General features: G+C 39.9%; 41 protein-coding genes, 2 long non-coding RNA genes and 2 other non-coding genes across 94 annotated transcripts; 23 read left to right on the forward strand and 22 right to left on the reverse strand.

Moving 5' to 3' along the window:
* Positions 1–9,303: 9,303 nt before the first annotated feature.
* Positions 9,304–15,946, reverse strand: u2af2 (U2 small nuclear RNA auxiliary factor 2). Of its 6 annotated transcripts, none has more exons than XM_011485384.3 (12): positions 15,323–15,946; positions 14,364–14,532; positions 13,932–13,967; positions 13,608–13,711; positions 12,710–12,861; positions 12,502–12,618; positions 12,252–12,408; positions 12,056–12,144; positions 11,787–11,909; positions 11,627–11,713; positions 11,206–11,454; positions 9,304–11,121 (listed from the first exon to the last, which is right to left on the reverse strand). In XM_011485384.3, the coding sequence occupies exons 1-12, from the start codon at positions 15,369–15,371 to the stop codon at positions 10,987–10,989; spliced, it is 1,467 nt and encodes a 488-aa protein (XP_011483686.1). In that variant the 5' UTR covers positions 15,372–15,946; the 3' UTR covers positions 9,304–10,986. The 6 variants fall into 6 exon arrangements, with proteins under 6 accessions (XP_011483686.1, XP_011483690.1, XP_011483689.1 ...); XM_011485388.3 differs by having other exon boundaries at positions 12,056–12,135; positions 12,270–12,408; positions 14,364–14,505; positions 15,323–15,944; XM_011485387.3 differs by having other exon boundaries at positions 10,950–11,121; positions 14,364–14,505; positions 15,323–15,945.
* A 2,055-nt stretch (positions 15,947–18,001) lies between these two features.
* ccdc106 (coiled-coil domain containing 106) lies at positions 18,002–21,428 on the reverse strand. Its single transcript, XM_011485389.3, has 8 exons — positions 21,311–21,428; positions 20,800–20,880; positions 20,612–20,710; positions 20,315–20,536; positions 20,168–20,224; positions 19,712–19,996; positions 19,478–19,645; positions 18,002–19,377 (listed from the first exon to the last, which is right to left on the reverse strand). Exons 2-8 carry the CDS (start codon positions 20,864–20,866, stop codon positions 19,061–19,063), a joined length of 1,215 nt encoding a protein of 404 aa, XP_011483691.1. The 5' UTR covers positions 20,867–20,880; positions 21,311–21,428; the 3' UTR covers positions 18,002–19,060.
* Positions 21,429–21,479: 51 nt separating this feature from the next.
* On the forward strand, positions 21,480–22,969 carry LOC101166001. The gene is made up of 2 exons (XR_910263.3): positions 21,480–21,869; positions 22,446–22,969. It is a non-coding gene; the product is annotated as an uncharacterized LOC101166001 (long non-coding RNA).
* Positions 22,970–23,188: 219 nt separating this feature from the next.
* Positions 23,189–36,853, reverse strand: LOC101166248 (C-Jun-amino-terminal kinase-interacting protein 4). 3 transcript variants are annotated; one of them, XM_011485391.3, is made up of 28 exons: positions 36,708–36,853; positions 35,207–35,559; positions 34,941–35,135; positions 34,751–34,871; positions 34,600–34,670; positions 33,068–33,132; positions 32,658–32,730; positions 32,386–32,555; positions 32,013–32,284; positions 31,694–31,751; positions 31,380–31,532; positions 31,250–31,292; positions 31,048–31,175; positions 30,868–30,918; positions 30,153–30,293; positions 29,502–29,646; positions 29,225–29,311; positions 26,619–26,666; positions 26,335–26,476; positions 26,159–26,201; positions 25,984–26,064; positions 25,834–25,901; positions 25,566–25,714; positions 25,311–25,482; positions 25,060–25,173; positions 24,886–24,984; positions 24,253–24,342; positions 23,189–24,137 (listed from the first exon to the last, which is right to left on the reverse strand). In XM_011485391.3, exons 2-28 carry the CDS (start codon positions 35,321–35,323, stop codon positions 24,019–24,021), a joined length of 3,015 nt encoding a protein of 1,004 aa, XP_011483693.1. In that variant the 5' UTR covers positions 35,324–35,559; positions 36,708–36,853; the 3' UTR covers positions 23,189–24,018. The 3 variants fall into 3 exon arrangements, with proteins under 3 accessions (XP_011483693.1, XP_011483692.1, XP_004077993.2); XM_011485390.3 differs by having other exon boundaries at positions 29,502–29,649; XM_004077945.4 differs by having other exon boundaries at positions 29,502–29,598; positions 36,708–36,852.
* Positions 36,854–40,173: 3,320 nt separating this feature from the next.
* On the reverse strand, positions 40,174–42,334 carry LOC101166494. The gene is made up of 2 exons (XR_910264.3): positions 41,917–42,334; positions 40,174–41,685 (listed from the first exon to the last, which is right to left on the reverse strand). It is a non-coding gene; the product is annotated as an uncharacterized LOC101166494 (long non-coding RNA).
* A 1,934-nt stretch (positions 42,335–44,268) lies between these two features.
* On the forward strand, positions 44,269–48,233 carry LOC101165915 (visinin-like). Its single transcript, XM_020710257.1, has 4 exons — positions 44,269–44,376; positions 44,452–45,005; positions 46,423–46,534; positions 47,672–48,233. The coding sequence occupies exons 2-4, from the start codon at positions 44,625–44,627 to the stop codon at positions 47,758–47,760; spliced, it is 582 nt and encodes a 193-aa protein (XP_020565916.1). The 5' UTR covers positions 44,269–44,376; positions 44,452–44,624; the 3' UTR covers positions 47,761–48,233.
* Positions 48,234–48,832: 599 nt separating this feature from the next.
* Positions 48,833–55,788, reverse strand: LOC101166162 (germ cell-specific gene 1-like protein). 2 transcript variants are annotated; one of them, XM_011485392.2, is made up of 8 exons: positions 55,272–55,788; positions 54,295–54,459; positions 53,439–53,860; positions 50,228–50,410; positions 50,060–50,107; positions 49,826–49,978; positions 49,611–49,722; positions 48,833–49,535 (listed from the first exon to the last, which is right to left on the reverse strand). In XM_011485392.2, exons 3-8 carry the CDS (start codon positions 53,632–53,634, stop codon positions 49,163–49,165), a joined length of 1,065 nt encoding a protein of 354 aa, XP_011483694.1. In that variant the 5' UTR covers positions 53,635–53,860; positions 54,295–54,459; positions 55,272–55,788; the 3' UTR covers positions 48,833–49,162. The 2 variants fall into 2 exon arrangements, with proteins under 2 accessions (XP_011483694.1, XP_004078236.2); XM_004078188.3 differs by having other exon boundaries at positions 53,439–54,459.
* Positions 55,789–55,862: 74 nt separating this feature from the next.
* On the reverse strand, positions 55,863–58,770 carry atg12 (autophagy related 12). The gene is made up of 4 exons (XM_004077947.4): positions 58,618–58,770; positions 57,320–57,456; positions 57,153–57,215; positions 55,863–56,045 (listed from the first exon to the last, which is right to left on the reverse strand). The coding sequence occupies exons 1-4, from the start codon at positions 58,709–58,711 to the stop codon at positions 55,986–55,988; spliced, it is 354 nt and encodes a 117-aa protein (XP_004077995.1). The 5' UTR covers positions 58,712–58,770; the 3' UTR covers positions 55,863–55,985.
* Positions 58,771–58,791: 21 nt separating this feature from the next.
* On the forward strand, positions 58,792–60,524 carry isoc2 (isochorismatase domain containing 2). 3 transcript variants are annotated; one of them, XM_011485395.3, is made up of 8 exons: positions 58,792–58,873; positions 58,984–59,018; positions 59,108–59,141; positions 59,351–59,475; positions 59,560–59,772; positions 59,859–59,929; positions 60,048–60,165; positions 60,369–60,524. In XM_011485395.3, coding segments are annotated over exons 3-8 (594 nt in total). In that variant the 5' UTR covers positions 58,792–58,873; positions 58,984–59,018; positions 59,108–59,140; the 3' UTR covers positions 60,435–60,524. The 3 variants fall into 3 exon arrangements, with proteins under 3 accessions (XP_011483697.1, XP_023820178.1, XP_020565917.1); XM_023964410.1 differs by having other exon boundaries at positions 58,833–59,018; XM_020710258.2 differs by lacking the exon at positions 58,984–59,018 and having other exon boundaries at positions 58,856–58,873.
* A 136-nt stretch (positions 60,525–60,660) lies between these two features.
* On the forward strand, positions 60,661–65,583 carry LOC101166414 (forkhead box protein J2). Of its 3 annotated transcripts, none has more exons than XM_011485405.3 (10): positions 60,661–60,935; positions 61,223–61,580; positions 61,696–61,770; positions 61,889–61,987; positions 62,908–63,057; positions 63,124–63,601; positions 63,688–63,858; positions 63,934–64,035; positions 64,503–64,787; positions 64,915–65,583. In XM_011485405.3, the coding sequence occupies exons 2-10, from the start codon at positions 61,260–61,262 to the stop codon at positions 65,025–65,027; spliced, it is 1,794 nt and encodes a 597-aa protein (XP_011483707.1). In that variant the 5' UTR covers positions 60,661–60,935; positions 61,223–61,259; the 3' UTR covers positions 65,028–65,583. The 3 variants fall into 3 exon arrangements, with proteins under 3 accessions (XP_011483707.1, XP_011483708.1, XP_011483709.1); XM_011485406.3 differs by having other exon boundaries at positions 63,127–63,601; XM_011485407.3 differs by having other exon boundaries at positions 63,166–63,601.
* LOC101167232 (epsin-1) lies at positions 65,302–77,369 on the reverse strand. Of its 11 annotated transcripts, none has more exons than XM_011485397.3 (15): positions 77,217–77,369; positions 76,445–76,530; positions 76,123–76,195; positions 73,977–74,123; positions 73,780–73,881; positions 73,369–73,527; positions 72,736–72,864; positions 72,405–72,525; positions 72,166–72,323; positions 71,922–71,993; positions 70,545–70,628; positions 69,641–69,923; positions 68,893–69,042; positions 68,427–68,669; positions 65,302–67,079 (listed from the first exon to the last, which is right to left on the reverse strand). In XM_011485397.3, the coding sequence occupies exons 5-15, from the start codon at positions 73,846–73,848 to the stop codon at positions 66,616–66,618; spliced, it is 1,932 nt and encodes a 643-aa protein (XP_011483699.1). In that variant the 5' UTR covers positions 73,849–73,881; positions 73,977–74,123; positions 76,123–76,195; positions 76,445–76,530; positions 77,217–77,369; the 3' UTR covers positions 65,302–66,615. The 11 variants fall into 11 exon arrangements, with proteins under 11 accessions (XP_011483699.1, XP_011483703.1, XP_011483698.1 ...); XM_011485401.3 differs by lacking the exon at positions 77,217–77,369 and adding an exon at positions 76,983–77,209 and having other exon boundaries at positions 68,427–68,666; XM_011485396.3 differs by lacking the exon at positions 77,217–77,369 and adding an exon at positions 76,983–77,208.
* A 2,074-nt stretch (positions 77,370–79,443) lies between these two features.
* LOC101167480 (serine/threonine-protein kinase SBK2) lies at positions 79,444–86,024 on the forward strand. The gene is made up of 4 exons (XM_004077950.4): positions 79,444–79,869; positions 81,204–81,351; positions 81,680–81,882; positions 83,353–86,024. Exons 1-4 carry the CDS (start codon positions 79,864–79,866, stop codon positions 84,127–84,129), a joined length of 1,134 nt encoding a protein of 377 aa, XP_004077998.1. The 5' UTR covers positions 79,444–79,863; the 3' UTR covers positions 84,130–86,024.
* A 3,981-nt stretch (positions 86,025–90,005) lies between these two features.
* Positions 90,006–93,399, forward strand: LOC101167732 (microfibrillar-associated protein 2). Of its 3 annotated transcripts, XM_011485408.3 has the most exons (8): positions 90,045–90,120; positions 90,207–90,245; positions 90,983–91,057; positions 91,169–91,201; positions 91,325–91,354; positions 91,440–91,527; positions 92,820–92,893; positions 92,983–93,399. In XM_011485408.3, exons 3-8 carry the CDS (start codon positions 91,015–91,017, stop codon positions 93,090–93,092), a joined length of 378 nt encoding a protein of 125 aa, XP_011483710.1. In that variant the 5' UTR covers positions 90,045–90,120; positions 90,207–90,245; positions 90,983–91,014; the 3' UTR covers positions 93,093–93,399. The 3 variants fall into 3 exon arrangements, with proteins under 3 accessions (XP_004077999.1, XP_011483710.1, XP_011483712.1); XM_004077951.4 differs by lacking the exon at positions 90,207–90,245 and having other exon boundaries at positions 90,006–90,120; XM_011485410.2 differs by lacking the exon at positions 90,045–90,120 and having other exon boundaries at positions 90,212–90,699.
* Positions 93,400–93,447: 48 nt separating this feature from the next.
* On the reverse strand, positions 93,448–100,604 carry LOC101167983 (adaptin ear-binding coat-associated protein 1-like). Its single transcript, XM_004077952.4, has 7 exons — positions 100,267–100,604; positions 98,471–98,571; positions 98,033–98,137; positions 96,865–96,946; positions 96,642–96,750; positions 96,380–96,527; positions 93,448–94,863 (listed from the first exon to the last, which is right to left on the reverse strand). The coding sequence occupies exons 1-7, from the start codon at positions 100,365–100,367 to the stop codon at positions 94,751–94,753; spliced, it is 759 nt and encodes a 252-aa protein (XP_004078000.1). The 5' UTR covers positions 100,368–100,604; the 3' UTR covers positions 93,448–94,750.
* A 233-nt stretch (positions 100,605–100,837) lies between these two features.
* On the reverse strand, positions 100,838–102,367 carry aicda (activation induced cytidine deaminase; the record flags this gene model as incomplete). The annotated part of the gene is made up of 4 exons (XM_020710629.2): positions 100,838–101,506; positions 101,594–101,709; positions 101,796–102,078; positions 102,185–102,367. Coding segments are annotated over 4 exons (633 nt in total), but the record flags the coding sequence as incomplete, so codon positions are not given.
* A 2,468-nt stretch (positions 102,368–104,835) lies between these two features.
* nat14 (N-acetyltransferase 14 (putative)) lies at positions 104,836–108,065 on the reverse strand. 3 transcript variants are annotated; one of them, XM_011485411.3, is made up of 4 exons: positions 107,932–108,065; positions 107,497–107,657; positions 107,114–107,419; positions 104,836–106,999 (listed from the first exon to the last, which is right to left on the reverse strand). In XM_011485411.3, exons 2-4 carry the CDS (start codon positions 107,575–107,577, stop codon positions 106,562–106,564), a joined length of 825 nt encoding a protein of 274 aa, XP_011483713.1. In that variant the 5' UTR covers positions 107,578–107,657; positions 107,932–108,065; the 3' UTR covers positions 104,836–106,561. The 3 variants fall into 3 exon arrangements, with proteins under 3 accessions (XP_011483713.1, XP_020566285.1, XP_004078002.1); XM_020710626.2 differs by having other exon boundaries at positions 107,497–107,642; positions 107,932–108,064; XM_004077954.4 differs by lacking the exon at positions 107,932–108,065 and having other exon boundaries at positions 107,497–107,915.
* Positions 108,066–108,339: 274 nt separating this feature from the next.
* On the reverse strand, positions 108,340–117,545 carry LOC101166659 (ras-responsive element-binding protein 1). The gene is made up of 9 exons (XM_004078190.4): positions 117,322–117,545; positions 116,349–117,163; positions 115,550–115,622; positions 114,541–115,470; positions 112,993–113,175; positions 112,517–112,850; positions 111,854–112,008; positions 110,917–111,159; positions 108,340–110,815 (listed from the first exon to the last, which is right to left on the reverse strand). The coding sequence occupies exons 2-9, from the start codon at positions 116,732–116,734 to the stop codon at positions 108,818–108,820; spliced, it is 4,302 nt and encodes a 1,433-aa protein (XP_004078238.1). The 5' UTR covers positions 116,735–117,163; positions 117,322–117,545; the 3' UTR covers positions 108,340–108,817.
* A 1,180-nt stretch (positions 117,546–118,725) lies between these two features.
* LOC101166903 lies at positions 118,726–124,237 on the reverse strand. Its single transcript, XM_004078191.4, has 5 exons — positions 123,823–124,237; positions 123,015–123,172; positions 120,659–120,754; positions 120,356–120,517; positions 118,726–120,250 (listed from the first exon to the last, which is right to left on the reverse strand). The coding sequence occupies exons 1-5, from the start codon at positions 123,827–123,829 to the stop codon at positions 120,071–120,073; spliced, it is 603 nt and encodes a 200-aa protein (XP_004078239.1). The 5' UTR covers positions 123,830–124,237; the 3' UTR covers positions 118,726–120,070.
* Positions 124,238–139,733: 15,496 nt separating this feature from the next.
* LOC101168734 (ras-interacting protein 1) lies at positions 139,734–148,260 on the reverse strand. 2 transcript variants are annotated; one of them, XM_011485412.3, is made up of 16 exons: positions 147,963–148,260; positions 147,280–147,401; positions 146,587–147,038; positions 146,144–146,404; positions 145,824–146,035; positions 145,151–145,315; positions 144,362–144,566; positions 143,988–144,286; positions 143,736–143,897; positions 143,158–143,198; positions 142,729–142,883; positions 142,513–142,625; positions 141,184–141,478; positions 140,877–141,040; positions 140,337–140,478; positions 139,734–140,251 (listed from the first exon to the last, which is right to left on the reverse strand). In XM_011485412.3, the coding sequence occupies exons 2-16, from the start codon at positions 147,399–147,401 to the stop codon at positions 140,073–140,075; spliced, it is 2,967 nt and encodes a 988-aa protein (XP_011483714.1). In that variant the 5' UTR covers positions 147,963–148,260; the 3' UTR covers positions 139,734–140,072. The 2 variants fall into 2 exon arrangements, with proteins under 2 accessions (XP_011483714.1, XP_004078003.1); XM_004077955.4 differs by having other exon boundaries at positions 145,794–146,035.
* Positions 148,261–151,415: 3,155 nt separating this feature from the next.
* Positions 151,416–153,600, forward strand: LOC101168982 (cytochrome c oxidase subunit 6B1). Its single transcript, XM_004077956.4, has 4 exons — positions 151,416–151,528; positions 151,882–152,004; positions 152,719–152,819; positions 153,030–153,600. The coding sequence occupies exons 2-4, from the start codon at positions 151,899–151,901 to the stop codon at positions 153,081–153,083; spliced, it is 261 nt and encodes an 86-aa protein (XP_004078004.1). The 5' UTR covers positions 151,416–151,528; positions 151,882–151,898; the 3' UTR covers positions 153,084–153,600.
* Positions 153,601–163,470: 9,870 nt separating this feature from the next.
* Positions 163,471–173,016, forward strand: LOC101167147 (solute carrier family 2, facilitated glucose transporter member 3). 3 transcript variants are annotated; one of them, XM_023964455.1, is made up of 12 exons: positions 163,471–163,755; positions 163,993–164,126; positions 164,316–164,440; positions 167,975–168,079; positions 168,269–168,429; positions 168,609–168,849; positions 168,947–169,109; positions 169,298–169,485; positions 170,665–170,769; positions 170,858–170,959; positions 171,064–171,267; positions 171,355–173,016. In XM_023964455.1, the coding sequence occupies exons 3-12, from the start codon at positions 164,417–164,419 to the stop codon at positions 171,604–171,606; spliced, it is 1,545 nt and encodes a 514-aa protein (XP_023820223.1). In that variant the 5' UTR covers positions 163,471–163,755; positions 163,993–164,126; positions 164,316–164,416; the 3' UTR covers positions 171,607–173,016. The 3 variants fall into 3 exon arrangements, with proteins under 3 accessions (XP_023820223.1, XP_023820224.1, XP_023820222.1); XM_023964456.1 differs by lacking the exon at positions 163,993–164,126; XM_023964454.1 differs by lacking the exon at positions 163,471–163,755 and having other exon boundaries at positions 163,777–164,126.
* Positions 173,017–174,936: 1,920 nt separating this feature from the next.
* LOC101167394 (ephrin type-B receptor 5) lies at positions 174,937–213,497 on the forward strand. Its single transcript, XM_011485415.3, has 19 exons — positions 174,937–175,059; positions 184,790–184,854; positions 191,093–191,365; positions 193,007–193,176; positions 193,263–193,558; positions 205,168–205,323; positions 205,693–205,964; positions 206,359–206,440; positions 207,513–207,637; positions 207,736–207,898; positions 209,114–209,228; positions 209,318–209,373; positions 209,569–209,685; positions 209,761–210,008; positions 210,110–210,328; positions 210,411–210,560; positions 211,672–211,856; positions 211,946–212,104; positions 212,220–213,497. Exons 1-19 carry the CDS (start codon positions 174,954–174,956, stop codon positions 212,323–212,325), a joined length of 3,063 nt encoding a protein of 1,020 aa, XP_011483717.2. The 5' UTR covers positions 174,937–174,953; the 3' UTR covers positions 212,326–213,497.
* Positions 213,498–216,712: 3,215 nt separating this feature from the next.
* Positions 216,713–225,543, forward strand: LOC101169560 (transient receptor potential cation channel subfamily V member 5). Its single transcript, XM_004077959.4, has 17 exons — positions 216,713–216,806; positions 216,936–217,082; positions 217,167–217,264; positions 217,342–217,464; positions 218,320–218,460; positions 218,594–218,692; positions 219,708–219,883; positions 220,212–220,358; positions 220,444–220,523; positions 220,614–220,749; positions 221,633–221,719; positions 221,801–221,877; positions 221,973–222,138; positions 222,251–222,317; positions 222,438–222,706; positions 222,783–222,889; positions 225,041–225,543. The coding sequence occupies exons 2-17, from the start codon at positions 216,952–216,954 to the stop codon at positions 225,279–225,281; spliced, it is 2,145 nt and encodes a 714-aa protein (XP_004078007.1). The 5' UTR covers positions 216,713–216,806; positions 216,936–216,951; the 3' UTR covers positions 225,282–225,543.
* Positions 224,147–231,111, reverse strand: LOC101169809 (early activation antigen CD69). 2 transcript variants are annotated; one of them, XM_011485416.3, is made up of 7 exons: positions 230,915–231,111; positions 230,641–230,730; positions 227,386–227,484; positions 227,185–227,250; positions 226,827–226,978; positions 226,613–226,710; positions 224,147–225,935 (listed from the first exon to the last, which is right to left on the reverse strand). In XM_011485416.3, exons 1-7 carry the CDS (start codon positions 231,000–231,002, stop codon positions 225,809–225,811), a joined length of 720 nt encoding a protein of 239 aa, XP_011483718.1. In that variant the 5' UTR covers positions 231,003–231,111; the 3' UTR covers positions 224,147–225,808. The 2 variants fall into 2 exon arrangements, with proteins under 2 accessions (XP_011483718.1, XP_004078008.1); XM_004077960.4 differs by lacking the exons at positions 230,641–230,730; positions 230,915–231,111 and adding an exon at positions 227,551–227,740.
* Positions 231,112–239,028: 7,917 nt separating this feature from the next.
* LOC105355978 (oxidized low-density lipoprotein receptor 1) lies at positions 239,029–247,929 on the reverse strand. The gene is made up of 9 exons (XM_020710623.2): positions 247,541–247,929; positions 247,271–247,360; positions 245,242–245,337; positions 243,823–243,945; positions 242,200–242,301; positions 241,739–241,828; positions 241,126–241,277; positions 240,931–241,028; positions 239,029–240,493 (listed from the first exon to the last, which is right to left on the reverse strand). Exons 1-9 carry the CDS (start codon positions 247,626–247,628, stop codon positions 240,367–240,369), a joined length of 966 nt encoding a protein of 321 aa, XP_020566282.1. The 5' UTR covers positions 247,629–247,929; the 3' UTR covers positions 239,029–240,366.
* Positions 247,930–248,171: 242 nt separating this feature from the next.
* On the reverse strand, positions 248,172–255,468 carry LOC101170049 (gamma-aminobutyric acid receptor-associated protein-like 1). Its single transcript, XM_004077961.4, has 5 exons — positions 255,291–255,468; positions 254,039–254,128; positions 253,738–253,816; positions 248,952–249,070; positions 248,172–248,632 (listed from the first exon to the last, which is right to left on the reverse strand). Exons 2-5 carry the CDS (start codon positions 254,126–254,128, stop codon positions 248,567–248,569), a joined length of 354 nt encoding a protein of 117 aa, XP_004078009.1. The 5' UTR covers positions 255,291–255,468; the 3' UTR covers positions 248,172–248,566.
* A 402-nt stretch (positions 255,469–255,870) lies between these two features.
* On the reverse strand, positions 255,871–267,779 carry LOC101167646 (rho guanine nucleotide exchange factor 5). 4 transcript variants are annotated; one of them, XM_011485419.3, is made up of 16 exons: positions 267,177–267,661; positions 266,255–266,922; positions 264,286–266,218; positions 262,260–262,305; positions 262,003–262,052; positions 261,057–261,421; positions 260,185–260,345; positions 259,887–260,039; positions 259,650–259,779; positions 259,044–259,118; positions 258,865–258,954; positions 258,343–258,485; positions 258,035–258,178; positions 257,868–257,938; positions 256,688–256,792; positions 255,871–256,565 (listed from the first exon to the last, which is right to left on the reverse strand). In XM_011485419.3, the coding sequence occupies exons 2-16, from the start codon at positions 266,903–266,905 to the stop codon at positions 256,414–256,416; spliced, it is 4,269 nt and encodes a 1,422-aa protein (XP_011483721.1). In that variant the 5' UTR covers positions 266,906–266,922; positions 267,177–267,661; the 3' UTR covers positions 255,871–256,413. The 4 variants fall into 4 exon arrangements, with proteins under 4 accessions (XP_011483721.1, XP_011483720.1, XP_020566249.1 ...); XM_011485418.3 differs by having other exon boundaries at positions 264,286–266,922; XM_020710590.2 differs by lacking the exons at positions 264,286–266,218; positions 266,255–266,922; positions 267,177–267,661 and adding an exon at positions 263,725–264,272.
* A 2,888-nt stretch (positions 267,780–270,667) lies between these two features.
* Positions 270,668–274,560, forward strand: m6pr (mannose-6-phosphate receptor, cation dependent). The gene is made up of 7 exons (XM_004077962.3): positions 270,668–270,770; positions 271,658–271,830; positions 271,914–272,080; positions 272,234–272,343; positions 272,670–272,800; positions 272,880–273,006; positions 273,090–274,560. Exons 1-7 carry the CDS (start codon positions 270,699–270,701, stop codon positions 273,210–273,212), a joined length of 903 nt encoding a protein of 300 aa, XP_004078010.2. The 5' UTR covers positions 270,668–270,698; the 3' UTR covers positions 273,213–274,560.
* A 3,769-nt stretch (positions 274,561–278,329) lies between these two features.
* Positions 278,330–285,431, forward strand: phc1 (polyhomeotic homolog 1). 2 transcript variants are annotated; one of them, XM_011485421.3, is made up of 14 exons: positions 278,330–278,469; positions 279,031–279,149; positions 279,234–279,344; positions 279,436–279,498; positions 279,591–279,744; positions 281,953–282,135; positions 282,236–282,934; positions 283,022–283,154; positions 283,228–283,406; positions 283,499–283,562; positions 283,643–283,730; positions 283,868–284,018; positions 284,289–284,517; positions 284,587–285,431. In XM_011485421.3, exons 2-14 carry the CDS (start codon positions 279,130–279,132, stop codon positions 284,736–284,738), a joined length of 2,226 nt encoding a protein of 741 aa, XP_011483723.1. In that variant the 5' UTR covers positions 278,330–278,469; positions 279,031–279,129; the 3' UTR covers positions 284,739–285,431. The 2 variants fall into 2 exon arrangements, with proteins under 2 accessions (XP_011483723.1, XP_011483722.1); XM_011485420.3 differs by having other exon boundaries at positions 279,604–279,744.
* On the reverse strand, positions 285,428–291,069 carry LOC101171107 (tyrosine-protein kinase STYK1). 2 transcript variants are annotated; one of them, XM_004077965.3, is made up of 10 exons: positions 290,698–291,069; positions 289,906–289,952; positions 289,595–289,765; positions 288,728–289,060; positions 288,447–288,628; positions 288,266–288,340; positions 287,822–288,030; positions 287,589–287,629; positions 286,250–286,346; positions 285,428–286,115 (listed from the first exon to the last, which is right to left on the reverse strand). In XM_004077965.3, the coding sequence occupies exons 2-10, from the start codon at positions 289,949–289,951 to the stop codon at positions 285,923–285,925; spliced, it is 1,347 nt and encodes a 448-aa protein (XP_004078013.1). In that variant the 5' UTR covers position 289,952; positions 290,698–291,069; the 3' UTR covers positions 285,428–285,922. The 2 variants fall into 2 exon arrangements, with proteins under 2 accessions (XP_004078013.1, XP_023820230.1); XM_023964462.1 differs by lacking the exon at positions 290,698–291,069 and adding an exon at positions 290,295–290,337 and having other exon boundaries at positions 285,923–286,115.
* Positions 291,070–293,451: 2,382 nt separating this feature from the next.
* Positions 293,452–297,694, reverse strand: gstk1 (glutathione S-transferase kappa 1). The gene is made up of 7 exons (XM_004077966.4): positions 297,332–297,694; positions 297,167–297,248; positions 295,368–295,496; positions 295,031–295,176; positions 294,812–294,928; positions 294,620–294,713; positions 293,452–294,027 (listed from the first exon to the last, which is right to left on the reverse strand). Exons 1-7 carry the CDS (start codon positions 297,398–297,400, stop codon positions 293,978–293,980), a joined length of 687 nt encoding a protein of 228 aa, XP_004078014.1. The 5' UTR covers positions 297,401–297,694; the 3' UTR covers positions 293,452–293,977.
* Positions 297,695–301,076: 3,382 nt separating this feature from the next.
* LOC101167898 (rap1 GTPase-activating protein 2) lies at positions 301,077–307,877 on the reverse strand. 2 transcript variants are annotated; one of them, XM_004078195.4, is made up of 19 exons: positions 307,491–307,877; positions 307,314–307,346; positions 307,103–307,193; positions 306,983–307,018; positions 306,849–306,896; positions 306,515–306,712; positions 306,332–306,429; positions 305,900–305,978; positions 305,187–305,240; positions 305,005–305,088; positions 304,826–304,926; positions 303,435–303,564; positions 303,127–303,285; positions 302,469–302,540; positions 302,113–302,199; positions 301,858–302,013; positions 301,697–301,780; positions 301,603–301,622; positions 301,077–301,523 (listed from the first exon to the last, which is right to left on the reverse strand). In XM_004078195.4, the coding sequence occupies exons 1-19, from the start codon at positions 307,559–307,561 to the stop codon at positions 301,442–301,444; spliced, it is 1,683 nt and encodes a 560-aa protein (XP_004078243.1). In that variant the 5' UTR covers positions 307,562–307,877; the 3' UTR covers positions 301,077–301,441. The 2 variants fall into 2 exon arrangements, with proteins under 2 accessions (XP_004078243.1, XP_020566266.1); XM_020710607.1 differs by having other exon boundaries at positions 307,314–307,405; positions 307,491–307,621.
* A 1,162-nt stretch (positions 307,878–309,039) lies between these two features.
* On the forward strand, positions 309,040–317,067 carry casp2 (caspase 2). 5 transcript variants are annotated; one of them, XM_011485422.2, is made up of 13 exons: positions 309,040–309,146; positions 309,590–309,848; positions 311,406–311,570; positions 311,663–311,728; positions 311,865–312,008; positions 312,239–312,305; positions 312,616–312,707; positions 312,798–312,980; positions 313,306–313,434; positions 313,531–313,621; positions 313,881–314,081; positions 315,520–315,629; positions 315,715–317,067. In XM_011485422.2, exons 2-13 carry the CDS (start codon positions 309,714–309,716, stop codon positions 315,847–315,849), a joined length of 1,518 nt encoding a protein of 505 aa, XP_011483724.1. In that variant the 5' UTR covers positions 309,040–309,146; positions 309,590–309,713; the 3' UTR covers positions 315,850–317,067. The 5 variants fall into 5 exon arrangements, with proteins under 5 accessions (XP_011483724.1, XP_011483725.1, XP_011483726.1 ...); XM_011485423.2 differs by having other exon boundaries at positions 313,881–314,069; XM_011485424.2 differs by having other exon boundaries at positions 311,406–311,558.
* A 993-nt stretch (positions 317,068–318,060) lies between these two features.
* Positions 318,061–350,116, forward strand: clcn1 (chloride voltage-gated channel 1). The gene is made up of 23 exons (XM_023964439.1): positions 318,061–318,503; positions 329,903–330,125; positions 330,866–330,997; positions 331,108–331,236; positions 331,355–331,488; positions 331,868–331,945; positions 335,358–335,436; positions 338,506–338,631; positions 341,285–341,369; positions 341,749–341,850; positions 342,268–342,352; positions 343,856–344,011; positions 344,090–344,159; positions 344,251–344,361; positions 345,007–345,220; positions 345,304–345,437; positions 345,574–345,752; positions 345,826–345,910; positions 346,005–346,087; positions 346,389–346,433; positions 346,546–346,650; positions 348,294–348,380; positions 348,640–350,116. The coding sequence occupies exons 1-23, from the start codon at positions 318,453–318,455 to the stop codon at positions 349,069–349,071; spliced, it is 2,925 nt and encodes a 974-aa protein (XP_023820207.1). The 5' UTR covers positions 318,061–318,452; the 3' UTR covers positions 349,072–350,116.
* Positions 350,117–355,100: 4,984 nt separating this feature from the next.
* Positions 355,101–376,000, reverse strand: fam131b (family with sequence similarity 131 member B). 5 transcript variants are annotated; one of them, XM_023964458.1, is made up of 10 exons: positions 375,716–376,000; positions 375,354–375,641; positions 365,896–365,933; positions 363,323–363,358; positions 362,881–362,974; positions 361,354–361,578; positions 361,097–361,237; positions 359,850–360,163; positions 359,047–359,310; positions 355,101–358,020 (listed from the first exon to the last, which is right to left on the reverse strand). In XM_023964458.1, the coding sequence occupies exons 2-10, from the start codon at positions 375,379–375,381 to the stop codon at positions 357,796–357,798; spliced, it is 1,365 nt and encodes a 454-aa protein (XP_023820226.1). In that variant the 5' UTR covers positions 375,382–375,641; positions 375,716–376,000; the 3' UTR covers positions 355,101–357,795. The 5 variants fall into 5 exon arrangements, with proteins under 5 accessions (XP_023820226.1, XP_023820225.1, XP_023820227.1 ...); XM_023964457.1 differs by having other exon boundaries at positions 362,872–362,974; positions 375,716–375,998; XM_023964459.1 differs by lacking the exon at positions 363,323–363,358 and having other exon boundaries at positions 362,872–362,974; positions 375,716–375,996.
* Positions 376,001–382,842: 6,842 nt separating this feature from the next.
* On the forward strand, positions 382,843–395,733 carry zyx (zyxin). 2 transcript variants are annotated; one of them, XM_020710608.2, is made up of 10 exons: positions 382,843–383,077; positions 388,976–389,211; positions 389,478–389,716; positions 390,126–390,221; positions 390,877–391,461; positions 391,598–391,748; positions 392,346–392,515; positions 392,684–392,862; positions 393,750–393,870; positions 393,961–395,733. In XM_020710608.2, the coding sequence occupies exons 2-10, from the start codon at positions 388,989–388,991 to the stop codon at positions 394,072–394,074; spliced, it is 1,878 nt and encodes a 625-aa protein (XP_020566267.2). In that variant the 5' UTR covers positions 382,843–383,077; positions 388,976–388,988; the 3' UTR covers positions 394,075–395,733. The 2 variants fall into 2 exon arrangements, with proteins under 2 accessions (XP_020566267.2, XP_023820214.1); XM_023964446.1 differs by lacking the exon at positions 382,843–383,077 and adding an exon at positions 383,377–383,661.
* Positions 395,734–395,860: 127 nt separating this feature from the next.
* LOC101168893 (kell blood group glycoprotein) lies at positions 395,861–408,551 on the forward strand. Of its 3 annotated transcripts, none has more exons than XM_011485430.3 (20): positions 395,866–396,257; positions 398,502–398,811; positions 398,908–399,201; positions 400,434–400,555; positions 401,056–401,217; positions 401,313–401,384; positions 401,466–401,654; positions 401,810–401,970; positions 402,056–402,173; positions 402,275–402,370; positions 402,486–402,545; positions 402,622–402,699; positions 402,824–402,930; positions 403,016–403,105; positions 403,179–403,246; positions 403,655–403,815; positions 403,896–403,985; positions 404,054–406,100; positions 407,860–408,152; positions 408,235–408,551. In XM_011485430.3, the coding sequence occupies exons 1-18, from the start codon at positions 396,231–396,233 to the stop codon at positions 404,207–404,209; spliced, it is 2,361 nt and encodes a 786-aa protein (XP_011483732.1). In that variant the 5' UTR covers positions 395,866–396,230; the 3' UTR covers positions 404,210–406,100; positions 407,860–408,152; positions 408,235–408,551. The 3 variants fall into 3 exon arrangements, with proteins under 3 accessions (XP_023820210.1, XP_011483732.1, XP_011483731.1); XM_011485429.3 differs by having other exon boundaries at positions 395,868–396,257; positions 402,447–402,545; XM_023964442.1 differs by lacking the exons at positions 403,179–403,246; positions 407,860–408,152; positions 408,235–408,551 and having other exon boundaries at positions 395,861–396,257; positions 402,447–402,545; positions 404,054–404,162.
* Positions 408,552–408,817: 266 nt separating this feature from the next.
* Positions 408,818–410,451, reverse strand: emg1 (EMG1, N1-specific pseudouridine methyltransferase). Its single transcript, XM_004077969.4, has 5 exons — positions 410,263–410,451; positions 410,042–410,143; positions 409,548–409,689; positions 409,268–409,473; positions 408,818–409,177 (listed from the first exon to the last, which is right to left on the reverse strand). Exons 1-5 carry the CDS (start codon positions 410,410–410,412, stop codon positions 409,064–409,066), a joined length of 714 nt encoding a protein of 237 aa, XP_004078017.1. The 5' UTR covers positions 410,413–410,451; the 3' UTR covers positions 408,818–409,063.
* A 153-nt stretch (positions 410,452–410,604) lies between these two features.
* On the forward strand, positions 410,605–420,333 carry nop2 (NOP2 nucleolar protein). The gene is made up of 16 exons (XM_004077971.4): positions 410,605–410,725; positions 411,834–411,953; positions 412,079–412,121; positions 412,204–412,268; positions 412,680–412,981; positions 413,710–413,947; positions 414,039–414,238; positions 415,141–415,230; positions 416,774–416,861; positions 416,994–417,134; positions 417,217–417,356; positions 417,525–417,614; positions 417,709–417,831; positions 419,317–419,414; positions 419,486–419,622; positions 419,705–420,333. Exons 2-16 carry the CDS (start codon positions 411,848–411,850, stop codon positions 420,118–420,120), a joined length of 2,277 nt encoding a protein of 758 aa, XP_004078019.1. The 5' UTR covers positions 410,605–410,725; positions 411,834–411,847; the 3' UTR covers positions 420,121–420,333.
* Positions 420,334–420,611: 278 nt separating this feature from the next.
* On the forward strand, positions 420,612–423,815 carry ing4 (inhibitor of growth family member 4). Of its 2 annotated transcripts, XM_011485434.3 has the most exons (8): positions 420,613–420,707; positions 421,155–421,226; positions 421,505–421,671; positions 421,800–421,914; positions 421,995–422,106; positions 422,198–422,342; positions 422,937–422,998; positions 423,098–423,815. In XM_011485434.3, exons 1-8 carry the CDS (start codon positions 420,671–420,673, stop codon positions 423,135–423,137), a joined length of 750 nt encoding a protein of 249 aa, XP_011483736.1. In that variant the 5' UTR covers positions 420,613–420,670; the 3' UTR covers positions 423,138–423,815. The 2 variants fall into 2 exon arrangements, with proteins under 2 accessions (XP_011483738.1, XP_011483736.1); XM_011485436.3 differs by lacking the exons at positions 422,937–422,998; positions 423,098–423,815 and adding an exon at positions 422,463–422,609 and having other exon boundaries at positions 420,612–420,707.
* Positions 423,816–423,938: 123 nt separating this feature from the next.
* Positions 423,939–442,430, forward strand: ncapd2 (non-SMC condensin I complex subunit D2). 2 transcript variants are annotated; one of them, XM_023964432.1, is made up of 32 exons: positions 423,939–424,077; positions 424,398–424,517; positions 424,596–424,671; positions 424,739–424,797; positions 424,891–425,066; positions 426,397–426,542; positions 426,971–427,098; positions 427,201–427,324; positions 427,658–427,805; positions 428,265–428,462; positions 428,534–428,668; positions 428,753–428,840; positions 431,179–431,368; positions 431,507–431,625; positions 432,342–432,539; positions 432,656–432,830; positions 433,047–433,131; positions 434,488–434,624; positions 435,437–435,569; positions 435,933–436,008; positions 436,085–436,291; positions 436,376–436,536; positions 437,021–437,135; positions 437,259–437,382; positions 437,468–437,623; positions 439,654–439,831; positions 439,913–440,007; positions 440,090–440,170; positions 440,685–440,868; positions 440,942–441,086; positions 441,163–441,282; positions 442,197–442,430. In XM_023964432.1, the coding sequence occupies exons 2-32, from the start codon at positions 424,400–424,402 to the stop codon at positions 442,277–442,279; spliced, it is 4,158 nt and encodes a 1,385-aa protein (XP_023820200.1). In that variant the 5' UTR covers positions 423,939–424,077; positions 424,398–424,399; the 3' UTR covers positions 442,280–442,430. The 2 variants fall into 2 exon arrangements, with proteins under 2 accessions (XP_023820200.1, XP_023820201.1); XM_023964433.1 differs by having other exon boundaries at positions 437,024–437,135.
* LOC111949017 lies at positions 427,884–428,186 on the forward strand. The gene has a single exon (XR_002875039.1). It is a non-coding gene; the product is annotated as a small nucleolar RNA U85 (small nucleolar RNA).
* On the forward strand, positions 430,597–430,884 carry LOC111949016. The gene has a single exon (XR_002875038.1). It is a non-coding gene; the product is annotated as a small nucleolar RNA U85 (small nucleolar RNA).
* Positions 442,431–443,617: 1,187 nt separating the features above from the next.
* On the forward strand, positions 443,618–445,297 carry cnp-1 (C-type natriuretic peptide-1). The gene is given in 3 exon segments (NM_001104704.2): positions 443,618–443,798; positions 444,257–444,386; positions 444,590–445,297. Coding segments are annotated over 2 exon segments (396 nt in total). The 5' UTR covers positions 443,618–443,798; positions 444,257–444,287; the 3' UTR covers positions 444,887–445,297.
* A 2,101-nt stretch (positions 445,298–447,398) lies between these two features.
* On the forward strand, positions 447,399–451,069 carry gapdh (glyceraldehyde-3-phosphate dehydrogenase). Its single transcript, XM_004077972.4, has 12 exons — positions 447,399–447,481; positions 447,778–447,826; positions 448,839–448,938; positions 449,021–449,127; positions 449,210–449,300; positions 449,399–449,514; positions 449,596–449,677; positions 449,768–449,919; positions 449,998–450,076; positions 450,406–450,489; positions 450,581–450,678; positions 450,754–451,069. The coding sequence occupies exons 2-12, from the start codon at positions 447,804–447,806 to the stop codon at positions 450,821–450,823; spliced, it is 1,002 nt and encodes a 333-aa protein (XP_004078020.1). The 5' UTR covers positions 447,399–447,481; positions 447,778–447,803; the 3' UTR covers positions 450,824–451,069.
* Positions 451,070–453,536: the final 2,467 nt, after the last annotated feature.

The raw sequence follows: 453,536 nt of genomic DNA on the forward strand, positions 1-453,536 counted from the left end.
TGGACCGCCACCTGCTAATGACATTAAGTTAGGGTGAAGGAGGAGTTCATGTTTACATAAAAGAAGCTAGGACAGTGTTTTATAGCAATAGAGTGCAGGAAAAACTTAAAAACAGAGATTTGGATGGTGAAACAGACCAAAAAAACATATGTGGGCTAAAAATTGAATGCACTAGCTGAAATATAGTGCCTTAGAAAAGAAATCTAATCATTTTAGTGCATTTTTACTGATTTCATAACAAAATCCAAGAAAATTCAGAGCTTTTCCTGGAGTACTTTTATGCTTGGCGGTTCCACAATTTAGATTTCATATGGCAGAGTGAAAGAGAGTCCAACACCAGCAGCCAGAGAGACAGGAGGCTCAAGGGACTGGGAGAGGGTGAATACGGACCCCCCCACCCCCACCCCCCCACCAACAGGACACAATTGGAGTATAGGGATCATGGGTATGAGAGGAATGCAGAGAACTGCACCTCTAAAACACAGCAAAAGCATTCAGCTTCTCTGTAATCACAACATGATGTGATGGATGAGAGGAACTAACGGTCAGACGCTGATCTACAGTAAACCCATGTGAGCAGCTGTGTCCTGTCTCCCTTTCGTGCAGTGCTGATTCATGCTCGAACACTCTAAAATGACTCACATGTGTGCTCATGTGTGCGTTCATGTGCACACTTGTGCACATTACTGCACAGCTGCATCCATTTCTTACATTGCTGTTGCTAGGCAATCCAGAATATTTGCTTGATTAAAGATGAACCTCGTTTCCCCTCCGAAGCAGCAAATGCAGCTGATTGCTGAAGTTCAAAGTCTAACCACTAATATGTCAAATTATTACACACAGAATTTTGTTCGCATTATTCTGATGATGCACACACTCAAATTTATCAGAAAATCCCCCTTATTTCTAGGGCAAATGCAGTTTATATTCACTTAGATTTGCCTGAAATTGCACAAAATGAAACTTTCACAGCTGTGCTTCTATTCGGATAAAAATAAACTGCATCCACTGCCGCCTGGTGCTGATTTTCAATTAGGACTGAAAACAACTTCATCACAGAGAATATTTTAAGAAATGGAGGTGAAACCTCTTTTCCAAGCGGCACATTTGAGAGAGTTGTACTATAATGCTAAAACAATCAAGATGCCCTTCCACAGCTATTCAAACACAACCCACTCAGGTTATCACTGCCTGAGATTTTAACAGCTGCACACTGCACAGTCACACTCAGGAACATAAAAATAAAAAATTAAAACTTTGATTTGACATTATTGCTGTTCCTGCTAAAAATGACAAAAATTTTCATGTATATTTTCATATATATATATATATATATATATATATATATATATATATATATATATATATATATATATATTCCTTGGGGTGTCATTCGGGCTCGAGAAATGCAACCGGATGGTGACAAAGACAGGCAAGGTAGTCCACACAGGAGGGGTCTCAGTCCCAGAAGGAACAATAGCAGACATTGAGGACAGTTACAAGTACCTTGGAATTCCGCAGGCAAATGGCAACCTGGAGCAGGCAACAAGGAAAGCTGCAACAGCTAAATACCTCCAACGAGTAAGGCAAGTCCTGAGAAGCCAGCTCAATGGCAAAAATAAGACCCGGGCAATAAACAGCTACGCACTGCCAGTCATCAGATACCCTGCAGGAATAATAAGATGGCCAAAAGAAGAGATTATGATGTAATTAAATGCGGTTTATTAAACATTCGATCCATTTCCTCCAAGTCCCTCTTAGTCAATGAGTTAATCATTGATAACAACCTTAGTCTTTTAGCCTTAACAGAAACTTGGCTCCATCAGGATGACTATGTTAGATTGAATGAAGCAACCCCCCCCCCCCACTTATGCTAACTATCAGAAATCTAGGATTTCAGGGAAAGGAGGTGGTTTGGCAGTAATATCACAGTCTAGCTTACTTCTCAGCCCTAAAGTTAAAAATGCTTATAATTCATTTGAAAACATCATATTGTCTTTAAGTCACCCAAACAGGAAAACTCCAAAACCTGTTTTACTCATAATTATTTATCGCCCCCCCCCCCGGCCCATATTCAGAATTTTTAACTGAGTTTTCCGACTTCCTATCGACTATTGTCTTAGATTCTGATCAAACTATAATATTAGGGGATTTTAATATTCACGTTGATGACCCCAGTGACTGCCTAGGAAAGGCTTTTGCAGCTTTATTAGATGATGTTGGTTTCACCCAAAGTGTGAATGAACCCACTCACTGTCATAAGCACACCCTGGATCTTGTTCTAACCCATGGTATAGAGATCAGCCAGCTGAGTGTCCTTCCTCTTAACCCCATCATTTCTGATCACTTTATGATTACCTTCCAGCTTACACTGGAACATCCTTCTGCACCAGTGAATAAGAAACAGCTTAGAAGAACCTTAACTGACCGTTCTGTGTCTGAGTTTAAACACACAGTTCAGCCAGTACTTAGTGATATTCTGAGAAAATACTCTGAGACCAGCTCCCATAGTATCAGTCCTAGTATAAATGACCACTTTGTTAATGATGCCTTACAAGCCCTCAGGAGTACACTCGATGTTGTTGCCCCCTTGAAACCTAAGTTCGTCAGACAAAACCGAGTAGCACCGTGGTTTAACGCTGAAACTCGTTCTCTTAAACAAGAAACCCGTAAGTTGGAAAGAGAATGGCGCCGCTCCGGTTCAGAGCAGTCTCTGGATATCTGGAAACATAGCCTATTAAATTATAAAAAAGCTCTGCGTAGAGCTAGAAGCCAGTACTATTCAACCTTAATATCAGAGAATGGAAATAATCCAAGATTTCTTTTTAGCACTATAGCTAAATTAACTCGCAGTCAGAGCTCAGTAGAACCACATGTTCCTGTTTCTCTCAGCTCTGATGATTTTCTTACATTTTTCGACAGTAAAATCTCAAATATTAGACATAAGTTAAATCAAGTTATTCCTACTATCAGCCCAGAACAGGCTGAAGCGGTAGAAATGGAGGCATCCATAGAAACCTCTGTAACATTAGACTGCTTCACTGCTGTGGATCAAGCGGAAATAACATCAATTATTACGTCCTCCAAATCCTCAACGTGTCTGTTAGACCCAATTCCCACTAGACTTTTTAAAGAAACCTTTCCCCTTATTAATGATCCCATATTAACAATGATAAATGCCTCTCTGGAAACGGGTTACGTGCCACAGTCTTTTAAATATGCAGTTGTTAAACCTCTTCTGAAAAAGCCCAGTTTGGATCCTAGGATCTTGGCCAACTATAGACCGATATCAAACCTGCCCTTTATTTCTAAAATCCTAGAAAGAGTTGTAGTTAAGCAGCTTTACTGCCACCTACAGGACAACAGCCACTTTGAAGACTTTCAGTCGGGGTTTAGACCTCACCACAGTACGGAAACTGCACTAGTTAGAGTCTCTAATGACTTGTTATTGGCCTCAGAAAAGGGACTACTTTCTATTCTGGTCCTGTTGGACCTCAGTGCAGCCTTTGACACTATCGACCACGGTATTTTACTCCATAGATTAGAGCAGGACATAGGGATCAGAGGATCTGCTCTCCAGTGGTTTAAATCCTATCTGTCTGATAGGTATCAGTTCGTTAATATAAATGGCCATTCCTCTCAGTGCACTCGAGTCAACTATGGAGTCCCGCAGGGCTCAGTCTTGGGACCCATCCTGTTTACGCTTTATATGCTACCCCTAGGAAACATAATCAGGAAACACAGCATTAATTTTCATTGTTATGCCGACGATACGCAGTTGTATTTATCCATGAAGCCTGACCAGAATGACCAGATAGAGAAACTGAACGCCTGCATCAGAGACATCAAGACCTGGATGACAATTAATTACCTCCTCTTGAACCCAGAAAAAACTGAGGTCATTATACTTGGTCCTAAAAACCTCAGAGATACTCTGTCTGCTCAGATAGTCTCCCTGGATGGCATAAGTATAGCCCCCAATTCCACAGTTAGAAACCTTGGGGTTTTACTTGACCAGGATTTATCATTTAAGGCTCACACATCTCAGGCGTGCAGAACTGCCTTTTTTCACCTGCGGAATATTGCTAAGATCAGAAATATACTTTCTAAGAGTGATGCTGAAAAACTCATCCATGCATTTGTTACGTCGAGGCTGGATTACTGTAACTCCTTGTTAGCAGCATGTCCTAAGAGTTCCTTAAGAAGTCTCCAGCTTGTTCAGAACGCAGCAGCTAGATTGTTAGCTGGAACCAGCGGAAGAGATCACATCACTCCTGTGTTAGTTTCGCTCCATTGGCTCCCAGTTGATTCCAGAATCAAGTTCAAGATCCTCCTGTTAACCTATAAGGCCTTACATGGAATGGCCCCGTCCTATATTAAGGACCTCATAGTCCCTTACCATCCAATGAGAACACTTCGCTCGCAAAATGCAGGACTGCTTGTGGTTCCTAGAATTAGTCAAAGTACGGTTGGAGGTAGAGCGTTTAGTCACCAAGCCCCTGTCTTATGGAATAAACTCCCAGCTCATGTAAGAGAGGCCGACTCAGTTTCTACATTCAAAGTTAGACTGAAAACATTCCTCTTTGGACAGGCTTATTGTCAGACTAGTTAGTATTCAGAGATTATTTAACTTAATGTTAATTTGTTTAAATTAAACTTAATAATAACTATTTCTTTTAAAAGGCTGCTAGAAGTTGAAGCTGGGGTAACTATGGTGCACTGGGGTTCTGTCCTCTTTCCTTTTTTTACTTCTACCCTTCCTCTCCTCTATTCTTGATCATAATTTATCATTTAGTTCTCCATGCCTCTGTTTGGTGCAGTGCGATTCATGTATTGTCCCTCTTTTCCTCTCCCCTCCTGGGGAGTGGGAGTGCTTCCAGACTCCAGTTGGCTCATCCGTGCTCATGTTCCTGACCGTTTACCTCGCCTTTGCTCCTGCTCCTACACCTGGCTGTGGATCCTGCCTCTGGCTCATCTCTGGCTCGTCTCTGCTCTGTACCTGACCGAGTACCTCGCCTCTGCTCCTGCTCCTACACCTGGCTGTGGTTCCTGTCTCCGGCTCGACTCGCGCCTTTGACTGTCCCCACAACCACGGCTGGATGAAGCTCGTCTGCTGGACTTTTATATATGTAGTTGTAGATTTAGATAAGTTAATTCTTCTCTAAGATTTCTGGTAAATCGCCTGTCCGTCCTGGGGGAGGATCCCTCCTTCATGTGGGCACCCCTGAGGTTTCTTTGTTTTTTCCAGAATCCGGTTTTTTTGGGAGTTTTTCCCTTACCGCGAAGGGGGGTCTAAGGGCAGGGATGCCAGTATAGCTTAGTCAGTTTGTTAGTTCATTTTAGTATTTTTCTATTGAACTCTTTGTATTCGTGATCCTTTTGATTTCATGTTTTACTTCGAAGCCCATCGAGACGACTGTTGTTGTGATTTTGGGCTATACAAATAAAATTGAATTGAATTGAAATGAAAAATTGAAAGAGATACAGACCATGGATGTTAAAACACGAAAGCTCCTCACCATGCATGGAGGGTTCCATCCCAAATCCAGCACCCTGAGACTGTATGCTGGCCGCAAGGAAGGAGGCAGAGGATTAGTGAGCGTAGAAGCCACTACCCAGGATGAAACATCCAAGATGCATGAGTACATCAAGCTCAAGACCCCAACTGACAGTGTGCTCAGTGAATGTCTCAGGCAATGGAGAGCAGAGGATACAGTGCTGTAGGACAGATCCTCATGGGAGGACAAACCCCTGCATGGGATGTACCACCGGACCATAACTGAAGTGGCTGATATCAAGAAGTCCTACCAATGGCTAGAAAGGGCTGGCCTACAGGACAGTACTGAAGCGCTCATCCTGGCAGCTCAGGAACAAGCCCTGAGCACCAGAGCGATAGAGGCTCAGATCTACCACACCAGACAAGACCCAAGGTGTAGGCTGTGCAAAGAGGCCCCTGAAACAATCCAGCACATAACTGCAGGGTGTAAGATGCTAGCAGGGAAAGCATACATGGAGCACCACAATCAAGTGGCTGGAATAATATACAGGAACATGTGTGCAGAATATGAACTGGAAACCCCAAGGTCAAAATGGGAAACACCTCCGAAGGTGGTAGAGAATGAGAGGGCAAAGATTCTGTGGGACTTCCAGATCCAGACTGATAGGATGGTAATGGCGAACCAACCAGACATTGTAGTGGTGGATAAAGAACAGAGGAAAGCCGTTGTGGTGGATGTGGCAGTACCAAGCGATGGGAACATCAGGAAGAAGGAACATGAGAAACTGGAGAAATACCAGGGACTCAGAGAAGAACTGGAGAAAGCATGGAAAGTGAAGGTGACAGTGGTGCCTGTGGTAATTGGAGCACTCGGGGCAGTAACCCCCAAGCTGGAGGAGTGGCTACAACAGATACCTGGAAAGACCTCAGACCTCTCAGTCCAGAAAAGGACAGTGCTAAGAACAGCTAAGATACTGCAGGACCCTCAAGCTCCCAGGCCTCTGGTAGAGGACCCGAGCTTGGAGGAGAAACGACCTGTGGAGGGTGAGAGGGGCGGGTTTTTTTTTTTAATATACCGGTGTGTGTGTGTATATATATGTATATATATTTATTTTTATATTACACAAAAAAATGTAATCTTCACTTCGTCTAAATATAAAATGTAATAATGGAAGAATTTTAGCGACACTGGTTAAATAAATTTTTGTTTTTTATTGTGTCTTTAATTTTTTTTAGAAGTCAGTTCTGGAGGTCTAAACAGTAAAATCAGAAAATTGAAAAGAAGCCGTTCCCACATTTGGAGGCTGTCCTTGTTAGTGTGCAAACAATTCTTTTTAAATACTTCCTTGTTACTCAGTATGACTTATAGTTTGACTTCATAAAGGACCCCTGGTGGGTTTATTATTCTTTCAACTACACAAAAACACCATGTTTAAAGACCCATTTTGATCAAAAATCATGTTTTGGCTTTTGGGGAAACTTTTCTGACAAATAGAAAGAAAATTACGCTTAAAATTGCATTTCTAAACAATTTTTTATTCAAATCATTAAACAGGAGCAGATAAAGAAATAAATACTACGAATGAACTCCTGTCGCTCTGCAGAAACTATGTTCTAGAAAACCACTTTTTTTTTTTTACTTTGGCTAAAAACAGCTAATCATAACCCAAAGACCACTGGGAACATTTTAAAATAGACCAAAAGATGACCGGAGTGGGATTTTAATGTACATTGGATGTAAAAAGAAACTCATTTATCTAACCTATAAAAAATCTATGACTGTCAAGATTGTGCAGAAACATCAGCACAGCCTAAAGACTTCACAATCTGATGGGTTCTTAGTATCATTATTAACATTTTCATAAGTGTTGCACATTGCAAATATTTCAGAATCTTCATGCAAATATGCCAGTAAGCCATGAGATGGTGACAGTGAGGCCATGTGTTATGTAAGGACCTGAGTCTGAAGCTGTTCAAAGGCATGCTGGGTTTTGCGCATCACGACATGTTCTGTGATTAAAACCACGCAGCCATCATCAATATGGCATCCTTTTGTTCTAAAAATATGTTATTGTTCATTGGAATTTTATGCTCTTTTAATGTTTCGGCCCCTGTGTGCGTTAAATAATAGCACAATGTGTGCATAAATCCTGCATCCATCCTGCTCTGGTCTTGCACTCCCACTGCTGCAGTGTTCTATCTTTCTGAATGAAGATCAATGGGGAGGCTCTGCTCTGAATGCCAATGATCATCAGTGCATTCTCACATTCACCACTAGAGGGAGACAAGCGGCAAGCAACGCTTATGCAGTATCAGGCAGTGAGGGAGGGAGGTGGAGGTGTTCGTGGTGCTGGGGAGGGGGCAGAATGTAATAACATATAATAACCCTCATGATAGGCGACCACATTGTGCTGATCTTTACCATCCGGTATTTTATGTTTGCTCTGGGGACTCTGATGCCACAGTTTCAGCTATGACAATTTGTCCTCGGGGAATGCAGAAAGTGCTGCATCGCCAGCCTTCAACGCATTGAATGACTCAAGGCAGTTTCCATGACAAGCCGATAAATAAGTTGTTTTGTTGGAAGAGGCTCAAAGGCTAGTAGCGAGAGGAGAAAAAAGATGACGTCCATCCAAAAATCCCATTAAATAGGATTCAAACTGTTGACATATGAATTTTTCAAATGAAAAGGAAAAATAAGAACATATCAGAGGTGGTTCTATAGCTTGAAAGGGGAAAGTGTATTTTTAATTTAATGTATTTCGCTTCTGTTCCCGTTCATCCATCATCAGAACCCCTTGCATATGGAGTAGGGTCAGGGGGATTGATGGCGCTTATTTCTGCTCGTGAAGGGTGAAGGGCAAGGTAGGTTCCTGTTTCGTTCCAGGTTTAAATTTGAAATTCAATTAGAAATATAGATCAAATTCAGAGATTTGGAATTACAATAAATTATAGAGTAACTGTATAACAACAATGTAATAATTAATGACAAAATAGCTGAATGAAAAACACCCAATTCGATTTTTGATTTTGTTTTGTTACAAATGGAAAGCAGTGGATTGTACCACAGAGCATTACTGAGACAAGTTCAGACAGTTTCTCAACACCACTGACCTGTTGGACTTCAATTAAAGTGGCCAATGATTCTTTGAGGATTTAGCCCCATTCCCGCTTGGTTTTTGTCACAATCCACAGCCTTTTATTTGTCTAAATAGAAAACCGCCGTTGACGTTCCTGAGACTCACACGTTTCACTGATTTAGTTTAAATAGGAAACAATACATGATAGGAACACTAATAAACACTAAAACACCTAAATTCATATTTTCGTTCTAGTGTTTTGTTTGACGCCATTTGTAAATTCTAAATATTTACTGATATTAATTTGCTTTTAAAAATGTGTATATTTCCAATGTAGTTTAATAAATACTGCAGCTATAGTCACATCATACCTGCAGTTTGTAAAATAGCTCCACCACCTGGACATTATCAGTCACTGCAGCGTTTTATAAAGAAACTGACAAATCCCATCTACCCCTTGTGCTATCCTAGGCACTTTAACATTGGGAGTTGGGTCATCTAGACCCACTAGACAGTGCGCTGAACCTTTTTTCTTCAATTTGTGATCTTCACTGGTGTCCATGGATTACATGAAATCCTCTCCATCTTTATCCACCTTTGTCATGTAGGTAGGGAGAACACGTCAATGTAAGGATCGGGTCATCTGGACCCCATAGGATTAAACAAATCTACAACGGTCGCAGGTTGGTGAGTGCATAAAGAGGAAAAAAAAAAGGAAATACAGCAACATGTAAATTCAGTTTTTAATCAACATTTGGAAACATATTGGACAAATGAACGACTTGCTTTTGCCTTAAACTAAATGTGGCTTTTCGGTTAAATCATTTCAGAAATCACATTTTAATTTTTTCCCCACTGAAATAAAAACGTTTTTTTTTAAAGACAGACACAGAAAGAGCAGAATTTCAGAGAGCAAAGTAACATCTCAAATGGGTTATAACTGACAGCGTAATGACTAAAGTTTCAAATAAGAAGCTTACTGTCGTCACGAGCCCATTCAATGTGAAGGTGTGGTCCTCAGATTTAAAGGAAGATGATAAGGGAGATGGGAGACATGCAGGCTATAGTCTACAGCTTAATCCTGCTGACAGAAGACATCCTAGATTTACTTGTAGATCAACTTTCAACACCAATGAAAGCAATAGTAAATTTGTAAAATACCTCCAGCTAAATTTGAGCCGTTTATTTTCTTTTTTTTTTATCATAAAAGACCGGTTTTTAAAAGTAACTCCTCTGTGTTGGCATAAAAAAAAAACTGCAAAACAACATGAGACGTGGATGTTAGTTACGTGTTTATTGGTCTTGTCAAAGAAGTGAGGCGTTGCACACACACAAACACACACTGAAAATAAAGACTGAACTTACAGACCGCGAGTGGAAAAAAGGGGGCAAGCCAAATTTCCTTCACAGGCGAATCAACATGAAGGTTAAGGCTCGCTGGTGAGGAGATTTCTCCCCACCATTATCGATTCTACTTTCTCCAATGTTTTTCGTGTTTGTACTGGGTCCTGGATGAGACTTTGACCTGTTAAGGAGGTGTTCAGAAATGAACTGGATGGGTAAATTTAAAGCTAAGGAGGAAAAATAATGTACTTAAGCTTATTGGACACATGATATCACAGCTCACATCAGTGAAGAAGCGACGCACAGTATTTGAAAAATGACACCATTCAGAACAGGTCCAGGCAAACGACAACCGTCCTGGAGGGGGCAGCGTAAAAGATGAAAGCATAAAAAGAAGGAAATAGTCTAAAACAGAAAAGCCTCTCTGACAAAAACTGTCAAATGATGAGCAAACTGAGGATGGCGTTACGGCCACGGTGCATCTACATTAGGCGGTCGAATGAAAATCCTCTTCCTCTTCATCTCCCCTACATCTTCCTTTCAGAAACACACACTTCTGTTTTTTAGGTTTTGTTCCACATCCTTCTTGGCCTGAATCATCCAGTACTTTTTCTACAGCAGCTCCCTAACGTTCTTAAAACAGGCTACCTCCATTTAAATACAAACCCTAAAGAGTTGCCCCCCACCCCCCACCCTCAATGACATCCTTGTCTCAAAGTATAAAAAAGAAAAAAAATCAGCTCCCTCCTGGCCAAAGTAATACACACGTTTCTGAGAAATCTTCCCTCCCCACCCGGTTACATGACTACCATCCGGATCTATGCATTTCATTTAAACTGGAACCTCCTCCTCCAGATCAAACATTTTACTGCTGGACACATCCCATAGATCTCAAATAATAATCCGGATATTACCAAAGCCGTTTTTCAAAGGGATGAATAATCCAAGATCTACAAGAAATGTTGTTCCAACAAATCAATTTCAGGGCTGCTTTCGAAACGGGTAATACACATGACGTCCCCTTACCTCCCTCCCCACCCCCTGCTCCTCTTCTCAATGCCTTCTCTACCAGAAGTCCCGGCGGTGATAAGCATCTGGATCGCAGTATTTGGTCACCACCACCCTATTGGCAAACTTCCTCCCTGTGAGCCCCTGCATGGCCTTTTGGGCGTCGAAAACCGACGTGAATTCCACAAAGATCTGTCAAAACAATAGAAACAAAAGAAATGTGAAGATGGGGGCACACGACTGTTTCAAAGATGTTTCTTTTGAGCGACTGCTTACCTTGCCGGTTCCAGGAACTTCCAGGCCGTCCACAGGACGGGGGATCTCAATGCTCTTCACCTGGCCATACTTGCCACACTCCTCCCTCACGTCTTCCACGATCTCCTCATACTCCTCATCGTCCAGGAGCTCTTCAGGGGCCACCATGTTCATCAGACATAGCACCTCAGTGGGGAGGCCCCCCATCTGAGTCACGGAGCTGTTCAGACCTGGTACCTGCAGCGTCACTGGGGTCTGGTTTATACTTGTCTGAAATACGAAGCAAAGGTTTACGTGAAATGTTGGATTTAATTTAAAACAAAGAAAACGCTGAAATATATTTGATGTTCATTCAGGTAACACGTTAAAAAAATATTAAAATAAGCAGTAAAAAACTGTTAAAGTTAAAAAAATCTGCTCGGCAGAGCAGCTGGATCCTCACCAGAGTAGCGTTCTTGGATCCCACACTGGCTCTCTGCACCAGCAGCTTCTTGTCTCCAAGCTGCATGCCATTCAGGCCAGCAATAGCCTACAACAACATCAGAGCTTAAGCGGGCAATTCAGAGCAAGCGAGGGGACAATTTTCTGTGGAGACTTTCTACCTGGTCATTCAAGTTGACGTCAACGTATTCGCAAAAAGCGTATCCTTTGGAGAGGCCTGTGGCGCTGTCTTTTACCAGATTGAAGGCCTTCAGAGGCCCGAATGATGTCAACAGCTCCTTCACCTAAAACACAATACACCAACATTTTAGACAAACTATTTACTTTTACATTACAGCTAAGAAAAGCAACAATCCTTCTATTAATACCATTATTTTTTTAAAAAAAACTAGTGTAAGAACTGTTTCTTCCAAAAATGAGACACACCGACCTGGTCATCATTCAGGTAGTTGGGCAAACCCCCAATGAAGAGCTTATGAGCCGAGTCTGGTACCACAGTCGACACCACACCTAGACGATCCATAATAGCAAAAACAAGGGCAATCAAAATTCACAAAAAGTAAACTCTCAAGGAGTAACTTTGTGATAATTTTGAAATTTTGCCACAAAAATTTAGAGTTAAAAACCATTAATTGTCTGTGTACCAGGCACATAGACACTGGGGTTCTCGCTCATGCCAGGCAAGGGCTGGTAATCGTGTGGACGACGGATTTTCAGACTCTGGCCTTGAAAGATGATGCCATCAAAGGCCATTGCCTGTGTAGTTTCATCAACTGAACGAAACTGCAAAGAAACCAACGTCAATGAGATACGCAAGCGTGCAATTAAAAGAGTGTGTAGAGGCATAGTTGAAAGTATCAAGGGCTCATTTCTAACCTCAAGAAAGGCAAAATTCTTATCCTGGTTGATCTGTACTGCAAGAACAGGGTTGCCAGGGGCTTGGGTGAGACCACCCAAGCGCATTTGAGCATTGAAGAAATCCATCATGGACTCCTAAACAGAGAGAGATAAGATTTAAACACTCATTTTTGGTTTGAATGTGAATTTAGTTTGGAAACATTCCGCTATTTTTTCCATGGCTTACCTCTGTGATACCAAAGGGGATGTTACCCACATAAAGCCGGCGGGCCTGCCGGGTCATCTGGCTCCCCACTACAGGCACAGGAGTGGGAGTAACAGCCAGTCCATCTGGAGTCATGGTTGGCAGGAGAGCTGTGGCTGGAATCTGGCCTGCGGCTGCACAGAGATGACACACTTTAAGGCCCGTACACACCGGGACGAATATTCGCCAGGCGTTATTCGCCAGCGTTTTTCGCCACGTTTTTTGTGTTCACACCCAGGCGATTTTCGCTGACGATGAGTGGAGTGAACATGCAATTTCATTCCCTGACATTAGATGGCGCTTAATGTAAAACAGAAATACTCCTGTACACAAGGTGGCGCTGCGCAACTTTACGCTTCTTAAAGTCGCTTTTCACTCAGAAGAAGAGAGCAAGTATTTACACGCTTGTCAGAATCAAACAAAGAAAACATGAATATTTCAAGCACCAGTAGCTCCAACTGGTGCTTGGTTCGGGGATATTTTAGAATGTCCGTCATTATTGCTTCGCGGCTGTGTAGACGCTACTTGGCGTCTATCTTCTTCGCTGGTATGTGTGCTCAGCAAGGCAGTTTTGTGTTTGAGCGCCCCCAAGTTGTGTTTTACTGTAACTTCAGAAGCTCCAGACACGTGAGCAAAAGTGCCATTCTCATTGGTCGAGTAGATTTCGACGCGACGCGTCGCGTCGAAAAAAAAACGAACCCGAGGCGTTTTTTTTTTTACGCTTTAACGCGTGCACGTTTTTTCGTGCCCTTTGTTTAGTCACGAGGCGTTAAACGTCGGCGAAAATCGCCGGCGAAATTCGTCCCGGTGTGAACAGGCCTTTAGCATGTTATGTGTACACATTTGTGAATTAAATACACTGGAAACAGATAAGAGTTACCTTGCATGGCTTTGTACTGCATGGGAGTGATATGCTCAAAACCAGGAGGAGGAACATCCCAATACTTCTTGATCTTCTTCTTCTTTTCACGATGGGGAGATCGGCTGTAAGAGGGAAGAAAAAAAAATAAACATTAGGAGAAAATGAACTTTTTTTTAAAGAAGGTTGCATCGATTTCAACATAGTAAAAGTGACAAAAAAGACAGAAAAATGGACAATACCCAAAAACAAATTACTTGAACATGTGTAAATTGTCTTTAAAGTGATAGGAGTGTCAATGTACAGTTTCTGCAACTGCCAGCTTTGTGTTAAGTTTTCTGTTACCTTGCAGTATTTTCTTGAGGGTAGGCGGGTGGCGAGCTGAAATGACAAATTGGAGGAAGAGATTTAGATTTCTTATATGAATCAAACAAACTTTTTGAGTTATGATTCATAAATAAAATAAAAAACACTGCATTTCCAGTCACACTTGAATATCAATGCACTTCAAAACAAACAAGTGAGAATTCTCTTCTAATTTCAAAAGAAGTAGGGAAAAAAAAACGAATAAATCAAATGAAATCAAAAGCTCATCAGAACAAACATACATAACTGGTGCATTTGTGTGAACAATGTAATGATGCATGTAGACTGCAGACATTACAATAAAGTTAATAAAGAGACTTAACGTTGCCATGTTATTGCTGGACAGTTGATAAGAGATTTTACACATAACAGCTTGTTTTTAAACAGGAGGATTGGTGTAGATGTACTGACTTGCGCCGGTGTCTCCGCTCCTTACTGTCCCCACGGCGGTCCCTGCTGCGTCTTTCCCCGCCATCCCTGCTCCTCTTCTTCCTCTCTCTGCTGCGGCTGCGGGATGAAGAACGACGATGGTGCCGGTTTTCTTTGTCCCTTTCTGTGGCAAAAGAGCGGTGCTCAGTAACTATGAAGTATAAAAGTATAAAGTGTTTTTCATTAAAACAAAAATCTTCTTAAAAAACATAACCCCAGAAATATTGTTCATAAAAGCAAATTAAAGCGAGCTGAATTTAGACATGTTCTCGATGTTTAATTTTAATTTTCATAAATGGTCTTACAGGTATGAACACAAAGTGAAAAGATAAATCAAGTAGTAATCAAGTAGAAGGAAAATGTGCATAAATGAGGTTATTTCTCTTAAAAGTACATTTTTATGTTAATCATGCTACAAGACGATGCATCTGCAGATAGGTGGGAAAAAAAGGAAGATAAAAGAGGAGAGTACAGGAAACCAGCTATATTAAAGAAGCAAGAATTTGTATCAGTAGCATAAACACAATATGAAACTGAAAGGACTATTGCAAAAACTGCAGTAGAGAATGTATAAAGATAAACAGTTGAACTTGTAAAAAGGAACTATCGAGCACGAGCGGCTGAATGATAATTCAATGACAGAAAGCACCGCTTAAATATTATTACACGCCACATGAATCGGACATGCCATAATAATACCACGATGGAGTTCAAGATAATACAAAATTGAAAACATTTTAATGTTAATAGCATTATACAACAGTACCGAAAGCCAGATTACAGGAAAACATCGATAAACTTGTAAAGCTGCGTTGTACATTTAGAGGCTATTTGATCATAGGCCAGTTAAACAGACACGTCCGCGACGTGCTAACCATAGAGATAAAAATGACATGTACCTCTTTTGCAATCATTGTTAATTGTGTAACTAGTCCATTTACCTTGATGGTTCTCAGACAGTTGTCTTTCAAATTCGTCGAAATCCGACATCTCTGGATAGAAACCTACTACGCTTTCGAAGACTGCGTTGTTCGGTTGGCGGAGGCTAGCTTAAGCTAGCAAGAAAGTGAGCACTTTGAGATTCAAGCGCTTCAATGATAGCGCTTCGGAAAGTTAACCTCGGTTAGCAAAAACACGGCTCAAAAACAAACCTATCAAACGATAGGTGGTATCACACACATTAGTGACGTGGTATTTGCTCAAATGTAACACATACAAATACGGAAAAAGGAAAAACGTGCTCGCTTAAGTTAGCCCGCTAACGCCAGCTAACTAGCTTGTAGCAAAGTCCAGAAGAAAGGCCTGCTGCTCCACACCGCCGAGGAGGCTCAGCTGCTAGCTAGGCTACGAAATCCGAATAAATGAGACTATTTTCGAAGCCCAAAGCGAATCCAGCTTAGTCACAGGCCCACAATATGTGTTTATGTGACGCAATAATCCAAATCTTTACGCCTTCTGCTGTTTTAAGTCTACAAAAACAGCAAAGATTTTGTTGTGCCCGCTTTTTTGCTCCGACTCCCAGATACCCCGTGACATCGGAAGTTGATGAACGCTGCGTTTCCGGTAGAAGAACGTCGTGTGGTTCTGGCTTGTGTTTGGAGCTGCATGGAGACAATTCTGTGATTGAATTCTGATTAAAACAACAGAACACCTGCATGTGACTTTCTCTGTAATGGTTATTGGGAGAATATTTCTAAATGTATGAACTTAAAAACGACGTGTTTCAGTTAAAAATACATGTTAATATAGTTAAATATCCAAAACTTACTGTAGATTTTAAATGTTATGCTTAAAGCTTTTGTGTTTCAATCAACGGTCATTTACACAATTTAATTAAACAACTACAAACTGGATTTTAGTGATAGATCCTTAAGAAAGATCAACACAAAACTCAGCCCTAAGCACTGCGGATAGATTCAGAAGAATTGTCAGCATCCTGCTGTATACTTTGAATGATTTACGGTTCATCAAGCAATAGCCCATTTTTTACACACAGACAGGCAGGACAGATCATGTTTAGATGAGCTCTATCAGGCCCTGTTATGCAAAATATTAATTTCTTAGAGTTCGTCTTTCTAGTAGGGATGTAACGATTCATGGTGTTTATTCATATCATAATTCATGTTTGCTGATATGATTCATAGTTAATATTGGTTCATTTTGAATGATCTGAGTTGATCCGATTCACTGGCCTAAACTCGATCGAGGACATCTTTAGCCAAAAATTCAACCAGTGATACTTAGAGATAAACACCTGGAGACTGAACGGTGCAGGTGAAGTTTTCCAGATTCCTTCTATTTCTTGCAAGATAATCAAGTGTAAAAACAAACAAACAAGTAAACAAGAATTAATGGAAAATCCATTCACATTTTATTTTCATAAAGTTCATCCCACTAATGTTTTTCCACATCAAAATAATCCAAAGGGAACATTTTTAGAACATTCTGCCACGCTGTATGGTCACATGTCTTTGCATAATTCAAAGTGTTTCGTCACATTGAACTGTAATGATGGATTGATCATTTTTTGCTGCCATCCTGTGTGAGTGTTGTCTGCTGTGATGGCAGTTGGTCGTTTTGGCGTTATAGTAAATTAAACGTATTCACTCCTTTACCAACAACATTTCATAAATGTCAAATAATAAGCTGTCAGTGCTTTGCAATTCCTATTTTGTTGTCTTTTTACATACAGGTGACGATGTGTCTATTGCCAACTTCTCATCAAAAAATATCAGCAGTAGCTCCCTCCAAGGCAAACACCTAAACTTCATTATTGAAGGAAACGCAAGGAAAACAACTTTTCTGCCTTTTTTTTTTGTTGTGAACGGCGTGCTGCCGCCTGGTATCACTGTCTTATATGGGATGCAGAGTGACAGAAAATTCTGCACAAAGGACTGCAGTGTGCAGTTTGCACCCATATCTTCATCAGCAGACAGGACAGGGCTGTTTATTTTCTTGCATACCATTGTGTGTTTTGGGCTTTTTGTGACATTTACTTAGTTCTTGTCAGGTTCTGTTTTGACCTATTTTCTCCTGTCTGTAGCATCAGGTTCAGGCTGAAGATCCACAGCTGTCTTCAGTTGGCTTTTGAATGTTTAGTTTTTAGTTCTTTACTGTTGGGTCATCTGCTCTGCTCTGTCACATTTTAGAGTTTCCAATGGGTTTTTGTCACGATTTATTACATTTTCAAGTTTCTGCTATGGTTCATATTGGGTCATATACCACCATTTCCAGACGAAAATAACTTTGACTTTTGATCATACAATCACAAGCAGAAATGTGTAGAAGATTGTGGTGAGAGGAGACATGTCAGTTTAGAGACAGTGATTCTGCCAGGAGCCAGAGATGGAAGTAGCAAAGAGGAAATTGATGGGGTCAGGAATGAGTCCAGTAGATGAACAGCTAATGCTAGATGGTTTGGAGATAAATGCAAGGAAGCAGATTGAGATGGTTTGGACACATTCAATGATCATGTTGATAAAAGAATGCTAAGGTTAAAGCTACCAGAAGGGGTCCAGAGGAAGGCTTGTGGCTGTAGGAGGACAACCAAGTGGTTGATGTGAGTGAGGAAGATGCAGAGGACAGGGTTAGATGGTGAAGGACGATTCACTGAGGCCAAATTGACGAAGAAAAGCCAAAGTTTATTTTGTTTCCAGATATCTTAATACTGCTTATGTATATTCCATTCAATCTTCATAATACCATATGGTTTATTTTCTAATCACAAATTAAGGCAAGAACTGGATAGGCTGCAAAGCATGCATGTGTTGTGGAGCATCAGAAAGAAGAAATATGTTCTTTGTGAGTCAATTCCATCTGTTTTGCTGTTTTTCTAACTGTAAAGTTGTTTGTACGATGACAACAAATGTTCACAGCCAGCCAAAAGTCACACAAGTCTTACAAATACCTGAAACAGTAATAAATAGTGTCAATGCCGAGATTCACATTATACAAAATATGCAATTACCACAATGCAATGTATTTTAAGCATACAATGTGCCATCTATTGCAATCCAGTTTGTCAATGTACATAAATTACTGGGTATACCTAAAGTGGAACTAATGATCAATGTCGAAATTCTTTTACGTCCCAGCCAAAAAAATAAAAACAAAAGAAAAGTCTGTTGGTTGTCATATTACTTTAAAGAAAAATCCAGCCGTACAGTTTTGAGCCTGATGCCAGCTCAGACCAGGAAAACGGAGACTTACATGAATTTATTTGTCTCCAAGTGAGTGCATCAGAATAAAGTGCCCAGCATATTTTCTATGTAACAAATACATTCTTTTCAAACTGCATTTTTTTGTCTGCTCCTGATTCACAACAATCTAAATAAAGAAGTACTCAGAAATTCAATTTTAAGCTTCATTGTCTCAATATATGTCCTTCATCATTCAAAAAATTGCCACTAGAACATGTTATATTCAACAAAAACATAATTTTCCTCTGGGTGAGTCTTAAAGTTAAGACAAAATGGAGATGTAGAATGTCGTATGTTCAAGTCATTGCTTCTTTTTAACAGCAGGCATGTGTCAGTAGAGTGACGATGAACTTGATCAAACTTTTAGGTCATATTTTCCGTGTTTGGAAAGAACAGCATCACAGCAGCAGTTTATAATCACACGTGCACAGCAGCACACGTTTCTTACTGAGCTCTTCTTTACATCTGCCTTGCTTTTTTTCATTGTCTGAATCTGTAGGAAATGGGCAGAAGAAGGTTGTTCTTTTTTAAGGCTTGCACTCTGCTCAGTGTCTCTTCATCCAGAGCTATGTAGCAGCGCCTGGCATAGTCCAGCAGCTTCTCTTTGGATGGGTCAAACTCTCCAACCTCAGCCACTTTCTCTGGAGCAACTAGAAGCAGCTCAGCAATGGGGGTGGTAGAAGCCACTGTGTTGCGGTCAACTCCATGGATCTGGAAGGCTTTGGACATATTCTTGAGATGCTGGTACGTAAGGAGAATCTTCTTATAGCGAAACAGCACTCCAGCAACATCTTTCACTGAAGAAGAAAAATATATCTTTTAGCTTGCAACAGTTAAGACTTAAAACTGTAAACTCTTTGAGTCTTATTGCAGAATCTTTTTGATCCTTTCTTTTACCCCTCTGGCGTTCTCTTGGAACTCGGAAGATCTGTCGTATCTTCAGCTGATGCTGGCTGGGGTTTATTGTGTCTGACAAAACATCTTCCCCTGGTATTAATTCCTCTTCCTCCATGTAGCCGTCCGGTTCCAGGTATTCGTCTGACTCTCCAATAAACGAGAGGGAATCTGACAAGAGAAAATCCTTGTAAAACATCTAAAAAGACCAAGTTAATAGGTTTAATTTTGTATTACCTGGACCATTGTGTGCGTTTATGTCGTTCACAGACGATCGCGCAGCGCTGCCACTGGCTGTGGTACTGGCTGTGGTACTGGCTGTAGTACTGGCTGTAGTACTGGCTGTGGTACCGGAAGCACTGTGGCCTTGTAGAAGAGACTGCGATTGTGCAGAGTTGAATAACACATTCATGGAGGCCAGTTGAGTGCTTATTGGACTAGAAACATGGCTTTTGGAGGACAACATAGCAGCAGGACCTGACCTTCGAGGCATAAACTGACGTTGAGGGAAATGTGACGACTCTGTTTTTTGTTGTTCAATAGAGAAAAAAGGAAAAACTGTTATGTAGCGGAGAGTTTACAGGTTAAGATGTAACACATACACAAATATAGCAATCTATGTTACAGCTTTTTTTTTAAATAAATCAATATTGTGTAAGACTTTTTTCTTTTCTTTTTTTCTTTGTTTTTTACCACTGGGGCGATATCCCTCTCTTCTTAACTTCCAGTTAAATCGTCTAGATTCATAGCCTGTAGAGAGAGAACAAAAAATGGTAACATTAAATTTCCATGCAAGTTTCTTGTCAAAGCACTGATAGTCAGTCATGTCCCTCTCCTCACCATTACTATACTGGCTCCGGCACTGCTCTTGTCCCTGGCTCTTTGTAGAAAAGATGAAGCGGTCCAGCTGGCAACGCAGGAAGTCCCTCTCCTCCTCCAAATCTTCTATTCTTTTTTGCAGCCAAGAGTTTTTCTCCAGGGAGATCTGGAGTTGGGTTCGCAAGTTAGTTATCATCATGTATGAGTTGGTGGCTGGAGATGGACCAGGATTTGACGGTGACTCTAGGCACAAAAAGACAATACAATTAGGAAAGAGAAATCACGAGCGAAAAGTAATTTACAGTACTGATCTTTTACCATTAAAATTCTGATCACTCTGATTGAAAAATCCCTGCTGATCAAAGTTGTTTTCCTCATATGGAATAGCAATTTCAAAGGCGTCCTCATTTTTTGGAGCTGAGAAAAGAAAATAAGCATGTGATTACTTGCTGTGGGCAGTTTAAACACAGGAAAAGGCTTTTTACAGGGAGCAATCAGAAACGTACTCTGCAGGTGTGCTGAGCCTGCCTGGCTCTTGGATGTAGGGGCTGCATCACTTCCTCCGTCCTCCATTTAGCTCATAAAACCTGCAATCAATGTAAAAATACACGTCAAGAAAATCAAAGCGCATGACAAAGATGCACTTTAGCTGTGTTCATATATTCGATATTTTTATTTTATTCAAAATTAGAAAAGAAAAAAAAGGTAATGTTTTACATCAGGGATATCGAATTTTCAAAGAAACAAGACAGTTTTTTCCTATAAGTATTAACTGTTGAACTAGTTTAAAAAATACTCTGCATGATGATGATCATGCGTTACATGATGCTCACTAGCCTTGGATGACAAATTAGCCGTTAGCTTCTTCATGTCATGTTAGCATAACTATCACAATAACCACAAGTCTTATTAAAAATAAAAATAACAACAACAAAACCGACTCGGTTGTGTTTCATTGTGTCGTTATTAAAAATTCAAAACTATTACTGTATTTTTCAAAAATAAAATTGTACATACCACTTTAGGTTTGTAATAACCTAACCATGCACATGTAGTACGACGTTATTACACAGTCATAGCTCCATTTCACGCGCTCGCCAGCGAGCTAACAAGCTAACAATAACAATTACTGCCGTTTTATTTTTTCAACAATGTAATAAATGACGTAATTTCCTGCTCCCCAAAAAACAATTTTGATATGTGATAAATAAATTATGTTCGCACCTTAACAATTTGCGGAAGATTGAAATGTTGTTTTGTTCTCTATTTTTAGGACGTAAAAATATATGAAATATTTTGTATATTGTGTTTAGTTCTGTCAACATTTAAGTATTGAGACGAATTTTCTGAAGAAAAAAAAGCATCGGTTGTATTTAAACTTTTTCTTTTTCGTATTTAGATTGAATAAAGTTTTGGAGAGGAAAAAAAGGCTGCTGGAAAACAGTCAGACCGGTCAGACAGGTGTGACTGTGTCAGGTGTCTCTGTCCTCCTTTGCAACCAACCCGGAAAGGTTAGAAACGGACGGTTTCTACTCTGGCTTCGTCTCTAACTCTTTAATACGGATTCTAACTGAAGGTATATTTTTCATTTATCATAAATGTTTGAAAGTGTTCAATTTAAAAAAAAATCTAAGAGTCTTTTTAATGCCACAACTGTGTGACTACAATCTGGAATTCTTTTCAAATTTGTGAGCATAGCCATCTTTGATTCTTATTCTTTCCTGTTGATGACCCTTTTCTAACTTTATAATATATATATATTATTATGATAATGATTACACATGAACTGCTGATGGATTGAGTTTAAGCTCCTCCTTTGAGAATAACAAAGTTGATTTAAAGAGTATCCTGAGTAAATACGGCACAATTTGTTTGTCTTGCAGGCATTTTTATTAATTTCATTGCAGTTTTTTAAAATAGTATTTTTGTTTTTATGTGTGTCTTTTTGAGAGTATCTTAGTAATCAGTAGAAATCTCAATGGATTTGCTACTTTTTGTTTACATACAGTTCCCCGTGCTTCTATCTGTAAAGTTCAGTATGTCTATTGAAACCAAAAAGAATTTCTCAATCTGTAAATTGAGTAATCTATTTTTCCAGGGCTTGATGAATCACCACTGACTTAATTCACTGACTGGTTCCCTTCTCTTTCAGTACAATCATGGCACCCAGATATGAAGGCTTGTCCCAATGCAAGCTGGCGCTGGTGTTTGCCGTACTTATGGACCTGTTGGGTGTCTCCTCCCTGCTTGTGGGTATTTTTGTGCAACTAGAGATCAAAGGTCAAGACTTTGGGGACCTGCTGGTGTACTCCGGAGCTCTGTTGATACTCTTTTCCATGGCGGGCTGGGTCATTTGGTACAGCGGCAACATTGAGGGTCTGACCTCCAAAAAGGACCTTGGTTGGGGGATGAGCAGAGCCGTGGATAGTATAGCTCGGACCATGAGCCGGAGGTTGCCCAGAACACGCAGCAGCCCTTCGTAGGAGGTGGAAGGTATTGTAAGAGTTGACATGAAGGAGAAGAACTTAAGGAGCAAACAAGCTACCCCCCCCCCAAGCAAAAGTCAGCGAGGTTACAGCTCCCCGCCCCCGTAAATTAAGAAAGACAAAGAACACTGGTGGAATTTGCATGCCTTTCTTAAATTAACATTAAAAATGTAGATGAATATTCATGCAATCATTTGTTTTCATTTGTCCCTTGTCTCTGAAATACAGGAGTTATTTATATTTATGGTCATATATATTTATGAAACTGTGTGATTGACAGTAGCTGGGTGGCCTCAAGCAAACTTGACTGAGCCAGAGCAGAAATAAGCTGAAAATGGTTGGACATATGAATGAATGGATAGTTAAATCTATGAATGACCTAGTTAACAAATCACCCTAATGCAAATAATCACATTTGCTGAAGATTTATTCAAAACCCGTAGTTCTTGATAAGAATGAAAAGACAAACGTATCTGATTTAACATACGTTTGCATTAAATACTGTCCAGGGTGCTCGATAGAATGAATGCCTGTCCCTTAATTTCATAGATATAAACATCACACCTTAAATTTAAACAATAATTCCCTCAAACAATTCATGAAAACAGAAGACAACAGATAAACAACAGATGGAAAAATGCCTTTGTCAGGTTGAGAAATAATATGTTGGATGTCATTTTTCCCCAAATGTTAAAGATCTAGGTACTTATAGAGCTATTTAAAGGGTTATCGTAGAGATTCCATAGAACACACATAAGTTCTCACCAGCTTGAGTTGGTAGACAATAAAGTGCCTGACTGCATTTATGTTGAAGGATCTAAAATCGTTCCAGTTCATAAGTAAGAACGTCCACAGCGGCTATTGGAAGAGTCACCTCCAGTCCTGCTATTTCATCAATAGATTCAAGATGGTTCTCTGAGTCCTTCCACTAGATAGTTTTGACTTAAATTTGATTCTTCAATAGTGCAATATGCTCCCGACGGCCAATTACTGACAAAATATAAAACACTTAAGTCTCAGATTGACTTTGCTGTAAAACATTCACCAGAAAAAAGACCAGTCAAAACAAAGAAGGAATAAAAGAAATGAGGTAAACAGGTACAAACTGCAAACATTGTTTTACATAAATGCTTGTACTGAAGTGCTGGGGTCCTAAATTCCACGACGGCACAAGTTCCTTGTCTGGTGACATTTTCCTTTGAGTAATTCCACAAACGCAAAATTAGGAGATGAAAACTGTTAGAGTGCAGGACTGGGAACAGGAGGAGTGGGATTCTGCCAGATGATCATGTGACTGCGCTCAGAGCGCGGAGGTTTGTTCTGGGACGTCTCGGTCTGCTCCTCACTTCCATCATCTCCTGAAAAACAAAGAAACCTGAGTCAGTCCTCCAGTAAGCAAATCACAATTTGTGCAGTTGATGATTTTCCTTAAACAGAACCCGACTTTGCCAACACTTTTGATCTCAAACTTGCCAATTCGGAAATTGATGTAGCCTTCCCCTCCACTGAGAATGAGCTGAGCGTTAGTGATTTGGCAGCTGCCAGGTAAGGTAATCAAACAACCTGCAAGGACAAGACAGTACGTTAAGCCACGGTAACTACACAAAACAATTTAGCATGAGACTGCAAATTAGCTGAAATTTTCATGAGATCTGATCGTCACCAAGTAAAGATGAAATTAACCCCATTAAAAAAAGGAGAAAAAACAAGAAATAACTATCAAACACGCAGACCTCTGAAAATCTGGAGGTTTTAGTTGATCAAAGGTGCAGGCGCAGCTTACTCTTTGATGCTACAACCCAAGAGACGCAAATGTTCAGCTAAAAATACAAGAAGGCCGCAATCTGTGGCTGTGATCAAAAGCAGAACACTCATTTTTTAAATTAGAAATATGTCTGGCTTTACATAATATTGTCACATTAAAAAACATTCAACTCTAAATGAGATTCAGTCATTTTCTGATGGTAAAAAAACCCCCAAAAAACCCCAAAAGGTTTGATGACAGGGATATACTGTAATTGCACCCATACAAGCTGAAAAATCCGGATAAGACGTTATATAAAAAAAAACGCAAAAATATGTTTAACTGTTAGATCCTCTTCTTACCAGGGGCAGAAATGATGAATCTAACCGACTGTCTGTGACCGTGATGTGACAGCTGGGCTGAAGCAGTGGAGCAGTATGGGATGGAGACAGCTTCTGAGGCTGCAGGCAGATATCAAAATGAACACAGAATAGAGCAAGTTTCTGTCAACTAAAGATTTGGGGAACGAAACCTACTTATCGACAAGGGAACAGAGAAAATGGCGCCACCTCCTGTGCCCACCCACAGACGACTGGAGATGACGCAGAGAGAAGATATCTGGAGAGGGGAGAGTGTCAGGAAAGGCTGGCCTGCAAACAAAATTTGGAAAATTAGCAGAGAATTTAATTACATCAACCCATAATCTCTGATCGGTGACAACAACACTCCATTTGTCATGGTTAATCTGAATATGGTAAACTTGTTACTAAAATTGGAATAAGAGTACCTAATGCTTTGGTAACCAAAGCAGCAAAATCAACTTCTTGTAGAGGTCGTCCAGTGGACCAATCGAACAACCTGAGGATGGGGTCAAGTCGGCAGGATATCCAAACACCACTTCCTGCTGCACACAGGAAGCGCACCTGCTGTTCACTGCGCTCCGACACTGAGAAAACTTGCTGCGAACCGAGACAAGGAAAATTAAGCACCAAAGGCAGAATGCTCACAAAGACTCTTAACAGGCGTCTCTTCCGCTCCTTACCTCCACTTTCTTGGTGTCAGTGCTGACTACGTGAACTTTGTTCCAGTATCCCACCCACAGACGGCCAGCTTTGGCAAGGCAGCAGCGAATGGGCTGCAGCGGATTGACTCCAAGAGGCACCACAGAGTGTGACAACAGATTCCAGCCCTCTTTAGTGACAAATGCACTTTATTTAATCACTCAAGCCAGTAAACCTTCAGTTATGTAAGGTGTGCAAAATGAAGCAATTGTTTCTCTGTTGCTTACTGAGTAAACACGGATGCCTTACCTGAAGTGTGAGAGAAAAAAGCCAAAGTCCCGTCAGCTAAACCGGCTATGACCTGACTGCTGAAATACCTGTGAGATGGAGTCATGCGAATGATAGCTCTACATTCTAAATCTATGCTTAAGCACCAAAAACAGTTTAGAATGAACTTACGTGAGGGAATGAACGCCCTCTGAGAGACAGGCTGACTGCAGACAGAACCTCCGGTCAGCGGCGGCGGCGTGTATCAGAATACTGTGTAAGGTAGGAATAGAAGAAATTCGAAGAGATGGGGCAATACCTTTGAAATCTTTAAATATTGATTGATTTTGCAGCCAGCTGCCACTACCTTCCTTCCTGAGTTCCAATCCAGACAGAGCCCGCAGATTTACCTAGGTAAAAACCAGAGAAACCGTGTCAAACAAAGTGAAACGTTTATTTCTTGGAGTTACGTCAGTGTTTAGCTGCATAAAAAATACATTTAATAAGTAAGTAGCCTTTAGGCTGCCGCTGCAGCCCACTGACCTATGGGAGGCACAGCACAGATGCAGAGGACGGGGGCAGTGGGGGGCAGGCTGAACTGATCCAGTACGGTGTTGGACCGAGCTGGATCAATCACTGTAATATCACTGCAGGAGGCGGGGCCAGAAACTACCCACACAGAACACTGGCAGAAAGGGGCGAAGGTGGAGTTTGGAGACATGAGTGGCAATGAAATGGCTGGTGCTCAGGAAGTGTTAGCCATGACTGGATGGTCACAATTAGAACATGAATGGAGTTGCATTTAAGCAGGAGGATGACACACTTACTGTTGCCTCTCCTGAAATCTCTGGTGGGACTGCAACGGCACAGTGCAACTGCAAAAACAATAAACAGAATACATTAAATGGTATTGAACGGTAAACAAATTTAAGTTAAGTAGTAAGCATACTACTCCACTTTAATAAATACCCGTGAAGGGAATTCTAAGGCCCTCTTTTCCCTCCTTTCCAAAATTACACAGCCTACTAACCAACTACCTCCCCATCTGTACTCCTCTGACTTCTGCGACACTTTGGCTTCCTTCTTCAATTCAAAAATAGAGAACATCCATCACGAACTACTAGTAAATCCTGACCCTGATCTAGCTCCCCCAATACTGTTTGACACACATCATCATTCATTTTTATCATTTTCTCTACCATCAGTCAACGAAATTGCTGAGCTCATTAAACACTCTAAATCCTCGACCAGTCAACTTGATCCACTTCCTACAGTTCTGGTCAAAGCTACTCTTCCCTCCCTCTCTCCTCTAATCACCAACGTGATTCAGTCCTCTCTCACCACTGGAATTGTTCCCACCAGTCTCAAAAAGGCTGCCGTCACCCCAATACTCAAAAAACCATGATTAGACCCCTCAAACCTCAACAATTTCCGCCCCATTTCTAATCTTCCATTCATCTCTAAAATACTTGAAAAAACCGTTGCAGAACAACTCCGCATACATCTATCACAGAATAACCTATATGAACAATTCCAGTCCGGCTTCCGTCCCCTTCACAGCACAGAAACAGCTCTCCTTAAAATCTCCAATGATCTCCTCCTTGCTGCTGACTCTGGGCTACTCTCCATTCTCCTCCTACTTGATTTAAGCTCAGCCTTCGATACAATCTCCCATACCATCCTCCTAGACAGACTGTCCGCCATAGGTATCAGAAACATACCTCTCAACTGGTTTCACTCTTACCTCTCTGGTCGCACCCAATTTATTCAATTAAAACAGTTCACTTCCCATACAGTTCCTGTCACTACAGGTGTTCCCCAGGGCTCCGTCCTGGGACCCCTGCTATTTATCATCTACCTTCTCCCTCTTGGTCAAATCCTCCGTAAATACAAGATTCACTTCCATTGTTATGCAGACGATACTCAGCTCTACATCTCCACCAAGCCAAATTCCTCTCTACCTCCCACTTCCCTCACTGACTGCCTTCTTGCAATAAAATCCTGGTTCACTACTAATTTCTTAAAACTAAACAACGATAAAACTGAACTTCTGATCGGCACCAAATCCGTAATTAACAGCATCCAGAACTTCTCAATTCCCTTTGAAACCTCCTCCATTTCCCCCTCCCCTCAGGTTAAGAGTCTGGGTGTCATCTTCGACAGCACCCTCTCCTTCACTTCTCACATCAATAGCATCACCCGGTCTGCCTATTTCCACCTTCGCAGCATCCGTCGTCTTCGCCCTTCCCTCAGTCTGCATTCCACAGCCGTTCTGGTGCACAGTCTTGTCACTTCCCGTCTGGATTATTGCAACTCCCTTCTTTTTGGTTTACCACAAAAAACTCTACGAAAACTACAGTATGTTCAGAACTCAGCTGCCAGAATCATCTCTCAAACACCTTCCACCCAACACATCACACCTGTTCTGCAGCAACTCCACTGGCTACCAATCACACACCGGATTACATACAAAATACTTATTCTGACTTTTAAATCCATCCACAACCTTGCTCCATCATATTTATCAGATCTTGTTCATGTGGCCATTCCCACCCGTACCCTCAGATCCTCCTCCTCCCTTCATCTGGATGTACCCACTGCTCGCCTTGTCACTATGGGGGGCAGAGCATTCAGCTGCTCTGCCCCCCGGCTCTGGAACTCTCTGCCTCCGGACCTTAGAAACATCGGGTCTATCTCACAATTCGCCAATAAACTGAAAACTCATCTTTTCCAACTCACCTATTCCCTCCGATAATTTCCTATTTCTGGCCTATTTATATGTATGTTTTATTGTGCATTTGATTGCTTTTATTTTATTTTTATTTTCACTTTTATGTACGGCGACCTTGGGTTCCTTGAAAGGCGCCTAACAAATAAGATTTATTATTATTATTATTATTAAGTTAATATTTCTTTTTTTAAATTCAATAAATGACAGTGGGTTTTGACAGCAATGTTGTGTTTAAACCCTTCATATTGTGCAGTGTTAATGCCAGGCAACGAACAGGCTTCAAAGCATTAATACAATCAGTGATTGCTGAATTTTTCTTAGTGCTTGATTTGTATTAACCATCAAAGCACTGACATGTATGCATGCATGCATACATTTTTTTAATGTTTGGTAAAAAACTTTATAGAGTAACTTTGATTGATTGATTGATTTCAAGCATTTTAGTCAATTTTTTAATTAAACTCATTACAGAAATGACGAAATGCATAGATAAAAAAAACTGAAAATAAAACAAAGAAAGAAACTTAAATCACATTGGCTTAATTAAATCTAGTAATCATTAACTAAAGTCACATAGAGCTTGATTTATTTCTTGAAAAGGAGTGGGAAGAAGCGAGCTTATATAATCCCTAACTAAAATGAGAAAGATGCTCCATCATCAACCTCAGCTGTTTGGTGCACAGAGAAAAGAACAAAGTGTACCTTGGCAGTGGAGTCCCTTTGATCCAGCAGTCTGAGCTGAACTAGAACCGGCACATCTTTGGGCTCTGGTACAGGCTCATTGGACTCCTACAACAGAGACATACATACATACATTCATTCTTGCTTGAATTTTGTGCAGCTGAATAATAAAAAAAGAAAAGATGGTGATTTTTAAAACATGTTTTTTTAATCACAAAAACAATTGGATATATTACGGTACTTGCAAAGTAATGTATCTCTTCTAAAAAAGTGTAATTTGTGACGATGGGTTTCCTGCCTGTGTGTGTGCCAGAGGTGTGCTCCAGCCATGAATGTGCCGCTTTCCCAGATTCCCCCAAATGTACGAGCGGATTTCTCGGTAGAGTTCCCTCCTCCTGACACGTGGTGAAACAACAGCAGGAGAAGCAGGTCTAGAGAAAATGCTGCTGCAACAACAATGCACAACTGCACACCTTAAAATGTAACAAGAACAAAGCAATCATATCCACAAAGCCAGAATCTCTTAGCTGCTGCAATGAAAGTCATGACTCTGTCGTATATTTAGGAATCATTGTGCAACATTTCAGATTTTTACTTTTTTAATGTCACATCTGTAGGATATTTATGAGTTTGCAGCATTTTATATGTTTTCATTGAAGCATTTCTCCACTTTAATTACATTAGCATTACCAACTGAGAGAGATAAATATAGAAAAAAGTGTGTTTTGATTGACGATGCTGCAGTGTAGATCATCTAAAACATCTGCTTTAGACTAAAAAAAACTAGTTTTTTTTTTTCTTGTGATTTAAAATTTGGAAAGTTGAGGTTTTAGGTTGTTCTGCCGGACATTGTGACATTTCATTATACACAAAAAAGATGATTTAATATGAAATATGACAAAAGGCTTTGCACTCAACTCTAGGAGGTTATGGATAAAAAAGTGCTTACTCAGCCTGAGTTCGACTGACAGGTGTTTTTTGTGGAGATACCATAAGAGAGTGTTTGAGGGACGGAGACGGTGGCTGGACCAACGGAGAAGTAGTAGGTGATCCTAATGGTACCTTTGACAGGCTAAACAAGCGGTTGAATCTTTATTAAAGAAAAGAAAATAAAGGCAGACAAACAACAAAAAGCAAAATCAGACCATAAATTGAAGAGGTTAAGAAAAAAATCAATTGACATAACATCCATATGCACAGACTGTAAGAAAAGATTCATTCCTGTATCATGAAGTGACACTGTTGTCATGCAAAAGCACCACACTAGTTTAAAGTACACATAAATGAACGTTCTACAGCAAACTCCACTTATAATTTATGCTAAAATTTAAAACCATGCCTGGTACGCCTGTGCTCTTGAAAAAGGTTGGTCTCTGAGGTGGTGAGGCCAAAATAAATGCTTTTATGTAGAGTAATCTTCTTGCTTAGTACTTCTTCAGAAGTAGAGACTAAAATTAATAAAAATATTTTGGAAATTCACTTTTTTCATTCCTACCCCCGGCATTGTGCATAAAGGTTTCATCAAATCTTTATAGATTTAACTTAAAATGAATTATCTTTACAATTGTTTTAAATCAAACAAAACAGGTTTAGTGGGTGAACACTTAAAATGGCAAACCTTCTTCATTCAAATAAGTCAGCGAAAAGAAAAATAATAAACTCACTTTTTCCAAACACTGGACCTTTTGTCCTCTGTAAACCTCTCCTTTGTAGCCCTATGAAAACAATAAACACAACTAAATGACACAGACAAGTAGAAATCAACGTTCTTTTGTGAAAAATATTGTAAAAGAAATGAACAAAGTAAAGGGGTTGAAAGCTCGCACATTTTAAAGCACAGTTACCTAAGAGTCTGACTGTGTCTGACAGCCTCCTGTAACTCAAACAGACGCTGCTTGTACTGGTTCTTCTCCATGACCACACGGGCCATTTCTGAACGAGAGAAGTGGCGCATGGAGCTGGGCAGACAAGCCTGATGGAAAACAATATTTACACAAAGAAACTGCAGTTTCTTAACACTTCACTAAAAACTATACAACAGCTTACGTCAGGATCATCAGATTGGTATTCTTCCAGCTCTCTCCGCAGTCTATAAAGAAGACACAAAGTAAATATATATATATTGACAATGACGTCAAGATTTAAACACTGAAAATTCCTGATCAATCCTGAACACCTCTTAAGCTCCTCCTCCTTCTCCTTCATCCGCCCCTCCAACCTTGAGACGGTTTCCTGAAGAGTGGCCACCTCCATTATAAGAGCCGAGCGGTCGTCAGTCAGCTCCACAACCCGAGATAAGAGGGCCTTACGGGCCGTTTCAGCCATTTCACTGAGGGGGGAAAAACACATCATCATAGATGATGGCTGTTGTATCAAGTCAAACATTATCAGGAGTCACTTTTTTTAAACTGAAGTAAAAAACAAAAAACCCTCAAATTTAAGAAAGAAAAAGCGGGAAAGACCTTCAACCGTTTTAAATCTAAGACTCACTGGCAGACTTTCAGTTCCTCACACTGTGCTAGAATCATATCAAACTGGTCTGCATCACCTAAACAGAAAAAAGTGTCAAAGTTTCAGTGACATGAAAATGCACACATCAGTTGCTTCACTACACAGAGAGAAATAGGATCCAACATAAAGATATGAAGTGAAAAATGGCAAAAATAAGAAAGTAAAACTTCCCCAAATATACTTAAAACTCCAAGCCAACAGTTTATATACAGTTTCTCATGTATTTTATAATTCTTACTAGCAAACTTTTTGACTTGCAGTAAATTTGAAATGAATTTGGGACTGAATCTGCATGTACCTCGAACATTAGCCCCATGGTCTACACTCTGCACATAATCCTGACTCAGCTCTGACAATTCAGAGAACACAGAGTCGGTGTTACGGAGATCCCACTCCATGCTGTCATCTTCACCAGCCTCCTCTTCCTCCTCCTCCTCTTGGTCCTTCTCCTGCTCCTTTTCTCCTGTCCCTTCTTCTGCTTTGAGCTCCTCCTCTTCCCGTATCTTAACCTTGAAACTGCTCTCCAACTCATTCTGCAGTGGCTCTTCAGCATTAGGTTGGACTGGGGTGCTGCAGAGAGTTTCAATAAAATCAGTAAAGTGAACTTCTCATCACTTCAATCTAGTTTGATTTCAATTGACATAAAGCAGAATATGGTTTAAAGGTATTACCTGGATTTAACAAAGTCGTGGAACTGCGTCAATTCCGGGGTGGAGCTTATAATGTCTGAAACTAACTGATCGAGAGAATTCTTTGAAGCGACGTCAGTCACTTTTTCTTCTGCAGCGACCAGATCTTCCAGATGTGGAGGACCCGAGTTTGAATGGGCTCTTCGGATAATCTACAAAACAATAGCAGCAAATGTGGGAGAATATTATTTGCCAATATTCATAACAAATACAAAACAATTACCGTATTTGATGTTGTGTGTCAATAATTTCACCTTTTCATTAACAATGCATTCCGACAACACTTGGTGAGAAGAAAAGTCAGCATTCTTCTGACGCACATGATTCCTGAATGCAAAGCAGAGCCGGTAAGGCTAAAGAACAATTACCTTAATAGAACAGACTGTTATTTCCTATGTTGATTTCTGTTATTTTCAATTTCAACCTTTTAGGAAGGACGCTTTCAACTTTTTTTGTAAGGCAAACATTCTTAGAACTTTAAACATGCAAGTCTACAGTATTTCCTCAAGCAAAGCCTTAAAACGACTTTCAAGAAAGATTACAGTAAACTTTAATAATAAGCAGATACTAGCACCTTTTTTACATTAACATAAACAATATAGTTTATTTGTTCTGTAAAAGACAGTAGGCAAAAAAGTGTTAAAAAGAAACTTAAAAAGGCAACCTTAAAGGGAAATCCCTTTCAGAGTCCTTCCTCTTTTCCGTGAGTTCCCGGTATGCCTGCTTCAACTAAAGAAAAAATATAGATTTTAGTCATTATAATAGTCATTTAGGACAGTCATCAAAGAGCTTTATTTACAGAAGGAAGTTTACTCACACTTATTGTGGACATGATGAATAAAAAAAAATGTCATTCTTAGAATTTTATATTTAACCAAACAGTGTTTAATTTTTCTGCATATCCAAAGTCTGGCTCAATATTTGGTACGTGTTTATAGTGACCTTCATTCACTAAGAAAGAAGCCAAGACGCTTTTATTTTTATTTTAACATTTAAGTTTCTGAGATAGATTTGGGTAAAACAATTGGAACTTTTAATAAATTGTGGTGAACAGCAGAATTTTCTGTGTTTGGAGCTGATTGGAAGCAGCTCCAAGACAAATATGGACTGACTTTCATTAGAAATCCTCTTTCCTAGAGCTCTACTGATGTACCTAAACCCTCTTAAAGTGGAGAGTGTTGATATCCGTCCCTGAGTGCAAGAAAAGCAACTTCAAATATTATTAGTTTCATTAATATATTTGTTAATTCTAGTGAATGGAGTGTTGTAAAAAAAAAATCCTAAAGTACTGGATTAAATAAGCTGCCAGACACATTTTTTATTTTTAACTTCAAATTTTGATTCCAGAAATTACAGACACCTGATCACAGCTGCTTTTTGTCTTGCATGTATCCATAGTCCCCAAAAAACAGTTGCTAAAACAAGGTAATAATTCTTTATATTTTTCTGAAAGTGGGCTTTTTTAAAGTACTTATAAGCGTTGGTCGTACCTGCTGTGGTCACTGCACTCTCACTCTACAGAATAAGGAAGGAAATATGGTTGGCGAGGTAAAATCCATGCGGAACATAAATCGCAAGAACTTTTTGATACGTGTAAATCAAGTCCCACCTAACGTTTCCTGGACCAGTTGTTGTTACACCTGCTGCAACTCAAGAGTCGCCATAGTTTAAAAACATGTGTAAAACACAAAAGAGCACCAAGTCAAGTTCTATAGAAATATTTAGGTTAAAGCGGTTAGAAAAGGCACAAATCTTCCACTGCTCAACAGTTTTTGAAAAGACTCGCCCACCATACTCACACCAAATCCTCCAAACACTGACAACTGCAGGTAAGACTTTAATAACTATTTTTCACACAACCCCACTTAAAAAAAACAAAAAGAAACATCCATTTAACTGGTGGTAGCAACACAAACACGTATGTATTTTTGGAGCCAGCCTTTCATATGTGTAATTGTTTATATAATGAATACATAAAAGAAGATCAATTTTGTTAATTAGCTATGTGAATGTCTGGATGTGTTTATTTTTTAACTTAAGTTTACAAGGCTTTTATGCGGAAATTAGTATTCCTTATCAATCCGTTTATAAAATACATTCATTTCTTATTTGCTCATATCCACTGGTATGGATCCATGTCCTTGGTGATGTAAGTAAACTTCCATGGAATTGTTTGGGCTAAAAGAAATATCTGACCTTGTTGTGAGTATTTCTTAGGGTACTCAGCTCTTTACTTAGATGTGCCTTCTGCTCCTCCAAGGCCACCACTATAAAACATTGCCCACACACAACCAGTTACGGAATACTTTAGTAACAAATATGTTGAACTAATACTTGTTATACTCACACTGGTCAGCTTGTTGTCTAGCTTTCTTCTCTAGATCCCTCTCTCGTTGTTCACGCTCCTTTTCCCTGCCCCTCATAGCTCGCCTCTCCTGCTCAACTTGGTCGTCTAGCTCCAGATATCTCTGGGGAAAATCGAAACAGCAGTCTTTGTACGTTCTTTATTTTAGAAATGAAGCCACCTGATTTCTTACCTCTTGGCTTTCTTTCCTCAGTATTTTTTCTGCTTGGTATCGCTCAAAAAGCTCCTCTCGTTCAGCTTTCTCCCTCTCGGCCTCCTCTTCCTTTTCCCTCAGCTGGGCTTTGGAGGTGGCCAGTCCCTCCAGGACCCAAACAAATATGGGCACCAGGGGCTCCACCACGCCCTCCCCATGAGTCTCAATAACTGTCTTTGGTGGGAGTGTTGTTTGTTAGTTTCATTCAAATCAATGCTTTTGCAGAGGAAATGAGAATGTCTTACTTGTAGTTCCGAGTACAGTTTTCCAGCCTCCTCACTCACAATGTCAGGGTCCAGGTCCACCTCCCCTGACCCTGATCCAGACCCGGACCCAGACAGGATTGTCTCACTGTTCTCCATCAGATGATTGTTGAGACCTTCTGAATTTACCAGATGGTTCAAATTCAAAACCAACTCACTATGAGACGGTTATTAAACTATACTTAGCAAGATATTTTACATTCCTGTCAACACCAGAACCCCCCATCCTAAACAGGCTGACGTTCTTTTTCAGGAGGAGAAACATGGACTTCAACTACAGGCCACCAGTTTTCTTCAGTTCTGTTTAGATGGTAGGAAGAGTTTTAGAGTCCATCCTGTAAAGACATCAAAAAACCTTTTATTGATATTTTTTTCCATGAATCCATCTTCTATACCTGCTTATACCAATTCAAGGTAACAAGGACACAGGAGCCTACCCAGCTACTGTCAAGCAATGGGGACACCCCTGACAGTTTGCAGGTCCAATGCAGGGCCCCACAGGAACAACCCCACGCATTCACATTCACACCTAAGAGACCTTGTCTGACAACCCCAATGTTCTACGTATTTGTCATTATTTGTGGCACAAATGAAACATTTCACATGTTTTTACATTTGAAAACCAAACAAAACTTGCTTTCTGCAACTATAAAAAGGACATAACAAAGTAAAAGTTCAAGCATAAATATATGTAAAAGACATGAAATCTTGGGTGGTCTTTAAATAAAGCAAAGTATACATAGTTAAAATAATAATCCATCTCATTTAGGCTTTAATCCGTCTTTTTAATCCCATTTGACTCAACAATTCCCTTTTCAATCTTACAATATTTGAAAAACTAAAATGAAGTGTTTGAAAATTTGCCACAGTTACGACAATTGTTAGTAATTGTACGACACTTAAAGAAAACACTTTTCTAAGATGCAAATAAAGACACACGTGAGACTGCCAAATCACTCCCTATAATAAAATATAAAAATTTGGAATCTCTATTAGCCATAAACACAAGATAAAAACGCAATTTAATAATAGTTTTAAAGTAGAGTAAACGAACGAAGTGTCCACAAGTTAAAGTCAGCTTTAAACCTTTACTTTTAGTTGTCAAACATTACAGTAAAATTATTTCCTAAATTTGCAAAATAATAATTAAAATCTGATATAACGTGAATGAAACGAGAAACTCTTAAATTACCGGGCAAAAATAAATATGAATAATTGAAAAAAACAAAACATAAAGCTTGTGAATCTGCACACGTCAACGGTTAGCATGACTAGCTTCCTTAAACAAGCAAAAGTCATAAAATAAATCTCACAACAACAAAAAAGTCAACCATGAATGTTCATACTGCATAAATAAGTAAAGTGACTGACAGTGGACACCTTGCGCGGCCGTTGGCATCAAGTTTACAAAGTTGTGACTGACTGGGCCAAAAACATAGAAGACGCGTCGTCGTTCTACACATACGACCGGTAAAACACTCACCTTCAGTGCTGAATCGTCGTGAGTAACATTTATAACCCAGCCTTATCAACAAGTGGGGCGTCTTTTCTTTGCATTGCCATTTCAATGTAAAATACGACTTTAAAGAAGGGAGTTGATCATTTTTGACGTTCGAAGACTTGTTTCCAGATCGTCCAATCAGAGCGCGGGGATCCCTTCCTGTAGCCAATAGAGAAAGGGAATGGGCGGGACATAGATAGTTTCTTTTCAGAGGAAAAAAAAAACGGGTTCCTGAAACTTGAACGAAGACACGTGATCGAGGAGGTTACTGCAGACTGTCAGGTGATCCGTGCAAAGCCCCTCAAAGTCCAATTTACCTATGAGAATACCACACATTCCAGAGAGCTAGCAAAGCTCTCAGGAAGTGCAAACGCAAGTATCTCAAAGCTGAATGTGTTTACAGTCAGCTTGCGGAGCATGAACTTTGGAGTTCAGTTGTATGCAACCTAGATGGAATAAAGAAAGGAATAAAACACAGCCGTCTGTGAATGCAATGCTTAGGTGTGGGTGGCAGGTTAAGGTGAGACATGTCATAACATGAAGTTAAAGTTTCCTCCAGCAGGTGGAAACAGCAACACACTTTGCTTTTCATTCATGTATTACGTTCGTTTCTGATGCTAAATGTTCATCTTATATTTCTTTCTTTTTATCTACCTTTTTCTCTCTTTTTTGTTATTTCCAAACGTATTATCATTTAGTAGAGAAGTTCAGCAGTCTTACACTAAGATTTATTTACCCATACATTTAAATAAATTCAGAATTTCTGTTAAAAACAAGGCTTTTTCATACTTTAATTATTGCTCCTTTTTCGAATAATCAAAAAATAGTAGGAAATAAAAGGAATAGTTTGTTGCTTCATAAGTTAGAAATTGTATAACTCTTAGTGGCGTAACACTTCATTTAAGCAACAAATTAATTCATAAAATAATTTGTGGTTGACAATATGATTGATTTTGGTTCATTTAGAAGTATCTGATTCACTGACCTGAAACCGATCCAGGACATCTTCAGCCAAAATTCCACCAGCGTGACTCAGAGACAAAAACCTGGATCTGAACAGTGCAGGTGAAGTTTTCCAGATTCCCTGTGTTTCTTGCAAAATAATCAAGTGTAAATTAAATATGCGTACAGACAAAAAAGAAATAAAAAAGACAAGAATTAATGTCAAATCCATTTACATTTTAGTTTAATAAAAGTTCATCCCACTGTTGTTTTCCACATGATAATAATACAAGCAGAACATTATTAGAACATTCTACTAGACTGTATGGTTACACATCTTTGCTAAATTCAAAGTGTTTCCACACATTGAACTGTAATAATGATTTGAGCTTTTTTTTGTTGCTCTCATCACATATTGTTAGCTGTGATGTTAGTCGTTTTTTAGAGTAAAGTAAGCCTGACGTTTTCCAGTATTGATTATAATCGATTTATTTAATTTTGAAATGATTTAATAAAGGTATAGGTCGATTCTATTTCTTTAACAACTTGCCTCAGACAAATGGATCTTCTTGGATCAGAGGAACATTAATCGATTAATCATTTGTTGGCAGCCGTCCGTCTCGAGAGACGATGGCGTAGCTCCTTGTGAATCTACCTGCATCGCCAGGAATGGCTGTGCAGTCCGATTTTGGAATGGCAGTCCCTGTCACTCTTGGTAAAGGTGAAGGATGATGGCCTTTGCAGCTCCTGCTGCTGCTTCCTCCTGGTTCTTTTCTGTGCAGCATTCTCGTTCCGCTTGGCCTCTGCGTCTGTTGTACCCTGCCTGACTGCGAGTTTCCAGATGGGGCGATCGTCTGCTTGACTTTCCCATGTGTTGGGGTCAAAAGAGCACTGTCCCATGTCGTTCTTGCAGACGTCTTTGAAGCGCAGTTTTGGACGCCCTCTTGTTCTATGGCCTTTAACTAGCTCGCCATAGAGGAGGTCTTTAGGGATGCGGCCTGCGTCCAATCTCACGACATGGCCAAGCTACTTCAGACGTCTCTCACTAAGTGCTGCGTGCATGCTGCTCATGTTGGCTCATTCCAGCACCTCTGTGTTTGGGACCTTGTCCTGCCACTTGTTCTGCAGCACGCGCTGCAAGCACCTCAAGTGAAAGGTGTTAAGCTTCTTCTCATGCCTTGCGTAGATGGTCCACGTCTCGCTGCCATAGAGGAGACTACTGAGCAAGCAGGCTTGGTAGACGCGCAGTCTGGTCTCCTCAGTGAAGCTGGAATTGTTTCACACTCGCTGGATCAGTTTGGCCATGACTGCTGCTGCCTTTGCAATTCTGCTGTTGATCTCTGAGTCGATGGACAGTGAACGGGAGATCGTGGACCCGAAGTATGTGAAGTTCTCCACAACGTCCAGGATGTATCCGTCAATGGCGATTGTTGGGGGGCTCCCAGTACCCTGGGCCGTGACATTAGTTTTGTTCAGACTGATGGTAAGTCCAAACTCCCTACAGGCGTGGGAGAGGCGACTGACAAGCTGCTGAAGTCCGCCTTCAGTGTGTGATGTCAATCATTACACCCCTTATTACTGTTGATCTCAGACAGAAAAACTGGGGTGACTGTGTTTTTTCCTTTTCCAGCCCGCAGTTATGGAATATTATTTCTCCAGAACAGTTCTCAACATCAGCTAAACAGTTACCTTGCCTATTAATTCTCAGTAGTTAGTGGCATCCAATTTTCTTGTACTCGTTTATTTCATTCATTCATTCATTCATTCATTCATTCATTCATTCATTCATTCATTCATTCATTCATTCATTCATTCATTCACTCATTCATTCATTCAGCCCACCCTGAAAGCAGCAGAAGCTTCTCTAAATTTCTACATTTTTCAGCCATCATAAATATACCTCAGCATGTAAGTCGGCAGAACTGGAGACTGCTTCTCCAGATTGATTTAAGGCTTCCTTTTTACCCAGTAAGAAAGAAAACAAGTTAGGTTCCTGAACAGTGTTTTGCGCCCTTTAATTGATATGAACACCTATTAAAGGATTGCAGTTTACTTTTCCTCTATCCTTAAGCCTTTGTAGTCCATCTGTTATTTTAAGCTAAAACAATGAAATCATCATTTTCTGTTAAATTTCCTTATTTTTATCGTGGGACTAACATTAATTTCAGACAAGTGTAAATTCATCTTTTATAGATTTTATATTTGTCTTTGTGTCAAAATACAGTTGTCATAATCTGGACATGCCGTCCATTTGTTTCCTTTATAACTTATATAACTACCTCAGTTCTGTCCGATTTGTTGAGGATTTTTGTTTTTGGGTGTTTCCTCATTGCCTTTAAGGCTTTTTCAGTTCGAAAGTAGAGAAAAAAGGACGGTATATGTAATCATCAGAGGGCTTGTGGAAATTCAAATGCCCGCACACTTAAAGTTCTTGCTAACATCTGAGTTTGCTGAATAAATCATGGCTTCCTGTTGCTAAGTTGTTCCTTAGCAGGAAAAAAAAGCCTTGCTGTTCGAAACGTTTATTCTTGACATTTTGTTGCACACACAAAACATTCATTCTGTGTATAAAGGGTCCTGCAGGATGCCTTCATAAAAAAAATAAACAAATAAAATGATGTTGGTGTTTTAGAGTAACTGATAATTTATTGCACAATTTAAATCGGATGCATACATAAAAAAATCCCTCTTCACTTATTTAGTAGAAGCACAAATGTTTTACTGACACACAGTATTCTATAACCATGGGGTTTCGGGCACCATTTAATAATCAATTCAATTAACATTACTTAATTACTAATTAATGTCAAAAGAACATTTTAAAAAGTGTTACAATGATTGTAGATTACAACAAAAAGTTCTATGGTTTATTATACAATGTGGACTAATCACATCAGTTTGTGTGTAAATCTTAAACAATTTTAAAGAAAATAATAAAGTAAATTTACAACAGTAGAGTATTTCATGTAAAAGAATAGTAACTACTGTATAATAAACAAAGGTTTTAAGCCACAGCAAGAGCAAATTAATTAAATATATTTAAAAACCCACTCCTAATGAAAAATTTTGCATTTTTCTCATGATGGAGGACTAAGAAAATTAAGTTTAAAATTGTATTTCTGAGTATTTCTTTGTTCAAATCCATGTGGAGCAGACAATGCAGTTGGAAAAAGCTTGTGGCAGTGATGTGAAGCTACAATGGTAAGCCACAAATTCCCTGCTCTGCTCCAGCTACTGGGAAAGCACGTATACAGATGGATGATGGGATGTGGGTTTTCTCCATTCCAATGGTTCCACCCACAACTCAGAGGAGAATTTCTAATAAACTTCTGCTGCCCTGCAGAAACTTTGTCCTGAAAAACTACAGGTTTTTAGACTTTGGCTAAAAATAAAATAATTTTGGTTGAAAGATAGGGAAGGATTTTACAATAGCTCAAAAGATGATTGGAGTGGGACTTTAAAACAAATGGGGAAAGAGCAAGAGTTTCTGTTTCATGTTTTGTGCAATGTTCCTGTTAAATTCTCCTGAAATTCTGCCGTCACTAGCTTTATACTGTCACTTTTTTAATGACTCGCTCGTTCTCCATAAGAACTTGTTTCCCATCCTCCCTCTCTTCTCGTTTAGTTTCTCTCTTCTGTCTTGTCAGAAGGTAAAACACCACAACACCTGCAACCACTGCAAAGCTGAGAGCCAGAACCACAAGTCCCAAATTCAGCAGGTGAGATGTTCCCTCCTTGGAATGATTGAGGAGGTCCCACAGACCCACAGCTATACAGCTGAGTCCAATGAGGGTTCCCCAAAAGCCAAAGGCCAGCATGCAGGATCCACAGGACAGTTCCACGCCTCCGGTTACTACAGTGATGCCCGCCACCGAGACAACGCCACTCGGCAGGTTCACTGCCTCGGGGTGACTTTTGAAAGAGACAGTGGAGGTGATGTCTGCTAGCGCTGAAGGATTTAGGGTTTCCATGGTTGTTGTCATCGCTGCTTTTTCTTGTATGGACAATTCTTTTACTCCTACAACACAACACATGGCACTTAGAAAAGGGCAAAGTGTATTTTGGTATTTTTAACATGATTTATTTCTAGATTGACTATCTGTAAAAGACTTTTACAAAATGAGACAAATATTAGGTGTTTAAGTTAAGTTGTTGGTGTAAAACAAATATTTGAAAGATGGAAAAATACTAATAAAAATACTTTTGAGACATAAATAAGTTTTTGGATAGAGTAAAATGTATCACTTACCAGGGAATGGGGAGCTTAGCTGTCAGGAGATGCGGTCTGGTGGAGGCCCCTTGGATTCATCAATGCAGTTAATTTGTCTCTACACTTTCTTTGTAAATGAAAGTTCAAGGCTCCTTCTGCGCCTTTCTCTGGACTGTGGATGCAGAAATGTGAGCAGACTCTCAAGTTCTTCTCTCACTTTTATTGCCTGCTCGAAGTCTCACTGGATGGTGGACCTCAGTCATCAAGATTGTGGCCATAGTTTGTTTGTTCCTGTCTTTCCTTGTGTTTAGAAGGAAGCTCACGTCTGTCATTATGCGTCATTATGACCCATTAACCGATATTTATCTGGAAACAACTCCCTTCCTCTTTTCCTCTTGCTTTCAGTCTTAAAACCTTAGTTGGGTGCCACCAAGGCATTGTTTGGGTCAAGAACAGTTTTTTTCCCCTCCTTAACAGCATTGTCCACTTCAGCATTCCAATGTTGAATGTGGTGTGGTATACACATTCTTTCCTCTATGCTCTTACATTTAATACTTCAGGTTTGAAAATTACATAAATAAACAAACTAAGCTGCCTTTAAATCAAACATCTCATAAATTCATCAGGTGATGATCTATCAGCCGTTTTACTGCCAATGCTGGAGCACAGGTAAAGCCTGACCATTATTAGGGTATAATCCAGCTCGGTCATTAGATCTGTTGTCATTGGCGTAATTGCAGATTAAATGCTTTTCTTTTAGATAAATGTCTACTTTTTTTGAGCATAAACCTTCATGCATGTTTTTTGGGTGCCCTGCCATGTTATTTCTTCCTTGAGCCTGGCAAAGTCAGAGAGGTTGAAGTGATCAAAGACATGCTGTTTACGTTGCACGTTTCTTTGCAGGAGGGAGATTATTTCAGAAGTGGCTACAGATCCTTGCTCATTCCAGCCAAGCAATTAGTTCAGACCAGGGTCCAGGTCACATGTTAGGATCTCGGCAATGGAGAGGAGGTAATTCTTTTGGCCGTTGCACTTACAGGATGAAGATGATGATAATTGGCTAAGCGTACAGGGCGGAGTGGAGATAATCCTAGAGATTGACTCAAAGAGCAAATTTAAAAAGCAAAATTTGTTTTTAAGGAAAAATAAAAGGGCAGACTTATTATCTTAATGTATGAACGTCAGTCTGATAATACTGAACTGAATGAAGCTTCCCTTTTTTGTGGCTTTATTTCCTCTATTGCTGAATTTCGCTATTATATTTACTCGTAGTTGCCCAAAAGGATACTAAGAAATATTGGAAATTTATTTTCAAGAAAAAATAGGTTTTATCGTTTCAAAAATGGGTAGTAAGTATGCTGTTTTGGTGTCCCGACAACAAAAATATAAATTCTGAGAAACTATAGGAATGCTAATGATTGTTTACGTGTGTGTGTGTGTGTGTGTGTGTGTGTGTGTGTGTGTGTGTGTGTGTGTGAGAGAGAGAGAGAGAAAGAGTGTGCACAATTATCCGCAAAGATAATGACCTGGGGTATTTCCATCTTAATGTCCCCAGACCTGAAGGGTTAATAAACTTTGACAGATGGGATCCAGAAGAAAAGGTCAGCGGTCACTGAAATAGCAAACATAATGGTGTTAATGAACAAGATCTAAGTTTTCATTGGGATTAAGTGGTTTTTGGGTACTTCTTAGTTTTATAAATGGGATTGTCTCTCTTCAAAAGCTAAGCTTGTATAGTAAAGTAGAAATGTGTAAACTTGTTTTCAATGTTTGTTTTTTTTTGCCATTCATTAAGGGAAAGAAAAGTAATATTTTGTTCTCAGGAATTGAAATCTACCTTACTTGTTCTTTTAGGTGGCTCAACTCGTGGATACAAACTACTAAGTCATGTCCTAATAAAAATGATATCTCTCGCCCTTGAAAACTCTTGGTTTCCAGGTTATCTCTAAAACCATTGGCTGCTGTTCCTGGTGTTACTCACTTGTTGCTTTAATGCATATCTGTGTAATGAGATTTTCAACTTTTATGTAAAATTATCCTTAACAAAAGCCACATCCTTTTCCATTGTGAGGATGCAGCCTTCATGATTTCCTTAATGGGAAGTTAGAATCTAAACATATCAAATCCATCTTCATGTGACACTGATTGGACTGACATTACTAGATCTTGTTCTTTTTTTTTTGCATGATTCAGTGTTGTTCAAACTCAGAGATGATGTGGCCGTCTGTACTGAGACTATTCTTTAGAGTTGGGACAGGACTCTATATTTCTACCATTTCATACATGGAAACACTGTAGAACAGTACCAAACCTGAAAGAGAAAATGCATATGCCTGGTTCATTTTGGTCAAACACTCATCCACTGTAAATCCTGCTTTAACAGAATTAACCCAGTCAACTCCTGTAGAGATGTCTCTCACCGGCTTCCTTATCCCTCACTGTGCGAAAGCTGAGACAAACACTCAGCCCTCCAAACTCCTCTGCACACACGGCTCACAGGTAAGGTCTCTTACACTCCAGTTTTGCTGAATATTGTCAGTAAAGTTGAAGTGATGTATGATATTTTCATTGCAGCAACTTTCAGGAACTTGAACAGGAAGACCTAAAAAAGATAAGAGGGCCATTCAAAGCACACTTTGGGCAGACAAAATAAATATTGTGGTAAGAATAACAGAGTGCCTGCAAGGGTCAGGTGGAAAATACTTTGACAATACTGACAGGTTACCAAGCCAGTGAGAGCCACTGCAATGGGAAATACCACCAGCAGCGCCATTTCAAAGGAGATCCTGGAGGACCTGAAGCTTAGCACCAAGTTTACAGAGACTGAGATCTGCCAGTGGTACGAGAACTTTCAGAAGCAGTGTCCGACAGGACGCATCACACCAGAAGAGTTTGAAGAGATCTACACCCGCTTCTTCCCTGAAGCTGACGCCAAGGGCTACGCTCGACACGTGTTTCGCTCCTTTGACACCAACGATGATGGGACTCTGGACTTCAAGGAGTACATCATCGCACTGCACATGACCTCCACCGGGAAAACCACTCGCAAACTCGAGTGGGCCTTCTCGCTTTTTGATGTGGACAAGAACGGCTACATCTCCAAGACGGAGGTGAAGGAGATCTGCCAGGTGAGGGCAAAACCACAATTAACTTTAGCTATGGAAGTGTACAAAGTTTGTTAAAGTTAACTCTTCTTTTTATTGTGTTTGTGACAAAAAGAGAGTTAATTTGACAGAGTCAAGTATAAAACAATTTTTTGTGCAGTTTTCTGCAGTTTGTCACAGTATTTTTGTTTTTAGTGCTCTGCCTCAACTTTGATGCTGTGGAAATGAGCTAGGTCCTCCTGGTATGTAGGTCTCAGTCATGCTTTCCTGTCTCATTAGCTGATAATCTCTGTCATTAAAGGTTTAGACTATCTAGACGGTCTTGTTGTTTAGCAAAGCTGCCCTTGAACTCCACCACCAGAGGATCCATCCAGTGTCCTTTAATTCAACTTCTTGTTTTCACTCAAAAGCTTTTGAACCGGAACACGATAGATGTCATTCATTGTTTTAAACCATCAGTCCGATGGAGTTTACAGAAGTTCCCAACATTTGGTTTTAAGACAAATAATAAAAATTTCTAAGAGGTTTAGAAGGGATCAGCCGAGAATCCAGCCTGAATGGTAATTGGATTTATTACTCAGCCAACTGGTCTGAGTACAAAAGCGTTATCTTTATCCTTGTAGCATGAAATAACAACAATTTAACGCATTTAGGTTTAGATGTTCACAGATTTAAACACAAAGAGATATTTAGTGGTCCGTAAACCAAAGAGAAAGGGGAAAATTGTCTTCTATTTATGGGTTGAACGTAGTAGAGGAGAGTGACAGGAGAGTTACAGGAGAAACAACTATTTCAGAGATCACAAGGTTATGTCTAGGTTGCAGGTCTGCAAGCTCGTCGTTGGAGCTATAGACACCAGAAGATCAGAGCTGCAAAACTGAAGGAAAGCCCCAGAGAGGGGAGCTGACATCTCAGCGTTTGGCCCGTGGCCTGAGTCTTGGCACTAATCCATGTTAATCTAAGTGTCTTAAATGCGGGAGATGAGTGCTTCTTTTCTGAAAGGGACATGCGCTAAAAGACCTAAAGCACAATCTATTTTTTTTTTTTCATTTTAAGTGGCCAATTGCATATTGACTCTTGAAAATAAAAGGTGTCCCAAAATACATGGTCCATGTCAAGTTTTTATATGGTCAATCTGCATTTTAGGACGTCACCTGCTGATGGAACCAGGAATGGAAAGAGAGACTGACAGAAGAAGAGTAAAAAAGGAAAAGGCTTTAGCTTTAAGTTGGGGTGCAGTTTGTGCCACACTTATATACCCACCAGATTTCTGCACATAAACTAAAGAAGGCAGCAAGTTTTTTGTTTTTATTCTACTTAAAATTTCATTCGATTTGACATATTTATGCCTCTTATGTGATCCGTGTCTGTTGATCCAAACGTGGTTCATGAGAAAAACGATGCGGTGTATTGATATGTATTCTTCCCAACCCCCTCTTAGGCCATATTTAAGCTAATCCCCCCAGAAGAACAGAAGAAGTTGCCAGAGGATGAGAACACACCCGAGAAACGAGCCAACAAGCTTTGGGCTTTTTTTGATAAAAAAGACAATGGTAAGAAAAAGCACATGCACACATGCACCATGTGAAAAAAGTAGGCATATTTTCAATAACAGGCTTTACAGTTAAGCCACTAGGACTCTTTAGGAAAAATTTGTCATTTTAAACCAATTGACTTAACCCTATTAAGAAGATATATTCAAACAATTTGAAAAAGCAAACACTTTTTTTTACCTGATAAAAATTGAACCTGTTGTTCAATTTTAGGTTTTCAATTTCATATGTGTTTAGACACAAAAGCTAAAAACATTTTAACATTAAAAAGGTAGAAAATCTTTCAATGATTTGAATCCTGAGCAACAAAAGTGGATCATTTTGAATTTTATTTATAAAAACCATAGTACTTTTATTTGAAAGCTTGTATAAATATATTATGTTATCAATCAGTTTATAATTTTATAAACAAATATAAATGTTAAATATTTTTATTTCTCAGATTAGAAAATTCAAAAATACTCAAATAAGGAACTTGCTGTTGAAATATTTGTGTTTGATTACACGTTTAAACAGCATCTAAGCTGCATAGAAACAGTGTTGAGAGTTTAAATACAGTTTTAGAAACATTTCACATCAATTTTTATTCAAGAAACGTCTTTAATTATAAAAGCATCAGATGTCCGAACACACTCTTGTATAAAAGCCTTTATTTTGTTTTTTAAGAGTCAATATTGTTTATTCTCATTTAGCACATAGAAAAGTAATAATTGGTTTCTCTAATTAAAAACTAAAATTACTTTACCTACAGTGACAACGCAAATCTGGGATAAACTTCTTTAAAAATCATGTTAAACTTGAATTATTGTTTTTTAAAGCATCTTTACCAAAGACAAATATTTCTGCCATCCAGAAAAACCTACCATTTTGATTGTTTCTAAATGTTTTAAACTTACTGTAACCACTAAGTAGCAATCTTGCAATGATTCTATTGTACTATAGAACTATGGCAGAACAAAATATAACCTTAAATAACAACAACGCCTGCACTTCCTTGTATATTGATGCAGTTTTTCTTAGTAGTTTTCTGGATTTACTATTGAACGGAAATTAAACGTTATTTCCTTGCACTTCTGTTCACAGAAAAAACGCATTTTGAATGAATTTATTTTCTTTTCTTTTTTTTTGTCTTGATAGAACGACTGGCTGAAGGAGAGTTCATAAAAGGAGTGATAGAAAATGAGACCGCCATGCGTCTAATCCACTATGAACCGTTAAAACACTAAAGTCATCCCGTATTTTGTTTCTTTCGATTCATTAATTGTGAAGCTGGATCCATTCTGGTTTGGGTTTTATTTTTCCTTTGGCTTCTAAGGTCCAGTTTTCAGATTAATCCGTTCCTTTTGTGTCTTGGATTCACCTAACCTAACAGTACAATTGTTAGTTGTGCATTATTGTTTGTTATTGGACTCACGTAAAAAAGAGGCTGATAGCTGTTTCTGCATTTTGTAGTGAAATAAGTCTGCCAAAAATAATACTTTTAGCGAATAAGTTTTTGTTAAACTATGGAAAATACCATTCTGTATACATCATAAATGTGTCAAAAAGCATCTATGTAGTAAGTAATCAGTTATACAAGAATGTAACTTATTTTCTAGCTGGACATGGATTTGTACAAGCTATGAAATTCCTAACTGAAGTTGCACCTCCAGGTTTTATTCACATTTGTTGTACAGTAAAATAAAGGTTTTCTCATACATCTGTTGTTTGGAAATCAACTTATTTATTTTCTTTGCAAAGTACTCTTTGACCCAGAAACATACTTCATGCTTTAATGCTCGTGGATGACAAAAATGGTGCTTTAGGTTTTAAGTTTTCAATTGTATTAATCCCTGACAGTAAATCCAGGATTATCTCAAAAGTGTAAACTGCAAATATTAAAGGTGAAACTTTAGACATAATTATCTGTAAAAACTGAAATCACACGTCTGATTTCTTCACGGTGGGGTGTTTTCGTGGTGTCCGTGTTGAAGCACGCTGTGCAGTCGTGAATGGATCTTTTCCTTTACCAACTTTCATTCTGACCCCCTCACCCCTCTGCTCCCCACCCCTTCACATTGCTCCTCCCCATGCCTCCCCTCCTTCCATCCAACTCAGGATTACGGGTTCACACATAATCTTCTGTTCAACATGAGAGAGCAGACTTTCCAAAATCTCTGTAATCTTTTTATCTCTATGGGTTTGTCTGTGTTTCTCTGCAGAAAAAAACACTGCTGGGCGCTTCTGGTGTGCATGCGCTGCTTCAGAATCAAGCATCTATTGCAACTTTGTCATTTAAAAGGAAGAGTATCAAACACAGATGTTAAATCAACTTTAAAGAAAGTAAATTCCATCTGGAATTCAACAATCTATGACATGAGTGGATCATTTAATATGACATTTGAGTTAAATATGAGAATTTTTTGTTTACATTTACATACAGAACAATATAATAGCCTTTACACCATGAGGCACAGAAAAATACACAGAAAACATGCACATATGCATGTGGGCATGATCTATGCATCAGTCTCAACTTTTGATATGTGAAAATTAAACCAGCATCCAACCACAGCAGGGGCATCCCATAAATTCATCCAACTTCTTCCAGTTTAAAGTTCTTTTGACTCTTTTCATGCAGCCTATCCTCTAACAAGGTGAATCGTGTCGCTCGATGGCCTCCCCTATTTCATCTCTCTCCCTTTCACAGTCCTCACATCCCTCTGGTCCGCAGCCCCCCACTAAAACCAGCGTTGGTACGTCCCCGTTCTCCACTCTGGCTATGTCACCGTTTGGTGTCCACGCCACGTCAATCATGCCATCTGAGCAGTGCAGCAAGCCGCTGACGGAGTAGAGTCCACCCCCGGGCACCACCTCATCGTAGGACGGTGCAGTATTGTTAGCTCTCGTTTCATCCAAGCGGAGTCTCTGTCTGCGGCGAAGCTCAATGATGGTCTTGGTGTAGGAGTTGAGAGTGACCACAGCTGCTCCCATGCAGCAGCTGAAGGAGACCCAGGCAAGACTGAGAGGAAGAAAAACAAAGTTGTAACAGCATCTATAAGCTAGAAAGGTGGAGGCTATCATTGCATCAACCTACGCAAATGACCACCCATAGTCCCATGACTGAGGCCTCCAGTCTTTAGGCCCCACAATGACTGTCATCTGAAAGACTGTGGTGAACATCATATGTGCCACCATTCCAAGAAGACCTACAGCAAAGATGAAAAAAAGAAACAAAGCACCGAGAAGCTAGAATAAACTTTCAAAAGTCGATTTTGAGATGACAGATATTAGACCAAAGGGTGGACTCACCTGAGAGCACAGTACAAATGGCTGCATAGGCATTAATTTTTAGAGCATGCATCTCTTTGTGGGAGCAGAGGAAATCCAGCCACATAAGCAGGAAGCCCATCCCCAGCAATCCAATGTATGTAAACTCGGACACAACTGACAGCCAAAGCACACCTACAGAATGTTCAAACAGGTCTCTATTTATTACTAATATGGACGCTACGAGCAAATTATAAAGAAAAACGCACCCCTTACCTTGTGTTTCCCCTGGAGTTAAATCTATAAAGCTGCGACACACCTCTCCTGTGGAACACAGATACATTTTTTTAAATCAAAGTTTTATCCACAGCTTTATTCCTTGAACGTTACCTTTGTCTGTCTGAAACGTATTGGAGGCAGGCTTTCTGTGGTGTGTGCTCTCACCATCATTCTGTTTCTCACAGCTTTCCCAGAAGCCTGTGTGGAAGTATCTGAAGGCAAACTTGTCTTCTCCTGTCTCCCAAATGTAGTGAACTGCATTAGCTAGCTGCCTTTGGCGGATTTTGGCCAGTTCATCTCTTCTGGCTGGAGACAGTGTTTGGTTGAAGGGGTTCTGGGTTGGGCTCTCTGTATAGAAAAAAAACACGAAAGGATAAGAAAGAAAAAATAATTTAATATACAATACTTATATATACAATACTTTAAACCCTATTTTTGCAACTTTATTTCTAAAAATGTAAGTAGTTTTCCTTTTACATATGAAGTGTTCTTTTTCTTAGCCTTGATAGACTACATGTGAATGTAGTCTTAGACAAAACACTTGACCCGACGTTGCTCCTGCTGCACTGGGTAACCTTTCCTTAACACCATTTGGAACAAAGGGCTAAGAGAAATACCTCCATTCTCCATTCCTGCTCAATCAAGTACACAGTTTCTGGAGACGTAGACATCAGATACTTTGAGGACACCTGAGTCAAACACACTTTTACTTCAAAGGGAGTCACCAATCAGGCCATTAGGAATGTTTATGGACTCTGATAGGAAGCTGGAGTGTATTTTGGCATCCATGACCCAGCCAAGATTCGAACAAGGGGCTTCCTACTGTGCAAATGTCATGCTACATGCAGCCCCACAAACAAATCATTATGAATAATTTGGAAACAGCTTTTACTTCTGGAAGAATAATGCTTTCTTTCAGGAAAACTCTTTTAAAGAAGCAGAATCTACAAACATATGTCTTTTAAAACAGATTTTTATCATAGCTAAGCATGTTAACACATTAAAACTGGGAGCAGTAAACTATGCATGGCCTCTATTATTATAAATTTTAGAGCAAAGGTATATCATGTGATTCAAATAATAATAACACCTTTCATATTACACTTTTTACCCATTTTATATGTTTTAAATCAAACAGATACCCCAGACATGTGAGCAAATTACTCTTGTCAGCAGCTGTCTGACTCAAAACTTGAGAGTTAAAATGTGGAAACACAATTCCTGTGTCTGTGCAACTTCAGATGCAACTTTTTGACAACTTCAAAATAAAATGAAAGAAAAGGAAAAGCTCCAGATATGCAGACACATCACTTTTAATAATCAATTTTCCGAAATCGATTATGTGTAAAACGAATAACCTCTTGTTTTTAGATATTACAAACAAAAACATTTCACACAGTCACACTCAAATTTTGCTTTACAGGCTTTAAAGTTAGTAGAACTTTAGATCATGCAGTGTAAACAACATTAAAACTCTGTTTAAATATCTCCCCTTTAGATTAAGCCAGAATGCACATACTGTAAACACCTCTGCATGTTTGTTTAAAGAAAACCCGAGAGGAGGTCCATCTGAGAGTGGGACCAGGAAAATTAGCACCAAACAAACTTGCATCACCTTTCAGGTGAGAATTGTTATGTATACCAGTCACATGTGACCTCTTCAGCGTGGCATCCCAGAGCCACGTGCTTTTTAGGAGTCAGGTTTTCCATCAATGTGCATCAGTACAGGTAGATCTTTTATAAACACGAGCATAAAGTAGTGACCAAAGTAATCTCATTATGGATTAAGCAAAATACAAAGAACAAAGGGCGTCAGTCTCTGGAAGCCACTATGACACCCAGCAGATTAGTACTAAGCCACAATGAGGTCCACCAGTCCGTCAGCGAGGTTCTGACAGAAACAGATTAAAAACAAGAACAAAGACTTTCTGAGGGCTGTCAATCCACCCAATCGGATTAGTTCCAGGTGTTGCTTGTTATAGAGACACTGTAAAGATTAGGAATTTCATCTCTTGTGTAATAAAGTTCAGCAGTCAAGGAGGATGATTTTTTTGATAGAAGTCAGAATTGCAGGACTGCATTTTTTAAAATGTTTATGTTGACAATTTTATAACATTCTGCTGGATTGTCTGTCATTATTAATCACTTTATTGAACAAATCTTTACCTCTTGATCTCTCATAACAGAATCCAACGTTGAATAAAAACAACTTGTGGGTGATGAATAAAATGTACTTAAACTGTAAGTGCTTTAGTTGCAGGAAAAAGGAATAAATTAACTCTTTCCACAAAAAAAGATATTACTAGCCTAAAAATTCAAATAAGCCAATATTTAGTCAAAATTTTTAAGGAAAAGGGAAAGGTTTGTGCTTTTAGGATGTAAAAACAGCTGTTTGCCCAATTTTTCAACGTATTTTTCCCCAAGATGGTTTCCAAAAGTTTGATTATGCAGAAATCTCTGCCTGAATGTGTTGCAACAGAAAATAGGATCAACCAATACAGAGATAGTCTCGATTTATTGCTGCTAAGTTTCCTCCATGTATGGCTTCATTTATAAGATGACAGTAGCATAACATAAAAAAAACCTTTTTAGGGGGAAGCTCGCTTTTATGTTTCTTGGAGTTAATCAATATGGAAGTTACAGTGATTGCCCTTAATTTCCCCTTTAGTCTTACTGCAACCACGATTGACAGGGTGTTGGCTTTCCACATGTTGTTGTTATTTTTTGAAAGGACATTATTCAAGGGGGCTTTGACTTTTCTGCAGTTAGGCAACTCTTAAAAAGTGGAATGAGCCCCAAAAAAGCCTTTATCCTCTCTATTTTTAAACAACTTCCTCCGACATAAACTTTGTCCTTGCTTTTAATTTTATTTGCCCTCATTTTTACTTTAAACGCTGTGAGTTTTTATTTATTTATTGTAAATGTTTTTTTTTTTTCTTGTTGTGACAGTTGTTTCATCCATGCAGGGGTTTACCGTAGTAAATTTCATTGTAAAGTTCCTTTATAAATGAAGATTTTAAAAGTAAGGATTTGCGTAACAAATCACTATTTTTAAAATAGAAACTGAATTATATGTTGAAATTAAGAATGCATTATACTCTTTTTTTCATCATGTTTAATATCTGGTTGTTGTTGGATCAAGAAGAAACACTGATGGTTAGCTGATTTGATGAAAAACATTTGAGATAAAGCTAAAGTTTGGATGAGTGATGAACTCTGAATAGGTCTTATAGCAGTGCACATTAAAAAATTAGCTAGTTTGTATAAAATTTGTTTTTTTTAAACCAAAAACCTTTGTGTGAGCCGCAGTCTCCTTGTAAAAGCAGTAAAACAAACTGAAATAGGAGGGCTCAAATGCTGAAGCTCTGCTTTGTACCTGTGGTGTAAGGCTCGCTGTTGTTCTGGCCACAGTTCTTCATTTTGACGGGTGAGAGGCAGAGGGGCTTGACCACCTTGTGAGTCCCTTCACACCAGTAGGAGGTGGACAGAGCCAGGATGGAGAGCGCCAGGGCCAGAGTGGTCAGAGACAGGGAGAGCAGGGAGCGAGAGCGGCGGGACATGTGCTCCAGCATGGCCACGCAGAAGAAGAGGAGGCTAACGGAGGACAGATGGGACAGAGCGCACGTGGACAAGACAAATGGGATGGGATGCCGTCTTTGGTGCGGTTTGCAAAGCTGCTGAGCTTCCAGCTTTAAATGCAGAGAAGTTGAGAAGCTGAGAAAAGGGACACTGATAAATGTGATGGGAGGTTAGAGATGAGAGGAGGCCGGGTAAGATGCTCTGCAGCTGAAAGGACAACTGGAACAAAGAACAGATGGTTTAGATGAGTGAAACAGAAAATGAAGTGCAGAGAGCTGACACTTGAATGTGTTGTATCGCCACAAATCCTCTTAAACAAATATGCTGGGTCTTTTAATTTGGAATAAGTGAACTAAGAGCTGCTGATAGATTGTTTCATTTAAAGAAAAACAAGACAAATCTTCTTAGTAAAGGGGAGACATTCATCCTGAATGGCTCAGTCCTTAAACAGAAATCTAACCATCAAGTAGAAGATGAGAGTTTCTAATTCAGTCCCTGTCTGAGGTCACACAAGTCTTTAGCAATGGGAGCCACTTTACTCATTTTGCCTTATAAGCGTTTAAAATTTCCACGACCTCTCCTGCTGACCTTCAATTGTTTCTGAGAAAATACTAAACAGATGAGGAAAAAAAGAGGGGAAAAACCAAACTTACTTTTTGACATTATGGATGAGCCACAGTCCAAACCAAAAGCATTTAACTGATAATCCCTGAAAATCTACTTTAATCTCTGTTCGTGTGTGTTAGTTGTACTTTAGTGTGAAATGCAACGTGGCCATGCGTCCCCTCATGCAATGTCCCTTTGACAGCCCAGTGCTCCTGAAAGACAACACAGCGCTTTAAGCATCCGCACAAACAAAAGCTCCCATGGATGTCAACGACAACAAAGCTGTAAAGCAGAACGTCAAGTCAAACCGCCGAAAATATCGATTCATGATATAAATAAATATTATGTGTTTTATTGGCTGATTATCAGCCACTTTATTTTTTTAATGTATTTCAGTGGTGGTGTTATCTTGTTCATTTAAAACAAGAGCAAATTAGCTTTTTAAGGTTTACGTACGTGATCTATAATTAATTTCAATGCTTTTGTATTTACATCCTCTGTTTAATGTTAATACTGTTAACTTTATCACAAGAGAAAAATAAGTGTCTTTTTATACATTTTATTATTCAAATATAAAGGTAAAAAAATATAATTTAATACATTTAAACATATTTAAAATAAACATTTTTTTAAATTTTAAATTGTCCAAAAAGTCTTATTTTTAGAACGTTAAAATTCTGATGTTTTCAAATTTGCTCATCATTTTGACATTTTTTATGTAGGGTCAATGAAAACAAATCTATTTGTGGTTTTGGCTGGTTTTACATACACCAAAGGCATTTTCCAACAACATCAATGAACCTATTACTTAATCCGACATAAATCATATATTTTCTCTCCGTTTTGCTTATAAACCTGAGTACAGCTCAGTTTTTTTGATGTTAGTGTTCAAACAACATATAGACTTTTATTGAACAACTACATAAATTGATGTACCCATCATAAATGAAAACAAAACGTATTGAAATAAGGCAGTTTCTCCAGCTACATTGTAAATCTGATTCGACAAATTGCTCTCACCTACCATTATGAAGCATCTACTGTCCTGAAACACTTCCATCCATCACTTGCTGCTGTCCTGTGATCCTCAATCCTCCGTTTTGGTAGCGGAGCTTTTAATAAAAAAGCTCCTTATGAGTTTGAGTGCACTTGCTCCATCTTGACTTGACCGTTTCTCCTCTCTGGTCATGGATATCCTCTGTATTTCACAGGTTTCTCTCCTGCCTGCCGAGCAGCACCTTCTCTGCTCCCCTCGACCCTGTAATCCTCCTGGCCAATAGACGGATGGATGGAGATGTGAAGTGATGGCGTGACGGAGAGTCTGCCTCCACGCCAATCTACTCTCTTTTCTGTCTTTCTTGGGAATTTGTGTCAAATACCCATCCTGAATAATGTAATCCCTCTTAAGTCCATCTGTTACTGTAGTGCCCCCCCTCTGTCCGTCTGCCCCTTTCAGAGGTGCTTCCCTCCTGACAACTTTTCACTGTACAAACTGGAAACCAGCTTATATATAATCAAAATGCCTCTTGATAAGGAGGTTTAACAAAAAGCTTTTATTTTGAAATATTTTTGCCAAAATAGCGAGATCTCAGAAAAACTCAGAAAGGCAAGACCGTCTTTTGTGTCAATAATTTATTTACAATATTTATGTACATTAAGACTTAAAGAGAAGAACAATAAAGTAGCAAAAAAAAAATTTGTGTTTTTCAGGGAAAGTTTTTAAGAAGACGGCCATCAGTTAACCCCACGCTTGAGATTTACAGTAATGCAGAACCAGCTTGCCATCACTGCCAAAGCACTGAAAGAGGAAGTGAAAGAGAACAAAATTAAGACAAAATACAAGCGATGGGACCAGAGATAAATGAAAAGTAAAACACAAAAATGTAAATAATTTGATTTATTAGAGGATAACAAAAAACAGAAGCCAGTGTAATAAAATAAAAAATAAATGGAAGAAGTGATGTTTCTGGCATCCAGACTGGAGTTTAAACAGTTTTCATTGAGAAGTGATGAAGAATTTAGCCTCTAATCGCACATCAAGACTTCTTTTTGCTCCCTCTGCTGGTCAGAGAGGAGAAAGCTGAACATAAACATAGTTTAGCCTGGACAGAAAATTAATTGTATTCAGCCTTTATCAAATCCACAGCCCACAACTCCTACATCTTTAGAACACTGCTATACTTTTTGGAAACAAATAGAAGAGTAATGCTGCCATTTATCCGTCTACCATCATGTTGAATAACTTGTTTTAGATCACGGATCTGCAACCTTTAATGTTAAAAAAGTCCAGTTTCTTACTAACCAAAACTAAACGAGAGCGGCAAAAATACATTTTATTTATGTTTGTTTATTATTAAGTCTGTCCTATATGTATTTTGCTTTTATATATTGATAATTTAATAACAAGCAGTGATAGTTTCTATAAATAATGTATACTTCTTCAAATTTTTCACAGCAGCACATAAAGGTTCCTTTCAAAATAAAATGTGCCCTGTGTCAAATAAGATCCTCCTGCTGGAGCAGATTTTCTTGCAATTATATAACCTTAAGGACTATAATGCAAAAGACAGTATTATGCATCAGAATATAATATTTGCTTTAAGCTTATTCTAATAAACAGCTCTGAAATTATATTAAACCATTGACCATTATTTCACTTAGTATCTTAAAGGAAGTACACAAGGCCCCTAAATTTAGTTTAACATCAGCAGGGGTTAAAAAAAAGGTTTATTTTATTTATATAAGATCACCTCAGTTTAAAAATCTAGACATAAATACCAATAAACCCATTATTTATTCAAATCATTTGAATTTTTCTTGGAAGCCACAGCGCCACCCCGGAATAATGAAAGAGCTGCAGGTTGCAGATCCCTGATTTAGATGAATGAACTCAAGTAAAACTTACATCAAAAAGAACCCCCACTTCTTGATCCGGGGAGGGGGCAAAAGACTGGTTTACATAAATAAACTATAAAAAATAAAGAGGAAACCATTTTAGGGAAACATGATTTTAATGACATTTTAAGAACGTCATGACAAACTACCGAGTCTGTGTAGAAACTGGTTTCTTACTAGTTGTTCACTGGCATCAAGCTTGAGAAAGCGAGTAATGAACTGTGCGAGGGACTGCACAGTCCTTCCCTTGTCCACTGTCCACTTTTTGGTTTTCATTATGGGAGTGTCCCCGACGGCCTTCAACAGCACGTCGACTAGGAGAAAAAACACAAGGAAAAAACAGCCTCAGACCTTGATCAAGATAAACTTGGGAAAAACATGAATTGTCTGGAAAATTCCAGTGAAAAACAGACGTAAAGCCTTAGTGCTACAGCAGGAAAACAAAGCCTGTCACAGCGTGTTTCCTCTGCAGACGCTGAGAGACGACTGCAGTGCCAAAACCAGTTACACCATCCTGACCAATTCACTGCAGCTACTAACAACTTCTAATCTACATATGACGGTCGACAGAATATTATTTTATATATTATCAGGCATTATTCTACTATCAATAAAAAAACAGCTGACAATAGAAAAATGGTGTAAACTCATATAAATGATAATTTAATGGCCCAGCAAGGTTAACCCCTTTTGAGCTGCTTTATGGAAAATGATAACAATAAAAAAATTATGATAAGATCAAACTAGTCAATATTGTAAAGTGGGGACCTTTTTGTTTCTTTGCTTAAATTTTTATGAATATATATTACATTGTATTTTAAAATTACGGTATGTTCCACTCCATTACTGAGGTTTGGAAAGTTAAATTCAAACAAACTAGACTGTTGCATTTACTGTCTTTTCTTTATTACATAACCTTTGTTTAGCTGTCCATTTTAAAATCCCATGATGAACAATACATTTTATTAATCCCAAGCAGCTCAAAATTAATCTGAATTTGGAGTAAGATAAAGAATGTCACACCCCGACATTTAATGTAGAATAAAATACGATTCAAACCCAGTACGTAAAAATATAAAAATCACCACAACTTTAACGTTTAGGCTGTATTTTCTTTTCTATTTAAAAAGCAGCCAAAAGCAACTAATTTAAATACATTTAAAATATTTAAGAGTATGCTTTTTTTACTCGTACAAAGTACATACTTAAAGCAAAAAACAAAGCAAAGGACAAGAGAAGTATGGGTTGTTGTTTATTTAGCATTAGCTTTTCGCCAGACTCACGTTCTCAGGTGCTCAGTTTGGATTGGCTACGCGGGGGAAATTCCCTCATCCTATTGGCCAATATCAACGTCAATCATTTTTTTCAACGTCAACACCCGGAAGCAAATGTTTTAGCATTTGCTAAATTAACACAAAACAGAGGTCTGTATGTCGCATCTGAGGATCAATTATCAATTAATGACCCGTTCTTACTTTTTTTCTTGTCGTCGTTCGTCGCAGAGTCATCTGGAGGTGGCTGTGTCTCTTCTTTCTGAGTTTCTGTTGGGGACTCAGCACTATCGGACATCTTGTAAGCGCCGACACGAAAAGCCGGAAGTGCGCACAAAAGAGTTTTCTATTGGTTAAATGAAACGTCAATTTCAAAAGTTTCTATTCCTATTGGTCAATATGGCTAAAGAAAAGCGGGGCTTGACTTTGGAGTTGAACTTGTGCGTCCCTTTAACGCGAGGTTAGTTTTTATTTTGTACACCGGTTATAAAGTATAAAATAGTTTAAATATTGAAGTTGCATGCTTTATAGTTATTGGTATGTACCAAATCTACTTTGTGTTGCTTTAAGGTCTCAGTCCTACCCTTTTAATTTGCGAGTAAAAGGTAAATATCCAGTTTTTCATTCAGTCGTATTATCACAAATAACACTTTGACCTCCTCGCTGTGCATTCTTGTCTCTTCATACCTATCAGTCCTGCACACATCTAGGACAACAGGGCAACACAAGTAAGTTTTATCTCTTCATAGTTTCCTAGTGGTGTACAAAGTTAGTTGATCAAAGGATAGTAAATTAATACAAAAATCCCAATTTATGCAGGAAAAAAGACATGGCAATGCTAATGAAGGCCATGCCCATGTTAAAGTCTTGTTCTTGTGCCGGTAGTGCAACTGTTTCCTCTAATCTGCATTTCTTTGTTGTTACCTCACAATCACAGTGGCAAAAATCGGCAGACTTTCCACCAAGGATTCTGTGCTTTTCCTGTGTGACATGCAGGAAAAGTTCAGACCCAACATCTTCCAGTTTACTAACATTGTCAGCAATGCGGCAAGACTGCTCCAGGTTGGCTTCGATCACAATTTAATGAACCATTTTTAGTTGAAGTTATTTGCACAGTCTTGCATCTTTGCTTTCCTTTTATGCTAGGCCAGTCGCATTCTTGGCATCCCTGCTATTTTGACAGAGCAGTACCCTAAAGGCCTGGGACCCACTGTGCCTGAGCTAGGAGCTGCAGACCTGACGGCTCATGCTAAAACATCCTTCACCATGATGATTGAGCAGGTGGAGAAGGAGCTGGAAGCCCTGGGGAATCCTAAACAAGCTATTTTGTGTGGAATAGAAGCACATGCCTGTATCGCTGTAAGACCATAGGAATTCCTCTGTTAGAAAAACTGCTTTAAAATGATTTGTTTTTGCCTGATCTCATTTATTTGTGTCATTGTCAGTGTACTACTTTTGATCTGCTTGAAAGGGGAGTGGAGGTCCACATTGTGGCTGATGCTGTTTCGTCCAGGAGGTAGCTGGGACATTTCCAGTCTTCCTTTTTGCTTTGCATACTTTTTTTTCCTGAAAAGGAAACTGTAGATTCTTGCTTTTTCTCAAAATAGCCATACGTTTGTGCTTTGTTTCCACAGCCAGACGGACCGCTTGTTTGCTCTGTCAAGACTGAAGCAGAGCGGAGCTTTCCTCACCACAACAGAGGCCGTCCTCCTGCAGCTGGTCCAGGATGCTAAACACCCCAACTTTAAGGAGGTGCTACTCCGTCACTGATCGATCAAGTCTGTTTGAATGTGCTTATAAATATAGGTTTGGGTCCTCTCCAGAATGTAATCATTTACACAGTGCAGCAGAGTCATCGCTCAAACTGGATCTTTTTGGGTTTCCATTTTCCTGAAAATGTTTACTTGATTTGTCTGGTGCGTGTGGCTGACAGATGATTTCCACTTTGTCAACAGATCCAAAAGCTCATGTTTCAGCCGTCACCTGACACCGGCCTCCTCGCCTTCTTCAGCGCTCTGTAGAGACGGATCAGTACACCTTTCCACTGTAAAGATCACCGCCATCACAGAAAAAATGTATATAGAAATAAAGCAAAGTTGCTGCTTAAAAAAGTGCCGTTATTTTCTGTCTGGAAGCGCAGAAGGCTTTTTTTTTTTTATGTGATGACAACCTGTCAGATTGGGAGGTGGGACCAGAGCTTAAAGGAGGGTGCAAGCGGTGATGTCAGTCAGGGGGGAGGAGTGAGTGACGTATTTCTGGTAAAGTCAGAAAGGGAGGGGAAGCAGAGAGAGAGGGAGAGAAAAAGGAAGCACTCCGACAAGTCTTTTTGTGTATGTGTGTAGTTTTTCCAAAGTTATACAAACGTTCAGCAGCAGAAAGTGCGTTCGGAGAGTTAGATGGGATCAGAATGCGAGGAGCAGGATCTGAGGCAGAGCTCGGTTTATGAACATCTGTGCACAGCTGATGACAGCATAAACTATTAACACTTTTTTAGGCCTTGGGCCTCGAGTGACCACAGAGAGGTAAGAAACTTGCCAGTTTTTCTTTAGAAAAATCCTCAAAATAGCCTGATTTAGTGCACTTGGGTGGAGAAACGTCACGGAGTGTCTTTCTTTATGAAGGGAAAGTTTCCAGGGCTTGTGTTTGAACTTGCAGTTGTGACTGACACTTGCTGGAAGTACAGGAAAAGCAGAGTTGACATTGCGTATCACGGGGGGAATCCTCAGAGCTTATGTCTGCTCGGTGCATTCAAGTAAACAAATGATGAAAGAAATCCGTCATTCTGGTTCTTCCTTATTTTATCCTTCAGGTCCCGCTCAGACGTGAGAAGAAAAAAAAGGAAAGCAATGTCCTCTGACTTGGACTCCAGTCTCACAAGCATTGACTGGCTGCCCAAACTGGGAGTCAGCAGCCTGCGCTCGGGGAAAAAGAGAGGAGGGGTGGAAAAGGACAGGAAGAAAGATAGAGGGAGGGACAGAGGGGACTTTATACCATCGGTACCAAGCCCCTCCACTTCTAACTCTAAGGGAAAACCCCCCCACAGCTACGCCACTCTTATTGCTATGGCAATAGCAGCCGCACCTGAGAAGAGGTTAAGTTTAAATGACATCTACACCTGGATCAGTGACACCTTCCCCTACTACAGCCGAGCAGGCCGCGGATGGAAGGCAAGCCTCACCGTCCACATTATTACAAGTTCTGGCTGAAGTAATTACACGCTGTTGGAGTGTAACATTTGAAACGGCATTTCAAACTGTGTTATTTCATCCCTGACTTCCACAGAACTCCATCCGTCACAATCTGTCCCTGAATAAATGCTTCAGGAAAGTTCCCCGACCACAGAGTGATCCTGGAAAGGTGAGCCACATTGACACTGTGCTGCTGCTACTGTACCTGCAGGTTTTTTGTTTGGGTTTTGCATAACCCGGGTTAGTTCGGAGAGAGTGGGGATAAGGCTAAGCCTTCATTTTTTTAGGGGTCCTATTGGACGATGGATGGACCTTCAGATGCGGATCAGATGAGGGCACCGAAGCGACCCTATCCAGAGGAAGAAGAGGAGGAAGAGCGAGAAGAAGTATGCTTTTTTTCTTTTTATACACTACTGTGTAATAAAAAGAGGCAGCCTATTTTAGACAGACAAATTAACTCAGGTTATTACAATCTAATCCTCAACATTTTCTATGTTGGATTTTTCTGTTTCCCACAATGCTAGTAGGATTTTAGTCCCATACAGGCTCCTGTATGTTAGTGACGGCGATATGTAAAAAGTTGCAGATGCCCACAGTTATTTATAAAGGTCTTGTTTCTGCTAAATTAATAAAACAGAAGTTCAATCTTAAACTGGTAACATTTCTATGAAAAAGCTTCATGTTCCCACATGTTATGTGGAAATATTCAGTCAGGTCTCATGTTTACACATATGGAACTGTAGATGCTCATCATGTGTGACATTGTGCAATTATTTGTTTAAAAATGAAAATGCAGAAGCCATAGAAAAATACTGTGTGTGTAAAAGTAAATACGTTCGGCATGTGTGAGCAGGGGTTTTTGATTGGTCTGAAAGAATCTGTCTGGTTTTTCAAGAAAACATTGAAAACAAATATTCTCTTCGAGACAGAAATCTGAAACATTCCAGACCAATTGCAACCGTTCCCCTGGTGGAATCCAAACAAACTATTTTCTATTTGACATTCAGGAAAACTTCACTGTAAGATTTGGCATTTGTTTCCCACAAAAATGACTTAATCGATCCATTCATGGCACCTTTCTATCATCACAGAAGACTCAGTTTACTGTGGGACTTGACACATGACTTTGACAAAAATAACCTGACATCCTTTTGTAGCAGAAATAGTTTCCTCTAAAGCAAGATTAGTCCACTATTCACCAAAAACATTTTTGGTATTCAGAGTAGATGAGGGTGTAGCAAAGTCCTGTTTACAGTTACCTGATTTCTGCCTAGTTCAAACAATCAATGCTGGGTTTTTTTTACAGACTCTTCGAGTTGCAGAAACCCAATCCCTGAGAGGACCGTCTCCTCTTCAACCCTCAACTGCTGACCTCCATCTTTTTAACTCCTCTCCGCTTGGACATGTGCAGATGCAGCCTCCTCACTCTACTTCTCTCACTCCTCCTCCATTCAAGGTAGATTTGTTTTGCTGATTTAGTCTTATTGGCAGTTTAATTGAAGTCTTGTCTTTTCTTTGGCAGCAGTCTTCTCCATATGTGCCTCCCCCTGTACCGTGTCTGCAGGCCTCCAATCAACCTGTCCCCCAGTCTGCTGGTTTACCTACCAGTTCCTCCATCAGCTCTTTTCCTACCCCCCATCCACCGGTTTCCACCTACTCTGCCGCTGCCACACATCTGACCTCTGTCAACATGTCTACGGCCTCTGCAGCTGCTTTCTCTCATCCAGTCCCGTCCTTTGCGGTCACATCAGACCCACTTCCTGTCTCTACTTTCTCCGGCCCCCCCAACCCCTCGGCCGTGCCCGTTTGCGCTGTATCTGGCACCGGTCCCTCCTGTGCTTCAACTGTGCCTTCATCTTCCAACCCCCCTCCAGTTGTTTCTTCACACGCCTACGTTGAGCCTCCACTGCGCTTCTCTTTTGAGGAGATGAATATTCCAGACCTGTATGCATCTTTCAAGTCTCTCTTCAAGACGATACGGGAGAGGGGGGGCTCAGTGTGTAAGTATGACACATTTAAGGCTCATTTTTGTTCAGTAAAGCCATACATTGTGCAGAGGATTAACTTGTTTCCTGTTCTTTTGAAGCGGACAGCCACACCATGGTTTTCCCGAATAGTGACACTACCCCACTTCACACTCCAACTTTGCCCCCGATGTCTCCTCCTCCTGCATTGGCACCACATGCTCTAAACACCCCACCTGCACCAGGCGCTCCACCTGCACACCCTCCAGAGACAGAGCGCACGGCACAACACAGTAATTATCTACACACTATCAGACAAACCTTTGGAGTGATCGTTTGCTGAAGTTGCCCTCTCCTTTGCCCTTCAGCACTGCCCCCCGACTGGTTCACTACCCAAGATTCTCTGAAGGAGAGCTTCCGGATTGTCAGCAATCTAAACTGGGCAAACATTGACCTCACTGGTCATCCAGGTCTGTGCGGTTTGTTCACATTCCTAAATATGGTAGCTTTGGGTTTTATGCACAGAAATGCTCTTGAAAACTTCAACTTTAATCTATAGTATTTTTAAATAAAATATGTTTTAATAGAGTCCTGATAAACTTCACTTTATTAGACCATGCTTTGCAGAAGTTTAGATTTTTGCAATGATCTTATTTTCTAAATTACAAACCTCTTTATTTTAAATTGTTTTCTATCTACTACTGACATGTGATGTAGGGTATGATTGGTTGCTCTAAATTGTCCCTAGGTCTCTGAATGATTGTGTGGCGATCTGTCCACCTTTGCCCAACAGTAAATAGGATAGGCTCCAGCAACATTGAAAGGGCTTCAAGAAAATGGATGGGTGAATGTTTAAAACAGCTGTTTAGGATCTATAACTTGCTTATAAAATGTAATAGAGATGTATAGAGGATATCATCTTGTGTTTTTCTCACAGATCTTCTGGAGAGCATGAGGCAGGCGGAGCTCTGCGACTGGGCCCTTGACCCGGCTGTCTTCACCTCTCTCTGCGACTCCCTGAATCGCTTCTTCTCTCAGAAAGGCATGATCAGCCCTGGTAATCGTTCTCCCATTGCTCTTGGAGGACCTCACTCAACTCAGCCCTCGCCCCTTTCCTACCCTCCCATGGTTCCTTCCACCAATGGGCCACAGCCTCCCCGGAGGCCCCTGCAGCCAGGTCTTCACATGAGACCTCATCTGACACAGCCTGCAAGCACAGCTGGTGAGAAACGGAGTCTCCGGTCTTAGAAATAAGTCATAACTTGCATAAAACAAGGAAAATATTGAAATGTGAATGTAGACGGCTGTTTTTCTGCCACTTAATCACCGTTTTCAATTTTCTGCCTTAGGTGGGATCCAGCCGCAGGTGCCGACACGTCCACAGCCTCCTCCTCTTAAGAGTTGGCGTGGGAACAGCGAGGAGATCCCCGATGACTTTAACTGGGATACTCTAATTGATTGACCCTTGCTGCACATTATTAAAACACAGAAATATCTGTTGTTTTTTGTAAGCACATTTGGGATAGTTTGACACGAGACCAAAAGTCAGAATTTACAATCTCCCTCCTCATATGCCTCCAAAATGCTGCATTCCTGCTGACTTTTTTTCCTGAGGAGGTATACAGGGTTTGATCTTCACATTAGACATGAAATGGTCTTAAACTAAGGTGACAAAACGTCCATTTATTCCTTTTTCTACATACTGCTAATCTTGGGAGCATTGAGAGACAAACACATCCTGCGTTTTTCTTTTATTTCATAAATTTCTTTAGATTTTTTTTCTTCATTTTACATTTCAAATGTGAATGTTTACAGCTGACACCAGACAGAAATTCAACCTTACCCAATAAGAGCTTTTTCTTGATATAAAATAACGATTTCATTGAACTTAATTAAAAGAAAAGCATGATTAAACATGTTTTCAAGTCCCTGTTTCGTCTCCTTTTATTGAAAATGTCTTTGATGAAGAAGCATAGCACTCCCTTCCCAAGGACAAGAGCAGGGGGGGGGGGGGGGGGTGAAACAAGAACACATAGCTCTGGGACACGCCCCCATACCAGGGCTCCAGGTGAAATGTGACAGATGATGAGCCGAACCTGTGAAATTGGCAGACAAATTATGTGTAACACCTCATTTGAAGCTCGGGCCATGGAAATCCAAGCAACCGTCTTTGAAAAACAAAAAAACTTATTTTTCAGAATTTGAAATGAAGCAGGAAACTGACAAGCACACAGACCGGCAGGCATTTGGATGCTAACAAACAAGCATTAATGCCGCCATTTTCATTCACACACACATACACATTCTGAACGCTCTGCCCCCTCGCCATCAGATCACAGATTTTCAGTCTCCTACATTTTCCACAACAAGGCAGTAGGGGGGGAGGAAAGTATTGTATCAATGGCATCACTGCATGAATTTGCTCATCTATTCACATGTTTAGGAGAAAAAAAATATAATAAATTATACGGTGATATTAAATTAACACTTGAAACAATTTTGAAGTTTGTTCCTGAAATGTTGATGGAGGTTTTTCCAGTCTGTATCTTGATCCAGAGTCCACTAAAATAACTCCTCATGCACTCATTCTCATGTTAGCCATCCAGTGTGTCTTCATTCAACAGGGAGGAAAGAAGAAGCGGGTACAACAGTGTTCAGTTTGTTAGTGGCTATGTAACCTCTTCCTCTGGCTCTCGTGTTCAGTCGTTCTGGGATGGAGTCACTGCTGATAAATGCTACCTGCCTTTACAGACTCACCTTCATCTCATAACTGAAAGGGGTACGAAACAAACACGAAGCTCCACATGGAAAAAGAAATGGATTAAAGTAAAATAAATAGATCTGTATTTCCCACCACAAAATATCCCAGTGTGAAATGAAAGGATCTTGAGAGTGGAAAATGATTTTGAAATGAAATAATGCTTCTGAGGGAAAGAAAAAGATTTTTTTAAAGAGATGCAGACAACTTGAGTTGAAGGGGAGGTGAATGGAGGGGGCAGCAGGTACGACAGAGGAGCCAGAAAGCAGAGCAAAGTAGTGGTGACACTTCCTCAGAGAAGAAATGGATTGGTGCTTGCTCCTGTTGTCCCTCCACCTCCGACGGGGCCCCCGCCACCCATTATTCCTCCTGCTCCATTGGGCCCACCCAAAATGAGCTGAGGGGGCGGCATGCCTCCCCCCCCCAACAGAGCGGTGCCCGGGGGGGCCATAGGAGACAAACCGCCGAAGGGCATTCCCATGGGGCTGGCTTGCATCATCCCCTGGCTCATTCCCGGAGCGCCCATTCCCACGCTCATCGGCATCATGCCCATTCCTGGCTGCATCATGCTCAGCATGGGATTGGGCACAGGACTGGTGCGCAGGCCACTGAGGCCCAGAGAGGAGGGCTGTGGTGAGATGGAGGCCATGCTTGGAGCCACACCAAAGGGGTTGGAGCTGGCAGGTGTGGGAGAAACTCCCCTGCTGGAAATGGTGCTGCCTGGAGTCACAGCCATGCCGGGAGCAGGAGATGAGCCTGTGGAACCGGGTGAAAAGCACAAGTTTGCTTATTGGCACCATTATTTACGACTTCGTTCCAGTAAACTTCTAAATCAAACTACCGGTATATGTTTATCACTTTATTATATATACCATCCAAAGAGTGATTGTACTCTGTGATTGAACGTTCACACTGGCCTCGGAAACGTGTATTCAGGCGACCACTTCCATAAACAAACATCTATGGCAACATGCGCATATGGGTGTTTTGGGTTTCTGCATTCAAAACTCGCATTCACGCATCACTACGCACATTTTTAAGTCAATTCTTGGGCTCTACGTACAGAACCCACGTTAAAAGGTAAACCGGATGAACTTTGACTAATCAGGGACTCTGATTTGGTCGTGACAAATGGCTTGCGTCCTGTTCAAAAAAATGATCTTAGAGGAGAAATGAATAATAGTGATTTTTGGCCGGCTGGAATTACACCAAGTCCTTCTTTCATCAAAATAAGGCTGAGAAAAAAAGCAGCCCGGAGCAAGATTCACCAGATTTGCCTGCGCTTCAACAATCTGCACCAAGCATCATCCAACTGTAAGTGTATGCGGTAGTATGAGGCAATGACAGTACAATGTGAACACCATACGCTTAAAGTGTGTTCAAGAATGTCTATTTGGAGCGTTCTTGAACACACATCACATACTCTGTGTACGTAGCATTAGAGGTAGAGTCCAGTGAATCAGATACATTTATGCAATTTATTATGTTACAATTGATGCCCGACTTTGCTGGAATAGAACTAAACTGTAACAATAATCTAACGTTATACAGTAGTCCCACTCTATCGCGGTTCAACATTTCGCCATCTCACAGATTCTTTTTTAGTTCAGTTTGGCATGTGTTTTTTGTTTGTGCCATGTGTCCTGCGTCCTGACTGGCAAGGCTGTCAATCAACCTCGTCTCCAGTACAGTCGGTAGGCTACAGAAACTGTTTGGTTTGCTACATTTACCTACATTTTCAATTGTAGCAGACTTTTTCCTTTCATTCAATAAAACTAGACTTATTTTTCGACAAAGCTTTATGAGAACATTTAATCAAAAGAGACAAAAGTCTGAAAATGTTAAAGTCTGTTTGAAAAAGTGTTTTACAGCCTTAAAAGATTTATAATAGTATAAAATAAAGCTAATACTTCACAGATTTAATCTACTGCGGATTATTTTTAAAATGCAACGCCCTCAATAGAGAAGGGACCAGAGTATATCATACACTTTATGGTGTGAAGTCTCCAGCATGGCTGGTTTGTTAACTCAGTGAAAAAGAACCCTGATTTCCCTTTCTCTGCACCAGAACCTGTGACTTCATGAGACGCTGGTTTCTCTGACCTGTGTTCTGAAGAAACGGGTTGTGTGCTGAAGACGAGATGGAAGGAGGAGGTGGCTGCTTGGGTTTGGGTTTAGACGAAACCAGAGAATCCAGATCAACAAGTGCTGCGTTGGGGCCGAGGAAAGACTCGGGGGTTTTGCGGGCGGGAAGGGCGGAGCCAAGCGAAGACAAGTCAAAGGGAACCGGCGAACCTGTGTTCTCACAGCCTGCTGTGGAAGATCCTCGTCGCTCTGCATCTCCTACTAGGGGGAGTGTAGAGGAGGGAGGAGGAAGAGGGGTAATGGAAACATTACAGACGGAACAATAACAAGCCTTTCATTAAAAACCACACAAAACAGCATGCTAACACTAGCTACAAGAGAATGAAATGCAAGACACGACACCTGCTGTGTTGATGCAGCTGAAACTCTTAGTGCTGCACTGACTCAGTGAGTGACAGTCGGGGCAGTTTAAGTGTAAATGTACCTGTGCCATTAGTATGTTTGTCGGTACCACTCCAGAGGTCAAGGTCAGAGACAGGCCCGTCCCTTGCCCAGGGGTCTACCGGCCCCCCCGAGGAGGACGTGCTGGGTGGTATTGGGGAGCCCCAGGGGTCAGCACTGGGGGTGGTCACGGCTACAGGTGGAGGAGGAAATGCAGGGGAGGGGAGGGTTACCACGAGACCGTACAGGTAAAACGCACAACAAGGAGGGAGCAGGAAGCTGGGCTGGGTTCCAACAGGCTTTTCTATCTCCTTAACCCCTCCAATTGAACTAATGTGCAAAGGAGGACCAGAGAACACCCCTGTACCCGTTTACCTCATTACTTTAACTTATCCAACATCTGAGGTGGAGAAGAGGTAAAGGAGACAAAGTAAAAAGCAACCTCAAACATAGAAAAAATAAAAAAGGCATAAAGGGTGAGAGAAAAGATGGCTCTTGTTGAGACACAGCCAGTCCTGAGTAGAAACAAGAGGATAAAAAAATCACTGGTTTAGACACAGAGGAGGAATGGAATCAGCATGCGTGCTTTCTTTGCTTCAGATCGAAAGCATGTTGATGGATGAGAAGGTCAAAGATGACAGCATGAACATTAGTGAAAATGCAACATGACTGTCTTTGAAAAGGGGAACCATGGAATAATGAGGAGCAAAGGTTGAGGTTTTCACATCGTCTTTCATTTTCAAGAGCAGCAGTTTGGTTTTGCTTCAAGATCACAGGTTTTGGTGACTTACCTGAGCCGCCCCACGGATCAACATTGTTAACTTTGTTAGACGTCTCTCCCCAGGGGTCTGGAGGAGGCGCTACGGTGGGCTGGGGCCCCCCACCCCAGGGATCGGAGCTTGTAGGGGATGTGGGGGATGTCACTCCCCATGGATCTGTGGAGGCCGCCGGGGCCCATGGGTTGGAGGCAGCGGAACCAGGAACAGTGGGTGGAGGCGATGGGCCAGCGGAGGCCACTGTGGCAGTAGCAGGAGCCCCCCAGGGGTCGACAGCACTCAGCTCCATCAGAGCACTCTATGAAAAAAAGTAATAAACTATGGATTTGATATTGGCAATGAGTCATTTAAATAACTGTAGGACCCATCTTCTTCAGGTTCAATGTCTCCACATTGGGGAATATACCAGCATAAAGCTTGTGTTTAGAGCTCTGTAACATCTCAAGTTTGGACTTTAAACTTTAAACTCATTTTTTGGCAAATGTTGAATTGATTTTTTTTTTTAATCACACGGTCATTGTGAAATTTCCAAAACAACTGCCTCAAAAGAGGCTTTTGGTTCTTCTTCCTCCGGGACCAGCTTTAGCTGATAGTTTGGGGGGTTTCTTTGGTATCTCAGCCACCCCTGATTAGGGTTTTTCTATATATGCTTTGCAAAAATTATAGAACTTTTCCTTTAAAAGTACAAAATGATTTCTTTTTTAAAAAGTATTTAGTTATTTTTTTTTTTTTTGCATATCACACAAACGGAGGGAAGGAAAATTGGCCTTTGACACCAAGAATCTCCGGTTTACAATGGTTTGCTGGAGCACTAAAGCTTGACAGATGGCTTTGTGACCGATTACACCCTGATGCCACAAAACAGTGTTTCTTGATACAGTAGGTTTGACAGCAGTCAGGTCAGGATGTTAACACTTGCCTCCTCTGGTTTGGGTTTTTCTTTTTTGCTTTCCTCGATGGCCATCTGCAGTCTCAGGTCATCACCTCTGCGCAGCCGCTCCTCCTACAAATTACACCAAAATGTGAAGAACCACGATCTTGGAACGCTCTCCATGCACCAGTTAATCAGTTTAAAACTAAATCAGGAGAATTTTCAGGGGAAAAAACAAAGAAACACACAAAAGTTTTACAAATTGGAAGAAAAGTCTTAATAATCAAATATTTTAAAGTCTAGTTTTATACAAAGAGGGGAAGAAAAATTAGGACCAGCGCTTTTCTTTTTTTTCTTAAAATCACTTGGACATATGCAGATTTTTGTAAAAGGAGGTCAAAGAATAAGTCTGCTTGTTTGCCATCATGTGTCCTTGGTGACGGAGAAATCCTTAAACAGCACTAGAAACATCTCAATGCATACTGACTCCATCCAGAGTTTGTTTGAGATGCTTTATGATCATATTATTGAAACACTAAGAATCTATGTCTTTGACATGTTAACAGTTTACCTGCTGGCTTTTGGAGACCTAATTGAAACTGCAGGGTTTCATCCTCTTTTTAGAAAACACAACACTTCTAATAGGCAGCATTTGAACTGTTGGTGTGTTTTTTATGGGTTAATCTTGAAGTAGTTTAAAAACACCACATCTGTCACAAAATTCTTGCAGTGATGCTTAAAAATTGTTAAAAGAAACTTGTTCCCAATTGTAATTTTGAGTAAAAACAACAAAATGAGAAATGCAACAACAAAACAGCCTCTGCTGGAGAATTAAAAAAAAAAATCTCAAGTTCCAACATATAAACAGATTCAAGGAAGAAAACTGAGGAACCAGAGTTAAAAAAAGGATGTTTTTCCACACAATCGACACCCTTCAAAGATCACAGCAGCAAAGCAAAAGTGCAGAAATAAGACAGAATTATAAAGCAACATTACAGCAGAGCACATGCCAACAGAACAATGAGAAGGAAAGAAGAATCAATAGATTTCATTGATCAGTTCGGTCAATTATGGTAACTGTGTGCCAACACCACAATAATTCAGAAAATGAAGATATAGTTGATCAATTCTTGGGCAGCTTACTTTAGAGACACCCTGTAAGGTCTTGGAGAGCATCGAAATTATTGGTGTGAAAGCAGGATAAACAGATTTGGAAACAGTATATCATCATACAGTTTTTTTAAAAAGCAGTGGTTCTGCCATCAGAGACAAATGTGTGTCTTTAAGACAGAAAAAACATGACAGGAAACTGATTGTTGTCATTAATCAATAATTGAAATGTGCTTTATGCAGTTCAGCAGGACAGAAAGACAGATTCTTGGTGACTGGCTGTGCAGTCAGCTGAACACACTTTCTGTCCCTGACCTTTTGGTGAATCTCTTTGCTGAGCGTGATTGCATAGTGGAGCTCAGCATCCTCCAGAGGGTCCGTGCTAGTCTGAGGGAGGTCAGCAGTTACATGGTGAGAGCAGAGCTAGGTGTACTGCAACAGCAAATATCTGTACTGTGCTCCTGTGTACACCGCTGCTATATTTAAGGTTTCAAGTCAAGCTAAGTGTCATCTGGCTCTGGGAGGGATAAAAATAAAAAAATAAAAAACTTCAGGGTACCTGCTCTGCCTCTTCTTTACTCATGGCCAAAGCCAGCTGAAGCTGGAGGTCTTCCTCTCCAGAACTTTGTGGCCAAGCTTGCTCTGGGTCGGCCCCTCCAGAGTGAGAACCTAATGATAGACTGCCTCCCAGGCTGGGTGCTGATGGAGCCGAGGAGGCTGGAGGGACAAACAGCCCTTCATTTAGTAAATCTTTCTCTGAAGTACGCAGTTTATCCAAGTTTAAAGTAGATGTCTCACCACTGCTGGTCTGTGCCATTTTCTCTTTGGTTTTGAGAGCATGGATCCTCTCCTCTCTTAATTTCTCCTCATCTTTCAACAGGGTCACCAGCTGTTTAGCCTTCTCTCGCACATTCAGACCCTGGACAAACAGTTTTAGCACATGGGTTCTGATAAAAAACGGACATCCTGCTGCTTCATTTTCAAATAGGTGGATAACATGGTGTCTTTAGCTTCAGTGGTTTTGGCAAATTTTACAAATGCTTGGTTAGAAAAAAAAACAAAACAACCAACTGAACATCTGATTTAAAAAAAAAAAAAAGCATCTTTGCGTACACGTGTGTGTGCTTACCTGGTCTTTGCCGTCCCTATCAATGTACTGGAAATCCTTGAGAGTTTGGACTGCGTAAATGTTTTCTCGACACTGCTGGGCTACGCGTTCAGAGCCCGTCTTAATCAGATATTCCATAAGAGTCATGGCCTGATAGAAAAAAACAAAAAAAACAAACCAAAGAAACAGCATTCGTGTTAACGATTTTGACGAAAATATATTGAATTGTAATATTTGTTCACATCCCAGTCATGCCGATCGCATAAACTGTCAAACAGTTTTGGGTGTGTCTGAGAGCGTTATTTAGGTGTCCCTGGTGACATCAAAGGTGTTGAAGGGTTGATAAAGATTCAAATCTAAAGTTTCTTTACAGCAGCGCAAGTAGAAATTCACTTTATAATGGGACATTTTATACTAGTGGCATGACCATTAATGCTCAATCCTAAAGCCAGCAAAGTAGCACCTATTGATTGTAATACGTATAATACCAGAGGAGCACCATTTTGCAAGTTTAATATCATGACATCCAACAACACTGCAAACATGATGCAGTAACAGTTAAAATGCACACAAAAGAAATATAAGAAACACACTAAAAGTTCACATGACCAATGTTCACAATATTCGGCCAGATTTTTACACGCAGATTCTCACCTTGTATACATGTCTCCAGTTCTTGCCGTGGTCGTTCAGCCGCTTCCACACCATGCTCATGATTTCAGAGAAGGCAACAACGTTGTAGGTGAGATCTGCAATCTCTGACATAAGAGAGCTGCTGGGACCCCATGGGTCATTGGACGTCGCCTCCCTGACCTGACAAATACCAAAAGTCGGACAATATGGTTGATTAGATTCCTTTTAATACATTTGAGATAACAACTAAAGGGGTAAATTCATAAATATATAAGCAACCACTTTGTAATATTGTCTTCTAAACAACATGAGATGAGAATCTACATTAGAAATCAGAAACTATATCACTGCTGCAACACTTAAGTCACTTTAAAAAAGTAGAAAGGGAAAAAAAGAGAATAAAGGACATAAGAAACGTGTGAGGGATCCAACCTTGATTTCAGCCTCTGAATAGTTGTGCACAATGTTCTTTACTTGTCGCCGTAGCGATGAGGTCGACATGGCAACGGTCTGGCTGCCAAGATCTACTGCAATCTGAACAGATGGAAAGTCAGCGTTATAAAATAGTAGAAGATTAAGCAAAAATTAAGTAATCATGAACTTTAGAAAAACGCCAGCTTCATACACACCCGCGACTCAAGAATGATGCTAAATGGTTCTCTTCCTAGTATAGGTATTTTTTCTCAGCCACTCGTTCATGGAGCGTTGGGCCTCAGATTGCCTGCTTTTTCCCGTGGCAACATTGGGTCTTAAAAGTAGACTCAGGAAGATGAAAACTGTAGAGTAAGAATAAAGGTTAGTCCTAAAGAATAGAAACAACAGCACTGAAAACAGCCTGTGCTAACTAATTTCTTAGTAACCATCATAGGACACAAAGCAGACATTGACTATCAAATATCATATGATCTGCTGCTGATCTGCACATGGTTGATGGAGAGTAATAATATTCTTTATTCTATTTGGCTTTAGTTAACTTATTCTCAAGAATGCCGTCTCAAAACAAACCTCGTAGCACACAGTCACATTTTTATAGTAGAATGTCGGTAAATATCTATTTTTGAAACTGGGATATTTCTGGATTCTGAAAAGGTTAATAAATAAAATGAGTTTGTAAACACTTTTTCAAATCAAGTCTTAAATTGGTTTAATTTAAAAAAAAGAAAAGCTGTGTGTCAGAGTAAAAGCAAAGAGTTGCATGTCTCAGTGTTCTGCTGCTGCTTTATGAGCTTTAGAGGGAAGCGTCCATATTTTTTAAAAGAATCGAAACACATGCAGCTTACTAGCAAGTCCTTTAAAACTTCAAGAGGTCATTGAATTAGGTTGTGAAAAAGATCTGTTACTTAAAGTTCTGTAAACAACTTCCCTTATTTCACCACTAACAGCTAGAAACCAAAAGAAAACAATGGTTATAATAACAATAAACTGTAATTATAAACACAGCTTTTCTAATAAAAGCATAAGTTTAGGTACAATGTCGTTAAAACCTACAATGAGTCAAAAGGACCAAAAAGTAAGGCTGAGGAGTCTGGGGTCAGTAAGCTGTTGTTTTTATTAGTGCTTTCGTTTTTAAAATAATCACAGACATGACCTAATCTGTTTTACTTCATGCTATGCATGATTATGTGAAATATTATGAGGCCCACCGTTTCACCCCAGGCCATTCCCTCTTGTGTATCGTTTGTTCTCAATTGCTTGCACAGCAGGTTAAACCATAGTTGCTGACCAGATGTATCCTTTCCCTTTTGTACTTTCCCTAACAACTAAAACCTCAACTTTTGGTACAAAACCACAACAACAACAAAATGGATGCAACAAACCCCAAATTTTCTAGAGATGCAATTTGAGTTTTCTTAAAAATGAAGAGGTGTGATGCAAAAAGCAGCAAATTGATAATTTCATTAATAGGTGGTCATGTAAAGGGTCTTGAATTAACTCCAATACTACATTGTTTTTCATTTGTATACAAGTAATGGTACGAGAAGATCAGGCTCATTCATCTATACCAACTGTAAAGAACACGCAACAAATATATTTATAAAAAAAACAAATTTAAATGGAAATGACTGATTATGGAGTGATACTAAAGGGATTACAATTTCAGAGTCCACCAACAGTTTGACTAAAAACAGTGGATTATGAAACATCATGATCCACTTTTTTGAATGAATAAACCATCAGCATGCTAAACTAAATATTGCAGCTAAATGTTACAGTATCTCCACACACTTAACATTTGTAGTAAAAGGGTGTTTTATTTTAAGTCACAAAAAACAACAGCTTAACCCTAAATCTTTTAATTTTGAGAGACGAAAAAGCTAATTTTGCATTATTTTTGCTAAAATAAGAAAGAAAAAAAACACGTCTTCATTCTCCCCCCAAACCTTTAAGAACATATTGTCTATCACGCTTCCCATGCACTTAACAGAATAGTGCAGTTATTTATTCAGGAAAATGTTGGCAAGCCTAACATGAACTACACCTATGTGACATAACACTGACCTGCATAAAGATTGCCGCCACTTTGTTAACTTCTAATGACAGCAGCTGATAGCAGGACCACTCCCTCAACTTGCTAGTAACATTGATAAAACTAAATTTGCTCATGATTTTAAGCTCATCTATGAACATTTACTGACAACTTTGATTTATGATTATTTTTACAGCTTTGACTTCAATCTCAAAATCTAAATTTTGAAAAACGCGAATTTCATTTAGTGGTTAACTATTTTTTAACCTTTGTCACTCGCAGCATGGCTGAGCAAAGTACAAACACACCTTGTGTGTAAGGTTGAGGTTCTGGAATATGTTGACACTGAAGTTAAGCAGCTGGAAGGTTCAACTTGTTCTACTAATAAAAACAAACAAACAAAAAAACATTCAGCTCAGTTACATCTCGGGAAAAAAAAATCGTAATATTTTTGGCAATATTAAAACTAACTTGGCTAGTAAAGCTAGAACTAATATAAGATAATACATCCAGGCCACAATTTAAAACTTAACATTAAAAAAGTGAGAGCTCTGGTATTAGCTTGATTGAAACTTTTAATTTAATTCAAACTAACATCAAGTAGCAGAGCTGACACTGAACTCAACTTACTTTCAATTATTCCTCCTCTCTTGTGTTATCATGCAGTTGACGGTGCGCAGGCCCGTAAAGAAAAGGTTTCCATCCAGATAACTAAACTGTAGATAAGCCAACAACCGTTACCCAGTCAGACAAAATTGGATTTTGCCTGTCACACCTATTAAGTTAACAAGCTAAAGGTTGGCTAGCAACCTAATATTAATACACGTTATGCAACTCTTAACGTATGAACGCCTTTAAAGAAGCCAAATAGGTACAACACCATTCAGCAATTATACAGAATACTATGGTGTCGCCAAGTCTTTATGTGAGACAAAAGTTAAAAACAAAAAAAAAAACACGTAACTAAAAGTAGCTGTCATTTTATGGCTAACATTAGCTAGCTAGCATATGGCTAATCGAAACAGTTTGTCTAAGTAAAGTCTAGGTAAACTATTAACTTGGGTCCACAAGACGGGAGCAAAGAAGCGGGCTAACTAATGCAAACCAAATAGAAATCTTCACGTCATATCGCTGACCCTCAGCAGAGTGAACACGAAGGTAACGTTACCTGACAGTTTCCCATACCAAGAAATCACTTGCTGCTCCTTGAATGTAACTGTTAGCTAGCTAGCTTCTGATGCTAGTTCGTGAATGCCATCTGACTGCTTTGTTGTGCGGCATTTAAAACGCGTGTTCTGCTGCGGGGGAGTGTTGAAGACACTCATCAAAAAGTCATATGGGCAAAACTGTTGGAGATGCAAACAAAACAATAAATAAATACCTAAATGAAGTGTGTACTAACCCTGTTGCAGCTTGAATGTACGAGGAGATGGCCGAATTTCCGCTTCCGTGCTTCCTTACAGGAAAGACCGCACCCCCTGTAGCTGTGTTTTCATCATGCCATGCTGGTATAACTCATGATTAATTCATATACTTTTCACACCAGTCACAATTCAAAACAGCCCAGAAACAAACATAAAAATGCATTTTTTAAATTTTATTTTGTTGCACAAACCTTGTATTAAAAATCATGCCGCATTTGAAGCTGTTTAGTCAAAGGAAAGAAAAGTAAACACGAAGTCCTCCATTGATTAAATAAATGTTCTTCTTCTATTGTTTGTTTTGTGCACGTGTACGAGAGCCCTGCCTTCATTTAGGTCAACTAAGAAGAGTGAATATAGAGGAGTCAATTAGAGACAAAAATAGCTAACAAATAGCAGTGCCTATTTTTGCAAAATTTTAGAAGCATAATAACCTTGGTTATCCATCAAACAGAGAAACTGAAAGCAGAGTATAAAAATCAAGAACTAACAAGGACAAATGGTAACAGAAACATCAGTTGAAACTTTCACTTCCTTTATTATTTATTTGTCTGTGTGCATGTTAATTTCTTTTTTTCTTTCTTTCTTTTTATTTTTACATAATTGAAAAAATGAATTGATTTAAATATCTTTTAAATTGTAACAGAGTACACCTTAAATATATTGATTATTTTTACTATGTGAGTATTTTGTTTATTTTTAAAAATGCAATGAATGATTTTGTCCACAAAGAGGCACCATTGGACTACCGTATGTCTTGATTTAAACGAAGCCACAAAAAGCCTGTGGCCCGTTAGTGGAGCCATAAAAACCAAACAAGAAAACAGTGTTGAAAGTTTAGTTCAGGATTTTTTTTTAATCCCTTTATTTAGAAAAATTGCAATTTTGTCATAATTTACTAGGAGACTATTTTTTTCTTTTTTTTTTAACTCACCAACAAGATGGCACTATTTTTATTTGTTGTACAGAAAAGACAATGTTTAATTGTGACTTTCAATCATCCCATTTCATGCTCTCTATGTCACATTTTCATCTTATTCAAAATCTACTAGGAAACTGATGCAGAGGACAATTTGCATTCTAAATCCTATTAGTAACTAAATGCCACTAATTCTAGCTCTTGTTACTTGATTAAACCAGTGGATGATGTCACCATCCTGTTTGTTTCTTCTTTGTGCTCATTAAACTTGTTTTTTCTGTTATTATTCTTATAGCAGTTCTTGGTACTAGTTGTTTTTTTTGTGTTTATTTTATTACAATTATATTATAGGTTTTAAGGAGAATGCATCATGTGCCTTAAGGACAAAAAAAACAACAAAGTTTTTGTTAAAGAAGTGAAAAGCTTCAGCAAATTTGACAGTGTAACAGAAGATGTTCCTTATGCAACTTCCCAGTAAGTGTCAGGAAAGCTCTACTAGATCCCTCATCTGAGCCTAGTTTCTATACACGCTGCTCCCCTGTGAGCGAGTATTTCTTTCACTTAGTATTGTGAGCTAAAGCTGTTGGCTCCTGATGTCAGCTTCATAGGAGAGATGAAAGCTGTGTTTCAGAGAGCAGAAACGGGTTGTCACAACAGAGGCCAACGGACCCCAGGGTGGAGGTACAAAGGCGGGAGCGCACACTGGTGATAAGCATAACAGTGGTGTGAGAAATCCAAGCAGTGACCGCTCGTTGTGATGGCAGCCAGTGTTTGTGTTGCATAACGCACAGCCGCCAGACCAGTGGCAATAATAGTCCCGAAACTATGCACTAAGTGAAGTCCATTGAACTGAATGGAAAGAGGAGGGGGGTGTCGAACATGTGGGAGCCTTAGGAAAGACTTGACCCACTGCTAGTGTAAAATAACACACAGAACTGGAATCCTATCAGTATTTTTTTTCAAAAATTTTGGGAGGTAAAGATAGGAACAAAAAAAAGTACTGTGAAGGTGGATAGATAAGATGAAAGGAAACAATTCAAATGGATATAAAAATCGACAAGCAAAAGACATTTTTATTGCTGACCAAACACATAAGTTATATATGTTTCTAAAAGGATGTGGATATTGCTTCCTTTAATCCCACTAGGTTGAGGGGCCATTGATACAGCTTGTTGGCATGTTCCAATCATTCCAACATACCTGTTGATTAAACAGCCATCCTACACTGTGAACCAAACTCAGGAAACGGGAGGTGAGAAAGCCACATGGAAAGAAAGTGAAAGGTGGGGCTGTACACAAAGTGAGCGACAACTGGTGTGGCAGGACATATGACAGCAGCAGGGTTAACATGATCAGGCTGCCTGACAGCGTGGAAACGACGCAATATTAACACTTCTGGCTATACGAATGGAGGGGGGGGGAGGTTTGAAAGCTGGTTTGTACCGGAGGCAGACAGAGCATTTGCACAAGTTTAGGAACAGAGAGGGACAGAGCTCAGTCTTGTGTGCATGCACATAGTCTCTATCTGGGTCTCCATACAAGATCTGGGAGGAACAGAGGCTGCAAAGCTGCTGCATCGATCTACGCAGCAAAAGACTCCCAGCAACGTATCCAGTTTTGTCGGCCTTTTTAAAGCTTTTTAAAGTAATTTTTTAGATGCTGGAAAGAGATAAGACAAACTGAGCAAGGATCATCCGGCTGAACTGAAAATGACTGTAAGTATTGCAATGCTTGTCTGGCCCACAGCTTTACACGCACTGCTAAACAGTAGTCTAAGTTAAGTTAAAATCAACATTCCGAGTGACAAAAAGATCCATACCCACAAAGCAAAACGGGTCAATAAAATTACCTTAAAAAAATCTTTAACCATCTTTGTGCAGAGACGTCACTAAAGCCATGCAGATATCAGATCTGCAGTTCCTCAGTGTGTGATGCTCCACACGTTTCCTGGACCTTTAGTTAGTTAATTTTGAGTTTTCATCTCAAACAATCCAAAAAGCGTTAATTCACTTTTGGTGGAGTTTTAGATTGTTAATGATCAGAAATGGAATTTCACAGTACAACTTACTTAAATAACACACATTAGTAATGAATAGGTTGAGGTTAAGTTGAACAAAAATGTATCAAATGGAGGATTTATAGTAACTTCTATGCTCACAACTAGAAGCTGAATTTCCTCGGCTGCGGTTGTGAAGTGGGATTTTTTTGTGTCAACATTTTAACTATGCAAGTGTGCCATTTGTCTTGTCATCGCTGTGCTTGAGCTGTAATATTCATGCCTTGAATTTCAACTTTCTCCAAAGTCATTTATGGGGAAAATAATCACCTTTAATTGGCTTTCAAGTTTTATACTGCCACAATCCTGAGATGATGTGTGGCTGTAAACCCTTCAGTGAACCATCTGATCTCTTGATCTCTCTTAACATTTTTACAGACAATTAGTCTACAAACCAAACTTTTCCATGTTCTTGCACAAAGAAGTGTTTCCATAGTTTGAAGTGACTGAAGGTCAGTAAAATAAGACATCCTCCTCTCATCACTTTGTCGTTTAGTTGTATATCTTAGCTGCTCAGACCCTTTGTAGTTTAATCAGGGGGATGAGGTGGGGGATTTCTTTAGAAGAAAATCATCATGTCTGTGTCTTTGTTATGCCGGGAATGATGATGAAGAATCAAAAAGCTTAATGACAGAATCAAATGATTAAAACTTACATGAGTAACATTTTTTCCACGTTGTGTGAAGAATCAGTGAATATAATCCCATTACTTCGAGTGGTTTTTGACTTCTCACTACATTCGTGAAAGCAAAGAAGTAAATGAGCCCTAAATATTGCCACTAACAAGATAAACGACAGTTACAGTCCTATCGTGTTGCAGGTTTCAGTGACAGCAGAATGTGCAGACCTCATTCTTTGCAGCTTTCTTTCATCACAAGCTGTTCAGGTTGCAGGTTTTATTTCTCTTGATGCTGCAGAACCAATATTCAGGCTGGATGCCATGATACTCAATACAGTTTTGTGTGATTGATTCTTTTTTCTTTTTTTTTTTAGGCTGAAGCAGCTAAAGAACTCGATGAGTTATGTTTCCTGTCAGCGCAGTCCATTACCAGCCTGAAAGTATCGGAACACTTTCAGGTGATAAAGCGCCTAGGAGAGGGGTCCTATGGAAAGGTTATGCTGGCTGTACACAAGAAAAGAGGTTTGAGAAACACCAAACTTGTCCAGTTTAGACTAAAGATTGGGATTTTAAAGGCAAAACATATTTAAACTCTGTTACTGTTGTGACCCAGGCTCCTAATGAAGAACTATGTTAGGAAAACCTCTATTTTTTTATTTCTAATCTTTAACACTTCATAAAGTGCTTTCAAATTCTTAAAGGAGAGTCTGAGCTGGAGTAAGTCAGTAAACGTCCCAAAGGGGATATCACATTTATTCACAGTTTTCAGGAATGGATTACACTTTAAGCCTTTCAGCCACGACTCATTCTTGGATTTCATAACTGTGTACATTTGCTTTACTCCCACAAGGAACTCCGATGGCTCTGAAGTTCTTTCCGCGGAAGTCTACCTCCCTGGTCTCGTTCCTGCGTGAATACAACCTCTCCCTTTTATACTGCACCCATCCTTCTCTGACCCGGGCCCTTGGCATCTTCTTCTGCACGCCGTCCTACTATGTCTTTGCTCAGCAACCCGGTCTCTATGGGGACCTCTACAGTGTTATTGTGTCAGAGGTCAGTTTGGGGGTTTGCAAGAAACTGTTGCACATCAGATTTTCAGACGCAACTTAGAACTATTTCAATTGAAAATTGTTTTTTTTTGGTGTTTTTAATATGTTTTTGTGGTATTTTTCTGATGATGGAGGATATATAGACAGAAAACAAGCTTAGAGTATTTTTAAGAGTATTTTTATATATATAAATCATTGTGAATCAGGAGCAGACAAAAAAAGCTTGTAGCCGTGGTGTAGAAGCTACTGCGGCAATCCACAAGCTCTAAAGTCTTCATTTTCCACGTTTGAGCTATCATCTGACTTAAAACTGTATTGCACCGACAATGTTAGGTTGGGGATGTGAGGGGCTGTACACTAGCAGGAGTGAGTGTAATCAGATGGATGATGGGAAAGCAAGGCGGGCATACTCCACGCGAACACTCCTGCTCACTACTTGGAGGCAAATTTCTAATGAACAATTGCCTCTCTGCAGAAACTATGTCCTGGAAAACAACAGGCGTTTTGATTTTGGCTCTGGAACATTTAAAAAATAGATCAAAAGATGATCGGAGTGAGTCTTTAAAGGCAAAATAACATTTTCCGCTGCCACCTCTTTACATGGCATCACATTGCTTTTAGTGCAAAATAAACATTTAGACTTTGGTACCACTTAAAGGCTGTGGAAATAATCCAAGCATTCACACGGGATTGTTGACTGACAAATTTAACTTTGCGACTTTCTTTTAATCTTATCTTGTCCTCTGGGAGGATTGGGGCTTGTCCGGGCAATCCTTACTTCTGCTGGCAACATGTGAGATGTGCTTGATAGCAGCTTTGAGCTCACTGGCTTCTGTCAGTGACAGAGCAAAGTGCTGTAACTGAAAGGAGAAAGAGTTCATGAGGTAGGGCAGGGATTTCCAAATGTGTCACCATCTTATCTGTTGACGCAGATTTAATTGACTTTGATCCAAAACTCAAATGCTCTCATGAAGCTCCTCATCTACCAGCATCCTCCTAATCAAGCCCACTTTTTCCAAGGAGAGTTTCCCCCACTTTTTTCATAGTTTTCTGAAAATGTCCAACAATTTAAAAGTTAATTATCTAGCAAATCATTATTATTTTATAAGTATTTGACAAGATAGACCAGATGCTAACCTGACAGGTTTATAAAGAAACAATATTGTGGTTTAACTCATTTTTTACCATTACTCTGCAAATATTTTAGATTCATTTTTTGATAAATAAACATTTTTTGTTACGGTTTGGACACCTGCTTTTCTGGAAGCTAATAACAACCTCTCTTACCAAATTTTAGATGGTTTGAATACCAAACCTTTGCTGTGGGTGGAAAAGATAACACCCTAACATGAATTATGTTTGGAGATGTCAACTTATTGGTGCTGTAACATAAATATTTCCCCATGGTTGTGTTGACATGAATTCAACCTGTTGCTGATTGCCTCCATCACACCTGTTTGTCTGTCTGTTTCAGGTTGGGCTGGATGAAGATCGTGTGCAAAGTGTCATGTCTCAGTTGAGTGGTGCTGTCACCCACCTCCACTCTCTGGGCTTTGTCCATCGGGACATCAAGCCTGAGAACGTCTTCCTGTGTGACAGATCATGCAGCTGGGTCAAACTGGGAGACTTTGGCCTCACCCGGGCGATCGGCACCACTGTTCGGGCTGTGTGGTACGAGTCGCCTTTCTGCACTCCTGAAGTGGAAGCTGCTAAAGAGGCAGAAATAGAGATGGAGAAAAAGCAACATGAGGGGCTTGAAGACATTGTGGAGGATATCTGGATGACGGTGGAGCCCTGCATTGACAGCTGGTCCCTTGGTGTACTTATCTACTGCCTACTAACTGGCTGCTTTCCTTGGGAAGAGAGCACTCATGACGACTGCGGCTACAGGAAATACAGAGAGTGGTTTGATCGGGAGGTGGAAAAAGAGAACGGATTGAGCGATTTGCAGTGTAAAGAGGACAAAGGCTATAAAGCCATTGAGCAACAAGAAAGGGAAAACTCTCCTCCCTCTCAGTTTGATGGCCTCACTCCGCTTGTGATGACTCTTTTAAAGGAGCTTCTTCACCCTGATCCCAAGCAAAGAGGAAGCCCAGAGGAGATCCTGAGTTACCTGGGAGAACCGTGGCTCAAGGAGACAGCCAGGGAGGAGAAGAGGAGGGCGGAGGAGGCTGAGAAGGAAGCAAGAAAAATAAGAGAAAGAGGGGAGTTAGAAGAAGAGCTGCTTAGGGGAGGAAAAGGGGAGAGATAAATGTGTTTGTAAAATTTAATATATTTACACTGTGGTGCAACATGATTATGGATATTACAGCCTAAGTGCATTGGGTGCTGCATTTTTCTCTTTTGTAAATATCAGTAATCAAGTTTTCACTTTTATATTTTTTAATATTTCTGTGTGTTTTAGAATCAATATCAAAGAAGGAGTTTGATTTTGTAAATGAGCTGAATGTTATTTTCAGAAAAAAATGTAAATTAAAATTGTTTCCAGCCAAAAAGTCATTTTTTCTGTTCATACAGATTGACTTTATTTTTTTTTGACAGCATTGACCTGGCATGGATTCAAGCTATTTGAGAAAAACAATAGAAATAATCAGTAAAAACCAGGAACAATTTCATAGAAAGTTGTGAGTGTGCAGTAACAAGCTGCAGGGCAATGGCTTCCTACATAAAACATACTGGTATTTACAGTGTTAAAGTTTAAAATACTTTTAAAGTCTTTTAACCTTTTAGTCTGTACAGTCTGTTTTTTAAGAGTAAATGACGATTAACACCAATCAGTTGCAATGTAGAATTCCTTGACTTGTCTATGCCAAGGACATGTCAACATTTGATGCCAAGGCTACCGATCAAACTACCAACCTTTTGGCAGACAGCTGATCCACCTAATGGACTCCATGGAGATCTCTGTTGCTACTGTTCTGAGAAATTCAGACTGGCTTCTGTACACAAATTGGCTCCCAAATGAACCCCAAAATGTTCATTGTTAAATAAATATAAATCAAAATTTATTTAATCAGAGGATCGACCAATAAAAATCTTTTAAATATTTAAAAAGATCATGAAATTGTGAAACCAGCACACAAATTTTGAGTTGACCACATTATTGTCATATATATTTCATTTTCGCTTTAAAAAACATGCATTTTATGTTATAACACAATTGTATTGTAATAAATATTGATTATAATAAATATTTTTAATCATGTTATACATTAATATAATTCTATGGCTTTTTTAAGAAACTCTGTTTTCAAAATCAGTGTTTTCCAAAGTAGCTTTTTCTTTATTTCACATGAGTCTGTCAATCAATCATTGAGAGTGGGTGGAATCTGAATGGTCATTGGCTGATCCTTTGTAAATTGACTCGTGTTCCTGAACACCTGCTCTGTTGTGTGCCGTTGCCATAGCTAGAAAGTAACGTAAAATCACCAGATGATGTATTCGGTGACATTCATACGACTTTGCTGACCTTAGTGATCAAACAGACTGACAATCTGTCAGCGGATGTAATTTTGAGTCGTTTGGATGAAGAAATGCTCGGCTTGATATTTGCTGCAGAAGATGCTAGAATCCTCTGCAGCTAGAATCCTCTGTCTTTTCTAGTTGAAAAGCAATTGAGCACTGGGTTGTTTTTTTTTAACAGTTATTCAACAAATTGAAAAAATAAATACTCAGAAATGCAATTTTGACCTTAATCTTCCAAATATATCTCCTCCATTATTAGAAAAATGCCACTAGAACATGTTCAAACACCAGAAACACACTTTTTATTGGACTGGGTCTTTAAACACACAGCTGACATTTCGTCCAGCGTTTCCTGTGTGGAGATCAGCTTTACAAAAAAAGGTCAAAGACCAAGACCTTCTCCAGAGCGATGGCTTGATGGTCAGCCAGCAAATGATCATGACAATCTCCCAGTGAGGCACTCTGTTGCTTGTGGCTTTTCTTTTTATGCAATGTTGCTAAGATGAGAGCACCATTTTTCTGTCTAGGATATTGATAAGACTGTAACCGCTACCCCTCTTTGATGTAAAGATAAATTACATTTTGAAACGTATATATGCTTTCAGCCAACACTGCAAGAGATTAGTCATCTTGCAATTATCTTCCAAAGATGCAAACAAATAAAATCTGATTTGAAACCAAGTCTGAGAATTGTTTTTAGTATTTTGTGAAAACTAACAGCTTTTATTGCAATTTAAGGTACTCATGTATACAATTAACATAAATCTGTGCACCTTTTGTTGTTCTTTAAGATTTGGTAAAGATGAACATTTTTTGATTTTTTCTAAAGACCTCAAACGGGAATGCATTCACACAGCAGTAAAGCAACAGGTGCCACACAACAGTACAGAAGTGTCTAAAATTGGACTGAACAATACAGCCTGACAGCATTACAGGTTAAATCCTTTTCCAAATCTCTATGGATGAGCCACTGTAGTCATATGAGCTATTTTCATATATTTATTTTTAAGCTAAACCACAATATAAGTACTGTTTATTGTTCATGAATGCAAACAAACCCATTCTATCTGATTTCTTGAACTGTGGGTGGGATTTTAAAGCTGTACAGCATCCGTCACTACAGACCGCTTGACATTATGAAGGAAAAAGGTAACTTCTAACTCAGTGGCGCATTAGGTTGCGCTTTCAATGAGGCTAAATTTGATTCAGTCCTTGCTTCCAACTCGCAATGTGCCAAATATCACAGTTTCAGCTTGGATTTGGTCCCTGTTGGTAGTAACTGCTAATGCGCTGTGTGGGAGTTTGTGTATGCCAGCGGGGCCTTTGCTAACCCCTGCTAAGGGCCACTCCAGATGCATTTAAAAATAGCACACTGGCCCATCCATTTACACAGCATACATATCATCACCTCCCTGTGACTGGCTGCACTGCACAGGCCGCTAAATGCAAACGGCAGGTTGCCTTGGCACTCAAAGGCCTCTAACAGCAAAGTCTGATAAAACACTCTGACCTGCATTGCTTCTTGCTCCTTCAGGTGTTTTTGAAACCTCCCTTCTTGAGCAGATGATGTTAGTCTTTATCTGAAGTCTGGTGCCTCTGTTGAAGCATTTAACTTTCCTTCAGTGAGATCAGCGTTTTTTTTCTCCCTTCTTCCAGGCAAACAATGACACAGGGTGCATGTGATACCCAGGTTAGGAATTAAAGTTCCAGACAGACAGGACAGAGGCTGTGAGTTGCCAACACAAAGATGCTGATCGAGGTGCAAATCTGCTGCAGCCCCAGAAGGACAGATAGCGGGGATCATGAAAACGGGGAAAACAAGGACAGTGTTGACTGCTGGCTGCCACTGAAATCCTGTGTTAGGGAATGCAGCTCACTTTACTGTTGTATGTCCAAGTCCACAGAGGTCTGAAAAGGTTTGTGATGATGGACGACACACGATCTGAGCAAGACTCCAGTGAAGGATGCATTTATATCATGTCAGCGGGACTTTGATTTCATGCTACCAGCATTAAACGTACAACACTTCAGCACACAGGCTTGTACCCTGAGGGTCTGCAGGGTGGCATTGCTGGGTGCATTTCAGAATGCCAGCTCAGACGTGTAATTGCAGATTATTTACCGTGTTTTTTATCTTTGAAACAGGGACAGAAAAGCAGCTGGGAAATGTCGTCGGATGAAACGGATATTCTGGGAGATATTTGATAAGCACGTTCACCAACTGTGAAAAAGATATGCAAAGCTGATGCAGAAGGGAAGATTGATTCCTCATACGGAAGGAAATAAAGTTTATCTGGTTTATTTATATAGGTGTGCAGCACAGGAAGGCTTGGTTTCTCTCCTTACGCTTTTTGTGCACACGCAAGATAAAAGCTGGATACAAAAAAAAAAAGGATAGCAGGGACAGGCAAAGAAAAGGTGAACTTCCAGGAATGGAAATGAGAACAGAAGAATGTACTGTGTGTGGATGCCTTTATGATCTCAGCTAATAAACAAGTTAAGAGATAATTATGTGTTAACAATTTGGCATGCTTGCTTTAACCATTCTAGCCACTGGATTCCCTTTCCTCCTCTCTTTTCTCCTCTCCTTCTCCATGCCTGCTCATCTTTGCTCTTGTTTCTCCCCACGCTGGAGCAACATGAGCAGAGTGGCAGGTTAATGTGTACACAGCATTGATCTTCCCTCTTGGCTCCCCTGTCTTTTTTCTCTTGCATACACTGCCCCCATCAGTCAAGCTGTCATCGGCCTCGCCCCAGCGACCTTGTTAGAGCCACCCCGCTGGACTCCACGCAGCCCCAATGTGTCAAGGGAATGATGAGTGTGTCCCCGTTGAGCTGACCAGCTCTGCCGTGAGAGCCAGTCACACTAACGGGGAGTGCAACTTCTTGGCTATGTGTGGCAATATTTATATGTATCCGTGGGAGTCAGAGTCAGGTTTCCCTTGCAAAGCAGCTAAAACAGTCACAATGAAAACCCTCCTCTCAACGAAGGGCTCAGAGACAAAGGGTCAGGAATTGAAACCTTGTTAATAGTTTTTATTTGAGAATACGTGACAAAAAAGCTCACCATTTAAATAAAGGGTTATAATAAGATTAAGCTGTTAGATTATGTTTTTCTGCTAACATAGGTGGTCCGAAGGGTATTTCAAGTAATGAATTACCTCACAACAATAAAACAGGCTTCTAATAATAATGTTTAAACAAGGATTCTAAAAAAAAGGTTATTCCTGAAATCATTGGGGTTCATTTGAGTGAAATTTTAAAATAAACTCTTAAACAAACCTAAACTACAATTTTTTTTATATCTATTTGATTGACGTTTAAGGATACATTGAATTTTTATGTAGCAAAACATGCAATTATTGAAATCCCAGCACCAATGCGCCATCGGAATTTGTAAAATCATTGTGTTGGGGAGGTTTGCCAAACAAATGAGAGAAATAGTGTTAAATCCTAAACAACAGTTGTAAGTTTTTAATGTCTGTATTCAAAGTGGCATTGATGGGAGCCGGTTTAGCTCGTGCTGGTTTGCGGCGCCTTCCGACTGCGAAACCAGGGTTCAAATCCGGGCTGCTCCCTGTTCCCTTCTCTATTTCTGTGCCGGTCCCAAGCCCAGTTGCTTTGAGAAGGTTGCGTCAGGAAGGGCATCCGGCGTAAAACATTGCCAAGTTTACCATGCGACTCGTTCGCTGTGGCGACCCCTGATGGGAAAAGCCGAAAGAGAAAGAAGAAGATTCAAAGTGGCATTGATATGAAAAAAACATGGTTTTATGTCATCAGGTAACCAGGTTAAGGTGCTCGATGTATCAAAACAGAACAACACAAAACACATCATCTCCTTCAGAAACTGGAAAAGAAAAAATACAGCACCAGTCTATACCAGTTTTCTACAAGTGTTTGAATACTAACATTTCTCAACACTCTACTTCAAACTAACCAGATGAAATCATCAGATATGATCCTATAGTTACAAAAGCATGACGTAAATCTTGATGAAATTGAACTAAAGCTTCCAGATTTGTTGTAGCAAGTATATGTTGTACAACATGATGCAATCATCCTAGCTGATGTGGGTTTTCTGCTAAATTTTCATCAATTTTTTCTAATCAACAGATGTTTTTTAGGGATCTGCTGGGGCCTCTTAGCCATTGTCAGGGCCGGGAGATAAGGTGTGAGGGTCTCACAACCTTGGCTGATGAGAAGTCCACCACAAGATATAGTAACCTCACACTAATGGTCAGTCTAAAACGGCCAAGGTAGAAAACTGACACTGAAAGTGGGAGGGGGCCCTGCAAACAGCAGGAGTCTGATGGTGGGGAATTCCTGTCTTTGAGCACTGCGCCACCTGCTGTTTGTGCCAGGTATTTTAAAAAACAGTTTGTGTTTTATTTGCGCATTTTACCTTAGACATATAAAATAAATGGGAAAATCTTAATTGTATTATTTTTTAGCTGACAGGAAGCATTTCTCCATCTGTCAGCACAGAAAAGCCTGCACTCTTTATATTTAAAGCATTCAGAGCACAAGCGGAAAGGAAAATAGATTTTAAACTGTAAGAACATTCATAATGATCAATGGATGAACACAAAATGTTTCTCAGTTATAAAGATTATTTGAAGTAGAGGGGAAAACTAATGAAAAATAGGAAAGTTGTGATGGGATGGAGGAGGGGGAAAAAGCAGCAGGAGGAGGAGGATGCAGGAGACGGGAGGAGGAGAATAAAGAGAAGGCAAGAGAATCATAAACTTTAACCATTGTGGACCAGTGCAAAACATTTGTGAGTATAAGTTTATTGTTTTTCACCTGGTTTGGAGATTTTGTAGAAAATACTCACATGTGCAATGTCCTGTTGATAATTTATAGTAACATACTGGCTAACTGCTTCACATCTGAGGTGAAAAAGTAAGTTGCATAATGTGTGATCTGTGCTGAAACTGAAAAAAAGAAAAAATAAGTTGTTATTCACATCAAATCTCCAGATACCCTAAACCTAAATTAGGATGATGCACATTTTTTTAATTAGTTCTCATAAATGATGATTTAGATATAATGGTTGATGAGAACTTGGGGAAAAAACTGTCAGGCTCAGATTGGTTAATGATGATTGCATTGTTCAAGGCAGTGGCATGTTTTATGAAAAGAAAGCTGCAAAAGAATGCACAATTGTGTGGAAAGAGGGGCGGAGGGGCCCTCAGAAGGGGCAGACCAAAATACATTCTTTTGAGAGGACTCACACTTTGGACTCCAAACGTTTTTCTGACACATTGCAAGAGGAATGATGCAGGAGAGGAGGGAGAGGAGAGGAAGGAGGGCGGATGAAGGAGTGAGGCAAAGAAAGAAAAACACATTTGTGGAGGTGAGATGTTGTTTTATTTGCTCCACTGCCACTTTATCAAACCGTTTATAAGCTGTCTAATAAATGCTAGATTAAACATACGTGGGGAAGTGACATCAAGCACTTTCACAGCAGTGAAACTTCCAAAAACAACATAGCACTGAAGCAGAACTTTGGGGGAAACATTAAAGTGAGGTGGGACGCTGGGAGTATTTATGTGCAAAGGGATTAAAGGTAACCCAAACAGGAGAGTGGATATTGAGCCGTTCTGCTTCGTGAAATCATCCTCTTCCTCTTCCTGCAGCTCGTAAAGTTCACCTCTTACAACTTGAAGGAATGGGCAGCCTCCCAGTGGTCCTGCTCCTCTGCAGTTTCCACGGTAACGCTGCCAAACAGAACACACAAATCAACGTGTTTAATTACGGTTGAGTCGCTGCTTGTTTGTTTTTATGCCATGAAACACTCCCATCATGTGGTTTCTGTTCCACAGTCCTCACAGCTGCAGCGCAAGTTCAGCCAACCGGTAACACTCTTTAAATCTCAAAGTCACACTTTTGATCAGGACGAGAGGCATCTGTCAGTCTGTGAGTCACAGCCAGACTTCTTCTTTTTTTTTCTTTCTTTCTTTTTATTGTCTTACTTTTAGAAACTCCTGAAAGCAGCCCATTGCCAGTCAGTGAGTAAATTTAGAGAGTCTTTGAAAAGTTTTGAGGAGTTGCTTTGAGATTCACACGCCAACCCTTCACTTCCTGTTTCCACAGACTGCAGGGAGGAGATGTATCCCTGCACCAGGATGTACTCGGTCCACAGGCCTGTCAAGACATGTGTTGGATATCTGTGTTTCTACAGGTGTTTTAGACATTATCTTCAATTATCGTGTGGGTTTTTGCACTTTAAATTAAGAAAAATGATCTAAGTAAATTGCTCGAGATCATCATTTGAAAATTCAGTAGAACCTAGGTCATTAAAGTTCAATTGACAGTATTTTGTCATTCCATTGATAAGCTATCATGTTTACACCCTAGATCTTTGTGTCAGTGTAAAAAAAACCCTAATTTTGCACAAAAGGCGGTCTTTTTTTATACAAGTGGAATTGAAGACACTAAAAATTTCAATTGCACTACTAAAACAACACAAACATTGTTCAAGAAATTCAAGAATTCAAAACTGACATGCTTGTTCATGAATGCTCATAAATTTATATGTGAACTGGGCAGCAAAAAGGATGTGGGCCTTTGTTTTCATTGTTTGCTGCAGCTCAGTTTGGGTGCCTTGACTGACTGGCTTAGTGTGTCCTGTAGGTGTTGAACATTTCTGGATCTGATGAACCGAACGCTCTTCTGCTCTGAGAGGAAATGTTCCTCAAAAAAGCTAGAAGGTTAATGAGGTTGAGCTGTTCAAAAACACGTATCCTTTTTTGTGCTAAAATCCAGAAACCCAACATGTTTTCAACTGAAAAAAAACAACTGTTTTTTCTAACAGTGGCAACAAACCATAGTCAACACCTAACCATGACACTACCACAGCCATGCTTCATAAATAAATGCAAAAGTTTGAAAAGATAAAATTGAGTCTTTCCACTGTCTTGTCTAAATTTAATGTATATTTTCTACCTAAAGCTGAGCCGTTAACAGTCAATTAACTTTTTATTCCTTTTTATTGGCTAATCTGTAAGGAGAATGTTAATGTCTGAACTATCTATCTTATCTTTATCTTTTTATAGACCATGAGAAAAAAATGTTTCTACGCCGCATTATTACATCTTAACCCTTGTGCTATCCTATAGGCACTTTAACATTGGGAGTTGGGTCATCTAGACCCACTAGACAGTGCTCTGAACCTTTTTTCTTCAATGATTTGTGATCTTCACTGGTGTCCATGGATTACATGAAATCCTCTTCACCTTTATCCACCTTTGTCATGGTAGGGAGAACACGTCAATGCAAGGATCGGGTCATCTGAAACCACATAGGATAGCACAAGGGTTAAAGTGACACATTTGCAGTTATATTGTCTTATTTTCATTAATTTCATTCATTAAGCAACAATTAATTTAGATGAAATAATTGCTTTTCTATTTTGTTTAGACTGGATTTTAAGCTTTGACCAATTTTTTAAATCATATTTGTTCATCAACTCAGCCTTCCTCGCGTCTACTTGATCAACAATGAAATCTGTGTGAGGACAGTGTGCCAACATGAAGAGTATCTGAAAGGTTAGTCTCCACTGAAGGGGAGCCACTTTGTTAAATAGCTTCTTTATGAAAAAAAAAAAAACCGTTTTTTTGTCTGTTGCACCAAACAGCTGAACTGTGCAGGGAGTTGTCCGGGTGGCCCAAACGCCTCCAGAGGTCACCAAGCAGGAAACGCTGCCGCAGTCGGAGAGACCCAAAAACCTGGATAAACAAGGCCTGACTTTGCCCAAAAAGAGACTTGAGCAGCTGTATGACTTCATCTAGAGCTCAAACGTCTGGGAGTCTTTCTTTTTACACACAAACATGCCGAGTCATATTTATGTTTACGTACCAATATACAATGTCTGAAAGTTAAAGTTGTGTTCATTCATCCTTGTGATTTCAAAATGTACTGTAGTATTAGGCCTATAATCACTGAAATGTGTAAGTGGAAATATTCTAAAAGATAAAAACGTGCTTTTTATGACTAAACTGCTCACTTATGATCCATCATGTGCACAATTTAACCAATAAAATGTAGAAAATGTTTGTTTCTGGTCCATACTTTTCCCCACTCACTAACTCAAGACACTAGCTTTGTGTTCTCTTAATGTTTATTTCAATATACATTTAGACTTTGAACAACAAGTGAAATCTGAAACGAATGCATATAATTTAGATAAATACAGAAAAAACAGTGATCTCCAACTAACATTCATCAGTACAGCACTTTAACACATCAGTCACAACACATATGATATCAGTGAAACATAATCACACAACGACGCACTGCATCACACACAGACCAGCTCTCTCAATACTGCAATGTCAGAAATAAATACATTTTTAGATATAACCTTAATTTACTTGTTCAAACATGCTGTAATTGAGGTATGTGTCCTGATCACCTACCCCGCCATGAAAAAAGCCATGATCCTTAAGGAAGAGAGGGGTCGTGACCTTAATGACTCAGACGCAGCTTTAGCAGCTGTGCTGAGGGGAGATGACTTAACCCAAACCCAAACATCTCTGCTTCCCCTTGAGGCAAAGATGAAAACACTTGTTGCGTCTTTCTTCTTCCAACTTCCTTTCCATCCAAAATTCCTGCTTTCATGTTTCTTGATGCACAGTTAACAAACAATGTGCAGCGCTCCAGTGACCCGTCGTTGGCGAAACGCGTGGCGAACAGCTGCGCGGCCGCAGAAAGCCAACGAGAGAGTGTTGAAGCGCGCAACCAGGCGGTAAATCAGCTGATGGCTGACAGGATTCTTTCATGGAAAAAACCTCCTGTGGGAAACGGCACAAGAATTTCAGTCGAATATCTGGCAACGTCTGCATTAAAAGCAGATTTGATATAAATCACCAACCACAGAAACAGACTTGACTGTCCGTCAGTGCATAAATTCAGTCCCAATGAGACTTTGAGAAAGAGAAACTGCAGAACATGAAGTCAACATCGACACTTATAACTACAGACACAATAGGTACACTTATTTAAAGAAACGCTCTCTGCACTGTACATTAAGTTAATGTATGGATATATTCTCCATGATTTCAATCATGAGATGTTGATAATTAGGTTTCCTCTGATAAATCTATTAAGTATTTTACACATTTATTATAAGGGCTGTGACCCAAACATACAGACACTGGAATGCTTTGCTTATTAGAGGGGAAATGAATCTGCTGAACAGTGATGGTCTGGAGTCTAAACGTGTCTGAGAAAGACTGAACTGTAAGGAATTCAGACCAAAGCAAACAGGATGGCGGGGGTTGCCCTGCTTGGCAGGGAGAGATATGGGACCCCTAGAAGAGGGAAAATAAATTAGCAAAAAAGTGCTGCATAATTTTGAGGAGAGATATAAAGTGAAGAGGGAAGAAAGTAGCATGAGTTCCTCTTCACTTGTGGGTTACAGAGTCAAAGTCTCCCCAAAGGTCAGAGCTTGTCGTGGAGGCAGAGTTGGATGGGGCCTCTGAGTTGGAGTTGCTGGAGTCCAGGTCTAGCAAAAAACCTGATGGTCAGAAAAACACACAAACAAACAAAAAAGTTTTTATGAAATACTCAACAATAGATGATGCAGTTGTTCACTTGGTACCAATTACTAACAGATTTGCCGTGCAAAAGTTCAGAATGCTTGAAATAAGTTGAATATTTTTAATGTTTATCTATCAAAACCAGACTGAATACATCTAAGAAGGTTAATTTGATTGATTTATTTATTTAAGTGTCATGCACTAATGTGCCCAGCCCACACGGGCTTATATGACACTAAAAAACAAAACAAAATACACAATACATAAAGATACATCCCCATCACAAAAAGAATCCCATAACCAATAACCCCCCTACTCAGAGTCTAACAGAATACATAGAGTCCATTCTTATTGTCCATGCTTTTGACACAAAATTTGCCAAACAAAAGATTTCATTTTCAAAAAGCCAACGTAAAATTTAAATCTAAACATGGGGAACCATGTTTGCGCAGTTTGCAGAAGGTTTCTAAAATTTTTATACACTTACATAGAAATTTAAAGAATTATGGAGATTTAAGACTAAATTGAACATAATTTCTGTCCTGAGAGAAAGTGGGTAGGGAGGCATTATAGATCCACCCCAATGAAATTGGTGTTTTTGGCATTTTTAACGTGTTCTTGTGGCATTTTTCTCAGGACCGAGGACAGATAATGAGAAACTTAAGCTTAAAATCGCATTTTTGAGCATTTCTTTGTTCAAATTGTTGTGAACCGGGAGCAGGTGAAAATAAATGTTATTTTCAAAAGAGCTTATTTGTTTGTATTTTGTAGAAAATATGCCGAGCGGGCCACAAGCTCCCTGCTCTGACCTCTCAGCAACAGTAAGGGGAAGGGGGGGAGGGGCTCCACACTAATGGTCCCGCCCACAACTCAAGAGGCGAATTTCTACTTGAACTACTACGGCTCTGCTGAAACTATGTCCTATAAAACAACACAAGTTTTTAGATTTTGGCTAAAAATGGCATAATCATACTTAAAAGATCACTGGAAACTCTTTGAAAATGACTCCAAAAAGATAAGGCTGGGACTTTAAAACACTTCAGATACCCAGGTTTTTAAAAAGAGGTGCCAGAGCTCAAAAATCTCCCTGAAGAACATTCATCTTTCATTGCTTGTAGGAAGGTGTTCCTAATCTTTTTCTATTCAGCTGCGCTGCTTTGACGCCAGTCGTTGTGTGGACGCAACAGCATCTGAGTCAGCAGCTGAACAAGCTGATGGAGACAGCTGCTTCTGTGCTGGAGAGGAGTCTGGATTCTCTGAAGCTGACTTTGCAAGAGAGCTGAGGACAGTTTGTGCAAAAGCTACGCAAGATAGTTGACAACGATGCTAAAAATACTGATGAAGCAACAGTAGGTCATTGTTTAGAGGCCTTGACAAAAGATTTCTGCCTTTAGCAACTGTAATCTACACACACAGTGACAAAAAGAAACTTTAGTATTCAGTTACCCTTTTTCATCTCAGCTTGATCTCTAACTTTTCACACTAATTACCTACCAGACTCACTTCCTCCTGTGGATGGCTGTGTGTTTTGATTGGCAAATTTGGATGAAGGGGGTGGGGCTAGCTTGCCCCCAGGTGGAGGAGGAAGGAGTCCCAGGCCTCCTGAACTGTGTGGGCGGGCCCTGTCCTTTTTCTTGGTTTGCTATAGGGACAACAAAAAAAGGAGACTAAGCCATGTGAGCGATCGCGTGAGAGTTTTATGTCTGATCTTCAGCCTTGACAGTAATTATATCAACACTGAAAAAAAGAAAGTTACCCCAATATTTATAGTAATAGTCTGTCCTTCTTTGAAGCCCAAATCTAGTTTAGGGGTAGAGTCTGGAAGTAGGGCTTGTTTGGTGAACTCAGTTTCCTGTTTGACCCACCTGCAGAAAAACAAAACAGGAAGTTAGAATCATTAAAAGGAAGAAATAACTGAATAAGTGTGTTTCACAAAACTACATGGGTTATTTTGAATAGATTGGAAAGGAGCAGCATACTTGAAATGGTCTTGAAGTGCAACATTGAAGTCAAAGGCATCCCCGCGGTCTCCAAACCCAATGCCTATGAAGGCTTTGCGGCCTTCAAAACGAATAAACAAAAGTCCATTAGTTAGACACTTAAAAGATGAAAACATTTACATTATATGAATACAAAAAGTACAAGGGTACACTTTAAGTTTCCTCTGGATTTAAACTCCACATATGTCCGATTTTGCCGTCGTGAAATTTGGCACGCTCAGGTACTTGTGGCAGGAAAAGGAGCTGCCTCACTGCAAATGCAGCTGATTACTTCAGCCAGGTGAAGCAAAACCTAAACTCTTGTTTACAGCACAAGGCCTCTTGTCTCATGACGCCTTTGAGCCTCAACATTCTGTTCAAATGCATCTTAAATCATCTGACTGCAGGGAAAGAGCAGAACAGAGTTAAAATATTAACAGAAGAGTTTCCATATGATGAGTCTTTGGATCAGCCCAGTTCCTTACCATCCCTAAAAACAAACACATACACAAAAAACACACACACATACAAAAAAGAGGCACATTTGACTTAAATGTTGCTCAAAGTGCCACGACTGCAAAAACAAAATGATTCATAGGGATATGTTATAACAGTAATTATTCTGCATTCTACAGTAGAGTGAATGAGAGCAAATTCTTGCATTTAACACCGTGTGCTGTGACTGTGTCACACAGGATACAATAAAGAGTTACCGTATGTCTGATAGGGCGATTGTTCTTGCAACTTTATACGCATGCATTTTTGGAATTACAAGCAACTCATGTTTAGAGAAATATACATATGCAGAATTATTTTGCAAACGAAGTGTTAAAAAAAAGTAACCGGTTTTCCAAAAATATGCTGTGCCTTATTTGTGATATTCAAACAGGGTTTAAAAAAAGTTGGATTTAGCTTATCTGTTTAGATGGAAAACAAAAACACAGTGCTCTTATTTATTTACTTAAGAATTCTGTTTATTTTGAAGCCGAAAAGGAGCAACCCCTTTGGAAAAGTCAGTGTGTTTCTTTAGCTTTTTCCGTTGGAAACAAACATGCTGTGCAACACAAAATGTTGCTCTATCCATCATTGTTTGAATTTAGTTGCTTTTCTAAAATTCTGAGCTAAGTAAAACGTATGTAACATTTTGAAGTATAAACTGTTTACTCACCGTTGTCATCCTGAATGCGGAGCACAAAGTAACGGCTTGAGTCACTGACGGTTTCCACGGCAATGCCAGGGTACTCCTCCATCGGCGCCTGAGCAAACAGTTCCCCTGTACGTTGGAACAAGGTAAGTGATGGTAAAGCCAGCTTTCATGCAGGGGCATTCAAGACTAAACTCAGACATGTCACTCTGACATAAACAACAAAGAGATGGATTCGCCTGCCTGTGTATACATCAGATTAACATAGACAGCAGAAGGTGGGAACGGACGCAAACACACATGCAGGCTCCTTGTGGGAAATATAAACTGCTTCCTTGTGTGCGTGGTAGGTCACCTTGGAATGGATGACTAACAGAAAGCAAGTGGCGGACAAAAATAGATAACGACGCAGGGATTTCCAGCTCCACATGAAAACAACAGTCTTGCCTGCTTTCCTCTCACCAGAAATTTTGTCCTCCAGTTTCACATAGGCCACTTTACCCCGGGCGGTCACACGCAAGCGGCCCGTCCAATCAGGAGCATCCAGCTTCCAATCAGCAGCTCTGAGACACACACAGGCAGATTTATGTGGGTAAGCAGTTTGTTAGAGACTTATTTTGAAAGTGGAAGGAAACTTTTATTCTTTTTGTACCACTCAAGAGTCTGGTTTGTCCACTAACTTTCTGAGTGAGGAACACATTTGACCAGAACAATTAAACCTTCACCAATGGGCAGCTTGGTTTCCTTTTCACTGTATGTTTTGTGGTTTCTAATTTGACATGACGTTTAGGTACATGTCTGTAGATTATTCTAAAATAAGGTTGGGTGTCCCTGCAGAACTACTGACTCGAAAATTTGATTCTTGTTTTTGGGTCAATTTTTCATTTTCAAACTAAATATACATGTTTTACATAAAGTAAGTTGTGATTAAAATCTAGGAAAGGAGGAAGATTAAATAACTAAACTTAAGAACTGAAAACACTAGATAGACTAGAAACTACTAGATAGATTTATTGACTCACTGTTTTTTTTAAAATAAAAATCAATGCAATTAATTTAATTAAAAAAACCTAATCAATCAGGGTTTACTGATAGAGATTTTAATCCTTCAATCATTGTGTCTCTTTGGCTTCAAACACAAGATTTAAACAAAATTTGATTTAAAACATGTCAGATATCTGAGATAAGTCGCAGTAAATCTGCTGCAGCAGGAGGATCTTATTTGACACAGGTAGCACTTTATTTTGAAAAGAACTTGTATGTGCTGCGGTTTAAGACCCACTCTGATGAAAATAATGTCTTTGTTGTTTTTACCATGTTCTTGTGGCATAGTTCTGAGGATAGAGGACAGATATTATATTATTATATTGGGTTGGGGGCCTAAGAGGCTATAAGCTGTCGAGACTAGAGTGTACACATAGGGGATGATGGGAAGTACGGGCAGCCTCACTCAGCAGAACACCAGTATGAGAACAGATTTTATTTGACACTACTTGTAATTTTTTTGTTTTGGACACAACATTGGTGACCCCATGGTAAAATGTATTCGTTTTTTCACGTATTCTTCCTTTTTCCTTAATAAGTCAAGGTGTCATGGATCTCTTTTGTGAGTTTTAGTTTTCATATGAAGGACAAATGGAAAGAATCCTGCTTTGAAAGAGATCACTGGTCCAAACCGTTGTCAAAACAGTTTCTTTTAATACAATTGATTTGTGTTGGGTATTTACGACACCTTGGTGGATTTCTTATCAAGTCAGAACCAAATGGGGCGAATTAAATGAAAAAGTTTCTAAAGTAAGATCCTTTATGTTCGAAATTCATCTATGTGATCCCCTCCTAATGTGTTCTTCAGCTTTGACTCTCCAAGATGTCATTCTTTTAAAAAGAATACTCGCTTAACTGTAATAGTGTAAAAGCCCAGGCAGGTAAAGAAAGCAGTGCATGAGCTGAAAGTGTCATTTCTGCAGTGTTATGGCTGCCTGAGGGGAAAAAGACAGAGAAGCTGACAAACACAGTCTTAATCGACCTTTTGCCTTTTACTCAGTTTAGATAACGTGGCGCTAAAGCCTTACGATTCATTTTGTGATGTTGTTGTTGTTGTCTTCTCTTCCGTGATGACCTTGCGAAAGCATAACACAACAAAAACACCAAGAAGAAGCACACAAACTACACCGCGGTGAGGTCTGGTCAATATTAGCACGTCAGAGATGCAGGATGCTGGCTGAGAACGGCGGCCTCCTCCTCCTCCTCCTCCTTACCTGACCGCCCGGTTGGATGCTCTCGGCGGGATTCGGTAAACGTTGACTTCGGGTTTCACACAGAGCACGGATTCGTACTCGAGCTGACCGTCGGCCGCCATCTTGACTTTTTAATAACTACGCCGGTGGCGGTGACAGCCAACGGTTGGCACGGTCAGCCTTAACGGCTGCCTGACCGTAATGGCAGGTGTAATGACGCAACACTGAAGCCCGGTGAGCGGAATTCAAATATTTAAATGTTGTTGCTGTCTTTTACGCTTCAGATTTGAGTCCAGACGAAGGTTAATACCACTGTTACATGTTGTAAGCACCGAACGAATACGAAAGGCTCTTAAAATAAGGACAAAACAAACATACATTCCTTGGGTTGACCATAAAAGAAAAGAAAAATAACGACAAAAAAACATAAAAAGTGAGGGCTATCATTAAAACTGTTGGTGGTAAAAAAAAAAATAATAAAAAAAATAAGGATAGCTTCTGGCACAAAATCTCGCAAAACTATAAATTGAGTATGGTGCTCCAGAAGGGCCAAAATTAGTGTGAACCTGCTTTTAAGTTCCCACTGTTTTGATTTTTTTTGCCTCTTTTGACTGACTTTTTGCTACAAAAGGGCGGTGGTGGAGTTTAAAATCTCCCAGGCGTCATTTGTTTGACATGTAGCCCCAAGCAAAAATGTAGTCTACTTAATTGTACTACAGGTACTGTAATACTCTTACTCAAGTATCCATTGTAAAAATAAACTTCAACTGTACTTTATGCTAATGGAAGCGACTTATTTAGGGTTTTTGATGATTAACTGGAACCAGTTTATCTTTTGAGCTAAAATATTTTTTCCCCCACAGATTGTTTGCATTGGACACTAATTTCTGTTAATATCATTCATTACAAATGAATATTTTGATCAGTTTAGAGTAAAATTAGTACCCCAGAGTTAAAAGCATACAAGCTTTTACTAAGTTTAATTATAGGTATGGTAGCTTGCAGTAAAATTAAAAGCTCAAAACAGGATTTGATTGCAAGCAGTTTTTTTATTTCACATTATCAAGTTTTTACACAAACAGCAGCTGCAGAACATTGTAAGCCTTGCAAACAACTTTAAAGCTTTTGTTTTTTCTCAGTTTTTGTTCTCAGTATGGCGGTTGTAGTGATAAAGCAACAAACATGTCCTTCCCACTTCTAGAGGTATATTTCACAGTCCAAGAAGCTTGAATGCATCTCTGAAATCTTCTGTCTCACATGGCTGAGAAAGAAATAAAAAACAACATTGTCCGTTTAGGCAATCCAAATTGATGGGTTTGCTTGACAAAATTGTTGTTCAATGTTGTACCTGTAGGATGCGGTTGAGTTTTCTTGAAAGCCGAACAGAGTTTTGGTGCAGCCCATCCCAGGGTTTGAATTTGCTTTGTTTCCGAGCCACAAAGGTCTGCCAGCAATAGAAGTAATCTAAAGTAAATTGATGGAAGAAATTCACTTAATTATGAGGACTCTGACTGGTTAAAATAAATCCTAGTTTTTCATTTTGACCCCACCTTTGTAACTCATGACTGTGATGTGCACGCCAACTTTTTTCAGCATCCTTAAACCTTCTCTTTCACGGCTGTCCTCCAAGTCACAGAAATACAGACGGGAGACGAAAATCCTGAGGCGCAGGTTGGGGGTCTGGCTGAGAAACTGTGCTAGTCTGAAAGAGCAGTTAGCACAAGGAGACCAAGAGCAAAACCAGGTGATGGAGTAGCTGACCCTTCCCTGTCCGGTTGCTCCATATCCCCATAAACCAGGGCACAATGCACTCAGGTGGCGCAGGAACAACAGCTGTAGACCAAAACAACAACAAAAAAAGTACTGTATGGAAATCTTGTTATGTATTTGCAATTCTTTATCTCTCAGCAGGGTCTTTTCATACTCTACCTGGTCTTACCTCCACATGGCAGCCATTACGATTGCGGAGATGTCCGAAGTCAAAGGACAGAGATTCTGGGCCCACTCTCCTTTTCACCACAAAGCAGAGGTATGTTTCATGTCTGCCTCTTGCCCAGCGCATGTTCTTGTAATGATAGATGAACTTTTTTTTGGGAAGAAGCACACTAGGAATAAAATTGAAATTGTTTTATTCCGTAACATGATGTCAGATAGAAGTCAACGTGAAGACTTGAGCATTTCGCTTTCTGGATGACTCAGACTGATTCAACTTTAAATCTGACATGAAATCCATGTAAAACCTGTGGTTAACCAAACACGAGTGATGGACAGGGAGACAACAGTTAGCGTTCACTTATAAACCTTTTTCCATTCTCAGTTTCACAACTTTGAGTGAAACCAAAGATAGAAATTGTTCATCAATTATTAAAAGTGAAGCTTCTGTTTGAGCTTCATTGTAGAGACTACTAATATTAGCACCGATGGGTGGTCTTGAAAGCAAAAACTGCGACTGCAAAGCATAAAATGTCATTCGTCTTTAGTCGATAGTTTGCATGTGGCAATTCAACACATTTTTGCAAAATAGCAACCAGAATTGAACATACAAATAAAGGGCATCCATTTGGCTCACCTGTCGAGCTTAGTAATCATTTCAAAAGTCGCGCTTCGCTTTCCGTTCTCGGGCGTAGGTAATAAATGGAGGTCAATGAGAAAGAGTGAAAGTGTGTGTTGGGGGGGTTAAAGGGAAGGAACTGAGAACCTATAGTTCTAAACATAAACATCCTGCATACAGCAGAGGCAGCTGCTGGTTGGACAGAAAGATTTTTAAAATAAGATTTGGTGGGGGTGGCGGAATACAATCAAAATGGTTGAGTGATTTTTTTTTTTTTTGCAAATCAAACACAGGCTTAAAAAGTCATTGGTTGCCTTTGTTCTTCATGATTGTTTCCTTTTTTTTATCAGAATAAGATACTCATTTCTGTTTTGACTTAAGTCAACTGAAATTGCTTGGTGGACTCCAACAGGTATGTTTTTTTAGAAGTGATTATTGATCAAAAAAAAAATGATTTGACTCATCATGTAAGCAATATTTGTCACAATTTGTTAGCTTTTGAGTTTTTTCTTTTACTTGTCAAAAATGTCTTCCATATAGCTTTTCTGTATCGTTAGATAAAACTTACAGACATTTGCTCACATTGTCCAACACTGTGGGATTGCCACATAACCTGCCGTTTAACATTTCCACCTTCTCTCACATGTATTTTCAGACTTCAGAGGCCCTGACACACAGTCTTTTTTTTCCTGGGTTTTCCTAAGTGGTGCCAGGCTGGGAGCAAAGCTGTAATTGACCTCAAACACCTACACGTTTGTTGGAGCAGCCGACCAGCTGACCGACCGCAGTTTAGTTACCAATCTCACTCGAATGCTTTTGAACCCTGAGATGCAGCTGATTTAGCCAAATCAGGATGGGTAGTATTTAGGTTTCTTCTTTGCTCTGTCTGTTTTGGTTCAGTCTGCTCATTCAAGTGGCACTTTCTGCAGAGGGATCCTGCTTTCCCATGACTCCCCTCACCCTGTCATGCACTTTGTGGTTTGGGGAATTCACCGTTTCCCAGGGTGGCTGTTTTTGGAGCCCATCTGTGTGTGTGTGGATGAGCATGCTATTAATGCAGTCTATATGTTATACGTCATCTGGAACAAACGCATCTAATTTCTCCTTTGATTGTGTGGTGCCCCAAAACTTACAGTGATTCACGTGTGCATGTGTGTGAAGTGTCTTAGTGAATTCCCATCATGTGCATTACTGCAGCAGCCCTCTTTTCTCTGCTCATTTAATCTCGTAGGTCTTTTCCCTCCACTTCAAGGGGCCGATCAAATGCCGAAGTACACCTAACCACTTCCTACCAACTTCTCTGGGGCTTGGCCACAGCTGACCAAGGTCAACTCCCAGTCCACGGAGTGGACGAGGGGCATTTGTGTTTGTGTGTGCAGAAGGACAGCCAGACTTCTGCATTTACCCTAAATTCAGGGGGGCGGGGGGGGACAACGGGCTTAAGAATTGCCAAGTCATATTTTCCTAAACCCACCCGCCCACACACAAACACTCACACAGCCATAACGTGCAGACATATAAGACCACACTCACAAACAGGCTTTCTTTCCAGTGTGTGAACTCACATCTGTTTCCTGACAACAATAATAGCTACAGATTGAGCGGTTAGGTTACAGGTGTCTGCTGTTTGACAGAAATGAGAAAACAACCCAATAACTACCAAAAAGTGGCAAAGGGAAAATAAAAACATGCTCACTTGCAGGATTTTCTTGAAAATTATTTTCAAACTTGTCATAATTTCAGGTCTCTACCTTCATCACAAAAATGTATGCATTGTACAAACTTCCTGTGGTGTTGATCTGTGGCAATTTGACGCCTGTTGTTTGGAAGGAAGGTAAATGAGAACTGCGGAAAGCGTGAGCGCTGCTAACCATATTAAGGTTAGCCTCAAAGCAGGTTGCTGAGTAACTTTGCACAGATGAGTCATATAAGCTGTCAGTCACCTGCAAACCGCACACAGGCTTCACTCGCAATAAAATAATGTATTTATTTAAGTAGACTGTAGGACCTTACTGCGCAAAACAGAGGGGGAAAAATAATTCAAGCATCAGCAACAGTTTATTCTGTGGTATTCAGATTACATTTGGATGATATGCTTTTGTTAATCCACAAACTTAATGTTAAGTTACAAATAATTTATTTGTTGTTGTTGAAAAATTGAAATCTGATGTCAAAAGTCGTTAGCATAATTTCTAATGTTAAAATCTTAACTTGATAAAAGCAATGTAAGTAAAATTCACATCAGTCAATCAGTAGGTTTTGTGTTACAAATGATGTTATCCACACAAAAACACACACAAAAAGATGAAATAGAAATTGTATTTTGAGTGAGGGGGAAAGGGTTTACAGACATATGGACCCACCTTCTGCTAATGTGCAGGTGAACAGCAGCAGACAATGAGTGCAGAGATAAAAGAAGATCGATTCTGCAGATTCATCCAAACCACATGCTTCCTATACAGTAACAGTACCGACGCCTACACGTCAATACAGCTTCACAAACCCACAAATGGATCCAGTCACACACACACACACACACACATTCCTGCCATGAAACACTTGATAAAAAGAGCTGTAGAAAAAGTGTACAAATAGATTTTTACAGAACTGTTATACGGCATCAATGGCCTGTATGCCGGTTTGACATTATTATAGCAGGAAACGACAGTTATAAAAATCAACAAGTAACCTTAAATTAATGCTGGAAAATATACTTTTCAGAGATTTCCACATCACGAAAAGCACACAAAAAATGCAGTCTCAGATAGATCGGTTTCAGATAGTTCAGCATCAGTTGACATGTTGACAATTATCTAATTGGCTTTAGAAAAAACACTGACAATGAACCCCACATTTGACTATTACTTGACAACTAGTTCTATTATTCTTAACATTTATCTGAGCAAGTCCATTGGCATCCTTTTTAGCCTCCCAGTTGTGTGGTCTACATTCAAACACTAATTTACAGAAGCCAATAGGAATGCATTGCTTCATGTTTGCAATTGTTTGTGTTGCAGACACGCCTGCCCACTTTCTGTGGATGTTACCAAATAAAGGCAAAGATTTTGTGTGCTAGACAGCCACACAAACTGAGATCAAAATCGATGTGGTTCTTGCTTCCACGCTGGGGTCGGTCATCTGCGGTGGTTATGATGAAGGAATTGGTGTTGTGGGAAAACTTGGCTGTTTGGGTTGCATTGGCAACAATTTTACTTTGGAAATCACTGATAATTTGTTGTTTGTTTTTGGTTTGTGCTGTTTGCATGGCACCAGTAGGAAACACACGGTTAATATATATTTATTTGAGTTCTTAACAGAAAGACCGGCCTGGTTTCAGAGAGCTCTACACCTTTGATCCAGACATGACGTGATTTTAATTTGCATTTCATTTACCGGTAAGAACAAACTGACTTCTAACTTGAGCGTATCCGTTTCTGTGATCTCAGAGTGGAGCCACTTCCTGCCATGTCCTTTTAGAAAGCAAATTCCTTTCTATAATGAAGAAATAAGACAAAAACTCCCAAATGTGCAGTTTTCAGGGTATTTGTCAATATTTGCAATTATTTTTATACAATAAACATTTTGTGGTTTGTTGCTTTGGTGCAAGCAGCCCTTTAATCAGCATTATAAAATATAATACCCATAGTAAATAAATAAATCCACCGATTAAAAACTGCAAAACTCCATAAATTAAATTGCCGGTAATTCAAAACAGCAAAATTGTTCATACTATCAGTAGAAATCCATTTCAGAGCTCTTCATCCTTCACAAGTCTTTGTAGTAAACCTTTGTAAGAGGGTAACCCATGAAGCCTTTCTCTGGCGTTTCTTTCTCGATTTCTTCCTCCTCCTCTCCATTCTCCACTTCCCCTAGCTGCACATAGCCCACTTTTCTAAAGAAGGCTTCCCCCACTTTGGATGGGTAGGGGATGTGTGCGTACACCCTGTGTGCTCCGGCCTCCCTTTCTCTGTTCTCCAGACTCTGGACCAGCAATCGCCCCAGGCCCTCCCTGCGATACCAACATCCTGTCACCAGCCTGCAGATCCTTGCGATGCCGGGTCGGGTCTCACTCTCCCGGAAGATGCAGCCCACAATCTCTCCCTCGCATTGAGCGACCCACACCTGACCGGCGGTTTGCTCCCTCTCTGGGGTGATCTTTTCGGATGACATTTCCTTGTCTTTGCACCCAATTCTTCGCCTTGGCTAAAAAACAGCCAAACACACAATGACGGTTAAAAAAAAAAAAAAACGACCCAAAACACTTCTATAGTCACTTGACATTAACCAATTGATTTCTTTTTCATTTTTTAGCCAAACCTTTTTTGTCACTGGAGTTTTCCCGCTGATCCGGCTGTAAGGGTTTGACAGGGTCTCATCCTGCATCCCTCTGTAGCTGCTGCCAACATAGTCCCAGTAGGGACGGCTGCTGCCCAGAACTCCTGTGGAGCGTGGCATGGTGATTTTGAGGAAGACGATCAGCAAGAAGACCGGGATGGTGAGGGCCAGAATAAAAGAATGGACGAGGCAGCGCAGGACAGAAGAGAGAACAGCCAAGACGAAGAGGCAGAGCGGACGAGTCAGGATGTGGAGGATGAGACGGTTCTCTGTACCCTCACAGCCCTCCTACACAAAAGGAAAAGCAACAGTTTTTCAGGGATGCTTGCAAAGCACTTCTAAGGAATTTGAAGCCCAAATCTCACCTTTATCAGGGCCTTGACTATCTCGATGTCGTCCTCCTTCATCCTCCTCATCACTATCTGGTCCAACTCAAGCCTCACCATGGTTAGACTTAATGCTCAGCAGTTGTGCACAGCTGTTTCTGTGATGACGTCACTCAACATTCACACTGAGGGAAGTGAGCCTAAATTAGAGGACATAGGATCAAACTTGGATGGGATGCATTTTCTTCTTTTCTTCATTTTCTACTGTTCATGCTGCTAGACGGTCAACGCTACATCATAATCATGGTGGATCCAAACGGACGAAGAGCACTGGACAGGATTAGCTTTTTATGTTTCACTATTTTTCTGCACGTCTTTTGTAATTCTTCTAATTATTTCACGGCAAAAAAGGCACTTGGTTTGAATTCATATGGTTATTAAAACTAACTTCCTATGAACTCGAGCTCTGCTTACCTTCAGCACTGCGCACCCCAAAGTGGGCTAAAAAAGCGTCTGGGTTTGATTGAAACTGTGTTGTTGTGGCGCAAAAAAACAGCCGAATTCTGCAAACAGCCTCGTTGTAATCATGTCCGCTATGCTAGGGGGATTTTGTCGAGTTACGTCACTGACGTACGCAACAGTCGGCAACGCGCACGCGCGTTGGGCATGCGTGACAGCGTGTGAGCGTAGAGGCAGCACACGCTTCAGCCTTTGTTAAAATATTGACATAGCTTAAAAAACAAACTTAAAAGTTTTAATTTCGACCACGTACAAAAACGCCTTTATGTATTCAAAAAATACAGCAACGTTTTTGTTTTACTGAATTATTACTGATCTTAAACAGTACTTTTTCCAGATGTACTCTAAAAAGAAAAAAAAAACTTTAATTGTATTATCTTTTATTTATCATATTATTGAATTGACTGCAAAAGTGACAACACTGATTAAAAAGGTGCAACATATTTTTAAAAAGGTTTTTTCACATGCATTAACAAAAACATATCGTTCTATTGTTATCACAAAAAAACAAATGTTGAAAGGCATTATGAGATTTATTAATAGGTATTATTTACTATTACCAGTGTGAAGAAAAAAATGTGTACAACATTTATTCACAAATTTTACTAAAACTGCCATTGACAGTATAATTTAACAAATATATTTAGGAATATTCAGAGGTCCGTGGACAGCCTATTTGAATGTATAACATTTCTAGTGTGACATCATGGCATTACACCACAATACTCAACTAACTGAAAGTTCTCTCTAAGTTCCAGGAGAACTTCCTGACTAAAGTGCTAACAAACAGCTCAGAGTGAGGCGTTCAGTCCCATGGGATCAGCTCTCAGGCTGAGAACTGTTATTCTTTGGAGTTAGATATTGTGTCCTCGTTGCTCGTGTCTTCTGCTGACGCTTGTCCTTCTGCACACTCGGATGGATCGTGCTCTTCTGCAGGGTTTTCCTTGGAATCTGCCATGACACCTTCGCCCTTTGCTTCACCGCCGTGTGCCACCTCCCCCTCTGCCTCCACTCTACCTTCTCTTAAACTGCTTGTGCTGACTTCAATTATTACAATTTCATCCCCGTGTTCCAGCTGGAATATACTTCCCATTGCTTGTTCTTCAGACACTGCATCTCCTGCAATGTTGCACCCTGTGCCGCCCTTTCCCACCATTCCTCCTTCACCTTTAATTAAGGCTATCATCTGCATGCCCTCCTGGGCTTCTTGTGCCCTCTTTGCTTCACTTCCGAGCTCAAACACCACTTCCTGTCCATCCAGGGGTACTAAACTTTGGTTAGGAATGCAGGGCAGCTGCAGGTTGTTGTTCTGCTCTTGGCTGAAGGATGCACTGGATGGACCACTGTCCTCTGTCTCAGTGTGAAAGTGGAGGACAAAGGACTCCCCCTGACTGTCTTCGCCCCCAGCTTGGCACTCACCCTGTTTTTCTTCACCCCATTCTTGCAGGAGTGACATCATGCCTCCTTTATCTCCCCCTTTCTCTGCCTCACCTTGCCCGTCTGTCTTGAACTGTAACACAAGCGAGTGTCGACCTCCACCCACCACATCATCAAAGACCTCCCCAGGTTCGTTGCCCTCAAACCGTAGCACATACGACTCCCCGGCCTGCTCGAGACTCACTCCGTCCTTTGCTTGTTCTTCATTGTCAAAACATAGAACCAGCTGTTTCCCGATCAGACCTTCCCCTTCCCTCATTTGCTCTGCTGAAGAACCAGCTTCTCTCTCTGGACAGACAGCAGAGCACACGGGGGCTGAGGCTGCAGTGCCGGCAGGGGTAATGTTGGAGACGGACAGCGGGCACCCGGAAGTGGAAGACTGTGACAGCGTTGGGGCAACGGGTGAGGAAGATGCTGACAGGGGACAGCTGGAAACCAGGGTTAGAGTAGATGATGATGACACTGGGGCCGCTGAAGCAGCAGGTTCAGGGAGGAGGCCACTCTCTACTTCACAGTTTGTTACAGGAACAGCACCCCCTACAGGTGGAGTGACAGGAGTTGTTGCAGATTTCTGCAGAGCAGCTTTGGGTTTGCGGCCCCGACGACCCCGCGCTGTCCGTGTGCTCCTCCCTAAAATAGGCTTGGTCAGCAGGGAGCTGGCTAAGACGCTGGGAGTTGTTATGGGGACAGGAGGGTGTGCATTGTTATTATTGTTAGTAATTATGATCCTGGTCTGCTGTTGCTGGGAAACAGCTGGAAATTGGGGTATCTGTGTTTGTGTTTGGCTGACGACGGGCTGGAATGTCTGTATGGTCTGAAGGACAGGAAGGGACTGAGGATCAGGCGCTGGAGGAGGGTTGCTTGCGGCAGGGACCAGAATCAAACTCGACTGGCTGCCATTATTCAACGGGCACTGCAGAAGGAGAAAGTTTTGCGACTGGGCCTGAGGAGGAGGAGGAGGAGGGGGTGGAGGAGGAGAAACCGGCGTAGGGGAGGACAGAGGAATGAGCTGCAGGCCGCTGGCTGTCTGAATCATAAAGTAGTTCTGGGAGGTGTTTGGAGGAATATTAAGTGCTGGCTGGGAGACAATCAGACTGTTATCCGAGGCTTTCAGAGTGATGGGGTTGAGCAGGGTTGTGGTGGTGGTAACTCCTCCCATGTTGGCTTTCACAGCCATGCCGTCTTTACCCCCACCGTCCGGCAGGGCAACGTCACTGCCGTGTGTGCGAATGTGTCTCTGCAAATATGAGTGCATCACAAACTCTTTGGAGCAGTACGGGCATTTGTAGTCTTTGCGTAACGAGTGCGTGCGGAGGTGAAGCTGGAGATTGGAAGAGTGCGTGAAGCTTTTGGTGCAGTGAGTGCACTGAAAAGGCCTCTCCCCAGAATGAGTTCGTTCGTGCTGCTCTCAGAGAACAAGGAAGAAAAAAAAAAACGACACAAAGAAAACACGCATGAGTGGAAGTTTCTGTTTTGGGAATTTAAAGCTCCAACACCACCGACCTGCTTGAGATTTGACGTCTGGGAGAAGGACTTGGAGCAGATGGAGCACGTGTGAGGCCGCAGTCCAGAATGCATCTGACTGTGTCTGCGCAGACAGCTGGTGTTCTTGAAAGACTTGCCACACTCTTTACACACATACGGTCTTTCACCCGTGTGCTGCCGTAAGTGGTACTGGTAGTGAGAGCTCCATTTGAAGGTGAGGGGACAGTGGGGGCACTGGAATGCTCGCACTCCAGTATGTACCTGGTTAAGGCAGAAATGACAAAAAATACAACCATAAACTTTCAAAAAACACTTCTATCTTGTGGTCTAAACAGTTATTTAAACGGACATAGGACTTTGACTAAATTTGGTTTGTTGTTTGAAGACAATATCCCAATATTAAGAAGCTACTTTTATTTTCATTTAGTTTTATTTTTTAGCACAAAAGCCCTCTCTGGCAGGTCTGGGTGTATCTGACTATGTAAAAGTTATTTTATAAATTCATTCATCTAAACCCGTTTTGGGGTCACGGGGCGGCCGGAGCCTATCCCAGCCACTTGTGGGGACACCCTGAACAGGTGGGCAGTCTGTTGCAGGGCCACAATCTCTCCTCAAATGTGCCGTCTGTGGGAATTTAAACTCAAAATCTCGGTAAATGATTAAACCTTACTTGATCATCAACATCTTGTAACTGAGGTCTGCTGACATGTCAGAGATGACTCTTGCAATTTACCTTAGATGTAGTTTGTAAAAAAATTAATAAATAAATACTTTATGGATTATAGCTCACTGTTCAGACAGTTTTTTTTTTTGGGCTTAGCATGTGCTGATAAGATTTTGTTGCCATCCTTTAGATTTTACGATAAAAGAAAACACGTATGCGAGCTTCACTATCCACACTGCTTGTTGATGATTTGAAGAATCAGTGAAATTCCTTGCTGGGGGTGAACCTTACCCTCTGATGGATAGAGAGCAGGGATGACCTCTTGAAGCTCTTTCCACACTCGGTGCAGCGGTAGGGCTTCTCCCCGGTGTGATCCCTCATGTGGTACTTCAGCCCTGATGAACCTTTGAAGGCTTTTCCGCACTCTAAACAGCGGTATGGCCTCTCTGTATCAAAGCATAAAGCGTGAATTTAAAAAAAGAAGACAATAATGCATGACTGATTTAATGTTTGATTTGTTTGTTGAAACTTGAAAGTAAAAGAGGATGAAATTGTTTAACATTTGTAAGTTCTAATTAAGGCTGTGTCTGAATTCCCTCACTATTCTCTAACCCCTAAAAGACTATTAATCACAGAACTAACCAGTGCCTAGGATTTCAATGCAATTCAGACATTTGTTTTGTTTTTTAAACACCAAATATGACAGCCCCCCATCTTGGTGAACATTTCACAAAGACTATTTATGTTCTGATGATGAAAACTTGGATGCTTAATTAAAAAGTATTTTTCATTCTTTTTTTTTTTCAAGTGGTCATGTAAGCATTGAAATGGCAAACGCCTTATACAGTGCACTAACTGGTAGTATTGAGTGAATTCCGACACCGGCTTGGTACACTGGGAGCTTTTTAGCTCTGTAACCTGAATTGAGGGGCTGTTCTGTGGCTAAACTTTTACCTCCAGCTGGAGTGCTCTTGCTGGATCCTGTCTTTTTGTGGGGTTTAGTTGGCTTGGCCGACTGCTCCTCTTGCTCCTGTCCAACGGCTATGATGTTGACGTGCAACTCCCCCTGGGCCTCCTGCTGCTTGTCGCCCTGGCCTGGAGAGGACGGCAGAGGGAGTGACAGGGAAAGCGACGGAGGACACACTATCTCAGCCTCTGCCTCGGCCAGGAGACGCTGCTCCGGGGTGTGGGAGTGCTGGTGGGTGAGCAGCGAGGAGAGGAGCGGGAAAGAACGGTCACAGGCGGAGCAGCTGAACTGGGAGCGGGACTGTGATGAAAGGGAGTGCATCTGGAGGAAACCAGAGAGCAATGGAGGGAAAAAAAAGTTAATTTAAAGATGGAAAAAAAAGTGAGTCTCCGTCTCCACTCTGTTGTACTTTCATCTGTTTAATAGTGTAAATGGCGGTTTGGGCAATAAAAGTCATTTTCACCAGTGACACATGTCTGTTGAGGCCTCCGCTGGTCTTGAAGGTCTTATTGCAGTAGCCACATGACAGCCCAGCCCATGTGGTTCCGGTCTCTGGTTGAGCAGCACTGGAGTTCTGAGTCACCTCTGTGAAGCTCTGCAGAAGATCGAACTGAGCCTGGGTGGTGGCCACGCCCTCAGGACAAACCTAATCAAAAAAAAGGGAATATTGTTAACCTCAATTCATTGATTTTTTGCATCTTCTGAAGATCAGATAAAAGAATATTCTACAGCAGAAATGTTTTGCATGATTTAAAAAAATAAGGCAAATTGGTTAATCTACCTTTATATGTTGACATTTAGCATCTGTGCAATTCATGCATTTCATCAAACTAGGCTTTATGATTTATTTAAAGACAATCTTGATTAAACTGGTGAAAACAAGCTTTTTTGTTTGGACAGTTTCTTTTTCTTCACAACAAAAAAAGTGTCTTGTAAGGCAAGGAAAAAAATAAAGAGATTTAAATTTAGAATTAAAAACTTGTCACTAATGAAAGAGCGTTTTCCATTGGTCTAGTTTTAACGTTTTTCTTTTTTATTAGAAGAAAATTTATTAATGGACTATTTATTTGACTTTTTTCCTGAGATTCTGACTTCATACAGTATGCATATTTAAAGTTACATTTATTTTCTGACCCCATTTTCTTGTATAATATATGTACCTTTTTTGAGCTGAGGGATTTATAATAAAAGCACCTTCAGGTTTATGTTATTGCTGCAAAACTTGACTTTTAAATTATTAGAAGATAGAAATGATTGAGACAGTCATCCAGCCAGATTTCCTGCATTCCAGACATCCTTTAAAACCTTTTCTGGACCTAAACCTGCTAGTTCAATTTTAGAATATTCTAACAATTCAACCACAATCCTACATTATCACATTTGCCCATTTGTTTAGACTTTCTTCAACTTGCATTTTTAAGAAAGGTAGCTTTACAAATGTTTTTTTCTGTGCTTTTGAAGTTATTTTCTTGTATGCTTACAATAAAAAAAACTGATTGGGGACAAATGGGGCGAAAGTGGCTCAGGTGGTTGAGCGGGTCGTCCAATGATCGAAGGGTTGGCGGTTCAATCCCCTCTCCCACCAGCCAAAATGTCATTGTGTCCTTGGGCAAGACACTTCACCCTCCTTGCCTCCAGTGTGGCTCCACTGGTGTGTGCATGTGCATGTATGATCCCGGTGGTCAGAGGGGCCGTAGGCGCGAAATGGCAGCCACGCCTCTGTCAGTCTGCCTCAGGGCAGCTGTGGCTACAACCGTAGCTTACCGTCACCAAGTATGAATGAGGAGTGAATGAATAATGGACACAATGTAAGCGCTTTGGGTGTCTTGAAAAGCGCAGATAAATCCAATCTATTATTATTATTAAATGACATCACAATTGTATTTTTTAAATTTTATTTAAGTGCTTAATACAAATCTGTAAAAGATATTTACTGTTTTTTTCTGTGTAACTGTATAAACAAGTGAAATTAGTTTAAAAAAAAGTGTGTAAAGGGATGGACAATACTCACTGTACTACCACCATCTGATAACCCAAGCAGGACCTCAGACGACTGTCCGCTTTCAGCCACTGAAGTCGTCTCCACAACTTCTTCAAAATCAGCCAGGAGGTGTCCAGCACCCACCAGCCCATCCCCAACCTCCATGCCTGCCTCCTGTCCCGCCTCCCCACTGGCTCGGTGCTCCTCGGGAGCCATGTGGATGGCTTGGTGCTCCTCCAGCTGCCTCCGCGTGCTGAAGGTGTTGCTGCAGCTGCCGCAGCTGTAAAGCAGCACGCTGGCTCCGGTGCCAGTGCTCAGATGAACCTCGGTGCCGATGGCCCTGGTCGTGCACACAGCCTCCCCAGAGGGAGTGAGGGTGAGCTGTGGTAGAAGACCTGGATTTGAACCAGGAGCAGCGGTTGACAGGAACACTTCTTCCATCCCCACCCCGACTCCATCAGCCCCTTCCTGGCTCACAAATCCCACCATATCTGTCAACATGGATGACGTTACTTCCTCTGAATTGACTATGACCTCCACAATTTCATTTCTTTTCCCTCCCTCTGCTCCCTTCTTCCCCTCCTTCTGTCCTGCATTGAGGCTAGAGTGAGAGTTCTTGTGTAGAGCCAGGTTGGATGAATGCGTAAAGCTTCGCCCACACTCGCCGCAGATATACGGCCGCTCGCCTGTGTGTATCCTCATGTGCTGCCTCAGGTTCGTAGACTGGGTGAAGGACTTGTTGCACACCGAGCATGTGTAGGGCTTCAGACCAAGGTGGACATTTTTGTGTCGCCTGAGGCTGCTCGAGTTCTTGAAAGCCTTGGGGCAAGTGTCACAGGGGTAGGGGCACTCTCCAGTGTGCTGCCGCAGGTGGTACTGATAGTGAGAACTCCACTTGAAGGTCAGGGGGCAATAGGGGCACAAGAAAGTGCGGACGCCCGTGTGCACGCTCTGATGGACCTGGGAACAGACAGATGTAGGTATTTTATGTTCTATCAGACAATGTCTGTTTATCATGTGATTATATTGATCATCTTACCTGGAGAAGAGAAGAGCGCTTAAAAGCTTTGCCACAGTCTTGGCATTTATAAGGCTTCTCCCCTGAATGAGACCTGCAAAACAAAGTTCATTATGCTAATTGAAACATGACAACTGTGTGGAATAAGAGCTCCACTCCGAAAAAAAATCACGCTTTTGGTTTTTTTAACATTTTCTTGTGTCATTTTATCTGATGATGGAGGACATATATAAAGAAAAGAAAGTTAAAATTGAATTTCTGAGCTTTTTTTTCCGAATTGCTGTGAATCATGAGCAGATGAAAAAATGTCATATGAAAAAGCTTGTAGCTGTGATGTAAAAGCTACAATCAGGAAGCCACAGCTCTGCTCTATTCTGATGCATCCACATGCAGACATATAGATTCATGTACGTCTTTGTTTCCCTCGTCTGAGCTGGCATCTGGCTCAAAACTCAACGGCTGGATAACCCAAATATTCCTCATCAGTTTTGTTTGACCTGTTATGTGAAGTTGGGGTTGTGAGGGGCTGGAGATCTTTAAAACAGATTGATGACGGGACGTTTGGCAGACTTACTCTGCACCACTAGGCAAATTTCTGAGGAACTACTGCCGCTCTGCAGAACCTATGTCCTAGAAAGCGACACGTTTTCTTTTATTTTGACAAAAAACCACATGATCGTAATGAAAAGACCACTGGGTAAGCTTTAAAAAACAAAACAAAAAAAATCAAAAGATGATCAGAGTGGGTCTTTAATGTACAAGTGTTTTGGCAAACAAGTGTAAGAGTGTTGTAACGTTTTTAAGGTTTTAACATGAATACCGTTGGTGGTAGAGCAGAGCAGAGGAGCCCTTGAAGGCCTTGGGGCAGATGCTGCAGCGGTAGGGTCTCTCGTTGTTGTGGCTCCGCTGGTGGTGAGTCAGCCTGGACGACCACCTGAAGCTCTTGCCGCAGTCCAGGCACTGGAAGGGATGATCTGACTGGTCGGGTTGGTGAGGCCCACCCGACACCGCTGATGTCACCATGTCCAGAACCACTTCCTGTCCACCTTTGCCAACACTTTTGTCTCCATCCCCCATCTCCTCCCTCTCCCGGTCTTCCTCGCCATCCTCTCCCGACACAAGAAGCGTTGGAAAAGGAGATAGGGGGGCAGCGGACTGAGGCGGCAGAAGTTCTGCCTGAACAACCAAGGCCACAGAATTGGCCATTACCAGCTCCAATCTGGCTGCAGAAGCAGGGGATACTTGGAGAGATCACTTTTGTTTTATAATCATGGTTTATTTCATTTTTTATTCGCCATTTTTATGTTGTTGGTTGTTGTTTTTTTGCCTATTAACTAATCTCACTACAAATAAAAGCTTCACATTTCATCCCCACATGATAGATAATTAATTTAACATGAACTGCTGTTTTCCTCTGTAGGAATACCCCTTTAAATTGCTCTCCTTCTGCCCCTCCCACCTCCTGTGCCAGGAGATGTACCTCCCTCGCTGCTATCCTTCCTCTGGCTGTCAGTCTATGTGCAGCGTTGGGTCTCTTGGTCCCGCAGTGCGGCTCCTAATGGCAACCCGCAAACATTGTCAGTTCACACAGCATGGTATAGTCCGATATGTTTGTCCCTTCGTAATCGAACCGCACTGCAATACAGAGAAAACGGCACGAGCGTCATTTTTTACAGTAAACAAAGGAAGGAGTTTGTGGCCTGCGTTTAATTAAAGCTAACCAAAGAGCTCCTTCAAGCGGGTTAGCTTCGTGAAACGCTAATTAAAGGAATTTATCGTGGGCCGCTACTCACCGTCCATCTTTAGCTTTCCTTTAAGCTTAAATGTGTCTATTATGATAACAAACTTGTCACCGCAGTGCTAATCCACACAACCTTAACAATAAACACTGCACAAACTAACGCAGTCCTCCACCCGATGCCGCCTTCCAAGAACAGCGACGATGATTGGCTGCTCGGTTGAACGGATGGAGGTCTGCTATTGGTCAATGGCCTCGACAGACAGATTGACGTTTTTAAACATTGCTGGAAAAACTGATGATTAATTATGACAAGACTCGCTACGTTATATAAAAAATCACACTATGTACAAAATCCCTCAAAATATATTTGGAAATGTAGTTATACTTTAGTAATTTTAATCTCAAATTGAAGCACAGACCTCTGGGAAATGTAGGATTAGCATTGATCTTCCAGTGCTCTAAGTTTTTTTTGTCTTTTTTAAAAATCATGTTCCTTTACATTGCAATTTAGAAAGTCATTAAAACAGAGAGTAAACAAAACAAAAAACCTTTCACAAAAACAAAAGAAAATAACCCAACAAGTTTTTGAAAGTCCACAAGACCCTCTCCAGTGAACATTGTGTTTTTTTGGTGTTTTTGACATGTTCTTGTGGGTTATTTTCTCAGGATGGAGGACATGTACGAAGAAAATTGATCTTAAAATTGTATTTTTAAATATTTCTTTATTTAAATCACTAAAAATCAGGAGCATACAAAGAAATACAGTTTGAAAAAGCACATGGCAGTGATGTTGGTGCTACAGTCAGCAGGCCACAAGCTCCCTGCTCATCTTCACATTCTGATGCATCCACTTGTGGATGACTAGATCCATGTACGTCTTCCTTTTCCTCGTTTGAGCTGGTATCTCAAAACTCAATGGCTGAATGGCTCAAATTTTGCTCGCCATTCCTGTTTTACTGGTAATGTTAAGTTGGGGGTGTAAGGGGCTGTAAGGTACCTATAAACAATGGGATGATGGGAAATGAGGGCAGGTTTATTCCATGCCAACAGTCCCTCCCACAACTCAGAAGCAAATTTCTGATTAACTCCTGCTGCTCTGCTCTTAATTAAAAGACCACTGGTAATGCTTTTACAATGAATCAAAAATGATTGGAGTGGGACTTGAAATAAATAACAATATTAGCCTACTTTGTGTAATGTGTTTTCTCAGTTATCTTTCTATATATTTTTTTGTTGTCTATATAATTTTTGCCTTTTTTATTCTTTTGTTTTTTTTAAACTCTTCTTAAAAAGTTGTGGAATTTTCAGTTTTGCATTACTTTAGTTCCTAAAATTAATTCTCAATATATGTTATTTCTTTCAAAAACCTTTAAGTGTTCCACAACTTATTTTTGTCACTCTTTTATATGTATCTTTTTCTATCTAGGAGATCAAAGAGATACTCTTCCATCGCACACATTCTTAAACATTTATTTCACCAAGGCACATATTTCACATTAAGGCCAATCAGTGTGTAGAGGAGGCATCTTGATGGTACAGAAATAATTTAAAAGTGGGAGTATGATTTTAGATAAAACTGGAATAAAAACTGTAAAAAAGCACAAAAAGGAAAGGAGACTTGCTCCACTGTGGCATAAAATAAATATTTCCAACAAGTTATTTCAATAAATAAACAATACTGTAACAAATAGGAAGGAATAATAATTATTGTGATAAAAACGGTAGAATATTATACAATATCTTTAAGAACAATGTATAAGAAACATTAGCACTGTATATAACAATTTACATTCTCGTACATTTATGTACACCTGTACAGAAGTGTCACAATACATAGTATTTTAAGGCTCTGGGTGTTTAATTAAAACTATAAAACTTTTCCAGCCCAAAGCGCAGATTCAAAATCAGCCGGCTCACTTTTCTGAGAGGCTAATCCTAACAAGTTTGTGCAAAAAAAAAAAAAATCTAATCAGAACCATCAGTGCTCAACAACAGGGCACATTCATACAACTTTACCACAATGTTAAACATGCCTCCTCATGCAGAACTCGAGGAAGAAGAACTGCAAATAAAAATTCAGACTGTGGAACAAAAGATGGCATTCCCTTCTATTTGTTTACCATACTACTAAAATATATGCAAAGCATTTCATAAGGCCTCAAGTAATAAGTTATTTTCAGGCCACAGTAAGAGAAAACACTGAGATCCTCTAAAATATTTGCAGTGAGGGACTCTTAGACATCACTTTGGTTGAAACAGATCTACTGGAAGAAACACTAGTAGAAGCCGTGGACAAATGTAAAATAAATAAAGGTGAAGCAAAAGATTGGAGTTAAACAGTAAAGAAGTGTTTTGATTGTTTACTTTTTGTTGTTGTTTTGTGAATCAGCGAGACACAAAAGGAAGATGCTGGCATGTCAATTCACGTTGATATGGAAATAAAGATAAGAGTACACATTAGAACTTCAAATAAATAATATTAAATAACTTACTAACAGTCAATAAATAAATAAATACATAAATAGTAAGGTTGGAAACAAGGCCTTTAGGGGAGCGATCAGGATATTGTGAGAAGATCTTGGACACTGACAGTTTGCATTAGCAGTTGCCTTGGTTGTCGGATCTTGCTGTTTCCTCGCTGGCTCTCGTGGACAGATACATTCTTCAACACACATCTTGACACTGAAATGCGGTTCTGTGAAGGGATGCTGCTGACTCCAGTGCACTCTTAACATGGTCCTGATTTCCATTTGACTGTGGCAGAAGGCCAGGCATTCAAGGCATTCCGTTACAACGGGTTATCACTGCGCTGCAGAGGCTTTGGGCTTGAGGCCGATGAACGCTCTGATTGCCCAGTCGCAAAAGAGGTTGAAGTGTTGGAGAAGTTCATGGGTGGACTGCAGGACTTCAAAGTGATATGGCAGGTGAGAGGGGAGGGAAGGGGTTGCTGGAGTTAGCACTGGGGCTTCAACCCGCTGCATCTAAACAAGAAAGAGAACATAGTAAGGTACAAAAAAAAGTATGTAAAGAAAACTATAAATCCATCACATTTCAAGATTTAGAAGCAGCTCTGGAAAATCTGTTACCTGATGATGGAGCATTGTGATGACAGATTTCATCTCTGTGATCATCTTCTCCAGTTTGGGGACTGCAGGGTGATGGTGCTTCTTTGAAACGTTGCTCAGCCAATCAAAGTGATCCTTATACAGTTTCAGGTCAGCATGGAGCTGGGAGAGTGTGGGCTTCAGCTGGCAAAAGCAAAGACACATGACATATGAGTCTGAGCATGGGTGTGGTAGGATGTTTCAGGGGTAAAATGGTTCCAACTCTCCTGCTCCATATGCACACAAATGCAGTCACATGCGCAAAACAATCAGTGGGAGCATTACCTCAAGATTGTGAAGATCGGTGGCTAGTCTGTTGCTCATCTCTGGCAGTGATCTAAACCTGTGCGACTCCACATCTGAATCAAATTCGTGCTTTTTCTAAAAAAGGAAATATGACACAGAGAAGCTAGTTAGTACCTTGCTTACAATTGATCTCAATCATCATCAGAAATGTCAAGGCAACATGGGGAAAGTATTAGTCCACAACTTTGACTAGGTCAGTGTATTTTTTTTTGCAGTGCCTAGAAACAGTAGCTCTTACAAAACCGAGTGGAGTCGATTGGGTCAGTGTGAGTTCAGCCACATCCAGCCTCCCCATATGTCAACAACAATTGCAAATGACCTGAACCCACAGGATGTTTTCTGCTTGCAGCGAGGATAACAACATATGCAATGACTAAGAAAACTCCGAGTGGCACAGACAACACAAGGCTGTGGGGAAACTCCAGGGCCACAGCTATAAAAAGACAGAATGACGTCGTGCTGCTGTCCACTTCAAGTTGTAAACTTCGTGTAGCCAACACTGCAGTGCTCACTGTCACCAGCAGAGGGTGATAAACTACCTAACTGGGAGGCCATGAAATTCTATTATGTCTAAAAGGCAGCTGTGCCTCAGAGTTTTTCCACAAATTAGCATTTAAGATGATTCTCTGAGTTATGCGGACAAATGGAGATGACTGATGTGACATGCGTCATTTCCAATCAGTAAAGGAACACAACAATATTAGGATAATGGGTGCTGAGAAATGCTTTTATGCAAACAGGCAGAGTGTGGCTAATGCTTCCTTAACATGCAGTGATGTGTTTTCCTCGCCCTGCTGTTTTCTTCCCCATGTTTGTGTTGGTGTTTGTGGCAATGAATGCATTTCATTGTCTCTCATGTCTCTCTATCAGCCTTTGGTAAGAGATGTCTGGTGTCTGCCACTAAATGTTTTGTCTCTGCTTCTTTTGTCCCCCTCCATCCCTAACATCCCTCCTTTCCCCCTCACTCTGTCTCCAGCCAATCTCACAAGTGCATACAACTTCATATGCACATGTGCATGCACGCACGCACACCCCCTGGCTTGTCATTCTGTTGGCCCTCTGATCTCTTCATCTCTTGTGGTTTCTGTTCCATCTTTTTCAGCCTTTAGTACCCCTCCTTTTTCTTGCTCTCTCCACGGCAGAGCATGACCTCACCTGACCAGAACTTAGCATCCCGCCTTCTCCTTCCTGAATGCAAATCCTGAAATGTGATAAATCTTTCCGATTTTTATCGAGTCACTTTGCTGTGGCGACCGAAAGCAAAACACTAAACACCACACCTATGGCATCACGACTATTTACAGAACTCTCAATTCTCAAAACCATAAAACAAACCAGACACTTGTGTGTTTACATATACAACATGCATGCTGTATGGCATATAAGCATACACATCCTCATTTACTGACCATAGAAATATCCACTGGAAATGTACACCTGTGTGTGCACAGATGCCCACATTTTCCTCTTTTCAAAGCATTTGCTTTATTGCAGGGACTTTCCAAAGGGATTGTTTGTCTTTGGTTCTATTCCTCCTAATTAAATTACTATTTTTTTAAATAAATCCTTGACAATTTAAATGTTGCGTTATATATATTTTTTCATTATTATCAACGACCGGATTGATACGCACTATCTACAGGCAAAAACTAGAGAGAGTCTGCAGCTATTTTTGATGCTATCCTCCAAACAAAAGACTTTATAGATTTGCATGATGCAAAAATAGAACCAGATTAGTGATATGCAACCAAAGATCAGAAGATATGATCCCACATTATTTTCACTTGTTAAAACATGGCGTCATATTTTCCCTACCGAGCTGTCAGTTATAAAGATGAAACGTTGCAATCATCAAAGTCAGGACTATTAAAAACAATTCTCAGGTTTGGATGACTGCTTGAACATGTTTTTGCAAAAAAAATATAATTGCAATGCAGTTTAATTTGCAGATAAATGCAGCACGTTCTGTGAGGATGATGAGGCATAAGGTTGCAGAGTCAGAGCTGCTTTCATAGTGGATTGGAATTGGGATTAAAAGTGAGATCACAGTCAAATCTGCAGGGGCGACTCTATAAGCATGCAGCCAGACCAATACAATCATCTTAGAGTAACCTGAGCAAACTCTGTCAGTCAAACTATTGCTCACCCTGATACAAAGCCGTGAATTACCATAAATCCGTTTAGTGGATTTATGGTAACTGTTGTGCAATGCAGAATCCTCTCCCCCCCAATAAGAATCAATCAGAGCAGTAACCTTTTCTCCATCATGCAGTTGTTGTTTTTTTGTTTTGTTTGTGTGTAGGGGGGGGGGGGGGTGACGTCGGCACGCACTTACCAGCAGTTTTTGCGCGAGTTTCTTCAGATTGGTGGTGTGATTGGTCAGCCTGTCCAGGTCGCTGGAGCGCCGCGGTGGCACCGGAGAGGCAGAGGCGAACACAGGCAGCTGGGCCAATAGCAGCGAGAAGAGGAGAGACGAGGAGGAGTCGAGCAGCACTGCGGGGGATGAAGACAAAACGGAAGCAATTAGGGCGGCGAGGCGCTGTCATCTCGTCATAATGAGAAGGGGCCCGCGGGGCCACGGCTGTCAGCGTCCGGGCAGAGATTGCAGCAACGACATAAACAACGCAGCCCTGATGCGATGATCTCTGGAATCATGTTTTCACAGGCTGAACGCAAATAATTAAATCATTAAAGACAGAAAAAAAAGTTTTGACATCTATCTCCCATCGCGTCTTCACCTGAAGCGAGGCAATGAATGCTGCTGATTGTCACACCTGCAACGTGAGCTGCTGGTATAAATTATATAGAGCAAGCCAAGTCTAACAGTAAGCTCATTCATTCTTTTTCTTTCAAGTTCAGATTCAAGGCAGACGGAATATTAAAAGGCAACCACACTGAAGCTGAAATGATGAAATGAAATGATAATTACAGGTGAACCACAAGACACAGGTCCCCCCCTTCCCTCACCCCCTATCCCTCCTCACAAAATAAAAAAATAGAGCTCCCACTGTAACTGAATTACCCAGCCAATAATGTGATCAATTTCAATTTAGATGGTCATTGAGATTCAATTGATGAAATAAGAACGGATGTTTTTCTTATGGAGCAAACAAAGCAGTTATTTGAGATAAACAAGCACTTACATTTCATATTGGTTCTTGGTCCAAGAGACAGTTGAGCGGCAAATAAATAATAATAGCAATAACAATGATTGTCCAAAAAACAAAAAAAAAGAGAAAACACAATGGGGAAAAAATTAATAAATTAATTGGAACTCCGGAAACTGTCACGGGCTCTCCCCCGGATTCTTTCTTCTTCAGTCAGAGCGGGGAGGAAAGTTGAATGATTGAGTGCGCAGGGGGATGAGAGGCGCGCACAGAAAAAGACTAAAGATGAAAAAAAAAACAAAGTAAACAAAGTTTTCAGTCTTTGGAAAAGTTTGGAGAAGAGCCCTCGCAGTCTTTATAGAACGCGCAGAGAGGCGCTTGAACAGTTTGGAGAGGCAGCGGCAGTGCGCAGAGAGGGATGCGAGTGTGTAGGTCCAATTTTTGCGCGCAGTGAAGTGTTTAGGCTTGTTTAAAACTTCCTTTATAAAGACGTCGGGCTTATGACACATCGGCAGTGACTCACTTCATTCATAAAAACACACACACACACACACACACACACACATGCACACGCTCTCTTCCCCTCCTCTCTCTCAGTCTCCTTCCTCCTCCCCTGCTGCCTGTCTCTCTTGCAAACTTAAAAAAAAGTTCCGTTCTTTTTTTTCCTCCTCTATCACTTTCTCCTGTCCCATTCTGGTCCCTATCTCCAGCACTTCCTCCGTCGCATCCCGCTACCTTTGCCAATCTGCTTAATCTACATCTTTCTATCTTTTATCTCAGAATCTCTTCCCCTCATCTCTCTCTATCACTGCAGAAATAAGCCTTTTGTGTTCACATATATCTGTCCATCTCGTGCATCTTTCAGAGCCACTTCAGTTTGACCTGTCCTTTCTGGTTATATTTAAAGCTGGAGTGTCAGCAAAATTGTTTTTTTTGGAAACACATTACAGCTAATACATTCAGGAAACACCTTTTAACAGCCGTTTTGGACCCCTTTTTTTCTGAGCCCCTTCCGAGACGCAGCCTGTTATTTCCACTCCCCCTCCCCACTACCCACCCACCCACCCCCTTCTCATTTTTCTGCTTCTTCTGTCCTTCCTTGAGTAAAGGAAAGAGTGAGAGATGGATGGGAGCAAGAAAGTGGTGTTCAGGCCAGAAGGGACCTCTGAAAGTGCTGCTCCAAACAGATATTCAAGGTTTGGATGGTTTGACGGGGGTCAGGGCCACGGGCGGAGCTACTAATAGCTCTGTGCCCTAATTTCTGAGTCAATATTAGTATCAATGTTGATGAAGATTAAGAAATCATCAATACAAGGTTTTTTTAAGCATTGCAAAGATAACAAATTAATATTTGTAATGAAATCTTGAGCCCCTCAAATTATTATTTTAGATCAATAACTATTACAATAATTAAACCGTTTGAAATACATCTTTTGGATTCTTTCATTATGGCTTTCTACTCGGCTATCTTTCTAAAGTCTTCCGCTCCTTTTCCGCCCTCCTTATATTTGATGTTTGATGCTCCGCCGCTGGTCAGATCTACACAGACCCACATACATGCGTGGACTTGGATGCATTTTACTCAGTGGCCTGAAAAACACCAGTGCATTTAAACATGCCTCACAAATCACTCGGATAGGTGCACAGGGCATCCCCGGCTCAACAAGCAGCTTTGGAAATATTCTGTCAGGTGCAGTAAAGTTTGGTCTGCTGTTGCAAGAGGCAAGAATGAGTCTACAGCCTACACTTCCACATCATACTGTACACAAGCTGTACAGTAAATCACAAGGGAGACTCACAAACATACACAAAAGGAGTGAGAACGTAAAGGAGGAAAGAAAAGAAAAAACATTGCTGCGTCTGGGTGTGAGATTAGGAGACCCTCATTCACAGACATACACTCATGGTGTGGTTAGAAAATAATTAGCGGTGGGCTTTGAATGTGTACACCCTCATGCACATATACACACACGAGAGCTGCCGGTCCGACGGTGGGCCTACACAGACAAACAAACACCCTCCAAAAGATGTGGGCCTGGTGGCATTGGGTGGCGCTGCGGTCAACAACAAAAAAAGGGGGTCACACTCTGTTTTTGTGGGTCAACAGTAGAGAAGAAACGTTGGGAAAAAGAGGAGAGCTGGAGAAGGAGAGGAAGTAGTTGAGTGTGGTTGGACGAAAGGAGATATTGACACACTCGCTCTTTTTAATTTCCCACATCAAAGGGGCGTTTGAAGACACAGCTGGGGAAAGAAGAAAAGAAAGAGTGAAGTTAGTCACTCTCCCTCATTCCCTCATGATGGGGGTCTCTTGGGTGGTTCTGAAGCACACGGTCTGATGTGAGGCCATCAACCAGAGCTGATCACTCACACACACAGAACAGGGTGGCTGCCCCGCAAGAGGGGGAGTGCACGTGCCTGGATGTTACCACCCGAAATGAGAAAAAAGGGTCGCTTGTCTTTGTTTTTTTAATTTTGCATTTATTGTGTCATAAGCAAAAGACACAAAAGCATATGTCTGTTGGAAAAAAAGGGGGAATCCAAGGTTGGTGTAAATGGGTGTGCTTTCACTATATGTGTGTAATTATGGGTATGTGGTGCAGAGTCTGCACAACGTGCATTAAGGCCGTGTTTGCGTGTCTGTGTGTGTGAGAGTGTGTTTGTGTGTGGCCTTCATATGCTACCCATTACATCACCAATCTGTGTAAACCACCACAGGAGAAACAGAGTGAGACAGTCAGACTACGACCTGAAAGACATCAGAGAGGTAGGGGAACCTGTGACACGGCCTGCCAGCCTTCCACACGGCCAGACGAGCTTTACTCATACAAGCTTTGCTCAGTTCGCCCTGCTCCACACTGGCTTTCCTGTGCAGCATGGCATACACATTTACGCAGCCTTCAAATCACTCAAATGCCTTGCCCTCTTCGTCCACCTTTTGCCCTGTGATTAATTGATGCAGTGTCTCATGCAATTTAGCTTTATGAATCGATTTAAACTGACCTGAATTTTGTTGGAATTTACTTAACGAACTGGAGGCATTTGATCAAGTATTTGTTTAAACAAAAATTATGATTTGGTTCAAATTTAGGAGGTAACTGTGTACCTAAAATCTTTTTTTTTCTTTATCCTAAACAGTTTCTATACTGTTTCAGGCTAAAGAAGTTTTATTTTGTAGAATTATTTGTAAAAAATTGGAATTTGTTATCGAAAAAACAGAATGGATGTTGTGGAAAGAATTAATTTTTGGGTGTAAGGATCAAAGGAATTACCATTTTAAGCATAAAATATAAAAACTAGCTCTTATGGTAAGGCTCATTCAATAACATTGGTGAATGATACATTGGTTTATTATGGAGCCAATTTATGAGTGATGACTCTAAAAAAAGCATTCAAAAATAAATACAGTTTCATTAAAACAAAAGAGAGAAAGATTAGGGGAAAAATGGTTTAAAACCAGCTTTTATTTATTCCATGGTTGCCATTTTGGATATTACATCATCAGACACCGGTCTTTCCAAAACTGTGCAAACAGGTGGACACAAGTTGTTGGAAATTCCCTAGTAACAGTTATGTTATGTTAACAGTTATGTTGATTTGATGTCACCTGTCAATCACAAGATCCATTTTCCACATCAAATATAATATAAACATGAAACAGTTTAGTTCATAAAAACAGTTGTCACATAAAAAAATATTAACAATGTATGAGAATATAATAAGGCTTTGTTTGTTTGGAGTGAATGGAGACTGATTTGTTCTCCCTAGTGGTTACTTGATGAATTGCATCTGGCTGCAAGTGATTTAGTTTTTAAATGAGCTTCAGTTAGGAAGCTAAAGGGCCTCTGTTTGCACCAAAAGAGGTAAACAATTCACTTTCTGCATGTTTATAATAAAATGATAACTTCCTTTTTCAAAGAAAACTAAAATGCTTCTGGTTGGGAACCTTTCAAACAAATTACACGTAGAAGTGCTTGCTACAGACAAAACTAAAGAGTTTCAAGATTGTGATTGTTCATGTTTGGTATAAAAAAATGTATTTGATTACTTTTCTTTTCAAGTAATGAGGAATAGTGCTTGTTAGTTTTACAGATAGTATAACCCCTTGAAGTTCAGAATTTTCTGTACATTTCACAAACAGAAGATAAAAAAAGTAGGAATTAATAATATTTAGTTATGTTGGGAGTTTTTGTTCACTGTTTGATTTTGGTGCAAATATCGTTGTGGTCTGATTGGGAGAGCAAATACTAAATCAGCCCATTTCAATAACGCTGGTTTTCCCATCAATGTTTATGACCTTGACTTAATTTCCACATCCAGCTGGTTGATAAAACGGTCTTGTGGATTTTCGTCTAAGTCCTGTGTTTTGCTTGCCTCGGAGTGTCATGTGCAAACACTGAAAATGTTGGCCATCCTACAGTGTCGTTCTCCTGGTAAAAGGAATTATATGAGGAGCAGTAGCAGTAAATTCATAATTTTTATGTTGCATCTTCATTTCCTCAAGGGAATTCCTGCAGGGTTTGAGTAAACAAACCCGAGAGATTACATTCAAAGGAAAAGCAAAATGTCCAACCTGTTACTGCTAATATTTACTCTGCTGCAACAGCTCACTTTTAAGTTTCCTTGTGACCTCCTCAACCTCCTCCCCCCTTCGTCTGCACTCCATCATCCCACCTTATATTCATTTTCTTAAGCCCTCTGAACTGCCAGCATGTCCTGTCTGGAAAACAGCCGTGGCAACATCACCCCAACTCACTGCCCACCACTCCTGCAGCTCCTTTCCACTTTGCTCCTCCGTTTGTCCTTTACATTTCAACCTACGTCAGAGAGCAAGTGAGTGTGTGTTAATTGTTTGTGGGGAGTTCTGGAGAAAGAAGGACACACAGGATGGGGGGTTTGAGCAATAAAGTGACGTCTCTGACTCTCTCTTTCTCACAGTATGAGATCAACAGTGGAGGGCTGTTGTCTATTTTTTTCCAAAGCATTTGTGACAAAAACCCTCCAGTTGGACAAAAATAAAACAGTTTCTGCATCTCAAGAGAGTCCAGAAAACTCCCCGTGGGTTTTTATTTGCAAATCAACAGTGTCAATTGCTCTCTCCCTTTACTGTGTGAGATATGGCTGTTGTGCATCTGGTGCCTTGCCTTTTTTATTAGACCATTAAAGGAGGACATTAACCAGCATCATTATTGCAGGTTTCCTCCACTGGCTCAGCTCCGTGCAAAGGGCAGGATGCAGGGATGAAAGGGAGTGCATGAGGCAAATGTCTCTCCTGGCAGAAACTAGGGTGGGCACCGTGTTTAAATCAGCTCTCTATTAAGCGCACATTTACAAGGCTCATTTTGTTCAAAAACCAAACTCCATGGTATGTGACAAAACACAGTGTACAGTTGTGTGAAAAGTAGTACACCTTTTTTGAATTTTATGGTTGCGTGTTTAATTTCTTAATGAAAAAACAGATCTAGTGCTCATGGGCTTTTTCACTTTAATAATAAAAAAAACAAACAATAAAAAGTGTTATGTAAATATATTTTAAAAAAAAGCACAGTGCACAATTTGACACATATTTAATTATTTATTTTATGCACAAAATGACTGAGTCCCATGCATTGTTATGGAGCAACTTCTGCATGTTAGTTTTAGTATTTATTAAGAGAATATAGTTAAAATTAATTACAAAAAGATTTTCTGGTAGGAAATCTGTGTGTTAATTTTTCACAGCCAAATAAAAGTAATCCCGATCCTAAACTGAGTTTGTGATACATTTTTGACTGTTTGATACTTTGGTAAAACTGAGCCTTCTTGGTGACCTCAGCAGCACTTTTGTGCCTATATCCCATTGTTATGAAATTAACCCAAACCATAACTTCTCTACCACCCTGTTCGACAGCTAGAAAAAAGGGGATTGTGCTGGAATATGGTGTTTATTCCTTTTGTCATGCCTGCTTCTTAACTTTCCCTCCTTCGTCTGAAAGGTAATTTCCGTAAGTATTGGACTTGGTACTGATCCAACTTTATTAGCCAAAACTGAGCTGCCTCGTCTGCTTCAGATATATTTTTACAAGTTCTTCAAAAAACAGTTCATGCACATGCAGACAATTTATAAATTAGCTACTTTGATTATTTTTTTATAGTAACTTAGTGGAATGCTCAGTTCTGCAAAGAGGGACAAACATCTTCGGTGAATGGTTGTCTTTACTGGGTTCTACCACAAGTATCCAGGCATGTCATCAAACACCACCAAGACAACTGAGGAAATCTGTAATCTGTGATGTGAAGTCGGACCTGCCCCAACTGGGTTATCTAGGTGTTTGAAGGACTGAGAGAACAAGGATGTTTTGAAACTTGAAACACCTCTTGAACCTCAGGAAACTTTGGTGATTTTTCCGTAAAAAAATAGATTCATGGATTTAGTTTGAACCCCTGACCAACCACTTACAGGCACACTGTTTAACCCACACACTGTTTAACAGCTGCCAGTCAGCTGTAGGGTTAGTAGTTTAATTGCTAGTATCTTTATGTTAAAGTATCTATCCAGTAGTGTCTTGGTTGAAAAAGTCTGGGTGGATTGGGTCAAGCTGCATGCTAGTTCTACCATCCAGTATGAGATGCTTTCCCCTGCTCAGGTCATTAAACTTTTAAAGGTTGGCAAGAATTCCTGGTAAATCAAGTAAAAAGGCAGAAGAACTTGTACCTACATTTTCTGACGTTTTCCCCTTTTTAATTTGAAGAATGAGGAAGTATAACATGTCCTATCTCGCTGTTAATCTTCTGTCTGTATGTTTTTCCTTCATTTCTGGGTGAACTCTTCACTTGTCATACTGGGCTTTTCCCTGGTCATCTTACACAATTTATTTAAAGACTAGCAACCTTTCATGCAAGGACAAAGGCCCATTGGTTTATGTAATCTGATAGTATGAGACCAATAGTTGAAAAGATACAGTATCGCACACCGCCTTTCATCTTGAGTCTGGTGACAAAATGGAAAGATCTAGGGATAAAGGCGATGGTAAGAAAAAAGCCGTCATCGCGTTTCTTGTTTTGATGCAGAGGCATGACTGTGTGACACATTGGTAAGTTTGTGTCTGTTTATTGTTTTCTTTAGTCGGTTTTGACACATTTACATGTGGTGTTCAACTTGACCTACTTCAAATTGCAGGAATGGGCCACTGGAGTTAGAAATGTTCTGGTTCGGCCCTGTTTGACTTAGGGAACTGTTTCAATGAGTTTTGTTTTTTTTACTTTGTTGTGATATATAACACCTCTGAATGGAAAATACAGTGTATTCTTTTTTTTAACAACCCTCTAGTTGTCTACTCTTTTGTGTATAAGCATAAAACCTCTCCCTCTTTTGGCCTGCTCATGTTCCAATCTCACTTCAACTGTTTTGAGGTTGTGTTGCCTGTGAAGAAATCTCTGAAGTAACAAGATGAAGCAACAGGTTGCTGACAGAGTGTTGGACGGAGAAGATGAGACATAGAAAAGGGTGGGTAGTAGGCAAAAAGAAAGTTTTACTGTGCAAACAGACTTTCCATCTACCCTGTATGCCCCCTCCATCTCAGTCTAGTGTTAATACGCTGGAGACCTCTGGCTTGTCTGAGAGCTCAGGTTCTCCCCGCCACTCTTCTCACTGCCTTTCTCAGTCGCCCTAAACATTCTTTCCTTCCTTGTCATTGTGTGTCGGGTCTGCACCCCTTTCTTCTGCTCATCTCTTCCTTCTGTCAAATCTCCCCCTTTTCTTCCATTCAGTTCTTACTTGTGGGATCCAACACGTGCGATAAAGCAATCAAAGATTCTATCTATCTAGGACATCTCTATTTCATCACCAAGTACTGTTTTGAGGTGGAGATTAAGTAAAAGTGAAGTCCTGTTTCTTGTTCATTGCATTCCTGAGTGTGCAGAGTGGTTTCCTCGGAGACTCATGCAGACTCTGATCCTCCGTCCCGCAGCATTTCTGCTGTAAGTTACCACATCTGTGTTTTTCTGCGAATGATGTGTGCACTATCAGGGCTGACCACTACTTGCGTCTGCGTCAGCCACACACTGAACCCGTTGTTATGTTATTCTACGGAAGCACTGACTTGCTGACAAACACATGGGAAATGAGGGACTGGGGGAGACGGGGGGGGAGCATGTGTAAGTGAGGCAAGTCCTGTGAGATGAGGGGAAAGAGTGAACGGAGCGGGAAGATAAGCGTGACGTCACAGTTTGCCCTTCTTTATCGGGACTTCAGTCTCATGGGGGGAGCTTGAGAGGATGCCCTTTTGCCGGCAGATTGACAGCCACATTGTCACGCCAGAACACAAACACTCACACAAGGACACATACTCTTACGTCGGCTAGACAGTTCACCTAAGTATTTAAAATAATTTATAACCCGCTGCCCTCTTTCATCTGACCTGCTCTGGCTGTTTTTCTGAATGCTGACGCACTTCGGGGCCCTTCATCATTGGCTATTCATTTAATTAAGACTCATTTACACAATGACAATCATAAATCAACCTCCTACAAAAAGGAATAGCAGATAACGCAACCTGCCACAGAGCTGCTCACGGCCTGCTCATTCTATCGATCACTTCCTGTGCATCAGCCATACGGTGTGTAAATTTCATCATAACTAGGAGTAAACAGGGGAAAGGAAATTTCATATCCGTATGTCGTCACTGTTTATGTTTTGAAAACGTGCACAGATAGGCATCGGGATGTGAACACAAAAGTTTGGAGACAGAGGTCACTGGAGATGTTGGGAAGTGAAATGTGCTCTGACTGCACATGAAAGGGAAGATGGACCTCGGGCTAATCCAAATGTCATCTTTAGTTTTAGGAATGTACTGCTGCAATGCACAGAACTTCCACCACATTCCACGCTCACATCACCCAAACTAGTCTGGTTTATTGTTTATTTCTTTTCTTTTACTTGAGTTTTCAATCAATTTTACTGTAATGGTTTACGTAAACTGTGAAAAATTTATCTCTCATACATCTTGGACATGCAGTCTTTCAGTATATCTGTAACAAAGAAGGGAAGATATGAAAGTTGTGTTTTTGCATGCATTCTTCCTGACCGACATTATCGTGATCTCTCATGTCTGATGACCATCTTTGGCTTGTGTTTCTGCACAACCATCCACATGCCAAAACCTCTTCAGTTTTATTTTCTTGACCATTGTTTATTGCGGCAGCACACAAAGGCTGTGTTTCTTGTGCAGTCTGAGGACCAACTTCAACACTGGAGATCTGTGACTAAAAGGAAAAAAATGAAAGTTATTCTACTCTCTCTATTCATGCTCCCAATGTTTAGATGCACTTTGACCCACAGTTGTTCTTAATTAGCCCTTAACTCCTCTGTTCGGAGACCTTTAAATGCCTTGCATGTCTTCATATATCAGTGGCATTCTGTGAGTCAAGGACTCGGAAATAAAAGCAGTCCAGTTCTATTTTTGGCACATGGTTTTTTCACATAACAGCACACTCACACCACCTCTTTTTTTTATTTTACGCCTTCTTTTCCCTTCCTTTGCTCCTGATCCTCTTTTGGTTCATCAATCACACTGGATAACTACTGGGCAAATGAATGATGTTGGCTGGCCTCATGAACCGCTTCGGACAACAGATGCCTTTTGCAGCCCACTGGATCCCCAGCAGTGGCAGAAACCAAGCCAGGAATGTAGGGAATTGCTCAATGAGCGATAAGAAGGAAATTCTCTGTCAAAGGCTGGATTAAAAATGTAGAAATAACAAGAGAACGGACAGTCACTCTGGGAAAAAAAGGAATGACGTGAAAGAGTGGGATGGAATGGAACAGGAAGCCTGGACAGACAAAAGGTCTGGGTTTTTACTCTGACACAATAAACAGAATGACATCCATCTGAGAAGGTTGATGATGAGGATAGAGTCACGTCACATGACATGAGTTGGATAGGTTTGGGGTGTTCAGAGAGATGTATTCTTTGTACAGTGTTACACAAAGCAGAAAGTTGAAGAAAATCCTCACTTCTAAAGATGTAAAACAACAGACATGTGCAAACACCAAATGGATAATCTTTGATGTCACCCATAAAAAATGACACAGAAATTGAGTCTGAAGTAGGACAGGGCAATATACCAGTTTTTTCTACCTATCTTCATTATATGCCGTGGTGGTGGCTGTGGTGCAGCGGTGGGGTGATCAACCTCTGCTCAGAGGATTACAGGTTTGTTTCCTGCTTTGCCCGCCCAGGTGCCCAGGTGTCATGGGCAAGACACTGTTATAGATTGGTGCCAGTGTTCAGCAGAGTGTGAATGGGTCTGTGACAGTAAAGTGCCATACAAGTACGTGCCAAAAATGGGCCATTGGGTAGGACAAAGGAAAATAAGAGTTTTGTTTGGTCAATCCTTGGATCTGCCCACTTCTATCCATCTATCTGTTTTCAAAACCAGCTTAATCCCTTTTTGGGGTCATGGGGCTGCTGGAGATCATCCCAGCCACTGATGGTTCACCAGTTCATCACAGGGCCACAATATTACATACATTCTCACATTCACACCTAGAGACAATTTAGATACATCAATGAACCTATAATGCATATTTTTGCGCTGTGGGAGGAAGCCGTAGTGCCTGGAGGAAACGCACCCATAAATACTCAGAGAACATACAAACTCCACACAGAAAGAACCCAGAAAGGAATCAGGATTTTCTCGCTGTGAGGTGAAAGGTCTAACCACTACACCACAGAGCAGCACGATTTTCTCACCTGACAATCAAAGAGGCATTTCCCTCAAGACTACTGATCAAATCTAACACCCCCCCCCCCCCCCCCAACATCCCACACACATGCACACACACACTTCTTAGGAATAAAAAGAATAAAAAAACAGTAAGAAAAAGCAAAAAATGCAAAAAATGTTTTAATTCACCAGTTTTGGGAGTGAAATATGAGTTTTTAACACAGGCCAATGAACAATTGCTTCCTTCTGCCGCCAGCCTCCAGTGGTCTTTGAGGAACAGTAACATTTAGCACATTCAGATTTGTGTCACATTCACTCACAAAAGATGGTCACTTGGTAAAACACAGGAAGGACATGGGATAGGAAGAGGAAACAACATATGTGGTGCATGCTAAAGACCTGAGTTGAAGGACAAAGGTTAGGAAAGGCCTGGTGATTCTTTGGCTTTGACTGACAGCGCCTCTTTATGACTCACTGACTTGGATTTGACTGCTGTCTCCTTGACTCCTCGATCTGTCTGATGTTTAAGCTCACTTCACTCTGATCCAGCTTAGCTTCCTCCTGCCACCTACTAAATCTGATGTTACATCACCGCCTACCAACAAGCGTGTGGTGTTGATTTCCAGGGCATCCAGTTGGTAATTGTTTTGGGTTGCCAAATTGCTACAAGACGAACTGGATTACATGTCAACAGAGTAGCCCACTCCCAGCACACACACGAGCACACACGTGCCCTTTCTGTTTCTCCCAGATTACATCATAGCACAGCCTCCCTCATTTGTGAGCGACCTCATGGTCACAAGGGGGTCGGAGAAAAGTCTGGTGAGTTCGAAAAGAAAAGGGATAATGGGATACATAGAAGAGGGCAGGAGGCATAACACTCCTTCTTGCATATGCTTTTCTATTCATCCCAAACGGAAAGATAAGGTGGTTGATAGTAATCTGGTTTCTGTTTATGCAATCTGGTGTCAGACAGAGAGAGTGTAACCCTGCATGTTTGCTCATTGTATGAATGTGGGGTTCTACACATCTTTTTCTGTATCCAGATCATAAATAATCATCAAATTAGAAGGAAATGAATCCATATAAAACTCCCCAGGATGTCTTATCTTTAGTAACTGTGATTCATTCCTGTAATATTATGACCAGAGTGCTGTAAACTTCTGCCAATTATGAAAACAAAGTTGAGACAGACAAACAGTAACTCCAACTGGACTTCCTCTACCCAAAGTTATTCAATAATAAATCTTTAAAGTGAAAAGGCGTTTGAGCGTTTCAAAAGAATACTTTCTGTGTGGCAATTCAATATGGTTGAGCTCATAATGAAAAGTGCTCATTCAATACAATTCTGTTTCATTTATATGGCCCAATATTACGACACAGTTGTCTCAATGGGCTTCACAATTGTACAAAACATAAAATTTGTTATAAAATACAATAGTCGATTGCTAAACTAAACTAAACAGGTCAAGCTAACCTGGGCATCACTGCCCTTAGACCCTTTTTGTCATTTAGGAAAACCAGAATCCAGGAAAAAAAAGAAGAAACCTCATGGATATCCACATGAAGAAGGATCCTCTCCCAGGACGGACAGGCGATGTACCTGTTCTGTTAATTCACTTTGCTTGCTCAAACTGAACAGAAGAAACACAGGACTAGAAAATGTCCATTAAAAGTGAAGAGTTGTGCCTCTCTCTTGTATATTTTGGTCAAAACCTTGCGTAACCACCCATTGCGGCTCTTTGGCTTTTTGACCCATCTGAAACAGCTGACGCAAGGCACATATGTGGGTATGTGAGCTACAAATTTTGCCCTTGAAAAGCCCAGACAGATGAGAAACTGGTTTTTAATTTGTTTTAATAATTCTTTTTCTTTGTTGCTCTATTAAAGATCTCCCCTGGGAAGTTTGGACGACTGACAGCTGAGGTGGAGCCTGGAGCAGCCAAGCAAGAAGGAAAGTGTTTTTCATGTGTTTATGTGTGTATTTTCCCTGTCTCTCAGGGCCAAGGCTTAGGGGAAAACCTGTGAAACTCTCTTCATATCCTCTAGCTTGCTATACCTTCGAGGTGCAATCCCCCACCATCCTTCAGTACCAATGTGCAGAATCAGTAGAAGGCAGAAACCCAGTGAGTAACCCTGACACTAATATGGAAAAAAGCCTGTTTGGACTGAATATAAGGGCAAATATTATTCTTCCTGAGTGTAACCACGGCAAGCACCTCTGACCTGGCAGTGAAAGTGCTGAAACAAAAAGCCCAAAGACTTTTGCTGCTCCATCAAAGGAGAGCTACATAAAATAAACATGGCCATCAGATTACCACGCTGAACACGGGACCATGCCGGCTGCCCCGCCGCCCAAACCCATAGCTCTATGGGAGTTAAGTGTGGGGTCCGTTCAGTCAACACCATGACGCAAAATGGAACAAGACTCTGACAGAAGCCCGAGGCTGATGGAATAAGGCTCCTGCCCACAGGCCCACAAGCCCCCCAGCCCAGGAGACACATACTGAGCAAGAACAGGAGGCAAAACGAGGGAAGGAAGGAAAAGGTAGATGAAGAAAAGAGGAAAAGACCACCCGTTCCAAATTGGTGTTACTGGACGAGTCACAAATTGCACACTACACATATACATGCACTGCAGAGTCAGACAGGCAGCTGCAGGTCAGGACAGACAGCCGCCAGTGGAGAGATGGCCGGTTGAGGGCAGGGCAGAGTAACACACGGTGGTGGTTGGTGGTGGTGGGGGCAGCAGCCAGCAAGACTGTGAGGCTATGATGGTTGACCTAACTAACAGTGGACAGCCTCAGCTTGAAAGATCTGACTGCACAGGAGTCCTTTTATCAATCCATGTGTGTACCTCATGCAATTGTGTTTAGGTGCACCAACAAGCAAGGAAAAAAGTCTTAGTGTTCACTCATGCCTTTCACATTTGTGTGACGCAGCTATGAGGAAACTAATCTGTCCCTCAAGGAATGCCACAACTTTTCTCTTGTCCTCTTGGTAACCTCTGAGCCTTCCACTTCCATAAGCCTCATCTCCAACCTCAGCTACAGTCTGTCATCTGTCTGGGTCTGACAGATTTCCCTTCCAACACCTCTGACCCTCCTTTCAGTCATCTCAAACCTCACTCAGATTGCTACACCCCCAGTCTGCTTTGTTGCCTGTCTGTGACCCAACAGAGATTTCCCTGCTCTCGTTTCCTCTCTGGCTCTTAACACGAGAGTCAGCACGGAGCTGTGCAAAATGTTCCACCCTCACGTTGTCTCGCACCGACTCCCTGGTGAATGTGTCTCATACAGCCAGGTTCCTAAATGTTTTTAGTCTGGCACCAAAATTGAGAAACCACATTCCACACAGTACTAATTTGGACTGGAAGGGCCCTCTCCTCTGGTTCCATGACAGAACATGTCTCACAAATTTCATCATTGGCCCTTCAGTCATCACATTCTGCCCTTTTTGGCTGGCATATTACTAGAAAAAACCTCTTTATACTTCAGGCATGACACAGGGATCAGGTAAAGTGTTACCAGAAGAGACAGCAAGGCCTTTCCAGGTTATAGCTGTTAGTGATAAGTGTGTTAGAGCCACAGGCTTTTCTCTCTCTTTCTCTTTTTTGTTCCAGAAAATGACTCCTGTGTGCACAACAATGAACAAAATCACCCAGGTCCACTGGGCCTCTCACCAGCAGCATCGCATTACCACACTTGGCTCCCTACTGTTCTTCTTTTCTTTGAATCCTTCCCTCTTTTCTCCTCTGACTCAGCTGTTTTTGTAGGAAACTCCGTCTCTTTGAAGCACGGTAGAATCTTTCATTACTCGACAGCAGAGCAAAAGGAGGAGATGATAGGGAGCAAAGAACTGGTCCATTGTCTTCGCTCCTTCCTTCAAGTCACCAGTGATAATTGTGTCAGGCTAATTACAGAGAGCCGCTGCAGCAGGTGTGGGACTGTGCACCTGGGCAAAAAGTCCTCTGAGTGCATTTATCTGCATGACCACATGGATCTGGGTGAAAGTGTGCATGGCGTGTCATGAGTGACTTAAAAAGAAAAGCTCTGTGTGTCACAAGCTTGTTACTTAATAGCACTCAGACAGTGATCAGCATGCTGCATCATAGACTACTGTAATGTCACACAATCATGGCATGGTATACCAGTCTGAACCCAATCTGTGTTTAATTAGAAGCAACAGACAACATCTGTACAACATTACTGGAAAGCTGAAATTAGCGCACAAACACGGGTCCCACTCTCACTCATCCACCGCACTGAATTTCAAATGAAAGCCATTACAATCCCCTAATTGATACACACAGCCACAGAGGGCCTATTTTTATGATTCATGATCCATAGTCAGTCGTCCTCACTGGCATGTTTTCTTTTTGCATCAGCCCAGTCAAATATTGGAGAGACAGACCAGAGGCGGTGGGAATGATGTAAGCAGGGGTCTCTCACGGGATTTTATTTTGTTTTTGGTGAGCTTTTTACTGTAAAGGAACTCCACTAAGGAGCTGACCAGAAGAAAGGAAACTCGCTGGCCGGGTGCCAAAAGAGGTACACGATAACTCTCTGAGACGTCATTGAGCTCCTTTGTCAAAACAAATAAAGGGATGAATTGTTTTCTAAAGGCATCTGGCCGACTAGACAGTGAAATTGACTGTATATGAGAAAATTATGACCAACAAGAAAAAAGTTATTCATCCAACATGATGACATCACAAGTCTACTCTGTGGTCACGACAACTACATGTTACTTTATGCCACATTAGATGGAGTTTTATAGAGACGGAGGATTGTAACTTGTTTGTCTGTGTCTCTGTAATGGACCCTGGGATTGAATTCATCCTAATGGAAGCCCAAACCAGGTACAGAAAGATGGTTGAATGAAATTAAAAATCTCTATTTACCACTGTGGCACATTATCTGACAGGAGACTAAAACCTATTCTCTCTACAGGTCCAGAGAAAGTGTACCTTGTGTGGTCATCACAGGTTCATTTGTTCTTCTGAGTCACAAACCCACCTAAAATACTCCTGCTAATACAGGAAATGAGTGTGCTTTGCCGTAGATGATAATGCAGTTGTCTCAGTCCAGCATTGTACCTGCAGACTCATCATTTAGGTTAAATGAGGAATGTGTCCTGCAACGCCACCTTGTGGAATGTTTTCTGGTGAGGAAGCCCAGGAGTGTGCCAAACCTCAGGGGCACAGCGCCGGGGAGGGATATTGCCAAAGACCACGCGGAAACTGTTAGCCTAGAAGTCAGCATTTTATCAAAAAGGAGTAGTCTGAAAGCATACATGGAAGCCAAGAAGGCAAAACACTACCTGACCAGACAAACATAGAGTTTTATTATCTGATTTTCAGTAAATCTTTATGAAGATTTGTTAAAGCCAGTACATCTGTATTACTTGAAATTATCTAAACGACTACATAAAATGATATGAAGATGTCATGAAAGACAAAAGTAGGCAGACAAATCAGAAAAGTGTCACATTGTTTTTTTCTTATTTCTAGAGATATGTCTTCTTTTTTTTTCCCTCTCAACTTCTGTTAGACATCCATTGAGAGACAAATATGGGCTTCTTCAAAGCCGAGTCCTCTGATTGGCTGGGAGCTCATCCTGGTCAAGTCCCCACAAGAAGGTACGGAGCCGTGTAACTTCCTTCTGGAGCTCTGGGCTTGGGATTGGCTGGGAGAGGTCAAGACGGGGAGTCTCATTTGGGAGAATGAGAGGTGGGTGATCCAGAAAGCTCTCAAAGATGTCTGATAAGAGGAGATTTGATCAAGAAAAGTTTAATTTAGCATTTGATGCTTGAAACAAAACTCCTATCTGCAGGTGTTTTATTACCTCCACTCAGCTCTGTGCCGGCTGGAGGTGACCAGGATGCAGGGGGGGCTCTAGTCGGTCCCAGCTTGTAACGTGTGAGCAGATGATGGAGCTGGGCAGAACTTAACAAAGCATGGTCCTCCTGTAGACTAGCCCAGGATGACTGGAAAATAAGGAGTTAAAAAAACCCATCTTAACATGTTTATCATGTTCTGTGGAAAGCTTTTTTTTTGGAAAGTTTTTCTTGTATTTTCAGGACATTATAGTAGTTTTTTCTTTTTACTTGGTCATTTCTTAGAGAGGCTGAAAAAGCACATTACTTTTCAATCCTAAAAAGCTTAATGCAAAGCTGGTGCAATAATTACATGTAATTTTATCTTTTTCTTCCATGTGTCTAAACCTACGCAAAACTTTGAGATACAAAAAGTAAAATACATATGATTATCCAGTCATACATTTCACAGAAAGTATTATACAAGTCATATTACGAGTAGATTATTTAAAAATAATAAGACAAATAAAAATGTTGAAAATAAAATAAACAGTTTGTCAAGTTCTCACCTGGATAAGTCGAGTTTTGGGAATACACAAAAAGTTTACTGTGATAGATAATTTCTTCATGAACTCAGAGGCTATGTCTCCTAAACCTGCCCCCTGGAGCCAGTCTAAAACAAGATCCAAGTTGGTTCGGATCTGGACTGCTCTGGACCACGAAAACAGCTCATCTAAAGTGAAGGATTTGGAAGAGAACAAAAATACAACATTTCTTTTTTTTAAAATCAAAAACACTAAACTTGTTATGGTTTTGCACATGAAATTTTGCATCCCCAGCATCATAGCTGATGGTCACATCAGCACACGCTCTCACCTCTCTCCAGTAAAGTGTTAAGCAGGGAGGTGTTGGTGAAGAAGAAGAGGTAGCCAAAGGTTTGAGAAGTTAGTGGTGGAGACAAACAGGCCTCTCGAGACAACATCAGGGAGCAGCGATACACTTCCACCAATCCTGCAACCTTGGGAGGCAAGGTAGACACGTCATCCACTTCTCCATCTCCCACTTTTTTCTCTTCTCCCTCTGCACCTCGGGGTTCCTCCTTTTCTTTCTTTTTCTCTTCACTGGAGAATGGGTTGGTGTCCAGGAGGGCTGGAAGAAGGGAGTAAAGGGTCTTTGTGGACAGAAAAGACAGAAACTTTGGTTAATTTGGTTTTGAAAAGTCTAAAATCAACAATCTGGCAATGATGTATAGAGAACAGGTCATTGAAAAAAGGATAGATGAGCTAAATTAAAAGTATATTCTATGATTAAGCTCTTTAGGTTCACAAGGCAAATGAATCACGGTTTCCCTAAAAATCACTGTCTAATGTAAAATGTGAAAAACTACAATGATAGAAGCTGCTGCCTCAGGTTAAAGAAATTCTATTAAAAACTGATCCATACAATAATAAATGATGTTTGATGTTTCTTTTATTTGAAGTCGGATTTGATTATATGTACAGGTAAATACAAAATAAATTGTGCTTGTATTTAGATGGATTCTGGACATTTGAGTCCAAATAATTTACACTTTGATCAAAACTTATCAATGTTTTTAAATACACAAATTCAGAGGAAACGGAGATGAGATATTCCTGCTGACATTGATGTAGGTGATGAATGGGCGTGCCAAATCTTGATTTTCTCCAAAGGATGGAGGAGTGAAGAAATCCGTGAGCTGCAATGTGAAGTATGAATCACGCAGCCTTTTATCTGAGGCTGAAATACGACTTCAAAAGTCACTCCCCAACCTGCTACCACATACATTTCCATGCTTTGATACAAGAGGTCCATTGTGATTAAAAAGGTCGTATTCTTTCCAGGACAGTGATACATCCCCATACTTTCCACTCACAAGGCCTCAAAGAAGACTAAATATTGACCTGCCCTCTTGAGTCCTGGGAAAACTGTGTGTGACCTTCTGAAACATGACATTTATAGAGAAGAGGATATGTGGGTGCCTTTGAAAATAATGACTATGATCGGGATAGGAATCTCTGTTGGTTCTGACCTCTAAAATCCTAAAAAAAACACCATGGCATTTGTCATTTTGCTTTTTATTTATTTAATGAATTGCATGCATGAGCTGGGAATTGTCTATTTGATTGATTGGTTTTCTGGTAATTCGGCATGAAAAACTGCTGCTCGTCAAGCTGTGTGTTTTACCTTGGTAAGGTGATAGACACACTGCTGGAAGGTGTGCATGATCACGTCATCCAGCTGTGCCAGGGCTTCTGAACAGGTGTCCATATCAGCCGTCAGAACCGGATCTCCAGGGGCTTCCGAAACACAATCAGCACCATCAAAGACCGCGTAGCTGTTTTCAAAGTCAAACTAAGCTATCCGAGTCGTAAATGCTCATCTTTTTCTGATCCCCCTCACCTTCAAATTCCCACTCCTTCTCCATAACTTCAACTTTGACCTGAAAGAAGTTAAGGAGCTCCGTGGCATTTGACATCCAGAACATGAGGGGTCGCAGGTCAGACGACAGTTTTTGAACGTTCGGTGTGCTTATCTCTCCTTCTTGTTCCGTCGAGCTGCGCAGGAACATTAGGTAATTGTTATTGTGAACATTCTCCTGTCTGTAATCAGCTTGCAATTTAAGGAAAAAGCTTAGTAAAAATAGACAGAGTTAATATTACTCAGCTAAAGGCATGCCATTCTTAAACATCACTGTGTTAAAAAATGCTTTCATCATATCACAAAAAATTTCCCCAGGTCACAACATGAAAAGTATAAAATATGCAATGAATCACTCAAGGGGAGCTCTCTAAACAGAGGAAGCATTACACTGCCAAAAAATGTTCTTACTTCTGCGTGGGATGCTTATCCCCGAATTCCTTTATGTTATCCTGGAAGAGAAAGTTGGGGAGAAAGGAGAGGCATCTTAGCGGTGGGGGGTGGCATGGAGATGTTAGGGGTGGGGGGGTTGAGTCTGGCCCTGCAGCCAGAACAATTAACGCACATTTTCCAGCAGGAGGGAAGTGACATCAGCTCATCTTCGCTCCTGTTCACAGCGAAGAGCACACGCCCGCCTGCTGGTTTTTCTGTCTGACTGTGTGTGGTAATGTCTCTGGGCCAATCTGATCCTGGTCAGGCCTGGCTATTATGAAGTATTATCCTAACAATGTTCATTTGCTTCATAGGAAAGTTATTCTTAGAGAACTGAGATGTTTGGCTGTTGTTTTCTTTTTTTTTTTTCAACGGCAAAAGCAGCAGCTCCAAATCAGACGAAAGGTCATGACACTCAGAGGATTCTTCCAGTGGAATTTCGTGGTCCTCTAAAGTTTCGGGCAGCTGTCTTTACATTGAGTAAACACCATTTTTAAACAGCCACAGTTGATGGTTAAGGCAGAAACCATTAACTAATGTTCTTTATGTTTACTTACCCAGACAATTTCTTTAATTAGATTTGCTGACTTCAGTAAGATCTGTGGTGTAAGAGCAGGGTCCAGGTGTTTGGAGGCGTGATCTATCATGATCGACAGGAGATAAGCAGGAGCTAAGGGCCCCCCACCAGAGTCTGGGGAGGAATTTTTTGAAATGATCTCCTAAAAAAAAAAAACAAATAAACAAACCACAGCATCAACAACCATTTTAAGGTCAGATAACCAGATTCAAAGTTTGTTTGATAAACTCACCTGTAACAAGCTGTCTGCATGACGAGGGTGGAACTTCAAAGCCGCCTCTGTGGAGCCAAGGTACTGCCTCAGTGCCTCCTGTCTGTCCACCAGCCCCGAAGGGCAACAGGTGGCGGAGGCATCGGCCTGCCATGGCAGCGTCAGAGCGAGCGGTGGCGCTGGAGTGACGCGTGGGTCACGATACAGGAAAAGAAAGTGGTCCCCCAGACCAATCACATCCCCGGGCTTTAAGACTGTCTCCCTGTACAGAGCTGCTCCGTTGTGAGTGACTGCACCTCCTCTAAAGGGCCGCATCAGAGCTGGGATCCATAAAGCAGAAATGTCAGTAACTAACACGAGTTATTCGGTGTGATTTAATTTAGCATCTTTGGTACCTTGTCCAGTAGGGGTCTCTGGTACTGCAGAGTCTCTCCTAACCAGCAGGTGCCTGACCAAAATGTCTGGAGCAGACAGGAATGTGTCCACCTTCAAAGGCTTCTTACCCTTCCTCTCTCTTTCCCTGTCCTTCTCTCTTTCTCTCATTGTTGGCTTTCTCCCAAACACATGCGTATGTCCCGCCATGATGTACAAAACAAAATCCTACACAAAACACACAGTGTAAAAAAAAAAGGTCAGATATCTCCCAAGATCCACCGTTTATATCAGTCTGTCATCAGATGCTGTTAAACAGACGGAGGTTGATGAGAAGTGAAGTGTGTCACAGTTTGCTACAATGGAGACCTGTGTGAGGTCATTGTGTGATGGAGTGATGTGCACAGAGGGGCTTTGAACATCGGACGGATAAGTTCTTGAGCGATTGTGTTGCTCTAAAGGTGTTTTGTGCTGCATGGTGAATGGGAGACGCTTGTGTCGGGATGGAAATCCTGATGGAATGTGGAGATTACAGACATGCAGGTATGATGTCAGAAGCAGACCTTGGGTTTGCACAGGTCAACCTCTTTTACACATGTGTACATTAGAGTTGCTCAATGTGGATACATTTTGGTGCATGTTAAACGTCCTTACATCCTGAAGGCGCAGAAGGAGCCAAACCAAGGTGTGGTTCTGCGTTCGACAGCAGAAAACACTTGGAGATGCAGCCAAAATGCTGCAATCTAACGGGTTTGTTGGAGAGTTTATTGTTAGTATGTATGCGTGTGATATCATCTTTCAGCATGTCTTGCCTTGCTCTGATCATAACCTTGCAGCAACAGGAAGTAGGGCCGGTCTGTGGGTGGAAGAATTAGGCTTTGTGACATCACTTCCAGGTCGCAGTTGGAGTAATCCTTCTCGTCGTCTGCAGGTTGATTCGTCCATCCAACTTTGGCTTCTGCTCTTGATGCTCTCACCTGGTGAAAGAAAAAGACAAGATACTTGCATTCAATGGTTCTGAGGGGAAAAAAATGACAATTTGAAAAGAGCTTTCTTGGAATGTCCCATATGAAAAGTTTAAAAATAAATATATTTTTTGATGCAGAGAAACATTTTTTTGTTTCATTTATTTGTATGTTTTTGGGTTTTATGTAGTTTTTTTTTTAATTGTTCAAATTTTGCAAGTTTTGTTGATTTTCCCCCTGTTGCTGTTATCTGGGACATAGGATTTATTTCTGAGTAACTGCAGTGTTTTGGGAAATGTTTTTTTTAGATAGGCTTCCTGTTTTTTTTGTGTGCTTCCTGAAAAAACTGTGTTTTCTGTTGTGTAGCTGCATTATGTGAGGGCTATCTTGTTTTTGAAATCACTGTCATGGTTTTCTTGTTGGTTGCTCTTGTTATGTTTTGATTGTTTATTTTTTTTGCATCCTGAAGGATACATTTGCGTGTCTTCACCTCTCCTGGCTGTGGGTTGATCATGCTCACTATGTTCTTCCTGTCCTGTGCCGTTCCGCTGTTGTTAGGGCAGTTGCTTGAGCCTCGGGGATCGTTGCTGACATGGTTTTGCTGGCGGCGACGCAGACTCAGGTTCATGTCACTGATGCTCCTCCGAAGCTCTGTGTTTCTTCCACGGTGTCCACGCTCGCACTCCTCTGGCCCACCACCAGATGACATCCTGGAGCGCCTCCAGCGCACGCCTGTTACCCAGACATGCTCAGCATACATCAGTTTTACCATGAGTCATGCATAAAGAGACAGAACACCCTTGCATGCCATCAGACATATCTGAGAAAGCTCACACATACCTTGGTGGCTCTCCCCATCCCTCTCACGCTCCTGCTCTCTTTCCCTTTCCTCCCTCTCATAGTCCTCTTTCCTGTGGATTTCAAAGCGCCGCTCAAATCCATCCTTAGGTCGCCACATGTCCACTAACAACAAAGGGCATTCCCATGGGGCAACACTTCTCCGGCACTCTGTCTCCCACTTGAAAGCTCCATCTGGTTGTTGGACGGGCTTACCAATGACATCACACAACAAAAAGTCTTCAGGGCTGTACTTTTGGAGAACTATAAGGTAATGAAGGAAGTATAGAGAAGGACAAGAAGAGGGAGGGTGGTTATTTTTCTAAACTCTGCTGTTTATCTTTTTGTATTAAGTCATTCCCAACTGGTTCATTTTTTTCAAAAGCAGTAATGGATTGCAGCAGAGGTCACCGTGAAGAAAGAAAGAAAGTCCCCCTCTGTCATACCTGCGTCATCGTTCTCATCCCTCTCTCTTTCAGTGTAGCGAGTGATGACCTGGGAGATGAGCTGCCTGGCTGTGGAGTGACTGTTAGCCAGCAGGGAGCGATAGTTGGCTCCACTGGAGAGAGCATCACCATAGATCTTTATCAGGCCCGGGGCAGAGGAAGAGGCTGGGGGCAAGTAGTGATGGGAGGAGGGGGTGGCAGAAGAAGCCCAAAGCTCTCTCTCCCTCTCTCCCACTGCTCGGTCCCGATCACTGTTGGAGCGCCCCCGCAGGAAGAGCTGAGAAATACGCTTTGTGCGAGACTGGGGAGCTGCAGGCTTTGGCCTGAGGAAGGCCGGTGATGGAGATGGGGAAGGGGAAGGGGAAGCCAGTGAGGGAGTGGAGTTAGACAGGGATGAGGAAGGAGCAGAGGGGGCCTCGTGGAGTGAGGCTGCGTCCGAACTGGTAGTTGACCTGAGAATGGTGGCGGGGGGTTGGGGCAGATGGACGCGAGAGGAAAGGAAGAGGAAGAAACAAGCCAGCTGTAAATTATGACTGACCAGAACAACCACAATAAAACATACAGATGACAGTGAAACTAAGATAAGACAGCATCAGTTCAATTTTCACTTAAGCGGGCAATGAGACCACAGATAAATATTCATCATGACAGTGAAGCTGAATATAGCATTAAAGGAAATGAGAACAGACTGACTTGACAGAGATAGCACTGGGCCAGCGACCTCCGAGCTTGGCAAAGTGTTTCCTTGGGGAGTTAATCCACAAACCCACAGGGAAATTAAGCTTTCCAAATCGAGGACTCCCAGACCCCTCCATCTAACAGAAAAAAAAAGAATTTTTGTTTTAAATAACACACGATTTCTTTAAAAGTTCATCAAACTATGACAAAATGCGCACATGTCAGGTCTGTCATCAGCTTTGTGTCATCAGTGCCAGCAGAGAAACAATAAAACAATGGGATGATGTCACTATCAAAAGAGTATAAACAGGATACCTACAGCAGGTTGTCAAGATTGTAAACACATGTACACACGTTTACAAAAAAGGCCTTGAAATAATTCTGAAACAGGAAGCGTGTTTCCAAGGGCTCAGGCCCAGCTGTTGGAGTGACAGGGAAAATCCCATTCCAGAGCTCTTTCACATCTCATTCTCCCACTCATACATTTGTATAAATCGTGATTTCAGATTTGAGAGCAATCGCTGCACCTTTGTGCAAAACCACCACCTCTTTAAAGGTTTAGACAGGTCTCAGCTTGAGAAATGTCCACACCTAAGATCTATTCTTTTCCTACCAAGCAGAAGTGATAGCGTTCTTTGAAGAGCCTCCTGCACTTTGAGAACAAACAAACACGGTAACTTCAAATGAAACCAACTCACCCACTGTTGCTTGTGGCCTCTGTTAAAGTTCGCTGTGAGGATCCTTTCACCAGCCTAAAGAGTATTTGCTGTTCAAAGCGATGTGGTAAGCGTTGCCTTTTCTTCACAAGAACGATCCATTTTTGAAAAGCCCTAAATGTTAAACATGGACACCCCTACTTGCAAGTATCCATCAGTTGTTGTCTCTACTAGAACCAAAACACGTTTCTTAGATTTTTCTGTGGAAAAGTGGAAAAGACGTGGTGCCTCTTTCTGTCTGGCTCACAGCTGCTCTGGGTCTATAGATAGAGTAACGGGCCTATTGTTCCAAGTGACAGAATTTCCTTCCTTTGCTTTGGACAACACCTATATCCTGACTGGGAGAAGGAGAGGGAGAGATTGGTAGAAAGTGAGGGAAGGGTACATTTATACTCATATAGGATTTCGACACCTTTTTAGGAATAATGTGAGCATCACACACAGATCCAAATAAATATTCTGTTTTTCTTGTGAAAATTAAAAAAAAAGGTAATTTCTCCTGTGACCGATGTGCTTTTACAGGAACTACTAAAAAAAGCCGGGAAATACTCTCAAGATTGTTGCTATCAAGTCTGGCATTGTTGTGCGAGTTAACCAGACAGGCACACACTAACAAACAAAACTCTCTAAAAAAGGAATTATGTGGACTGTTGCTGAAAAGAGGATGAAGGAAATAGACAGACAGGAAGCTCAGTGTAGACACCTGTGACCTTTGACTTGCTCTTCAACAGAAGGATGCTGACGCATTAAGAAAGGACACTGTCTCGTGTCCCAATTCAATGACTTTTGTACCATCTGAATGGTTGCTTTCAACTTCCTGTAATGACAGAACAGACACGCTTGTTTAAAGTCATCCAAACTGTACACTTTTTTAACACAAGCCCAATGTACGTTATTAGAATCAAGATTTTCATGACTGTTACAACTCGTCAATGGCTTGGGGCACTTTTAAATGTGAAAAATTATAACACAGTTTTGGGGACACAAACTGTTTTATTTTATTTTATAGGTTGGTCATGGTGACATAACCGATTACAGTAGACTGGCTGTCTTAAGTGTTAAAATATTGTGAAAACTTCTCAACCATTATGTTTAACAGACCAGCACGATCAGGCTGAATAACATCGGGGTAGTGTAAAAGATGAAAAAGGAAGTCTGAAGTTTTATTTTGAAAAAAAGAAATGAAAAAATAAAGCTCAATTCAATAACCACAAAAGAACCAAAAGTGACAACAGTGTATGACGCAGTAGGCAGAAATTAAACCTACTTACATTTTTTTCTCTAATCCTCATCTACATTCTTCAGCCTAAAATGTTTATTTATTTATCAATTTATTCACGTTTGAAAAAGATTCTGGAGTCTCCAGTGTTTAAAACAAAAAAACTTGTAGGTCCTAAATAGCTTATTTCCCAGAATGAAATGAGGCAAATTTTAGTGATGCTTCAGAAGCAGAGCTAGAACATCATACGTACAAAGGGGGATGAGAGAGGGGCAGAATACTTTTGAAGGGTGGCAAATTCAATTCAATTTTATTCAATTTTATTTGTATTGCCCAAATTCACAACAACAGTTGTCTCGATGGGGTTCGTATCGGTACTATTGAAGAAGTAAAACATAAAATCAAAAGGATCATGAATACATAGAATTCAATAAGAAAATACTAAATTTAACAAACAAACGGACTAAACTAAACTGGCATCCCTGCCCGTAGACCCTCCTTCGCGGTGAGGAAAAACTCCTGAAAAAAACGGATTCCGGAAAAAACTAAGAAACCTCAGGGGTGTCCACATGAAGGAGGGATCCTCCCTCAGGACGGACAGAACTCATAGAGAAGAAATAACTTATCTAACTCTACAACTACATATTTAAAGTCCTGCAGACGAGCTTCATCCAGACGGAGTTTGGGGGACAGTCGGGGGCGAGTCGAGCCGGAGACAGGATCCACAACCAGGTGTAGGAGCAGTAGTAAAGGCGAGCTAGAAATGAGGTACACGGTCAGGTACAGGAGCACGGATGAGCCAACTGGAATCTGGAAGCACTCCCACTCCCCAGGAGGGGAGAGGGAAAGAGGGACAGTACATGAATCGCACTACACCACACAGAGGCATGGAGAACTAAATGATAAATAATGATCAAGAATAAAGGACAGACGGAGGGTAGAAGTAGATGAGAAAAGAGGACACAACCCCAGGTAGTCCATAGCTACCTCAGCTTCAAAATTACTAGCAGCCTACTAACAAATGATTGTTATTAAGTTTAATTTAAACACATTAAAATTAAGTTAAATAATATCTGAATACTAGCTAGTCTGACAATAAGCCTGTCCAAAGAGGAATGTTTTGAGCCTAACTTTGAATGTAGAAACTGTGTCGGCCTGTCTTACATGAGCTGGGAGTTTATTACATAAAACAGGGGCTTGGTGGCTAAACGCTCTACCTCCAACTGTGCTTTTTAAAAATTCCAGGAACCAGATGCAGTCCTGCATTTTGGAAGCGAAGTGTTCTATTTGGATGGTAAAGCACTAGGAGGTATTTGATATAGAATGGGGCCATACCATGTAAGGCCTTATAGGTTATAACTTGATTCTAGAATCAACTGTGAGCCAGTGAAGTGAAACTAACACAGGAGTGATATGATCTCTTCTGTTAGTTCCTGCTAACAATCTAGCTGCTGCGTTCTGAACAAGCTGGAGACTTCATAAGGAACTTTTAGGACACGCTGCCAACAGAGTTACAGTAATCCAGTCTAGACATGGCCAATGCATGGATGCGTTTTTCAGCATCACTCTTAGAAAGAATATTTCTGATCTTAGCTATATTGCGCAGGTGAAAAAAGGCAGTTCTACACGCCTGAGATATGTGAGCCTTAAATGATAAATCCTGGTCAAATAAAACCCCAAGGTTTCTGACTGTGGAATTGGGGGGCTATACTAATTTACCCCGTCCAGGGAGACTATCTGATCAGACAGTGCATCTCTGAGGTTTTTGGGACCGAGTATGATGACCTCAGTTTTTTCTGGCTTCAGGAGGAGGTAATTAATAGTCATCCAGGTCTTGATGTCTCTGATGCATGCATTGCAGGCATTCAGCTTCTCTATAGTCATTCTGGTCAGGTTTGATGGATAAAAACAAGTGCGTTTGGTCAGCAACAGCAACAAGAACAACAGAGTGGAACGCCTGTACATTTACATTAGGGCAGACGCCTCATGCCTTATCCAGGCAGCTAACAAATGTTAAATAAAAACAAGAAAAATCCGAATCGGAGTAATATAATTTTAACAAAAGCTGTGCGAGAAAAAAAAGAATGCTGAATATATTACATTTATTTTTTTTATAATATTTACGCTCAATGATTTACTATATTTTACAAGTAAACCTTTCTAAATATTGATAAATAGAACCAACAAATAATATTTTCAAACAAAACTGTTTAACTTTATTAACAAGAACAGGAAGTGCATTGTGGGTAAGGGTCGCATCCCAGCGTCCTTTGCGTTGCTCAGAAAGAGGTCATTTTTTCTCGGAGAGGACGCAAAAAGATTTGCCAAGGTTAGCATACTTAACTTTGATGTTTAAGGTTATCCGTTACAATATTATGATTCTTTATTTCTCAATGTAACCTCAGAGGGTTTTGGATTTTGACGGTTTGTTTTTTAAACCAATACATTTCAAACCGATTTTGCTCGCTCTTATTAGCTTCGAGCTAGCTGCTAAGGTATGACTTTTTAAAGCGATGCTAACTGATCTAAAGTCGTGTTTTACAGTTTAGATAGTGATTTTGCTTCTAACTGGAGACTTTACATTCAACTTAAGAATAGTGGGGTTTTTTCACCTTTAATTTAAACTTAATGTGTTATTATCTACCTTAAAGCACACTAAATTGTTTTTGTTTTAAAATCTAGCACTCGGAGTAGCAAACATGTCTGAAACCATAGAGGAAAAGATAAAAACCTACAGGACGGCTCCTTTCGATGCCCGCTTCCCCAACACTAACCAGACCCGCAACTGTTACCAGAACTACCTGGGTAAGAAGTGTATTAAATTATCTATGCCGTGTCATCTTCTGTGTAAATATTGCTTTCATTCAAATACAAATTCAAATGTATTTTTCGTTTGTATGTGAAGAGCCAAAATAAAATGCTTTTCCAATACATATGAATGTATCTGAAAGGCCCATTATTAAATTTCCATCTTAACCCACTTGTAGAATTTGTGACAAGGCTGGGAAATAGCTGTTTACTGACACTCTCCCCGTTAATTTGCCTGAATTTTAGTTATTTAGAAGATTGTATAAAGCTGGTACAGTCATATCATTGGGGTTGGTTTACACTTTATTTTTACACTCTTAACACTGTTGACATTAATACACGTATTAGGGATAAAAAAAAACTCCTTTTATAGACGTTTAATGCATTTTCCAAAAGCACGAATAATATTTAAAATGTTCTTGTATCCTTAGTTTTTGTATCAAATTAATATGCAGTTTACCAGAACTGTTAAAAAAAGTTAGAAAATAATTAAAAGTGGACATAGTGGGATATGAAGACTAAATATTCTATTTTCCTCTCTATTAATATAAAAAATCTAATTAACCAAAAACTAAAATCATTTGTTATAAATGTAGTTAAATAGAATAGCCTGTTTACTTCACACTGGATTAAACAATCTTATCATTTTGGATGTTAACCTGTGCACAAAACCCGCTAACCTCCATCTATTTTTGTCACGGTGAACTGCAGACTTCCACAGGTGCAACAAGGCCTTGTCATCCAAAGGCCAGGATGTGGCTCCATGCCAGTGGTACCAGAGGGTTTACAAGAGCCTCTGCCCCATGGGCTGGGTAAGTTGTTGCTATGTGATATCACTATTATTTGAATAGTCAAACCTGGCAAAAAGTTACACAGAACTTGAAAAAAAAATATAGGCTGGATAATTTTTAGAGAAGAGTTGAATTCTCTGACAGGATTGCATGGGTGCAAACATTTTTTGGCCAGGACTGTATCTGCCCATATTTGTGTTGATCTAAGCTTCTCTTGCATGTCTCTTACAGGTCTCAAAATGGGATGAACAAATTGAAAACGGAAATTTCCCTGGAAAGATCTGAAATCACTTTTCGTCACCAGTGAGGGTGTTGGGGTGACCTCTCCAGAACAACACAAATAATAACATACATTCTTACTTAAAGCTCAAAGCACACGCAAATTGAAATAGTGAAGTTATAAATCTTTTTTTTCTTTCTCCAAATCTTTGGCATAGTTTAATATGCGTTGATGACGTTTAAATACCTTTTAAACGGGTATAAACTCATGAGCCTGTCATTTTGTCATTTCAGTACACAACTGACCTCAGCTGGTATTACCCGAGCAAAAGTAAATATCTTTTCTTTAAATGTTACATTGTTTGCATTTTTTTTTCTCCCCATTCTGTGAACAAATGTATTTAAACATACATAGATGAAGATATTATGCTCAGAATCCAATGTTCTAAGACTAAAGTTTGAGCGTTCTTATAGTTGTGATTCTTCAAAGTTGGACTTACCGTTTGCCAACCTTTCAAGCATGACACCCTTACTTTTATTGTGAAGTGGACATGTTTAATAAAGTTTCAAAAAATCTGTAAAACTGTGGTGTGTTTCTATGACTGATACTAGCTTTCAGTAGTTCCAAACATTACTGTAAATAAAACAGGGGGGGGGGGGGCATGAAAAAAGCTGTGTAACATCCTTTATTGCCAAAAACTGTAGATCATAAGATTACAAAATGAGTATGGTATTGCTGGGTTTGCTTTTAAGTGGTTTGCCTCCTACTTGACTGACATAACATTCCCTGTTTATAGTAATGGTATTCTTTCTGATACCTCTTCACTCCTGCATTGTGTGCTGCAGGGATCTGTTTTAGGTCCACTGTTGTCTGCCCACTTGGAAAGGTTTTGGATAACTTCAAAAACGTCTCATGCTATTTCTATGCCGATGATATTCAGCTATACTGCTCCTTCAATGACTTTGAACTCCATAAACTTATAAGACTGCCTTACCTGTGTTAAATCATGGCTCACAAGTAACAGTCTTCAGCTAAACTCAGAAAAGACTGAAACACTAATAGTTACTCCAGAAAACCCAATCCCAATAATTTCTCAGCACTTCGGGACTTTGAGCTCCTCTGTCCAGCCCTGAATCAGAAATCTTGGTGTCTGGTTTGACTGATCAATGTCTTTGGACATTTAAATTAGAAATTGTTATTACCATTTACGTAACAGCTAAATTGCCTTTTTATCTAACTCAGTCTTAGAGATAGTTATCTATGCTTTTATTTCTTCTCGTTTAGATTATTGTAATTCTCTTTTATTTGTTTTAATAAATCTCTTCTGAACTGTCTTCAGTTAGTCCAAAAAACTGATGCTAGGCTTTTAACATGATCTGACAAAAGGGCACACATCACCCCCATTTTATCCTCCTTGCACTTGCTCCCGATCAAGTGACGTATTGATTTTAAAATATTACTTTTAACATATAGAGCTTTAAATGGACAGACCCCACAAAACTTCTCAGACTTGCTCCATCCCTATGCTTCTTGCTGTGCCCTCCAATCCTCGAAACAAAAGAATTTAGAAAAAAAATTTAAAGCCAAATATAAAACCAGAGGTGACCAGTCGCTCTGTTAGAGCTGCTACTGGGTGGAACTTCACCCTAATAACTATTAGAAATCAAAACTCATATAATTAATTTAAGATGCAGTTAAAGAAATGGATCATTGACAATCAGAGCTGTCAGCACTGAGTAAACCTCCACTCACCGATCCCCGTTACCATCTTGTCTTGTATTTGTGTATATGTTCATTCTTTTGTCAGATTTTGGATTGTTTTAGCACTAATTTACTTCTAGGTTAACTGCTAATTTTACTGAATGTACGGTTTAATATATGTACGTAATGTTATGCAAATATAGGATTTTTTTTTTGTATCTTTTAGGGTGATTTTAACATCTACCTATGGCCTGCAGAGGAAACTTAGCCCTTTGGCTAACTGGCATATTGACAGGAATGTTTATTAATATGCACTGTCCATGTATTGGGGAAAAAAAATCCAGACAATGGTCCCCAGACTCTGGAATGCCCTCCCTCTGTCCCTTCGTGCAGCTGACTCTGTCGATTCTTTTAAAGGTCAACTGATGACACTTTTATTCAAAAATGCTTTTAACAGACTGGTTTCATCATTATTTCTATTCTACATTTATTTTCTTGTATTTTGTTTGGTTTTACATCATATTTAATTGATTGTTTCTGTGTTTTTATTGTACTGTATTGCGTTGTCTTTTATTGTTCAGGGCTTTGTGATTTTATCTGGGAAAGGCGCTATATAAATAAAACTAACTTACCAACTTACTTACTTACAAAAAATGGGATATATCTGTGTTTGATAGTAATGTGACCGCTTGATTATATTGTGCAATTCCTTCTTTTGGCCACACTGGGACAGCATTACTTTGCCTGATACAGGCTAAAAGGAGTTTGGAAAAAAATATTTTAAGGGCAATTTTTTTCTTTTGTATGCAATCAGACTCAATTATCCTACAAAATATATTTTCTTTTATTCTTTCCCTGTTAAACTAAATATGCTATAGACGTGCACCTACCTATAGTTTTTTAAAGCTTATTCGATAAACTGAACCCTTTGGTACCGAATGCCATTGCTCACTCTTTTAACATTTTTCTCCTCAGTTTAAAAGAGTAAGACCAGACTTACATTTTTGTCTCAAAAATGTGTTCAACCAACAATACACAATTTTAATGATCAATAACTTCAAAATACTTTTTTATTATTATTTAGCAAGTGCGGAGAATTATGTAGTGGTTGACAAGTAGGAAGTGTTTCGGTTTTCGGCTTACGTTTTTTATATAAAAAAAACTACAACAACGGAATGTTTTTTAATATTTCTTTTTACACATTTAGGGCCAATTATAAGAGGTTTTCACAGTTTAATAGCCGTGTATCTGCTGAATTATAAATCTCTTAGGTAATGACTTTTATTTTGAAATGGAGCTCTGCAAACGCAGAAAACTCCATCAATCTTTTCTTTATAACACTTTAAACATTAAATCAAAGCATTTACAGATGAATCAGTACAGTCAGATACTCAACAAGGAAATCAAAGGTGTCCTATCTACGAAAAGCTAAACATTATGTTGAAACAGAACCCAGCAAAAAATAAAGCTGTTTTCAGTATTATTGTGAATGCCCATTGTTTTCATGTTTTTCCATATTTTTATACTGTAGTAAAATTAACCAGTTAAAGCAAGTAAAAAAGGTTATGCTGCTCCTGAAATCAGGAAGAAAATCAAATCTTTACTATAGATTTAAACAATTTAGAAATAGTCTCTGGTCCTGAAATTTGTGAAAGATATTGCACCAATAGAGATTCCATAATGTAGTTTGTAGATCTTTGCAGTGTAGTGTTGTGCAGTCTGGTGGCTGTGGGGAGGAAGTGCTCTTTCCCATGGCGGTTGGGTGTACTGGTCTGATAGCGTAAGTGCTCTTCAGATCCTCCACACAGCATGGGTAAGGAAGTGGGAGGGATGATGGATGAAAGTTTTACCAGCATCATTCTGCCTGCTGCCTCCTTTATTGGTGTTTGATGGGCAGCCTTAGACAGAGTCAGGCTCTAAGAACCATTTTGTTAAGTCTCTTGCTGTCTTTTCTGACTCCCTCCCCCCCGTGAACACAACAGCATAGAGAATTGCTCCACACACCAAAAGACCTCAGTCTCCTCAGCAGGGGGAGACAACGTTGGCCCTTTCTTTAAAGGCATCAGTGTCATCACTCCAGATCAGTTCTTTGTTTAGATGTTCTGTAAATGTTTCAGTCTAAGAAATTCAGGTTTATCTTGCTTTCCTTTCGAAATAATGGACACAGATTTGTCATCTCGCATCAAAAGCAGGAGTTTTGAATGCTTCTGAAATCAGACTCATTGCTGAACAGATGCCTGTAGCTTTGGATGCTTTGAAATGCATTGATGTCAAACCAAACTGTATGTTGTTGCTCAGCCATCAACCAATTAAGGTCAAAATAAATACATTTTAGAATAATTTATAAGACATTTTCTTGTAAAAAAAAAAGTGATAGATTTAAAGCATCTTCCTCCAGATCTCCAGAGGTTATTCTGGACGTTCCTCTGAATGAAGTGGTAGATATGTGGGCCTGGGTTATGGCTGTTCAACTGTAAAGCACCTGTATCCAACAGGCTGTAAGCACCAGATCATGACTTTTGCACCATTGTGCAGATGCAAAGTCTCCCAGGAAGTGATGTTCTTGAACTAGACTGTAAAATAGCGTTTTCTTTTGTTTTTTTTACCAAGACACTTAACCCTTAAAGTCAACTTTCTATTGTGTTGCGGATGGAGTCCCCACAGGAACAAATTAAGCCAACATCCCAGACCTCCGGACATTGTCCAGACATTTATCATAAAATTATAAAGGCCAATAATCTGCTCTTGATGCAAGCAGAAAACCAAGGAGGCTGGACTGTCTGGCATTCATTGATCTTATTAAAAAGAAATGCGATGGGATAGTGCTGAGCAGCTTCCAGGCTCCATGGATCCATGACTCGTGAGGAAACATTAGAAACAAAATGATCAAGTTTACCATAGATCTAAACAAACTATCCATCAGTAGTAGTATACAAAGTATTTTTGGAGACCTTTCTCCCAGAATCCCTACAAAAACTATCGCAGAAAGCCTTGAGTCAGAGCAGAAAAGCTCATCAGATACTGCACACCAGATTCAACATTTAATGTAGAAGAAAACAAGAGGTCTGAGATAACACAAAAACCATAAAGTCAAATCTGGATACTAGAACACAAGTTGCAAATACTAAACAGAACTTACATTGTTTTCAGCAAGAACTTGAAGCAGTATATCATAAAATTATGAGTTTCTAGAGTCCTTTCTAAGTTATAAGTCTTCTGTAAGTTTCTGTAAATAAGCGCTGCAGTTCAGCCATACTGGATCTTAAACTAAGTCAAATAAAAATATTTGTCAAACTGAGACAGCAGACAGAATATTCGCACTTCTTTTGGCATCTAGATTGCTCACAGGTGCCCATTATTAAACTAATCACAAAACCTATCAAAGTAATTGCACGCACCAGTCTTAATTGAAGGGAAGTAATTACAGAGAATACATATACAAGAAGTACTTTATTTCTTTCAAATGTTTTGTCTGTCTTTTGATATAAAACTATTTTTTGCAGTACAAGCACAGTACCATATTTAAATGTTCAGAGAAATAAATCAAATATTGTGACATTGTGTTATATCTCCTCAGAACTATTAGTATCGCAGTGAATGATAAACAGACAGTATCGTAAAAAAATAACTGACAGTTTGATCAGTATTGACACAGCCTCATCACTCTGAAGCAGGCCAGATCCACACATGAACAAACCTTCCTAAACCCCAAATCTACTCTTTACCAGTGTTATTGGTGTTACCACTGAAATGAGAAAACCTATGGCTGAAATAATAGTTATTTATGTCATGCTAATGAAATTTTAGAAGCTGAAGCATTTACAGCAAATGTAGAAAACATTTATCTAATTTGATTTAGACTTTTTAAACAAATATAAAATTGAATCATTTTTTTAACATTAGTTCTTCCATGAATGGATTGTCAGAAACTGTCACTAAAGTTCATCTTTGGGTTCAGAAGTGATAAAAAATGACAGGAATACGCTGAGATTATCTGTGTTTACTGGGTTGGAGAAAATTAATATTCAGTTCCATAATCACCAGTTTTGTGCAAGTAACTTTGAACTATAAAACTGTAATTCTTTACAAATTACTTGAAATACCTGCAGCAGTAGAATTTAACATCTGAAGTAAGGAATGTACTGCCAAGTCTTTCACATAGTGGAGCATTAAGGTTTTATGAGAATTACAAACTATACTGTTTATTTTTAGTAAAATGAAAATATTGGTTGCGCAGTTGCGCCCTTGGCATTGGTCTGTTTAGACAAGAAAAGTAATAATATGAGCAAATGTCTTTGAAAAAAAAAAAGAAGAGTAAAAACTAAACCTGAAGCTCAAGTGCCTCAGAGAAAAGAGAATGAGAAAACTACTGCTACATTGAGACAACCAAGAGGGAAGCAAGGAGAAGGGAAGAACTCAACAAAAGCACAAAATTAGGTCTCATAGGTTTAATGACAGCAAGTCACTAATTAGAAAGGGAAAAAATCAAGACAACAAACATAAGACAAAACTCCTCAAAGAAACACTGAACAAGAATGGAAAAACACACAGCACACCACCACTGAAGATCAAACCAGCAATGACTATAAGTGCAGGCTGCCATAATAGTCCCCAGGCCAACCACACAAGAGGATGGGGTCCATCAGGAGAAGCTACTGCCAACCTGCACAGAAATCAAAATAAAGAACCCAAAAACAAAAATCCACAACAATAACCATGACAAGTAACTAATAAAAGAAGGTTGAAATGTCAGCAGGTAGCTCACAAAAGGAATGTAAAAACGACAATGGTTTACTTAAAAGTAACAAAAACAGAGAATTAGTCCCACTCCAATCATCTTTTGATGTACCGCAAAGTCGTTCCGTCTTCTAATTATGATTATGGCAATTTTAGTCAAAATCAAAACACCTGTGTTGATTTCTAGAGCATAGTTTCTGCAGAGAGGCAGGAGTTCATTAGAAGTTAGACAACTGCAAGTCTGAGTTGTGGGCAGGACCACTGCCATGGAGCAACCCTCCCCGTCCCCTCTCTCCGTTGCTGAGAGCTTGGAGCAGTGAGCTTGTGGCCAGAGTATTTTCTACGTAACAAATTTGCTCTTTTTCTAACATCATGTTTTTGTCCTCTACTGATTTACAACAATCTGAATAAGAAAAAGCTCAGAAATGTTATTTTACTTTTTTTTCATTATATATGTCCTCCATCAAAAAAGGATCATGTTTAAAACACCCAAAAAACTTTTTTTTTTTTCATAGGGGTTCTTTAAAGTGTTATGTTCTATGAAAGCTAAGAGGAAATTTTGTGATTGTCATATTTGTTTAATGATCTGTTTTTATCCTCCTAAAATGCATTATGGTCCATCTTCTTTGAACAATTACACTTTGGGTGGTACATCTGTTGTGATGCAGTTACTGCTCACAATGAATAAAATCTTAGTTCAAAGTCATTATTACTGCCTTACACTACTTGGTAATGACAAATCATAATGATGAGTTACTCCCAACACTGATCATCACAAACGGATGTTTTGAAAGACATTTTTGAGCATAAAGAAAAAGTGACGCAAGAAGAGTATCTAGCAAAGTGTTCAGGAAATGATTGCAAGCCATGTCAAGTCCTTTGAAATGACATGCAGTGGTGCGTTTATTACTATCATCATTTCCTTTAGTATCTGACTTCCTGTGCCACTCTTAGAGATCCAGTGGTGTGCTTATTTTCATCGTTGTAAGATGCTTCCGTTTTTCTTTGCTTGAGACACCAAATGAGATCCTAACAGACAAGGTAGTAGTTTAAGGAAAAAAAGTGTCTTTATTCAAACACTTTAAGGATTCCAGAGAACCAGATGAGATGTTTGTGACAATGTTACTTCCTTTCTTTGTGCGTGGGAGGGTTTACTTACCCAGTTTCAAAATGAAATCACTCAATTCTATGGTAGTTTAGAAAAGGGAAGAGGTCATGATTGGAGTCACTTTTTCGGTTTATTACTTTGTTTGTTTTTTGTCATGGAAATTTACGGTCGGTTTAAAATTAGGCTCTACAGAATTTTTCTGTACTGAATGTGCTGTTACAACAAATATATCTTAATAAACTTTTCTTTTTTGTGATTTATCAAAGTTTATTGCTTAGTGTTTGCGATTAAAAGACCTAAGTGAATGTGTTTGATGTCAAACTCTCTTCTGGATCCAAACTGCTGTGATAACAAAGTGAAGAAACATTGCAGTCCCTATAAGTGCATTTATTTTCAGACATAGTGCTTATATTTAAGTAACTTTAAAAAAGTAAAATGCCGAAGACTCAGTACCCTTAAAAGAAAATAAATACTGCTTGTAGGCTAAATTTATTTTATGCGTTGCTTCATTTAACTCATTTTTCCAAATCCAAACATGACAGACTCAAAAAAGATGATGACATTACAGAAACTAATTGTTGAAAAAAAAAAACATGCACGGGGCACTGGGTACAAACAGGCTCCAAGTTTTAGTCTCTATACAGATCTGTGCATTTCCAATAAAAGAGTAAACTACTGATGCATATTTCACAAGTTTTTCTTGTACGTAAACTAAATGTGAGATTTTTAAAACATTGTCTAATGGCAAATTTGACATGTATAAGCATATTGCCATACCAAATTGCACATTATATAATTATGGTACATTTTAAATACCATTATTCTATGTATCGAAAAAGGCTTATATTCACTTAAAATTCAGTAAGAACTTTTAATTTTTTCTGATTCGAGAGTCATTTTCAGCTAAGGTTATCTGTTCATCACGAGATGCTCTTATGGATTAAAAAAATATGAAGGCAGCTACCGTAAATTAATGTGTTTTTCTATAAATTTTTACGCAAAATAAACAGATAATCTTACCTGGTTTGCATATGTATTACCTTACTACATGTAGGCAGTGATAATATAGTTGTGAAGCTAACCTCAACACCTTTTTTGTTGTCTTTCATCCTATGATCAAGTATAACCAAGAAGCATGTCTTCTCCAATCCCTTTCTAGCTGGTTTAGGAAAGCACCTTAAAAAGATGTTATAATCCACATGACAGCAGATTGCTATATATAGTTCATTAATATAAAACTTTACCTTTTAAATTAAAGTGTCTTTTGTGAAAAATCAAACAAAAACGTACACAAAAAAACTCACTTTAAAGCTGCTTTCAAAGCATTAAAGTCCCACTCCAATCACCTTTTGATCCATTGTAAAAGCATTCTCAGTGGTCTTACAGTCATGACTGTGCCATTAGCCTGCAGCACCTCACAACACCAACTAACATTACAGATGCAACAAAAATGACAAACAATATTGGGGCTATCCAGCTGTACTGTTTTGAGCCAGATTCCAGCTCAGAGGAGAAAAACAAACATGTACGTAAATCTATTTATCTGCAATCCATCAGACTGAAGCAAAGACGGGAGCTTGTAGCCGGCTCATTGTAGTTTGTACGTAACCACTAAAAGCTTTAGTAAACTGCATTTTTTCATCTACTTCTGATTCACAACAATTTGAATAAAGAAATACTCTGCAATGGAATTTTAATCCTAATTATTTTTAATTGAATGTCCTCTATCATGAAAAGAAATGCCACAAGAACCTGTTAAAAATAAAAACATAACTTTCATCAAAGTCAGTTATTATGCCCTTTATTATCCGAAGAAAGTCTAATATGTTTTGCTATTTTATGGAAGGAAGCTCTATGTTCTTGCACCCACCCTCTTATTTTGATCTAAAAATACCCACCAAAGTTTCTCCAAATATATCATTTTTTTGCCTTTTTGTTTGCCAAAAGCTGCAGAGCATCTATGGATCAATGTCTGAATAATTAGTTGGTGGGCAGCAGCTCCAGGTTATAATGTAAAAGATGCTTCATTATTTCATTATTTACTGAGGACATAGTGAAATAATAAAGCAGATTCAGAATCCCTGCCTCTTACCAGACATGTCACAATTCTTGGTTTAAAACTGTATGTTACACTATTGAACTGAGTTGTAGGGAAAGTGAACTGTTGCATCTCTACTGCACATCTTTGCACATGTTTACGTTTAAATTGTCAAACATGTATTGTACTAAATTAATTATATTTAATATATGAAAAACATTTTTGTGAATTTCTTTTGTTGTTGTTTTGTAATACACAATTGACCAAAATTGAAAACCACCTATCTGCTATTTCTTAGATTTTGAGTATGTTGAGAGTAGTTGAAGAAGTAAATCCTGCCCCTTTTTTGACATAAAGGTCACAAGCCAAAAACCTCCTATATCAGCATTGACTTCAATATTTTTTTTTTCTTGTTACCTTAAAAAATGTATTTTATTTAGATATGAGGTTCTGGCCATCAAAACCGTGACCCAAAAATCAAGGTTTGAACCTCATGCACATCTTCTGGATTCATCAGCCTCTTCCAAAAGGCTTTTCATATGTGCAAAGCTCTGCTTCTTTATTCTTCTGACCTTGTTTTTTCTCATTTTCATCTGAGTAAGTTGACAGAACAGCGTTGGCATAAAAATGCATGGAAACAATCAGACTCCAGCAAATCTTTGTAGAATGCAGAATTTGCTAAATTCCTGAATGAGCTTTAGTGGGCTGTAGAGATTAGAACAAAGGGAGAATTAGAAGGGCTCCCCCTTTGTTTACCTCCCACTGAGCCCGTCTCATGATGTGTGTGTGACCAGGCTTTAGCCGACCCCTGCCCTGCGCACGCGGGCTTTGTCGTCGCGCCCCCGGTGGGTCACCAGCCGCTGCACACAGAGCCTCCCTTCAGCGTCCACTGCACGCGTTCGCCGCAGCACGTCCCATCCATTCGGGAAAACACATGTTGCAAAATGACCCGAGGCTACCCGAAGTGATTCTCGGCTGAAAGGGAAAGATTACGCACGGTGATGCTCACAGATGAATGTGACGAATGAGCGCGCGCTGCGGCGCACGCATCCTGGATTCTGAAGAGCAGATAAAAAGGCGGTGATCACATAAGTAATTTCACAACAGGAAGAGCCGCACGAGGTTGTTTAGAGCGAAATCATTCTGCATAACGGTAGAGAATCTTTGCTTTTCCACACAATGTTCATGTGCTTTACTAGCAATATTACTTACTAACACTATTCCTCTAACTTACTGGATGGAGAACTTCGCTTCTCATTGTTGGTCAAAAAGCTTCGTTTTTGCCTTTCTTGATTTGGCATTAACTTTTCAAAATAAGACATTTTTGTTTTGACGTATATACCCTATATATCTTTAGATTGTTTTCATTTGAAGTTTGTTTTTCTTTTAGTCAGATTAGGAGGGTTGATACGGAAGTGTAGGGAGGAGTTTCGTTTAAGTTTATACTCGGATGCTTTCGTCAGTGCTGAAAAGGGCCCTCAGCTGTACGTGTGCATCAGAGAAACTGGCATCTCAGTCAATTAGGTGAGGCATTTTTTTCTGCTAATGTAATATCCATTAATGCTGAAATACTTTCCATTGTAAACCATTAGCATCTTTTATGATATTTGACGCGTGAGGATGAGCGCAGCATTTGTCTTTCTTGAGACAGAATTGAAATAATTCTGCCAAAATTTTGTCACTTTATTTTGTATTTTTAATCTTTTCTTTTAGGTATTTTCTGTTTGCTAATTGTTGGGAGGTGTGTTTCTGAATCGGAGGAGCTAAATTTGGACGCAGCAGTGTTTATCTAAAGATCGACCACAAAAATCAAGATGCAGCAGTTGGAGGATGACAAGGTAACTATTATAGTTTTTACATTGTTTCATAGTAGCAGGACTTTAAGATATATTTTTAAAATGAGAATTCTTGTCTTTTTATCAAAGCAACCTTGAGTGGGCGCATTAATCACAAGGAATGTTGCAGCTCAGAGAACTGTAACCCAGATTTTTGAATTCTGTCTTCTGTACTTTTCCACTTTGGTAGAGTGGAACCTGTCGGTGAGTGCTGAGCACCTCAGGACATGACTAAGAGAATGAGACTTACAAACAGGACTGTAGGGTGGCAAGCTAGAACTTGTTTGTCTTTTACCATTCTGCCTTCAACTGCACAAAAGAGTCAGGATATGCAGAAGTGTTGTACTTCTAAGGGTTTAAAAAAAAATAATGTTGTTAGTCAATGTATGTCTTGACATGCTTCAGAAGAACTTGCAGAATGTTTTTGCATTTACAAGCTGTTTCTGCTGAATGAATTTTGTAAGACCAAAATTTACCAGCACTTGCTTCATTTGGATGGATGTTACCTAAGATTGTTGGTTACTGTTGCAAGATGGCATGATGGTGGAACTTATGGGTTTGAAATATTCCATCAGGTTTTTAACTTATTCATGTTTTTATTATTTGAATTAGAAAAAAAAACATAAACCAAAAGTTTAAGTGTAGAATAAGAGGGAAACTGCAGTTTAGGTCCTTAAAATATCTGAGCTGTTGCATATTTGGAAAGTTCATTCATGAGAGGATTTGATGTTTTTTCAGAAAAATAACATGTTTTCTTTTCCACACCACAACTTTTCTTTAAATTAAGGACTTTCAAATTAGCTTTATGTATACAAGTTATTCTTTTACAAAGGAAGGCAGGATAACATTTGTTTCAACCACTAGATTGCATTAGGTCTGGTAATGTTTTTTCAAGCCTGTGCAGTACATTTTCCTGGCATATAAAAAGCTAAGATCGATAAATGTCCTTTTAGTTTTCCTAAAGTTCTGCCTCAATGGATACAAAACCAATAGGAATAAACTAGAACTCAGAACGAGCTGTTTTGAAAGTAGCTTTTCGACTGTAGTTTTAACTTCTTCCAAAGAACTTTTGGAGCTGCACAACAGGGATGAAGGTTCGTGCAATTTCCTGTGAGGCCTTGTTGCCAAATGTGCATGAACTCCTAATGCCGTGAACCAGGCCATGAAGAAATAATAATGCAAAGTTCCTCTGGTGTAATGTTAAACATGCATTTATCTTTACTCTAATGCAGCTGTATAATCACTATAATCAGTTTATAACTGTATTACATGGGGAATGTAACAGTGGGTGTTGAGCAACATGGGCTTGGCTGTTGATTTTACATGGAAGCTACATGAGACATGTATAAACAGACTTATGCAGAGCAATGGCTGCATATTTGAGCAAGCACATGACTCACAGCATGTCAGGGATACATCTTCTAAGCTATCATCTTCTACATGGGCTGAGCTGGACCCTCCTTTTTTTGACTAGCTGGAATAGATTACCGATAATGGTTATTTTTAAGATGCAGCCACAATGTTTAAAACTCTGACAACAGGTTAAAATTTCAGAATCATCCAAACACAGAAATCACAAGTTCATTTTTAATGAATGTCATCGTTTACCTATCTTCATTGTAATGAATTCCAGTATTTACAAGTATTTTCAAGTATTTTACTTACTGTTCTCAGTTGCTAGTTGAAATCATTTCTATTTTTATTTTCATAGTTTTTTTGTCCCCTTTTCTCTATAAATTATCCTGAGTAGCCAGATCTTTGCGTTTTCACATGTCTTTTGGAAAATAAGTGCAGCATGTTTGCCACAAAGGAGAAATAATAAAAAATGAAAGTGGCACAAACACTTTGCCACAAACACGAGCATTTTTGGAGTCAACCATGTATACAAGGCAATTGATGCCATAAAGACTTTAAATATAGATAGTTTATATAAAAAATATTCATGTTCATGCTACTGCCTACCTATGTAGCCACAAGGGGTCCCAGGTCTGGATCTCCCTGTGCTGGTCCCCAGCCCGGATAAAATACAGGGTTGGTTCAGGAAGGGCATCCGGGGTAAAACTCTGCCAAACCGAATGTGTTGATCAGTGACAGGTGATTCGCTGTAGCCACCCCTGAGGGGATCTGTAGGAAGGGGAACAACAAACCCGTGGTGAAAATGTATGTTAAACTGTGGTTGAAATACTCCCAAATTGTAAAAAGTACTTTTTAGTGTCACAATCTCCTTGTTAAACTCAAAAGCCTGTTTAAACCTCAGGTTTTTAAAAAACAAACAAACATTTTCTTATACAATTTAACTAAGAAAACAAAACTTCAAAGACCATAAAAGGGAGAGATGGTTGCAAAACTGTTAAATTGGATTACATTGGAATATAGTGTAAAACTTAACGACCCAAAGGTCTAATTTCTGCACATTTTAGCCGTGTTTAGATGCTCTTCCATTTACAATTCACAATTTCCTCCTGCATCCTTTCTGATCCATGAGGGAAAGTTAACGGGCGTCTGAAGTGAGCATCAGCAAACAATGTGCACTGTTTTTCTATTGCTAATGATTTTTTCCTGGAAGTGGAACGTCTGGTTCTTGGCTGACTTAAAAAGGATTGGCGGCATTAAAGAACAGGCTGCTTGTGCAGGGGGAGTATACAGACTTTTGAATTCGCGGTCAACTTGTTCCTCGTGTTGAGGCATTTTGTTTTTTAATAACACACTTCAGTGACTTCTATGATGTTTGAGCGCCACTGCACTTAATCTGTGGAGATAGTCATATCATGTCTTGTAACGAAACAGAGACAGACTTCTCTGCACTTGTCTTGATAGCCTTGTTTCTGTGTAGTAATTCGCGTCATGGATGTTTTGCTGACAATAATCCGTCAGTTTCATGACTTCAACCATCATTTTAGCGTTGTATCAGGATGTGGATTAAATGTAGGTATTTTGACTTTGAGCCAAATGTGACTTAACTTCTGCGTAGTCCTTAGAAAGCTGAATCAGGAAGAAAAAGAACACATGGTTATTAGTTCAGCACTTAATTCAAAATGAAACTTAAACTTGGGATTTCCATTCTTGGCTTGCTGCTCATTTGGATCCACAGCATCAATATAAAATGTGTTCAGTTTAGCTTTGGCAGGCAAAATTAAATTTCACACCCCAGCAAACTACAATGCAACCAATCATTATTAGGTGCATTACTGAGTTATTATGAGCTAAGCCCACTTTAATTAATAAACCAGCAGGAGAAAACATTCATTTACTCAGGCTGTCTTTAGCTACTTACAAAACAAAATCTCTGAGTAATACACCGGGAAGCATTTGTATTTTTTGTAACCTGCTTTCAGAACAGTGGTGCAGCTGATAATACGGCGATCTGAGAACAAGGGGTGTTAGCAGCTGTAGAAAGGCTCATTGTGTGTAATCGGCAGTGTCATTGTAAACAACAGCAGCTTTGTTTGGCCTGTGATACGCCTCTCAAACCCAGCAAAAGCTTTATCGGTTTGCTGCAGTCATTTTTTCATGACTTATCTTTTTCTTTTTCCACAGCCCAAGAAGAAGGTGACTCCTTACCTTCTGTACTGTGTTTCTACAGCAGTCATTGGCTCACTGCAGTTTGGCTACAACACAGGGGTCATCAATGCACCTGAGCAGGTGTGTGAGTTTATCCCATAATATATTCTGCAAGATTTTTCAGTTTGACAGACAGGAAGCTGCTGCCTGAAATTAGCCTTTAAAGGCTCTCACTTTTAAGAGATGTCACAACAATGCCCTCCTGTGGATGCATTTTAAAAGACCCGCTGTTATAAATGCATTTCATTTGTCATTCTTGCTGTTTTCCAGAAACTGCGACAGTTTTTTCAAAATGTGTCTACGGATCGGTATGGCGAGCCTTTCAGCCAGGGAACGATTACTACAGTGTGGAGCTTTGCTGTTGCCATCTTTAGTGTGGGAGGCATGATCGGGTCCTTCTCTGTTGGAACCATGGTGAATATATTTGGCAGGTAGGAACAGCAGGAGCAAAGAGTACAAAGAAAACTTGTCTCCTTTTTTTACTGTTGTGCTGACGTTTGAGCAAAATTTCAAAAAATTTCTCTTATTTTGTCAAAATTTGTCATATGTTTCATGCTTTTTGATTTTATCCATTTAAGTTTCTCCTCTTTATATTGTGCCTTGTCACCAGAAAAAAGTCCATGATGATCACTAATATTCTGGCCCTGGTGGGCGGCGGCCTGATGGGCCTGTCCTCCCTCACTAAGTCTTTCGAGGTGGTCATCGTTGGCCGCTTCTTCATCGGCGTGTTCTGCGGTCTGTGCACAGGCCTGACACCCATGTACGTGGGCGAAATCTCCCCCACCGCTCTGCGAGGAGCGTTCGGGACTTTGCACCAACTCGGAGTCGTCATTGGCATCCTGGTGGCACAGGTATAAGGGCGTTGTGTGGGGATTTTAGATACTGTGGATTTAAAATCACATGTTGGCACCTTTTCATGATGCCTTCACCATGTCTCCCCATGTGAAGATCTTTGGTCTGGAATTTCTGCTGGGCTCAGACGAACTGTGGCCCCTCCTGCTTGCTCTGACCATCCTGCCAGCCGTACTGCAGAGCATCATGCTGCCCTTCTGTCCTGAAAGCCCTCGCTACCTACTGATTGTCCTCAACAAGGAAGAAGAGGCAAGAAAAGGTGTGTATCAGGATAAAAATTCCCAACAATGAGACAGAATCTCTCTTTATATATGCATATTTAATGATGACTTCTGACTTATTGAACAGCACTACGCTACATGATGTTTCAAAGCCCTTTTAGTCTCTCTTTACATTATATTTTAACTATGTACCAACCCTGTCTGCATTGTTTTTTTTTTTTTGCAGCACTGGTGCGTCTACGTGGCTGTGAGGATGTAGACGATGACATTCAGGAGATGAAGGAGGAAGGGATGAAGATGGCCATGGAGAAGAAAGTCACCATCCTTGAACTCTTTCGCTCCCCAAACTATCGTCAGCCGATAATCATCGCTATCATCCTGCAGCTCTCTCAGCAGCTGTCTGGCATCAATGCTGTGAGTCGACATCACGTCTCTTGATAGAGCAATGTGGTAGAGATAACACACCGCATGTCAGTCTATGTTAATTTCAGGAGCGGCGTTTAATCTCAGAAGCATTCTCCGAGCTGATATCATTTTTTTGAAAAGCACATGACAAGAGATTCGTCTTGGCTTGGGCCTGAGGCTGAGTGAGGCAGACACAAGAGACAGAGACACTCACAGAGGAGCTTAATAAGTTCACATAACCTGCCTGACAGAATTCATTAGCAGCTCTTGCATTGGACTTGACAGCTACAGTGAAGCAGCTGCAGCCTGAAGCTATAGAAGCTCTGACATCTATTGATCCCCAACAAGAACATTAACACTCATGACCTTTAACATTCACCAGCCAGGCGGGAATCCATGTTAATGTAAGGTGGCCTCGATGGATTTTGTTGTTAGAGTCATTCAAACTTTCAACAAGTTCATTGATTATTAAAAAACAAATCCAGTTCTTCCATTAAGAAAGTCTTAGGAATGAAACTAGTTTTTTTCATGAAAGGGATTCTGGGATGTTGCTGAGGGTCCTCATAAGAGCTGCTGTCTTCAGGGCCTTCCACAACATTTCAAGAACTTGACTTTGGCATTCCATGACATTACCATGATTTCTTCTGTAACTGTTGTTTGAACAGATGGCATGCTTATGGCCATATTCATGCTGCATGACCTATTTTTTTTTAGATGTAGGTCAAGGTGGAATGATGGGTAGTTTCTACAATTCTTTGGTTAATTTAAAAGATTCTACTAGTCTAAAAATATTTTCTGCTCAGAAGAACAAAAAAACAGGTGTATTGTAAATAAGGATTTTACGTCCAACGCATTTGCAGATTTATTCCTAGCTTCCTTTTCTCTTTTACAAGCTTTTTTCCTTGAGCTTCAACTGGAACGATCCCTGTTTTTGATTAAGACAGTGGAATTGTATTATCATTTGTAAAGAAATGTTTGATCATAGATTTTCTTTTCAGAATATATCTTAAAAATTAAGTTTTAGAGCTGTGTATTTCACCAAATGTGGGCATTTTTAAGATCATGAAAGAAAACGTTTTGAACTTTATTTGGGTGAAGAATTAAATGTAATAAAATGATCAACACTGTGTTTTGTTTAACAGAGATCAACAGCAGAAAATAACAAAGACACATTTTCTCTCCATTCAGGTGTTCTACTATTCTACTGGCATATTTCAAACTGCAGGTGTGACTCAGCCGATCTACGCTACGATTGGAGCCGGAGTTGTCAATACTGTGTTTACAGTCGTTTCTGTGAGTATCTGCTGAACTTGGTCTTAATCCTAGCCCTTCTCATTCTGCTCTGACTCCAAACCGGTTTGTGTTTTTCTCCGGACATCAGCTGTTTCTGATTGAACGAGCCGGCCGGAGGACGTTGCACCTGATCGGACTTGCAGGAATGGCGATCAGTGCCCTTGTTATGACGATCTCATTGTCTTTAGTGGTAAATATGTCTGACCAAAGATCCATTAATAGAGTTGTAAAGCAAAGTTTTCCTTTCTGTTACTAAGTATAATCCCTTCTTCATTCCCATCATTTTCTGAGCAGAAGACAAACGAGTCTCTGAGTTATCTGGCAATCGTGGCTGTGTTCGGATTTGTTGCCAGTTTTGAGATGGGTCCAGGTCCCATCCCATGGTTCATTGTGGCAGAGCTCTTCTCCCAGGGTCCTCGACCCGCCGCCATGGCTGTCTCTGGCTGCTCCAACTGGACTGCCAACTTCCTTGTCGGGCTGGGTTTCCCTAAACTAGAGGTTTGTTTTTCATATTCCCAGACTCAATTACCACTAAAACATATGTGTGTGAGCTCTCAGTATTAAACATATTTCTTAATTTTCTAGGAACTTTGTGGTCCATACGTCTTCCTCATCTTTATGGTCCTTCTCATCCTCTTCTTCATTTTTACTTACCTGCGAGTTCCTGAGACAAAAGGCAGAACCTTTGACGACATTGCACAGGGATTTTCAGCCAAACCCGCTCACTCCCCGGTACCCGATTCTGTGGTCATCAGCTCTCCAGACAACAAAGAGCCAGCACCCATGTCTCCAACAGAAAAGGTCCCCATGGTGGACCTTCCTATAGAGAAACAATAAGAACTGGAGTGGAGACAGCAAGAACTTGAATAACCAGAGTTATTTATCATAACTCACATATAATTAATTTGTACAAATGCAGAATTTGTTTTTTTAATGATAAAATTGAACTTTGCCCATTTTTCTGACTTAGGATGTCCTTGATAATTGACTGAAATACCTGTAATCCAGACCAAAGCTGATTGTATTATCAGAGCTTAAAATCTAAGACATTCTTCAGGTTGGCTTTCCGCCTAGTGCCACATAAGAAGATCAACATATGTTCAAGTTCTCAAAGGTTGCAGGATTTAGGGGTTTTATGTATTGAGGTCAACCCTGAAAAGCGTTTTTAGAGCCCAGTAGTTTGACCCAAAAAAAAAAAAAAGATTCACTTGTCTGAAAAGTGCCTTGCTTCCATTTTAGAAGAAACTGCGTTTCAGGAGGTAGACAGAAAAACATGGAGGAAAAGCTGGTGATGTTCCTTTTACTTCAAAGTATTTAAAAAGAAAGGAATAATTGCAGACTGGAATGAAGTTTTTTTCTGCCTCTATTTGCTGGTCTTAACAAATTCTTAACAATTCTGCAGAAAATAAAATTGAGGACATATCATCCGCTAGATGTGCACAAAACCTCCTGAAGGTAAATTCCTTAAAATAATTCAAGCCTCTGCTTTACAGATTGGGTTTTAGAAATGAATGGAGGTCATGTCAAAAGCCATGATGCAGATGTGCCTTACATTACTTAGAGTATTTATGCTTTTTAGTATGGAAAATATATTACTGTACTTCATCTTTTTAGCTTCTCATAACTTCAGATCAAAAGTTACTGTACTAGAGGTCATAAATGTTCTCATGATTTAAAGAAGATTAACTTTTGCCAGTATAAAAAAAGACTGATAAATTAATGCACATTTTTTATAAATAATATATAGGCCAGATGAGAGTTCTTTTTTTTAAATAACACTAAAAAATATGTATTTATTTGAACGGCTGGCCTACAGACATTACCATTTAATGTATTGTTTGTCTGTGTATTTTGTAGAATGGCTGCTGCAGCACATGCTCACGCTAAGTGCTTTTAAATGTCTGTGTTTGAGCTGTTGCAGCCCTCGAATAAGCACGTTTAATAAGGAAGCACCTTTTTTTGTTGAGCTGTTTGCACTGTGGCGACTTGCACACCTCCCAGCGGTTGTGTGTTCTTGTCTTTCTCTGCATGTAAATACACTAAAGTTGTGCAGCTTCTGTCACTGCATTTCACATTTTTGTCAAATCTGTGACCTTCTCTTTGTCATGTCTTGCACTCCAAACCATTGCTATAGTGCCAGCAATTTGCTGCTTTGCAAATTCTACAATATTCACATTTGTCAGATGTATATTTTGCTCTTGTATTGTATTTTTGAGTAAATAAACACAGGCTCTAATGCCAAACATGTCTGTGAAGTTTAAAAGCTGACCATTAATTTAAAAAAGTAAAACATGAATTATTTCTAAGCATGATGGGAAAATGTGACCCAACACGAGGTCACATTTAAATAGGATCATGCTTTGCATTGAAGTAATTTTGGAAATATTTCTGCAGACACATCCCATATAGTTGACTGTTGCCCCATTCTAAACCAATAATATTCTGCAGTTACCTCATAGATACAAATAATCATTGTATTGTCTTTGTTGTTTTTTACCTAAAAAACTTCAGCAAAAAATTACTAAAAGTTTTTTTCACCTCAAAATTTAAAAAACACAATAATAAATAACACCACACGATAAATAAAAAATAGATTTTTTTAAACTTTATGTTCAGAGAAGATTATTTCTTAATAATCTTCATTATCATTAAGATTGCTTTACACTTTATTCACAATCATGCCACAAATTTATTTATTTGTCTTAGTCCTTAATTAAGAAAAAATGTATTGTAAAAGAAATTGTAAAAAAAATAAAATAATTTTTACATTTTTAATTACTGCCTTTTTGCTGCTATGAAAAAAATGATAAAAATAAATTGTAAAAAATATACTAATACTCGGCACAATTTTAAAAAACGAAAAAGGATCATCTTAGTTTTGTGTAAAACTCAAATCACAGAAAGAATTTACATTAATACCCAAATTATTTAAAGGTATTATACACAAAACGTATACTTTTTTTTTGTTTGTTTTTTACAAATTTTTCAGCAACAGAAAGAAAAAAGGAAAAACCGTCAGAGAGAGACAAAGTAATAAAAACACAACTACAGTAAATAGTTTTGAATGACTTTTTTGAATTTGAATTTTATAATTTTAGTGTTTAAATTTATGTTTATACACTAACTAACATTTTAAATTAAGCAAGCCAATGGGGAAGAAAAAAGGGTCTTTCCAAGAATTATTATTTTAAGAAAAATTTTAGTAACCAAGTTTTCTTAAAGTACTTTGCTATTGAAAAACTTAATTAGAGCATTTTCTTGCAAAACAAAAAAGATTTTTTTTGTTAAAACATTGTTTTTTTTTTAATTACTTTAAGATTCAATTTTTGCAATGAATATTTATGTTAAAATTCTACGTGCAACAACATTTCTTTCCCTTTCATTCACTTCACCTTCAGAGTACAAAATCTGAGGCAAAAGGACACATCATTGTCTGGAAAAGGGTGTCACCTAACTGTGTCAAAGGATGTCCCTGTAAAGAGACCAAAACAGTCCTACAGATCTCAGTGAACTGGAGCATGAAACCCTATTAACACCCTGCAGTACCACAGGCTGACCAATGAGTGGCGAGCATGAACCAGGAAGAGCTTCCAGCTCAGTGAGAGCATGATTAATGCATGTCTACAAACTGTCTGGATGAGCTGTGCTCACATCCAAAGGCTGGGAAAAGAGGGGAGAAATCACCAAGAAAGTGGTGATTAGACAGGAGGAGGGAAGCCACATGAAGGATGGGGAGCATTTTATATTTGTTTGCTTTGAATTTTCATGAAAAGGGAGAGCTCAAGGCGAATGGGGAAAAATTAGTTTGATGCGCTCACATGCCACAGCATGAAAAAAATGCAGGTTAGCACAGTGTCCAGGAAGGATGTGGAACACGTCTAGACCAAGGTTTTAACAACCAGAAAATCTTGTATTTGATTTCTTATCTCCTTTCATTCTGTCTTTAACCCCTCCATCCTGCTTTCACACTCCCTCCTCCTTCACAGCTGTGTTTTCTGCACCTCTTTCAGCGCTCTCATTGCACACTAAATATTTTCCTTCTTTCCCTCATTCACTCATCCCTTCTCCTCCCCCTCATCCTCTCTTTCTCTAATAAAAAAGGGAGCAAACAGACTCCGCCCCCTCTCACCCCCCACCATCCCTCGCTCCGTCACACACTCCATCTCCCTCTTTCTCTCTCTTTCATGCTCCCTCCTTTCCTCTCTGTCTGTCAGTGTCATTCTGTAGAGGAGATGTGGAGTTTGTTTCTGTCTCTCTGTCTGTTTTTCCAGCCTAACTCAGCTGAGGAAGGTAAGAGCTCAACTTTTTCTTTGAAGATGTTTCATGTCAATGCTGTGACCTCTTGCGTACGGTGATGGCGTGGGGATGGGGAAGTTCGGATCTCAGGGATGGTGCACCCAGGGAAGCTCTCTGGTCATTTCACCGGACTTTGACAGTGTGCAAAACCATTGCTGCAGAGTGCAGAGCCTCAGCGCTCCACCTGCAAATCGGGAGCAAGAACCAGCCCTGTTCCCGACCCTTTGTGTGTCAAAGTTCTGCCCGCCTGTGGAGACGCAGACTTTTCATCTGCATCCGAGCAGGAAGGACTGTTCTGGTGTGGAGGGACCATATGGATATGGGGTACTTACAAGTTCACTCAACAAAAGAAAATGGAAATAATTCCAAGAGCTGAGGAATAATAAGTTGCATAACCCATTCATCACTGCCTTTAGGCACGGTGACCCCTTCCCCCCGTCCCTATGGTGTCACTCATGATCTCACAGATGTGACAGGCGGAGGCCCCTGCCCCCTCCTCAATCACTGCCCTCTTTTACTCCACCAAGGAGGTTTTTCCTTCTCCTCAACGTCCTCTGAATAGAACATTAAAGGGTGCAGGAGTTTCTGAAAATGATGGATGGTTGAGTGAATGGAGGGAGCTCTCAGATCTGACTCAAGACAACTGCCCTGATTCCATGATTCCAACTGCGTCCGCATAGGTTTTGTGCATGCATGAGTGCATGTGAGCAGTAATGAGGGCTTCAGAGAGCAATATGAGGTAACTCTTTTTCCACAAAAGCCAGCAACGGAGCACAAAGTCAGCGTGCAACTATTTTTCTAAGGACGTGAACAGATCTGCACCTGCTCCCGCTCGTGGCTCCACTGTGATGTCCATGAATGCCAGCGACACACAGGCTGAACTTATATGTCAGTCTCACGCCACAGATTTGAGCTGGGTTTGGAACAGATGGCCTGGACTTAGATGAGACAGAACAACAGAGAGAGGCCGCACAGCATTACTGGCCTACTGAGTCTGTGGGCATAATTGAAATCGAACTCTTCTTAATACAGCATTAACCTAATATTACAAATCCACACAAATGTGCATACATAGTTACGTCACAAGGGGTTGATTTGGCATCACCCTGGGGTTTGATCAAAGTTGGTGGCGTCTGGGCCGACAGGTTGCAGCTCTGTCTGTGCTTCTACCCATGATTATCCATTTTCCAAGTTACAGAAGTGCCAGTTTTGGCTTGATTCTTTGCAGCTTTCAAGCAAGAAAGTGTCTGAGTGACATTTTATTTGCAACGTTTACATGCCGCTCTTGTGAAGCGCTGACGCGCTGATGGTGTGAAGACACTGGGCTGGCCTCTAATTTCTTGCATGTGTGTGGGAGATTGTGTCTTTGTATTAGCTCAGCACAACACAGAGTGGGACACCAAACCTGATTCCCCTTTGGCTTTTCCTGCTGTGGATGAATGGAGATGCTGAGATGCTCATGGAGTTACTCTATAAATGAACATTGAGTTGTTAGAGGAAATTAAATGATAACCTCCTCTGAAATTTTTTGGAAGTTACAAAAATAAGACAACACATTAACAACTTGGTGCAATCTTGAATTTAAAGCCCCACTTCGATCCTCTTTGATCTATTGTAAAAGTGTTGCCAGTGGTCTTTTTTATATTGATTAGCCAAAGTAAAATAAAAGCTGTGTTGCTTTCTTGGACATAGTTTCTGCAGAGCGGCAGTAGGTCATCAGAAATTTGTCTCTAAGTTGCGGGCAGGATTGTTAGCGTGGAGTAAGCCTGCGTTCATCTTCCATCATTCCTTTGTTTGCAGCCTCTCCCGCTAGCTTACTGCCTCTTGCAGCCCCAACTTAACATTACCAGTACAACAACAATGGCGAGCGGTGTTGGATCAAGCCGTACAGTTTTAATCCAGACATCAGCATCTGATAAATAATCATTTATCTGCGCTTTTCCAGACACTCAATGTGTCCACAGCCCCTCTGAACATGACCAAGACATTCATACGCATTTACAGACCAGTGGAGTCACACTGGAGGCAGTGAGGGTGAAGTGTCTTGCCGAAAGACACAGCAACAGTTGACTGGGGGGATTGGGGATTGAGCCGCCAACCCATAGACCATCGGCCGAGCTGCTCAACTGCCTGAGCCACTGTCCAAACCTAATTGTCTGCAAGTGAATGCATCAAAATGGAGCAAAGCAGAGAGATTGTGGCCCACTGATTGTAGTCTGTATGTAACAACTACAAGCTTTTTTAAACTGCATTTTTTCTGTCTGGTCCTGATTGTTTAAAACAGAACATGTTTTCATTTGTTTTAATTCCTTTTGCATTTGTAGTTTAGTGAGAAACAAACCTTTGAGTGAATATTGTATTTTAGATATAAAAATGATCACATAGGAAAAGCACTGTGAAAAATTTGTTAGAATACATCTTTTTTTTTTTAAACAGAAAATACACCTAAAAATTCCAAGTTAGGATTTTAACAATTTGTAAAAGAGTTGAAAAATGTAACTTTGTCCAATCAACTTTAGGATGTGGGACTGGTCCACAAACACGCACTAAGCAGCAATGATGGTTTTGCCTAAAACGCGCCAAGAATGTTCTCCTGACGCCAAATTAGATTTGTTGTTAAACTGAATGTGAATTTAAGAGTCAGCATGTTTTTAACTAACAAGTTTCTGATTTGGCTCCAATTCAAGTATTTGTCCCTTTTAACTAACTACATTTTTACAAGATATATTACAGTAATTAAGGGAGCAAAATGCCAGAAGATCTCTTTCCAGAAGTAAGAAAATGCTACCAAACCTTTAAAGCAAACAAAACATTCACATGATTGTCAACATCCAAAAAGAAAAGCTGGTTTAGAACTGAATCAAAACAGTTGAAAAGTTCTCACACTTTCAAAAATGCATTGAAGGGTACTTTGTTATGGCAGGTGGGTGGAAGGTTGAATCCAAATGCGGACACGGCTTTCCGGGTAACAAGTTTTATTTTGAAGAGGGTGAGGATGGCAGTTTTGAAAGGCAGGCAGGCAGACAGACAGGAAGGCAGTCAGGCAGGCAGGAGGGCTGACGGGCAGGCAGGCAGGCAGATAGACAGATTGGCTGGCAGGCAGGCAGGCAGGCAGAGAAACAGGGGGATTAGGACACATAAAAATCACTTTAGCTCTGATCGTACTTGCCAATATTGTTACCAGTGGTGAATATTAGTCTGGTGTCGGCTGCAGGTCCATGTGAGGTTTCAGTAGAGTGGCTGACGAGGTGCAGGTTGGCTAAGGCACTGGATGAGAGCAAAACCACAGGATCACAACATACTTTAAATGTTGCTCAGAATGCAAAAAAATAACAACAACAATCTTATCATATAGATGATTAAGAAATTATTAAATTGACAAAAAGAACTTGTGCACTTAAACAGCTCTAGGTGAGACTTTTGGTTATGACAAGTCTTACAAGGAAGTATCTCCAAATAAGAAAATGTCTTCAGAAAATTAATTTTTAATTACCGGCAGATGATTTAATACAATAAGTTATTATCAAATTATTGCAGACGGAGTTAATGTTTTGTTTTTAAATACAAATGCTTTATTTTCACTGTATTTTTTTACCCCTAAAACCAGCATGTGCTCAGAAAAAGAGCCGGTGTCCCACGATTTGTTTATTTTTCTCACTTTAAGGTCACATGGATTGTCCTTCAAGTCATCACTGGTTTGCAGCTTTAACTGGGTATTAATTAAACAGATTACCCTTTGTACTCTTGGTGTAATAAGCTGCTCTTCTGGGACATGGTAAATTAGTCAGATCACCATAGAAAAAACAAAAGGCATGTTTTTCACAGCTGGAGACAATAACGTTAGTGAAAAGAACGTCCTCCTCTTTGGTGGATGGAGTTGAAGAAACCCTGTGCTGACGGGAAAAAAAGCCTGACATCTTCATCACTAAAACACCTATCTATTATAAGAGTTTATTTTTAGACCACATGTAAATTTAACAACAACAAGATTTTCTAAGGACTGTAAAAAAACATCAGGTCATGTTTCTTGAACGTGAATCACACCTCTGCCATTGGCAGGAAGAAAGCTTGAGGCTGTCATGCAGCCGTGAGCCAGTGCTCTCTGTCCGAGTCACTTGATGTTGCAGCAGAAAGAGTCACCTGCACAGAAAGGCACAGGGTTACAGCCAGATTTTTAACTGAAAACTGTGCGCATGGCACGGACGCCCATGACTGTGGAATGTAGCTTTGGGTTTTGGATTTCATAATTAAAGCTGTTGCTTAGCATTGTGCATGTACCAGCAAAACAGAAAGCAGGAAAGTCTGAGTGCTGACAGCTTCTCTGCTGAGAAATGTCACTGAAACGAATTCCACATTTTTGTCCTCTCCTCTCCTTAAAGAGGAGATTCCAACAAAAATACTGCCTGGATCATACATAGTCTTTAAAACATTGAAAATTAGTGCTAATATCTATAAAGTACCACTACGATCACCTTTTGATCAATTTCAAAAGCGTTCCCAGTGGTCTTTTTATTATGATGATGCTTGTTTTAGCCAACATTTTTAAAAACTGACATTTTCTAGGACATAGTTTCTGCAGAGCGGCAGTAATTTGTCTAAAAGAAAGCATCAATTTTTATTTCCTGATCAATGTATGAAGTGATAACCTAAATATATTCAATGTATTTTTTTCCTTGTCTTTTTCTTTTGTTTTATTGCTGAAATTTCTTTAAAATGAACCAATCAATCAACCAACCCAAACTGAAATTCAAATGCTGACGGCTGTCTTCTTTATTTTTATTTTTTTAAACAGATATCTTTTTCTTTCACGGTTGGCCTTAACAATCCAATCCTGTGATCAAAGTAAACTGCAAGATTACTTTTACGGTTCAACTGAAATCCAAGAAAAATAGAACCAGATCTGAAATCTGATACAACTCTCACAGTCTATTTACAAAGAAAATATGAAACTGGAGCGTTCTAGTCTATGCACTGCAGTTTCAGCAATGATGGTTTATGCTGAAAAAAATATCTTTTACTTATTTACAAAGTTTCAGTGAAGCTATTCAACTTAAAACCCACCTATGGCAGCCTGCATTATCTCCCAATGCAAAGATGAAGTCCTCTGTGAATGAACCAACCCAACAGTGATCACCCAGCTGATTCTGCAATAAGTAGCTTGTTGATGGTTACAAATAATTTTTCCACGCCTGTGACATTTAAAAAAAAATGTAGATTTGGACCGTTAAATGTTGACTAAAATATCCCACGGACTCCTTCCTACACTATAACTTTTTGAGGTTAATTTGCTAAAGAGCAACGTCAGTTAGGAGTCCTCTGTGTTCACCTTTGACCTTCCAGTCAAATACAACGATTAAAGAACGCTGCTGAGATCTTTGACAAGGCATCAGCACTTTGACAGGTTTACTGATCAAACTGTATCAATTTGACACAAACTCTGGGCTTTAAGTGTGTTAGGCCAAGTCTTGGTCATGTGCTTGATTTCTTGAGGCTCCATTCTGTCACTTTTTCCAGCTTTGCTTTGGAAGCCTGAAGAAAAGTGTGACTTGCAAAAAAATCCTCACATCACCTGTCTGCAAACCAGAGATGTGAAAATAAGCCCTTTCATTTAAACCTCATCCTTAAAATAAAGCTTCCTCTTCGGGTTCTTTTTAAACAGTTTTAAATGCATTCATTTGAGATATCCAGGGAGAAGGCTGTGTTCTCAGTGGGTGATCAGATTTTTGGGGAATCTCTTCTTATCTGTACCTGTTGCTGCTTGCTCAGAGACTCAATCCAGACATCCTCCTGTCATGTCACGTGGTCTAAAATTCTGTTTGTTGAATCTGCACTTTCGTTGGCTTAACTGCTGTGAAGCTTTGATGACTCCCTTCACCACATGCTTATTTCTGGTGTCATGTTAATCCCCGTCTCTTCTCCCTCCTGTCTTGGCGTTTCGCTCCTTCTGTGGTTGTTTGTACTGTTAGCCTTGTCCTCAGATGACAGTCTGTGGGGCGGGAGCGTCTGAGGCAGAGAAAGGGTGGGGACGGGTTGAAAGATCGGGCAAAGACAGCAGAATCTGACCTCAGTGTAAAAATGCTTGCAGCCACTTTGTTCAAAAGCTACTTTCCCTTTTGGCATGTGACGTTCAAAAACATGCGTTTGGCATATGGTGTTCACACTGGACAAGCAGGGAGAGGCCCTTTTTCTTTTTCTACTGTCTGCCACCTACAGTTGGAAGAAGCTTGGTGCAAAATGTCAAAGCGGTGCAAATCTTGCTTCAGGGTTTTTCTTTCACAGCTCTATTCTGATATATGAAAGACTTGGTGTCATAGAAGGCATAAACCACAAATATTCATTTCTCCTTCACGACCAATTTTCAAACCGTTGGTACTTCCATGAGTGACAAGAAATGCCATCTAAATCTCGCTACCAAATTCAAGTCCCTGACTGGTCGACGTTCAACCTGGTCTCACTTTCCAGGAGAGTTCATGGACGTTCCTGTATGTAGAGCCTGAAAACGGTTGTAAAAACATGCGTATAAACTCCAGAGTTTTGTATGTGCACATACCCACGTTTAACTTAGACTTTTCATTGCAAGTGGTCGCTGAAATGTGTGTTCCCGAGAGCAGTGTAGAGTTTGTGTGCTCCTCTTGACAATGCAGTTTTGTTTCCTGTGGTGTCAGGGTGTGGTTCACATTCACACTTCTCAGGGTTTTTTTTAATATTAACAACCAAAAGCTGCTTCCTTGAGCTTGTGAGGGAGCTTGGAAAGGTGTTCTTTAAAGTACTTGGTGTCAAGAAGCGCAACATGAACAACGACTTAGTGCTGGAGTGTGGGAGAATGCACTGCCACACGGAAATGGCAAAGAATATTGGAGAAAGACAGCAGAAGATGGAGTTACCTAACTTAGCACTGAAAAGTGTGACGTGCTCCTGCAGGTGACCCCAGCAACAAGAGGAAAAAGCTTTTCCACCTACAGCAGGGAGGAAACAGATTCATATCTACCAACACAATGAATATTTATGTTATAAATATAATTTTCCTGTTCTTCTTTTCTTTTCTTTATTTTACTTTTATTTAGACGCCAATATGTTTCCAGTAGAATTGGGTTCAAAAAAGCCAATGATTTCAATCTTTTCTTAGAAAATCTATAACTTGCTTCTCTTCCAAAACAATATCAGATAAAATGATCTTTTCTGTTAGTTTCTAATGCAAGGAATCATTCTTTTATTTTTGAAAACTCCACATTTGATCAGTTTAAATCACTAACCATAGGGAAAATTGTTTTTCTTCTGTTTTCGACTTTTTTTCAAACTAAACAATTTTAATTATAAAAGAAAATTTGACACTTACATTAACTTTTAATGGAAATCATGAACTTTACAGTTAGAATTGATTTAGTTGTTGGATAGTGGTACCCAGACCTACTTTCCAAATGAACATCAGATCTCCATTGGGTCTATTAAAAATGGACCAGAGCGTATGTCTTTTTTTGTTGTTTTCTGATGTAGAGGGATGCCAAACTCTGCGGTCACTCCCCAGATGAATAATACACACATGGGAAGAAGCAGCCGATGAGAGGGACAGGGGACCGGATGGAAAAAAAGTACCAGGCAGAGTGTGAGCCAGAGTGGAGAAAGAAAGGAGAGGTCGCCGTCCATTAACTCAGCACTCAAGTTCAGATTGCAGACTCAGCACTTTCTCAAACTGTCAGGGAAAAACTTTGAGTGTTTTCGGCCCTTCAGTCAAAGGAGATGCTGTGGGCGCTCTCCTTGTGCAAGGTAGGGGCTCTCTGGGAGTTAAATAAAGGGGCTTTTAATACCAGGCTGACCTGCCAGTAAATGTCCCTTTCTTTTGTTCATTTGGTTGCCTGGTGCAGAGGAGTTAGGTTTCCCCAGTTTGAGCTGATCCTTAAAGAGTGGGCAGTTCTCAGTGCTTACCTTAAGATGTCGCAGTGAATTTTTCAGCCTGCTTGTGTCACACAATGAGAAAAGTACAAACTCTCAGATCATTCCTTCTGATGCACTGGATTGGAGCACCAAAAAAAAAAAAAAAACGTTTACATCAATGTCAAGCAAATTTGTTTTTTCATTTGCATTTCACTTAAACAAATAAACACAGACACGCTTACTGCATTTGTGTGCTCTATTCGATCTGATATAAATAGGATGACACGGAATAAGGTCACAGTGGATGCTACGTAAGGGGTTGTGGCTCATGCAAAAATGCTAATGAGTATTCAGAGCTTACAAACCACTACAGTAATTCCTTTCATGCCACCAGACACAGCTTGCTTTGCTTTCTTAAATCAAAGAGAAAAAGTGTCACGAATAGGATGCTGCTTGGGTGGGTTTAGTCTGACGCTCATAAACTTTGCAGTTCTGCTTTGTGTCACATGCACGCCAAACAGAAAACTGTTCTGAAGCTGTTCTGTTCTGTCACTTTCCACGTGTTCCTTTCTCCTGAGACAATTCCTATCCTTTCCAATCCTGAAAGATTTACATGGAAAATATGTGACTTCAGTCAAAAAGACAGACAGACTGGGAACGAAGGCATGAAGGACAGATTTGCAGAATCTCCATCTGTGAGTGTAATCCTAAAAACATATCAACTGTTGGAGAACAGGGAACTGAGGGCGATTTGTCTCAAAAGCCACAAAATTAATCATGTTTGATTGTCGAAAGCAGGCAGCAGAATTCCAAGCTTGTCTTTGTGTTTCAGACAGCGATAGAAACGGATGGAAATGTGTCCTTTCTCTTCAAATCACTGCTGCTCTGGATGGGCCGTGATATCACTTCAAATCCCCTCTTCAAACCGCGCATGCTGATCATGAAGATGCTATTATTCTGTTGCTCTTTGAGCAGCTTTTAGAGGGAGTGCTTGTCTCTCACAGATAACCAGCTCACACTAAAATAAAAAACGAAGGCATGAAAATATGATGACAATACCAGGAATTATTTATTTGTCAACAGAGGTAGGTTTTCTGCTTCCCACCTGTCTTGAGGTACTTGATGTTTTTTCTCCACTAACTCCATCTGTGCAGGCATCTAGACGTGAGGTCTGATGTGTTTCCCGCCTCTATGAGCATGACAAACTTTGGCTTGCGTTCAGCTCGTGGTGCAGGCTGTGCCAGACTGAAGGAACAGCAGTCACCACAGTTTTGGAATACTAATGGAAAATTCAAGGGCTTCGGTTCTGTGTGGGAAGCTGCCATGTGTCAGTATGCAGCACTCTGCAGTGAAGGGACTTCATGAGTGTGTGTGTGTGTGTTTCCTACACCCGTGCGCTCTTTAAAGCACTTAAACCCAAAAGCAAATTACGGAAAAACACACTTCAACATAAAAGCGATGTGACATTCCCCTGCTTTCACTGCGGATCAGAGGAAAAGAGCAAATATATGTGTTAAAACTTTTAGGAGAAGAGGAGCGTGTCACCCACGCAAAATGAAGAGGGTTCCCCTTTGAGCCACACGAAGAGAGGCATCAGGCCACTTAATTAAAAACCAAGCGGACAGCAGCTTTGAAATCGGAATATTAGTTTTGAAAGACATCACTATTTCAATTTAGTATAAAGAAAAACTAAAGGAACCTCATTGGATATTACAATCAGTGTTTCAGCATCCGATTCTGCTCTTGGCTCTTACTCTGTTTCTTAAGTAAATTGTCAGTCAACAGTCAACAAAATCCAACTGTCAACAACCTGCATTCTCATGCCTTGCCTCTGTCTCTTTTTGCCTCTCAGTGATGCTGCTGGACACAACGGAGAATACCTCAGAGCTGGGCTGGACCACCTATCCAGACACAGGGGTAAGCAGGGAGTGAAAAAGTCAAATGGAAAGCAGCTCAAAAAATTTGTTACACTCAATAAGCAGATGATTATGCAGTAGAGGTTGAATTACAATCACTTTGTTTGAGAAATATGACGGAATTTAAGGGAAGGCATAAACTTTCTCTTTGACGTATGTTAATACATGGTTCAAGCATAGGAGATTTAACTATCTTGGTAGTGATACACTACCATCCAATTCTTTAACCTAAATGAATACAACAGATATTCATTATTAATTTGGAACTTTTTTAAACAACAAAAACACAACGTCTTTAACATTAAAGCTTTAAACATTAAAACGTGGTATTTTGGGTATTTTAGGCTGTTTTCAAATTCAGGAACTAAGATTTCTTTTAAATGATTCTTAGGAATGATTTGTGTGCTTATTTTGAACTAAAATGAAAAGCTCTGTGGCAGTAAAGGTCATTTGGTAAATTGGAAATCACAGCAAAATAACAAAATTGAGAGAGGAAAAAACAAAAAATGATTGTATTTCCTCTGAACTGGTAATGCATGAACAGATTCCTGTTGAAATCAGGGCTCTAATCAAACTTACCTGATGTGTGTCAGAAACAGGAGATCGACATCAATGTCAGTGTTATACAACAGCCTAAAATGAGTCAATTTTTTTTAACCCATTACTAACAATCGGACAGGCTCTCAAATAGTTGTACTTATTTTATTTATAAAAGCCACACTGAGAACAAGTTGACACGTTTGAGACACCCTAAAAAGTCTGTGACTACAGTTGGAGAAGATTTGATCTGCAACAATAGGAGGCGATCTAACCTACGCTGAGAAACTGCAAGAAATTTGCCCCAAAAAATGTATTCAGAAAAATCCCAGACATTTATCGTAATTCTATATGAAAGCATTGCTTGTTAGTTGTCTGTGTGTGTGATGCACACAGACAATCTTTGTCCTGGCAAGCAAACATTTTGTGTTTCTTTGAAAAGGAGAGGTGTCATACTGCACAGCTTTCAGAGGTGACCAATATGACACTAATGTTCCAATTGCTGTCATGAAAGGCCTTTTCCACCATAACAGAAAAACCAAAAAGGAATTCAGAGACAGGATAATCTGTTGCTGAAACAGCAGATGATAATACTGCCATTTCTGCAAACAAACACTTCTAACTTAAGCATTTATAAATTGAAACCAACTTTGGGGGAAACAAACATTGTATCTCATAAATGATTTAGTCAATGAAAATAGTTGTAATGAATTTGAGGACAGCTTTGTGTAAATGCTGATCACTTTGTCCTTTGTGTCAGGAAACCTTTCTTAAAATGGACGATAAAAATTGCTGTTAGTTTGTACCCAAGTTTTCTTAAGACTCAGAGTCTGAAACTTCAAAAAAAAACATTGCAAGGAGATAGAGAGACATTTAAATCTGCATTGAATGCAGAGCAGAAGTCAAAATGTGCATACGCTACAGTTCATCCACAAAAAGGATGACGCAACAGGTCAGGAGTCAGGAGTCATGCTTAACCTTGTGCTATCTTAGATGACCCCACCCTTACATTGACGTGTTCTCCCTACCATGACAAAGGTGGCCAAAGGTGGAAAGATTTCATGTAATCCATGGACACCAGTGAAGATCACAAATCATTGAAGAAAAAAGGTTCAGCACACTGTCTAGTGGGTCTAGATGACCCAACTCCCAATGTTAAAGTGCCTAGGATAGCACAAGGGTTACGGCATCACCGACCAGGTTCTGTGGTTATCTCTTGGGCCTGCACGGTGTTGGGTGTGATTGTTGGATATTAAGGCATTGGAAGCAGATGAAGAGCATACATCCTGACCCAGAACAAAAGAGTACTGATGATGTGATGTGATAATATTCAACCAACCCTCATAACTCTAAGAAAAAAACATTTTTACATTTTCTTAGCAATGTGTTTCAAATAGAGGACATTTTCTATTTGACTCTATTAAATACACAAGAAACCCTGTAGTTTTTGTAATGTTGCTAATATATCTTAAAACAAGCTGTTGTCCTCCACCTTTGAGGGTGCTTGATTACTTTAAAACCCCCATCAAATCATTTGCTATGGATGATCCACAGAAGAAGCATTTAACAGGGTCTCATTGAAAGCTTCTGCTGTTTATAATAGTTATCTTTATTTGGGTTGATAATTGCAAGTGAGTGTCCTGCAAGTAAAAAAAAGCTAAAAAACAAAATAAAAACTTGAAATGAGTAAACCGCAAAAACACTGTTGAAAAATGTTCTTGGAAATATTATTTTTCTTGCAAGAGAAAAAGTAAGACCGTTTTTCTGGAAAAATGGGTCTTTTTTCCTTCTTAAGATTAAGTTTATGCAGTCTAACTTCAAAACTTCAGTTCTTTTTTGTTTTTATTCTGTTTTTCATGGATTTTCTCTCCTGTATGTAAAATTTTTTTGAATAATTCTGCTCAGACTGAACCTTTAAATCTCCCTTCTTAACCTATTTTTTATTTATCCTCTTATGGGAAACATAGTGTTATCAGATTGACATCAAACTTAAAAAAGACCACAGGTCTGTATGTGTGTGTGTGTGGGGGGGGGCATGTGTGTGGACGGCAGTTACTCCCGGACCCGGTGTGAGTGCTTGCGTGACTGTGCGAGGGTCAGCTTCTGGGTCAGTAAAATTCATTCATCTGTAATTGATTATGCCTCACTTCTAATATGGCTCATAATTACACACATACATTGTCGTCATAGACATCTTCTCTTTTGAGAACATCCGTCAAGCGGCATTTGAGAAACGGCAGAACAGTCTTCCAGGTCAGAACACTGCTGTCGGATTGTGCGTACGTTGTTTATAAATCGAATGTTGGTCCCGGTGAAAAAGTCACGACCAACTGATGTTTGCACGACATCCTCTGCACACAATAGCAATCCCTGTCTCAACTGTCTGTTGAGCTTCCACAGTCATTTAACCTTCTACCTTCTCTTCCCCTGCACCTTCTGCCATCATCACCCCAGCTTGGCCTCAAGCATCGGGCCATAATTGTGCACGATGTTTGATTAAAAAGGGCCTCGTATGTGTTAGGATCTTATGAACCATGATGAAAGCTGCTAATAGAAGGCTGCCCATGTCTGTGTGTGTTTCTGTGTGTGTGAGGGAATAACTATCTGCGAGAGCACGCATTTGCATTTTTTTTATCTTCATGGTCCCTGGATGACAAGTTGTTCTGAGATATGGTTATTTGACCCGGAGCACCGAGCTGAGAGAAGTAGAAAGACAGAACATGACGGGGGAGAGAAAGTGGGATGATGTGTGCACCTTTTTTTTTTATCCTGTCTTTTGCCCTTTGCATTAAGGTCTGTGAATATCCTGTACAGCCGTCTGTCCAGCTGCTTTTTTGGGGATTTTCTTTTGTTGCTTCTGTCTCTTTCATTTTTAACATCTTTCCTCCCTTCGCTCAAAAAAATCCCACCCTTGATCCCTTCATCTTCCTGTTTCTCCAACTTCTTCTGGGTGTTTGATCACAGCAGTTGTTGATGTTTTGGCTGAATTCTTTCCGTTGGGTACATAAGTCCAAAATGGATGTGAGTGCGTGGCTTTTTCTTGCTTCTACAGGATGCATCTTCATGTGCAGTGTCAGAGGCCCTGCCCCTCCCTGCCCTCTGTCACTGAAGAGCCTGCGCGGCTGTCCGGCTTTTCAGTTTAAATTAAATCACAAAGAGTAGTCTGTGTTTTTTTTTTCTTTCAACGATTCATGCACCCCTCCTCCCGAATTTGTCCCAATTTTTTTTCCCTCTTTGGAATAATGAGACAAGGGAGATTGGGTGAAGCAATGAACCAGTAGGGGTGAAGGAGGGCAAGCATAAAGTTTAAGATGAGAGTAGAAATCTTAAAAATGCAAGGAAATGTCAAAAAAGCTGCCTCTATGGATCCATTATGACATTAATATCTGTGAGTTCCATTTGTTGTAATAAATTAAGGTCCAAAGACCTCTTTTTTTTTTTGGAAATCCTACAATAATACAACATTTTCTCAAACTCTGACAGCCATTTGATTTTTCAAGCTCCAGCTGAATAAAGCTCCAAAAGTGTTTACCACCCCTCACCCAAGACTTGTGCTGGTGGAATAAAATAAAAAAAAAACTGTCTGACAGCATCTTAAAACCTTCCTGTCAGTTTTCTGATTTAATAATCTTGTCTCTTTTCGTAGCCAACAAAAATTTTTTTCAAACTTTTTCACATCAATCACACAGAAAAAGCATTGAAACATGCAGCGGCACACACAGCCCCAGACACTAAATGCACACAGACAGTGCTGGGACCCTTTGTCCCCTTTCCATTGTTGAACGAAGAATAAACATGATGAAACCTAATACATAATTCCTCTGTATAACAACGGTAAAGGGCTTGCTTGTCAGTCAAGGCTTAAAGCAGAGCGTTTTATCTCTGTAAGCACCATACTGCATAATTGGTGAAACTAAAACCTGCGCCCACATTCATATGTTTCTCTCATCTGACATTTCAGCTCATGAGTGTCTTTATTTCAGTCCAGAATGCTCGGCTGTCTTCATTTGTGACTCATGCCTTTTAAAACTGCATCCAGGAGTCCTCAGCATTGCTCAGAATGCAACCAATTCTGCTCAATTTACTGCAATGCAGCAGCTGGCAAAGCGAGGCACTTGTCTCAGGCACATATGTTAACTGGTTAAGGGGCAAAACAAGACACACATCACCACAGAAAACTTTTTGATATCTGAATTCTTTTGCTGCTACTTTAAAGTCCCACTCCAATCATCTTTTGATCTGTTTCAAAAGCCTTCCCAGTGGGGTATTTTTTTTTTCAATTATGATTTTGCAGTTTTGTCCAAAAAAAAAAAAAAACGTGTTGTTTTTAGGACAAAATTTCTGCAGAGCGGCAGGAGTTCAGTACGTTTTCAATTTTGAGTTGTGGGCAGGACTGTTGGTGTGGCATAAGCCCGCCCCCATTTCCTGTCATCAATCTGTTTACACTCTCGTTTTACAGCCCCTCACAACTCCCAACTGACATTTCCTGTGCAATGAAAATGGCAAGCAATGTTGGAGCTATCCAGCCGTCTTTAGCCAGATAGCTCATATGAGGAAAACAAAGACGTACATGGATCTATTTGTCTGCAAATGGATGCATATGAATGAAGCAGAGTTGTAAGACTTTGGCCCACTCATTGTGGTATCTACGTCGCAACTGAGAGCTTTTTCATATGGCATTTTTTTTTTATCTGCTCCTGATTCTTACAAGTAATTTTAAGCTTTCATGTATATACAATATATATATATATATATATATATCCGTCATCAAAAAATGCCACTAGAACAACGTTAAAACACCAAAAATTGGAGTGGGTCTATAACAGCTTGACCTAATAATGCCAATATCTTCTTTAAATTTTGGGTTTTATTTTATGAGCTTCTTAAAAATGGGTCTAAAAATCAATTCTGAGGTTAATTCTAAAAAGGAACTACAGGGTTTTTGATGAAAAAAGAAAAATTAAAGGCACAAATAATCAAAAATTGAAGGTAAAAAAAACGTTTTTTTTTACGTTAAGGCTCTTGTGTCTCTTGTTTCTATGCCAACAAAACAACCCTGTTATAATTCTGGATGTTAGCATGAGACGATGTTAGCTGGACATGTTGCCCAAAGCGCTGTTGTGTTTTAGTACAGCGTCTTCTGCTTGTTAAATGTCACCCACGAGTGCGTTCAGCACCACAAGCAAAATGCATGCACCTGACTGCTGCAGCCGAGGCGGAAGACCACACAAAAACAAAATGATCCCAAGAATTCACCAGAAAGAAAAAACTTTCAGCAATTAGTCATCCTTTCTCTTGGTCCCTACTGATTGTGCCGCAAAATGTGATGTTCCATCCATTGAGAGAAAGGCTTTCAGAGGTTTAATTAAGGAGTTTGTAATCAGGATTTTTCATTAGACAGGACAATTGTGCAGGTGTGCGGCACAGAAATGACCTACTTAAGTGATTGCTGTAAAACAAAAGCTTTCTCTAAAGCATTAAAAATGCTCTATTCTATATACTTTTTGAAATTATGTCACAAAAAAACCCAGATTTCAACTTTACCTTTATAATTAGTTGCAATTTAACAAATTAACTTTGAAACATAAAAACTTCTCAGTGACAGAGAATGGTTTTTTTTTCTATCAACCCTTGGAAACATCTGCATTTGTGTAGTTTATCTTTTGTCAATGCATTATTAAAGTATTTCCTGTATGTTTCAGTGGGATGAGGTCAGCGTCCTGGACGACAAGGGGAAGCTCATTCGAACCTTTGAGGTCTGTAATGTCAACCAAAACGCCCGTCAGCAGGACAACTGGCTAGCGACCCCGTTCTTGTACCGCCACTCCGCTCCACGGGTGTTTGTGACTCTCCGTTTCTCGGTGCGAGACTGCGCCAGCTTACGGACGCCTTCACCCACTTGTCGAGAAACACTCACCCTGTACTACAAACAGGCTGACTCCCAAAGGGAGCTGATGAGGACCTGGGTGGCAGAGGTGAGGGATGCCATGCTTGAAACTGTGGTTTTTAAATAAAAAGGTTTGAGGTTGAAGGAAAACTTGACAAGTTTTGGAGCATTAATAAATTAATAAAGTGAAAAGGAAAGTTTATTCTAACTGCTGTGAAGGTTAGCAACGCAAGGCTTTCCCCAGCAGGCCACAGCTACAGAGTGACTCGACCTTTGTGTAGTGCATGTTTAAAAGAACAGGCTTTGCTCAGTGTTCACACAGCGATAATGTCTTCACGGATAAACTTCCCTGAGGAAGAATCCCTGCGGCTACACTTCAGCTTGCATGAAGCAGAGCAGGGCTGATGGCTGGAGCAAAGCTGCTTTCACAGAACACGCCGTCTGGACATCATAAACAAAAACCTATAGAATTTTAAAATAATGACTAACGGAAACATTAGGGGATAATCTTAATTTTCCATTCTACTCGGGAGAATATTTACTTTGTTCTTAACTTTTTTTTTTTTTGCATATTAGTCACTTTAAACTGATTATGAATAAAAAGATAATCAACATTTTTTTTAAAAGGTCATTTTATATTCATTTAAACAGGATGAAGAAATTCAAGAGTAGTTTGGCAGTCTAGGCATTTTTTATTAGGTGTGTGGCTAAAATGTAATGTGGCTTTAAAGGTAATGTGTGTAATGTTAGTAGCTAAATTTATTGCCTAACAATTGTTTTTTAAATCTGTTTTTTACGCCCCCCTAAAATTGCCGTGAATTTTTCCAGGAATAAGAGTAAATACTGAAACGTAGATTGTGCAGTTAGGGCTTAAAATGAATTATTTATACTTTCAAAGAGGAATTTTACATGAAAGAAATAGCATTTTTGCTTCTTTGAAGATGTTATTTTTGGTAGAATATGATGGTTCAATTTGCAGGTGTAGTTTTAATTAGGTGTCTTTTACGGATTCCTTTCTGTGTTTCTTTGTAAAAAGCTTGTAGTTGTATCCTTTAGCAAAAACATCTTCTTTATCTCTTACCAGCAATTATTCACATATTTTATTACTTGTTAATCAAAGAAGAACAGTTAGATATGTCACAAAATACATTACATTTTCTGAGATATATATTACAAACATAATTTTCATTCAATTTTGATGGTTTAAAATCTACATATAAGTATCAAATGCAAAAACGCTAATTAATATATGTTTTTAGTGCTGTTCATGACATTTTCTGACTAGATTCAAGCCTTAACTTTTTTTTTTCCTGAGGGTTTTAAACTACTGAGCCTGAGTCTTTATTCGTGAGTCTCAATGAGCAGTCACACCCTCGAAGAGAAGGATGCAATATATGAACACGTAAATGTGTTTCTCCCTGAAAGGCTTTTTAAAAATTCCAAACAAACCCTAATAAAGACTTATGCTAAAGAGGCAAAGGAGAAAAAGAGGACTTTTATAACAAATCTCCATCATTTGCAGCTCTAACCATTCCACCAAGTGACTGTCAGGAAATATTTTAACTTTTATCTTACTTTTCATATTTCTATTTAACTATTTAGGAAAATGAAGTCAGTTTCAACTCTACAATTCTGTTGGAGCTCTTGTGGTATGTTTCTTCCCAATAAAAACAAGGTTTTCAGGACGCTAAATTTCTTTATCTTCCTGTTTGTCTTGTCACTACTTAAGCCATCAAGTGGGGACAAAGAGACAAGGGAAGGCTGGGTAAAGATTGATACAATTGCAGCAGATAAGAGTTTTTCCAAAGTGGAGCCTAGTTCACCTCACCAGTACCAACCCAACAGATACAGCCGTATCAACGTTAAAACCCGCAGCTTTGCTCCACTTACACGCAAAGGGTAATCATGTCTTCACAAAAGTCTTCTTATGTTTTTTGTTGTTTTATTTCTTAGGGTTTGAATGCTTCTTGCTCCCTTTGCTTCAGATTCGTTTTGGCCATTGTTGACAGTGGTGCTTGCGTTTCCCTCATGGGTGTGTCTATCTTCTACCGGCGCTGTCCAAATACAAGCCTCTACTTGGCCTCGTACCCAGCTACCCCTTCGGGTGCAGAGCCAACTGCCCTGGTGCCCGTGACTGGGACATGTGTCCCTCACAGTAAAGCACAGGGAGGCACGCCGCCCCGCATGCACTGCAACGCTGAAGGGGAGTGGATGGTGCCCGTTGGAGGATGTGTCTGTGATGAAGGTTATGAGCCAAACATCAACGGATCCGCCTGCTTGGGTGAGTGCTAGAAGTGATAACATGTAATGAAGATGTCGATCCTTCTGATGAAAGTCACAGATTTATGCTAAGGAGTTTTTTGAATAGTTGCTGCAGGATCTCTTTAGTCCTCTGGAAAGGTCAAGTTCAAACACGCTAAACAGGTTGACATTTGAAGAAACACACCTTCAGCAGTCTATCCAGGTGGCAGGTTACTAACATCATGACACTAAATGTAATAAGTTCTAAAATTAGGATTCAAAAACTAATAAGAAATATGTTGATTTCCTGTGTCAGATAAACATAAGGGAGTTTATTTTTGTCTATGACAGCAGCATCATAAAAAAGGCATTTAGACAGCAAGGCATTCATGGCATCTTTTCCAGGAAAGCCTCTACAATTTTTAAGAAGGCTATGCCTAACTACATTTAGCTTAAATATGCAAAAACATCCATGCAGACAGAGAGAGTACATGTACTTAAATAACCTGTCTGCAGGCCAGAATTAACCAAATAAACAACCTTTGAATAAAAATGAAGCAAAGACATGAGATGCTTGTTTGTGGAGGTAGAAACATTGACATTTACTAAGAATCCTTTTATTTTTAGTGTGTTGATTACTTAAAGATTAATAGCTAGATTAGGTTAGAGGTATTTTGAGAAGAAAAAGAAGAAAAGAAATCCCAAAACATTGGAATTTTTGTCTGATAAGTAGATATTTCAAATAATATTTAGGCAAATGGGACAAAAAAAGTAAAAAATAAAAATGAAAAGCTATAGATTGCCCTCTTTTATCAGACAAAACTTTTTTTGAAGCATTATTTTATAAGATGTGAAGAAAATCAGTCTTCCAACGAATGTGAAAAAATGTTGAGCCTTTTTGGATGCATTATTTGTAAAGCACAGCAGCCATTGCCAAATGCTTTTAGCAGCAAATACAGAAAATGTCAATGTTTCTGAACAAAAAAAGCCTCATTCAAGCTAAACTACATACTTTGTGAAGTCTCAAACATCACCTTTGTGCTGCTACTTTACTTTTATTGTTACCGTATGCTACAAGAGCTTTTAGAGATTTTTGTAAAGTTCACAAAAGAAATGGACCAAACAAGAACAGGTTGTACAACTTCAAACCACTCTGAAGTCAGCACCAATTTCTGATCATATCTAGATATAGGATTTACTTTAATTGTAAGAATTTATTTATTTATTAATGCAGAATTTTATGACATCATTACCAATTGTCAGGAATTTATAAAAATGTGACAGAACATCAAAGAGACTGAAAGGCTGAGTGTTAGATCATGAAGCTTTACACGGTGATGGACACAGATTTACAGGCGGAACATGTTGACCGTGTTCTTAAACAGCATTTCAAAAGCTTACGCAGCGAATGAGCCAACTCTCTGGTCGTGCCAGAAAATCAGAATTATCTCTAAATACTTTTCCCCTGCTTAAAGTCACATTAAAGATGACTTCCAACATCAGGAGAGCTGAGTCCGGATTTAGTAACAGAAATGAAAGACAAACGATTTTCACTTTATTTAATGTATATATATATATATGTGTGTGTGTGAAGAAGGATTTGTTATTATTATTATTATTTTCATTACATCAGGCTTAGTATAAGACAAATGAAAGGTTTTTTTGTCGTTGTTGCAAACGTTTTGGCCACAAAGAAAAAAAGATTTTTCTGATTTTTTTTTTTGTAATACACAAAACATATATTAAACCGAAACAAAACCGTCACCCAAAAGTCAAGGTTTCAATTAAATCATGGGATAAGTGATGCATTCCTAATGTTTACATCCAATATTGTCTTTCTTACCAAGTAAACCTCTGCGTTGGGACTTGACCGCTTAGCTTCCTCTGCAGAGCTTGGAATAAAACCTCCAACAGAACAGCGGTCATTCAGGTCTGCTGTTTGTGTCAATTCTTGGGTCTGAAGCTCTCAGATCAATACTAAAGGAGCTGCTGTCACTCTGATACGCTACTGTATTTGATGCTCAGACCAGAAGGAATAGAAAGAAGAAAGGTCAGAGGGACCAGATGCAAATCTGAAAAGATCTTGCCCAATTTGTTTCTGTGTGAGGATTTTGTAAGATCCTCAAAAATGATTTGAGCAACAAAATAATAATATCTTAGCTATAATGTTAGATAAAGTTAATAAGAGAAGAGAGAGAAGAGGAGAGACAGAAACACAGCTGAGAGGCAGATAGATGGCACTGAGGCCAGCAGCGGTCAGACTGGTCAAAGAACACTTCGCACTTCTTCAAAGTGAGTGAGAGCAAAAAAAAAATGGGGGGGGAAATTGGAAAACGTCCAGGATAACGGGATAAAGAGAGAAAGAGAGAGCAGGAGGAGGCAGAGGAGCATTGTGAGAGGAATATGACACATTTAGGTCATAGCGATGTAATGGCCAGTCGTCTGTGAACAAGTGACAGAAACCGCGGGGATGGGGGGGGGGGGGTGGAGGGGCAGAAAGAGCCATAGAGGGATGCAAGTTAACGACTTAAAGAACTGAGCTGGCAAAAATGTTGAGGCCCCGAAAGGAGGAGAGGGAAGCGTAATGCAGGCTTCCCGGTGTGAACGTGGGAGTTTCTCAGTGCCTGCTCTCTCCACACACATATGACGGCTCCACAGCGGGATTACAGTGGAAAACTGCATTCTCTGAGGGCATAATTGTTCAACAAATGGTTAATCCGGAATCACGTTTAGTCAACTGTGAAACACTTCCATACTGTGAAACACTTTCATACTTTCATACCGCAACCTGTGCAAGGTTGGTTTTCGATGCCCTCAATCATCCCATAGCAAGAACACGAAACTAATTGACAACAAACCGCCGCAGACACTGTTTGATCCATCTCTCATCGATAATGCTTTTTGGATTCTTGTTGGGGTTCTGTTTGGCTCCTGAAACCCAGAAAAAAGGTGGATTGTTCTCAGTCAGTCGCAGTCTGGAAACACTAGTGGATGGAAAACCAGACTTCAGAAATATTGAAGACCTACTCTGAGGGAAATGGTGTTTTTTTGTGTTTTTAACACGTCTTTATAGCATTTTTCTCGTGATGGAGGAGATATCTAAAAAGAATTAAACTTATACTTGCATTTCTGAATATTTCTTTGTCTAAATCGTGAATCAGGAGCAGACAAAAATATGCAGTCAGAAAAAGCTTGTAGCTGTAACAATCAGCAGGCCACAAGCTCCCTGCTCCGCTCCGTTCTGATGCATCCACTTGCAGATGACCAGATCCATGTACATCTTTGTTTTCCTCATCTGACACGGCATGTGTGAGAGGCTGCAGGCTAGCGGGGAAGCACGTAAAGAGATGGAAGCCACTCTGCTGAAACTATGTCCTAGAAAACAATAACGTTTTTTTTTTTTTAATGTATAATCATTATGAAAAGACAACTGGGAACAATTTTCAAATAGATCAAAAGATGGTTCAAGTGCATGGGCTTTAAGGAGAAATCTTTTTTTTTTTATGTCAAAAATCTCTTTGCTTGAAAGCTGACATTTACATACTCAAAGACTGTGATTATAAGCACTATTTAGCAAAACCTCCAGTGTTTTCTTTGTCAAACCATATATTTTAGCACCCGCGCCTGGGAATTAAGACTATTGGAAAAAAAAGATGAATGCCGTCTTTTTAAGTAGATTATGAGCATGTAAATTACTGTGTTGTTTTGTCCTCTCAGAGAAGACAAATTGTGTTTTCCAGAGCGCTTCCTTTTGTCTCATGAGGATATAAATTGCATTTAAAGGATTAACTTTTTTAACAGACAGTTCTACCTTCTATTTTTAGATTCAAAATACCCTCTTTAATGCATTTCTGAAAGTCAATTAGAAAACAAATCATTTCCTAAAGCTTTTAACTCAGGTTAGATTGGAAGAAAGGTATATATGCAGATGCTTTGTGTGTGCAAATCCATTTAACACGTAGCTTCTTTTTAGCGTTACCCAGAAATTCAGCATATAGCAAGTCTGTCATCTTTTCACCTCAAATGCTGTTCAGAGGTAACATGTTCCAAAGTTTTTTTTTGCAGGCCCTAAGAAGTGTACCAAATGTTTATATCTTTATAAAATGGAATAGTCCAATCAGGTTTTCTGGCTGAATTAAAAACTTTTAACTGTTTAAATTTACCACAAATATAAACTCAGAAGCTGCATAATTTTTTAACGTTTACTGAACTAGAATTTTTTTTTTCTGAATAGTTCAGTTTTGCTTTTTCTGTGGAAATGTCCTTTAGAGTAGAAAGGTGTACATATTTTGAGTGGAGCGTTCATGAGGACTGTAATTATCACTAAGCCAAACAAACAGCACTAATGACAAAAACAGGCGTCTTAATGAGAGGACTGAAATAAATCAAGGCATCTATCGAGTTGAAGTGTTTGCACTGCGTGAACCAAGATTCTGTTGACGGTTAATGTTTGCTTCTCAGGACACACAGTTGTGTTTTCTGGGGACTGATAACTGAAAAAAACAGCATGGATGCTAGACTTGCAGTCTTTTCAGATTAGGCTGGGCGGTTTAAATAGGCATCAATGTGCAAGTTTTTTTGTATGTAAATGAATTAACAAATTCAGATGAACTCATTTTGGATGTGCTGATGGCTCTGTCATATACAGGGATCCTCTTTATTTATGTGTCAAACCCATTGAAACAACATTTAGACTCATGATCAACTAAGACTCCATCTGAAATTTGTACAGGAACATAAGCAAATTGAGTATTTTTAGCAAACTGAGTGTGAGAAGCACATTTGAAATACTACCAGATTTTTATCTGAACAGCTCGCCATTAAGAAGTCATGTCTAGAAGGAAACAATTGTCGAGAGATGTAATAGGGACAGAAGTTTGTCATTGGTGCAGCATCTGTTCCTTGATTTATTTATTTGTTTCACCACATGAATATGAATCTCCCTTACAACATCTGCATCTCACATGGGAGGTAAAGAAGCATGGAGGGCAGACGGAAACATGACTGAGCATGTGACACGATTACACCTGCTCAGCCAAACATGAAGCTGCCCTTTAATTTTGGGCTTTCTAAGCTGATCCAACGCGCTCCTTTTGCTTGATTCCCTGTAAGCCTCCGTGGAAGATGTGGGACGAAGATTAGTGCCAAATGAGCCTAAAGTTTGTTTTGTGCCATAAGGATTTGATTTATGGTGGGTGAACCATCTTTTACAAACTTCCATGTGCCAGGAGGTTCCAATTGGTGGAGCAGAGGCGACCCCTTTGCACAAAAATCACTGAGAGTAAAACCGGAAAAAAAAGAGAAGAGGTCAAAGCGTGAGTGTAATAAAAAAAGGTCAGCCCCCAGGACAAGACAAATTGGAGTGAAACTGGGATGTCAATGATCAATCTGAAGTCCCGTCTTGACATCGCTGCAGGATGTTGTCAGGCACAGATGATAAATCAAACCGAGCTTGCACAGCCACATCAAATCAATCACATTTGAAGGATTGTATTGAGCATGCCGGAACATCACAGTAAGTGGTGTGATGATTGCACGGTTCTGAATTAGTCCAGCATTAATTCTACCCTTTCGAGTTGAGCACAATGTCTAGCCTTTGATGGTGTTTTTTCCTCAAAATCAGGCAATCACCTTTCATACAAAATACTAGTTACAAAGTAAAACTATGCACTTTTTACGAGTTACTTTTTTAACCTATAATTAGAACCAAGGAGAACACAAAAATAAATAGAGGTTAGTGCAATTATTTTTGTAGGCGGGAGTCAAATTCCATGCAACAATTTTTAAAGCACCAAAAACACAAATGTTGCCCTGTTTTAATGCATTCCCGCAAAGATTCATGCACTTCCTGTACTATCAAAAAATTCAAGATGATGAAAATCACTAAAGTAAGTATAAAGTCTCAGAGTCTGAGTTTAAATTTGGAGTTTGGTGTTTTTTTTATCGGAAAAAGAAAGTATGACATTTTTTAACGTGAACCCAAGACATTTCTGAACTTATTTCTATTCAGGACTTGTTTCTTGTGTCACTGCTGGCAGGTTTTTGTTGGACAGAATTTCAATTTGCATTAAAGAAGGAATTTCCACAACTACCTTAATCCTCAGCCCACCTGTTAGTTCAGAAGTTCAATCTCCTGTTTTGCAGCATGCTGAGGTTTTTTTTTTGTTTTTGTTTTTTTTTGATAGACTCCCAAAACTGTGTCAAGTGAGCAATCCAAAGTACTGATCACACACTTCACTGAGTGTATATGTGTTGATAATCAGTGCTGCATGTGTGATCTCGAATCTCCAGAAGGCTATCCAGGTGCTGTTAGAGTGTGGGCCATTTTTAGCTTGCCTTTATTTAAACAATTTATGTGGGACAATCAGTCCAACACCAGAACCAATGTTTGAATTGAATATTTAACACATCCTGCTGTGATAAATGAGCAACCCACCTTTCTGTGCTGAATTACCTCAGCATGGGGCAAATCCAACAGACGTCACGCTGTGCACCATGAATTTTGGTGCTGAAAAATCCCACAGGAATCACAAGAAATTCATACATTATAGCTGTGGCCAAGAGTAAGACCAGGGGCTTGGATAGAAGCCAGTTTGTTGTTATTTTCTTTTTTTAACATAAAATCCCACAGGAAATTCAATACACAACAGAGAGAACATGAAGCAAAAATCCATCCAGTAAACAACCTTGTTTGGTTTACAGAATAGAGTGTTTGTACGAACACCTCTATTTTAGCTCATATATTGTTGCAAAAAGTAGATGAAAAGCAAGCTTGGCAGACTGACATCATCGTCATCTTCTTCGTCTCAGTAAATTCTGTGGAAGAACATCTGCTCACACAATGTCACACTGTCCCTCACGGCACAAAGTTTAGAGAATAAAAGGCAAACATTGATGTTTTCACATGCCATCCTCCCGGATCATCTCTGAAAGATTCCATATTAGATTTAACAAAGTAAAAGTGGTTGCAAAAAATATCTTCAATCTATTTGTTTTCTTACTTTTAAAAACTTTAGACGCAGTTGGAGCTGGCTGCAAATTTAACAACCAGTTGCTCCCGAGTCATTTTTCTCCGTGCTTCAGGAAGAGTGTATGTGGATCCTAACTGATAGGATCTTTTGCTTTTACCTCAATCCTCAAACTACAACCACCCCTGAGGAAAATTTCAGGGGCTAGCATGGATCTATTGATCTGAAAACCATCATCTACTTTCTGACGACTGTATGGCCTTTTACACCCATCTGTATTCACTGAGTGACCACGGTGGTATCGATCAAGGAGTCTTGACCCACTTCTTCGTGTCGTCTGCATGAAAGCCCTGAAGCATTTCCTCCTGTCATTCAGAGGCTGCTTAGACAGGTAGATTTTTTTTTTTATCGCCATTCAGATCAAGTTCATGAGCTGATAAAAGAGTTTCATTCTCAGATCAGGGTGGAGATGAAAATTTATTATTAACGTATCATAGCCACAAATATGAAGCACTATTAAAATATTAATTGTAAAAATGTTGAATGTTTGCTTTAGGGAGCCAGGAGCTGTTTCGAATCTATTCAACACTTTCATGACGAGGTAGGAGGACTTCATTAGAAAGCATTTTGCAGTGCGCTTGTCAGTTTGGGACAAAAGCTGCAAAAAAAAAGAGGCATGCTTTGCACAATGAAAAAGTTCCAATGTTTCAAAGGTTTAATGAGTCTCGGCTTCATATGTAGCCGTGAAAGAGCAGCTTTTCAACAATTAGGATAATATGCATTCTGTGATCTTCATTTCTGTTTTACACAGCTCTGCTTTTGTTGGAAAGTTTGCTTGACAAAGACTGCAAGGGGTAATATTCAGTCTGTGTGCAGTGATAAATCTCCTATCCCTCATGGGGGAGACATGGGGGATTTACATAATGCTTTAATTTGACTAATTCAACTAATTACAGAGAATACTGTACGAGACAGCAGAAATGATGTCTTTTGTCTGTCCGCCTGAATGAACTACACACAAACAAGCGGCTTGTTTGGAGGAGGAACCCCGACAAAAAGATTATTCACTTTTCTACGTCTGTCAGTGTGGGAGCTTTCAAAGACATGGACAATATTAGAGTGTGTGTAACTGGTTGAGAGCGTGTAAAAAAAAAAAAAAAAAGAAAGTGATGAACAAAGTGGAGACGCATGCAGTTGTCCATCTCTCCTGTTGTGCGTCTGCGTTTGTGACACAGCTCATGTGTTTGTTCCAGAGAGGAGGAGAAACTGAGAGATTATGCTGCGAGCCAAAAGAGGGAATGAGCACATGAAAGAGGGAGAGAAAGAGGGAAATTGGGTCAGTAACGTGCATAGCAGTATATTATGTTGACATCAACTTCCTCATCTCGCTACTAATCTTTTTTTTTTTTCTTCATTTTATTTCTGCTTATCTCTGTAAAAATCCTTTATTTTTTTATTTTTTAATGAATCTGGTTCTGGTTTTCCATTGATCTGACATCTGCTCTATTGTAGCCTTAAAACATCCGGGGTTTTTTGTAAGTGATGGTGAAAACTAGTTGATTAACCTCCTCTGTAGTCACTCAAGTGAAGGAATGTGCCTCTGTGCTTACAGCGGCGTGAACTGTCTGCCTCACAGTTTGGGAAACAGGGATGGAGGGTGGATGGATAGAGCCGGGGGGGATGTGGGGGTTGCAGATCAAGCAAGAGGGCAGAGGGCTTGCTCTCCTATTGGCTGCTGGGATCAGGTGGATGTGAAGGAGGAAGAGGAGGAGGAGGAGGGTTGAGTCATTGCTGAAGCACATAATGGCCCTGATGAGAGGCTGTGCAGCTAACTCGTGTTTCATGTCAGAGGACACATCTGGTAATGTAGGGCTGGTGCGTGAATGATGCAGGATGCTATATTTCCTTCTGTGTTCCCTGTCTTCTTCAGCTTCCCTCCTTCGTCTTCTTTGTTTTTGATCTAGTGTTGGTAAACACATCACACCTTTGGTCTGTATGGTCTGACTTCCCTTCTGCCATCCATCAACACGGGTCCATTTCTACCCGTTTCTTTTATTTCCTCCTAACACCTGTTTGATAGCAGAGCGAGCGAGAACACAGAAAGCCTTTTTATCTGTTTACTCCTCCTCACTTTCACATTTATTTTGTCCCTGCACAGCAGCCCATCTGCAACACGCGTGCAGCCACACTGCATGTTCTTGACAAGGTTATACCAGAAGACCAGGGCTCGAGAAGCTTCATCCTTTGACTTGAGAAGCACTTTAGTTTTTTTAAAACGAGAGGTTTCCTGAACGACTGTTGGATGTTGCGTCAGGTGTGCCATTTACACACTCAAAGAAACAAACAAACTGATCTCCATGAGAGTACGGAGCGACCAACCAGTGCATTTATCGTGCAGCCAAATTGACCTCACTGTGAAAGTTGCAACCTTTGGTAGACACCTTGGGCCTGCACACACGGCCACAGTCACTGTCAGAGCGGCGGCAGAGCAAGCAGGAGGCCAGAGTCAGAGTCCAAATGTCATCAGGATCAGAAAGTGCTGAATCACTACTTGTAAAGCATCTTTGTGCACATTTTACAACTGGAAGACACTTAGTACAGCAGTCACTGTGATCACAAACTGGATCTTGTTTTTTTCCTGTCATTGTAAAATGATTTGACAACAACAACAAAAAAATCCAACAATTCATACCCTTTAGCATATAATTTACAATAACCCTTGTAAATATAAACTCATGATTTTAATGCCTGCAAAAAATCCAATAAGATTATCTGTAAAGCTTTTTGTGTTGGATCACAAAAATTCCAATTGTGCTACTGTGCAAAAACACTTTGATTAATATGTTTTTGTGTCAGCATACCATGTTAAAATAATAATAAAAACAGTGCATTCTTAAAATAAGGTCACTTTAAAAAAATATTAAATAGAAAATTTTAAAACATTTTTTCTCCTATTAGATACTTATGTCTAAAACATAACTAAATATTAATTTAGAACAATAAGATTTTAATTTTCCACATTAAACTACATCAAATCTAATACACATTTCAATTTGTTATTTTCTAAAATGTTTTTTTCTATAAGCCAGTATAAGTATTTATTTATGTATCCAGGAAGTTGCAGCAAATATATAATTCACTATGTGGGTTGTGTAGTATTTTATTTATAAAGATATATTTTTATTCCGTTAGTTTTTTATGCACATTTATGGTTATGGCATGATGAGAAGAGATTACTTTAAATTGTGTAAATAAAATATTAAAAAAAAATCCTTTTTTTATTTCAGTAAAAATTATAAAAAGTTCTGCCAATAGTTTCAGAACACAAAAATGTGTAAATGTAAGTAAGATTAAGATGTTTTTGCTTAAAAATGTGTTAAACATTTATTGCTTCTGGTGCTGCTGTTGGTTGTGTTGTTATTTTTTTCCAGCTTCAACTCCTGTTGTTTCACAGAATATCATAGATGCACTCAGGACAGCTACATTTAATCCCACTTTTACAAATCTTTATGAAATGTATTTTCTTGTTTAGATGCCTGACTGTGACTCAGGCTGACTCTTCCTTATTATTATGTTTCTCTTTCATCCAATATCAATTTTTTTAATTTATTTTTTTGTTTTTTGCATTTCACTTTTTGCATTTTGGGTAAATTACTTGTGAAATGCCAGATATACTATTGTAAAAAAATACTTTCTTATAAGGTACAAAAGTTTACAGCACCATGTTTCTGATTAACCATCTAAATCTGAACCTTAATGATTTTAAACCATCATTTAAGATATAATGTTGATTTGTGGACCTTTTTTCTGGTGGAATGATTTATCAGACTAACCAGCAGCCTGAACTGCCTAAACATTGGAACAGGAGAGCTCATAAATTAACTTTTGTGTTCTCCTCCTCCTCCTCATAAAGGTTTTCTATGTGTGATTAAGCCCAATGCTGGCTTCACTTTTAATACTTACTGTCCCTGTTGATTTACTAAAATGGTTGATCATCATTCACTGCAAAAATCCTGTCTGTGGCAGAAGTGCATTTAGACACTGCAGGATCTCTGCCCTCATCCTGACACTTGTCCCCTGAATTCAGAAGCAAATGACAGTGCAGAGTTGAACTTTTGAACCAAAGGTAGCCACAAACCAAAGTGACTCTTAACTCCAAAACAGTTACTGATTTATTTTTCTGCACAAAACCAAGAGAGGGATGTGCTCTCTGGGCTGAGCAGAAGACATAACATTGGGATCTCTTTTGACAAATATTTTTTCTTTGTGCTTCTTCCGGTTTATTTTTCTAAATGAGTCTATAAATCAGTTAGTACAGGCGGAGCTTCCAATGGAGAGTCTATGGTTTTGTTGCGTCTTTCTTTGGTGTCCATAATTGGCACCTTTAAGAAGGAAGCAGCAATTCTGATATGGATGAAAGGTCAACAGCAAGAAGAGCAGGACAAACGGCATCATTCTCCTTTAATTACAGGTCTTCATCATAAGGATACCCCATTTTTTTGATTATTGTATTAACATGTTTTTATATTGTCTTTGCTCAAGTGTCAGTTCAACAACAGCCCCTTTCATAGCTCACATAACCAGCTGGTTGGCCTCATAAGGATCACTGATTTTCCTCCTTATGTGATTTAACAGAGTGAATACACTCAGCCATCCTTGTCTGTTTTTTGTTTCTCCCCAGCTTGTCCTGTGGGCTACTTCAAGTCAGTTCCTGGCTCTGTTCCCTGCTCTGTGTGTCCCTCCAACAGCAGAACCAGCCAGGAGGGATCAAGTGTGTGTGAATGTCGCAGCGGCTTTTATCGGTCTGCTAACGATGCCAACTCCTCTGCCTGCACAAGTGAGCTTTGTGTGCATGTTTGTTTATATCCGGCCTTCTGGGATGCGTGTAAGAGCCTCACTGGAGTCATTTGTCATCGGCTGTGAGAACTAAGACGCAGTCACGAGCCAACCTCCATTTGCTAAAATGAAAAATGTAATCTTTACTTTGTAGCGAGGCAAGTCGACTGTTAAGTTTCTGCATTCACTTAAGAGAAATTGCTTTGTCGTGAAACTTTTTATGAAGTTCTTTCCATTACTCATACTTTGATGAATTACTTTGCCAGCATTCAGCTTCTTTCATATCTTAAACTTTTCAGCAGATGCTTCAATATATACGTGTCCACCACTTTCAATAAAATTTCAAACCCCTCCTCTTTTCATTCCACAGCTCCTCCATCTGCACCAGTCTCCCTGACCTGGGAGTATGAAAGCGGTGATGGCGGGGTGTCCTTAAGATGGCGCCCTCCGCTGGACATGGGAGGACGCAGTGAAGTGTGGTACGGCGTGGTGTGTCGGATTTGCCCCTCACCCACCTTCACCAATCCGACGGCGTGCTCATGGTGCGGAGAGGGCGTCACCTTCAGTCCCTCCCAGACCAACCTGAAACAAACCAAAGTCACGCTCAACAACCTGCTGACGCGCGTCACCTATCTTATCCAGGTGCTGCTTAAAGACAACCTCTTCTTTAAAAGAGAATAAAACCCTGCCTGAAAAAGAAAACTATACAAGTGGTGGATTTTTGCAAAAGCGTTTCTGATCTGCTTTGCAGCCAGTAAAATAACCTGTGAAAACATAAACTTTAAGCAAAGAACTTTCATCAGTTTATAAGCTCCAGATCTGCAAATACCCACATGTATTATTTATCTCAACACAGCTCAGCTAAATAATGGCTTATTTCTTATTCATAGAGAGCAAATATTTCCCATTAACCAGTATGTGTTGACTTGACATGGTGAATGCTTTGTGGTGTTTCTGTTTCCCCCACATATCATAAATCTCTGCAGAGAGAAGCTTCCGACTCTAACACTTCTGCGTTTTTTATTCGTATGAACAGGTTCAAGCCATAAACGAGGTGTCAGCTTTGAGCCCTTTTCCAGCTCGATACGGGAGCATCAATTTCACCACTAGCCAGTCCGGTGAGAATGTGACAAAGAGGAAGTAAATGATGAGATGACACAGGAGGTAGCAGCTTTGGGTATGGTGATGTCTTTGAGTGGATTTGCTCAATGTGCCCGTGTAGGGGCACTTTCAGCCCCTCTCCCTTTCAGCTTCATCTTCTCTGTCGCCGCTCCCTGGACAGGAGGTTGCTTGGGGTTATAGTATCCTGTCAGATCACCTTATATTCTCTGTAGAGGAAGAAAGGGGCAAATGAGTGATGGGAGGAAAAAGAGATGGGCAAAAAGAGAGATGAAGGCAAATGGATTCCGAATGGGCCAACGTGCAGACAGAGGCCACCATCAAACAGCCTGTCGGGAAGGAGACCCCAATTAAGTAAACTGAGTTTAGTCTAACTAAAGTTTTGAAGCCACTTCATTGGTCAAATTAAAGAAAATTATCTTCTAGAAAAGTGGTTGTAACCAGATCGTCCTTGATGCTTCAGATAAAATACTTTCAGACTCTTCTTAACATCGCTCACAACCTCTAAAACACTGCCCCCATGTGGTTTACAGTTCCAGTGCACCCTCTCTCCAGTGCAGAGAGGGTGTAACAATTCATTTTAATAACAATTTGATTCATGTCATACTTTGTAGTTGCCGATACAATTTATCAGTCAATATTGTTTTTTTTTAATTCATCTTATTCGATCTGATTCACTGATCTAAACTCGATCCAAAACATCTTTAACCAAATATTCAACCAGTGTGACTCAGAGATAAATACCAAGATAATCAAGTGTAAATTAAATATGTGAACAAACAATAAAGTTAACATTAATTAATGGTAAATCCATTCACAGTTTAGTTTTATAAAATTCGGCCCACTGTTGTCCACATTACAATAATCCAAACGTTAATAAACATTAATAAACCTACAGTGCCTCAGTCGTATTAAAAAAATATCAATATAATCGATTTATATCATCAACGATTTTATAATAGGTCGATTCAATTAAAAATTTACCTCAAACACATCAATCTAGTTGAATTATAGGGATATAAATTGACTCACAAAATATTTAGACAGTCGTTTCTTTCTTGTATTTCACAGTTCCCAGCACAGTTCCCATGATGCACCAGCTGAGCCGTGCTCCAGACTCCATCACTCTCTCATGGCCACAGCCAGACAGGCCCAACGGAGACATCTTGGAGTATCAGCTCAGATACTACGACAAGGCATGTCTGCACGCTCGCCTTTTTCTGCACATGTTTGTCCTGCTGCAGTGAAACTGAACAGCTTCCTCACTGGCGTCCCCTCCACGTGTGTCCCGCAGGCGTCAGACATGGACGGGGCAATGACTGTGTACAGCGAGACCAACACAGTGACCGTCAACTCCCTGATTCCTGGCTCCATCTACGCCTTCCAGATCAGGGCCCGCAACGAGCGGGGCTACGGCCCTTACAGCAACACCATCTACTTCACCACGCTGCCTCTGGGTGAGGCACTCATTCAGCACATTACCATAGACATCAGGGTCTAACAATGTCTGACAATAAATGTAACAAGCCGAATTTGCATAGGGTCTACAACACTACAACAACGCATTATTCATAAAATGACATTGTGTGAATAATAAAGCATTTGTATTGAGAATTTTCTGAAAGGTTAATGATGGAAGCATAAAACATGTGAAACCGTCAAAACTGACTGACAGTTTGGCCAATTAGATCACTGCCTTTATTTAATGTATGACAGCAGCTGTTGGGAAACATGCTTGTTTGGAGGTTTACGCATGCTGTCAGTTTAGCTTTGATGCAGAGGGTGAAGGCACAAGAAAGCAGACAGGAAGTGGAAAAAAACCTCCAGAAAATGTCAAAGGAAGCTGTCAGAAAATCCTCAACTGCACTCGTTTTGCTGTTCCTGAGTGCAGAAAACCAACAGAGACTTACACATTAAATATAGACTGGAGTAAACAGAAAACATGCAACAGGTGTGGTAATTAACTGATGATTATACTGGTATTGGGATCAGGTGTGAGAAATTAATGAGACTTTAATGCAAGATAAAACAAAAAACACACACAACAATGGAATATTTAGGAAAATGAATCTCCAACTGTTTTCAAATCAGAAAACACTTGGATGAGGAAAACTTCTAAAAGATCCTCAACCCTCCTTGGAAGGTTAGGAAGAATTCCATTCTCTTTGGAGGTGTGGTCATACACAGTACAGTCCAACAAGCCATTAGCTATTTTCTTTGTTTAAAAATCAAAGAAAGGACTACAGTTATCATTTATTGTTGCTTTTAAAACAGAGCAACAATTAAATCTAGTTTTAATAAACAGAGGCATTAATTTGTACTTTAGCTTTCTAGCAAATTCAAATTGCATTGAGTGAACTCTCAAATGTTTTCGTAAACGGTAAAAAAACAATATACTTCCACAGTTTTGTTTGTATTACATAATCATTAACCTGTCACACACCTAGCATAATTACCGGGAACAGTTGGAAATGTAAGGGCTAAACTGCAGGGAATTGAAAAGAGGTGTGGCCAAGGAGCACCTTAATTAATGAATCAAAGTTCAATTAAGACAAATGAGTTGTTTATCTTTGTTAATTTAAAAAAGCCTGTGACTGGTGTGATGAGCCACGTCACTGTTCTCCTGAGACTTCAGGACTGGTCTTGATCCTCCTCCTGTTCTCTCCCCACAGAGGAGCATTCCCAGCAGATCCAGAACCGACTTCCTCTGCTCGTGGGCTCCGTGATGGGTGGAGCAGCCTTCCTTCTAGTTGTGGTAGCAATTGTGGTTGTGGTTGTGTTTCGCAGGTAGGAGTCTTACACGTGTGTGCAACCCTGAATTCAGCCCGCCACCTTATTTCCTGAGTAAACGGACTCAGTTTTCATTCTCACTGCAGCAAGAGAAGGGAGAGTCCTTACAGTGACAGACTGCAGAGGTACATCAGTAACCGCGGTAAGACTCACTCAAATCAAGTTTCCTCAAGTTTTATTTAACTTTAAGCAGTTTAAATTAAATGAAAACATACAAAGTTAAACATTTAAAATCAAACATTTATTTGATATATTTTTTAGATAAATGTTTTTAATTAGACATAAATGTCAAGGGGAACAATAACTCTGTCATCCAAACGTTGCTTTTTGTCTCCAGGTGGAATAAAATACTACGTTGACCCATCAACATATGAAGACCCCAGTGAGGCAGTTAAAGAATTTGCCCGTGAAATAGACCCCGCCCACCTGAAGATTGAGGAAGTGATTGGTGCTGGTAAGTCTGACCTTTGTCATGTTTCCTGACATTTTTCCAAACGTTGGAGAACCTTTGGTTTCTTCTTCCCTGCAGCCCAGTTTGGTGAGGTTTCCCGAGGGCGTTACCGCCCTGTGGGCCGCAGGGAGGTGTTGGTGGCAGTCAAGACTCTGCGCTGGGGGGCGTCTGACAGGGAGAGGGGGATGTTCCTCAGTGAGGCAGGTGTCCTGGGGCAGTTTGATCACCCAAATGTGCTGAAGTTAGAGGGGGTTGTCACCCGTATTCCTCCTGAGAGGATCATCACAGAGTTCATGGAGAACGGGCCCCTAGATGCCTTCCTCAGGGTGAGAAGCCGTCACACTCGGATTGTTCTGGCTGACACGAATTGTCAGACAAATAAAAAAACACATTCTGCTCCGGTCCTCCTTTCTCTCGTTTTCCGTAGGAGAATGAAGGCCAGTTCAGCGTTCTTCAGCTGGTCGGGATGCTCAGAGGAGTCGGTGCTGGGATGCGTTACCTCTCAGAGAGAAACTTTGTCCACAGGGACCTGGCAGCCAGAAACGTCTTGGTCAACTCCAACCTGGTTTGCAAAGTGTCCGACTTTGGCCTCTCCAGGCTCATGAGGGGCCTTGACCACAACATCCCCACATACACCGCCTCTCTGGTACAGTCTGGGTTGTAAAAGCTACTGTTTACAATTTCTTTTAGTCTCTCAGAAATAAGCGTTGTCTGCTGTCCTCCATCAGGGCAGTAAGATTCCTGTGAGGTGGACAGCGCCTGAAGCTTTCCAGCATCGCAAGTTCAGCTCAGCAAGTGATGTCTGGAGCTTTGGCGTTCTGATGTGGGAGGTGATGTCCTATGGCGAGCGTCCATACTGGGACATGAGCAACCAGGAGGTGAGTGTAATTAGGAAGAAAAAAAAAAAAGATTTAAATCAAGAACCAAGAGAAATAAATAAAATCCCAAAGCAGCTCTGAGACTTTACAAATTTTTTTTCCCTGGGAACAATTGTCTGCAGAATTTTCCCCCAAATCTTCATGTGGTGCAAGTTTTTCCACACCATTTTTTTTATTTCTTCAGGCCCTGTGCCATAATTCTTTCTTCTCCAAGCTTCTCTACATTTTTTGTTCTGTCAGAGAGGTGATTCTTACCTGATATCACCCAAATCCAGACTCTTTCCCCTCTCAGATGTAAAAGCATTGCCGTGTGTGCCCTTACATTTAAACCTTTGCAGCTTACATGCATCTGCTGAAGCAAATCCACCACTCCTGCAACATTTAGGTCTGACATTACCACCAGGGAAAGTTTGAACGTCTGCAGGCCTGGAATCAGCAGAATTTTCCACTTTCACACTTTTCTGTGGCTTCCTCCACTTTATGTGGGCCACCACTTTGTTGCTGAGTTGATGTTGTTCCAAAATGCTTCCATCTTCTAAAAGAAAACCTACAGCTGATTCAGCTGGAAGGAAATTTCACAAACTGTCAGCTGTGGCATCTTATCACAGAATCACTTGAAGTCACTGAACTCTTCAAAAGAAAATGTTTTTTTGCTTGCCAAAAGTAAACCAACCTATAAAAAAGTATGTTTCTCTTTTTTTTTTAAAGCTGAAAAATATAATTGTTTGCATTTAAGCGGCATGTCTCAGTCTTAATGTGTCCATTTCTTAATTATTAGCCCTTTAAGAGACGTGTAAAATGAATAAATGCAGTAAAGAGGAATAAATGTTGGAACAATGCTCCTTATATATATTATTTTATTTTTTATGGAAATACCAAAGCAAAACTTTAATAAAGTAAAACTGAATAAATATAATTATGTATTATGTAATCATTAAATATAATAATATAATAAAGAACGGATTAAAATCTTTTGTAAATGCTTCGTTTTCTTTCAGTAATTCACTTTATGAAGCACAAAATTGCAAACAGCTAAAGTCTCCATAGATGCCATAAATCTGTGCTCAGTGACCTTTTCGTCCATCCTCTGCCCCCCCATCTGTGTCTGCAGGTGATGAAGGCTGTGGCGGACCAGTATCGGCTCCCCGCCCCCCATAACTGCCCCCCCGCCCTGCACTCACTGATGCTTCAGTGCTGGCAGGCTGAGCGAGCGGACCGGCCAGGCTTCGACTCCATCCTGTCGTCTTTGGATCGCCTCATAAGACACCCTGCCTCCCTGAAGGCCGAGCCAACGCGGTAAGCCGCGGCTTCTGGAGACCGCTGAGCAGGTGGCAGGTTATGGACGCCGTTCTGGAGCGTCACACTCTCATTGTTGACATTTGCAGAAGCTGCTCACAGCCGCTCCTCAGCCCCACTCCCACAGACCTATCGTCGGTGGTGACTGTCAGTGATTGGCTGAGGGCCCTGAGGATGGAGAGATATCAGGATGAATTTGATCGAGCTCATCTTGACTCTTTGGATAAAGTCAGCAGACTTGTTATTGAGTGAGTATCAATAAAGCAGTGATGACTTTATTTCTAAAAAATGCATTAAAAGCAATGTCTTTTATTGGAAAACGTTGAACCCCATGAGCTGGAACTCACTCATAATATTCCTCAGGGATCTTCAGGGTCTGGGCGTGAACCTGTTGGGACACCAGAGGAAGATCGTGAGTGCAGCCCAGCAGCTCAGAGCCCACCTGACGCAGGGACAGGTGGAGGTGTGAAAACTACCCTCAGCAGAGGCTGTGCCACGGATCGATAAAGTTTTCACTTTTTTCTGCAACGGCTTTTTTGTTTTGATGGAGCACACTTAGGGAGCACTAGGAAGAGTGAAAACTGAGAGTCCTAACAAGTCACCCAAGACTGAAATCAGAGAGAAGGATGCCCTCAGGAGTCACAAGTTCAGGTCAAAGGAAGGAGGAAAAAAAGGCTTACAAAGGATTTCAAGAATTTTACTTCTGCAATATTTCTTTTTGCTATTGTAAGCATATTTTTCCCGAACTATAGGCTCAAATGTCCCTATTCTCAAAGTTCAGTCCAACTACACAGAAAAATTGCAACTTAAGGACAAAGAATTGCGTGACGACAATCAAACCCCTCATGTGATTTTCTTTGCTTTAGTTTTAAATTAAAAACTCTTTAATGTGTATAAACTGCCCAGCAGCAACCCATAGAGACTGAATGAGGGCCTACCATTCATGAAAGCAATGTTTCCATATTTTTTATTAAACGTGTTTTCGCAAATTTGCCATAAATCACCAGTCCAAAGTAAGTGATGCAATCTCTTAGGTTGGGAATCACTTATGGCCATAAAACTGGTCATTTCAAACCAATTTCTTTTAATGATAAGCCATTTTTGGGCTCTCTTTTAAAGGGCATATTCAGGCTGAGCAAGTCTGTTCACCATGGAGCTCCTCAAGCAGAGCACTCGTTCTGTCACCTGAGAGGCAAAACACAAGCATCCATCTCTGATGAAGAGAGTTCACCTTCACCCTCCTCAATGTGTAATTTTCACACTTCACCTCTAAATGTTTAAATTGCCTGAGTGAAGACGCTGAGCCGCTGGTGAAGGTGTGAAAAATGGACAAAATCTAATCTCATTCACACTCGAAGGAAAAGGAAAACCGTGTAAGTCTGAACCCATGTGTTGTGTGCATGAGGCAGCGCTGCTGTGTGCAGCAGGATTATGCTGTTCATGACCCTGTGTGTGTGTGTGCGTGTGTGTGCGTGTGTATGTGTGTGGGGGTGTGTGTGGATGTGTGTGTGTGTGTGTGAGCGTTTCAGGAAAGTGTGTCAGGCTACACACATCACTAGCTGTTTACTTGTAAAAGTGTTACCACAACTCTGTATTTGTGAAAGAATTTGTAAAATAAATATGGTTTTATTTAAAAAGTGGCATCAATATATTCTTTTCTTAAATAGAATCAAGGATTTAAATCATTTTTTATTCAAAAATTAAGTTATAAAGCTAATAAAAGATAATATAATAATAATATCAGAAATGCACAGTGATGAAAATTATTTAAGGAATATATAAAACTAAAACTGTTACCAACACATTATAGTAGATATTTTAATCACAAATTAACAAAAAATGTCATACTTTCAGCTATTACCCATGCTTTTAATGTGATTTGTCTTTAAATATTGAGCTTAAAGCATCTTTCAGCAACTGCATGCTGTAAAACTTTCCTATTTTATCTTTTTATGGAAAACTTTTCTTAAAACTGAACGTCCACTTTGACATACCTGTTTCACCTTGTCTGTAAAGGTTTGTTCCATTAGTCAGCAAGTTTATGTAAAATCACAGACCGAGATCTGTTGAGATCAGCAGCGGTCCATGAACATGAACCAACCCACATGACCAGCAGCTGCTGGTATCGGAGACATTTGGGCTGATAGCAAACCCATAAACATAAGATTACACCCTGCAACCTTCTGCCATTTTTTTCCTTTCTTTTTCATTTGCTGCGCACATTTGATCTGTTTGGCTTTGAACCTACAAACACAGTTATGAATAAATAGAATAATTGAATAAATTAATGCTTGATGATTTTGATCAAACACCAATGATTTTAGGAGTTCAAAGTTCAAATTTTCCACTTTAAAATGCTCCCTGGAAAAAGAAATGGACTGAAAACTAGGAAAATAATATTAATATTAAGAAGAAAATAACCAGAAAGGAGTCAAATGATCTCTGTCCATGCTGCAAATCATTTTTGACTAACAAGAAATCCCACGATAAGATATCAAAATCTAGAAACAAGGAGTTCCATACAAGCATCCGAAAAGGGAAAATGAGCCAAAGAAGCTACTGAATGTCACAGCCCAATAATAAGTATTTCTATGTGAGTACTAAGCCAATGGTTTGTAATTTTAATACATTTCTAACTGTATTTCATTTTAATTACAGTGAGAAAAAATAGTTTTTAAGTATAAATAGCTAATTTTAGAAAAAAAATGTTAGAAAAATTAGAAAATGATACAGTACAAGTTGACCTATTTGAATTAATATCAATAAAATCTAATACTAGCATTTATTTTCAGAACATAAATCTAAATTTTTGTTTCCAAAATAATGAAGGAAAGTCTAACTTGTCAACATGTATTTAACTTTAAAAGAACATCCTTACAATTGAACCAGAAAGTGCAGTTTGAGGTTTTCTCAGTCTTAAATTAAGTTTTTCTTTTGTCAAGAGTATGGAGCAAAATGATTTTGACTCATTTTGACTATAATTTTTTCTATTTCTAGATCCTAGCTCACAACGAGACAAAAAAAATCTCAACAGTGCTGATTTTAAGAAAAGCGTGGAATGGTGTAGAGCTAAGACAAATTAAAACACCTTCAAAGCAGGAAAAATATCCTGATTGTCTAAAAACCTTTGCATGTAATAGTTTGTTAAATTAAGAACTCTTGTTACAGTTAAGTAAATTTAGACTTCAATGAGTGCTGAGCTGTTCTTAGAGCCTCATTTTGCATTTTCTTCTAAAAATGTTTTTGTGTCACTCATTCTGTTTTTAAAAATCTAACAGCTGATCATATTTTTACCTTTAACTAATAAATGTAGATTGTGAAGCATTTTTTTATTTTATTTAACAACTTTTCCTAAAGACGTTGAAAAAAATTAAGAAAGAGGAGAAACTTTTGTCAAGGAATCCAGAGGTTATTGCGTTCAAAGCTTCAAAACACTTCAAATACTTAATTTCTGAAACCTAATTCCACCACTAACAATGATTCAGAAACATATGTAGTTATAAAGAGGTTTAAATGGATTTTGAGGAAAATCACTGCAAATAATTGGGTGTAGGTCAAGCCGGTTATTATGTTAGGAATTGTTTTCTACCGTTTTGCCTCTGATGATCATTTAGCAGGGCGGCGGTAAATCAGCAGGTGTCCAGCAGTGTGAGGGCCCCAGATGTGCGTTTAATAATTGTTTTGTGTGGCATCCCAACTCAAGTGGACGCAGCGTCGCCGTTCAGAAACAGTGAGCAGCTTGAAACCACAAAATCATGTTTTTATGCTGTTATTGTTTCCCCATAAAGAGCTTCACGGTGTGGAAACCATCGGTCTTTATGACACAGCTTAAAAACGCTGCTTCCCATCTGGTAAACAGCTATTATCTCCACAATACGAAATGACGGTCCCATCTGCAGCCATTACCACAGCCTCCTATAGAGTTTTTTTCACAACCTTGCTTATCCTGTGGCTCACCGCTCTTTAGTCATGATCTATAACAGGAGCCGAAAAATACCTGCACGCTACAAACCTGACCAGAAAAGTTGTATAAGATGAATGAATCAGATGTTTACAGATAATTCGCGATTTGAAATAAATTTGTGTTTCCCTCTGAACTTTTAGAAAGGAGTTCCTCTTATTTAAGGAACCTGCTTTTACTCCTGTTGTCCATCCACCTTTGAAAGAAAGTGACCTTGTTGGATAAGAGGTTGGAGCTGTTAAATGATAATTATGGTCTTTAATGAGCAGCTATGAGCCTATTTGTTTTCCTACGGAGGAAGCGGGTGTTTGTGTGAACAAGATGTGACACGTTAAAAAAAAACAAAAAAACATATTAAATCCTCAGAAATATTTCCCTTTCAAAACAAATTAAAAAAAAAACTTTTGGCCTCAGTGAGAGGTTTAGATTACAGATCAATGACCAAGCAATTTCCAAACAAGTTTTTTTTTTAACAACACTTCACTAGAAACAGTGACCACTATGCAAAATCTTCATAGCGGTCATGCAGGTTTTGGTGGTGGCTGGAAGAATGCAGATCAGCCTGAGGAAACCAGTGGTGTGTCCTGGGGTCAGAGACTGGACCATTATCAGGTGAACCCTGATGATTTTATTTATAAAAATGCATTAAAAGCAATGTCTTTTATTGGATAATTTGAAATCATCATGATGAAGGACCTCCTGGTGAGTCGAGGTGAAGAACACAGCTTTCACTGTGGGATTACTGAATGGAGGGTGAAAGTCCACCTGCTCATTACTGCCTCATCATCTCTGTCTCACCTGTCTGCTCTCCACTCATCCTCCCTCTTCACCCGCCTATTGTCAATCCCGCCACATGTCTCCTCCCTCATGGTCAGGTCAGATATATATATACCAGGGATGTCACAGAGATTTCACTTCTCCAAAGGGACACTTTACAGGTTCTGCCTCTAAGGCTGAAGGCCAAGGAGAGTTGCTTTTATTGTTTGAGGGTAAGAATGACTTTCTTTTTTTTCTGATTACTTTTATTGTTTCTAATGAGATTTTTCAAGTAGAATCTAAAGAACACTTTTTGCATTTCTCTTTGCTTAAAGAGGTCAACTATTTTTCTTGTCTTCCAGTTGAACAGAAAAGTCAATGTCTCCATCCCTGGCCAGATCAGCTCCCAGCGAACTCAACCACTGGTGGACCCAACTGAGGTTTCGTCTCCAAAACAAAAAAGGATGGAATGAAATGTTGGACGAGACATTTCTGCTCTACACAAAAAAGTAATAAAGTGGTCAGCTTTTTGTCCAACCTTTGGCCCAAAACCTAGTGACAAATTTTTCACGGTGCTTCCTTCTGTTCCTCAGCACAAATGACATCCCTCTCTTCTACGCGGCCAAAACTAACAGCGTCGGCTGCATAAAAAAGCTTCTCAGCTGCGCATCCACCAACATCTTTGAGAGAGGTGACGTCACCTTGTGTTCAAGCAATGACACGCGGTTGCCACGGCGGTACCGTAATGTTTTTCTCATGTTTTTCCAGGTGCCCTTGGAGAAACAGCTCTTCACGTTGCCGTGATCAATGACAACCTGGATGCTGCTGTGGCTCTGATGGATGGAGCCCCGGAACTCATCAATGAACCCATGACCTCCGAGCTCTTCCAAGGTGCAAACTCCCAGATGAGGGGAAAAACAAATACTTTGGAGTTTGAGTACTACTGAATATGTGAGCTCTGAGCTGTGCCAAACAGGGGCTAATGGACGATAAAAGGAATATGACCGGGGAAAAAAATGTTTTCATGCTACAGTGATGTCACAAAAACATGACAGACAACAGCTTTAACCCTTGTGCTATCCTAGGCAGGTTAACATTGGAGTGGGGTCATCTGGACCCCACAAGACAATGCGCTGAACCTTTTTTCTTCAATGAATTGTGATCTTCACTGGTGTCCATGGATTACATGAAATCCTCTCGACCTTTATCCACCTTTGTCATGGTAGGAATAACACGTCAATGTGAGGGTGGGGTCATCTGGACTCCATAAGATAGCACAAGGGTCAATAGTCAGGCCAATCTAAAAAAAAGGTGTCAAACTGAGTAAAAAAAACTCCCTTAGTATTCTTTTCTTTGATTTGACAAAACAAAAAGCAAAAATACTGAACGTAAACCAGTTTTAGCAGATGTAGGCAGTGGGTGGACCATTCTTTAGCATTTCAGCAACACTTTTGACATGCTAATGAACAGTGGCTTCAGTCTGGCTCCACATTTCACTTTCTCAAGAGGGAAAAACTAATTGCACCTTCTTTTCAATCCATGATGACTCCAACTTTCCATTAATTCAGAGCTAATGTAGCACTTTTACAATATCAGATCTCTACCAGCTGTAGACCCCTCGAACCCCTGTTCAATGGATTTTGGCCAGTAGCATTTGGGGCCTATACTGCAGTGAAATCCAATATTGTTCCAATTGTACTTATAACTAACCAACTGTTGCATTGACACAATTCATGTCTTGGTCAGGTGTCACTCCTCTCCACATCGCCGTTGTGAATAGGAATATCAATCTGGTGCAACACCTGATCAGTCGCGGTGGGGATGTGTGCACGCCTCGGGTCACCGGTTTGTATTTCAGGAAGAGGATCGGAGGACTCATCTACTATGGTAAATCAGAAATTAGCACAAAAGACTGAGCCCGAAACACACGAACACTGAAACTTGAGGAAGATAAAATGCATTGCAGCCTTTTCGTACAAAACGACAAAGTTGACTGTGTTATTATGCTCTTGTCTCACAGGTGAGCATGCTTTGTCTTTTGCTGCATGTGTTGGAAATGAGGACATCGTCAGCATGTTGATCGATGCGGGAGCCAGCACCAGAGTCCAGGATTCCAGAGGTACGAGGGCTAAACATGGAGTTAGATGGGATATTAAGACAATGCACTTACATCTGATAACAATTCACTCTTCACAAAAGAGGAAACTCCCCCATTTACTAATGTTTTCTGTTCCATCTTTTGCAAAATTATAGAAATGTGTCAGTTTAAAAGCAATAATTTGCCATTTTCCATGTATTTTTGCCATATTGTATCAGTTTAAAATGTTTAACTGTTTTTTAAACAAAAAAAAAAACGATAAAAGTTTGAAAACAAAAATATCGAAAGCTTAAAAAAAAATCTGTCATGTGTTACAGCAACCCAGCTGTAAACGTGAAAAAAAAAACACCAGTGTGAGACTAGTGTAAGAAAAAGACTGTGTTACAAGGAGAACACATTTTTATTAGGAAAAAAAAAACACCAAACTGAATAAATATCACACAAAAATGCTTCAGAGAGAACAACATCTAAGAAACAGTAAGGACTTATTTATTAAAAAGTACGTTTTTCAGAGCGTATACAAAAAGTAGACTTTTAAAAACATATTTAGCAGAATACTTTTAGGCTAACACGCCTGACAGAAATGATTATAAACTTCCAGGAACTTGTTGCTTGTTGCTTTAAGTTTCTATGCCCCCCCACCCTTCTAAAATCATCCCCCCCCTTTTTTTTCCTCCCTTTCTTTTGTGCCCTTACCCCCCCCCCCACCCTCTTTCTCTCTTCTTCCCTCCTCTTCTTTTCTGTCATGTCCAACAAAAACTGATTCAAAAGTAATTAATAGTAATAAAGTTTAGCCTAAATCACAAAAGGGGTTTATACAAATAGACACCTAGTGTGTCAGAACAGTAACCTGTGTAACAGTGAATATGTCCAACACAAGAGGCCTTCACCTTTTATCTGTTTGCTCAGCTGTTGAACAGGACAATTAAAACAAAACAAAACTTTGAACCCACTGTGACAAAACAAAGCTGTGAATGTGTGTGAATCTTTTGTGCTAAATAAAATTTAAAAAATCTACTCCTGTTTGATCTTTCAGGAAACACAGTGCTTCACCTTCTAGTTTTGCAGCCCAACAAGACCATTGCCTGTCAGACCATGGACCTGATCATGGCACGTGATGCAGAACTGGATCAGCCGGTGCCGCTGGACATGGTTACCAATTACAGAGGTCTCACTCCATTCAAACTGGCTGCCAAGGAGGGAAACACCGTGGTAGGTGTGATGGATGATGGGATTCACATGGTGGTAAACAGAAAGACTGAGTATTTTGCTAATAGTGAAGCTTGGTTCACCAAAGATTAACTTAAAAACATGTGACCAATCTAATTTCTTTTGTTCAAAAAACAAATCTGTTAACAATTTAAAACTGTTGCTCTCACTAAACGTTAACATGTTGATGTCATACCAATCTGACCTCAAACTATGTGCCTCTTAGTGGTGAAAGACAAACATTACATGACAGTTGCCAAAGATCCACAAACCACATTTTCTACTCGAGTGCATAAAATAAAATCTCTGTGGTTTCTTCTGATTCCCTCAGGTGTTTCAGCACCTGGTCAACAAAAGGCGTGTGATCCAGTGGAGTCTGGGCCCTCTGAGCTCCCATCTGTACGACCTGACAGAGATCGACTCCAGGGCTGACAACACGTCCGTGCTGGAGCTCATTGTGGCCAGCCCACGGAGAGAGGTGAGAGACAGAACATCCTTCAGGCAAATCCCACACCTTCTAAGCAAAAGTCCAGAAGAAAATAAAAAAGCGTTTTGTCGTCCAGGCAAGAGGAGTTCTGGAAGTGACCCCTGTGAGACAGCTGGTGAGCCTGAAGTGGAACCTTTATGGAAAACATTACTTCAGGTATTTGTTTGTGAGTCTAAGTCTAAAAAAATAAACATCAAACTTGCATTTAGTGCTCTTTCATCTAATTTTGCTCTTTTTTTGTGTTAGGCTGCTGCTGTTCCTCTACATTCTGTACATCGGGTGCTTCACACTCTGCTGTGTGTTTCGCCCCCTAAAGGACATTCCAGAAAACTACACAAAGTCAGATTCAGACTATACCATCAAAATCCAAAAGACACTCAAAGTAAGATTTCATCACACAAAAAGTTTAACAAATAATACAGAAGTTGCAAAACTTTACTTATTTTACATTTATGTGTTCATATTGTCAAGTTTCTTTCCTGTCAGTTTTATCAAGTAGTGATTTAATGTCTTTACGCCTTTTTTTGCCAAATAAAAACATTGTTTCATCTGAAAAAAGTATGCTCTTTCCATAAATATATCCAATCATTTATATTATTTGTGTTTTGAACTTTGCTCAATCTTGTAAATTCTACAGCAGCAAAAGGATGGGAGGTTGTTTAAGAACTAAAACATAAATATATATCTGATGCATTTCTTCCAATTAATCTCAGGAGTAATCAAAGTAGATTAAAAGCATAGATATAGAACAAAATTAGGGATAAGATTGTGGTTGATTAATTACAATCTTACCTTGTTCAGTGTTATTTGTAATAAATAACTTTCTTGGTTCATTATAAAAAGCTAAGAATGAGATTTTTTCAAAAATTCCAAAATCAAAACATTAATTAACCAAAAAGTGCTTACTTAAATCTTTAGGAATGGTTACAATAGTCTCATATTGGGGATTACATATTTCTAGTGACAAATTAGATTAATTTATAATCTTTTTTAAGTGCTTGAACAGAAATTTACCATAAAATAAATCTGTTAATCTTACAGTTTAAACTTTTTATACTGTTTCTAAATGTAATCAACTTTAATTTGTATTATTCTCATTAACTCATAGAAACACATCTTTGACATTGTATATTTCAAAGCTTAAAGAGCCACACCCACCGTAGTTTGGAAAATATGATCTACACAGTTGTCAATCTTTTGAAGACACTAAACATCTTGATTTTATTCTCGTAGAACATTTCCACTTTGTGTCTCATTTTCCCCAGGAAAGTTATGTGACTTACTCGGACAGCCTGAGACTGGTGGGGGAAGTCATCAGCGTCCTAGGAGCTGTTCTCATCCTGTTTCTGGAAGTTAGTGTCTGTCACAAGTTCTTTTTTTGTGTTCCTGCTTCTTTGGACTGACCGATGTTTCTGTATCTTCTGCTCAAACAGATCCCAGACATGATCAGAGTGGGAGCGAAACGCTACTTTGGCCAGACGGCACTGGGGGGCCCCTTCCATGTCATCCTGTAAATCCAGCTCCGTGCAGAAAAGCAAATGTGTTGATCTTTGTTGACGTTGGGTGACAAAGTTGAACCTTGCTGCTATTTTCTTTTTTTGTCAGCATCAGCTACGCCTCGCTGGTGGTGCTGCTGTGTGTGTTCAGACTTTGCGAGGTGCAGGGCGAAGCCGAGGTGATGGCATTATGCTTGGTTCTTGGCTGGTGCAACGTTATGTTCTTTGCCCGAGGTTTTGAAATGCTGGGCCCTTATGTCATCATGATTCAGAAGGTAACATAATGTTTCTTCACATTGTTTCTTTTTTAAACTGTTGGTTTGGTTCAAAAAGGTTCGCCTACTTGTGTTTTCAGTCTGAACAACTTTGTCTCTTGTTTCCTCCTAGATTATATTTGGTGATCTGACAAAGTTCATGTGGCTGAGTCTCATTGTGCTTATTGGGTTTTCCACCTGTGAGTAAATTCCTGGCAACATTACAGACTTTATCTCTTCTCCAAAACTGAGATTAAAAGTAATAAATGACTCTGTTTGGCCTTTTTTCCCCCTCTCATTCTCTTGAATCTTCATTTCAGCTCTGTGGATGGTGTACATGACCCAGGACCCCAGCTCCCTCCCCATGTATCGCTCCTTTCCCATCACTCTCTTCTCTGAGTTCGAGCTCAGTTTGGGGATGATTGATTTGCCTGTCGACCACACATTGAAAACGCCCTCCATTGTCCACGTGGTCCATGTCGCCTTCACTTTTGTGTGCTCCACCTTGCTGATCAATCTATTGATCGCTATGATCAGTGACACAATCTGGAGGGTGGGCCAGGAGAGAGACGAGCTCTGGAGGACTCAGGTAAAGCACAAACATCTGGCTCAGGACAAATGCCGTTCTGCTAAGTCATGGTTACAGCTGAGATTCTGTTGTTCAGGTGGTGGCCACAACTCTGATGCTGGAGAGGAGGCTCCCTCTGTGTTTGTGGCCTCGGCTTGGGGTGTGCGGGCTTAACTACGGCCTAAAGGAGCGCTGGTATCTCAGGTGAGACAACACTGCAGCAGCAGGAGCAGAAAAAAACAAGTTCTTGATGAAGAAACATTTAGAACACATGTGTCAAACTCAAGGCCCGGGGGCCAAATGTGGCCCTCCATGTCATTTTATGTGGCCCGCGAGAGCATTCAAGTTTTTATTTTCTTAAAATAAAATTAAAAAATTGGTTTGTATTTATTCATATCCAGGGGGAATCTGACTTGAAATTTGGGATTGGGAGCATTTATACATTAGGACTTAAACACTGTCCATATAACCTAACCTGACAGAATCAAATTTAAAAGGATTTATGCTGAGTAACAATGTGTTTTTTATGCAACTGTAATTTTCACTTTAAAAGGTTTTAATAAATAAATAAATAAATGAGTTTTTCAACATTAAGGAGTATTTATGTTTATTTTTCATTACATTTAGTCACATGTATAAGTTATATCTGGCCCTTTGAGGACAGCCACTATGATGATGTGGCCCTCAGTGAAAATGAGTTTGACACCCCTGATTTAGAAAGAGTCAAACTGCAAGTAAACTGTAATAATGACACAAAAAAAATACAGGCCTTCCAGCCACAGTGGTCATTAATCCACTGCAGTCAAGAGTCATGCTGCGCTGTGAAAAATACCTGACCTTAGTACCTTAAATCTGTATGAAATGTTGATCAAACTGGAAAGCAAAATAAATTAAAATTAATTTAAAATCCTGTTTTGAGGTTAGCTAAGAAATGATACAACTAAAAACTGCAGTTCATTTCAGTACAATTCAGTGTATTTATAGCGCCGGGTCACAACAGTCAACTGAGATCGTCTTAAGGCGCAGTAAGTGTTAACAAATGAGGAACACGATAGATTATCTGATTCTTCATAACTTTTGGACTAAAACACAGTGAAAATAAACAAAGAGCAGCTCCAAACATCTAACCTTATTTGTTAAAGTTGACCATTAATTAATTAGTTCATGTAAAGTCAAAATAAACTGGTGCATTTAATTCATCGAATCTAGAGAGTTCCTAGAAAATGGCTGAAAGGCTCCACAGAAATGCTGTGGTCTTCAGATTTCTAAACATGGGCATCACTTCCTTAAGCTCAAGTCATTTGAAGCTTCTTTTCAAATAAATGGTTTCAGGGTTTATGGAAAATATCTGATGTTTAATGGTCACAAAATATGTAAAAAATCAAGCAGCTGAATAGCTTGAGCACTTGCAAACTGGTCTTTGGAGTTCTGTAGTTTTTACAGAAGAGATGACACAAAAGGAAAGAATTCCAGAATTCTTTATTTAAGCATGTTTGCTACTAAAGGTTAAAGTATTTAATACAGATTTCAAAAATAGATACAATCCCTAATATGAGAGTGGACATTCTTTATTTACATTTAGGTGTTTAAATAATGATTCTGCAATTTGATTGTTTTCATTTTACACATAATCAACATCTTCAGACAGATCTGCAGTGTCACTGCATGTTCAGAGTTAGACCCTGAGACCCCCGACGGAGTGATTTTTAACAGGGTTTGGACCTGGAAAAAAATGAAAGTAAACATGCTAGTATACATAAAAAATGTTTTAATTATAAAAGGGTTGTTTGAACTTGATTCAGGAGTGGTAGTCATAACAGCACGATGTTATCACTGAAGGTTAGACTGGAAAGGCCAGTATGGAATAATGGTCAGTAAGCAAAACTGAATCTCACAGATAAACTGTCAACATTTCCCTGAATCTTCAAATGATTTTAAGAGTATAGGGGAAGTGTTTTTTCTCAGAAATGAAAAAGTCCGTAAATGCATTCTCAGTTCTGTTTATCATTTTGTTACAAGTCCACCGCAGTATGACTCAGTATTTGGTGTTGTGCTGCGCGACAACGTCGAGCGTTATAAACACACATGACACTTTAAGGTGTGACACCCATCTTTCTTCTATTTATAGATGTCTTATTATCACATCAGACTGATGCTTTCATAAAGATACATATCGTAACTCCAAAACAAATAATGTTTTTAATGGATTTAGAAAAGAAAAAATGCCACTTAGAATAACAAATGTTTATGTTTTGCTTGATCTAAATATATTGTTCATATTTTGTGGCTGCTTTTATATCAAATTTTATACCTGAACAGGCAATTAAACACAGTCATCTTTGTACTTCTCTGCAGGGTTGAAGACAGAAACGATGCAGTGATGCAAAAAATGCGCCGCTACGTCAAAGCCTTCTCCAAAGAGGACGAGAAGCAAAAAGAAGGGCTGGAAAAGGCAGATGTGACTCTCAGATCTCAAAACAAAAATAGTATGAGGAGCAAGGCTCAGGCTGGATGGGAGGTGATTCGTCAGAGCACTTTGGGTCTGGAGATGGAGCAGGAGGGTCCGGAGGAGGACCAGAACATCAAATTTGTCTAGAGGGAAATCTATATCCTGCTTTTTTCGAGTGCTTCCACAAAGCTGTGACCAAGGTGTGAAGTTTGATGCTTTTGTGAACTTAAAGAGGAGGAATTATTTTGGTTTTTATGTAGTCAACAGTGCAATTATTTCTGCAGTATTATACCATGAAAGAGTGTGTTATTTTTGTAGCAATACCAAATAATATAGTAGTAATATATGCTGAAATAGAATGTAGATTAAACGTATCTTATAGTTGAGAGTAAAACTGTCTTAAAACCAACTTCCACTCCTTCACCTTTATGAACAGAGTCATGCCGTTTGAAGGAGTGCTGTATCTTCATTTAAGCTTACAACGACTTAAGACGGAAGTATTAAAGAATAAATGTGCTTATAAAAACTTTAAAAACGGAGCATTTCTTGAATGTTAAACATGCAAAGTTTTCATCTAAGAAGCGTTTTTGTTCCCTTTTGCTAAATTAAAGTGATTAGATGTAGAAGTAATGATTGCTGAAGAAAATATTTTCTGTTTTAAAAACCAGATGACATTAGTACTCAATCTGACAGATATAGTAAGAGGCGGCTTGGCAGGATATTTTTGCCCAGTTCTTCTCTGCCGGATCTCTACTGTACAGCAAAGCACAGTCTCCGTTTCCTGGGTTGCTTTTCCAGTAACTGCAAAAACATAAATAAACACGTTTTACCTTTTGACAGAAAAGCTGAGAAAAATGGTTTTGTTTTGTTTTTATCTAGAAAATTCAAATTCAGAAAATTAAGAGCTTTTGTTCAGGGTAATAGGAGGAAGAAACCAGGGGAAGAATCTGCAGCGTACTGCCAAGGTTTGCCAGTAAATGAGAATAAAAGTTAAAAAAAGAATGTGTCAAAGGCAAAAAAGTGACAGAAGAGTAAAAGACGATGAGATTTTGCTGAGATGACATGAAACTAATTAAAAACCTGTAAACAGCAACAGGACACTGACTGGAATTTAGTCAGTTTGAGGAAAAGTACAAAGCTAAACATAGAAAGGGGTTAAGGGGAATTTTAAAGGAGGAACCTAATTTAATCCTGACAAAGATTTACATTTTACAGAGCGTAAAGAAGCCAAATCTAGCAAAAAATGTGAGAAAAATTTTTTTTTTCAAAAGCACTGAATCTAAAAATATTCCTGATAAATTCCATTCTGTCAGCTCTGGCTGTACCAAAAAGTTAGAATATGCAGATTTTCAATTAGCAAAGCTTACTCAATTTTAAAGTTACATTTTTTTTTTAAACATTTGAATGTCAAAAAATAAAAATAAACTCCCAGAATAAAACCCCACAACCGGTTGACCCAGTGTTGTTCTGTTTTTCACCTCTTTTCAAGCATCTTGTTGTCGTTCCACTTCCATTCAGACTGATCCTGTTTCAGTCCAATCCAGTAGTTCAATTTCCCGTTCTTTGACAGAAAATTCTAGGAGATAAAGTTGAGATGATATTTATTTCAGAAGGTCAATTTTCACTAGATAAAACATATAACATGGTAATGCAATATGATACATGGAAGGAACCATATACTACTGGATTCACCTGGACTTCCTGGCTTTCAATAACAGCCAGAGATCCACCAACTTTGGTGCAGTTTGACTGACTGTTGTCCCAATTCAGCCTGAGTGTGGACAGGAAGTAGCAGTAGTTGCGATATGCGATCCATCCTCTGGGACACTTCTCACAGGCAGCCCCTGCACATAACAAGAGATACAATGCAGTAAAAGACAAGAAGTGTTTCACCCACACAAAAACACAAAGTAAAACTGTAAAATCATATTTAAAACTGTGACATATTCCATTATATTTTTGGAACCCTGCCAAAAAGACCTTTAAAAAAGGTCTTGCGGCAGTATTTTAGGAATAATAAGTCTTTGATAAAGTGAGGCGTCTCTCTCACGAGTGTTTTGGATGTACTCCATACACAGCCCCTCGTTGCACACTGCGCCCCCAGAGCAGACTTGGACTGAAAATTTAAAAGAGATGCAAACTCAGAATAAGGATTAAAGTTATAGTGTAGGTTAATCGAAATGTACAGTTCTGATGGCAGCCTAGGTAGTTGTTATTGTTGTTAGAGAGATCCATGGCTGAGAATACTCACGTTTCATTCCAAGTATGACGACCACCGCCAAAAGGATGAGGCAGATTACTAACAAGAATGCACACACAGCGCGGTACAGCCGTGCATTTCCTGGCAGCTCTGAGGAGGAAAACATGGAATAAGTCTGCGGATTCAACTTTGACAACAGAAACAGTTCCATCCTACCTTTCTCTTTCTCAAGTTCCACTGATAATTCGGGTGGGAGATTTTCCCCCAATTTGTCTTTTTTATCTCCAACATAGCTGCGGCAGAATTTTAGGTACATGGCAAAATATGTCTGCTGTTGTTTGCAAGGAAGTGTCGCAGCTGTGTGCTCCCTCTTCCTGTTTGGATCCCTCACAACTGTCTGCTACCCTGCAGCTTTAAGAGCCCCCTTTTTGTCTCATCGCCATAGCAACAACACAGCTTTCATTAGCATTTCATGGCACACAGTGCACTGTTTGTCCTCGAATGACCCACACACTGTAATCCGATTCTCTCTCAATCTCTGAGTGAAATGCAAAACTTGACGCAGACTGAGACACACTGTTATAAAACAACAGATAGCGTGTCCTCCAATGTCAGATCAGTGTTTGCAGAGACACAATATGCAGGGGTCATGCAAGATATTTATTTAAAACAATGATTCACAAGTAAAACAGCACAATGTGGAAGAAAAAAAACATGCTAATTGACGTTTTCAGCGAAAGAAACAACCAACAGGAAGTTGCAGGAAATGACCAACAGCTGTAGCTTCTTCAGTGTCCCAATATGACTTGAGGTCATAAAGGGCATCAGGCCTTGAGTCTGCCTTCAGAAGTATTAAAATGTGCACACTTCTTTTCTGTTTGTGAAATGAAGAATGATGGACTAGTGTAACCCTTGTGCTATCCTAGGCACTTTAACATTGGGAGTTGGGTCATCTAGACCCACTAGACAGTGCTCTGAACCTTTTTTCTTCACTGATTTGTGAACCTCACTGGTGTCCACGGATTACATGAAATCTTTCCACCTTTATCCACCTTTGTCATGGTAGGGAGAGCACGGCAATATAAGGGTGGGGTCATCTGAGATAGCACAAAGGTTAACCAGTAAGGGCTCACATGAGGACAAAACCGCAAAGCAAAAAGGAAATGAGTCAATACAGTTAAAGCGAAATTGGAATTTTTGATAATTGCACCAGCACTTATCACTGCGCCGGCTTCTGTAAAACAACCTTTTGCTTCATCATCTGGGCAAAAACAAGTGGTAAGCGATTAACTTTCCCTCTGAATTGATGCTTTATTCAACCCATCGGGACGATCAGCATATATATATCGCCGAATCTTGACTGCAGCGGTGGTACTGCGCGACGCGGACTATATGTTATATATATGTACTATATGTTACGTGATGCGGCGCGATGCGCCGCATCACGTAACATATAGTACGCTGTTTATGAGAAAAGTGATCCAAATCGGAAAAAAACAAGAATAAAGTACTAAAACTGATTGAAAAATATTTTTTTTTGTAAATGACCATGGTATAAGCGGGTTAATGGCCTTCGAAGTGTGCGGTTACTACTTTTTAACGCACCTCCGCTTCGCGTCGGACGGTTCAGGCTTCCACGGCATGCGTTAAAAAGTAGTAACCGCACACTTCGTCGGCCATTAACTCTTACGTAATACATTTTCAAAATAGCCTGATTTGTTTGCAGGATTCATTGTTGTTATTCTAATTTGGTGGGTTTAGCCCCATGTTTTTGAGATCGTACAGAAGCCTATAAGTAAAAAGCACAAAGTGCTTTAAAAATCCTAGAAGCAATAGACAATTATTTATTTTCTTATCCATTTTACATTTGATTGAGAAAAAGGTAGCAGGGCAGCAGGCTGATTTGCAGCCACGAGTTGTTCACTTCTCATAAATAATGATAATAAAATACAGGGTTGTGTCAGGAAAGGCATAAAGGTCTCTGCCAGATCACCTGTGCAAATTAGTGAAAGCTGATTCGCTGTGGTGACCTCTGAAAGATATGCCGAAAAGTGAACAACAACCAAAATGACAAAGGGGAATGTCTGGCCGAAATGTTGTGTTCTCACGCTTGATACTTACCAGGACCACGATCGGACCATTTTGAAGCAGCACGACTTTTACTTCAAACTAAAACAAGTTTTTAACTTTCAACTTTTAATGTTCAGCTAGCTTCCAGCATGGCTGAACTCCAATAATTCAGCTAAAACTTGACCTACCGTAATTGAACTTAAGCCACATGAAAGGCTCATTTCAAATACTTTTTTTTTTACCAGACTGAAACTAGTTGCAGACTTATAGGCAACATTTTCATGCATTTTATTTAAAAAAGAAATCCTATTTAAAAACGTCGTTTTGGTTTGTTTTCGCGCTAAATTAAATCATTTATGTTGGGGAAGTAGATGAAAGACAGCGACAGTCATTCGGCAAAAGATTTTTTGCACAGATATCAGATCAACTGAGTTTAAATAATCTACTGCCGTTTTTGCAAACATTTTTGGGCGGAGAGCACTAAGGCAAAAAAAAAAACAATTATGATTCATTTGGCAGGAACATCAGGACATGAAAGTGGCTAAAAATAAACTTTTTTAACTGAAACAAAATGGCAATACCCTACAAAGCCACATTCATCTTGCCACCGCAAAATGAGTCAAATGATAAAAATGTTTAGATCATTCTTATAGTCACATACATTAAAGGCTAAACATAATTAAAAAAAAAAATGTAAAAATCCTGAAATGTATGTAAAAGTCTTTGGCGCAGACAAAAAAAAACTCAACTCTAGGTTTTTCTATTTCTCTTATCCAAAGATTATTCATTACAAAAGATTCCAAAATCTTTTATAGATTTCTAAAACAAAATCACAATTAGATAACTTTGGTAATCTATTAATTATTTTAAGCATTTATTGTTATATCCAAAATTGGTTGTTGTTTTTTTAAACTGCAGGAAACTGAGAATTGTATTTCCTAGAATCACCAACTTTTAATAAACTAATCATTTGAATTAAGAAAAGACCAAAAATGCATGAGTACTCAGACTTTCATTTTAATTTCTGTTTCAAAATTCACAAAAGGGGGAAAGAACCTGCACGTTCTTCACTGAAGCTGTCACTCAGACTGGGAGACGTGTTGGTACAAGCTGTCAGGGTGTTTCAGTTGCGCATTGAGCAGAGGATGCATTTGTAATAAGACTCCCAATGAAACCTCTTATTATCAGACAAACATTAATAACTCAAGACATGATGCACTTTATATAAAAGTGTACCTTGAGGAGGCTTTGTCGCATGAAAAGCTTCAGAGTAGATCTCTTCACTTGGACTCAGCAGGGTAGAGTATTGTTCTTGATTTGCTTCATCTAAAGATTAAAATAGAGACAAACAAATTTTAGAAGCAACACCTGGCAGTCACTTCTAAAGTAACAACATATTTGTCAACCTATATATACACAGGCAAAAAAAGAAGATTAGTTTCTATACTGAAAAAAAATTAATTCAGATCAAAATCAAGAACATCAGGTCTTAAAAGAAGATTTTTCCCACCTTCAGTTTTGGCCTCCTGCTTCGGTTTCTCTGCTCTTTTTTCTTTGTCCTCTGTCTCAGCCTTTGCAGGGGCCTCTTGCATCTCCATTGCTTTGCACTTTTTGTTAACTTTCGATTTACCCGACAAGTCTCTGGTCAACTGACAATGAGTTGCAAAACCCTTTCTGTCCGCAGGCTGGACTTCAGATGACACCCAGTGTGGTCAAGTCAAACTTTTTGTTAAAAAGAGAAATAAAAGTGGGGAAAAAAAAGGTCCCCTTATTTAAGTGTCCAATCAAAAGTGAGTGATGGACAGAATTAAAAAAAAAAAAAAACTTCCTCACAGACATCTTTCGTGTCTTTGTCCTTCCCCTAAACCACATGTGAACCAAACAAATACTAACCTAACTGAGATGGTTTTAAAGGGAAACAGTTTATTCCGCTTAAAAAGAACCACACACGCTCAAACAAATACAGTTTATAAATACAGAATAGATCCTAAAAAATAATTTAACAAAATATAAAATATAAACGTGTACTTTTAACTCCTTTCTCTCTACTTCAGCATTTAAATACCAGTGTTTTCCAACTTCCCCACTGTATTTCCAGATTACTTCTAATGGTATTCAAAAGCAATCCCTTACAATGTTACTTTCTCAATGCAATGCATGACGTTTGAATTCCTGCAGGAGTTTCTTTGTTACACCTGCTGAAGTTTAATCAATAAATAAACAAAGACACAAAGTATTCTACTTTAAGATGAAGGCGAATATGTCGCAATTTATACATAGTATAAATTCAAAAATAACTATTGGAGGACCGACGCTCAGGTTGAGTGCAGCTGGTAGGTTTCATTGACTGATTATGAGAACTGGACCGAGTGAGTGTCACGTCACCCATAAAAAGTAGTTTACATCCAGCTCCAAACGAAGTGTTTTCAGACGCCAATTTAATGCAGTATGGATGTCACCATGTTGGGACCAGAAATCGTTAGGAAGCAGTGATTGGCCTGAATCGGTTTGAGTCAATAGATCTCGGCAATCAGGAGAGAGCTTGTTGGAAGACCACACCCCCTACCACTAAAAACCGAGCCCAGGAGAATCTGTCAGACGTTATGATTGTTCACATGCCTTCATTGAGGCATCTGATTGGCTAGTTTATAACTTGAATAACTTAAGGTAGCACAGCAACAATAGTTATTCTGATGAATATAGGCATTCTTTAGAATAACCATGATGTTGATTTTACGTATAGATTTTTGTCATTTGTTTCGGATGTGCAAGTTATTCAAGTTTTCAGAAGCCTCAACAAAAGTATGTACTCTCACGTCTAATGCAATGTTGGTTAAATTCTTCCTAGCCCACTGGAAGTGGTACAGGTGTGGCCCTCCAGCAAGCTCATTCCTGATTGGTAAGCCAGTCTTTGTCTCATTGGTTGCTATTCCAGTAACACATCAATATACATGAGTTAAAAAATTTTCAGCAAAGCTGGAAAAAAATTGACATTATTTTTATCAGGATGATTTAATTTCAAACAATGTGCACATTTTGTAATAAGTGCAATAAATATAAATAAAACATAGAAAGAATAAAGGGGGAACCCAATTCATATCTGATGTTTTTTTTTCCTTTTAATTATGGATAGCAAAAAGAAAAAAACAAATATTACAATAAAAAGGCCCTTGTATGTAAAAATAATTAAAATTAATTCCATCCTGTCAGATCTGGCTAAGCCAAAAAAGTCAGAGTTTGCACATTTGCTTCATTGTGAAGTTTAAAGTTCAGTGAAAAGCATCTTGAAAAACTCTAACAACGGGGCAAGCTCAGGGCAAAAAACTTCCATAAGGGCAAGATAGGTGTGCTTCTGTGCACATCGCAAACAGCTTTGGAGCAATCAAGCCCCGATGCGTTTTGGGTTTTGAGGTTGGGTGTTTGTTTGTCTGACCCACCGGTTATGCAGACGCACTAACCACAGATATGGCCGAAAGAAGGAGTTGTTGTCGAAGAAGACGAGCACCTCCTCTGGCCAGGGCACACGCTGGTGGATAAGGGAAAAACAAGTGGCCCAGTGAGAAAACAGAGGGAGAAAAAGCAGTCCAGTCATATTTAGAGTAACTGCTTTTTCAGAGAAGAGGAAGGAAACAACAACCATTTAGAAAGGACAGATTCTCTCTGGAGTTTCTAAATGTCTGCGCATTCAAAACACCACAAACAAGTGTAAAGGACAGACGGACGGACAGACAGCCAGAGTTCTCATCTGGTAAGTGATTTCAAAACCAAAGAAAACTCAAAACAAGCCACAGCAAACCCTCGGAGTATTCAAAAATGCCACAGGGCAGTTTTAAGATTCTCCATTGGAATTGAAGGAACAAAAAAGTCCAGTTTAATCACAACTTTTGATTCACAATCGACAGAGTTTATTTAGCATTTAACAATAGTTACATTATGTGACACACTACAAACTACTCTGGTTAAAAAACAACTGTGTTTTATCACTTCCTCACACTTCTTTCATTTTCATACACACACCTTGATCTGGAGAACTCATTGTGGACCCTGATAGCTGCTGCTCAGTCCTTTCCTCCCTCTTTCCCCCATCCTGTCATTTTTAATAAAGAAAACTGGAATGTTTTGTGTTCTTTTCACTTTTTTTTCTTATTACTTGTCTCCCTGTTTCTGTTTGTTGATCCTGAAATTATAAAGCAAAGATTTCTGTGACAAAGAAGAGGCTCCTGTCTTTCAGGTTTTCCTTTAACAGACCAGTTTCTGATTAAATTTAAAATTATTCTCCCCAAGCTGTAAAATCAGGTGGGATGAAATGGATAAATACCTGAAATCTAAAAGGATAGGAGACTTAACAACCAGGTTAAGGACTCTATAGGAACAGAGAAGTCATCTATGCCCAAGACATCGTTTAACATGTATTGAAAAACTAAGTTTCAGTGTCTCAGCATGCAACTTCATTGCTTTTGGTCAAAATCAACAAGATTTAATTCAGGCAACAAATTCATTCAAAGCAAGGAAGAAGGAAAATTGAAAGAAGATAGCAACTAGGGGAAAACTTTGCAACATTTCTAATTAGTAAAGTGTTGCCAAGGTTTGGATCAGCAGGTGCATTGGTTTTTTGTTTTTACCTCTTTTCAACCTTCTTGTTGTTGACCCATTTCCATGCAGACTGATCTTTTTTCAGTCTGATCCAGAACATCAAGTTTACTTCCTTTATCAGAAAATTCTAGAAAATAAATTTAAGAAGATATTTAAATTATGGGTCACTTTAACATTGACAAAATAATATGGAAGCAATTCTGTAGCATTAATAAAAAGCAAAGTCAAAACCAGAAATGCTTTTTCATTTTCAAAATGAAGCTGCATTTTTTGACTCAAAAATAAAATGAAAAAGCAATCCACCAAAATGCTTTTTCTTTTCCTTCCTCAACAAAGCTTATTCTGTCACTTAATTAAAATTAAAATTAAAATGGTATTTGACATTTCATTTTCAAGACGTTCCATGGTAAATGTGTAGCATAATTCATTTAGAAATGTTTAATTTGACGTTTAAAATAGATTAATAGAAATGCTTTTTAATTTTCAAAATGAAGCTGCATTTTTTGACTCAAAATTTAAAAGAAAAAGCAATATACCAAAGTGCTTTATCATTTTATACTTCAACACAGCTTTTTCTGTCACTTAATTAAAATGATAAATAAAATGGTATTTGACATTTCATTTTCAAAAAGGTCCCTGGTAAATGTGTAGCAAAATTCATTTAGAAATGTCTAATTTGACAATTAAAATGGATTAATAGAAATGCTTTTTAATTTTCACAATGAAGCTGCATGAAATGACTCAAAATTCAAATGAAAAAGCAATATTTCAAAATGCTTTTTCATTTTATACTTAAAACCGCTTATTCTGTGTCATAATTAAAACGAAAATGCAAAGAAGTGATTGCATTTGCAAATCAAACCTGGATTCCTGGATCTTAATGCGAGAAATGCAGCAGAATGTTCCTTTATCTCCCTCGCGAATCAGAAGCTGTGAATCGCAACCCAACTTCTTCAGCGTCGTCTGACCGCACGGATTTAAAAACATATGATTGAGCAAAGCAGGCCCTTAATAATAATCATGACAGTAATAAAAGCACATTATGAAGATAGCCTCCTGCAGCTTCGCGCTGAATGAGTATTTTTGGTCCAACCAGCAACGTTTAGCATGGAGAAAGAAATCTGCTATCTGTTGATCTGTTGATGGAGCTCCAGCTGTCATCAAACAGCAAATTCAGCGCGAAGCTGCAAATAAATGTGTAAATATGTGGGAATTGCATCAGTCTTTATTTTGTTCTGGACACCACTGAAAACACAAATTCATATGATGGTTTCTCAGATCGTAGCAGCATTTCCGCCTTCAGCGATCATCGGGAGCTTCGCGCTCCGCTGTGCGAAGGCAGCTGGCGGTCCGAAGAACAAAAGCCCGTCCGCGGTGCGTCAGGAGGAGGACCGCAGAAGGCGGACATGCAGCTATGTAGTCCTTAGAAGCTGTGGAAACTCATCAGAAGTTCACAACCATCACAAAACCCTCGTCTCTGCTGCTAACACAGTCTGCTCCTGGTGCGCGTGTGTGCGTCAGTCAGCAGCCGGACACACAGAGAAAGCAGTGACGTCATCGCCCCGCCTCCCCTCTGCTAATGCTTTTTCGAAATGAATATTGCTACAAGTTTCCCAGGGTGGATGTTAAAATGCAAATGCAATCCCCTCTTTGCATTTTCGTTTTAATTATGACACAGAATAAGCGGTTTTAAGTATAAAATGAAAAAGCATTTTGAAATATTGCTTTTTCATTTGAATTTTGAGTCATTTCATGCAGCTTCATTGTGAAAATTAAAAAGCATTTCTATTAATCCATTTTAATTGTCAAATTAGACATTTCTAAATGAATTTTGCTACACATTTACCAGGGACCTTTTTGAAAATGAAATGTCAAATACCATTTTATTTATCATTTTAATTAAGTGACAGAAAAAGCTGTGTTGAAGTATAAAATGATAAAGCACTTTGGTATATTGCTTTTTCTTTTAAATTTTGAGTCAAAAAATGCAGCTTCATTTTGAAAATTAAAAAGCATTTCTATTAATCTATTTTAAACGTCAAATTAAACATTTCTAAATGAATTATGCTACACATTTACCATGGAACGTCTTGAAAATGAAATGTCAAATACCATTTTAATTTTAATTTTAATTAAGTGACAGAATAAGCTTTGTTGAGGAAGGAAAAGAAAAAGCATTTTGGTGGATTGCTTTTTCATTTTATTTTTGAGTCAAAAAATGCAGCTTCATTTTGAAAATGAAAAAGCATTTCTGGTTTTGACTTTGCTTTTTATTAATGCTACAGAATTGCTTCCATAAAATAATAGGTTACATAAGAGGAAGAAAACAAATATCAGATTTACCTGAACATCCTGGCTGGTAATAACAGCCAAAGATCCACAGATTGAGGCGCATTCTGATCGACTTTGATCCCATCACAGCTTGAATGTGCACAGAAAGAAACAGTAGTTGTGAAATGTGAACCAAAGTCACAATGCTCAGTCACAGCACCTGCAAATAAAAAGAAATCCAATGTAGTAAAAAGGCAAAGCAGGTTCATTTCAGGCTTCGGTCATCGAGGTTCAGCCATGGGTTGAGGCAGGCAGCAGGCAATCGGAGTCGGAGCAGAATTGGTGACCAGCAGGGGAGGCAAAACTCTGATTCTGGACAACATGTACAGGTAACACTTTGTACACAATACAGCTACAGCTATTTGTGCAAAGTTGAGCCGACACCTGTGCTCAGTTGAGTGTTTGTGTTCTATTGTGGTGGATGATGGAAAGTAGAAAGAGGGGCAGTGCCTGGTCACCCCCACACCAAGAACCCTGCCAAAGGTGTAGCAGCAATGGTAATCAGGGCCTCCAGACACCTACATGGTATAGCCGGTCAAGTAATTTCACCAACCAGTCACCCCACTTCAGCCACCTAGAACAGGACCGGCAGAACCGCCACATGGGCCCCCAACACTAGAGAGCAGGGAGGCACAGGAGGACAGAGAATGCAAGCTCCAGCCCAGCCAGAAGAATAGCCCTCCCGCGCCATCTGCTGGAGAGCCTACCACCACCCGCGAGTCCTGAGCCAACACAGGAGTCCTAACGCTAACCACGGCCGCACAAGGAAGACCCACCCCACGTTCTAGGCAACCACCTGCTCGCCCTTGGGACGTCCAGTAGAGAGCAAGGCAGGTGCCACTCACACCCGCCATAGTGGCGGAAGCCCAAAATAAATGGGGCTCCGCCACAAGCGTAGCAGACATGAGCCAACCTAGATCCCCCACTTTTGGAATTTTGAGCCAGCGCTAGAGGGCAAGGACCAGAACCAAAGGGACACGAACACCCCGAGGCTCAGACGTGATGTGAATTCATTAAGATGTGATGTGATTAAAATAAAATGTTAAATTTCATTTTGATTTCTGGAAATTACTTTTTTGTTTCCCAAAAAATTTCACAGAAACACAAATTTCTTTGCGTTTTTGTGATTTGTTTGTGTGATTTACACTTTGTTAAAGGGTTAAATAATCTGTCTTTGTTATGGCTAACAAGTTTGCACAGAGTATCAAGTTAAAATATGTCTTCAAAACTTTAATTTGATTTAGCAGCATTAGTAAATAAAGCAAACCTTTTTAACTACAAAAAAGAAAAATTGAAAACATGGCAATAGACTACATACTCTTTAATCGCAGATTCATATTGCTGTCAATATGTACTATGTATATGATAATTACATTTGAATATGAAAATAAAAATTGTACCGTGACAAGACTTTGCATTTTGATAAGCTTCAGTGTAGACTTCTTCACATGGACTCAACAGGCTACAGTAATGCTCTGGATCTGCTTCCCCTAAAGGTTAAAATTGACACAAACAGATTTTAAGAAGCGACACCTGGCACTCACTTCTAGATTATCTGCTTGTTGAACATATTGTGAAGCAAGTTACTGTGACAGTACTCACCTGCTGAAGACAGAGAAAACGTTTCTGTGGTTGTTTTTGGTTTTCAAGTTGTTTTGGTCACGTTGTGAGATATCCTTCGTCAGTCACACCAGTTTCAGGTCTATCATGATCCACAGCTGTCTTCATTTCGGGTAATTTCCCTCAGTCTATTGAAGTGTCTGGTTGTCAGTACGTCCTTGTTGGGTCGTCTGTTCTGCTTTGTCTTTTTTGTTTATTTTATTTTTCTGCTGCCATGGGTTTTGTCATAATTAAGTGTAATTGTTAAATGTTCTAGTTTCTGCCACAAAGGGTGATCTTGTGCATTTTGGGCCCAACACAACCAATTTTTGATCAAGTTAATTGAACCCCCCCACACACACACACACACACACACACACACACACACACACACACACACACACACACACACACACACACACACACACACACACACACACACACACACACACACACACCTGAAGGGCTGCGCAATCGCCAGGGAAGCACCGCATGACAAATGGTATCAGAAGTGGGATCTTCAGAACTGCTTGTTAGTAAAATCCACCTCACTGTGAGAAAAACTGCAACTGCAAACTCGAATTAGTGCTTCCCCATAGCAAATATTGTAAGTCTGTTGTTCGGTACTCAATTGCTCGGAGTGTAAAAGTTTTCAAACAAAAAATGCTTGTCGTGAGAACTCATTTCCCTCTATGCACATCCTGAAGAGTTGTGCAATCATCACCAGGAAAGCACAGCAAGGGAACAATTTTCAACGCAGACACGCTGCCAAGGCCAGCTATTGAGAGCGGCACCACAAGGAGCAAAAGCATCTTAACATCCAAGCATCTTACTTCCGGGTTGGAAAAAAACTCAGGAAAATAACTAATATTTAATAAGAAATGTGTTTTTTTTGTATAAAAGGTAATATATTATCACATACATGGATGTTGTTTACTATAACAGGCTTAAGAATAACATGATATAGGTTCTTTAAGTCTCCAATCTGAAGTGACTAATGGACAGAATAAAGAAAAGAAAACTTCCCTACAGACATTATTTTGGATTCATGCCTTCCCTTAAACCACATATGAACTGTTCAAACAATGTTAATGAGCTGGCTTCAGAGGAACACGTTTATTGTAAATAAATAAAAAAAATCACATTCTCAAACAAATGTTGACATTCCAGTAGAATTCATTAAGAAAATCTTTTAACAAAATATCAAATGTGTTTTTTAAGCCATTTCTCTCTCCTCTAGTATTCAAATACCAGTGCTTTACAAGTTCCTTTCTGTCTGGAATAAATTACACATTATTAATCACAAAAACTTAATCTTAAAAAAATTATAAGACACTCATTTCAAGAAAAAAATTTTTACTTTCTGTCTTGCAAGACAAATAATCTTATCAAGAAGGCTTTTCAATAGTAACAATATGTTTAAAAAAACAACTAGATTTTATTGACTTAAAATAGGAATTCTTGGTAAGACCATTTGGCATTGGCAGTTTTATGACCAACATTTTCAAATAGGCTGCACTAAAGGAATTAAAACCACTGAAAACAGTATCCATAAATCATTAAAACGTTGCTGAGGTTCCATGCAGTTCAAACAGCATTGCCGTAAACTTGTACAGTCCTGACAAGGTGAAAGTTGTGTACTGCCTTGGTGTCTCATCCAGGGGAATCTGCCAATACCCTTTGCAAAAGTCCATCATTTTTATGTATTTGGTAGTCCCAACACACTCTGCCAGGTTATCCATGTGGAGCATAGGATAGGCATCAAAACAGGGAACTGAATTTGGTTGACGTGGTACACTTGGGATGCTTCCACTTGTCTGGGTGAGCCAATTTGTAAGACACCGGCCCCATCCTCCTCAACACCTCATAGGGCCCCTACTTTTTGGCTAACAGTTTATTGCTGATGCGAGGCAGCAAGAATGAGACTTTCTGACCATTAATACACCTCACGCTTTAAAGTGTGACAATAATCTTCTATCGATAGGTCTAATTTTCACATGAGATTGTTGTTTTGCTTTAATACATATACATATAAAAAATCTCCAGTACAAAAAACTTTATTAGATTTAGACACAGAAAAATGACCATTAAAATAACAGATTCTGATGCTTTGCAGAGTTTTTGCCTGAAAATCTTGTCAAGTGTCTTATTTTTGTAGCAATAAATTAAATTGTACAAATATATGAGATAGATTGTAGATTAAACTTATTTTACAGCTGAGAGTAAAACTTAAAACCAACTTTACCTGCTTCACTTTTTTTAAACAGAATCAAACAGTTTGAAGGAGTGCTGGGTCTTAAATTAAGCTTACAGTTCACATAACAAAAGACTGAAGTATGAAGAGTAAATGTGCTTGATAAAAAAAATAAAAAGCTCTTTTGTTCCTCTTTCCTGAATCTTCTAAATGAGAATATTTTTAAATATAAAATGCGTGTGACATTAGTACTTCAGCTGACAGATAAAGTAAGCGACGCTATTGCAGGCCGCTTTAAGCCAGTTGCTCTCTGGTGAACCACCACTCCTGAGCAAACCACAGTCTCCATTTCCTGGGCTGCTTGTCCAGTAACTGCAAAAACAAAATGATAAACTTGTTTGACCTTTAAACTATAATTTTGGGGGACATTTTTCTCTTCTTTTCTTAATCAGGACAATTTAAATCAATGCCGAATTAATTAAAAAGAATGAATTGAGTAACTACGGGAAGAATCTGCAGCATTTCTAATCAGTACAGTGTGGCCAAGGTTTACGAGTAAATGAGAATAGAAGTTAAAAAAGAAGAATGTTTTAAAGGCAAAAAACAACAAGTGACAGAAGAGTAGCAGATGAAATGTTGCTTAGATGACATGAAGAGAATGAAAAAGCTGTAAAAAGCAACAGGACAAGTGCAGTGAAAAGTGTATTGAAAAACTTTCATGTCACCTAAAACTGGTTCATAAAACATTACCATGTGAAACCGTATAACTGGATCAGCCTGTGCACAAGTTCTTTGCTATTTTTATTTACCTCCTTTCAAGCATCGTGTTGTCGACCCATTTCCATGCAGATTGATATCGTCTAAGTCCAATCCAGTACATCAACTTCCCTTTCTCTGTCAGAAAATTCTAGGAGATAAAGTTAAGATATTTACGTTTGTGGGTCAATCTAACATTATCTACATATTACGTATTGTACCATTGTATTGCAAGACATCAGATTTACCTGAATTTCCTGGCTGTTAATAACAGCCAAAGATCCACAGATTGAGGTGCAATTTGATTGACTTTGATCCCATGACAGTCTGAGTGTGGACAGAATGAAACAGGAGTTGTGAAATGTGAACCATTTATAGAGACACTTCTTAGTCCCCGCACCTGCAAGTAAAAAGAGAACCAATGTAGTAAAAGGCAAAGCAGGTTCATTTGTGTAGCACAATTGTAGCGCAATTCAAAGTCCTTCACAGAAAAGAACACATAGTAAAAGCAAAACTGCAAAATCACAATGAAACTGTGAAACATTCAAGTAGACAGTATCTATCTATCTATCTATCTATCTATCTATCTATCTATCTATCTATCTATCTATCTATCTATCTATCTATCTATCTAAATTATAATTAATATGTATTAACTCTTTTACACTTGTTCTATGTTTGCATGAATATAGATCGATTTTCAAATGTGGCCACAAAAGGTACAGATATGGTTTCTTGGATTTTAGAAAATTTTAGAGTCTTTCAAATTAGAACTGTAAAATTACAGAAACTGCGAAAATTATTAATATTGTGAGAATAGTTTGCTCACAGTATTCATCTTTTTTGAAGTTTCTCACTTACAAATCCTTTTCAAGTGCTCCGAGCACAGCGTCGTCCTGACTGTAGACAGACCTTTACTGTTATTTTCAGTCTCTTCTTCTCCAGAGTCAGCTGTGTTAGAAAGTTAGAAACAAGTAAAGGTTTTACAACTGTATATCATTATGTTTACTATATTGATTTAAAAGAAAATATGTTTAACAACGTTTTCACTTGCCCTATTTTTACATCAATACAAATGGATTTTCACATTTTGGCACATTTACCTTTCCTTGCCTAAACTTATCAAATTCTAAATATGATCACAACGTCTAGAGTTTTTGTACAATACATAAATTACACAAATACTTTTTTAAAGCATGTTGTATTTTAGAAAATATCAGCCTTTGAAATCAGAACTGTAAAATTGCAGGTACTGAAAAATAATAAATGTTGTGAGAATAGTTTGCACAGAATTTTAATTATTTTTGAGACTTCTCACTTACACGTTTTTCTGAAGTGCTCCATGCAGAGCTTCTCCATAGACGGACCTTCTCTGTTTTTTGTGGCTTTCTCTTCCCCAGAGTGGACTGTGGACTTAGCTTGGACTGGAAATTTAAAGAGAAGAAAAGTCAAAAAGCCTTCATGCTGCAGCTCTGCAGCTGGAAGCAGATTTTCTTGTGGGTTTTTGGGTTGTCCGAGGACCTAAAGGGTTGCAGGGGCTGCATCTTAAGAAGAGCACAGGTGTGTCTTGCAGTTCCCTTTGTGATAACAAGGCCACCCCATGAAAGTGGAACGTATGATTCTCATGTGTGGTAACAGTAAAATCTAGGCTTCCATGACACCCACACAATGCCACAAATTAATTGCATCAATGCCACAGTGCATCAAGGAATTAAGGCTAAGGGATTCCCAACCAAGAGTTGATTGTTGATTGTTGATATATCATTTTAAAATACTTCATTTTGATGGATTTGATATCTTCATCTTCTTTATCTTTACCTTTTTGCAAAAACTTTGAAGAAAACTTTGTTAAGTGCTCCAGAATTGTTTGCATCCCCTGCACTTGAAAGGGATTCTACCTTGTTTTAGAAAGATGAAGCAGGATTCCATTCACATTTTCTTTTCTTTTCTATTCATTTTTAAGTCATGTGAACAACCAGGTGAAAAACCTTCAAACACAAGTGAAAATCTGGTGATTACCATAAAAATTACCACAATTAATACAATTTTCAAAGTATAAATATAAAGAGCAGATTAATGTAGTCAATTAAATAATTCTTCACTACTACAGCAAAAATAAATGGCTGATTCTTATCAGCTGTATCTTCACAGGCAAGATGTTTTCTCACAGAACAATACAAAGCTTCTGCTTCTCTTTCTGGTCCAATGTTTCTAAGCACTTTTATATGCTCCTACTGACTACAATCAGCTGCTTTGCTTGTTATCTCAATTGCTTCCACCTGGTGTGGTAAGTGCAAGTGGAGCAGATCAGCAAGACCAAACAGGTCCCTCAGTTTACCGCAACACTTTGAAAACAAATGAATACTGCAATTCAATTTAACAGTGTACCCTTCATTTTGATATTTTGATCCAGTGGATGTCGTTTGTTTCATTCTGCAGATTTTTGGGATCTGGAGGCAATTGTATCCGAGTTATAGACACACTGACTTTCAACATCATGGTCTCATTGTCCCTTACTTGTTGGGACCAAAACCAAAAAATTCTAAAAGTAAAACCGTTTCAATGTTTGTAGCATCAATGTGAGTCATTTCAAGCCGCCCTACCTACCTGGCTATATCACACATTTGGTTTGGTAGTGGGCAATGAAATGTTGCAGGTTGCATGTCATCAGCGGACTTGTATAAAGACACAGAACTACTGGCAGAGTTTGTGTGAGTGTGGCTTTTTACGAAGGCCTGTTTACCAGCTGTGAGGAGTACTAAAGTTTCCAGACAAACCATTCCCAACCGATTCCACAGCTTTGACTTGAATACCAGACGACTGCTGCTGGTAATTTCACTGACACCAAGTCACCGCCGTCAACGATTGCAGTGGGGACAAGACCATGTGACCTGGACGATGCAGCACTGATCTACCATCCTGTTCACTGATGAGTGTGGGCTCACCCTGCACAGAAATTTTGGTCGTCAGCGTGGCTGGAGAAGGCGCGGTGAGCGATACGCCGTGGTCAACATGGTCTCCATAGTTCACTTTGGTCGAGGAGGTGCAACGGTCTGGGCAGGCATCACCTATGATCGCAAATCCAATTTGGTTATTGAAGATGGCCCAGTTCTTACCTCAGAGACATCATGATCCACCAGCACACCCTCAACGTTGTGTTCATGGATGGTAATGCTTCACCACATGGTGACAGGTTTGTTAGAGCTCAACTTAAGGAAGTGGAGGTGTCTCACATAGACTGGCCAGCAATGTCCCCTGACCTGAACCCCATAGAGTATGTTTGGAGCGTGCTGAAGCAGAGACTAGATGATCATACTCCACCTTGGCAGAACTGCATGAAGCACTTGTGGAGTAGTAGAACGCATTGCCTCAGAACAAAATCATGAGTCTAGTGCAGGGGTCGGCAACCCATGGCTCCGGAGCCACATGTGGCTCTTTCATCCTTCTGTTGTGGCTCCCTGTGACTTTGGAAAATAATGAGTATTTTATAAAAATTAAATTTTATCTTAGTTCATTTTTCATGGCATTTCAAAGGCGCTGCTGGCTCCATACGAAGCGCGTGCCAAGTTAAAAAAAAAACAGCTTCCTTAATGAGCTCGTATTTATCGGGCGAGAACTGCAGAGCTGATAGCAGGAGGAGACACGCGGAGCGGCTACAATAAACACTTTGGTTGTCCGGAGTGGTCTTCTGCCGGGAATTTGACATGCCGCGGGGCAGAGAGCAACTTTCTGATGACAGAGAGTTTGCGCTTAGTGTTTTTAAACACGCATGTGCATTGATGTATGTTTCAGAGCAGGGGTGCTCATTGCGTCGATCGCGATCGACCGGTCGATCTTCAAGGACAAGAGGGTAGATCGCGGGACAGAGAAGATTTTAAAAAAAAAAAGAAAGTACTTCTTAAAAATCCACCAGCCCATCAAAATCCTCACCGAAAAGTACGGGACTTAATTGACATGCAGAATGGCCAATCGGACATCCTCTGACACATACGTCACTGCAGACGCGTGTTTAAATTCACTGAGAGCAAACTCTCTGTCATCAGAAAGTCTCTTTCTGCCCCGCTGCACATCATGTCCCCGGCAGAAGACCACTCTCAACAACCAGAGTGTTTATTAAAGCCGCCCCACATTTCTCTTCCTGCTATCAGCTCTGCAGTTCTTGGCTTTCTTTTCATTAGGGGCGGTCACAAATGGCTCTTTGAGTAAAAAAGGTTGCCGACCCCTGGTCTAGTGGGAAGCACCTGACATTGCTGTCACGATGGCAAATGGTGGAAATACCCACTACTGACTCTGACATACAATTCTGATGGCAGTGTAGAAAGGTGTTATTGGTGTTAGAGAGGTCCATGGCTGAGAATACTTACGTTTCACACCAAGTATGACAACGGCCAAGAAAAGGATGAGGCAGATTACTGACAGGCAGATGATCGCACAGTACAGGCGTGCACTTCCTGGCAGCTCTGAGGAGGAAGACACGGGTTAAGTCTGCAAATTAAAAACTATTAAACAATTCTGTCCCAATCTTTTTGAGTGAAGGAGACTGAAATGGAACACTTGTTGCAGACAGATGCATGCTATAATAAAACAACAGCTTGCATCTTTTCCAATGTTTGCTTTCATCAGATCAATATTTGCAGAGACACAACATGCAGGACATACATATTGTCAACATATTGATTCAAAACAACTATTTACATGTAGGAAAGTATAATCTGGAAGAAAATCAAGCATGGTAATAGCTGTTTACAGCAATAAAAAAACAAAAAGAAATTTGCAGAAAGTGACCAAAATCTGTAGATTTTTCTGTGTCCCTACATGACTTTAGTATGTGGTCAAAATATTAGAAAAATGTGTGCTTCCCTTTTTTTAATGTGTGAAATGGACAAATAGGGTTTAGTAAAGACCACTAAATGTAACCTTTATCATTAAGGAAAAGACAAAACCTCAAAGCAAAAAGGAATTAAAGCACTAGAGTTAAAGCAATACTGTTTTAGAGAAGAATTTTGGTAACCACAATACTCAAGTAAGTCTATAAAACTGCTAGCAACACACTTTCTAAGAAACCTTTTTCTTTTTCTTTCAAAAAACATTTTTGTAACTCTGGTATGGTAAATTTAGTAACCTTTATAGATAAAATTTAAGAAACTGGTTTACTAATATTTTGACTTATCCACTAGCATGTGAATTCTGTGATCGAATTACAAAAAGAAAAAAAAATCTTGTAGATGTTTTTGAGATGGACACATGACAAGCTAAATATAATTTAAAATATCAATGTCAATATACTTTATTTTCTGTTTTACATTTGTTATAAAACTATATTCATATGACTGACATTACAAAAGTTAAATAAATAATGGTGGTGGTCCAATAATGGTCTATGGGTTGTTTGCAGCCACAATATTTGATCACTTGTCATTGATAATAGGACAATAAATGTTCTTCTTAACCCAAAAAACAACAAAGGGGAATGTCTGGCCAAGATTTTTTTGTCCTTTATTATGCTAAATTTCCCTCCAGCATGCCTAAACTCTAGTAATTCTTCAAAGAAGTTCATCCATACTGAACCAAAGCCACGTGACAGGCTCACTTCAAATGATCACAAATGCTTTTTTAAAAATTTTAAAAACTAGCTGCAGGCTTAGAGGTAGACGTAACTCTTTCAAGCATTTTTATTTAAAAAATCTCATTTAAAAAACTTGTTTTGGCATCTTTTTTTGTGTGTGTGGAATAAATCAAATTACTTTTTTAGAGGAAGTACTGTATTAAGGTAAAAATATTTAACTTAAATCCAATTTAACAAACAGTTTTTAAAAAATCCTATTAGAAAAAATGGCAATAAACATCAAACCTGTATTCATATTGTTATCATGTGATTAAAATATTAAAAATGTTGTAGATCATTCTTGTAGACCTGTACATTAAACAGCAGAAAATTGATAAACATTTGCTGCACTTTACATGGAATTCTTTATTGCTGCTAAAAAAAACAAATCTTAAATCTGACACCGTTTATTAATTTTCTTATCCAAAAAGTTTTGATTTGTAATTTCATTGTAAATTATAAACTTTAATAATCTCCTAATTACTGTAAGCACTCCTTGTTACACCCAAAGTTAGTTCCTGTTTTCTTAAAACTGCAGAAATCTAAGAACCGTATTTCCAAGAACCACCAATTTTCCATTAATAAACTATTCACAGTGAAGAACCTTCGGGTTTTTCACTGAAGCTGTCAGACACTCAGACTGGGAGACGTGTTGGTACAAGCTGTCAGGGTGTTTCAATTGCACATTAACCAGAGGATGCATTTATAATATGAACCCCAATGAAACCTGTTATTATCAGACAAACATTAATAACTCAAGACATGATGCACTTTATGTAAAAGTGTACCTTGACGAGGCTTTGCCGTATGAAAAGTTTCAGTGTAGATGTCTTCACTTGGAATCAGCAGGTTAGAGTTATGTTCTGGATTTGCTTCCTCTAAATAATAAAATAGAGACAAACAAATTTTAGAAGCAACACCTATTTGTCAACCTATATTAACAGGCAAAAAATGTAACCTTGGTTTTCCCATCTATACTGAAAAACTCAATTCAAACAATAACCAATAACATGTAAAATTAGCCTTTTCTTCAAGTCTTAAAAGATGTTGTTTCTCACCTTCAGTTTTGACCTCCTGCTTCGGTTCCTCTGCAATTTTTTCTTTGTCCTCTGTCTCAGCCTTTGCAGGGGCCTCTTGCAACTCCATGGCTTTGTACTTTTTTGTTAACTTTCGATTTACACGACAAGTCTCTGGTTGACTGACAATGAGTTACAAAACCCTTTCGGTGTGAAGGCAGGGTTTCAGATGACACCCACCGTGGTCAAGTAGAACTTTTTGTTGTAGAAAGAAATAAGTGGCCAATCAGAACAGGAGTGACTAATGGACAGACTGAAAACACAACTTCCTTACAGACATCTATCAAGTTTCTGCTCTTCCCCTAAACAACTTGTGAACTGTGCAAATAACATAAGTGAACCAGTTTATTCTACATTTTAATAAAAAACCAAGATTTTAAAACTAATTTTTACACTTCAGCCAAATATATTTAGATAATAATTTAACATATTTTTAACTATAAATATGTTTTTCTTCAATAATTTATCTGCACTCTAGTATTCTCTAGAAACTTAACTTCTATAAATATTTTTTCAAATATATTTGTAATGCCTTACAGTAATTCATTACAGCAAAAAGTATTATGTTACTTAGTAATGTATTACTTCCAACTCAATCCAGCACACAAACACATTTCTTTGCAGGTCTTTATTTTTCACAAAAGATTATTATTTACAAAAAAAACCTATTTGCATTTCATACAGAAAACTGAGAAAGATAATGAGAGTTTTCTCCATTTTTTTGCCATAATATCGTTTTACACCATGGAGCTGTTTGAAAAACGAACATGAATTAAATGTGTCCTTAAAATGCACTTTTTTCCATTTAAATACTGTTAAAGGTAATATTCATTTCAGCAATCTTTTCTGCCTTCAACAAAAGTTTCCATTTCATGAATTGCAGTTAAAAAAAGGAATACAGAGACTTAAAGTAATGCTTAGTATTGCAAACAGCTTGAACACCTCCACACTTCTTTGCGCCTTCTCTCATTCTCTCTCAGTGTCCATTTTCCAGTCTTTTGGTCTTCCTCAGGCACCGTAGACACTCTCAGTACTGTAGGTCATGTAAAGAAACAGGTCTTCTTGATGGTGCTCCTGCAAAAAAAAAAAAAACTACCCATGAGTTTCCTTAGAAACAAAACATCTTTGATGCATCTTATTTAGACCAAAGTCTGTATGCAAACGACAATGACCAACATAGGGTTTAATATTTAATACAAATCTGACTCGCCTGAATTTAGAAAAAAAAAGCAAAAACAAAAAAGTTAATTGACTTGTAAAAAAGAACTTGTTAGAGATTGCACCGTAAAATAAAGTCTTGCTTCTGTGCACATCTAAAACAGCTTTAGAGTAGTTCAGACCCCTCGCGTTTCTACGTTTTCATGTTGGGTGTTGGTGCGTCAGACACACTTACCTCATACACCGCCGAAAGAGGGAAGCTGGACGGGGGAAGAGAGTTGTTGACGAAGAAAAAGAGCGCCTCCTCTGGCCTCAAGGACACTCGCTGGCGGATGAGGAAGCACAACTGGCCCACTGAGAAACACAGAAGGAGAAAATGCAGGCCAGACGGTCACACACAGAAGAGGAAGGAAACAACAGTCATTTAGAGAGGACTGATGCCCTCTGGAGTTTTTAAATGTCTTTGCATTCAAAACACTACAATCAAATGCAACATAAAACATTAGCTGATGTAGACAATAACCTCATGGCTAGCAGTTAAGGAAAAACCTTAAAGTCCGTCTGCACTCTTGTTCATGATTACGTCTTGCTGCTGCTTTGCTGCATCCCCTGCTCACCTGGCAGGTGTGGCCAATGATCTTGATCAGCACCTGCCAGGTATTTAAGTCAGAGGAGGCCCCAACCAGGGAGGGCATGCAGAGAGAGCAGAGCTGGGGGGGGTGTATTCCAGAAAGCAGGTTATGCTAGCTCCCACAGGCTAAAGAAGTGTACGAACACCGCTTTCGGTTCCAAAAAACAGAGGTATGTATCAGGGTATGCTCAGTTCCCATGGCAACTCATGCTCTGAACACAACCGGGGGGGTATTCCAGAAAGCAGGTTATGCTAGCTCCCACGATAAGTTTGAGGCTAAGGAAGTTGATAACCTCAGCTTTGTTCCAGAAATGGAGGTATGTTTCAGGGTAGGTCAAGTTACCATGGCAACTCATGCTCTGAACATAACCTGGTCTGGAGCAGGTTTAGTTGAAGCTTAGTTCGTTTACAGAGAGGGGAAGCAGCATGGCGTGTCCATTTAAAGATGACTTAGTGGATGAAAAAGCTCAGATAAAACTTTTTCCACCATGAGAGGGTGATAAGATCACATATGGATGTTGGAAAGATAAACTTTTTTACTTTGATCTAACTTAATTATTTGCTTCAGTTAAGATAAATCATTTTTTTGTTAGGTCACCTTAAAAATAACACGTAGTTTTCAGACAATTATTTTCCTTTCGTTCAAATTAATTCAATTAAGTAGGTGTAACTTTGGTGCTGCCGTTAGATAGGCACCGCAAGGGATTCTGGGATATCATTCCCTTTGCCTGTCTTGACGGATTTGGGTTTAAGTGTGGGTTTTTTACAAAATGTGTTTAGTTGTATAGCTGTTTTACTGTGTTTCACCGTGTTTTGCCGAGCTATTTTGTCCTACTATGCTTACGTCTCTGCACCATGAGTTAGAGTAAGGGAGAGGATGATGAGTTTATATAGCACCCCTACCACCTTAACATGTTATGACGGTGACGGAAAATTCTTTAATTAATTTTTGCACTCTGTGCATTTTTTTTCCGTTCTTTTTATTGTTATAAAAATGAGCATATCTGCCGGCTCAAACTTAGACATATGAAAGTTCAAGAAATATAAGTAAGATGGAAAAAAGATTAATGGAGTAATGTGACATTTAGTTAGATAAATACGTAAATTTGAGTTGTATAAACAATTATTGAGTTTGAATTAATTTAACTAAATTATTTAAATTATTTTTCAGCCATGTTACTTTTTTGATGGACTTGTAATTTTTTTCCGCCGTCATTAAAATCTCAGACTCCGTCTCACTTAAGTACAGCGCTTTCTTTTTTTTTCACCACGCGTTTCCATGGTGACTCCAGAAATCGGCGATCTATTGAGAATGTCTTTATGTACCGTGCGTTAACCCAGGGTTACCAAGTCGAGCGTAATTACGCCAACTCATATCCGGTCTTTTGGAACCGACATACCCAGAGTAAGCAAGTTCAGGCGGATTTCAGCCAGAGTTCAGGCTTAAAGTCAGGCTAGTTTAAACATGCTTCCTGGAATACCCCCCTGGTCTGGCGCAGGTTTAGTTGAAGGTTAGTTTGTTTTCAGAGAGGTGAAGCAGCATGGCGTGTCCATTTGAAGAGGATTTAGTGCAGGGGTGGGCAATTCCAGGCCTCGAGGGCCAGTGTGTCTGCATGATTTCCAGATACTCTTGCCCTACTGATGGCTGATTACCTGGTTCAGGTGTGTCCAGCCAATAATCTTGCCCTACTGATGGCTGATTACCTGGTTCAGGTGTGTCCAGCCAATCAGAACATGCCAGAGCAGGGTATGCTGGAAAACATGCAGGACTGCGGCCCTCAGTGCCCACCTCTGATTTAGTGGATGAAGCTCAGATAAAACTTTTTCCACCGTGAGCGGCCATGATAAGATAAGATACCACCATGATAAGACCACGTATGGATGTTGGAAAGAAACTTTTTTACTTTGATCCAACTTATTTGCTTTAGTTAAGATAAATCAATTCTTTTTAGTTAAGTCAGCTTAAAAATATCACATAGTTATCAGACATTTATTTTACTTTCATTTAAATTAATTCTATTATTATTATATAGCACCCCCACTGTGTAGTAGTGTGAAGATTTTATTTACGTGTGTGTGTGGTGATATATGCGTCACAATGAAAATAGAAATGAGATAGAAACTCTCTTTTGATGAGAAAGTACTTTATTAATCCCGACGGAACTTGCATAATGATGATGATGCTGCCATATTACTTTTTGATGGATGTATAATCTTCATACATTTAATTAGATTTTTTTAATATTTTTGATACGTCGTCATTAAAATCTCTGAATCCGTCTCACTGAAGTATGGCGCTCTCTTTGGTTCTCCACCAACATACTCAGAATAAGCAAGTTCAGGTGGATTTCAGCCAGAGTTTAGGGTTAAAGTCAGGGTAGTTTATACATGCTCTCTGGAATGCCCCCCAGGAGGCTGAGGAGCATTTGTTTTGGGTTGAAGCTGTGCTGGTTGGTTTGTTTCTCCTTTTTTATCCCCTCTTGGTCCTCAGCAGTCTTAAGGCCTGTTCACACCGGGACGAATTTGTTTAACGCCTCGTGACTAAACAAAGGGCACCAACGAGAGTGTGCACACCGACGCGAAAAAACGCCACGCGTTAAAGCGTCAAAAAAAACAAACGCCTCGGGTTCGTGTTTTTTTTGACGCGTCGCGTCTTAATCTACTCGACCAATGAGAATGGCGCTTTTGCTCACGTGTCTGGAGCTTCTGAAGTTACAGTAAAACACAACTTGGGGGCGCTCAAACACAAAACTGCCTTGCTGAGCACACATACCAGCGAAGAAGATAGACGCCAAGTAGCGTCTACACAGCCGCGAAGCAATAATGACGGACATTCTAAAACATCCCCGAACCAAGCACCAGTTGGAGCTACTGGTGCTTGAAATATTCATGTTTTCTTTGTTTGATTCTGACAAGCGTGTAAATACTTGCTCTCTTCTTCTGAGTGAAAAGCGACTTTAAGAAGCGTAAAGTTGCGCAGCGCCACCTTGTGTACAGGAGTATTTCTGTTTTACATTAAGCGCCATCTAATGTCAGGGAATGAAATTGCATTATCACTCCACTCATCGTCAGCGAAAATCGCCTGGGTGTGAACACAAAAAACGTGGCGAAAAACGCTGGCGAATAACGCCTGGCGAATATTCGTCCCGGTGTGTACGGGCCTTTATGCTGTTGGGTAGGGATGGGAATAGAAGCCCCATGAAGCTTCCCTTGGGGTTCATGTAATTGTGCCGGAAAAATGAACCACCATTCAGGGCTTTGAAACCACACAGAATAGCGGCATCTGGTGGCGGACTGGACGTATATCATATGCTTCAACTAAGCTCCTTGTAACACTTCAATGTGGAAATTATGATAAAAAAACGTAAAACAAAACAATGTTGTTAATGGTGATTTTAAAAAAAAACGATGTAAAACAACACGTAATGTTTTCTGTGAAGTGCTTTACACAGCAAAATACACATTACATGAAGACAATAAATGCAAAGTAAAAAAAAAAAATTGTAAAACACTGGTTTTGAATCCAGGGCCTCTGGATGCAAACTCCGACGACTTTTCTACTGAGCATCTCTACTGATACTGATATGCTTTGCCATCATAGATTCATTGAAGTACTTTTTTATACGTTCATAGTGTATTGTTTTATTAGGAGAAATCGAGTTGAAACGATCCTGAGCCACAGTACCAGGAGCCATGGTAAAGTCCAATGAACTGACGCTGATTCCAATACAGGGGAAACAATAGAATTTGTCGGGAAACATTCGGGGTTCATTTGTATTTATAGAAAATAGTGCGCCCAACTGTTCAAACACAAGTGACACAAGTGACACTCTGAACAGTTGTTCGACCAAACGATGCATTTGGCGCTTCATATGTCATTGACCACGTGATCTGCGCTAGTTGACACACGTCCCGAAACATTGTGCCGAAACACTCTGTTTCATGAAGATGAAACAAGCGCTGAAGCGTCCGTGTCAATCTGGCCATCACTACTGTTGGGTTTTGTTGTTTTAGTTTGGGGTTGGATCTCAGTAGTTTTTCTTCTTTGCTGGCTTTATTTCTTTACATCAGTTAGATTTTTGTCAGGCAGCCTTAGCAGGGAGCTGCTGACTCCGACAGTCATGGTGGCTGGGTCAGTTGTCTCCCTGACTTATTTTATGGTTGGCCAAGGCTTGGATCCCTCTTTTTTGTCTTTTTGTTGGGACCAACACAGTAATTTTAGTAGTTTTAATGGACACAGGTTCTTCCTTCCACTTAATAAACTGTCTTCCTTAACTTATTGGTATCCATTTTTAATATGTTATGGCCCCTTTGTGATTTCCCCTAGACTGGGACAGGTTTGCCTGTCGGGCCGTAAATAACTAGACACCTTGGTGTTTGTCAGTCTTACCTGTTAAGTCTGAGGGCACAAGATATTTTTTCTTGTCAAGTTCAGGAGCTCGTGACTTGGGGGCCCTCTCAACGATTATCTGGAATGTCATGACATCAACAAATAAGTTCAGCTTAAGAAACTCTCAACATGCAATTCTGTCTGAAATTTCATTTGGGATCTTTTAAAAGTTAACATTTTTTAACTTGATTTTGTTAATAAAAATACAACTGATATCTGAGTGAGTGCGACATTATTAGCTGTAGTTGTTCTGATTACCAATGTAAAGTATTTTGAATAAAAAAAAGAGGCTGCAACATACTGGTATCTTGTCGGGGTGCTTGGCCCGGACTCGCTCCCCCTCTGCTCTCCTGACCTCTAGTGGCACTGAGCGCTGGTACTGACTCCCCATCTGAACACAGCACAGGGAGACATGAAGGATCTGACAATGAATTTCTTCACTGTCCAGACAAAAGAGAAGCAGCACAGCCCGACCTCACCAGCAAGTGCAGCCTGTAAACAACTGACACTGAGTGACGACCCATTCTTGCTTCTTACTGATCAGTCAAGCAACCTCGGTTACAATTGTTTTACAGAAACAATCAGTTTTGTTTTACTTATCCTATTAATAAAAATACAAAATATTGGATATAAAATAATGAGGTTTAATTTGCCATGACTTAACAGAATTACAAATATGGCTGAGGAACACTACCTAGCTAGTGATGTAAGGATTCTTTTTTACCAAAAATTCGATTCACATCCATAATCTGTTCATCCCAATATTATTCACGTCAATTTTGGTTCATTTTGAACGATCTTCAGCCAAGAAATTTAACCTGTGTACTGAACAGTGCAGGGGAAGTTTTCCAGATTCCTTCTAATTCTTGCAAAACAATAAAAAATGTAAATTATAGGCACACACTAAACAAGTGTTAATGTCAAACTCATTCACATTTTAGTTTCATCAAGTTCAGTTTACCATTTAAAACGCACAAAAAATAAATAAAAATACCTAAATAAATTTAGTTGATTAAAAAACACAAACACACACACACATTCACTCCGTCTGTCCAGCTAAATTTTATATAGAATCATCATCTGAGACCCCAAAATTACCTTCGGGAAATCTTAGTCTGCATTATCATGTTATCTGATTATCTGCATAAAACTAACCAAAAAGTAATACATTAAGTTAATCAATAAATAACTAAACATTTTTGAGGATAAATGCATGGTACATTTCAAATAAAGCCAGTAACCATCATATGCACATATTCATTAGGTTCATCAACATAAGCGTTTTATTACTAGCAATCCAGATTGAGTGACGAAGCACTACTAGTGTACTGTTATGTTAAGGCCACGTCACTTCACTTCACTTAAAATCTCCAGCTGCTCGTGTCTTCCTAAACCCGACAACGACTAGCTGGTCTAGAAGAATGGTTCAAGTTTAGTAACTTATTGAAACCTATACCAAAAAATAGGGCTAATCTCCAGACGCACACTGTTTCGGTAATAACGCCAAAATGCTAATTTGCTAATCCATTTTCAACCCAAATCTGTTAACTAACCGTTAAAGAGACGGCTCACTTATGACGGTCAAATCCGGATGCAGTCTGCAGCCTCTCAAGTGGTTTACAGTACTAAGTTAATATTTACTTTAGGATAAAAACCAACAACAGTGCATCGAAAACACGGACGCCTTTCAAAGATGTCGACTGTTCCAGTTCTACTGAACAAAAACAACAAGCTGTCAATCCCACCCACTAAAAATGTGACCAATCAGAGAAGGGCAAACAGAGTCAGATTTCTATCCAATGGGAGAAAACCTGCTCCTTCGAAGGGCTGAAGCCATTGGTCACATTTTGCTGTCAATCCACAGATGGCAATGGCAGTCTCTACTTGATTGGCAGCGTATTTGTCCAATAAAAACAGTTAAATCAGAAGAGGCCGGTAAGCTTACGCCCTTGGCCGCACCCCTGTCAGTCTACGTGAGTAGCGTGTGCTGCACTGTTCGTCTTGTTCTATCAACCCTCCCTGTCAGGAAATGCCAGGCATTTCATCCAGTTATCTATAACATCGTGTTTTTGAATGCACTACATACCGCTTTGGTTCATATATGTAAACAAATAATAAATAAAAGCACAAAAATATGACTTGAATTAAAATTTATTGAAACCTTTTTAGGAAGGTTGTTCATAGTGTAATTGTCTTAAAGACTAAACTGTGTCTGTTGCCTCTGGTGCACACAGACAAAACAGTAAAAAATAAAAGATATTTCAAAGTTTCTATCTTAGAATTTGGTCATTTACATAGAAACAATGATTGACGGGGGAAAAAACATCTTTAGATAAGGTTATTTCCCTTAAAAATAGTTACATCAAAACACAACTCTTCTGTTATACTTTTGTACAAGATTCTTTTTAACAATGCATTATACATAACAGCCACTAGTCTAAAACTGATATGAGCTCTCAGGTAAAACTATGTATTTTGAAGAGTCAGAGACATAAAGCTCCAGTGAAATGCATCCTTGCAGCAGTTCCTGGCTGCTGTACTCCTGTGCGCAACATGTCAGGAGAAACATCACAGAAAGTCTATTGTCCAGTTTTTATGGCACACATCTTGGATCCTCCATGTGTGTGTGTGTTTTTTTTTTGACACCCTTTATGATCCTCTTCAGAGCGATCTCTCTTAATCGGCCACTGTTGCTGCCGTGGCAGTGGTCAGTTTAAAGGCGTCTGACAGGTTTCGCTCCTTGACTTTCGAGTTGCTTATGGTCTCTAAATGTGACTTTAGCACCCATCCACGCTGGAAGTCTGACAGCCTGGTTCCCTCCACCCAATCTGAGGAGAAGAGGTGGGACAAAAGCATGTTTTATTATAGATTTTATACATCATATACACAATTTAGCATTGTTGTTGTTTTTTTACACCTAAAATGCAGAAAGCATGAAGAATTATCTTACTATCACTGCTGTCCTGATGCACCAGAATTACTTCAGCTTTTTCCAAGGACAGCTCATCAGGCTGCTGGGCCATATAAGCTTTCACGCACAGCATTTGCTCACAATCTGAATGACAGAGAGCATTATTGTTGTAATATAAAACCACAGCCAAAGCAGGAATTCCCCAAGAAATGCTTTTTCACCCCATAAACAAGTTTTGACGAGTTTTTCCTTGTCCTGTATATTTTCTATATGTGAACATGACCAATCTGGTCTTGAAATGAAATGGAGGAAGCACTCACCTCCCAAAAAATTCACATGCGAGTCTCTAATGCATTTAGTTTAGCTAAACCCTTATTTGTTAATGACAAATACCGCTTTGATTATGCCAATTCTAAAAACTGTATGTTGTTCTTTTTTATGTTATTAAATAAGAAAAAATAAAAATGCTGCTTCGTTTACTAAATCATTCTTCGGTTAGGGTTACAAAAGGGGCAAAAAAAGCTCCAATTTGAATCTCTTTTGAATGTTTTCAGGAGGGTTATTTCTTTTTTCTGGTCTGCTAAAAGCTCCAGAAGTGTCATGTAAGTGCAAATCTGTTTGCTAAATGGTTGAGAAAAATGTAAAATAAAATTAATAATTTTATTAAAATCAGTTCTCCATTCAGAAAATAATAATAGCAATAATAAGAATTCCTCATTTGCAGCCCGACTCAATAGGTGGAATTGCAAAACATTTTGCAACATTCTCCTGATCCTGTATCTATAGTTTAAGTGCACAGGAAAATAACAACTTTTTCTTTATTGGGGGGAAACATTTACAAAACATAGTTCGTAATAAATGGCTTCTATATGCCCTTATAGTTCCAAAGCATTCAGATAAAATATCCTGCAGATGATACTGATTCCTGAAGGAATTGGCATGTCATTTCAATTATTATTTACTTCAGTGATCATTAACAAAATTTATTTTTAGGACAAAAATGCCACATTTATAGTGGTAGCTTATTATAAAGCCATTTGTGCAACTGCAAAAGAAGACATCCTGTATTTTGTCAGAAGTCTACTGGTAACTATATATTGATAGAGGTGAAGAAATTTACACTTGCCTGTACTGTTGTTTGTGCAAAAAAAAAAAGAAATGTATATCTTTCAAATCAAAAACCATTAAAAAAGCTGTCACATTAAACAGAATTGTTTACCTTGAGCAGCAGAAAAATCTACTTGATCATGGGGCCTTTTAAGGGCAGAGATCCAACGAAGCTTGTCACTCCTGATGTAAAAAGACAAAAAAGTTGTTGATTTTTTTTGTGAATGGAATCCCTTGGTAATCAATAATGCTGTTGCGTTCATCATCAGATCTTCTTACTGTGTGTCAGTCCTTAGCAAGTAAGAAGTGGTTGACATTTGCAACCGGAACAGGTTCTTCTGGAGGGAGTGAAGTTTGATGCGGCAGTTTTCTACTTGCAGTTCATTGACTGGAACGTGGTTGATTACTGTAAACCTCCCTCCTCTGACAGGATTGGGAAAGAAAGCATAAATGACAAGTGAGACAGTGGAAGGAAAAACAAAAGATTGGGGTAAAACAAAGAAAACAGGATGCAGCAAATGGCAATATGTCATTTCCCAGCATGCAGCTGATTCTTTCCAGTAGATTTAAAATGCAGGATGTCTCACTCTTTCTGTAGCGACAGCAGCAAGTAGTCGTTGAAAAGATGCAAGTAAACACTGCGCTCTGCGTCTTTGCAAGCGAAATCCATCAGCTCGATCACGGGACCTTCTCGCACCCACCTCCGAGACTGACTGATAAGAGGAAGAGTCTGAAAAGGAAATGTGACAAAAACAAGACCTTTAAAAGAGCAAACGCATTCTGGTAGGAATGCATTCCAAAACACTCTTTCCTCATTGCAATCGGGCCTTAAATGTCTTTTAGAACTATTTTATAAATATTCATTGTGTGTGGGATAATGTGTCATATGTGTTAACAGAGGGGGGGGGGGTGCGTCTTTATCGTAATATTGTGGTTTTTTTTGTTTTTTAAATGTTAAAGCGCATCAAATTGCACAAGGCTTTATTTAAGTTAAGTTTGATTTGATTTGATTTGCTCGGTGAAAGCAGACAGATGCATCGACACATCATCCGTTGCCCATTGCCTTCACCAGTCATTTGTAGCCTACATTTTCCTTAGTCAGAACTTACTTTGCACTCAAAGTCCACTTTAGCGTTGAGAGAGACGAGGGACTCTATGCTTTTCATCTGGGAGATGCTGTCGTTGCTTTGCTGAATGATCTGGAAGGGAAACACATTAAAGATGTGCTCAATACCAAGAGGTCAGACGTCTACACCCGTCTCAGTGACAGTAAAGGAGGTTTCATTACCGATTCCAGAAGTTTCATCGCTCTGATGGCTTGCTTCGCCTCTTCTGTACCAGGGTTTGTTCTTTTCACAATGTTCTGAAGAATAACAATTGTTTTCATTAGAAAACAGGTTCAGGATTCATTTTGCTTTGAAAAAAAAAAACTTATGTTCCTTAATAATAATAATGGATTGGATTTATCTGCGCTTTTCAAGACACCCAAAGCGCTTACATTGTGTCCATTATTCATTCACTCCTCATTCATACTTGGTGATGGTAAGCTACGGTTGTAGCCACAGCTGCCCTGGGGCAGACTGACAGAGGCGTGGCTGCCATTTCGCGCCTACGGCCCCTCTGACCATCACCGGGATCATTCATACACATTCACACACCAGTGGAGCCACACTGGAGGCAAGGAGGGTGAAGTGTCTTGCCCAGGACACAACGACATTTTGGCTGGTGGGAGCGGGGATCGAACCGCCAACCCTTCGGTCATTGGACGACCCGCTCAACCACCTGAGCCACTGTCGCCCCATAAATATATGTTCATATATTTATATAGTATAGTGTATATATATATATATAGTTCCCATATGTTCCTTGTTTTCCAAAGATGTTCCTTTCATACCTGCACCAACAGTTTAAGTCTTGTAATCCTTTGGAAAGGAAGCACAAGAAAAGATCGAAGGGGGAGTCTCTGACAAACAGCACTCTTCTCGATACTCTCCACAAGCTGCTTGAATGTTGCATTCTCCGTCCTGAAAGATGCGTTTATTAAGTAAAAATCAAGAATTATTTTGCACAGTCTGGTCATTTTAGAAAGGTCTCAGAAAAATAAAAGGGATCCCCTCAAAAGTAACCTTACATGAGCCTCTGGTAGGTGGCGTCCTGATACGACTGGTTGGTGAGGTAGGGAACGTAAACCGTTCGGAAGCGCTTGCAGTGGTGAGCAATAATGTCGCAGACGGTGAAGTGCATGATGTCCGAGTCCACGCGTTCCTCCAGTTTCTCCAAGAACCTACACACAAAAACAACAAGAAAACATTTTTGGGAAATTGTCAAGGTAACTACTGGTTAGTTTCACAACAGCTTTGAGGCTTTGTGTCTTTCTTTCATTGTAACAGACCTTAATTTAAAATGAAAGTGCAAGAAGAGGGTCATACCTGTGGCTTATAGCACGAACTTCTAGCAATCTAGAAAAAAGCCAGTTTCGATCTTGATTGCCCAACAGGTCCTGCAGCGGCTTGCACTTGACAAAGTGTTCGACAACAATGTCTAAACTGTGACAATAGGAGGCCTCTGACGTTACAACTTCGAAGCGCACCTTCAAAAAAATAAAAAAGTAAGAATCTTGATGAAAACCTGTACCTACTTCACACACGCACATGCAATTCACACGAATGGTTCCCAAAAAAGACCTTTACCTAGAAAATGACACAGCCACATTTCGCAATATATAAAGGAAAAAAAAAATACTCACTGGTAAAGTTTGTAAGAAAAAACTCTTTAAGGTAACTTATATTTACACAATCATGCCCTCAGGCTTAAAAACTCCTCTGTAAGACACACCTGGATCAGTGAGTTGAAGTTTTCCACCATGTGGAAAAGAGGAATATTTAGTTTTTTATTTTACAAGTTTGAAGTTTAAATCCTTGTAAATTATGCCATTACAGACAAATCAAAGAACAAAAGTGCTAAGACGAAGGTTAAAACATCCTGGTGATTTGAAAGAAGGAGAAAAAAACAGAAATCAAATACGAGCTTGTGAGATGACTAAAGCAGAAAACATTCAAAACTCCACTTTTCTCCTTGGGGAAAGAGTTTTTTTCCAAGAAACAAAAACGCATAAAATCTAAAAGGTGAACAGCAGAAATGACTTTTTTGCATTCATGTTTGTGAATGGACAATGTCTTTCTAGACTCCGATTCAAAACAGTGAAGTCCCACAACCCTCTGCAGCTAAGTGTTTCAAATGCACACATCTGGCCTCAGTAACCTATGAGGGTCTTACACTTTTTCTAAAGCGCTTTACCTACCTCCTGTAGGCGTAACTGGTTTTCTGTCAGTTCCTCTAGCTTGTTGTTGTCCCTGACGCCCGGGAGTTCCCGCCACAGCGTGCCAGGTTGTGAAATGGACAGACGTGGAGAGGAAGATCGGCGTTTGTTACCGTGAGACTCCGGGAGAGGCAGGCTTTTATAGTTATTGAAGGAGCTGTGGTGGGACAAGGAGTGGGGGTGCAGGACTGTGGGCAGGGAAGGTAGGGGTCTGCGGGATTGCTGTGGTGATGGAAAGGGAGACGAAGGAGCTTCCTCGCATATGGAGAGCACGTCTGTGCGACCCTGCCGCAGGATTTCAATGTTCTGCGCTGCCTCACTGTACTGCTGGTATAGCTGTGCAGCTTCTAAAAGGACAAGCGAGGAAAAAACCAAACAAAAACAGCAGGAGGAAAAGACGACAGGGAGGAAAAATAGGTTGGAAAAGAGGAAGCAAAGTAAGAAAAAGAAGGGTGTAAAAGCACAATGAATTGTTTGTGTTTAGCACATTCCTTCTACACATACTTGTCAGACTGCAAAGTCACAAGAACGGCTGTTTGGAGACACGACTGCTTGCAGGAACCTGTCTGTAGCCAACACAGGCATGCAACAACACAGTTTAGTGAAAGCACTCCACTTTCCCATCCCTAGTTTCAGACGTGTTGATACACCAGTTTTTTTTTTTTTTTTTTATTGGAATCAACCCACTGAAAGACTTCCTATAAGTTGTTTTCATCATCACGTTTTGGACTTACGTGAAGTGAGTAAAGGAAAAAAAAAATAAGTGACACATAACTGAATCGCACAGATAAGGGGAAACGCTTGGCCATGATTTCCTGTGTCTCATCGCCCTGTTCGAACACGTAGAAATACATTTTTGAAGGTAAAAGGGTGTACTTAAAAAAATTAAAAATAAAATGTAGAAAGAATGGAAGTCAGGAAGACTCACTGAAATATTTTGAACTCCTTTTCTTTCTTGAAAATGGATGAAGCATGGTCCTAGAATCACAAGCAGAGAGAAACAGTGTTTTATAGTTGCACATTGCATTAGTAATGCATGCTTCAACCTGCCTGAAACTTTGGAACGTTTGCAACAAGATACAAACACTGGATTTTTTTTTTCTAACCATGTTTGGATCTTCCTTTATAGAAGATTGCTGGGTTAGACAGGCTTTAATGCTATTCAACTTATTTTCCCCCATTTACCTCATCTCCGTGTCTCCCATGCTTCTGCTTACAACATCTGCATCGTCTGGAATGAAAAAGAATCCACTACTATGAAACAGGATAGTATTTCTGAAAATCAGCAATCAGAAACAATCGTACCGGTAGGTTAGTTGAAAAGGTTATGAAGCTTCTTCTAGAATTGCTGAAGAGATTTTTGTCTTTCTAAAATGCATTTCCCTTAAAGATAATAATCACAAGAAAGTCTTAAAAAAAAAAGGGTTTCCCCTCTATTACTCCATCTACTACAACAGGGGTGGCAAACTCATTTTCACCGAGGACCACATCAGCATAGTGGTTGTCCTCAAAGGGCCAGATATAACTTATACATTATATAATGAAAAAAAAACGTAACTAATCCTGCATGTTAAACAACTCATTACTTGTTTACTACAACTTTTTAAAGTGACTATTGCATTTGCCATTGCAAACATATGTTTGCTTGTTACTCTAGCACAGGGGTGGCCAACCCTGGTCCTCAAGAGCCTCAACCCTGCCTGTTTTCAAGCTCTCCCTGGACTGCTTGCTGTTGATTAGCTGATTCAAGTGATTTCACATCCTTTGACTGAACACACCTGATTTAGGTTATCAGCATCTAGCAGTCCAGGGAGAGCTGGAAAACAGGCAGGGTTGAGGCTCTTGAGGACCAGGGTTGGCCACCCCTGCCTAACATAAATCCTTTTCAATTTGATTTCAACAGGTTAGGTTATGTGGACAGTGTTTAAGTCCTAATGTATAGTTGCCCAGTGGGAAATTTCAAGTCCAATTCCCCCCAATTTTTATTTTAAGAATTTAAAAACTTGTATGCTTTCGCGGGCCACATACAATGACATGGTGGGCCTTGTGTACTACCAGATAATGATTGTGACTAAGCGATCTAGTCGTAGATTGTGTAAGCAGCTGTCAGCTTTTAAAGCAGTAGCATATATCAGATAAATGCATGTGGAGAAGTTAAAAATATGTGTCAGTAAGTGTTTAATATAGTTAAGGCACTCCTTTTCCATAGGAATCATTGTGTCAATAATAGAGGGACAGAGGAAACGGCATATTCATATTAGGATCCTCACAGAGATTACAGCACATTAATCTGTACTACTTTGGCTTTATTAACACTATGCACACTGATCTGTTGATAACAGTGAGTTCCTTTTGTGCTCGTTTCTTTGAACATTTAACAGATAAGACTAAAAAGTGGAATGTACTCTTCTTAAAGAACTATTTCTTCAAATCAGTATTAAGGATTGTATCATTCACCAAAGTCAAGGTATCTGCATCAAACATTTTGGAATGATATCCAGTGTTAAAATGTGTCAGTCTAACTTTGAATTGTAAAGCCAGATGGTAGCATTTCAAATGAGAAGAATCAGTAGATAGGATTTGAAGTTGTGTTAATTTTCTGAATTGATTTGTTGATTATGGCAGCCGGATGGACGCATCTGTCTTTTACCTTTTGGAGAAAATACTTTGGTTTTGCAGTCCGCTGCAACACCCTCCATTTGCACAAGCGTTCCACTTCTTCTTTCAGTAGTTACGCGGATTCCCCTCCTTCGAAAACCCGCTTTGAGACCCAAATTCTGGACGCCGCGAGTACATTCTTTCTCAGCTAACACTTCTTCCTGCCCGACATCCACATCAGTCCCTTCTTTAATCTCATCTGATTTAACCACAGAACCCTCCTCTCGACTCAAATCATCCTCTGACCCTTTACACTTTCTACAAGTGTCAATAAGAGGGTCAAAATCAGGGTTGTAATCTAGAGATGGGCAGCTGTAGCACTTGTAGAGCATATAACTCTCACCTAAATAAATCTCCATTTTATTTTCTCTGCCTACTTCTTTGTGTTTCTCTTCTGAATGTGTCTGACCATACAGCTCAGACGTCGCAGCCGGAAAGAGAACGTCCCCTCCTCCTGCGTTTATCAGTGTGTCAGCATGAATGGATGTGGGTGTTGCAACAGGCCCAGCTGTGAGCTGGTCAGAAAGCATGCGGGTTTGGTTTTGGCCCGTACCTTCAAAATCCTCTGACAGGTTGTTGTCCTCCCCTTCTACATCTGAACTCTGGGTACTAGTCCAAATTCTTAAAGTAGGCACATCCACAGCTCTCTCTGCAAACACCTCCTGTCGTTTGGTGGCCTCACTTTGATCTTTTTGTGTTTCTGAACCCGGTTCGTCCATTGCGTTGTCCTCTGACGTCCCCAGTATTTCTCGTACCACACTCGTAGCCCATTTCAGGTGAGGCGGATGGGAGTGCCTCTTGGGGTCGTCAGTGCTCCATGCTCCGCTCATTCTAATTCGAAGGGCCTCCACCTCTTCTTCACTCAGTGCTTCAATGTTTATTTGGTTCATGATGGGTTGATTTTTATCCAAAGTCTCCTGGGAACCATCGCCAGGATTACGTAGGACAGCTGAAGATTTCTGTCTTTCTTCTCCTGCTGGTTTATTGTTTTTCTCCTTCCATGCTTTGAGAAGTTTTTCAGTCTTTGAGTCTCTTTTAATTTTTCTTATTCCTACAAGTCCCCCTTTGCTCCTCATTCCATCTTCAGTTTCTCTGTCACGACGCTCTGAAAATGAAGGCTGGATTTCCAGTTCCTTTTGTTCTTTTGCAGTAAACTTTTTTTTCCACGACTGGTCACCTTCTATATACTGGTTACTGATTTCTTGCTGGTGATCACGTCTCGCGGTTGTAATAAATATGTTTTCCTGGGAAATTGCTTCATCATCAGTAAGAACATGATGACTTTCAGTATTTGAGTTTTCTCCATCCACTCCTCCTCTTTGATCATCCTGTGACACCCCACAGTTTTGTGGTTTCTCCTCTTCTTCTTCCCTTTCCTCAGGACTTTCAAATTCCATGGAGACATAAGATGCGGGTCCCCTGAACTCTCGTTCTATCTCATCTCCACTACTGGACCACGTGATACTGCCATCCTCTGCTGATGGCATTTGGTATCGTTCTTCCCTCCATCCAACCTCACTTCCTTCTTCACTCCTAGAATGCTGAGAGTAATCGCTCCCACCCCTTTCCTCCCTGTCACTTTCCTCTGAGTGAGCTGGCGTGTTTGTCTGTCCATTTTTCTGCCAGTTGTCTTGTGTCCCTCGTCTCTGACCTCCCTTATCCATTTCTCTCGTGGTTTTGCTCTCCTCGTCTCCATCTACACTTGCTCCCTCTGGTTCTCCCCTGGTGAACTCATTTCTTCCCACCGGTGTCCCTCTGTAATTTTTTGAGTACCTCTCGTCTGGTTCCCCACTGCCTCTTGGTTCGTCTCTTCCTCTCACTCCCTGCAGCTTCTTCTCTTCACTCCACTCTTCCTTCTGTCTTGTGCACCTCTCTCTGTCTATGCTTTTTTCTTTATTATTCTTGCCCCTCTGTGGGTCTAACCACATCCTTCCTATGTCAAGAACACCGCCTCTCGTTCCTCTGCAATCATCTCTATCACTTCTGTTTTGAAAACTATGACTTATCTCATTTCTTTCTGGATCCCTCCATCTATGGTCTCCCCTTTCCTGCTTGCCAGCCCTCTGTCTACTTGATTTCCTCTCCTCATCACTGTCTCCACGTCGCCTATGCATTCTCTCTTCATCTGCATCCCTCCACGTTTCTCTACCAACGCCAGGTGAGTGGCATCCAGACCTTTTTCCATCTTGTCCATTCTTTCTTTCCTTAAATTTTCTGTCCTCTCTAAAGCCCCCTCTCCATCTTTCCTCCACTTTTTCCGCTGATCTTTCCATCCTCCTGTTTTCGTATGCCCTGCTCTTCTTGGGTCTATCCTCTTCTTTCTCTCTGTCCTTGTTTTTGTACATCTGTCCATCTCCATCCTCTCTTTCTTTGTCAATTCTCGGTTGTCTTTCATCTATGCAGCTGTCTCCTCTTGGATCTTTCGTGTCTTCTCTCATTGAAGGCCTTTCCCTCTTGTCTGAATAACCGTCCCTCTCAAATACTCTGTCTGTATAATTCATTCTGGGATCCATCCTGTCCATGTCTGGTCTTGTTTTTTCTCTTTTTATTGGTGCATCTTTTTCTCTAATTTCCCTCAAATCACCTGCATCTCCTCTCCTGTCCCGGAGATCATCACTGAATTTTTTTCCCTGGTACCGCCATTCGTCTGAGGACCATCTATCCTTGTTTTTACCCTCTTCCCTGGTTCTGGGCCTCGTCTCATGATTTCTTTTATCTCTATAGCTTTCCGTCTCGTCTCTTTTAGGATAGTCTTTGGGTCTTCGGTCTCTTTTATCCTCCATCTCTGAAGAGGTTATAATTCTCATTTTAGGATCAAAAGAATTTTTACTCATTCGTGGAAATGTACCACGCTCCAAATAAATCTTTTTTTCTCTATAATCATCTTCCCTCTCGTAGTTTGAATCAAATCTGCCGTTTCGTCTTTTGTCATCTTCTGCCTTCTGCTCTTTCCTTCCCTTTTTGATTGGGAACGTGCCCACATCTTTGTGTTCTGCTTTCTCTTGATCTGTACTCCAATTTTCCTGCATGGGGTCCCTTTCTCTTTCTAATGAGGACGTCGTTTTTGGCAAGGGACTTGGATCTCGGGAGCTTTTTCCACCTGGCAGAAACTTGTGATCTGCCATGTTAGATAAATTCCCCAAGAGGGTATAGATGTTTTTTTTGGTGCCCATAGTGACACCCAAAGCACCTGGAAAAGGGCAATATATTGTCATTTTAGATAAATGTTTTAGATCAAAGTTAGATAACAGCAAAATTATCATATGTAAATGCAAAGAACGAGATTAGGTAACAGGTTTACACCCTGCCAAGGCAGTATGCACAGATATGACGCACAGGTAAGACCTTTCGCACCGAATCTACAGCTGTTTATACAATTCTGACTTTATATCAGAGGAAGCACACAGAAAATTAAAATTAAAATAAAAAAAGTAAAAATCTTACCTGAAGTTTTGTTCTGGGGAGAACTGATCTCCCCTTGTTTCAGTTTAGCTCAAAAAGGCATGGGATTGTTGCACAACTCTGAAAATGTCATTCCTTTGTTTTGTGAGTCACACAGCAGCAAATACCCTCATTTTCTTTCCCAAACAAAAGTCCACCGGCTTTTCCTTTAACTGTCTTTTTTAAGTCCTCAATGATTCAATGGTCCCACTCCAGAGAAAAGTCCTTGTTGACGTGGATTTCTTGTCGCTTCTCCCTCCTGCAGCCTCCTTCTGCTCTCCCCAGCTCCCCTCCTTTCCTCAAATTCCCGAACAAGTCTCGACAGATTGACACTTATCTTCTCCTCCTCTTTTCCCTCCTCAGTCCCGTCCTCTGGTAAAACGGGGAGGCCTCTCACCGGCGCGAGGCAAAGCTCCGCGAGCGCTTCCACCACCTCTGTCCTTCACGGAGCGCACGTGACTCGTTGCGCGGAACCCCCTCTGGCATAAACAGGCAGACGACTCTTTCCTCTGTCCTGGCTCATTCTTCTCTCATTAAAAACACAGGAAGTGCATCTCCTTAAGAGTGTCTCAGGGATTGGTTGACACACAGCGGTTGGGTGTGTCTGCACAAGGTAAGGGGTTGTGATTACATAAAGTTGGGGGGGGGGGGGGGGGTGAAAGTGAGGATAAACATTCAGAAAGAAACCCATAAAAAAAACTTCCCTGCATTCCTGTGAGACACACAACTGAAAGAGGCAGAGACGGAAACAAACGGTTTTATGGGATTGAAAAAAAAAACCCAAATGAAGCAATCATGAAGGAGGACAGCCAAGGGAGGAGCGATCTGCATGATCATGTGGATAGTAATTGATTTGGTTGACAATAGTTGCTTAAACATGCCGGTTAAAAAAACAGGATAGACTGGGATTTGAGGGCTCAAGTACCACCTCTAATTTACATGGACATTGTTGCGAGAATAAGTAATCATCTCTCCTTTATTACCATCATGTTGCTCACTCTGCAAATAAAGCATTCTGATCAAAAGGGTTGAGACAGAGACCGATTTCCTTTTTTGTTCATGTATTTTTCAGGTGTGATTGAATTAGATGCATCTGACTAAGTTTGCAGGAGAGGAGTAAGAGCACTGTGACAAAGGTTATCAGCTGATTATTCACTTTTATGATCTGACAGACCTCTAGAATTGCTAGAGACGCGTGTCTAAAGGAGTAAATTTTAAGAATTCATTCATTCATCTTCTAATCGTTTGTTCCCTTTCGGGGTGACGGGGCTGCTGGAGCCTATCCCAGCCACTTGCAAGCGAAGGCTGGGGACACCCTTGACAGGTCGCCAGTCTGTCGCAGGGCCACAATCACACACCCACGCATGCTCACATTCAAACGTAGGGACAATTTAGAGTAACCAGTTAACCTAAGAAGCATGTTTTCGGACAGTGGGAGGAAGCAGGAGTCCCCGTAGAAAACCCACGAGTGCTCGGGGAGAACATACTCCACACAGAAAGGTCCCCCATGGATGTTCTGTTTCGGGTCCTCCTGCCGAGACTTAAACCAGGGGCCTTCTTGCTGTGAGGCAAGAGCGCTAACCACCGCGCCACTGTGCAGCCCAAATTTTAAGAATGTACAACAAATCGTTTTAACAAAGATTTGATTCATATCTTTAGTTGTGGTTCCCGATATGATTCATAGTCTGTTTATTTCAGACTTCACTGACCTAAGAATGATCCTGGACATCTTTAATCAAATATTCAACCAGTGTGACTCGGAGATAAAGATAATCAAGTGTAAATTAAATCTTTGTACAAACAAGTCAACAAGAATTAATGGCAAATCTATTCAAAATTTAGTGTCATAAAGTTCAGCATACTGTTGCTTTTCCTTATCAAAATAATCCAAAGGACACAGTCACATTCTACCACACTGTATGGTCACGTCTGAGCAAAATTTAAAGTGTTTCCGCACATTGGACTGTAATGATGGCTTGATTATTTTTTTACTGCTGTCACACGTGTGCGTTTGTCTGCTAAGATGGCACTTGGTCATTTTTACATTAAAGAAAACTATACTGCCTCAATCCAAATGGTATTTTCCAAGATTTATCAAATTGATTTATTTCCTTCTGACACGATTTTATAATCATACGGGTCGATTTGATTTGAATAACAACTCAAAATAAATAAATAGATATTCTTGCCTCAGACAGATCAATCTGGTAGGATCGATTAAGTCGAAAAATTGTTATATTTCTACTAAATATTTACTTGATCTTCATCCCAGTGAGACATAATAATTGATATCATTTTTACATATGTCTTTCATTTTAGCTTATTCATTTTACTATATGACTTATTAGCATGATCAGTGTATCGATACTGAAGATGTACATTGCATTTATCCATGTTTTTTAATTCAAACATAAAGAAATATTACTTAAAATGTTTGACTGTAACTGTTAATGAAAACAAGCCTCAGTTTGTTAACTTTAAGATCCTGTTATTTGTGGTAAAGACTGGTTCATATATTCCAACACTAAAGTGTTCACACTTAAACAATGCTGTCTTTGCTTCAAAGATAATGAGGAACCCTAATCCTGTCATTTTAAAGAGACAGTAGAAGCTTTTAGTCTGGTTTTGAGGGAATAATGGGGGTTTGTGTTTGTTCTACTAGTTTGATTAAATTCTGACCAGAGCAGAGATACAGGATTCTGATAAGATGCTTGAGGTACAGGGTCTAGATAACAAGTTTGGTTTGGAGCTCTGCTGACAAGCTCAAAAAGTGCTGATCCAGTTGAAAACAATACAGTAGAAAAACTGGAACTTAGACATAGAGGTTCTTTGAATTGTTTAGTGTTATTCATATATTAGCTTTATATATGTTTGTGCTTTTTTGTGCAAATGGTTATCCACATGGATATAAAAAAATCAATTTAAAAAGTATTTCATGTAAGGTTTTAAGGAATTACATCTGTTTTAAACAGAAGTGATTACTCTACATGAAACCACATTTTTACCATAAAACAGTAGGCTAGTGTTTGCTGTAGATCATTCTGTTTTAAACTGCAGTAAAATTATCAGGTTTGTTTTTCAGATGCTTTGGCATTAACATGAAAAGAAGGAAACTGAAAAACTTTCTGTTTCGTTTGAATGGTTTTGATTTGTGCAGTGCCTTTGAATATTTGAAATCCAAAATATGTTGCAAACCAGTTTGAGATTACTTTTTAAAAAAGTATATTCAATTTAACACAATCTGTACAAAAGAATCACCTGTATTTGTAGAGGAGGTTGAAATCAAACATGAAAATAAATTGTTCTGAAAAGAAAAAAAGGTACATTTCTGTTTTTATTTTATTTTGTATTTTTTTGTATCAAAGTCATCGTATGAAAAAAAGCATCGTGGTCGCCTTAAAGGCGCGAGATACGCAAATATTCGTTTTTCGGTCTGACGCTCACCGGAAACTGTCCCCGTCACATGATGAGGGTGCTGCGTGACGCAGCCGCCTCTCATTGGTCAAGCTCCAGTTGGTGGGTCACATGTTCGTGCTTCCCTTTTTAGATTCACTTCCGCACTACACTGCTGTCTGCAGCCTGTTAGCCTCATCCATGGTAGGCTTTTAATTCTTTTAACACAAAAAAAGAAAAGAAAAAAATACAATAATTAATTGTCTGCTTTGTAAATTCCAACTTTAAACAAAAGCTATTTAATCTACACGTGGATTAACTTGTTGTTTATGCAGTTAAATTGTGGTTTAATGGCAGCTAAATCGTCCAAGAAGGAAGCGACGTAAGCTCATCATTATTATATTGGCTGCTTTGTTTTAACCAGCCAGTTTGAGTCAAACCGTTAGAAATATAACCAGTTTTTGTTTTCACATCCATCAAGCGACATCATAAAAGCAGGTGGTCAAAACAGCCATGAGTTTAAACTTCCCAGTAGCGCATAGTTACAGCTATGTATGACAGCTTTGACATGCGCTTTATCATTCAGCCAGGGGCTTCCGTATATTTGCTTTCACAACGCGATCCCCTGTCGCATTGGTTTCTAGATATAATGGCATTCTTTAGGGTCAACTACTAAAATTAAGTGAGCAATCACAACTTTCACTTGTTTCATGTTTTTGTCTTATAATAATCAATTTAGAGATCAGATCTCATTCTAGAACTTGCAGATAAAATGACAGATTGTCTTGTCGGGTTCCTCAAAAGCTTATTATTTCGTCATAACCTGTTTTATGTAGGAGTACATTGGAAAAGCATAATTCACCAGAGTCTGTAGTTTTATGTTAGATTCCTAGATGCCTTCTATTCCCATTAATTCGGAAAAAGTATAACAAGCATCAAACCAAATATTGCTGTTGTGATCCAGCATTGAGTTTTTGATCATACATACTAATTTCAACTTTTAAAGAGATGAATAATATAGACATTTCGTATTTTCACATTTATGTTAAATATACAGCTACTGAACTGGAGTGTTTTGTCATGTTTTCTAGATGTTCAGCATTTCTGGTAAAGGCTCCATCGTCGTGTGGAATTTGGTGATTCAGTTGGTGATGTGTGGGAGGACGGTGTTCGCCTCCAGCGACACAAAGTCCTGCAAACTGGTGTCTGAGTCCGAATCTGAAAGGAAGGTTCTCAGTCGACTAGAAGGTCTCGCCCACAAGAAGTAAGTGCTGATTTTGTGTTGTAGTTGGTTCAAACTTCCATAATTGTTCTAGATTCACTGGAATCTGTCTTTCATGTTGACAGCTTCACAGTAGAGCACAACATTGGAAAAGAGAGTTACACATACGTATTCCAGCTGTGTGGGGATGCAGGGGGTGTCAAAGGAGCTGGGGTCATTCAGCTGGATAAGAAAAATCCCAACAAACCAACAGTGGTTGGCATGTACACTGACACACAAGCCATTGGAGGAAGTAAGACTACAATATATGAATATTTATGCTTTTGAAGATATGCTCACATTTTGTTCTGTCTGCTTTTAGTGATTTTTTTAATGGATTTCTTTGACATGTGATCCTTTTTCCAGAGTGTTGGAATCTTGTTTAGTTCGTTTTCTGCTCTTCCAGGTGACTGGGTGATGCTGATCTACCGTAGTGGTGAAGCTTACGACCAACACTGCTCCCAAGAGAAGAGAAAAGCCTATATTATGATCTCTTGCAACAGGAATACAGACATGGTAAAGTGACAGCAAATGATGTTTACATAACCCATTTCAAAATTTTCATAAATTTTGGGGAATTTAGATAGATAAAGGGGGGAAAATGCCAACTTGATGCCACATTTTATCGTGTATTTGAATCATATTAAAGCTCAGATAGAATTATAAAAAAATCACTTTTTTAAATTTGCTTTAAATGTAGTTCAGTAAGGTAATCTATTTTCCACAACTTGATAACATGGGTCAAACAATGTATTGTTTTTGTTTAATGAAGATATCATCTAGGGCAAACACTCTCCCAGTCCAGATTGAGTTCGCCCTACATTTTTTCGGTTTCTTTCTAGGGTCAGCTTGAAGTGGTTGTGGAGGACCGGAACAGGTCGACTGACTGTTTTTACCTGTTTGAGCTGGACTCCAGTACTGTGTGTCCAGCCATTGAGTCCCACCTTAGCCCTGGATCCATAATCCTCATCATGTATGTGAACAGATTAGGAAAGTCTAAAACATCTTGCCAATAAAGTTACTAAAAAGGGGTCACTGTCTCTGTCTTTTAGTGCCTTTGTGCTTTTGGCTCTCTACCTTGTTGGAGGTTTCCTCTATCAGCGGCTGATCGTTGGAGCCAAAGGAATGGAGCAGTTCCCCAACTATGCTTTTTGGGTGGAAGTTGGCAACCTGGCAGCAGTAAGCCCATTTAATTGATTGAAAAGGTAAATTAGAAAATTAATTTTACTCTGGTATGGTCACATCTCACCGTCTCCTTACAGGATGGCTGCGACTTCGTATGTCGGTCTCAAAATCGAGAGCAAGCTCCAGCTTACAGAGGAGTGACCACCGAGCCGCTGGAGGAAGAACCAGACGAGAGAGATGACCATTTACTGCCTATGTGACCTCAGAATGTCATTAAAAGAACAGACGTTTTCACTGTGTGGCGCAAATTACTCATTTGTAGCTGGGATGCCGTTTCTGGTACTCAAGTCTGTTACCTTTGACCTGCTTTCTGTCAGTTATTGTTGACACCTCCAGTGTATTCTAGACTACTGTACTCTTTCTCAACATTGGGTTTAAAACTGAAAAATTCCCCTTTTTTTCATCATTTTGTAAACATTTCAGCTTTTTGATGTACAAGTGAGAGTTTCGCCCAAGTTTAGAAAATGTCTGTGAAAAAACATAGAATTCAATAAGTTGAAAATGAGCGCGATGGAAACTATGTTTGTATATTTTATAATAAATTTCAGTAAGATATTAATTTTGAGGTAAGATTTGCTTCGAGTTATGCTGCATGAAGGTTTTTTTGGTCTTTGGCGTTCTATACTTTTTGTGTTTTGCAGTTGGATATCTGATGACTGTGAATATTTTCTTCAGAGGTTCAGCTTTGTGGCGCAAGCAGAGATTTACTGCAAAAAGACAGCTTTCAACGTTTTTCTGTTGCAAACCTTTTCATTTCATTGCAAAACTATGTAAAAATTGAGTTGAAAAGGGTATAACTTTTTCATATTCTGTCTACTTTTTAAAAAAAAGGTCAGCGATTGCCTTTTATATCAATCATTTCTATTTAGTCATGAGCAATCCGGAGTTTCACAATGAGAATCCAGAAAAACAAACTTCTGTTTAATATTTTATTAATTTAAGGTTAATTCTATGTGGTTTTCTCAATTTTTGATCTAAGAATTTAAGTGCAGTTGGATTTGTTCTGATGATTTTGTAGTGGTCAAACACTCACCTGCTTTACTGTAATGAATAACTGACCCAAAGAACAAAAGGTAATAGTGCTTTTTGAGGAAACTTCTCTGTTTGGTTTTGCGTTTGAAAAAACATTCAGCTGCTTTAAAGCTTTATTTTCTTGAAAAACACCTCGAGTGGCAGCAATTGCACTTTTTTTCTCCTCTTACCTGATATAAAGTTTGAAATAAGTGTAGGAGCTACTGTATATATACGTTTTCCTGAGTTATTACGCAGTTAGATCTGAACAGATGAGACTTTGATTTCTGCAGAAAACCTTTCTGTGAATGAATTGATGCAGCTGCATTTATGTTCTCTGGTTTGATTCTAGGATGTTCTGTTTTTTCTAACCCGTTATTTTCTTGCTCCAGGGTTACTCAGTTAAAACAGTTGCAGCATTTTTGAGGGGAATGGAAAAGCAGCCTGTTTGCTTTGAGTGTGGCAGTAATTTTTGGCTTTAAACTGATTTCTGTTGGCTTTTTGAATCCAATAAAAGATCTAAAACCTGTTTGTTCATATTGTAGCAGCAGCAATGTGTACCGCTACTGTATTACATATAAAATACGCACAGGGAAGCTTGTTATAGTGCTAGTCTATCAGTAGGAATAGATTAAATTATTTTACAAATATATCACATCAACTTATGTTTATTTTGTATTTTTCACAGCATTTGTTCCCAAATTAAACTGAATTTTATAAATGGATAGTAACCTACAGGAAAGTGTTAGTCATCACTGTGTCATTTTTCCTTGACTTCTTTAGTGAGAGCTTATAAAAGTTAAATTATCTTAAAAGATCTTGGGACTTATCGAGTCAAATTTCACCTTTACAAATTCATCTTATGCAGGAAGCACATCCTCTTATGTTTCAGCTGGTGCACAGGTATGTCATGCACAATCTACTGATATAAATGGATTCAAGGAACTGCTGCGCGTGCGTCTGAAACTTGAAAACTCAAATTATGTGTGTATTTGGATCAAAGAGACTGCCATGTGCTGTTTTTACTTGTGAAAATAGACTTTAAAAAACGATTTTGCTGTTTTCTGTGTGAGGTGTTTCAGTGTTGACCAGAAATGCCAAAAAATTCCCATGTGGCTTAACAGTGTGAGACAACAGTACAGCGGGGCTCACAGAGGAGTTGTGACATGTTTGCACAGAAATGTGCTTTTTTTTCACTGACTGCACTAAAAGTCTGGTCAAAAATTAAGTTGCACAGAAGTCCCTGTATGCAGCACATAATACTAACCAGAGAAGATCATTTGCTTGTGGAACAATCTAAAGTTACTACTAAAGAGCAAACACTTTTGTTTTTCAATAAGCTGTTTTCTCTGTCAAGGAGTCACCTTAGATGACATCAGATGCCTGTGTGTATAAATTTTATCATGTGACAACAGACCTGCTCATGTGGGCTGTAAATGCCACTTTAAAAAGCATTTAGTTCAGTCACTCGTTGAAAAAGCACTGTCACTCGACAGTCAAGAGCGGAAACTTGGAATGTAATCTGGGACTGTGTTAAACAAGAGGAAAAACATTTACTTATGCACTATTTAGCTGTCTGTTCACAAGCTTATCTGAGGTCAGAAAGACTTTTTTGACATGGAGGCTTTCATCTTTTAGGACATGAACATGCACAAAAATTAAACATCTGATAAAAAGCAGAGTTTTAACACAGAGGAGATCTACAATTTATTTGTGGTTCCTCACTTTCATCATTAAGACTTTTTAACACACCAGAAGTATTTAGATCTAAGTAAAAAACTAACCTTTTCTAAGTCTTTTCATGTCTACAAAGTTATCCTCCATGACAGAAATAATCAAATTAAGGGTTCTGCCAAACACTGCAGCAGGTCAGTGAGTCAAAGCAAGAAGAGACCTTCAGTCTTTCCTTTTGAAGTTTACAAGTTACCATTTTCACCATCTGAAGAGACTAGCAGCTAACAGTGTGTCTCATTTCAGTTGCAGCTTGTCTGAACATGCATTTCCCTCCCATTAAAAAAATGATACCGCTTTTATTTTTGTTCTAATGGATCACTACCAGCTCAGCTGTAATTAAAAATCTCGTCAGAGCCTTCCCTCTCTAAAACCAGGTAGAAAAACTTATTTTTGTTTTGTAGTTTTTTATTTTTATTTTTTAATTCTTTTTTTTATAGTTTGTCATAGGAGAAGTGTTCTTTCAGTTTTTTATCAAGCTACTCTGTGCAGCATACATTGGTGTGAGGAAGTTTTTGCCCCTCTTCAAGATTACTTATTTTTCCATGTTTTCCACACTTAAATATTTCCTATCATCAAACACATTTAAACATGAGTTAAATACAATGCAAGTAACAATAAAATGCAGTTTTCAAATTATTATTTTTTCTATTATTATGGGAGAAAAAAGTAAAACCTTTATTGCCCTGTGTGAAAAACTGACACCCAAGTTTGATGCTGCCATTCCTATCTAGGACCTGCCTGACAAAGTGAAGTAGACCAAAAGATCCTCAAAACTTAGATATCGTGCCAAGGTCTAAAGGCATTCAGGAACAAATGAAACAGAAAGTAATAGAGATCAATCAGAGTGGAAAAGGTTATAAAGGAATTTAAAAGCTTTGGGACTCCTGCGAACCACAGTGAGAGCCATTATACACAAATGGAGGAAGCATAGAACAGTGTTGAACCTTCCCAGGAGTGGTCGGATGAGCAAAATTACCCCAAGAGTGCGGCGAAGACTCATCCAAGAGGTCAAAAAAGATCCCAAAACGACATCCAAAGAACTGCGGGCCTCACTTACCTCAGTAAAGGTTAGTGTTCATGACTCCACCACCAGAAAGACACTGGGCAAACATGACCTGCAAGGTAAGACGAAAACCACTGCTGAGCAAAAAGAACATTAAGGCTCGCCTTCATTTGCCAAAGTACATATTGATGATGCCCAAGACTTTTGGATAATATTCTGTGGTCTGATGAGACAAAAAGTTTAACTTTTTGGAAGGTCTGTATCCCATTACATTTGGCATAAAAGTAACATTGAATTTCAGAAAAAGAACATCATGCCAACAGTAAAATATGGAGGTGGTAGTGTTATAGTCTGGGGCTGTTCTGCTACTTCAGGGCCTGGAAGACTTGATGTGATAAATGGAACCATATATTCAGCCATGTACCAAAAGATCCTGAAGGAGAATGTCCTCAGCCTGAAACAAACTTGGGCTCTGCAGGAAGACAATGGTCCAAAACAGACCAGCAAACTCCAAGACTTTGGAGTGGCCTAGTCAAAGTCCTGACCTGAATTCTACTGTGATGCTGTGGCGTGACCATAAAAAGGCAGTTCATGCTCAAAAACCCTCCAACATTGCTTAATTACATCAATGCTGCAAAGACGTGTGGGCCAAACTTCCTCCACAGCGCTGAGAGACTCACAGCAAGTTATCGCAAATGCTTGATTGCAGTTGTTGCTGCTAAAGGTGGCCCAACTAAAAGGTAGTTTTAGGGGGCAATCCGTTTTTCACACAGGGCAATAAAGCTTTTCTCTCCTTTAGTAATAAAAAAAATCATTTGTTATTTTTTATTTGTTGTTGTTACTTGTGTTGTCTTTGATTCATATTTAATCATAACCATTGTGTTGATGATAGGAAACATTGAAGTGTGGAAAAAAAGAAAAAAAATAAGAAATCTTGAAGAGGGGCAAAAACTTCCTCACACCACAGCATTCACACAAACTGTGGTCTCATGTTTTCAGTTTATTACGATCTATAAAACAAAACAAATATAGTTGCGTTTTATCTAAAGATTTTCAAATAAAAACCAGGTTAAAAGGAACTTTGGTTTTATTTCCTTAATCCTTCAAATACCACTTTTTATGCTTGAAATATTTTGGAAAAATTCCTTTAAAAACAAAAATAAATAGCACAAAAGAGTATTTAACTGTATGCTTATAGAACTAGTTTGGTCTATGGGCTTAAAATTTCAACATTTTGAAAAATTATTCGTGCTGTTTTAGATGCAAACTCCATTTGAATACGTTGTTTTTGTGCGGATATTTACTATAAAATCATAAAGATGTTTTTAATTATCAGTTATTTACAAATGACTCCACTAGGTGGCGCGCTTGTTCCACATTTTCACCCGGTGTGACGTATCTTCACCTACTCTGTATAAAAGTTGTTGCTCCTCTCTGTAAGATTTAACGTAAGATTTTCTCAAAAATATAAGAACAAATAATAAAACTGTGATAAACTCCGTGTCTAGAAAAGAGACTGTATGCTTATTTTGTGTTTTTTCGCCGTCCGCCAGCGTAAACAAAGAAGAAGAACCCCCAGTGAAAGGGGCGGGGTCTCGTTGGAGGCAAAACCCCCTTAAAGGGTTTTCGTTCATCATAGTTCAAAATCAACATCCGAATCGCACTTTGTTGCACCTAACAGGGTACAGGACAGTTCCGTCGCAAAAGAGGTAAGTATGATAAAAAGTAAATAAAGGCCGGTTAATGGCTAACCAGTGGGACATAGTGCTTTTAAACAGCTGCTAACGCTAAACAGTTAGCCGGGCGGCGGTGCATCCTCTGTTACTTTTTTAACGTATCCATAGATGGTCCTCAAAAAGTTACCAAACATACTTCAAGTACAAAGAGAAAATCTTTTACTCTTATTTTGATGGTTTAAGCATGAAAAATAAATAAATAATATATATATACTGGAGATTTGAAAGGATGTTAAAACTAGCTAGCTTTCAATGTTTTTAACATCTCCTTTATTCTTTAATAATTAGCGTAAATTCTGGACAACGTGGAAACGTTTGTGTCCCTCTGTCGTTGAAGTTTTGCTGTCGGATAAACTTCTGGTGTGTCTTAAAAAAAACTATTTAGGTCCTTCCTTTTCCAAGTTTTAGCTCTTTGCGAAGTCCTCTTTGTTTTTCAGCTTTTATTTTGAAAATTGGCCATATAGTAAAAAAAAAAAAAAAATGTTATTTGTTTTTAAGGCTTGTAATTGATGGAAGTTCTTTTGGTTTTTGCAGCAAACATGGATGCAGGAGAAGACCAAAACCCAAACACCAATGGAAATCCTCAAACAAGTGGGAACTCCCGAGCACCTCAGATAGCCCACATGTCTCTGTATGAGAGACAGGCTGTTCAGGTGATGGCTGCACTGATCCACTATGCTTTGAAATACATGCATAAATAAAACAAATCAGCAATATCTTTGGACTTTACTTTAAAGGCTCTTCAAGCGCTGCAAAGACAGCCTAATGCAGCTCAGTATTTCCAGCAGCTCATGCTGCAGCAACAAATCAACAACGCCCAGCTCCAAAATCTGGCCGCCGTGCAACAGGTAATCAAACATTAACTTTTGACATAAACCTTGTGCACAAACAGTGTGTGTAAAACCCAAGATTTCTCCCCTTTTTTCACAATTGGACCAGGCCACGCTTGCAGCAAGTCGCCAGTGTAACACTCCAAGTAACAGCGTGTCCCAGGTTCCCACTGTAAGTTTAAGTGTTCTAGACGTGACGGGTGTTTGTATATAGAATGCTTTTTTGTTGTTCGGTGTGTGGCTTGTGTTAGCCGTGAATGGCAGTCTGTCACTGCAGGTTAATCAAAGCGCCACATGTGGAGGGACAATGAGCAGCCCGCGGGCGCACGGTCCAGCCACCTCTGCAGCAACGACGGCTCTCAACCAGTCAGTGCTGCTGGGCGGAAACTCAACCGGACAGGGGCAGATGTATCTCAGGGTACGTTCAAATATACACTGTGTTAGTATTTTCATGATATTGTTTAAAGAACACCCTGAAGAAAATCGTGTTTTTTTTAAAATATATATATATATTGTTATTACAGTAGAGACCAAAAGTTTGGACACACCTTCTCATTCAAAGAGTTTTCTTTATTTTCATGACAATGAAAATTGTAGATTCACACTAAAGGCATCAAAACTATGAATAACACATGTGGAATTATATACATAACAAAAAAGTGTGAAACAACTGAAAATATGTCATATTGTAGGTTCTTCATGGTAGCCTTCTTTTGATTTGATTACTGCTTTGCACACTCTTGGCATTCTCTTGATGAGCTTCTAAAGGTAGTCACCTGAAATGTTTTTCACTTCACAGGTGTGCCCTGTCAGGTTTAATAAGTGTGATTTCTTGCCTTATAAATGGGTTTGGGACCATCAGTTGTGTTGTGTAGAAGTCAGGTGGACACACAGCTGATAGTCCTACTGAATAGACTGTTAGAATTTGTATTATGGCTGGAAAAAAGCAGCTACATACAGACAATTGAGTGGCCATCATTACTTTAAGAAATGTAGGTCAGTCAGTCTGAAAAATTGGGAAAACTTTGAAAGTATCCCCAAGTGCAGTCACAAAAACCATCAAGCACTACAAAGAAACTGGCTCACATGTGGACCGCCCCAGGAAAGGAAGACCAAGAGTCACCTCTGCTGCGGAGTATAAGTTCATCCGAGTCACCAGCCTCAGAAATCACAGGTTAACAGCAGCTCAGATTAGAGAGCAGGTCAATGGAACACAGAGTTCTAGCAGCAGACACATCTCTACAACAACTGTTAAAAGGAGACTGTGTGAATCAGGCCTTCATGGTAGAAAATCTGCCAGGAAACCACTGCTAAAAAAAAGGCAACAAGCAGAAGAGACTTGTTTGGGCTAAAGAACACAAGGAATGGACATTAGACCAGTGGAAATCTGGGCTTTGGTCTTATGAGTCCAAAGATGTGTCTTTGTGTGATGCAGAAAAGGTGAATGGATGGACTCTACATCCCTGGTTCCCACCGTGAAGCATGGAGGAGGAGGTGTGATGGTGCCTTGCTAGTGACACTGTTGAGGATTTAATCAAAATTGAAGGCATACTGAACCAGCATGGCTACCACAGCATCTTGCAGCGGCATGCTATTCCATCCGGTCTGTGTTTAGTTGGACCATCATTTATTTTTCAATGACCCCAAACACTCCTCCAGGCTGTGTAAGGGCTATTTGACCAAGAAGGAGAGTGATGGGGGGCTGCGCCAGATGACCTGACCTCCACAGCCACCGGACCTGAACCTAATCAAGATGGTTTGGGGTGAGCTGGACCGCAGAGTGAAGGCAAAAGGGCCAACAAGTGCTAAGCATCTCTGGGAACTCCTTCAAGACTGTTGGAAGACAATTTCAGGTGACTACCTCTTGAAGCTCATCAAGAGAATGCCAAGAGTATGTAAAGCAGAAATCAAATCAACATACGGACATATGACATATTTTCAGTTGTTTCAAACTTTTTTGTTCTGTATATAATTCCACATGTGTTATTCATAGTTTTGATGCCTTTAGTGTGAATCTACAATTTTCATTGTCATGAAAATAAAGAAAACTCTGAATGAGAAGGTGTGTCCAAACTTTTAGTCTGTACTGTAATATATATATTGTTTTCATTTTGATCCATCCATTTGTAGACGAATAGATCCATGTTTGTTTTCGTCTTCCTCGTCTGAGCTTGCTTCTGGATAGCTCCAATATTGCTCCCCAATTTTGTTGCACCGGTAAAGTTAGGTTGGGGTTGTGAGGGGCTGTAAGCAAGCAGGAGAGTGTGTAAATCCATGGAGGATGGGAAGTGGGGGCAGGCTTACTTTGTGCTGACAGTCCCGCTCACGACTCAGAGGTGACTTTCTGATGAACCCCTGTTGCTCTGCAGAAACTATGTCTTAGAAAACTACAGAGGTTTTTTGGTTTTGGGTTAAAATGACAATCATAATTTATAAATCACTGGGAACGTTATTAAAATAGCTCAAAAGATGATCGGAGTGACATTTTAAGCAGTAACAAATACATGTGTGTGTGTGTGGGGGGGGGGGGGGGGGGGGTTGTATCCTCTAATATTGCCTAACTGTGTAAGTCTATAAGAAAGTTTGTCACATCTGAGAGGTCAACCACTCCTGCTGCTTCTTGCAGGTAAACCGTTCTCTTAGGGCTCCCCTTGCCTCCCAGCTCATCTTCATGCCTGGTGCTACAACAGCTACAGTTGCAGCTGTTGCTCAGACACAACCTCAACATCAGCAGCAGCAGCAGCAGCAGCAGCAGCAGCAGCATGATGCCGTTTCAGCCAATTCAAGGGCCCAGTCTGACAATGACCAGGTCTGAGTTTTAGTACCCCAGCAGATGACTGCTGTCTGAGTTATTTAAAGCTTTCGTGCAGATATATTTCAACAGAAACTGTTGTGTCTCCATCATGTAGGTGCAGAATCTGGCTCTAACGTGTGCATCCACACTCAAAGCGGCGGCTGTCAAGTCTGAGCTTCCTGAGAAGAACGATGCTGCTGGGTTTACTCTATCTCTGCAGCAGCCACACTCATTACGCCCATTAGCTCAGCAGCAGCAGCAGCAGCAAGTGTCCAAACCCAGCTTTAACCAGCAGCCTGGCTCCAACCCAATGTCTGGAAAGGCTGGAAACCAGACTGCCATGACTGTGGACCCATCTGCCTCTGTCGCTCCGTCTTCCTCCTCCTCCTCTTCTTCTTCTGCCCTTCCTCTCTCCCAGCTTTTGCTTTCTTCCTCATCTGCTCCTCTAATTTTGGTGCCCACCTCCAACGTTGCTACCTCCACGCCGGGCTACCCAAAGGCCAACATGAACGCACAGACTCTGGTGGTGCAGCCCCTGCAACAGACCGCTTCCAGTGCAGACAAAGGTCCTGTTCCTATTCAACCCAAAGCAGCTCCGGGACACCGCCTGCCTGTGCAGCTGTCACCTCGACACCCACCTCCCATTCTCCCAGCTCCTCCTACTAACAGTCAGACCAGTGCAGGAGGTGCACATATTCCTGTCCAGCTTGTAGGAGCCAGGCAGTCCTTAACGGGAAACCCACCAGCTGGGGCCCTGCCCCAGACTCAAAGCAGCGCAGCTCATGAGGCTCCACCTAGTGGAGCTGTTGGCATAGTAAGATCTACCTCTATGATGGATGTACGTCTTTGGCTGAGACTTGGAAACCTTGTTAGTTTTTATATCTTTTATTTATTTTTTTAGACAAAGCCGGTTGTTGGTTCTCTGAAAAGGAAATCTGACTTTATGACCTTGAATGATGGGACAGAATCTTCCGATTGTGCAGCCATGAAAGATTCTGCTCCCCCTCTATCTCCTGCCCCCCCAAAAGACTCAGGTGAGTTAACATTACAGCTTCAAACAAACTGTTTTTATAATGTCTGAAAATATCATTTCCATTGTCATTTCAGCCCCTTCTACAGAGGCTCCATTCTCATCTCCCCCCATCCTGTCCTTGCCCCCACCCTTGTCAAGAGTCGGGCTTGGCGACAAACAGCGGGCGCTCGTTCCACAAGCAGTGGTCAAACCTCAAGTTCTCACTCACCTGATTGAGGGGTTTGTGATTAAGGAGGGAGCCGAGCCGTTTCCTGTGAGTGCGACGGTCACGAACTCAATTTAGACCAGAGGATGGAGGCGGTGCAGGCTTTCATCTTGGACTGATGTTTGTTCTTTGTGTGCCAGGTTGCTGGACTTCTCAAAGACAGAGACTTTGCCTTGGCTGGCCGCACGGAGAACGGACCCCCATGTAAGTGGGTTTAAAATAAAAAAAAATTGTTGTATTATGCTCCTGGGTTTTCAGAGTTTTATTTGAAATCTCATCTGCAGTATTGAAGTGTGAATACTGCGGATGCCTCGCTCCAGCCAGTCAGTTCAGAGGATCCAAGAGGTTCTGCTCCAATACTTGTGCCAAGAGGTGCGATTTAATTTATGCATCCATTTAAAAATAGATCATAGAGAAAGATTTAAGATAAAAAAAATGGGACTAAATAAAAAACATTTTTGGGGAGTTCCAGTGATTGACAGCTGCCGCCTGTGTTTTTTGACTCTCAGGTATAACGTGAGCTGCAGCCAACATTTCAAGTCCAGCAGGGGGAGGACGGCCCCGCCCCCCACACCCACAGAGCGGCACAGGGGCTCTGTTCGCAGGAGCAGCTCCAATAACAGCTACAGCAAATTATCAAACAAGCATCTTTCTGTCAAGGTGAGATCTACTGTTTAAAACAAATCCTACAAAACTGAAATGTTTAGTCCGTTTTGGCCTAAAATCTATTTGAGTTTTTTTTTTTTTTCAATGATTGTGTAACTTTTTCGACCTTTGAAGTAAAAAATGATCACATTTCCATTCACTAGGTGGAGATGGAAGATTAAAAAAGGCTTTGACTTTGAATCTCAGATGGGTTGTGCTATAATAAAAATCCCTAATCCCTTTAAAAATCTTTGACTCTCTATATCTCTGCTGCTGTGTGGACAGTGCCACTCTGAATCCAGTCACTCCGAGGACGTATCAAGTGATGGCGAAGAAGACTCTCCTTCGCTTTCCCCAAACTCCTACCACTCGTGCTCCAGAGCCGACCACAGCGCTCCTCAGTCCGACTGCTCCGCTCCTGGAAGCCTCGCTCTAGAGGGAGCTGGTTTTCTATCTGCAACTCCAGCCCAGTGGAGCGTGGAAGAAGTCTGCCGCTTCATTTCCTCTCTTCAAGGTGAGGATTCAGTCAGTCGGATCGCACTGAACATCTGCCTTGTTTTTTTATTTGCTGACTGTTTTTTAGGTTGTGAAGAGCTGGCTCCCCACTTCCTGTCGCAAGAAATCGATGGGCAGGCGCTCCTGCTGCTGCGTGAGGATCATCTCATCTCCACCATGAATATCAAGCTGGGTCCAGCTCTTAAAATCTGTGCCTCTATCAACAGTCTGCGAGAATAAGGGCTTTGCTCTCATTCCAGTGATCTTAACTCTTGGACTTGGAGAAGAAGAAAAAAACGGACTTGACTGAGATTCTTGAAGAAGGTGCAAATGCTTTTTATCTACTAAAAGCCACCAGTGCCCCATCAAAATCGCGATGGATTGTTTACTTTATAGACTTTAAATGCATTAAAAAAAGGCACTCTGGTGGATATGTGGAGCGTGCAGTTGATGCACAATTTGAAGGATTCCTCTCTTTTAATTATGACTGAAGTTATTGTCTTTTTTCCAGTTATTTTTTTACTCTAGAAGAACTACTCCATATTATTCAGTCTTCCTGTTCAAACAAACTCGCCCATCAGTGTATTTCAGAAAGAGCTTAAAAGTCCTTTTACTTTAGCCACTTGACTTAAAATCATTTCAACCATTCTGTTACATTTATTTTTGTAGTATTTTGTGCATGTATTTTTTTGTATCCAGGCTCTAAGCTCATTAAAAAAGTGACACTCAGAAAGCCTTGCATTATGGTTAGTTAGCAATTATTCTTTTTTTTTAGGATGATCACATTCATTTTGTCATGAAAACTATGTTGTAGTATTTGTTTTGTTTTAATCGACTGAATTACTTGAAAACAGCTGTTTGAAAAGATTTGCTTCCTGCAGAAGTGTTTTTTTTTGTATGCAGTACTATCAATGAACAGCACCTCTCACTTCATCTGTGTGGAGCTTTTATTTTGTAAACAAATCAGCAAGTTCCTCACTTGCCTCTCAGGAAAACGATTAATACATAAAGTATATTCAGCATTTAAGATGGTAATAAGTTAGTTCCTTCACTTCTGCAATAATACCAGGTATAAATACAAAGCAGCCTTGTAAAATTATAATCCCAAACCTTTAATTTGACATGTAGATGTATATGCTGCACATGACCCAGGCTTATCTTGTTTTTTTTTTTGTTTTTTTATATAAAATATCCCAGTTTTGGCCCTCAAAACTGATAATTGAACAGCTAGCTTGCTGTTTCCTGCAGCTAAAAAAACTTTTGTTTTTCTGGCTTTTCTATAATTACAAAATTCAAATAAAATCCTTTTGATGCCAAAAGTGTTCCTGAAAAGTTTCGAAACACTTTGGTGTGAAACTCTGCTGTTTAAAGTGCACATTTGATTCCTTTTAGTTTAGACAGATTTTTGTCTTGTTTGGCGAGGATCAAAAAACGGTGTAACTGCTGGACTCTCCATATCCGGCCTCCTGCAGGTACTCCTCTATGTTGACCGTCTTTGGCGTCTTGAGAATTTTATCGGAGGCGCTCTTTTCTCCTGCTGCAAGCTTTCGACTCACTTCAGCCAGGGGGGGTCGTTCTTGATCTTTCCACTGGCAGCAGGCTCTAATGAGAGTGTGTCTGAAAAGAGGCAATAAAGCATCATTTTTATTACTAAAGATTAGTAATAAATAATTTTTTAAAAAATGCAATGGCTTTAGTCTGTCTAGAAATACATTGTTTTAAACTGTTGTGTGTGCGTAATGATCACTTACAGGGAATTGGAGCAGTTGGGGGATTTCTTCAGACTTTTCCCTCTTTGATGAAACTGCAGCAGCTCATTAGCTGGGATTTCTGCAAACGGTGCTTCACCTGCAGAGAAAAAAAGAACAACTGATTCTTTGCAAAGAGGAAGGAGAACGTTTTCAAAATAAAAGCCATGTTTTTTTTTTAGGGGAAACAGTTATGTGAAGACATTACTCTACTTTAAGCAGCTAAATAAAACACAATACTAGTCATTTATCAACTTTTTTTTGAATTGCTGATTTGTGGACTTTAAGTGTAAACTTTAATATTAGTGAGATAACAGAAGCTTTGAGAAAGCTATAAAACTCAAAATTATTTTTGCCTGAGTGGATGACATAAAAAAAAAGTAATAAATCCATTTAATCTGTGGTTTATTTCTTTTTCCCAAATATGAACCCCTGAGGTTTCACTGGGGTGGCTGTGCAGGAGCAGGGCGGTCGATCTCTGACTGTTGGTTCGATTCCCGCCTTGCCCGCTCATGTTGAAGTGTACTTGGGCAAGACGGTGAACTCCACCTTGCCTCTGTTGGAAGGTTGGTGCCAGTGTTCGGCAGCAGAGCCGCCATCAGTGAGTGAATATGTGAATGTTACTAAAGCATTTTTGGCCTTCGAAGAAAAAGTGCTAAATACGTTTTTACTGTTCACTCAGTGAGTTTGAATAAACCAGAGATTTAAAGGAAATTGATCAGTGAGCTGACAGCAAATTTAACGTAGAGCTTTTAAAACATTTTTAGCTTTAAAATGTTTGGTTTAAAACAAACTTAAGAATTAATGAAACAAAATTTTGATACCCTTGGAATAAATCCTTTGTACATTGCACAGTTTAAAGGAGCTTCATCTGCTCTTTTTTTTGGCATTTTCACTTCGTTTTGACTTTGGTCTTTGATTTGTTTTTTCTTTTTATTTACATTATTTTTTATTTACAATTTTTTATTTTGTCTCACACGTTTGATTTTTGTTATATAACTTAAGAACAGCTTGACCTTCATTTTGGGGTTTTTTGCCATAAAGAAATGACAAAATGTACGCTCAGAATTGAGTTTTTGACTAGTTTGAGTTTCTTTGTGGCATTAATGTGTTCCGTAATGTAAGGAATAATATCTGGGGGGAAAAAAAAATAAAAAGTAGCTGGTGTTGTACTAAAAAGATGGATGTAAAGTAATGCCACAAAATCTGTTTTAAAGATAAATTACAAAAGAAATTTGTAGAATTTTTTTTTTTTAAAAAGGCACCGGTCTACCAAAGGTTAAAGAAAGTAATTTATAAACTGCTTAAAAAATATATTTGAACAGATTTGTGTTGGACTTACCCAAAGTCACCATTTCATACAATAAAATCCCAAAAGACCACCTGGAAGGCGAGGAGACGAGAACAGTTAGCCTCAATTTGTGATCATTTTATACATGGTTGAGATTGTACAAAAATGTTTACATTTTCCTCATATTTTCATCCGTCAGAGGCTCTAAATGATTAACACGAATGGCCTAAAAAAGATCACACACATGTGGTTCTAGGTTGAAAGGGAGGATGAAGAGAACGTACACATCACTGCTCGGGGTGGGAGGCTTTTTGACCAACAGCTCTGGTGCCTGCCACTTCTTCATGCTGGGATCATCCTTCTGAGTGATCCCCTTGTTCTTCCGTGTGTGAACCCCGAACAGGCCCCACAGCTTAGCTGTGTACTGCTTGCTGACGAGCACGCTGCGGGCACGGATGTTTCCATGGATCAGATCTTTGCCGTGAAGGAATTCCTGATGTGCAGAGAGACAAGGATTTGGGGAATGAGCAAACAAGTTCGTCCAGTTAGGTGTAAATGCAATGAGGAAGCTGGTTGTTTGGTGGCACAAACATTAGTACATTAAAATAAACTTGTTTTAGCTCATCAGGTGCCTTAAACAAAATTTAAACTCTTTGAGAAAATATCTGAGCTTTGTCAGTGATCCGAAGGTCAAACTTGGGGAGAGCACGTCGTTTTTGGATACTAACCAGTGCAGAGGCCACTTGTTTGGCCATGGTAAATATTCGTCTTTCAGTCATTTCACATGGAGGATCCACAAGCTCCTGGACAGATGCATTTAAATGTCAGTCACTGCAATTTCTCACACTGAAATTGAGTTTCTGACTTTGGTTTTTCGTGTTTGACGAGGCCATCACATAGCTGAGCTACCTCTCTGCATCGCCACAAGAAGCTGAGAAGGTCTCTGTTTTCCATCTCCTCCACAACTGTGACCAGAGGAGCTCGAAGGGAGACGACGCCGAGCAGCTCCGGGATGAACGGATGTGGTCCCAGCTGTGCCAGGAAGGATGCAAAACCCAGGAAGCTGTGCCTCTGGGTTGCATCGGCCGAGTCTGGAGAAAGGGAAAGGGGCATAGAGACGAGTCTGTACCTGCAGGGTGAGTTTAAAAAGATTGGCCAAATCCAGAAACAAATGCTCTTTGAATGCTCACCACTCAGCACCCGCAGCACCACATTCCTGTTTTCCATTCGGGCCCTGTAGAGGGACACGCTGCTTTCAGAGCGCAGAGAGAAGCTGCCCTGCAGAGGCGTGACCAGGTTGAAAGACTCTGGTAACCTCTGGCGGGGCAACTCTCTGGGCTGGACAATGGGAGCGAAACTGGGCTTGTAGGGCTCCGGTGGGGGGCTGGGTGGGACTGCAGGAGAGATCACAGGCCGGGTGAGAGGTTTGCTGATGAAACTGCTGGGAGGGTTGAAGGTAGAGTAGGAATTGTGCGAATCCAGGTCGATGCTTTCATGCTCTAGGACGTTGAGCTCTGGTGGAGCTGCAAAAAGAGAACAGTTTCATTAGGGATGGTCGGTACTTTCATGAGATTTTACAGAAAATGCCATCTGACAACAGAGAAAAGCCCACAGCACCTGTAGATACTGTCAACATAAAAGGGGCTCTGTGTTAATGGGTGCAAAACCGTTCAGATGATACCTTACGTTATTGCATGTACTTTTAGGTGAAATTGAAATGCTGATGAATAAATATGGTGACTCTTATTGAAACTCTGATATAAAAAAAACCTGAAAGATGTCACATATCGCCTATTCTAAGCACCAAACTCCATTTGGATCTTACTAACACATCTGTTCATTTTAAATCTCTGCACTAATTGAACTTGCATTTTTCTAAATTTAAGTTTTAAAGCATGAAGGTTTGGGATTTTTTCTAATGAAATCTGTTTAATATTTGAAAATAATAATAATCAAATCTAGTTTGGTTGAATTGAAACTTTGTAAGAAGGTGAATAGAGTAATGGAGTGACTAAAGTGGACTGTTCCTGTGTTTAAGAGGTGTTGTGGACGGGTACCATCAATGCCATGCAGCGTTCTCCTGGAGTTTGTCTTGTAGGACTTTGACCTGATTCGATCGACCTTCTCTGGGCAGTAACGCAGCAAGAGGATGAAGACCAAAGTGACCAAGAAGCTGGCAATCAGCAGGACGGGCAAAACAATCACTTCCTGCTCAAAGTAACGAATATCTGCCAAGAGGAAACAGACACATCAGTGGTGCCATCAGCCATTCTGAAAACTTGTTTGCACAGTATATGTCTTCCTGACAGTAAAAAAACAAGACTTCCACCAAGCAGTGTTGGGAATTTTGGATGTAAGTAAAACTTACCACAGAAGGTGTCTCCATTTTTGCAAGGGTAGCCTGAACCTGACATTCTGTCAAAGGTTAAAAACACAGGAAAGGAAGTTTTCAGAAAACATGTGTTATTGGTGGTTAATAACACCAACAGACATTTGTATGAGGTACATCCGCTTAAAGGAAAAAACATTACAAAACATTGTTGTACATAAAAACAAAAGGTTTGTTTATGAAAGGACAAAAGGGCATCCATGAGACTTCTTCAAAGAAAGCCATGTTGTGCTTGTAGTGTTGCCTCTACATAGAAACACGACTCTGAAAGGTGTAACTGAGACCAGAAACTTGAGGTGTCAGTCTGGACTAGAGGACAAACACAAATATTTGACTTTCAGATTTTTGTTTTTTTGAGCACAGCTCACCTGAAACAGATTAATGACTTGTCAATCAGCGGAGAATCATATTTTCAGCTCAATTATCAGGCAATAAAATCGACCCAAGCATCTTTTTCTGCTGAGTTTGGTTTGTTGGGATGACAAAAAGACAAATAAGGATTCTCATCACCCACATGATCATCCTTTTACGTCACATGTAAGGCCTCCAAACCTGTCCATCTGCATTTTCTTGAAAACATTAATGCTTACGTTGCATCACACACCCACTGAGCAAACAGGAACGGCATCGGCACAAAATGTCATGAAAATCTTTTGAATCTGACACTAAAATGAAAGGGAAACGTTTAGGAAAGAGGTCACTGGCTCCCCGCCGGTTTTTCACACAACCACAGTAGTTCAATAATAGCAGTGAGAGGTGATGAAGCTTTACCTGAAGTCCTTCAATGAACTCTTGAACCTTTGCAGAAAATCAAGCGAGTGTGTCCTGTTACTGCAGACTCATCCTTCCCTCCTTCACACCGTCAGATACTGTCCACACATGGCCTCAGTTTCTGCTGCCGCTCAGGATCTCATCCCTTTGTTTTTGTCTCGGCTGATCTGTCAGACTCAGGGGATCAATTTGCTGCTCTCAGTTCATCTACACCTTCAGTGGCGCCCTAACTCCACCCACTTCACCTGCACCCGTCCTCCTCTGCTGTTTACTCCTTGTTGTCTTTCTCGCTCAGTCTCATTGTCAGCGTTCCTCTGTGATATCAAACTATGTTGTGTCCCCAGTCTTCCTCTGAGGATTTTTCTTTTACTATAGCCTGTAATATCAGTCTTTATTTATGTACATCAGGCACAGCTTGTCCCGCCTCTCTCTTTTGTTAGGGGGAAACAGGTCCTGTCACTTTTTTGGTAATTCAGCTTTCAGCTCCTTTGTCGAGCAAGTTTAGTCTCTTTTAGCGTGGAACCTGTATGACCAACTTAACCTTTTGCCTTTTTTTGTGTGTAAGTAAAACAAAAATAACAGTTTCACAAGCTAAATTAAAAAAAAATGAGTATTATGCAAGAATTACACTGCACATCGCAAGGTTTGACTGACAATGTTTGTTACAGAAAAATCAATGGAATCTGGTAAAAATAAACACAAGGACACATCCCAAAACTTCTGCCACATTGGAATCCCTAAAGCAATTTACTTACAACTTTTTACCTTTAAACGGGAGCAGTTACATTTGATTTACAGCCAAAACTTATTACAAAAACTAAGGTCAATGCTCTGAAAATAGAAGTGAGCATCCTGATGAACAGATCTAAACCATCAAGCATCTTTAATGGGATGACTGAACGCCTCCCTAAACATATTAATAAAGCAAACACTTGTGAAAATCTACTATTCCGCGATCCAAATCAAAACTGAGTGTAAAACCAGATTGAAATCTGCCTGTGTTTCCACTAAATGAGTGTCAACTGTGGGAATTTGATAGGTGCCGGGTTTTGCTGTGAGCTGTTTCAGTGGCATCGTTTTCAATGAGACAGAAGAGCGCGCAGATGCAAGGAACAACGCTGAAACAAGAACAGCAAACCTCCAGACTATTTTTATAAGGTGCTCAACAGAAGCCCAGCACACGTACCTGTCAGAAGCAAAGCATTACTTCTCCAAGTTGGAGCTTACATTAAAGAAAAAGTTAAAGATTAAAAGAAAAGTTTCAGAAAGAACCCTCTTATTTTTAAAAAAAGAAAGGGAACCCATATCTGATCTTTTCTGCTCAATATTTTGTTCAGATTCTTGAAACAAAATGTAAAGAAATGTAATTTTTCCTTAAATACCTGCAAAAAAAGATCAAAGCATGATTTTTGAGGTTCTTCAGTTATTATTGCTTTATTTCTCTTTTATTCATCCATCTATCTTCAGACGTTGCTGAAACCCTTCCGGGGTTGCTGGAGCCTACCTTACTGTTGGGTGAAGGTGGGGTACAACCTGAACAGGTCATTAGTCTGTTGCTGCACCACACACCCACACTCTCACACCTATGGGTTATTTAGAGACGCCAATGATGCACGTTTTTGGTCTGTGGGAGGAAGCCAGAGTGGCTGGGGAAAACTCGGCTATGCATGAGGAAAACATGCAAACTCCAAATGTGGTTACCGTACTCTAAATTGTCCCTATGTGTGAGTGTGGATGGGTGCGTGATATCTGGCCCTGGGACAGACTGGTGACCTGTCCAGGATGTCCCCCACAAGGGGGGCTCTGGCAGCCCTGTGAGAAAACGGGTTTAGAAGATGAATGAAATCTGCCTCGCTTTCAATGCTTGTAGCTCCATGCTTATTTCACCGGTTCTGCTTGATGGGACTAAGAAATTTATATTATGTATAGGATGGGCGGTTCCCACAGTTCAGGTCAGCTCACAAATCTTTTACCCATGCCTATATGTGTGCAACAGAAACATGATTTTGTCACAACAGACCTTTCTTGTGTCTGCATGGGGGTGCGCTCACACCTAAAGCAGACAGGTAACAGACGTTATGCCACTTCCATGTTTGCAGTAATTACAGCTGTAACACCACTGAAGATCAGTCCTGATCAACCAAATCTTGTTAGGATCAACAAGCCTGCCTTTTGCCAATTTGCCAAAAACCCATTTGCCAAAAAGATTTCAGCCTCTGTGGTACTGCTGTTCCTTTAGTTGTTAAGATATAACAGTAACTTTCAAAACTTAATTTGTAAAAAAAAAAAAGAAGAAAAAACTGAGTTTTTTTCTGACGTTCGCCTGATAGTCCTTTCTAACAGCAAAGGATTTTAGCTTCACTTGTAAATGTGTTTCTCTGATCCTGGTCCTCAAGAAATCCCATCCTGCTTGTTTCCTAGCTACTCTTGCCCTACTTAATGTTGCGTACCTGGATCAGGTACGCAATCAGAACGCGTACCTGATCCAGTACGCAGGTACGCAGTCAGAACAAAAACACAAGTGTCTCATCCACTAATCTGCTGCTTCACCATAAATCTTTACAGCCGTTCTTCATATCCTGATATGCCCTCCTAAACCGTGTAACTATAAATCTAAACAGATTGTTCTGTCAGGTTTAAATTGACCAAAAGCTGATTCTGTTTGAAAGTAATAACCATAAATAGGCCATTGAAATGTTTTTATCAGTTACATGTATGATTTGATAACTCTGCCTAATCAAATCACTAAGCCTGTTTTCTTTGTGTAAAGAGTTTATTTGGTTAAAGTAAGCACAGAATTTACTTGAAACATTCTCAAACATTTAGGCACAACAGGTTTTACAAATACTCAAAGATTTTAAGTGATATTAAAACACACATTTTTATCATAAGAAATATAAAAAAAATGTTAATCCTGCAGCAAAAAAAAGATCTGGTTGATGTGATTGTTTTAAATAGCAAAAATATTGCCATCAGAAAAATATCCAACTTTTGCAAAATGTCATGAGGCTATTATAAAACAATCATAATCCTTCCAAAAACTACCATTTTTATTAATAGGAATTTATTGAGAGCCTTAAAAACCACCCACGAGATTATAATTTCAGAAAAAGGCTGTCAAGCGTGTTGTGCCAATCAATATCTGTCATCTTATGCAGTATTTATTAATTAAACCTACATTTACTGAAGAATACCAGATTTTTTTGCCCTAAGACACAGAAAACAGAGGACGTCATCTGAGTTTGAGAGCATCAACCCAGTGAGATGAACAATTAACGTCTCACAGTCTGGCAGCTGATTTATCAGGTTTAGGGCCCAGCCATTTCTCACCTGCAACACAGAGAAAACAGTTACTAAAAATTTACATTTGATGATACAAAAAAAGGCAGAAATCAAGAAACACAGACTCTTTCAAAAGGAAAGGTGTCTCCAAACTTTGTCCTAAAATTAATACATTTTTCCCCAAATATAAAGTAAAAACCTAGTTAAGCATTAATTTGTATTAGTAATAGTCATTTATTTACCATGTAAGCAAAACCAAGATTGGAGATAAATCTTTATAAGTTTATTTGCTGACTTCATTCAATTTTTACATTTTTCTTATCAAAAATAAATTAAAAAATTTACAATAATGGGGAAAATTAAATAAAAAAAAGAAATAACTGAATGTTACAAAAAAGATGTACATAGAAAAGCTGATTCAAGCTCATCGTATTTAATTTTTTAACCACTGAACAGTTGGATTTTTTTTTATGTTTCCTGCCTTTTTTATGTAAAGGTGAGTTTTTCATTTAAGATGTTCAAAATAAAGAAATAAAGGCATAAACCAAATGGAAAAAGTAAAGAAAAAAAACTCTTGCACAAATACCAATGAAATGAAAAGAAAATAAAGATTAAATTGAAAAAAATGCCTTTTTCTTACCAATGCAGAAGGCCATGAGCTCAAATCTGTCAGATCCAAAAAATATTTCTGGCTTTCCATCAATATGACACACAATCATGGGGAAGCCAAACGCCTGAAAAAATAAAAGATATGAGGGAAGATTTTACTTTTGTATTTGTTTTCTAATAATATTTGGTTTTATCAACAAGGAAAAACAAAAATAGAACCAACCCCATAACTAAGTGCATGCTCTGTTGTGTTTTTAAGCTTGTCTTTAATCGGCTGGGAAGTATACAGCTGTAGTGCTGCTTCGACATCACTGTCAGACAGTCCAGCTTTCTTTGCTGCCTGTAAATTTAAAACATAAAGCATGAATAAAAGTTCCTGAATTCATTTTTGAGAGAAATGCATCCAAGACAAAAAAAAAAAAAAAAAAAAAAAAGCTGTGACCTCAGACATCGATTCAGGCTGGGTAATGTCTTTATCTTCACTCCAGATCCGTCTCCACAGCTCACGGGAAACCTGCTCCACCTGCTCGTCTCCACCTGTCTCCCTCTCTTGCACTGCTGTGACAAATCGCATTGCAGACATGGAGCCTAACAAAAGACAGCAAAGAAAAAAACATTGGTATCCCTCGATTAAACTCTGAAGAAGGCTAATATTGACACAGCAATTTCACTCTGGTGTGCTGAAGCAGGATAATAAATATTACACTCAGGGCGGGGGCCCAGGGGATTGACAACTGCTCCTGTAATCAACAGCACAATAATGAAGCAGTTTTATCTACCTTTTTGGAACATGACCTCAAACGGGTCTGCTGGACACTTTAAAGGGACATCAAAGTATTTTGCCAAGCGGGTGAGGTCCTTGTCCATATATTTAAATTTGTTAGGAACCATACCAGGAGGCTTGTTGCCTGTTGGGGAAAAAGAAAGTCAGTCAAGTTTCCAGTGTCTAAAAAAACCCCGCTCCAATCATCTTCTGATCTATTTTTTGAGTGTCCCCACAGTGGTCTTTTAATTGTGATTATGCTGTTTTTATAGGTCAAATCAAAAGAACTGTCTCATTTTCTAGGATGTAGTTCATTAGAAGTTCCCCTCCTAGTTGTGGGTGGGAGTAAGCCTACCCCCGTTTCCCATCATCCCTTTTTTAAAACTCTCCTGCTAGCTTAAAGCCCCTCACAGTGGCGGATTTAGTAGTTTGGGGGCCCCAGATGAACAATAACATGCGGCCCTCTGCAGTGGTTGTATTAATTATAATTTAAAAATCTTTGCCTACAGGTTAAAACATCAAATAACTTCCTTACTGGTCCACTTTTAGACAACATCAATGTCAAGAATCCAAATGTTTTGAAACTGAAACCACATTTAAATGTTAAAGAAATGTATTGTATATGATATATATTATTTTCACTTTGAAGATGTGAAATTATTTAAATGCAGGAAAATGTTAATCTCCCACTTTGTCTTGTCAAGTTTTACTACAGAGGCATGAAAAAGTGGCATCAATAAAAATATAAATATTTTCAAAGTTACAATTTTCATGTCCTCCCTTTACCTTTCTTCTCCTTTTCTTCCACTTTTCTAATGTTTGACTTTTTTTAACCTTCTTTTAGAGTTTTTTTTTTTTATTCTTTGTTTTTCCTATGTTTTCTGTCTTCCAGCACTTTTGGAAGTTTGGCAACAAATGTCTTGCTTTCTCTTTGCCTTTTCCTCTTTTTACAGCCCATCGGAACACTTTGTTCCATTTAATTATTATTATTTTTTTTTAATTGCTTTAAATTTTCATTTAATCTCTGCCAGTGTTGCCAGATAGAGTCTTGGTTTTCCAGCCAAAAAGTAACCTAAAAAAAATCACTAGACCCAACAAAAAAAAAAACTACACCCAAATATTATCCAGCGATTAATTAATCACCCATTATTTATTATTTCCTAATTCGATTGAAAGTCCAACTCTAACAAATTTTAAACGATATTACATCCACCATTTTTGCAGTCATTCAGAGAAAAGCATGGAATAACTAATGATGGACAAAAATGTAGAGAGTCGGGGGCCCCATGCATTCGCCTACCTTGGCCCCTTACAACCTATCATTACCGGTGCAACAAAAATGGTGAGCAATAGCCGAGCCATCCAGCTGTACAGTTTTAAACTAGATTCCAGCTCAGACGAGGAAAACGAAGAAACACATGGATATTTAGTCATTTACAAGTGGATGCATCAGAATGGAGCGGAGCAGGGAGCACGTGGCTTTGCGTCACATCTACAAGCTTTATTCAATATAATTTATTCATTAACTTTTTGAATTAAAACATATAGTAGTAAATGCCATTTTGAGCTTCATTTTCTTAATATTTGTCCTCCATGACGAGAAAAGTGCTACAAGAACATGGAAAAAAAACACCATTTTCATTAGATTCTGACAAATCTGACATTTGTTGCATAAAAACTGAAGCAGCTTTATATTCCTTTTACTTCCTTCATTGATTAACTAGTGGATTTTGTGAGCGTCTGGTGACTGAATGTCCTCAGTGCTCTGGAGGATGACCTGCAAACACGCTGCAAGTTTTTCTTGTTAACACAAACCTGATCCGTGCATGACGCCTCCCAGAAAAGCCGGACGCAGTTTCAGCTCGATGTTCCACACATGTCTGTAGCGACACATAACCTGCCAGAAATAAAAACGTCAGTGGTTGTTTGGAGCTTCTTCGCAATTAGGTCAGATGAATGAGTAAAAACAAAGACAATAACCTCAAATCCCAGCCAGGAGTACGGAGACACCACATCATAGAACAACTCCACCACCTTTCTCGATGCCATCTTGCGCTCTGCTGTGTTAGCAAATTGCAGCAACGCAAACTTACTGGAAGTTAATGCACTGCAGGGTCGAACGACTCCGTTTGTTTGTTTGGAATTGAAAGGCTCACACTCAGGTGTGTCAAAGTTCAACCACGCTGGCTGACGCAGAGCGCTTCTTCTTCGTGCTCGAATTGTGGCACCGCGAGCGCGAAACTACCTGCACTGACCGTTTACTGGCCTTATATATCGAGACTGTTAACAGTCTGCAGAGCTGTCTTTTATTATTTTTGCAGTTTATGTAGTTCTAAAACGTCACCGAACTGCAGCTTCAACCGATTTGCAGTTTGCTACTGCCACCTGCTGGGTTGGAGTGTCAATTACACATAATCTTGTTTATTGGCCCCATTGATTGGACAAGAGATAATTTTCCCATGATTTAGATTTCTTCTTTCTCTTTCGGCTTTTCCCATCAGGGGTCGCCACAGCGAATCATCCTTTTCCACCTCACTCTATCATGAACATCTTCTACCCTAACGTTAGCCAACTTCATGTCCTCTGTTAAGACATCCATATATCTCCTCTTTGGCCGTCCTCTTGCCCTCCTGCCAGGCAGCTCCATCTCCAACATCCTTCTACCAATATATCCACTATCCCTCCTCTGAACATGTCCAAACCATCTCAGTCTGGCTTCTCTGACTTTGTCGCTAACACAGGCAACATGAGCCGTCCCTCTGATGTACTCGTTCCTTATCCTGTCTAACCTGGTCACTCCTAAGGAGAACCTCAACATCTTCATCTCTGCTACCTCCATCTCAGCCTCTTGTCTCTGTCTCACTGCTACCGTCTCTAACCCATAGAGCAGAGCTGGTCTCACCACTGTCTTGTACACCTTTCCTTTGAGTCTTGCTGGCACTTTTCTGTCACACAACACTCCTGACACTTTCCTCCAACCGCTCCAACCTGCCTGCACTCGCCTCTTCACCTCTTTTCCACAATCCCCATCACACTGAACTGTTGACCCCAAGTACTTAAACTCCTGCACCTTCTTCACCTCAGTCCCCTGTAACCTAATGCTTCTACCTTGATCCCTCTCGTTCAGACACATGTATTCTGTCTTACTACGACTGACCTTCATACCTCTTCTTTCCAGAGCAAACCTCCACCTCTCTAGCTGTTCCTCCACCTGCTCTCTACTCTCACTGCAGATTACAATGTCATCCGCAAACATCATTGTCCAGGGAGATTCCTGTCTGACCTCGTCTGTCAGCCTGTCCATCAGCATAGCAAACAAAAAAGGACTCAAAGCTGATCCTTGGTGTAGTCCCACCTCCACCTTGAACTCCTCTGTCTGACCTACAGCACATCTCACCACCGTCATACTTCTCTCATACATGTCCTGAACTACTCTGACATACTTCTCTGCCACTCCAGACGACCTCATACAGTACCACAGCTCCTCCCTCGGCACCCTGTCATACGCCTTCTCTAAATCTACGAACACACAATGCAGCTCCTTCTGACCTTCTCTGTACTTTTCCATCAACATTCTCAAAGCAAAAATGGCATCAGTGGTGCTCTTACGGGGCATGAAACCATACTGCTGCTCACAAATCTCCACCTTCTTCCTAAGCCTGGCTTCCACTACTCTTTCCCACAGCTTCATTGTGTGGCTCATCAACTTTATTCCTCTATAGTTGCTGCAGTTCTGCATGTCACCCTTGTTCTTAAAGATCGGGACCAGAACGCTTCTCCTCCATTCCTCAGGCATCTTCTCACTCTCTAAAATCCTATTGAACAACCTTGTTAGAAATTCCACTGCTGTCTCTCCTAGGCACTTCCATACCTCCACAGGTACGTCATCAGGACCAACGGCCTTTCCGCTCTTCATCCTTTTCAGAGCCTTCCTAACCTCATCCTTTCCAATCTCTGCTACTTCCTGCTCCACAACAACCACATCTTCCTCCCTTCTTTCCCTGTCATTTTCCTCGTTCATCAGCTCCTCAAAATACTCCTTCCATCTTTTCTGTACACTCTCCTGGGTTGTTAGCACCTTTCCATCTCTGTCCTTAATCACCCTTATCTGTTGCACGTCCTTCCCATCTCTGTCTCTCTGTCTGGCTAGCCTGTACAAGTCCTTCTCTCCTTCCTTTGTGTCTAACCTGTCATATAGCTCATCGTAAGCTTTCTGTTTGGCCTTTGCCACCTCTCTCTTCACTCTACGCTGCGCTTCCTTGTACTCCTGTCTACCTTCCTCAGTCCTTTCTACATCCCACTTCCTTTTAGCCAACCTCTTCCTCTGGACGCATTCCTGTACTTCCTCATTCCACCACCAAGTCTCTTTACCGTCTTTCCTCTTTCCAGATGACACACCTAGCACCTTCCTACCTGTTTCCCTGATAATCTCTGCTGTAGTTTCCCAGTCCTCTGGAAGCTCATCCTGACCACCCAGGACCTGCCTCAACTTCTGCCTAAATTCCTCACAAGTTTCTTCATTCTGTAGCTTCCACCACTTGGTCTTCTTTTCTGTTTTCCCTCTCTTCTTCTTCCTGACCTCCAGAGTCATTTTACACACCACCATGCGGTGCTGTCTGGCTACACTCTCTCCTACCACCACTTTGCAGTCATTAACCTCTCTCAAATGACCTCGTCTACATAGGATGTAGTCCACCTGAGTACTCCTACCTCCACTTCTGTATGTCACTCTATGTTCCTCTCTCTTCTGGAAGTAAGTGTTGACTACAGCCATTTCCATCCTCTTCGCAAAGTCCACCACCATCTGTCCCTCCAGATTCCTTTCCTTCACACCAAACCTGCCCATCACCTCCTCATCACCTCTGTTGCCCTCACCAACATGCCCATTAAAGTCTGCTCCAATAACAACTCTCTCTCCTCTGGGAAAACTCTCTATGACCTCATCCAACTCACTCCAGAATCTCTCCTTCACTTCTAACTCACAGCCAACCTGTGGCGCATACCCACTGACTACATTCACCATCACCCCTTCGATTTCTAACTTTAGGCTCATCATCCTGTCTGAGACTCTTTTCACCTCTAGAACACTGTTTACAAACTCCCCCTTCAGAATCACACCTACCCCGTTTCTCTTCCTATCAACACCATGATAGAACAGTTTGTATCCTCCTCCAATACTACGTGCCTTGCTGCCCTTCCACCTTGTCTCCTGCACACACAGTACATCTACATTCCTTCTCTCCATCATGTCTGCCAGCTCTCTGCCTTTCCCTGTCATTGTGCCAACGTTAAGAGTCCCTATTCTCAAACCTATGTTCCTGCCTTTCCCCTTCTCTGTCTGGCCACGGACCCTTCTGCCTCCCCTCTTTCTTCCACCAACAGTAGTCAAATTTCCACCGACACCCTGTAGGTTAACAGCATCGGTGGCGGTCGTTGTTAACCCGGGCCTCGACCGATCCGGTATGTCTAAAGTGTTGTGGATGATTCGCATGGTTATTTTGGCAATTTTTACGCCGGATGCCCTTCCTGACGCAACCCTCTCTATTTATCCGGGCTTGGGACCGGCACAGAAGTTACTGGCTTGCAACCCCATGATTTAGATTTAAGGAAACAAAATCAACAAGAACAATAAGCACAAAAAAAACTCACAAACTCACATCACATAATGTTTTCTATTAACCCCAAAAAACATATTTTTGCAGCATTTAAAGAAATCAATACAGAGTTTGAGAAATATCAAGATGAATTTTATTTTTCATCAGAATTAGGTCTAACACAATAAACGGTCTTCATTGTTATAGAATATGCTATTGTACTGACTCTTCTGTTTCAGTCTCAGTATATGTACCGCATCACAGAAACATCAAAACCCCCTGGCAGGTTTTTTTTGGGTCAAACGTTTTACTCTGATGAAGCTTAACTTTTTTAGAACTTTCTGCACAGTCTATTATGATCTTAAAATAATTAAACTCTCTGAAAAACTATTTTATTACTCTATGTACATGTAGTATTCAAGTCAATAATTCAGTTATAACAATAAACGCTAGTAGTGTCATGATATTTAAAATATCTACAGGTTGGTAGATTCCTTCACATCTCCTCTTGAGGACTTGCATGATCTTTCAGTTCAACAGCCCCCAAACTGTCAGATGGAAGTCCTGCAGATTTGTCACTGCAAAAAAAAGCAACTTTTAGCCCTTACCATCTCAGCTTAGATAAAAAATAAATTATTTTTTGTTTGTTTTTCTCACCTTTCTCCATCTTTATCCACCTGAAAATAAATGGAAATAGCTTGTTTTAATAATTTCAATGTATAGATGCTTAAAAAAACCTGGTTTCTGTTACCTTAGGCTTCTGTGACGAGTTTCCAGAGATCTTCCTGGGCACCCCCAGAGTTTCAAATGAGTGGCTCCGCACTCGGATGGCCCTCTGATGGTGGTGAATCAAAAACAAGAGAATTCAAGTCAAAGTAATTTCATGAGTCTCTGAGGGATGTTAGCAGTCACCTTAAAATTTTCAATAAAGCCACCACTTCCTTCAGAGCCTCCACGCACACCCTCAGAAGTGGAGGCTGGAGCCAACGATGAATCCCCCATCATGCACTGGGAACGGGTGAAAAGTTCAGTCTTCAAGCTCTCCAGGAGCGACAAGCGCGTTCGAAGCTTCACGGGAGACAAGATGGTGCAAGAGAATGCATATTTCAGAAGTAAGTGAAAAAGAACAGCATTAATAAAAATCTAAAGAGGTGTTGCTTCGGCTACCTCCAGTTTGTTGAACTGCTCAGCCTTGTAGCAGGAAATTTCTGCATTGATGAGCTTGGTGAGGAGAAATTCTCTCAGCTGACAATGCTGATAGATACAGAACAGAGAGAAGGAGAAAGGATTAAAAGGTTTACTGATCTATATCTCATCAAAGTAATGGGTTTAAACTCTCAGGCTGCCTGAAATGTTCATTAAAACGATTGACTAGAAGGTGCAAAATATTCCTTCACAACAAACATTTTGCAGATGTTTGACAGCTGCAGAAGCATGTAGGAGTAACTCATGCAATCAAAAAAAGGGGTCAAACAAACAGAAGATGATGATGATACATGTGAAGAGATTAAACCAGGTTTTACTTCTGTGAAGAGGGGGGGATCAGGGATGACCGGTCCAAACGGAGGAACGTCGTCTCTGGCTGTTACAGACACCTTTCAGGAGAAAAAAAAGATCTGTAAACCTTTTAACATTTTTTAAAACAAGTTTCTGAACAAGTTTACAACACAAAAAAACAAACTTCTCCAAAGGTTTTTTTTTAAATTTACTTTAATTTTTTAAAATAACTTCAACCTGTTCTACAATTGAATGGATTTAGTTACCTTCTTAGATTAAAAAACAACTTTGTTTTTAATTTGCTTGCGGATCACATGAATGCAGTCATTTAGATTTTTCTCTTTTATGTACATGGGGAGAATTAAAATATTTCCTCAACTCTCAAAGCATGTAGAAAGTTACACATAACTAACAATAGTGCTTGCTGAGAGTGTTTATTTCCTCTAACATCCTAGATGGTCATGTCTGTGTGTGCATTACTCCAATGCATTAATATTATTTATTCATTACGCTTCAAAAAATTGGACACTCTTGAGTAAGAAATTATTCATGGCATTTGTGTAAATGAACACCATAAGTACACAAACATTCAAATCAATCACATATTTAAGATATTTGTTACAAATAAACCTTTTTTTTTCATGAATACACCGCAGAGTTGAACTAAGGCCAGTCTTGACTCACTTGGTAGGCCGTCCCTCCTTTCTCCTCCCTCTGAATCCTTCGCACCACCAGAAAACTGTGCAGGAAGTGAGACTTGATAACGTCACATAGAAAAGGGGTGTTGCCTTCCTGGTAGACCAAAGCTACTATATCATTACCAATGTGTCTTTTTCTTTGCAGCTGGTGATAAACAAAACAAAAAAAATGCAGAAACAACCATCAGGATCTACTCAAGAAAAGTATTTTCCAGGAAAGGGGTCATAAAGCGTGGAGACAGAGTCCTGTGAATTATCATTAAAGACAGACTATGGAAAATGCACGGGACTGACTTGCTGCGGGTCTCCGTCTGTGTAAGGCAACTTTGTTGAAACATGGAACATGATTTCTCTTCCATGAAAGGAAGTGTAGACGGCTTCACTTCCTGTCTGAGCGTGACACACATCCAGACCTCCTCTGAATCTGGAAAAACACAACAAAATCGAGGAAAGGTCAAAAAGACCCCAACTAATTCCATAAACTGATGACTTAAAAGGACAAATTGACCTTTTTTTATTATTAGATTTTATTTAAACCAAAAACAATTTTAGAAATTCTAGAAAATACAAATATGTTGCTCTTTATTTTACAAATTCACATTGACACTTTTGTCAGATTGAAACAAACTCTAAATTTAAAATCTCATTTACAACTAAAATGGACAATACAAAATATGAAATATTAGAAGTTCAAAAACTTTCAAAATAGATTTGAATCAGAGGAACTTCCAACACATGCCAGTTTACCTCAGCTGACAGCAATAAAAAAGGAATGATTGGAGGATATTTGCCAATTTAATTTCTAAATCCATTTTAGGGCAACAATCACTGGTTTTAACCCTTGTGCTATCTTAGATGACCCCACCCTTACATTGACGTGTTCTCCCTACCATGACAAAGGTGGATAAAGGTGGAAAGATTTCACGTAATCCATGGACACCAGTGAAGATCACAAATCATTGAAGAAAAAAGGTTCAGCGCACTGTCTAGTGGGTCTAGATGACCCAACTCCCAATGTTAAAGTGCCTAGGATAGCGCAAGGGTTACATAAGATGATAAAGTGTAAAGAAATATGAGAATAAAAAGTCAACAACAGAGGTCTGCAAACAAATGCCGACATGAAACCTGGATCCTGAAACCAGCCTGTTAGCCTTCACTCTCCTCCCATTCAACGACTAATGGCTAAATCAATACAATTTTCCATTCCATCACTTACAATAGATGTTATTAACATTAAGTCATATCCTCTGATCAGAGTTCTGGTTTCTATTTATGACTGCATTTAAAAATACATATTCTGGTCTACTATGCTTTTTCCACAGCTTCCTAGATACATACATACATACCTACATACATAAATACATCCATACCTACATACATATCTACATAAATAACTAGATACATAAATACATGCATATCTACATACATACCTACATACATAAATACATAAATACCTACATACATAAATACATGCATATCTACATACATACCTACATACATAAATACATACATACCTACATACATACCTACATACATACCTACATACATACATATGTACATACGTACATACATATGTACATACGTACATACATAGGTACATATATACAAAGAGACACACACACACACGGACACACACACACATATAAAAAGATCATTGCCAGATAAACAATGAGAGCATCCTTTACCCTGTGAATCCCTGCAGCTGAACCGTATCTCCCAGGATTGACAGGAACTCTTTAAATTCTTCACTTTCCTCTCTGTTGCTCAATATGTCCTCCTCAGTGAGCTAAAGAAAGACAGATGGCACTTCAGCTGTTTTTTAATTTCTTGTTGTAAATGAAGAAATTAAAGAAATAAAAAGTACCTGCCCCTCTTTTTGGTATAAGACACCAAACTTAAAATTAGGAGACACTCTGTGTTCATCAAAGGCAGTTATGAGGTCTGGAGCCTGGTGGGAAGAAGAGACATGCAGAGCTGACGTGGGCTTTTATTCAGTTATGGTTTTCTAACACCAAAGAAAATGATGTTTGAATTTTTCAACGTTACCTTGAGATAGCAGACCACATTAAACTTTGGGACGGACACTTTGTCACAGAGCATCTAAAGAGAATTAAAGTTGCTTTATAAACAAATCGCATTTAGGCAGGCAGCTTCTCAACCCCTTAACAACTGAATTTATTTCCAGCTATGAATAAAAAACTCACTTATGTTTTGCTTTCATGTAGAGTTAGTGTAATTTTGGATCCAAAGTGGTTTGATGCAAATTTACATTACGTTAAGCAGACAAAAAATGTTTTTGCATAATTTGCATAAAAACAATCAACCTAAAGCTTGTCTGTAAAACATATTCCTAAAGAATATGAAAAATGACCATATATTCATCTATCCATATACATCTACTTATATTTTCTCAACCCGCTGCATCCCTTTCAGGGTCACAGGGTCGCCTTAGCCTGTCCCTGCTACTGTTGGGGTGAAGATGGGGTACACCCTGGACACACAACTTGGTAGGGCCACACACTATCATACCTAGAGACAATTTAGAGTAAACAATTAACCTATGGAGCGTGTTTTGGGGACTGCAGGAGGAGCCAGAGGGCTCCTGCATGGGAAGAACATGCAAACTCCACACAGAAAGGATTTGAACCAGGACCTTCTCCCTGTAACGCAAGAGTGCTAACCACTGCCCCACAGTGCAGCATATGGCCATAAATAAAGATAATGCAAAGTTAAGTGTGAGTTTAAGGAAACGGGTTTACCTTTGCTAACTCAACGGCTGAAGGGATGTTGGGAAAAAGGGACACAGAGAAAACTCCGTGCAGAGAGCACTCCTTCATCCTGTCAGACAAGAACACTAAAACTTTTTGTGCAATTTTTTTTCAAGTTTTTTATTTAAACACATAAGATAATATCAAAGTAAAATATTTGAAAAACTTTTTTGAGAATCTTTGATTCAAATACTGATACTTGCATTGAAATAATTACCCAGAATCCTAGAGTAACATCCATAGTTAAACAGACATTTTACTTTCATTCAAAAATTCAAAAGATTATTCTAAACAAAAATGGACACTTTTTTTGTCATGACAGACTTTTTGATGTGACAACAGTATTTCTAACCATCAAGCTTCAGACAAAATCTAAATGACAATGTCAGTCATAACTTATGACTAAACAGTCTTAGGTCTGACCTTAGTATTACTCTTATCTTATTTTCCTCTTCCTCCAAGCACACAGAAAGAACCAGTGGCCCCAAATATGGGTCTGCAGCTGTGAATGAATGGTGGTACTTAAAGGAAAGAGTGAAAAACATGAGTGCCATGTGACCCAAAGCTGGTTCACATTCCTGTAATCAGCAGTGGAAGTGGGCTTACCCGAAAGCGAAAAAACTCCTGGTAGGTTTTGGCTTCGCCGTCCCTTTCCATGATGTCATAGTTCTCCACGTGGAGTTCACGGTGGGAGGAAGGAGGACTCACATCTGCAAGCCTCTCCAGCGGGGGGTCAATCCAATAGCCTCCTGACTCTGAGGGGAGGATGAGGGGCAGGTCTGCACCTACGGTCAAAAGCTGAGACTGACACAGACACAAAAGGAGCGGAAGATTAGGCTGACTGTTTGGGGGGGAAACATGTCACTTGTTATGGAAACTTCAACACGTGAAAGTATGTTTAAGCTGCGTGTGGTGTCAGATACTTTTTAGTATGGTTAACCTTCAGGGGCAGTGGGAATACACAGCGCTGCTCATCGATCCTGCTGCCCTGATGGATAAGAGAAGGATGACAACAAAGCTTTTCCGCTCAGATGACAGCAGACATTGCATAAGATGTATCAAGCCGAAACTCACTTGCAGCTTCTCGATAATTTCAAACAGCTCTGTGTCCTGACATGAAAAAAACAGATGGTAAGTCAGACAGAAAGGGGAAGGACAATAACTCAGACAGAGGAAGAGCATTTTTGACATCACCCGCTGACTGCAGCTGGAAGAAACGACAGACTTGCTGCCACTTGTGGGAGAGTCCAGAATGTCCAGTATCTTCTCTTTTCCAGATTCCGGTCTGCAGCAACAGGTTTATGAACACCAGACAGCGCAATCTGTTATCCATCTTCCAGTTTTTACGAGACAAAAATAAGACTCCTGGTCACGGGACCGCTGAAATTCTGGAACAAACCCTTACCTCGTCTCATCCCCACACGTGAATCTGTCCACACTGTGAACAAAGACAGAGAACATCCGTGGGAAAACTTTTCCTCAAGGAAGCAGGATTCTCTAAATGCATAAAGTTCATTTTATTCAAAATAAGCAATTAACTTTTGTTCTTTTTTTTAAGAATTTGAACTAGAAATCTACTCACCCGCCATATGCCCCAAAAGTGAAACTTCTCTTTCTGGAGAAGGACGTGTCATTCCTCTTCTCCCTCTCCATGATTTTGGTGTCACGGGGAATATTTGTACATGCCAGTTTGCTACACAGTCAATCAGAGCTGGCTGAGGTTGAATTAATTCACTCTAACAGTCTGCCACTCCTCCCCTTCCTCCTCCTCCTCCTCCTCCTTTCTACCCCCTGCCACTCACTCATTTAAGCTTCCTTTTCCTCCCTGTGTTCTGTTGTTAGCCGGAGAGGCAGGGTTAACCCACTCGTGGTCGCAGGTGCACCACGTGCGAGCGATAAAACAGACATAGGTATACTGCTTCAAGCTGGCAATCTCAACAAAACACCAGTAAGGTGGTTTTTACAGAGTTAAGATGCTTTTCCAAACAAAGAAATAAAACGAGGGAGGTATTTTTCACCCTGAACCTGTTACCCTTTGAGTCAGTCAGAATCATCAATTATTGACAGCGCACACAGTAAGGGTGAGGAGGTATACAGCAGGGGAGGGTGAAGTGGAGAGAGCAAGAGAATGCTGGAAAGGGAAGGAAGAAAGGCACAAGCTAAACGAGCGGGAGGAGGTGCACATACCCATGGAACAGACTCACATGATGGGAGCTACTATATGTGACAAAGTTCCTCAAAAAGAAATCTATTTTTAAGTGAAAGTAAACTTTTGGGAAATTAAAAGCTTAAAGGCCCACTCCAATCATCTGTTTTGATCTATTTGAAAAGCATTCCCAGTGGTCTTTTTAATTATAATTCTGCAGTTTTATCCAAAATCTAAAATCATTTTATTTTGTGGGACATAGTTTCTACAGAGCGGCAAGAGTTCATTAGAGACTCACCTCTGCATTCCTTAAGTTAAGAATTTAACTTAATGATTTAAAGTCCTAACCTTTTTCCAACAAAATTTATTCGTCAGCTCCTGATACACAACGATATTAACAAAGTAATACTCAGAAACGCAATTTTAAGCCTGATTTTCTTTATATGTGTCTTTCATAAACAGAGGAATGCAACAAGAACATGTTAAAACATGGTTTTTATTGGAGTGGGTCTTCAAACAAAGGATCTTCCACAATGTGCATAAAATTATAAATCTGTGCTTTTGACTGCAGTTCTAACAATAATAAGAAAACACCCTATTTAATTACCCAAAATGTTTGTTGAAATATTAATACTGAACATGTCATAAAGAGAATGATGGAAATAAATAAAAAAGCTTTATTATTAATCTAATAATACATGCGATATTCCATGATCAGTTAAAAAAAACTATAAGAGCTCCAACAAATTTAGTAAAAATGTGTCCCATTTTAAACCATTACATTTGAATAATCGTCCATCCTCTAGATTTGCGCCTTTTTTATTGGTTCTGACAAGATATATTTGTTTCATCATCAGATTGCCTCCTATCAATAAGGACTTTGTTTATGATTCAAATTCAAAATGCCCTCTTCTGAGCAGTTTACAGTGGACAGGAAACGGTATTAGAAGAACACGCTGATTGGATACTGGAAACGTCAATCAAAACTTTCTGTTCTTTCATTGGTCGAAATCCAAAACAATGACGTAGAACCTTCCTCTGCTACATGAAGGTATCCCGCGGAAGTCGAGCTCTGAGGAAAGAGGGTGGAAGGTGTATACTTTACTTGGCTTTTCTTTTATTAACTAGATATTAAACATTCCGCTGTGGCAACAGCAGAACGATAAACTTTCAGCTTAGCTGGATTGAAATGACAGTAACTTCGCTGCAAGGAAAAGTCGGATTTAGCTAGTTAGCCTGTTAGCATTACTATATGGGCTCAGCCAGGTTGTGATTTGTCTTGTCAACTGTATATTACATTGTAACTCGCTTCATCTTGGAATGAATGTATTTTAAAGTTTGCTAATTTTACTTAGAATATTTTAGACTTATTCTCCTTTGGGTTAACGTAATAATCGAGTTTCTTATCTTTCTTTCGGTTCTTTTTTTCCCTTTTCTTTATGCATCGTTCTGTGACTCCCTCTTGTTTACTCCTTATAGTTACTTTGTCTTAAGTGGTTTGCAAGAAAAATTAAAGACTATTACTTCTTCATTAGGAACGGGTCAAACGCTGGCGCTGCTGACCCCGTAGTGACCCCGTAGGAGGAGGACCTCCCTCTCTGGTGAGACCATCGGTGGTCCCGCGCGCAGCTTTGGCGCAGCGTCACGCAAAAGTGCGGCATGCAGAAGCGGGACGCGGAGGCTCTGCGGAACTGCTCCGTCTGTCTGCTGAAGGACCTGGTCGTGGATGAACTTCTCATTCAGGCGCTGGTGAAAGATGGCATCCTGACGCAGAACATGGCAGAAAGCATTATGGTAAGCCAACGCAGACGTCAGCTATCTTGAATCTTCTGGACAAGGTGGATCATGAGGATCAGATTACCGTAATTTATAGATGTCCAGCAATGTCTGCTGTTAATTCTGCGTGACACCATTTTTGGAGACAGTTAGGACTCATTTAAATACTGTTTTAATCGTTAATGTGAACAACCTTTGGATAAAGGAGTAGGTGCTGGCTCAACTTTAAATTTTAAAGCTGTTAATCTTTCAGATTACTATGAAATTAGTTGTTACTATGTACAAAGGAAAAAGCTAAAAAAGATCAAAGAGTTGACGGATCCCACCTTTTTATGATGTACCGCTATTAAACTAACAACACCCTGAAATACATCTGATTGCATTGTCTATTTGATTCCTAAAAATAAAAAAAAGAAGGACCATTTCTGGATCTTGAGGTATGCACTTCTATCCGTTTTCTATACCTTCTTGGTCCCGTTTGGGTTCATTGGGTCGCTGGAGCCATGGTACAGCTTGGACAGGTTACCAGTCCATCCCAGAGCCTGGAATACACCTAAATGTTATTTTAGCAACAACAAACTTTAACAGTAGAGGTTTTTTCTATGCTTACCAGTTATCTTCTGTTGCACCGGCTGACGATGATGAGTTTAAAAAATCTGTATTAAATTGGAATTCACTTAAAAAAAACAGCATTATTTAATTAATATTGTAATCAATAAATTATTATTTAGTCTTTTTTGGGGGGGGGGGGGGGTGAAAACTGCTTTTATCTAGTTTTTTGTATAAAAATGTGTAATTTTCCTAAGAAAAATCACATATTTGCTCTGTTTATATCACTTGTGTGCAAATGTTTTAATAACCAAATAAAATTTGATTTTTGGTCAAAAATAATCAATACTTTATTGATCTAAAATGTTATTAGAAAAAAAGTCATTTCAGTATTTGGCAGTTAAATTAAGCTTTGATTTATATTTTTTGATTAAAACACTTAGTTTTAAATCCACTTTGTAGGCACTACTAACAAAAACTACAACTTTATGTGTTATACAATAAATTTATTTTCCTTTAATTTTTGAGATTAAGAAAACCTCATTTTAGGTCCAGAAAAAATATTGGATTTATGGATCACACTGGGTATAGCACAGTTTTGAAATATGGTTTTAAAATTAGGCTTTTACATGAAAAAAAACAAGAATTTCCATTAAAACACTACTTTATTTTGAATTCATGCTACTGAGCTGTCCGTTTTTTTGCATTGAGTCTCTGTAGAGTGAACTGCTGACTTGGTCAATAAACACGTGAAAGTGAAATTTGTAAACCCTCAAAGAGCTGAGTTATCCATCAACATTTCTATGGAATTTTCAGAGACTTATGAATGTGAGCCCTTAGAAAATGACTTTTCTTTATTGTTTGGCATGACATACAGTCAAACTTTAAATGTTATTTCCCCTGGGACCTTAAATTAGTTGTTGTTGAGACTTTTTAGGAATGTACTGGAATGTTACTTTGGTAACGTTTGACTGTTTAGGCACCGGCTGTGACCCTCAAGACTCTTTTCAATCTTTTCAATTTTAGGTGCAGAAAACTTCCCACCACCGGAGCTTTAAGTTATTACTTCTTTTACCAAAGCGAGGACCCAGAGCCTTCAAAAGCTTCTGCTCAGCACTCAAGGAAACGGAGCAGGAACACCTGTGTGACCTGCTAACACAAGAGGAAGAGGGCAGAGAGGTGTGTTTAGATGTGAGTTCAGACCTTGCTGCCCATCAGCACTCATCAGTATGCAGAAACAAGGCCTCCTCACTTCAGATTCTTGAGTTATTTTCTGCTCACAGTCTGTCCAGTCTGAGACGGAGACAACAGGACGACCAGGATGGCTGAAGAGAGCGAACAAGAGAGAAGTGAGCAGAGCACATTCATGAACACATGGCGAGAGACCAGAACTAAACGCCTCCCGAGGTGTTTATGTCTGATTAGCAGCTTCAATTCCACATTCAGTAAGGGAAAGCTTAGGTTGTGTGATTTTGTTTTTTTCAGACGCCATTAATAAACAGTGAGGAGCAGAGTGAAGTGAGCAGCAGCATGTCATATCCCATCCATGACTCAGATAGCTGCTGCTGCTGCTGCTGCTGCTCAGGGCCTTCAGCTAGAGATGAGAACAAAGAAAGACAAAGGGCAAAGGCAAGAGGAAGTGATAAGCGCACAGTCGTGAGAATCCCGCTCTGTGTCTGCCTTTTATTCCTCACCCAGTGCGCCTGCTGAGTTGCTGAAAAATCTGACAGTAGATTACTGTAATACATTCAAATGAAAGATCATCACGCCGAAAAACTGCTGCCGCCCTCATCAGACATCAAAACCCTTCTCTACCAGATTAATTTGTTTAATCAGCCATTTTTTGTCTCATCTTTCAGATATCAGGATCTTCTTTGCCATATCCAACTCAGGAGGAGTTTGCTCCGAAGAGAGCAAAGACTCTCGGTGAGTTTCACTGTCATGCGTTCGTTTTTTTAGACATACAGTGGCCTAAAACTGAGCAAAAAAACAAATGTTTTGGAGCCAGCAGCTCCCTGACGATGGGGTCTTTGGGATCCCAACTGGTAACAGACTTTATAGTGTCTCCAATTTTTCAGACTGTAATGAGAAAAGTGCAGGTACTTGTTTGTATTAAGTACAAACACCACACCCCAGGGGTGACTCATTCACAGCCTTCCAGCACAAAGTCTGTGAGCTTCCTAAATAGTAACGTTAATCTGTTCCTTTGTTATGTGTTTGTATGTCTTCACCACAGAGTCCATGGAGTCCAGTCTCGATGCTGACAGTCCCATCAACACCCCCGTTCTGGCATGCTCAGCTGACTTTTACCTGTCTCACTGTCAACAGGTAGATCGCTGACCAGCAGCGGGTTGTTTCATCGTGTTACATTCCCTCACGTTGCTTATTCTCTGCGTGCTTCTGCTCTTCTGACTGAAGTCTTACAGGATGAATTCTTCTCCTCGGGGTTCAGTCTTGGTGATCAGTAACATCAACTTTGACCCCCGTGCTGCCCCTGAGCTTGACCCAAGGAAGGGAGGTGAGGTGGACGACGAGGTCCTCAGGAAGCTCTTCACTGAGCTGGACTATTCAGTAAATTTCCACAGAGACCTGACCGCTCAGGTGAGACTCTCGCAGCATAAATGAGTTGTAAAGTCATATATTTTATCAGTATGCTTTGGTGCAGACATTTAAGTGACGCTGCAAATCTGTCACAAGTTGTAGCTTCAAATATTTAAGTTTTTTGTTTCATTTATTCTTTTTTTTTACCAGTTTGGAGAGAAAAACTAGTTTGGATTGGTTAGGAAAACTTTGACAAGCTTTAACACATTAAATGCTTTTGTGGAGAGTTTTTTTATTTAGTTTTTCTATTAAAAAAAACAGACAATGAAATAGCAGGACTTTTAAGCTCCTGTGTAGCAACTACCATCCTTTATTTTTTCTCCAGGACATGAAGATGGTCATTGAGAACTTCTGCAGACGACCAGATCACCAGAAAGTTGATAGCTGTGTGGTGTGTCTGCTTTCCCACGGCGTGGATGGAGCCATTTATGGCACGGATGGGCAGCAGCTGGCGGTGAGCTTATCTTATATTTTTTGCTGTATGCTTTATGACTTTAAACAGCAAAGAAGCCGCGTTTGTTTATTTTAAATGTAAACTTGTCGTTTTCAGCTGGACTGGGTGTTTGAGGCCTTCGACAACGCACATTGCCCGCTGCTGCAAAACAAACCAAAAATGTTTTTCATTCAGGCCTGCAGAGGAGGTAAAAAAGGAGGATGTTTGCTCAAGATTTGGTAAAGCTTTGTCTTTAACTTGCTGGGATTTATGCTAGAGGAATAGAGTGTTGGAAAACAGATGGATGCAAACATATATGTATTTTTAAAAACTTTCATTCTAGTACTTTCTAGCTTTACTGATTAACATTTTGCCAACTAAAAATTGTGTTCAGCTTGCAAAACTTTTTATTTTTTGCCCATTTTAATTTGGCATTGCCTGAACTTAAGCTTTTTTTATCCTACCAGATGAGATGGACTGTGGCGTGGAGCAGATAGATGGGCCGGCGAGGACCTTTTCGCCAACCTGTGAACAGCGGGATGCTGGGAGGGAGGAGCAGGGGGACGCAGACGGCAGGCAGAGAGCGAGCACAGGGAGGCAAAGGATTAAACTGCCTCAGCGGTCGGACATGATCTGCGGCTTTGCTTCTCTCAAAGGTCAGAGAATTTGTAAGTTGGTCCCATTTGCTATTCAGAGCTTCATTTATTCATGAACTGCGAACCACGTTCATCAAATTGTGATGCAAATCATTTTTACCCAGTAATGAGCACATCAGTTGTGTTTCAGCTAAATAAAAAAAATTGTGATCAAAGAAAACATTTTTCAAACTGTTCTGAAAAGAAATGTCACTTACTGTCTTTATTGTGTTTGAGAATACATCCTAATCTGCCTGTAGGAACATGAACCTCAATACCTGTCAGAACATGATTGTGTGATCTTTTTATAACTGAAAAAGGAGCCAGGAAAGAATAGATTTCTATGTCGACATGTCCTAAAGAGGAAATCTTTTTACAAACATTTCTTCAACGTGAAAAAAAGCTGTTTCTAATTATTGAGATTGTCTTATTTTTTCAATCTATGTAGTCTGAGAATGTTTTAAGTTTATTTTGGTTGGTTTCAAACTTGGGAAAATAAGGTAAAAAGTGAAATTTAAAGTGCTCAGCATAAATGACTACACCCACTTTAATAAGTATTAATTTAATCAGTAACTCAATGAACAAAAGAAAAATTTCCAAACTTTCCACAAGTTATAGTTTTATTGAACACTTCTTTAATTCTATTACATGAAATAAAGGTTAATGATCTATCTTAGATCACATAATCTTCAGTTTTGCTTAAATTGGTTGAAGCAAAAATGAATACACCCTGGAACAAAAACTACTACATCCAGTAATTTGTATGAGCACCGGTATGTTTAAGGACAGCGCCAAGTCTTCTAGGCATGGCATAAACAAGTGGGCGATCTAATCTTTTTCCATTCTTCACTGAAACATCTTTGTCCTTTTCTGCTTGTTTAAAGTCCCACTCATTATAAATGTCATTTTTAGCCAAAATCAAAAACACTTTTCCCAGGACATAGTTTCTGCAGAGCGGCAGTAGTTTATTAGAAATTCACCTCTGAGTTGTGGGCGGGACTGCTGGCGTGGAGCAACCCCGGTCTCCCTTCCCCTTCCCGTTTGTGAGAGTTCTATATTTACATGCTCACCTGCCTGGTCACAGCCTCTCACCCTTTTAACCTAACATTAATGTTCCAACGAAAATGGTGAGCAATATTGGAGCTATCCAGCCGTACAGTTTTGAGCCAGATGCCAGCTTGAAGAAGGAAAAAAAAGACGTACATGGATCTGTTTGTCTGCAAGTGGATCCATCAGAATGGAGCGGAGCAGGGAGCTTGTGACTTGTGGCCTGCCCAGAGTATTTTCTACGTCACAACTTTGCTGCTTTTCAAACGTAGTTTTTTCGTCTGCCCCTGATCCACAATAATATTATTTTTAACTTTTCTTTATGTATGTCCTCCATCATGAGAAAAACGCAACAAGAACATGTTAACAGCACCAAAAACATGATTTCCATTGGTCTTTATAACCTTTAAATATTCTTTTTTAGGCACAGCAGCCATGCGAAACACCAAGAAAGGATCTTGGTTCATCCAGGAACTGAATACAGCACTCCGCCTCAATGCCAGAGACACCCACCTCGCTGACATCCTCGTGCAGGTGACAGATGTACTTTTTAAAAATGAATTTATTTGCTATAGTCCCATCAAAGGCTTTTCTAATCATGTCAAACTTGCTTTTTTAGGTCAACAAACGTATTAAGGAGAGGGAGGGTTACGCTCCCGGCACAGCCCACCATCGCTGCAAGGAGATGTCAGAGTTCACCAGCTCACTTTGCAAAGACCTTTACCTCTTCCCCAAGTACCAGCCCCAGTGTTGACATGCAAAAAGCGCACTTTAGGTTGACGGTTTTGTGCAGCCTCCCAAGCACGGCCGTCACGGCAGCTCAGAGAATGCCCCCTACTGCCACACATTCCCTGTTACAAGAGACCAACCGTGACCCGCCTCTTCCAGAGACAGGCGTTCACGTGAAAGTATTGGGAGAAAAAAGACGAGCAGGTTAGACAATATACAAGTAAAATCATGCTCTTCTATATATATATGTGTGTCTGTCCTCATGCCAGTTAGTGGGTTTGTATTTGATTTCTGTCAAACCCCACATTTACTCAGACCTTTCTCAAATCACTATTTTTAAAAAAGCTTTTTTGTTTTTACACAAATCTATTTTTGTGGCTTTATTTTCTACAAAATCGTTTTTTTTTGTAAGGATTTTTAAAGGCGTGTGTGTTTTTGTATTTTTAGTAAACTGACAGGCAGGTGGCAGCACAGCAAAAACCAATTCTTTTCATCAGCTCTTAATCATAAATATTTATACTCTGGAGATTAAAGTAAATCTGTAAAGTTAGGACCGAAGTTTGTCACTAAAAGTTATTTTTTTGTTGTTGGAAAAGTTTGAAATCAAACTTTAAAAAATAAAAAAAATCCCTTAACCTACAGGACAACTTCTAAAGGATGTCTTGAAGTTTTTATTAGTAATTTCTTTTAAAAAACCTGTGTATTATTACTCAAAAAAGCAGCATTTTAAACATGAATATCTACACTCATTATTTTCAGGTGAAGTCCTCCTGTTCATGTCAGGCTGATGGGCTAAACTTTGGTGCTACATTCATAAACAGAAACTCAAACTCATTTCTAGTGTTTCTCTCAATGTGGGAGTTTCATGGTCCATGGGACCGTACCTGATACAGGATGGAGGGAAGGTCTTTGCTTGCGCCTCCGTGGCTCTTTGCTCAGCCATTTTTTCATGCGGTGTATATGAAAGGTGCATGAGCATGGACAGGAAGTTCCCTGCCAGGACCAACTGTGTTCAGTCACCACAGTGTTGTAACAAAAAACAAAGAAGCCCACATGTGGTCCAGACAGTATTTGTAAGTGAAGATGCTGTTCTTTGCACAGCTTTATTCTCTTAATCAGGAGGTACAGTCTATAGAAAGGATCTCTGCAAATGAGTAAAATGAGACTTATTGGACTTGAGGAGATTGTGTCATCACTTCTGACTGCCAGATACACAATAAAACTCAATTTCTTTTAAAGAAAACAAAGTGTACGTTTGATTTTCTCGCTGCGTTTATGTGGAATGTGAGGCCTTTGCCCGAATGTACACCGCGGCTTCTCCTGTGCATGCTCCGCTGCATCTGATCCTCCTTGTTGCTGTGTTTGGGTGTGTTGTTGCCGGCGTATAGCCCCCCCCCCCTCCGTTCTCAGGTATAGTGTAACTGGCTCCCCACTCTTTGACTGCGCTGAGGTCTCCTCTGGCTGCGACTGAGATGGATGCATCTCCCACACGTATCGCTGGCGCTGCCTGCCGCCACCCACTGATAATGTTCTGAGTGTATCAGATTGAGGCTCAGCCAGCTGTCCAGAGTCACTCTCCCTTGACACACTCACTTAAACACACAGCGGTCAAAATAACACATTTCTGGCTGGCATCAGATGGAACTTGGAGATGAGCTTGATATGCGCTTGGCGTGTGGACCACAAAGCGGGGCGGGCTCCCTGTTTTTGTTTTTGTTCCTGTCCTTGTCATCAGAGAAGAGGGGGACTGCCGTGGGAGCTGCATAGTCTTATCTGTGAGGGATCAGGGGCCCTCACGGAGCGCACCAAAAGAGCTTTCTAGACGTAACGCAGCAAATTGAATTCAAATAAACCCTTTTTTTGCTCTTTTAGGATTTGTGAACCTGCTGTTTAAACCCAATGGGAATCACTTAACTCCTGAAGGGTTTTATTTATTTATTTATTGGGGGGGGGGGGGGGGGGGGGATTTTCTGTGGAAAAGAACATTTAGTGATTGGAGCTGCCTCAGCATGTGACTGCTGTGGGGATTGCCTTGGCGCATTGGCTTGCAAGGTGTGAGCTGTCACGGGGGTGTCGTGTGCACCTTCCCACTCACGTTGCAGGGGCAGCCCTATGAGGGGGTGCCCTTCCAATTCCCACCCTCTCCTCTACCCCTGTCCAAACAAGAGCAAGCCATCCAAACACACACGTCTAATGGCTAGCAGTGGTGGGGGGGGGGGCGAGGTTGCTGCAAATACTACAAGATGTGTGTGCGCGCAATGAGGTGTCTGCAGTTCTAATAAAGGAAAGCGCAGTGTCCTTCCCTGCCTCATCAGATGGCTTTGCGCTGCTTTGTCCGCCCGCCTGGTTTCTGTCAGTCCTTCGGTGGAGCGGGATGGCTCGCCACCTCTGGATCACCCGGAGAAGAAGTTCAGGAAGGATCTTCTTCACACTTTTGTGACTTGTCTCAGCTCGAACTGCCTTTGAGGTTGCATCCCTAAGCACCTGGGAAACATTAGAAGATATTTGCTTGTTTATCCGACAGTAATTACACAAGACAGAGGGGGTGCGCGTGTATGGTGTTGCCTACACCACTGGAAATGCTGGGGTGTCCAGCGAGGTTATTTCTGGATCAGTGACATTGTGTCCATGGCTGCAGATGCGTCGCACAGGAAGGCTCTGAGATACCAGCAGACCCTGGTAGGCTTTCCCTCTCTTTACCTGTCTACCTGTGTGTTGTCCTATCTGTTTTTCAAACTTTTCCTTGGTAGTCTGCTGCTACACCTGTTGCTTCTTCATCACACCCATGAAAGCCATCAGAAGATCTTTGCAGGCTGTCTTCTCTTGCTCAAAAATGGCAACCTACCTGCTCTGTTTCTGTCATCAGCATCCTCCATTTCATCTTTTTCTGATGCATCACACCAACTGCTCATCGTGTCAGATCAGTCTTCATCTTCGGTTACAAAGGCTCTGTCCATCAATCAGCAGTCTCCACAACAAAGGAGTTAGAAACTATGTGGCAAAACAGTAAAAGTCAATCGCCATTATTATTTGCACTTTAGACACACAGCCTTTATCTCTCTGTTTGATTATTGTCCAGTCCTGGACTGGATTAAACTATTGAGCGCATTTCTATTTTGTGTCTCCTCAAGCAGCAGCCTTGTAAAGTCGTTTCTCTTTCACATGTTGGCGGTTAAAAATACCTATATATGAGAAACCTGAGCAGAATGGTTAGGTGTACATGCTGAGGTGAAGTCCCATCACTTTGTCACCTGCTTAAATGTTCTCCCTGGCTTTGCGGAGCATCTTGATATGTTTGGAGTCAAATATATCCTTTTTTCGTCTTTGATGGGGGGAGATAGGATTTTTTTGGTCCTTGGGATAGCCGCTTGACTTTGATTGAAATAACTATTATTGTTAAAAGAAATGTCCAATTAAAAATACATTTTGCAAAAAGCACACTAAGTAATTACCCAAATGCACTCATTGATAGTTACTTTATACTGACAAAAATTATATTTAAAGTAACTTTTTTTGCCTCATTTTCATAGATTTATCCTCAATATTGGAAAGATAAAGGATCTGCATAGCACAAATTATGGATCAAACTATTTCTGTCTATGAACAATGAATGATCAATGATCATTCATTAATTTAAGATTTAACAAAAAGTGTAGCATCCTTTGTCAGCCAATTTAATATTTTACTAAACCCTTTTTGATCCAAAAGTCTGTGGACTGTATTGGTCCTTTCATCTTTTCTTGAAGGATGCAGACTCTGATCAAAGATTCCTTTACAAATGAAATATTTACAAGTCTCCGCAGGTGGAAAAGCTGCCTCCGTGTGCTTGAGAAGCTGTTAATGGATGAATTTGTCTAATCATTAGAGGCAGAAAGAAGCATCTTTCAATTATGGTTACCACTTTCACACTGATACTGCTGACAGCAGGTTGGAGACATCTGTGTGTTTGTTTTCCCATAGAGGGGTCAAAGAAATGTAGAATTTTATTGTGAAAAGCAACTGTAGAATCTGCTTTTTTAAATGCCCAAACTAACAATGAAACAAAAAGGAACTGCAACGGAAAACAGTAAAAAGAAGAAACAGAGCAAGAAAACTTTGAAAAAAATACATTTAGATTTAATGACAAACTAAGCCATTCATTTCTGTAATCCAGTATTCATTGAATGTTTTAAACTTTTACCTGCTGTTTTACACTGAAAATTACATTCCTCTAAGGTCAACTTGTTTATCGGTTGAATCTGGAGTCTTAAAAAGAAGCTTTTCAGTGTTCAGTGGTGGACAATAGTTCACACATTTCAGTCAGTTTGAGCCCCGTTTTCTTGTCCTTTGACCCGCAGATCACTAAATTAATATGTGCTGAGCTTGTTCGGTTGTGTTAATTTCCGCCGAGTGACACAACTGTTGTTGACCCTTGACCTTGACAAAGAGAAGGCTCTCCCCATGGGCTCGTGTAACGCTGACAGACGGCGGGAACAGTGCTGGAGGCGCACTCAGCCTGTCCTGTTCCATGCGCGTCATGTCTTCCAGTTTATGTGAAAATGTGGGTGAAGGCAGAACAGTGGTAGGAGCCGGGTTGGGTAAAAGAAATTGTACAATTCTCGGATGGTACAGTCTACTAAAGGGGATAATAATAATCTACCAATCGGCGAGAACTAAAATAAAAGTGATGTGGGTGATTAAGATGTTCAATTTAAAGAATACTTGTAGTTATAACTCATTAGCTTTCCAACCGTCTCATTATGATCAAATCCCATGTTGTGAAATACTGTCAATAACTTCTTTTGTGTAGCGCACTCCGCCTGCCTGTACAACAAGTCTCCAGGGACAGCAGGGCCCAAGAAGAGACAAACGGTGTGAAAGAGAGGGAGGAGCGTGGACAAATGTGTCAGTGAACATTGGGTCACACTGCTGCTAAAATTATCCACGAGTAAGGTTTCACCTCAGGGGTTGGGGGGTTTGGATAGATGAGGACCAGGAGTCGTGAGAGGGAAAGCTTAAGGGGGACGTACGGGGAAGGGAAAAAATCGGGGGGGGGGGGGTTCAAACTCAGGTGAGATGGAAAAAAATGATAAATGTACAACTTTGAAAACTAGCGTAAAAATGTTGGACATATATATACTGGATCCTAAAGTTCTGGAAAACAGTAGTTGTGTGGAACAAAGGGAAGTTAGAAGCTCTGTTGACTTCAGCAATGGTCCACCCATATGCCAATCAATACATGCCACGCCGAAGCTTCTGTAAAATCAAAACGACAGTAGACATAAATATTTAATGTACATCAAAAGTATTATGGAAACTACACTATAAATACCATTATTTGTGTTTTTAGATTAGACTTTTACAGCATGAAGGTTATCAGAGAATTGCTCCTTTTACTCTAGTAGTCTTTGGTGATACTGCAACATTTGCTACTTCCTGGTTGGCATCAAACTTGTGACAGAAGGCGGGGCTTCGGTCAAACGCATCAGTTTGTAGAAAGAGTAAAAAAAATGTAAAGAAAATGGGAAAAGATCTTAAGGTTTTTGAGGGAGGTAGGAAGGTAGAATTCCTTTTGGATAACAATAAATCTGTTGTTGAACAAGACATGAACAAAATCAGGGGCGTATTTAATCTGACACCAGCTCTTCACCTCCATGGTCTTTGCCTATCATAGACCTTAATGAAAATGAACTAACAAATGGGACAAACAAATCTGGCACTGATTAAAAGACACTTAGTGAGGCTGTTATAACGGGGAGGATTTAATGGACACCTGTCAATCAAAAGACCAAGCCCTAATGTCTGTGCATCTTCTGTAAAAAAATTGTATCACATGCAAACTATTTTCACTGGGATACTTTTATTGTTTTGTTTCTTTGGTTTTTTTTTATATTTAGCTTATATGCCTTAAAGTGAATCTGAACTAATGTACTTGTGTAAAAAGCCACCCAGTGGTTACTTGATTAATTCATTTCCCCCCACTTTTATTTTCAAATTTCCTTCAGTCCAGAATTCCAGAGACTACTTCATTTATAACTTTTTTAATTTGAAAATGAAAAGCATTATTAATTCTGAAGTAGTTACAGCATTTGTACAAACCTAAAACTGTAATTTCTCCGTGGACCCACAGATTTTTCCATCACACCTCTACAACATTACATACTGGTAATCTGAGACCATTGTCAGGTTCTACCACATCAGATCACAAAGAAACCTTCTCTTCCTTGTGCTTACATTTGTCTGTCCCTTGTAATTAACTGAGGAGGCAGCTGAAGATTCTGCACCCATATACAGACAGATGGTTTTAGACCCACAATCCCAAAAGCTGTGCTGCGGTGAGTCATGAACCATAATCGGAAAGTTTCTTTGCTGCGGAAAGCATGCTCCTTTTTTGTGGTTCTTCAGAGTTTTTTTCTTTTCTTTTTTAGTATGTGCCATTACAAGAGAAGAGCTAGTGGTAGAACACAAAAGTGTGGGTGTTTATCTGGACCACAAAGGACAAAAACAACAAAAGCCATCTATGATACCACAGAACAGCTTGAGTTTGCAACAAGATGTTAAGTATTTTCTTTAAACCTGTGGTGGAGAGTCATTTTTATCTGTAATATTTCTAAAACGCTATTTACTTTGACAAAAACTAAGTACATTAATTTCATTTATATACCAGAAGCAACAAAGTACATTAAGCACAACAAGAACTCTCTTTCACTGCAGAAGACGATGGTCAGTACATTAAGTACAGTAGAGTGACCCTGTCCCACACCGTTTTAATATAGTCACGGTCGTCTCCGTCAGCAAGGATCATTCTTCAAGCTGAAGCTTGTGTTCAGCTTTATATGATCCTCTTGGATCAGACCTCCAGGTCTCTGAATTGAGAGCTGCTGACAATTTATTGTCAACTCTCATGTACCTGTTCTAATCTTTCCCTCACTGTGTGCGTTTGTGTGTGTGTGCACAGCCATAACCACTTGAGGTCTATACAGGAAGAAGCAGGTACACTCTGTGTCCCTCGTACCGGCAAAGACAGGGAAGGACGGCTATAAGACACAGATGTCCAGGGAGGGAGTTGCTGCATGTTACAATCAGGCGTCAGGTCGGGCTGCGGCGTACAGGAGGAGAAGATGGGAGAGCGCATCAACACGTTTAAGACGGTTCTGAATATAGATCAGTTCCTGGTAAGGTTCAAAGGATTTCTTTTTTTTAAAGAAATCATTAGAAATTGATTCAAAGGTATTATTGCTGCTTTCATTCTTCCTAAAAAGGTTATTATTATTGCGTTTAAGTTTGAAGTAGATAGAGGATCCATCGTGGTCAATATTTTCAGAATTACATGGTGTAAAGTTGAAGTTGTGTGCAGACAAAGCGTGGTTTGTTTTGTCTCTTGGCTGCTACCACTTGCCTTAATTAGAACGTGACAGCTTGAGCGGTGTTTGGCTGAGGCAAGGAGTTGCTATTTTGCTGGTTAATTAATGTGTGTCTGTGGAGACATACTCTGGTGGAATGTGTTTGTTGATCTGGACGATGAAGTGCGCGTGTGTATGTGCGCGCGTGAGTACTTGCAGAGGGGGTAATCTCCTGATCTGTCCGTCAGTGACTGGGTCAAATTTTATCATTAACCTTGTGCTACAGGACAGTACTAGACTGCAGTAAGGCCTCGCTATGAACACACTTGTATTTAGTGCACTTACAAAACAGATAAGCACAAACTGATTGACAATGAAAACTTTATAAAAAAATGCAGCTCCGCCTCATGAAGGATTCAGGAATGCAGTATTATTATTATTTTTTTAATTAACTCTCAATGTCACACTGCCCTTAAACCTCTTCATCTGTTCATGCTGCAGACAATCCTCATTTATTTATAGTTGTCTTGAATTCAGGTTTCTTTCAGGAATGCATCACCTTGTTTTAAATAAATGTTAGATCTGTGAAGGCATTGCTCACCTGCATAGTTTCTTTTAACTGCAGGCTCGGAAGTGGTTTCTTTTTCTCTATTTTCCTCTTCTTGTGGGATTTGAAATAAGTGAAACTGAAGCAGCTTGAGTACAAGAGTTCTCTCCGTAAGCTGTTAATGAGTGGTGCAAGTGTTGGAGATGTCCAGCAACGCCTGGGTACTTTCATGTTTCCACAAAGCGATCAGAGCAAGAAAAGTACAGACAAGTGGAGGAAGTCTACTCAAAAGCAACTGAGATCAGAACTGCAGCAGGAGAGAGAAAAGAGGAATTTAGAGTTCTTGATGCTAATGTGTCACTTATTAGAGCGTTAAAAAGATCACTTGTGACCCTCTGTCTCGCTGAAGAGTAAATCAAAGTTGATTTTTCTGTTTTTTTTAAAGATTACTTATTTTTTTATTTATTTATTTTTTTAAAACCCAAACACAGAAAACTTCAAAGGTGTTTTTTCCCCCTCAAGTAATTAGTCACAAATTAATGTAGTCTAAGATATAAGTTTGTGTTTGAAATCTCTGAGCATAATGTCACAGAATGACAGCGATGAAGAGAATTCTTTCGGATGATTTTCAACTGTGGGAAAAATCTGGAGCTGGAAGACGATAAACTATAAAATCTCTAAATTAATAGTTGTCAAACAAGTGGGTGGGCACTTTATTAAGTTTATGCATAAAAAAGAAAAGTCTTAAACTATGCCAGAATAACAGGCAGGGTTAAGATGAAAAATTAGGATGAATTTCATAACTTTTTTTTAAAGCTATTGAAATGATCAAGCTAACCGTAAATGATTATTAGAAAGTGGTCAAATATAATTTTATTCTTTTCTTTGTCATGTTGTGTTGACTTATTCAAAAAGTTTTTAAACTCAAAAATGCTTGTAGAAAAGGTAGCAATGAATGCAACATCAGTTAACCTTTTCAGCCTTTTTTTTTGCATTTTCAGATGAGAATCCTTTTTTTTAGACATTTAGAATGTGAAATCTATTCAAACGTTTTGCTTACCAGTATAGGTTTGCTGACAATGTTAGCAGCAAACAGTTAACAGAAAAGCTGTGTAGCTCTGCTAACAAAGCTGTTAGCAGCATGGTTGCTATTCTTTCTGTTACCAAGAAGCAACCATTGACTGTAAAAGAGAACTAGATTGATTGAGTGTGACGTTATCCATAGAAAATAACTTACCCCCGGCTCCAACAAAATGAAGTCAATTGTGTCGCCATGTTGGGACCAGAAGGCCTGAGAAAGCTGTGATTGGTCCGAGTCTGTTTGAGTCATCATTTCTATAGCTACCACTAGCGAATCAGAAGGGACACAACACATTACTTGAAGGTGGGCTTGAGAGAATCTGTCCATTAACGTGAACGTTCGACATGAAACTATATACTTTATTTTAGGCATCTGATTGGTCAGTTTATAACTTGAATTACCTGTACTACAGAAAAGGTTTTTTGGGGGGAAAATAGGATTAGCAAGTACATGTTAAAAAAGGTATCAGAGCAAGATAAATATAATGATCTGATAAATATAATGACTAAGTGTAGGGCTGCACGATAGGAGGAAAACTGGCCATATGCGATATTAATGATTAATATTGTGCTGACGATATAACTTGCGATAAATGGACAAATAGCAAAACAACCAAAAAAATCAATTCCATTTCACTGCAACAGTTTAATTTAAATAAGAGTCAACATAACTTAAAATATGCTCCAAATGACCCACGCCGATATAAAAGGGCTCCATCTGATTGGTCAACAACGTGATTGCGCATATGCACAAATGGATTTATTTGATTCATTAATCAAATCAAATCAACCTTTATTTATATAGCACTTTTTCGACAACAGATGTCACTCAAAGTGCTGTGCATAAAATACAATAAAATTTAAAAACAAGATGACAAGACAAACCGTGCGACAACCCCCCCCCCCCCCCCCCCCCCCGCAAAAACACACACGCACACACACACACCCACACACACATAAATAAATAAAAAAATAAATAAATAAATAAAAAAGTGATAGAATGATAGAATGTAGAGACCTGGCTTTGTCCTGAGGTGGGAAAACGATAGTTTGGGGACATGTCCACACCAGCGACCCCCCAACCCAAGTTCACGGAGTACACCACCACAGAACCCCCCAGATCCGATCAAAAGAGTCAGACCCAGGAGATCCCACTGCAGCGACCCCGCTCACTGAGAAGGGTCAGTCACTGATGTGGAGGATCCCTCAGAGGGAAACACTGGAGTGTAATAAAATGTAAAAGGAATAAAATTAAAATATATATAAAACATGGACAAAAAACAAATAATTACATAAACCTTAATAGGCATATGAAATAGTAAGAGCGTCTTAAAAATTAATAGAATAAATAAATAAATGTATTTACATACACATATAAAACTAGTTAAAAGAAAAATAAATTAATTAAAATATTTAAAAATAATAATAATAATAAATTAAAAATAATAATAAAATAAAATAAAATAAAATAAAATAAAATAAAATAAAATAAAATAAAATAAAATAAAATAAAAAATCCTAAAATTCAACTAAAAGCTAAATTAAAAAGGTAGGTCTTAAGCCTTCCTTTAAAAACATGAACTGTCTCTGCAGCCCTGAGGCTCTCTGGGAGGCTGTTCCACAGGCGAGGTCCGTAAAAACTGAATGAGGCCTCGCCGTACGTTTTTGTTCTAACTTTTGGGATAACCAAAAGGCCTGTATCAGAGGACCTCAGGGTCCGCGAGGGCTCATACTTTAAAATCATGTCAGATAAATATGAAGGCCCGAGACCATAAAAAAAAAAAAATTAAATTAAATGTTTCAAGCTGTCATAAGGTTGTTTTGGCACATTTAAGGTAACCATTTATTGCAATTTTCGCCGTCTTTTGCGATATGCATATTACACAGTGATTGATATCGCGATAATGATAAATTTGTGATTTATTGTGTAGGTCTAACTGAGAATTAGCTGTTTATTTCTCAAAAGAAGTCTGGGATTTTGGCTTCTTGGAGCCATTGGGTACTTCCTGTTTGGAATGCGAGGGGGGAGGGGTCACTCAATCCAGTTCTCATATACAGTCAATGGAGGCAGCCCAGCCTGACAACCATTTTAATAAAACACAAGAAACAGCCAGAGATCTTAATTTTCCCAAACAACTTATCAAAACCAAACTACAGACCAAGTCAGGTCATGTTCCATCGCTATGTGTTCCACAGGCAGCGTTCTATCGCCTTTTCCACAAGAACTCACTACAGCCAGCAACAATGTCGGCCATTTTGTTAATCATCTGATCCCGTCTCTTCCTTTTAATACCCAGATCTCCCTGTGAGCTTTTTTAAAGGACACTATCTGTTCTGAATCAGTTCACATAAATCATAATTACATTTTGTTTTCATGTGAATATAATTCCATGCGTCATGGACTGAATTGTTTATTCCACATTCATGGAACCAAATAACAGCACCTGTGTGTAAAAGCGTGAGAAAGCTCTAAAAGTCATGGTCTTCACTGACAAGTTAAGACCTTGAGTCATTCAGTGGTAACAGGTTTACATGATTAAATGAGGATACTGCAAATACAAGGCTGAGAGATAAAAAACGTTAAAGACATCCAGAACTTGAATGAATCTCAGTTTCCATTGGTCTTCCCACGCCTGCAGTTTCAGTTGAGTCTGTGCAGATTTTAGCATTTATTAATAATAGTTTCTTTAAACTTATTTGTATGCATGACATGCCATTCATGATAAACCAAAGGTTAAATGATAAATTTACAAAAGGGGTTGCGATATTTACGAGATTGGAGATCTCATCTTTGTTTGTCAGGAATTACTAACTATAATTACGATATAGCGCTGAAACGCCTGCCATGCAGGAAACAATGACAAGCCTGTCTTTTAAGAAATCATTAAATTGATATAATATATTTTTATATTTATCATGACTATCTCTTTTTTAATTTAATTATCCTATCTATAAATTTGCAATGAAAAATTCAATGGAAATGGGCCAAAAAGGAAGTTGCTGATCAAATTGTCCATCACACAAACTGCACTGCCAGAGAAGTGATCATTAATAAGATGCACTGTTTTTACCGTGTACATCCTTTTTGCACAAGTTTGCTTTATGGTGTTAATGTTTAAAAAAATTCAAATGCTGTTTGGGAAGGACCACCAAAAACAAAATGTACAATTTAAATGCGAAAACCTTTTTTTTATGATTGGTTTGTTCCCTCTCTGAACGGTTCACAGGTTTTCGCTGTGACAGTCCCTGGTTTGGATATCGCCTGCTGCCAGCAGCTGTTTGATGATGTTGATGGATTAGTTCTTTGGTGTTAATGTGTAGAGCAGAGGTGCTGGTGGTCAGGTTGTCTGCAGTACAGGGCAGGAGATGGAACAGACACAGAGCTGCTGCCAAATCATGCTAAAGACAGCTGATGGGGAACAGGTAAAGACTTGGAGGCAAAGGCTGCATCTGGTCAGGCGTTGATGTTTTTTTTTGTATTTTATTTATTCTTCCTTACTCTTTTTCCCTAATCTCTGAAGTTTATTTGATGCTTGCCAATTTTTGACCTTTTTTAATAATTCAGGGAAAAAATAAAGCAGATTTTCTGAACAAACACAACATGCTTTCATTTTGATCATTTATTTGTGTTTGTTTTTTTGTGACTTTTATTCCAGCAACATACAAAGATAAACTTTCCTATCTCCAATCAGAAAAACCTTTTTCCAATTAATTTTCTTGTTTATTTCAAAATCAAAGAACCCTCATACCTTTTGAAAATAAATTATTAAAGAAAGAGTAATAATGGGCAAATGTAATTTCTGGATTATTTTTTAATATAAGTGTGACATTCTTGATGATAAACAAGTTTAATTTGGGTGGGAATCAAATAAGAAATCAAAATGTATCTTATTGATTTGTGTGTGTTTTTAATGAAAAACTAATCCTACCGTTAAATGCAGAACTGGAGCTTTTTGTCTGTGTAATCTGTAATTTATGCCCACAACAGCATTATTTTTATGGCTGTAAATAAACTAAAGTTAAGATGAGGAAAATTAGGGCAATCATAAAGGGATGGATTGAATTCTTCAGTGCTTCGTTGCTTTGCTTTAGTTTGAATTCCTGTGGTGAGGGCAGGCATAGTAAGCTGCTGGGAGAGAGATGTATTGTTCTGAATAACAGTTTGGGGTTTGGAGTGTTTAACAAGCTTCAAAATAACTGGCTAGACGATTTAGAGGCATTAAAGGTTTTCAAAAGCCTCCAGCGGTAACTGGGAAGCCACCTGCCATGCGGTGCATTCATGTATTAATTATAAAGTTCTATCTTGGTCACTTGGCCATGTTGTTGCATTGAATCCTGTCTTACAGTGGAGCAGATTCAGAGAGTCTGTCTAAAAGTTGAGCTGCAGTGTCTTGTCCTGTCAGCTTGCGTGTGCTCGTCATATTTTCCCAGCAGATGAGATGGCAGGTTGTACCTTTATTTCATGAGCTCAGAAGATTGAAATGTGCTGGTAGCTGCGCCTTCCTCCTGCAGGGCCTCGTGGTTGGACATGCCAGCTCACCTTTCCTGTGTGAACATGAGACAGAAATGTGGGGCTGCCAGCTCTCCTTATATTTTAGCTCGTGTGGCGGGATGCATGAAGGTTTCAGTTGCGGCTTGTGGCTGCAGCAGAATCTTCAGCGTTTTACAACTTCTGTGTATTTTACGAGGCTTAATCGGATCATGAGGTGCTTCCTTACATAGCGTGCGTGTGTGTGTGTGTTTATGTGGCTGTCCGTGTAAAGTGTTCAGACAGAAGGGGAAGATGTGAGACGTCCTCTCCTCCAGGATCTCCTCTTCTGGCTGCTCTTCAGCCTCTTCCTCCACTCAGGGAGGGGTTTTTCCGTTCTCTATGCCCAATTTGTCTATTTATGTCTGTTGGAGCATTAGGGTTGGTGTGTATCCCTTACAAACGCCCCACACACTCCCGTCTCCTTCTTGTTATCTGATAAACACTAGCTAAAACTATCCGATCCATGTTTGATAAAGTCATTTCTCCCTGTGTCTCTGTCAGCCTCCCCTGTCAGTTTTGACATTTGATTGGATCATTTTATTTCCTGGCCCTTGTATTTGTTTATTAGTGACTTCTGAGTGTGTTCTCTGCGCTACAGCTGTACGGTGAGTACAGGGAGCAGCTGGGAAGCTTTGCCCGACGGGAGGCCGCTCGTCTGCTGACAGAGAGACAATGGAGAAGACAGGCAGTGGACGACACCACGGCCAGCAGCCACAGAGGCCAGGGCCGCCAGCTACATCATCATCACCCTGTGACCTTGGAGTCGCATCAGAGCCATGCTTCCTCTGCCAAAAAGCCTCGTCCCTACTCCAAATGCCAAGGTAAGCATGGCTAATGTGGAGTTATGAAATGTTACAGTGTCCTCCAGAAGCAACAGAATAAAAAACAAGAGCTGTAACAATTTTTGACTTCATTTCTTAATTGTTTATCTATTAAGTCAGATTATAGCTTTATTAGACAGCTTTGCAAAGTCAGAATATATATTTCAGCTTCTGAGTACTAGATATCTCATGCAACAGGATGAGCCATTAAAACATAATACTGGTCTTTAATACCAGCAGGCTTTGAGGCCGCAGAGTTTCAGGCGCTCTGAGATTATGAGGACTTTCATGAAAGCCGATATGTAAAAAAAAAAAAAAAAAGTTTCCACTGACATGGTCGGAGATTGCTGTTCTACTTCTTTAAATGCTATCTAAAACATTTGGCAAAAGAAGTCATTATTTTTCAAATATATGTGGAGTTTTAAAAATTCCGAATGTCTGAGAGCAATCTGGAAAAACAAAAACTGGATTCTCAGTCCACACCATAAATTCTCATTTTTAATGAATTGCAGTGATGTATTTCTTTTCATATGTATAAAATGATGCATCCTTTAGAATAAGTACGGGAAAAGCTTTTTCGTTCTTATTTAAATTTGAAAGAATTGCCTTGGAGAACAAAATAAAACAGTTTACTACCCTTTTTTCCCCAAATTGCATTTGTTGGAGACATGATAACTACAGATCAAACCGCTAACTTTTTCTCATCGACTCTGAAACGGTTTGATGATTTTATGTTCCAGATTGCTTGGCTCGAGTCCGGCGGTATATAGTGACAAAAATGGGGGAAGACTGGATTTTTTTGGTTCTTCTGGGGCTGACAATGGCGCTGGTCAGCTGGAGTATGGACTATGCAAGTGCCAAGAGCCTGCAGGGTATGCAAGGTTAAACTATGGTATCATAAACAAAGGGACATTTCCTTTCTAGCTTAATAATGTCCTAACATTTCTAGTTCCTATTTTCTTGATTTCCTTCTGTCTTTCAGCCTATAAGTGGATACATGGGGAGCTTAAGGGCAATGTTGCCCTGCAGTACCTCGCCTGGGTTACGTATCCCATGATCCTTGTTGTGTTTGCATCACTCTTTTGCCATCTGGTTTCACCACAGGCAATTGGTAGGCTTTTTTTTAACTTTCCCCTGATGTAAAGCCATAATGTTGTGTTTGTTTTTTATTTGAAAACTTTTTCCCAGAAGATTTGTCCCGTTCCACATTTTCAGTGGTGTGTTGGCAGGTTCAGGGATCCCTGAGCTGAAAACCATTCTGCGAGGTGTTGTCTTGAAAGAGTATCTGACCCTCAAAGCCTTCATAGCTAAGGTCATTGGCCTAACTGCAGGCCTGGGCAGTGGGATGCCAGTGGGGAAAGAGGTAAGGAGACCCTCATTCTCTTTCCATCTGATTTGCTCTGTCATCAAACATTCGTCCAGCACCACCTCCATCATTTTCTTTTCTATTAGAATGCTTTTTGCTTCTACCCTCAAGTGCAATAAATCATCTCCTGTCATGTTTCCCCCTACTCCCCCTTCTCATGGGACTGATGCAAATTATTCAAGTCCTCTGCAAAGAACTACATTTCCTTTTCCATTTACAGTAACAGGCCAACTGTCACATCTGAAAATTACTTTGTGATTTCTCTGCTCTGATTCAAAATGTCCCAGTTTAGACTCTTTAGTTTGAGGACGGTGCTCGTGTGAACACCTTGGCTCTGTGGTGGTCCGTGTCAGTAACGTCCCATTGTTGCTTGCAGGGTCCATTTGTCCATATTGCCAGTATCTGTGCAGCAGTCCTGAGTAGGTTCATGTCCATCTTCTCTGGAGTTTATGAGGTAAGTCAAAGGCCTGATCACAACCGACCTTATTACCTGTAATTCTTGTAGTTACCACAATAAATATCAAAGTCACAGGTCGTGGCAGATTGGCAATGAAGAAAATTTGAGATTTCCTAATATACTAAGATTGAAGTTCTTTTTGTCATAGTTACAGGGTTTCCGAAGGTTGTTTTTTTGTCTTTTTTTCAGGAATTTGTGGATCTGTTTATTAGACATGACAGTGGTAATGTTACAGCAAAGGGTCCAGACTCTAGGACCATGTAATAACATCTTAAAAACAGGAACATTTTCACACCCGAAAAGCAACTTAAAGTTCTACATTTACAAATCTTCGGATACGCCTATAATTGATCTTTAATAGTTTTAAAGCAAAAACAGAGAGACAAGCACATTAAAAGTTGTGGCCCCAGTAGGATCCATATCCACAACCTCTCCCTCTTTCTAAGTTACCCTCTGAGCCATTAAGCCAGCTGATAGGTAGACGGCTTACATGCCAAAGACTCATGTTGCTCGTAGTGAAAAGACAGAAGGAACATTCTACCTTTGCAAAAGTCAGAGCTGTAAACACTAGATACTCATGCATCTGGATCATTTTACTTTTATGAAGAACTGCTGCCATTCTTAAATCCATGGACATTTCATGCCAAGAGTTAAGTTTTTGATTTTTAACCATTAACCATTTAGCTGTTTGAAAAGACAAGAAAAAAGTAAGAAGGAGGGTTATTTTGACATGTGGAAGTTTTTTTGTTTTTTTTTGGATTCTAATTGAAGTTATTTTCTGTGATCCTTTGCCAGACACCACCTTGTTTGCATATATATTTAAACAAACTTTATGTGAAGATTATACTTCATGTTGAATGGGAGCCGGTGTAGGTACCGGATGTTCTCGGGTTGCCGCATGTTCTCGGGGTCCTTCAGGGTCCTTCCAATGAGTTATATCACTAGAGGAGACATCACGTAGTTCCTCATGGGAGGAGAGCACCGCCATCTTGGTGAGGTCAAGTTTTGAAGACCAAACCACTTTTATAACATTTAATAAAGAGCTCTGTTTTTGCTTTCAATCACTTCATTATATGAAAAAGAAGAATGGCTTGAAATTGCTTAGTTTTGTTCAGAAATAAAAACTTCACGAGTACCCCTAACTTAACTAGTATTAGACTACTTCGATTTTTTCTATGTTCCTTTATTTTATTTTACTTATGTTTTTATTTATTTGTGTTATGTTCATTGTTTCTTTTTTTCCCCTCTATTCTTTATTTTCTATGTCAATATGTTATATTTGGCAATGGTGACTGATCTTCGAGGCAATATTGATTACATCGTTATTGTTCGTTGTTAACGTTTATGTCATTGTTAATGTATGATACCGCAATTGTCAATAAAGTTTTTAAAAAAACTTAGCGACGTTAACTCATTGGTCGTGGCAACTTACAGCCAATCAAATCGTGTGACGTCATCATTGGTCGAAGGACCCCGAAGGACCCCGAGAACATACGGCAACCCGAGAACATCCGGTACCCACACCGGTTTAGCTCGTGCTGGTTTGCGGCGCCTTCCGTCCATGAAACCTGGGTTCAACTCCGGGCTGCTCCCTGTTCCCTTCTCTACTTCTGTGCCGGTCCCAAGCCCAGTTGCTTTGAGAAGGTTGCGTCAGGAAGGGCATCCGGCGTAAAACATTGCCAAGTTTACCATGCGACTCCTTCGCTGTGGCGACCCCTGATGGGAAAAGCCGAAAGAGAAACAACATACTTCATGTTAAAAAGCTTGTGTTAGCATACTAACACTATTTCTTTGTTCAAGCTTATTCTTTGCTAGCAATTAGTTTAGACTGCAAAACATCTCAAAAGCCTTGAGACTGCAATTTTTTTACTTATATTTGTTAAAATTTCACTATCCTTTTACTGGACAAGGGAAGCAATAAAACAACTATTTTTCTACAAACATAAATTTGAGTGATTTTTGGCTCAAAGGAAACCCTGAGACTATCCTGTCTGTTGCTGTTTCCGTCGCTGTTTTCTTGAACTTGCTTTGTTAACTTCTTTTTTTTTGCTTATTTCAGTGTAATGACAGTACATTTATTGTGTCTGGCATGTATATTAACAATTACCCTCCATGTCCTGTCCCCTTTGTTTCCTCGCTTTGCCTGTCTGTCCACCGGCCTGCCTCACCTATACCCGTCTGTCTGCCTTCCTTTCACTTCCTACGCCTTAACCTCAGAATGGCATCCATAACCAGGACCTGTTGGTGTGTGCGTGTGCAGTTGGAGTGGCGACCTGTTTTGCTGCCCCCATAGGAGGCAAGTCTGATCCCGCTTTATCAAGCAATGGCTGACTTTCAGGTCTGCAGGGCAAATGAGGGGAAAAACTCCTACTGGACTACATGGAACAATTGAAGAACAGCAAACAAACAAAGCATTACTACTAGATTTTGACATTTTTCAATGAAATATTAACTCATTTCTAAATAAATTGTTTAAAAACATTCAAAGCAGGTTAAGAGTTTCTACAAGCGAGTCTGCAGACAAATACCAACCTGAACTAAAAACAGAAGCTGCCGTTGGAGGTTTGCCTACTCAGACCCAGTTACCAGGTGCACACCAGAAAACACGACGGTGGTCTTTCCCACAGCTAAAACAAGAGCTGCTCCTCTATTTTGTTCGGCTGAGCAAAATGTAAAAACAAAGAATCAGAGAAGGCAATGAGAGCAGCTGCTCAGCCAGAAACAGGGCAAAGATGCAGAACACATCACAAAATGTACCTTTTTTTTGTAAAATGGGTTGTGTTGAAGTATTTGCTAGTATTGTATATGTATGCTGTGAATAATAACTTCATTCAACTTCATTTTGGTGAGTTTTTTATTATGTATTTTTTTTATGAAACAAAGAAAATATGTATTCTTTTCTTGTCTGGCTTACATTTAAAGGAGACACTGAAAATTCAGTTTTCAAGGTCAGTCATAATCAGCTGTAGTATTTCAGTTTCACTGCCCTTTTTGTCCGCTCTCAGCATGGCTATCAGTTGCAGGTTTCTGTCTCAGACGACAGTGTAATTAATTGCTTTTCTTTTTCTTCCTGAATGTTTGTTGGTTGAAATCTTGATGGCATGTGGATCGACTGCTTTACATCCGCCTGCAGTGCCCTGTTCCTTCTCTTTATAACGTTTATTGCTCTCCTGTGAGCCATATTTATTCACTTTTTGCCATTTTGTCTTACTGTCAATCCCCTCCCCGCCCCCATGGTCCCTCATCCTCCCCCGTCCACCTTTCCATTCTATCTTCTGCTGTCAACGCTCTTGTTCCTTGTCAACTTCATTCCTCCCTCTCTGATCATCTCCACTGTTCAATGTCTATGTCTCACTCCTGCACCTCCCTCCTGTTTTTTGTTCTCTCCCTCTGTTTTCTGTGTCAGTAGAACCCTTATGGTTACACAGATATTCTGACTGTTGGCTGTGCCGTGGGGGTGGGATGCTGTTTCGGCACTCCACTTGGAGGTACTGTACATTTTTCTCTCTGTCTCTATATCAAAACCTTTGTGTTTTTTTTTTTTTTTGCTGTAATGAGGATTGATTTGTTGACTTAAAATAAAAGTTTCCCGGGTAGATTAAAAAAAAAGTACTAAACCTTCTGGAGCTGCATTTCTAGAATACAAATTCTCCCCTTTGATTACAAAAAGACCCCTATTCCAGAAATTAGTTCTGATGAAATGATAAATGCCTTATTGTACACTGCAGGTCATAGGCTGTAGAAAACCCCAATTGTTTAAGTTTTACTTTTTCAGTTCAAAGTGGTAAAGCTTGAAATCGTACAATAAATAAAATGTGAACTGGCAGATGTTTTAGAACAGCTCTAAAGGGTCATTTCCAAGAAGCATAGAATGGATTTACAATCTGAAGCTGTTTATTAGAGGTTGGTCAAGCCTTAAAAGTCATTTTTACAAGTGTTTAAAATTTTCTTGAGTACTAACAACTGGAGCTGCACGATATGAGGAAAACTCGCGATTTGCGATATTAGTGATCATTATTGTGATGACGATATAACTTGCGATACATAAACAAATAGCATAACAACCAAAAACATCAATTCCATTTAACTATTTAATTTAAATAATAACAATAATATATATATGAATATACCTTAAATTATACTCCAAATGACTCATCTACTTAGGAGGCGAACATCTAACATAAAAGGTTTCTACCAAATTTCTCAAATGCATAAAGGCATTTATTTGATTCCTTAAATACTTCAAGCTGCCATAAGATTGTTTTGGCACATTTAAGGTAACCCTTGATCGCAATTTTTACTGTCTTCTGCTATATGCGTATTGCACAGCTTGATGTTGCGATAACGATAAATTTGAAGTTTATTCTGCAAACAGCCTTTTCTATCTACATAAATGCAGAGCTGGATTACACTGTGGGACCCTGCTCTTGTAAAAAGCCTACTTAGTTCAACAGTATTTTTTCAGTGTAAATAATGTATCATCTCAAAAACAACAGGTAAAAGGGTAGCTAACAATAAAATTGAGAGATGCCATTGTAGCACAAAAATCTTGTCACAGTGAAAAGTTGCTCAGAAATGGTTTAAAATGGAAATCTGGCAAACCTAAAGTCACAAATCAATCACAGGCCAGGTTTCTGAAAAGCTTCACTATAAACAGCTTAAAGGACAGCAGCTTTAAATATATCATATAAGTCAGTCTCAATTCTAACTGTAAACAGAAATTTAAGCTAGAGGGTTGATTGGAAATGCTGCAGCACTATTGCTAAAAATATGACAAAGAGGTTTGCGCTGGCAAGGAAACACTGGTCTGCTGCACAATGGAGTAACATGTTATACAACAACGACTCAAAAGTGAAAACCTTTTGGTTCATTAACAAGAATCTTTCCAGGTTGTCAAAAGGTGAAAGAATGACCGCAGTGTGTTACATTAGTTGTAAAACATGGAGGAGGAAGTGTAATGGTTTGGGGTTATTGTGCTGGATCTAGGTTTAGTGACGTATACAGAATGAGAGGCGTCCTGAGCAATTACCACAGCAAACTTCACCACTGTGCAGTTCCTCCTGGTATGATTCAATTTAGTCCATCCTGCAAAAACACAATGATCCAAAACATAATTCCAGGCTAGAACCTTGGAGTGAACAGGACAGAAGAAGGGACGTAAAGCCTCTAAGTGCCACACATTTATGGAAATTTTTGCTGTTAAAGAGATTTGTTTTTTAGTGATGAAACACCTTTGAACATTAAAGGCATTGGTCAAATTTTCACTCTCTAAATATTTTTTTCCTTCCATTCTGTATGTCTGACTCTAAAAAGGCAAAGAATTAACCTTAATGTTGAAAAAGCAATCATTTAGGATCCCAATAAAAGCTAAACATTTTACCATTAAAGTCCCACTCTGTTCATCTTTTGATCTATTTTCAAAGTGTTCCAAGTGTTTTTTTTATTATGATCATACCGTTTTTGACCAAAATCAAACAACATTGTCATTTTATTTCTCTCCTTATTGACCTCCAAATGTAAGCTGGACTCCTTTAAAGAGACAAGATATGGCTTTGAAACTGATAGAGACAGAATAAAACATATAGCATCAACATATGTGGGTCAATGTACAATGAAAATCTCATTTCATAAAACTATATTTCCTGCAGGCTCGTTATTTTGAATTTGCACGACCACAGAGACGGAGCGTCAATCACGTAGGAAGTGTACACCTCATAGGAACAGCTGGGTTCTGCCTCATCTGCAACGATGGTTTTGGTAGAAAAACGGAAACATCGATAATGATAGTATTACAACATGAACAAATCCCCATCTGTGTAAGAAAATTCAACAATTGGCGGCAATAAGTCAACCCTAATCATTTTACAATTAGAAGTGGTACATGTGAGTGATTTCCACTCATTTAGATGCAAACGTTTGCCGCTGTAAATGTTATTTGACTAAATTTAAGGTGTTAATCTTCCTCAATTTCCCACTTTACCCTAAAAATGTCAAATCTCTGTACATATTCTGTAATGCAGTTTAGTTGTGTTCCTCTAATCAATTTGTAAACATCAAACTGATGGGTTTCATTTTGAGGGTTGTCCTTTGTGACTGTGGCTGAGCCCTCAATAAACTACAGTGTGTGGGTTTGAACACGTGTTAACATGCTGCTGCAGTATGAAAAAAATCTGAGCTCAAACTGAAAAATCAATCCAGGAATGATTTTATCCTTATTTATAGTGAAGATAAAGGGTTTAGGCTTTTGCTGCTGACGCGGATCTCATTGCTTCATGTTCTCTTGATGCCCTGCTTGTGTGTGTGCTACATGTGTGTATTTAGCGTGGGGTTTGATTTAGTGCTCACTCCCTGTGGTTCTTGTGTTGTGTATAATTACACCCTCATCTTCAAGGGGGTCTGGACTCTTTCTGCTTTATTTAACTGGCTCTCTCACCTTTCTCTCCCTCTCTCTTTCCTCTCTCATTTCTCTTTCTATCCATCTTCATTTTCTTCCTCTGTGTAATCCCTCCTCTCCTTTCTGTCCTCTCTCTCTTTTTTTTTTTTATTGGCGTTACCAGGGGTGCTGTTCAGTATTGAGGTCACGTCTACCTACTTTGCTGTGAGGAATTACTGGCGGGGATACTTTGCTGCCACGTTCAGCGCCTTCATATTCAGAGTGCTCTCGGTCTGGAACAAGGATGCTGGTGAGAAGTACTTTCCACACACAAGCTGCCAAACAGACAGCTGAGCTTGCACTTTCTCTGAAAAATCTCTGAACACAAGCTGAGTAATATTTGTGCCTTTGAAGAAAGCTATTCAGCAGCAACAAAACTTTAAAGTCAAATTCAGTGATTGGTGTGTGCATGAACCATTGACTGTATGTGAGAACTGGACTGAATGAGTTTGACGTCACCATAGAAAATGGCAATTAGAAAATGAAAATCAATTCAGTGGCCAATATCTTGCTATGTGAACGCCACCATGTTGGAGCCAGACGATGTAAGGAAGCAATGATTGGTCTGAATAGGTATGAATCATTGACTTTATATGAGAACTGGACTGAGTGACCCCTCTCCCCTTGCGGTCCAGACAGGAAGTACCTGTGTCTACAAGAAGCCAATAGACTTCAATAGAGAAATAAACAGCTAGTCCTCTGTCATTCTGATTGTCAGAATAACCACTCTTGCCTTGATACTTTTTTTTAAATGGCAATGTCTGAATCACGAAAATATAGAGAAAATATACATACATTACTTTCACCTATAAAAAGAATGTGGCTGGAGCCAGAAGTCGCCTATTTTCTGCGGGTGATGGTTCACTCACTCAGTCCAGCTCTCATATACAGTCAATGGTCTGAGTTAACGTCTATATGGCAAATTATCTCACCAATCAGGAGTGAGCTTGTTGGAAGTCCACAGCCCAACCACTTGGTAGTGGTCTCTGGAGAATCTGTCAATCAAATGTTTGAAACGTCACAAACAGTCAGCATGGGGGCCAGCAGGCTCCAAAAACATTTGCTGAAGCATCTGATTGGTCAATTTATAACTCGAATAACTTGCACTGAAGAATCATGAACAAAAATCATGATCAACAAGATGATTAGCAAGAAAGTGTCAAAATAAGGCAACAGAGAAAGAATGGTTATACTGACAAATAGAATGACTGTGTTATAGCTGTTTATTTCTCAATAGAAGTCTTTTATCTTCTCTGAGCCAGCAGCTACTTCCTATTTGGAACATGGGGGGGGAGGGGTAACTCAGTCCATTTCTTATTTACAGTTAATGCAGGAACATGGGTGGAGAATCACTAAACACTGGCCTCATCAAGTCACCATTTTTCTTTCTGTCATTTTTTTTAAATTCAATTTCGCATCAACTTGTAGGATTTCTCTTAATTCGCAGTTGAAAGAAACCTATCATGATGCGGATTTTATAACATTTTGAAAAGATTTAAAGACTCCTCAGTGTGCAAATGCCACGGCTCAGAACTACAGATACATGCGCATGAACTTCGGGCCCCCGGGCGGTGCTGCTTGAGAACCGTCACGCCGCTGTGATCAGTGCAACCATATGGTCTTGAGAGCAGCTTCAAGAACCCATTTCACTTATCACAGCTCCTTGCTGTGTCCAGAAATGTAACATGAAGCTGTGGTGTACAAGGAAGAAACCATCTGTTTTCTCTATATGAAGATGTTGCTACATTCTCTGAGTGTTGACTTACAGTCAGCCGCATGTCTGTGCTCACACAAATCCATTTTCTACTGGTTTTAAGGGGGGGGGGGGAAATCAGACAATGACTTTTATATGAAGAGGATGACACAGGCTGTCATTAGCACCTATGGTGTGCACGCTTGTGAGCACGGATGCAGAGGCGTTTATCGTATCTTTTCGGATGGATATACGAAACCATCAATGCACCACAGGGAATCCCTGTTTAATTCAGCATGACAAAGCCAGATATCCGTTTATAGCCCACAACAGTGAGGGCAGAATCAGACTCCACGTTCACATCGAATGGTTTTTCTGCAAAACAACAGCTAAGATCCTCCATTCTAAAATATGTTTTTATTTTATTAAAGTACAACGAATGATTGGTGCAGTTACAAAAAATGCAACCTTTAGAACATTTTAGCAACAAATTAATAAAATTCTTTAAAAATAGCTATTTTAGCTTTATAGTAATACATTATCTCTATTACAAGTGATTATCTTATCAAACACGTCTGTTTGGATATTGTAAAGATAAAATATTTAAACTCCAAAAACACAAACTAAATGCATCTGCATACGCCTCTTATGTCAGATTTACTGGAAATAGTTTGATCAGCCTGCTGATTCTATAGACCCATTGAGACGACCGTTGTTGTGTATTTGGTCTATATAAATAAAATTGAATGAAATTGAATTGACTAGGCTTTAAAAAGTCATATTTATTAAGGAAAAAAGTTGAATTTGTATGTGAGCATATCTTCAGCTATTCCGCTTTCTGACATGAAGTAACTATTGGTGTTTCTTTCACTGCTGTCGTAGATGTCCTGCTGGTATTTCAGCAATGGCTCTTTGAGGAAGGCACTTTGCGTTTCATGTGACCACCAGCGAAGACTCTGAGCTCCGCCGGACTCTGCAGGAAATCCCCTGTTGCTTCAAATCGAAATATTTCCTTCTTTATCTTCAGTTTACAGCATGGTCACTCCATTGATTTAAAAGCTGCCAAACTGTGCCAACAGTAGTGGGGGGGGGGACTTTGACCAATCCAGTTTTTACACTGAACAGCTTTTCCAAACCACCTGAAAGCAGATTTGAAACAGTGATCAAAAATAGCTGGATAAAGTTACATGTATTCATGTTTCTTTTTCAGTCACAATCACAGCTCTGTTCAAAACTAACTTCCGGATGGATTTCCCCTTTGACCTCCAGGAACTCCCTGCATTTGCAGTCATAGGGTGAGGATATTTGTGTGTCCTTTCTTGCAGCTTTAAAAACACAATCATTGTATCTTCCTTTATAGAGTCCTGTACATGACATTAAAAAAAAAAAAAATAGTTCCCTCAAATTAGTAATTTGTGTGCACAAATTAGTATTTTAGTTGCACAATTTAGCATTTTGTGGTCACAAATTAAAAGTAGAAACTAATACCCGTAATAATAAAATACTACTTTGTGTGCACATGGTGTTAGGTTTTGCCCACAAAATATTAATTTAAGAGACCATTTTATACAAACGGTAGTCTTAAATTTCACGTCCAGTGAGTTTGAGCAGAAGTTTTTGAATGTTTGCTCTGTAAAATCGGACACAAATTCTGATGGTTTCCTCACTTTGTAGGATCTCGTGTGGCTTCCTTGGAGCGTTCTTTGTTTACCTGAACAGACAGGTGGTCCTCTTCATGAGAAGACCCACGGCTCTGACCCGCTTTCTGACAAAACAGTAATGTTCAGTCCAACATCTGTTTTTTTGTGATCAACATTGTGCTTTTTCCTTAACTACCACAATACTAATAGAAGACATAGAAGCCCGGAAATGAAACCATTTGTGCCTTCAAATCGAATTCCTCTTAATGTGTCTCATCTCCACTCTCCAAAGTCATCAGTCTCACAACACTAACCAGGACAGCAGTGAAGCTGTAATAACCTTTTAGACAGGCATTCGGTCAATGTGGAAATTCACTTAAATCCTCTGAGACTCTACACTTGGAGAAGAGTAGTTTTCACCATTAGAAAGAAGTTCAGCCATGGAATCAGTGCTGAGGCACATGTGCCTTTCAAAAAGTGACATTGTGTTGTTTTTTTTTTCCACTGATGTTTTTTTAACAACTTGGTGTTTTGTGTGTCTGTCCACCACCAGTCGTTTAATTTACCCAGGCGCAGTGACGCTGATCATCTCCACCTTCACGTTTCCTCCTGGGTTTGGACAGTTCATGGCTGGAGAGGTGAGACCTCACCAATCTCTCTCTGCCCAGTTGCTTTACCGTGTGTGCTCATTATTATACACTGGAAAAAAAGAACGACAGTCAGTTGTGTTTTTTTTAAGGAACAAAGGAAACCATGAAAATTCAAATTTATCAGCAACTTAAAAGCAGCCTCACCAGTTTGATCCAGAAAAGTCTGCTTATGGGAGTTGAGCGCTGAGGAAAAGTGGGGTAAAGTGTTTCTGGCTCCAGAAAGAGCTGTTTGAAATTTTAAGATGAGTGGGAAAGCAGGAAGTTCTGCCATTTGTGTTTCTGCAGAGGAGATACTCGAGACAACGCAGTTATAGTTCAGGATTTAGGATAAATAAAAGTGTCTTCTAGAATGAAAAGTATTGAACTGTTGGTGTGCGACTTCTCTTCATGTTTAAAATAAGACAATGTTCAGGAAAAATTGCCCCCCCCCCCCTAAATGCATCATTCTTTTAGTCTGGTTACTCAAGAAAACCTGCCACACTTGCAAATGTTCCTGTGGGTCAGCTGTTCATGTTGGAACACTCAAGTAATAAAAACATCTCCACCAGAAAAATGACCCTCCACCTCTTCTTTTTCTTAAGTTCACATTAGTGTATAAGACTTTATGAATTTTTTTGTGAAAGCTTTTTATAAAAGGGCATATGAAGGATAACAGCTCTGTCTTAAAGAAGCAGCCGCTTTTGAGGGGGTGGGGTTTACCAACTTTCAACTCATTTCCATCTGCTCTGTGCTTGCACACAGTTGGAAGCAATCTTTCTTTTAGAATAAATGTGTATTGAACTGATGATGTGATTCAGCTGGAGATTTCTCCCTAATCACCCCCTTAGAGGGAGTTTTTTCCCACAGTTATCCAGTTGCATGATTAGCACAGGGGGCTTCACTATCTTCCTTTTCTTTTTACAAACTCTGTTTAAATCAGTCTTTTGGTCACCATGATTAAAATACAGTTACAAATGTAGGCAGATTAGAAGGATTCGATCTAAAATTGACTGTAACATACAGGAAACATTTTGAATGAATTAATCTGTATTTTATTTTAACATTGTTTGATGTGTCAGTTGCATTTGTTGGTTGGTGCCTTGATTTTACGTTAATTATGAATTGATAAATCATAAAAAGAAATAACTGAATTGTTGCCACAATCTCCCTGCTCTGCCTCATTCTGTTACATCCACTTGTAGACGACTAGATCCACATAATGTCTTTCTTTTCCTGGGAGCTATTTTTTCTCCATAACCTATTATTTTTCATTTGAATTATGTGGTTTTGCTCTAAAATAATAGTTGCATTACCAGTTTGTCCAGTGAGGCTAATAGGCTTCAAAGAGTCCCTCTCAGTCCATTCCTCAAAGCATTGTCCCAATGGACAGTCCATCTGTTCTCTTGATTTTGCCGAATCTATCAAGTCTTTTTTAACTATAGTGACACAAATGTGTTGTGTTCATGGAAGCGCCCTTTTTCTAAACTTTATGTCTGGGTTTTTGTCTGGCAGCTGATGCCCAGAGAGTGTATCAACTCCCTCTTTGATAATTTCACCTGGACCAAAATCTCAGAGTCCCCCGCTCCCCCCGGTCTCGGCCGTTCCTCTGCATGGCTGCATCCTCATGTCAGCGTATTTGTCATCCTCCTCCTCTTTTTCATTATGAAGGTAAGTTGCTGCCTGGAAAAGCAAAAAAAAAAAAAAAAATACTCAGTTTGAGTTGAACTTGATCCTGTTTTTATGTAGTTCTGGATGTCAGCAGTTTCCACCACCATGCCTATTCCCTCAGGAGCTTTTATGCCAGTGTTCATATTAGGTAAGAGGATTGGGGAATGCGAGTGAGGGATCTCCAACTGAGCCTCTGTGCACTTTTTTCTTTAACATCCTGCCGGATCTCTCCCCTCAAGGAGCGGCTTTCGGCCGCCTCATCGGGGAGATCATGGCCACCCTTTTTCCCAATGGAATACTTTTTGATGGGATCGTGTACCGCATCCTGCCGGGGGGTTACGCCGTCATAGGTCAGTCTGCAACAAAAACGTTGAAGTTAAAAGTGCAGTTTTTGCACAATTTTTGAATGCAAAAGTTAATTTTTGCACATTTCATATAGATTTGGAGAATTTTTAATTTGTACAAAGATAAAAGATAAACAATTTAAAAGAAAAACGTTTTTCTTTTTCATCATTTAATGCTTCACTAAGTGTCTGGCAGTTCCCAGAACAAGCATAAATAAAGTTTTTATTTATTCAAAGGCTTTCTTTCTTATGCTTTTAGGCTTTAAGTGTTTGAACTTTACAGTAATGGCCCATCATCATGAAGAGTTTAGCCATAGAAAAGGTGGTTTAACATTCCTCCTTTATAAGAGGAGATGTCTGTCCACTCTTGACATGATGACTCCTGCTAAGCAGCTGTCATCAGGCCTGACTTTCACCTCGTCTGCGTTTGTCTGTGACTGAAGCTGAAATCTCTCGGATGCCTCTTTTTAAAGTGAACGTGCTGTTGCTACCGACCACAATTTAAAATGATGGGACCTCCTCTAAATGAGTTAGAAAAGAAGATTAGATCATTGTTTTTAGTTAGATTTAGTGCAACGCTGATGAAAAAGGACAATAAAGAGCTATACGTCACTGCCTCTCACATACTGTTCTCCCCCCCTGCACTGCCAGGTGCGGCGGCGATGACAGGCGCTGTCACACACACGGTTTCCACAGCAGTAATCTGCTTTGAGCTGACGGGTCAAATCTCACACATATTACCAATGATGGTGGCTGTTATCTTAGCCAACATGGTGGCCCAGGGCCTGCAGCCTTCCCTCTACGACTCCATCATCCAGGTGAAGAAGCTGCCGTACCTGCCTGAGCTGGCCCTCGGGCACATTAGGTAAAAATAAGAAAACAATTTCAGCTGTCATTGTATCCCGATGTCGTCAAAAGAAACATATGTTTCTGTTTCGTCATTTCCAGCAAGTACAACATCTTTGTGGAGGACATCATGGTGCGCAATGTGAAATTCTTGTCTTCCCAATCCACATTTCGGGAATTAAACCACCTGCTGGAGTCTACAAGCCTGAAAACCATCCCTCTGGTCGACTCTAAAGGTGACCTCCTTCATCACGTTTAATGCCTTTATCTTGCCTTCCAAGAGCTTAGTGTTTGAAAGTGAAAGACTAATTCTCCTTCATTCAATTTGGAAGCTTCATAAGAGATGGTCTTTTCTCGTAATGTGCCTTCTAGAATCCATGATTCTGCTCGGATCGATTGAGAGGACGGAGCTTCAGGCGCTTCTGGACTGGTGGCTTTCCCGAGAAAGGCGAGTCTTTGAAAGAGAGCAGAGTTCTCCGGGCCAAGCCTCCCCAGCTGCCTGGGAATCCTTCACCTTTGTGGATGAGGAGGTGGAGGAGGATGCTGACAAGGTGAAACAAATACATCAACTCATTTGCCTCTGAAATGGGTCGTGGAACCACTGACGGTGTCAAAAACCCCCAGACCGCTGCTGCCGAGCAGGAGGAGTGTAACGGCCCCATCCCGTCCCCCAAACCGCTGGAGCCTTCCACCAATCACACAGAGTCCGGTCAGACAGCTCTCCTCCATGCATGTCACAACAGCTTCACCCGCCTGGTGTCAGCCTGTCTCCTCTGACATGTGTTTCCGCACCGTGTTCCCAGACAAACGCAGGCTGCCGTCTGTCAGGAGGACTCTTCAGAGACTCTTTTCCTCCACGTCTTCGTCAGGCCAGATCGAAACTCAGGTACTGAGGATCAACCTCACACATGCTCAACACTTTGAGGCCAACAGCTCAAAGGAGCAGAGAATCAGAGATCTGCAGTGAAGCTAGCAGTGACAGCTCAGACAGGAGCCTCGGCCCCACACAGCAGCATGAACCAGCCCTGTTAATGGGGTGGGGGAGCATAACATGATGCATGCATAATTGAGCTGACATTTCTGCATTGGGTGATGCCTTAAAACCACCAGGGGGCATCTTAATATCTGTATAAATACTAAAGTTGACTTCCTGCTTATCGTCTGCCTTATCTTTTTTTTTCTGCCAGGAATCAACGCCCCCTCCTCTGACTGACACCATGTCCCCAGAGGAGGTACTGTACAGCAGCGGTTATACAAGCACAAAGGCTGCCATGAGCCAACAATCCATTCTTATCAATAAGTAGAAATTCTGTGATCTCTCTGCCTTCTGATTGGCTGATGCAGATCAAAGCCTGGGAGGAAGCAGAGCTGGATAAACCAATCGATATGGAGCAGATCCGTGTGGATCCCTCCCCGTTCCAGCTGGTGGAGAAAACATCTCTGCACAAGGTGACTGCTGCATCACCTGGGTGACCAGGGATCACATGCAAAGGGAGTGCACACACATGCACTTTGTGTGTGCCTGTGTCTTTAACATTAAGGCACATCAAGCTTACCTCAACTCACACTATCCAACGGTGTTAGAAAAGGCGTTGCTGTGTTAAAGTAAGGGAGCTGCAAAAGCAAACGTATGCAAACTACTTTGCTTTAAGCTGCTCCCAATTAGGAGTCACAACATCGAATCCTTTCAACTCGATCCTGTCCTTCCCCCTTCATAACATCCATGAACCTCCTCTTTGTTTTTCCTCCAGGTTTCCCTTCTGGTTGCTCTGACTTCAACAGCCTTGTATGCATCATCATTCCCTTTTATTAAATTAAAATGAATATTTTTAGTGTCAAATAGAGGAAAATAGCACACTTTTTTAAGTTTTATTTAAAAAAACAAAACAAATTATGGCACTTTGACATGAAAATTGAAAGTTTTGAGCACATGGAAGAACAGTATATTGTCTGTAGGAGCAACAGTTACCTAGGTGCAAAGATTTTATTTTTTTACATTTAGCAGTTCTCTTAGTGCAGCCATAAAACTCAATGAACTCTGCAGAGTAATAAAATAAGGAAGAATGTGTGGAAAGATAACATGTTTTCTGTTTGACAGAACGAAACACGGAACATCAGTGAAGGGAGTGAGGCAGCTGCTCATTCTAAGATTGAAACATCAGCTCTGAATCTCTAGCTGATGTCTTCACCTCCCTCCAGGGGCAGCACCTGTCATTTTTTGATGAAACCTAAAGCTGCAAAGCAAAATGACTGCTTTTCCAGTCGTGAAATAATGTGAAAAAACCTATTTGTCACATTTTGAAAGTTCTTTAAAGACACACTCATCATCTTTTGATCTATTTTAAAAGTCTTCCTAGGGGTCTTTTAATTATGATGATGTCATTTTTAACCAAAATTTAGAAAAAGAAAAAAAAAGTCATTTTTTAAGGACATAGTTTCTGTATAGCGGCAGTAGTTCATCAGAAATTCACCTCTGAGTTGTGGGCGGGACTCCTTCCGTAAAGCACCCCCGCCCCCCTTTTCACCTTTGTCTGAGAGCTCAGAGCAACGAGCCTAATAAGCTCTTATTGAAACTCTGCTCCTGATTCACAACAGTGTGAATAATGAAAAGCTCAGAAATGAAATTTTTAGATTAATTTTCTTAATATATGCCCTCCATATTCAGAAAAAAGCCACAAGAACATGTTAAAAAAAACACCAAAAACAGAATTTTAATCTGAGTCACTTTGGTTAATGGCAATTGTACTTTGTATAATACTTTAGAACAAACTACCTTTACTTTTTGGGAGTTTGAGTTCAGAATACAACGAACCAATTCCAACCAGGACTATTTCTGATCCACTATCACACCTGAGAATCTAAATGCCTTAACCTTTTACAGCGACACATTTTGTTTCTTTGTGCAGATGTGATTGTTAGATTTTCTGTGATAGTTCTACGGCGCTGCTACACATATGTGTGTGTGTGTGTGTGTGTGTGTGGGGGGGGGGGGGGGGGGCTGTTTACCAGTGCAGCCATGCAGGCCGGATCTTTTCACAGTGCATCACATTTCACACTGACTGGATCATGTCCTCCTCTGTGTCGTTACTCAGACTCACACTCTGTTCTCCCTGCTGGGTCTCAGTCACGCCTATGTCACCAGCATCGGGAAGCTGGTGGGTGTTGTTGCGCTGAAAGAGGTAAAGTCTCCTTTTTATGATTTCTTGATGTGTATGATTTTTTTTGCGTTTGCGTCTTTGCGTCTTTTTGCGTTTGATCATGAGGCAAGCTCATCCAGCATGCTGTGATGAGCTTGCCTCATGGGCAGTTGTGTACGCTCTGATTAATGCGGCTCCTCCATCACCCACCGCCCTCTCTGCTCCCCTGCTCGGATGTTCACTTCTCGCCATTTCTGTGCGTTCCTGTTGACATTTTAGCTTTTTCCTCTCACCCAAACAGCTACAGAAGGCCATCGAGGGCTCCACCCGCAGCGGGGTGAGGCTCCGCCCCCCTCTGGCCAGCTTCAGAGATGCCAGCCGGAAAGCCAAAAAGCACCAGCCTTCTTCATCCACAGCCTCCTCACCGACCCGGGACAGAGACCTATGGGGGGAGGGCAGCAGAAGGGAAGGGGACCTGATGAGGAGGCAGTCCAGGGATGATTCCAAAGGGAAGACGCCATATTTCAGAGGAGGCGCTGGGTCTTCCGCTTCTCCATCCCTCTGTGGCAGCTCGGGAGCTGAGAGGATCACTCAGGATGGAGCTTCCTCCTCCACCTCGACCCCTAACTCACCTTCCCCTCCCACTTCTCCTGTGATACTCACCAGTCCAGTCATCACGCTGTCGTCGCTGCAGGAGGAAAGGGAGAGTGAGGAGTCAGACGAGCCCATATGAAGGCCAGGAGTCTTAGGAAAAAACTTCTTCCTGTTTTTTTTTTTATTTGACAGAGACAAAGCTGCAGTCTGGATGAAGTCAGTTCAGCTCTCAGAGAGCCTCTGGAAACCTCTGGAAATCTGGATCGTTTTTTTCTACACTTTCTTTTTCACTTCTGAAAAATCCGTTCACATCACATCTGTGAAAATCTGTTCATTTCATCAGCAATGAACTGGACGATAATGAAGATTACATTTAGAAAGACGCAGTTATATTGGCCTGAAGGTCGAACGGATAATCGTTTTTTGAAATGATTTTTTATGACATTAGATTACAGTTAAAACTCTTTTTTTAATTTTCAAAATAAAATCCCAAAACACCATACTCGAACATTTTCATTTTTCAAAGCAAAAAAAAAAAATCCTGCTTTCTACTTGGTGTGGTTGAACCCCCACCTCTATGTCTTAATGTGTTGGTACACCAACAATCTTGAATTATTAAAGCAGGAAAAAATACATTGTTACTTAAAGGCTGCACTGTTGTGCAGCCATCAAGTGCTTATATTTGAATAGAATGCTAATTCTGTTAATACAGTACTTTATTTTTTATTTTTTAACTCTTATGGCCATTTAGGAGTTCTATTCTCTATTTTTCAAAAACATTTTCCAATAAAAAGAACATAGTCCATCACCTGGTACTTGAAACCACTCCATTGCAAAAATGAAATAAGCTTTTTCTACATCTTAAATTCTTGGTTCATGGTTTTGCACTGGTCAAAGTTATATTTGATAAAATATAAACTGTCAATGTGAATGAAACTTACATATAGCCTTTTTAAGTTTGTTCCTTTTTGTACAAGGACATTGTCAAGAACAGTTTAATTTAATTGATCTGTATCAAGATATTCTACTGTCATCATTTATTCCTCGAAGCAAAATGCAAAAGCAGTGAGTTAAAAACAAAGAACTTGAATGAATTTGTAGTTCATCTACCGTTCATGTCTTTTAATGCTGCCTGACATCATTTTAATCAAATTAAAGTTCACTTTACTTTCATTTGTCATGCATTAGATTTGAAGCTGTGTTTTCCATTCTCACCTTCTCGCATGTCGGTCCGTCTTTTGTGACTCTTGATAAAGAAAGTGTTCATGTTTGGGTACCAAGGGGCCACAGCTCCAAACCAAGGGAGAAATCATCAAGCCTTCATCACCTGAATAGTTTGAGTATATAAGCTGCTTTTTCCGTTTTTTTATTTTTATTTTTTAACCTCTTAAGACCAGAGCTACAACTGGAGATAACCCTCAACACATGTAGTCACAGGGCACCAGTTAAGCAGAATGAACTACAGTGGTAATATAACAAAAATGTGATGTTCCCACATGTAGACGCTAGAGGTTAAATACAAACATTTTTGGGTTGCACAGTGGTGTAGTGGTTGGCTCTCTCTTCACAGCAAAAAGGCCTTTGTTCGAATCTTAGTTGAGACTTTTCTGAGTTTGCTTGTTCTCCCTCTCCAGGATTAGGTTTTCTCTGCTCCCTCCCATAGTCCAAAACCCCACTTTATAGGTTTCTGGTTAACTCTAAATTGTGAATGTAAGGCGGTGTTTGGCTGTGTGTCCCTGTGACAGACTGGCCGCCTGCCCATTGTGTGCCCTGTGTTTACCTAACAGTAGCTGAGATAGGCTCCAGCAACCATATGACCCTAAAAGGTATTAATCAGGTATGGACGGACGGACGGACAACACTGATGATTCCCTCAGTAGTTTGTTGCACAACTGGCGGCAGTGGCTCAGGCGGTTGTGCAAGTCGGCCAATGATCGAAGGGTCAGCGGCTCAACCCCCCCACCCCCGAGGAAGGAAGGAACTCATGGACTTCAAACTACAGAATAAACTGCTTGCTGTCGCAATGGGAACATCTACTTGGAGATGGTCTTAAAACTTTGACCTGTTTATTACTCTCTTTCTAATCCCTTCCTGTTTTTCTGGTGTCTGTTCAGTGTGATACATGCCTTGACACCAAACACAGTGTCTATTTGTTAGCTGTGAACAGGAAGACCAGCTGAAGCTATTTTTAAGACACCCATGTTGCTACTTAGAGAACTTACTTCACTTTAAAATCTCCCTATGCTCAATTTATCGTCATTATTTTCCATAGGTACTGTTCTTGTACTAGCCTGTTTCATTAGTATGTTTTTTTAAGAGGGTAAATCTTTTTTTAATATTACTTTTCTGCCAGTTTTGTATTATTTCCTTGACCATCATTGTTTTATTTCATGAACCATAGACTTCTAGAAATACCATAACTCCGGCTTACTCAGACTTCACACGTGGAGCTTGATTTGTTGATAAAACTGAAAGTTTAAGTATTTTTACTTTTGTATAAAACTTCTATCGCTATCAAAAAAATTAAAATGAACACCTTTGTCACCTAAAATCTTGTTAAACTCAAATGCTTTCACAGACTTTAAGACCATTTCATCTTTCTGTATGAAATATTGCATTTTGAAGTGAAATAATGAACAAGCATGAAGTCATTCCAAAGAGAAAATAAGACAAATCACACAGACGAGTTATGACATAAGTAAAAAGGGTGCATGCTTTTTAAAAACTTGAAAAAGTAAGTCAGTTGGAAACAAAAAGACCAGTAAAAGTTGGATCTTTGAGGAAAAACAAATTTTTGTTCCTAAAAGGAATAAAATGTTCACTCAAAAAAGTAAAAGCTGTTCAGTCTTCTTGTCTAGAAAAGGTGGTGATTACCTAAAAAATGACAAAAAAAGAAAACAGTGGCAATACTAAGAGTAAAGTAATTTCTTTGAGGTCACAAAAGAACATATCAAAGCAAAATGTACCTTTTCTAAGAGGTGATATCACTTTCAGAAGACTGAACCACAGTGATATTACTGGAAGAGCACAGATATCCTACAGCGGTTTGCAAGAACAAAGAAGATGAGCAAAAATTGCCAGTTTCTCAAAAATGTGAGGAATGTGGACAGCAAGTGGTTTGGCTCAGTTGCACCTGAAAGTTTCTTTCTGAAAGTATTTAACTGATTTCAACACAAAAATCTTAAAGGAAAACACACACAGTTAGCTAATCTATCAATTTGCTGCACAACATGGGTCAAAAGTGACCCGGCTGAGATATTATTTTTGATATCTTTGCGTTAAATTAATATTATCATTCTGCAGTCAAGATTTTCCTCAATTAACTTGTTTTAGACCATCACACATGATTATTTTGTTTTTTCATTTCTTACTTTTTGAATGAAAACAGTTTTTGTATCACTACCCCTCTAATGCACAACATGGGTACAAAATGACCCACATTCATTTTCTATGTTATTTCTTATACGGCTCAGTATTTACACAACATAACTTTGAAATCAATTACATTTATTCCTCCATAGCCCATTGAGATGACTGTTGTTGTGAATTTGGGCTATACAAATAAAATTGAATTGAATTGAATATGTTCAAAATATCTTGTTTTTTGGGCCTTTTGAGCACCATGCATGATAACAAAGCGATGGATGACAACAGTCAGAAGAAGAAACCAGAAGTGATCCAGTACTATAACAAATCAAAGTGAGGTGTGGACACAATGGATCAAGTGGTTAGAAACTATTCATGTCAGCGGAGAACACAGAGGTGTGTCCATGGTTATCTGGTACAACCTGCTGGATGTTGTCACCCTCTATGCCTTCACTGCACAACACCCTGGCTATTTGGGTGGTGTCAGCAATGCACGGCGGCTTTTAATCAAGGAGCTGGGCAAAGAGCTTGTCATGGCACATATGAAGAGGCGCATTGAGGGCACACCCCAAAAGCATGTATAGGCAGCAGTAGCTCGGGTGGTTGAGCAAGTCAGCCAATGATCAGAGGATTGGCGGTTCGATCCCCACTCCCCCCTAGTCAACTGTCATTGTGTCCTTGGGCAAGACACTCCACCCTCCTTGCCTCCAGTGTGGCTCCACTGGTGTGTGAATGTGCATGAATGTCAGGGGGACCGTGGGCGGGAACTGGCAGCTACGCCTCTGTCAGTCTGCCCCAGGGCAGCTGTGGCTACATCAGTGGTTACGATCACCAAGTATGAATGAAGAGTGAATCAATAATGGACACATTGTAAGAACTTTGAGCGTCTGGAAAAGTGCAGATAAATACAATCCAATATTATTATTATTTTGATTATTTTCAGGCAATGGGAAAATGTAGGTTTAACAAACAAACAGAGCCACCATCCAGCCTGAAGAGACCATCAGAGAGGAGGGTCAAAGGAAGAGGTGTGCGATCTGCCAAGTTTCCTAAGACAGAAAAGTCAAAAGCTGGTGTTCTCACTGCACCAGATCTGTGTGCAGAGCACAAATATCACATTGTAATTGGTGAGGCATGTAAAAACGAAGGTCGCAATTTGTGTAAACAGGTGTGCCACACCAGTTTAAAGTTGTTAAAATACTGATACAGTTCAGATTGTTAGACATGTTATGTTATCAGAGGTATGTGTTACAAAATGAAAATAACCATGTTTCAATTAAACATATAAATGTTTGGGCGAACTCACTGCAAAAATATTACTTCAAACAAATGTTATTATCTAGTATTAAGTATTTGATTAAAATATTACTTGAATGACTGGGTCAATTTTGATCCGTGTAAGTGAATTTGTTGTAAAAAACATAATTATCCATTATCCAGTATGAAAGGAAAAATTAAAATAATAATCTGGGTTAATAAAAAACAAGATATGTAAAGAATACTTGGAATATTCAACAGTAAAAAATATATGTTTTAAAAGATACAACAAAATTAAAACTCAGCCATCATAAACTTACATAGAAAATGAATGCGGGTCATTTTAGACCCATGTTGCGCATTAGAGGGGGTGCGGATATGTTGCGCATCAAAGGGTTAAGTGCAAAAGCTGTTCTTGTAGAAAACTTAAAATGTTCTGATATACTAAGTGTAAAAATGACCATTTCTTTTAGAACTGGGGATGGTGAAAACATTGATTTTTTGCAAGTACAACTCAAATCTTCAGTGTTTTTATATTTGTCATAAGTGTCTTAAAATTAAAATCTGTTATGGAAGGAAGATAGATTTATATATTGCATATATTTTTCATAAATCTCCTACAAAAAATCCATTATAATAAAAAAGATGGCTTACTTTATTTTAAAAAATTAACAAGAGCATATTTCGCCTTGTTTTTACGAATAAATATGAAAAATCATAAAAAAATGTGCTTTGGGGTTAAGGGAAAGAAGACTTAAGAATGAATTTTTGGAGAGAATAATGTTGGCTTCATTGTTGGAGCATAAATAAACAATCCTGTGTTGTGAAGGTCAGCAGTATTTCAGACTGATTCCTCTGTGAGCTTCAACAAATAAGTGGTGAGTCCCACTGGGCTGGGCTGTGAGAAATTTTCATTAATATTCTTTTGGCATGAATTCCCTGATAAGGACCAGGGAGGAATGTTTTGGGGACGACACAACAGGGCGCATTACACCGCCGTATTAACTTGTATTTTTGTCTCTCAGACTGAAGTGAGCCACCAGCTCGCAAACACAACAGGAAACACTACACTTGTCTGGGCCCTGGAGCATTAATGGGACTATCTAATTATTTACAACCTTGAAGAAGAGATCCACACCTTTGCACAAGAAAGGCTGTTTGTCAGTTTGTTTATTTGCTCTTTCTCCACCGGAGGAAAAGAAAAAGGGGAGACAAGGCAGAGAGCTGGAGAGAGGCTCTGACGTGCAGGGGAGGAAGAGGAGAAAGAAACGAGACAGATTTTGACAGAAGAGAGAAGGAGGAAGGGAAGACACACAAAAAAAAAGAAAAACATGTGGAAGAGCCGACCTGTGACGACTGTCCAGCAAGCATGCATAGGTGTGAGTGTTATCAGTCACACTGCCACATTCAAAAACAAATCCTGCAGGTTTGTACAGAAGCCTTCAGTTTATACAGCAGCTACGTTTTTTTTTTGCCAGATTGATGGATTGCACATGTTGGATCCACTTGCACAAAGTTAGTATTCTTGTTGGGTTGATTTTTTTGTCTATTTTAGGCAGTGATTGTTCCAAAAACAGCAGACGACTCACTGTAACACATAGACGGACGGACGGACACAGGAACACAGAACACGGAGAGAGGAAGAGGAAGAAGAAGAATTTTGAGACCAGTTACAGAAAAGAAGGTGGCAGTGAAATTACAAAGAGAAAGAGGGATCGGTCACATGGTCGGTAAACCTTTAACATCCACAGAAATATATTTGGCTTCATGTTACTTGTTTATTCATTCACTGAAATAAACAAATAAAAGCATTAAAAAACTGAAGCAGTGTACGTTTTCTGTTCCCCTTTGATATTAAATACATCATTTTAGCAAATTAACTTCACATTTAATTCATTGGAGAGAAAAAAAAACTAATAAATCCCTCTCCCAGAAAGGTTACGTGAAATTTTAGACTAGAACACAAGTTGTCACATAATCCATCCCCTTCGAGTAATTGTTCAATAAATAAATGTGCACCCAAGGCTAAAGTCAGTCTTTTTGAGGTTTTGAACCATTTCCTCATACCTCCTAACAGGGTCGTTGCAAAGGGGAAAATAAATCCATTAATAAATAGAGAGCTGCCAAAATTCCTTTTTTTTCTCTCCTCAAAACCAGAAGAAGACCGCTTTACGACCGGGGACACCGTTTCCAACTCATACCGGAAGGGAATTCACAGAGTCAGTAGAAAAATAAACATTGCATTAACATTGCATAAAGAAGCAATCGATAAACAAATTCATTCAAGTAAATCATGAACGGTATCGTTTGTCATCAAAGTTCCTCACACAATCATCAGAGTGAGAAGAAGGTGCTCCCCACCAGAGGACAGACACATTGGTGCTCGTGTATCTTTTGCACGGCTGGCCTGTGAGCCGGGCACAGGAAGTCCACCTGGCGAGCTCGCTGGGAAACGCACTCTTCCTCAGGTGAAAAGAGGAAAAAAACAAAAAAACAGATGAAAACATGCATCTCAAGCATCATTGGGATCGCTTTCACACTCCAGGCAGCTGCTTCACAGTAATAACCATAAGCAGGAAGACACAGATCCACAGTATCTCTATCCATCCTGTCGTTCAGTCCCCGTCTTCAGTGTCTTTTCCCTGATTGGCTGATTGAGCGGCAGCTTCCGCCCTTGGAGCCTCAACTTGTTGCTGTTGTACTAGGTTTTTTTAATTTTTTTGCTTCTCCACTATTGGAGTCACTGGGTTAAAAAGCCCTCCAGATGGAGGAATCACTGCTTCTGACACAAACAAACCTCCACTTAACTTGTCCTTTGTGTGGCGGTGTGCAAGAAAAAACAAACAAACAAACTGCAAGCTCGAGCGCAATCCCAACATAAATTGGGATCAAGAGGCGTAGAAAAATAAAGAAATCATACTGCAATAGAACAGCTGTGACTGAGAGTGATAGGCAATTTCTATGTACTTTATTTACATCTATGACAGAACTGACACGGGTCCTCTGAGGAGCCAGTGTTTCTCCTGCATATTGCTGGTTACAATTTAGATATTCCTGTGTGTACGTGCGTGTGTGTTTGTGTGTCGTGGTTTAGGTGAGCCAGCAGTGAATCCATTTTGGACCTCTCAGAGTGCTTGGACCTCTCCGGTACATTCATTTTCAGTGGTTATCACTGTCTACGTGGCCGCAGCCCGCGCCCGTGGAGGGAAACAGCTGTTCCTGGTGAGCGACTGGGGTTTTGGTTGTCAGTGGTGATGAAAGCTTTCAGAGAAGGAGCTGGGTAATGTCAAATGTCCAAAGGCAACCTTAGATCTGTTGGATTGCATCAGTGCAAAAAAAGATGGAGTTCTGTTTGCTTCTTCTCCGTGAAACTCGCCGCCCCAGCCCGCTGCGACCTCACCTGGGATACTATGGTTCAGTGCAAAGTCTATACAGTGCAGTATAGTACAGGTGCTCCATAGTAGACATGCATACAGAGAGACAGAGCAGGAAGCACGCTATTGTACAGTACAATCCTTATCTGTGCAGTGTTCAGTGTGTGCGGTTGGGTTGTGCCGTGGGCAACCTGGTGCCACAACATGAAATAATTGATTTTAGAGGAGTCAAAGTGCATTTCACTGAAATGCTGAGGTTTGCTGAGATCGTTTCCATCGTCAGGGAAATTTCTCGGGCTGTTTTTAAACTGTACAGGTTTGGTGTCACGAGGAAATCAATTGGATTACATACTAACGTGTTGAGAAACAGCTGTAAACAGAGCAGCTCTCCCATGGGAAAACTGATAGGTCTTATCACACACTTACACTTAGATTCTTTTTTTTTGTTTGTTTGTTTGTTTGTTTTTACAAAATTTGCAGTTATTATTACTTTGAAGTAGATTTTCATTATCGTTTAAGACAATGACAGGATCACGTTTGTGTTTAAAAAAGGAGAAAAAAAAGCATGCATGTTTCCAGTCCATTCCTCTTTATCTCTGTGAAGTTTTTTTTTTAGTGTTGCTCTTTCTCTTGCTCCTCTTTTCAGTTCTTTAGAGTGTAAGGCTTACAAAGAAACACATGTCCTTTGTTGCATGAGCTCAGGTTCCTTCGCATCTTTAGCTCGCCATTTGGAGAAGTTTTGTGTCGCAACTGAATGGTTTCCTGAAAAGAGATGGGATAAATAGATATATGTTGTTGCAGTTCCGTCGTCTGTGGACGACGCCTTGGTCGGTTTATATTAAGAAAGTTTCTTTATGGTCAAGAACTCAATTAGCTGTCATAGAGCCAATTGGCCCCTGCTGCTCCTCCTCCTCTTCCTCCTTTTCCTCAAGAGTCTGAATGAAGCCAGTGGAGACATCAGAGGCCTTCCTCTGTGTGATGGGCTCTGCCGGCGCTTGACCCGGGCTGCTGCCACCGGAGGCATCCCCTTGTTGCGTGGGTGGAGTCAGCGTGGAGGAGTCTGGGTCAACATACAAAGTCACCTCTTCGTCCTGATCATAAAAACAACCAGCAACATGCACACAGGCAAATCAGAAGACCGAGCAAAAACAGACGCTGTTTCACAAAATCTTAAACCGTCAGCACCTTTTCATAAAAAGGTTTTACAAGTAACAGATATCATTTAGTGTGTTTAAAACTATATTTCATTTCGCGTCACAGATTAAACCAATGAAATGTCAAACGAAAAAAAATAAAGGATTTGATTTTTAAAAAAATTTTCACCAATTGTTTTTAAAATTGTGACTTCCTTTTTTTCTCCTCAATTTCTCCTTTTCTTTACCCCCTTTTTTCCCTTTATTTGTTCCTTAACAATTGAAATCATGAAGACATAATTTCAAAGATACTCAAAGAAATATAAAAACTTTATGGAAAAAAAAAAGATTCTTGCAAAAAAATTCAAGATGTAAAAAATAATATTAAAAAAAAGAATTTTAAATTACCAAAACAATGTAAAATTTTTCCGCTCATTTTGTCCTTTTTTCTTATTTTTTTAACTGAGTTCTGTTTGAACTGATGGCATGAAGGTATAATTTAAAAAATGTTCAAAGAAAAATTCTAACTTTTTGGAAAAATGTATGTCAATATTAGATTTGCGCAAAACAACACAAGATTTTTAAGAAAAATTAAAGATTTTTTTGGAACAATCGATTAAAAACAATTTTCTCCTTTTTTCCCCCTCTTTCATTTTTTTGTTACATTAAAACTCATAGAGGCATATTTTAAAAATATTTAAAGAAAAAGGACACTTTTTGGAAAAAATGCTTGTCTGGGTCAGGTTTACACTAAATAATACAACATTTGGCAGGAAAAAGAAATAAAAATTAGTTTTTTTTTTTTTTTTTTAAATAATAACAGCAAATAAAGAAAATATCACCATCACCTAGATTATCAAGAGTTATTCATGGCATCAATAACAGACATTTCAGCCAAATTACAGGTAGGTGAGTAAATAAAACTCCAATAAATGTCTTTAAAATGATTTTCAAATAATAATAATACCGGGGAAGGGTGCAAACCTTGACTGGCTCCTCCTCCTGCTGCTCCAGCAGTGGAGAGTGCTCATTTCCCACCATCTCGTCCCCAGAGGGAACACACAGGCTGGGCTCCACCATTGCCGCCACTCCCTGGTAACCTCCAGCCTCCACCTGATAGGCCTCCATCTGCCCCGTGTTCCACAGATCCACCAGTGGAGGGTGAACAGAATGAACCAGGCTGTGGATGGTGCTGTTGGGCGTTGCTTGCAAAGAGTGGTTGGCACTGTGCAGCCTTTGCTCCAACGCCTGAACAAATACCGGAGGGAGACTAAATGTCAAAATCACATTAAGGATAATTGCAAATAAGGCCTTTAATGAAATTTTACCAAGCAATAAACACCTCAATTTCTTTTCAATGAAGGGGCAAGGAGCAGATATTTATATCCTGGAAATGTGTTGATGTTCAAGCAAAGTCTCTTCAAACTTTTGTGTCTCTTTTTTTTAGTTTCACATTGAAAATATTAATTCAATCTTTTTTCTTTTACTTTTGATGTTTTCTTTTGGAAAAATCTTTCACTTTTTTTCCTTTCTGAATGGAATTTTGTCCTGTGATTTGAATTAATAAACAGGTGACTCGTCACTTTTGTTTAAGATTAGTTTTACCTTTCAAACTGAGGGTTTCAGGAACTGGCTGTATGTTTTTAAGGCATCTTCCTTATTTAGAGGGTCCTCAGCTGCTGCAGGTTATTGCAAAGTAACGATGACTTGAACTAAATCCAAGCCACATATAGTATCCCTTAAACTCCTCCTGCACACCAGAGAGCCACCTGCTCTGCATCAATCACCTGTTGTTGCTGATACTGCAGGAGCTGCTGCTGCTGGTAGTGATGGATCTGTTGGATCTGCTGCAGCTGTTGTAGTTGGCTCTGCTGTTGGAGGCTGAACTGTTGCTGCTGCTGCTGCTGAGACAGGAAGTGAGCTGCCGCCTGCGCGTCATAGCCGTCGTTGCCCATCAGGTAAGAGCCAGCAGGGGGAGACGCCACGCCGGAGGTGTCGTTTTTGATAGGTTCCCAGGCATCGGAAGAGGAAATGCAGTAGTGGCCCTGGGAGACGTAGGAATGGGGCCACACCTCCGCTGAAGAGTGGTGCAGTATCTGATCTGAGGAAAATCAACAAAGCAGGCATTGCTTTTTACACACGGCCCAGAATGTTGAATCACTAATGGTTGTCACACGTCAGCAACCAATTTAACCTAAAAAAAAATAACAAAGGAGGAATATCGAATTAATTACAAAATGAAAACAGCTCTTTACCTTGAAGGAATTTGTAAAGTAAACCAAGACAGAAGCTGCTCCAGCTTTGTCTGAATCAGTTATGACAGAAGCTCTTCAGTATGCAGTGCAGACACTCTGAATACTGGCACACCTCACGCCGTTGAGTCATCACTCCTGACTAACCGAAGAGCGCAGACGCAGCCTTTACTTCAAGCAGTTTCTCCTTCTTTTATTCTCTCAAAAAAACAAAAACTTTCATGTCAGATTCAGTCTCAGACTGCTCCACATTTCTAAAGCCAAACTGAAAAACACTGGGAACAAACAATGAGAGTAAAAACACTTTTTAGGAGAAGTCTGGAATACTATAAAGGGCTTCTTCACTCCTTTGCAAACTCACAACTGTAAGCTAACATGTCAGTGATGTTCTATTAGAAACATCTTGAGCTGAATATGGATGAATAGTCATGCGACATAATGGGCACAGGATCCATTTTTTGGTATCCTCCTTGGTGATATATTTAGAGAAGAATGTCTTTGCCTTTGTTATATAGACCTCTGTTTAAAAGATACAATGAGACCTGGTGATGAGGGAATCCGGGCAGGATGAGGTTAATGAAGCATTTAATAAGGTTCATCCCCATTCACTTGTTATGCTCTTCTTCCAACTTCATCAGGCCAAAGGCTTTGTTTAGTGGAAAAAATGAGTTTTGACTGAAAAAAAATCTTGTTAAAATAGATAAAGGAAGAGAATGCAAATTCAGGCATTTGTGATGTGTTTTTTTGCTTTTGCTCCCACAACATTTCCTCTTTTTCTTTACCTCGACTCGTGATGCTCTCCTGGTTGACTTCACTCAGGTGAGCCACGCTGCCCTGATTCGATCCTGACCTTGGACTGTCCCCGTCTATGGATGACCACGCCAAAAGTGTTGCCTCAGAGATTGCAAATTGCTGCAGAACTCCTAAAGGTCAGAGGAACAAACGAGGTCAGTGCTGAGACCTCTCACACGGTTGGTCGAAATCCCAACAATGGACAAGCTCATTATTTTGCAGGGTTTTTTTTTTAGGAGCCTGTGACCTGCAGCGAATCGAGCCTCCTTCTCCCCGTCGCTCAGGTCGCTGTAGGCATCGTTTTCTAACCGCCGCTCCTTCTCTCGCTCCTGGTTGGTGATCCGGGCCTGAGCCACACCCCCTGGACCAACAGTTGTCATACTCCAGTTTTGCCATTCGATCATGTGAGCAACACGACCCTGAGCCATGGCTGTGGGCTTGGTCACCCTCTCCTTCATCGTGCGAGAGACCCCTGCAGAGGAGACAGATGAGGTGCAGAGAGAGAGGCAGGGAGGACGGTGAAATGAAAGAAGATGGGAGGTAAGGGAGGGTGAAAGGTTGGAGGGATAGAGAGGTTACATTAGGAAGAAGTGAAAGAAGAACCAGGAGGAAAATAAAAGGTGGAGAAGAGAAACAAAAAGGAAAGGGGCAAAATAGACGTGGTTGTTATTAAGTGTTCATCATTGTTGATTGGAATGGAAGATGGGATGGTCTGTCATAATGTGGGCATCAAGCAGGGTTGGACTAATAACCTAATCTAATAAATTGATCAGATTATCAGATTATCTCACGTTAGACTCTTTTTTTACAAAAGTAAAAATAGGTCAAGGTGCTAAAACATTATCAGTCCGATCCTGCTGACGATGAGTCTGTTTGTCAGGGGTTTTTATGGCATGGGTCATGGAGACAACGTTCATATGTTTAATGAGACACTGCCTGGTCACAGTACATGTAGGGGAGCAGGCAAGAGGATGTGTCTTGCCTGACACAGGTGCATCATGGGATGGGGCAGGTTAATTGGGGTGAGGCGGCTGCATGGCGTGATTAATGAGGGGTTGGCTTGTTGACACGGGAGCTTTTTCACACCTCTGCAAGGTAGCGCTGGGTAAGCAGAAAACCGCTTTCTTTCTCTACACTTTTTTCTCTGTGAGATATGGACTCCACGCTGCTGAACATACATATTTTTTGAGGGGGAAAATCATTCTTGGTGGAAATACTTTGCTCCACATTTCCTAGGACTGACATATGATACTGCGACTCCCTTGTTGTTGGATTCTCTCTGATGGTGGTGCAAAGGGAGGAGATGCAAGATTGAATTATTTGAAAAATCCCTATGCTGTCCTGCCATCCTGCCATGACCAGATAAACTGCACTGCACGGAAACAGCTGGAAAAAACCCAAAACGGCACTTCACTACACTGCACTGTTTCAACACAGCATTTTACACAGTGAAAACATCTGCACTGAACTTAAACAGCACAACTTCACAACCACTTAACATAAAGAAGCTGCACTTCCCACTCACCACTCACCTTTCCTTAGAGCAACAAGCTGTGGGGTAATGGCCACTGTGTGTATGTCAAGTTTTACAGGCTGAATTCATTCCATCAATGACTCCAGAGGAGCCATTGACGAACCGTATCTTGATGTGGAGAGGAAGAAGTGACAAATAGGGGAACCCGTTTAGGGTACCATGCTGACTCCTGTGCCCGCTGGAGGCGGAGCCAGCATGGGATCGTTTACCAGAACCAGCACAGACACACACCTGACACACCTGACAGAGAAGACTTAGCCAAAGCCCCGATGCCGTAGGCGTTTGAGTTCCGCTTGAGCCGAGGCAGGATGGAGGTGGTGTCCTCCATGGATAGCTGCAGGGGGAGAAAAGGCAGAGGGATGGAGGAGGGGGAGGGCAGGACAGCATGGATGGTGCGACAGGACACCCACACAATGTGTGTTAAAGAAAAGGGTGAGTGGAGAGGTGATGAAGATGGCGAGTTAATACAAAAGAAAAGAAAAAAAAGCTGTGTTACCCAAAATATTTACTCCTAGTAACTGTGCTCACACCAGTGCACTGGCACAATAAACCTCCAGACCAATTGTAAGGCTTTGCAGGTGGGGGAGATCATGACAGAGCTGATTGGTAAGGGGTGATTTAAATCACAACAGGCAAAAGAAGAAAACGGATAGGAGTGATGGGGGCGAAGGACAACACTTACATTGATTCCCTCCCATGAAAATTCTGAACGTCCATGCTGATGAGGAGAAACAGGAGGGCGGGGAAAGAAGGAACAGGAAGGAGCAAGGGAGTGACAGGACAGACCCGACAACGCCACACATCAGGAGAGGTTGGGAATCCCACATCAGACATACAGATGAAGAGGAAGAAATTCAAAGAGAATAGAGCAGAAATGAGAAAAATATGGCGAGAACTTTCAAAGAACGAAGAGCAAGAATGACAGAGACAAAGGATTAAAGCGGCGATCTGCTTGTGTTTGCGTAGTTCTGTTTAGCGGAGTGCGATATGGTTGAATAAATTCCCTCTTTGGTTACATTTGCTGCCAAAAAAAACACAGACATGTAGTGCAAAACGGCGTGTGCCTGAGTGAGATGTCAGTGCTGCGTTGAACTGTATCTCATGCTGCAGGCAGACAGGAGACAGAGGCTAATGGGAGAAAGAACAGTGTGTGTGTGTGTGTGTGTGTGTGTGTGTGTGTGTGTGTGTGTGTGTGTGTGTGTGTGTGTGTGTTTGTGTTCAGGCAGGGTTGAGGGTGAAGTCAGATGAGGAGGACTGAACAGATAAACAGCAGCTTCTGCTGCAACGCTTCCCTCCATCAACTGACCTGACATTAAGTAGAACATCAACAGTGTGGGCTGTTGGTGTTCACAGCAAAACAGTGCATCCTGGGTAAAAAAAAAAACAAAAAACCCAAAATACATATTTTCTCCCTTCAAATCTATTTGTTCTCACCTTTTCTCTCTCTCTTGTCTATGCATAAAATCTTTTTTAAATATATCGAACTGTAGACTTTATACGAGGACTTTAACTGAAAAGTGACTGATTAAAAAAAGAATCCTATCAACAATAATATTATATAAAGGTGAAAAATAAATGAATAAAGTTAAAAACCAGAGCCAACATATTGCTGGACCTGGACACACGTGGCAGTACCATGTGTCCTGGGAGATACACACAGCGACAGAATGGAGTACAGGTGTTAATGCAGCCATTTCACATCGAAATCTGAGCAGTCAGACTTCATTTAGAGGTGATCCGGGCCACATGTGGCCTGTTTCTCATGTGAAATGAATGTAAATGAAATGGGACACACTGAAGGACCATTTATTCAACTAACAATCATCTTATCAGCAGCAAGAAATGCCATGAAGCCCAGTGAAGGATCATCATATTTATGCTAGTTAAAAAAGGCATTTATAGGTGGTAGCTGTGTAGATTTTTAGGTGTGTGCCAGGTCATGGTACAGAAAAGAAGGTTTTGCTGGGCTTTGTAAGTAATGCCAGTTTAAAGACCCACTCTGATGGAAATTGTGTTTTTGGTGTTTTAACATGTTTTTGTGGCATTTTACTGATGATGGAGGACATGTATAAAGAAAATTAAGCTTAAAATTGCATTTCTTTATACAAATTAAAAAAAAGCCATTTAAAAAGAGCCTTTTTTTACATAGAAAATTTATTTGGTGGGCCAGAAACTCTTTATCTTCAACTAAAGGGGCGGGGTTGCTCCACGCCAACAGTCCTGCCCGCAACTCAGAGGCAAATTTTCAATGAACTCCTGACGGTCTGCAGAAACTATGTCTTAGAAAATGACCTTTTTTTTCCTTGACTAAAATCTGCATAATCACAACTAAAAGACCACTAGGATCACTTTTTCAATAGATTAAAAGATAATCATGTTTTCCTTCCTTACAAAGAGATTTGTGTCGGATAGAATCCTTCCAGATTTAGATGCCAATGAGTATCTTTAAAGGATTTTTTTTCTGGTTCTTTTGCAGCTTTTATCTATTTAATCAAACATTGGAGACGCTGAAGGAAACAAACAGGCGCTGGGTCAAACCTGAATCATTCCTGTGTTCCTTCGATCTAAAACAAACAATGAGATCTGTTGTATTCTTGGCTCCCCATTTCTCCCCTCTGATAGCGCGGCAGAATAAGATGAGAGATTTACCACACCTGAGTGGTGGAGCAGAGACCCTAGGTGAAGCTATGCCAATGCTCTTTTCCAATAGCCCCGATACACACAGTGCCTGCGTGGTAGTGTGTGAGCTTTTTTTGTTCCGAAGGGCATTCTAGGACACAGCCCATAAATAAATGATGCAATCAGTCCACAGTGCATTTGGTGAAAAAATAGTCTACATGTTTGACCAAAATGGCTGCCTCTCTTGTGTCCTTTTTTCACAGAGATCAGATCAGGATCTATGAGCTAAGACAGAAGAGACAGTAATAAGGATAATTATGTGGTTAGAGAAAAAGTAAGGGAAGACCCTGTGGTTGGGGGCCAGCAACAATTGTTCTTAATGGCGACAAAAAGCAATTCTAACCCGCCATTTCCCGGTGTTCCACTTTTATCATCTGGTAAAAATTCAACAGCTGACATTGACATGAGCTGCTTCACTCCACCATGAGCACAGACACTGTGAGTTACAGAGAGCTGGTGATTTAAGCTGCTGCAGTTCGTGCTTCAGCTACTCAAATAAACTGTTGTCATTGTCAGTCAGAGCCATGTTGGATTCTCTGATGAGAAGGTGAGACAGAAGATTTTCTGAGGACTTACCTGCTCGCCATCCTTTTGGACTGGCACGCTATCTACCGCTGAGAACGAACAAAATGATTGAGAGAAAAATAAAGGAAAAATGTGTTAACTTTATGAAGACAAAAATTCACAGTTACATTTTATTTAACAAATTAAATGCACTTGATTTATCATATAAGCAAACACTTCCAATGAAAAAGTCTATGAAAACACATGTAAATGCGCATTTGGGCATCCAAAACTCTTCTCTGCATTCAAAACTCTTGCATTCACGTGTAGCTACATACGTTTCTAAGACCGTTTTCGGGTTCTATGTCCAAAACCTGAGCCCAGCACGTTGATAGTTAAACCAGGTCGAACGACTAACCAGGGATTTGTATTTGGATTTTAATTCGTAATTCCATTTTAATTCACGGTAGTGTCAACGTTTGAAAATTGATAATGGAGGACAAATTGTTACTTGCCATATGACACCAAGTCTTTCATATATCAGAATAGAGCTATAAAAGAAAAAACCTGGAGCAAAGATTCACAAGATTTGAACCACTTTAGAATTTCACACCTCTTCCAACTAGGGGGCGGACATGCGCTAGTAAATAGAGGAAAAAGAAAAGAAGAAGAAGAAGGCTCTTCCTGCTTTACCACCAGGGGCTATATTTGCGTTCAAGATCACACATTTAAGGCGTTCTTGAATGCGCATTGCATGCCCGGTGTGTCCGTTACTGGTGTGTATTTGTTTAGCGATTTCCATCTTCCTTGAAGGCCCGGAGGACTTTACAGTCACAGTCCCATTCCTCCATGCACACAAACAGCTGCTCTGCTGCTGAACACTAAAACCTAAAACCACCAGCAGGAAGGTGCGATTCCGTGTCTTGCCGAAAGACATTTTGACACGTGGGCAAGACGGAAACCAAACCCGCGATCTTTTGATCAGAGGTCAACCGCCCTACCTCTGCACCATGGCCCCCTGTAGCTTGAAAAAATGTTTCTTTTGCTTCTTTGCTCTTTTGTTTCAAAATTTGAAAAAAAAATGTTTTAGGCAAACCATTTCTTACATGTCGCAAAAATTTTTCCACATATATGTTAAAATGGTTAAAAAAATGCTAACACCACCCATACATTTTCTTAACCCGCTGTATTCCTTTTTGGGTCATGAGGCTGGTTACTGTTGGGCAAGGGTGGGATACACCCTGAACAGGTTACCACATAATCACGCACTCACAGTCTCACCTACAGACAAGTGCCAGGACAAACCAGGAGAACGTGCAAAAGCCCCACAGAAAGGTCCCAGCCAGGATTTGAACCAGGGCCTTGTCACTGAGAGATGAGCGTGCAAACCACTACACCATCGTGCAGCCCCAAGGCAAACACATTTATGGCTAAAATGTAAAAAATAATATTAACTTGGATTGAACTCATTTTACAATTCCTAAAGGGCACAACACGTGATGGTTTATGACAAATAGAAAATTCAAACCCATTATAAATGTTTAGAATGTAAAGGTTTAAACTTGTTGCATAACATTCAGAGATTAGGCAGTTGTTTACTTACATTGATCTCATTCTGCCCTCAAAATTCATTTCCTATCTTGATATCAGCATTTTTTTCTGCTTCCATCAAACATAATACTTCCAAAAAACACAGCCCAGCGTTTCCATCAACCACCTGCAGGTTTTGCTTTATAACCCGCAGCACTGATAGAAGAGGCAGACAGTGAGAAAATCTGTCCACGTTCTGCACCCAGGGTAGTAATCTTTGATGCTTTGAGGAGTTTTCAGGAGAAAGCGCCTTCATGTTACCCAGTAAAAAATAAAAAACGTAACACTAAATGATGGATCGTGAGCAGAGTCGTCCCCCCAGCCCCCCCAGCACTTGTAGGTGGGACTCATCCAAAATGCATGCTCTCTGTTGGATGAATGAACACCATTATCCCTCCTCATTTCTGTCTGTCCAAATCTTAATTAAAACATTGGTTTAATTAGAGAGTCTGTGCTCCTAATGGAGTTCAAACATGGACTTAGTCTCTAGGTGCTCCCACATATCAGAGGGTCTGAGCTCTGCCTACAAAGCTCCCAGAGGGGTTCACTCCCCATTTCGGCACTGTGCGGCTCCGTGCATGCGTGTGTTTACGCGTGTGTTGCTAAGCCAGTCGCGTTTCACACAGAGACATTTGGCAATCACAAGTGACTCCTCTTTGAGATCCACTGTTGGCTCCCTCCACGTCCAGTGATGTCTGTGACCCACTGACCCAGTGATTCAGAAACATCAGCTCAGATCTGTGTCTCCCGGGCTCACCGATATTACCCCTCCCCGTGAACTCCACTCCGTCACCTCAGATCTCTGCAAGGGCAGGAAACAAGGGACAGACTCCAGCCTAGAAATGATCTGTCTTCCCTTCAACACGTAGGGTATTTAAACTACAAACAAGTCCACTAGTGTTTATACGCTTACCCACTGGATTTATACAGTCAGAAAGGTTTTGTTGAATCGAAGCACAAGTACTTGAATTGTGTTTCTCTGGCATTTTTGAATAAGTGTCATACTTCAAATCGCAATTTCCCTGATTTGGTTGAAGCACACTAAAAAAATGAGGAGTTGAATGTACTTAAAAATCTTAAGCAACAATATCCAGTCAAAGATATTTGAACAAGAAAATGTGAGTACACTTTACTTAAATGCACATTGTAGTAAAAAACAAAACAAGAAAAGGCAAGAGATACTTCAACAGCAGCACTTTTAGTTTGTACTTCATTCAGTACAGAGATAATACTTTACCTGTGTAGCCCAAATACTTTGAACTGTTTACGCCTAGAATGCCCCAAAAAATGTTTTGGCTTGTATGATTTTTTTTGTATTTATTATTACCTGTGATCTTGTACTTCAGCAGATTAACTATAATATTAGGTATTAAAAATTATTTGTAAAGACTAATGCACATAAACATCCTTTGAACAACTCTATTAAGAAAACAGGGCACTTCTGCATTGAAATGGCTAAATCCCCTCTTAATGCAAAATTTAAACATCACATTTCACTGAATTGTATTTAATGAGGTTTTCTGGAAAAAACTTATCACTGAAAAGTGCAGACAGCGTTTTTGAAGACGCTGAGTCCCACTTGCTCCTCAAACCATTCTTCACCTACATTTTTTTAAGTAGACATCAGTTACATTTAGTTTTGGTTAATTTTTGTACAATTAAAATGCTGTTAGTGCTCCAGGATGCTGCCAAACCAACAAATGCAGAATTTTCTGTATAGAAATTCCTATAAATTATAAAAAAGGGGGAATTTCACACAAACAGAAATAACACATATGCATCAAAAGTCCCTCTTTTTAGATGACTTGAAAACACACAAGCTTAATCTTTAATTTCAAAATTAGAAATGAACTTTGTTTGACCTTGCAAGCATCAGCCAGGCGTGTTTCTTGGGTTTTCTTGGCTGATGTTGTTCAGGCAGGGGGATATTTTACATTTTGTTGGGGCAGGAAAGTGTGTCCCAGATTTTTTTCTGCATCTGGGTTAAAAATCTGCCCCGCAAACACAAACCATACATGAACAAGCTCCGCCACAATCGTCTGACTGCCAGCCATGTAGAAAACAAGGCGCAGAGAGTCGCAGCACTCGTCTCTTCCTCTGTTCGTCTCTTGAGCTTTCACAGTCTCCCTCTTCTCCATCCCTCAGCTTCATTCGGCCAATTAGCAGATTAGCAGTCACACTCTGATCACATGAATCACAACATGAGTCAAGAGTTCTCTGGACTGCAGCAGCACAAACTACCTCCAAAAGCCCTGCAGTCTTCACACAGCCCAGAGATAAAACACTAAACCCATCGTGTTTACCTCTGCAGTCGTCTCTACAATGTATTATCCAACGTTTTCACGTGAAATCACGTTAGAGCATGCTTGCTGGATGAGTCACAAGTGTTTGCGTGCATATACCAAGCTGTAGTTAGTGAGACTTCTTTGTGGGAGCGTCTTTCTGAAGATGGGTCAGTGGTCATTACGCAGCATCTCAGGGATTTTTTTAAGGAGCAGCATATTTCTGCCTCAAGATGGGTGATGCTCCTGAGCTCCCGGCAGAACAGTAAGCCCATGTGTTTTTCTGCTCCTGAGTGAGTAGGCAGGATCCCTCCTTGTACCGACAACGGAGCACAAGACCTCAGCTCTGGGGCAGCTTCTCCTCCCTTGACGCTCTCCCTCCTCCCCCCTCATGCGTGGAGTGGTGCAGTGCTGGATGCCCCCCTACGGTCATAGGGGAGCTAGGCTTAGCTCAGGCGAGGAGAAGGAGTGAGGGAGTGAAAGACTGAATGGGGGGCTATGAATCCGACTATGCATATAGAAACGAGCACGGATCTGTGGCGGATGTATTGTCACCTTCAGCTCTGGCTCCAGCGGCTTGACAGCTCCCACTGAAGCGAGAAGCATCCAAGCTCCATCAGTCTCCCATACTCGAAGTGCCCCGCAGCAATAACAGCAGGGAACCGGGAGGCTTGTTTACCGTAACAGCTGTAGTGGGGCTGGTTGCCACGACGTTGCACCGGCTTGGCAAGCAGCCCTTTTGCAGTTGCCATGTGCAGATGCTGGCTTGCTGAGCCACAGAGTTAAGCGAAAACACAGCTGAGGAAGAGAGCCCAGATGGTTGAGAGAGTTTGGGTCAGGAAATTGAGCTCGAGTGTTCCCAGACACCATCCACCCAAATGGAAAAAACCTGAGCATGTTCTCCTCGAAAGCCTCAAACACAGCGTGCAAATCACTTCTTGAATTCTTGTGCCTGCAACCAAAAGACCTCAAAGTATGTGTGAATGCTCACTTTCTTGAGACAAGATAAATATAATAACGCAGTCACCTGTTCCCTGATGTGATAATAGAAAACTTGCAGAAGTAGCTGCTACCCAGTTTCATGACTCTAATGTTACGTTCACACCCGGCATGTGACCGGTGTCCTTGAATGTGCATAACGCATATTCTTGAACGCCCTACATGGTGTTCACACTGGACTGTCACTATGCGAAACTAGCGGATGTCAGCCACCTACACTATGATGTCAAAGTGGTGCAAATCTCGCAAATCTTGCACCAGGCTTTTTCTTTCACAGCTCTATTCTGACAAAAGAAAGGCTTGGTGTCTTTCCTCCATGATCACTTCTTAACCCTTGTGCTGTCTTAGATGACCCCACCCTTGCATTGACGTGTTCTCCCTATGACAAGGGTGGATAAAGGTGGAAAGATTTCATGTAATCCATGAAAACCAGTGAATGTCACATATCATTGAAGAAAAATGGTTTAGCGCACTGTCTTGTGGGTCTAGATGACCCAACTCCCAATGTTATAGTGCCTAGAATAGCAAGAATAGAATGCAAGAGTTTTGAAAGTGGAAGCCTGAAACACACATATGCGCACGTTTTCATAGACTTTTCAATAGACGTTGTCACTCAAAGGTGTGAACGTAACCATGACATGCGCCCCACAGAATTGCTGCCTCAACATGAGTGTTTGGAGCGGAAATGGACCAAAGCACTCTCTTTTCCAGTAAAATGAAACAGGAAATGACACTTTGATGCAGGAAATCTGTATACTCTTGCTCCATAATAATTAAACTACACCACAAGACCACTGACCTTTTTTTAATCAGCACTGAAGTGGTTAATTGCTACAAGTAGCAGAGAGATACTCAGTCCACTGAAGCCACACACATCTACAGATGCATATAAATGAGTCCATAAACTTGCTGCGTACTGATCAAACAGCAGAGATGAAATTTCTCCTTCCTGGCACTGTGTTTCCGCTCGTGAACTCATTCCGAGGCTGAGTCACAGTGTTTACAGAGCGCCTGCCCTCATGTGCCCACACACAAGCCTGGCGTTCCTGATCTGCACACAGATGTGATGCGTGCAAGGGTGGGCTTTTACACTGCAGTGCGTAAATGTGTATTTTCCCTAAACTCTAAGACAAAACTCACCTAGTTAGAGAAAGCAAATGTCTGAGAAACTAAAAAGACAGGCAGAAAATTGCACCATATGTCATTTATGATGCACCAAAGGGTCTAAAATGTATTATCACATCTTTGAGGCAAGCAGACTCCTCCTACAAGGGTCATCAGGTTTAAGTGTGTCTCTGAAGTAGTGCATCACTGAGTCTTTGACCTTGAATTTGCTCTTGTTTACAAGGCTTTTCTAACCTGGAAAGGAGCCAATCAATCACACACCACCTCTGCCACATTTTCCAGTTTACAGGCTGACTGTGAAAAATCAAATGTAGGACATGGTCTCAGTTGTTGACAGTGTGTGTAAGGAAGGCATGGTGTAGTGAAAAAAAAGGGGGGAGGTTTCCTTTTTTTTTAATTTTATGGCAGGGAATCCCTCTCTGTAATGGCAGAGCAGCAAACACTCTGTGATGGAGGAAGGTGTTCGAGTAACAGCGGTGATTCTGCCGCATTCACACCCACTAACAATGTAAATATATCTGCAAGTGGGCTGTCCCACGAGAGATGCAAACTGGAGGTCATTCACAAGTCACTGCTTGCGTATACACGGAAATATAGACTTTTGAGGCTGAACATTGTTAAACCTATATGCTGAGAGTCGAGATTGTTTTTGTCAATTCGTCAAAAAAATTGAGAAACGGTTTTAAATCTGCATCCAATACTTGAATTACAACGAAACGTTTTAACTTAAATCTTATTCCAAAACAAAAATACAAGAGCTATAAAAACTTCTAAAACACTTGGTGAGATGATACATAGAATTTTTTTTAATTAGGAAGAGAAAAGAAAAAAAATTGGGTTCGAAAAACTAAGAGTCATTGGTTTGTCCCACAATTCCAATCTGCAAATTTCACCATAACAGCCTGAGCCACGGCAGTTACAGTCACTCTGCTCACAATGGCCTAAATTAAACAGTGATTAATGTTTCATGCAGTCACGGCGCTGGTGCAGGCGGCTAAGTGGGTACAGGAAAATGTTTCTGATGTGCAGCTTTCAGCACCATGATAAGTAATAGAATTAGCGGATCTGCATGCAGAAATACAATCATTATGGAGGCACCAAAGCGCTATTACACTGACAACAGCGTGTCAGTTCGTAGGAATTTACCTATATGCACTGCATTCTACACACTTGCTGATTTGTAACAGAGAAAAAAAAACAACTGCTGTTCTGACAAGGTGAAGGATGACAGCCTCCGCTCCACCACATCTCAAGGTCTGAAGGGGATGATGGATGGATGAAGTGCTTCATTCACTATACCTTACATGAACTTGCACCACTGGTGATGAAAAGTATGCAAGAGAACAAAATCATGCACTGTAAATGTGCTCAGTTTGAGCTCTTTTGCCACCTTTTTGATTTCGTCGCCATGGTGCAGTGGGATCACACTGGAGTTCTGTTCTTTTATTTGCTTTTAAATTCAGTTTCACTATATAGGTGGAATTCAATAGTCTCTTCTCTTTTCATCTGAATCTGAGTCCTCCAATAACTTTCAGAATTTCAGGTTTTCTTTAAAAGTAACCACAGATAGAAACACAGGAAGAAACAAGCCTCAGAGGAGTTTAGATTGAACCTGTTGTTGACGTGCACGCTTTTATTTGATCTTTTTGTATAATAATAGCTACTTTTTTTGCCTTATAGGGCTTTTATGGCAAAAAGCACCACTTTGTATTCATGTAAGCATACTATCACTATTTCTTCTGCTTTATACATGTCAACAGAAAACAATGAGCTGAAGGGATACTCCGTATTGACCTGCCATGCAATACTACAATGGCCATAAATCCAATATAAGAAGCGAACATCCTACTACGTGACACCGTGAAGCTGGGAAAAAGGTAGAGTTACTGGAAGACAATCACATACATCAGGGCTACCATTTTAGAGAGGCAGGCCATCCGAGCTATCTGCTATCTGCTGCTCCTCCTGTTGATCTGGGCTTGCCTGCCTTTTGGCTGCAGTTGAGAAGACCGATCAATAACAACACACAGGAGCCATTCTCACTCAGGATAAACAAAGCCACGCCTCTAGACTGGCAGAACTGCTGCTGCTGGACCTACAATCTGCTATACCTACAAGAAAATCCCAGGCACAGACTGCTTTGCAACAGCTGCTCATCCTTATCTTAAGTGCCGTTTGTTTACATAGTCATGTTCCGATTGTTGTGCACAAGTTTAGAGTAACAACTAAATTCTGTTTATTAGATGTACAACCGCTTAACCACAAAGAATGTGTACATCACTCAAACAGGAGATTACCTTACAAACACCCTTTGTAAATTTTGACCCATCTGTCATCTCGCTCGCTTAAAAGAGCATCAGCATTCAGGCGGCACACAATCAGACAAATGTGGCATCTTTGCAAACCGCATGTCTCCTTCAATCACATTTCACTCAGCAGCTGGAGACTCTGGTCTTTTTCCTGCTTGACCCCAGAGTTGACAGGAGGATCTCAGTCTGAGTCGCTGCCATGTCGCGCTTCAAACAATGTTATGTTGATGTTTCCACCGAGCACGCGGCTTTTGCTGCTGCAGGATAGCTTCACACCGGGTGTCCTTGCAGTGCCATTTGTTTCTGAAGCCCTCCTATTTGATCATTCAAAAATGCACCCTTTTCTGCACCCTTGATTTCCTCAGCCGTCTGAATATGAGCTTCCATAAAGATGTCTTTAAACCTTATGTGCCATGTGGCTCATTATTAATTCATGCAAATAAAAAGCCCCATGTTTATTTTTACCTTAGAGTGTGACTCGAGCTGCACAGAAATGTGTGAAGTACCTGAGCTTGCGCCAATCATGTTGATGATGAACCACTTATTGTTTATCTATTGTCAGTTTCATGCAATGTCTGCCTCTGCCCCCATCTGCAGTGCTCCTCCCTTCAGGACTGTCCACACCTGAAAACTCGCATCAAGGCCACACACCCTCTCCTGTATGTTGTTGCCCCTCCCTCCCATCCTCCCCCCTGCTCTCCATTGCCATACGCCTGCCTCCCCTCCTCCCAGCTTCCCTGAATTTCTCCTCCCTTCATTGTCCCCCTCTATCCCTATTATCCATGAAATAACAACAAATGCTCCCAACAATGGGGTCCCCCTCCATTTTTCTCCCCTTAAGCCATGTCTTTCTATAAATAAGCACTATCATAGAATTTCAATCTCCTGCGCTTCTCTCCATCCTCCTACTCACATCATACATTCTTCCAAACAGCACCATTAATCAAGGGACGGGGGGATGGAGGGAGGCGCGAGCGCTGGGAGATGGTGCGGGATGCTCACAGCGTTTTAACGCATACAGTCCCTGACATCCTGCCTGCATGATGCGTGCTCCCATCCACGCACTGCACGTCCGCGCGTTGGAGAGGCGGCAGCAAAGCAACCCAAAAGGACTCCCCAGTCTACACACAAGACCCCCCTACCCCCCCAGCCAGCCTGCTCCTGCAGGACCTTCCACCCCCACCATCCCAAACCAGCCCTCTATCCCGCAGTCAGCGATGCTTACTCAGTCTCCTGGAGCCGATGCATCCCATGGTGTATTCACACAGGCCCTGGACACACGCGTGGAAGTGTTACCCAGACGCCGCGCATTCTCCTTCTTCCCTCCTGCGACTCTTTTCGACTCCCTTTCTTTTTTTTCTCTCCTTCTTTGCTCTGCCGTGCTCTCTCTTCTTTTTTCCTCCCTCTTCTTCCTCACGCGCGTGCTCGATCTCCCTCTCTCTCTCTTCCTCCCGCGCGCTCTCTCCCTCCAGTGCGGCGTCTTGGAGGAGATCCGGTTAGTAAGTCAGTATGCCTGCATGCGGGGAATATATTAGAACTAAATAAAGATCATCCAAATTACCCAAAACACGCAACACGGTGAAATACCTTCCAGGATGAAATCAGTGTCACCTGTGACAGCACGTGATCACCTTTTTTCAAAGAATTCCAACTGCTGTATTTTTAAATAACATGTCATCTAACATATGTTCCCAGCTCTGCTCAACCATAGAATGGTTATTTCATAAGTAAATCAACAAATTGGCACTATCCTCATAGATGACAGCATCCATGGCTGGGTTTCCTCCACCAAGATCAATAGCGCATTGACTGCCAGATTGCCATTGTTGTGGATATCTCTGCTCTGCTGTGAGATTGTTGAGCTAAAATGTGGGATTCTCTGTCTCTCTGTGTGTGTGTGCACTCAGTCTGACAATGCACTGCAGCGTTTTTTTTCTCCTCCTCCCCTCACAACCTCCTCCTTCCCTTCATCCCTCCTACTGATCACTCAAAAAAATTGCATGCAGATCAACCACTGACGGTTAAAAAATAAAAAAGAGCCCAACAGAGGGTTTTCCTTAAGAGTGCTGCAGCAGAGTCTCCACCTCTTTCCCTATCGCTCCCCTGATCTGAGTCATCCCTCTGTTTCGTCTCAGGTCATTCCCTGCCTCTTTTAAGTAAATTACAGCATTTCTTTTATCTGAAGATCAACAACTCTTTGATTTGATATACAGATCTGATAAAACCTCTCATTCTTCCATCATCCTCCACCCTGGTTCTTATGAGAACTAACTTCTCTGTATTTCCAGCATCCCATCTCTGTGTGGGCACCCCCCCCCTCTCTGTCTGCTGATTACATACTGATGCAAGCTGTTTCCAAGTAACTGCATGAAAAGGTTTGGCCAAAATTTGGACAGTGACAGAATGAGGGGAGACGTTGGTCTCATTTTTTCGACTTAAAAGCAAGGAGCAAGGTAAAAGATAAGGACAGACGGCCCGAAGAACCGGTGGGGGGAAAAGTGCAGCAGATGGGGACTGATGGGACAAAATGCAGAGAGAAGTGGAGTCATGGACAGCAAAGGCATGAAAACGATCTTGTGTGACATAAATTAGCGCTCCAGACTGGCCGCAGAAAACTGACAGGCAAGCGAGAGTTACTCAGTTGGAGGTGGACGGGAAGACCGACATGAAGATGAGATAAATGAGCGGCGTTTTGAAGCCATAATAAAGGGATTAAAGTGGATGTGTGACTTTCCAGACATAACAAATCATACATAATCCCGGCTCATCATACAGGACGCTATATCTAAAAATAGGTGTGTCAGAGTTCATTCTTTTGGTTTTCCACCGGGGCAGAGGACATGGCTGTCCTCTTACGTACTCAGACTGGAATTAAGACACCAACAAGTGTTCTTTTTCATGTTTTAATGACAAACTCAATCATACGTCCAGCCCCTGTTTCATTTTTGTGTCAGTCAGTAAATAAACTGCGTCACTCTTTGGGCATTCAAGTGTCGAACCCCTGGCATCATCACAAATTAGTGTCATATTAAAGTATTTGTCCTGCTTCACCTGACCTCAGGTAAAGTGAGAATGTGTGTCAAGATCTGCTTCTTTTATTTTGTAAAGCAGGAGGTATTTTCTTACATCCAAATATGGTGAAGCTACAGTGTTCATCAAATAAAAAAAAAAATAAATGACCAAAAAAACCTACTTTTCCAAAATGATGCCCATCTCAAATATGATTAGCTTTTTTTCTTAGTAACTAACTGCTAATGGGTTGACTTTCACATAAAAAAATTGTAATCAAAATGGCCAAAAACATTTCAAAACACCAACATTCTTTTTTATAAATTATCTTTTTACTCCTAAAAATCAAGCATCAGTTGCAGTCCTGTCACTCAAATCTATACACGTGGACCCTCAAGGCAAGTTAAGAAAACATGTACACTTTTGAATACAAACGAATTAAATCCAGCAGAGAACAGGTGGGACTTTAATCTGGATTCAAATAAACTAAAGTGTTTCAGCTGATTTAAGGCTTTCTGGAGGTCTATTCCAGCACAGAAGCTGAATGCAGTTTCCCCATGTTTGGTTTGGACTTTAGGAACTGACAAAGGACCAGACCCAGACGACTGAAGAGGTCTGGCTGGTACATACTGGGTCAGGAGGTCAGTCATGTGTTTGAGTGCTAAACCATTTAATACTTCATAAACCAAAAGCAGAACTTTAACGTCTGTCCTCTGGCAGACCAGCAGCCAGTGTGAAAACCTCAGAACTGGACTGATGTGGTCTACTTTTTTGGTCCTTGTGGGAACCCGAGCCATAGAATTTGAATGAGCTGCAGTTTCCTGATGGATAGTCCTGTAAGAATGATGCCTATTGCAGACCGCCGATGATGAATAAGGTCAAGCAAGGTAGAAAAGTGTTTGACGTCAACCCCCCTGGAAGTGTTACCTGCTCCTAAAGCTTATTCATCTCCTTCCTCAAATCTCACTCACATGGGCTTCAGACAGAGGGCTGTCATGTGATGCATGGCTTGGATGGCTTTTATCCTCTTCCTGTCAGCACACCTCTTGTTTTCTTATCTGGGGTGATGATTCTGCACTGAATTAAATTGCAGCGCCTCCTGCTTAATATTATCTTGGCGGCCTTACACGCACCACATAATTTCTGTAATCAGTGACTTTCGTGTGTCTGCCATTATCTGTGCATCAGTCCCTGACTGCTGTGTGCCTCAAGGATGACGAAAAGCCCTTACGATGCCACCTCGCTCCAGCCGTTAGAGAGCGTTTTAACAGATGAATCGATTTTTGGGTCTTTCAAAGAAACATACTCGAAAAACAGAGTCTGGGTTGATGAGGCTGAGCTTAATTTGTCCCTTATCTTGTTTTTTTTACAGACGTGATTTCATCTTATCCTTCACCTTTTCTAAACTCTTTCCTCAATGTGTTCATTTATGTCTGCCTTAAAGGAGCAGTCGCATTAGTTTTGTGGGTTTTCAGGGAAGAGCAGGTGAAGCTCACACCTCTCTTCCCTCTTTTGAGGGACCTGAGGTGTGAAGAGCTTTGGAAAAATGTGAGAAAAAAATATATTACAGTATTAGTATCATTATGAATGAATATTAAGAAACCAAGCTTCTTTAGGCATTGCAAAAAAATAAAAAATAAAAGCAATATTATTAAATGATATCCTGAGCCCCTCAGATTTTTAGCTACGCCCCTGTATTTGGGTGTCCCGGCCGATCTGGGCCGTCAGTAACCTGGCCTCAGCCAAAATCTGATAAGGCAAGAGGAAATTCTTAGTTTTGAAAAACTTATAAATAACTCATCAACAACAAAAATATTTTTGATCTTTTCAGTTGTTATGGCCTTCCACTCTGCTGTTTGTGTTTGTACCCTTCCAAAGTCTTCTGCCCCCCCCCCAAAAAAAATGTTCTAGCTCTGCCACTAAGTAACATGAATACCCTAAAAACAAACAGACTCAATCTCTACTGGCTCGGTTTATCTTTTGAACAGACAGGAGTCTTGGTTAATTCAACTAATTGGTTGATATGAGACGTTGGTCTACTGTACACGTCTTTGTCTGAAGAAAAAGCTTTTGCATATCTGGTGCGCTTCTGTGTGTTTTTGTGCTGCAGGTACAGAAAGCCAAGGCTGGATAAACATTTCCCAAATGTCTTCTATTATTAACAATTCCTATTCCTCTCCTCATTCCGTTCGCCCTACACTCTCTTGTTCCAGGCCCCTCCTCATGTTTAGACTATTGTCACCAACGCGGCCCTCTTCATTCTATGCGGTTCTCTTGTGTCCAGGACGTTTCTCCTGTTTCCATCTTCCTTAACAAGCTGTCAGTTTTTTTCAGGATCTTAACCAAATGAAAGTTTTTTATTTTTTCACTTTACCACCCTTCCCTGAATTCCCAAAGTGTCCCAAGCCGAATGCTGATTTGCCGGCTGGTGGAGAAGGTGAGGGAATCTCCAGCTCTCCCAGTCGCCCAGTGCAGCACTGTGATGTGTGTCAGCCTGACACTAACTGGTGAGACCGGCTCATTGCAGCCTTAAGCTCTGGGAGCAAAGTCCTCCCTCCCATGCTAATCTTTGATTTGCACCTAAATGCATAGAGATTTTTTTTTGTGTTTAATACATGAAAATACTAATTCTGTAACACTTTTACATTTTTAAAATGTATTTCAGTCTAATTACTTCCACAGAAAGAACATACATCATCAAAACTTTCAGGAGCGTTTTACTGCTGGATTGTTTGAGACTAAATTTACTTTCTTTGCTCAGCGTAGTCTAAATTTTAATTTCTGATTAAACTTTTGGACCTGCCTGCTATCACTGTGCTTTAGTTTTAGATCCCTTTTTCTCAACTTTACCATTCTTCTGCTTTCTGTTAACCTTCAGTGAGCCTCAACATTTTATTTGTTAACATTTGATTATTTCTCATCAGTGTGCATGTGTACAAGGAAGCTGACCGTTTCTGCATATGTACCGGTAATATATAACTGAATTATTAGATTGATGCTAAAATAAACACATCTGCTTAATGTTAAGGCTTGCAATGTAATATTAATTTCCACTATTTTATGCAATGCAGTATTTCTTTTTTTTACATGTCAAGTCTAGAAGAAAAATTATAAAAACATTTATAGTTTAAAAATGTCTATTTTGAATAAAAACTGTATTACTCAAAATTAGTTACATTTTTTTTAATTTTGACAATATGACAAAAAAGGCTACTTAGGTTTGATATTCATCAATGCAGTCCTGAGCAAAAGCTGTGTAAATAAGCCTTTGTAATGTTATTTTGCGGTTTTTTGTTGATACTTCTTGGATACTGAAGGCCAGTATTCCTTATACTGGCATTGTTTGTTTGTTATGTGTTCATTTGCTATTTTTGCTGAATTGGGAAAACTTAATATTATTAGTTTTAATGGGTCCCCTTACATTTTGAGTTTGAAGTTTAGACGTGACTAAAAAATCTGTACGGCATGAAAGAAATCTGAATTTTTTTTTATTAAGAAAATGATTACATTCATCCACAGAGAAAAGGGGGAAACTGGATGGACTCTCGCTGTTTGGAACTAAAATGATTAGGGAATTAACAATTAAGATTGAGGTGTTATGAGCAGGGCCTGATTTATATGCAGGAGGTGTTGGCCAAGTAGTGGAATAGAGATAGGACTGGAAATAAAAAGTGCAGCGTAAGGAGGAGACAGAGAAAAAAATGAGGTGCTGAAAAAATGCAGCTTTACGGATAGAGGCAGAGAAAAAATTTGGCACATCAGCAGACGCTGAGGGAAGAGAGGTGGGCGCTATTGAGTCCAAGTTCTGGCCGCATTCCAGGCATTCTGCCTAATTCTAAAAGACACCTGTTTTTTTCTTTTTCTTACCTTAAATAAACTCCACACAACCCTTTTCCCAGCTTCATTTACCAATGGCACAACAGTGTTTTGATGTTAGATAAGCACACCCCTGCACAGTTCATGCACATGTCCGTCCCTTGGCTGTCAAGCCTGGTGAATTGGGAGAAATGGCAGAAGAAAAGGCTTTTCTTCAGATTATGTGGTACTGGCATGAGCGATTGCAGCCTCAATATGGATATCCTGCCTTATCCCTCTGGCTCCCCAAAGCTGCTGCTTGGAGTGGAAACTGAGCGCATTTTTGTCTCCCTGGAAATGGGGAGAGAGTGGAAACATTCCTTTGTGAGACAATGAACTATCAAAAACCCTGATAAGCACTCCCCGTAGTTCACAGACGTGACCTGGGCAGCAACAGGTTACACAACAGCTGTTGCAGAGGGCTGTCTGTGTCAGACCTCAACAGGGCAAGCCCATGGTTACACACCCTGAGTGGCATTTAAGCATTGCTTGGCCAAAGAAATCAACTCTTTTTAGTTTGATTGAAATTCCAGAAGGGATTTATACACAAATTACATTATCGTCATTTAAAACGTGTCCTCAATGTTCGGCTCCAATCATCTATTGTAAATGAGTTCCCAGTGGTCTTTTCATTATGGTTATGCCGTTTTAAGGCAAAATCAAATAACCGGTGTCATTTTCCAGGACATAGTTAATCAGAAATTTGCCTGCCTGCATTTCCCATCATCCCTTTGTTTACACTCTCTCCCGCTAACTTACAGCCCCTAATTGGCCCAAGCTAACATTAGTCTTGCAGCAATAATATTGAGCCAAATTGGAGCTGTCCAGCTGTACAGTTTGAACCAGATACCAGCTCAGACGAGAAAAAACAAAGACGTACTTGGATCTAGTCGTCTACAAGTGGATGCATCAGAATGGAGTGCAGCAGGGAGCTTGTGGCCCCACTGTAGCACATATGTCACTGCTACAGTTTTCTTTTTTTGTCTGCTCCTGATTTACAATGACTTGAATAAAGAAATATTCCGAAATCCAACTTTAATCTTAATTTTTTGTTAGATATGTCCTCCATCATCAGAAAAAGTGCAACAAGAACATGTTAAAAACACCAACAACACGATTTTCATTTGAGTGGGTCTTGTTTGAGTCCAGTCTTCAAAGACAAAATATGAATAGAAAGATTCTTTCCAGCTAGGTTAAGGTCATTGCATATATTTCCACAGCTGTTTCCTTCACTTGTGTGGAAGAATAACAATGTCAGAGGTCCAAATATCGTTTTTTTCTCGCAATGCAGACCTGCGTGCATTCACTGATGAAATTTGTTTGACATACATCGTAAATCGACTCAGTCTCTATCTACTTTCTGACGTTTGGTTTTGTCTAAGAAACTGTCTTAACAACCTTCAACTTATCATAACAGTACAATAAAACCTGACCTCTGCATAGAATCGACCTACTTTCAGAAAAACAGTCGACTATCTCACATGGAGAACTCTCCCAGTGAAAAGCAAATAAGGGTTGGGGCTGATCCTGAGCAATATTTTAATCTCTAAACCTCTTGAAATGAGTAAACGTCTAAGTTCTTTCCACGGCTCACGGCGCTTTAACCACTGCACCTCTTTTTGTTTAAACTCCTGACCACTTTTCTGCATCTGATCGGGCCTCTGGCTTCATTATCTCTCCCTCCCTCTGGCTCCCTCATTCCCCCCTGTCTGACCTTACATGGAGAGGCAACAGGGTTGATGTCACCCAATGAAGAATGCCACAAAAATCCAGAGAGAGGAGATCGCAGGAGGAGGAGAAAAGAGGAGGAGGGGTCTGCCTGGACAGTTTAGGATACAGAAAAAGAGAAGGAGGGTGATGTGTCGTAATACTCAAGTCTTGGGCCAAAGTCAAGCGAGAAAGAACTTGTTTGGAAGGATGGAGTCATTCCTTTTCCAGACTTAAAGGCACAAGGGGAGGGTCTTATAGGGGAAGAGAAAAGGAGAAGTTGGTACTACAGAGAACTCTCACTCAGATTAAACCCAGAGGAGGGGGGGAAGGAGAACAAAAGGAAAAGAGGGAACTAATCTGCAGCAGTTTACCAGGGTAAGCAAGCTTTTGTGTGTTTTTGTGACTCAGCACATGAGGAGAGCTGAAGCTGATGACATTCCTCATAGAAATGAGCTTACCTAATAAGGTAAAGCCTTTGCTCTGTCATGAAGGAGCAGGTTTGTGGAATGTTGTCGATTCGTTTAGAAATACTCTTAAATAGAAGGACATCACTCTGTTGCAGTAGTATAAACCTTTTTTTTTAATAATATGTTATTATTTATTGGCACAAATATCCCCCGATCTTAAATGAGTGACAATGCGGGCTGCAGATGACTGCTATGCGGAAGCTCCGACAGGAAGTCCAGCAGAAAACTTCTGTAAGCTAAGCTAGCTGGGTGTTTTTTTTTAATGGCCGATCATATACAGAGGAAATATTAGCGTAGATGGATGCCACTCGGCTAAACATTGACGTGTCCATATGAGGTAATGATCAAGGTGTGGGGGTGTTGGTTCGATTCACCGCAGAAGCCGAGTGACTAAAGCCTTGCACACTACTAGGGGTGTGTGCAAGTGGTCTGACCTAGCCAAACGCTTCTGTTGGATGAATGAGAGGTGTCGTTTTCGTTCGAGGCTCTCAGGTGAGTGTTGATTTTGCCCGTAGATAGATTTCAAAACAAATAAATCTCAGTGTAGTTTAAGGTAAAATTAGCATATTTTTTTAGGGTCACCGGAGTTATTAGGTACAGTGACTGTGCTAGCTAGCCTTTATAGTGAGATGGAACAGTTTATGCCTCTGTGTCTTACATTCTAAAGTCTGTGGCGCCATCAGAGCATAATCATATTGAGGGCCAAATGGGTCCAATAAAAATATGTGGTGTAGTAGTACTAGTTCTTCCTGTGTTGAAATTATCAGTTTAAATTTAGGTACTTGTTGGTACCAAGTACTTTAATATAACAATAAATAGATTTTACATCAATTTTGAGAAATTAACTTGTTTTGCATGATTAAAAACTTTTTTCTAGCTGTTTCAACACCTCGTCAATATCCAACTTATTGAAACAAATAACTATATTTTTAAAAGGCTTTAAATATATCTTACAATTTCCGTTCTCTAAAAAAAACATAAAACAGAAGATTATTTAATGAATTTTGAACAATTTCTTTTCATTCACTTATTTTTTTTTTTTTTAAATATCCACAAAATTATTAGGACTTTGAGTCTTTTTAATTAAACACCAGTCGGTCAAAAGTACTGGCTTCATTTCAAAAGTTAGCAATATATTTTATTTTTACAATTATTGTATTTATTTAAAGATACTCGAATTGAGTATAGTCTTTATTTTGGATCCTTCCTACTTCCTCTTTGGGTTTTGCATAGACAGACTGAACCCATTTATTTTAATTACTGCCCCCTACTGGTGCAGGCTAGAATCTTTTTCGATTAAGCTAGCCCTCTTTGTAGCCACAAACATTAAAAAACCTGTGTTTTTTCATCTGTAAATTTCATTACATAATCTGTTAAATTTGCATTAAATATTACAAGGGTGAGCAAATAAAACAAAGGATTCAGCAGAAGCTCCGGCAGCTTGGTTGTGATGCTGTACTTGTTTCTGCCTGTGGACAGTTACTCAGCTGGAGCTTTAAAGGTTGATTCAAGCTGAGGGCATAGATGAGAAAACCTGTTTTAGATTGGTGTTGGTTATTATTCTAAAAAACCACATGGGACCAGAAGGATGTTTGTCTGCTTATTCACATTCATAAATCCGCTGGGATTACATCTCATGCTGAAGAGTTTTTGCTTCTGCCTGACGTCATGTTCAAGCAAATCTGAGTTTCAGCTTTTCCACAGACAGGGAGGTTTAACGGGGTTTGAAACTTCTAGTAATGTGCTTTAATTTTGTTTTTTATTTGTAGCATCAACATTTCTCCTAATTGTAAGTGAGACTAAACCCCAAGGCTGCAGTGAATAAACTATGTTTAAGAAGAGAATAGTGGGAGACAACTGTAGTCTGAGGTACTAGTGGTGCTTACTTTGTGGTGCTTCTGACATCTTGATGAGTAAAATTAAACACAGCATGACACGAAGAATGAGAGGAATCTTCCCTAATTGTAGCCTCTGTTAGTCAGAGCATTTATTTGGCTCAAAGCCCTTCTTGTCAAATGCTTTTATTATGTCTCTTGCCGTCTTGTGACTTTTCTTTGGCCCACATTACTCCGTGAGAGCGGGCCTGTTGATCCAGGGAGGGGCTTTGAGGTGTCGTCTGATTCAGAATTCGGTTGCTTGTGATTTAAAAATGTGGAAATGCAGCCTGTTGTGTTATTTCTGTTGCTACGGTTGCAAAAGATCTACGTCACTGGCACACAATATGTGTCCAGTGACCTGTGAGAACACACTCGAAAGGGTTGTTTGACACCCCCCTCCCCCCTCCCCTGCATTAGCAACCCCTGACCTAGACACGCTTTCTTTGAAACCGGGTGTGTTATTACCATCAGAACAATGGATGGGCTTCAACAACAACAACACAAATACTGTGAGAAATTTGGTGTTTTGGTTGGTAATTTGATATCTTCCTTTCTAGAAGATTGCTTAAGATCTGCTTGCTTACTGAGCCAATGTGGCAATATTCCTAACAGGGTTTTTGGCGATAGACATTTGATGACACATTTTTACAACATAATGTCTCATTGCTTACTTAAAGGAGGATAAAAATCTGTTTTTTAATCATCTTCATCTGGAAGACAAAAACAAAAAGAGGGCCAAAAATACCCTGGCTTACTTCTCCTTTCATACTTTTGGTGAAAAGTTCAGATATGCCAGAAAAGCTGCTCCTTGGTACCCTTCTGCCCAGCTTCAAAGAAGTCATGCCATTTCTCCCACCAGGGATTTCCCAATCTGTTAATGAGTCCAGCAACCCCGCTGGCCCATCAGTGTAGTTTAGGCCATTTATGTTCCCATCTGTACATACATTTGTGGGATGAAGAAAGTCAAAAGCTGCAGTATCCAGATGGTATGAAAGTTGTCCAGCAAAAACCTGACGCTATTATTGGGCCCAAAAGAACTGCGTGTGATTGGAGCTGGAGCCCTTAAAAAGAAAAGGTACATGAAGTGATTTCCCTTCACAGCTGCAAAGCAGGAAAATGGAATGCGACCTCAGATGATGTCATGCAGTTCAAGTAGTTGCTGAGACTTGACTGAGAGGCTGACGATGGAGATAAAAATCACATTCGTCCGAGCCTCAAGCGATACACGGAATGTCTGGGAATCGTTTGTCGTTGTGGGGGTTCAGAAACGATGGATGAGGGGGAGAGTGGAGATCTGAAAAAGTGATGTCATCTGGTTGTTGAGCCAAACGTGGGCTTTAGCGAGGGGGCTGTGGTCTCAGGTTTCACCGTACCTTCATGTCTGAGGCTGACTGCATCACTGATCTCACCCAGCCAAACCTCTGAGGGCTTTATTAAAGGTCCAGAGGAAGTCTTACAGAACTTACTCACCCTGATGCATTATTTAAAGGACTATTGTGTCAGTCACACAAAGTGGAGTGATGGTGACAGTATAGACTGCTTTCAAGCAGTTTACATCATCCTTGCTAAGCCCCACCTCCTGCTTAATTATTAGAAGTCATTTACTCTGTTAACTCAAGTTTTCTCCATTCACTCTGTGTTTACATTTTCCGTTTTGTGTATACAATAAAAATATTCGCTTCAGCTGAAGCTGCACCATCTGGCCTTTCAAGGTCAAGTTCAAGAACCCGACGTCCCGACAAGGTGAAATTCCTCAGTAATTGTGTTCCTGCGACACAATATTTTTGTTAAGTGTGTAGCTCTGTATAAAACAAAAAAACCAAGCACATTTCTTATTCCTCTCCTCTGTTTCACCCCAGTATTGCACTGTGAAGTAGTAAGGGAGTCAAAATGGGTTTTAATGATTGATGACACAATCCAGGGCAGTGAGAAGGCCATGGTTCCAATCACCTTTCTGTGTGGAGTTTGGATGTTGTGCATGCAAAGGTTTTCTCCAGACACTCCAGCTTCCTCCCACTGTTCAAAGACGTGCTTCATAACATTGGAGTTGATTGGAGTTGCTGGGATAGGCTCCAGTAACCCCATGACCCGAAAAAGGGATTCAGTTGGTTCAGTTGATGGGTGTCTGGATTACATGATCCTGACATGGTAGAAGTGAAAAACTGACACTGTTTTTGTTTTTAGTGTTTACATTAAGACTTTTACTGGTTTTCCCCCCTGTGAAGTTTAGCACATCTGAATTAAGACTCATTAAAGATCCACACTTGTTAGTCCTAATACCAATAGGCAGCCTTGTTTTCTCATTGATGAAGTGCAGATGCCCATTAGTCTCTTCTGCAAGTCTGCTCTGATTTTATTATTTTTGGAATCACGAGTTGCAGCCTCTAATTTTCAATTTTTACTTTCATTAGAACAGCAACAACACACTTGTTGCACATCTTACACTTTAGTCTGATTCTCAAATAAATCCAGCATGTTTTTTTGGCCTTTTCTTAGTCATGTGGTTGAATCTTTTAATCAACATAATTTTTGCTTACCTAGGGTAAGGGGGTATATAATTCCTGCATAATTAGACTTTAGTTTATGGTGTAAAAGAGTCATCCTAGCATTAACAGCAGAGATGCTCTTTGCAAGTTCAACTCGGTCAATATGTGTCGTGGAATTATAGCAAAAAAATAAATAGAATTCTTAGGAATTCTAACCTGTTTCTATGAGATTCTGCCTTGTGACAAGATAAAATGTCAGCTTTTGTCTTTGTGAAAGTCACAGCAGTTCTGTTCTGTGTGGGGCTCTATTGTGTCTATAGTTCCCATTTCAGACTGGCTTGTGTGACTCTTAGTCACTTGCGTGACTCAGACTGGTTCTTCTGTTTTCATAAATCAGCTGATGCCTCGGCATCAGTAGCAAACGCACAGCCTCAGTGCTGAACCTCAGGTCTTAAATAAATGTCACGACATAGAAATAATAATAATTGCATGTTTCCTGATGACTTCACCCTGCTTAATAGTTTCCAGATGCCGCTCGCACTGTATCGTATCACAACTACATGCCAGAGTCTATGACTCTCTAAACCAACTTGATTTACTTCCTTCTACAATTTAGATTTCTGTTTTAATGTGTAACCATTTCAAAGCTACAAAGGCCCTGCTTTTCATTTCCATGTGTGTGTCAGGAAAGGCGATGCTTGTATGATTTTACAGATCTGACAGAAGATTAAAGCAGCAGTAATTGTGTTTTTGATTGAAGCCTCAAAGGCTCATTGGCTGTGATCTAAAAGCAAACAAAAAGAAAACTTAATGTGGAAAAGATTTCCATATTAAAAGTTTTCAAAATGCAATAAAAACAATAGGTTGCTAATTTTTTCACTCTTTTGCTAACTTTGCTGTCTGTGCGTCCCTTTATTATGTTGTGAAGAACTTATTCCAAACCGTGTGTTGTCATAAGCTTATGTTTTACAACTTCTGCTAATTCCTTTTTTTATTCTAAAAAGTGTTTAATTGCAAGGTTAGCATTAGCATAACAAACGTAGCAACCATTGAGGCTAATCTTGAAAGCTCACCAAAATAAAAGCCCAAATGAACCAAAATGTCATTGAGATGTCAAGAATCTGTAAATGTATATAGTGCAACAACTGATGTGTAGCTGTAAAAATGTACTTCTTGTGTTTTATAATACCTTTTTGTTTGTAAAAGACTTTCTGTTTTAAGTTTGCAACATTGCTGAGTCAAATGCTTAGCTGATGCGTCCGTTCCACCATTTCAAGTAAAAAATCCCAGCAACCAAACACAGCAAAGGAATGGAAGCCTTTGATTTCTGCCTGCCGATGAAGGCTACTTTCAGATTTAGGGTGTGGAGAAAGATTGGTTTGAGCTCCGCAGCTGCAAAATGTTGATTTTTCTTTTTCTTTTTTTTTTGTATTTCTTTTCTAGATAAGCAAACAAAATGGAGGAATCCAGCAGTAACAAGCCATTAGTGGTGACTTCGTCTTTGAACTTCAAAGTCACCACTCCATCCTTCTACAACCAGCCAAAGAAGTTTGCATCGGTGGCACCGCCGCGGCCCAAAAGTCAGACGCCTCCCTCGGCGCCATCACCCACGCCACTCGGCACAGCAGTTATTGGCAGAGTGGGGGACCTGCCTCCACCTCCATCTTCACTCTGTGATGGTATTAACACCGTTTTAAATTGATGCAATAAGCCATTTTTGGTTAGTTTGGCTATCAAAATGGCACCTTATTTTTTCCCAACTTGCTTTTTTTTTTGGAAACCGTAAAAAAAATAAAGCTTAACATTTCAGAGAAAAACAAAACTAAAAGGAACTTTTCAGTCGCCGTTCTTCGTATATTTTTTATATTTAATGTTGTTTTTTGTAATCACATTGAAATGCATGAATAAACGGACACATTTTAATTTGTTTCTTTTTATTTATCAGATTTTCCTCCCCCTCCACCTCCTCCTCCGATGGATGATGATTTACCAGCTCCTCCCTCTGAATGCCAAATCACACCTGCCTTCCCTGCTCCACCTCCTGTAGCGGATGACCTGCCGCTCCCCGCTCCCCCAGAGGAGATCGCCTGTCCACCCACCTGTCCCTCTCCCCCTCCGCCTCCTCCACCGCCACCTCTCCCTGCCTCTGGTTCCGTTGTCCAAAGCGATGCCTGGAACCCGCAGGTGAGTGGAGGTGGTTCACTGTGGAAGTATAAATGAATGGATCATTTACTGTTGCGTCACCGTAGAGTCTGTGGAGTGGCTTACGTCACTCAAGAGTTGGCAATCTTTTCTTTTTTTCCAGATTGTGTGAACATTTGCTATTCCTTTGTTTATGAATAATTATGAACAAACAAATGGATAATTTATTAACTTCGCATCATACTTAATTACTTCTTTCCATTCTGGGTTTTCCATCTCAATGATCTTCAAACAGCCTGAAAAAATGTAACTTAATTTCATCGCAATTGTAGTCATGTTCGTTTATGTTTGTATCAGTTATTTCTCCATTCACGCGTTTTAATCTCGACGTGATCACATCGTTTATGTAAATTCATGCTTTTTTTTCCTCATTTTTGTTTTCCACTGCCAGAGACAGATGGAGAAGCAGACAAGTTTCGACAAGCAACTCGATTCTCTGACTGATTTGTTGTCCGAGATGGAAACCAAAGGGCCTTTCAACCCCAAGGTACACGGCAAGGAGAAACGAGGAATGCTCTACAAGTCATGGCTGTAATCTGTTTCACACCTAAATACCAGCAAAGAGAAGGAAAAAAGGGATAGAAAATCCATGTAAAAATACTAAAATAAGTCATAGTGCTAAGACAGTAGAGAAAGGAAGGTTGGGAATTGTATAAAGGTAGTTTGTTTAGTTTGGACTGAAGTGCATAGACAAACAGACGGGGCTGAAATGGAAAAACAGTAATGCTTCACGCTCAAAGTGTGCAGAGAGGGAGGATGGGGGTAAAAAAAAAAGCAGAACTTGTGTGAGCGTGAAAGTGAGGAAGCCAGAGCGTCCCAGTGAAAAGGCCTTATATGGCAAGTGTGTATATCTTCCTGAAGGAGGGACTGAGCCACAGAAGAGAAGTATTCGCCTGAAAACCGCATCATAAACGTCAGAAAGAAGAATCGCTTCTGATAGCTGAAACTTGTGGCTGCTCCAATCCAATTAGCCTCTTAGCTGTAGTTTTAGAGATGATGCACAGAGTGAGAATCCTTCAGTTATGGTTTCTGTTCATTAAAAGTTTTTACATTTTTCTCTTTTTTCGGTTATTTACTAATTACGCTTTTTATGCTGGCGTCTGAAAATATGCAATTTAGTTAATTATGTTGTTTATCCACAGTTGCCGAGCCAGTATTCATCAGCACCAGCACCCAAGTTCCCAGCACCCCCTCCAACTGCTCCCAAACCAGCACTCTCTTTTCTCCCACCTCCAGAGATGGGTGACCGCCCTCCCCCAGCTCCCTGGGCGGAAGAACTCAAAGCCAGAACCAATCGGCAATCCAATCACAATTCTGCTCCAAACGCCGGTGCCCAAGGCTTCGCAAAGGCTGCGGAAGTGAGCCCCAAGCCCAGTTTCGGTGGCAAAGTGGCGACGTCTTCTGCCTCGTTGGCTCAAAAAATTAACCAGAACCTGAACCAGCCCGCCGCCCCAATCAACAACGTGCCAAAGCCCTCGCCTCCTGCAGCCAACCGCTCATTCCCTGCGCCTCCCGCAGCTCCTCCTGCAGCTCCTGCCCCAGTGAATCACAAGAGCGGGGCCGCTGCTGCCCCCACTGCCGCTAACAACATCAAAAGCTCCCCATTTGGAAGTAAGGTGAATGCAAACCAAAAAACCCCTGCTGCTGCTCCTCCTCCTCAAATGAAGACCGCTGCCTCTCCACCTGCTCCTTATAGCCAACCAATGAAAACCGCTCCTGCATCAACGGTATGTCTACCGCTTTTCCACATTCTGTAGAGAGATGTATATTTAAACTAATGTAAACAGGAAATAGTGTAAATCCTTTTTTTTTAGGCTTTACATAATAATGTAACACTACAGCTTCACATGTCTGTGCCTGCAGGCCTCTCCTCCTAACCCTGTGCCGGTCCAGGGAGGACAGGGCAGAGGCATGCCGCTGAACATGCGGGAAGTGGAGGAGCTGGAGCAAATGGCTCAAGATTTCATCAAGAACATGGACACGCAGCCGCCGATCATCGCAGCTCCTCCTGCAGGTGTGGTGAGCACACATTTGCCCCGCTGTTCACCTGTCATGCAGTTCACCTTCTGTGTGCTTTTCCATATATGATTAAACACGAACGCCACTGCAAACCAAGATTTCTATAAACGCTGGGATTTCTTTCCTCTGTATCATGCAGCTGCAAACTTGCACATTGTCTTGAGCTTCAGCGTATTTGATAGGCTGAGGTCTTGGGGAAATTAAGAGGTTAAAAGTACTGCCTGTCATCTTTAGGGACCCATGTTAAGAATGCCAAATGATTGTTGTTTTTAGCTGCAGCTTGAAAGATACTTTAATACATTTACACCTTTGTTTTAAACCACTTATGAGCAGAATATGTAGTTTCACCTGCACTTGCATTTCTTTTTTTAAACTTCATTCACTGTAATACTGCGTGATAAGAAAAACATTTAAAGTGAAATTTCTCCTGGGAAAGTGGCTTTCTAGAGATGAATCCACACAAAGAAGAAGAAAAAACCCCACACTTTATGAATTTTTAACTGGATGACATTGTCATTGAGGCATAGCAGAGCTGACCAAAAAAGATGAAGTGTTCTGTTTATCATTCAACAACTTTTGCATTTTTCTCCAGAGGTTTGCGGAAGGTGCGGTGAGGCTCTCTCCCACTCTCAGCCTGCGGTGAAGGCCATGGATAAGCTCTTTCACTCCAACTGCTTCAGCTGCATGTCTTGCCAGCGCCCCCTGCAGGGCATGCAGTTCTATGACAGGAATGGCTCGCCACAATGCGAGGACTGCTACAAGGTAACGGGACACCAATTCAGTGTGAAATGAACGTTAATAGTGTCTAGTAAAGCTTTCAAAGTGCAGAAAGCACAAGAAATCCTCCATAATTTCTAAGAGTATGTTTTTTTTATGTATTTTTTTTTTACATCTTTTATACCTTTTTTGTTATTTTGTGACTATCCTCAGAATTCCTTGGCCACGTGTTTCCGATGTGGAGAGCGAATCACCGACCGTGTCCTGAAGGCTGTGGGACAGACCTTCCACGCACACTGCTTCCGCTGCAGCACCTGCTCCTGCGTACTCGAGGGAGCCCCCTTCATCACTGACGACAACAACAACCCCTACTGTGTCCAGGACTACCACAGGTTCCCACTTTTTAATGAATGACTTCAACGAAACAGTTCTGCTTGTTAGAATCTCCTCACAGGAAAGCGTGAAGCACAACCTTTCAGTCAAAAAAGTAATCCTGCCCCTTCAGTTTTTTTTTCTTTTTTAAACCCGGAGGATAGCATCAGTTTAGGAAGTCGGACGAGTTTTACAAATGTTTGCCTTTGCGAATTATTCATACCTTTGATGCTATGCTCACATCGGGCATGTGTCATGGGCTCCAGAACACATGTTCTGAAATCCATGTTTAGCATATGGTCACGCTGGACAAGCAGGGAGGGACTTTTCTACTTTTTACTAGCACATTAATGCCAGCTAAAGTTGGGAGAGGGCTGGTGCGAAATGTCAAAGCAGTGCAAATGTCATGAATCTTGCTTTGTTCTTCAGCTCTGTTCTGACAAATAAAAGACCTGGTGTCATAGAATTCCAGCCAAACCGCAATTATTAATCTAACCCTCCATGATCAATAATCTAATGATTGGCACATCTGTAAATTAAGTATGAGTCGTAACCCATATGTCACCAATTCTGAGCATGATTAGTCAAAGTTTGACCTGATTTTATTTCATACATGCATTTTGTCCATTAAGCCCCAAATCAGCCGTAGAAACTTGCGTAGTTACGTGTGAATGCGGGTTTCAAACGCAGAATAAACTTTTTTTTTTAAAGTTGTCAAGGCCGGTGTGAGCGCAGCTCTAGGATTCCTGATGCAGGAGGGAAGAAGCAGTGACTGAATTTTGAATTCTGAATTTTGAATATATTTTGAAACTTTGCTGCGTTTCAGGTTAAGATAACAAAACCTATTCAAAACCTGTTCAACTCTAACCTCCGTAAATAACAAGTGGCCTCTGCCCCCATCTCGCAGGCGTTTCTCTCCTCTGTGTGTGAGCTGCAATGAACCCATTGTGCCAGCCCCAGGCAGCGAGGAAACTGTTCGAGTGGTGGCGCTGGAGAAAAACTTCCACCTTAAGTGCTACCGCTGTGAGGTACGTCATTTAACCCTTTTTTTTTTTACTCCATTCTTACAGACGTAAACACAAGGTAGAGAAAATTGCCCTTTTTTTTTTCTATCACAGGACTGCACTCGCCCCCTCTCCATCGAAGCGGACGAAAACGGCTGCTATCCGCTGGACGGCAAGATTCTGTGTATGAAGTGCCACACCAAGAGAGCCGCGCTAGCCGCAAAGTGATCTGCTGATGCAGCATCGCTCCGTTTACCTATGAACCAAATCCAGAAGCACAGGATTTCTTCAGCTACCGCTTTGCCTTTGCAACAGGGCTTTTTGTTTGTAACCGCGTGCACCACGGTGCGTTACAAAAAAAGTATGTTTGCATGCTGTCGAATATTTATCTCATCTTTGTCCACTTTATCCAGTGCAGAGGTAATGTTCTGTGCTGAAACATTATTCCCCCCTTTCTCTGTTATTCCAGATCTGTAATTGATCCAACTCCAGCTGTCACTCTGAAAGCAAAAATTGTGCCAACTAAATGTTTACCGTTTCCTGCTAAACTTGCACAAGACGAATTGAAAATATGAAAGTCGCCTCCCAATGTTTTATCCTTAAATGTGATCGGTAGCATTAAGACCTGAGGCTTTGTGCCTCACTACCGACCATCGTTTCATTCTGTTTTTTGGTCGTGAAGCGGAAAAGTATTTTTAAGGGAGTAGTAGTCCCAAATTAAGAATAATGGTTGCTTTTCTCCTCTTTGGCCACTGCAGCTCCTTAAAGGGGGGTCGGATACACTTTGTAGCCCTAAAGTGCTTCGTATGTGGCTTTCACATCATTTTCAGAGGTCTCTATATAGCAAAACAGCAACAACAAAAAAAAGATAAACAGTGAATGTTAGTGTGATGTGAATGTCATGATCTACCAGCACGTGTTTAACTGTCTTGTTATTTTGTCTTCGGTTATGCTGTTTGTGGCTGCATTTGAACTACAATCAGCTGTTCTCTTAAAAATAAAAAATGCATGTTTTATGGATACAAAAATTATGAACAAATCAATGTAGACAAACTTGGCAAGCCCAGTTTCTCTTTCAAATGGTTCTGCTTTACCAGCTGAAAACAGGACCTATGATGTGATCTTGCACAGTGCCATTGAAGTGAAATATTCCCTTTTTTTGTCCCTTTGAATAAAAGTTCTCTGCACAAGGATTAGAATAATGAGTTTAATTTTTAGCTAGCATTTGTTTAAAAAGGCAGACTAAATGTGTCTATGCAGGTGACAGGTTCATAAAACAGTTACATGAAACTCAATCTTTGATACTTAAACTCTTTTAGTTCTGACCTTACCAGAAATGCCACTATTTTTTTCCAGTATTCAACCATTAGTACTTGTGTTGGCTTATATATTTTACCATTTTACTGCATTTCATTAAGCTTGGATTTATTTGGCTAAGAGTTTAGCAATGTGCCTTCTCTGTTCTTGTTTTCTGTTTCATTGCCTGCCTTTCAGTTACAGTAATGATTCCTCTGTTAACAAACATGTCCATTTTTTTTTGTGACCAGTAAAATCTGAGTACTGATTCAGTGTTGCATGTCAGATGTGTAATGGGTGGTGGCATTTCCTTAAGTATTACGTCTCCCGTGTTGCACCAATGACTCACCTTTGTGCCCGTACCTTTGCCATCACTGTGCGCTCTCAGATCTGTGCGTCACAGTCCCATACATTTGGTATTACTTTGTAAATTGTATTACATGTGGACGCTTTGTCTTTTCTTACAATCTTTTTTATACGTGTGATTTATGTGAAAGTGTTTAAAATGTTGCGTATCCCATCTGTTTTTGGTTTCCTTTTTTCCCCCGTTTGTATGAAAAGATTCAAATAAAGAGAAATGTTAAAAATATATATATTTTTTTCTTTTTTTAGGAAAGGTGTAAAGCTTATGCACACGTTGAGTTTTTTTGTCACATGCACAAAATGTGTTTTCTCTCAATGATGTGCTACACTGTGACCTCCATGACACTCTATCAGTTGTTAGCAGCCATGTGTTGCGCTGATAATCACAATGACAGATGTGTGTGAGTGCGCCTTTGCATTTCCGTCGCTCCACTAAATGCAATGTAAAGCCTTCGCACCTCAGGTCTTAGCAAAGTGGTCTGACTTTTAACAATTCCATTCCGCATGGCTCACCGAACATCTGTATCCGTGGACAGCAGCCCCACAGCTTTGTCTTTGTCTTTGTCCCCTAAGTAGGACTCGGCCTGGAAAGTTTTTTTTTTTTTTTTTTTTATCAGTGTCAGATGAGAAGTGAGTGACGAAAAAAGATGACAGCTGTTTGACGCAGACACGTCAAGAGCGGGTACACATGTAAACTGGATCTTAATTTCAACAACAGGGCAAGAATGAGTGAAACTTCAATAGAGCTTATGGTAAGAAATCAAAAATTGAATTGACATTTTTTTTTAATTGCACTTCTTTTCTTTAAATTGTGCTTGCAGTGTTAAAAGGTTTGTTTAAGTGTGTTTCAGTTTCTAGAGATCGGGAGTCACCTGTACCTGTTTTATCCTAAAGTCCAACTTTCTTTTCTTATAATATTTAAAAATTACTTTAAACTACAAATACCACTTGTTAAACCAAGAAATTGTTAGGATCTTGTTATAAAGAAAAAAAAACAGACTTCAATAACATCATTTACATATGTATGGGTAAGTATGGAGATGATTTATTAAAATATGACTGCATTAAAAATGTGATGGTAGTCGTTCACCCTTTACCTTTTGGCGCATTTGAAAAACAGTCAGAAAGAAGCATGCAGAAGTTTACTGCTGTAAAAAGTAAAAATGTGGAGAAGTTTATCCTAAAAATGAGTGGGGTGAATAAATGTTTTTTTTAAAAATCATTAAATTGAAATTCCTGTTCGGTAATAATAATGACTTCTCTCATATGTTTTTTTTCTTTCTAATTGTAGAAATACAATAAAACAATCAGACGGTTGATATTTGCATTATCTGGTAAAACCAGGTGTGATCATCTTTAACAAACAAGTAGGTGTGCAGACATTTTTAAAAAGAGATCTTTCATCGGTTTGCAGGTCTGACATATTTATGTGACAGAAATTACCTTAGAAAAACCCGCACGTCACATTTTACATGATTTATTCCAAAAATTTTGGATTCTTTTACTTTAATGATCAACAGCTCAAACTGCAGCCCTCCAGGGTGGGATTCCTCACAGGTGGGGCAGCTACATCTGAAAAACCAGGACATTGGCCAGTAGTTTAAAACTCCTGATCTTCCAGGATAAGAAAAGTTGAAAAGTCAGCTGACCACTTTCATACATATGAAAAATTAGAAACTCAGAATTAAAGAAGGCTAAAAAAAATGTCACGTCGCTTCACTAATATGGGAAGAACTGAAAAAGTACGGCTTGTTCTTTGCAAATGACGAAACTGTAAACCATTTTTTTTCCTTACAGATCGGCTCCAAATAGAGTTTCTACACCAAAACAGCCAATCCTAATTTGAAATAGCTGTCGTGCAAAAATACTTCATGCTCACTGCCAAGCGCAGAAGTTGAAGGGTTTTGTTTTGCATTTGTTTAGGAACCCAACAGAGCAGATATTTTTCTAACTACGGAATTAAATATATGACAGATTGGCCAAAAAAGAGAATAATCAGTGTTTTGCAATGGCTCTCAAATAAACAACAAAATGCTGCTGTGAGACTTTTGGACAGCTGTGCAGAATCAAACATTTGCTTTTGACCTAATCTACTAAAAACTATTTTAAAAAGCTTTTTGGGTTACTCTATGATAATTAATCAGGTTGTGATAATTGCTTAAAAGGCCTTTGCCCATTAAAAAAAAAATCCCCTGTGAGAATCTTAGTCAGAGAACATCTGCAAATGTAACGTCCTGTTTTTTCACCATGCAAAAAAAAAACACATAAAAACATAGAACACAGACAAAACATGCCGTGAAGACTCCAACATGTATAAATCTATACTGTGGTTACCTAACGTCCTGGTTTTAACAAAGTTGCAAAAAAATTAAATTTCACCTCAGCAGATCCACCAATCCAACCTACTGCAAGCATACTGATGCTTCAAACTTTTAATTTGATATTTGAAGTAGTTCTCAGCTGTACAAGAGTACAAGCGACAAAGCCACGTGAACAGTTTTGTTTTTGATATAAAAATGTTTTTTTCTCACAAAATAAAGTTTTTGCCTGTTCAGATTAAACGTTTCAGTGACTTTTGGTGCTCTTATTTAAAGAGATCCAATCTATGCTTACAACAGAGTCTTCATCAACACAGTATTAACGCAAAATAATCATGAAATCATGAACAAAAGTACAGGAAAACTTGCAAGCTGAATGCTACAATGGTTCATTGCTATCTCACAAATATTATTATTATTTTTATTATAATAATTATTATTTATGTTAATATGAATGAAAGATTTGGTTTCTTACAAACCAGCAGTTGGATTATTTTATTATTGATGTAAAAAAAAACATGAAAAGGCCCATTATTAACTGGTGGAAATGGCCTGAAATGTAATTAACTATAATCAGAAATGATAACTCGGAACTGCACTGAAAATGTGTTGTCCTGATTTCTTTCAAAGGCAATACAGTTCACCACCTAAATTATTTTTCTTTGTGCACCAAAACAGCCTCAGCTCCCAGTTCTGTCATCATCGCAGCCGGACTCTGAGAAGGTGCTTCAGCCCCCTGCTCTGTTTCAGCTGCCACTCACGACCCAGGATCCCCAGCAGCTCCAGCAGCAAAGCCAGCTCCAGTCTGAGCTGCAACAACAGGAAAACTCTGGGGCAAACCTTGAGCAGCTGGCAGAGTCTGTGTGTGTAAAACATAGGAGTCTGCTTCTCCTGCTTTTGGGAATCTCCTTTTTCACAGCCGTTTCAGGGCTGATATTCTATATACACCACATTTTCCATGTTGAGAAACAAACACCTATGCCCCCTGGTAGGTCTTAAAAGCAGAAACACATCAACATGAGTAAGTCGACAGACATTTTCACCATTTGATCTAACTGGTGTATCCTTTTTCTTTTTGAAATAGTGACGCCCTGCCTCTCACAAGCTTGTCAAAGGGCCGCAGCCCGTCTGTCCACCTTTGCTGATCCGTTCACTCAGACGTGCGATCACTTTTTATCCAAATGTGGATCAGATACAATTTTGCTGACGAGTGGGGGGAGACAAAGAGGTCAGGGTATACCTGGACATCCACAAAACCAGATGGAAAAGTCAGTGTGGACGCAGACGCCCAAAGGGGAGAAGAAGGTCAGGGGACTGAAAGAAGGAAGACTGCAGAGCCGAAAAACTCTGTTGCTGCAATACCTGAAGGGGATGTTAGGTGAGACTCACACCTCCACTGTCATATTTTGACAAAGTGCTCTAAGTGTTCCATTAGTAAGACTACCCTGGAAAAAAGCATCAACTTTTCCAAGTAGTTTAAAAAGGAGTAATACACAATGGGGATCAACTATGAACTTTTTCAAAATACTTAAATTGTTTTAAAGACACTGAATGTTTGGTTTTAAAGTCTTTTCATCTATTTTCAAAGTGTTCCCAGTGGTCCTGTAAATATGATTACACCATTTTCAGCCCAATTAAAAAAAACCTGTGGGATTTTCTAGGATTTTCTGCAGTAGTTCATTAAAAATTTGCCTCTGAGTTTTGGGCGGGACTGTCAGTTTGGAGCAATCCCGCCCCCCTTCCCCTCCCCGTTGCTGAGAGTGTGGAGCTTGTGGTTCACCCAGTTTATTTTCTACCTCACAAAAAAAAAGCTCTTTTTCAAACTGCTTTTTTCGTCTGCTCCTGATTCCTAACAATTTGGATAAAGAAAACTCAGAAATGCAATTTTGAACTTAATTTTCTTAATGTACGCCCTCCATTATCACAAAAATACCACAAGAACAAGATATGATTTTGACCAGAGTGGGTGCTTAAGTTCAATCCTGTCGGTGTGATGAATCCAGATAAAACTTTCACTTTTTAAACTGATCTACCAAAATAAATCTGCTTTTTGACAAACACTATTATGATAGGCTTGTCAGAAAAAAAGATGGAGTGGTGTGTCATGAAAACATTCAGGTTGTGCAAAAAAAAGAAAAAACAGATTTGTCACACAAATAGGAGAAGGAATAAAAGCATCTCCAGCTTTTACAAATGTCAAAAAGCTTGTAACTATCTCCTGGAATAAATAAACAAATACCCCCAAACATTAAGAGATAACTGTAGATAAGGGGTCTTTGTTACACACTGTGAGTAGCAGACAGGAAGTCACTAAAAATAAAGTGAAGAGAAAAGTAGAAGAAGAGAAAAGTAGAAAAAAACTGAGACAGACTACGACTCCACTGGAGTTTCTCAGTTAGTAGTCACAGAATTCCCTGTGATGTCATTAACAAAACAACAAAGAAAGTTGTGGTGAAACTATATTACTTTTGCATAACAAGTTAAGAAAATGCATAAATTAATTTTCAAAAAGGAATGTATGTTAGATTCCACATTTCAACCACAGATTGTAGTTTCCTATCCAACAAGAACTTGTCTCATCAAATTTGTGTTCTTTTTATTTTTCCTCAGAGACCAACAAGAATTCACATAGTTCAGCTGTTCAGAAAACAATGGACTTCTACCAGTCCTGCTTGAACACAAGTTCAATAGAAGCTGCAGGAGAGAAACCGTTCCTCGCCCTCATCCAGAAGGTATGAGAATCCTTTTTCCTTCCCAACATAGTCCTAGATTGTAGACAGTGATGGATACTCCATTATTTGTGTGGTCACAAACTTAAAGTAATAGGTCAGAGACAATGAGACACACAGCAGAAAAACACACATTTTAAAATCAAATTTCGGAATATTTGATGTTTTATCCTTATTTTCTACAACCACCAATTTATCAATCAACAAAACTTAAACTTATCAGAGACAATGTCAGAATAGAGGAGTTCTAGATTCACTGCCACAACGATCAAGAGTAATTGTACCTCAGTTTTTTTAAGTTTTCTTGCTATCATGCCAATAAATGGAGATATTATTTCTAAACAAGTGGGCACAATAACAGTTATTGGTACACTGAGGAACATAAGGTTGCTAATAAACCAGGAAAACCAACTACAAAACCTTTAACAAAGTGTGGCAAAAATTGCTAATTGAAAAATGTCCTAAGAATTTTTGTTCATTTTGTGTGGTCTGATTGAATACAGCTTGGAGGTTGGCCTGTATCAGGGATCTGGAATAAGACTGATTTCAACTCTACCCTGGCTTTACTGATGAGAGACTACGCCACTTTTCCCTTCTTCAACCTCTATGTGGGCAAAGACCCAAATGAAACCACCAGTGGGGTAACCAAAAGAAGATACATCCAGGCCAGTATAGATTGGACTTAGCTTGTAAACCTCTTATTTTTGCTTAAAAATAATGGAACGTTTTTGCTATAGCTGCAGTGTCTTCCTACATACAGATTGATCAGCCAGACCTGTTGATCCCAATTGAATGGAACAGCAAGACAGAAAAATCTGGAGCTAAAGCTGAGGTTGATGATCTCTGCTGATTCCGCAAATATGGTGTAAATTCACCGTCTCCTAAAACTAACCTTGTGTATGTTTGTGTCAAGACTCTACGTCCCTTCTTGGCTTTGTGTCAGAAGTACCTGGCCCTTCTGGGATCTCCTCAGACCACAAGCACGATTCATGTTTACATGTTCATTTCTTTGTCATCTGAGCTTGCTGTGGCAGCTTCACCTCTTCAGTATCGCCTGCTGAAAGGACAACTTCATCAGCACATGTCCATCGAAGAACTCCAGGTAGACGCAGATGTCATTTCTTATAAATGTTCTGTTAGATGTTTCGATTCAACATTTTTTTGGATACAGCACAGTCATTGAAGAGCTCTCTGTTTGTATAGATGATGTGACTGTATTTATTTTAATGTTGCATTTAAATGTCCATGCTCTCTCAGAGACAGGCTCCAGCCATTGATTGGTTAGGCTGCCTGCAGGCCGTTTTCCACCCGCTGTCCCTGAGCAAGGACGATCATGTCCTCCTCCATAACCTACCCTACATTGTTCACATGTCTCAGATCATTAACAAATGGCAGAACAAGCCTGATATTAGCAACAGGTACTATAGAACATTCCAAAACATCACATTTATGAGAGTAGTTTTTTTCTCATTTAACCCTTTCCTGTCATTTGGCTCCACTTAGCGGTCCCCTGCACACTTACATGCTCCTGAACCTGCTGCACACCCTCATGCCCGCCATGGACTCAAGGTTTTCAGAGACATCAAAGGCTTTTTCTGGGGCTCTGGGAAACGATGACGAGGTTGAAAAGGCCAGCAAAAGAAAATGGCAGATTTTTATGAATACTTTGCCATCAAATATAATATATATTTTTCAAATGTTTGTGTTTTTTTGGTGAATCAGAAAATTCCTCGTTGGAAACACTGCGTGCTGGCAGCTGAAAGAGGATTTGACTCCGTTTTAATACACCTTCTCAAAAATGTGACAGCACACAGAGAGGTGAAAAAGAAACCATGACGCACCATGACAATGAATTTTACGTTGACGTCTACTAAAGGTTTTCATTGTTCAACAGGCAGAAAAAATGACTGAAGATGTCTTCTTCTTCTTTAAGTCCAAACTGCATCAGCTCAGTTGGGTCGACCAGAACTATTCCCAGCTCTTCACAGATAAAGTACGATGAGAAAGAAAAATCTTTCTATTGATGCATTAAAGTTTGCTCTACAATTGATTGTTGTTGTTTTGTTTAGGTCAATTCCCTTATTCCAAGACTGTGGACTCCCATCAGAACCTCTGGAGAAAATGAGCTTGACCTGCTTTTTTCCCAGGTACGGCCCAGGTCACAGCTTTCACAACCTGACTGATCCTTGACCTCACGTAACTTTTCTCAGCTGTGTTAATTAAAGGCCACAGCTTTAATCACCCCTGATCTTGGAGCCTGTTTGCTTTCAGGTAAACATCAGCTCTCACAACTTCTTCTCCAACTACATCCAGCTACTGACACTGTGGCAAAACAGACGCAGTAAACTCTTAATTTCTCCATCTGAGCCTATCGATGTGTAAGGACTTGCTCCGCAACTTAAAATGAACTGATGCTAGATTGTGGTTTCGAGCTTGGAGACATGTTTTTGCTTTTTCCTTCAGCCTCTCTGTCACCCCTTTCCCTTTGGGTAATGAAGTCCTCGTTCCAATGGGAATGTTCATTCCCCCTCTTTTTCATCCCACGTATCCAAGGTAGGACGCCATAACAAAGCGTGGGTTTTGCTGTTTTCATCTCATTAAAGCCTTTTTGTTCACACTTTTGTAGAGCATATAATTACGGTGCTGCTGGCTTCTTGCTCGCCAAAGACATCTTTCATTTATTATTGCCTGAAAGTGAGTAAAAAACTAAATAACATTTTGTGACTAATGGTATGAATGTTTCGAATGAAGTCTGGCAATGTGGCGAACAGACTGCTTTTCTCTTTGTATGCTTTGGTGTTGATTAGATCCCAATCATAAAAAGTAACCATCAAGCATAAAATGCAGAGTTTCAAATAAACAAAATTGTATTTAAAAAAATGTAGAGTATCAGCTTTACTTTAAAGACACTCTCCTTTAATATGCAGAGAAATTTGGAAATTGTTTAAATGCTGTAATGTAGACTTGGAAATCATGCAATACCTTTGATCAATATTTAATCTGGTATGACAACAAGACACTGGTCTGAAGTGATATAAAGTTGATACTGGACCATAAGGTTACCGGTATATGGATCAATCTGACATAATCTATTTGTTAAAGTTCACTCCTACAGCGACACAGTTCCGGCCGTAGCAGAATGTTTGTTGGCTCACTACCTCAGAACGACGGAAAAAGCCGGCAGGAGTGGTGTGTTGACCCTCTCGGCATCACAGCAGCAGGAGCTGTGGGTGCAGTACTCTGCCCTGGAGGTGGCACTGACGGTGGGGAGCCATTCTTTAACTCTCTTGTTGCCGTCCTCTTTTTTTTTTTCTTTAAACATTTAGTGAATTTCTTCTTCAAGGCTTATCATCAGAGTCTGATCCCCCATTCTGACGACACCTCCCTCCTGGGGTTGTCTCACACTCACCTGTTTCTTACATCTTTTTCCCAGGTATTTTTTTCTTGATCTTAAATCTGTTTTCCTTTCAAAAACTGACCCTTTGTTTTGTTTTTCTCAAGATGAGCTGTGACAGCGACCCTTATCAGGAATTCATGCCCTTGGATCCCGCCTTCCTGATTGCAGTCTTCTGTGCCAGATCAAATCTGTGTCCTGCGATGCAATGTTCTGTGAAAAATTATCATATTTCACCACAATCATGCGGAAGTTTCCTGTAAGGACAGGCAGGGATTTTTTTTTTCGGAGTATATAATTGAACTGGGTAGCTGTAACATTCAGTACAACCCAAAAGGGATTTTTAAAAAATATATTTTTTCAGAAATATTGAGACGGCGTGTCTGCAAACTGCATCAATTGCACGAGTTAGTAATTATTCATTTAAACAGAAAATAAATATTTAAAAGAATTCTTGTTTTTTTTCCTTCTCAGAGGTGGGCAAATTTATATGCACACAACGTTACCAGAAGTATTTTTTCACCCAGTCACACGATCAGAATTAGGTGTCCTAATCATTTGGCCACAGGTGTATAAAATCAAGCTCTCAGGCATGCAGACTGTGTGAAAGGATGCGCCGCTCTCAGGAGCTCAGAATTCCATCGTGGAACTGTCATAGGACGCCACCTGTGCAACAAATCCAGTCCTGAAATGTTCTCGCTCCTGAATATTCCACAGTCAACTGTCAGCTCTACCATAACAAAATGACACACAACAGCAACTCAGCCATGAAGTGGTAGGCCACGTAAACTGACAGAGTGGTCAGCGGATGCTGAAGCGCATAGTGCAAAGAGGTTGCCAACTTTCTGAACAGTCAATTGCTGCAGAGCTCCAAACGTCATGTGACCTTCAAATCAGTCCAAGTACAGTACACAGAGAGCTTCATGGAAAGGGTTTCCATGGCTGAGCAGCTGCATCCAAGCCACACATCACCAAGTGCAATGCAAAGCGTTGGATGCAGTGGTGTGACGCACGCCACCACTGGACTCTAGAGACGTGGAGACGCTTCTCTGGAGTGATGAATCACTCTTTTCCATCTGCTAATGTGATGAACGAGTCTGGGTTTGGAGGTTGCCAGGAGAACAGTACATTTCTGACTGCATTCTGCAGAGTGTGAAATTTGGTGGAGGAGATATTATGGTGTGGACTTGTTTTTCAGGACTTGGGCTTGGCCCCTTAGTTCCAGTGAAAGGAACTCTGAGTGCTTCGGGATCCCAAAACATTTTGGACAATTCCATATTCCCAACCTTGTGGGAACAGTTTGAAGCGGCCCCTTCCTTTTCCAACATGACTGCACCAGTGCACGAAGCGAGGTCCATGAAAAGATGGATGACAGTCTGGTGTAGATGAACTTGACGGGCCCGCACTGAGTCATGACCTGAACCCAATAGAACACCTTTAGGATGAATTATAGCAGAGACTGAGAACCAGGCCTTTTCCATCAGTGTGTGACCTCACCAATGTACTTTTGGAAGACTGGTCAAAAATTCCTACAAACACACTCCTCAACCTTGTGGACAGAGTTCCCTGAAGAGTTGAAGCTGTGATAGCTGCAAAAGATGTACCAACATCACACTGAACTCTCCGGGTTAGGAATGGGATGGTACTTCAGTTCATTTGAGTCAAGGCAGTTGAGTGAATACTTTTGGTAGTATAGATTATTATTATAGTATACACATTTTTTTACCTTCAAAAAACGTAAAGTAATAATAGATCTACCTATTTGTCTTTCTGGTTTTTACTTCTTTAATTGATGTGCCTGCTTCAATGACTTCTAATCCGGCTTCAAAAGAACATAGCAACAGAAGATTTTTTTTCAAATATCATAGAAGAACTGTACCATTTTCATTCAAAACTGCAACATTTTTTTTCTTTTTGTAAAGGAAGGACAGAGGTGAAAGTGTCTAACTAATTCTGGTGGAAACAGTTTTAGAAAAAAAAAAAGGGAAAGCACAACTTTAGAGCTGATGGAAGAGGCAGGAACAAGCAAAAAGAACCCCACTGGCAGAGGCCTTGGAAAAGCTGGAGCCAGGCGTCTGGGACAGCTTCTGAAACGAGCCATCCAGAACCCTGAGCCTGAAGATCCGACACGAGGGAGGAAAGATGTGCTGCCCAGTAAGTAACTGTCAGAACCAGCAGTTGTAATAGTTCTGAATTTCTTTGATAAACTGTACAATCATTTTAATATGGTTAACTAAAAAAACAAAATTAATGGTACTTTGAGGAGTAAAACCTGAGTCAGTGTTCCCCAAGAACCAGGCTTGGGAAACACTGACCTTGATAAATAATGAGTTTTAGAGGATCATCTGCTTCATTGATAAAATTAAAATACAATGTATGTTTAATCTGCTGCATTTACAATAGATTTAAATTTGATCCTTATTGGTAAGTCAAATCTTTACCTTCTTCCACTTTCGGCTTCTCCCATCAGGGGTCGCCACAGCGAACGAGTCGCATGGTAGATTTGGCAATGTTTTACGCCGGATGCCCTTCCTGACGCAACCTTCTCAAACCGGGCTTGGAACCGGCATAGGTAGAGAAGGGAATAGGGAGCAGCCCGGAGTCGAACTCGGGTTTCACGGATGGAAGGCGCCGCAAACCAGCACGAGCTAAACTGGCAAAGTCAAATCTTTACCAAGACTCGTAAAATTAAAAAGGAGGAAGTCCACAAAATACATTTTCTCAACATTCTTATCTGAACTAAGGTGGAAAAAATGTAAAAACAAAACAAAAAACTGCAACTTTTATTGTGAACGTCGATTTTTACCAAACATGACATTCACAAACTCTGTTTGACTAGGAAACAGGTTTGGTCATGGTGTCCCTCTTGGCGGAATAAACCATCTCCCCAGTGTTTTCTTGCTCTTTGGCAGAGTTGTACGAGAATAAGTGCTGTGATTGGATTTTCTCATCCATGGCTTTGTGTTAATGGACTCTTAAGCTTTTTTTTCTTTGTGTTGACAAGTGGTGCGTTTTTCTTACAATCATTGCACCACCTCCTCTGCCACACTTTTTTACAGCGGTCCACTGCTGTAAAAAACAAAACAATTCATGTCAGCATCACTGCTGTGTGTTGGCTCTGCTCTCACCAGTCGTCATTCCATTGTCACTGGATGTGGCTGCTGTTGATGCGTTTACCTTTACAGGCAGTTCTGTTTGGAACTTGGGAAACCTTCTATTTGCTCTTTAGTGTGTTATAATTGTTGGAAATGGTTTAAAACTTTCATGCCATCCTTTCAAAACCATAGCAACAAGAGAAGCGTCTCTCATCATCTCACCTGGGTCGCGTCTGGTCTCGATGGCGAATTTGTCAACATTCCACTTCAGTAGCCATGAGACACATCTCCCATGATTTATAAGAGGCTTTTCATTGTCCTGGAAAATGCATCTCGACTCATAAATGAATTTGTTTACTCAATAAGTAAGGTATTAATTTGCAATAAAGGCTCCCCACATCGTTGAATGTGATGTACCAGTCAACTTCTGCTGATTTTCATTCTAACTTGCAAATTATTTTATTGTTAATAAAGATAATTCCTAGAATTCTTTTTAATAGTTTTAACAAAACAAATTCAAAAGAGTATTTGTCTGCTATGTTAAGTGTCTTTGTTGTATATAAAGTGTGTTCCAAACTAAAAAAGCTTTGTATTCAGGATCAAAAGGCATTTGAAATTGATTATATTGGTCGAAAAAGATAAACGATCTATTTTTACTAAGAAGATTAGCTTAAGATACAGAGTGAATAATATGACTGAATGTACAATGTCTCTGCAGAGCTTTAATCAGGACAAAAGTACACGCGGGAACTTTGTTGAGAAAGATTAGCATAAGACTAAACTATAACCTTTTAAAGTAAAGTTTTTTTATTTTTTAGAGACTCCTTTACGTCTTTTAAAGCATTGGATTCAAACGCAGACTAAGAATGCAACCGAGAAAGACTCCACCAAGCTGGCTTTACCCGAAGTATCTAAGCTTGTCCATGGTGTGGTGCATCTGTACAAACATGGAGGCGGCATCTCCATGGCACAGCTCAAGCAAAAACTTGCTGCCGAAGGCTATGATGTCACAAAAAACAACAGGCAGGTCAAGGCTGCAACCAAAAGGCTAGTAAACAATGAGGCATTTGTGCGGACTACAAGAAGTGCATCACTGAGACTCAACAAAAAGGTAATTTTGTTTTGCCGCTTTTCTAAAATGTGTACCAGCAGTAATCCAACACTCTTTGTTGTCCCCTCTTTTCTCACACCAGATATTAACAGGCAAAAGGCCAGTTAAGACAAACCCTGTGAAATCCCCAAAAAATGACTCTCCGATCAAGAGGGAAATCCCATAAACCAAAGGGCAAGACACACATGAGGGCACAATCAAAAAGGCAAAGCTGTGAAACCAGCTGCCCGAGTTGAGGAAAACTGCAGTCAGGGAGCAAAGATCTGCAAAAATTCAAGCTGCACAAGCAAAGAATATACAGAAAAACGGGTAGCTGAGGGGTGGATAAGTTGCCATCAATGGTTGATGTACAACCAGAAAAAACCTAAACATTCTTACAAGAAAACCTGTTAAGAGACAGTAACTGTGTGAATTAATTCTTGTCTTGTTACTTTGGAGAGTATCAAGTGATTACATGTTTTATTTATCCTACATGCATTGATTACATGTAGGATGTTTCCACAGAGAAATTATTTCCTTTTTCATGTTAGTTGATCTCTTTGGTGGGTTACCATGGATCCAAAGTTTCCCATGTTGAATGAAAAGATTCTAAAAGATTCAGAATAGTGTGTGAATGTGGCCTCTAAACTTGCAGCAACTAATAACAGACTAAAAGATAAGTAACATTTTTTTTTAAACTTTACAACAAAGATCCTTATTTTTATTTAGACTGCCCAGTTTAGATCTAAAATACAGTCATGTGGTAAACATTTTCATTGTGTGGTGTCTAAACAAAAGGGTATAGTACAGAATAACACAGTACATGTTTAATAAGTCCATTTGTCATTACTGGACATTTGGTCCATCCACTAAGACCGCATCCATACACGCAACAGGTCCTGTTTGTCAACTATTAATTCAAAATCTGTTTGTCACAGGACGCCCCACACTTCCTCGAAGGCACTGCATATTTTTGCACAGGTTAGTGCAGCAGATAGGGGATAGTTACTTATAGACACAGTCTTTTCTGTGTAGTCCACGTTCACCTGTTTAAAGAGCACAAACATAAAAAAATTGGATGGATGTCTGATGCACACAGATTGGTAAAATGGTCAAAATCATTTTAGTTTTCTCACCGCTCCGTGTGCAAATGCTCCGATCACCACAGCAGCCGGTCCCTCGGGCACCAACGTCCTGGGACCCACGGCTTCCCCCGAAGAGAAGGAGGTGGCGATGCGAGGGCAGCCAGGAGGCAAGTGGTCAGACACTGGATTCTTAATGAGCCTCAGAAGCTTTTGAGGACCATCAGCTGCTCTGACACTCAGCTTGTGCAGAAGCTGGACTAAATAAGGTTAAAAAGCAAATTAGAAGAAGAAGATGACATTGTCTACACAAACTACACCATTCCAGCTTTACCCATCAGGCCACAGAAGCGTGTGAACGTTCTTGGGATGCGCGTCTGTGGATTGATCTCTATTAAGGAATTTTTCTCTGTATGGATGTAAACCTGCAGTAGGCCTGCCCTGTTCAATGGACTATCCATCAGCATCAGAAGACACTGTAATGAAGCAATTAAAAAGCACAAATCATGACTGACTCATTATTGAAGACAAACAACAAAACAATAACTCTTACTATTTCAATTCACCACAAAAAGAAAAAACTTTAATCTAATTTTTTTCTTTATATATGTCTGCCATAATAAGAAAATTCTAAAAGACGATGTTAAAAACACAATTTTCATTGCGGTGAGTCTTTGATAGCCAGATATTTAGAGATGTGATGCTTAGAATGAAAAACAATCAACTAAACACAACAGAACCGGAAAAACACATTTCTTATTTTTGATAATGCAACAACACATCTTTCTCTGACTCACTGTGGCTACGATCAATAGAAGAAATACTGACCTGATGTGTGATGTCTGGTCTAACTTGTCCCGGATCCCTCCCACTTTTGACAATAATATTTTTGTGTTGATCGCAGTTTAGCAACTCAAACGTTTTTCCGACCTGTAACACAGGGGGAGACACAAAACGAAATATCGATTGAAGAAGATTTATAAATAATGACCTAATGTGATGAGCAGGGCAGATGCTGCCATGCAACTTCCGAGTCTCTGACGCGTCACCTTCACTGTTTCTAACGAGGCCCCCTCCAAAATGACAACAAGTCTCCTTTCTGCCATTCGGTCGTGAAGGCTTCGCATATACTTCGCAGGTTTGGGTTCATATTCGTCCAAATGCTCCAGACCACGCTTCTTTCCTTCGGAGGTAGCCATGCTGTCTTCTTTCGCTGGAGCCTCCTATTCGAGTCGCATGATTAGTGCGTCACTGAAACTTTAACTTAATTTCGGAACAACTTTCAATGAGAACAGAAAATACGTTGTACTCTCTAGAAATATTTATCATTTTCACCGCTTTGAATATATATATATGTATTTTTTAATTAATTAAGATTTAACTTGCGCGTTCTCAGTGATGTCATTTGTGTGCGACGGATGTACTTCTGCAACGTGCTGAAGAAAATTCACGTGTGCTAAATTCTCTTCACACACCACGTTTAAACTCGGTTTCCCCTGGAATATCTGTTGTGTAAGTATAGTAAAATGTATTTATCTCTTCAGCCAATGCAGTCATATTTGTGTTCGCTAAGGTTTTGGCATTTTTCTCGGCCACTGCGTGCGGTCATGCAAAGAAGTTCTGCTCGTCGGATTCGTGATGGTTCTATCTGTTCCTGGTGGTGAAAAACATTTGTTTGCTACTGCTATAGGGTTATTCTACAACGTGTTGTATGTACGTAAATGAATAACTTTGAACAAACTAGTCAACGGTCACAAATGCACATCTGTTTATATGTCATTGAGTCTTGAAACTGCTCGCATATTATTACCACCCAAATATATTTGCTAACCACGGTAGATAAACGCCAGTCCTTAGAATTGTGTGGGACATATAATATTATGTCACGCTTTTGATTTATTATAAAGATTTTTTTCTTGAGTTTCTACTTTAGCTAAAACTAATTAGATCAATATATTTAAGTTTACATTTCCCCTTTGTGTGAAATATTCATGGCAAACTTAGTCATTATAGGACATTATTAACATTTTATTGTTTGGCACATATCACATTCATTGCAGCAAATGTAGATACAGCAAACTCACTTTTTATGCTTTATAAATAAATTCATAATATATTTTATCAGTAAAACCATCCAAACCTGGAAAACGGCAAAAATAATCTTTCAACTAGTCTCTACTTGGTTATTGTTTTAGTTTCCGTTTTATTTTTACATTTCTATTCTTTTGGCTCCCTTGTTTTTCATACTTATTTTATTTTAATAAAAATAATAATAATTTTGCTTCAAAGTATTGTGTTTGGTCATCAGTAAATCACTGCGTATTATGTCTTTTGTACAGCCCCTACAAGGTTATGCCATGTTATCATCTTCTTTGAGAGTTTTGTATGATATTGTGTCATGATGTATAAAATAAAAATCTAAAACTGATAACAGATTGGCTAAAACCAAGCATCTGTAAGCGTCACTTGTAAATAGCTTAAGATGCTAAAACAAAAGGTGGTTAATATTTTACATTGAAATGTATGTTGTTGTTCTATCTATGCATCCAAAAGACATTCCTCCCCAACAGTTGGTTTTATTTTATATGCATTGGTGCATTTTTCTGTCTGTAATGCTTAGTGTAAGTCAGAGCCATGGGTCGGAAGTTGGATCCCACCAACAAAGTGAAGAGAGGACCTGGTAAGAAAGCCAGGAAGCAGAAGGGGGCAGAGGTTGAACTCGCAAAGTTTATTACTGATGGTAAGGATTTATTTGTTTTCTGTCCGTTATTAGTTTATGAATCAATAGTGGTTTGTAAAAGTGCCTTTTTATATATTAAAATCCAATTGCATAACCTATTTTAATATATGTTTCTTTCTTTGTAGAGGATACTGGACCAAAGCGTTTGTCAAGCAGAGCCAGGAAACGGTACGAGTAGGCTGGCTAAAAGTGTCGACTCCTTATGTGATGTAAATTGATTTTTGTGGATTTTTTTGGTCTGAATTTTCAGAGCTGCAAAGAGAGCAGACAATTCCAAAAATCTCAAGGAAGTTCCAAAAAAACAGCCCAAAAAAGGTACAGTTTAGTGTGATTTTTTTTATTTTTTTATTTATTTATTTGTTGGTTTGTTTTTAACACGTAAAAAGAGGCAGAATGCAGCAGGAGTTTTTCCCCCACAATCTGTGGTATGCAGAAAGAATTACAGTTGTACTTTAAAAAATGAGAAAATGAAATGTATTCTTTTTTGGCACGTATGAATTTGTTAAATATACTTTTTAGCTAACTCAAATAAATCAGGGACGTAGTTGTTTTAGGGGTACTTCAGTGACACTCACAGGGAACTGGAGGAATTATGCTTTTGTCCACCTTTATTTATTATCTAGATGTTTTATTCAATTTTTCATAAATTGTTTCGGATATTAATTTTTCTATTTGTTGGTGTTTAAATGTTGATGCCCAAACTTTTTTATGTCAATTCCTATAAAGGTTTTACAGATGAAAACAGTAAGTGGTTGAAACCTACAAAGAGAAAGCGTAAGGCCGATGAGGCGGGAAGTGAAGACGACAGCGAGGAACTCTGGGAAGAAAGTGATGGTGATGAATATGAGGAGGAGAAAGTTCAGCTTCAGCAGAAGGGAAGCAAAGGCCCTGCAAAAACAGAAATAAAAGAAGTAGAGGGAGACGAGGATGATAAAGATGACAGTGACGAAGACATGGTTGATGACTATGGGGCTCTGGATGATGGGAGTGAAGATGAAGCACAGGAAGAGGACAGCGATGCAGAGGATGTAAGTGATCTTTTCTTGATTACTACATCGTTTAGCTTGTGGGTTTTTTTTAAAGTGACAACTTGCAATTGGGTAAAAGAAAACAAATTGTCTAAATCATTAAATACTCGAAAGTAGAATTAGATATGGACTAAAAGACTTCTGTGATTCAAATGCACATCAAAGAAATAAAACAGGCATCATTCTTACACCACTTCATCATTGAGTTTCAAATGTCAATACCAGCTGACAAAGATGTCTCACAGTTCTCTTACTTTCCAATGTAAGAACTCTGAACTGGGAACTTTCTGGTCTTAAAACACCTTTGAGAACCTTGTGTGGAGGATTTGTCCAGCAGTAGACAGCATTTATTTACCCAAGATTATGGTCTTAGTAAGATGAATAGTTATGTTTCTATCTTACAAAGTTAGAGTACCGGTAACTTGCTTTTACCTCATACTGTAAAGGCCTCTGCCTGTCTTCTGTTCTTTTAAGAACTTTTGTTGTCCAATGTCACCATTAAATTCATGTTGACAAATTCACATTCAGAAGTCTTTAGAAATAGGAAAAAACACACACACACACACACACACACATATATATATTTTTTTTCCATCCTTACAGTAAAAATATAAGAATCGGGCTCTGCTGTAGAAACACTTTCATCCTTTGAAAAGCAGAAAGAATGAATTTTTGTAACCCGACAATCATTGTTGTGAATTTAAAGAAATATTTTTTTCTGCAATCAGCTTCTTCCAATTGAACGTGCAGCCAAAAAGGAGAAAAAGCAAAAGAAATTAATGGACCTTGGGAGTGAAGATGATGATGACGATGATGATGATGAAGAAGAGGAGGAGGAGGAAGATGATGGGGACGAAAAAGATGAACAGCAAGACGAAGACATGGATGAGGACGGCACCTTAGAAACCAACACAGATGAGGTGGACAGATTCCGGCTGCCGGATCCAGAGGAGAGTGAAAAAGAGGGTGGGGTATTTCTATCTACTGCAGAAACATCGAACCAAAAACTAGAAATGACTTTCTTCACAGCCACCCTAATCATCATATCTACCTTTAGGAATGCTGTCTCTGGACCTGAAGACCATCCATCAGAGAATAAAGGACAACGTGGATGTTCTCTGTAACTTCTCAGCAAAAAGGGAGGAGGGCAAAGCCCGAGGAGACTATGTCTCTCTCCTCAAGAAAGATCTCTGCACCTATTACAGCTACAACAGCTTCCTCATCGACAAACTGATGGAACTCTTTCCTCTCTCTGAGGTGAGTTCTTTGAACTTTCAGGGTTTTTGTTTATTAGACACAGATCTATGAAGACTCTCATTCATCCAGGTTGGTTCCATTGTAGTAGGTTTAGGGGATGTCATCTGGACTTGGTTTCAAAGTTGGAAGACGTTTCACCTCTTATCCAAGAGGCTTTGTCAATTCTGGAATAGCTGGTCTAAGAGCTGGTATATATGCGCTCATGGGGGAGGAGTCAGACCTGAAACTGGAGGTGTTGTCCACTTAGCCTATGTGGTTTCGGGTCGGGAAAGAGAGGACCAATGTGGAGAGCGAGTCACTGACTCCCCAACCCCCAGCTGAGGACAAAGGACTATTAACGATAAGATAAGATAAGATAAGATATTCCTTTATTCGTCCCACGATGGGGAAATTTCCTTTTTTGCGGCAGCAGTACAGTGCAGAGAGAGAGAGCAATATATAAAAGAAACAAACTATGGAGTCAATATACTCACATATATACACAATATACACATACATTTCCAAAAAATAAAAATAAAAAAAAAATTGCACAGGATGACCATATATCGGTTATTGCACAGGATAAAAGAAATATGACAGAGCCGATGATGTTGGTTAACGTGGTTCACTGGGAGCAGTTAAGGTTGTACAGTCTAACGGCAGCAGGTAGAAACGACCTGCGGTGTCGCTCCTTCAGACACTTAGGATGTCTCAGTCTGACGCTGAAGGAGCTGCACATATATACCAGCTCTTAGACCAGCTATTCCAGAATTGACAAAGCCTCTTGGATAAGAGGTGAAACGTCTTCCAACTTTAAAACCAAGTCCAGATGACATCCCCTAAACCTACTACAATATTAGACACAGAGTTGTTGATGTTTGGTTGAAAGTTTTATGCCTAAAAGGTTTGTTGTTGTTTCACAGCTGGTTGATTTCCTTGAAGCCAATGAAATTCAGAGACCTGTCACAATTCGGACCAACACGCTGAAAACACGAAGGCGGGACCTTGCACAGGTAACTTACCTTTAGACATTTAGCATCTTAGATTACCTCATAAGCGGGTAGTAGAGGACGCATCTGTCCTCACCTGTTAAAAAGCTAAAGCTCCAGTGTTTACATTCTTTAGGCTATCGTAACTCTTTACCCGATCACACAAATAACACAATTCCAGTGGACTCTGAAGCACAGAAAAGCAGCCTTGTGGTCATATACAGCATTTTATATTAGTAGTGTGTTGCACATTGTTGCAAAGCCGATATGAGAAGCTGCTTTTCTCCACGTCAGAATCAGGTGATTCACATTGATCACGTAAACAGTTGAAGATTTGGTCTGTGTCAAAGAGCGTGTGGTGCTGGTGACATCTCAGGTGTTGGAGGGTTAAGGAAGAAGCTAGTCAATGACACAGGACCTCTGAGGTTAAATATTGATCTAACTAATTCAGAAATACAAAGAACTTTGTTTCGACAGGCTGCAAATTTTCCTGATCCTCTCTGAATAAAATAATTTGCCTGTTACGGTTTGACAAATGTGCATAATAACAAAATGATTGTGAGCAGATGTACAGGAGGAAGTTGTCTAGATCTAAATCAAAGCAAATTCTATGGGTGTGTCCAAATTGGAGGGCTGCGTTCTTCCTGGGCTGCATTTGTAGTCTGCTTACGTCACAGCGCTCCGACAAGTGCTGTCTAAATTCAACGATTCCTTCAAACGCGGCCAACGAATACGGCCAACTTTTTCCTGACCAAGGATTGGTCTGATGTATCCCAAGATGCATTGCGGCCGAACCCATAGATTTTCTCACAACAATGGCGGACTTGGAGATAATTACACCTTTTTATAATTACACCTACTAGATTGAAAGTCGGATCAAATAAGCCAGGAAAATTTTCAACTCCATGCCTGGTTCACTACTCCTCTCTGATTGGGACTTACAGTTGCTAGGCGACAGGACATTCGCTGATGTAACGGCTGGAATTATTTAAAGGCTAGACTCGTCCAAATTCACGGCAGCTAACATCCGGCCGACGTCGCCGGGGAAGGCCGCGGCCATTGAAGGACGCAGCCCTGGAGTTTGGACACACCCTTGCCGAGCTCTCCAAAACATATAAACCCAAGCTACTCACTCAACATTGTCCATGTTTTCCATGATAATGCAATAAATGAAGTCCAGAAAACTCGGCAGTAGCTCCTCCCACACACGTCTGGAGCGTCAAACTTAGGAAAACAATTTCTTGACAAGTGTTGAGCAGTGAATATAATGCGCGTCAAAGGAGAGGCATCCGATGCGAATTTGACGTGCAAATTGTGTTCAGTGTGGACGCAGCTTTAAAACCAACTGGGTATTAAAACCCAAATTCTCCCCCAGGTGGACACTCTTCCTGGTTAAATGTGTTTATGTTCTTCCTAGAGGCCTAAAGTTGACAATAAGTCTTGCAAGAAGAAAACCACCTAAATACTTAAATGAAACTTATGTGTTAAGTTTTTTTAAGATTTGCATGTGCATGTTCTGCAGAAACCAGTGTCAAATGTTGACCTTGTTTTACTTTTTCTTGCTCAGGCTTTGATTAACAGAGGGGTTAACCTTGATCCAATTGGGAAATGGTCTAAAGTTGGACTGGTTATCTATGACTCATCTGTTCCAGTTGGTGAGTTTCTGTTTTAGTGCTCAGAACTTAAGTCAATCAAGTCTTTATTGAAGAGTGTCTCAGACTGACTGCAGCTAAGAAACATTTTGCTTCAGTTCTTCACCTTGTGTGTGTGTGTGTGTTTTTGTGCAGGTGCGACCCCTGAGTATCTGGCTGGTCACTACATGCTGCAGGGAGCCTCCAGCTTTCTGCCTGTCATGGCTCTTTCTCCACAGGAAGGAGAGATGGTGCTGGACATGAGTTCAGCTCCAGGAGGCAAGACCACCTACATAGGTAATTTATCTTCTTATTCGTGACAATTACCTTAACGTTTCCGGCAAATTCAAAAGTCTTATGCGTTTGTTTCAACTCTCAGCCCAGCTTATGAGAAACACAGGAGTTATTGTTGCAAACGATGCCAACTCTGAAAGACTGAAGAGCGTGGTGGGAAATATTCATCGTTTGGGGGTCACCAACACCGTTGTCTGCAACTATGATGGCAGGCAGTTCCCAAAGGTACGTACGTGTGGTTAACAGCGTGCGTTTCGTTTGTTACGGTGTTGTGTTTAGGATCAGTGCTGTCAACTGTCTGAGGGCCTTAGCTTTTACTTTTGCAGCTTCTTGAATCTTTCCTGTGTTCAGCTGGATGGTTTGGCTGCATTTAACATTGACATTTTGTCAAAGGTAATGGGCGGGTTTGATCGAGTTCTGCTTGACGCACCCTGCTCGGGAACCGGAGTCATTGCCAAAGATCCAGCTGTAAAGACCAGCAAGGTTAAAAAAGAACAATTATTTTTATTATCATTATGATTCCTGGTGTTTAGTTTTTGCTTTAATATTTTTTTCTTTTAACTCTGTTTGCCGGTAGGATGAGGCGGATATCCTGCGCTCGGCTCACTTGCAGAAAGAGCTCATTCTCTCTGCTATTGATTCTGTCAATGCTGAGTCACCTTCAGGAGGATACGTGGTCTACTGCACATGCTCAATAACGGTATGCGCTTATACAAGTGGGCTTTTGTGCACAACACTTGCTACTTGTTTTTTTTTAAAAAGTAAACTCACAATAAAACAGATCTGTCTCCGATTTGTTTTTGTTTTTTAGATTTTAGAAGGAATATGTATGTCCCCATATTTAATAATTCTTAATGTCTTTTAAAAACAATCAGCCATTATCTCTTATAATTTTTTCCCCTCAAAAGTACTGGTTTCTTCAAACAAAACAAACAAAAAAAAATCCCCTCTTAGAAGTGGAAATGCGGCAGGGAGGAAAATGAAGTCATTGTTGCATCAACATCTGAGGGAAACACAATTCAAACCTATTTTAAATATTGCAAACAAATTAGGAGACATTGGAGAGTTGTCTTAGTTTGAGCCGGGTTAGAAAAATGAATGTGTTTTGACTAGGCCTGCACAATAAATCCCCAAATTATCGTTATCACGATATCAAGCTGTGCAGTATTCATATCGCAAAAGACGGTGAAAATTGCAATAAATGGTTACCTGTTACATGTGCTGAAACAATTCTATGGCAGCTTGAAGTATTTAACGAATCAAATGAATCCCTTTATGCATCCTTTTATCGGATGGAGCCCTTTTATGTTGGATGCTCGCCTCCTATATAGACGAGGGTAGTCAGGAGTGTGACTTAAGTTATGTTGACTCTTAATTTAATTAAACTGTTGTAGTGAAATTGAATTTATCTTTTTGGTTGTTCTGCTATTTGTTCATGTATCGCAAGTTATATCATCACCATAATGATCACTAATATCACAAATTGCAAGTTTTCCTCATCGTGCAGCCCTAGTCTTCAAATGCAGCATCAATTATTAAATCTACAAATTGATTTTCCTTCAAAAGTGTCCGTATCACTTGACTTTTAATGGAAAATTTAAGTTTTATTAATTATGTTTTCACTTTTGTTCAGTTTAAACCATAGGTTGAATTAAAAAAAAACGTTTTTTTTTTTTCTTTCCCAAAAAGTTTTTTTTTTTTTTTTAATAATAATACTAATCAATAATAGAAAAGTAAATTATATTGAATTACAAACTTGTGAACCAAAATCAAATGGTATTAGAATAATAGGAACACCTCCTGACATGAAGTCCTGTCACACAGAACCGGATGGCTCCAGGTCATATAAAGCTGTCGTTTTAAGATAACTCCAGCCTTTGTAAACATAGAACCACCATTTATTGATGATATTTGTGCTTCTAGAATGGGGGAAAAAAAACAGAAAAGAACCATTTTCTGTCATTCTTTTTTTGAAATTTGCTTTTTTTAATCATTGCAGTTGTGACAAAGCGAGTATTTTACTACTCCATGTTTTAGGCTTACTATAGAAGTACTTATTGAAAAGCCTCACCACGCACAATTTGCTTGTAAATGTTATATATTCTATGGTTTTCTCCATCCTGCACTTCTAAAACAATGGCTTTCATTCTTTATGGTTTAGCTCACAATTTATTGAACCCAACAGGTAGAGGAGAACGAGTGGGTGGTGGACTACGCTCTGAAGAAAAGGAATGTGAAATTAGTTCCCACCGGACTCGACTTTGGCAAAGAAGGCTTCACCAAGTAAGTGGACTGACTCACTAAAAAGCCAGACTTCTGTTATCTATTAAACATTAACGCGTCTGCACTTTTAGTTTCAAACAGTTTCGATTCCATCCCTCTCTGAAACTCACGCGGAGATTTTACCCGCACTCCCACAACATGGATGGATTTTTTGTAGCCAAGCTGAAGAAGTTCTCCAATGTGGTTCCAACTGTGCCTGCAGAGAAAGGTGAGGGCTTTTCTCATGTCAGCTTTGTTCCAGGTATCTCTACAGTTCAACGTGAGCTTCTTTGTGTTTCTCCTCATTTTAGAAGAAGAGAAAACGGACACCACAGAGGCTACGGCATCTCCGTCTGCTCCTAAAGATCTTCTGTCCAAAAATGACAAGAAGAAGAGCCAAATGGAAAAGAGAGATGCATCAAAACCAAAAACCAAACCCAATGGAACAACATTCAAGCCAACAGAAGAAAACAGATCAAAGTCCGGCCCCAAAAAAGCAAAGATTGCTAAAATGGATGGAGAGGGTGTGAAGGCAGCCGGAGTTAAGAAGCCTACAGTGAAGGCCGACGTCAAGAACGAAGCCCCCAAATCTGACAAAAACGAAGGGAGTCGATTTGAGAAAAAGCAGGCCAAGAAAAGAAAAAAACCAACAATTCTCAAGAAAAGATTGGGGAAAAACAAATTCCAAAAACTCAAGACCATGTTGAAAAAACACGAAAGAGAGTGATGTGTGGACTACAGGTGGATGCTTGAGGTTACAGAAGAACTTTAACAGTCCCAACAGCAGCTCGTGTGTTCTGATGTTGGCATGCTCGGTTTCAGAGCTGCATGTAATCGTGCTGGACAGACTGGAGTCTCCTCTTTGTTTTACAGAATAGTCGTATTTGTTCAAGCAACAACAATCTACTTAAATGATTAAATAAACCTTTTAAGAAAAATGGTTGTTTGATTGATGGTCCATTTTGTCAGTGGTGTTTTAAACTGGTTAAGTAGAAACATTTAGAAAAGCTAAACTAATTAAGAGAACATAAAATTACCTTGATGTGGAAATAAAAGGAGCAAATTTAAGGTTAATGTAGTTATTGAAGTATAATTTTTTATCCTAAATTTGAACATTAAAATTAAATGGTTGAAGTATAATGTTTAAAGTCTTTCTATGCAGTTTAATTTTATGAAAAGAATTCGGTTTAGGCAGCAGTTTGGCCTAGACGGACTAAAATTCTTGACCAATCAGAGGCTCCCGTTTCGGAACGGAAGCTGTGTTTACATTGTGCAAGATGGCGGCGGGGATGTATTTGGAGCATTATTTGGACAGTAAGTTAACTTGTGCTCCGAACGTACATAAACAAATATCTCTCCAAGCTGGGTTTTTTCTCTCTCTTTTCTTTGCACACTGTCGCTTTTGGTCGGTCTCCCCGTAGAGCAAAAAGTGAGCCGGTCTCATGTGGGTTTACCGGGTTTAGGCTCGGTCTATTTGCTGGAAAGCACCACTCGCATTGACCGAAAAAAGAGAAAAAGGATGCTCTTTGCCATTCCAGTTGATGCAAGTTGTCACCTTTGGATTTAACAACACAATACGAAATATTCTTGAATTACTAACTTAATAGATTTTGGAGATAACAGGAATAGCATCGTGGTGTTACGGTGCGCTAACAATATTTTGCTAGTAGCAGCCACGCTGTTGTTTGGTGTTTGAATAATAAAACAATGCCACTGAAATGTACATGTTAAAAAAATGTCACTGTTTCCCGCCGCCACCAGGTATAGAAAATCTCCCCTTCGAGCTGCAGAGAAACTTCAATTTAATGAGAGATCTCGATCAGAGGACAGAAGGTGAGTTTCAACTGTAAACACTGAAATTATTATTATTCCATATAAAAATTCGTGGAACAAAAGGCAACTTTAAATATGTTTGCATCAACATGGAATCAAGTAATAGACTATTTCACTATGAACTCAGTTTATGCCTTAAAACTCCCAATTCCTAAATAAACATGTCTTTAGATTTGTAAGTTAAGCAATTTGTAAATATTTGCTAATTTTTAAATGCCTTTAATACATTTTCAGTGACAAATTGAGTTAAAATATGTGTACATTATTTTCTTTTTCAGATCTAAAAGGACAGATTGACTCTCTGGCTAAAGAATACACAGCCAACGCGCGGACTCTTTCCTCTGAGCAGAAGTTATCCATACTGAGGCAGATTCAGCAATCCTACAGTAAATGCAAAGAGTTTGGGGATGATAAGGTGCAGCTGGCTATGCAGACCTATGAAATGGTTTGTATCCTTTGGGCATGCAAACACAGACATCTCATTCCAACATCTTTTTGGGAGTTGACATGACTCCACAAATGGAGGCTGCCTGTCTAAACTGATGCTGTAAGAATTTCTTTTTTGTCTTACAGGTTGACAAACACATCAGACGTCTGGACACGGACTTGGCTCGCTTTGAAGCTGACTTGAAGGAAAAGCAGATTGAAAGCACAGACTATGATTCTACTTCTAGTAAGGGGAAGAAAGGTGTGTGCTTTTATTTTAGTTTTTTTTTTACTACAGAACTATAGAATTTAATCTGTTTAGTCAACCATTTCTTTCTCTAGGTGACACCAGACAAAAAGAAAAGAAAGTCGCTAAAACGAGGTCTAAGGTGAAGAGTTCAGATGAAGATGGCAGTCCTAAGAGCGCACAGAAGAAAGTCAAACTTCTTCAACCGTATGAGATCTTTTTTTCCCTACTTGGCGTTTAAAGTTGACACTTTTTATGCCGTATGATCTCATCTATGTTCTCCTCATGTAATCCTCAGAGGAGAGTTCAACAGCCCTTCATCTAACTTTGGGAATGTGCACCCATCTGATGTTCTGGACATGCCTGTGGACCCCAACGAACCCACCTACTGCCTGTGTCACCAGGTGTCCTACGGCGAGATGATTGGCTGTGACAACACAGAAGTGAGTTTTTTCTGTAAATTGCAATAGCAGACTCCTATAGCGTTTCTATTTATGATGGAGGACTGCTTCATTTTCCTCAGAAAGCTATAAGTAGTCCAATGAATAAAATCTGTGTTTCAGAAGAGTCGTATGCAAGCAGGTGGACATAGACAAGGGTAGTTTCTCTTTGTTTTACTTACCAGATGAGTCAGATTTCACTTTTTAGTTATTTCTACATCTATATATTTTTTAATAGCATAACAAAAATGTAAATGGGGTCAAATCATCTTCGTAGTGATGAATTTTTGGGTGACTTGTAATACACTATAGAAAGCTCAAAATAAAACAATCATGTCTTAAAAGTGGTGCACTTTTTGTTTGGTTTTTGGTTCAATTTGGTTAAAATTCATAAAATGTGGGATATTTTAAATAATTAATAATACGCACATTGAATTACTGATGACAGTATGATAAAATATCAGTAACTACATCTCAACTTGTAGGATTATAAAAAAAAATCTCTAAGAAAATTCAACAAACGGATTTCCTTAAAATGTGTTTATTTCAGGTTTTAAATAATTATTTAGTCTTAAATTTTTTTTTTTGTCTTTCCAGTGCTCCATTGAGTGGTTCCATTTTGCATGTGTGGGTTTAACAACCAAACCACGAGGCAAATGGTGAGAAACAATCAAAGCTGGATTTAACAATATGAATTGATTACATTTGTAAAATAATTGAAACAATTGCATTTTTTTCATGACATTATTCTTTTGCAGGTACTGCCCACGGTGCTCTCAGGACAGAAAGAGAAAGTAAAACCCTAGACAACACGGTTCTTGTGAAAAGAAGAAAGTATTTGTTCACTAATTCCTAAAAACTTTAGATTTCACACTTTTTTATCCTTTTTTTTACATTTGGTGCTCTTATTTTGTGTTTACAAGTTTGCCTTGATCGAATACAGTGTGTATGAAGAACCAGAGAGGATTTGAATTTATTTAAGATTTCAAGTTAATTTTCTTTTCTTTTTTAAGAATAATGTGGACATTTTTCCCAAGTTACATTTGGTGCTTTTATTGACTTTGTTTTATTTCCTTTTTGCATATTGTTGTCTAAGTGAATAATAAACACTACGATGTCCTTACTGGTTAATAGTATCAATTTCAATTTTACTGTCTTGTTTTTAATTAATACAACTAGAAATTGTTGGTATTTTCACTAAAAACAGACAGTTTAAGTTTTTTTTTCTTTGATGGTTAGATTTCCATGTTTAGCATTTGGATGCTATATTTTGTTTGAGTAATGGTTAATTAGTAAGATTTACATACAGGCAGTAGTAGTCGTTTTCTAATAGTAAGTTTTATCCATTTCATTTTTAAAAATTGACAGAAAAAGAAAGCAAGATATTTCTTGAGTATTATCATCTCTGTAGCTGAATTATTGGTGAGGGGGTGATTGTGTTGTCAATCATTTGAATACAGCTACTACCTCAAAAAACAAACTGTTCTGTGTGATTTTTAGTCTCGACACAAAACGTCTTGCTTTGTGTCAGTTTTCATACGTGTCCTGTAGAGGGCAGTGTTGATCCAAGCTAATAGAAGGCGCACCTTTGTGACGTCACAGTTCCGTTACTTTGGCGCGATGTCCAAACTAGTTTGAAAAGCGGAGGACTCGGACGGTTTGCGGGCGGCGGAGAGAGGAAAGAAGAACCGCATTCTACAGAGTTACAAGCTGTTAAACAAGATAACTGCCTCCGCAGGTAAATTGAATTGTAGAAGTTGTCCAAACTTTAAATTTGTTTTTTAAGAATTTGTAGCGATTTTGGTTAGTTTAGCTAACTAGCCTGCTAACTATTAGCATTAGCCGACTTTGCCACAATCATATTGTTGGCAGTATTTTTTTTTAAGGAAACTTAGCAAAAAGAGCTTTTAGTGTCGATTGCCAGCTAGGATTAAGAACGAGGGACACGATGACAATCATATGCTTAAGACAAATTATATTTTACATGAGCTATAAGGTTTCAATCATTAAACTAATGATGTGCCACGAAACTACATGTGAATTTCTATGTCGCTGCAGGGATGTCGTGGGATTTTTTTGTTCCTGTGTGCGTAGGTGACCTGGTTAAGACTGGGGGTATTAACCAGTATGTCGTTCAAGATGTGGTCTCCCCCAAACAATTGCCGCTTCAGCTCAACAGTAAGTAGTTCACCTGGATTAGTTGTGTCGCTGCGCATTGTTTCGGAAGTTCTAACTAAAACGCAATCATCACATCAGAATTCAAGGCAGCGTTGAGGAGCCAGGGGCCTCTGTGCATCCTGGAATATTTTGACACTGGCTACAGTGTTTTACAGTAAGTTATGATCTTGCATTACTGATTGCTTTCTCAGAATAAAATCTTAAATGTAGTTTCTCTTTAGGCACTTCAACTCAGTAGAACTGGCAGTAAAAGAAGACACCCTGGAGCTGTTGGTTAAAGGTAAAGCCTTTTATTAAGCAATACAAGTTAATATTTAAAATGTAGACAGTGTTTCAGAGTGATCTCATTCACCCAGTATCCTCTTTTTGTCAGTGGTCAGTGGCCTGGCGGTGTCTCTTCCATCCCTTCTTGCCTCCACGTCTACATCGGCTGCAGAGCGCAAAGACAATTTAAATGCAGTAAAAATGAGTGTCTTCCTGCTCTGCAAACTCACAGAGAGCCTCGAAAGTGCCTCCTACAGACAGAGTATTGTCACAGCACCTGGAAAGGTATAGTAAGTCCATTTGAAACTCCTAACGCTTTCATTTGTAGAATCACAAAAGAAGCTCAATTACCATAATATCATACAATTTTAAGTAATATAATGTAGTATAGTAAAAACACTAAGATCTTTTGTCTGCTCGGATGGTCCCCGTAGCGTTGAGTTTTATTTACACTGTTGTAAAAGTCAAATTTGCACCTGTCAGTTTTTCTCTTCTGAAGATGAAGTGGATTGGTTGACTGTGTGTGGGTGCTGTTGATTCTTTTATTAGTTGACTAAATATATAGTTAAACAAAAAGCTATTTGCATCACCAACTCTACAAAGTTTTGTATAAAGATGGTGTCTGCAATGTTCATCATAGCTACACTTGAACTGTGAGAAAACAAATCTTTAGAGAAAACTGTATCAGAGAAATTACATTTGCTTATTTGTATAATGGCGCAGAAAATAAGTATTTGGTTAACGACTAAAGATTAATGCAATACGTTGTAATGTAGCCCTTGTTGGTCAAACGTTTCATCTATTTCATCGTTGCTTTACTAGGTTTGTACTTTAGCTGCCATTTTGATCCATTTTCCATGATCTTCTCAAGAGCTGTAAAGTTTTGGGGCTGTTAGTTGAAAACACAGACTTTCAACTCCCTCCACAGATTCTCAATTATTGGCTAGGTCACTCCAGAACCGTCAAGTGCTTTTTGTGTAAAATCTCCTTCGTGTTTCTGGTAATCTGTTTGGAATCATTTTCATGCTGGATGATGATCCAGCCACATTTCATTCCCAGTGCTCTCACTGATAGAAGGACCCCCCCCCCCCCCCCCCACGTAACCATACATGGCTGTATTAATTTTTTCCTTGTTACAGATTAGTCGTTCTAGCTTCTTTGCAGAACAGCATTCCCAAAGCATGATGCTTCCATCCCCATGCTTCAGTGGATATGATGTTCTTGGGATACAATTCATTATTCTCCTGCAGCACTGCTGTCATGACAATGTAGATAAATGATAAATGTAGATGTAAATACTAATTTTCTGCATCATTATACACAAATTCATTAACAACTTGTTTTTACATTTGATCTCACAGTTGACGTGTTTCTTTGGTGAACATTACAAGCCTCATACTTTTAAGTCTTACAAGTTTCAATATCTTACTGCAAAGTAATTTTTTGACCAAATATCTCTGCAGGCAAAAAATTGTAATCATTCCACCAAACACCTTGAGTATTTTTCACATTTGTGTGCATAGTTAAAATCTAAATACCGTAGATGTTAACCTGTAACATTTCTACAGTACATATTTACAGGTCATCTAATGCAAATCTTCTGTGTTTTGAGCAGGGCAGTAAAAAGAGTAAATCAAGCATTGAGGGACTCTTGCAGTGGGACTCTGAGAGGGAGGGCGTTCTTCAGAACCTCATCCAGCTCCTACAGCTTGACATTCGTTCACTTTGGAGCCTCTCCCTCGTGGAGGAAGAGTTCATCAGGTACTTTCTGGCAGATGGAGCTCTGGGAAAAGGGCACCATCACTCTTAAACATCTTAATTTGGTTATTGTTGTTTCCCAGAATTGGTGACACTGTAAAATAATTGTTGCCTTGCTTTTTTCTTCTCCCATAAGTGATGTCATTGCAAACCAAATAAGCTTAGACGACAACGGAACTGTTAAATTGATTCATTTAATGTTTCCATGGCAACATACTTCACTGCAGTAACAATGTAACTTTTCTTAAGCAGCCAGCTGTGGTCTGCTGTTTGTTACTTATTTGAATCGGAAACATGATCTGGAAATCCAAATTCACACATTTTTCTGTTTAGTTTTGATCATTTCAAATCAATACCTATGCCATTAGTAAAATTGGCTTTTTGTCCATTTTGGTTCATGAACAAACTGTGTATATTCTCAATCTTCCAAGCTGTGTGACCTGCTGCTGCTACAAGCTGCTGGAGAACCCGACCATCGGCCATGTTAAGAGCAAACCAACCAGAGATTGTATCATCCATCTTTTAGGGTTGCTCATCAAGAAGTACAATCACCTCTTAGGTTTGTGTCTCAATCGCACACCTTGAATCAACAACATTTCTGGAGTATGAGCGCTGCTTGGTTTTTGGCGTATTGTCATTTTTACCCTTTTAACTTTTACAGGTGCTAGTGTGAAAGTGATTCAGCTGTTGCAACACTTCGAGCAGTTGTCATCTGTATTTGCCCAGGCTGTATCTGTGTGGAGCATGGAGTATGGCGTCAGAGCGATAATAGGGGAAGTCATAAGGTTAGTATTTGCTGTTTAACTGATTTTTTTTTTTTAATTCTTATTGTTAGCATAGTGTGTGGCTGTAAAAGAATAAGACACTGCCAAGTCAACATGTTTAGCTGGCTATATTAACCAAGTTAATGATTAGGGGTTTTTATCATTATTATTTTTTAATGTTACACAAATAAGGCTGCTGTTATTTCCTTGCTGGTTAAGAGCTGTTACGACAATAACATGCCATGCCCCAGTCTGCCAATGTCTTTGTCATAGTTATGCAGAAAATGGTGAATTATGCAAGAAGCGCAAACAGAGTGTTCTTTATTAATGCATGTTTAATGATTTGTTTTCTAGAGAAATTGGTCAGAAGTCAAGTGAAGAACTTGCCAGGGAGGGATCTGGTGTCAAAGCCTTTTCCACCTTCCTCTCAGAGCTCAGTGGACTGGTGCCCGAATTAATGATCCCCAACATCAGTGTCCTCATTACACACCTGGAAGGAGAGGTAGACGATGCAGTTTTGCACCCCTTAGTGTAAAGTACAGCTAAACGTACTGTATCAAAGGTGCATCAATGATGTTGTGTCCGGTGATGATACCAAGGCGAATACGAGCTCACTGAAGGAGGGCTGGGTGTTTTTAGCCTTGACTGGCAGGTAATCTTGGCAGTTCAGTGAAGGGTTGCTGTTCTGCTGTAAGGGCCTGCCTACAGTGACTTGGCCTAACCCAAATTGTTATTCCTTTAAAAAGTTATTGTGGCGTACTTTGGGTTATGCTGACAGTGTGTGTGTGTGTCTGTGTGTGTGGTGTGCAAAGGGTCAGAAACTTACCCAGCTCTCATATTTATTCAGTGAGGCATGAGTGTGTTCTTTGGTAATCTGAGGGCAAAATTCTTTCATGTCTTTTTCTCACAACAAGTTTAAGGTTGTGCTTAAATGGTGACAAATATGCTTTCGTTTTTCCAGAGTCATACAATGCGTGTTGCTGTCTGTGAGGTTCTGGGAGAGATCCTGATGAGGGTTCTCAGTGGGGACGGGCTGGACGAGACCAGCAAAGCTGACCGCGACCGCTTCTTTGACATACTACAGGAGCATCTGCATGACACACACTCCCATGTCAGAACGCGTGTGCTGCAAGTCTACACTCGTATTGTCAACAGCAAAGTAAGTTTTCTTTGGGGCTTTTTTAAAAGATTCATGCCCACATTTGGAGTTAAGGCACTGTCTGTGTTCAGGCCCTGCCTTTGTGCAGATACAGCGAGGTGATGGAGCTCGCTGTGGGGCGGCTGATGGACAAATCCATAAATGTGGTGAAGAGTGCCATTCAACTCGTGGCAGCCTTCATTGCACACAATCCTTACAGCTGCAAGGTAATCACAATAAGACTATCAGATATAAAAAACTTTTTTTTTTTGCCCTCCCAACTAAACTGAGCTTTGTTCTTTGTCTTTTAGTTAAGTAGTGCAGATCTGAAGAAACCTCTGGAGAAAGAAACAGCCAAACTTAGAGAAATGAAAGAGGAACTTGCAGAGAAAGCACCTGGTAACTTTGTCTAAAATGTCATTTAATAGATGTAAAAACAAATCTGTCCTCATAACCATATTTTGTCTTAAATTATATATTGAAAAAAAGAAATTAAACCACTATTTGACAGTTGAGAGCAAACTTCACTGAATAATATGGTCTAATTTAGTGATAGGTTAAGATATCTTTTTATACTGTTGGATGACAGACTGAGTTTAAAGCAAAAATAATCGAACTTTATCTGTAGACCCAATTTTAGCTTTAAATATTCTTCAACTGGATATCTCCAAAGACAAGAAAGAACCTGCAGCTCTTATGTAGCTTTACTATTTCTTTAAAATTTCTGATTAGTGTCCTTGTTGAAATGCAAAGACTTAATATTGTATTGAATGTGTAGTAGCTCATGTGACTTGATAGAAAAAAAAGTCAATTCTTTCTATCACCACAAGGGAAATCAAATGTGTTTACAGGATTTACGTTTTTCAATTATACCAAGGTCAAAGGTTACAGAATTTCTCTTACTTAGCAGTGCAACTTGCTCCATACATTCTTTACATCTGTCAAACTCCAAAGTATTATAAATCGGCCCTTAATGTTAACTTCTAAAATGGATTTAAAAGAAATGGAAATGGTCCAGCAGTGAAGGCTCACAGAGGAATAGCCTTAGTACTTTAAACGTAAAACATTTGTAGCATTAAAACGGAAACAAAAATGTAAACATGCATTAAAAATAGAAAATAAGTCCAGCTACGTTGAATGTATTGGGTTAAGCTGTAAATTTTGTGCCTCTGTCTCTGAGGAACTACAAACATTTTTTTACTACTTTAGTCACTTGGTGGTCCAACATTTTCCATTAATTTACAATTTACAGCATGATTTGGGATTAAACGGTTTTATGAATCATTTCTTGCTAAAGAGAATTAAGCTGTTATTTTTAAAACTTTGAAAATTCAAGACCAAAACCAGTTTAGTTACATTAAGAAGCTAAATGATCCTAATTTTCTGTCTTCTTGTGGGAATGCCAAGTGCAGTGTAGACTGTAAGTGAAGTTGTTGAAATTCTCCACAGAAGGCTCAAACACAAACAAATGTAGTTTTCATCTTTCCACTGAGAAAGATCAACGAGATCTGTAATGTAGATCATACAAAACACACCAACTGTTGGAGACGGAATGTAAAAAAAGAAACCAGAAACTCTCATTGAATGATTTTTAAAGAATTTCTTTCTATAATGGTGATGGAATGTAACTCTGGTTTTCAGACAGAGTTCAAATGTTTCCAGTAGGTTTGCACTGTGACCACTAGTTTAAGGGTGGGGACAGGTGTCTTTATAAAGGTAATCAGTTCAAACAGGTGACATTAATCCAGGTAACGAGTGGAAGATTCAGGACAGGTCTATTGGCGACAGAACTCCTGCTTGTTTGTAGAAGCTAAATATTTCTTTAATGTGATTTACTGGATTATTTTTGTACATTCTGTCTCTCATAGTTGAAGTGTATCTATTATTGACACTTCTACCTCGTCTTTTGCGATGGGATAACTAGCAGAATAGGTGACTGACAAAACTTCATCTTTACTCCACTGGTGTGAAATGCTGGTCAGTGTAGCTAACACAAACCCAGTTGAAAATACGCTCTCTTTATTTGAAGTATTGTAAGAGTCACATTAAACTTTACTAGTGGCTTATAAATAGAATTTTCCACTGAAGGTTTATGGTGAGGCTCACTTTTCCCTTCTTGCATTTTAATTTAATTCCTGACAAGTTTCTGTTTACTGCCCGGTGATGAGACCAAGGCGAATGCGAGTTCACTGAATTAGAGTTGAGTTCTTCTGCCAAATTCAGCAGGTAATCTTGGCAGTGCAGGGGAGGATTCCTGCACTGCTGTAAGGGCCTGCTGACAGTGACTGGCCTCAACCCATGTCATTATTCCTGTAAAGCCATGTTGGAATAATCATGAGGAGGAAGCCGACAGTGTGCGTTGGAGACAACTGGCTAGAGGTGTTTCTCTGCTCTCGTTACTGTTCAGTGAGCAATGAGCTGTGTCTTTGGTAATCTGAGGGCTGAAAATTTAGCTTGTGTTAAAGTTACTTGTAACTTTGTTTTGAAAAAATGATTGCAATTCTTTCAGTTTCCATGTTATTGTGAAGCGTTTAATGCACTTTTAATTATAAATATCAGCTAATGTAAATGATACATGTTTAGTCAATGTAGTTAATCTGAAGTTTAAGGCACATTTCTATTTGGATTACCAAATAAACTTTATTAACAGCAGTGCTGCCATGTTTTTTTTTTCCCCTTCATTTTCTCAGATGTTGCCTTGACTGAATTATATTATTTTCATATTTCCTCCCTGCAGTTGCAGTGATCAAAGCATCTGAGCTCTGGGCTGCCATGGAGCCCGAGCTCCTTGTGACTGTCAGGACAGTGCTGGAGCCCACAAACGATGCAGAGGAAGAGCCGGAGGAAGACAGTAATGTGGAGGCAGCTGAAGACGACATGGCAACTGCAGTCAAGATAGCTCAGTATATCCGTGTCAACAAATACAGGTGATGCTAATCATGTGCGGAGATCTTGGTTAAAGTTGATTGGTAGTGTTACTACATGCCTTTTTTTAAATTCTTCTTCTTCCTCTGACTAAATTAGCTAAGAATGAAACGGTGACATTTCTGCTCCTCCCTCTGCAGGAAGGCTGTTCAGCTTTGCATGAAAGCTCACAGCCTCTTCCCACAGTCAGACATGTTTGCCTCCCTGACCACCCTCACTGCTGACAACTTAATGAAGGTGCTGGCTTTAATATTCAAAGGTATAGTTTGTTTTCTGGTCACTCTACGCTTCTCTGACAATAAATAATCACCCCCCACCCTATTAAGTGAAACTCTAATTAATTTACATTTTTGCTTTTTAAATTTTAGCTAGAAAAATGGTTCAAATGAGTGTGGAACAAAAAAGACCAAGCATGATAGATACCTTTGCTAAGTACAGTTCAGTGTTCGATTCTTATTCAATTTTCTGTCAACTCAGCAAAAAGTCATTTGACAGAAGTCAAATTATTTCCACTTAAGATGCAGCACTGATGAGACTTTCATTCGCTGATTTTCTTGCATCTTTTAATTGGTAGAGAGACAGAAGGAAGATGAGCAAAAAAGCTGAACTACAGAAGTAACCTCTTTTTGTATGAATCTCTGACTCTGCTTTAAGTGCAGGTAATTGGGCCCATTATTGATTCGAGCATTTTATTGTTCTCTCTGACATTTAACTTGAGAGCTCAGATGTATACAACTGACTCTTTGGCTGAAAGAACGTGGAAGTTAATAGTCTGTTATTGCTTCTTTTGTTCTAGATGCACATTGTACACTTTTGAAATGCGAATCGCTTTAAGCTGCTTAGTTACTGAGAAGCAGCCTTTGTAAATCCTCTAACGTAACATCAATTAAAATATATTTTACATCTGTATGCTTTATTATTATTACAGTCCTACATGTTCAGTCCTGCTTGTATCATGTGTGTCCTTTTTCTCAGGCTCTGATGACACGCCTGAGCTCAGTCAGAACCTGCCACCAACCCCACAGAAGGAGGAAGGTAAAGAGGGGGAGGATGGTGAGCTGAAGAAGCAGGAGATGTTGGTGCAGTACCTGAAAGATACAGAAACCTTTGCCTTACAAGTGGAGAGAGCCATCTCCATCATCAACACCATGCTGTATTGGAAAACAACCTCAGGTTAGATGGTCCTGTCCACTCAACACTTTTCTGTTTGATCTCGGTTTACAACAATTACAAACGTGATCAAATACGCAGCACTCTGAATACAAAACTGTTTGTTTTATTCCTTTCAGTGGTTCAGGAGGCAGTTCAGTTCTGTGTGACTGTATGCGAGTTCAGCGTTGCAAACTCCGTCAGTGGAGTGAGAAGAATGCTGCCTCTAGTCTGGTCAACTGATGCTGCCATTAAAGACGCTGTCATTCAAGCTTACAAGCGCCTGTATTTAAACCCCCAAGGAGACACGGTCAGGTCTGTGAAACCATTTGAACATTTTACAACTTTAAAGATTACAAAGGCTTATGTCAAACAATATTGTCAATGCTTTAGGTATGTAGCAGATGTCTGTATTAACGTTTTTTTTCTTTGACATATTATTCAAGAAGCAGTAGCACATAAAAGTTTTATCAACTTATGTGATGTCTTGAAGAAATGAAGAAGTAAAACTTATTTTTCTTGTCTCTTTAGAAATAAAGCCCAATCTCTGGTTGATAATCTCTCTGAGCTGATGATAGATGCATCTCTGGGAACTATCCAGTGTCTTGAAGAAATTGTAAGCAGTCCTTTAGTTTTTATGAATCAATTGTTTGTTAAAACTTTATCTTTGACTAGCACTTAACAATACAGTGTTCCCTCATTTATAGCTGAAGTTGTGTTCTAAAAATAAACCACCATAGGTGAAATCCTTTAATCTTTATTCTTTACAATAATCGTAGACGTTTTAAGACTGTAAAATCCCTCCCTACACACTTTATACAGACAGACATGAACATTTTCAGACTTTTAAAACTCTCAAAGATTAAATCTTTCTAGAAAAACAAGTCCAGTATCGGAATTTTAAAAAATCTGCTCATGATGGAAGATTTTAGATTTGGCTAACTGGACCTATTCTGTACAGGAGATCAAAAAAAGCATCCAAAATGCGCAAAATAGTGAGACCACAAAAGGTGAACTGCAAAATAGCGAGGGACCACTGTATCCCTTTAAAGCAGTGCTTCTCAATTAGTTTTTGCAAGGGCCCCCTCTAGGAAAAGAAAGAATAACAAATATTAACTTTATTTTGCCACACAGAAACCCTTTTATAGTCTAAAACGGAAAAGAAGCTTAAAGTGCCTGGAAAAAAAGTCGGTCATTCCTTATTTAAACTAGAGAAAAATAATTCAATTCAATTCAATTTTATTTGTATAGCCCAAAATCACAACAACAGTCGTCTCGATGGGCTTCGAAGTATAACATGATCTCAAAAGGATCACGAATACAAAGAGTTCAATAGGAAAATACTAAAATGAACTAACAAACTGACTAAGCTATACTGGCAATCAATGAAAATATTAAATGTAAATTGGTGTGAAACATTAATACAGCACCAATATATTTAACATTTTTAGTCTGAAGAAATGGGTAAAAACATTGTGCTGATTTTTTTTTTTTCCTTCTTTTTTCTAAATGATGAGCTGAGTCATCTACAGGCACACGATGATCCTGGTGCAATAAAGCTGCCCGCGTGCGCTGTTCCACCTCTCAGCCTGAGCCCACTACCCCTCCCCTTTCATTCTCTCACACGCGTGCAGCGTGTGACAGGAGCAGCTGCAGGGACGGCAGTTCACAGTTCCAGGCTGTTACAAACTCTGCCATATATCAGATGATAGGAAACCATGAGTGGCGCAAATTTTTTCCCAAGCACTCAGCTGCTGTCACCACCGCGCCCCCACCCCCGTTAAATTTGCAGGCAATTGCCCATATTACTTGTGGCTAAAACCGCTACTACGCCCCCCCCCCCCGGCATCGTATGGGCGCGCCCCACTAATTGAGAAGCGCTGCTTTAAAGAATGATGCTAAAACTAAGAGGTTTTAGTATTATTTTGGTTTGAATAGGCTGTGTTGGTTAACATGCAATCATGTGTTGTAGGTGCAGGAGTTTTTTGCCAGTGGCAGTAACCTCCAGTCCACCGTGGTTCAGGTCTTGTGGGAGAGATTTACCGGTAAACGAGAAACTTCTGCCTTACACAAGCGAGCTGCTGTGTTGCTGCTGGGCATGGCAGCACGGTAAGACACTAAAAACTCTTTATTATTTACAATAGTCTTTAAACAGATTCAAATAAGTCATTTGAATATATAGATCACATTTTTCTTTGCCTTTCGGCTGTCCCCTGGACCCTCATTTGTGAAAGTCCTTCACCTTCTTCACCTGTTCCGTCTTGCAGCAGCTGACCTTCATTTTATCCAAACACAGATTTGTTCTATTTCATTTTAATGTTATCTTTGACATCAACTAGCACAGTAGGGCACAAAAAGATGTCATCTGCATTGAATGTAATTTCAGCCAGCTCAAGCAGCACTTCCTTTTTACATTTTCATCATCTTCAGCTGCTTGATATTTAGCAAATGGTTCTTAGTCTGAAAACAAGTTCCCCGCCTGTGCTTCTCTTTGTAACTGTAGTCACGACCATATAACTAAGCTCCTTTTCTTTACGTGTGTGTGTGTGTGTATTTATGCATGCTGGCTCTTTCTCTCACTATCTCTCAAAGACTATTGCTTTAGGGAAGAGGGAGTGAATAGGCAAGTGAGAGAGTAAAGAGTGTCTCTGCAGTCCTCCCACACTGCTGCTTCCCATCCAGCACCAGCAGCATTCGTAACCTATTAAACCTTCTGTGCTTTACTCACCCATCTTCCCACATGCATTATCTGGGCAGCCTCCTAGTACTGATTAGACCAGCACAGAGCATCCAGGGTCATTTAGGTTACTGTTGCTGTTGCCTCACTTTGCATTACGGCATAATCAATTGAGATTATACAATATTTATACTTCAGTTTGATTTAAAAAAAACAAACATTGTTTTATTTGTTTTTTTAACAGGGCAGAAAGAGAAGTGGTGCTCAGTAACCTGGATACTCTCTGTTCAGTGGCTGTGGGAGAAAAAGCTACACAAGACTTTCTGCTAGCTAGAGACACAGTTATCACCATCTGCAGCATCACTGACCACGTCAGGGTAAGAAACAAAAGTTCCCTCGAAACATCTGACCTGACGATTTCTGCCCAGGTGAAAGAAACTCTGTCCATGAATATTTTCCTCCTCAAGGCGCCTAAATGTTTTCCGTTTCTAGTTTTGGGAGGATTCCACAATGGTTCACAAGAGATTAATTTAACATTGCACTAATACTTAGTGTCCTATCAAAAATCTGCATCTTTAACTGTATATGTTTTAAGTTTCATAGCATTCAAAACATGTACATTTTGTTGAACAAAACAAATCAATTCATTGAAACTTTTTGAATGCCTTTTGTTTGGTTGACCATGTCAACAGCGATCAAAGCAGTCAAAAGGTCAGAAAAAACCATTTTCTCCTCATTAGCAGTCAAAGGGAGCTCCGTTCAGACTGCCTCAGGACCACCAGTTGTTCACCTGCCTGACACAGGCCATTGCAGAAGGTAAACCAGAAAAAGAAACGCTTTAAGAAAATCTCATTATTCATTGTCTTCATTTTTTCCTGTCTTTTTCCCTCAGGTGTGGTAATGGAAGACCCTTTCTGGCAGAGCTTCATGGAGCAGGCTGTCCGTCTCATCTTCTTCCTAGCTGAATCCCCAGAACAGCTGTGCTCTCGGCTCCTCCAGCGAAGCGCCCGGCTCTTATTGGATCAGATTTCTGAAGGTGGGGAAGTCTGCAAGGATGTCGACCAAATGCCAAATGGTTCTCAGGAAACCAATGAGCAAGGTAGACCCTTTTTTTCTTTTAAAGAAGACATTTTCATGGTCTAGAGTTGACACTGTAAATGTAACTTGTTTCCAATTCCTTTAGTGAACTGCGTGTGTCTGGCTCAGCTGCTGGCCCTGTGTGGATGCGTGGCTTTCTGGCAGGTGTCTCACCTGGAGCGCAGTGTGAGTGCGGAGCTCCGGAGGAGGAGAGGAGAGACGGAGGAGAGGGAGGAGAAGGAGAAAGGGCCATCCAGCAAAGCTAAGGTGTTTTTCAACTTTTGCACTTTGGAAATGTTCTCATGTCTTTGATAGAATTAAAGCTGGCTCACCTGTTAAGTTTCTCCTTTGTAATAAAAAAAAAATCAAACTACCAGTATTTGTTTTTCTACAACTTTTGTTCTGACACTGTTCTGCAGCTTTGTTTCTTTACCGTCTTCTATTAACAGAACTTTAGGGAGCCTAATTTAATCTAGGTAATAGCCTCCAACTGTCTAGGTAACAGCTAAGGATGCAAATGACTGCTAAAACACATCTTTCTACCTTCTTGAAATACATACTTTTAAACAAATATTCTTCCTTTTTCATGCATTTAAGTTACACAATATGTCCCTTTATGCAGCTTTTACTCACTCAAATAATTAGAAGTTCTCTAGTTTGTTTCATCTCAAACGTCAAATCAAAACATTGCTATGATGGATGCTGTCTTGCTTGAAGGTCTTTCATTGTTTTCATTTGACATCATTTATAGCAGCAGGCAGCCAATGAAAGTGCAATGGAGGAAGAGCTTGGCCTGATTGGAGCCTCTGCTGAAGATACAGAAGCTGAACTCATCAGAAGAATCTGTGAAACAGAATTACTTTCAGGTAAAGAAAATCGATTTTTAATTTTCCAGTACATATCCAAGTATTTCATAATAGTTGAAATCCTTCATACAATAAACAGAAACCAACATTTGTTTTTCTTTTTTCCCTTTTCAATCGGTTCAGAGGAGAACCTGCTAAGTGCTTTTCTACCTTTGCTGGTGAAAGTGTGTAGCTCTCCAGGGCGCTATTCTCACCCTCAGCTCACCACTGCTGCGTGTCTGGCGCTGTCTCAGTACATGATGATAAAGTAAACACAGTGCTCTCTCAGCTTTAAACTCATGTAATGTACATATGTCTACATAGTAATCGCATGTCTTTCTGCCTTAAATCAGCCCATCGGTGTGTGAAGAAAACATTCGTCTGATGTTTACGGTCCTGGAGCGCTCCACTCTCCCCGTTGTCAGGGCCAATGCCATCATTGCCTTGGGAGACCTGATTGTCCGATTTCCAAACATTTTGGAGCCCTGGACACAGAATCTCTATGCAAGGTAACTGTTCAGTGGTGGATGTAAACGTTCACATCAACAGATTTATTTTTTTCCCTGCTCCATATGGAATTACATAGGAGAGCTTGTACACCAGGACTGTTGTGTGGGTGTACTGTACATTTCATCGTGGCAAACAGCCCGTAGATCCTCAGGCTTGTACATCTGAGCAGTCTTCATCAAAACCAAAACCGGTGTGATATTCCTCTAAACCCAGTGGAGTGTGGCTGCTGTCACAATGCTTCACTGAACCACTTGATGGAAAAAGTTTACTCTCCGTTATGACTTTTTAATGGGCGGGAAACTTGGTGACTATCTGTGTTGGCAAATTGTGCTATCGTGTCCCATTTCCTGACCTCTTTGGTTGCCATGGTAATTGTCTGTTGCTTTAATGGGAGTGTAAAAAAAATTGCCGATCACGAACTTGGGTGGAGTTTCAGTCTGCATCTGTCAAGGGCATGGAAAGACAACGAACAGCTTAATTATAATTTTTTGTCCCTCGTTTGTGTTGAGCATGTTGTAATTATATAGTACAGACGGGAATAATTTTCTGCAAAGTAATGTGCTGTTTTGCAAAGGTTTGTTCCATAAATGCAGTTTAATTTGAAGCGTGCTGAACTGTCTCTCCATTTCCTTTGCAAAAAAGTTCCTCAGGTTTCCTGTTGCAAATACAGAAGCTCAAGTTTCTCTTTGAAGTGCAGTTTTAATTATAATAGAAGATTATGCTCGCTGGGAGGTGTTTTTACATGTAAAACTCTGGGTTTCTAATGCTCCGCTGTTCTTGTAGTGTGTTCTACATGATAAGCATTTCATATTATTTCCTAATTGTCTCCCACACACACCTCCACTGTTCTCAGGGCTGCTGCCCTGCCACCTCCTGATAAGCGCATTAAGAATTAATTACCTTGTTCATTGCTGTCATAAGCTTCAGCGTTGGCAGGTGGAAGTGGTATGTACTAGTGTATGTGGTCCTCTGCCAAAGCCCTACTCCCTGGTGCAAATGAGAAATGGTAAATGAGTTCCTTTTGTGGTTGATTTTGGGTGAGGGTAAATCTAAATTGGTCTTGGATTGGCCCTTCGCTGCTGGTGTTCAGCCAAAGCGCTGACAGTTGTTTGGTCCTCGTGCTTTTGGCTTGTTTTTAAAATGTAGGCTTTAAGCCTAAATGCTAATGACAAGGACACGACTTCAACGCAGGCTACATGTGAAAAATACAGTTCCAAGTAAAAATCCTGAAGTCCACACTAGGATTTTATCGAATAGAAAATATTTTTCTTCATTTTATTAGGGAAAAGTATAAATCTGTACCTTTATTTTCTACTAATGAGTTTTTCTCAAGATAATCTTTAATATATTTTTAAATAAATGTCAATTCTCAAAGTTGCCACCACCCGACCATAAACATGAAACTTTCTTGTTTCCTATGCAGGTTGTAAGTTTTTTTTTCCTACCAAAGGAGGATCATTCATTTGAATAAAATAAACATAATTTGTTAGTAAATTTATAAAAAGGTTAAAGGCCTAAAAGCTCTTTTATTAGTGTTTATTGTTTAAGTTTATCGTTATCGCGACATCAAGCTGTGCAATATGCATATCGCAAAAGACCGTGAAAATTGCAATAAATGGTTACCTTTCAATGTGCTAAAGCAATCTTATGGCAGTTTGAACTATTCAAAAAATCAAATAAATCCATTTATGCATTGGACCAATCAGATGCACTTTCTTCACGTTGGTGACCAATCAGATGGAGCCCTTTTAGGTTAGATGTTGGCCTCCCATGTACGTGACGGTCATTTGGAGTATAATTTTTAAACAGTTTCAGTGAAATGGAAATTGTTTTTGGTTGTTTTGCTTTTTGTTCATATACCGCAAGTTATATCGTCATCACAATATTGATCCCTAATATTGCATATCGCGAGTTTTACTCGTGTTGTGCAGCCCTAACATGGATCATAATGCAACAGGAGAAAAACCAGCAGCTGTTTAAAATGAAGGCCCTAACTCTTCATTTGTGCTGCATCTTCCTCTTCTCTCAGGCTGAGTGATGAAGAGCCTTCAGTGAGGCAGACAGCTGTGACAGTTCTTACTCAGCTGGTGCTTAAGGACGTGCTGAAGGTCAAAGGTCAGGTCAGTGAGGTGGCTTTGCTGCTGATTGACCCGGAGGCCCACATTACCAGCCTGGCGCTGAATTTCTTCAACGAGTTGGCTTCAAAGGTAACACGCATCCAAAGATGGAGACGTTGGGCGAAGATTTAACCGGGTTTTTGACTTTTTCCCCGTCATCTCAACTGTCAGGACAACGCCATCTACAACCTCCTTCCTGACATCATCAGCCGACTGTCCGACCCAGAAAGAGGCATGAGCTCAGAGGACTTCAACACCATCATGAAGTGAGCCGCTCTTCGTCGTCTCTCATTTGTAAAACGTGTTGAGTGAATGAAGGATGGTTTTTTTACGTGTATTTTATTTCAGACAGCTGTTCTCTTACATCACTAAAGAGAGACAGACTGAGTCCTTGGTGGAGAAACTATGTCAGCGCTTCAGAACTGCTAAGTAAGTTCATCTCATTTTTATCTGTCCACCCCCAAACGGACTCTTACCCCCTCCTCCCTCAGCTTAATATTTGTTGCTTATTGATGCATCTTTTCTTCAGTATTTCATTGTGAAGTTTAATTATTGGGTGTTGGATCTGTTGGACAGTAAATCGTCAATGACAGACGGAGCAGGTTACTGCACTTAACTTGTTTCCTGTTGAGCATTCATTCTAGTCTTCCTGTATAGTTTAAGAAAGTGAATGCAAGTCCGGCCTGGCCGGGCTTTAGAGTCTGACTCATATTTCATCCATACTCGGAGCTTAAATGAAGGACATTTTAGATTATACAAAGGCAAAGTGAATTTAGATATAAAAGGTTCCTGGAAAATTGGATTTGGTCCAAATGTCAGAGCAATGCTTTGTTCATAAGCAATGAGGCTCTTTTTGTTTGGGCTTTTAGAATTCATGTGCATTCTGTTGAGGCTAATCATGTTTACGTTTTAATCCTTAAACCCTCTTTTATGCTCTCTGCAGGACAGAGCGGCAGTGGTGCGACGTGGCAATGTCCCTTTCTCTGTTATCCATGTGTGAGCGTGGATTTAAGAGGCTGCAGGAATGCTGGGAGTGTTACAGCGATAAGCTGACAGAACCGGGAGTCTACCAGCCTCTGCTCTCCATCACCTCTAAGCTCCGTCGTGGAGCTAAACCACAGTTTAAGGTAACGTTTCTTTCAAGTAGATGGAGTTTTTCTTTAAAGCCTTAAACGTCAAACATAAATTTGTCTTTATTAGGCTCAGATTGAGGAGTTCGAGAAGCGGCTGACTGCAGTGCACACACGAGGCCTGGAGAACGTAGAAAGTCCAGAGATGGATGAAGAGAACAAAAATGGAAAGACATCGAGTGATGCAGCCCCCAGGAGCCGTCAGTCAAAGAGAGGTTGGACCTCAGCACTGTGTTCTCTCAGCTGGGCAGAACTTTAAAAGATGTTGATTCTTTTGCTTCCCCCTTTCAGGTCAGACCAAGTCCTCTGTGTCCAGTCACGGCGATGACAGTTTTGTGACACCTCAAAGGTCCCGCAAGTCAAAGAAACCCATGATCACATTCAGCAGTGATGAAGGGGAGGATGACGAAGGTGGGTTCCTCCACTTTCAGCATTACATTTAATCACAATTTAAAAAAGAAATCTCTAATTTAAGTGTTTTTGAATGGATCTGAAACAAATTGCACAGTTTTTAACTTAATTATTAACTTGTAGTCTCAAAGTAGCTGTATGTGGTCAAATACTCTGGGAAACTCACTTAATTAGCTGGCGTTTGTACGTCTAGTCTCTTTTATTAGAGATTACTGTGATATTTCTGATCAATACAGCAAAGTTGAGGGTCTTCAGAGCTGAGCCTGTAATCCTCTTCGGTTACAGTTCAGTGAGCCGGCATTCAAGCTGCACTAATCCCATCCTCCAGACAGCCTCGCAGATCTGATAGGAAACACCTTGAACAGAAATTATCCAATAACGTCCAAAAGCTTAAAACATAAAATCCTCGAGCATCAAATTCAATAAAAAAAAGATTAAATTAGGTTTTTAAATACATTTTAAACAGAAAGAAAATGTGCTTTCAAGGGTTTGATTAGATTACAATTCTCAAACATGTTTATAGTTTTTTTTATTTTAGAGGTGAATTTACTTTATGAATAAATAAGTTATGGTTATTGCTCTGATATTTTCTGTTGATCCTGTTTCTGGCTGCAGAAATGCTAACCAGGCTGGAATTAGTCAAAAGTAAATTGATGTTTAGCAGAGATGCGCAGGTCAGATTGCTCTTCCAGCTTGACATCACCTTATCCAAACGGGCTGCAACAGAGGAGGAAGCGTCTTTTTATTTGGTCTACTACCAAATTCACAGATCCAAATGCTGTTTTCACTGTTTGAGTGGGAAGAGAGGCGTTCTCCCAGTGTGTTTCCAGCGTTATTTCGTTGCAGAGCTTGTAGTTTGAGCGTTTTTTTCCCTCCAACTTCATAATGTTTTTTTTCTCTCTCCTTGTGATCAGAAGCTGTCATGGCAGAGCTCGAAACTCCAAAAGTGACCACTCCCATCGCTCGCTCATCTCGACGAGCTCGCCTCCGAAACTGAGTTTTATGCCTGTTTTACATTTTATTCATCTTTTAACGCTTTATTGTTGCATTTTTATTCCTTGTAAATATTTTCCTTTAGACCAAGCTGCAGTAGTGAGTTGATGTCTGTATCAGCATCTTTTAATAAACCTTGTTCTAGTTGAAATTTGTCTAACTTGTGCAGTCTTGTGTGCTTGTGTGGGTTTCCACCATCGCTGTGAGCAGCTGTGAGTGGCTTCTTGTGTTTGATGCGTGTTTGGACAGCTGTGTTTAAAGAGCTGCACAGCTTGCTCAGACAGAATAACTACTCACCTTGATTCCACCCCCTTTATTGTCTAATTAATTTTCACAAAATTGTGCAATTTATTTCAAATCAAAGTAGAAGCCAATTTATCATCAATCTCTCTGGTGTTATAATTTGAAACTCCCTCAGTTGTTCTCAGACGCTCTTCTCTCTCCAAGCTGGCCGTCTGTTCTCCTGTAATCAATCTCTTTTGTGGATGTCCCTGTGCATTTTTCTCCTCCTACTCTCTGCTGCCTACTTTTCATCCGGCGCTCCGCTGACATCACAAGCAGTGGTAGTTTAAACCCCCCTCCCCACCTCCATCACTAATCTCCCTTTCTCCTACGCCCTCTCCCACATGTCCTCTCCAAAAAGACGAGAGAGGCTGGTTTCCTGCATATGTACATACGAACGATGGATACATTATGTAAAGACATTCGCTGGAGGGTTGGGCTGTAAACATGCAGTCGGGGGGAAAACAGGAGTATATTTCCAATTGCTGATGGGAACTGTGCTGCTGGCATCATGCCTGCTCTATAAATTTTCCCATGTTTTTTTTTTTTTAAATAATCAGAAACTGCTGAACTTTGAGATCAGGAGTTTTGGATTCTCTGACTTTAATTTGGGAGCAGGGGGTCCTGGGAGCAGATGGCTCTGACAGACTGTAAGTTACTCAGCATAGAGAGGATGTCTGTTCACACTGGGAAAGACCACAGAAACGAAGGGAGATGAGCTCAAGGAGCTTTGTTGGCACATAGGAAACGGGTAAATTAGAGGAAGACGGGAGTGAAACACAACTGTTTCCAGCCAGATCACTTCCAAGTCACACCAACGAGGCATTTACTGACCCCTGACCTTGGCTTGTGCAGCACAGTGTCGTCAGGTTGCTTTAGTGCTCATCACACAGTCACCTTGGCAATGACAGTCTATCTCCTGCTATGACATCACTCCAAAGAAAAGAAGATGAGGAGGAGGAAGATGATGTGGAAAGAGGTAGGGGGGTGGTGGCATCTTTGGCTCTACAAAACCTCTGCAGCATCCCAGCTGATGCCCCAGCAGAACCGCCTCGACCAAAAGACACAGACGCAGGAGAGCGAAACCTGTCCTCCCAATTCCACCACGGGGAAAGAGAAGAGGAGGAGCAAGCCAAGTGAGAAACTGATGCTCTCAGCAGGAGCCTACAAGTGAGAGGAAACTGGGAGGTGGAGAAGAGTGAAAGCAGAAGATACAAAAAGCCTTGAAAGAGGATAAACAGGTGAGCTCCTCTTATAGTCATCTTTTTTTTAATAGTTGGTGTTTGTGTATATCTTGAGAATCCATCTAATTAATTTCATCCAATTATTTGACAAAATTTTCTGTTTGTTTTTTCTCATTTTTAAAACCAGGATAATCTTTTAGCAATTACAGCTAAATGTTCGTGCAATTCTTTTCAGTTTTAGAGATGTCAACCAAATGAACAGCTTTACAAAGCATTTCCATTTTTAATCTGGAGTTTATTTTGCAAAATGTGTCCCTAAAATTCAGGTTTCACTTTTTAATATTTGCCAGCTGTAAAAGCTCATTTAAAATCATATTTTGGAAAATTCTTGTTACCAAATAGCTGTCTGTTTTTTTGTTTTGTTTTTTTTGTATGTAATTAATGGGAAATCTGCTCTTCTTTCTTAAAATGTACTTTTTTTTAACCGTTTGTGTTTTTGCACCAAATCTTTCCAGTTTTCGTGCCCCTCCGCCCGTCTCTGTCGCCATGCTGTGTCCTGTGCTGCTTTGTGCCACTTTGCTCCTTCTGACTCCGTTTGAGGTCACGGAGGCTCGTGCTCTGCATCCATCTGCCGATGCTGTGCAGGTAAAAGGAGGGGGAGACAGGGGTGGGGGTTTGAGTGGATTGACAAAACCCAGAGTGGATGAAAATCCAGCAGAGTCGTCCCCTTAAGAAAGGAAAGCATGAGAGCATGATGAAATGTATCGCTGATTTCATTATTTCCCTTGTACACACCCTTGCAATTACATTTCTGTGTTCCTCCCCCTCCCCGCCTTTTCCTCCTGTAGTTTGTGGAGCAGTTTTTGGACCGCTACAATGACCTTCTGACTCTGGACGACCTGGAGAACCTGTTGAACACCCAGCCGGAGGAGCAGTCCACCCTCTCCTCGGGGGTCAAAACAGCAGAGTACCCCAAATGGGCCGACCTCCAGACACAGCCGGAGACCCCGTGGTTCCGCCTGCTGAAGGGGGCCCTGACCAACCAGAAGCGAGCAGAACCCGATAGGTCACGGAGGGGATGGAACCGAGGATGCTTTGGCCTGAAGCTGGACCGGATCGGGTCAATGAGTGGACTGGGCTGTTAGTCAAAAGAGGAAAGTAAAGACTGGCGACATCTTTGGTAGAAAAAGGGTTCATCTGCAGAGAAGAATATCAACACGTAGACTACATTCTGTCTGTTATCTGGTGTATACTGATGTGGTTTATCGCGTAGATGCTTTATACTTTATCCCATGTGCTCTGAACTAAATAATGTGCATCATGTGTCCATCAAAGTATTCTCCTGGATTGTCAGCCTTGTTTCTGAAGTAATCTTATGTCTCTTAGTTTCCTTGACTGTCATATATGTAGAAATGTTTTGACATTTTGCGGTCAGAAGACTGACTAAAAGCATCTGTTACTGACGTAGATACCCAAAGATGATGGCACCTGTGATCCCTACAGTTTTCTTTTTATGTTCACTTATGATTTGCATGAATAAATGGATTTGACATTTGTGACATTCGGCTTCTTGCACAGAGATTCATTTCTTGCCTTCCCGTGTATCCCACATGGTTCACTCCCCATTGATACCCGTCATTTCAATTTGTCCTTTAAAAGTGGAGCTCCACATCCTTACATGGCAGATATTTGCCTTTTTTTGTTTCTGACTTGATCATTTTTTTAATCGATTTTTGACTGCCAAACAAAAGTACATGTCATCAGGTCTGGTTCTGATTCAAAAACACTTTTTTTTCTCTAATGTTTGCTTAAAATATATTGCTGTCATACATTTATGCATCAACACCCAAGGATTTGCATCACAGCGCAACTTTTGTCTTTATGTTCTCCAAACTACATTATCAGAAAACATTTTAAAAGTGTTCTCACACCTAAATAAGTTTCCTGGTGACCCTCAGAGGAGTGGTGCACCAATGTGTCAGCTGGACAGTCTTCTTATAACCGGCCCTGTTGCTTTTGACCCTTTCGTCTTGACCTATTGCTGCTTATATCTAGCAGTAAATCAGTCTGCCTGCTGTTTCAAAGGCATTTCACTCTGACTGCACACATTTTCATCCTTTTTTTTAAATTATATTTGTGTCATTTGGTTGGTGATCTAAATTCACAATAACCTTTGAAAATAACATGTCGCTACCGAAAACCGGGAAAAGATTCCATTTGAAAGCAAAATGTAGAAAATAAGTGTTTCTTGCTGCAACACAAGATGGCAGTATGAGTTTGTTTGTTCCTAGCTATTATTGCACATCTCTGCAGGCTGGACTTTGTACCAGACAGAACACAAGTTGCACAAATGTACCTAAAAGCACCTTTTTACATGAACGCAATCACAAAGTCCCGTCTTTACAGCTTAGAAGTTTACCACTGATGTTTCTGCAGATGTTTGTAGCGAGTCAGTATGAACACAGAGGACTAACGAGTCCAATTTATGTCATGAAATGTTTCCATGTTTTTCTCTAAAATCAATGCATCAGTTTCGTTCCGACTCAAACGTCGAGGTGCTTGAACTGTTGTGAAACAGACAAAAGAAGATCACCACGAGGCAGCACTTGCAGCACTGAGTATATCATGGATCATGAGTTTGACTCGCTGCAATCTAATCTTAGCTTGACCTTTGCGTCCCTTCTTTGACCTTAAGCTGTAAAGCGGCGGCTGGGACTGGCATGCTTGCACTCGGAGGGGTTGTGATAGTTCAGCTATGCCAGGACCACTGGACGTCTGCCACCAAACCCGCCGTTGCTGCTCAGCTTCAGAGCAGAGAACCGTCTCTGCAGCCTGCTGAAACATGCAGAGGAAATCTAAGCGAGCGTTTGTCGGGTCTGGTCTGCTTGTGCAACACGTGGGGAAAATCTAACACCGTAATCTTGGGAGATCTTTTCTTTCTGATGTCAACATTGTTGACAGAACAGGGAGTCAAAAATAGACTTCGGAAGGCAGCTGGCATGCCTGAGCCTTGTTGTGTTTTGAGACTGGTGAAGAAAGCAAAGATTATTAATCTCTAAAAGATAAAATGTGCTCTTGCAGATTCCTTAGCTGCAGCACTTTCAAGATAAAGTTTTACTATAGAGCCGTTTCCAAATGTCCACACAAAAGTCACAGTTCAGGTGAGCAAACTGACTCCGACAAGTTCCTCTGCACGACTCAAGTTGAGCAACTGAGTTTCAACTTTTGACTTGAGCTGAGGGGATAAAACGGCAGAAAAAGAGGCACGGCAACAGAACCATTCAAGTGAAGGGTCATGGTCTTTGAACATTAAATGTCAGCGTCACTAAGCCAGAGATTTGATCCCCCATTTGCTCTCTCCATGTGTCTGCATTCAGTGAGAAGGTCAGCAGGGACCCCTCTCTTTTTTCAGCTGGAGGATCTAAATCAGGACCTCCAAATGCTTCAGACTAAACTGACAGCACATATTTTGAATTAGAATAAATGCTCTAAAGAGTTAGGACTGTAATTAAAAGTTAAATATGAAGAAGAATTGAAAGGAGCTTGACAAAAATGGGATTTCAGAGCCTGTGTCTGAGCAGCTAACGACCTTGACATTCACAGGGGGCGGGGTGAGGATCGGTGACCATTAAGGGGTGTGGCTTTGTCCTGAGGGGGCCATCATAAATACTCCCAACCAAACTTTGCTCTTCCCCACTCACACCCGGAGTCGCAAGACAGACAGAAGCGTCTCACAAACGGTAAAGGCTTCAGCTGTTTCTGGCAGCATGACTCTTTCATTGAAATCACCTGGAGACAATTGATGCAAAACAGTCACTTTGCTTTGTTTCTGCTTGATTGAAGCTGTTTAGAAAGTTGTAAAGTGTCATGGAGAAGTTGCAGCAATCAAAGTGATCCAAAAAAAAAGGACTTGCATGAATGTTTGAGGCCTTCTGCTCATCTTTCTGCCCAAATGATGTGTGATTTTAAAAAAAATATTTGTTGCATAGATTTCTAAAGGATGTTTTTTTTAAATTGTTATTCTTTAATCTCACAGAGGACTAAAGATCAACCCAGGCTAAAATGGTGAAAGTTGGTATCAATGGGTAAGAGCTTTTTCTCAACACTTCAAGCTCACAATGCCACATTGTTCTTGATGCACTTCAAATATTTCCTTTTTAATCATTTTATTTTTTTAATACATTCCTGGAGTGGTTTTGCAAAACGTTCCCTGAATTGTTTGATTTCTTAAAATAAGGATCTCTTAATGAAACTCTGAATGTTCAGACTAACTTTAGCAGAGTTCCAAGAAACCTTGAGGACACTTGATTTAAAGAACAAGCTCTGGTTTACTAAAGAGTTTTTAATTTTCCCTGGCGATCAAGACGTACATGGAGCTGAAGCAATTGGCATCCAATTTGAAGGTGGTGTGCAACATCTGAAGCAACAAGTGTCCCCTGATGCATTTGAACAAACCTTTGCGCCATCTGGATGTTTTTTGTTTTCTCTCAATCTCTGAACTTTGGCCTTTTGGTAGAAAACTTTGAGTTTGTTTCACCCCTTCAACTGGACAGACGTTTTCTTCTACTCTTGGAATTGAGTAGAAATGAAGCTGAATATCTCATTGGATATTGAACTATCACAATCCTGAATCTTTAGTGTTATCTGCCAGTCCTGCTGGCCTCTGTTTTAGACCAGGTTTTCAGGACTGTGGTTAAAAAGTAACCCGACCATTGATCAAACCGCAGCTGTGGCGTCATCAGGATTAACACACTGGCGGTTCTTCTGACTTTTGCCCCCAGAAAGGGGCGTGTGAGCATTTGAGCGGCATGCAGCCCCTCCTCATGAGCTCTGCCCTTTATCTGACTGCAGATTCATGTCTCCTGGGATGTTATGCATAAGCCAACGTGAAGGAAGGAAACAAAATGGGGTTCTTTCAGTGAACCGCGTTTGCTCGGGTTCACCTGAAAGTCAGCACTAGCGTCCCTTACTGAATGATTTCAGGTTATTAGGCATTGGCCCCTTTATGTCACTGCCACTCAGACATAACTGCACAGATTAGATGGCCTCAGGACGCCATCTAGAGGCCAGACTGATACTTGTCCTTCCACATTTCAGTTTTGGCCGTATCGGCCGTCTGGTGACCCGAGCTGCTTTCACCTCTAAAAAGGTGGAGATTGTGGCCATCAATGACCCGTTCATTGACCTGGACTACATGGTGAGTGAAAGACATTAAGTCTTAAATTAAATGGGGGGGGGGGGGGGGGGAGATCTTGTATTCAAGTTATTTTTGTTTTAAGGTCTACATGTTCAAGTATGACTCCACCCACAACCGCTTCAAGGGTGAGGTCAAGGCTGAGGGAGGCAAACTAGTCATTGATGGACACCAGATCACCGTCTTCCATGAGTGAGTTAATGTGCCAGTATTTAATAATCAGTGATTACTTTTTAGGACGACTAAAAGAAAGTGATTGGATTTTTCTTTGCAGGAGGGACCCTACTAACATTAAATGGGGTGAGGCCGGTGCCCAGTATGTTGTGGAGTCCACCGGTGTGTTTACTACCATTGAGAAGGCCTCTGTATGTATGCTCCCCTCTGGATATCATGATTTTTATTTATTTATTTATTTTTGGATCAAGCAAATGCGGAATAATCCTCTTTAAATCCCAAAATGCAGGCTCACTTGAAGGGCGGTGCCAAGAGAGTTATCATCTCTGCACCCAGCGCAGATGCCCCCATGTTCGTCATGGGAGTCAACCACGAGAAGTACGACAACTCTCTCACGGTTGTCAGGTAAGATGACTTTTAATCTACAAAAGGACCGTCCATTTTTGGATCTTACAGCTCTGACGCCAATGTTTCTGCTTTTCAAAGCAATGCGTCCTGCACAACAAACTGTCTGGCCCCCTTGGCCAAAGTCGTCCACGACAACTTCGGCATTGTTGAGGGCCTGATGGTGAGAGCAGACGCTCCATTAAACGATTTTTGCTGCTGAATGTTCAGACTCATTGAACCCACCTCCCTTTTTGTCTTGGTCTCTCTTCAGAGCACAGTTCATGCCATCACTGCCACCCAGAAGACTGTGGACGGACCCTCTGGTAAGCTGTGGAGGGACGGCCGTGGTGCCAGCCAGAACATCATCCCCGCCTCTACCGGAGCTGCCAAGGCTGTGGGAAAAGTCATCCCCGAGCTGAACGGGTGAGTCCTCAGTGGGTTTTTTAATATTACAGCATACATGCTGTCAGGGTCTTAATTAAACACTTAAAATTTCTACAGCAAACTGACCGGCATGGCCTTCCGTGTGCCCACTCCCAATGTGTCGGTGGTTGATCTCACAGTCCGCCTGGAAAAACCAGTGAGTGACCACAAATCCTTTTATTTTTCCTTCATATGGATTTATTATTATTATCCATATTATTATCACCAGGGATTAAGATGGAATCTCTTAATAAAATTAATCTGCAAAACTGTACAGTTTCTCAGATTTTATTCACTTTCAACATCTACCTTGTGGGCTCTTATTTTCTGCTATATTCCGTGGTCTATATGGTAAATTTCAGCAGGTGAAGGTTAAATGAAATATGCGTACATTTTGCGTTCACCATTTTTTTTCTTTTTTTTTTAATCCAGATGCTAGTCGGTTATTATGGTTTATTTTATTTATGGTTTTGTCTTTGCCTACAGGCTAAATACGATGACATCAAAAAGGTAGTCAAGGCTGCATCTGAGGGACCCATGAAAGGCTTTCTTGGATACACAGAGGACCAGGTCTGTAGCCAGCTGTCTTTGTTTCTCTCTTTTTATTTTATTTTATAGATCATCATAATTTTTCATTCACATTTTCTTTGTTTTCCTGCAGGTTGTCTCCACAGACTTCAATGGTGACACCCACTCCTCCATCTTTGATGCTGGTGCCGGCATCGCCCTGAACGACCACTTTGTCAAGCTGGTCTCATGGTACGTCATTCTCACCTTCTCCACAAAAAACACGTTAAAAAAACCCTGACTGACGTTCTCCTTTTTCCTTACCAGGTACGATAATGAGTTTGGCTACAGCAACCGTGTCTGTGACCTCATGGCACACATGGCTGCCAAGGAGTAAATAAACCAGCTGATAATACATCGCCGTCACACACTGCCGGGTTCCATCAGATCGTTGACTCTCCCCCATTACATGCCTGAGAAAATTTCCCACCAAACAAATGAGATTCAATTTGTTGACCAAGTTTCTTTTCTTTTTTTTTTTTTAAGTTCTCAGTTCTGTTCTTGTGAAGGTGTGAAAGTCTCTTCCTGTCTGAAGCTCTCAGGCTGCAGACAGTGGTGGAAATAAAGTCCTTGGTTTGTGAGATTTCAGCCTCTTTATCTTTTTACAGCATGAAACTACTGTAATTGAATGTATGGGATTCACACTCACAACTGCAGATGCCCTCGACAAACTCCTTCAATCCTCCTGAGGGTATGACTGTGACCTATCATGAAAAGAGTATTACTTTAGCTCCAATTGCTAAAGCATGACTTGAATTTCAGTTATAAATTCCAGCCAACAGTGAGCTCTACTGCGGTTCTGTTACAGAATCTATAAAATACTGGTCAGCAGAGGTGATAAGTTTGCTACTTTAGGAAAACGCATGTATAGATGGTGAGTGGTTATATGCTGCTAAATTATGCCATAAGACCAGCCTGGTTTGATTAGTCATACAGGAGTCTTTATTTGTTTCTATTCGATCTTCTTGCTTTGCTTTCAGCAGTTGCACTAAAAAAAAAACATTAACCTGAAATCAGTGAAAATTGAAACTGAGTGGGTGAAATACAAATATTTTCCACAGTTGTCGCATTCAACTGGCCGTGTGGGCGGCCGTGGTGCAGTGGTAGGGTGGTCGACCCATGATCATAAAATTGCAGGTTCGATTCCCACCTTGCACGCCCATGTGTCGAAGTGTCCTTGGGCAAGACACTGAACCCCACCTTGCCTCTGGTGCGAGGTCGGCGCCAGTGTGTGAAAGTGTGTGTGAATGTGACTGTAAAGCGCTTTGGGCCTTCGTAAGAAGGTAGAAAGCGCTACATAAGTATACGCCATTTACCATTTAGCTGTATATTAACCTATTTATGTCATGTTAGAGATTAAAGAAAAATACTAGGAAATTCTAACCATTCAATTCATAGAATTTGTACTTGTTGATCTGATTCTTTGTTGATTTTGATTCATTTTGAATGATCCAATTAACTGACCTAACCCTGCAAAAAAAATTAGTGACTCAGAGAATTAATACCTGGTACTGAACAGTGCAGGTAAAGTATTCCAGACTACCACACTGTATGGTCACATGTCTGCAAACCTCCGTGTTTCCACACATTGGACTGGAATGACGATTTGATCATTTTTTTACTGCATGTGTGTTGTCCAGTGTGATGACACTTGGTCGTTTTTACATTATAGCAAATTAAACTTACCATAAAATATATCCTGTATCGATATAATCGATTTATTTCCTTTAGAAATAATTTTTTAATAGCCTAGGTTGATTCGATCAGCAACTTGCCTCAGACAGATCAATTTGGTTGGACCATAGAATAAACAGATTTGTCGATTAAATCAATTAATCATTACACCCCTATGAAACACCTCAAAAGAAAATGCATAGTAAAGTTAAGATGGGATTTACGAAAAAAACAAATTTTCTGTTTTTCTATATTTTCCTGTAGATAAAAAAAAAGCAGAGCAATGCATGAACTATTTGTCTTAAGTTCTGTTGACACTGTGAAGAGGCCAGTGAAGAATCAAAAAATGTTCTACATTTTATTTAGCATGCCTTTGTGTTAAAGAATGGAAAGCAAATTGTTGCTGCTTACAGAAGTTTTCAGTTAAAGTTGTGCTGCAACATTGTCCATTGAACTGCTCTCTTTTAAATAAAAGTTGTAATTTGTAAAAGCAAATCTACATGGTTAGGCTTTTTGAAACAATATTTTAAATGTTCTTGTGAACAAAAGTTTAATTTTCATGGTTGCAGAGCGGAAGTTTTACAGATTCCCCTTCTGGTCAGTAATGAGTTGGTTAAAAAAAGCAGTTTAACATTATTTAGGTGAAGAAATGTGGTAGCTTAAACACAACTGAATCTTCAAACCACTATGACTACAGCATCTACACTGCAAGTTTTTTCATTTCACCTATAATTTACTCATTTTTATGTAAGATATGATAATAAAAAATGACTGTCACAGGTCCTCAATTCATTTTTGCTCTTGTGGATGTTATTTTTGAAGAGTTCAAGCTGGTTTTTCTGCATATAAATCATGTTACACAATTGTTTTGGGAGAAACACAAAACATTCCATCTAATGGCTGCGTTTGGTGAACGACAGGTGAACGGACCCACTATGTTGGCTCCAGAAGAGAAACTTTAAGGTGGACGGAGAAAATCTGAAGTGAAAGTGATGGAAAAAAAAGTCAAACTAAGTGTGGCAATCATTTAAAAAAAATGTTGCTGTGGGAAGTTTGCTCCTCATCCTGCTTAACCTGCTACTGCAGCTTTAGTGTCAGCCTGTTAGTCATTATTTCCCTCCTTAAAAAGAGCTTCTTTAGACCAAAAAAAGCTGTGAAACATTGATTCAGCTGAATGACACTGCACACAGTGCAAACACTCAATAGAAACCTGCATCAAAAAGTGATCTGCTTTGGGCAGCAGGATGCCTCTGGTGAAGCTTCTTGATCTTCATGTGGAGCATCAGCTCCCTCCTCTCCCTTTGCCTTCATTATATCAAGTCTGGCATTTGCTTTCAATAAAGCCTCAAATGTTCCCCCTAGAAAAAATGTTCCCA

Source organism: Oryzias latipes, chromosome 16, assembly GCF_002234675.1.
Source record: "Oryzias latipes chromosome 16, ASM223467v1".
NCBI lineage: Eukaryota > Metazoa > Chordata > Actinopteri > Beloniformes > Adrianichthyidae > Oryzias > Oryzias latipes.

What these genes read in the sequence shown, in the direction of transcription:
- u2af2 (XM_011485384.3), bottom strand. Translation starts at nt 15,371, where the DNA reads ATGTCGGATTTCGACGAATTTGAAAGACAACTGTCTGAGAACCATCAA. An exon ending in ACGTCAACTTGAATGACCAG is followed by an intron (nt 11,714 to 11,786) that starts GTAGAAAGTCTC and finishes ATGTTGTTGTAG; the next exon opens with GCTATTGCTGGCCTGAATGG. An exon ending in AAGTTCCTGGAACCGGCAAG is followed by an intron (nt 11,122 to 11,205) that starts GTAAGCAGTCGC and finishes TTGTTTTGACAG; the next exon opens with ATCTTTGTGGAATTCACGTC.
- ccdc106 (XM_011485389.3), bottom strand. Translation starts at nt 20,866, where the DNA reads ATGGAGGACGGAGGAAGTGATGCAGCCCCTACATCCAAGAGCCAGGCA. An exon ending in AGGCTCAGCACACCTGCAGA is followed by an intron (nt 20,711 to 20,799) that starts GTACGTTTCTGA and finishes TTCTTTTCTCAG; the next exon opens with CTCCAAAAAATGAGGACGCC. An exon ending in TCCAAGAGAACGCCAGAGGG is followed by an intron (nt 19,378 to 19,477) that starts GTAAAAGAAAGG and finishes TTTCTTCTTCAG; the next exon opens with TGAAAGATGTTGCTGGAGTG.
- LOC101166248 (XM_011485390.3), bottom strand. Translation starts at nt 35,323, where the DNA reads ATGGAGAACAGTGAGACAATCCTGTCTGGGTCCGGGTCTGGATCAGGG. An exon ending in TGAGGAAAGAAAGCCAAGAG is followed by an intron (nt 34,872 to 34,940) that starts GTAAGAAATCAG and finishes GATTTTCCCCAG; the next exon opens with AGATATCTGGAGCTAGACGA. An exon ending in AGATTTCAGGAGAGGCAACA is followed by an intron (nt 26,477 to 26,618) that starts GTAAGTGTGTCA and finishes CCTTTCTGCCAG; the next exon opens with TGTTCTGTGTGGGTAGTTTC.
- LOC101165915 (XM_020710257.1), top strand. Translation starts at nt 44,625, where the DNA reads ATGGGAAATACCACCAGCAGCGCCATTTCAAAGGAGATCCTGGAGGAC. An exon ending in AGGTGAAGGAGATCTGCCAG is followed by an intron (nt 45,006 to 46,422) that starts GTGAGGGCAAAA and finishes ACCCCCTCTTAG; the next exon opens with GCCATATTTAAGCTAATCCC. An exon ending in TTTTGATAAAAAAGACAATG is followed by an intron (nt 46,535 to 47,671) that starts GTAAGAAAAAGC and finishes TTGTCTTGATAG; the next exon opens with AACGACTGGCTGAAGGAGAG.
- LOC101166162 (XM_011485392.2), bottom strand. Translation starts at nt 53,634, where the DNA reads ATGCTGGAGCACATGTCCCGCCGCTCTCGCTCCCTGCTCTCCCTGTCT. An exon ending in CTGTGAGAAACAGAATGATG is followed by an intron (nt 50,108 to 50,227) that starts GTGAGAGCACAC and finishes TGTGTTCCACAG; the next exon opens with GAGAGGTGTGTCGCAGCTTT. An exon ending in CATTTGTACTGTGCTCTCAG is followed by an intron (nt 49,723 to 49,825) that starts GTGAGTCCACCC and finishes TCTTTGCTGTAG; the next exon opens with GTCTTCTTGGAATGGTGGCA.
- atg12 (XM_004077947.4), bottom strand. Translation starts at nt 58,711, where the DNA reads ATGTCCGATAGTGCTGAGTCCCCAACAGAAACTCAGAAAGAAGAGACA. An exon ending in GAACGACGACAAGAAAAAAA is followed by an intron (nt 57,457 to 58,617) that starts GTAAGAACGGGT and finishes TTTTTCTCCTAG; the next exon opens with TCGACGTGCTGTTGAAGGCC. An exon ending in TTGATGCCAGTGAACAACTA is followed by an intron (nt 57,216 to 57,319) that starts GTAAGAAACCAG and finishes TATTTTTTATAG; the next exon opens with TTTATTTATGTAAACCAGTC.
- isoc2 (XM_011485395.3), top strand. An exon ending in ATGCGGCAAGACTGCTCCAG is followed by an intron (nt 59,476 to 59,559) that starts GTTGGCTTCGAT and finishes CTTTTATGCTAG; the next exon opens with GCCAGTCGCATTCTTGGCAT. An exon ending in GATGCTGTTTCGTCCAGGAG is followed by an intron (nt 59,930 to 60,047) that starts GTAGCTGGGACA and finishes TTGTTTCCACAG; the next exon opens with CCAGACGGACCGCTTGTTTG.
- LOC101166414 (XM_011485405.3), top strand. Translation starts at nt 61,260, where the DNA reads ATGTCCTCTGACTTGGACTCCAGTCTCACAAGCATTGACTGGCTGCCC. An exon ending in TGACCTCACTGGTCATCCAG is followed by an intron (nt 64,036 to 64,502) that starts GTCTGTGCGGTT and finishes TTTTTCTCACAG; the next exon opens with ATCTTCTGGAGAGCATGAGG. An exon ending in ACAGCCTGCAAGCACAGCTG is followed by an intron (nt 64,788 to 64,914) that starts GTGAGAAACGGA and finishes TTTCTGCCTTAG; the next exon opens with GTGGGATCCAGCCGCAGGTG.
- LOC101167232 (XM_020710261.2), bottom strand. Translation starts at nt 73,848, where the DNA reads ATGTCGACCTCATCGCTACGGCGACAAGTAAAGAACATTGTGCACAAC. An exon ending in ACTGGAGACATGTATACAAG is followed by an intron (nt 72,865 to 73,368) that starts GTGAGAATCTGC and finishes TTTTTCTATCAG; the next exon opens with GCCATGACTCTTATGGAATA. An exon ending in TGATCCGTGGGGCGGCTCAG is followed by an intron (nt 69,043 to 69,640) that starts GTAAGTCACCAA and finishes CTCCACCTGTAG; the next exon opens with CCGTGACCACCCCCAGTGCT.
- LOC101167480 (XM_004077950.4), top strand. An exon ending in GGCTGTACACAAGAAAAGAG is followed by an intron (nt 81,352 to 81,679) that starts GTTTGAGAAACA and finishes TACTCCCACAAG; the next exon opens with GAACTCCGATGGCTCTGAAG. An exon ending in ACAGTGTTATTGTGTCAGAG is followed by an intron (nt 81,883 to 83,352) that starts GTCAGTTTGGGG and finishes TGTCTGTTTCAG; the next exon opens with GTTGGGCTGGATGAAGATCG.
- LOC101167732 (XM_004077951.4), top strand. Translation starts at nt 91,015, where the DNA reads ATGGGCAGCCTCCCAGTGGTCCTGCTCCTCTGCAGTTTCCACG. An exon ending in AAGCAGCCCATTGCCAGTCA is followed by an intron (nt 91,355 to 91,439) that starts GTGAGTAAATTT and finishes CTGTTTCCACAG; the next exon opens with ACTGCAGGGAGGAGATGTAT. An exon ending in GGATATCTGTGTTTCTACAG is followed by an intron (nt 91,528 to 92,819) that starts GTGTTTTAGACA and finishes TCATCAACTCAG; the next exon opens with CCTTCCTCGCGTCTACTTGA.
- LOC101167983 (XM_004077952.4), bottom strand. Translation starts at nt 100,367, where the DNA reads ATGGCGGCCGACGGTCAGCTCGAGTACGAATCCGTGCTCTGTGTGAAA. An exon ending in GCACTTCAAGACCATTTCAA is followed by an intron (nt 96,751 to 96,864) that starts GTATGCTGCTCC and finishes GTTTTTCTGCAG; the next exon opens with GTGGGTCAAACAGGAAACTG. An exon ending in CTATTACTATAAATATTGGG is followed by an intron (nt 96,528 to 96,641) that starts GTAACTTTCTTT and finishes TTGTCCCTATAG; the next exon opens with CAAACCAAGAAAAAGGACAG.
- nat14 (XM_011485411.3), bottom strand. Translation starts at nt 107,577, where the DNA reads ATGGTGAGGCTTGAGTTGGACCAGATAGTGATGAGGAGGATGAAGGAG. An exon ending in TAGTCAAGGCCCTGATAAAG is followed by an intron (nt 107,420 to 107,496) that starts GTGAGATTTGGG and finishes CCTTTTGTGTAG; the next exon opens with GAGGGCTGTGAGGGTACAGA. An exon ending in AAACTCCAGTGACAAAAAAG is followed by an intron (nt 107,000 to 107,113) that starts GTTTGGCTAAAA and finishes GCTGTTTTTTAG; the next exon opens with CCAAGGCGAAGAATTGGGTG.
- LOC101166659 (XM_004078190.4), bottom strand. Translation starts at nt 116,734, where the DNA reads ATGGCCAATTCTGTGGCCTTGGTTGTTCAGGCAGAACTTCTGCCGCCT. An exon ending in AGCGCTCTTCTCTTCTCCAG is followed by an intron (nt 115,471 to 115,549) that starts GTAAGATGATCA and finishes GTCTGTTCCCAG; the next exon opens with GTCCATCAGAGCGTGCACAC. An exon ending in TGCTCTCTATCCATCAGAGG is followed by an intron (nt 111,160 to 111,853) that starts GTAAGGTTCACC and finishes TGCCTTAACCAG; the next exon opens with GTACATACTGGAGTGCGAGC.
- LOC101166903 (XM_004078191.4), bottom strand. An exon ending in AACTCGCGCAAAAACTGCTG is followed by an intron (nt 120,755 to 123,014) that starts GTAAGTGCGTGC and finishes TTCCTTTTTTAG; the next exon opens with AAAAAGCACGAATTTGATTC. An exon ending in CCGATCTTCACAATCTTGAG is followed by an intron (nt 120,518 to 120,658) that starts GTAATGCTCCCA and finishes TGCTTTTGCCAG; the next exon opens with CTGAAGCCCACACTCTCCCA.
- LOC101168734 (XM_004077955.4), bottom strand. Translation starts at nt 147,401, where the DNA reads ATGGAGGGGTCTGGGAGTCCTCGATTTGGAAAGCTTAATTTCCCTGTG. An exon ending in CCCAGTGCTATCTCTGTCAA is followed by an intron (nt 147,039 to 147,279) that starts GTCAGTCTGTTC and finishes CACCATTCTCAG; the next exon opens with GTCAACTACCAGTTCGGACG. An exon ending in GTGTCTATCACCTTACCAAG is followed by an intron (nt 141,479 to 142,512) that starts GTAAAACACACA and finishes CTGTCCACAAAG; the next exon opens with ACCCTTTACTCCCTTCTTCC.
- LOC101168982 (XM_004077956.4), top strand. Translation starts at nt 151,899, where the DNA reads ATGTCTGAAACCATAGAGGAAAAGATAAAAACCTACAGGACGGCTCCT. An exon ending in CTGTTACCAGAACTACCTGG is followed by an intron (nt 152,005 to 152,718) that starts GTAAGAAGTGTA and finishes GGTGAACTGCAG; the next exon opens with ACTTCCACAGGTGCAACAAG. An exon ending in GCCTCTGCCCCATGGGCTGG is followed by an intron (nt 152,820 to 153,029) that starts GTAAGTTGTTGC and finishes TGTCTCTTACAG; the next exon opens with GTCTCAAAATGGGATGAACA.
- LOC101167147 (XM_023964455.1), top strand. Translation starts at nt 164,417, where the DNA reads ATGCAGCAGTTGGAGGATGACAAG. An exon ending in AGCTGTCTGGCATCAATGCT is followed by an intron (nt 169,486 to 170,664) that starts GTGAGTCGACAT and finishes CTCTCCATTCAG; the next exon opens with GTGTTCTACTATTCTACTGG. An exon ending in CGATCTCATTGTCTTTAGTG is followed by an intron (nt 170,960 to 171,063) that starts GTAAATATGTCT and finishes TTTTCTGAGCAG; the next exon opens with AAGACAAACGAGTCTCTGAG.
- LOC101167394 (XM_011485415.3), top strand. Translation starts at nt 174,954, where the DNA reads ATGCTCCCTCCTTTCCTCTCTGTCTGTCAGTGTCATTCTGTAGAGGAG. An exon ending in CCACCTATCCAGACACAGGG is followed by an intron (nt 184,855 to 191,092) that starts GTAAGCAGGGAG and finishes TGTATGTTTCAG; the next exon opens with TGGGATGAGGTCAGCGTCCT. An exon ending in CAACGGATCCGCCTGCTTGG is followed by an intron (nt 193,559 to 205,167) that starts GTGAGTGCTAGA and finishes GTTTCTCCCCAG; the next exon opens with CTTGTCCTGTGGGCTACTTC.
- LOC101169560 (XM_004077959.4), top strand. Translation starts at nt 216,952, where the DNA reads ATGTCTCCATCCCTGGCCAGATCAGCTCCCAGCGAACTCAACCACTGG. An exon ending in TTTCTGCTCTACACAAAAAA is followed by an intron (nt 217,083 to 217,166) that starts GTAATAAAGTGG and finishes TCTGTTCCTCAG; the next exon opens with CACAAATGACATCCCTCTCT. An exon ending in AAGGAGCGCTGGTATCTCAG is followed by an intron (nt 222,890 to 225,040) that starts GTGAGACAACAC and finishes ACTTCTCTGCAG; the next exon opens with GGTTGAAGACAGAAACGATG.
- LOC101169809 (XM_011485416.3), bottom strand. Translation starts at nt 231,002, where the DNA reads ATGGAGATGCAAGAGGCCCCTGCAAAGGCTGAGACAGAGGACAAAGAA. An exon ending in GCAGGAGGCCAAAACTGAAG is followed by an intron (nt 230,731 to 230,914) that starts GTGGGAAAAATC and finishes TTTAATCTTTAG; the next exon opens with ATGAAGCAAATCAAGAACAA. An exon ending in CGTCATACTTGGAATGAAAC is followed by an intron (nt 227,251 to 227,385) that starts GTGAGTATTCTC and finishes TTAAATTTTCAG; the next exon opens with TCCAAGTCTGCTCTGGGGGC.
- LOC105355978 (XM_020710623.2), bottom strand. Translation starts at nt 247,628, where the DNA reads ATGGAGTTGCAAGAGGCCCCTGCAAAGGCTGAGACAGAGGACAAAGAA. An exon ending in TACGGCAAAGCCTCGTCAAG is followed by an intron (nt 245,338 to 247,270) that starts GTACACTTTTAC and finishes CTTCCTCCTCAG; the next exon opens with AGCTGCCAGGAAGTGCACGC. An exon ending in GGAGCACTTCAGAAAAACGT is followed by an intron (nt 241,829 to 242,199) that starts GTAAGTGAGAAG and finishes TTTCTAACACAG; the next exon opens with CTGACTCTGGAGAAGAAGAG.
- LOC101170049 (XM_004077961.4), bottom strand. Translation starts at nt 254,128, where the DNA reads ATGGGGAGTCAGTACCAGCGCTCAGTGCCACTAGAGGTCAGGAGAGCA. An exon ending in TGTGCCCTCAGACTTAACAG is followed by an intron (nt 249,071 to 253,737) that starts GTAAGACTGACA and finishes TGTGTTTCTCAG; the next exon opens with TGGGCCAGTTGTGCTTCCTC. An exon ending in CTCTTTCGGCGGTGTATGAG is followed by an intron (nt 248,633 to 248,951) that starts GTAAGTGTGTCT and finishes TTTTTTTTGCAG; the next exon opens with GAGCACCATCAAGAAGACCT.
- LOC101167646 (XM_011485418.3), bottom strand. Translation starts at nt 266,905, where the DNA reads ATGGGCACCAAAAAAAACATCTATACCCTCTTGGGGAATTTATCTAAC. An exon ending in CGATGAAACTTCTGGAATCG is followed by an intron (nt 258,955 to 259,043) that starts GTAATGAAACCT and finishes TTTCCCTTCCAG; the next exon opens with ATCATTCAGCAAAGCAACGA. An exon ending in GCATCAGGACAGCAGTGATA is followed by an intron (nt 256,566 to 256,687) that starts GTAAGATAATTC and finishes TCTTCTCCTCAG; the next exon opens with ATTGGGTGGAGGGAACCAGG.
- m6pr (XM_004077962.3), top strand. Translation starts at nt 270,699, where the DNA reads ATGTTCGTGCTTCCCTTTTTAGATTCACTTCCGCACTACACTGCTGTC. An exon ending in GAAGGTCTCGCCCACAAGAA is followed by an intron (nt 271,831 to 271,913) that starts GTAAGTGCTGAT and finishes TCATGTTGACAG; the next exon opens with CTTCACAGTAGAGCACAACA. An exon ending in AAGTTGGCAACCTGGCAGCA is followed by an intron (nt 273,007 to 273,089) that starts GTAAGCCCATTT and finishes GTCTCCTTACAG; the next exon opens with GATGGCTGCGACTTCGTATG.
- phc1 (XM_011485420.3), top strand. Translation starts at nt 279,036, where the DNA reads ATGGATGCAGGAGAAGACCAAAACCCAAACACCAATGGAAATCCTCAA. An exon ending in ATGAGAGACAGGCTGTTCAG is followed by an intron (nt 279,150 to 279,233) that starts GTGATGGCTGCA and finishes TTTACTTTAAAG; the next exon opens with GCTCTTCAAGCGCTGCAAAG. An exon ending in TGCCCCCCCAAAAGACTCAG is followed by an intron (nt 283,155 to 283,227) that starts GTGAGTTAACAT and finishes TTGTCATTTCAG; the next exon opens with CCCCTTCTACAGAGGCTCCA.
- LOC101171107 (XM_004077965.3), bottom strand. Translation starts at nt 289,951, where the DNA reads ATGTCAGGTTCAGGCTACCCTTGCAAAAATGGAGACACCTTCTGTG. An exon ending in AAATGGAGACACCTTCTGTG is followed by an intron (nt 289,766 to 289,905) that starts GTAAGTTTTACT and finishes TCCTCTTGGCAG; the next exon opens with ATATTCGTTACTTTGAGCAG. An exon ending in CCCACCCCGAGCAGTGATGT is followed by an intron (nt 287,630 to 287,821) that starts GTACGTTCTCTT and finishes CTCGCCTTCCAG; the next exon opens with GTGGTCTTTTGGGATTTTAT.
- gstk1 (XM_004077966.4), bottom strand. Translation starts at nt 297,400, where the DNA reads ATGGCATCGAGAAAGGTGGTGGAGTTGTTCTATGATGTGGTGTCTCCG. An exon ending in ACTCCTGGCTGGGATTTGAG is followed by an intron (nt 297,249 to 297,331) that starts GTTATTGTCTTT and finishes TATTTCTGGCAG; the next exon opens with GTTATGTGTCGCTACAGACA. An exon ending in AGGCGTCATGCACGGATCAG is followed by an intron (nt 295,497 to 297,166) that starts GTTTGTGTTAAC and finishes TTTCCCCAACAG; the next exon opens with GCAACAAGCCTCCTGGTATG.
- LOC101167898 (XM_004078195.4), bottom strand. Translation starts at nt 307,561, where the DNA reads ATGGAGAGGGAGAAGAGGAATGACACGTCCTTCTCCAGAAAGAGAAGT. An exon ending in AAATTATCGAGAAGCTGCAA is followed by an intron (nt 306,897 to 306,982) that starts GTGAGTTTCGGC and finishes CTTATCCATCAG; the next exon opens with GGCAGCAGGATCGATGAGCA. An exon ending in CAGCTGCAGGGATTCACAGG is followed by an intron (nt 303,565 to 304,825) that starts GTAAAGGATGCT and finishes GTGTTTTTCCAG; the next exon opens with ATTCAGAGGAGGTCTGGATG.
- casp2 (XM_011485422.2), top strand. Translation starts at nt 309,714, where the DNA reads ATGCAGAAGCGGGACGCGGAGGCTCTGCGGAACTGCTCCGTCTGTCTG. An exon ending in ACAGAGACCTGACCGCTCAG is followed by an intron (nt 312,981 to 313,305) that starts GTGAGACTCTCG and finishes TTTTTTCTCCAG; the next exon opens with GACATGAAGATGGTCATTGA. An exon ending in CGGATGGGCAGCAGCTGGCG is followed by an intron (nt 313,435 to 313,530) that starts GTGAGCTTATCT and finishes TGTCGTTTTCAG; the next exon opens with CTGGACTGGGTGTTTGAGGC.
- clcn1 (XM_023964439.1), top strand. Translation starts at nt 318,453, where the DNA reads ATGGCTGCAGATGCGTCGCACAGGAAGGCTCTGAGATACCAGCAGACC. An exon ending in GACAGTTCATGGCTGGAGAG is followed by an intron (nt 342,353 to 343,855) that starts GTGAGACCTCAC and finishes TTTGTCTGGCAG; the next exon opens with CTGATGCCCAGAGAGTGTAT. An exon ending in CCCTCTGGTCGACTCTAAAG is followed by an intron (nt 345,438 to 345,573) that starts GTGACCTCCTTC and finishes TGTGCCTTCTAG; the next exon opens with AATCCATGATTCTGCTCGGA.
- fam131b (XM_023964457.1), bottom strand. Translation starts at nt 375,381, where the DNA reads ATGGGATGCATCGGCTCCAGGAGACTGA. An exon ending in GGAGAGCATCACGAGTCGAG is followed by an intron (nt 360,164 to 361,096) that starts GTAAAGAAAAAG and finishes GATTTTCCTCAG; the next exon opens with ATCAGATACTGCACCACTCT. An exon ending in TGCAGTATCAGCAACAACAG is followed by an intron (nt 359,311 to 359,849) that starts GTGATTGATGCA and finishes GTATTTGTTCAG; the next exon opens with GCGTTGGAGCAAAGGCTGCA.
- zyx (XM_020710608.2), top strand. Translation starts at nt 388,989, where the DNA reads ATGGAGGAATCCAGCAGTAACAAGCCATTAGTGGTGACTTCGTCTTTG. An exon ending in CATCGCAGCTCCTCCTGCAG is followed by an intron (nt 391,749 to 392,345) that starts GTGTGGTGAGCA and finishes ATTTTTCTCCAG; the next exon opens with AGGTTTGCGGAAGGTGCGGT. An exon ending in AATGCGAGGACTGCTACAAG is followed by an intron (nt 392,516 to 392,683) that starts GTAACGGGACAC and finishes GACTATCCTCAG; the next exon opens with AATTCCTTGGCCACGTGTTT.
- LOC101168893 (XM_011485429.3), top strand. Translation starts at nt 396,231, where the DNA reads ATGAGTGAAACTTCAATAGAGCTTATG. An exon ending in CCCTGGAGGTGGCACTGACG is followed by an intron (nt 403,816 to 403,895) that starts GTGGGGAGCCAT and finishes TTCTTCTTCAAG; the next exon opens with GCTTATCATCAGAGTCTGAT. An exon ending in TTCTTACATCTTTTTCCCAG is followed by an intron (nt 403,986 to 404,053) that starts GTATTTTTTTCT and finishes GTTTTTCTCAAG; the next exon opens with ATGAGCTGTGACAGCGACCC.
- emg1 (XM_004077969.4), bottom strand. Translation starts at nt 410,412, where the DNA reads ATGGCTACCTCCGAAGGAAAGAAGCGTGGTCTGGAGCATTTGGACGAA. An exon ending in ACGCTTCTGTGGCCTGATGG is followed by an intron (nt 409,474 to 409,547) that starts GTAAAGCTGGAA and finishes AACCTTATTTAG; the next exon opens with TCCAGCTTCTGCACAAGCTG. An exon ending in GAGCATTTGCACACGGAGCG is followed by an intron (nt 409,178 to 409,267) that starts GTGAGAAAACTA and finishes CTCTTTAAACAG; the next exon opens with GTGAACGTGGACTACACAGA.
- nop2 (XM_004077971.4), top strand. Translation starts at nt 411,848, where the DNA reads ATGGGTCGGAAGTTGGATCCCACCAACAAAGTGAAGAGAGGACCTGGT. An exon ending in GAAGGCGGGACCTTGCACAG is followed by an intron (nt 415,231 to 416,773) that starts GTAACTTACCTT and finishes TTTCTTGCTCAG; the next exon opens with GCTTTGATTAACAGAGGGGT. An exon ending in CAGCTGTAAAGACCAGCAAG is followed by an intron (nt 417,615 to 417,708) that starts GTTAAAAAAGAA and finishes GTTTGCCGGTAG; the next exon opens with GATGAGGCGGATATCCTGCG.
- ing4 (XM_011485434.3), top strand. Translation starts at nt 420,671, where the DNA reads ATGGCGGCGGGGATGTATTTGGAGCATTATTTGGACA. An exon ending in TTTGGAGCATTATTTGGACA is followed by an intron (nt 420,708 to 421,154) that starts GTAAGTTAACTT and finishes CGCCGCCACCAG; the next exon opens with GTATAGAAAATCTCCCCTTC. An exon ending in ACCAAACCACGAGGCAAATG is followed by an intron (nt 422,999 to 423,097) that starts GTGAGAAACAAT and finishes ATTCTTTTGCAG; the next exon opens with GTACTGCCCACGGTGCTCTC.
- ncapd2 (XM_023964432.1), top strand. Translation starts at nt 424,400, where the DNA reads ATGTCGTGGGATTTTTTTGTTCCTGTGTGCGTAGGTGACCTGGTTAAG. An exon ending in CCTGGAGCTGTTGGTTAAAG is followed by an intron (nt 424,798 to 424,890) that starts GTAAAGCCTTTT and finishes TCTTTTTGTCAG; the next exon opens with TGGTCAGTGGCCTGGCGGTG. An exon ending in ACAATCCTTACAGCTGCAAG is followed by an intron (nt 428,669 to 428,752) that starts GTAATCACAATA and finishes TTTGTCTTTTAG; the next exon opens with TTAAGTAGTGCAGATCTGAA.
- gapdh (XM_004077972.4), top strand. Translation starts at nt 447,804, where the DNA reads ATGGTGAAAGTTGGTATCAATGG. An exon ending in GTGAAAGTTGGTATCAATGG is followed by an intron (nt 447,827 to 448,838) that starts GTAAGAGCTTTT and finishes TCCACATTTCAG; the next exon opens with TTTTGGCCGTATCGGCCGTC. An exon ending in CTACCATTGAGAAGGCCTCT is followed by an intron (nt 449,301 to 449,398) that starts GTATGTATGCTC and finishes CCCAAAATGCAG; the next exon opens with GCTCACTTGAAGGGCGGTGC.